Raw genomic sequence first — 576716 nt, forward strand, 5'->3', positions numbered from 1 at the left:
ACGATAAGCTTCTATGTAAATTGAAATAAATCAGTTGTTCAAATAAATTTTAAGTATATTCAAATAAATAAGAATGTTATTTGAGAAGCCACACTGAACAACTGCATAAATAGGAAAGTACAAATAAATGTTATTGTTACAGACACTGTTTCTCGAATTTACAGCGACTCGAAAAAGTGTTCGAACACTTGCTACATAATTTCTATGAATATATTGGTACTATGTGCATTAAAAGAAACTTTTTAATATTTCGAAAATGAGATACAACTATCGTGATTGTAAGAGCAAAAGTTGGAATCAGTTCGAGAATGTACATGGAAGTTACAAGACGTTTGTTGCAAACATAAACATAAGAAAAATTAATATTCAGTTGTCTTACACATACCATTAGTGCTGAAGGTAATCCCATTGCAAATTGTGGCTTATTAATATAGCGAATGATCGACTGTTGAAACACGTTGACGATCTTTACGAAATGTATGCTTTCAGCGAATACCTTATATGTGTTCAGTTCTGTTTCAAATTTGACTAATATAATCGTGTCTACTTACAATGCTAATGAAATTTTTTAATGTTTTCTATAATATATACGTGATATATGAAAAGTTTCTAGGAGTGTTGGTATACTTTTGTGAGCCACTGTACTTTGTTCATTGTCATCATCTTGCGATGAATGAAATTATGTAAGTTGATAATTTGTTCTTTTATAATTGCACATTAAATGTGCATTTAATGAGAAGAAGGAATTGATAAAAAGTAGCGTTGAGCAATTTGCCTTTTGAGAGGCTCGTTTAATTTAAGTAAATTACAGATAATGTGCATTAGAGTAATATTAGAAAGATTAAAAGTTATTTTTACATTACAAGTTAAAAAGATTAGAGTTATTTTTGGAAATAATCCAGAGTCCAGTTCAGACTCCAATTTCTCTCTCTCTCTCTCTCTCTCTCTCTCTCTCTCAGATATATTTGATTTAAATGTATCATAAATTAAATATTTAGCTAAATTGCTAATTAACATTTTCGCTAAAACTAATTTTCGTTTTGATTTACCAAGCAAAATGATTCGTATTTACAGATGAACTTATCTAATCGTGTTTGCTAGCAAAATGCGAGTTACATTCGCGTTAATTACGCGGACGATACGATTTAATCAAAATTTTAATCCGACCACGCGAAAGTTAATTGCACGTTTTATCGCGATATAAATTATGAAACCGCGAGGCATTTTTTCTCCACACTTACGGCTACGTATCAGGAAATGCAGTAATATTAGCAGAAAATTTTTGAAACAACCACAAAGCGAAGAAAACGATAGAAGAGGATAAGAAAGAATAAGGAATTAACACGTTAATAAACTTGAAAATTTTGTCTATAATTTCTTCGATGGTTATCCTGCAATGTATATACGTCATGGCCAGAAAGAGAAAACGCATCTTTTGTAACGAAAATTATAGTTACTTAGACCCACCGAAAGCGTTATTCCCGTGGTTGGACTCGAAACGAGGAAAATTAATTAGAACGGAGAGCTGAGAAACGACTTAACACGATTAAGCGGTGAAAGGCGGTGTTTCGAATGATAATTAGTGCCAGGAGAGTACGAAAAATTCATTTCGTTTTGCCGCTTATCCGAAATTGAGTTACGGTTAAGTTTTAATTGAACATTGTACCGCACCTGTATGTTACCTGTATACTGTATACTAATCATCATCTTCACGTTTCAGTTTGACAATAAAAATAATAAGATATATGTATCTGTAATGTATATATATATACGTGTTTATAAATATATATATACATATTTATTTACATACACATTATACATTACATATATCTTATGTATATAATGAATAACAAAAATGTACTATATTATATTTAATATAGATAACGCAGAAGAAAAATAAAAGATACAAATTTTTCATGCCACTTATACAAGGTAAAAGGAATTACAGCTTTATTAATTGAAAAACATACATGATCTTTGAATTACATAAAAACAATAACGACGACTATATAAATATAATTTTCTGAATTTACTATTAAGTAATAACATTGTAATAATATACTTAAAAAACTTTGTTCAAAATATGATGATTATACAAAAAAAAAAGGTGTCTAAAGTCCACTCCAATTTTGTGTCACCTAATTAAAAATAAAAATGTATAGAAAATAATTTAAAAATAAATAATACATGTAATTATTACAGTATTTAGATTACAGTTGCATTATTTATTTATTGTTAATAATCATAATTAATTAATTTATTTATTGTATAGATACATTTCAGTAAGTTAAAATGGTAAAACTTAAATTACAGAATTTAAGTCGCTTTAAACGTCAGAAAATATTCCAACTTTCTGAAAGGGAAGATTCGTTGAAACAGAGCTACTGTAAAGCTCTTGAAACAACATGATAATAACAGACATATACCGTACAGTCTTAAAGTACCATAGTGTATTTCTGTGTATGAAGATTTCAAGTACAACAGAATTGAACGGTAATTTTCGTAATTTCGACGATGGTATTAAACTACTGGGCGGAGCTGGAACACTCGAAAATTCGTTCATGTTTCGTCAGCGCGTGAAAATTTTAATCGAATTGCCGCCCACGTGCATCTGACCAGCTGAAGTATAAATAATTGTAGGCTGACCGTCCGTCGCCAGTGTCACTGACCATTACGCATCGCCTAGTTCAATTTCTTCCAATTTATATAAAATACGAGACGTACAAATAATATGCTTATTCTCATTAGTATTATCACAATTAACGTTGCAAATTAATACGCTCGAAAAGAACAAATACATTGAACAACTATATATATTGTTTAGATTAGAACGAATATGATGTATAATCATTATAAATTTTCGTATGGCTCTAATCGATTTAAGGTCAAAGTACAACGAGAAAATATTTCTTGTAGAGAGCTAATTTTGTATTACTATTACGTATTCTACTACAAGATTTCTTTGTTAGATAAACAATATCGTAATTTATTTTAAAAATTAGTGTAATACGTTATATTGTACGATACTGTAATGCAAATTAAAGAATATAATATAAAATCTATATAAAAAAAATGTAATATTCCAATGTATTTAATTCGTATTGTAGATAATAGCTTACAGTTCACTGGAAAATAAATCCTTAGGGAAGATTATTATTCTCTCTTATTTATTCAAGCTTTAGTCCATGGGCGTACCTACCCCTTTTGAATACAAATACATAACAATTACATTATAACTAATAAATATTCATTTCAAAATCCTACTGACGCGACATCTGAACGAAACGATCAGAAATTACTGACATCCAAATACCTTTCATTTCACTTTTATACTTGCACCAATACATCAAATTTTCAATTATAAAACTAAATTAAGTCTTAAGCAAGATTATTATATACAACATAGATTATATACAATAAATTTTAAACGAGAATATCATAACATGAATAATTTTTAATTTAAATTAAATAAATCTATGCTGTAAATTTATTATCCTTAGGAAGGAATAATATAAATGAGAAAAAAGCTATTTATAATCCATTTATTTCAAGTAAATACTTAATAAGATTATATATCACGCAATCAATAGCTATGATGGCTAAAAGTAAAAAAATTAGTTTCTATTTACTTAATATAATTTTTTAAATTAAGGTGCGATCAATATATTAAATCATCGGCCACCACGAAGGCGAAGAACAAGATGAAGAGTTGACTCCTTTTGAATATTATAGTCGGACAGCGTGCGTCCATCCTCCAATTGTTTACCAGCAAAGATCAATCTCTGTTGATCGGGTGGAATACCTTCTTTATCCTGAATCTTGGCCTTGACATTTTCGATAGTGTCTGAAGCCTCAACTTCTAGAGTTATCGTTTTCCCAGTAAGGGTTTTTACAAAAATTTGCATTCCTCCTCTGAGACGAAGAACAAGGTGAAGAGTTGATTCCTTCTGAATATTGTAATCTGATAGTGTGCGTCCATCTTCCAGTTGTTTACCCGCAAAAATCAATCTCTGTTGATCTGGCGGAATTCCTTCCTTGTCTTGAATTTTTGCTTTCACGTTCTCAATAGTATCAGAAGCTTCAACTTCTAAGGTGATAGTTTTCCCAGTAAGGGTTTTTACAAAAATTTGCATTCCTCCTCTCAGACGAAGTACAAGATGAAGAGTCGATTCCTTTTGAATATTATAGTCAGACAGCGTACGTCCGTCTTCCAATTGTTTACCAGCAAAGATCAATCTTTGTTGGTCTGGAGGAATTCCTTCTTTATCTTGAATTTTTGCTTTTACATTTTCTATTGTGTCGGAAGCTTCAACTTCAAGTGTGATAGTTTTTCCTGTAAGGGTTTTGACGAAAATTTGCATACCACCACGAAGGCGAAGAACAAGGTGAAGAGTCGATTCTTTCTGAATATTATAGTCTGACAGCGTGCGTCCGTCTTCCAATTGTTTACCAGCGAAGATCAATCTCTGTTGATCTGGCGGAATACCTTCTTTATCCTGAATCTTGGCCTTGACATTTTCAATAGTGTCTGAAGCCTCAACTTCTAGAGTTATCGTTTTCCCAGTAAGTGTTTTTACAAAAATTTGCATTCCTCCTCTGAGACGAAGAACAAGATGAAGAGTCGATTCCTTTTGAATATTATAGTCGGACAGCGTACGTCCGTCTTCCAATTGTTTACCAGCAAAAATCAATCTTTGTTGATCCGGCGGAATTCCTTCCTTGTCTTGAATTTTTGCTTTCACGTTCTCAATAGTATCAGAAGCTTCAACTTCTAAGGTGATAGTTTTCCCAGTAAGGGTTTTTACAAAAATTTGCATTCCTCCTCTCAGACGAAGTACAAGATGCAGGGTTGATTCCTTTTGTATATTGTAATCAGAGAGTGTGCGTCCATCTTCAAGTTGCTTTCCAGCAAAGATCAATCTTTGTTGGTCTGGAGGAATTCCTTCTTTATCTTGAATTTTTGCTTTTACATTTTCTATCGTATCGGAAGCTTCAACTTCAAGTGTGATAGTTTTTCCTGTAAGGGTCTTGACGAAAATTTGCATACCACCACGAAGGCGAAGAACAAGGTGAAGAGTCGATTCTTTCTGAATATTATAGTCTGACAGCGTGCGTCCGTCTTCCAATTGTTTACCAGCGAAGATCAATCTCTGTTGATCTGGCGGAATACCTTCTTTATCCTGAATCTTGGCCTTGACATTTTCAATAGTGTCTGAAGCCTCAACTTCCAGAGTTATCGTTTTTCCTGTAAGGGTTTTTACAAAAATTTGCATTCCTCCTCTGAGACGAAGAACAAGATGAAGAGTCGATTCCTTTTGAATATTATAGTCGGACAGCGTGCGTCCGTCTTCCAATTGTTTACCAGCGAAGATCAATCTCTGTTGATCGGGTGGAATACCTTCTTTATCCTGAATCTTGGCTTTGACATTTTCAATAGTGTCTGAAGCCTCAACTTCTAGAGTTATCGTTTTTCCTGTAAGGGTCTTGACGAAAATTTGCATACCACCACGAAGACGAAGAACAAGGTGGAGAGTTGATTCCTTCTGAATGTTGTAATCTGATAGTGTGCGTCCATCTTCCAGTTGTTTACCCGCAAAAATCAATCTCTGTTGATCTGGCGGAATTCCTTCCTTGTCTTGAATTTTTGCTTTTACATTTTCTATCGTATCGGAAGCTTCAACTTCAAGTGTGATAGTTTTTCCTGTAAGGGTCTTGACGAAAATTTGCATACCACCACGAAGGCGAAGAACAAGGTGAAGAGTCGATTCTTTCTGAATATTATAGTCGGACAACGTACGTCCGTCTTCCAATTGTTTACCAGCGAAGATCAATCTCTGTTGATCGGGTGGAATACCTTCTTTATCCTGAATCTTGGCCTTGACATTTTCGATAGTGTCTGAAGCCTCAACTTCTAGAGTTATCGTTTTTCCTGTAAGGGTCTTGACGAAAATTTGCATTCCTCCTCTCAGACGAAGTACAAGATGCAGGGTTGATTCCTTTTGTATATTGTAATCAGAAAGTGTGCGCCCATCTTCCAATTGTTTACCAGCAAAGATCAACCTCTGTTGGTCTGGAGGAATACCTTCTTTATCTTGAATCTTTGCTTTCACGTTCTCAATTGTATCGGAAGCTTCAACTTCAAGGGTGATAGTTTTTCCTGTCAGTGTCTTGACGAAGATCTGCATGATTATCTGTTACAAAATAAAATAAATTTTGTACTCAATTAGTGGATACTAACATGTATTCATATTAACGAAAAGAAATGTTCTCTTTGAAATTTGAGTATGTTATTTATGTATTCTACTAGCATATTATAAGCTTTTTGTTTCCTGCATTTAGTACCATTTTTATATTACTTTTTACATAACTGTCTATCATATCTGATACTTCAGACAGCTTTCATCAGATATATTCCTAGTATCATAAATCACTTCACGTATCGTTTTGAAACAAAATAATCTTTGTCTTTCATTTCAACAGAATAAAAATGGTAGTATTTTGTGCACAATTATATTAAAAAGAATTATATAAATTAAAAATTTTCCATATTATTCCACAAATATAGTTATTCTCGAGGTATAATTCGCTGTAGCTTAAAGTCAACGGCTTTTATTTGTGCACTTTTTTAGAATAATCGTATGAAAGGCTTCAATCTGAATAATGCTAAGTGACACAGAGGTAATGGCGTCATACTGGAGAATCAATAATCGCCATTTTGTTTTCTGTTACTACGCAGCAGAAACGTAACGAATGATATGGAAAATTCTAGAGTTTTCTCAACAATTAATTATTAAAGATTCTTCGATTATATTAATATATGTATTTTAAATATATAGAAAATACATCCTTCGAAATTTTGTTAAAAATAGATCTTAAACTTTGCATTTGTGGTTGACGTCTTCAAGATCACTACTGTTACATTAAATTATGTTGCATTATTATTTTATTATTATCTCTAAACAGTGCATTGGAGAATTTAAATACTGATAATTAACTCTTTCACTGCTGAAACTGTAATAATACGTTCTCTGAAATGCATGTCCGTCATACTGAACCCATTAAATTCGTAGATTTCACATAGCGTATAACCAATCGATTACAAAATTTGTTCAGCACTGGTCGTCTTGTTGCAGGAAATATATTCAGCAGTAAGAATAAAATAATTTAGGACAAAAAGGAAGTAAAAATCGGAAAAAATAAGAAAATCTACAATTATCGAAAATTAAAATACAACAAATTCATAATGTATATAATAAACAAACGAAAGTTTTACCTTCTTTGTAGTAGCTCGTTGCAGCAAAAATTTCAATAAAATTTAAGGAGTCTCACGTTCTGCCTCTGAAAACACCCAACGTCCTATACTGAACTGAATCGAAACCACAGAGAACGTCCCTTTTATATCAGGAATAATAAGTCTTACTGATCATGCGCAAGCATGTCAGAAGATTCCTAGAAAGATGCCTATTGGTTTATATTTTTATCGTCATCGAATCTCTGACGTCGCTACGTTTGGTTGGTTTTGAGACAAAGGCTATTCTTTGTGGAATAAATTTTATTAAATTGATACCGTTTATAAAATCATTTATGGCACATTATTAGTTTTGAAATGATACGTCTCCACCAACCGAAATTTTTATTTATATGTAAATACATATGTTTCTATGAGCTGTCACATGTTGATGATAATATTATACAGCTAGAGGGCGCATAGGAAAACTGTTAAACAAAGAAAACTAATGATTCATTGTTTTTCAGAATATATTTTCTAGTAAATTCGCTATACATATAACCAACATTTATACACAATATACTAATTTTATCATTTTCCAGAAATCTCAATATTTAAGAAGTTACGTATGTGTACGTGCGTGTTTGTATATAGAGCATACGTTGGTTATGTTTAGAATATTTTTTATTTGGATGAATTTTACAATCAATTGAACACATTAATCAATTTAAGTCGATTTTAATCTTCTAAGCAATTTGATCGATTTGATATTAAATTATCCTAAAAATTCAAATAATAAAAATTGTCGCACAAAAACAATTCACTATTCATACGTGTCACATCAATATTGAAGTCATGCTACATCGCAATACGATACTAGGCTGATGTAATAATCTTGGAATTGATGAAAACTTATTAATTTGATAATAAGAATTTATTTTACAAAAAAATATTAGGATATTGAAGTAATATTTCAAATTAGGCACTGCAATCAAGGTTATACATATATTTTAATGTAATTAAAGCGATGTAATTGTTTTTTTTAAAATAACATTTCGTTGATATTATTTACCAAATATTTTTGGCAAAGCGTAATGAAAATAGCATTTTTTTTTTTGTATATTTCAACAAAAATAAACAAAAATGCAATTAGACAAATCATGACTATGAAAATAGATTAAAATTCTGTTTATATGATTGTTTTACATGAAATACATGACAATTTCAAAAAACAGGCGTTTACTTACGATACTATGTACAATTTTAACATGTTGAATGCCATTCTATTTTTACAGAGACTGCCCGTGGCACCTAGTTGCACCAAACAGAATGAATGTTATATAAAATTATGTTCGTAATTTACAAAAATTATTTTCTTAAATTAAAGATGATGAATTTTGTATTATGCGATACATATTATTTTGAAATATTACTTACAAGAGATAAGTTATGATGTATAATTATGTTTAATGAATTTATCTCACAGAGGTCACCGGCGACCCCCATGGCACTAAAGTGCGACTTCACGCGAATCACTTTTTTTTGCGATTATCAATTATCTCATATTATTTCTTCGCGTTGTTAAATAATTGTTCCACATCTTTATTCTTGTCGAGAGCGTTTAACAATCAGGTAGGAGTATTTAATTTTTTATAAGTCGTAAAATATTGTGAAGACTGTGCTGATTCACCCTTACTTTGTTTAGAGTATTTCAACACGACACATCGCAATATGCATCGCATCGTAATATATAGGTTTATATTTCATGTATAAATAAAACTATTTCTACATTAATTCATTACTACATGCTTCATTAATTTCGTCATACCATTGTACTAACAATGATAATAATGAAAAATTTATAACTATTGACATTTGTTTAAATCATGTATTTCTACTAATCTTGTCGCTCCGGTTACCGGTGACCCCGTGGCATTCAACGTGTTAATTTAATATTTCATCATTAACATCGAAGTAACCAGCTTTAAGTACCTAGACAATTATGTAATTGATCAATAATTACAACAAATCATTAGTATAAGGAAAAAAAACGAAAAATCTCGCATTTAATATAGCTGAACTCTAAGAACAATATATTTACCTTCTACTATCGAAGTACGTTTATAATAAAACATGTAATAGCTTTTCTCACATGAAATAAATCACATATTGTTCTTAAAAGTAAAGTATAATTAGAATGGCACAGCGAACGTTTGATATGATTTTTCTGTATGAAAAAAATATAACGTAATTCCCACCTTAATTTCAGTACATCATCCAGTTCTCAATACTGAAAAGATAATATGCATTATTTAGATTTGAAACTTTATAAAGGCTCTACACACACGTTTTTGTAGATTTGAGGTACTGAATGAAAAAAATTTGTGAATTTCCTTCGTAATATATCTGCAGATATGTAGCGCATTACATTACATTAATATTTGGTTTAACAAATAATAATAAATTAAAGATATTACACATGTCTCTCATATATTTAAATATATACAAACATACTTTAATTAATACTGTAAAACAGAAAAAACGAAAATGGCTTAATACTCTGTCTTATAATGATTCAAAACCTGTATCAGTCCAACCTAATTAAAGGACGAAGATAAGAAGCAGAAAAATCGAAATTATGAAATTTGAATATCATTAATACACTTATTTGAAAGGACTAGTTGCACCAAACAGAATGAATGTTACATGAAATTATGTTCGTAATTTATATAAATTATCTTCTTAAATTAAACGTAAATTATATTTCCTTTGCTTTTATATCCTATCTTCTACATGTTTCATTAAAAAATTAATACAATATCAGTCTCAGTTCTACTCGGTGCCATCCAAAAATAAATTAACTTTCTTTTTATCTCAAGTGTTCTTTTTTTCTGTAAAAGATTAGCTAATTATAATCTTACAATCGAAGTGCTATTGTGTGTGTGGCCTTCTTGTTAAAGAGGATGCTTATTATCAACTCATCTTATTTGTAAAAGCTCTTACACGATATTGTAATATGCAAAGGAATATGGAAGTGAAGAAAACCTTATTCTTATCTCATGCATGTTCGATTTATTCAATCATTGCATGTGTACAACAGAAGATTCATACACTAGGTCAAAAAAATTTATTAAATGTGAACATTTTGAAATAGTATTCGATTTCCGGTGAAATTTGTAAACAAACTACAGGAAAATATTAAGAATTCTTGACACGTGCACTTAACCCTCATTAGACAGCAAAGCGTTTATTTTAATGATTGATTTTTCAACTCTGCTTTCTTGGAATCTTCTGCGTGAATCAGTACACGCGGTGTGAACATACGTTGTTAGGAGTTGTTTATGCAGGGAAACATTCTGCACTTCTTTACGACTACACACACAACATACACACGAATTCTCAATACAAACTAACCTACTTTTAACTTTTCAAAACTTATAAATGTTCAGTTTTTACACCACCCTTTCTATTAAACTTTTGTCATACATTGTGACTTTGAAATATAGCTAAATAAGTAATTCAAAACTAATTAACGCATTCATCATTTCCTTTGACAAAATCCTAGTGCTGGAACTAATCGTACCAATTGCCTGTTTGGGAAAGATCTTTAGTCTTTTTAGAAGTATCCAGTGAAATATTTGCAAAAGTGTAACTATTTTAAAAGTAACATCATGCTTATTTTTATAATAATTGTAAAAACTAGAATTCACGTAAAATAAATTTAATAAATGAAATCCGAAATATTGTATTATTTTAAAGATGTTTGGAACTTGCTAAAAAATTAAGTTGCTCATAACAGACAAAGCAATACATAATGTTTTGTCATTAAAATATTAAACTTAGTACTAATAGAAACGTGATAACTCTATGATATTATTATACATTCAAAAACAAAGTCAAGGTGCAATGATATAATCCGACCTAATAATTTCTTTCGCCATTAAAATCACGATTGCGAATTAAAACGATGCGCTATTGGTTGTCCAAAGGGAGATACATTCCAAATAATTACAATACTGTATTAATAGATCATTAGTCTTGTTTTAAACTTTGATATCTTTCCAATATAGAAACAACCTCATTGAACAAGCAATTGACACGAGAAAATTTTATTTCTTATACTATATAAGTTATGAGTAAATCGATAAAGCGAATATTTTGGTAGATCTACTTGGAGTCAGTCTCCATTTTGATCTCCTCTGCTTTTTTATCCTTTTTTGAAGCTTCACTATCTGTTCCTTCTCCATTACTGTTGTCACGTCTTCGTTTTCTAGCATATCGGCCCTTATATTTAGGTGGCGGAAGTTGTTCCATGCCCAAAACTTTATGAATTTGACGAAATGCAACTAATCGCAAAGCATGTTGCGCTGAAGCAGTTATATCTTCCCTTTGTTGGGCTGTCATATTGCCTATTGCATCAACTGGCTCTTTTTCGCACGGATCAGATAATCCTATGAAGAAATACATTATTCATAACCTGTGTAATTCAATACAAAACTATATAAAATTTTATATAAGTATATAAAAATCAGATTGCCAATCATCTATGCAATACTGCAAAATTTCCATTGAGATAAAAAGATCGAAATACTCGATCTTGGAACCTACAATGGATTTCACAATACACTCAGTCTCGTCATCAAAATCATCATTTGGTTTTACGATTTTAAAAAATTTGAATTTTTGTACTGATTATATTAATTAGCGGGAAGATATTACGATATACCTGGGCTTCCTGGAAGCAATATTCCGCCAGCAACGCATTCTAGAAGTCTTCTTAATGCTTCACCTGGACTAAGAGGTCCTCCAGCAGTACTAATCACTTTCTCAGTTAACAATTCTAGTGCCTGAAAGAAGATTGAACACCTGTTTGTTTCTATCTAATCCTTATATTCTGACCGGGACTGAATCCAGCCAAAATATAAAGAAGAGTCTATATCAGAAATTCTACATTAACGTGAAATAGACAGAATCCTCGGCTACTATGCAAGACAGTACTGTATTCAGTTTTGAATTTTTTGAATTATCATTGAATAGTTACAAATCACTTTGTTCTACTTCTAATAAAATCAGATATCATATATGCATCATAAAAGTCGTTTCATACTAACCCATGGGTTTAATGGTCCCCACGTGGGTACACGGTTACAAAGATCACGCATTATGCGAATGACCATAACACAGCTCTGCAGTGAAGTTGCTCTAGCCTGTTAAATACGATCAGTATTTTAGTACATACAATTTGATACACACTTTAAAGTCTCTGAGTCTTCTGGAGATGCGACACCCTAAACTACTTTTAATTTGCTTTGTGTGGGCTTTAGCTATCCTCCCAGCCTCGTGCCTATAGCTCCTAAATATTAGCCCATATCAAAATTATCGGGTGTTTATTAAGTATTTCCTGAACAATTAATGCCTAACATAATATTTAAAAAAAAGTGCAACGTATCAGAAAAACTGTACACTTGTCGAACTGCCAAATACAACTATTGAACTTATAACTGAAAAACACCCGATATACTTATGACACCACTGTGTGTTTGTGCTTGTCTGTCTTTCAATATTTAACAGTGCTTTCAATGCACATTATGTAGAAAGTATGAAATAAAGTACATATGTATAAAGAGAAATACACTAACTTCAAGGATTTCTAAGACAGACCTAGAACAGACTCAGTCTAGGCTACAATGCATTAAGATTAATCCAGAATAATGAATAAGCTTGATCATAAGCATCGTAAAGCAATTTAGTGCATTATAAACAAAACAAACAAAACTACATCTTTTGAAGAAAAATTACGTACTTTTAACACGACTTTCTGCAAACAGTTTCCTATTATTCTGGATGTTGATGATTTGAAGTAAAGCAAATGTAAATGCTTTTGATGTGCATTAATATTTTAAATGCTACAATTCACGTTTACATTATGCTTATACTTCTTGCCTGAGACTATCTGATTGCACGTTCGATGTATTCTGTTTCTGAAATTATGCTATACATACACTTCTTTCTCTTCCTTTTTCCCTTTTTAATCAAATTCTGCCAATAATAAAATATTGCCACTACCATCCACTTATAATAACTAACACATTGATTATAAATTACAAATAGTACATGACAAAGATTTTCGGATTAACTACCATAAAATGTAATATTAGTGGATAAAGTGGATTGGCAAACCTACAAAACTGAAACATCAAACGTGATCAAATAAACATTTCAGACAAAATCATATCAACAAGAAGATAGATAGTAATAAAAATAAAATTGTCACAAGGCTGGAAGTTCTAAGACTGCTCTTTTTGGCGGACAGAGAGAGAGGACAACTTGCACGCGTTTCACGTATTAGGAAAAAATAACAGAAAACAGTCACTAGTGCCAACAAAATGGCACTGACAATTCGAGATCTTGAACTGAGAGTTGATTGATTCAAACCTGAAACCACTTGGCATGCCTGAGTGCAGCTAAAGCCTCCAAACACTTAGCCTTGGGAAGTACATCCGGTGGATCCGGTTTCGTCACAGCGGGCGCCGCGGGCGTTGTTTGCGGTTGAGCAGCTCCCTGTTGCTGCTGTCCAGCATTATCTGAGATTCCAACAAAGAAAGCACAACACGCTTAGACAACACTTAGAGTGTTTGATCATGCCCAACTTGGGTTTTCCCTCTATGTATAATTATATTTTAACTCAAGTACATCAAACTTGAGGGCATAGTCTAAAACATTCTCATTGAAATAAAAATAAACCTAATCGAATGTAGTACATAACAATGATGCATTACTCCTATTCCTGGACGTCCTTTCTTCGCGTTACAAAAGAACGACCGACGTTTCTTACTAAAATTGACAGCGTTACTTAAAATTGAATATTAAAATAACGCTATCAAAAGAATCGTCGGTTAAGAATAAGGAGTTAACTGCGCATTGTGTATTATGCGTACAGCATTCGATGATAGAGGGTTTTCATTAAAATTATTAATGCATGATCAAAAAGTCCATAGTTTTAAGATTGCCTCAGCGTTGTTTCCTCATACCAAAAGCGTGTCCACGTTCATAATAACATATTATCTTCCTTAATGGAGACTCCAGCTTAACTATTATCGACATAACTTATAAAGTATACTACTACAAATTAACTTAAAACGAAGAAAAGCGACATCTAATCGTACCAAGTTTACGCTCTCTCTATTCCGTTAAAAAATGGCTGTTAATATATTTCTATCTACGCTCTTACATATTTTTAAATAGTAATGCCTTTCAAAAATATAAATTATACTCAGTCGTGGACACACTAAAATGCGGCTGTATCAAAAAGAAAAAGGAATTTTTCATGTTAGAGCGTATATACACTGGCAACCGTTGAAGTCCTTGGCTGCCCCTGCATCATCCTGGTGCTTAGAAAAATTTACAAAGAAGCTTTTGGGCCATGAAAAGAACAAACAAAATTCATAAACCACGTTTTCAAGATAGTAGCATGAAAATAAAAAATGCTTTCTGTAAAATCTCTAAAATTATCAGTTATCCTTTTCTTGGCCACTATGAAAATATAAAACGATCAAATCACCTGCAGCAGCAGCTGGTTTGGGAGTTTCGCGCATTAAAGGACTGGTAAGTGTTACGCTAACAGTCACGCTGCCCCCTGAAACAGTTAATGCTGCTGACTCTGGGTGTTTCCCAACATTGTAAGTATCCTCGGGAGCTACGATCTTCAACTGTGCCGGAAGTATCTCAGCAACTTTATTTAATAATGATCTGTAAATAAGAAAATATTTATATATGAATTTGTGTACAAAATTATATATTTATATACAAATACATAAATTTTTCCAACTAACCGTGTTGGTTTTTCTGCACACAGGACTACAAGACAAACGTGATTGTCACCAGATAATAGAAGTCCCTTCGCTAAATTGCCAACACGCATTACCCCTCTTAATATCCTGGAATCTTCTTTTTCCTTTTGGAATGAAAACAAATTGCCGTCGCTGCCATCTTCTTTCTGCGGCGTTATTGTTTTCTTTTTGTCAGAATCTTCTTTAATTTTGACTATATCTGCATTTTGTTGCTGTTGTTGTGACTGCTGTTGTTGAGGTTGCTGCGGTGTAGTCGTAGTTGGAGCCGTTGAAGTAGCATTAGTAATAGATGGAGCTGTTTTCTTGCCTGCAATTATAAAAATATTTTAACTATGCTACAGATATAAAATATAAAATAAGAAAAAGATAAAAGAAGAAATAATTACCTGCTTCTGCCAATGTATCAGATACAAATTTCAATGCCTTTTCAGTATGTGAAACGATCTTCTGAACTGCCAGCAGTTCCTGTTCTTTAGGATATATGGTGGTATGATGAGCTAATACATGTTTGTCATCTGATGAATCTGGCCTTCTTTGAGGACCAGGGAACATCATCATCGGTGGTGGTCCTGGGAAAGGACGTGGCATTGGTGGAGCTCCAGGTCCACGTCCATAGCGTCGATACCACTCATAGTACTCACATTCTTCTTCATAGCGTCGTCTCTCTTCCCAATACATCATTTCCTCATCCATCATTGGACCCATAGGTCCCAATTGATTAATTTCTTCTCTACGTCGTAAATAGTCGTCTCGCATTTGTTGTCTACGAAATTTTTCTTCTAACATCTTTCTTTGCTTCAAACTTGGTTTCATATCAACAACTAAGTCGGGATTAACTTTTTTCTTATAAGCAAATCTGTGTCGTCTTCCTTTCATATGCATATCTTTGGCATTGGGGTCATTAAATCTGCATTCACAAAGCTTACAATTAAAACTTATGATTTTTCCATCTTCGGATTTGTTTTCTTCTATGTACTCTTGACCAACTGGTTGAATATCTTTTTCATCAACAGCTGCTTCTTCGACAGTTTCCTCTGTTGCAGTTTCTTCTGTCTTAATTTCCGGGGCTTGATTTTGATTTACAGTCCCCAAATTTCCAGCTGCAAATATTACACATGATATTAATATGTATTTCGTAGCTATCAAATTTGTATATTCAATTTAACATAGAATGTGTATCTGTAAAAAAAAGGATTACTTACAAGCAACAAAGTTAATTTTAGGAGTAGCTGTTACAGTAGGCTTCTTAACCCCTGTAGTTTTAGCTGCGGCTGCTGGTTTTGGGTTCAAAACTGTTGGATCTGCGCTTGGTATCGGTTTACCAAGTTTAGTGTGTAACTTAACAACTTTTTGATGTTTAGCCCCCCTAATATGAGCAGCATAAGCATCATTTCCAGTACAAGTTACATCACAAAGTTCGCAACGTAGACTGTTGCCTGCGCCACGTGCCGGTGGTTGTTGCGGTACTTTCAGAGAAGCTTCTTTCTTCTTATGTTTTTGGCCCTCCAGATGCTCACGGTACGTTTGAGGTCCAGCACAGCTGATCTTACAGACATCGCAATAGTGTAGTTGTTGTGGCTTAGGGGGCTGCTTGGGCCGCATTGCCTTCATTCCTCCCCCTCCAGTGCCAAATCCCTTTCGTCCGTAGCCCTGCCAACCTCCAGTCTTCTGGTTAGTTGAATTGCTGTTTGCACTCTGTTGGGCTACATACATAGTCGCAGCGCTATATAGCGCTGCGTCGTAGCCGGAATACGTTGTACTCGCCGTTTCTAAGGGAAATGAAATTGAAACCTCAAACTTTGGAGGAGTCAATCCTTTATATTCATGGAACCATTCTACTAACTTGTACCCATCAAAATGAATACTTTATTCTTTTGATGAAACATTTATCACGTATAATGTATAGTAATCACAAATCTTTATATAAAGTCAATTTTATAACTTCAGAAAGATTCAATTCAGCTAAATTTTTAAGCCATGTCATGGTTTAAAATATTAGCAGAATTTTATTGTATCATTCATATGTATCAATTCCAATACCCAGAGGATCAATTTCATGTTATTAGTGCCTACATCACGGTTAGCAGGACATTTACATAGGATTTTTAATCTTGGCGAAAAATATTAACATATATACATATATATATATATATATAATTTAATGAAAACTTACTATTTGTAGCTGTCGATGGTGTAGCCGCGGGTGTTGCAGGAGCTGTATATCCTGAAGAATAGGTAGCACTTTGAGTAGGATTAGATTGCTGATAAGCTGTACTTGATGCTTGGTATGTTTTAGCTTGTCCAGTAGTAGTAGCTTGTCTGGCTGTGCCTGTATAAGCACTAGTGGTGCTATATGCAGGTTTCGCAGCTTGATAATGTGTTTCTGTAGTAGTGTAAGTCGCTGCAGCTGCAGCAGGTTGCTGATAATAAGTTTTAGCAGCGTCGTATGTAGCTGCAGGTGCAGCACGCCCGTAACCGTAATCGTATGTCTGAGCCACAGTACCAGGATTAGCAGCTATAAAGAAAAAGGACCTTATGAAACTGGAATGTAAGCACGAAAATACTGGATACTGGACTCTATTTATGAAAGAAAAGAAAGATGAAAAATATGAAATTGATTAAAATAAACTTACCAGCGTACGTGGTCCCAGTAGCGGCTGCAGCGGCGGCCGCTTGATACGTTTCGTAACCTGTAGCCGCAGCAGCAGCGGGTCGTTGAGTGTACGTGGCGGCAGTTGCCGCTGGAGTTACTGCGTATCCCGCTTGACCAGTCTGATAAGCGGCTGCGCTGGTCGCTCTGTTCGAAAGAATAAATAGGTTTTCTTACAGACAAGGAATACAATGAAAAATGGAAACGCAAAACGAAAAAGACCTCTATCGGATCCGTGCCCGGGAGAGACGCTCGATGGACGCTCTACTCTCAGCAAGAAATGGCGGCCAAGCCGGCTGGGCTCTCGCGTGCACCGATTTTAACGAACAATTATTACTCCCGCCAACGTAGTTACCGTCACGAATTTTCGAAAAACTTAACACTAGCTACTTAATAATTATGGTATGCAATCGATTTCGTACCCATATTGCGTTCCGCCGTGAGTAAACCCAAAATAATTGTTCTGAGCCATCCTTCCTCGCAGAGAATCCCGGAAAGAAGGACAATGGAGGAAGTTGTAGGGCGTGCCACGAACTCGATAGAATGGCGGCGCTGCCGCGGCTCCTATTGGTTATTCTGTTGGAGCCGGGCGCAACAATTGCAAGAATGCCGCGCCCTCAGTGGCCGCTTCCACGAGAACCCTTCGTCGTCCTCCGACAAACTACCTCCGCGCAAATCAACGCGCTACCGTACTAGCCAGAGAAACTACCGCGAGAAAGTATTCACGAAGCGGACAGATGTATACGGTTAATTGAAACTTAACTTACTGCGTGTTTTCTCGTTATCTCCGTTATCCGGGGTAGTATGTAGTTTGTGTAATTTTCGCGGCTGGTGCGTGTTGCAGTGAACGTCCGGCGTGCGCAAGAAAGGGCTAGTTTGCCGGTGACGCGTGCGTTCAGCGAATTATTTTTCACGCCCCCTATTAGTAACTGCATCTATCGTTTAGAATTGAAGCGCTCTCTAGTAGGTCTTATCATAATTCTAATGAAATCTTTTTCCACTCGCACAACCAATTTGAAAGTAATACTTACGTTCGATACGTAACCGTAAATATTTTAAATATTATTTTTTTTTTAATCATACAAACTCGCGATACATCATGCCACCGCAGTTAGCGAAGAAAAAGCATGCTAAATATTTCCAGAGGTTATTGCAAATTATGCCCAATTCATGTTCAGCAGAATTTGACTGCTCTAGACTTGCTGTGGCGTTTTTTGCTATATCAGGATTAGACATATTGAATTGCTTGAATGATCTTAGCGAACAAACTAAATTAGAAGCAATAGACTGGATCTATGGGCTTCAAGTAACCGGAGCTGGACCACGCTCCGGCTTTCAGCCTTCGACAACAATACCAAAGGATGCTCCAAAGTATCAATGTGGTCATTTAGCAATGACATATATTGGATTAGTTACTCTCTTAATTCTTGGAGATGATTTAAGTCGAGTTGACAGAGAATCTATTATTGAAGGAATGCGAGCATGTCAAAATCCAGATGGATCATTTACAGCTATTATAACAGGATGTGAAAGTGATATGAGGTTCCTTTACTGTGCTTGTTGTATATCTATAATTTTAAATGATTGGTCAGGCATTGACAAGACAAAAGCAATTGACTACATTTTAAAGAGCATTGTAAGTTTTTATCCTTTCCTCTTTTTATTTTACTTATAAAGAGTATTAACAAAAATTGGCTCTGTCTACTTAATTTTATCATAGCACAATATCTCAACAATGATTATAGTCATATGATGGAGCAATGGGCCAAGGACCTGGTCTTGAATCACATGGAGGATCTACATTTTGTGCTGTAGCTAGCCTATTTCTCATGAACGAACTTCATAATGTATTGACAAATGATCAATTAAACAGACTAAAAAGATGGTGTCTTATGAGGCAAGATAGTGGCTTTCATGGGCGACCTGGAAAACCTTCTGATACTTGTTATAGTTTTTGGGTGGGAGCAACTCTACAAATGCTTGATATTAACAAATTATCAGATCCTGATGAAAATAGGGCATTCCTGCTTGAAACTCAAGATAATATCGTGGGAGGATTTGGAAAATTTGCTGACTGTCTCCCAGATCCTCTTCATACTTATCTAGGTATGTAGCAGATAGGATATCCATAAAAATAATGTACAATAAAGATAATATACAATATGAATACCTAATTTTTTAGGTTTATGTGGTTTAAGCCTCTTAGGAGAAACTGGTTTATGCGTAATGAACGCTGCGCTTAACATCTCTGATCGAGCGTATAAACATTTACTAAAAATTCATGAAGTATGGTAATGCAGTTAACAGTCGTATAAAGTATTTGCAACAACTGAATATCATATCCAACGCACAGAGCTTAAAGTACGAAGGAAAAATAACATTTTTGCATTTCCATGGATCCTATTTGTACAGTTTCCACAGATCCTCTGTGCCTAGAATTGTTATTCCAAAAGCGTCAATTAACAAAAATATTATGATTTTGAGGTATGTTATCAATTATTCTGTTTCAATTAAGACATTTGTTGAACATGTATCCAAAGCACATATTGAAAATAAGAGGAAAAACAATAGTATAATTTAAATACATCTTAAAGTGTCATTAAGTATATACAAATTTTAAAAATTCTAATAAAAACAACAAAAAAATATGTACAAAGTATTTCTAATTGATACCCTACATCATAATAAAAATTTATAAAATTATTATTCAACTAGTATCTTTCACTTTTTTTGAGAAATTATTAACACAATGCTTCATCCAAAAAAGCATTGTATTATATTGTATCGTTAAATGAAGAAGTTTCGTGGTCAGATCCCGTTCTTTCATATTCACAATGACACCGTCCATGAATGAGCGCGTACTGCAAAGGAGAAAACTCCTTAACACTGCGAAGTTGCCCGAGCGTAGATGCCACATGCGCCCCACCTCGCGGAGCGATGATTCCATGGTAACCGGGGTGGGTTCGCAGACCACAACAGACGACGTTCGTTCGTTCAGTCGAATAGACTGTGAGACTTGAGAAGAGAGTGTTCTATCTTTGCCGGTGTGATTTCTCGTTTTTTTTTCGCATACATGTGTATTGTGTTCAATTACGTCTAGTTCGATAAAATATTTTTAAAGGTTCATCATACCGGTGGAATCTCTAACGCGCACGAAAACAAAGTGGAACGCAAACAAAACAATAGAACAATATCTATCCTACGGTTGTTGGAAAAGAGAAACTTCATTGTCAAGTGTTGGGGTCGCATTCGCGGCCCAGGCATCAGCAGAGGTTAGTGCGCGTCTAAAATTTAAATTAATTTGGTATGAACAAGACTGCTTCTTTACAGTCAAGAATGGAATCGCTAAACGATCGTTTAAACATACATAATTCAGGACAAACGTATTTACCGTCGGGTAATGCGCGTGATCGAAGAGAGTTTGTTCGATATAAAATTCATTTTTAAATTCTATACTTAATTTTAATAGTATTTCTTTTTAAGTTATTTATTTACATTTAAATTACTTTTTATTCTGTGAGGTCGTTAAAATTTGATATTTCACATCGTCATTTCGTGATGATATCATGTTGGAAGTTAACTTCCATCAAAATAAAAAGAGCGGAAAAAGTTCACAGTATAATAATACATATATGTACTTAAAGATAAATAGAAACTTGGGAACTTACGAAACCACAGTTGGCGTATAACTCGCGGAAACGGAAAAGAGAATAGTTCTCGTACCATCACTCTTATCATGACATTGAGTCACGTGAAAAGGAAAGTATATACAACACGATGGAAACTGAATTTCGCAAAACCGACGAGTCCGTTTAATTGCGTCAGTTAGTCGTGGCTGAATAGATGTATGTAACTTAATTCCGTATGTGCATTTATCACCGTGTAAGTGACGGGTACCAAGAGGAGTAACAGAGTAATACAAAAACATTGTATATATTTAGAAAATAACGTCCAAAGCTTGTCCAAGGTATCGCGAATTAATCGATTATCAGTATAGCGTGAAATTTTCCACAGTATACGATTTTCATCCACGCAATCGTGCATATCCGAAGGCAAACAGAAAAGGGGGATAGAAATATGGGGTAAACATCTTTTTCGGCTCAATGTAAATCGCGCTATAACGTAAATGAACCGTCTAGTCTACGGAATGTGAGCCTGTAAAGGCAACCTTAACAAGTAACCGTGCAATGAATGAGACTGTTGTACAACGGGCGTTCACCGTTCTGTTTCTAATTAATACCAGCACAATAGTATGATTTTTCGCCAGTTATTTTTATCTCCGCAAATCCGTCTGATATGTGCGCTCTCGATGACTGCGACAACTTCATTTGCGGTACTTAACCAGCTGATTCGCGTTTCATCAATCAATCAATTTGCCTGAATTATGGGTTAGGTGCATATACAGTACTGTGCAAAAGTCTTAGACCATTTTATGTAGAAATACCAGACTAGAATACTTGATGTTATGTTGATGATGCATTTTATTATCATTTTTTAGAGAATCCAAGAATCTAAGTAATTTATGAAATACTTATTAAATTGAGGTAATTAATATTTTATGACGACTCTTTTTACTATCTCATAATTTTTTAATTCTGCAATCCTCTGTTCAGTTTTTCTTAAGATTGAATCCCACTTTTTAATTTCGTTGACGTTATGTACCCCATACGTATTTTATAATAATGCGTTCTAATGCGTTATATGTTCCGTACACTTTTATTCGGTTAAAATTTGAACTATGTTTTATATTGAAGAATAATTAAGGTAACTATTTATGTTAAGAATGATGGATTTATTCACGATGTGCGACAGGTTGTAATTTGAAATTTCAATGCTATACGTATAGGATCAACTGTATCTTCAACCTTGAATAAGCTATCTGCTTAAAACAGAGGCAGCGATGAAAATATGTCCCTCCTAGAGCTCTGAAGGACACAACATTAATTTTGTTCTTCCTTTTTCATTACATGCATCTTGTACATTCTTCCAAGAGAGATCATAAAATTTCATATCCTATTTGTTTTATCACGTAATAAAATATTTTCTAACATTGAATATTTTTATAGATTTCATAATATATATCTTTTTCGATTGCAAATATATGCAAATATATAAACGGATACGATGAATGAAATTGAGAATGAAACGATTTTTTTAGATTTTTGATAATCCAGTTCATTATCTAATTCTATTTAAAATTGCTTAAAAGCAGTCGCACAGTTTAAAGGAGCTAAAATAAAAAACTTATATATTTCAAAAATAGATATAATATAATATTTAAAATAATCACTGCACAAAAATTACTTACCAATTCTACATATAAAAATATCCTTCTCGCATATTTGTACATTATGAATCGTATATTTAATTCTATTTAAAATTATTTCAAAATACGCATATGATCTAAAGATCAGATAAAATACTCTTCTCACATACCTACACGTCGAATCAAATACGTTTGAATATCGAGAAAAGTCGATATCGCGAGGACATAGTCCCGCGCTCGTTAAGATCGTCGAAGGATTACAATTGAGATTCGCTCGGCAGATAGGATAAAAAGTTGAAATTGGATACGATTCCGTGAGAGAATCTTGCGTGTGCAATCGGCGGGATCGATATCCAAAAACGACCGCTACAGGCTACAAGTTAGCCAGGCAGGAACGTGGACCTCTCGAAAGTCGTATTTAACAGACGAACGCGTGACCTTTGTGGATAGAGTATAATCCTTCTCGTAACTTTGTCCATGTGAGCACGTGCGCACCGCGTTGTGTACGACATGTGCGTTCGTGCACACACATGAAGCTGAACACATCGATCGAAGGGCAGGTGGTGGGTATATTCTCAGACAAGATGCTCAGTTTAACAAGGAGGTTCGTGCCAGTTGCACAGCTGTCGATGTGACAGCTGCATCTTTCGAAATAAAAAGAAAAACGTTAAGGAAATTGAGGGTTGGGAAGAAGACGAACGTTGCCACTCGATTTGAAATCGTTTGATGATTCGTTATTTTCAATTGTTGAAAAAAATAAATTGCAGTATTACTTGATTTGATTGATCTCTTTATGTGATGCTTCGCCTGATGAAATATACTTTTTAGTTTAATCGAATTAGTTACATATACACATATATTAGAATATCATTTACATGAATTTATCGGAGCGTAAACAGTTTATATAATTGAAGTTTATATAATAAGAATCCGCTGATTCCGCTTATTTTCTATGATACGATAGTTCACGTTCAGACATGTGGATTCAATCGACTAAAATTTCGTTTAAATAAATGCAGTGTATACGTACTATATAAAAAAGTAACGTTAAAGAAATCGAGGGTTAGGAAATTGCCACTTGACTTGAAATCGTTCGACCATTCGTTACTTTCAATTATGAAAAAACAAAAACAAAAAATAAATAAATTGGAGTAACGCTTGATTTGATACCTCTACATAATGTTTTGCGATGAAATACACTTTTCAATCTCATCAAATTAGTTATATACATATGTATATGTAGTAGAATTGCGCTTACATAAATTTATCGGAAGTCAAATAGTTTATATAATTGGAGTTCGTGTAATAGAATGATTCTCGTTCATATAACAGTTCACGTTCAGATAAATGGATTTAACCGACAGAAATTCATATAATCGGATAATTGAACTAACGTTCAAATAAATGGGCTTGGTATAAGTGGCGTTATATAAACGTATGGAAATATCATATAAACGTAAAGGAAATAACGAAGTGGAAAGAAAATGAAGATTGACTTTCCATTCGAAATTATATTGCGACTATTCATTACTTCCAACTATTGAAAAAACTAAATTGGAATCAAATTAATGATAATGGAATACATTTTTTAATTCCATCAAACTAAGTACGTTATTGTCTCACTTGTAAGGGAAATGATGGTTCGATGATGATAACGACGGTTTAATAACTCGAATCGTTGAAGATATAAGTCAACATAGGAGACTCATTGGATTATTATTCTTATTTGGAAAATCCCTCCGTTTCGTAAACTTAATTGCATGTGACGCTGTTATCAAAACTGTCATGAAGAAAGAGTGACAGATCATTTGCGCTCCAAAATCGTTTGACGAGGGTACCGACAATTCCATTACCCGAATTGCTGAACAAACAAATTAAAACGAATTAACTATTTCCACGTGGACTGTTCTAAACTTCACAAATCTAAGAAACACATAATGCGATATATGAATTTCAACGATTCGTTGCTTCAAGCATTTAAAAATATAAGTTTACCATAATTAAGTATAGGGTAAATATCGATATAATCGCATGTGAAAATTGTTAAGGAAATTGAAGATGGAGAAGAAATTGCAGATCATTATTACTTAATAAAAACAACAGCGATAAGCTTAACAAAATAATAATCATTCGTCAAGAATATAAAAGTCCATCCTTTTGAAAGAAATAATGAAACGTTTCCAATTGAGTTTTTTCGCACCGTCATAATTCTTTAATTTTATAGATTCGATCACGTGTGAAATTGCCTCTCTAGATTCAGATACAGTTATTCAATACGACGCAATGCGAACAAAATTGCCTGCAAAGTTCAATTTGCAAGCAGGCAAGAAACGAGAGTGTCGCGTGCACACACGACGTGTACATGTTCTTGACGTTAAAAATAATGTTCGTGCATACGTTAGAAAATTGTGGGCTGTTAGGTCCTATCCTTCGACACATCGCGATAGAACGAAGCAGATAACTAATTATAGAAATGACGAACCTCCAGTCTACTCGGAAATATACCTGCAGTTCACCTGTTTATCTACACTTTTTAACTTCTTTACGAAATTATTGTCTCTATTTCGCATTAGCTTAAAACATGAAACCACGAAGAATTCACTTCTGTCATCTAAATATTTTAAATAAATAATTTAAATAATCGTATAACTTTTCGAAAGAAGACTATACTATAAAATAGTTATTTCAATATCTTCTGTTAAATTTCATTTTAGCAATAATTTTTGTGTATTTATATACAGTTTTATTCATTATTCAAGTAATCATGATTATTAGTTATATCAGTAAGATAACACAGTTCAGAAATGCATTAGTCAGCAATGATTCATCGCGGAAACCAGATTTATTGTATAGATATTTAATGTTCGAGCGAAGCAAGAAAACGAAATTACAGAAAATTTCATGGAGCCACCGATCTGACACGGATGAAGATCAGAATAGAATCTTTGACCTGTTTTTAAAGCGCTACCGGAAACTATAAACTCCGTATCGTATCTCTTGTCTCATTTTATGCGAGTTATGGCACAACACTGTACAAATATATGCTACCGTTAAAAAATATCCCCAGACACTTGCTCACCTTTGACAAGGTGTATTTTAATTTAACTTGTAGATAAATTATGGATAAATCGAATTTCAAGGACTTTAATATTTATAATCGTCGTAACTACATACAATATAATATCGTTGTTTTAATTAAATTGTTTTTCAGAAGCCAAAGTACAATAATAAAGCCGGAGTTTGTTATCATCACGCGTTTACAGAATTACAAATAAAAATGATGTATTGATAGATAAGGACTACGTTCTGTATCATTATTTTGTTATTACGACGTGATATAATTGGTTTTAGATAACTACTAGACATACAATTAGATGTTGATCTCTGCAAGTGTGAAACAAGTTACGGAAAAGTTATTTATCCCCATATTATATACATAGTTTCTAAATTACACATTGATAAGAAAAACTATATTCTAAACCTATATCGTAATTAATTATCGAATTTAACAGATTGAAAATTGTTTCGAGGAAAATGTAGTTTCTTTTTTTTCCGGGTCGTTGTTCCAATAAAAGAAAGTGGATCACTTTAGAAAATGTATTCCAATTATAGAGATCTTCTGATCAAAACAAAATACGTAGCTAGTTCGTACTGATGAAAGAATTTGTGGACCGTGCACCTTGAAATTTGACGATGTCAATAGCGAATAATGCGTTTAATATGGATACTCGACAACCGCCTAATGGCGCGCTAGTAACTCGATCTATTGTAGTTAGGAAACGACCAAGCAAAGAGAGCGAAAGTTCTGCGAGCGATCGATCATTTGTTTTAGTCGTACGACTTTACGGTGTTTCCCAGCAGGACAATACATCAATTAAATCCTTTCAACTGGAATTTAATTTCCTGCTTTAGAATTGTATTGAATAGATTAGATATTGTCTGATACACATTAGTTGGGTAGTTTTATCTATACTATACATATATGTATGTACCTAGAAAATCATTTAAGAGTTATCTAAAAATTATTTAAAAAATAACTATAAGAATTTATCTATAAATTATCTAAAATTACTTACATAGTATTTTAGATAAGAAAACTAGTTTATGATTAAATTATTTCTTTTAGATAGAAACAATATTGTTGAAGTCGGTCTTGAAGGGATTAAATATCATTTCAAATCTGTTATTTGCGTGTAATGCTTTTACTTTTATAAAATATTTCATTTTGTTTTACTTCAAACTACCGTGTACTAATTCTTGCATATCGCAAATATCGTTCGATAGTGTTTAAGCGGTACGAACGATTTAGGATACGACTGGAATAGGACTCTCGTTTCAGTATGATCTACTACCTCATAAATCAAGTATATTCACCAAAAGAGTTACAAATTTTATTGGTTTATTTCGAAATTCAATAATTTCATTGGTTAAATGCTTCTAATAGAATTTGCGCACAATACTAGCTGCTAAACATACGATAATGAATTATTCTTATTAGAATTAATCAGGATTAGTTGGATGAATCAGTCACGATAAATTTAGATATGTTACCTTTGACGTTTTAAAGTAATTGAGTACCATCCCTAAAGTGAAACCTCAATTTATTTATTACACTTCCGTGTAATTAATGTTCCCACTTTAAGAGCCACTCTATTATCCAGACCTTTTTCTTTTTTGCCTTAATTGCTTACTTTTATGTAACACTGTTCATATAATTATATAATATTACATTACTTTTGTAAAATTGTAATTGCAGTATTTATCTAATAGTTTGTGCTTTATCGCTGCCGTCTAAGTAATTGAAAAATTTAATAAAGGTTGGATTTGTTATGAATCCACGATTTTCGATCGATACAAAAAATATCTACCTGGGTTCTCATGCATAATTGAACTTTATCGATGAAATTACAAGTTATCAATAGATTATCAATTTTAAATTATTAATCTTCATAATAAAATAATAAAGAAATTTCATAAATTACGAATTATTTGATTGCCCTATTTGACATAAAACTATAAAATTATAAAAAAGAAGCTTATAACTTACAACGTACAGCTTGCAATTTAACGATTCACTAATATTTTTAATTAATAAATCATTTTGTGAAAAGATGTTGACACAATGTGGTTTCTTAGATTTTTTTATCATATATGAACTTAGTAGATGACAACACATTTAATCTGAACGATCATCCTGACGATCATAGATCGAATCACGTGCGTGAGTATTTCCAGCGTTTCGATAACTCGAGTGCGTTTAAAAACGTTTCGGACGTTCTCGAATATCTTAAGATCAGTCGAATGCTCGAAAATCTTGAAAATTCGCATTCGGGTAAAATGATAGGGAATTTTGAGGTACTCTAATACTCGATCGATATCGATATTTGTCATGTTCTCGAAATACATATCGATCTAACCGTATCGAGACTAGGTAATATCCCGTAGCGCGCATCCATTTGCCCCTATTACGTCGATAAACGAGAATGAGAGTCTCTGGCTTGCCTTGACGCTCCTTACAAATCGATCCAACTTCCATACAACTATACCTCTTCGATATAAACGTTTATATGTGTGTATATATACATATATGATTATACCTCGCGACGACAAACCACACGCACATTACGTTCCATTTCCAGTGTATCGGGTTTGACCTCAGTTATTGACATAAATTACACGAATGAGGGAGCATGTATGCTGCAACCTATTTAATTCTTTGCCCTCCACCAACTTGCACCGATCGTTTGTTTTCTTTTCTTTCTATTCTTCTGTTCCATTCTTAACTATTTTGTAATGGTAATTTAATTCTATAATGATAATTTGATCCTGAAATAAAGAATTGGAGCCTAACGGTGAAATTTTATGGAGATAATTGGAAAACAGGGATAACTTTTTTTTCACGAAATCCTTATAATTACTGAATTGTATCGGTTTATCTGCAATATTGAATACACTATAGGTACTTGAATTAATTCAATGTTTATTTCATTGCAGTTTCAATTAAAATTTTTATAGATTGGAAAGTATGTGAGTTTTAAGAATTTTTGTGAAACTTTGAAATACCGAATAACAGTTATAAGTTTCTGACTGAATTTAAAATAACATCTTCGTTTAGCTAGACAGTTTCGCTTCTATTGCAAGTATGTACATACATGTGGGTGGTTGATGACACGCGTGGCACGGAATGCGTGTTGATGTTACTTTAAAGACAGAGCATGTATATTGAATAATAAATAATAATAATGTTCCTATTTCTCAATCTGCTAACGTCTGTTAACAATCTGTCTCAATCTGTTAACGTCTGTTAGGCACCTCTTATTTTCAAATGAAAGCAATGCTTATAAAGATTAAATGACAAACAAATATAAATATATATAATAGAATGCAATATAAATATTATAATAGAAATATATTGTTATTCTAAACATAAAAAAAATATATTACAATTTCAAAAAACCCATAACTCGCTTTACGTATGAAGCTATTTCTCACCAACTCACATGTTCTTTACGAACATAAAAATGTGTTTTTTCAGGTGGCGTGGGGGACGGCAGTGATGGAATTGCAGAGCTGGCTGCTCTATCATCTTGTAGCTGTAACCGACTGCAATCAAGGTATACAAATGTTAACTGTACGATGCTCTGATTCGTTCCCATGAATAAGAACACACGCATTTGCACAACGCGCGCAACATCATTTTATTATGTGTTGCCATATTTAATTTATTTGACATAATATCGTTTTATGTATATGTTTTGCTAAATATTGATTCATTTTACATCCTTGCTTATTTTAGTTACTTTTGCCTGAGTTTCGACCGTGCTCACAGAACACTTCTTTATTTCATTCACAATCCCGTTATCGCCTAGAGGAAACAGCGGTCTACCAATGTTTGATGGTAAGTTCTGATCATACACACATTATAATGCAAACTATCATTTTTACTATTTTCGTCTGGATAAATCAATAAGATATCACATTTTATGTTATTTTAACTAGTATATATATATATATATATATATATACTAGTGTAGTAGTGTACTAGTATATAAATGTATATATATACATACATACATACATACATACATATACATACATTGGTACAGAGTATATTGAAGTAGTTGAAAAATTTCTAACATAAATTCTATGAGACAAAAGAAGGAAAAAGATTGCATAGACATGATTTGAAAATGATATAGGTTTCACTTTTTAATATACATTTGGATGTAATTTGTTGAATATTATTGTAAATTTTTTGTCATATTATTTTTTATTGCATTATTTATTATGAATGTCTTATTATTATATTTCACCCTAAGAAAATATGGTTCCCAACATTACATGTATATACATGATGTTTATTAAGCCATATCAATCTGAACTGATCTGATCAAACTGAAATTAATAATATATTAATAATATTTATTGTATAATTGGGTATAATTTGTAAACAAAATACTTTATCTTTGTGTTATGAAAATGTGTACATTTTGTGCATAACAGTGCCTCATAATTGTCTTAGATAAGTTTCATAAGCTGTTACAAGTACATACATGTATTAAATCTCGTAAGAAACTTTTTTAGTATTTAATATAAATTCGTACTTTCATGCCGCTTCAATACATAGAACAGTTAACTTATAGACTAACTTTCCTAATGCACCCTTTGTACTATTTTCACAAGTCGATCTTTTCATGCAACAAAAGGATCATTATTCAACCCCATATCTCCCCGAGCAGATGGTACAGCGTTTGCAATTTTTTCCCCAGTGATGCAGTCGGCGACTACATTGAACGGCGGATCTTATCCCGCCGGGGGCACCGGAAGCCGCGCTCGTGATTTAGGTCTTCGTGCACAAAAAAAACTCCTCGGCAGAGTCGTATCTACAGGGGCCGGAAGATCATTGCTGATAGATGACGCCACTACTTCACTTTTGGACAATCTGTATAAGCTTATGGAAAGAGCCGCGAAAACCAATTCTAATTTAGACAAGAAACAGCCTGAAAAGGTTTTAAAGAATATCGTTAAATTATCCATTAAGGTACTTGTCTCTCTCTCTCGATGATTGCTGTGACATAGATATGCAAAGTAATCGCGATTTTATTTCTCATATTCGTTAAATACTTTCATTTTAGGTGGGTCTCCTACAACGTAATCAACAATTAAACGCCACCGACGACGCGAAACTCGTGGAAATAAGAACTGCCCTTAGAGCTGTAGCAATGTCTGTGGTCTCGTTTTACGAATTGGAGTTCAGTTTCGATCGGGCGTACTTAATCAAATCGTTAGAACGATGCAGAACCGCGATACAGGCACTCATAAAGCCACATCTCACAGACAAGTCTCAAGATCGGTGTGATCAAGTGTTCGATTTCTTAACGCATTCCGACTTCTTGGACTCCGTTTTTAGACAGGATTCGGAACACAGATCTATCCTCGGAATGCTAGTTAGTGATATAAATAAGGCCTTAGATGCTGGGCATCTTTGATTCCTTTTTAAACATGACTGCGCTTTCGTGACTAACGGGGAGCATGAACGAAAATTACCAAGATAATTAAGGGAGGATAATAACTCTTCTCCCTGATTATTTTTTAGAAAGAAGAAAGCAAAGGAAAAGAAAGAAGTGTACGTGTGATACCAGTTATTTGCGATCGCCTGTGTAAGAAAAGATAATGATAAATATGTTTTTGACGCGAGAAAGGCTTTTGAAATATAATGTTTGTCGTGAGAATCGATCGATTTCACACAGTAGTGCTCACCAATTTATGCAATAATTGTGAAATACTCTATTTATTTTCAGAATGTATATTGTTACGATCAGTGTATATTTATTTACGAGACTTGTGCGTTAGGATATCAATTGTCAATCTATACCAAAAAAAAAAAAAAGAAATGAGCTTATTTATGCCCCAAGATGGGTTTATAGTAATTACGGTAGAAACTACTTTGTTAATCCCGACAAAATAGCACGTAAAAGAAGCAATCTGTCATCGCTAAGGACGCACTGACAGAGATACGTGCTCCAAAGATATCCTTTTGAAGGTATAATCTTTCACTCGTCAAAGAGCTATATTCTGATACTCTGACATATCGACGAGTGTATCTATAAAGACGGATTGACCTCCGTTTTTACTCACATAATGCGCATCTATACATTTTCGGCACACAAAATAAATACAACATATCTAATATAGTCATGACAAAGCCTCGATAATTAAATTGAACATTTACATTACATGTACTACAAGTATGTTGCAGTGTCGCGTGTTTTGTATACATTATACACTCTTTACACGTTGTTTGTGATGATTCTAAGCGAAATAAAAATCTTGTATTGATATATATATAGTATATATATATATATATATATATATATATATATATATAACATTAATAAATTATTTGTAATGAGACAAGTCTCTCTCTTTCTCTTAATATTCACTTTAGTGCGACTAAAGAAGAAAAAACTGATAAACGCAATTGTGATTAATGATTTGACATATTTATTTACATAGATTATTTAATGCACACACGCGCACGCACACATATAAAATTAGTGCAATTTGTTCACCAATCAAGTAGCACTGCCTGTACGAAATATTTAGTATTTAATATATTAAATAAAAGTACGGAGAAAAAGTAACGTAGCTTGATAATATAATTTATTCTAGGAAAATGTATATATTTACTTATAATTGTTACAATATTTTAATTAGCAACAAAAAACAAGGATAATCTAGTTGTAGTTTATGAAAAATTTTTATACATATATTAATTGCACTGGATATTTTTTTAACAATAAAGAACGCAAGTTTTTTTTTAACAAAATTTTGAATGAGCTTATAAGCAATTTATATATTGTCCGCATATACTTAACGTAAGTCATAAATAATTTTTGAAAGGACGTTTTGCTACAGATCTAACAAAAACACAACCATACAGAATAGTATATGATAAACTTATGATCTTATAATACAAAAAAAGAATACATTATACACGTGATACATTTTACAGAAAAAAAGATCGATGAAAATCGGAAAAAATTATTAAGAAATATAAGAACAGTTGTAGAGGTTACTATAATATATAATATTTTCTCAAATCTTTTTCGTGATATTCATTTAATAAATATGATATACGAAAAAATGTTTTCTGATACAGTGATGCAGTGATTGTACCTGTACAAAACTTTTTTGTAACTTATACATATAGTTTAAGTATAAAAATTATTTATTTATACTGTTTCTATTGCATTATTTTAGTTAAAATACACGATACTTAGATTTGTTTCGCTTAAGTGACGTTAGTATGAAAATTAGGACGTTTTAACATGGACAATAGCTGCTCAATGTTACTTAAAAATTTTATATGAAAAACAGTGAACTTTATGAATCACATTTAATAATCACTGCTAAAACGTATATCCCGAAATACACGAAATTATTACAGAAACAAAATTATTAGTAGTTTGTAGCATTGTTTCATAATATTTTGTTTGTAGTATTTGTAGTAAAAGTACATATTGATAATCGTGTTAAAATGTATTCAATGTATTCGTTCATTATGCATAATCATATACATGTCGTACAGTCTAATCATGAATGTATAAATACAACACACATTTTTATTTATTATGTAATGCAATGACTTTATGAATGACTATATGCCAGCAATTTATAATTTGTTAATGTAAAAACACACAGAATATAGTTTGGTGACATATATTCATTGTGATATATTAATAATTCAATTACTTATTGTTTACATGTCAACAATTTCTTGATCTGTTAGTTCTATCCTAAGTATTGAAAATGCACTTGCATCGTTTTATACCATCAACAAATTTAAAATATATCTGAAAGTGACAAACATAATGGTGAACTTACTTCATCACTTAAGACTTAAGTACACCAAAATTCGACCAAAAATCAAATATAAGTTTGTTTACAAACAAATGTGTAATGTAGTTATGCACAATTAACATCATTATAATAATACTTCATTCAATAAAAATACAGTCTGTCTTACAAGAGTATATAGACTTAGACGATATTTATGAAAATTAATATCTGATGAAGAATAAGTTTTAATAAACTCAATACAATCATTTTCTCCATTACATGTTAATTTAAAGTTTCTCAGATTCGTTCGTGTTGCTGAAAAGAACAGAGCTTTTCGAGATGAAGTGTTTTATATGTAAAACAATTTGATACGATCATCCTGTGTTTTCATCCAAAGGAACAGAAAATGAATTTTGTAAGTACAACTAAATACTTGCATAACTCTTCATAGTTCGTTAAAAAATGGATACAATATTATAAAAACACAAGAAAGACAATGATTTATCAATTTTTTCTAAAAATTCAACACTGTTAATGCATAAGTGACAAGCTTCTTATGTAAACAAAAAATCTATTATGAAGTATAAACTCCAAGGAAATTGTCTTTTAACATTCACAGCTTTAGTTCATCGCTTTTGAAAAATATACACTTTTGTCTCACATGCCAAGATGATGTCAAAGAGAATAATCACTAGGGGAATAGAACCTATTATATATGAAATAAATGCGTATTAACATTTTAGATGGATTTTTGACAAATATCTTTGCAGAGGTATTGTTAACTCTTATAGAACAGACTGTAGTTTGTTCAAATACATTTTTTGAATTGTATACAAGAAACACATTAATCGTAGGTTGTGTACCATTATTTGTAACTGCAAATATGCACTGCTGATGTTTTTTAATACCTTTGTATCATAAAATGTACAATATATGAATAATCAATTTGATTGAATTTGAGCAATTACAATTTAAAATATTTCCACTGTATCTTTGCATATGTAAAATACAAATTGTTACAATTAATAGATTTTAAATTTTATATTTATAATATTATTAACAAAAAATGATATAAAGAAATCAATATTTCAATATTTAAATAAATCAATATTTGGAAGATAATAAACTAAATATATATTTTTTAATTTTATTTAACAAAACGATTGATTCTTTTCATTTAACAATTGCCATGCACACTTAAAAGATATTGCTTTCTAATCCATGCATTGATTAAAATTATATATGTTTCACATTCTATTATGTAATACAGAAATACATTATAAAGGCTTTAATAGATATTGTTTTTCTAAAATAAGTTTTTTTATAACAAATATTCATTGTATATTGTTCTACTAAGGCCAGTATTAAAATTTCAACTTGATAGATTGCATCTGAGAAACTTAATGTTCATTGCAGTGTTATTCGTTGATTATTTTTTAAATTTTCATTTCTATTGTACTGATGTAGAAATGTACAACACAGATTAAAGTGCTTTTAAAAATCACACTGTATGCAGACGATATAAAGATTTAAATTAGTGATCACAATTTTTAAAGTACTTCAATATTCACTGGTATGATTTTTTTCTGAAAGATTTTCATGCAATAATTTGTTCCATATCATATATAGTAAACAATACTAGAGCATAATTTCATACTAAAAGACGACATTAGCTTAACAACTTTACAATAAGATGGTAATAAACTCGTAAAATAAGTCACCCATGAAATAAATCAATCGTAGGATTATTGTTTACCATGTGTTAATTTTAAATTACACAACAATGATATTTTACATAGTACATTGAATTTGGCTCTTTCCACATTGCATACAAACATGCTGATATAGTTGATTAATAAGAGACAATTCAATCAAATTCACTTTCAGGATTAAATATATGATTGAAATGATAAAAAATTGGATATCTTTATTTTTATCACTTATTTCTTCAGGCAGTCGAGATATATACACCTTTAATTATAAAATGCTCTTATTATCTTTTCCTACTTTCTCATTTGTTCATAAAGTATCAAAATTTTTGAGAAGTGTATATTGGTATCTTAAAATTTTAATACATAAATAAAATTTTTTGTTTAGTTCATTAGATAATAAAATCAAAAAGGAGTAAAATTATACAAACATAAAAATAAAAGATGATAATGACCAGAAAAGGTTTCTTAAGTCTAGGTTGGGTGTATATACCTCCTGAGGTAAAATTTTAATAATGTTTAGTTAAATGTACAACTTATTACTTACGTAAAAGTCAATGCAGTTCTTTAATTAATTAAAATTAACTTTATTGCCATAATCCTGCGTAGTTACCATATAGATTTACGGGAAGAGGTCCACCAGCTGTGAATAATCGAGTTCCTGATCCATCATAGCAATGAGTATATATAGCAGGTGTATATTTCACATTTTGAAATCCATCTATGTACTCTTCATCAGGAAACTAAAATTATCATGAAAATAAATATTATATTTACACAAAAATGATCAACTTCAATATACATACACACAAAATAGATGTCCTAGCGAGAATCTAAAATCTCTAATACCCGACGTTTCAGTCATATAGTCACCCATAAGTATACTCGAAATATGTTTCAAGATAAATGTTACTCGATACAACCATAGACCAAAAATGTTTGTATTAGACTATTGTCTAAAAGTAAAAGTTGTAGACTTTTGATTAAGATTTAATAATATGTAAAATTCTAAAACATTATAAAATTCGAAAACTCCAGTTTGCGATTATATTAAACAATATTTATTTCAAAACGTGCTTCGGCTATTTAAAATTTGGGAAATTTCTTGATGTTCTTATGTCACGAGATACTCTCGGGATTCCTGATCCTGTAAAAGAATTCCTAACCCGATATTTTCGAGTTTTCTGTATATTCCTAAACAGAACATACCACGTATCCCTTTGATGCTTTTAATACAACAATTCTGTTAGAATTAATTGAAGACTCGAGATACTTTTGAGCTCTCACATCATAAAAGAACATCATTCCTAAGCCTGTTCCAATTGTTAAAACGGAACCTTGAAAACTAACTGATCGGATTCCACAACCGCTATACCTATAGAAAAGATATTATGATTTAGTATAGTTTGTGGAGATCATATACATTTTAACAAATTTGAAGAAATTAGAATTAATTCATGTACCGTGAAGGTATTCTTTTTATAGGTTGCACAGTTCTTGCATCTAAAAGTAAAGTATAAGAACGGCATCCTACGGCATAAACACCATCATCTTGTACAGCAAGGCAAACATTTTCTTGACAAACCGGTAATTTTCTAGATATTTTTTGTCTAAAAGTCTCAGCAGACCAGATGTGTATGAAATTATTCAGAGTGATAGCAGCAATTTCTTTGTAAGTTCTATTAAAGACAAGCGCACGTACTTTTTGCGCAGATCTACATTCTTTAACACATACAGGTTGAATCAACCTAATAACAATAAAACAATGTAACATGTTCACACAACATATACTTGTTACTTGTATTTTATGTAATGCAACCTGTGTGTTGGCACATCCGCTTTGTCAGGAGCTTCAGCAAGATCATTATCTATACGCCATAAAGCCATTTTGGTATCTCTAGAACCAGAAACTAAAAATTCATCATCTAGCCAACACATGTCAAAAATCCAATCTCTATGACCACCTTCTCCTACACAAACTGGATCTAATGTTGGTAGCCTATATATAGCTATTTCATTACTATTTCTTGCCCCAGTTGATAGGAGAGTTCTGTAAGTTACAATTACAAACTACAAAGTTAGTATAAATAAAAGTTATACTAACATAACTATAAATTTTAAATTTGAATACAAAATGTTTTATTCATATACCTAGAAGGATTGATTTGAACAGAATGTATACCGCATTGCTGCTCGGGAACAGCACCACCTCCTGAATTAATTTGCCTTCCATGTAGAGATGGTATTTGGTCTAATTTCTGAGTGGCTACGTCATAAACCATCAATTTGTTGCATTTTGTACCAAATACTACTTGCCTATCACTTAACCATTGAGAACAAAAGACTTTATTCATATTATTTAAGCTAACCGAATATTCTTTAAATAAATCATGAGTCAATATGTGTCGAAATCCATACTCTTGATTAATTTTTCTCACTTCTCTAGTGTTTGTCTCTCTTGCACGTACATAATCCACAAAATTAAAGGAAGTTCTTAAAAACTGTTTTCCTTCACTTACAGTCTCTGCTTCGTCATCACTTGATTCATAACATATAAAATCATCTGGTTTATCTGATTTTCGATTTCTTTCCAACCTTAAGGCTAATCTAAATTTAAAAAGTTAATTTACATTATAGATTGTTCAGAATAATAATTTACGATATAAATTAGAATAGAAATTTTATAACTAATTTGTACTGTAATATTCTTTTACCTTCTGGTACGACGTTCTTCTAAACGAGTTCCACTCGCACAAGGAGGATGTCTACCATAAACAGTCATTCGCTGTGTTTCAGCCATTATGTCACAATCTTATAATTTATTTATTAATGTATACTAGAATATTTAAATGTTCTTGCATACAAAATTTATTTACTTAGCTGGTATACAGTGAAATAATAAGAAATTATCTTGGCAGCAATTCTTCCTTGACTGAAACAGAAGTAGAGTTCCAAATTCTTTTCTTATTTTATAAAATACTATAAGTTTCCCGACCCCGAGGATTGTCGGATACGTTTATAAATATCTACACTTTTGTGATTATTTATGAGATATAACAAACCTTAATAGGACAGCAAATTGCCGAATCTATCGTGCTGTCTAAGCAAAACTTTTCGGATGAAATCGTTTCTTTTTATCAGATGCATAGATTCATAATTATATAAGTTGCCCGTACTTATAGTTAATAATATGAACATCAAGGTTTCGTATTCAAATAACAGAAGGGAATAGAAAGAAAAGCCACGAAATTCATTATAAGCAAAGGGACCGTTGAAGCACTAAGCAACTAACCATCGCCATATTGAAACGAACAGCAAAACCATAGTAAATTTAACAAAGCACACTGAAATCTTCTAAACATTATCGTTCGAAATATTTCTGAAATGATTATTAGAAGTTTCTGTATTTAATGATTGTAACAGGGAAATAGATTCTTGAACAGTCAGGAAAATCGAACGGAGCACCTTCCATCAATTGTCAACAGGAGAAGTTTACCCCCTCTACTGAATTTTATTACAGCTGACATTTTGAAAGAAATGGCGTCCTTCAAGAAAATAAATACTAAAGTATTCGCAAGACCAAACTCCGAATTTACTCCGGATAATATATATTGGAAAAAGTATAGTGTAAGTATATTGTAACAACAAAGGCAACAAAAGAAATTAAGTTTTCTATAATCATATAGTATTGTTTATTCATGATGCTCTCACGTATACAAAACTTAACCTAGAAGTAACTAGTATTTATGATTATTTATATATTATGTAAACTATTTAAGGGTATTGTGAAATTGAAATTTATAAAAATGTGATTGTGTCATTTGTTCTACAGGCTCCTGTTTTAGTTAAAGAATTTGGGCCAATCGATTATATCGATTTTTCTCCAGTAGAACCACATTATTTTGCTGTCACTTGTTCAGTTAGAGTGCAGGTATACAACCCAATTACGAAGTTAGTTACAAAAAATCTCAGTAGATTCAAAGAAGCTGCCTATGGTGGATCCTTTCGTAATGATGGCAAGCTAATCTGTGCTGGTGGTGAAGAAGCAGTAATTAGGCTCTTTGATGTCAACACAAAAAGTCTTCTTCGACTTTTTTCTGGGCACAAAGCTGCTATACATAGAACTTTCTTCACTGCAGATAATCTTCATATTGCTTCATTTTCTGATGATAAGACTGTAGCTGTTTGGGATATACCAAGTGAAAAGCAAATAATATCCTTTAATGAACATTCAGATTATATCAGAGCTGGTGCCGTTAGTCCTATTTCTACAGACATATTATTGTCTGGTGGTTATGACAAACATATATATATGTATGATACAAGAACAAGCAAACAAATTCTTAGTGTAAACCATGAAGCTCCTGTTGAAAGTTTATTATTCTTACCCTCTGGTGGAATATTTTTATCTGCAGGTATGTTATTTTGATTTTGATAAAATATAATATTTCTTTAAAATAAAAAGGTGTTTCACATATAGATCTAATTATATTTTTCTGATTGTGAACAGGTGGGACAGAAATTCGAGTTTGGGATGCACTTGCTGGTGGCAGATTACTTGCCAAAATTACCCAACATCATAAAACTGTAACGTGTTTAAAAATAGCTTCAAATGGACACAGGATTTTGTCTGGCTCATTGGATCGACATGTAAAAATTTATGACTCTGGAACATATAAAACTGTTCATTCCTTGGATTATCCAAATTCAGTTCTTAGTATAGGAATTAGTGTAAGAAAAAAATTACATTTTATATTTTTAATCATAGTATAAAACAGCATTATACTTTATATTCTTAATCACAAATCAAAAGTCTGCATGCAATTTATGATTGCAGCCAAATGATGAAACAATAGTAGCTGGTATGATTGATGGTTTAATTTCTGTGAGAAGAAGAGAGGAAGAAGTAAAAAGTGAAAAACTGCAATGTAAAAAGGTTTCATACAGACGCTCTGGAAGGAATTTACATACACCTCAAGTAGATGTTGTGGTGCATGAAGAAACGAAAGAAATTATGTCCAAACATGATACCTGTTTAAGAAAGTTCGAATATTCAAAAGCTTTAGATTGTGTCATGTCCAGTTATGTGGTAAATAAAGTACCACATGTTACGGTTGCACTTATGCAGGAACTTATTAGAAGGCAGGGCTTAAAACAAGCTCTTAGCGGTAGAGATGGCAAATCTCTTGTAAATATTCTTAAATTTCTGAATAGACATATAGGAAATATTCGATTTGGAAGAGTTTTATTATATGTAGCTAATGTATTAATGGGTATGTTGTAAATTTTTCCTTTTTATATCTACTGTTTAAAAAGCACTTGTTTCGAAAAGTATATATTTTATTCAAATCGACTTCTTAATAGATGTTTATGAAGATCATTTGGACGAACTTGCTGCAGAACCGCGAAAAATGTTTAGTATTTTAGCGGCGAAGTTAGAAGAAGAAGAGAATTTAATACTAGCATTATCAGAATTACAAGGAAAATTGCATATGATATTGTCTGCTGCGGAAAATATACTTCCTGCACCAGCGAAAGATGTCCAGGCCTTGGAACCTTCAAGTGCAGCTCAAAAAAATTTAATTTTAAGTATAACATGAATATAATTTAATACAATATGATTTATGTACCATAATAAAAGTCTATACATACTTTTAATACGTATTTTAATAAAATTGAAACATTACACGCTTTCAGTTCTAAAAGAATATTCAAATCATGATATATTTAATTAACTGTGGGTATAAATATTTAAAATACAGTAGACCAGAGAAGCGTTTATTTTTCTTAAATCATATCATATTTAAATGCGTATAATGTGTACTGTTTATATTTGTATAGTATAAATTATTAGACGATATCAAATTTTACTTATTTTCACAATCTAGAATCTACAATTGCATACTATGAGTTTATTTCATGAAACTTCTTTTTTTAAGCATTTTTGCCAGGCAGCAGAGGATGGCTCATCAGGCATTACCCACCCAATTGGTATTGCTGATGCATTGCTGTCTGTACTTATATACTTATCCCAAGCAGTTCTAGAAATAAAGCAGTTGTAGTAATGAAAATAGTAATAATATATATAATTATGATAATAGTTACGTTTACCTTATAATAATTAGTTTGGTTAAATCTATATTATATTGATCAGATGCTATTTTTTTTCCAAATAATACTTTTTCCCATTCATCAAACAGACTCCTTTTTTGTTTTTCAATTCTTTCTTCATTATCATTTTTCAACATTAATCTTAAACCCTGTTCCTCTATAGAATACTCACGATCAAGCATCGACCATTGCTCTGTTAGTTTGGCTAAATATATATATATATATATATATATATATATATATATATATATATATATATATATATTTACGATGTAATTGTCAGATACAGTTATCAAAATAATTATTACAAATAAATACCAATAATATTATTAAATGCTTTATCTGCTGCTGAAGATAAATGTTCCCCTCTAGCTCTGGCAATATTGGCCTTAACATTTCGCAAATTTCGCAATTCTTGTAACAATCCAAGATATTTCCTAGCATCAGTTCTTTTCCCCCTAACATCAAATAAAATCATATCAGCATCTTTACGTAAATTTTCTTCTTGCTTTTCTTTCTCTATTACAGCTTGTTCCTTCCTAATCCATGAGTCAATTTGTGCATGCATTTTTGCTCTCCTTTCCATTCTCATTAATTTCTCATTTTTCCATTTTTCCCTTTTCATTTTTTCTCTCAACCTCTTTTTCTTTCGTCTTTCTAAATCTTTTTTTAATTGATTACAAAAATTCTGATCCCTAATAGGCTCTAATAATTTAACAATTTCTTCTTTTGCTGCATTACAGATACTTATCTTCTGTTGCCATTCTTCTTCTGTTAAATGCTGGCTATTTTTAAGCTCTGCACAAATTACTTTTAACTTCTCATTTAATTTGTATGCCGATGTTATAGCATTTTTAGTTATTGCAATCTTAGATTTTTTGTAGGTATTTCTCTGGTCATTTATATTATTAGATTGATCAATTTCTAGAAGAAAATTTTCAATATCTCTTTCGTCAGCTTGTCGTCTTCCTAAGTTAATTATTGATGTAGCATTCTCATTATCAGATATAGCAGCTGAATAAACAATATTTTGATATACATTCATATTATAATTGGCATTATAAATGGACTGATCTATTGGATAAGACATATTGTAGCATGAATCCCTACAACTTTGTGTAGCATCCTCTAAACGACTTTGATTATTAAACATAATTGTTCAAAGTTACTTAATTTCTTAATTTCAAGTTATTTAATTTCAAAAAATATAATATACCTTAATACTATCACTTCCTTTACGTATGAAATGATTATTTTAACTCGTTTACAAATCTTATATTATCTTACATGAAAATATAGTTCTTTCAATTTTCGACAATATCTTAAAGAACTCAATAGGCTTTGTTTTTTTAACACATCTCCATAATTTCTCCTTCTTTGGGAAGTTGAGCTTCTGCACCTTGCAATACCTTTTCTGCTTCTATATAATCTTCAACCTCTTTTAAATCTTGTTCTGTGTCTAAAATTTTTTTAAGTTCTTCGAAAGCTTTAACAAGACGTCGTTGACAATCTGGTATCATCATGAGAGATTCTTGAAGTACTTCTTCTTGCTTTTTTATATCATAACCATCTTTATCTGTAATAAAATTAAAGCGAGATAACTATTACCCTTCAAAGAAATAGAAATAAAGTGAACTTTTTATTGCATCATCTCATGTACTGAATACATTTACAGGCATAATAATGAGTAATATATCAGTTGTTTAATCAAGTAAATATTTCAGCATATTAAATGAAAAATAAAAAAGGATATGAAAATGTTTGAATAAATAACACAGCTATTGAAAGGATCGAAATAACAAAAAAATACAACAAACTTTCGACTGCATTTTTCAAGTGTTCTCACCCTGTTCCTTTAATTTTTGTATCCTTTCACGTTGCTGTGCTGCTTCTTTCTCGTAAGTGACTTTTTCTTTCGCGAGACGTTTCACAACTCCAGTCTTAATTTTTAGAGTTCTTATACGAGGATCAGACATTGTTTTAATTTAAATATTTTACCTCAGATGCAGGGAACGAAGCGTTTACAGATTAAACGAGTTTTTCCTTATAAGGTAAGATGAATAGCTATAAATGAAGTGAAGAGGAACTTTGTAACGTATAGGTTATACCGATTGATAGCCGGAGACTCCTCGTCGTATTCCATTAAGTTATGTTCTTATGACATGAACTTATCGAGAATGTCGATTATTTCAATCGATTATCTAATTCACGTTTAATGTCTTTCGAATTTTGAAAAATAAAAATATTACGTTAAAATCAATTAGCGTAAAACTTACATGAAAAAAAGTGTGTTCTTCATGTTTTAAAACAAATATCTTTTGTGAGTATTAATGTATCTACTTATTGTTTTAAAAGGGGAAAGTTTTTATTTCGATTAAATTATTATTTTAACAGTTATTGTTATATTGAAATGACAGAGCATTCTGCCGTTAATATTTCTATAGATATCAATAGTAGTATAAGTCATTGTTCTATAAATATATATATAACAAGATATTAATTAGCCTGATGTTTTAAAAATAAAATAATAAGCTACATGTTTATATTATTACATCTATTTAATTTGTTTTCTTAGAAAAAGAAATATATGTAGATTTAATATTTTCTTAGCACAATTCAGAGGTAATAATTTCGCGCCATTTGATTTCGAACATTCGAGACTTGCAGTAAACTTCAAACAGTATCGCAGTATATCCCCCACACTTCCGCAGAAAAACGCTACATCGTGCCTGCATTGAAAGGTGCAGTGAGAGAAACAGAAGGGTTAATTGTGTATCGGTTTATACCTGATTTCCCGAGACATGTAACGAATAATAGTGACAAGGTTACAATGCAAGACGATATTTTCCCAGCTGCAGAGAAAATCCTTTCCGACATCGAAAATGTGGTGAAGAAGAATCCGTCACTGTGAGTGTTTTCTTAGATACATTACGAGGGCGGAGTCTTTAAAAATATCTATGAAATGTACCACTAAATCCTTAGATTTTGGTCTCTTAACGTGTTTATCGTATAGACGGTGCAACGTTTCACATAGCGTGTTTTAATTTTGATAAAATTATATCGTAACATCATCGTTGTACATTTTAATCGGACATAAGCATATACGACGCTTTGTAAAAGGTTTGCATAGTAAATACAGTATTAGCAATGTTGGTATCTGGTATTTACGATAGGAAACTGGCGCCATCGCGATTATTAAATCTTAATACTTACTATTGAACATGCTTTCTCTCTTTCTCTCTCTCTCTCTCTCTCTCTTTCTACTGTATAAAAGTGCATTATATATATATTATAACATGTATGTATATTGCAAGTATTATAACTGCATGTATCACGTATACCATATACCAATAACCAATAATGATAATATATATCAAAGTAAATTCAGATATGTTAAAAATATAATTTTATAACAGTATGTACACATATGTACATCTAAAAAGTGGTACTATTCCTACATTATACTATAAATATTCTTTATGTTGTTATGTAATTCATAACATTCCTTCTGAGATATAATTTAAACATTTTTTAAATGTATTGCCATATCCGTATTTATTTATATTGAATAATATTTAACCCTGATAAGCTCTGTGAATTTTTATGTTCTAACATATCTTTTATTTTAATAAGCATATAGTGCTGTAATGCTTGAAGAAAAATTGTAGTATAAAAGTTAAACTAGAAAAAAACCTACTCTTCGTATAATTTGCTCAAACTTAAGAAATTCTTTAACAATAGAGAAACGCAATTGAGTCGAAAATGATCTGAAGGATATAAAAGGGTTAATAACAATTTTTTAGTTCAGTTATATAAATTGGACATATTTGTTGTACATTGAAAATCGTTATTCATTATTTAAGTTACTTTTTACAGCAGCAGTTGATAGAATGCGAGAATTCGCGTGAGTAAAGCCTTGACTCGTTTGCAATTTCAGGAAGAGTTTCGAAATAATTCCCGCGGAAGACAATGAGAACAAATCGCCTGTATTCCATCAGGAGGACTGTCTCGGGTTGGCGTCGTGGTGCGTGCAACCACTGTACTGCTACGCTTATCGTCGTCTCTTCGAACTTCGGCAAAATAAACACAGACGGGAGGAACCAAGCACAATAGCAAGATGGTTACTGGGCGCGTTGTTATTGAATCCAGACGTCACGACGTTTTGGAATATGCGTCGGGAGTTAGTAAGGAGCCACAAGTTGGAAGCACCCGAGGAATTCTTTTTCTCACGATTGGTGCTATATCATAAGCCGAAATGTTTCGAGGCGTTTGCCTATCGGCGGTGGTTATTGTCGTACATATTGAACAGTAAGGATGGACATTACGATCCGGAATCGGTGGAATCGCCCTTCTGTAGGGAACTGGATATAGCGACTACGTGCGCGGACAGATACGCGAGCAACTATCATGCCTGGAGTCACAGGCGTCATGTGATGACTCTTCGTGAATCGTGTGGATTCGCTTATCCGACTCTAGAGACAGAATGGAAGAATTCGCTGGCATGGTGTCAACGACACGTATCGGATTATAGCGGGCTTTCCTATCGACAGTTCCTGTTGAATAAGTACATGTTCGAATTGAAGGAACTGCCGAGGGAACCGTTTATAAAGTGCCCGGATGTCGGGGAGCAATGGAAAGAGGAACTGTTCGCTTACGTTAAATCGAACATCAGTGATACAGAGGACATGCATCAATTGCAGAGGTTATTCGGTAGAACGAACGCGGAATTCAGAGCGACTACTCCTTCGTCGAGAACGAAACAACATCAAACAGCGTATTTCCGTTCTTTGTCATATTGGCTGGAAGAATGTCGCGCGAATGACAGTGCTATTTGCATGTATAACGATCACGAGGCTCTCTGGTGTCATCGTAGATTCCTCGCGTATCTTCTCCTGCGTTTTATGGCGACGAATCGTTTCTGTCGCGAAGATGAACACAGTGTCGACGGTCAATCCGATGACAGATCGGTTGAAAGAAAAAATGTTCAAAAATTATTAGCGGACAACGATGTGATGTTGTGCCACAATTTTCTCGTGCAAGCATTCCGCGCGTACACCAACAAGATCGCTGATCTCGCCACCAAACGGGATCAACACGAGAAGATGTTGGTCGAGAGGTTCTTTAAATTTCTTCAGAGTATCGGGTTCGAAATCAGATCGTGATTTCGTTGAGTCGAGGTTGTACTTTGGCATGGCGGATAACATATGCGCAATAATCGATATGCATTGATATGCCATTGTAAAAATAACGCAATAACTCTCTTATTCCGTATTCCACGCAGACGTAATTCCTAGCCGTATACTTTATTCATGAATTGTATCTCAATAATGCTCTCTCGTGTGATCTGTTTGCGCGGCGAATTCTGTGCGCGTAAATCAGTGCTGTCCACGAGAGGGGCCCCTTATGTGACTTTGTCCCCCTTTGCGTGTCATCATATTATAAGAGGAAAAGAAAAAGGGGAAGAGATCAAATATTATTTCTTTCTCTTTCTAACTCTCTCTAAAAACGAACGGATATAGGCGAGAAACTCATATTGGTAGCGTGTATGCGTAGCATATGCGACAGAGTGGCAGAATTCTTCTCTACACTCTGGAGTTGAAATTGAACAGCACTGTCACATAAATAAATGATATAGAATCGTTTACGGTAACGCAAGATCTAATGTACAATGTAGATGAAAATGGAATGAGTATCGATACTTATTTTTGAGACATTTACCGCGTATTATTTAAGGATATTTTCAATAACCGAGCACGATATGTCGTGTCGTGATGAATTAACGGAGAAAAAGAAGAAACCAGAAGTTGGGCGATGTTTGATTTTCTAAACGTTGTCCGACATTTGAGAGAATATGTACCCTATGGTTGTGTGGTAAATAAGAAAAAAAGTGTCTTTTGAGGCTATAGGGAAGTATTATCACGGGATAAATGTGTATAGTCGAACGTTGATGAAGTATGATATGAAAAAAGAAGAAAAATGTTAGTTTTGTAATCATGTGTTTTTAGTCACCTTGTAGAATAACAGAGGCCCGGTAACGCAGGCCGTTTACGTCGTCAGGCCAATTGTTTTGACGCCACTAGTACATATGCGACATTGGCCACGTTGTCCTCCTTTGGCACGACAACCTAACCAAAAATAAACCTTTCGACTTTTGACTGAATTTCCGTCAGTCTACCGGGAACGGTCGTTAAACGCGTGCGATCGCCAGATTTCTTGTCCACCAAGTCCTATAACTTCCGTTTCATTGTTACATGTTAATAAAGTTCAGTGAACCCTGTCGACAACAATTCTTATCTTTTCATGCACCGTCCACCGATGCAGCTCCGCCTTTGGTACATGTACATATGTATCTCGTATAGGTTTTCTCATAAAACGGACTTGGCCCTAATGCGACGTTCCATTTGTCTTGACCTTAATCTTTCAATACCCTTCAACTCTCGCAATTAACGTTCACACGTGCAAGAAAGAACAGAGAACGCAAAATTCGCGGGAAATTGCACGTCTCCAATAGTATGATTACAAACGTTATTTTCGTCGATGCACGTGAAGTCGATCCAAGAAGATACCATGCATTTATTCTTTTATGTAATTGTACTGCATTTATGAAAACATGCTACAATTAATGATTAAGAACATCACTATTAAATGCTGTGGGATATAGTAAGAATACCTATAAATATCGCTGTTTTAGTTCTTTCGAGACAGTTTCGTGTCTTCCAATGTACAATAATGCCATCCTACATATTTATATACGATATTAACCGACATATGATGATTCTAGTTAGTAAGCAATCAACGACACATTCGTCACTCAAACGATTAGTCGGTAAGTTTTGATGAGTTGTATGCAATACATTGATATACGTTCAAGGAATCAAAAGAAATTCGTATATTACATTACACATATCATTGTCAATGGATTACCCTTAATATATTGTCGAAACTTGCACGTGACTATTGTCTATTACGTCCATTGGTCGATGAGTTCGATTGTGCCACGAGGTACGACGAGTCGGTCGATAGGTATCCTCAGAAATTCCACTCGAGGAAGCAACGTGACAAGGTGTGCAGTGGCGGGTCGGACGAGTTGTTTTCTCTTTGCTTGTTTATCCAAAATCGAATACATATATCGGAAGGCGAATCGATGACGTCTGATGACGGATCCACGTTTCAAAATAACCTCAATGATTTCTCCAAACAGAACCAGATGGAAATCGCTCAAAACAAAGGTAAGCCGAACTTTTTTCGTTGCTTATTACATTAGCTACGATAACCTTATAATAATCAACGATCGTTTAGTCAATAATTAATTTTTGGAAATTTTTTTATAAAATAATTCATTTTAATACTTTTATTGTTAAGACGTCATAGGTTATAAACGTCGTAGTATTTTCTTGGTTTGTTGGTATTCATGGATAAGTAATTACTATTTTATATCGATGTTCTATACCGCGCGAGTATTTATAGCTTGCGTTACAAGCGTACCTAGTTGGAAGATTTGAACGTTGGCGGAAAGCTCGATTTTTCAATTAGGTGAATTTAATTATTTTTTAGATGTTTAAGTATATCATGTTTGATTATTTTTATTGAAACTATTGTTCTTTGCATTTTGAAATCTTAGATATATTCGCGAGGACATTGTCGCAATACACCATACGAAATCTCTTACGTAAAAGGTTTGCAATGCTGTGAAAGTAGGCAGTAAGTGTTGTTTGTTACAATAAAAGTGGGCGAATCTTATCTTTCTGTTGATTACGCACAATCTTTAGCTATTAAATTATCACAATGTTTAACGTATGTTGTATACATCTTAGTGCAATATAACATATTTATTAATTAAAATACTAAGCTGCTTTTTGTTAAATTATACTTTTTATTATTACAAAGTGCACTTCATCCTTAATGAAGTATTCGCACGAAATCAATTTTTATTAATAAAGTACTATCATAGTTAGAATTTGATACATTCGTATGAAAAACTAGGATTAAATTAATGATATTGAAACTAACAAAATAATTTTTTACACGACATAGAAATTTGTTAATAAAATAATATCATAATTGGAATCTGATATATTCATAACTTTATTCACCAGAAATCAATAATAAAATTTAACGAAAAATGATTATGTGAAGATAGAGACTAATAACATAGTCACATAAAATTGAAACTCACTCAAAAATAATATTGGAATTCGATGTATTCGTTGTAGAAATCAGTAATAAAGACAGAGAATTATTAAACTTTGACCTATTGTTGAATTAACCACATACAAGTTCGCTCCTTCCCGCTTGATCCTTTATTCGTAGACTCGGCATATGTAAGAGAGTTCAGAACTGCTCCACTTTGCGTGTAATAGTAGTTAGGATGTAAATTTTATTAAACAGCAATTCACGCGAGGAAGAAGTTCGCCGCGTTTTGATAAACCGACGAAAATCCTTTAAGGGAATTAATGCATTATTAGGCAAGAGACCCGCGTAGTGTTACTAATAAAAAATATTCTATTTAAAACGTGTACGTAAAACAATAAAGCAGCTTTTCAACGGATTTCTATAATTTTTTCTGGGATTATAAATCCCTATTTTTAATCTAGGAGTTAGAACCACGAATGAAGACGATGAGTCTCACGTCTTCATTCATGTACATTCTTTTAAGCGAAGACAACGACTTAGGTAATTAAAAGAAATTTTTCCTCTTGATAAAAAATTCAATGGCTTTAGACATTTGTTCGTTTATTGAAAAAAATAATTGTAATTATTGTGTGGATGCTTACACTTTTGTAGACATCCAATAATATCTCATGTATTTTTGCATTTTCTAATTTCATTCTACATTCCATAAATGCATAAATACCCATAGTTCAGTTGGTTCATCTTTCCTTTTAATATCATAATTAATATAAAATAGAAAGAAATGGAAGAGTTGAAGAAACAGATTGTAAAATTAAAATAGAAAAATATGATAGAATTTATACGAAACTATTAATATTTTGCATTAATAGTATTAATACTATTAGAAATTCTAATTGCATTTGTAGCAACTCAATTAATCCCATAAGACGATCTTCTTTTTAATGTTCCCGTTAGAAAATTAAAATTCTATTATCTACAGACATTACACACCGTAAATCATAACGGTTTAAAAATAATTTCCTAACTATTGTATACGATCGTAACATTATCTTGTTATCGTTTTACAAACATGTTACAATCAGAGACATTGTCTCGAAGATATCGTTGACATCGTGCATATATGCATATATAATAATATGACCAGAGGATAGATGTTCGACATATAGTATCTACCATTATTGTCAGACGAACTTTAACTCCACAGTGACTACCATCCATGTAACTAGCACATTACAAACAGGAACTATTCGTTTACTTTACGTATTAAAATACCTATGTAGATACCTTTAATTACGTTTAATATAATTTTTTTTTAAGTTATAGTTACTTATAATAACACGAAATCGATAAACATACAGCGATATGTATTTAAATTTTTCTCAGATACTAAACATTTTTTCTAGTAAACACAATTTAAATATCAAGTATTTAAAATTAGAAAGATATGAAAGTGTACAATATAATTTACTAGATTTATATTTAACGTCAGCTTTGTAGCTGGAAATATAATAATTACGTTTGTTTTTTATATTTGGGGAGGATCCTTTTCCCACAAATATATATATATATATTTATAGATAAATATTATGATATTGTATGTGACTTATCACACTTGCCCTCTGTAGTATTCACAAAACCAAATATTTATAAGAGACCCCGTTATATTTTGACTCTGACGGTAGTAGCATTCACGTGTCGTCGCATAAATCTATTTCAACGTTTCGTTCCCCAACAGAGCAACTGATTCCATATAAATGTGACAATTTTCAATGCAATGCAGACTGACCTTCTATTTTAAGATCGGTTTAATCTGTCGTTGGCATGCTCGCCGTAAACAGAGTGCACATTTCTTCGTGCAATGCGTTTCATTACAAGTGTCGCGACGTACATATATATGTATGTATGTATTATGCTCTGTCGCTTAAATAAACACATACTTCATTTGCGTAGTTTAGAAAAGCGTGTTATGTCAATTATTATGAAACGCACGATGAAGTCTGTATATAGATTTATCTTGTCAGTCATAAGTACTAGAATATTGTATTATGTCTATTCATTAGGCACTTGAAATACACATACATTGCTCATAATCATCCAAACATTTTAGTTAATTTGTAGCGACAATAACTTTACGTAACAGTTAAAGAACATAAAGAAACTCAAATACTTCCACAATTATAATAGAAAGCGAAAAAAATGCTAGATAGGTTTTTTCGAAGGAGAGCTGTGCTATTTGATACAAATTTGCTGTTTGCCATTACTTTTATTTCCTAGTTGTTTTATTAAAAATCTGTTATTTTAGTTATACAGGGTGGTTGGTAATTGGTGGTACAAACGGAAAGGGGGTGATTCTACGCGAAAAAAGAAGTCGAAAATATAGAATAACAATTTTTCGTTTGAGGCTTTGTTTTCGAGAAAATCGACTTTGAGTTTTCGCTCGGTACGCGTGCACTTTATCACGTCTCGTTATTTTTCCATCGAGGCAACGATCTACAGTGAGATCCGTTATAACGTACCGCAGGCGTACCCAGCGAAAATTTAAAGTCGATTTTCTCGAAAACAAAGCCTCAAACGAAAAATTTTTATTCTATATTTTCTATTCTATATATTCTATATTTTCTATTATTCTATATTTTGAGGTTTAGGTGACCATCTTGGGTCATCAGCTGTAAAACACGTGTTCGTTGTAGCAACACTGAAGACCAGAGTTTTCTTATACCAGAGTATAAGGACAACTTGATGAACATAATGCATCAACAACTAGTAAATACTCGGCGGGTTCGCTAGCTACGCTCGTAAAGGGCGTATGCGGTAGTAAGATGTCGCGAGTTCGAGACCACTCCTGGACAAGCCAAGGTGGAAAACCAAATATCATCTTAGAACGTATATACAACGGGCAAGTGGGGCCCCCCCCTTGCCTATAATGTTGTAATGCTTTCTATGAGTGTTTGGGAAGTACCCCCGGAGATACGGTCACTCGTACACCTTAGGCCCGCCCGTGGGGTTTTAGCCGATAAAAATCCGCCGGCACCTTTGTCCCGTCCCGTGCGATGAGATAAGGTGTTCGGTGAAGATTTCCCCACGTAAAAAAAGAGGCTTTTTTTCTTTTTTTTTTTAATTTTTCCATCGAGACAACGATCTACAGTGAGATCCGTTATAACGTACCGCAGGCGTACCGAGCGAAAATTCAAAGTCGATTTTCTCGAAAACAAAGCCTCAAACGAAAAATTGTTATTCTATATTTTCGACTTCTTTTTTCGCGTAGAATCACCCCCTTTCCGCTTGTACCACCAGTTACCAACCACCCTGTATATTAGATATCGATACGTGTTTTATAGAACCCGAAGCTTCCTCGATTCGGTATATTTCTACCTCCTTTTGTCAAAATATACTAATGTGAAGATATATGTAATATTTTTTCACTTTACAAAATATGTTGAGATATTTGAAAGTTTCTATGTTTTTTTACATGTTAAGTAAAGATATATAGTGTATAAAAATGTACAGTCTATTACGAAATATGCGATGACTGAATATTTTAAATTGAATGAAGAAAAACAAAGATGGCACAAAAATTGCGTATATAATAAAACTTCAATTTTCTCTAATTTAAAATATTATAATTATATTTATATTATATCATATTAATATTATAATTTTAATTCTCTAATTAAAAGGAACAGAACAAACGCCGTAGTCCTTATGGCTGGCATCGTCTATCTCTGTTTCGATTCGATTAAAAATAATTTCGCATAGAATCTGTTCTGCTTGTCGTGAAATATGCAGCTCTGAACTCGCGACTTTCTCTGTGAGGAACGGACGTGCATATATGTGCTCACTTAATACTAATTGAGACCGAATTAACGAGCACACGAATAAAATGGAACTTGAACGTGCTATCGGTCGAGCACCGACGATATTATATTGTAGTTATCATGGTACTCTTCGATCCGTCAACTCTTGTTTTCTTTATCGTACGTACTTCTTCATTATCGGACTACGTCAACTCGTGGTCTGTTGTGTTCTAAACCTTGCTGCGTTCTTTTGATCATTTTCCAGCCAATCGTATTTTCTAACTTGAAGAGGTTTTCAGTATAAATAAGAAATATATTAGCTTAAAGTTGACAGTCACTATATTCTAGCATTACTTTATGTTGGCTCTAATAGCTAAATCGGCTAACTTGGCTCTAAAAATAAATTCTTATTTGCAATATCCAATACTGTATTCAATTTTCTATTAAGAAAATTATTTGTTATTTTTTTTGACGATTACATCGTTTGTTATTTGAATTCTTTAATCAGATATATAAATGGCTTGAAATTTTCCTAAAGTGCTAGATACGAATAGAACAAATTTTACAGGTTATTTATATCTTTGTAATTTCGAAAAGAACAATTCCCTTAAAACTATTTCTCTATGATTATCACGTAGTTTCTTAAAATCTTCTAGGTAAGCGAGAAGAAAGTTTCCGCTCGAACGATTACTAATCTATTCCAAATCGTGGAAGTTTAATGTGATTACATTACTATGGAATTCCCAGATGTGTGCAATTCCGGAAATAATTGTGAATCAAGGAAGATACACGAACGCATACGTGTCGCAAAAATGTTCAGGGAAATGCGGCAATCCCGGGAAGGACGCGCGGCTTATTGCCAAAAAGCGTGATTGTCCTTGTACCTAAGTGAGGCATTCGAGTTTTTAGTTGTTAGTCAGAGGCTTACAGAATCGTTTTTCATACTTTGTTATGTAATTCCAGTATTTTCGATGAGCAAAAGATTGGTAATTTTTAATACGACTCATGCTATATTTATAATATAAGTAAAACCGGTATAAAATTAGCAACAAAAGGATTCTTATCTTTTTCGATTTAGGGAGGATTTAGGGAAATAATTTCGAACTCTTAAAAAATAATATGTACTTTCTAAATTTTGTATATGTCTATCCTATTTCTTTAATGATCTTCTTTTGTTTTTAATGTATTTTGTCACACGTTGTGACTCGTGATTTTATCCTCCAAAGTCATTTTTTTTCATCTTCGAGTCCATCGATTTTCTCTTAAATAAGGCTGTATATTTTTTTTATAAACTAATCGATACACTTTTTATTGTTTATGGGAAGATATTGAAATACTTGTATCTGGAAACGATTAGATTTGAAGATATTTTATCTTTTTATATGATAAAGATTTTATAGATATAAAGGTTTCTTATTTTATTTTGTAAAATTAATTGTATGAAAGACAATGAAAATATAAATATAGGTTTTAGGTCTTTCTTTGTTTTCCATATGATAAGTTTCATAAAATTAGAGTTGATAACTTTTGTGTAATACTTCTTTGCAAATAATATATGATATTAACATAAATATTAAGATAAAAGGCGAATCTATTTATTATAAAGAAATATACAATTATATCCTAAAAAATGTCAAAATAATCGTATATGTTTATTTATACATATTTTTATTAAAAAAAATTTTTATTTTATTTTATTTCATTTCTCAAAGTTTCTTTAACATAAGCTTTTTCCTTTAGATGCTTCTTCCAAAATACTTCGGCCACGAAAGATGTTAATACAGACGAGCGTTAATCTTCTCATTTCGTCGTATTCGACTTCTGGGCGATTTCTTTACGAAATTCGTGCAGCGTCTTTGTATATTATATTTCGTGTTTCACTGCATCGACCATCAAGGTTATTTTTTAACGCTCTGGGAATTGATCAGATACGAGGTAAGCCTGAATATGCACGAACGGATGGATGGCGTTGATTTGATTACAGAAGCATGTCTGTAATACGCTCACGTAACTTATGAGAAACCGAAGATATAGTACACTAATGCTAAGGTTGACGTGATGCAATAGGGTTTTAAACGAATTAAAGCAGTGTCGCCAAGAATAGGCAAGAAATTTGCTAATATCAGCACACCTGTTTCTTAAACATCATTTGCTTCTCAGCTCATTCGGTGGACCTTTCGTTTCGCATAACTCAATTGCGATTTTACACTTTGTCGTTCATCGATATATTCAGTTGATTTTATCGTCTATCGGTCTTTCGATGAAAAGGAACGTATGTACCTGATAACAATGTCAACACGAGGATTCTCAGGTGAAAAACGTTACTGTTCATGAAAGGAATGAAAGTAAGAGTGTTGTGATGTGTCATCTGTATTTATAAATGTCCATCACATGTAGTTGAATGTCGCTTGGAGCTTGGACTATGGACTACATTTTGCATCTTTATCGTTTCCACTTTCGACGGTAGTTGAATTTGTTTTTAACATTGAAGTTGGGCAATTCCGAGTCTTCCGTTGTTCGAGCAGTAAATAATTATTTTTGAAGAGTGTTTCTGTGTATTTTTCGCATAATATCGGTTATTTTAACAAGTGTTTCCGATAACTGTAATTTCGATAATAAGATTTTGGTTAGATAGTACTAACGAAATAACTTTTAATAAAATGAAAATGTGTTTCAAAAGTAAATTCTGTTTTTCAAGTATAAAAATATTACGACTATAGAAATTTTCTTTCCCAAGTAATCCTTTATATGTTAATGTTTTTATCGAACACATGTTTTGTTTTCAAATAAGGTTATGGTATGTATAAAATGTCTTATCTTTAATCGTAAAAATATATATTCGACAGGAACATAAGAATTCATAGAAGAATATATAATTATTATAGCATTCATAGTATTATATATAGTATAGTATAGTATAGTATAGTATATATTATATGTTATTCACAGTATTTATTCCTTTGTATGAAACAACTCGTTCAAATTAACCATCTTTAAATTACTTTATACACATCATGTGCATTCAATTTCACATACTTCATAGAAATCGAAATGAATATCATCCATAGTTATGTCGAGAATTGTGAAATTAACATAAAACTAACCTAGTAACCTAAACACTTCTACTCAGTTTGTTATTCGCCTTATTAAATCGATGAACATATGGAACAGCATATCTTTAGCTTTTTATTTATTTACTTTTTAATTTATTTATATACATATATCCATTTTATTTATATTTTTGTGTTTTGCTTTATATTTTTAATTTGCTTTATACACTTGCATTTATCTTTCATTTGTTTATTTACATTTTCACATTTATTTCACACTTAACATAATCGCGATACTTGATTTAAGACAAACTCTCAGAATATAAGAAGATATAATTTAAATCTTTTATGAATGCAATTTCCTTTTTAGTGTTTAAATAAATATCTCAAGGAACTTTTTTCAGACAGCGAACTAGGAACGTTTCGGCGAACTACATCCCTCAGATTGGCAAAATCATCGAACTCAAGTACCGTCAATAGCAATCAATCGTACGTGTCGTCGAACGATGGAAAATCATCGGTGTTCATGACATGGACCCCAGATAAAGGAGATACCATACCAGTTCGGCCCGCCAGGCACTCCGCACCTGCGATCGACGCACCTGCGCCGGAATACCTCGCCAGAAATCTTCTGCAGCTTGGCTGTCCCGCCGTGTCAATGCCCACGTAAGTCTCTCTGATCTATCGTGTGTGGACTAGTAACGGTTCAGTGGATCCCTCCGGATACATTCGTGGCAGAGATAGCGATTTCCGCAAACGCAATCGTCTCCGCGTTCTCTATCTCTCGTCTGGGATAGGAATACTGCGCATTTTGTTGCGAGAGGCTGACCATTGAGTGGTGCATAGGGTGTGTTACTTTAGATATAGGAGGATATAGGACCTCCCGTCCAGTGAATTTTGTGGAGATAAAATTATTTTGAGAATCGAATATTGTGATTAAAAACATAGAGTCGGATATGGTTAGGATAGCGGTATAATAAGTGGAAATAACATAGTGAGATCATAAATTAAAGCATTAAACAGAGACAGTCGTCGATGTGTCAATATTTAGGGCTGTATGTATCGCGTAGAGGTCCTCTGAATTTTAGGCTACCAAAGTATTTCATTAAATCTGGATTGGTTACAGTGTTTGATTAAGATTATGATATTATAACGTTGTTGCTTCTTGTTCAGTAACGATCGTTATGCAAATAAAACTTAATATAAGATATTAAAGATTAGGACAAATATTTTTTGCACAAGGAATCTGAGTTGACGTCGTACGGACCTGAACCAGGCTCAATGTCCTTGCATTTTCCAAAATGTCTCAAATTACTTGTTTTGACACCCAAAACGTGTTAACTAATTGCTGATTAATTTTAAAATTACATATCCTTTTTAATTATCACGCGTTATTTCTACATATGGTCATTTTTGTTTCTGGTATTCTACAAATCGTTCATATAGAATCTCGAATTTGCATCTTGCACTTCATCGTCGAATATATTTCGTTTTATTGAATGAAAAGTTCCTAGCTCATCGACGATACAAATATTTTATACAGATTAAAAATTCAGGATCACAGTCATAAAAAAATTTCGATCCAATTTGTAGACAACCCTACGACAGAATCAAAAATTTTCATTTGCGCTGGACCCGCGATTCTTCCGCTACGCTCCTGTCAGTCATCGCGATGCACACCGGTAGTTGCTTAATGAGGAAATTATTCTTATTTCATCAATCCATGAGGCAATTAAACGTCCACCGTAAACTCGTATCAGCCTAAGACTGTGCACGTGTATCGCTCTGTTTCACTCGCGCTATTGCGGTCACCACGCAATAAAGAGAGACGGAAATAGATTGGGTTAGTCCGGGAAACAACATCGCGATCAGCTGACCGATACCGCGGTCCCTCTATCGGCCGTTTTTCCGAGATAGCGGTGTGTGCAGCGATGCGATCCCATCGTTTCAGTTAGATCGCATACATTCCCACGTGTACACACGTTTACAAATCAACTCGTCTATATAGCTATACAACCAGCAGCGTGGTGTTCGGTCAATAGCTGGCAGGACTGGCGCAGACGCGCCGAAACAGCTGAGTGTGCGTTCACGTACATCCAATGGTGCTGTACCATTGGCGTACATCCGCGAAAGCCTCGTCTAGTAGCGAGGAGTCGCACGAGCGCGGACTGCAGCACGTTCGGCACACCGCATTGCTGTATTTTCACCGCAAACTTTTGTTGGAATCACGTAGTCCACGTTGTATACCCTCGCACTTTGATCGAGAACAAACCAAACGAGTTTTGCCTATTTTCAAAATACCCAAATTGCGTCGAGATGAAGGAAGTTGGTGCATCGTGTTAGAAGAGGGATTCTTCGAAAGGTGGTTCGAATCTGTCGGTGGTTAGTCTCCGAATACAAGAGGAAAACAACAGGAGGAAGAGGATTTGCGAGAGAAAAAGTATTTATATGTCATCCGATAAAAGTTTCATTGATCTGCCGAGCAGCTTCTCAGAGAAAAATGATGCTGCAACGGTATTGACGTTCGAACGTCTCCACGAAAAGTTGTCAAGGTCTTCGTTGTTATGTAGCATGAAGACCGGAAGGAGTGGACAGGAAGTCTGGAGTAATTGAAGCGACTATTCGTGAGTCGTGGGAGAAGACCTAATTTTTAATCAGTTTTTGTATGTGACTGTGTAGCCGTGTAACGTGGGACAGTGGCGCCCCTCTACTGGACTGCTAGCTACGATAACACTCATCGCAGGTGTGACTTTTTAAACTCGTTTCTCGTGTCACCCATTGCGTCCCGTGTCCCATAACGGTATTTTGGCCAGCTATGTATTTCTAGACGTCACGAAAGTTACTAAATCACAGACTCATTCTTATATTCGTCGATTATGACTCTATTAAATAGAATCGATTTTTCATGTTACAAATAAGAAAGAAACTTTCTTTCTTTTTACCTTGTGCCCTATTATCTTGAAATTTACGTCACATAGAAAAAAACGAGCCTTAGTGCGCGTCGTCTCTGTAAGGTTAAACATGTCATCGTTGACGTATGTGGATCATTTCCTTCCCGTTGTTGCATCTAATATAAGCTCTTATTATTCTATTTCCTGTCTATTTTGGTGTATTTTAAACTGCAATATTTATTCTATTTTCGACCTCAAAGCAACTCTAACATTAGATTGTTATACGTTATTTCCACAAATTTCAAACAAAAACTTTCTAAAAATCGTTAAAGATAAAATTTGCTAAATCCAATAATAATCTTATACTAATTCCTTCGGAGCAACTTCATAAATATCAAAAATCGCAATAACTATGCGACAAGTCACGATTATCGACTGTCGAATTAAATTAATTTATCGATGAGTTGGATTTGCGTCGCTCTGTAATCAAATCCGTTGTTTGCGACCAGTGTCGTATAAATTTCAGATATCATGCAGTGGTCGTTGGATAAAAAAAGAGCATTTTTAACGAGGAATTCGGAGGGAGACCGACAGTGTATTAATTAACGATATTTAAGATAATGATCGTAGACCGATTTAATATTTCGAATGTATCGTCTTTTTTCAGACCTCGTGGAGGAGTAGGATCTGAGCCTCCGCAGAGTAGCGACAGCGATGAACATTCGACGACGCATACCCAACAGCAACAACAACAACAACAACAACAACAACAACAGCAACAGCAGCATAGTCATGGGCATGGGTATGGACAAGGACAGGTGGATATCTACAACTTGCCCAAAGTCCAGGTGTCGGGACCATCGAACATTGATGAATCCTCTTCCGTCGTCAATGGGTAAGTCTGATGTTATCCTTTTTCATTTATTTCTGACGATGATCGTTTAAAGTTTATGATCATCAGCATATTGGAAGTCTGATGCACTGTAATAACGTAATTTTCCTAGAAGGCTGCGGATGTTTATGCATTTATGAAAAATTTGAATGTGCCAGAATGTATATTATATGGAAAGATATGAGAAATATCCAAATATTTAGAATAATATTTAGAAAAAAAGTTCTATTTAGATTTCCTTTCCTTAGTTGTGTCTGTGTTATCCGTGAAGAAATTTAGAAGTGAATTTACTCTCGGGGAACTCTTAAACAATTGAACTAATATTATTAGCGAAATTTTACAAGTCTCAGAAAGTACCAATATACATATTTTCTTATGTAACAGATATAAGTTTGGTAACAAAACGGATGAAATGTCAGAAATAAATTGTACAAATTTCAAGTTATTTGATTATCCTTTCCTAATGAATTATTGTGCAAGAGGATCCAGAAACTATATTACAAATAACGTTCAAAATAAATTATTTTTATTTATTGTATAAAAAAGATGAGAAAAATGCAGTGCATAATTCATCTAGATAAATATAACCCTTTGCAGTTGAAAAAAGGAACACAACTCTATAGTTTACTTACTCTAGAAACATACAAAATTTGCATTGCAAAGCCAACCTAGTATGTTGTCTCAAACTTTCTACTGCATAGTTCATCACTCATTTGACTTTCCTTGCAAATGAACCCAATATTCTGGCCTCGCATTTGCACGTATAGTTTTACATAAGACTGTTAGTATATTCTCTTAATACATATATCGATCGTCAGTGCATCATATTTAGTACACCAGGTTGGAAATTAACACTGACTGCTTTCAAGCCACATAGTCTGTCCGCGATGTTACCCGTTTTCTTGAAACTTCTCCACAAGTCTGATCGTGGATTATAAACGAATTTATTTGCACTCTGCCTGTAAATATTATATTTTGAAAAATATTTCGCTTTACGCATATATTTATTTAATGTTTCGCAATATTCTCAGGTCAATCGTCTTTGAGATACTTTGAGTAACGAAGTCACTGATACACTTCAAATAAAAAAGACACTAACTTAAACTTACAATGATGCATTAAAAATACTGTTCTCCGAACGTTCTTAAGACCAGCTCGTAACAGCTTTTCACGATAATACCTGTACTTGACTTCCAGTTTAGCAATCCACGTAAGAGAAAGAAACATGTGTTCTACGTTAAAATTAGTCGCTACGTACGTATTGTACAGGTTTTGATTAAATCTGTATATAATTCGATATGATGTTGATAACGCCCAATATAGACAGGAAAAGGTGCATCGTGGTTTCGGTATGTTCTATCACGTGGTTCGTTGACGTTGGATCGATTCGTTCCGCATTGCAAAGCGATAATATTTTTAGCAAGCCCACCTGATATCGCGACATAAATAATTTTTTCGATAAGGAAAACGCGAGAGTTCCTCTCTGGCTTCGTCCGGTTACGTAACTTGCCGAGTTCCATCGAAGTGTTTGCGTTTCTCGTGGAATGATTTATTTCCAAGCAGTTAAGAAACGAGCAAATAATTGCGATAAAATATGCATGCGGCGAACCATAGCATCAACTTCCACGAAAATTTGACTGCTCTAGAAAGATAGCTCGTGCGTTATGGAAATTTTCCAGAACCGGATGTTCTTTGACGTGGTATAGTAGAAATGGGATTAACTTTGGCATTTTTAGGGAATTACAGAGTAGACTCTTGGTTATCAGAACACGAACTAATAGAACGAAAGATGTTATCGGAAAACTTAGAGATGGTTCCTTGTAAAGAGAATGCCAACGATAAATGCTTCGCCCTTTGCACCACGAATTTTATTTCGATTTCGTTACCAGCAGCTCCCAACGCTTTTAAGTGTTTTATTTGAAATTTACTTTAATTAAAAGATAAGACAATTTAAATAAATAAAGGGAGAAACAAATTCATTTAAATACCAGTTTTATTCACACTATTGTTGCATTTTGTAATTTTTAAATGTATGATATATCTTGAAACAATTTCCAGGATGCAATCCTGGTTTTCTTTCGCACATTTCACAAAAAAAGGTGGGACTGAAAGAATGTCGAGTGGAACTCGACAAAGGAGCTCCTGAGATAAAAATCGAGTCACACTCGACATAGAAGTGCAAAGGGTTAATAAGTACTTCTCCAGTTACTATTTCTTCATTCGTCCTTCTCCTGCAATCTAATAAAGTTTAAGGAAATCGAAGCATTTATTACCATAATTGCAGTTTTCTGAACTCCTGTGTCTACTATTCCAGTACATTTTTTTATCCTGATAAAACAATAAGTTACTTTATTTAAATCTTCAAATGATATTGCGTTTGTGCAACTTTTACGAGAATAATCCTATACGTTACCATTAAAACCGTGCAATACTTGTTTCCTACATTCTTCGTATAACACACAGTTTACTATTACAGATTAAAATCATTCGTAATCAATATGACCTTGCTACGTCTAAAACGGGATTTCTTCCATCCAATCCAGTTTAAATCGGAGAAAAGTCACTTTCCTTTTGCGTTTCTCCGCCAGATTTAGACGCGATCAATTATTACACGTGTACATACACTTCCGTTCGTAAGTAATTAGGACACTGGTTTCATGCGAAGTACGACAATGGATCTAAAGTATCAAGGAAGCGAGTTGGAATTTTATACTCACGCAAAGTTGCAATTCAATGTACTATGGGAAAAGGAAAGATTTATTAAGACTACTTTGTAAATCGTAAAGTTGTAAAAATTATGTATAAATTTTATTAAAAGTTATTCCCGCGGCTTCGCACCAAAAGGAGAAATAATACGGTGGCGGGCCTTTTTTTAAAACGGTACTTGCGCGTAAACCGTTACACGTCGATGAACGGATTTTCCATTAGTAAATAAGCCGCAAGCATTGGTCACTTATTTTTAGATCAACTTTTATACAACCAAGGTTGTGGCATCCATCGATCTAAAAATATACTCTTCTGGAAATTCCTTTTTATTCGACTTATCGATTGCCCGTAAGGTAGTTCGAACGATTGCTTATGAATCATTTAACGTCGCTTGTCTTCTAATCGTGAAAATGTACATGAAACGCTGATTAAACGCTCGAGGTTCTACCACGCTTTCTGAATCCGTGAAATATTTTCACGTTGAAATCTTAAAAATCTCACATTCTTTTATGTAAGTATTCGTCGTCATCTACACAATGCAAAAATATCCCCTCGATCCCCTTTATCGTAAAACAAATAAAAAGGGGAGGGTAAACATTGCTCCGAGAAGGATATAACGTTTGTCTTTAGTATCTTTTATGATCTAATTAATCCTCTCATATCCATGGACGAGAAATCTCGTGACGCATTTCCATTTACGCTACAAACGAAATATCTCGAGCGTCTGTTTTGCGATATTTCCAATTGGATGTGGTTTCGGTTAAAGAAAAGATAAAAAAGATATTTTTGCAAATGCAACATATTCTACGTTCAGCATTGCCAAATTCTTTCGTTCCGTTGATTTTTGTTTGAAACGATGAATAAGATACTAATATTAAGCCTGGACGTCTTCAGGGACGAAGTTATTAAGGCCACAAGAAGGTAAATATTTTTTAATTTTTAGTTTTAATATTTATCGAAAATATGTTTGTAAATATCAAAAAAGTTAACAACTGAAAATCGCTGAAATTGAAAAAAAAATTGGGATAATGCTTTTTATGTACGATAACCTCAAATTCCAAAAAGTTTTCTATTCCATATAATATGTACATCTATAAAAATGATCTGTGACAAGTATTCGAAAATTTTTGTATGTCTTTTTTTGTATGTAATTACGAACTCCATGTTTGTGAAACGGGTGCAAGAAATAGAATCGTCTGTCGTCGTGTGTTCTAACGAGCGTTTCGTGGAAGGGGAAAAAATGAGCAAAGTACGAGGGACGGGAGGCTATTCGAGATTCTTGCGACAGAGTGCGGAGAAAACCAGCGAGAGACCGAGTAGATACAATATGTTGTGTATATGGCAGCGTTTTCTAAATTTTTTCGAGTTTCGTGTTATAACAGTGAAATAATCTACCTGCATTTAAGTAAAAAATACTTTTCATACGATAAGGACTCATTAAGAGCCATTGAACGAAAACACGTTAAAAGTCATTAAACCAAAAGACGTTAAAAGCAGGTTATACAGGGTGGTTGGTAACTGGTGGTACAAGCGGAAAGGGGGTGATTCTATGCGAAAAAAGAAGTCGAAAATATAGAATAAAAATTTTTTTTTAATTTTTCCATCGAGACAACGATCTACAGTGAGATCCGTTATAACGTACCGCACGCGTACCGAGCGAAAATTTAAAGTCGATTTTCTCGAAAACAAAGCCTCAAACGAAAAATTTTTATTGTATATTTTCTATTCTATATATTCTATATTTTCTATTATTCTATATTTTATTATCTTATCAGCTGTAAAACACGTGTTCGTTGTAGCAATACTGAAGACCAGAGTTTTCTTATACCAGAGTATAAGGACAACTTGATGAACATAATGCATCAACAACTACTAAATACTCGGCGGGTTCGCTAGCTACGCTCGTAAAGGGCGTATGCGGTAGTAAGATGTCGCGAGTTCGAGACCACTCCTGGACAAGCCAAGGTGGAAAACCAAATATCATCTTAGAACGTATATACAACGGGCAAGTGGGGGGGCCCCCCCCTTGCCTATAATGTTGTATTGCTTTCTATGAGTGTTTGGGAAGTACCCCCGGAGATACGGTCACTCGTACACCTTAGGCCCGCCCGTGGGGTTTTAGCCGATAAAAATCCGCCGGCACCTTTGTCCCGTCCCGTGCGATGAGATAAGGTGTCGGTGAAGATTTCCCCACGTAAAAAAAGAGGTTTTTTTTCTTTTTTTTTTTTTAATTTTTCCATCAAGACAACGATCTACAGTGAGATCCGTTATAACGTACCGCAGGCGTACCGAGCGAAAATTCAAAGTCGATTTTCTCGAAAACAAAGCCTCAAACGAAAAATTGTTATTCTATATTTTCGACTTCTTTTTTCGCGTAGAATCACCCCCTTTCCGCTTGTACTACCAGTTACCAACCACCCTGTATATTGAAGATACTATTTTGTAATATGTCAAAGCTAAAATGGATATAATACATGTAAGAAGTTCCAAACATGAATTATTAGAGATATTGAATATCCATCCAAACCTTGAAGGCTTTTAAGATTTCCAAGATTCGTCGAACCTTTAAAGACGTAAGACGATGTGAGATTTAAAACTCAAGATTTGAAAATTATCTAATATAGCTACTGGACGTCAATTTTATTTGACAATTCCTTTTCTTTTTAATTCTATAGTACAATAAATTTCATGCCTGAACTATTTTGTGGCTGCATTTTACAAAAGTAACGCCAAACTGACGATATAGGCGTCATTCTTTATGCTCCTCGTATCAGGGCGAAGATTAACATAAAAATATAACTTGTTCGTTGTCTGCTCGACACTTGAAAAACTATGTGCATTAAATAAACAAAATTTATATTTCTACTAACTAGAATAAGTATTTTAATATAGTATACTAAAAAACGACCACTTGGTTGTACAAATGAATAATCTTAAAGAATAAACTTTTTGTGAGTGAGATTCAAAGTTTACTTAAAAAAAGGTACAACAAGTTGTTCAATCAAAACATTCGTCGTTGCTTTCTATAATTTTAAACCGTCCATCGAGTGATGAATTCCGCCACGGAAAAATGCTGTGTCTTCGGACAGGAACCAGTCATCAAGTCATTTTCGTACCTGATTCGTTAATTGGAAACGCATATCGGATAAACCATGTTGCATCGATCGGAACTGGTAGTAATCCAAAGGAGTAATGTCTAGTGAATAAGCTGGCTTGCTCGCAGCAATTTCACAAAAAGTTCTACTTTGTCCGTCAAAGCTACAGAACGCAACGACAAATACTTCGATCGAACAACTTGCGGTATCTTTCTTTATATAAACCTTGAATTTGACTGAAACATTTGGATTATTCGTTTGTACGCGTAATGCAAAGAGCGATTATCTCTCGACCACCATGATGTTCAAATATCAATACGAGCCGCTGTATGTATTAATTAAAATCTTGTACCAACATCAATTAACGATGGAAAAGAACAAACAGAAGCTGGAGATAGAAAGAGAGTAAATTGTCGAAAAAGAAAATAACGATGGAACATTGTGTAAAGTCGCATGGATTCTCATATACAGCGTTTTATAGAGCTTTGTTTTCGAGAAAATCGACTTCGAATTTTCGCTCGGTACGCGTGCACTTTATCACGTCTCGTTATAACGGATCTTACCGTAGATCGTTATCTCGATGGAAAAATAAAAATTAAAAAAAAATTCTATATTTTCGACTTCTTTCCGCTTGTACCACCGGTTACCAACCACCCTGTATAACAAACGTCTTAAATAGTAATCAATATGTAGGATGTGAGTTATTTCCAAATGGATCGATATACCAATTATAGAAATGAATTTTTAATTTGTGCTGAATTAAACTAACTCCGGTCGATCTAATCCGCTTATCTGAATTTTAATTTCTATTATATGAACGAACTTATTGTGCGTGTGTGTGTGTGTGTGTGTGTATTGCGACCTATCAATAGGTGGCGATCACTCTGGTTGCAACTGTTCGGTTTAGGTGGCGAACCTTGAACGATATTGACGCTCAAGGTGGAGGTAGATTAACCCCTTGCCATACTTTGACGAGTCTGACTCGTGATGAAAATTTTGAGCTAAACCTGAATATCGCGAGTCAGGCTCGTGATCTAATTTTGAGCCAAACCTGAATATCACGAGTCAGGTTCGTAGTCCAATTTTCATGTTAAAATGTTAACGTATAAAAATATTAGTATATTCTAATAATTAATCTATATTTATATCTTTGAAAATATGATTTTGTAGTATTAATTTCTGTAATTTTGTATGATAATTTATGAAGCATTCACCAAAATGCAACCTTGGTTTATGCTAAATCGAATGCGATGACAGTGTCCTCGTCCCTATCAGTTTTGGAGCACAATTGTTTCTTTCAGTTGCTATTTGATTTATTAGCTCATCGGTAAAAAATATCTTCAAAAAATCTAACGATTTTTTACCATTTGAGGATACTTGCGGCCCTGTAGATTTTCCGCCGACTATGAATTTCATTCTTGGTAGCGTTTTGCTAGATTCTTCACAAACTGTCCATTTTGAATTATTAGAATCACTTCCGAAAAACGATCGATCTCAATGACCAAATACTGGCGTATTTCCCCATTATGAGGAAATTGCACAAGGGCTAAAAAGAAACTATTTTTTTTACATGTCTGACATGGCTCCATTTAATACATATATTATGAAAAAGCAATTAAATAATCAAGGAAAACAATCGTATGTGAAGTATAGAATAGATGTAGCTGAGGCAATTTTAAAACATGTACAGCTAACTGATTATACAAAACGTGGGAAATCCGCAGAAAGTACAACATCATTACAAGCACAATATTGGGGTTATTTCGCGAAGCATATTAATAGAACGCCTAAAAAGAAGCACCCAACTAGAATGTGTGAAGTTTGTTACAAACAGAAAAAACGAAGCGAAACGACCTGGGAGTGCGCAAAATGTAAGGTAGCTTTGCATTTACCGGAATGTTTTATAAAGTACCATACCATTCAGGATTATTAATTCTTAGATTTGTGAGTATTTCTCAATAAAATATGGCTTCGTATAACTAAATTGTTTATTTATATTTTGTTTTGCATTTTTAGGTCCGGTGATTATGACATAGTCAGAAAATTAATTTTAATTCAAATATTATTGTCCTGGATATGCTTCAAATTATTTGTATTCCGCTATTGATTAATTATAGCATTGATACTTATTTGCTACAAGATTTCCTCTAATCATATGTACTAATTAAAATATTTTTTAAAAGCTTTTGGTTCAAATTAATTTGAACTGCGTAAGAGCACGATCGCCTCGGCTATCTCTCATTCAGCCGCACGATTTTATGTTTCAAGTTCCGACAGTCTGTCTCTGCCGCTTCGGCTTCTTTCGCTACCATTCGGGCGCAACGTTTAGGCCCGAATTCTTCCGAGTTAAATGGTATGGCAAGGGGTTAGAGATTTCTAGTAAGCTTGGGTTTAGTATGTTTATTTTAACTGTTTGGTATAAGCGGAAAAGTATGAAATGTGAGTAGCAGAGTTTAGACGTTGGCGGGAGAGTCTTTTTTCTCTTGAAGCGCCTGCTGCTTATATTATAACTGTCCACCCAGAGGGTGTGTTTTCGTCAAAGTTTCCTGTGGAATAGGAATCTGTTTCTGTCCAATCCTGTGACTGTCCAACAGTCGTTGGCGTTCCGCATGTGATGCGTCTTGTTCGTACGTCCTCGAGGGGGCGTAGCATATCGTCCAGTTAGCGACATCGTCTTTGGGCTATTGTCGAATTTTCATCGAGTGTCGAGGGTTATGACACGTGGTTTACTGTTGAGGGGATCCATTGTGTGCACGCGTGCGTAAACTCCAATTATCTGAACTGTTTATTTCCCAATAAATGGAGATATTTCCAATAAATGGAATTTTATCGTTGTGTATTTTCATCTGTAATTATACGAATTTTATGAAAATCTGATATCCTTGTAATTTTGGAACAATTTATATTTATAAACAGTAAATTGTCCGAAAACTACATTTCTGCATACTAGATTAAAAAGAATTTAGGATGTAGTTACTTAGCAAATACTCGTATTATTAAACTAGACTGAAGCCTTATAGAGAAAATATACAAATGAAAACACTTGTTAAATTTTTTATGATTTTAAGATAACTGATTCAAGATCTTGTCGGGAAGTAATATTTATTATGCAATTTTTTTGCGAACATAATTCTAATTTAGTACCTTCTAAAGAAATAAGTATTTAAGTAATATAATGGAAAATTTTGTTATATCAAATATGTTCCGCCGTTCTCTTTCTCAGAACTGTTCGATAGACGTGTATGTCGTGAAAAACTGATTGCGTGTGGGACGAAATCAAATTTGTCTGACTCGAGCGAAATTTGTTAGCAGTTAATTTCATTCCGTGCAATAAGTATAATAGGGTAAATGCACAATTTAAATAATTTGAGGTATGTTTTCGCATTAATCTACACTTATCGTCTGCTCTTACTATTTATTATTGATTTCCTTTACACAACCAACGCTTTTATTATTTTCAACGTTCCTTTTCGATAAAAATTTTTTCCTACAATAACGTTATGTGAAAAAATTTACCATAAATTTTCTTCATTCAAGGCAATTTTTCACAACCAATCTTCTTATCGTTCTGAACATTTCTTCCCTGACAGCAGAAATCATTGTAGAAAAATTCATTAGAAATTTTTTTTATTTAAAGAGACGAAAAGAATTTATTAGACTTCCCATCAAAATTTGTCGAACAAATGTCGTAGCCCGTGATTATTTCCAAAAAGCATAAAACTATTCAGATATGTCTATCGAATATTTCGAATTCATGAGCAAGAAAGTTGGCAAAGATTCCACAATTATATAAATCCTTAATCGTTACAAGGAGCGTATTCCTATTCCAATAATATTGTGAGAATATTGGACTGCGGGTAGATTTTCGCTCATTAAATATAAAATGAGATAACAAAAGGTCATTCAACGCGACTTGATTCTTTCAAATGCTATCTCTATATTTCTGCACGACTTTCAACCCACTATAGATTCGCACAGAACCCTCTAGTCCTTCAATTAGACTGCATTCTTAAAGATATGATACATACAATACACATTCTTATCACGTTTAGTAAGATGTATACTTTGTTTCATTCGTGTCGCTCTACGCTTACATTCTACAAATAGCTTTTCATTCGTCATTAGCATTTACCTTTCTCAACTTAAACGTTCGCTATATAAAAGACAGCTTCATCAAATTCATTCCTTGTAATCTCTATTTACAATAAAAGTATATGCATTGTTAAACATATCGTACAAAAGTACAAGAAATAAAACATATAAAAAACAAACACATATTTCATATATCGGAGCTGAAAGGACATCGGGGCCTTTCTTTTGCAATTGTGGGAAGATCCCAATACTTTAGCCTAGACCTTGTATTATAGCGATACTTGAATAGTAAAACTGAGAAGTAGTTGTTTATGAATTACCCGATTATGTGTACCCGAGAGTTAGGACAATGGGATTCTTTTAGGATTTAAAGTTGTTTATTGAGCCCAAGAATACAGTTTTAGGTACATATTCACAATAAACGGTGAATTTTTGTAATGGAATTTTTGTAAATGTACTTTGTGTACAAAGGTATTATGTGTCGGCGCTTTACATTTTTTTATTCTAAAATTTTTATTCTATATTTTCTATTCTATATATTCTATATTTTCTATTATTCTATATTTTATTATCTTATCAGCTGTAAAACACGTGTTCGTTGTAGCAACACTGAAGACCAGAGTTTTCTTATACCAGAGTATAAGGACAACTTGATGAACATAATGCGTCAACAACTAGTAAATACTCGGCGGGTTCGATAGCTACGCTCGTAAAGGGCGTATGGGGTAGTAAGATGTCGCGAGTTCGAGACCACTCCTGGGCAAGCCAAGGTGGGAAAACCAAATATCATCTTAGAAGTATATACAACGGGCAAGTTGGGGGGGCCCCCCCCTTGCCTATAATGTTGTATTGCTTTCTATGAGTATTTGGGAAGTACCCCCGGAGATACGGTTTCCCTCGTTGATGACTACTACACCTAGGCCCGCCCGTGGGGTTTTAGCCGATAAAAATCCGCGGGATTTCCCCACGTAAAAAAAGCGGCTTTTTTTCTTTTTTTTTTAATTTTTCCATCGAGACAACGATCTACAGTGAGATCCGTTATAACGTACCGCAGGCGTACCGAGCGAAAATTTAAAGTCGATTTTCTCGAAAACAAAGCCTCGAACGAAAAATTGTTATTCTATATTTTCGACTTCTTTTTTCGCGTAGAATCACCCCCTTTCCGCTTGTACCACCAGTTACCAACCACCCTGTATATATGGCTATCTATCTATGTCTCTCTCTCTTTTTCTCATTCTTTCACTTATAAAGCTGTCTTATATAAGAAAGTTTAAAATACACAATACACTATTACCTAGCTCAATATTAACTAAATTGAATTTTTATTTGATTTGGATAGGCATTAAATACGTGCTCTTGTTAAATATCTATCCTTGAATATTTTGAAAATATCGATAGTCATAATATTAATTATTTTGTTGATTTTACATAAAAGTTTTTGGATTTACCATCTATTTTTGAGAGGGAATATACTCGTATCTGGGCTCAAATTGTCTTTCCTTTCGACTAAGAAATAACAAAATACCTTTTCTTTACAAATATAGCCCTATGACGTTTTTCCTATGCGATCCTCAATCAATAGTCTAATGTCTTGATTTTTGTTTAACAATTATGTTAGTTATAGGTATATATATTCACCTACTTCAAAGCTTATGGTAATAAGTCTAAATTAGCCTTAGCAAATGTATTAAACATTTATCCTTGTAAAAAAATATATCATCACTGAAATCGTCGTTTCGGCTGTTCTACATGTTGAAATTTTTTTTTTTTAACGTATGTATAACACTCGGGATACTCCCCTCGGGAGAGAAAGAACGATAACGTACGGCTGTACTTGAACGTGGCAATATTCAGTCTTTGTCGAGTATATGTGCACCGACTCTCTGGCTAAAATTGCGCTCTTTATTAAACGTATTCATCGAGCAGAGGCACGCGTGCACTTTGCTACACGTGCGTTTCAAGGTGTAAATTCAATGTGAATCTGTTGACGCGAACAAGACAATTTTTATGGGTTGCTGACCAATTTGAAATCGTAATATTACTTTGTACGTTTTGTCGAGTATTATTAAAATGTTATGTATGTTAGCTGCAGCAGATAAATATATCACAGTAGTTGATCTTATTATCCAACCTAACACGATGTAACTTGATCTTTTAGAGATTTATTTATTTACTTATTTATTCCATTTGTTCTTTGATTTTCGCCAAGAAAAACACGTAAGTTACAGGTATTCATAAAATAGAAATTGGACAAATGTCTTAACTCTTGTGACAGTGATCCCTTTGTCTTTATCGTGCAGAATAATATCCTAAGGTTTCTTCAGAGAAAGAGGGAGAGGGAGAGAAAGAGAAAGATGTAAGCTTTTGACATTAAGGTTAATCTCCCTGATCCAGTTCTAACCAGCATGTTGGTCATTGCGATTTGAGATCACATTTGGCCATGTTGCTCTTTCCACCGCGATCGTTTTAGGGGACGGATTTTAAAAGTGAAAAATGTTGGAAAATAGTTTGTTTTCTATTATATCATAAAATGTATTTAAAATAGAGTCGAAAAATTTTAACGTAATATTAAACGTAGATTTGAAATGTGATAAAAAATGAAAAAAGGTATAGTCATAGTTAACTAATAAATTGATCGCTTTGTTCTACTTTTGTCGTAAGAAAAAAGAAAAATATCATAGAATACTCTATCGGATGGAGGACGTCATGCTTTCCAATTTTTTTGAATTTGTTGAATTATTTGGAGGTTCCTTTAGAACCTTCTTCCGTGACAAGACAAACCTTTCGTGATTCACCAGGGAACTTATTGATTGCTTAGTAAATATCCGTAATACCTGTACAAACAGACAAATGTTTCAGAACATTAAACAAATGATCGAGATAAAGATATTCATCTATTGTAAATGATTTTGCAGATGTAAAACTTTGATAAATTAAACACCGTCTTTACGCAGTTTTATTTCGGGTTTATTCATGGACAAAATTTCCAAGGAAAAGTTTTATCTTCACGAATGCATGTACACATAGATTAATAAGGCTATTTTTCATCGTTGCATTCGCAAGCAGTTCATTTTTTCTTCTACCATTTTCATATCTTCGTTATGTGATTTTTTCTATTAACACATTCTAAGCGAATCTTTTTATTTCTTTTTTAATGTTTTTGATTTCGTTAAATCGATATCCTCTTATGCTGTTTGTAGGATGTGAACTATTGGTTTATAAATAAATCTTCAAAGAGTTGATTATAGTATCCAAGAATATGCTTGTCATAGATATTTCTAGGCAAGTAGCATATATTTACTATGATTCTATTTTTATTGAACATGTAGTCAGGAACACATAATATATATATGTATGTATGGCTTTATTGTCTAACGAATAAAATGTATTTTAATGTAATATTTATAGAAGAAATGGATATTTTACTCGCATAAGCTTTTTTAAATTAAAATATGTCTAACATATTTTTCAATGAAACTACTAGTTTCTGTCGACGAGTATCGAACATCTTAATAATAATATTTTATCAAAAAGTACATCCAAATAACTAATTTCCAGTATTTCATATAACGCACGATCCTTTCGAGTCGCATTAAATTAATACTTCATTAGAGAATTTAAAGCTCCAACATTTCTAGCAAACAATACAGCAAGTAGCAAACGAACAAAATCGTAAAAAATTTTTCCATCCGCCGATACTCTATCAAACGCACGTCTTTTCTTAGATTTCGATCGATGGGAATATGATAGGAAGCCAATTCTATCTGACGCAAATCCATGTCGGTTGTTACACGGGGCTTCACCGTAGGCACGCGTTGTCTGTCAGATTAATTGCAAGTCTTTCGATGGTTAACCTCGACTTCTTTGCCTTTTCTAATTTTGTTTAGTCGGTGGATTCTCGTAACGCGACAGCTGATCCTCCGCTACTTCGGCGATGATCTTTACCGGTGCGGTGTGGAACACGTGCGTGTAAGAGCACTGCGTGCTAATGGGTGCACACGTGTTTCCGTACATGCGCTTCCGCGCGCGCTATGACACGTTATTTACCGCGCGACGCCGGAAACTCAATTGAGACGTTACTCCACGGGAATTTCCTCAAAGAGCGTCATTATTCGTGGAATATCGAAGCGGATAACGAGACGCTTTGTACCGTCATATTTTATACGGTGGGTATGAAAAGTATTAGGTAGAAACACACTTCTATCTGTTACAGTACTGAGTACCTTTCTGTAGTACCTAATTAATGTATTATGTATCGTTGAGGTTATTCGTTGTGTAAACAGAGAAAACACGTGGATAAATTGTAAGGCAGAAAATATATTTAAACAGAAGTGTAATAAATAAGAATACAATTTGAGCTGGTCCAGATCCGCACGCTAGCTGTGTTACACAATAATTGAAAACCCCGAAGCCAACGACGCCTGTCTACTATTTATGGTTTGACTTCGTCGCAGTCTTTTGTCTACGCGCTGTCGATGGCTTCGGTGCTTGAGAAAACTAAAAAGACCAGATGTAGAGTTTTCTTAGAAGTGGTGACCGCTTCAACATGTATTAATAGGATTTGTAATTGTGGATTTTTATGCAGTTTGAAGATTTAATTGGATTTGAGAATTTTTCCAGTACGTATATCCCGGTCTAAACAATAGTTTAAACTATATTTTCTGCAAGTCGGGGTCTTCCATGAAAAAATGTTATTCGACATGTTCCACTTACTTTGCTTTATAGAACAACCTTCTGTCGATTGTCTACTCGTGTCGAATAAGAGATCAAACTAATTCCCCTATACTTGGCAGGTTTCCAAACTAGATTTTCTCGAAGGCGAAGCTTCCAACGCAATTTTGTTATTCTTAATTTTCGTATTACTTTGAGTCATAGAATTCTCCTATCTTCCAATTTCTGTGTAAATTTTACGAATTTCATCTCTTAATGTGTATGCACAATGACTGTGCTCAAATTACTCCGAGCTTGAAACTAATAACCTTATTGACATTTGCTTTCTTATTTACATGAATTCTCGGAGAATCGACCCTAGGAAATTATAATCTTTGTCTTTACGAAGTGGTTGACCTATGATGTTTGTGCGTCAGCGTGGTTGCCTCTCTGCTTACAGATACGATGTGAACATAACGTGAATGTTTATAGAATTTTTGCGCAAGACGTATCTCTCGGTGGTCAGTTTGAAGTAGATAATGTCATCCCATGAAGCTGGAAATCGCTTTCTCGAACAACACAGTATGCAGATGTTTTTCTCTTTTAAAATTACGTTTAAATGTTTCTTCTTCGTCTCATTGTTCGTTTTGCAAAATGTCTGAGACGCATCGAATGGAAGAATCGTTCGATCAGCTCACGTTGTAAGAACTTTGTAAAACGCTGCCACGTTTAGTCAGAATGTCCTGTCCATCGTTTTGAAACATCGAGAAAATTATATACAGAGGGTACAAAAAGTATGAGCATATTATTTTACTTATTATGTATAGCGTTTACGTATACTGGTATCATATATAATTAGGTAATGCAAGTAATATTAAATTTGGTATCATTTAGTAATACTTTTATGCGATTACAAAAATTTGATACTATGGAAATGACATGTAGAATCTGATAGAAGAACGTTTCATTGGAAAATAGGGGCATTTTTGACACGTTTTTCGGAGAGTTTCTCGATTATAGTATTTTCTGCATACGTATATCACAGATGAAGAACGTTTTTTCGTCGGTCAAATTTATCAACAGATCTTAAATATTATTAAATTATCAGGACGTGTTAAAAGATGATTTTTAGATAATCGAAAGTCGAATATCAGAAGTAGAAAGCCTGCGTCGTAGTTCTCGAGATATTGGGTACTTCGTTGTTTCATGAAACCATTTTAATAGGTTGAATTAGTTGAAATTTTAATTAGTTGAAAAAGGTTAGACGTTTTATGATGTGTAAGATGATGAAACAAATTCAAAATTAAGCTTTAAGAAATAGTAAAGATTTCTACTGATCCTAAATATCAAAAAGTAAGTGATCTTCTCTTCAAATTTAAATTTTGCAATTAGTGATAGGAAACATTTTCATTTATAGTTTCATTTAAATTCTAAGAAGTAATAAAGTAATAATAAGTAATAAAGATTCTATAAATTGAAGTATAAAAGTGCCCTTTCTTTTTTACAAGTACCATGATCAAATTGTTAGTATAATTTTATTCGCAAGAATTAAGTCTATAAAAACATATGTTTAAGTAAATAATATTTAATTATCTAATTATCTATTTAAATAAATAGTGGTTTTTTTATATCTGTAAAGGAACGAATAAAATATCTTACAAATTCGACAAAAAAGACGATTTCTGAATAAATGTGCATTAAAAATGATTGCTTTGCTTTGATAAATTAACGGTGCGTGTGTCTTGTTAAAATTTCACTTCAGTTTTATTGATCAGTGTATATCTTCTGTCATCAAATATTTTGTATGTTCGTAATAGATCAAATATGATAATAATAACAATAGTAAATAAGAACAATGCATAACGCAATCTAACACGTATATGATATATGACTATATGACACGAAGTGCAAATTGTTAGATTTCGTAGTATGCGCGACAGCGGGTTTATTATAAATTGCACAATCATCGAACTGTCGTAGCAACAACGAGTTATTGACAGCGTATCAACGGAAATGAGATATCGTGAAAAATGGCATAAAATTCGTGAACTGACGATAACGAGCCGGTTATCGTTATTTACTGTTCATTTAATAAAATAGAATTTAAATAGATTGTAGAATCAGCGGATTTTACGGTAGAAACAAAACACTAGCGAGGAATTTACTGATTTTCTCTGTCTTATGTAGAAACGTATTATGTAAGTATATATCTCGCGATAAGCATAAATGCCTGCTTTCAGCCGACAGACTAAACAAATTTGACTTACTAAAGACATATAACTGTAAGCGTGATTGTACTTGTGAAAGAAAAAGAATCTTTTACTTTAATCTGAAATCTAATAATTAATCATTTGAATAATATAAATAATGGAATAATAAACTGACGATATTAAATTTACAAAATGTGCAACTTTTCACACTAATTGTTGCTTTGTTTCTCGATGATAATGCACAATGAGAAAATGCATAAATATAGTTCTTTCCTACTTGGATATTTAGAGATACGACATTAATTAAACTAATTGTAAGTGATGTATCGTCGACATTAGTCATAACATTTTTCACGCTATTTGTTACTTTGTTTCTCAGCGATAGTGCAGCGTAAAAATGCACATAAATATAGTTGTTTCTTATTTATTCAGAGATAAAATCGAATCGAGAGCATACTTGCGAAAATAGACGGAATTCATTTACTTTATGTCAATGTTTGTTTAACGCTATCACAGTTTAATAATTGGTAGGGAGGGAGATCAAGTGTCAAAGAATTCTTTTATCACCTAGTTTTCATTTCGTTCCCGTAAAATTCGTTTCGCGCCAATAAAACTTCCTTATCTTTGTAATAATGATTTATTGGAAATCAGGTACAGACGAAAAATTGCGCGAGGAATTATACATCGCTCTCGTAAGACGATATCAGCAAGTTATAATAATACGGCTAAAAAAAGACAAGAATACACATTTGTTCTCTCCCGGCGCGGAATATAAGAAGGCAACAGGAAAAAAAAAGATACAAGGATTTTTAAGTGCAACAACCTCGAGATTAGATGAAAATGAAATAGCAGACGCTTTAAATTATGTAACACAGTTTATACACGATGAGCTAAAAATCATAACAGCGGAAGTGAAGATTTTGGAAATTTTAATTTAGTCAGAGAGAGGAATCCCAAATTTTCAAAGTATCGTCTCTTTTGCTGTATGACTAATTAAATTATAAGTAATAACCGTATCCTCATTACAGTTTTTCAAGTGATTTGAACAAATATAATTAACTTTTTACATTAACTACAAAACGTCTCTCTATTTTATGAAAACTAGCAATAGAACTAATTTATGATTCTCGCAGCTAACCATGTTAATATCTGACGAAAGTATTTGAACATTTATCGTACAAAAGTTTATTGAAATTACATGAGCATTGTAATGAGATATATCGTGATCATGTTGCTAAAGTTAAAAACAGATCCAGAATTGTATATGTACATTTCAAAATCGTTTAACATTGTTTCTTACAAATTCAATTTCGTAAATTATACAGTTGCGAACAATAAACGATTGGCAATAAATTAATAAGCATTTTCGAATCGTTGAACAAAAAAAGATAGCGATAACGCAACGATAAGGGTGAAAGTGTTGCGCTTACTCCTCGGACACTGATCGATGAGGATATCTAAAATAGCCCTACCAATCTTGCCCCCTCTACTCTCGTAACTGGCTTTGTTTCTTCTTTTCTCGTTTCTCTCTTTCTATCTCCGTTTCCTCTCTTTCTATTAGCGCCACTTCCTCCCTACTCCCTTCCCACTGTTTTATCTGTCTTTCCGTTCTTTCTTCGGCTCACCACCACCACCACCACTCCCAACTCTCTATTTCTCGTCGTTGGGATCATTGCTTTGCAGTCATCGGTTTCTAGGCGCCCATCCGTCTCTCGTATTCAAACCAGTATTCAAACGTATAACAAAAGCGTAATTTCTGTATTCAGAGGAAATTATTGTTTCCAACAGATAAAGTCATGCATGTTCAATTCGAAAATAGATATCCTAAACGTATTTCAAAAATGACACGACTCAATGTTGACAGAAAGAATAGATTTTAGGAAACAATGGTGAAATATTACAAATTATTTTTGCAATCTTCCATTCTTAACTTTTGAAATCCTTCTTTGGCAATTTTGATACTCTTCTAACGTAGGATTGAATTATTTTGAGTTGTTACATTTGACAAAGATTTAAATTCTATTAAATAAATATTAAGTTAGAAGATTCAATATGAATATGTAAAAGAAAGGACGATACTACTCATTAATATTTTATCCTACTACAGATCTGATAAAAAAATTGATAGATTGCTGATTGTTATGCATTTATGGGAAATTTTAAAACCTATGAAATAATCAATAATATCAAAAATCTATGAAATATCCAAAGTATATTTCTCATGATATTTAATAGGTAAAACAAATTTTTGTCTAGGTGCCATTTTTCAAATTATATTCATAAATATATGAATTTTTATAAATATCCGCACTTTATTGATATTACTATAAAATATATTTCATTATTTATAAATACATATTTCGTTTAATATGCTTCGCATAGAAATTTTCAATATTTTACCAATAGTTAAGTTGTATTTGTGAAGAGAGTAATTAAAAGGCGGTCGTAAAATCTAGCCCCAACCCCTAGAACGATGACGTTGGAGGGGAGGGGAGAGTTAAGAGAAGGAGAAGGGAGAGTTAGGACGAAGATAGTATAGGTGAGAAGGTAGGACACGTATCGAGTAAGAGTAACGTGAGCGATCGAGCAAACGAGCTGACGAGCGCTGGTAGCATAGAAAGAGGAACGCAGCGGATCGACGGTGCCAGTCGTCTCCACTTTCGTCCGCCGTCAGGCGCGTATGCGTTCTCTCCTCCTCCTGTGTCGCTCGAAAACGACAACGCGATAGTTGCCAAGAGATACAGAGGTTAGAATCGCGTGCGCGATCGCGCGATGCCAGGCGACGCTGTATGTGTCGGCGCCGTCAGCGGCCACTTCGCATGCGCCATCTTGATCGCCAGAGTCAGTGCACCGTTCGAGTACTCAGATGATCGTTTTCGATTGATCGACGCAGGGACGATATATCGTGTTCGTCGGTGAACGATCCCGCCACGTTTTTCCTGGCGCGCGTTGACTCGAATGTTCCCCTGGATCATAATCATGCCGTGTTCTATATGCAGTGTGCCAAGCTTCCGAGACGAGAAATCAGTATTGTGAAAGTTGTTCGATAAGATGCGCGTAAGTGATCGCTATTATCGTGGTCCATTATTCGTGTGAACTATGATGTGACTATGATCTATGATCAGTGATACATTCCTTTCCTTCTATCGAACGGTCGTGTGAAACGCGTGTGAACCTACGCGACTCTCTTTTGTTTACAAAGTGGGATAAAGTGAAAAGCGAGGGAAGCGCTGTCGAGCGATATCGCGCCGCTTTCGTGTGATTGCTTTTCATCAGCGGAGGATCGATTTTTGCTGGAAAACCGCAGTCGTCCGTTGTTACTCGTCATGGATCATCGAATGTTACTGCATCGACGTTTCCATTAAGATGAATTCACATCGGACTTGAGAGATGTCAAATCCTATCGAGTTAAGAAATTAAATTTTTAAATTTCGAATTAATGTTTTTCTATTGTGTGATCGTATTGTCCCGATCGATTAATACGAATCAAAGTTTCGGTCCGAAGAAATGTGCAGTGTGAAGTGTTTTCAAAAGTACAAATGAGCAACTGGTATTATAGATAAAGAACGAAGAAACTTGAAAAATCGATATACGACTGGTCTCGCGTCTCGTACTCTCCTTCCAGCGGCAAGGAAACACAACAGAGACTCTTGTTTTCTCTTTATATCGTGTTTGTTGGCTTGGTAACCGTATGGGCGATACCCTTAAGGGGTTGTATCACGACCCTTGACGACAATGACCGACGGTGCCAGCCGACTTCTGCGTTTTTCACGCGACTGTCCATGCAGTCGTTCGAACACGTGAAGAACGATCGTTTCCGGTTTTCGATCGGTGTATAATGATTAAACGATAGGCGTTCCGTGAACTTGAAATCTTTCATTGGACGGTATATATCGCGTAATGTATCAAATGAAATTGGATTGACATCTCGATGATACGAACCTACGCTCAACGAATAGTTAATTAGTGCCTTGAGTGACGTGCCATGGATACTAAACATTAAATGATAAACGTAGAAAAGAACATACGTTTTTTCGTGACCTTATCTGTGAATCCGACGAAAATTCACAGAAGTAAGTTTTGTCGAAGAATATTATTCAATATATCGAATGTGCATGGGGGAACTCGTAGCTGCCCTTAAGAAACCGATCATGCTTTGCTTCGTACAAGGATTTTACTCGCGGGAGGATTCGAAGTTGCGTCGCTTCAAAAGGTAAAGGAACTCTTTTATTTTTTATTTTTTTTAATACATATTTTTTCATTTTCTTTCTTGATCTATTGTACATTTAGTTCCATAATATGAAATATTCAATAATCCGATAATTGAATTAAATACTCAATAACTCATGATATATATCTCAAATAAATGTTAGGAATTCTAAACAACATTAATTTGTTAAGAGTTTTATGAAATATCTGTCTATTTCTAAAAAAATAACTAGAACATTTTTTTATGAGATACGTTCCTCATAAGATAGCTATGTAATTGCGCCAGATGTTTTTGACTAATTAAGGATTGAGTATTCGAAAAGAAATTTTTATAAACGAACATCGACTTTTATAATAGTTGATGAAATTCTTTTTGAATGTTCTTAATTTAATTATTTTGTTATTAGTTGAAAAATCAAATATAATACTGCATTCGATTGTATAATTCTATCCATTTTTCTTACACTAAATTTATTACAGTGTAAGGTCAATGATTTATTTATGTAATGAAAATACAAACGTTAAACAGTACAGAGATTTGATTTCCGATCAATACGAAATTCATAAATGATACATATTTTAAATGGATCTTTAACGTACGTATTTTGACGCCTGATATCGCATCCTTGAGATTCCTACGAGGAAAATTTATACGTATATCGATTATCCCATTTAACGTCTCGATCGTTTTGGATGATAGGAAAGAGTCCAAGGGGAGAAAAGTTGTTTGTCCGTAGGGAAAGCATTTTGTAATTGAGATGAAAATTTTCCAAGGTTAGAGTTTTCGAAATTAAAAAATTATTGTTACGCTTTCGAATGGGGACACGTATTTTTTTTAGCTTTTATCAAGGCGAATTTTACGATCTAGTAAAAATAATAAAAACGAAATATGAATTGAAAAATTAGATGAAAAGGTTAACATTCTAAATTATTAAAAAACGTATATTTATAAATTTATAATATAACTTATAATTTAATGAAGTAATGTTCATAAATTACGCTTAATTTGTAATTTCATAAAATTAATTTATTAATTTTTTAATATTTAAATTAATTCATTATGCGGAAGCAATAACGTATCTTTAACGCACCAATAAACATTTTTACCTTAGAGTGTCATTGTCGAATACTAATTACACTAAGATTTGTATGTATGAAGAAATTGAAGTTTTTAAATTTTGCAAATCATCGTATAAAATCAAAAAGTTTGCTAGAACAAATTGATACATAATGAAAACAGGAAACCATATACGCATCCGATTCATCATGCAAAACGCTTCAAATCTTATCTTAACTCTGAGCCCGAATATACTAAAGCCATACGTGACCAAAGAATTTATCGCGCCTTGATTCTACAGTCTATAGATTTCGATGTGTCTGTTCACTTTCACAATTAAACATTTTTATCGCTTTTACGCTATTTATAATTGGCGTATCAAACATGTGGGTCTAATTTCAGGGTTGAACAGATAAAGGTGATATAAATTTATGTATCAACATATTTCTCTTATTTGATGTTGTTTTCAAGTTATCATAAGCGTTTGGATACCTTAATAATTGAACTAGGAATGTTTGGTTATTTACAGTGAATTTAAATGTGTAGATTGCACATGGGTGGTATGAAAAAATACTCAGAGCAGAGTACTTGTAATATTTTATGCTTGAAACATTATACCATTATTATTATGTTCGCAGAATCTAAGAAAAATATCATGTCCAATTTATTATATTAATACATTTTTATACAATTAGGTAGTATATATCTATACAATTTCATGTTTTGAAATAAATGGAATTTAATACGCTGAGATTATACCTATGGCATATTTGTTACAAGTATTTTATTTTGCATATTCTGTATATTTTTGCACTTTTAAATTTCCAATAAATGCATATACATAAATCCACACTCTATACATAACAATGTAACTATTATTAATTCTTAATGGAACTAACCTGCCAATTAAATTTAAACAATCATAACGATACCTAATATTTCCAAACGGATAAAAAATGTAATATTGTACAAAAGTACTTAGTAATGTATCAAATCTCTCATGCTTGTCATTCTGATAATTTCGTCTAAAAGCTATAAAATTCTAACTGAAAATGCTACAAGAATTACCGAAGTAAATATAGCTCAGAAATGAGGTCAACAAATGGGCTACATATTTATGTGAACCTCTATTATTTCCACGTGACCAATTCATCCCTGAAATTCATCCCACGTGCTTTGTAACGTCCAGTATATCCAGTTCGATTGAGTTCTCGAGGGACGACATCCGGACCGCTAAAAAGGTAAACAGAAGCGTGGCCAGTTTTTCCGCTTTATCCTCTTCTGGTTTCGATCTTCTTATTCGTCGTTTAATGTGGCGCATCGATAAAGGTCTAGAAGAGAAGAGAAGATCGAAAACCGCGGCTTATCACACGGTTGAATAGAGTTCGACGAGCGGTCTTTTTTTCTTTCACGGACCTTCATTCTATCTAGCATCCGACGTTTCTCTTATTTAGGTCATCCAAGTTGCATCGTTATGTATATACATTATACTTAACATACAGGGCACGAACACACATGGGCACATATTCACACGCGATATGTGAAGCGAATAGAGACAAGTGGTTGCTGGAGGTCACTGTTGACCAATACAAACATCTTGTCCATCTTATCGGTTTCCAGCATTTCTTGTTTGCGTTCGCTCTTGTCTTTTTTGATAGACCGGAATTAGTGATAAATATTACTTTTTTATCAGTTTCCAGTACTTATTGACCTACTTAGTTAACCCAGCTACGGTCTTTTGATTTTCTGTCTCAATTTCGCTGCAGTTTCGACAGTAGAAAAAAATGTTAACGTTTTGAAAAAATCTTTAGCATACAATTGACATGACAAATCACATCTACTAATCGTCTATTAGAATGTGTTAATAACTAGATTCTTTTTTATGCATTTATGGAAATTTTGAAGGTGCAAAAATGCACAAGTTACACATTATATGCAAAAATATATAAAATAGCCAAGGAACACCTTCTATAATATGCAATAGGTTAAACAATTTTCTATCTAGATTTTTCCTTTTTAATTATATTCGACAAAATATAAATTTGCATGCATATTCGCAGTCTACTAATAACGATTCTTTCATACGTTTGACAAATTTAAGAAATTTTCTAACGATAGAAAAATATGGTTTGGTCGCAAATAACACAAAGGGTGTAGAATTAAAATCCCTGTTTTTAATCATTTATAATAAGGATTTACTTTCTTGCAGAGATATTCAGTAATTTTAGAGAGATTGTTTGGTATTGGTTTGGATTGAGGAATTGGTTGGTAGAAATTCTCCACTAAACATATTGTATTGTGATATAATTGATGAAATTAATGTTAGTTACAAATGAATTTAACTTCTACCTATCTCTTTCTCTCTACTCCATAGTTCAATTTTATAATACATAATTATGCAATTACTAGTTGAACTTTTATCTATAAATGACTTTTATGTGTTTTCTTTGTAGTGTTTAGTTTTCGTTGTAGTATTGTATCGCGCTAAACAATTAAAGAACAGCGAAAAATAACGATCTCGTTAATTACAGAGCAAAAAAAATAAAACAAATTTATCGCATGATTATAAAGCTAGTAAGTTTGTTGTGAATTCATTGGATGTAACTGTATTAAGCCATATTAAATAAAAATAAAAATAAAAATAAATGAAATGGTTAATTAAAAGCTTTTAACTGCCAGGATAAATTCGTCAACCATCTAATATTTATTTGGGAAAATATTACATTTAATGTAATTGATTTAAAAAATTGCTTTCTATTAAATTATTTTTTTCTTGCTATTAATTTCAACTATAATAAGTATTATACATATTACATAATAAGCATTAATTTCAACTTAAGAAGTAATGATAGTAATAATATTAAATAAGTGAACGCGATATATATATTTTCTATTATCTACTTTTTAAATATAAACATTTACATCTAATAAATTAATTGTTTAGGAATAAGCTTTTCGAATCATTTTTAGCAACTTAGTAAAGACAGAATTACTTGTTATATAAATTTCCAATTATGTATATGGTTTCTTTATTTATGTTCTCATTTACGCGCTTGATCAACTCAAGAAGATCGTGGAATTGTAAAATTTTAACGAGAATTTATTAACGATACAAATTTCCTTGGAATTTGATAATGTGTGTTTCATTAACGAGTGGCAACTATTATTCTTAATTGACTTTCACTGCGAACAGCGCCTATAGGCGCTCAGCCATAGTATCTTTCTCCGAGCATCGTGCCATCCGCGCGACCGATCTCCCACTGTTACGCCGGCTGCCCAGAGAGTAATTTGTGTCTGAGCGCTCCGCAGCGTAAGGGTTAAATTTTATACGGTTTCCTTGGTGCGATTCAACGGTTCTTCTTTTGTCTTCTTTAGCGAATGAAATGAAGGAGACAGAATAATGAGACAGTATGTATATATTCTTAAAAAGTTTCCGTATATTTTTGTTCGATCGTACCTGCAGAAACTATATTCGCATAGGTTTAATTTTATGTTAATTCCCTTGCTATTTAAAGCGTGACAAAATATTAAACTGAGGAATCGTATCACAATTTATGGATAAAAGTAAGATCGACGTAGTATTATTGTTATTGAGAATGTGCTTGACGCAGTGTTATTTTTATTGAAAAGTTTGAAGATATCTTATTGAATATCTCTGTGATTGTTGATAGGATTGATCATATTTAACAGCATTCTTTTGATTTAATTAATATGTCGAGTTTCAATCGTATATAGGGTGCAAATAACATTATTTTGGAAAATAATATTGTTTATTAATGTTTTGAAAAATAATGTGAATTGTGGCACAACCTGGATTAATTAGTCAGAATGAGAAAGCGAAAAACGAGGATTCATTATAATAAATAAGAATTATAATAAACATAAGAATTGTTATTGTTCCTTGGTAAGCACAATGACATTATATTTTTGTGTATATACACGTACGTGCGTGTAGAAGAATTAATCAAACTAATGATGCATAATAAAGAGTCTGCAGTCTATTGTGTTTATTGCCAAGAGCCAGAGAGTAATTAACAGCGTCGTCAGTGTTGGAACGTCCGGAGACGGCATTAATTCAATTCTTTTTCGTTCCGTGTTGGTCATTCAGTAAATACTTCTATGGAATTTCGCTCGACAATTCAATCAAGGGTAATCGAAAGGTTATTGGCGCGATATAGTAAGCATTTCCGTTTTTCTTTTTCGCCTGGTTGCGTAACATTGTTTCCGACCGGTCGATTCATTCAATCCTCCTGCATAAAATATTATTCTTTGTCTTTGTTTCTGCACTCTGTCTTACGTTATTAGAAAATAAATATCGTTGAAAATATTTTGTGTTACTATAAATATTATTCTGAAACGATTATACAGGCTGGTTGGTAACTGGTGGTACAAGCGGAAAGGGAGTGATTCTACGCGAAAAAAGAAATGGAAAATATAGAATAAACATTTTTCGTTTGAGTCTTTGTTTTCGAGAAAATCACTTTTGAATTTTCGCTCGGTACGCGCGCACTTTATCACGTCTCGTTATTTTTCCATCGAGGCAACGATCTACAGTGAGATCCGTTATAACGTACCGCAGGCGTACCCAGCGAAAATTTAAAGTCGATTTTCTCGAAAACAAAGCTTCAAACGAAAAATTTTTATTCTATATTTTCTATTCTATATATTCTATATTTTCTATTATTCTATATTTTATTATCTTATCAGCTGTAAAACACGTGTTCGTTGTAGCAACACTGAAGACCAGAGTTTTCTTATACCAAAGTATAAGGACAACTTGATGAACATAATGCGTCAACAACTAGTAAATACTCGGCGGGTTCGCTAGCTACGCTCGTAAAGGGCGTATGGGGTAGTAGGTTGTCGCGAGTTCGAGACCACTCCTGGGCAAGCCAAGGTGGGAAAACCAAATATCATCTTAGAAGTATATACAACGGGCAAGTGGGCCCCCCCTTGCTTATAATGTTGTAGTGCTTTCTATGAGTGTTTGGGAAGTACCCCCGGAGATACGGTTTCCCTCGTTGATGACTACTACACCTAGGCCCGCCCGTGGGGTTTTAGCCGATAAAAATCCGCGGGATTTCCCCACGTAAAAAAAGCGGCTTTTTTTCTTTTTTTTTTTAATTTTTCCATCGAGACAGACTACAGTGAGATCCGTTATAACGTACCGCAGGCGTACCGAGCGAAAATTCATAGTCGATTTTCTCGAAAACAAAGCCTCAAACGAAAAATTTTTATTCTATATTTTCCACTTCTTTTTTCGCGTAGAATCACCCCCTTTCCGCTTGTATCACTCAACCACCCTATATATGAAATTTTATAAACTAATTCGGAATTTCTTTTTATATTGTTCTATCTGCGCTCGTCTTATATGAAGCATTTATGTTTTTATATGTTTGTGTCTTTACACTTTAATGTTTTTATATGCGGTGGTGTTTGGCGTAAGGTGCCAAAGAAATACTCGGCGGTGTTCAACGATATATTTATTCAACACTCTTCGCCTTCGACTCGTTTCGCATAATTCTCGGATTCCTACTTTTTCTCGCTTCTCGTCTATGTTCACCTCGCTGTTAACACGACTCTCCTCACTTCGCTGTTCATTTTACCGATTCATTTCTTTTGTTGCCCCTCGGTATCCCCACTACGCGTTCGTTAGGCGTCCGCTTTCGTCCAAATATTCGACTGAAGGACCGTAGGGATATTGATGACTCATTAGGCTGTCGGCCTTACGCTTGGGTGATGCTTTGTGTCGCGAAGCCGTCAGAAAGTTTTGTCGTCGAGTGCCGTCGCATATATATTTATGTCTTTATGTTTACCTTATTGTTTTTATGTCTATAAGCCCAAATTTCCCTTGTTATTTCCTTTATTTTGAACTTCCTGTCCTAGTATATATTTGTTGAGACAGAGCTCGTTATAAGGATACTTTGCTTGCTATGGTCGTTGGGTAAAGCCCACTGAATTTCTACGGAGACCCTCACAGGTCGCACCGTACCCTCGAATAAGGATAACGCAGGGGTAGTTATTTGCAGAAGGAAAATTACCAATCGTATTAACCTTTTCGTTATGGCACTCCGGCTGAACGAGCCGCCGTGCGAAAATTGTGCACGGTGCGCAAGAAAGTTCGTCAAATATAAAAATCGATCTCTACTCATAACTTCTCCAAAGATTTTGTTCTCCAACAGTTTATCGTTAGACCAGTATTCGCAATATGACAATTTTTTATTTTGCGACATTGATAATCTGATGGCGAGAGAGCGATAAATTTCTGGGAGAGAAGTGTTTCGGGAATTTATCGTATCATCATCCTCGTCAACTCTACTCAGATAATCGTTTGTCGTGCCAACAGTGAAATTTATAAAGTTTTCGCAACAGAATAATTGAAAAGTTCTAAAACCGCCGCCGAATAACTAATTGATGTTTTTATTTCCGAATGCTTGCAATGAAATTTATGAATATTTGGCCGGAATAATTCGTTAGTCCATGTAATTTCTCTTGTATCTTTTCCACATTCAGTTCATTATTTGTATTACATCTTTCTCGTGCCAAATTTGAATTTATCTGGTCATCTTTTAACAGCTCCGAATAATTCCGATTTACGATAGTACGTCTTTTTCTGTTATTTGTCATCATTTTAGGGGTGGCATGAAAATTGTTTAGAAATCATTAATCTAAATAAAGATAAACAAAGCATTCCTTTTTGTCTCTTGTTGGGAAAAAAGTAAATTTTGCTTCAGTAAGCACTAACTTTATTCGTACAAGTGTCTCGAGACTGATTTGGCATTTGCTTTGCTGTTACATATGAGGTGCAGTTGGATGTAAGTGCCCAAGAAATACTCTCGATGTTCAACAAAAGTTTATTCAACAATTAACAGTCAAGAATCAACAATCAACAATCACGCTTCTCGAATGTGTTTGCTTTCGCTATTACGCTAAACCCTTCGCACTTCGCTGTTCGAAACGGAACGAATCTCGTGTTTAAAACCGAACGAATTCTTATCCTTTGTTGCCCCTCGATATCCCCACTAAGCACGCGTTTGTTAGATGTCCGCGACCGCTGCCGCGTATGTATTCTTCCGAATATTCGGTGGAAGAACCGTAGGGATATCGATGGTACATTAGGCATGTCGGCCTTACGCTTTGATGGTATAGCGCTTTGTGACGCGAAGCTGTCGGAAAATTCCGTCGTCAAGTGCCGCCACACGTAGTATTGAGGTGTTCGTCCGTGAGAAACACATGATGCAAAACAAAATACTAACGCTACATGTCCAGAGTAAGATACTTGATGTGCAATAACTCCGGTCGCTCATCGTATGTACAATACGCGGCATCTTACGCAGAACGACTATAGTCGCCCGTAGCAACGAAAGGGTTAAATTGACCACCACCCTCGCACACCTTAAATTAAATTTCAGTATTTATTTTACCGGCAAATAATCTTCGTTGCTGCATTCTGTCAAGCCTAGAGGTTCGAAAAATAATTAGTTAGTGTAATATTGACTAATACGTATTAACAAAATTTCAATGAAAGTACTTGGTATTAATGAGAAACTGGATCGTTTTTAACTCTTCAGACATGGACAACATCGAAACCATGTTCTACATATTCTGTTAATTTCAAACTGGTCGCGTTGTTTGTAAGTTGTACATTGACAAAGAAGAATATTTTGTAGCGTTTTCTGCATTTATTTTAATATCTTTCTGCATAGAAATATGATTAAAATGGCAAACCTGTACAAGATATTTTTGTTCGTGTTGTTCGATCTGTAGTTTACTAAGAAAAAGTGAGACTTGAATAAAAATAGTCTTGAATAAAAGCATATTCCAAATCTTTTGGATGTTTAAAATTGACACGAATGTGTGGAAAATAATGAACATTCACAGTCTATTTACCAGAATCTCCTTCGATGCATGTTTCAATAGCGAATGAACTGTCACTGACATTTTTTCCCACTTAGTGTGCAATTAATTGTTTCCTCCGCCAATACAATAGAAGTAACTACGGACGTTGATACGTAGATAATTCACGAGAAACTGGAAATTTCCAGATTGATTTCTAACTCCGATATTTCTAACTTTTTCGATAATTAGCATATCAATACGGCGTTGAATGAATTATCAACTTTCCAATAAAGGCTTCCCACGACAATCAATGTTAAAGTTCCTTCTTTACATAAATGTACGTTATTAGTTTGATGCCTATGAAATGTTGTTTCTTTCAAATATGAAGTTTGCATTTGACAGGCCAATATTACTCATCGAAATCTGTCTTATGTCGATTACTTATATTTGATAAATTGCTATGAATCACGTGCCTTTAACTTTCACGTGTCATTCAATTTTCAGCCATCTTTTCACATTTTCAATCTCTAAAATATAAATAACTTCTTGCTACATAAGCTCCCTTGCAAAATAATTTCTATACGTAAAAGACGTAATTGCTTCAATAAAAAAAAAAAAAAATAGTATTCCACGTTCATACATTTTTCTCATCGAAATACAAAGCTGCAGTAGAGTTTCACAATGAAACAATTCCAAATCCTATTGATGGTACGAACGTAATATTATGAAAATACTGCTGTTTGATCGGTCGTGTTAACCTTCGCGAATGTCGATATTCGGTGGCAGTCAGCACGCTGATGGAAATCCAAACTGCTGATTAACTTGCCGTGACACGTGCTCTAATGAGTGCGCTGTTTCGAGCAGAAGTACCGCTAAACTGGATAGTATAGTTCTCGACGATATAAGAACGACGACCTCGCTAACGAGTCGTTGTGTCGTGGCCAATCAGCAGCTGCCACTGCCGCCGGTTCGCTTTCATAGCGTGCTCGCACGCATGCTGATTATTACCGAGCACCGTGTATACCGTCCTCGCCGTAACTCTTTTGATATCTTTGTTCTGCCTGCTACCAGTGTTTAATTTACATATCACATACACGTTTCGAAAGTGTCAGAACTAGCGATGGGATAGGAAACGCTTCGAGCCACTCATGTTGTGTATAATTCGAATTTGTCGAATCATACACAACATGATTGAAAGTTTAAAACTCTTGAAAGTCCTCGTAACCTTTGAATCTTGCGTGTATGGTAATTCGAACTTTCTAAATTTCCTTTAATATCATATGTGGACGATACAGTTTGGGCAAAAGTAATCAAAACTTGTAAACAAAGCCTGTAAAGCGAAGTAATGAAAGCTTGTAAAACTTGAATCAGGCTTTAAAAATCTATTTAAACTAAATTAAACAAGATTTGATTGAATAAATTTCTTTAAAAATTGTCTTTAATTTTATTTAAGATTCATATCACACGATGATTGTCTACATTTTACATTACAATCGAATCATCATGGACTTGTGGTATTTCCGTTCTTGTCTTATTGGCAAGATAAACATCTTTGGAAAAGTAGTTGATACTGTAATAAGGAACATCTGGAGAGTTTCCAGATTTTAATGTATCAGCTGACGAGTTAAGAACTGGTTGGCTACACGAATAAGCAACATGTTAAATACGCTTGAAGCAAGAAACAGATGTCAATATCAAAGTGCACTTTGATGATGGTTGTGACGATACTGGCGGAACACGAAAGATTCTCCATATTGGTACCACTGGTAATTGTTAAAGTTTTGACGTTGCGTTTACTACAAAGATTTGTATTATTTCTTTTCTTTTTCTAATCTTAATGTTTTCGCTTTTAGAATAACTTCGTATAAACATGTTTCTGATGCTTTTAATAGAAAAAGTTTATTCGTCAAATGTAGAATATATAAACAGAATTTTTAATCATTTATTAGATTATAGAAAATTTCTTATTTGTTATTTACTGTCTTTGTTCTCTGCGAAAGTAGATGATGCTAAATACATTTCGAAATTGAAATTTGTAGGAAATGCACGTCCTCGTATCTCGCACTGAAACACTTACAGTAGTATTTTACATACGAATATAACTTTATAATAACTTTATATAATAACTTTTATAATAACTTTAACAAATTGGTAGAAAATATTTTCGCGCAGAAAGTTTACATATATGTGTAGCCTTTTATTAATTTGATTTAATTTTACATGTATCCTTCAGAAATATTATAGTGTGTGTACGTGCTTTTGACATACCAAATACTTTTAAAAGATGTATTCTTCTATATATCGGTTTAATTATTTGCACCGATTTAACGATATAATTTGAAGTTAGGTTTAAAAAATGGAAAAATCTTTATATTTGAAAACATCGAGCTTGTGACTAAAATACCTTTTCTTTCCTTAGTAATGAAATTAAATATATATAAATAATAACACAGACTCTTCTAAGGGGTTCTCTTAACCCCTTAACGTAGTACGATGATCGGGCCAAATATAATATACAGGGTGGTTGGTAACTGGTGGTACAAGCGGAGAGGGGGTGATTCTACGCGAAAAAAGAAGTCGAAAATATAGAATAACAATTTTTCGTTTGAGACTTTGTTTTCGAGAAAATCGACTTTGAGTTTTCGCTCGGTACGCGTGCACTTTATCACGTCTCGTTATTTTTCCATCGAGGCAACGATCTACAGTGAGATCCGTTATAACGTACCGCACGCGTACCGAGCGAAAATTCAAAGTCGATTTTCTCGAAAACAAAGCCTCAAACGAAAAATTTTTATTCTATATTTTCGACTTCTTTTTTCGCGTAGAATCACCCCCTTTCCGCTTGTACCACCAGTTACCAACCACTCTGTATAATAGCTTGTTTACGTTTTCGGCCCAAAATTCTCGAACGTAAATCGTAGGTTGATGAGTGATTGAGAAGATAATTTACATATCTGAACAACAAGATGATAGAAATCTCCATATGAAAGTATTCATTCTATTAATTCACATGTATTATTGTAATTCAAACTAATGAAATTAAAGTGAACTTGAATTCTGATTGAATTTTAACCAATAATCTATGTCAATTTAATAGTCACTTCTAATAGAATTGTCATTTATCGAAGCATTCATGCCATTGTGTGCGATAGGACATATTTTGCTACTGCAAAATCTATAACATAATTTATTCGAACAGTAGGGTAATAGAAATTTCTGTATGTGAAGCACACAAACAGCAAATTGCAAGGTAATTTGCGAATTGATTGAATTGAATTTCAATTGAATTCCGTTTCATAATGTAAATCGATCTAACATAATTACCATACATTAAAACTTTTGTTGAATTTTATATGATAAAGTAAATAATCCTGCTGTATAATTTATTAGAATGTATAATGTAACTCAGTTAAAAAAAATAGGATAACAGGAAATGTGAAAAACAGATTTGCACTTATTTGACTTTAATTGAATTTTCGATACAACTATATTTACAAGTGAAATCGATTGAATTTAATTTTAATGAATGTCATTCAATCATCTATTGAATTTTGTAAGACTCATCGGTACATTCGAAGAATAAGGTAATAGAAATTTCTATGAAAGGCAAATCTATTTGGGTCAAACTGAATTCTTTAATAGGACCATAATTGATTGATACATTCATTGAACGTTATACACAATGAGACAAACTCTGTTAGTGTATAATTTATAACATACTGTATCTGAATAATAGAATACAAATTTATTTTATACGAAGAATAGATCCATTGTTTTATACTGAATTTTCAGTACAGCTAAATTAGCAAGTGAGATTGATCGAATTGCATTTCAATTGAACTTCATTCAGTAGCCTAAATCAATGTATGGTATGTACATAATAGACACTTTTGATAGAATCATCTCATTCATTGGGAAGTCCATTCAATTGATTCACAAACATTGCGAGTACATCCTATTTTACGCCTTTGTAACTTCTTCTATCTTTATAGTAGAACGTAGAACCTTGATTATTATTATTCGAATCAATTAGTTAGAAAATAAACACGTATTTGCGATTACTTTGTAATTATGTAGACTAAATTTTATCTGTTGATAATAATTTATTTCATCTTGATACATTTTTGACGAAACAATTTTCTACCCTAGTAGAATTCTAAGCTAACTTTTTTCAAATTTTTGAAACCCAATGGGACACATGCTTTTAGATAAAAAGCTTTTAAATACCAATTTATGCTGTAATTCCTTTCTTTCGTCTTTTAATCTGTTTCTCTTATTTTCTTATTTTGTCGAGTTACAACTTGTATTTTCGACCAATCGCGGGAAGACGAACTCACGAGGAGGGACGTCAACGGGAATCGTAAATTTCCGTTACGATTATAGCAATCGACACCACGAGTTGATCGATCCCCTGATTAAGATAATAGGGTTGGTTGAATTAGTATAACACTGTGATTCACAGAATTATAAGGTTTTATTTTCAACACTTAAGTTACACTGTTGAGTAGATATAATTCCTAGATGACAACTTGTCGCCCGAAGGTACGATAGATATGCACGTCAGAGCAAGGCTCTTTTAATTGAACTTCGTATGTCAGTGGACGTAGCACTAGAGGATATTTAGTAGAGGAAATGAGTGCTCGTGCTTAGGCGTTAGATTTGGACTTGGTTGGTGAGCTTTCTCGCGATATAGAAGAAGTAGTTGACTCTTCCAACGGTGTAGAAGAAATTTGACTTGACTCGGGACCATCGGATTTGTTCGGGACGATTTTGGCTAAGAGAGCCAGGGAAATAGGCTTCGTTGTTAATTAGTTAAACGAAGGTTGGTGGGCTAGGAAGGGTCTTAGCTGCCCTCGATAGAAAGTTGTTATTAGGAAGCATCGTACGCGGGAAAATCCAACTTTCCTTTGTCAAGCCGTAGTAAACAATATTTTTCAGAAGGTGATTTAGAAAAGATATTTGTTCGGTCTGCAGGACCTTAGCAAGCAAATTAATGGGATTTATGACGGGGCTTAAGGTTATTGAGGATAGTAGGAGCGGACGTCTGGTGTCCGTCTGGCCCGCGGTGTATTGCCTGGTCCAGGTAGAGGGTCGCCCGACGTAACACAACTATTTTGTTGAACTCTTCAATTCAACAACATGACCTTCTTTTTGTCTTTCAATACCAGTTAATTGATTCGTGCTATTTAGTTGACACGCCAGTGTCTAACGATGAACCGAATACGATAACGCGATTGAACAATAAGACGCTGATATACACAGAGAGTGCAATATTGTTCGGTTAATCGAAAGTTTGTTGTAGTTTTAAAATATTACCAAATGACTTCCAACACTTTCCTTAGCATTATTAATATAAAATAACTCGCAGGTTCATCCACGATCGATACTCTCAACTTCCATGCTTTTTCATCAGACCTGGCGTCTCCTTAATCACGTTAACTGATTCACATCGATCAAAAATTCCTGACAGTAACTGCTCTCTATTGTTTCGCCGGCATTATTACCTGCTTTTCTAAAATACCACGCTTAATGTATGTAAATATCAAAGGAAACGAATCTGACAATCGTGCCTCATGCAATTGTAAGTAGAAGCAGTTAACATCTAACGATATTCGATTCCCACGCAATAATTTGTGGCCGAGGAAAAGGAATAGATTTCTTTGCATATCAGTGTTTCCGTTAGGTTGTAAACGATGCTTGTGTCTGATTAAATTTAAATAAACTGTTAACTTTGGAATATATTTCGTTGGCTTTCTTTTAGGTGTTGCGATTTTAAATGTTACTTTGAAGTTCTGCGTTTAGTATGTCAATTACTAAGTGGTTGGTAACTGGCGGTACAAGCGGAAAGGGGGTGGTTCTAGGCGAAAAAAGAAGTCGAAAATATAGAATAAAAATTTTTCGTTTGGGGCTTTGTTTTCGAGAAAATCGACTTTGAATTTTCGCTCGGTACGCGTGCACTTTATCACGCTCGTTATTTTTCCATCGAGGCAACGATCTACAGTGAGATCAGTTATAACGTACCGCACGCGTACCGAGCGGAAATTCAAAGTCGATTGTCTCGAAAACAAAGCCTCGAACGAAAAATTTTTATTCTATATTTTTGACTTCTTTTTTCGCCTAGAATCACCCCCTTTCCGCTTGTACCACCAGTTACCAACCAGCCTGTATAACTTCTTCGACTCAAAGTTGCCTATTTTTTCATATTTCCTTTGTTTTACTTTGTATAAATATATTGAAAATTATTTTAACAATCTAATTTACTACTACAAAAGAATATAATTTCGTTTTCCAATCTGCAAGAATTAAAAATTTTTTAATTTAAAAAATCCACGTTAAGCTTTTCGAGACTAGGTAATGGTACGATAAATCCCAAAGTAACTTTTCGACAGACTGCTTGATCGTTATAGTTTTTCTGACATCACCAAGATACGTAGTTCTCATGATAAATGGGAGCAAATATTCTATTTTGAAAATTACGAAATGTATTCCTTTTCTCAAACGTCGGTGAATCAATATCCTTATATTATTATACATATTATTATTGCCACTTCTGAAACGAAAAATCCGCCTCGAAAGGGTTAAATCAGAATCTTAATGCAACGTCAAATTTTATATCAAAAATAATATTAAAATAACGTTAAAGTATTAATTAACCGTTCGAGTCCCAAGCAGCGCGATTGTCACGTAAGAGACACAAGAAATCACGAAAATGATAGATCGCCGGTGATCTCGCGTCGCAGTTCGAACGGTTCACAAATAAGGCGAAGAAATTGAACTTTGTATGTGGTAGTAGAATTTATTATACAAATCCAACAGAGTGACGGTTCAAAGTTTTACAACAGACTGATTCGAGCGCTCATTTTGAAGGGTTTTTATACCGAGGTTTTAATCCCTCTGGAGGGGTTGTCGTCTGGTGTATATCAGAGGCGCCTATTCCGTTACTATTCGATTATTGTTTCGATGGCTGTGGTATGCAGGATGTCGTCTAGCCTCTATCCTATTACTGTTTCTGAGCATGTGACCTTCTTGAGCGTGTGACACGATCGTGCTGTTTAGATTTCGTAACGAAAAGTCCCAGTAGATTCGAACGCTACGGACGACTGACGGTATTTTCTTTACTTACGTACAAATTATACTCATCTATAACAAGTATTAACTTATTATAAATAATTAGCCATGTTACTGTGTCACGCTAGAAAAATTACTGAAAATTCTCAACGCGAGAATTGATTGTAATTTTAATAAATAATAAAAGAAAAAATTATTTTCTCGATCATTTTTATTGAACAAAACTTGGAACATTTATAAACTAATAGTACGTATATATAATAGTATAGATGTATCTCAGAAAGTACCAAATATGACGAGCGCTATTGCGCCGCTTGTTTCTCTTCGCAATCGATTAAGACAAACGCTGTCGCGCTGTTGGGGATTTTCGACGTTCAGAAGTTCAAGCTTAAATCCAGCTATAAATAACATACATTAGGCCAATATTCCAATTAATCAGCAGAAGGTAGCACGCGATCGTCAAATTTTCGATTGAAAATCGATGTATCCTGGTGAAAGGGTTAAAAGTTGCCTACGATGGCTCGTTACATTGTAACACGCACCCGTTAGCTGCACGCGCTTCACCATTAGCCGTTCTGCAACGCTTTGATGCGTAGTTTTCGTCGAAAGTGAAAGGTTACACGCGCGATGCGATATCTGTAACGCACCACGAGTGTCTGCGTTTCGTCCAAACCTCTCTCGACAAGTGGAATCAAATATGATGATACAAATCGATTTCGTTCACAGGCGATTACGTAAGTAACTTCTATGTCGCTGTAGGCTACGCTGCGTGTCCTAATTTGGCGCTTTCGGGCGGAACCTCTTCAGCCAGTCTGAAACGATCTCGAAGGAAATAGCTCGAGGCAATTTCCTCCGTACAACTCTGATTCGAGGAACATTTTCAATTAGTGGTTTATGAATATCTATCTCTCCATCTTAATTAGGAAAGTAAACAGCACTTTGTGGATTTTAACTACCAATCAGATGCTATTTATGCTTATTTCATGGCGCTTACCAATTTTCATCTATTTCTTCTATTTCTATCTCTTCAATTTTTTCTATCTCAAAATTTCTAATTTTCAAGTGTTTCATTTCGAATGAATTTCAATGGTTGTTCAAGTGTCCGCAAGTACGCGGACACAAGAGCATTGGATTTTTAGTTAGTTTTGTATTTAATATTGCGTTTGGATTAGGATGTTTTTCGATAATTGAATTGCTTGGGCGATTAAATTTTTCGAAAATTTCAGTTATATATAGTAAATATTTTAGCTAACTTTTCAGATTTACTTAAATTTTCGTAAATATTCTTAACTTAGGAACGTACGTATGCAGTGGCTACAAAAAGTATTTGTACAACACTGCAGTTATTTCTTGCATTCGTATATTAATTAATTACATTCAATTATATTAAATCTCGTATCATTTAATAGTATTATTTTTTATTATTATTTATTTAGTCCGTGCCTTTCGGCTTTGGACGACTTCCAGATTACATCTCTTACATTGTCTTTACTTATATTTAACGCTCATTTAATAGTACTTACTGTCATATAATTATATCTTCGTATGACGAATAGATTGTATGTCAGAAAATTGATCACACATTCTATTCAAAGAGGCAAACAGACTTAGAGGAGAAGTTGTATGTAATTATAATCTGTAAGTTCATACTTTATGATTACAAGTTTCACTGACCTATAATCATATACAGGGTGGTTGGTAACTGGTGGTACAAGCGGAAAGGGGGTGATTCTACGCGAAAAAAGAAGCCGAAAGTATAGAATAAAAATTTTTCGTTTGAGGCTTTGTTTTCGAGAAAATCGACTTGAAATTTTCGCTCGGTACGCGTGCACTTTATCACGTCTCGTTATTTTTCCATCGAGATCTACAGTGAGATCCGTTATAACGTACCGCAGGCGTACCGAGCGAAAATTCAAAGTCGATTTTCTCGAAAACAAAGCCTCAAACGAAAAATTTTTATTCTATATTTTCGGCTTCTTTTTTTGTCTAGAATCACCCCCTTTCCGCTTGTACCACCAGTTACCAACCACCTTGTAGAATCACGTATGCATCTTAAAACGAAGTAATCTCAAGTCTCGTCTTATCGACATGTTAAGAAGCGAAACTACAAATGACCTTCCGCGATAAATCGTTAATCCGATTTTAATAATGGCTGCCGCCCTACATATTAACATTAAATATAACGTCTAGCGTCAGAAAGCAAGATGACCTTGAATTCTCTTTAACGCCTCCACCATCATTTTTTAATCCCTTCGACCTTCTCCAATTTCCAATATGTGTGTCTTTTTCTTCACCTTCGTTCATTCCAAAATTATACCAACACAATAATAATAGCAACGATTACAATAATAATAGCAAAAAAAACTCACCGAGAATGAATGCTGTAAGTCAATTGACCACTATTTTTCACAAGGTCGTACACTCTGTTTGTTACTGTACGAAATTCATTATATTTTCACAAGTCACGAAAACGTGTGATCGTAAAGAATAAAGTTATTAATTTAATTAGCCACGATATTAGAAGAACGATACTTGTAGGAATCGAAATACTCGACTAAATTCGAATTCTCTAAATATTATCTTACAGCACAGAGGCAGAATCTGAATTTTTTAGTGAATCAGAACTTTGAATAACTGAAATAGACGAGAGTATAAAGTAAACGAAAGAATTACACATTTTACGACAATTTATAAAATAAGCGGAATAGTGGCGATTTGCACATGGCGCGAGGTTCATGCGAATTTACTTAATATTTTGAAACAACGAGAATTATCTATGTATATATGTATATTTTTCTAACAGTACTGCAACGAATGTTTATACATACCATTCGTTTTGGTAACATTTACTCGAACCAAAGGTTGAATCATCGTCGGAGCATTGCGCGTATTTCAACGTGTTTTCTCTCGTTGCAAGATGATACTCTATGGTTCTGGCGAAACGCAATAGTTGACTGTCTTAAGAGGTGTGTAACACCTGATCTTCTGACCAACCTTGGTACATTCGTAACGATCGATCTACTTTTTCTTGAAATATACAATAAACTAGATAACGAATATCTAAATGTGGATGAAACGCAGGAAAAGACAATACTTTCACGAGCTTCCTCTCGTCATGGCTATCACGGCTACCGTTACTCCGATTTTAGACCGAAATTTGTCGCAATTTTACTATCAGATATCTCTCGATTGACAGGAAAAATAAATTAAAACGTTTAAATCAACTAAATTAAATGAAAATACATTGAATCAACGTCCGTACATTTATATTTGTATTTCTATATTTTTCTTGTACTAGGCGAATACAAGAGTTCCTGGTGTTAGAAAAAATATGAGGAATATTTCTTAATATCTTCGTTTATGCCCTACAGTGATTCACAAAAGTATTCGAACATTTATCACAGAAAAGTTCTATGAATGTGTTATGCGCGTCGTACGAAACATTTTCACATTTGCGTTGTAACGAGATGCGAAATAGAATGTAGAAAATGCGCGTAAAGTGGGAGAATATGTAAACTGTCGAAAATGAGATACTCGTGTAAATTCCACTTGCGTAGTTATATTCATATACAAGAATTGAGAATTGTCTAGAATCGTATTCCTCGAATTTCATTCCAAAATTCCATTCCCGGAATGAACTCGAATCAACGGCTAAATTTTTGTCCATCTACCACGAAACCTACTAATATATATGCGTACGCAAAACACGGCGCGATTTATTTGGGGCGGTTTACAACACGTTGGATTGTTTAGACTGTCCGGATGTTTTATGCGTACGATGCACCATCCGCGATGCATTATCGTGTGTAATGCACGAACGCATAAACACACTCGTCGATGGTTAATGCCCTAAAAGGGCTGAAAGAGACGCTGAATTCTTCTTGGAACATAGAAAACGGAGAAAATCGGAAGCCTGTCATCGAGACATAATCAAGACTGTCACTTGCTTTATTGTAAAATCTAAAACGTTATGAATTTGTGACCAAGAAGTTGTATTAAGAACCTAGTAACGGAGAATGCAAGAAAAGAAAATCAATTCAATTAAATTTGATCAAATATGAATATAAATTTGTAATTAACAATCGATTATTCTCAAACACATTTATTATTACCAAACTGGGAATATTTCTGCAATTTCATATTCTGATCCTCCACAACCGCTAGAAAATTGCTTATTAGTTCCTTTTCGCAGAGCGAAATAATTTCTCCTTTTTACCTCGTCTCGGCTGTTTTCACTGCTGAGCCAGCGCATGGTTGTTAAGAACTCATAAAATTGAATGACTCTCTAACTGCAGTTTATTTTTCCAATTTATTCGTCTTATCTTGAACTCTGATTGTTTGCGATAATAAAATTCTCAGCTCTGTACACTTCGTGAAACGCTGTTTGATATTTTCAAGTAAATTTTGCAGTTTCTTCTATAATCAGTATTGCAACACAGTATTGCAATATTCTATTTACACGTTTAGCATCTTATTTAACGTTTTATTTACTATTACAGTCTATATATTTATCATCTTTCATCGGTATTAAATAGATCCAACACAAATTCAAAGAAATCATTCTCGAGCCGGGATCTACGAAACTTCAGTTATTTTTATTTTTCTTCTTTTTGTAATAATTTGAAGAGCCTGACAATGACAAATGACAAAGGAGGAGAATAATTCTATATTTTGTATTATATTCTCAAATCTTTCTCGATAGAGGAAAACCAAACTTATCGTAAAAATAAAAGCGATGTGGAAAGTTATATAATTACCTTATTAGCTTAGATATCAAGGGAAGAGAAACTCTCTTTTCCTCTCGGAAACGAAACGTTCACCGTTGCGTTTCTCAGTTCAAAACCTAACAATGTTCATTAAAATTATTTCCAGTTGCTTTCACGCCTCTGTTACTTTGCATTTCGACAGTGTCAGATTATTCGCGACAAACTTACCGATCTACTTACTTAATCAGCCGCAAAGATTTCCTAGCTAATAGGTGCATATCGCTAGATCTCTTTCTCGATCGTCCTGTTTATTCTTTCCCGTTCCACTAGATCGACGTCAACGATTTCACGACCACTGAATTTTTCTTGTCGAACAGATCAGCAGATTGAAAACATGATCGATCGACGAGTAACCCTCTTCTACACCTCATGTACGAGTACAATACCGGTTAGAAGTTTCGTATCGATACATCGTATTATAGAAGCTGAGAAGCTAGAACAGAAGTCAGTATTAGTATTAATCATATTGGAATAAATACTCTGCTACTTCAAAAAATTCTTCCATAAAAGAAACCTGATAAAGTAAAAAAATATTAATAATGGTATCTATGCTACTAATTTTAAAGCAATGTGCATAATTTATTAGAGCCACAGGAGAGATAATATGTTGTTTTTCAAGTAAACAATACATAATAATAAAGATAAGATAATGTCAAGTGAAAATAGTTTTATACAAGCGATGAAAGTTAAAAGTCTACTTCACGATGGTATTTAATCAAACAATAGAGTTTCTTTTGTGTTGATTCTTGTAAAGAATCCAAGATCTCGATCAGAGATGCAGTGTTCTTTATTGATTTAAACAGTTTTAACAATTATACATTACTACATGCAATGGATATCACTGCATTAATCTGTGCAGTTATTAAGCATTTCAATTTACCGTCACGAAAACTGTTATTCATATACGTGTCAACACGTATGTACACAAAGATAGATATCGTTATCATCCGATATCATAGTATGATATTATCGATGAACAGTGAACACCTACTGCGTTATCTTGTCATTACGTTTACTCCTTCCAAATTTCGCATCATCAAACAGGAAATCCTCGATAATTACCTGTTTCGCGATATTTGATACTCGTGCGTACGCGGAAATTTCACACTGCGGATGAGCCGCGTACGAAACTGTGTCTCCATAGAGATGTTGTAACGACTGCTCTTTCACGGTTCGTTGTTTCCTGTTGCGTTAATTAACGTGAAATCTTATACGATCACGGTGTCGACACGCGTGTTAAGCATCCGTTGTATTATTTAATTCCTCCTCGTAAAAAAAGCGGACTTCTTTAACGCAGTATTGACGTCACGATTCTTTATTTACACTGATTAACTTGATTGGTGTAGAAGTAAAGTGGAGAAATAACATACGAATCCTATTTATCCGTATGGAATGATAAATTAACAGTGTTTCGTAGAAACACGGTAGAATCTCGATTGAAAAAGCTTTGGACATTAATTAATGGATGGTGTAAAAGCAACTGAAGAACAAAAATCAGAATCGAAAGAAATTGTTAAGAAATCATCTGACCGTACCAACGATTCAGTAATTTTCTGACGAGCCTTACGATCGTGTCAATAAACTTTTCTCATGGTCCAGCCAGATTTAAATAGCGTTAAAAGCTATAAGAGCGGTGTATGGATGGATGGTTCTGTATAAAAGGCGAGATAAAATGGTTTGTTTAGACGATCATCGAGATCGAGAGCGCGTATGCAAGGCGTTAAATCTTTTAATCCGGCAGGATGCGTGTTAACTGTCTCGCACAGAGCCGGCAGACACGTTCGTGACGTTGAATGCGGGGATCATTGACCAACCCGGAGAACGTTTTGCATGTTACATATAGCAAATATCGATAACTTGTTATCGCGACATCTGGGGCTGACGGTAACGGTAGTATTTGGTTGGCAACTAAATGATTGCGGATTTTGTCATTAGGTGGTATTGATAAAATCCGCAATCATTTAGTTGCCAACCCATATATATACAGGGTGGTTGGTAACTGGTGGTACAAGCAGAAAGGGGGTAATTCTACGCGAAAAAAGAAGTCGAAAATATAGAATAAACATTTTTCGTTCGAGGCTTTGTTTTCGAGAAAATCGACTTTGAATCTTCGCTCGGTACGTGTGTGGTACGTTATAACGGATCTCGCTGTAGATCGTAGTTATAGCTTACTTAAATTACTTAAGTGTAGCTATAGTAAAAGTCTGAATTAGGGTATTGGAGTTTTTCCTAATATTCCAAAAGGGAGGCCCTGAGGTCCTTTTATCTCCGACATATACAGGATGGTTGGTAACTGGTGGTACAAGCGGAAAGGGGGTGATTCTACGCGAAAAAAGAAATTGAAAATATAGAATAACAATTTTTCGTTTGAGGCTTTGTTTTCGAGAAAATCGACTTTGAATTTTCGCTCGGTACGCGTGCACTTTATCACGTCTCGTTATTTTTCTACAGTACATTTTCTATCTACAGTGAGATCCGTTATAACGTACCGCACGCGTACCGAGCGAAAATTCAAAGTCGATTTTCTCGAAAACAAAGTCTCAAACAAAAAATTTGTATTGTATATTTTTGACTCCTTTTTTCGCGTAGAATCACCCCCTTTCCGCTTGTATCACCAGTTACCAACCACCCTGTATATAGAGCAATCGTAAAATGATACGCAGGGAAAGATGATTTCTAGAAGTAGGTCGACAACGTGGAATAAAAGTTTTTATACAACGTCATCTTCGAGAAGATGGAATTCGAACACTTATTTAGTATAAATAAACTTGGTTAATTCTATATGCAGAATTCTACTTGTACAAATATGTTAAAAACGAGAATTCAAATTTATTCATTCATAGCGAGATGTGAATCATCCTTTTGTTTACTTTCATACAGGATATTGCTAATCTCGAATACCTTCCAGGAAACTTTCTAGTGATATCGATATCGATTCAATAAAAAATTACTGTTATCTAGGAGGCGTGTTCGTATTATCACTTTAGTTCCATTCTAATTGCAGTTGAAAGTTTAGCAACAACATAGTTCGAGTTCCATCTTCGATTGTAGACAGTTTGTTCCGTATGATTGGGACTTCCTTAAAAATTCATTATTTTATATGCGAGATTAACGTTAACGTCGTAGAACGCTTAATAATCTTAACATAACGGAAACAAAAACCTAATGGCTAGCATTTATTATGTAACAGCCTAATAATTGGCATGGCACAGTAGTAATAAAAGATAATAATTAATCGTAAAAGCAATATTTCATTTTATATGAGCGATCCTTCCGACTAAACTTAAGAAATTTCCAATTTCCATAAAAGCAAAAAGCTAGCTTTTAATTACTAATTTAATATTCCTATATCAAACCTTAGGTAAGTATCTACTCAAGCAAACATAATCAAGGAAATTGTGTTTTTATAGCCACCTTGAAATATGCATCAACTTTACACGTAACAAGTTTCACCTAAGTACACGTACCACCTAATGGTATATACCTAGCAGTTAGATCATCAATTAATCAAAAATTAATCGTGTTGATAATTAAATCGTTAGGTGTATGGCCACGCGTTAGGCGATGGAAATATGTATTAGGTTGTCCGAAAATTTTCTTTCGTCTTATAAATAAATAATAGATGTTTTTTGTTTTATATTAGTTTACTGAATTATGCACGAACATAATAATAGAAATATAACGAAATAGATCATACCTGATTCGATAAAATAATATAAAAGAGAAATTGTTGTTCATCTATTATCGTCTTATGAAAGAAAAGAAACTTTTCGGACAACCTAATACGTTTGTCAGAGTTTTGAGAAAGGGAATTTAGGAAGAGGTCTAACCTTTTGGGAACAGGAACGGAAAATAGCACTCGTCGGAATTTCAACTTGAAATATCGAGCCGCGTATAGTGTATAGAGGTCGAGTGTCTGCACGTGCTAGATCCACGTACAGTAAGTGCAAAAAGTGTTTATGCATATCTATCTTTTTTTCTTTCAACACTAATATTACCGACAATTTATTGCGTAATAGTATAATTAAAACAACTGCGCCACTATATCTTGCATCTGTCGCATACAGACTATTCTCAAACGTATTCTGATGCTATATTTTTGATTCTTTTAGTATATACCTTAATTACAATTATTCGAGTCTTTGTTATTATTTTGCATATATCGTAATGCGATAAAATTGTTTTTTAAAAATTATTTTTCAATTATTATTTCATTCCTATTGCGAATTACTGTACGCACCTGACATGCTTTATAAGAGGACTCGATTATTTAAAAAATTGTGTTTCCTAAGCTATAAATCAAATAAAAGAGATCCCTTTGTAGAAAGATCGTTACACAAGTGCTACAGGTAATATTGAAATAATTAAATCAGATAAGAAATTCAATGTTTTTAGCTTTCCTTTAAAAGGTAATCAATATCGTTTTTAGTCGTTAATCTGTTATTTAACCTATAGCACTTATGAGCGATAGTATATATACAGAAATACCTATAATTGAAATTACAGCTATTTTGTGAAGTGCTTCTTTTATTTTCACTTATCGAAGATGAGTAATCCTATTTTAAGATGCAGATCAATGATTTATTCGAGCTTATTCAACGACCACCTAAAGGTCGATATCAAATATTTGTTTTGCATCATACGTTTATCTATCAGGAATCCCTATGGCTGTCGCTGATTCATTCCGGGAAATACCTTTTAAACTGGTCGGTTAAGAAGGCTTTACTTTTTAACTTTGAACATCAAAATCCTTATCGTGCCGATTATCAGACAATGTTTTCGGAAGCTTTTATTTTGGATAGATCATCGGTTGAAATAATCTGATATAATTTCTGTAATTCTAACCGATGAATCATCTATGTTAATGTTTGATTTTCTACGTGCCATGTGTTTCTGAATATCTATACCCATAAATAAACGAATACAGTTAAAATGATAATATAATGATAATAAATAGATACATATATTACGTAGATTATACGTAATTATTAGAATTCTGCGAATGTTCATGCAAATTTTCGTTTTTATGAACACAATTAAAGAATTGAGAACTAGTAAACGGAAGCTTGTTCTGTTAGCTAGATATTATAATAAGTATCATAACTATATTCATGTGCATAATGTGTATGTATTGATCTATGTAAATGATTCACATTTGTAAAAATAGGAAAGCTGAAATCTATTATTTTAACAAATTTGGTAGTTCCAACGTTAGCTTGCGGAAAAAATTTCTCTACTGTTGAATTTGTGATAAATATAAAAATGTTAAAGTAACAGAAATCATGGTTTATCTAATTTCTATTCGAAATAAACGCGTGAAATTTCATGATTTATAAAATATTAATTTATGATTTATCAAAATCTTTGTTTGCTAACAGAGATTGAAAAACTCGATTGAAAAAGAATGTTCATTTTCGTAAGTCAAATGGCATTTGATTGTCGAGAATTCGTACATACAGGTAAGCACTTCGAGTGAATTATATAAAATTGATACTTCTCGTAAGTGGTAGCAACTGATTTAAGATTAAACCTTACGTTATTAACTAAAAGTAAATGTTATTAGTTTAAAGATTTCATTCGGTGTTACCTAACTCTTACGTGACAAGTAATACATTTTACGAGCGTGATAAAAGCGTTGTGAATATTGGAACAGTTTCTCAAAATTGCATAATTGTGAGATATATGTAACGGTATCGACGAATGATAATCGTAAATTTTATTACTCAATCAGATATTTTATGGTGGTATAGAAAAAAATAAGCGATATTTCTTAAGTTTTTTTTTTTTAGATTTAAAGTTTATTGAGTCCAAGAATACAGTTTTAGGTACATTATTCACAATAAACATGAATTTTTGTAATGGTATGTTAGACAAAGGTACCGATACGCGGCGATACGACGTAGCCGTGCTGTATTACGTGTCGGCGCTTTACATTTTTCGTTGTATGATACAACTTTTAGGTTTAAGCCTCTGGGCAGCGGAGCTTTTTTTTTATTTTTTTCTGTTCTGAAAACTTGGTCGCAAAACAGGACGCTTCGGTAGTTTGCTTTTTGGGTGCTGTGTAACTTTGGGGAGGGGTGGGTTGAGAGGGAGGGGGCGGGGGAGGGGGATGTCAAATAGGATTATTTACAAATATTTACAGTATTTACATTTTACACCTGTGTTATGCGGTGTCAGAATTGAGTTCTGTCGGTTTAATGTTCTCTCTTATTTTGTTATGGGTTCTGTATCCACCAGTATTTTTTTTGTGTTTTTTCTATGTTTGTCTTTGGTGCCTTTCCGGGGGAGGGCCATGTTGTATCTCCATCTGGTGTCTGCGGTAAAGTATGGTTTTGATCCCTATTCTTCTACATAACTAGAACCCTTAATCTTTGAAATGATCGTCGAGGTAAGAACAAGAAGGCGGAACACATGTATTCGATGTTGAAAGATACATAAAACATTTAGAATACATAATAAAGTTTGAACAAAGATCAGCGTGAAAATTCATTGCTGTTTCTAAAATGATATGGTAAAATATGATAAGCAGCTGGTTTAACATGTGCTTATTTACATAATTACACAATTTTTTCAAAATAATAATTCACATTCAAGAGTATCGTTGAATAAACGAAACAGTAGATAAATAATTTATAAACAAGCAATAAATAATTGAATTGTTATTCCTATTGAACTTTGCAATAAAAATCTAGATCGCGAAATATAACTATACTTTGCCAGATTGCAAATTTCTATGAATTTATGAGTTTAAAGGTGAAGTTTGTAATTTTTTTTTACTTAGATATTGGGTAGTTTTTTTTTTTTTCGAAATTTATTTCTCTATTCAAAAGTTTGACGTTATAATAGTGCAAAAATAAAGAAAGAAAAAGATGCGCGAAGTCGTGAACAAACAAAAACTGATACTTATTTAACATCACAAAGTATTGCAAATGCGTTTAGATCTATCCGTAGATAAACAAAAAATTCTTAGCGTAAAGCGTGAAATATCTCACGAATAACGAGAAAAAATTTAGGATTTTCACAAACATAATGGCGCAAGAGCGAACGAAAATAACGTGAAACGATGGAATTTTACAGGACTTGGTCGTAAACCTTTAATTCTCGATCGTTATCGATTTAAAGAGTATGAAAAAAAAAATGTCGGTTCCAGGGGTTCGCCGATAAGCTGCTCGAGATAAGACGAACCCAATGGGAAGACAAAGCGTGCATAATCGACGCGTTCGACAGCTTTCTCCGAGACAATCGACGAATCGGTGTCGAATACATTTTCGCTCCTTTTTCTTCAGTGTTTGCGATCGATTCGCTGACCTCGGAATGCAAATGAGAAACAGGCAGAAGAGATAGGCGTCGCACATCTACGTTGAAAACTCAGCGGGACTTTTTAATCTCTCAGCGAGGACGTCAGTCGTATAAAACGACGTGCCGACGAATAAATACGACCTGTAAGTCAGTTTACACGATAACAGCTCGTCCCCTTGTTTCATCGCCCAAATTCAGTTGTTTTCATTCTTCTTCCCGCGTGTAAATTATGCGGCCGTGTTCGTCGTAATAGCGCCACGAAACACGCTAATTGCCTATCCGAGAATAAACCGAAATTGTAAAATATGTTTCTTTTCTGTACGCAGCTTCTGTATCGAGATAATCGATTTTTAAAAATCGTTCGTTGTTAAGGTGCGTAGAAGTTGTATAATTTCTTGAAAATGTCTTAATTCGAAGATTTTATTCGATTAAAATTACATTCTTTAACAGTAAAATACTAAATGCTGGGTCAATTTACACTAAACTGTGCGAAGGATTTTATTTTTTAACATTAAGAACTGAAATAAGAAGTTTCTCAAACGCGTTGTTGCTTCCTTCGTCTCGTACAAATTTCTCAAAATTACGTCGAAGTAAAATATTACGATTCTTAAAATTCTAATTTCTGAAAGTATCGGAACGTTTCGATTTAATTATCGATTCCAATAATCCAGTAATACACCGAACCATATTCATATTCAGAATTGCATAAACAAAATCTAATTAAAAATTAAACGTACATTTACGCGAAGTTTCAAAATAGATCGTCTCGAGAAAGAAGCTTTGTAGAAAAATGATTTGCGTATTTCATAATTTCGATTTACTTTCACATAGGAAGTTAGCTAGTGCACATTTGTAAATAATGCCATTACTGATCTAATTAATACTCTCACACATGATATATGCAAGATCCTCGATCCTGCACGTGTCTGAAAAGTCAGTCAAAATTACGATCGTCGGGAGATCCCAGACCAGCACCCTTCGTACATACGCTCGTTTAATCATCGTTCAGATAAGCGTGAAGTATCATTGCTCACAATCAGTCGTGAGCGTCGCATTGAACGGGGATGAATGCAAATGATGCACGTCTCTTCAGTCCTGTCACCGTTTCAATGTACACCTAGACGAACCTGTTTCCTCGCACGTGACCGAGAATAATTAATTAGCAGAAGATTCGTGTCCCTGAATAAGATCGTTCGCCATCAATTCGAGACGCGTTTATGTCAAGTTGTTCGTAAAGATTGTAGCCTTCAGTTGTTTTTAACAACCGATGTTAAGTGGAACTCCTCAGGTATATGTTACACGAATGTAATTATATTTTCGTTCGTAAATGTTCTGACTCGTTATGCTTTTATATAAAAAAACCTGATTATTGACCCAATTATATAATTAAGTAAATAATATAATTGGTCCAATTTACTAAGAGCAAAGGATTAATCCGTCGAAATTTTGTATTTATGCAGAGATAACGATTTAGTAAAAATAATCGTAATACTTTGGTATCTGGAACTAAAGAAAATAAATCTTCCTAATTTTTATTTAGTTATTATTTGGTAATTAAAAAAGCTTATTTTAGTATTTTTACTGTACTTGAAATAAAGAAATAGAAAAATTAAAGAAGAAGGAACAGGATTGAAACACCAAAGACTAAGACACGAAAGATACATAGTAATTTGTATAATAAGTAAGATTTAGGTTTAAGGAATAAATTAAATGTAATAAGGGCGTATATATGCAAAAAAATTGTAATAGGCGTAAGTCTGGATACAATAAACGAATACAATGCGATACAGTACAATACCTAAAATTATGAAAGTGGAATATTTTGATTTAATAATTAAAGCAGTTATTTTAAATATGTCGCTACTTAATTGCAAAACTGCTTTGGGAACAATGTAACGCTGTGACAGCAAAATCAGTCAAAGGCAGCTCGCGAAACAAAAGATAAAGAGGAACATTTCGCAACGTGTCGTTTACTATTTAATCCAGAGGACAGTCGAATCGTATCCGGATCGATCTGCCTATCATTCGCGGGCATCTCGTCGCGACGCCACGTTATGCACGATCTGTTTTCAGATGATGTCGCTACGAGACGACAACACATCATTCGAATAAAGCACGATGAATTGCATTTTGTATCGGGCGGTACGTTCATTACTTGGCGAGGGTCGCGAGAAAATGTGCACATGCGAATCCGTATGTACATATGGAAATAGACGACCGTGTTTCATACAGTCAACTTGATGCATTGGTTTGCTTCGGAAATTCGAGATACCGAAGGCAATTTGAAAAAGAAAAATTTCAAGAAATATATCATTGTTGGATAAATTCAAACATTTCTCGTGTTAGTGACTTTTGCCGATTTTTTAAATATCGTGCTTCATACTTTAGACAATTTTTCATCCTTTTCAACAATTTTTTAAACTAATTCTTCTACTGTGCACTACACGCTATTTTCTGTTCTACTATACACTACAGTTAAAAAATTATGCGTTAATAAATAATAATTATATTTTATTATCACGATATTCGTACGTTGAGCTTTCAAGACCCGTTTGATGGTGCACTATTTCAGTAAAAAAATATTTTGTAGAATATATTAAAACTATTGCAAATGCAATCATAATTTTGTATCTCTCAAACACAGCCTCAATTAAAATGTATTTTATGCTTTGTTCACAAGCTACAAAGTAATATTTTTTGTGCTACAAATTGTACTTAGGGCGCGGTCTACGAAATCTAAACTATCAATTCGCATTCTGCGTTAACCTAATCTAAGCCCTGTAGAGTATGTTTGAGGTCAATGAACTACATAGCATTCAACGAAAGCTACCACTGAAACCAGCAGTGAATTCGCATACAGTATCGAACGAAAGTCACCGTGGTAATCGATGAACTCAGGTGCTTATGTAGATATATTCGAAAGAAATGCAGTTTTATACAATTTATCTTAGTAGAAGCAGGAAATTTAAATAGCAAGCTAGACATTCGTGTTTCAAGCAATCGGTACTTTATTTTCCGCAAATAATAAGTTTCGAAGGTTGAGAGAAATAGAAAAGCACATTTTTTTTAATTTTTTACACGCAATACAAATAAATTAATTAATTTAATCTGTCGTAGGTTTCGTTAATAATGCAACTATGAATATTTTTAAATTGAATGATATTTTCGCATTTTTTGAGCGTTTATAACATAGATTAACAAAAGCCAAGTAGCATAGATTTCTTATTATGCATTGTTATAATATTAAAAAATTGTACAAATTTTATGAGTTTCTTTAATTCAAATACATACATTAATTAAGTGATTTGTATGCATTTATAAGAAATTTGTAGGTACAACAATAAACAAAATGCAAAAGATATTAAAAACTATGCGAGATATCTAAAATATAATACTCGTTGTAATATTTAGAAAATGTGATTGTGTATAAATATCCGCACTCTGGTGGTTCTACTGTATGCACTTGGCGTGTTTAAATATGATTTAACAATTTTCAAGAATTTGTACTCTATTCGTTCTTATCTACTTTAACTAAAGATAAACCACGTATGTTGTTCATCACTTGCATAGTCTCACTACCGTAGAACAATGAAAATCGTTGAAAATTGAAAACGCTTAATTTTAGAGTAAATTGTCTGCGATCGGTTAAGAAAAGTTGATGAGCACGCGATATCCTGGGTTTTTCGCGATATTCCTCGCATAGCGGTCATTGCACACGAATAACAGTCGTGTAATCGAGCCATCGGATGTACATCTGTGGCGAAAACACGCAAAATGAACAAGCTGGAGGACACGCATGCAATTAGATTTACATAATTACACGTGTGTGCCACCGGTTTGTATCTGATTGACTTGGAAAGTTGAATTTCGAAACCGAGATCCCCATTTATGTCCCTCTTTTTCTATTTATATTTCTCTTTCCACCTGTAATTAAATGAATCTATTTCAAGCGGACACGTATTCGTGTAACCCTTTTACAGTAGCATGCAGAATATGTAATTTATGCTTTTTGCTATTCGTGTTAGGTTTAATATTTTATACATTACGACGATATTTTCTTGTATAAATCTGTTTTTCTCGGGAAAATATTTGAAATGAATATCATTTTCTTTCAACACTGTCGTTCACTTTGCTTCTTTTCTCTTCATATATTTTCTTCGCGAATTTTTGAACACTGTATTCGAATATACAAAAAGAAAGTCAAATTTAAATATATTGAATATTAATACTCTATAATATAACGCAATAAGTAATAGTAATATAATATGTATATACAGGGTGGTTGGTAACTGGTGGTACAAGCGGAAAGGGGGTGATTCTACGCGAAAAAAGAAGTCGAAAATATAGAATAACAATTTTTCGTTTGAGGCTTTGTTTTCGAGAAAATCGACTTTGAATTTTCGCTCGGTACGCCTGCGGTACGTTATAACGGATCTCACTGTAGATCGTTGTCTCGATGGAAAAATAACGAGACGTAATAAAGTGCACGCGTACCGACCGAAAATTCAAAGTCGATTTTCTCGAAAACAAAGCCTCAAACGAAAAATTTTTATTCTATATTTCCGACTTCTTTTTTCGCGTAGAATCACCCCCTTTCCGCTTGTACCACCAGTTACCAACCACCCTATATAGTAACTAAGAGATCAATGTAGGAATAAATCAATGTGTAAGAAATTAGAAATAAGAACCCAATGTTCTCCTTGCAATAGGAGATATAAGTCTAAAGTAAAAATAAAATTAAAAAGATATGTTGAAACTGAACATTTAAAAGCTACATTTTAATAATATGTAGTATATATAATATTCATGCCAGATTATGAAACACGAAAAAGTAGCAGGCTTAAATAAAAAATTCTGTTTTATTTCATTCAAACAATTAAAATAGGTGTAAGATCAGTATCATATTTCTCATATAAAACATCTCAGCGTGTGAATTAGTAAATACGATAAATTTATGTTACAAACTTCGTCGTTAAATTTTCTTTAAATACAATGAAAATTGCTCGATAGAATATCATAGAATTCAAGGTGTAATCTTTTATGAAGGTTAATGGAAGATCATGCAAGGAACGTCATAAAATATTTAAAACATTTGCATAGGTATAAAAGACTAGTTTTTAATATCGTTTCTTTGGGAAGAATTTTGCATATTAGCATAAATGTCATTTTTCCTCAATCTTGAACGAAGTCATTTATGCGCAATGAATTAATTGAATAATTGATTCATTTATCTTATCGTTGAAAGCAATACTTTTTTGAATTTATAATTTATTATGACCGCGTTATATTTCGTGATAAGCTGTGTTTCTCATCATCTTCTGATAACTTCAGGCGACTACCATATAATTATCAGTCACTCTACTATTACTTTAGCGTTTATGTCCTTCGAGAAGTATTCACAATGATGTGCACCTGTCGTGTTTTAATAATGCACAAAGTACGTCATGGCGAATAGAAGATTATGTTATTGACATTGCAAAGATATAATAAAAACATAGAAGTTCTAGGAAGCATTTACGTATGTGTGACATCCACGTGGCATAAGATAATGATTAATGACCGAGTGATCATCAATTCTGTATACGTACGTTCATATTTCTATTGGTGAACTTTATACTACAAATCTATTCATTCAATGATATTCATGTCTATTGTATCGATCGATTTAATTCCAAGTCAGGATATAGTATGAATATTTTCTACAAGAATAAAAAAAGAAAGGTTTGAAGATCTTTTACCGTAAATTTAAATCTTTCATAAACTTCAATATCCAAAAAGATATCTTTGTAATCGCATTTATTTCACTCTAATTTCCCGCTATAAATAAAAATTTATGATATTAATATAAAACGTATCTTAAATGTATCCCCCAAAAAATAAAAATTAAGAATTGTAAATTAATGATGAGTTACATATAAGGCTACTTTTTGCATCAAAATTCAAATTAATATCTGTACTGGCAAATGAAAATTCTTTTTAAAAGAATACATATAGTCGAGAGATCGTGTGATCGCGATATCGTTTCGTATATAATATTTATAGAAGCTATAATTTACTAGAAACTAGAGCTACTCTATACTGTCCAATGAGTTGAGCCAGAATAAGTAAAGACAACCGGTCTCGTGATAGTGAATTATGATCTGACGGAAGGCTTCCTATCATTGCAGAAAATTTGCTCAATTTAGCTTGACAGATATATGATCGCCTCGCTTACGAGATTAATAAAAAAAAAAAGAAGGAAAGAAGGAAAGAAAGAAAGAAAGAAAATTGACAACTTTCTATTTTACATGTATGTCAGAATTGTGAATTGATCCTGATTCAGAATGCAAGACAATTGCGGTATTATTTCTAAATCGATTATCTTATCATTACGCGCTTTTAGGTGGTCTCGTGAAGTTTGTAGGAACGTATGATAGTGGTATACGATTCACGTTCTCTTTTAAAACATGGTTACGTCTCTTATTGATGCGTAACACGGCCGACCTTTTGGGACGGTGCCAGCCATTTCGTACATATGTATTTCCTGCGAAACGGTCAAGTGGCTAATAGAAAAATGTTTCTCCTGTTCCGCGATGAGACAGCTGAGCAACTATAGCGTTTCTTCCGAAACAAATGAGATCAGTTGTTAAATTCAGTTATATTTCGGTTATGAGAAACTCGTTAAAATTTATGCACATTATAAATATTTTGTACATCCAATTGTAGTATTTATTAATGAAACGAAAATAATTTCACAAGTAACTGAAGCAACTATTGTTCAATATAAATTTTTGTATCGATAGATTAAGGGGCATCGTTGCGTTAACACAACGTATTATTTGTAATTTCTTTTTAGTCAATTTATATCATTAAAATCTAGTGGATTCTTATTATGATTGTAAAAACAAATTCCGAGAATTTGCTCAATATTTTGCTGTTAAATATGCAACATTTTCCATTGAGAAATAAAGGTACGTGGAAATATTGTATGTAATAGAACAAAAATCGAAAGTTTTCGAGTAGTTTTATAATTACTAGACACAGTGTACGATACAGTAGATCAGAAGAAAAATATGTTCCACGTAACTCGGTCTAACTCGTAAACTTCCACCGCAATTACACAGCGTTTAAACAGCTGTTAGTTCAGTTCCAGAACTTTCCGTCTAAACCTTTACTTCCGGTTTCATTGTTCTCTGTTATTTTTCCCATACATACCTACCGCGGAATCAATCAACGCGAAACACGTTTGCTGTATTACATCCATTGCGAGGGTATAGATTCCTCCTACCATGGATTACTAAGTTCTAGGTTATAATGCGTTTATTAACTATTAAAAAGGTCGAAAGGACGTATCGGAGTTACACGTTGGTCTTCCCAATCCTCTAGTCAGTCTGATTTCCCGGCTGGCCCGTGGTGGACTCGCGCACTCGTTGCTCTTCAGACTCTTCGGCTTCCCTTGCTTTACCACGATAAAATCCACAAATTAAATTCTTCATTGGCCACAACTAAGAGTCGACGAATCTCCGCGATCGTATCGTTGCTTAATTTTCGATTCACGGACGAAGTTCGTGGAGAATTTAAAAAATAGGACAATATTCGTTTCTTGGAAGATATGAGTATCTTCTTCATCGCTCGACTAGCCTTCAGCTCCTGGGGAGCAAGATTACGATCCACGGCTCGAGTGATTTTTAAGAAACATCGATACCCGCGTGGTTTCTACTGATTTCAATCGGATTACATTGGATTACATTGAACACATCGAAAGTAACGTTTCCGTAGCTGTAGAAGTTTGTTATCGTCGCTGGTCGATGATATTTTATCCGACGTTCCTTATTAGCTGATTTCGAATCTAGAAGGATTTAGAAATGAAGAAGTTTCTTTCGGAAATATTAACACTTTGAACATCTTTCGGTTCTCGTTTTGATCCCGGATCTTCGAGCAAATAAATAAGAAACTATTGCGTTTCTTTGATTCGCAGGTGTAGAAACAGCTGCTTCAAAGTTGCGTTAAATTTAACTTCCACTTTGTTACCGTGGTCGGTGCATCGATTGATACTTTCTTTAAAATATCTTGGTTCTTGTTCATTCGTCGTTTTATCGATACATCTGGTATAAAGTCTTCTCTCAATTGTCGAAAATATACAACGTGCTCGTCGAATTTGCTTTCCAATCTTTCCTTTCTCTCTCTCTCTCTCTGTTCCGGTTATCATTGGCTGCTTCATGAAGATCTCTTCGATATATATCCAGATGGACTTCGGTTCGTTACGATTTTTGGGAGAGTTGAAAATCGATATCGATACTGGATTCCCCAACCTGAAGAATTCATCTTACAGAAATAATTGCGCTGTAACTGAGCGGTAGAAAAAGAAGGATTGCACGATGGAGTTCGAAACACGCGCATTGATCGAGCTTTGCTTTTCTTCTGGCCCGATCACTAGAGCTAGGTATGTCGAGAGAATTTCTGCAATGTAAGAAAAAGTCTTCCTTTTAATTTTTCCATTAAAAAAAATGTATTTCTATCGTCATTGGATTGTAAATATCCATGTAAACTCATATTTTTACGGATACAGTTGAAAGAACAGGATGCTGCTTTCAACTTGTCAACCTTTGGCGTAAATATAAAATCGATTAAACTTACTATGCGATCATTGTTTAGAGGTCAAAATGACATTATTGAGGAAAAACGTTATCTGTGCTGGCGTTAACGTTAGATTAACATGTTATGAAATCACTGCAGAAGGTTGTCAATGATCGATGAACTTTCAACTCTTTGCACTCTGAGATTCAGTGGCAGGCGAAATACAATAAAGTACATGCAATTGACGATGAATGTCAGTTTATCGTTTGTAGTCGTCTTTAGTTATTACACTTAGAAACTTAAGTATATATTTTTAAAGCAATTAAACGTTATGAGTTTTACTAAAATTTGTCTTAAAAGGTAGTTACAGTATTAAATAGTAGTATTGTTAGATTCTTTATTTGGAAGAAAATATTTTGAGTTTAAAAGAATTAGTTTAATCGTCGAATTGATAAATTAATCGTTATGTAATAAGATATCTTTATTATAATTTCCTCTTTAGTTATTACACTTAGAAACTTAAGTACATATTTTTGGAAGCAATTAAACGTTATGAGTTTTACTAAAATTTGTCTTAAAAGGTAGTTACAGTATTAAATAGTAATATTGTTAGATTCTTTATTTGGAAGAAAATATTTTCAGTTTAAAAGAATTAGTTTAATCGTCGAATTAATGTAATAAGATATCTTTATTATAATTTTAAAAAATTCATTCTTAGGAAATTAGCGAAAAATATGTCAGGTCCAGGAAGGATATATACAAAAAAAAAAGAAATATTAACAAATAATTAAATAATTAACACCCTGCCAATTGACTATTGATCTTTTTCGCAGTTGCTGAATGGAACATCTTATAAAAATTCTCGACTGAACGAAGCATTGATTGGTTTATCTGTATTTTTGCAGGTCTGCGGGGTCCATAGGAGCACGATCCGCGCCCAGCACGCCTCTTCAAGCAGCTCCTGGTGCGCAACAAGCGGGCCAGCAGTCGATTAGCGGTTCTCAGCTTACAGTAGCCGCTGCCAATAATTCGCAGCCACCAAGGAGCCCGAGCCACGCGGCCTTGAAATGTAACGACAGGTAAGTCCTCGATCTCCAATCAGTTTTTCCTATCCACATCACATATAACAGGGTAGGACAAGGTTATGTAGGTAGCTAAGCTTCGCATCTTAACACTTTCGCAACAGCTGTGACTTGGACTGTCAGAGATCATGACAGTGTCCAAACCATAGAAAAATTATTGCAAAATGAAACAGGTGTTTGCGGATTGTTAAGGTTGCGAAGAAGGAAGATATGCGAAAATTAAAAAAAAAAAAAATGTAAATTTAAAAGGAAACATAACAGAATGCCGCAGGGAGGATAAGAAACTTCTATACGGAAAAAATCGTGCACTAGCCGATAACGAAACAAATAACCCAGTGTGCCGCCGTGAAAGTGTTAAGATTCGTCCTTGACTTTTGCATGGAATAATCAGACATAAAATGAATCAGCTGTTTGAAAAATCGAACGGTTGAAAGCTTATAATAAAAATGGGCATAAAGAGACCAATTTCGTTATCTTGAAAGTTCATCTAATCATTCGTGATAAAAAGAAATATCTCACGGAGATAGTCACACGCGACTTACGTTGCATCTAAATTAAATACCTGTGAGGATATTTACGAATTATTATTATTTTCATTCTTGCCTTTTACCGGTTTTCTTTCGATTGTGCGACAGCGTGAATGGAGGAGAAATAAATCAACGACCTGAATATTTTAATTGAGATTAAAATTGATGGGGATTCGACCCTAGATTCTTCATTCATCGAATAACCTATTGAGCCAATTGAGTGTTTCCATTCAATTAATTCTTGACTTGGTAGGATGCTTTTTCGAAAAAGCCGTTAAACTCCTTCCTTTCTTTGACCTTCGATCTTTCAATTATAAAATTCGTTAACCCTTTATCTTAAGCTTAAATATTCCACGCACCTGTAAATTTTCAGAAAACATACACCAACGATCCAAGTGATTTGTTATTATCAAACGAAGAAAAAATAAAAATTCATAATCCGAATCTATAATTTTTAGTTAGTTTATACGCTCTTCTTCCTACGTGTTCCATTCAATCTTTTTAACCCACATTTATGCGAAGGCAAATGGTTGGCCTTGACGAATGGGGTTAAGACAATTATACCAGCTGACCAATTGTGCACCGTGGTTTGTAATATGCTATTGCATAACGTGGCCAAGTGTAGTTAGTTTATTGGAAACGTTTCTGGAAGTCGTCAAACACAGTTAATCCTACTTCCGCAAATGCAAATCAAAATTTATCGACGATGAATTAGTTCTTTATGTTTATTTAATGCGATACGATCGCGCTATGAATAACATTTATTGTCGTGTATAAAGTACGATAATCTTTACGGTATATAATCTAAAAACGGCATTCAATCTTTATGTATACCGAATTATCTAATTCGTAATCGATCAAATCAAATATTGGAAACGATACATGGTATACATATATTTTCTGTCAATTTTTGATAGTTGAAACTATTCTATGAGCGTTAAAATCTTTTACTTTTATAGTGAATTAGCTGCCCAAAAACAATTAAACGTAATAATTGAATTACAAAATAATATATATATATTTTGTCAAAATTAAAAAAATGAAATTCTTGCCAATTAATTCTCGAAATAATTGCCAATTGTACATAATCATGTACATAAACGAATCACGTTAAGATAAGTAACAACGATAGTTCTGATACTTCTTCTGTCTGTTATGCATTGAATGCAATCAACTTTTACTACATTTCGTACCACGCCGGAAGTAGAACGCTAAAAAGAGCTCTATCTATGAAGAGAAACTAATTGTTTTCGCGATCGTCTAGGCTTAACGTAGATTTCCAGGAATTGTTAGTTCCTCTAGATAACGTATCACGAGATATCGAGACACCTGTTCACATAAGAACGAAGTGTGAAAAGCAATACGTTATTTCTGTCACACCTGCTTGATAACAATTTCGAATGAAATCGCTGCTACAATCGTTCTACGTTTTCGCAAGAAAAAAGTTTCTAGTTTGATAGAACTGCTATAACGTTTGCCTTTAAGCGCAATTCTTTATGGTACTTTTTAGTACCTTTTTGCGCTTTTATAATAGTCATAGACACAAATCAAAATGTCATAATCTATAATCTTGATTTCATAGAATATCTACGAATTATCTACGTCTATAATTTTCATTTTTATCCATAATTCAAAATGGCATATGAACAATATATATGTAAGATTATATGTACACATATGTATACATATACAATAATATATTATAGGAAATAATGCTTTATAGAGATATGATTATGACGAAAGACAATACAAAATTAATATTGAAAATTAATATTGATATTACATAGAAATAAGAAGTATATTAAAATAAATATTAATACAAGATGTGTTAAAATAGTAAATATTAATGGAGCAAATATTTTCATAGGCCACCAAGTGCCCTAAAACTTCGTAGAACTGACATTATTTGTAAAAAGGGAATATTTAGATTATATTTCTGCCAACTTACTACGTTACTTATCTTGAAAATTCTTAACGTAATGTAAGTGTTAGTGGAATACATACTTACACGATTAAGATATGTAATTCCTTTTATTAAAAAAATCTGATATGGATTAAATATTCTCTTAGAATTCAACTAGTTGTATTTGTTAGTCAGCTAAAAATATTTATTAAGAATCTTCAATAATTATAGTATTTCATATATAGACTCGCATAGTTGGTATTAAAATTTGTAAGTATAAATATTTCTTGCTACAAAAAGAAATAAAGGTGTTATTTCCTATCTTTCATTTTCAATCTTCTTTTAAATCTTTATATTAAATCTTTATATAATATCTTTATATAATATCTTTCATTTAAATTTAATTTATTCCTTGGTTTCAAATGGATATAATAATACAAAATTAATACAGTAAAAAGACAAACAATATTAAATTTGCAAATTCTTTTGTTAAAAATAAATGAATGATATTTCTGCGCATTTAAGTGTAAAATTGTTCGATATAAAAGAAGGTCAAAGTAAGATATTCAAAAAAGGTAAAAAAGAGAGAACATTATACGTAACTTATTTACTTCTCTGTTTTTAGATTCTCTGTACATTGAAATTTGTTATAGAAATGATATTCTATCTCGTCACTTGTTTACGTACTTGTAGATCTTACAAAATCTCATTGCGTGGCGAATAAATAAAAATAATTATATATACGATGAAATAGTCAAAATCCAACATTAATTATCATCGTACGTAATATTTAAATATTAATATTTATTTTACTATTTCATATCATACATCTTATACCTTGCTACTCATACATTTTATAACAATAAAATCACGAAGAATTTGAACAATGGTTATCGAACAATATATATACGAATAATTATATAATGAAAGACACAAGGTTTTTAATATTCATTAAGATATGAGTGTTGATATAGTTATGGGAAATTGAAACAAAACAAAAAAGTACAAAAATGCCTGTAACAAAATATTCCAAGTAAAACATTAAAGCAGTGTATAAAATAAAATTCCAATGCAATCGTATTTTTTATAAGAAAATAATTGAAAAAATCGTTATTAACATACGCAATTTTTCGTTAAAACAATAATGTCTTTCAAAGATAAAAATTGAAGTACTGTAGCAGATTTAATTACGTTCATTAAAATATGAATTTACATAAAAATCGGTAGTTTACCGTTTATTAGCTACAACTTCGCCGTCATATTATCTAATTTTCAATCTGTTTATCCCATTATTCTGTATCTTATATGTTGTTGGTAACGAAGACGAACAGCGAGGAGTATTCGTTACATATCATCGGATGATCATCAAGTTATTAATAAGCAACGAGTTATTTTCACGTTTAGAAATATTTTAAGAGACGTCTGTCTATTCCTATCGCCACTATTATGTATCATTTCGTGTCATTGATAGGATACAAAAAATTGTATTTACGCTGAAGTGTCCCTCAGAAACATCCGGTGGTTTATCATTAAAAAATGAACTTTAACTCACTGAAATTTTCTTAGTCTACAGTCATGTACGAAGAAAAAAACCAGAGATATTTCGTCACGTATTATCAATATCAAGCTTCTGCTCGATAACACCACGATATATCCTGCATTCGCAAGTCTAATACCGTACGATACGCGACACGTTTGTTAAACGATCGATACACGGCGACCGTGATCGTTGGTCAAATTCTTACGCTGTTTCCTGTGTTCACCATGACGCGAGCAAAGAAGAAACTAACGAGAAGCCAAGAAGAAACGAACAAAGATTGAACAAGATACGGAAAACAAGTAGAAGAGAAATATAAAATAAACGGCGAAGAAACAGAAGTGTGATCGAATGTTGGAAAATGTTTGCACGTGGTTCTAGTGGTATTTTAAAAATCCACAGTCGTCGTAGTGTCGTCGGTTCCTTCCTCGAGTCGTTATAAGCTCTGTTTGTAAAAGATCTTTTACTTCGCGTGCTCTCCTTTCAAAAATATTTTTTTCTTCGTCGTCGTATTGGAATAAAGGAGGGAATCTTATTCACACGGAATACCGATCGCCGGATATGAACGTCCCTGGATAGCAACGGCTAAAACGACATAAAATATTCTCTAGCGAATTCAATTACCAGTATCGCATCCCCGATCGTCTTCGATCGTCGCTCGACCTTAATTTACATTAAGCCAACTGGTAGCGGGACGCAATTAACGATCGAAATAATTCCTTGGAGCGGTTGCGCTGACGAATTAATGCCAGTTCCGTAGAAGGTGGCTAACAGTTCGTTTCATCGAATTGTCAATCGTATGGTGTATCGCATAAACTGGAACACTTTCAAAGAGAAAGATCGTTTCGGTTGCTAACAGATTTGCAGAGTCTTGGTTTTTTCTTTTTCTAAGATACAGTTTATCTGTCAGATCTGTCACCATGGTTTTTCGATCGAATTCCAAGTCTAATATATTCGAATGTGACGTCTGGAGCAATGATATTTGGAGCCCGAAGATTCGGAAAAGAAGGTGCGACTATATAATAATCACATATAATAATCAAATCGGTTGTGGATGTTCACGCATCTATGGGGAACTTAGGTACAAGGTATCTGAGAAATCATAGTACAATCGGCAAGGGGCGATTCTATGTGAAAAAAGAGCTCGGAAATGTAGAACAAAATTTGAGAGTCTTAAGGCTTTCACAGCCTGCTGGATTATTTTTATTCACAATGTTACGCTTAGAGCAAAAGAAGGGAACTCTTTTTCCTTTGGACACGGCTCTTTTCTGCAAGACTCGAACAGTGTTAGACAAAACAGTGTTAAACGTATTGGCATTAGTGTAATAGTGCGAATAGAACAAAATTGCTTGATGCCTCGTATTCGAGGAAATCGAATTGAGAAATTTGTTAACCGGAACTTGGCAGGAGTGAGTAATTGACATAATAATAACAATAAGTCGAAAATGCAGAATAGGGTTTGTTCGTATGACGTTTTATTTTGTAAAAAAATTGGGAAATTCGTCAAATAGATGTATAGCGTGCTAACGCTTTACAGAACAGTTTCAAACCTTATTTTCTCGAAAACCCAGCTTTCTTTTACTTATTCTGCTATGTAGAATGATTTCTTGCTAATCGTTTACTTAATGAAGCGTCGTGTGAAGAAATGTTAGTCTGTGTATAAAATTTCTTTTTTCACGTACGAGTCGAAAATGCAGAAAATTATCAGGCGCAAGACAAATCTCTTATTCGAATTCCACTTCTCTAGTCGAGCTTGTACAAATATGGATCTGTCGTAACATCTGCAGTGTTACAATGATTTAAAATAAGAACGATCGATCATGGTGACGCTATGGATGACGAATTGCATAGGAATCGACGTCATTGAGAAAGTTTGTTTCTTTAATTCTCGAGATGAGAGGTTTCGGTTTGTGGATTCGAGCGTGATTTATTTTTCATTTCCATTAATTCTATTTGAGTTTTGGCATGTTGTTATGACATGTTGTATATAATACGTAATAGGGTGGTCTAGAATTATAGGCGGGAATGTAAGCGGTAAGTGAAACTCATGGAACAAAATAGAGATATTCTAAATATTAAAGAAATAGGATTCTATTACAACGAAATGTTTATACTTTGGAAATTCTTTATTAATTTTTATAATTCTCCGCAGTTTCAATTTTTCTCTGTGAATTACGTCAGATTTGTATATTTAAAATTCATGAATTCGCATTCAGTCATAGTCAGAAGTGTTTATATATAAATTTATATACGTAAATAAGTTTTTTAATATTTCATATGGCATCAATATCGAATGACGTGACATTTAAAAATTTACATTTTCTACCATGCAATATGTCTTTATATCAAAAACAAAGAAACTAATCGACAAAAAATAACAGAAAGTTCCCATTTCTTTGTAAAAGAAAGAGATTAGAACGCATTGGAGTTTACCTACAAACTTCCGTGAAAAATCTTAAATCTCTTAATTTTTTGATAACAATGAAAAATATTAAACTTGAATTTATATATTATAAGACTCTTAACTTAATCGAAGATTACCGAAACACAGATAATTGTTGCTCGAAAGCTAAATTATAGTTGTAGTGCTCCACGGTAGTGTTTTGAACTTAAATGCGTAATAATCGATATAATATGTTAACAATAATTAAACACATGTTTTTACACATCATTGATCTTTGTGTTGCACGCAAAAAGACATGTAGACTTTACACAAACTATCATAAAAACAGACTGTAGACTTTAAGCTCTTACGTTATATTTAAAGCTGCAAAAATGCACAGACTGCATACAATATACAAAAATATATAAAATATCTAAAGTATAGTACACTATGTAGGTAACACCGCTGAAGTGGAGTGTACGTTCAAGTATTAAGTTCCCACTTAGATATTATTCCTCTAGTGCTATATGCAAAAATATAAAATTGCACATAAAAATCTTCAGTTTGATTACGAGTTACTGATTTAAACGCAAAAAGTAGATAAAATACTACTCTAACGTTTCGGTATCAAATTTTAGGTGTATTTATCATTTCACGTGTTAATCAAATATATCGTCTATAAATCACTGATCTGTTTATCAGACTACATCAAAACTGTACTTTTCGCTATATAGAAGATTTTAAGATCTAGAAGATGTAGAAAGTTCAGTTTTTTATTAGGATCAAAGATAACTGATTATTCGTATCTTTCAGAAAAGAGTTACCATCTGTTTATTCTTATTTATGAGCATTTACTTTATCGTGTCCACACTGATTTGTTAGATTAATTAATTTATTCTGTAATTAACAAATTTCTATCTCTTTTTTTTTCAGTCATCTTTCCAAACCGCTCAGTAGAAGTACACCATCAATGGCAGCTGGTGGTGTTGTGCAGACTCCAGGGAAGGTTAGTAGATCTTCGTCCACATCGTCGCCAACGACTACCAGCAGCGCGAGACAGAAGAAATTCCACAGGCATTTCTCTCAGGTAATTCATAAGAGTTTCGCTCATTCTCATTGATGTCTCACATACACGACGCTACTTTCTTGAACTAGAACACCGTTGAACGATGAAATTTACGATATTATTTTTTATCTATAGATCTTACGTGAATGTTTACTTTAATTTGTTGTTTACTATAAATCGACAAGGATAATCTCCCGGAATCGCAACTAAAATCTTATCGCTTTATCGATAATAAATTTATACTTTAATTTTCTTTAAGTATATAAAGGAAATAAAAATTTTCGCGTTAATTATCAAACTAATGATAAATACAGCGATAAATCCCACTTGCTTTTCATGTTTGATGCTTTGAATTGTCATTATAAAATAATTTCTGTTTCATAAACTTCATATTAATAACGAATAATAATAGATTTATTTTATATATATCATAATGAAATAATCTCGTGAGAAAAATACGCGAAGTTGGGATTAACTATTTGGGTCAAAACTCATAATTGGCGATGAGAATCACATTTTTACTTAGTTTCTTTCGCAATCGACATATTCTGATCTTCTTTTAAGAAAACTTGATTAATTGTTTCTCGATACGATTCCGGACGTAACATATTCGTTGCTTATTATATGCAAATCATGCTATTATATTATTTGATATGAAAGCTGGAAATTCTTGGAAGGTTTTGTAGTTACGAGACGTGTAGCGTACGACGCTTAGCCATTTTCATGCCTTACTCTCAATATAAAACTTGACCCAGATCGGTAATCCATTTCGAAATTCCACGCCTATCGATCGATCTACATCTATCAGCAACTATACTCCAACAAGACGAATCAGTGAGGATAAACAAAACGTAAATGCCGAGACTACAGCTATTTGGTGCCAACTAGTGACATTCGTGTATCACCATAATCGCGTTTTGTTTACCTTTCCTGACTCTTCTCGTTGGGTAGAGTATGTATAGAAAATCTAATCTCGATCTACTATTCGATTCAGGTTGCTGCGGACGAACGGGTATTAAACTACTACAGTTGCGCGCTGGTAGGCGACATCTTGTTGCAAGGACACCTGTACATTACACCAAATTATTTCGCGTTCTATAGTAACGTGTTCGGCTATGTAACGAAGCTTTTGATACCTACAGTTTCCGTGTTGAAGATCAGTAAAGAAAAGACAGCACGAATCATTCCAAACGCTGTGGCAATCGCCACCGAAGAGGAGAGGCATGTGTTCTGTTCCCTTCTATCCAGAGACTCGACCTTCAAGTTGATGAAACAGGTTTGGGACGCTGCGCTGGAACCACAACCGTCGCCAACGATTCTACCGTTGACCACAGAGCAGAAGCTCCTCACCCCAAACGCGTTGGTTGTCGATGATTCCGAGGTGAACCCGGAGGAAGATGATTCTAGCATGTCTGAAAGCGGGACAGATCTGAACTCCAGACCGCCGACCATCTGCACCGACACCGATGCTGTCCCATTGAAAATTGTCAGGCCTAGTTTGCCACCACCTACAAAGTAAATAAATGTTCTAGAAATATTCTCGTCATCTTCTTGTCTGCAGTCAGTTAGAATGCCGTTTATATAATAGCTCGTGAAAGCATGCGAATCCTTGTGGAAACTTTTTATGAATATATTGTGTGTGTAATACGAAGTATTTTGAAGTAGCGTTAACATCGTAATAAGATACCACGATCATGTTTATATTGGTAAAGCTTGAAACGAATCTGAAAATGTATACGGCATTCACAAGGTATTTATTGCAAACGTAAATGCAACCACAAAGTATTTCAACGATCATTAATCAATCCATAACATTGATAAACTACAATGTTTAGTCGGCTCATCTTTAGAACTATTTATATGTCTGAAAAAAAGCACCATTTACATGTATAAGTTACGTACTAATTTTTGACTGAATACACATATATTGTCTGTATGAATCACTTTGAACTTACATATACATTTTTAGCCTGGTTTCAAATTTTACCAATATAACCATGACCGTATTGTTTTTATTACGTTCATCTTTTATTTTTTATTGTTAAATTTCATAAATCGTTCCAAGTAAACTGCTACCTGAATCATGTTAAATATATTCTATCTTATATACAATTATTAATCAAGATGTAGCTATCAGAAACTGTTTAATTATTCTCATAAGTCTTTTAATAATTACCTGCTAATTAATTTTTGTATCTGTTCAGGGTGGAACCACCATCGGTGCCGATACTTCCAGCAACGTCCAACAACTCCAACGCTGTTTTATCCTTGTTCACGGGTAGATTGAGAACTAGCACAGTGATCACCATACTGATAGTAGTCCTAGCAGCTCTATATATGTCGGCGGCTTTGATGATGATTCGCATCGACAGGTTACATACGGCGTATCTCAACCATCCGTTTGTTTCGCCGGAACGTTTCACTCAGGATCGACTTTTGCATTACCTTAATACAAACATTGATCAAATAGTAAAGGTACGATTACTTCACTATAGAAAAATGGATGAAGTTAATCCCATAAGCAGATTGCTGATATATTTTTATGAATATAACTAAAATACTGGAATTTACAGTGGCTTTCGAAAGTATTTGAACACTAACCACAGGAAAATTTTATTTCATGTATACACTTGTTATGTAAAATAGCTTGAAATTTCATTAACTTTATAATGTCTGTCACTATTATTTTGATAAAATATTAATATTATGGGAGAAAATACTTTTAAAGGGAAATTTTTTTTTAAATCTGAATTGTAGGAAAGAACACATATTTAGCTTTAAAATTAAATTTACTAAGGCTATTTATCTATGTATCTATCTTGCCTGTAACTTTGACTTATCTTGTTCTTCCCCTGTAGTACCCATTCATGTAATTATCTAATGAAAAAATAGAACTGTAATAAATATTCATTATTTTAGGTACGACAGAGTCTACAGATGTTGTCGCAGCAGTTCGTGTCGATGAGCCAAAATAGAGAAACCGAGCCGAGCGTGTCCGGTGGCATGTTGGAACCGGAAGACGCTCCGAGTTAGCCCCCGACGAAGCTAAATAATTTAATGCAACCAAATAATATGAGTCCCCGTCGCCTCGCTAGCGTATGAAGCGTCTCCTATTAATTTATTATCGGCGTGCGAAAACGATCTCGATTCGATCAATTAATTAACGGTGTCGCTTCGACGGTCCTTAATAGGCAATTATTATCGTTAGACTATCTAGACTTACTTGGACAGGTTTCGGAGATAATAGGTTATTTAAAGTAAAAGAACAAAACAGACAAAAAGAAAGTAAATTATACACTGAAAATTTTTCAAACGCAGGGATCGCAACGATAGTAACGGTCCTTCTACACTTAGATTGGGAGAGCATGCGTAACTCGATTCTTAATTTTCAGTCACGCTTGCAGAATTTAAATAAGATGCTTAAAGGCTGTAACAAACGAAGTAAATATAAAATAGAAAAAATATAAGGAGCGTCGTATATACGATATACGTGTACGAGTGTGTACTAGACAATTATATGTATGACAAGATGATGCGAAATGAATTGATGAATATGGAGTAGAAGAAGAAAAGAAATATTTGAACACGCAACGCGAGCGAAGGGATTTTCGTTTTTGAAAACTAGTCACGTATTTATATATGCCCCACATACAACAAGAGTATAATGAACAAAAAAATGGAATATATATAAATATAAATATTATAAAGAAGCTATATATATATATATATACACACATACATACATGTATATATCTATATATATGTAAATATGATGTGTATACATACATATATATGATATATATATATATCATATATATGATATATATATATTTTATATATATATATATGCACACACACATACATAGAATAATGCATATTTCGCGATTACTTGTTGATATCGTATATCTGAGATAGTTGAGGCACTACCTTTTTAATCGATACAACTGGCAAAGAATTACATTATAGAATTAACAAAGTGGTTATGCATTTCTGTCGTACCGAAAGCAAGAATAATGTATTGTATCGCTACAAGAAATACCAAGAACGAAAAAGTTTCTTAACAGACGAGCTTGTGCTGCAGTGTTCTGATCGTTCGGAATACACGCTATTTCGTCATCGAACATCGAATACTGCGCCTTTTAGACAAAAACAGTTAAAATGAAAAAAAAAAAAAAAGAAAAAGAAAATAAATGAGATACTGCATTTCCCACGCACACTGGTGTTCCTACGAAAAAAAAATTGTTTCCGGTCGTTTATTCGAGATGATAACGAAAGGGTAGTTTTCTTCGTTTCTCTGTCTTTTTTTATCTTTTCCGTTTGCTTTTTTTTTACTTGACTCCTTCGAGACGATTCTTGGTATGTGAAAGTGCTCGCGAAATATTCTATTCACTTATGAACATATTTCAATATCGTTGCACATGTTCTTCTATGTGTATGTAAAATAATGCGAAGAAACGTTCGAACAAAGTGTTGTTATAATTGCGGTTAAAATATGGGATACGAGAAACGGGAGATTTGACTGTGATAGTAGGATCGAGGATCGAATTTTGTTAAAACACGACCGCGTTTAGCAGATTCGTCGTGTTCGTCCCATCGAAACAAAAATGAAATAAATAAGTAAAACTAAAGTAAACGAGAGACTGGTTATTGCGATCGGACCAAAAAAAAAAAGAAAAAAAAAAGAATGTCGTAAACGCGGTCGTCATTGCGCGAGATCGCGTGGGATCTAAAGAGAAATGCTGTTACGTTATTTACCTGATATTTATAAAAACTAAAAAAAATGCACGTACGATGAAGCGAAATTCAATTGAACCGTTGTTTTTCGATACGATTATCATTTATTACGATTAAATCATTGTGATTATATTTACCGATAAACGGCGTTAATTTTTAATTACTTGAACATATATTATACCTTTGCTATTGTTCGTCGTTTTATTGTCATTACGTTCGCGAAACGTATATTCTAAATTGTGAGAAAGAGAAAATGAAAAGATATAAAAATGTGGGGGTTATATTTATCTGGTGGCAATTTAGTGGGCTATCTAATTCATTGTAATTTAGTCTTTATGAGTTTCTAATTACGAATTTATAGTTTGAATCTTTTTGTGTACTTTACCTTTACGTCGATTAAATTCGCTGGAATTTGCAGTTGCGAATTGTATATGCCTTTTAAAAGTATTGCTTATTCAAGGGGGAGGAGATATACTTGTGCCTGGCGTGTGCCGTAATGGAGAAATATCGGCTGCATTCTAAAATAGAAAATGGAACACAGGAGCATACGTGTATATGAAGCAAAAAATGCTGGAATACGTTCGTCAGGCGATTTACATCGAATTTTATTTTATCTTTTTCTAATAGATTGAACGTTTTGAAATTGAACGATGTTAATATGATATAAAAAATTAATGAAAATTGGACGACGCTCGCCATTTGAAAGCAACAAAAATTTAGGGGAAAAATGGAAAATTATTTAATCAAATTTATGCCAAATGTCGGATCTATTGTACTTCTCGTATAAAGAACAAGAAATTGTTTTGTAAAAACTTATCTGTTACTGTAAATTCGCTAAAAATGATGTAGTTGAATAACTCACAGAGCGATTGAACGGAGAAAATATTTTTTAGAATGACTAGTTGACGATAATTATCCATTTGATCTAGCTTTGGATCTCGTTACGTAAAATTTTAAACGGAAACAGGTCTGTAAAGGAACGAATGGTTTCTCTCTTTCCGTTCTCGTATGAATATCGTTCGCCTTAATCCTATGTACTGTTAGACCAATGCTCAACGTACGACTCATTATTCCTAGAATATATATCCGTATATAACAGCTCTTGATTTGTACTTGTTCTATATGTGCGAACTGTCGTGGCGACGTCAATTGAATTTGCTGTACTTTTCAGAATCTGATGCTATTAAATTTGACCAAATGGACAGAATTGATCAGTATTGAATACTTTCAAACATAATAGGTCAAGATTGTCTGTTTCGTATTTCTGTATATTTTTAATTTTTGAAATAAAACAATAATTATTTATTTAAGAGAATACAAAATACTTTTATTTAAAAGGATTAGAATTATTATTAAACTTTATCAGTTAATATTTGTACTATCATTGTTTCTTCTTTTTATAACATTAAGGTTAAAAAAGCTCTAAGATTCGTTTAATTGTTACAAAATATTATTTAATCTCATAGTTCATTATAAATTCCAGGTGAAATTTTGTGTATTTCCAATTTTTAGTAAACTTGCTGTTAAGCATTTGTAACGTAGTTAACATAATTATGATATTATTATATTATTTAAGTTATTAACTTGCGCTGTAAATACTGTACTATTTTACATTCATGTTAATATCTTACTTTGTCGCCCTGTAAGTAATTGTATCTTTATATTCAAAGGCACAATGTTTTACAACAGTAATATCAATAGGGGAAGTAACTTTGTTTCCCAATAGTATTTAACTAGAATAATATAACAGCTTTTCTGGCTTTTTAATTTATATTATTTTTTACTTATTCTTACATATTTTCTAAATTTCATGATTTATATTTTTGTGATATTAACTATTTCATTTGTAATTATTCATATTTTCAGTAAGAAACCAGCATCTTTCTTGTAAATTCTAAATTATTGTAATTAAAAACGAGTCTCATATATGGATAAGGCTTGGGCAGCACTACTTTATAAAATAATTTTATTTTCAATTATGTTTAATTTAATTACTATTTTATGATTGTCCCGCAAAATATCTAAAAATCTTAAAGAAAAAATATGATAAATTACATTTCCATAAATAAAATTACGCTTATAAAAAATACGCTTTTAGATTTCTCTTTGTATTTGATTTCGAGACTAAATGTACGCTTATGTAGATATGCCACCTATTTTTAAAATACTTGTATCTTTAGATCTAATTGTTTTCTTCTTTCCAACTATGTCAAAAGTGGATTTATCATGTTTGTTCTGTGTGGAATCTACATATGCAAATCAATATACATTTGATCAAGATCTCCAAGAACTAAGGAACAAATATATTCATCGAATATACAATTCAAATAACCTCAATGTTTCTCTGCTCAATTGTCAATCAGATTTTGAAAATGTATAGCTTTCGTTAACAAATTGTATCCTCTGTGTAAATAAGAAAAAGCAAATTTGTCAAACCTGACATAGATGTGTTTAGAATGCATTTAAAAATGCGTGCTGGTTCCTAGTGAAAAATATTTAGCGCGCGACGATATAAAAAGGAAAAATAAAGGTGTTAGGAACGAAAGAAAAGAAGACAAATGAAAGACCGTACAATTGGAAAATTACAGACAGACCAATAATTTACAACGTAATTTGTGTAGTCCGATAAGACGGAGCGCAAATAAATTTATGGAAAATTGAAACATGCATTTTCTTCCTTCTTTCAGCCCCTTCATCTACGTGCAACGATATCAATCGTGTGGAAAACCGCAATATCCCTCTACATTTACATTATGAGCTAATTAGCGATGTATGTCAAGACGATAAGATAATATTCCTTTAATATTTCCTTTCTATTGACATTCATAAAAACGAGAATTAAGTACATACATTTTTTTTATTTTCAATGTTTGTTATTGGAAATTCTATTAATAATGCTTGGGTTAAATCAAGCTGTGAGTGTTAGATGTTTATCTCATCTGGAGATAATCTGGATTAATATCTATCATAGTATTTTAAAAAGTAAAAATTGCACAGCTATTTTGAAAACGCAAGGGCCTACAAAGAAATTAATATGAAATAACAAGTTTTTTCTAATAGAAAAAAATTTTATCATTTTGCTTTTTATAGATGATAATAATCATAGGATTACATTTTGTATATACCACTATACATAAGAAAGGATTAGACATCATTGGTATAAATTTTTATTCAAATCAAATTTTTATTTTAGTTCTTATTTACTTTCTCTATGTTATCTTAAATAATATTATTTGACGAATGATGCATTTGGAAAATAAGTTACTTTTTTATTGAGATTTATACTATATAATGTTTGTTTTCTTATTTTATCAAGAAAATATAAAGATGCTTATCTGCGGTACATGATTGTTCTACAGAAAAAAAGGACTTAACAAAATTAATGTCATACCTGTTGACTAAAATGAAAAGAATCACTTGATGATATCTTGTGAAATTGGTGGCTGAAAAATCGGAAGCTGGTACACGTGCAGCTCGTACGTGCCGTAGTGGGGACTGCAGTTAGCTCGAAGGAAGCTGTTCGTATAAAAAGACAGAACATGAGTGTCAGTTTAGAGAGTGTAAGTTGGTTGTTAATGGTGGCCCGTTCCTTATATCCAGGATCAAAGAAACGTCTTTAATTTTTCGACTGAATTTGTAAGTTTAACAAACTGTATCTTTACTACCTTTTTATTTTTACGGCACTGTTATGAAATTAATCTCATTTATTTTTATAACTTTTTTTTTATTTTTGTAATCTTTGCTAACCTTAATTTGACAGAACGAGATCGGAAGAAAATTAAATTGACAGTTATAACAATTATTCACGAGAAAATTACTTTGTTTGCATTCTTAGTTAAATTGCTCATTTGTTAACTTTTTATACACAATTTTCTACTCACTTTTTTACTTTTTTACTAAATTACCAAATTTCCTACTTACTTTTCATAATGACAGCTTGAGACTTATTATTAAAATATGTTAAAATATGTAATTTATTACGTAATTTTATTGTACAAAAGCCGAAACAAATATATTTATCAGAAAACGGAGAGTTTTTAAAAAAAACTGGGAATTACCGTAATCTCATAGAATGTTTATGCGGATTATACTCCCTCTTAAAATGTTATCAGTATTAAATCCATGGACAAAAAAGTACATATAAAGATTAGCTTTATACCAATGATATAATTCGTTCATTTGTCTCTCTTTGGTATGAGAAATCTGAGTAATCGAGAGTCGTTGATTACATTCAGGGGTGAAACACGCCCGTTTTATAAGGCAGATCACGTTTTGAGGTTCGATCCCGGATATTTACGCAACAATTGGATGAATCAAAGGTAAATTTCGTCCTGTCTTGGAAATGAAAACGCGTCTGGTATTTGGGGACAAGGCTTATTTGCCATGCTCAAAGCCTCGCGATTACCTTTCCTGTTCATTCTCGGAAATGCAAACTGCAATTTAGGTTTCGACATGTGCCTACGTTTAAAATCACAAGAAATTAAATTTTCATTGACATACTAGTTAGTCAGTATTACTGACATACTTCATTATAGAAATAATTTTAATTTTAGGATGTTTCGTTTGATTTAGTTAATATTTATAAATTAATATTGCAATAATATAATTAGTTATATATTTATTAATCGATATATAAAATATCACAATAGTTCGATTTAATTTGATGGACATTTAAAAATATGACCAGAGTTTAGCAATTTATTAAGCATTTATCTTCGTAAATATGTATAATCATTTTTTTACAGAATTGTTTTTGAAAACGAAATGAAAATTTCAATTTTTGTATTAGTCATAACTTTGAAACACAGAGAAGGATACTATATGTGATGATTGTCACGTATCTAGAAAATATGGGTGTAATGATTGTGGACTGTAATAATTTTAAATTTTTCGTGCAAATGTAAACTATAATTATTCGTATTAAAACAAGGAAGAAAATACATACATAATTCGAAGCAATTTGTATTATTCGGAACAGAAATGCAAAATTTCATTCTTGTCTTGCGAACTTCAAGAGACAAAATTTAAGAAAATGTATCTTCAATAGATATTTGGATATTGATAACGCCGCACATTTATTTTGCATATCGTGATACTAAAATAAATACATATAATCGTTACGTATTTCGATAAAATTGGACCGCCTCTCGTTTTATCGAACGTTTAATTCTATATATTCGTTGCATCATCAAATTGAAACGATAAACGTTTAAACAGATTTTACTCTTCCAAAAAAATTTTCTCATAAAGGATATAATCTAACAAACACGAAGATGGTACCCAACTGGGGGTAGCCACCCTCATGATAACCAAACAGCTAAAAAATTCTACCAAATGTCCAAATTGCACAAATTGTGAATGTGAAATATTAAATTAAAAAAAAAAAAAAATTAAAATTTTCAGTTAATATAGGCAAAAGAAAGTGGATTAAAAACCTTGACATTTTCATAATAGCAAACGCATCGTACGAATGTGAATTTCTAAACAAGGTGAGAATTGTTACGGAGCTATCGTTCGACATTTACGGCTTGATTTCTTTTAAATAAGAAATCAATTCTTTTTCTGCATAAAGCTCATTGCCGTCATACTTTTCTCGTTTCCTCGCATTCCAGTTACGAATGCGTAACGTTTCGAAGAATTTATCGTGAAGAATGTTTCCTGTTCTTTCGCGTGCACTTGAACCTAAACATTGACATGAATGAAAGTAGTATCATAAATTTACGATACACTACATAGCATGAATGAGAACATAGTTATTTCTAGCGAGCGTAGTAACGTATCCACACATGGCTTTTCGCAATGATGAGTGGCTTCAGTAGTATTGTTTTTATCAGCTCGTACTATAGCAGAAATTTAATGAATCACTTGAATTATCAAATTATTACTAAATTTCTGAGCTATTACGCATACAGTTTGACTAATCAACCTGCTATCGACCTTATTTTACGTAATTGGGGAAACCCATTATTTTATGTAATGTATTATTATTATTTTATAATATTATTTTATGTAAATATATGTATTATTAATAAATATATTTTACTTGATAATTATCTATTTACTCGCAAATGATTATTTCAATTTATAAGATTTTTCTACTTAAAGAAGATTATATATTTCGAAACATACACGTGCACACAATTTACTGCTCCACTTCGGCGGTTTCGAGTTGCGACACCTTGAAATACGTGTACGATTCACATATGTATATGACACTGCTTTATGTTTCCTCTCCTAGATTACCACATGAAACTATAGTAATTATCGCATAATATTCAATAGTATCTCATCTCTCGATATAATATCATATCTTTTGTTCCAATCGCAAATTTCTATAAACTTATCATTCATACTACCATCTCATCTCTCTCTTTCTTCAGTACAGACATTTGTAGATGCTCTTAACAATTTCTTTTAGTCGGAAGAAACCAAAGAAAAACCAACAAAGTCGCCAAAATGTCGTCGGAAGAGGCATTAGTCGTCGATATGGTGTACCTTTACGAAAAAGAAAACGCAAAGGCCCATCGCACCATCAGCTACGAATTGGTACATCTTGAACCAGCGACTCCTGTTCTTAGAAGAGGCCAATCTTTCCATGTAGCCTTAAGATTCAATCGAGAATACGTGGCTGAAACGGATATCGTTAGATTGCTCTTTAGTTTCGGACCAAATCCGAACGTTCTTAGAGGAACCAGAGGAATAAACACCATCACCAATAGAGACAATTATTTGACTGATTTGGAGGCATGGGGTGTTCGTTTAGTGGGCGTCAATGGCGTTGATCTGACCGCGGAAGTAAGAAGCCCCATCGATAGCCCTGTTGGCACATGGCAATTAAATGTGGAGACCACCATCGTAGGAAGTAAAAAACAACCAAATACCTATAGTTACGACAAGGACATTTATCTGCTTTTTAATCCGTGGATGAAAGGTATGACATTGTGTTTGTTAAGTACAGCGAGTACAAAGAGCAAAAAGTATTGGCACATTTTTCTAATATTTTTATAACATTTATTACGTTTCATTTTAATAAATTTTTATAATCGTATGAAGGTGCTGCTACTTTATTTAGTTTACTCGAAATTTAGTATAGAATTAAATTAAATTTCTATTTTCTCTTAACCTTTTAATTGCTTTTAAATGCAAAATGAATATAAAGATATTTCTAAGATATAAAGGAACTAAGGAATTGGTAATAAGCCAAATTCTTTTAAAGATCAAGGTTTCATCTCCGGAAATAAAGATCTTTCGCATAAAAATGATGTAATTATATTACGTTAAAAACAGGAGATCGTAAAACAGATTTACAAGCTAACATAAATGTTTACATTACATCTAGAATCTATGTGCATTTTTCGAATAATATTAGTGTTCTTGAGTTAATATTTTAGAGAATGTTAATATCCCAAATTGACGTATAATTTATAGAACTCGATTTGAAAATTACTCTTCATATTTTCGAGAAAAATAGATCAAACTGATTTCTAAACTTTGTCACAGTTTTTATATAATATACCGATCATGAATGTGCTTTTAAATTCACAGCTATAATATACTTCAATTATACTTTGATTATGTCAATTATACTTACTCTTACCTTAGGAGTATTAATGTAATTTAATTTTTATATAAATATGTAGAATATATAAAATAATATTATCTTATGAATTTTGAGAATTCCATGAATCTCTGAATTTTCTGAACTTATGTTATATTCTTGTTTTATTTTCAGAGGATTTAGTATTCATGGAGGATGAGCAGCTGTTGGACGAGTATGTTCTAAATGATGTTGGAAAAATATGGGTTGGCTCATGGGGAAGTGCGCGTGGTAGAGAATGGGTGTTTGGACAATTCGATGCTTGTGTGCTTAAATCTTGTGAATTGCTGCTAGAAAGATCCGGCATCAAAGCTAATTCCAGAGGGGATCCAGTTCAAATGTGTAGAGCTATTTCGAGAATCGTAAGTTCGATTGCTATTCAATCACGTGTAAAGCGAAGTAAGTTCTAAATGTAAATCGGTTCTACATAAATCCCGTTATATTAGCTAGACCAAATGTCAGGTTATATTAGATTTCCCATTTGTAAGATTTGTAATTAAAGAATATAAAGAACCATAAACACTTTCTCTTCGACAAAATTCAATTCTTTCAAAAATGTTGATTCTCTCTCAATCTTTCATTACAGTTCATTTGTGTAACAAACTCGTCTTCTGCTATTTACTATTTTACCCAAATTTTTACCCAAATTTTTTTTACCCAAATATATTTTTTGTATCTGATACCAAAAGATCTTGAGACAAGAAACTTAATTGTTCGTCGAGTGCTTAACCTGAACTTCTTTCTCTTTTCATTATGCCATCAAGTAATTGAATTTATTCTTTCTTTCAGAATCACAGTTTTCATATAGTATCCCCTAATAATTGATCGATCGATAACTAGCTTATTCAAAATCCAACTCTTCTTGCAGGTAAATTCCAACGATGACAGAGGTGTGGTTACCGGTCGCTGGGATGGTGATTACGCTGATGGTACAGCTCCAGCCGCTTGGACAGGTAGCGTGCCGATTCTCGAACAATTCTTAGAGACAGGCGATTCCGTGAAATACGGACAATGTTGGGTATTCGCTGGTGTTGTGACCACCGTCTGTCGTGCTCTTGGTATACCGTCCAGAGTGGTTTCAAATTTGGTATCGGCCCACGATGCGAATGCCTCGCTTTCCGTCGATCGTTATTACACCAAAGACAACGAGGAACTTGATTACGATCCAAACAATCTCGAAGGCGAAGATTCCATATGGAATTATCACGTTTGGAACGACGTATGGATGGCTAGACCAGATTTGCCTAAAGGTTATGGTGGTTGGCAGGCGATCGATGCTACTCCACAAGAACCTTCAGGAGGTATATATCAATGCGGACCAGCTTCTGTCGAAGCTATCAAACAAGGAGTCGTTGGTTATAATTACGACGTGACGTTTATGCTGGCTTCGGTGAATGCCGATTTGATGAGATGGATGGAGGATTCTGAGAGCGAGCTGGGATTCAGGAAAATCGACTGTAATAAATATCAGTGAGTATATATATATATATTAAAAAAACCATTCGGAGCAGCAATTCAACTAAGAATCGATTTAATTGATAAGCAATTCAAATAGGAATTGATTTTGTAAAAAGAGAATACAAAATTAGCAGATTTACAATACAATAATGTAAAATATGAGTTTGGATAAAAATGCTTAGTCTACTTATGACAACTTATTTATATCAATCTTTATATCATATCAGTCTTTTTCATATATAAATTTGATGTATGCTGATGTCATAAGACACGAAGATTACCAACGAAAACATTAGCAAGTCGATAGCGTCATCGTCTTTGTCGTCAGAATCGTTAATTGTAAAATAAACATCCAACTCTGCTAGCATCGGTTTTCTTTTTGACTCATCAGCTTGTTAAAAATCGTGATTGCAGTGGTAATTTTGACCTTGATGTCTTTAGTATGCATATTGCCGTATATTATTAGTTTATATGCACACTGTTAAAAGCTAATCGAAAGGAATTGATACGTAGAATTGTACAATCGTATTTTTCGAATACTTTGGTTTATAATCTAGTTTGAAATCCCTTATAGATAGATCTTTTTCACGACTGTTTTATCCTAGAAGAGGAATTTTACGAATTAATAACTGCTATTAAATGAATCAGTTGATAACACGGCAATAAAGTGAAATTACAAAATAAGATAATATAATAACAATGAATATTATAAAACCATTTTCTAAGCATATAGACTGATGGTGACATAACTTTAAGTCCCGTGGCGTTTTGGAAAGTGGAATGTTAAACGATGTTAGTGATAAAATCATTTGAAAAATAAATTTATCGATCGGATTATTACCGTATTTTTTAATTAAGTAACTTTGAGGAACATGAAAAATATTCATACACTCCACGTTTCTTAATCGTGCATTTTCTAACACATTTCGTGATTGCGAAAATTATAATATATTAAAAAACATTATAGTAAAAGATATATCGTAAATACAAAATGAAAGTTTTATTAGAATTAATTATAATAGAAATAGCCTAATTATCATAAGTTATTCACGGCCTTGGGGACATGGAACACGTAAGAAACTTAATGTACTTGTTATGTATCAATTTGTATAGAAAAGCATATCTTATATGCTCCTCCTCTATTTAAAGAAAATTTAAATCACTATTTCTATTTTTGATAGCATTGGCCGGATGATCTTGACGAAAGCACCTTGGATTTTCGATCCCAATGGCGACAGAGACAGAGAGGAGATAACATCTCTTTACAAGGCAAAAGAAGGTAAATAAGAATCTATTGAACGATATTCATCGATATTTGAATATTTTGTATATTACAGTACACGTTTAAAAAATTTGTAACGCTACACTTGTTTTAAACTTCCCCTCTTTATATCTGCATCTTCTACGATACAATTCCTTTATCAATTCTTTTTTTTACAATTAGAGAAAGATGATACACCGAGCTGAAAGTAGAAACAGACAATATGGAGCGGACATACATTGTGTGATAGGAGTCAATGAGAATGAGTAATAGGAATAGACGTATATTTTTAAATGGACCTGATCTAAACCCCTGTGGCTGTCATCAATCTTTTAAGCTGTTACATCTGTTTAAACATTTAAACTCAATGAACACCTTTAACTTTTACGGTGGAATTCGTTGAACTTTAGATGCAATGGAACTTTGAACTTCAAGATTGACTAACTCATTCTAATTCCACCAATATCTTTCAAGCAGTTTTGAAATAAATTTTTCACTCTTCATAACACGTAATTAAAAGATAGTTACAATAGCACGATAAAGACTGTTACTTGATTCTCTTAAACTCTGTTTATCTGTACTCTTTAACGATTCTCTAGAACATCCATATTTTAAAAAATCATACAAATCCTGCAAAATTGCACCTTTGCGAATTTATAAAAATTTCTATGAGAAGTTACGAATTGATTATTTCAACTCTGGTAATTTATTTACATTCAGGAACGGAAGTTGAGCGTCTGACTCTGTACAGAGCCGTACGCAACACAGAACTGGCGAAGAGATTCTACTCTTTGCCCTCACCTGCGAAAGAAGATGTCGAGTTCGACCTCGTGGATATCGAACGAGTGAACATCGGACAACCATTTGCAGTTATAGTGAACATGAAGAATAAATCGAACCAGATACGTACTATTCAAGCTGTTCTATCTGCTGGTAGCGTGTACTATACGGGAATCAAAGCACGTCTAGTAAAGAGAGCGTCTGGTGACTTCGTTCTGCAACCACATGCCAGTAAGTTTATTATTATTTATTGCTTTATTTAGATTTTTATAATTTATTGATCCTTTTTAGACAGTTAGGTCGTTTATTGAATTTTATTTTATATCAAGTTGTTAGAATCTTTATTTAATTTTTATGTCATGTCTTTCATTGAACTGGAAACTTTTATTTGTTTTCTTATTAGATGTTAGATTTTTATTCAGCTGAGAATCTTACTATCGCTAAGAATTATGTTATTATTATTTATTTATTTATTATTGCTGTTATACCTATTTCGCTTCTTATATATCTACCTCCTCTCTTATCCACTCTATTATATTGCACTCCCTTAATTATTCTATCTCTAAAAACTAAATACTAATGACTAAAAAAAACTATTGCAACTTTTGCTGTGCTTCCTTCTTGTCGTTCTTTCCCCTCTTGTAATGCCCTTCTCTTCTCTATTATTGCTACTAAGAATTATGTATTTATTTATTTGCTTACTTGTTTTTCAATTACTGTAATCCAAACATATGACAAATTAAAAAAAAGCTATCAGTGTTTATGATGATTATGTGTATATCATAGTAATTCTTTAACGTTCTTAAAGTAAAATATTTCTTTTTATGAATCAGACTAGTATATGATTTCGAAGATATTCGTATGTATTCCTCGTCCTATTTTTTCTCAGATGATGACTCAGATCTAATTTATTCTCAGGCGAACAGTTAAGGCTCAGAGTTACAGTGGATGATTATTTGGACAAGCTTGTGGAGTATTGTAATATGAAATTGTATTCCATCGCTACGGTCGTGGAAACTAAACAGACATGGGCTGACGAAGATGATTTTCAGGTCTTGAAACCGAGCATCACGGTCAAGGTAAAGTAAACGATTCATCTGTACTTGCAAGATATAATCACGTGAAATTCTCGTCCAATTGAAATTGAATATTTGAAAGAAAAAGGGAAAGTACAGTAAAGACTTTCATATTCAAATTAATAAGGGGACAAAAATGTGCCAATGAATTTCCAAATAATACAACAATCATCCTTCTGATACATAGAGCCGTACTGACTTGGTCGACTAGGACTTGAGTTCATAACTGCGCGGAGGTTCTCAGTTCGATTCTCGATATTTCAAAGACCGAATTGCATTGTTAATAGCTTATTTTCGTCTCTATTTATCTTGGTTTGGTATTTTGAACTTCGTGTGCATGATGCCAAATGTGAGGAAAAATAAGATAGTATATGTATGAGTTTCAGGAACTATATAATATACATATATATAACCTTCCTGATACTAAATTTCATTCATTCTAGAAAATTGCCAGTTCGTTTCAATATTTAAATATCTAACTTAATATCTGAAGATTGAAGATTCAATTCTTTTTGGTTGCTCAATTACATATAAATTTATGAACGCAAGTAAATGTGTAGAGTTACATTATTTTTATACCTCAAGTCATTTAAGGCCTTCTAATAATGCATGTCGCATAAACTTGCATTTATAATTTTTAATCCATCAATCAATTAATATTGGAATAATTATATTTTAGAATTAATGTTTGTTATCATTAATATTAGATCGACGGCGAACCTATAGTAGGAAAACCATCGATTATCAGTCTTAGATTCAAGAATCCCCTTAAGAGAGTATTAACGGAGTGTATGTTCAATTACGCTGGCCCCGGGTTAACAAGGAACAAGACTCTAGCGTTCAGAGACATCGAACCTGAGGAAGACGTCTACGTGGAACATCAATTAATTCCTCAAAAGGCTGGCGCGCAGAAGATCATTGCCACATTTACTTCGAAACAGCTAGTTGATGTCACAGGATCAGCTGCCATCGATGTTCTTGATGAGGAGGAATAAGATTGTCCGAATTCGAACAATATTACATTTTTATCCTCATTACGAATAGATAACGCATATTAATATACACATATCGACACGTATTAATTAAAAAACGTATGTATATACCTAAAAACCTGTATAATATCAATGTGGACACGTTCCATCCAATCATTACTAGACTCTGGATGCTTATACGTGTTTCTGGAAAAACTATACGATATATTTTATCAGTCACGAAAATTAATATAATATAAAAATTCTAAATGCTTTCGTTCTAAACGCGTAATGAATGAAAATTATGCGTAGTAATATCTAGGCTGTAGATGTTTGTTGGAGAAATTCATATTTTATATAATTTTTAAGAATACAAATATTTTACTTTATGAATATATTAAAGAAATAGAATCTAATTAGAGGTTCATTTCACCTACTAAATATTATAACGTGCACTTTAGTTTGTATATTTTATAAATGCATAAACAACCGCAATTTAGTAATATGAATTCCTTTTGGCTCCCATTACTCTATTATGAGGTATATTTTTATATATAAAATTAATAATTATGTATATTTAGAATGTGATTATATATTGTGATATTTAAAAAAATATTATATTATTAATTATCATTAATTATGATATCACATTACGTAATTTGTAGTCCTTACTTTTTTTCAATTTTGATGCACATTTGTTTTTTAATAAATTTAAGTATCTGTGTTTCCAAGCGTGTATCGCTAATTCGTGAGTTATTTGATATGTATGGTATATACTGTTACAAGCAAGAAATAGTTTTGTATATTTAATAATGTCTACCAATAAATGATATTGTCTTACCTTTAATGCATTTTTTATCCGTAGAATGACGTATATGATGGTATAATTATCTTATTTCGATTTTATTTAAATGAAAAGTTTACTTAATATTAATTAAATGTTTTTAATTCAATCATTTGCTTAACAAAATTATTTTTTGTTAAATTTTGTAATTAACAATAGACTAAATGTATATAAAACGTAGACAAAAGAACTAACGATACAACATTTACAAAATCGAACAGGAAAAGAACGATATAAATGAACAATACAACACAAAGCGACCCCATAAATCATAAGACCTCGCAGCTAATGGTAAAATTTAAACACCAGAAGACGACAGAGCACAACATGCCGTAAACTAAAATCAATAAACTCTCTGTTGAGAATACTGAAACTCGTCTTTCCACTTTCACAACTTCCATCCTCATATCTCCGCAAAATTCTGGCTCGCATGTATTCGATATTTTTGTAACACACTCAATTCTCCCGAACGTTACATCATCGATCTTGCTTATCAAAAATCCCATCAAAGATCCCACGTCTCTTAAAACAACGCTGCTGGACGACCTTTTCGGAATTCCCAGGTCGACTGTTTTAAAACTGACTTCACTGAAGGAAGTACTCGTTGATAAATTAACAACAGACTCAAAATTGTCTTCTTCAGATTCGCTGTTCACATCGCTATGACGATCCAAGCATATTTCGCTTAACGCTGATGTAACTTCCGCTTGTCTGAGATCCTTAAATACTTCGATAACGGCCTTTCTACTGTCGTCTCTTTTTTGCAAAATGATCTTCACCACGCTGCTGCTTCTCGACACGCTTTTCGATTCCTCCTCGCACGTTTTACAAACTTTGCTTATCTTCTCTTTTCGTCTCGATCCTTTATGTCGTTTCTTCAGATTGTTGCTTAATCTTCGTTTATAGATGTCAAGGGCTTTGTACACGTTCCGAGCTCTGATGACGGCCACTTGAAGGGCAGCTACTATTCCACTGGAAACTATTTTAACAGGAGACTGACCTTCCTCTTTGCTTTCTCCCTTAATTATCATAGACGAACTGTTGGATGTTAATGATATTTTCGATTCGTTGAAACGTAGTTCATCCACCGTGTCATCCTTTTTATAATTCGGTAAAGATTCATTATATTCCTCGCGCATCTGATTTAATAAATTTTCAAACGCTCCAGAACACTCTTTCGATGAATGTTTCTCAATTTTATTCGTCTCTTCAATGTCTGTAGACTCTATATCGATAGATTTTGTAGAAACATTTTTGGAATCTTTGTGCAAATCGTTTTGTGATTTGGAATTTTCTGAGTCTTTATGCATTTTCGATCCTAAATCTTTCTTCTTAAGTTCAGTTACATGTTCGATAGTTACAGACTTGCAAACATACGACTTTCCTAACGCTTTTGGGGAACTGCAGTTAAGCGACTCTGTCATTGAACACGCGTTTCTTCCTTCCACTTCCGTTTGCGTCCCCGTAGCTTGCAATTCTATCGACGTTAAAGCGTCCTTCTCAGGAGTAGACTGCAAACATTTGGATATCTTACAATGGATAACCGTTTGAGAATAGGCGTCGTTATTGTTTATAATTGTACACGTAGCAATATCTTTCGTTTTTGGCAAAGGAACTTCATTTAAATCCTTCGCATCGTTAATAAAAGTTTCAGATTTTCCTATAGTTTTTCTTAAATCCTTCTCAATATCTTCTTCAATATTTTTGTCCAATTTCTCCTCCCAAGAATGCTCTTCCTTCAAAATCGTCTTTTTTTCAAAATGTCGATTATGTTCTATGTAAGAAGGCACATCCGCGAAGCTGATAGATTTCTTTTTTAAACTTTTGCAAGTTTTCTGTTTATCCTTTAGATATCTTTCAGCTTTATTTACCAAATCAACGTCGATACCCTGATCACAAAGGAATTCCTTTAACATGCTCAATGATACTGCATGAGAGTTTATTCTCGTTTTCTCCTTTTTCATAATCGATGGATTATTCAGGATCTTCGACCCCGTACTATCACATTTCTGTCGCTTTCTGTTATTATCGAGGAAGAAAGTGTTATTCTCTTGACAAGTGTCGTTCTCTTTGGATTCTTCTCTTTTTTGTTTTAGTTCTGAAACATCTGGCGAAGAAACAGCGTTGGAAGAAGTTTGACAAGATTTCGTAGCTTCTATTTTCATACTATCAACTGAGCTCGAATTAATATCCACAATACAACTCGTAGTAGTTCCTAAAGCAACGCTTGACTCAGCTTTTGACTGGAAATGTTCGAAATGTTCGTTTGTTGCAACATTTTTAGTATTTTCTTCAACGCTCGTATTTAGAACAGGAATAACATTTTTTGGCATAATTGGTATCGAAAGATTTTCAGGAAGATTCTCTGAAAGGTTCTTCGCTATCTGATGATCTTCTTGAAACTTTTCCTTCAACTGTACTTCGTTTAACTGACTTTTTTTATATTGCTCAGAATCGATATCCCTCGTAGGCTCCTCCTCGTTAATCTTCATTTCTTCTTTAACTGCGATCGGTTCATTCGGTTGTTTGAAAACTTCGTTTGTTTCCCCTTGAGCTTGATTTTTATAACAGTACGTTGGTTTCTCAACATATTTTCCTTTGTTCTTTTCTGGCGTAGCTTTAATCATTTTTTCGAGTGCTCGAAGAATTTCCGATTCTCTTGTGATTCTTTTATTAATAATGTCACACACTGACGCGTTAGTGTAATTTTTTATGCCCCAGGCAGTCCTTTCCGATTCACTAAATTTTTTTGATGGATGTCGCAATGTTTTCGGTTTTGATTTCGCTCTGGGACTAGCCTTCAAGCTTGTGCTACTTCTTTTGCCTGTCGTTTTTAAAATGTTAATGGTCAGTTTAGGAACAATATCTTTGTGTAGATATACCTCGGTAGACGGTTTCTTCTTAAATTCATTTCCTACTCGCCCATGTTTCTCTTCTCTAGATGAGTAATTTTCGTTAACGTTAAGGTATTTTTATTATATCACACACTAAATGTAATTGAAAATTTAGGAATCTAAATTGTGTAAACAAGATATAATAAAGAAGAGTGAGAAGTATTGTCTTTAACAGACGCTATGATTCTTTTCAAAGGAAACAAAAAGTTTCATGTAAACAATATAGTTAGTTAAGCAGAAAAAAATATATACAGGGTGGTAACTGGTGGTACAAGCGGAAAGGGGGTGATTCTACGCGAAAAAAGAAGTCGAAAATATAGAATAACAATTTTTCGTTTGAGGCTTTGTTTTCGAGAAAATCGACTTTAAATTTTCGCTCGGTACGCCTGCGGTACGTTATAACGGATCTCACTGTAGATCGTTGCCTCGATGGAAAAATAACGGGACGTGATAAAGTGCACGCGTACCGAGCGAAAACTCAAAGTCGATTTTCTCGAAAACAAAGCCTCAAACGAAAAATTGTTATTCTATATTTTCGACTTCTTTTTTCGCGTAGAATCATCCCCTTTCCGCTTGTACCACCAGTTACCAACCACCCTGTATAATAAATTCTTACTGGATGTGATTGGACATCTTCGTCGTTCGTTTCCCGTTATCGTCTATAGTTTTCTCGACATTCGTAAGATTTGTCTTTACAAGTATATGGTCCATCGAAGCTCCTCGTTTATGCGCAGACGTCCTATTAAGTTTAACACATTTATTAAAAATAATGAATCAATTATCTTATTTTAAAGACATTGATTCGAATAACTAAATCGAATATAACATAGAAAATAAGAAGCATGAATTATCGTTAAGTCAAAATTGACCTACTTTTGATCCAAGGATCAAGGAGAAATGAAAGATCATTATTAATACAAAATTATAAATGTGAGTAATTTCACGTTACAACATTAGACTCAGAATTTTCCTAAACCACTAGAAATGTTTTTCTCGCTATGAAATTCTTCAACATTTTCTATTAGATAGGGAAAAATATATTATTTACTTTGCATTTTCCGGATACGTTTTTTCTCTGACATGTATCGCTGGACGAGTTTTCTGGCTCAACGTGGTTGCACTGTTAAAAATAGGAATTTTGACCGCACCTCCTGGCCTCCAAGCTGGTTGTTGATTACTAGAAGCACGTTGCTTCTGACGAGACATCGATTGTTTGCACTGATTTGAATTCGTACTCAACGCTATCTTTTTTGGTAGTTCCCCTTTCTCTGCATGGCGATAATTGTCGGCCATTTTTTTATCGGTAACAGTTGTCTGCGCTTCATACAGATGCTTTTCTTTTTCCACACATCTTCCAGGGCTTAAGCGTTTCGTGAAATTGCACTGTTTCAAAGAATTCACGGAATTCGAAACTACCGACATTTGAGTCTCCACAGTGCTTTCCTTTTTCACAAGCTCTGATTTTATATTTCCTGTGCGAACAGTACCAGTTGTTTGTCTGAAATGTGTGTTAACATTTGTTAAGTGGCATTTTATAAATAATACTACTTAGCAATGATTATCATCTATTTTCTTCCTCCATCATTTTTTCCTGATTATACCGAGGACAAGATTATAACTTGAAATATTTGTATAGACTATCCTTTATAGAATGTATAGAAACAATATGTTTAAAGATCTTCGCGTACAAATAATCATCGAACATGTATTTTGTCTATATAATAATATAAGAGTTTTTGAAACATTAGCTCATGAAGAGATGAACAAGAACGAGACTTGTTCGACTTTATATCCGAGTATAATTTATTTAGTATATTTATATTTATTTACTTAAATCTGTTATAAAATTACTTGGCGTCATTAATAGGAGAGCTGTTTACTATACGACGTGGCATTTTACGTCTTTCTAAACTTTTAACATTTTCTTTCTCTTCATTCTCGAACATTACTTGTTTCACCAAACGTGAAATATATTCGATGTAACAAAATATTTCTGCCACCCAATATCTTGAAATTAAAATCGTTTCGTTCAAAATAATCCTCTATAAATTTATGAAAAAACAATTGTTTAGAAGTAAGAATAGCAGCAAAATGGTATTCGTATATTTTAAATACTACTTTTTTATTAACATGAGGCTTTTGAAGTAATTCTAATTGCATTTGGTCGACGCGTCGTTCTGTAATACAAATTTTATCGTGTTTAAAAATCAACGACTAATTAACTTTTAAATTACATCAAATAGATTTTCCAGAAACATATAAACAAACCTTGATTTTTTAAAGTTATTGTAAGAATTTTTGTAATTTTTATCATCCGGGCAACGTGTTTCGCCAGTAGGTTAGCCATTTGCAATTCAGCTTCGTGGCTATCGTTCGAATCGTGAATGTAAATCTTGCACCTGTTTAGCATAATTTTTTAAGCTGTTCCAAAAGTAGAATCAACGTAAATAGACATTTTTTATGTCCTTGCGTTCTTTAACAAAAAGATCGAAGTTTAATAAAAATTGACCAAAAGCCTTAAAACTCATCTAATCGACGGGAAACAATTTTAATATTTCGAAAGAAACGTTCGTTCATTTTTATTTGATACCTAGTGATGGTTTTGTCCAGTAATTGTAACATCAACGTCGGATTGACAGATTCTATCGAAATTGGGACTGCTAATCTCATCCGAAGCCGTCCCATTCGTTGCCAATTGCTCGTCAAACTCTCGTGAATCTTCGTCAACATTTTACATATGTTCATATCCTCGTAATTGATATTATCTCGTTTCGATTTTCGCATAGCTATTTCATCATTGTTATCGTTAATCGCGATTCTCGTAATTTCCTTATCAAAATCTGCAGAATCTAGTTCCTCTATATCTTTGTCGTTGATTATCGACGATGGAACAGTTTCGCTACACGACAAATTTTTATCGTCGACAGTTACATGCTTATCGGTATCATTACTTTTCTGATTTTCTTGCTTCTCAGCGATTGTCTTGAGTTTGTTCTCTTTCGACGAGTCTACGTCCGCATCTTTTCCTTGAAGATTTGATTTTTCTTTCAAATGATTTATGCTTTCTGAGGATGATAAATTTCTTGAATCTCCGAGATCCTTAGATTCGTTATGCTGCAACCTTGTTTCCGAAGCTTTGCTTTCGTTCGAGTTCATGGAAAGCTGTTTAGTCGCACTGTCACCAAATGCGTCTAATTTGCGCGAATCGATCTTCAAATTATTTTTTTGACATTTTCCTTTCACATTTTGATCTTCCTTCTCAAATGTGGACGAAACATCCGTTCTTGCAGAGTCAACGTTAACGATAGACTCATGAAGTTTTGAGTAATCTGAGTTTTCACTGGCATCGAGGTTGCCATTCTTCGTACAGAATTTTTCTGTATCATTCAAATTCTGTGACAGAGGAATTGAATCAACGACGTCTCGATGCTTTTCTTCGGAAGTTTCTTCCTCAATTAAAACGTTTTTTTCTCCAGTCTCTGTTGTTGCATCATTTGTTAATTCAGTGCTCTTTGAAGAACTGGAACTCAAGAATTTGCAGCAATTTTCATTAGCAAAAAGATCGTGACTTTTTGTCACTCTTGACAGAGCAGGAATTGAACGAATATTATTTGATTTATCATCGTTATTTTCTTCGTTTCTTGCTGATAAATCCTCCTCTTCCGATGAAACAATATTACGCATATCTTTGTTACATTCCAAAGAATGTACGTCTTCGATGGTGTTAGGATCGACAAACGATTTTTGTAATTTTAATATTTCGACGTCATTTTCGAAAGTGAACGATTTCGAACGAATAGACTGTCTCGCGTTATATTTTTGCGTATCGTTAGACACTTCAAATTTGTCGATATCATTCTCTACGTTTCTTTTCTCAATCTTTTCCTCTATACACGATTTTTCAATCGCATCGGCGATTCTAATCAAATTTACATCGTGATTAGCTTGAACCTTTTCCGACGTAGATGCAGAATCTTCGTCTAAGTAATTTTGTCCATTCATTTGCATTATTCCAATTTCTGCGCCACTTGTGTTAGCAATACGATTTTCTCGATCTTCGGGTGATTTAAACGCGATATTTTCTGACATATTTTTCTTGGAAACTCCACCAGCTGTACTATTTTCTTGCCTACATCTTTTCTGGAAACCTTCGTTAGTTTGATTATTTTCTTGTATGTATTCTTTCTGCAAATCTGCGTCAATTAGACCATTGTCATGTATGTTTCTTTTTCGAAAATCTCCACTAACTAGAACATTATGTGCAGCGCATTCTTTCTCGAAATTTTCATTCATTCGACAATTTTCATGCGTATATTTTGCCTGACAATTTTCACTAGCTTCATCTTTCTTTGGCCCATGACTTTCCTGTAAATCTCCACTAATTACATTTTCCTGTCTACATCCTTTCTGGGAACTTCCATTATTCAAACAATTTGTTTTGTTGCTTTTCTTCTGCGGATCATCACTGTCCTGACCACTTTCCTGCGTGTATCTTTTCCGAGAAATTTGCTCAACATTATCACCACGCCTGACGCTTCCCACGTTTTTCCTATCGATCGTTTGCATTTCTTTCTTCCATATATTCAACTTTATCTTCGATGGAATCTGATTTTTCTCGGCTACGATACTAAACTCTTCGTCATCTTGCTTTGGAAGAACTCTCATCGAACACGTTTGCTGATTTATATCGAGTGCTGTATCTAAATTATTCTCACTGCTTCTTCCTTTCTTATTCGAGAAAATTTCCACTAATTCCAAAGGATAACTGAAAAGCGTACCTCCAATAGCTCTATCCTCTACATTTCGTATTCTTTTCGAAGAAACTTTATCTTCTTCCTGCAAAGAAGAACCAACGCAGTTTTCTTGCGTCGTTGGATCGAGAAAGCCTAATCCAACATTAATTTCCACGCTTGTTTCGAAGAGCTGATTACCTTTATTGAAAGAATGTTTAGGAGATGTGACTTTTCTCGAAGAATTAACGGGTTCAGAAAATTGATTACTTCCGGATACTGTTTTCTTGAAAGATGTCTTTGAATCTATCTTAAACACAGTGGTACTTGAAGAAACATCTTCCTCTTGCAGCGAAGAGACACTCGATGTCATTTGAAAATGTATTTCGTGTGTTTCGTCGACAAATTTTTCTACAGAACAATTACTTTGGTTCGTGGAATTCTTGGTGCAACTCTTCGGCGAAACTTTAGTATTACCATGGAATTCTTCGTTCAAGGAAGCCTGTTTCATCATCAACTCGTTTATCCTTAGAATTTCTCGTAGCATGTGTGCTTCGTAGAATAACGCTTCGTTTTGCGTGGAATTGTCCTCATTTGGCATCGTGGACGATGTCGTTCATACGGAACCGAGTCAAATAATAATGTTACCACGTTGCAGAAAGGAAACAGCGATATGGTGAAGAAAAATAAAATATTTTATATCGGGACGAACATAATTTCAGGATTAGGGTTAATGTGAAATTTGGTATGTGAACATCATGTATGCTTTCAAATGTTCTTTGTAGTTAATTAAATTTCGAATAGGTAACATTTGCAAAGCGGATGTGAGCTTCATTTTCGTTCCATATTAGATGAATGTACTGTAAAAAGTAATATGGAATAAATTAGAAAAGTTGTAATTATATAAAAAGTTATATACCAAATAGAGTATATCATATATTCTACTATGTAATGTACGAAAAATAAAATGCAGCAAAGTATAATATACAGGGTGGTTGGTAACTGATGGTACAAGCGGAAAGGGGGCGATTCTACGCGAAAAAAGAAGTCGAAAATATAGAATAAAATTTTTTTTTTAATTTTGTTTTAATTTTTCCATCGAGACAACGATCTAAAGAAACAGAGCAACGTATAGAACACAGAGAGATTCCGTAGAAAACTGATAAAGCCAAGTATACAAAGTATAAGTATAAAATATTAGATAAAGAATTTTCGTTTCTTGTCATAAAGCGCTTTAATTCCACGGAGAAAAAGATCGTATTAAGGGCATAAAATTTATCTAACCTTTTGTTAGAGGAAAAGAAATAGAAGTCGAAAATATAGAATAAAAATTGAAAAATTGACAAATTTTAAAAATTACAAAATTAACGTCAATCGAGACAACGATCTACAGTGAGATCCGTTATAACGAGACGCGATAAAATGCACGCGTACCGAGCGGAAATTCAAAGTCGATTTTCTCGAAAACAAAGCCTCAAACGAAAAATTTGTATTCTACATTTTCGACTTCTTTTTTCGCGTAGAATCACCCCCTTTCCGCTTCTACCACCAGTTACCAGCCACCCTGTATATAGTGATATAACAGTACGGTGACATGATAAAAGGCAACATAAAGATTAAGTATAATGAAGCAAAGTAAAATATAATAAAGTGTAATAAAATAAAATATACTACAAGCTATAATATATTTACGATCAATAATCAGTATTCGGACAGACAATAATATTGTAAAAAATATTTCGAGGTTTTCAACGAAAATAAGGTTTGTCGATAAATATTAACAGTATCGTATTGGCAATACATATTGACCCTTTTAGTTGAGAATGTTGAAATATTGACATTATACACGTATATCGAGAACCTGCTGAAAAGATCCTTTTATTCAATATAATAAAACACAACGATGCGATAAAATTCGTTCTAATAGTTAATTGTGGCGTAGTGAAAAAAGAGAAATAAAAACTGCGTAGTTTTTATGTTAATCTCAGGAAGTAAGGTACGTATTATCGCAAATACCCGATATCACATGGAAACATATCGCATTACCATTATACGTAGGTAGGTGTACAATATAAGAGAAAACGTAACAGTACATAAAAGTTATTAGATAGATCATGCATTTTTCATTCTAAAATAGATATCGCTCTGGAGAATATCAGTAAAAAAACTTGGTCATATCTGGGTCAATTGATTAGTTCTATTACCTTTAGTCCCATTTTTATTTAGAAAAAGCGATCAAAAAATTGTAGAAAAGCAATTCAAAATGATTTACGCGCAAATTCTATAGAATATCGGAAATATTTCAACGATATTCGTAAATCTGTGGAATAATCGAGAAACTAGCTGCGATCGTAACCCTACAGCAGTGAAAATATCGATAAAAAGCGAATTTTATTTTGTTTTCCGTATACGTCATTTTTGATGCAATATTTTTTACCAGGTTAAGAACGGAACGATAATTAAATAAACGACTATATCTTAAAACGTAAACGGAATAGGAGGACTATTTCTGGAGCTGGCGAGGATTTTCGAAGGATTTCCAAGTTGCTCCAGATTGCACTGCGCTCCAACATTTTTGCAATTGTATCCTGAAGCCGAGGGGGATCATGATCGTGAAACCAAGCGGATCAATGGATTGTCCGTATTCGTTAAAGAAACAGAGCAACGTATAGAATACAGAGAGATTCCGCAGAAAACCGATAAAGCCAAGTATACAAAGTACAAGTATAAAATATTAGATAAAGAGTTTTCCTTTCTTGTCATAAAGCGTTTTGATTCCACTGAGAAAAAGATCGTATTAAAGGCATAAAATTTATCTAACCTTTTGTTAGAGGAAAAGAAATAGAAGTCGAAAATATAGAATAAAAATTGAAAAATTGACAAATTTTAAAAATTACAAAATTAACGTCAATCGAGACAACGATCTACAGTGAGATTCGTTATAACGAGACGCGATAAAGTGCACGCGTACCGAGCGAAAATTCAGCGTCGATTTTCTCGAAAACAAAGTCTCAAACGAAAAACTTTTATTCTATATTTTTGACTTCTTTTTTCACCTAGAATCACCCCCTTTCCGCTTGTACCACCAGTTACCAACCACCCTGTATATTGACCATTTAAATTATAGTTTTTAGTAAAAAAATTTGCCAAACGTATGATGGAATATTTATCTGAATAGGATGTCATTCTATTAGACAGATAAATATAAGAAATTGAAGATAACTGTTACAAGTAAATTAACGTATTTCAGCGACTGCAAGAGCTGGTGTAGATCGATTTGGAGTTCGACGAAGAGGAAACGCGTTCGTACAGGGCCGATCTTTCACAAGAAAGGAGGAAAGGTCGTATTTAATTTTCAACACTTCGTGAAACCGGAGATAATCATCGAGGAATACACTCGCGTGAACATTTACAACAAGTAATATTTAGTTTTCTAAATGAAATATTATAAAGATTAGAGGAGACATTCTTTCATGGTAAGACTAATTAAGTTTTTCTTTGCAATGCCGATCAAGCGAATGCATTAAGCGAAAAAAAGGTCTGTGATGTTAGTACGAGAACAATGGAAATTGGAGTTTTGAAAAAATGAGGTGTTGCATGAAACGGTGGTAGGTTTTTCGAAAACACTGATTTCTGAAATTTCACAGGCCGCGTCTAGTCAAAATTAACAAGAAAGAATCGCCGAAATCTGCGTCGTGCATTCGTGAAAAACAAGTTTCTACGGAAGCGATTCTTCGTCAGAGCAAATCTAAGTGTGAAAAGACGCGAACGAATATCGATGCTACGGTCGAAGAAAAGATAGCTGGATGGAGGTTAAAGAAAGTTAGATATGTTCTATTGAAATTAGTATCCAATATACAATAATGAATAAATATTAATATAAGTATTATCACGCATCAGCATATTTTATAAAATTCTATGTGACCTTGTAGAAGGATTTTTTTATCCAAATTATTTTGTAAAATATAAGAAGTACAGTTGTGTAAAATCTTCAGAAAGAAAACACATATAGGGGAGCAAAATTTGTTTCGATGCTGCAATCATTATCTTATTATCAAGCCTAATATCACGTATTTATTTTACTTTCTATTGAAGTGTTAGAATTAATTCTTACATAGATTTTACAGTTGAACTTTACATTTATTTGAACTTTAATCTCGATAATCGTGTTTTATAAAAACATCGCATAGAAAAACGTAAATTACAGCGATATACACAGAATTTAATAAAAAAATCTGTGTAAATATGAAGAAAGTCTGTGTCAATATTCTTGTTTGTTACTGTACGTAATTGTTCCCAAAAAAAATGTTTACTTTTTAATTCTCAGTTTGCTAACTTTATCATATTTATGTGTATTGAATAAATATTTACATCTATTGCTTTAATATGAATTGTTTATTCAAAATCATTAACATATCGGAAAATATTCATAGTCCGTAGAAACCGTGCCAAAGAAGACAAGAAGGACTCCAAAAAGAATTACAGCAACGCATAATTTTATATATGAGTTCAATCCATTTGGAAATCCAACATCCACTTCCAATAATTCAACGACAGCGAAAGGAATTCGAAATCAGTTGAATGTTGGAGAAGGAGGTATAGTATACATATATACGTATACATACAGGGTGGTTGGTAACTGGTGGTACAAGCGGAAAGGGGGTGATTCTACGCGAAAAAAGAAGTCGAAAATATAGAATAAAAATTTTTCGTTTGAGGCTTTGTTTTCGAGAAAATCGACTTTGAATTTTCGCTCGGTACGCGTGCACTTTATCACGTCTCGTTATAACGGATCTCACTGTAGATCGTTGTCTCGATGGAAAAATTAAAAAAAAAAAGAAAAAAAACCTCTTTTTTTACGTGGGGAAATCTTCACCGACACCTTATCTCATCGCACGGGACGGGACAAAGGTGCCGGCGGATTTTTATCGGCTAAAACCCCACGGGCGGGCCTAGGTGTACGAGTGACCGTATCTCCGGGGGTACTTCCCAAACACTCATAGAAAGCAATACAACATTATAGGCAAGGGGGGGCCCCCACTTGCCCGTTGTATATACGTTCTAAGATGATATTTGGTTTTCCACCTTGGCTTGTCCAGGAGTGGTCTCGAACTCGCGACCATCTTACTACCGCATACGCCCTTTACGAGCGTAGCTAGCGAACCCGCCGAGTATTTACTAGTTGTTGACGCATTATGTTCATCAAGTTGTCCTTATACTCTGGTATAAGAAAACTCTGGTCTTCAGTGTTGCTACAACGAACACGTGTTTTACAGCTGATGACCCAAGATGGTCACCTAAACCTCAAAATATAGAATAATAGAAAATATAGAATATATAGAATAGAAAATATAGAATAAAAATTTTTCGTTTGAGGCTTTGTTTTCGAGAAAATCGACTTTAAATTTTCGCTGGGTACGCCTGCGGTACGTTATAACGGATCTCACTGTAGATCGTTGCCTCGATGGAAAAATAACGGGACGTGATAAAGTGCACGCGTACCGAGCGAAAACTCAAAGTCGATTTTCTCGAAAACAAAGCCTCAAACGAAAAATTGTTATTCTATATTTTCGACTTCTTTTTTCGCGTAGAATCATCCCCTTTCCGCTTGTACCACCAGTTACCAACCACCCTGTATATAACTTTGCAAAAGAACAGGAAGCTATTTTATTTTAAATAAAATTTGACCAAACCTGACAAATGATATGAATTTCTTTCTTTCTCTCTTTCTATTTAAAGGTATATATATTTTCTTATTCTGTTTCCAGATTCGCTTTTCAGACATACAAATAACACGCAAAATTCCACTAATGTTCGGCCACATACCACGGCAGAATTACCAAAATTGCGCTCACGTAGCGATACCCTGCGAAGAAATTCAGCAAGACATGAAAATATAACTAATTATGGGAAAATTGCAAATTTGCCTACGATAAAAAAGCAGGAAATAGGCGACGAGCTACGATTGGCTAAAGCTCGTAATGATAGACGTAAGATTTTTATGCAAATTATTTTTAATTAATAAACGCTTGCATTGAAATTAATATATAAAATATTTCAAAAAATTAAAGATTCTGTATACTTTTAGCATCTTTTTAAATTAGATCCATTTTAAAAAGTGATTCTAATTTAGAAATAAAAGATCATTTCCAACTTCTTTTTATTTATTTATATCATACGTACACTTCAATGAAGTTTCTGATTTTTGCCAGAATCAAAACGTTCAAATTATAATAATGTTAAAATTCTGATTTTCTAGGAAAGCTTGTCAGCAAAATTGATCAAGAAGTTGAAAAAGTAAAATCAGATTGGCAAGCATTACGTTCGAATAGCGAATGGACGCAAAGTAAAAATTTTGCAAGTGACCGAACGAGAAAATTGTATGATACACTAGAAAAAATGACAAAGGAGATAGATAAAATGCAAAAATCCTATTTGGATCCAAAATCAAACCAATATTTGCACCGAGGCGCAATGAAAGCCTTAGATCCTCCAGATTTATCTTTCGAAGAAAAGGCGGCGAAGGTTAAAAACATGTTGTTCCCTAAAGAGAATAAAAAAATAGTTGACGGAACGTTGAATGATCTATCAAACACGTTAAAAGGTAGTTTATCAGGCGTAGTTTCATCAAAAGATATACCCAATAAAGAAGTGGAAAAGAGATCGCTTCTTTCCAATATGCAATCTCAAAATGTTAAAAACAGTACAAAATTAAGTAACAACTTGCCATCGAATCTTATTAAACGAAATACAAGTGCAAATAATCGGAAAAATTTAAAAAAGATTAATTCTGATACTGAACAATATTTGAGCAATTATATTAGTGAAGCAGAAAAAATGTTTGTTAATAAAGAGGGACCAAAAATTAAAGAATTAGAAATCCATCCAGAAGATGTATCAGATATACTGAAAAAGCTGGATATAAATTCTGTTGATATATTTGATATTGCTAATAACTCTGAAGAAGATTCTCCATTACAGAGTGTGGAAAGAATGGGAAGTAGACAAATGCAAAGTTCTGTACAAACAATTATGGATCAAGAGATTGGAAGTGAAAAAGTAAAAGAAGAAGGAACTACAAAAATTTCGTCATTAAAGCAAGATAATCATTTAACAGAACATAATAACGTGTTAAATTATGATACTTCCATTCAAACGAATATTAAAGCTATACATCGAGACAATGTTTTTATAGAAATGGGTTTGCACGCATTGAGTAATAATTATCCTCAAAATGCTTTGATGCGTGTTCTTCAGTCTGAATATCTAAAAAAGGATAGAACATTGAAACCTATGTAGAACTTTAGATATTAGCAATATTAGTGAAACTAAAATACATTCCATAAAACTGAATTCATATTTGTGATTAAATAGGATTATATAACAAAATTAAATAGTATAAAAGGAAAGATGTAGGAAGTAATATTTGAAAGATATTTTAAACCATATAGAAAACATATTTTTTTTCATTAAATGTAGTACATTGCTTAATTATAATATCTTTCTATGTTGAAAGTGCTTCAAATATGTATAAATTGAAATATGTGAAAATTAATTTCTTTGTTTTTCTTTTATATACAGTCTTATGTTTTACAGAATATACATTTATCTTCTATATTAAAAAATGAGAATTCTTATGTATGTGTTAAAACGTATCACAAGGTATTTTTGTTAGCTATTATTAAAACATATACAAATTAAAAACAATAATTAGTTAGGCTAATGTATTTTACAAATTGGTAAGAGAGTCATTCAACCAATTCCATTGCGTGCATAAAATTATGGCACTGTTCTAATGAATGACCTGCATTACGTTGACGTAAACTGCAAACTGAACGCAAGGAATATATGAAATTCTCTTATAGCATACATGCCCAGTATTTTGATATGTCTTCAACTAACCAATGTACGATGTACGTATAAACATGCCATACTGGTATCATATAAATGTTTAAAATTTTCATTAAAAATCGTATCCAGCGATCATGACCCAGGAAGGTATGCTTGTATAAGTTCTTATCAATCATGTTTCTTCGTTGACTCTGATAATAAATACTTGTAAACTTCATTTTACTCAGCACATATCACAATACTGGAAGCGCTGAACTATGACTTTGGTATATGATGGCCCCTGTAAAATTAATTGCTGCTGCTAACATGAAAACAGGCAACCAACGACCATGTGACGCGGTCACTAGTTCAGCTGTTAACGGACCACACAAAATACCCGGTATCGTTGCCTAAAAATATTCATTTAAATTACTAATCTATTTGCAAAATATTTATCATATTAATATAATAAATCATATCATTATAATAAAAATAGCTACGTACTATAGTGTTAGAAACCGCAAACGTGATTCCCGCGTGATTTGGTGCTATATCCGCGTGATTACTAAGATGTCCTGCAGAATTACACGCACAGAGTCCCATAGATATTGACACGAAACTATAATAAAACAAAATCTAATTATACTGTATAATTAGAATAAAAATTATCGTATACGTACTAATTTAATTTTGATACTAACATTACTGCAGCAAGTAAATTGTCTACAGCACAGAATGCTAATAAAAATGCACCTGGTCCAATCAAACCTATGTTTGTCATTAATCTTCTTACAGATAGGACTGGCCATCTCTTCTGTATTAGATTGTCAGCACTATGTCCAGCAACTGTAAAGATATTTAATTATCAATTTTTAGCAATTTTTTTATTAGGTGTTAAATAATACATACCAATACCAACAAGAGAATTCACAATATATGGAAATGCTGTGAAACTAATACTTTCTTTATTGGCGGAAAGATTTCTAGCTAGATAAGTTGGCAACCATTGCATTATTATGTAATTACTCCAATTCATTGCAAAATGTGCTATATACAATGCCCATAAAGGCCAATGAGAAATGAATTCAGTCCAACGCAGATTTCTATTTTGTGTTACCTTCAAATTATGAAATATTAATTCATCCTTAAATATAATATTCATACAAGACAACAATTTAAATGAATCGACTACCTTAGGTACAAATAATGGAATTTCATCCTGGGAATTAGTTTCATCGTATAACATTAACCACAGAAGCGTCCATATGATGCCAATTGTTCCAAATAAATAAAATCCTGTTTGCCATGACAGATGAGGACACAGCTGTAAGTATTTTGAATGAAGCAATGGTCAATAAATATTTCCAAATAAATAGAATTCCATTATATAAAATTCAAACTTACAACAGATGCAACAACTTGTCCAACAGAGCCAGCTGCCACAAGATATCCAAATGCTCTAGATCGTTCTTCTACAGGAACATTGTGTGCAAATAGGTGAAAAATAACTGGCAGACCTAGTAGCAATAGACAGTGATAAATAAAACACTATACTTTACGAAACTATTTATATATCTGTTTATTAAAATCTTACCCAGGCCTTCTCCAAGTCCCAAAAGAACTCGACAAATAATGAGCAATGGAATTGATTGAGCCAAGAGTGGAGTTATAACTGTGCTAACAGACCACAGTAAAACAGCCAACATTAATACCATTTTACATCCAAAACGACTTGCTGTATTTGCACCAATAATCTAATGTAAAAGTTAATAAAATAAATACAATGAATGTGAATAGTACCTTAAACTAAAAATGAATAAATCATAAAAGATTTATAATATTAAATATTCGAATATACCTGACTAGTAAAATAACCAAAGGCAAAGGCAGAAAGTACCCAGCCTTGCCAATACAAGTCCCATTTAAATTCATCGGTCATGGGAACGATTGCTATAGGCATTATAACTCGATCTGCCGCGTTTATGAAATTCGCGGCGGAGCATAATGCCACGATTCGCGAAGTACGTGGAAGCATTCGGAATTTCGGCATGTTTGGTCGATGTTTCAAATCAGTTACATCGCATAACTAATTCGGTATTTCTAACCTCGATGGTACATTAATTTAAACATTTACTATAATGTAATATCATTCGATAATGTGTGATTGTTAATAGAGAACATCATCACGTGTTTGATTTGCACCCAGTTAAACGGTTTGCTACAGTTAATAAATCTCATAAAAACAACACGTAAAAAGTATCCACATTGCCACACGCGAAACTTACAAGACGTGTCAAATATTGCGATTATGCGACGTGTGCAATATTGTTTGTAAATCTTATCTACAGATGGTGCTCAAATCTGCTGTGGCAAAAAGGAAAAAGGTGTAACTGTAGATAACATAGAAACAAACTTAATACCACCGATGAGGTACGAAATAGATGAGACACCATTGATTAAGGGCAGGATAGACGTGACATCACCGACGAGGTATAGAATATACATAACATTTGTGATATCCATCTACCGACGTCTTGCTGTTTTACCGGCACAGTTATTGAAAACTTTTGTATCTACTGCTGCTTCGTTAATATGATATATAGGTTAATATAATATAAGGTTTTGAATATAAGTGCTTATTAATGATTAAATATTCTATTCATTTCTTTTTAGCATTGAGCAAGTAGAGATAAGCCAAAATTACAGATTTGGTGTGTGCGAATTTGAGTTGCAGAGAAAACCACCGCTCGCAATTTTGGATGATGCAGCAATGAGGACACCTGCTCGCTGTGAAAATCCGTTCATCAGCTATGAATCTGGGCCTCCATTAGTTCCCTTTTTTGTTACGTTAGTTTTAATAACAACAAAATCAGTTACGGAAAGCTTTTTACGAGTTGTACGCACTCGCAGTTACAGATCACTACCCTCTGGGAATTATAAAGCCTGACCTAAAACGACGTGCGCTAGTCACCGAATAGACGCTATTGAAGGTAAACACCGAGTACTTTAATAACACCCTACACGTCCTGTTTCGACCGTTCGCGGAGAGACGCGCTCGCGAGATAGCACGTCAACGAGAGTCGTAAATTTCCGTTACGATTAGATAATCGACACCACGAACTGATCGATGCCTTTATTTCTGTTAGGGTAATAGGGGTGGTTCAATTGAGTATATACTGAATTAACAAGTATAAATTACAGTTTATTCAAACAACTAGTTGAGTAGAGAGATATTGATAGAGTATAATTAGGTTTCGATTGGTAGATAAAGCTACAGTGTAGAGTACGCGATGTAAGCTTAGATAGTGACGGGTCAAAAAATGTATAACGACTGACTTTCTGTGAAGATGATGCTGCGGAGGAAAACTTGTGATGGGTGGGTCTAAGTACACGAAATGAGCTGATTTGTTAAGGACAAGTTTTCGTTAGGAGAATGAGGGAAATAGACTTTTCTGTTAATTGGATAATTTTCTAGATTGGTGGGTGAATAAGGGTGCTAACTGCCCCCAAGAAAAAGTTGCTAGTGGGAAGCATCATACATGAGAAAAACCAACTTTTCCGTGTCAACCCGTAATAGACAATAAACTTAAGGAACATTCGAAATAGAAGATGCTTGTTTGGTCTGAAGAACCTTAACTATGAAATTCCTAAGATTTATGGAGGGTCTTTAAGAATATCGAGGGTACGCAGTTGTTGAGAAAAATGTTTGGTTGGTATGATTACTAGTTCCTACATGTAGAGTTGGTACGACTACTAACGACGCTCTTTTGTTTCCCTGTCCGCCACGTGTTAATTATCGGAGAGTGTCCGGTGTTGTAATGGCTGTACATGTTGGTGAAATACAGAGTATACAAAACTAATCTGTGTGAATCAATTAAATATCGAACCCCAAAATCTATTTAATAACAGCAGTAAGGATGTGTAGACATCTGACTGCCATCTTGCCCGCGGTGTGTGGCTTGGTCTAGGTAGAGAGTCACCAGACGTAACACGTCCTCCACTTCAATATCATATTCCAGAAATCATAAAAATTTACATACATTGGTTTGTTCATTTACATTTTTCGTTTGTTTATTTATTTAATTTTATTATTTAATTTATGTTGAATTTTTGAAGTCTCACTTCAACTTGTGAAAATGATAAGGATGGAGGGTGAGAAGTAGACAGAGTTAAGGATAAATTATAAAATATTCGAATTATTAATTGAATTTAAAAAATTATACAATAATCTTTACAAATAAAACTAATTTTATAGTAATTAACGTACTTAATTATCTGTGTTTCGCAGAACATAGATATAGTAACAAATAAAACTTAATTCTAACTTGAATAATTCAAATTTATTTTTATAATATAACTATTGTTCAAGAATTTCTTTAAAACTAATATAAATTAATAGTAGCGTTTCATGCAATATTTTAGGAACTAATAATTTATGCTATTTGTTACAACATAAATACATTTGTAAGCCTTAAACATAATTTCAAAACAAGGAATATAATGAGACAAAGTTAGTAACAATTATTTAGAACTAATTACAACATGTCATTATCGGGTTTCTATCCTTAAATCAATCATTTATTTAACTTGTACATACGTCTCAGTGTAATTATCTTCTTTACAAAGTTGTTGGAATAAACATTAATTTATACCTGTTAATTCAGCGTAAGCTCAATTGAACCACCCCTATTATCATAACAGAAATCAGGGGATCGGTCATTTCGTGGCGTTGATTATCTAATCGTAACGGGAATTTACGACTCCCGTTGACGTGCTTTCTCGCGATCGCGTCTCTCCGCGAATGGTCGAAAAATCACTATGCCTCCTGTTGCAATTTCCTGATGTTGCAGCAAAAGTAATCCTGCAACAGATAATATTAATTTTACTTGTCTTATATTAGGTTGTTCGGAAAGTTCTTTTCGTTTTTTTAATAGGAGGTAAGTATAAAATATGCTTCCTTCTGTATACCTTTCTTAAATAATGTATGATCCTTTCTCTTCTACCATCTTTTGCCATCTCTCCGGGAGCATCATAATGCCATGTTTCCAAAATTCTCTTGGCTTACTTTTAAAATATTCTTCGAGGCCGTTTTTCACTTCGTTTACTGATTTCAATTTTCTATAGCGAAGAAAATTCTTTAGGGAGAGGAATAAATAATAGTTTGATGGTGCAAGGTCTGGAGAGTATGCAGGATGTGGTAAAATATCCTAATCAAAATCTAGAAGTTTCGTTCGCACCGCTAAAGAAACGTGTGGCCTCGCGTTATTGTGCTGGAACACGACGCCACGTCTGCTCACCACTTCAAAACGTTTTGTGATAATGGCTTCCTTAAGTTTTTCGAGTTGGGTGCAATATTTTTCACTGCTGATCGTTTGCCCTTCCGGAAGTAATTCGTAGTAGAGGATACCCTTTCAGTCTCACAAATTGAAAGCAGCACCTTCTTGGGATGAAGTCCAGGTCTTGCTACCGTTGGAGGACACTTATCTCGACTCGACCAAGGTCACTTGCGCGCAGTGTTGTCGTAGAGAACCCTACTTTCATCCCCAGTAATTAACTTTTTTAAAAATGGCTCTCTTTTGTTACGTTGAATTGGCAAATCGTATGTCGATCGCAAAATCGTGCAGAGCATAGCTATGGTCCGAGGTAGTCCACACCTTCGGAATTCTACCCCCGGCGTATTTACTAGTCAGTCCTTTGTCCGTACTTATTACGTCAATAAAACTCCTCCTACCCTTCCTACAGAACCTGTGTCCACCTCTCATGCTGAGTAGTACGATACCCTTCTTAGTTAGCATGTCCATAAGGCTCGTGCCCCTTCGATCAGTTCTATAACCCCCCCCCCCCCCCACGCGATAACATTAGAATTAAAATCGCCGGCGATCATCATTGTGGGATGGCTCTTCTTGATTATCCGGATCATGGTCTCCATATCGCTGAAGTATTTATAAATACTACTAGTCTAATATTGGGGGAACAGTAACTCCCCCCCCCCCCCAATGCAGTACACGTCATCGATTCTAATTCCAACAAGTCCGTTCCTAATCATTAAGGTACTCTCGTCCGGGTGCTGCCTCTGAACAATGTCACCCACAACGATGCATCTCCTTTGTCATCAATATTGTATCAATATGACTGCTGTTGGTATGGCTCTGTAATAAAAGCCATATCCACTTTAGCTTCGCAGGCATATTGATACATCAAATCTTGCGCCAATCTGCACCTATTAAGGTTTATTATTAATATTTTTATCTTGTGGATCTTGTGGGTCTAATTACACCTCTTATCCTCTCCTTCACCGCCGGGCATGCCAATGATCCCGTTAAGTGTCTAAGGTTGGCTCTATTTTCTCTTGCATTTATTACACACCTTGATTCATTTTTACACTCATTTATGGTGTGATCCCTCTCCCCGCACCTCCGACATAGCTCCCTCCCTGGACTTATCGCCGTACATCTCGCTGCGTTATGCCCCAGCATGTGGCATCTATAACATCTTAAGATGTTTGAAATGACTCTACTTATCGCCATCGTCAATCCCGTCCTAATCCTAACGCTGGTTCTCTCCCGGGAAACGCTATTTCCTGGAACAACCACCACCGCCTGCTGGGTTCCTCAAGGTGCCATTCTCAATGCTTTAATTGTAATCCACCTTACGTCTCTTATATTCAGCTCGGTGGCTATGTCCTCAGTTAATTCTTCCCTAGTAACGATGGGATCTATATTTCTGATCTCTAGCGTCTCTCTATTCGCTAAAGATAGGATCTCCAACTCCTTCCTTTAACTTTTCCGCGACCTCATCCGCCGACACCTTGTTATTGATTTCTATTAAAATGTGCTCTGCCCTGGTCTTCCTTACACCAGTTGATTCCTTCAGGGCATCTTTGGCACCCGCTATTTCTTTATAAGCTTCGAAGCGGTTCGCATCCTGACCAACCTTAACCAGGATTGCTTCACTTCTTTTGCTAGTTTGTTTTTCTCTCCTCTCTTCCCTATCTCCTTTGCTGTCATACACCTCAACATTTGCCTTATCTATTGTACTCCTAATCCTTCTTCGCCTGTTCACAACCATCCATTCGGTCTCGCTATCAACGTTCCTCTCCTTCAGGCCTTCCTGTAGAAATTGCTGAAATATATTTATTAAGTATTACTTGTACCAATTAATGCTTTGCTCTATTGAGGAGAATTTGCGGACCTTTATTCATTCTCTCTGTCTAGCACCATTCGTATCATCTGTTTTAGTCGCACAGTATTTCTGTGCTTTCTGTGTTTAGAACCATTCATATTCTGTCCTTGTCACATACTATTGTCCTCTCTATCTAGAACCGCTTGTACTTCTGACCTTATCGTACACTGTCGCTCTTCTGTCTAATACGAGAGCATATGTTTGTGCTTATCGTACAATATTGCATTCCTTAACTACGAGCAAGTCATGTTTTGCCACCTATCATGCTTCAAGTTGTAGTTATTTCCCTTACGCATTAGTGTACGACAAAAACGGATACATATTGTAATATCGTGGAAATTAAATTAATATCGTGTAAATAACTTTACAGTTATTTGACCACTCTCGTCACAACGAATCTAACACACACACTCTCTCTCTAACAACTATCAATTCTCACGACTCTACTCTTCGACGACTCGATTACCTCTAACGACTCTACTCTTCGACAACTCAATTAGCTCTAACTCGCAACACGCACACTTTTCGACTCGCACACTCTGATCTTTTGGTCGTCTCGCCTTGGATACCGAAACCGTCCTTCTAACGTTGTCTATTGTTTTCCTCATACCTATGTAAGAACTACCAACTACGTGCCTTTAGTCACATAGGCACTCTTAAATGTAAAAAATGTAAACGAACCACAGAAAGACGACGTACACGGTTTTTCTATTTTCAACCGATTTCTAATTCGAACTACCTTACGATATTACAATATGCTGTATTGCACAAAAAGGGCGACAGTGTGTGACAAGGAAAGATGTATGTCTTGTGTTAGACGAAGAGGGCGACACTGTACGACGACAGGAGGAAGTTGGTGGAGACGGGAGCAAGCTAGTGAAAAGATGTGGAAACAGGCAGAAACTGGAAGAGACGTATGAAAACACGCATAAATGGAAAAAGATGCGTAAAAAGGAATATAAGCGGAGGGAGATGCGTGAAAATGCATTGAGTTTCATATCACCATCAGTTAATAGTTAATGCACCCCAAATATCACGTCTGTGCTTAATGGTTCTTAAGAGAACGATATACATATTGTATTTAATTCATTCGTCATTTAATTTAGAGGAATATATAGTAACTAATGAGAACATTATCGAAAATGGTCACGTTTGTTTCATATCTCTTTTGTGGCCTGACATCAGTACATACACATATATATGTATAGGCACTATGTATGAAATACATGCATGTGTAAGACAGGATAGAAATATAATACTTATGAATAAAAGAGTGTATATAAAAACAAGTAGCTTGTTTAATAATTATATTATATGTTAAACATTAACATAGATATGTTACAAAACAGAAATGTACCATTGTACATTTGTACAATTGTTTTTATGGTGAAATACACATAAAATATGTACTATATAGATTTCAACAACAACAAAATCAATCTAATGTAATCGTGGTTTTCGCCTTAATTCGTAGATGGTACTTGGAGTGTGGCAATTGGTGAATGTCATATGTCAAATATTTGTATCATTTAAACATGGGGAAGATGTTCTCCCTGTGGATGGAAACCATCCTTGTCGGCAACGTAGTTCACAGTGTATGCAACATTGGTATTTGGATCGACAAAGGAGAAGCTGCCGCGAACTGTCAGGAATTGTCCATCAGATCCATCATTGACTAATTCTGCAGATTCCTGTTTAGCTTGTCCGTCGGAAAGTTGGTAACCGTAGTTATAACTGCCAAGACCGATATTATCAGAAGGAGTTTCTTTCACGACGACTGTTTCCTGATGTTCTTGTAGAGGAACTGCTACAGCAATAGCGACAAAGGCGGCAAAAGCAATGATCTAAGAGAAATTAAAGTATATTTATTAATTAAATAGCATATACACCAACAAAGTTAGGAAATAAAAATTTACAATTGATAAACTGCCTATAATCAATTTATTTTTGATGTACACATTTATAATTAATTATTTTTGTTAGCGTGTTACTATATCAAATATATCTATACAAAAGAAATTTGTAATATTTTTACCTTTAAATTTATCTCGACATTACAGTAGGACAGATTAAAAAAATGAAAATAATAAAAATTGCAAATTTATTTGTATCTAGAATATGTAAAAACGAAAGCTATACGTATAGTAAATTAAAATTAGACAAAGATCAATATACATAAAATATTGAGTATTTTATGTTCTTCTAATTATTTTATAATCAGGTTTTTTCAATAATTTATATCTATTTGAACTTGTAATTGATCTCTGTATCATTTACTATGATACCTACGGTTTTCATTTTGAAGATGGATGTGTATGTTTGGTTAGTCCCGATTGAAAGACTGATGTCGATACTGAGAAACGTCCCGAATTTTATAGTGGCCCTCCTTCTGCCAAAAATTGCATGGTTTCACGATAAATTCACCTTTCACCTTTCCTAGTCCTGTTAAAGGCACCTTATGGTTGCTCGGCCTTCGTTGTAAAAGTGTGTTGGTTTGGCGAAATCGAAGATCGCGACTTCCCTTCCCTTGGAAAACTCATTTAAAATAAGTTACGGCTAATTATAGAAATAATGAATATATTTGTATGCTTGATGACTACAACTGAATTAAACTACATATATTACCTATGTAGTCTAAGTGATGAAAGGAAGTTGTAGAAAAAAGACAGTTCTCAGAATAATTTTGTGTTTCCGAAAACGTAGTAAAATTCTATCTAAATATATCGATAATTTATTCAGTTTATTGTAATATGTAATAAATCTCAATAAACTAATGGAACACGTAGTATGTAATTATATCAAATAGGTAACCTAATATCTAGTTTAGATTGTCACATGAATATGTAAAAAATGAAAATATTTTTTAAGATATTATTTATTTAAAAATTTATTTTTCTGTCGTATTCCACGGAATAATTTTTTATCCATAAGAAAAAATGTGTAACGAACAATTTTATATCATTTCAAGACAAGTTTGAAGTATTTTAATGAATTCGCATAATTTAGGAAGTACAATCAGAAAATATAACATTTTCTATAATTCATAAAGATAAAGAAGACGTCCAAAAAGTTGCTATAATTATAAGGATAGGAGGATTCTGGATATAAAATGTAAAATGAAAGGCAATTTGAGTTTCTACATATTTATTGATTCTTTCTTAGTATTTAGATACTAAATAGTTTTTAATTGTGTCAAAATTATATTTCACTTAGTTTGTACTTTTTTTTATGTGCACAACTTTAAGAAAATCCTTGATAACATATACAATCCAGGATAATCGGTTTCTAATCAACGCTTATCGATTTCTAAATCGATTCTAAATATCCTATAATTTATTCTATTTTTACAACACGTATCGTTACGACATCATCTTGTCAAATATACGCAATCGTTTCATGGTGTCTCATCATTACGAACCCGTGTAGTAATGGTCAATAGGTGAAATTATCGCTTTGAAAGCTATACCTTCCATTGCCGATTCTCCTTTCCCTCTTCCAACGAATGATTTAGTTTGTTTAATTTTATATTTTATTTGAACCTCTGCTTTCTACTTACTTAATTGTATTTTTTATTTGGAACTACTTTGTTGTGTGGACACAGCAGATGAAATATATTTAAAAAACGAAGGAACAGTAAATTTATTGTTTGGTTTACAACATTATTTAATGTCCTCCGTTTTTTAAATATGTTTAAATACAATTATTAGAGAAACTTTATTGTATTTCACGATACTATAATGGTATAAATTAAATGAAAAAAGAATATATTGAAAAATGAAACTATTTATTGTTAATAATAATATTGTTCCCACAATAAAATTATTATATAATAAATAGAAAAATTACAATTTTTTTAAACAAACACCCTATATAAAAGAGAACTCATACCTCTGTATATGATTTACATTACTGTTACATCATTACAATATTATACTTTTAAAAAGATACATTCAACAATCTTGCTATGAATAAATTGTATACATAACCCATACCAAATTGTACAATAAATTGTTCTTGAGTCATTGATAACTTATACAATTGGTTGATACGACGTTAAATAATTGAAATAAAAAGAAATTATATAATTACTAATTCTGCCTATAAAACTTCTTATATCTACAATTCTTCCTTTTCAACAAAATCTAATATTTTAACCCAAAATCAATCAAATTAGACTAGATATTGAAGCAAAGTTTGAAGTTTTCTTAAAAGATGTAATTTTCAAATTAAAACATTCTACAATTGGCGCTCAAATCTCATATACTTCAAGAAGTAGTAAACACACAATATTGGAGCTCTATGGAAAAGCTAATGGCAAAGCCATACAACTCTTTGAGGAACTTTTTTGGTACATAATAAATAAAAGAAAATATGTTTTTTTAAGCATGAAAAGACGAATACTTGATTAGAATACATAATACAACCATATCAGCCATAAGTTAGTCACTTATTAATCACAGATTTATTGGAAATCTCTAACAAAGTGTATTTTATTTAATATTCTACCATTAAATACTAATATCATGAGACATATAGAGTAACTGAAACAACAGATCTATGATAAAGGTAGTAAAAAATGTTTGATATGTACTAAATGTCACATTTGGTTCACGCATACTTGAAATTCTAATACTTGCGATCGTCGGTGTAATCTAGAAATTAATAGACTGTAGATTTGTAAGTTTGCATTTCTATGGACATTTGTAATTAAAGAAATACAATTTAGAGATTCGTTTTGCGTATTAAAAATTAGAACGAATACTTTACTATGGACATTTTTTATATTTTTGCATACTATATGTACTCTGTAAATTTTAAATCTCCCACAAATGCATGAAAATCCGCAATGTGGCAATAAATGTTAAATATGTCATGTTAAAACGTGAATCAAAATTCTGTCATCTAAAAATTAAGCAAAAAAAGAAACAAGAAATGGTAAACTGTGAAAAAAGGGAAGAAAATATACCAAGGAAATACTTAAATCGAAAATTTATTTAAAACTAAGGGTATGTACAGCTCAAGCAGGGATATGTTCGCCCTGTGGTTGGAATCCATTCTCATCGGCCACGTAGTTGACGGTGTATTTCACGTTGGTTTGTGGGTCTACCCAGCTGAAGCTTCCACGAACAGCCAAAGATTCGTTTTCGGTTCCTACGTTAACCAATTCGGCGGATTCCTGATGAGCTTGTCCATTGGAAAGTTCGTAGCCATAGTTGTAACTGCCCAGGCCAATATTGTCAGAGGGTGTCTCCTTGAGGACCAGTACGTCTTCTTGACGAACTTGAGGAGCAGCGGAAACGGCGACAACGACGAGGGCGAAAGCGACGAACTGCAACGAAGAAGAAAGCAACTAACATTTGATATGAAATTGAATATCGATACACTTAAAACGTAAACGAATACGTTCTGTTGAATCCATAAAGATTCATGTAGATGAAGAACCCGATAATAAAAGCACAGAGAAAGATGATACAAATTATTTTCGAATTCCTTTAGAATTGTTTTGAAATTGACTATTGAATATGCCATGGTAAAAGTAGAGTAAAACTCATCTAAAGAATCTTTTGAATTGTTTTAACGTCAATTATCGAATCGTGGATCGAAGTAATAGACTTAAGAAGATATTTAGTAGCCGATCTGGCAAAAACTGAGGATTATTTTAAAAGTCTTTTGGATCGTTTTAAAATCAATCATTAAACCGTGAATCGCAACGAAGTATTACTGGCTTTTCGTCTGTAAACACTATGTTATCTCGTTGTTTTATTTCAAGCGCCTGTTTAATTATCCCGCGTGATTCGTCACTGTCTTCCGGTGGCAAGAACGCACATGTTATGCAAGGAGATCCGTTACCGGTGATTTACTTAAAATAATTCTACAAACATATTTGCATGTTAACAATAGGCAAGAGAAAAACGATACTAAACGTAAATTGCTGGATGCAGTATCGCTCTATCGTTAATGGTACATAACGATCCTGTGCGCGTTAATTGCACGCTCGTAATCGCTAGATCATCGGCGATCTCTTACGAATGATCATTTTCCATTTCAAGAATAAAAATCCACTAATGGAAGCAAACGAAGCTTCCATTTTTATTATTTTCATTTTTATAAATTGTAATTTTATATGAAATAAAGAAGATGAAATACGAATGAAACCACGACGATACACTTTTGACGTCCGATAAGAAATTTCGCTTAATACTCGAAGGAAACACGCACCAGTTTCATGATTGGTTGTTTTGGTTTGGATTGAACTTCTTTAGATTGTCAAAGACGATGCACAGGTGTTAACCTGAGATGAGTTAGATTACGATACTGATTCAATCATGATCCAGAGGACCGTTATATAGTCGGATTTCGAGATGAATTTTACCCCTTCCAAGTAACCGACTCCCAAAATTCTTCGGCGAAGATGTCGAAATCACCGAATGGCATTGGCCGACTGGCGGTGGTAGAACGATGACCGACAAAGGAAGAGGCGGTGAATGTCAGACAAGAATTCGAGGAAGAGCAGCCAGCAGCGAAAATCGCACGTGGTTTCACCGTGGATCCTGTACGGATCCTCGTCTTACCAAACTTGGATGGAACAATGGATGCGATCGGCGTCAGAAAATCCTTCCAGAAGTGTATAGGGCTTGGTATTACCGTTTCAGGCTAGCTGAACAAAGAAGATGATTATTTAAGAGGATATAAATTTATGGAGATGCAAGTGATGGTTATTTTGAGAAAACGTTGAGAAATACATTTCTGTATTATCGCAATAAGATGCAATGTTCTGAGAATGTTTACAAAGGGAGAGAAACTTTTTATGCAGGTAGAATTAAAATACTGTAAATTGTTATAGCAGAGAAATTTATTTAGTTGCAGTCAATTTTCGAGGATACTATTCTCGTTTCTTTTAGGGAAAAGTGAAATAGTAGATTATGGTACTAATATAACAACGTACAATGCTGTAGAAATATTTATAAAGAAATCTTTTCACGCTGGGAAAATTAAAATATTGTAAATTATTCTAATCTTTATAAGCGGAATCTTTTTCGATGCACTCAGTGTTTCAAATTCAGTGTTAAAAGTATTTTCGTATCATTTCATCTGCATTCTTCATTCATTGTCTTCATCCATTGACAAAGATGCACTGATTCGATCAGTACACTCATACAAATTCAATTAAACTGCATTTAATAACGAATAATTAAAACAAATTAAAACAAATTAAAACAAATTAAAACAAATTAAAACAAATTAAAACAAATTAAAACAAAACTATTAGTATGTTACAATAATATATGATTATTCTTATAATTTAACTGCGCATTCCTTTTTACGGATTTACAGAAAATGCAAAATTGAAATATTATAATATTAGTGTAGATAATCGATCGAGCCTCTTCTTAATGAAAGCATGTATTAGTAAAAACGATCAAGAGCGTGGTTGTATCAGCATAATTCATCCCAAATTAGATTTAGTCTGTCGTTACAACACATGGATCTTCAGCATTCACCGTCGTTTACATTTTTCACAAATTGATCGTCGATCGGAGCTATAATATTCGGAGGTCACGCAAACTAGTATTCATCTCTCCGAAAGGTGAATCGCGATATTCAGTAAAAGTCACGTTCGATCTTCTCTAACAAACATAACCGATCAGAAGCATAATGTCTGATTTTATCGGCAATTTTTACGTTACCATGACACGGTAGGGTTAATTGCGGCGAACAAATTATGCTTACGTTCAAAACGTTCACTTTATGCGGCGCTTCCGTGCGATATTTTTTCGTAACAATCTCTTAATGAAGAATGGAAAGTCACTGTTTAGCTTTAGGTGTAGCTTAAATTAAGCAGTAATATTATATTTATCATACACATACATTTTCTCGTGTTCATATTTTGTTATATCTTGACAATTTTTATTATTACGTAATAATTCATCGTTACTTAATATTGTTCTTCAGAAATCACGATTGACATAATCGTTTAAAATTAGCGGTTAATCAGATATTATACATATTCATTATTAATCGCCAACCCGTGATTCAAAATATTGCTTAATTATCAATTATTACAACGGAAGATTATTCAGATTATTAAATTATAAACATTATAAACGTCGAACGTTTTATGATTTTAAAATAATTTTAAAAAAATTTTAGCGAAAAGCGACATACATTACGCAACGATATAATACTTTCGCTTTATCAAAGTTATTAGTAACGTTATTAGTGCCGTTACTAGTAAATCCAATACCACATTAAAATACATATTTTACGAAACTTTAGCTCTCTGACAGATCGGAATTAGATAACTACCGTTGGGAATTTTTTGCGGTTTTTCAGATTCATTCTTTCCTCCAGTAGCGTTTCGCAATCGTGGCGTAAATCGCTTGATGGAACCACCGATGACATCTCGTTTTCACGGACGATACTCGTTTATAAATCTTGCAAATATATTCAAACCCACAAGGATTAAAAATAAAGATCGCGGGGAGGCGTCTCGTATAGGATTACGTCAAATCGACCTTGCTGTTGCTCTAAGTTACTCATTCTTTCCCGTGGAACATTATAAAAGCAGAACAAAGACGTCCTTCGTTCTCTAATTTCTCTAAAAAAACGAAACAAGGGATCAAAGAGAAGAAAGAAGGTACGTATGGAAGTTCGAAAAGAAAGTCAGTGGGTGTTACGTAAGCGTCGGAGGCCGTTTATGGCATAAGGTTTATGCTAATGCTCAAAAGAGCAAGGCATCGTTGCAGAAGAGGAACGAGACGACGTGGAAAGGGAAGAAGATGAGTCCTGGTCGCGAGAAGATCTATGTTCTCTGTGTCACGATTCTTTCTTTCTTTTTTCTTTTTTCTTCAGGCCTCTTTTTCTTCCTTGGGATTTTATATCCTTGTAATTGATCGAAAGCTACGTAGAATGGCAAACGACGCGTGTAATAAAGAAGGCAGGCTCGTTTCATGAGATTCCCATGTAGTTACGTTTGCGTACTCGACGTTCTTTGCTCATTATCGATTGCAAGACTTCTAGTATTCTTGTCTAGACTTTTGCAAAAAGATTTCCGTGAAATCCTATATTACAGGTTTAAACAAAATAAAAAAAGTTAAATGAAACTTTTAATTTAAAGCTCGAATGATGTTTGTTTTATTTATATTTATATATATGGTATTTATATTTTTTTAATATATGTATATATATTGTAAATAAAAAGAAATATATAATATGAAATAACATTTATAAATAGCGTTAAGGAAAAAATAAGGACGAGGTACTATTGTATTTATTCTAAATATTTAGATTGACAAAATTACAAATTTGTAGGTAAAATACATATTTATTGTGAAAACTATTTTATAAGAGCTCATGTCTGAGTAGATTGTTAGCTGTTGATTTAGAGTTTTAGATGCGTATAGATTGAACTTTAATGCTCTGGATTTCTACAAGAGCCTTTGAAGATAGTCTTTGAAGGGATACGAAAGGATTGATATTTCCGTTTTCATTCTGACAATGGGTGATTTGACATAATCGATTCTTTTGTTGGCAATGGCACTTGTACAATTTCGTCGAGTCATGTATTTGAAAACCTGACATTCAAAATTCTTCTTGTGGCAGAGTAAAATCGCTTCTGTATTTGTTTAGACAAGAATTGATGCGAGAGAATTAACTTGTTACTTTATTTTTGAATCAAAGTGTTTACAAAAAATAAACGTTAGGTGTGAAATTACTTAAAATAATAGTTAAAGTACTAAAGCAAAAGTAACAATTGAATCGCTATGTTTATTTAAATTACAATTAATATTCTTTTTAAAATCACATCAACCCATAATGGCAACTCAGTAGAAATAGTAAACAAAGTATTATAATTTTTGGGAAACATATTCGTTTGTTTAAAAAATTTTCGCGCTTGTAATTTTTGATTTAAATATTTTGTAGAAGAATTTTAATAATAATAATTTCAAGTTCCTTTTTTATCTATTATCCTCTATGTTCTATTTCGATAAATTCATCATACAAAATGAAATAAATTTATCATACAAAAATTCTGTTGTTAAAAAAAATAATCAGGTCGCGAAGTAGAAATTGTTATAATAACTAAGGCGATATAAATTTCAATCTAAATTGTACAAAATTGAAATGCAGATTCTTATTTAAGACATACTTCATTACGCCATAAATAATGTTCCTAATGTCATTAAAATACAGAAGAGTGAAATATTGGTTATAATGATGCTCGGCTATCGTCTACCAAATGTCGCTTTCAAAGTTATTAAGCTATCGCGGAAACGAGAAAACGAAATTTATCAACGGATTAAGCAACTTGTTGTTGCAACAAACAAAATAGCATAATTGATTTTTGTCAAACATTCGTAGACAGGTTCCTCTTTGTGGCATTTTTCATTCTCCAATATTCAGGAAGTACGTACAACTTCTAACTCCAAAAGGACACTAATTTTACTTTTATCTTCTTTCGAAATTTAGAAAAATTCTTTACATAACATTTACGCTTTTAAACATTTAAAAGTATGTTATCATGCCGTCATAGATGATTAAACTTCTTTCTTGTAACCATTATCGATAGCGAAAATGGTTTTTGACTACTTTCGACCATGGTTAATTTTGATCGATCTTACTGGTAATTAGTAACCAACATTGCCACTTTTTTATTTTATATCTCTAATCTTATATAGCCTATATTGTTCTTTTTGTACAAAATGCATCGTAATAAACTTGTTTATGTAATACACCGTGTGTTCATCGTGTACAGGTGACAATCGTAAACCACATGATTTATGTATCATTACGACTCGATGTACGCGTCGCGATCGCAACCGTAGAAGATAAGAAAAATGGCACCGAAATCGATCACGTTCTTTCCTATTCCTGTTACTTTCGTTCGTGCATACTTTCAGTGAAATTTCCGTTGATCAGGTTTCGTTAAGATGTTTCCCCACCCACGGGATCCTCTGCTCACAGTGAATATACTTACTTAGGTGGCACGACATTAGATAATCGGTTGAGTTCTTGCTGGCTCGTGCATCGGCGCACGGGTCGTGACTTTCCCCCTTTTTGCTGCAGCTCATCGTGAAGCGCGACGATATTGTATAATCGATTGTATACGATTCGATGGAGAATCCTCTTGCTCAGATTAGGGGACATAAATTTTAATCGATTAGTAATGGATTTAACTTAGCAACAAGCGGTAACAGCAATCGTCATTGATGATTTATGATTCGTTTCTTTTTTCCTCGTTTCTTCTTTCCCTTCATTGTCTTCTCTGTTATGAAGACGAAGCCTACGTTTACTGATTACTCTTCTTCTACTCAGGTTTTTTAATTACATGTTTAATTTTTTATTTTATAAAAAATTATTAATTCTGGTGATATAAATTTTGTTTTTACGTTTACAATAATATTTTAATGTATTATAAATGTGGAACGATAATTCGTTCAAGACATTTTTCAGACAAATAACGCAGACAATGTGGTAGCTTATTTAGTCATTTGATTTTTTATATTTATATTATTATGGTATCAGTATTCTATCCTACATTGTATAATATTAAGATCTTTGAGAATTTAGTGTACCAATAATTTTAATATACAATTTCTTACAAGTTTAATAATGATTAATGTACAATCTGTTGCAATATTTTTTAGTATACAGATGTATCTTCTTATAAGATAGATTTATTTCTACTTTTAAATGCACAATCGATGTTTTATTTATAATGAAATGTATAATCAATGACTCTAATGCTTTCTATAAATAGTAATTGATTGTGTAAACTTGTCAACTTAGAAACAGTCAGTGATGTAAATTCTTACCCATGATTTTGAAATTCCTGATATAGCTTTTAAGTGTCTTTAAAATGTTGTTTGAAGTATCTCATACGATAAAAGCCATTGGAAACGACTCTTTTGTCTTCTAATGATTTTGTTGTACTGTCTTTTCCCCTTTTTGCTAAAAATTGTTTCCAAAGATCAGCCAGGCAATACAATTTATTGCAATTCTGATACCAATACCTCTCTAAAGAACAAAGAAATATTATTTAGAGATTCGAATAAATCACCGTTAAGACCAAACTAAACGTATTTTCATTAACCATCAGTCAGTTTTATCTTTTCGATCCAACAACCCCACAGAAACACAGCAAATGTTCCCTGAAGGAGGTGGCGAGGTAATCAAATTCCTTCTACTTTTTTAATAGAAATTGCAAAAATTACAGAAATAATCAAGATGTATATAATAGCGTATTGTAATTGAAAAATTTGTGACGGTGTGTCTCCTTTTAAATTTCCAAATGCAAGATGTAAACGGGAATTTTGTTCCTTCGTTTAAAGATAGTAAGTCTTCTATCATAGAATCGCAACATGTAGAATAAAATATTACCATAATTGTTCTCGTAATTATAATCTTGTAGCCCATAGGTTGCAATTGAGTCCTCTGAAATTAAGATAACAAGTAGGATTATAAATCCTAATTATACAGTCTTTAAGGAAGTGTAAGAAATTGACACATCATAGCTGACAATACATAAAAAATAAATAACAAGTTATTATTAATATAACACATATTTTGTCTCGTAATGTAAATAAAGATTTATATTCAAAATGGAACAGTATATTGATGAAAATATTTTAAAGATGATCGCTTTATTATATTAAAATTCCAAGGATTATAATTAAATATACGTATTAACCATTTGCATTTCGAGAATTTGTTGATAAAAGTAATTCGAGCAGATTCGAGCAGTCAAACTTTTCGAATTCAAACGTTTTATTTCGAACAGAAAAAAATTATAAACATCTGTGGATTTATACAATACTTTATACTTCTTCTCTTTCTTAATCTTTTGTCGAAGACGAACAACGAGCGACAATTTCTGTTGTTATAACGATTAAAATGACAATCTTGACTGAAACTCTTGCCAGTCTAAACCTGATTGATACGTTATATATTTTGTCGAGGAGAAACCGGAACTTGTTGAAACCGTAAGCGATGTCAATTATTTCGTCATGTTTCTCACGGGGATACTGACTTGAATACATCACTGATATCTTCTCAACCAATCTTGTGGTTCGTGCAACAGATGTAAAGCGTTCAAACGTTACGTTTGCTTATATAAATATATCTAACGAGTTTGATTATCGCGATGCATATCAGAGTTGAGCTGTGATGACGATGACCGAAATATGGTCTTCCCGTTTCACTATTTTCAGTTTACTTAATCCTTGGATAAACTACCAGAAACTTTCGTTCGTGTCATCGTCTGATGGAATGAATAAATTATCCCTGAATAAGGACACTTCTACGTTCTAGAATAACTTCATTTCTGATTGCAGATATTGGTACATATATAATAAAACAAAACAAAGTATATCATTAAAACTATTGTAACAAAAGAAATTGAAGCAAAAATATTAATATTATTATTTTATCGATATCTTTAGGTAGCATCTATGAGCAGGCATAACAAATTCGAAAGAAGCTTGGTAAAAGGACCTTGAAATCAGGAATTCAATTCCTGAGTTGAAGTTGAAGCTCTTATAGAAAGTCCATACTAGAAAGTTTTCATCTTCCAATTTATTGACTAAAATTGATTTTATACATAACTTAACCTATTCTTCAATTTACATACATAAAAGATATTTTATATAGAGAATGCCTTTTTTCTTACAAAATTTTACGAACGCAAAAATATTATCCTAATTAAACAGTTGAAGTATCCACTGCTATAGACATTCAGTACATTTTCGTACATTTAAATTTGCTACAAAATGCATGAGAGACCCGCGGTCTAAAGATAATATAGAGTTACATAATTTAAATAATCACTTTTCAAATATTCTACTGCAACAACGTCCAAGCGTCCACCCACACAATTTTATCGAAGAAAAATTAACCAAAGACAAACTTTTCACTTAAAATCTTCCTACCAAAAGCAAACGCACAGTCACTTTATAAATTCCATTTCATCCATCATGTGTTCACAATCATTCTCTCGATTCCCAGAAAATTTCACTCTCTCTCGAAAACACGATCTCACGACAAGACGATTCATCGTTTTCTAAGTAGTCCCGTTTCATTGACGTCGATTAGTGTACTTACTCTTGTACATGACAAACCACTATATATATATATACACTCGTTAATCGAACAATAATTAACCCTACAAGTCGAGTATATCTAACAAGGCTCGTCGTGTCGATCCTATTGAAAAGGAATAAAATGGTAAGAAACGAGATGAGCATACGAAGCTGCTTTTCAAAGAGGAACCCGCGCACGAGAGTGAGGGATTTCGTAAGAATCGAGACTGGACCACACGAGGTCGACGTTGTCGTGGTCGTCGCCGACGACATCGTCTTCGTCGCCACCGACTTAAAGGCGCTTGGTTGCGTAACGAAACTAGCGAACACGATGGCACGGATCGGTTAAATGCCACCACTCTGTCGGTAGACGACCACCGATACATAGATACTATACTCTGTTGCGTTCGCATCGTACGTTTTTATCGTTGGAACTATCCGAGACACTCACAGGTGAATCGATTCTCTGTTAATAGTGGTGCTGGAGGTTGCGAGGGTGTCTCAAAAATGTCAGGGATCCGCGGCGCTTTGTAGATGATAGACGTTAGACTGGCTTGTTTCTGTAGAGTTGGATAAATTAGTACTCGATTTACGATTGGACGTCATTGAATTTTGTAGTTTAGTAATTTCGTTGGATTTCAGAGCGGTGAGGAGTTATTAACGATGAACTAATTAAATTAAGCGGGATTTAAATTTAAATATTAGAAATTTAGAATTTCCAGCTAACTGAGCATTATATGGATTGATTTGGATTTAATTAAAAATTGTATTCTGTTACTTTAATTAAGTATGATGGAAATCTAAATTTATGCTATATTTGACATTAATTCAGATTAAAATTAGGTAATTATATTCTGTTGTGATATATCTAAATATCTCAGTATAAGATACAAAATATTTGCAATTTTGAATTTGGAGCTAACTGAACATTATATACGATGTTTGTATGTGACTAAATTTAAATATGAAGAATTTGATTGAAATATGATGAATTTTTATGTACACTAATTAGGTGTAAAATTGACAATTATAGATATTTGTAAACGTCGATGATATCACGATATATTAAAGAACATATTATTAAAGAGATCATATAGAGTAGATGAATTAACAGTTTCTATGATCGAACGCATCATTATTTAAATACCTATCATTGCTCGAATGCAAATCATTGCTCGCAGCTATACCTACTTTATACTTGATTTATTACGTTTAAGATTTCAAGAATATTCTCAGTGACTACGCTTTTATACCTTGTGCCTAATGATCTAGCGAAATGATCCATTTAAACACTATGAGGCGTATAATGATACGCGCATATAACAATATATAAAACTATTCTGTAATGATTGAAATCGTTCTTAAACTTTATCTTGCCGCCTGCCAAAAACTCAGTTCGAGGATACTTTACATCATCATGAGCAATCGCGAAGCGCATTATGCATTCGTGAGGTTTCAAATGGTATCTCGGATTAAAGAGAAAAAGGAACAACACGGTCAATGATGATACGAATCTACCCCTTTACCTCGAAAGTGTCGTCTAGCCTGGCCGTCGTGAATCATTCTTCGTATACAAGACCGGTATCGATCGATTTATTTCGTTCGTGTCCTGAATAAATTATCGATAACATCCACAGAAGAGACTAATCGCGAATTCAACTTCCTCTCCTTTCTTCGGATACATAAGTAGCATTGCACTGGTGGAAAAGATAAAACCGTAAAATTTCGCCGATATTCAATTAACACTGAAACGCGTCATCTTTGTAACCGGCTGCTTAATACGCTTTCTCTCTTTAGACCTTCTTCCAGTTATTGTATTATGTAATTTCGCCGTGCAATTCAAATGCCAGCGGGCATTACCTTACCTGGATCAATGGAGTACCCAATTGAACGATTTTTTTCTTCCTTCTTTTCCTTCGGTTATTGTGATTGCTTGCAATTAGTCGAGCACTGATTTATGTACAGTAGTCGTTATTAACGTTCGAACACCACGGTGTTGGAGAGATTACTGCTTTACGATAATGTTACTGACTTAATTATCTTTTAATAAATACTCTTTTAAAAACACTTGTCATACTTAATAGTTTTATTTATTTAATGTGCACAATAAGCAATAAACTAAATCATTGCACATACATGATCAGAAATAGAAATGAAAGTAAAATTCGTTTAAATCATCTGAAATGTATGTGAATACATTTGATTATGATACAATGTGAATTTTGATTATTTTAATTGATTATTTAAACCATATGATCTTGGTGCAAGATTGTAGTTGGTTTCGAGATAATATTAGGTTCTACTGGAACAAAATGGACCATACATAATTCAATAAAATAATATAAAACAAAAAGTAGTATGCATCGATTATTTGCTTACAAAACGAAAGAAATTTTTGAGACAACCTAATATATTCGAAAATTAACACGCAAACTTGAGAATTATGTGAATTGGATAGAAATGAAATGTGCACATAGAGCATTGATCTGTGAAGAAGAAATGAGTAAGTCACTTCCTACTTCCTAGTGACTAACTTTCATTTTCAATTTGATATTTTGAAAGTTGCAATTTTTTGCGAGTTATCTCACGTAAAATTTGTATATTTGTACTAAATATCTTGCGATCATGATGTTCGTGTTTCATTACAGTGCTGAAGAAATTTTTAAATGTTTCGTACAATATACGTAATAGATTCATAAAAGATTTCCACAGGTGTTCGAATACTTTCGTGAGTCACTGTAGATCAAGTCACTCCTAGCAAGGGTTAGAGAAGACCCAACATTATTGGCGCATCAATACGGTTGGCCTAGATGGTTTCAACGATATCTTGCCATAGTATCGCGGTTCACAGGCCGACGTGAACTTTCCGTTCCAACGTTCCATGGCTCCCCTAATCCTTCGAGCATCCTTCTTCGGCCATACTCACGCGAGCACAATTGATTTATTTCGCGGATTCCAACGACATAACAGTCGCGCAAACCGCGGCTATATGACGAGGTCTAACCACCTGTGTGCTGCAAATGTATACGCACCGCTGCATTATGATTTTCGTAAATCATCAGGAATCTTCCGAGTGCTGCTAGAACGACGCTTCGCGATAAGATAGTTTTCAGTAAGCAGATGAAGATGAAGAGCATTAAACGCAGATTTTAAACGAGTTCGAGTAGTTAGGTACTTGAAAGACAGCATTTTTTACTTTTATTTTATCTAATTAAAGTTGTATCCAGTTGTATCCTGTGAGTGCTATTAGCTGCTACCATAATATAGTTGCATTTCACAGGCTTATACAATGCTATATATTAGAATACATTAGACTAGTCTGTTATCGAGTAGTCGTACAATATTTGCATTATTATAAATAGACATATTGTTCGTAACAGATGTCAATTACAGAGATGCCGTTGCTTAACTGTAACTAGATCAATTGAAGAAGATCCTTTTAAGAGATATTTTACTATCTCGTTCTTACTTAGGATCAAAGATGTTATGTTGAAACACAGCACTTGTTTTTGCAATAATTAAATTCAAATAAAAGTAGGAAGCTTCGGTATCTTAGTTTAATCCCTTGTAAATTGCTCACATAAATCATTTTCTTGCCACTTGTTTAACTTGACACGTTTTTTATTTGGAAGTTCTCTTTTTAGTGGTAGAAGGAAGCTGATAAAACATTTTAACAAAAAATAAACAGGTTACGCGTCTGACAAATTTTCTCAAATAAAAACCGAACAAGATATCTTCCGCATCACTGCATTACTTCATTCAATTAATATTTATACAACGCCATCAATAAACCTGTTCTACGATAGTCAGCGTCATTGAAGTGAATTTTCTTCACTGGCGCGATGGCAGTTAGCTCTGTTCAAAGGCCACTACTAGATAAATCATATTCAAACCTGAAGCATCGATACGTCGACATCGCAAAGAAAAACACCAGTTCGTCCCGTTCACGTGGAAATATCAACGTCGAGTACTGCGTGATAGGCGTTTCGATCAACCACAAGTGTTAATCGCTCCTCCTATTTCTCCACCTCTTGCTTACAACCTTCAAATTATTTCATCACGAACTAGGTCCCCTCTATAATTAACCAATCAACCAAATTGACATGAATTATTGGAAATAACTAGAAATAGTGAAATGTCATATACAATAGTTTAAACCGAAAATTGTTCGGATAACCGAGTAATTCCAATAATAAACGTTCGCACATAACGTGATTATCCCAATAAGTGTTTGTACGTATCATGGGTCGGATAATAGATGCTTGGCATTAACTAGTTCGGATGAACGAGGTACGGGTGAAGAAAGTTCTGCTCAAAAAGTTTGATTTATAAATTATTTTCCTTACAGGCGAGGATATTCTATTAGTGGTTTGTAACTGATGTTTATATCAAAAGTTTTAAATTCCCGATTTTCTAAAATGATAGAAGCACGAATGCTTGTCTTCTTTTGGAACTTTTTGTCTCTGCAGACATTAATTGAAGAAAATTTGTGCGACAGAATTAAATATACGATTTAACGAAACTTCAAATAATTTATTCATTTTTTCTATGAAGGTTTTGTAACGACATGTGAGTACGTATAGTTAGTCGCATTATTTAAGATAGTAAATTAGCGATCAAAAGTTTGTCCCTACATAAAATTGTGAAAGTATCCTTTTTATGATGTGACAGCTGACCTCTCGATTGATTATTGCTAACTCCACAACAACGGTGAATACCTGAGAGATAAGTCATATGAAAATATCATCAATATCCTGTGAATAATAGTTTCATTTAAGTGCAATTATCTACACCTTGTCTAAGGAACGTTACTATACATACACACAATAGAGAAAAGAAACAAGTGGACAGCTGGTGGAAGCAGGTATCAATTAAATTTAATCGAACTGGTACTAGTGCCATAATATTCAAGTTCTATTTATTATATATCCTTATAGCTTTTTGGTAAATGATTGAAATTAATATTTACATTTTCTTGTAGAAAGATCCCTATTTAACGAAACTGTATCTATACTTATATCTACTATCTGTCCACTTATCTTTGCCTCAACTATATAGTAGTAAAAGTATAGTAGAACTATATTTTATAATTTTTCGAAGTATGCAAATCATTATGGACAAGAGTGCGTATTCACTCGTGAAAACATGAAAGCGCTTTCCCTAGTTCAAGTACAAATTCGCAATACCTTACCATCATGACAAGGACAATAAACGCATAGCGAAAGCTGTATCTCGGCCAAGGCAAGATAATCGAGAATCACACGAAATTATTATTTTTCACACGATATTCTTCCAGGCCATCCGCTGGCCTTCGTCTTACGTTCTCCGTGTTCACCTGTTTTTTTCGATATTTTTGGAGAAACAAGTATCTCACGGCCAACTTTCCTCGTCGATGGGGGCAAGTGCATCGTCGTGGTCAGAAGAAATGACGGTTGCGGAAATGCAATTTCGCCCGAGAACGGCATTTCGGTTCGAAGCCCCTCTTGACCGATCGTGACTCGTGTTGTCTCGCTATTGCGACAGAACGACTCCTCGTTACCTCTCATGTAGATGCAGCAGTACGACCTTTGCAGTAACGTTGCGCGATTGAAAGAAGACGAAGAAGAACAGTGATAGAAGAAGGATATAGTACCTGACGAAATTCGGAACTCGCTTTTTGTCTAGCGAATATCTTAATGTTCCGTGAGATTCGTATCTATTCATGAAATATGCTCAAAAACGAAACAATGATTACATAAAACGGAATTGTCGTATAGAGGAAAGTCTTCGATCTTGCAGAATTTATATTAATTTACCTGTAGATTTTTTACTTAAATCAGGTTTTTATTCGGTTGATTTGTTAAACAAATTTAATTTTAATTTTTTAAATTTTTAATTTTAAAGTTAATTTTTTCACATATTCGACATATCTTTATTACCATTACTGCTCCAAATGATGCTAATAAACTTAGTATTAAATTATATTATTAAAATAATTCGTTCATTTTTTATTATTTAACATCTCTGTAATGTTGCGTTATTTTTGTATTGGAAATTGACAAAATCTGCCCTTCTGTTTTAAACACCTTATACGTACAAATATGTATATAGAGAATTTTCGAGTGTTTTCTCATGCACTTACATAGGATTTACATATTCGCTAAGATCATCCGCCTTTTCACAGTTTCCTATGAGAATGTATAATCGTTTAACGAATTTTACGAGAGTTACGTCATTGGAAAAGAAAGATCAGCTATTACATCATTTGAAGAGAAAGGATAAACGCGCATTATTAAGTATGGTAACGTACAAGTCGGTAAATGCATTTCCTTTTACGCGACTATGGAAAATTCCTCGTTATTTTTTTTATTCCTTTATAATATGTTATTATCGTTCTTGAATGTGTTACTTATTCTTGTATAATCGATTAAAAAAATGTGTGAGATCAAACAGATACTTCTGCTGCAACTGTTGAGTGCTAAAAATGACTTAAAAAATAGACAGGGTTTAAAAGTTTAATACGTACTACTATTCTTAATAAATGTCTGTAGGAGTTATTTCTTCATCTTGGACCAAACATGTATATAAAAAGGTCTTAAAAAATAAAATATGCGAGAAGAGAAATCGTTGTACTTGTCCATATTTTTTTTTAATAACCACGAGAATGTTTTATCGCAGAAGAGATATACGCAAAAGCTATAAATTGTGTAATACCTGAAATGATACGATAATATTTCAAAGTAAAATATATGCATATGTACAAAAGACAGCATCTTCTTTATAAAAGCATTTACTTTTTCCTTTATAAAAGAATTATTACAGGTCTTAGAATAGGTTCTTATTTTATCAAGTTACTAATCATCTTTGTTTATTTTATTTTACATCCTTTTTCGTCTTTTCCCATTTAAGCCATTTAAGCGAACAGCAATAAAGTCACGTTCCATTGTCATTTTATGATTCACTTTATAATTACAAGATGATTTTAATCGAATTGTTAAGATTCGTGTGATCAAAATGATATCAAATATTTGCACCAATTAACCCCTTGACGTACGATTTAATTGAGACTAATTCGACATTATATACTTCGCATATGACGATTACTATCGTTATTTGTAAACATTGCATTGCCATGACGAGTCAAATTCATCACTTAAGATCAGATGATGTATGATTATACTTGCAAAAATTCTTAACAACTATACATGATTAACCTAGATGTTTCAAAATCACATCCTATCAACCAATATTCCCAGTTGCACTGACATAATCAACAAATATGTACATACGTACACAGTACTACTATCAATCGTCTTTTAACTCAACCAAGTTGGCCTCAAGTCCAGTTAACTGATGTTCCGTCATATTCGTTAAACAAGATCTTTCCATCTGATTTTTCCATCGCTACATTCGTCAACAAGATGGTAAAAGCTCGTCGAATAGACCGATGAAAGCAGATGAAGTGGTGATTCTCAACGTCTACTCACGTTTTCTATGTTGTTGTCGGTACAGAAAGATTATCGTGATGTAATTGCGCATCTGGCACGAGCATATTGTCGACGTACAGTGATATCGTGTGTCGGAAACCGCGTGCAAGAAGTACAAACGAAACAACGCAGGCTCGTTGACATTTCTGCAATTTCACACGTTTTTTACCAGGATTCGCGGCTAAGCAAATTAACTGTGCAATTATCGCCGCGTTCTCTTATGCTGCTGGCGAAATTAAGTCCTCCGCTCTTTCTATGTATCTTGCAAATCGACAGAATGCTAATGGTTCGCGCAGGAGATACAGTCGCGTAACGCGTTTTACTGAAATGTACCAGCATACGAGCATATAAATAGTTTGGTCGGTTTGTGATGATAGTGTGTTTGTGATAACGATTTTATCAAAGTGTGCAAATTAATGATTAATTAATCGGTAATTAGAAGAAACGCTTACTAACTTTTTAGTTACTGAAAACATAACAATAACATATTGTACTGCTTACTATATACAAAAAATTCTACGAGGAAACAGTGTATTTTTTATAAAACTAATTGTATTGTTAATCTTACTAAAGTTTATTGTTATTTCTGCTTCTTAATAGATGTGGTATAATATTCTTTAGTATTCGTGTGAATTTATGCTATTTTTAATCTCTATAGATTTATCATGACCCAAATAAATAATTTATATTTAGCAGGAAATTATTGAAACAAATGAAATTAAATCTTCGTTACATTACCCCCGAATTATTCCTGTTGTAAACAAAACTATTGTAAAAGTCATAGAAGAATGTACAAAAATATAACAAGCATGCGAAGATATCAATCATAAGAGTTACTATTTATCTTAATGATTTATAGAAACGTTAATTGTTCGAGTTCCATTATTTTGACGTCTTTATTTCCTTTATTATTGCATAAAAATGCAACTTTATTTGCTAGAGAGCCACTCGTGATATAAGAGTTACAAAACCTTAAAAATGACTTTCATCACAATTTTTAATCAGTAGGAAAATATAATCTTAGAAATGATGCAAAGGAATGTATGTATTCGCTGTGATAGATTATAATAAAAACGTAGTAACATTCTACTCGAAGAAGCTACTTTCAATGTGTAACTTTTAAAGGACGCAAGAGTCAAGTGCCTCTTCTAAATGTTTGTATTTCGTCATCTTAAATTATCAAATTAAATATTATATATAGAAACGAGTTGCAACAGCGTGGATCTCATATTTTCATCCTGCACAGAAATAACTTCAATTAAGGACTCGATAGGGGTTTTATTACGACAATAAGAATATTGTAGAAAGAAATTCTATTATTTTCAGCTGCATCTAACAATAAATAAGTTACTGACGTAGTGCAATTATCGTATGTTACGCTATTTCAACTGAGGCTACATTTATTCGACCTTGAATGCACAGTCATAGAGAAAATTACAACATTCGTCAATTTTAATGTAAAAAGTGACGATGATTAATTAATTAAAGGTAAACGTCTCTCAAATGATAAACATTCATTAAAAATGTTAATATTAAAATTTAATGCATCATTTTCTCATTTATCAAATAAAGAATTCATGATACTGTCGTAAATAATTATTGAACAACTTAATTCGAAAGTATATTCCGCTTAATTAAATTGCCCAATTTTTTGTTTTTATTACGCATCACGATATTCAATATATTTCTTTTAAACTATTAAATAGCAGATCTCCTAAAGTGTGTCAAAAATATAGATATCTTTTAAAATTTAATAGTAATAGTGTTATTACTATATAATTTATTAGTGAAAAATAATAATGCTTCATAAATTATTGATATTTACGATACCTTATACATTTAACATTTTCTAAGTTTTAAAATCTTGTGCAATTCAAATTATACACATTGACCAACATGACTGTCCGTTAAACAAAATACATTAAAGAAACGTTCAATAATGAATTGGACAACGTCTGCGCATTTGCATTTCTACAGATTATCACACGGAAAATTAAAGTTAACAGGTGGATGGGAAATTCACCATAATAGATATTTATTCAGGTTCTTGTAACACGCAATGGAATATTTAAAGATTACGTAAAATCAAAGTTGTTTTATTGTACAGATTGCAACGAGATCAAGAAGAATGGATCGTGATTTCCGGTAGTGTCGTTATCTTCGCTTGATAAACTTCACAATTTGTGTTTTACGCATTCAGACTTTTAATCGTGGACTTGAATTTATTTTAATTTGTTGAAACAAACTTACGATAGTTTCGAAACTTTATATACCAACTATTTCATGTATTTTTCATTCTTTATATCGAAAACGAACAATCATGTTTAAAGTATATGTACAAATATATTCTTATTGGCTGACTACCGTTTAATTTAAATGCTTTATATACCTATTACCATATTAATTTCCTTAGATTTGCAATTTACAGTCACACCTATTATTCCGATAAATGTTCCCCCACTCCTCTCATATTTCCTGAAATCGATGACACAGGCATAAATCATCGATACCGATAATAATTAATTGACTACTAATTGCTACTAAAAAAACATTTGAAAACATTACAATAGATTTATCTAACGAGATGTAATTACTCCTTACTGAAATATGTACATACTTTAAAAAATATCTGTTAATCTATTCACTAAACTTGATGGATAAAAATTCCATATTCATTACAAAAAATAAAAAATATAAAATTGAACCAAAAGAAAACGAAAGAAAAAGATAAATTAACAACTTTGTTAAAGTATAATTCTGACAACATTGAAGTTCAATTTTTTTATTAAGTAAACCGTGAAGTTGCATAAACATTCGCAGTTTATATATGGTCGTTTTCAATCCATTAATCATTCATCTTCGTTAATATTTTGGATGACATACAATTTAAAAATAAAAATTCAAAGGCAGATTTTACTACATATTATTTTTAAAACAATAACATTAATTACTTTTTATTACTAGTTTCCTAACTATGTACTGATAAATTATTATTTAAAAAATTACACAAGAAAGTTATTTAATAAATCATTAATATTTATTTTATTGTTGTTAAATTAAAATATCTTCAACGACGATACTTGTGAGCAAAAATTAAATTATACAAACGAATCTATATTTTCGAAAGGAGAATTAATAAAAAATAGATGATCATTACACGGAAATGCGTACAAGTAATGACTAAACTGACATTTCAATATCCTTATAACGATTTCACTTTCAGATGCTTCTCATTATGCCTCGAAGTCCCTTTGACCGTCTATTATGGCATCTACTTGAAATAACACGAACCATCATTAAATGTGAAAACATAGTTAGCAACTTCTCAGGTTTCATAAATTTTTAATTACGAATAAAAGACGTGCCAGTAACATTTTTATGCAATTATCAATACAAGCAAATATATTTTGTTCAAGAAAAAAATTTATTGGACGTTAATCATTCAGGATGACGCGTACAGTTGGCAGGAATTCTAATCGATCTGTATCGTCGAGGAATTGCATAATATTGATTGGAATTTTAGAAGTCAAATGCAATGCAATTTAAACTATTCAGATTGAATACAGCAATAAAATAATTCAAATAAGGTTGAGATTAGATTGAAGCTTTTTCGCTTGAAATGTAATTGGAAATTGGTTTTCAAACAAAAATCTTTGATCTTGAAAACTACGTTTATTTTGAAATTTAATGGAGAAGAATTCAGATAAAATAGAAATTATTTGTTATCAATTTTATTAACGAAAAAACAGTTTCTCTTTATTTATAATATTTGTAATCCAGTATTAATGTACAATAAATTAAACATAGGTAAAACAAGATTTGTACGAGTAACTCTGAAAGAGAATACTGAATTAGTGACAATAGGTCATTTGCCTGAAATCCTTTACGTTCAATCTTCCAACGCCCGTTAACATTACAATAGCAAATATAAAAAATTACATAACCGAAGAGATACCTAAGAAAAAGTGAAATGAAGAGTCGTATAAATTCCCGTATTCTCGATTTGGAATCTTACTAAAAAACCTACTTCGACGAGCATTCTATTCAAAATTGGCAAGGTTTCTAAAGTGACTTATGAATGAAGGCATACGTATATTTTTACTTTTCGAGGCGAAAACTGACGAGAGAGAGAATTGTATAAAATGTATGATTTTCGATACACTGTAACATCCACGGAAGCAAAGGAAAGGGAAAAAGAAGTGAAGGGAAGGAGAGAAGACGCCTGGAGACGCGGTAGCCGGAGGCATCCTCCGTATCTTCTTCTGAAATGGCAAGGTCACCGGTAGTTACGTCACTAACTTTCCTCGGCTCTTCTCGGTGTTGTACGCGCGCCGAGAAAAGCAAATGTCACAATTACCAAGGACGCACGGCCGCGTGTACGTTGCCTCGAGGCTTCGACTTCGACGACCAAACGAGCTAGGGGGGTAGGTATTGGCTGGTTGGCAGATTCGGCTTTCACATTCGGTTGTAAAGCAACAGGTAGCCGCGGTTTCTACGCCTTTGTCTATCCGATGAGTCTCCGGGGATCATTCGGCTTACGAAATCGTTAACATCTTGTGAGTTAGATGTTAAGACCGTTCCACGTCTCCTCTTCAACGAAAAGAATAAAAAGAAAGAAAAAGAAAAGAGTTACTATTACGAACGAACCATCTCCAGCTTCTCGTAATATTGTTACGGTTTTTTTGAAACGTCGATTAGCCCTTCCGGGACTAAATATTTTGTTCTGTGAGAAAAATTGTTTCCTTGTTAACTATAAATTTATTGGATGACATGTTTGTGATTCTTCGCGTTTCGATCATGCTTGTAATAGTACATCTTGCTGTGTACCGATATTTCATGAACATCCCAGCTCATTATTTTCTTCAGAGGAGACTTGGATCCGTGTAAGAATCTCTTCAATAAATAATTCTGCATTTTAAAGAGAGAAAACTACTTTAAATTACATCGATAGAAAATATCATGAATCATTATCTTATCGATTACAAAAGTCACAACCAAGAGACTACTTATTTAAACTATTAAAAAGAGGAAACAGTCAATGAATCATAAATATCGATAGCATGAAACTTGATCCAAAGTTATAGTATAGTAAACGATGACGGGTTTTTATTCGTCATTTTATTTTTATACTGGAAAATGAAAGACGTATACTCAACGTGGTCAACTGGCACCGCGATTGAACGATGAAAAATCTTCTTGTAATTGACGCTTTATGTTCCTGTGTCGATAAAATACAAGATAATTTTTGAATCCGACTATTCGACTATTTATAAAATTCCTAGTTAATAGACGTAAGTGTAGATGAATTTCCCGATTATCTATATTTAGCAAAGTTCAATTTACAAGGTAAGTGTTATTGTAATCTAAACATAGATGAACTTGACGTGACTCGACTCATATACTCTGTGTGAACAGGAACTATCGTTTTGCTACACAGAGAAGCAAAAGGTCCTTGACATTGCTGACGAAGTTCCTTCAGTAAAGTCCAGTTCAAAGATACGTTTCATTGTAATATTTGAATGGCAGGGATAGCAGGTGCACAAATGCCATTTCGACCGGGAATAACCACTTGCCCAATGAACGTGCAATCGATTTCGTTAAACAGTCACATCATTCAGAAATACGTTTTAATGTCAACACGTGAAAAAATCTTTTAGCATACTCTTTCGCCAATTTGCCATTTCCTAGTCGAACGTTTATCGAGGAGATTTAATACCTGCAAAATTAAATTATTATTAAATGCAGGTAATTTATTGCACAAGGTAGATGATGTCTTAATGGTATTATTCAGACAGATAATTTGTATATCAATAAAATAACTGATGCTCTATGGATAATATCTTTTCTTTTCATTAGAAGAGAAAATATATTTTTACAGAAGAAGAAGATAAGTTCCTTGCGGAAAGAAACCTGTATTGGAGGAATAATAATATTTCACAATATTATAAAATAAAATAAAATAAAAATTATAAAATGAAATTTCTTAGGATGAAATATAAGAACATCTATCACAAACGATAATGACGCGTCTTCCAAAAAATGAGACGACCAATTTAAAAAATTAAAATTACATTGAATTTTTACAACTGAAGGCTCACGACAAAAACGAGCCTTGGTGTATAATCAGCAGTTAAACTCACTATATAATAAGCCAACTATCTGACTATAAAATACATTCAGCAGCTATATATTTATCATAGACCTTTTACCAGAAAAATCCTCCTCCTCCCCAATTTTTACATCATGCAACATCATTCCTCCCACATCAAACAATGTCATTTTTCTTTATCGACACCAACTATTTTCATGTAATGCAAAGATCACACCTATAATAGACAAAGACATCAGTGAAACGTGAAACATGCAAATAATACCTTACCAAACAACGTAGAAGCGAACAAGCTACGCTTTAACTCTACTCATAAGCACTAATGTCTTTAACATGTTCTCTGCCACGTGGGTCAGTGGTAACCTATGATAATGATCAATAGTAAGCCTACGTATTTCCATTCCGTGAACAAATGTTTTCTTGATCTATTATTTAAACAATGTAAATAAAAAAAGAGAAAGAAAGGCACAGATACAATTCAATGTGTTATCACTATTTCATTAATACTCATATACAATGACATAATTTCTAACGCCGTTTCTTGTCATCAGATACATTTTTCATTTGTCATGACGTACTTCGAGTATCATTTTGAATAAATAGGATAAATAAAAATATCTTTTCCTTATTACATTGTGTTAACATTTTCTTTTCTTATAATTCTCGATAATAATTTAGCTCCAATATTGTAAAACTCTTCTTATGCTTGTTTGCAACTTCTATCGGGATATTCGACTTTCTTACAGCGCAAGAGCCTATTAACAAAGCGAAGAAACGCTTCTCCGGAGGAAAGACACTTGCACCGTTGCATCTCGAATGCATCTTAGCACCGTTAGGGGAGAGACTGATCCGCGAATCTCCGACAAGTCTAATGCCAGGTGGGGATGCAACACCCGTGATTTTCCGGCTATATAAAGGCAGATGCACCGTGGATCCTTGGTATCACGTATCGGTCGTTGTTTAAGGACGAAGGGACAGAAAAGTGCAGTTCGCACGAGAAAGTTCTTGCCATGAAGACGGTGGGTTGCGCATCTAGATACAAGAAGAAATCGTAACACGTTAGGCGTCGCTTGAATCCGTTCCGCGTTCTCTCGTTACAGATAGGGAGCAGCCGATGATTTCGGCCCCGCAGACTCCGAAATTTTTTTTACGTAACAGTGAAAGTGAAGAGGACTGTGACATTTGTGCGTGTGGCGATGTTTCACGCACCGATGATTAATCGTAATTTCGCCGAGACGATAACAGGCCGTTGCGAATCTTGCTTGAAAAATAAGCTTCGAGTTCGGAACCGATTTACCTTAAAGTCGATTACATTTTCCATTGTGATACCGTAACCATATATTTTTTTCCAATTATATTCTTCGCATGTGAGCGTTGATATGATGTAACATCGTCCATGTATTGATATAATTTATCCGTATTACGTTGTACGTAACACAATAAGGTAGTATCTTGAAACGTTAGACACTCCTCGGGATTTGTTGCTATAGTCTGGATAATTCGAGTGGTAGTAGAAATCGTTGAAAAAATCCGGGTTTGAGTCTGGACAGAACATGCCCAATCGACCGATTACATGCTGGTTACATAATAAAATCGTTGAAACGTCTTCTATGGTAGTGATGAGCCTCAGATTGAGTTGAGATGTACATTTGGTTTCAACATTCACGTTTTGTAACGTGACACGTAATTTTATAAAAATAACATTTAGTAAAACCGTTGTCGAATTGCGACGTATTTATGTCGGGTAATCGTATCGGAGTATTACGAACGATTAATTTGTAAATCTGGAAGAAGTTAATTTTTTCCATAGAATTCTGAATATACAATTATAAAAGAAAAATTGAATATTTTTTTTCAAAATAGAAATTAGTAATAGTTAAAAGGTAATGTTATTAAATCATTAAGTAATCTTTATTTATACAGATCCTCATCTTCGTGACAGCGATAGTGGGAGCTCTCGCTGCGCCCCAGTTGAATCCAAATGAAATCACGATAGTAAAACAGGAGGAGCAAAACAATATTGGAGTAGGTGGATATCACTTTAGTTACGAACAGAGCGATGGCCAAAAGAGGGAAGAAACTGCGGAATTGAAAAACGAAGGTACTGACGATGAATCCCTTGACGTTACCGGTAGCTTCTCCTTCACAGCGCCAGATGGCCACACTTATAGGTAACTATTCACAAAACGTACTGGATTTAATTGTAATTAAATACTTATATAAAACTTGATATGTACTTTAATCATTTCTATGAGTAATAATTAAACGTGATAATGAAATATAAAGTATGAATTTACTATATAAATAATAAAAAAGGCAATATACATAGTCTTAAACAATATGAGAGGATTTCAAATGTTTTTAATTTTAAATGGTTTAAGGACACGTATGTGCGTCCTGGATCCTCTTGCATAATAATTTAACAAATAATGATATTAATAACTTACTAAGTTATAAGCTACAGATTTTAGACTCCTGTTTTGTAATTTCGTAATTTATCGCCAAATGTTAGAATCAGAAAGATTACACCTTTCCGTTCTAATAGTAATGAAAGATATAGTATTAAGAACATAATTATTTGATTAAAGGGTTGATTACACCGCTGACAAGGATGGATTCCACCCCACTATTAATCTCGTTTCGAAATAGGAAAACCTAAGAACTGAAGTTCCGCACTATCCTTATCTAGGGCTTTCCGATCATCGACACAAGCTAGCATAAGTGTATTAAAGTAATCGTATACGTACCTTAAAATCGCGTGGCACGCGATTCACTGTTCACAAGCGTGATCATTCTCGAAAGTATTGATCGTCGGTTCGAAGCAATCAGTTCATTTTCTTCAGCATTATGTACTCATCATTTATTTTTCACGTTTATTAACATTAAAATTATAATTTGAGATGACAATAACAGCGATCGAATGGAACGCACGAAATCGAATGAATGTTCGATGTTACAATGGAATTTGACAAAAGTTTAAAAAGAGGAGTGAATTTTAGAGAAAATTAATTTATCATTAACATTACAAATTCTACAAAAAAATTGTATAGTATGACAAAGAACATATAGTTAAGATAAAAAATAGTCATTAAAATAATGTATGATCTAATTTCTGAAATAAAGAGTATAATAAGTAAAGAAATATTCATACAAACGTTCGTTTGTATGATATAAATAGTTAGGACGGCAATGTATGTTCTGATTGCATTTGTGAAACGCGTGCCACTGTATAAACAAGTTATTTTAAATAGTTCTGAGGAACTATTGGTAAACATTTTGAACGAGAGGCGTTAGAAGTTCCATTCACGATCTATTTTGGAAGAGGCGACGACGAAGCGCTCATTTACACGCTTTAGAATTCGTGTGAAAATGAGTAATCTTTTTGTACCCTTACTGTATGTATGTAACAGAACACCAATTGCGCAAATAAATATATACACAAATTAACATGTACGAGTTATAACTTTGTCAATCTCCCTTTAAGAGTGTTGAGTACATGCAACGAGGTCAACTGATTCATTTACGACAATTTTCTTTTTGACACATACGTAAACAAGGGATCAATTCTATGGATCGATAAAGGATATGTGAAAAAAATTGTTCGATAATTTTTTATTTTAAATGATTAACGATGATAAAATGTAAACAAAATATTTATATAGGAAAATAAAAAATATAAAAATTTTTCAGATACAAAATTTTTAAGCGATACTATGCTATACGTACAAAATGGTATGTACTTTGTGTTTACATATATGTATATTTGACTATATATTTGTTAGTGGCTATATTAATACGCTATTATTTTTCTATTTACAATATAAGAATTACGTTACACATCTAGTACTAAGATACATAATTAGAATTTTCAATAGGTTCAGATGCAACCTACGATTAAAAATTGTAATCAGGTTCAATTTCATGATCATATTAATTCATTAAAACACATTATAAGAAATAGGAAGCCATTTTAAATCATACATAATTTATAATATTTTAAGATTTTAATAAATAATTTCCAATTTTCATATTTTGTTTTGCAACTGCTTTTTGTACAAAATTAATTTAAATTATTTTACTACAAGAAAAAATACTCCTTATATTTTTTGAGATTATTTATCTTGATGAAAAATATTTTACTACATTACTTATCAATAGCGATTTGATTAAAATTGTGCTGTTTTTATACTTTAAACTTTCTAATATTAAAAACTATTCGTATTATTAATTTTTAGCAAAAACCTTTTTGTCATGATTTATCAAATTTATAATATGTAGCTTACAAATACATATAGATAAACTATATTCAATCAAAATTTAATTGCGTCATTTAGTATACAAAAGTATATATTGCGTACAAACGTGTATACGCACTACACGGATAAATAAGTGCACTTTGACACGCTACGATTTTTTAATATTTTTACTTACAAATTATTGCGATAATGTCAATGGCCCACCCCAAGCATGTATCAGATTTAGTATTTTATTAAGTTTTGAGCACCATTCTAATCTATCTTCTTTTGTATCAGCTGATAAGAGATGCCTAAGAACAAGTAAAGATTAATTAATTGTATTATTAATCAAATAAAATAGCTGTAAAACACTTACCTAATTGTCGTTGTCGGACCATTTCTAACCATAACTAAACTATCAACATCTTCAGGTTCTGTAGCTCTAGTTGTTTCAAGCAAACAGGTATTAGGACGAGCACAAATATCTCGAGAAACTAATCCTACATTTGTTGTACTAACACCTATATAAAACAATGGAATATATATATTTAAATCATATAATATACCGCAATGAATTAAAATAATGAAGAATTACTTTGTAAATCTAAGCTCCCAATGGGAGCCTTTTTCCGCTCGTCGTCAGGATATTTCCAATATGATAAAGTAGGACCTTTGAGCAAACACCATCTACGATGCCAAGCACCGAATCCAGATACATCTTCAAACATTGTAAGAAATCCTCTATGTTCAACTGCTACCGAAAGTTCACATGAAACATACATCTGCAATCGGCCTTCTAATGGGGATTGTGGCAGTACCTATAAAGCGTTAATTAAAAAATTGAGATTTGCATCAAATAATTCCTATTAAATGAATAATTATTAATTGTACTTACCTTATTCAATGTGAATTGTTGTCGATGTATTTCTTTCAAACTAAAAATGACGTAACCAGATAGTTGAAAAGCTGGAGATCTAACAGCAGATGGCCCAGCTGGACTTTGCAAGCTGGGCATTACTAATCGACTTTCTTGTTTCAAAAATTTCTTTGGGGTTTTATTTACCAACTGCAAGATATTTAAATTCTTAATCAAATATAAATATTCTTGGTAAACTTTTATACATACACAAAAGCATGTACTTACCTTTTTATTACAATTACTGCTACTATTACTACTTCCACTACCACTATTAATATGATACTTAATTTCATGTGGTAAAATCTCTGGTTGTGTCTGTAATGAGTATATTTCAATAGTAATTTTAAAGTCATTATATAAATCATTTAGTTTCAATGTTGATGGAAATCGGAGACACGAATCACCAGGTTCTGCTACAACTACAGGCGTAACCACTACTTCTTCTAAATACCGCATCAAACAAACAAAGTGATAACACGTACCTAGAATTAAAAATTTTAAAAAATAGATCTCTCTAGTGGAATTTAAATATGGCTTTTAATTTTATCTTTGAACATTCTACTTACTTGTACCCATACTACGAAAATAATCTCGTTTGAGAGGTAAAGTAATAGCAGAAACTGTTACAGAACCACTTTCTTGCATTTCGGGTGTAGGAGTAACAGGTTTTAAAGTACCTTCAACCTTTAACCGTTGAACTTCATTTAGAGCAGCTTGTCTTCTATGGGCTGTAATAGTAAATATGTATTTTATGTTACTTAGTTGATATATAATTAATGAAAATATTTGTACAAAAATGGGTAGAACTGTACTGGCAACAAGCAACAATCTCTCTCCTTCAACCTGTTCCATGGAACCATTGAACTCCACAGTAGAAGTACATAAATTCAGTGCCTGACTAGCTTGACTAATAATTGTCTGCTGTTTGCATACTTCATCTAATAATCGTTTCACTTTTTCTTCCACTAAAATTGCTTCGTGTTTAGGATCAAATTGTGTTTCATCGGGAATAGTATTAGTTGATACTTGTGTTCTTGATATTATCCGTACTGGTGTCTTTGGCGTCTAATATTATTTTGATAATTAATATTACATTTCAAGTTTGAAGATTTGAAAAATTTAATTCCAAATTTAAGAATTACTGCTTATATCCATTTAGCTTACTTGAGATTGTTGTCGTCTATAAAAACTGACACTGCGTAGTAATGGCTCACAATTGTCACCATCAACAATGTAAGGCTCTGTCTTTTCAGGAGATGCTGAAGAAACTCTTATTGTAGGTGAACGATATGGTGATCTTAAAAAATGACAAATAATTTCAATTGTTAGGAACGTCAAATCACCGATATTTAGTTATCGTCTTTCTATCTTACCCTTCTTTATATTTGAAACCTGTTGAAGTCATTAATGGGCTTTTACCTCCCTTGTTTACTTTAGGAGGAGTTGGTCCCTCCTCTGTATAAGAGCAGCCATCATACCCTTCCTGTTGGGGGAAGCATTCATCTAAATACTCATCCATTTCATTCAACACTGAAATATCAGAAGTTGTACTATCTGGATCTGGGTCAATTGATCTCTGTAATTGTGTCATTAAAATATTAATAATAAATATATACAATTTTACCATGTATTACAAGTATTAATTTAAAATATCTATATATACCTTTTTATTTAAGAAAGATTGCTCATTTACAGCACGTAAAATACTTCTACCAAGACTAGTATTCATATCTCCACTTTCTTCTTCACTTTCAATCTCACTTTCATTATGCTATATTAAATGTATAACAATTATACAAATCACATAAAATTTCCTATTACTATATTCATATTTTAATTAGTATCCTACCTCCACATAGTATTCAGCCTCTGTACTCGTTTCTGTACCACTTTTCTCATCTAAAGTAGCAGTCTCTGCTTCTGTACTGTTAACAGTATATTCTGTATCCGTTCCTGATTCTGCAGCACTTTCAATTTCGGAAAGATTAGGATAAAGATGTCCAGGTTTAGGTGGAGCAACTCGAATGCGTTTAATATCAGACGTTACTTTTGCTTGTTGTGTTGGTTTTGATGGAGTTCCTATAACTTTGAAATAGGAGAAATTAAAATGAACTACAAATAAAAGATATCAAAAATATATAACGTTTATATAAATAATTTATACCTTGTCTTTTACTCGGTGAATTTTTATTTTGATTTAAAATTGACTTCTCATTAAAAAGATGCGATTGTGGAGGAGGTGGTGGAGGAGGTGGTATACCATAATCCTGCAAAAATAGTGCCAAACATATTCATTGCTTTTCGCTAAAAATACATTTAGAAACAATGTAAAAATAAATATCTACTTACAGGTGCAGGTGTTGGTTTTACTGGACAAACTGGAGAATTTTTAGGTGAATTTGATTTTCCCTCACTACTTTCACTTGTTCTTATGTATGAACCAGTAACTGCTTGTGCCATTTTTTTGTTTCTGTTAAAACGGGAACGTAGCATATCTAATTCACGTTGTCGTTCCAGATAAGTGTTATGTAAAATATCATTTTCTAGCTCTTGTGTATTTAAGCCTTGTTCAAATCTTTCTCGCTGAACATTAACAGTATTATTGGGTATATCAGCTTTAGGTACCTTTGCTGTAACAAAGTCATCACATATATGATAAAATTAATTTATTATTGCTGAATTACGATGATCTATATTTTTGTATAATTACTCTTTAATATCTACCTCCATTATTATTTGGATGCACTGTCGATGAATTACTCTTATCTTTTTCTTGTAACTTTTTTGGTGGTATAGACATAGCAAGAGGTGCCTTGGGTAATAATGGAGCTTCTCCTTTATTTTTCTCAAAAATTGCCATCCTCTCAGAAAGAGTCATTTGGGTAGGATCTCTCGTCTTAGTTTCTGTGGTTTTAGATTCAAATAACGAAGCTTTGCTCAATACTGAACCTGGACTAGATTGAGCAGGACTCTTAGGAGAGCTACTATAACCAAATCTAGGTGTTACTCGATTACCATTTGTATTTGGTGTTGCATTTCTTGATGGTTTCTCTGGAGTATTAGAACTTTTATTATCAGTATGTTTTGATGAAATTTCTTTTTTGTAATATTTTTCACCACAATTTGTTGTAACAGCTTCTTGATTTTGTTGAAGTCGTTTAGGTGACGAACTCGAAGGAGCCACATCTTTTCCCTGAGAACAAGACTTATAGTCATATACAAGGCGAGTATCGCTTTGTGTACGACTAAAGCCTTGAGCCTCCTGTAAATAGTATTTTAATCTAACAGATTCAACTACTTGCAATAAATTTCCACCTTTATTCCCAATTGTTATATATAAGAAAAAGTAAGAAAAGTACAAGCTATAAATAGCACTTTTTTAGAGTGTATACATTGATTCACAGAAAACTTTCAGAAAGCTTTAGGCATATACAAGAAGCGAACTACCTATTAGATAGTAAAATTTGCTTATTATTAACAGAAATTACTTACTAATGTGTCCAATATGGTTTTATCCCACTTCAACTGTTTTGTACAGTAAGATTCTTCTTTCTTATAATTACTATCTTTGCTATTTCTATTTGTCTTGCTATACCCGCTTGTGCTTGGTTGTGGTTCTGATATAGATCTTACTTGCTCATTTAGTTTTGCTTGTATTCTTTCTACTTTGTTATTTACAGGTTTGACCTATAAATGATTCACATTAAACTATTAGTTGTCTAAAATATATAAATTAATATGGATAATTTATTTACCAAAGTTGGATGTGAAAGATCATCTTCCCAGTTATTAATTGTTGAAGCAAGAGCTGCTAATCTATCAAGTCTGGCTCCTCGTTTGGATGGTTTCTGTTCAACAACTTCTTCCTCTGCATTAAATTTTTCTTCTGTTCTATGAATGGGAGAACTCAGTTCTCCACTACTGTCATCTGTCAAAAAAGAGAGAATATATTATGTGATATGATATTTTATAAATTCTACAAAAATACAATAATAGGTCAACAAACTAATACTAACATATAACTATTTATAATAACAGTATATTGATAGAATAAAATTAATTAAATATAAAATAAAATTAGAACAACTCTTTAACAAAACAATTGCGTTTACCATTCATACACAAACCATATGGAGTGAGATAAGTATACATATGTAGGTGAATATCAAAATAAAGTAGTGTTAGAAACCAGTTTAAACTGAGTTCTGTGTGGGTGTATACAATGTGACTTACCAGAATATAGTTTACCAAGTCTTTGTAACTTCGACTTCACATTGCAAAGTCCAATGTCTCTATTCTCTTTATTAATATGCTGATTACTTTCAGTTTTAGATATAGATTTTCGTGAAGACTTTGCTGGAGATGTGTTCTCTGTTGATATTTTGGCAGGAGACTTGGTTGGAGTCTTACTCTTAGTAACTTAAAATTTTTGATATTAAAAATATTATAAAAGAACTATTTATCAGCATTTTATTTTATTGTAAATATAAATAAATATTGTCTATTGTTATATATAAAGAGAATAATATATCAAATATTGGTACCTGTAGCCTGAACTAAAATAGTATTTGTATCTTTCAAAGGACTCCGTCTTTTCTTTACATCATGTCCTGCGTTTGATAGTTGAGTATCTAATTTTTCTCTCCTTGATCTAGCCCGCTCCAACATACGCTGTATAATGAAATCAATTTACCTTTATTACAAAATATTGACAAAGATAAATCAGTATTATTCATTTACTTCTTAATATTAATATTATAACTTTTATTAGAATTATAAGACGTATTCAAAAATGTTTGTAAAGTTATTTAAAAAAGGAAACAAAAATTAACAAATAATAATATAAACAAAAATTGACAAATATACATATATAAATAAAATATTAGAAAAAGATTATTATATTGATATACAAATAATATTGATAAAAATTTCAATTGACGAAAATAGTGTTTGAATTATCAAACAAAGGTATTTTTTTTAAATTCCATAAACACCTCCTACTGCTGCTATTACGCATTACAATCAAATGAAAGTGCCATACCTGAGTGAAAGGGTCTATATCCATTATATTAATTGCTGTACTTAATCGTAATGCTCTGTAATTAAAATCATATTTATAAATAAATATAATATATATTTAATGCTGACAAATAATCAAAAGAAAGACACCCTTTATTCCGTACGTACGGGAATCACTTCCAATCACGATCATACAAACAGGTTTGGACACTCCTATATTGAAAGCATAGACAAGAGCACGATGAGGACGCCCGCCGAGTGAAGCCAAAAAAGATCAATATGAGGACAATATCAGGAGCATTTTCTAGTAGTTCCCTAGTTACATCCTACATATGTTATACATATTTGTGTCACACATGCGCAGGATGACTCCCAATGTTGTCACCATATTGATTTTTGGCTTTAATCCGCGGACACTTTCCCCTAGGGAGTATCCAGATCGTTTATATGACCGTACTTAAACCGTTGAATTTAAAGATAACCGCCATAGTAATGAAGCGCATGCGAATGCTTAAAACTGACAGATCTTACCTTCTATCGTTTTTTAATGATATTAATTGTATGACAAACAATGAAAATTCACGTTAAATGTTTATCGTTTTAATAGCAATATTTTCACGCAACGGAACTAACACAATATATGGAAAGACTTTTGCACAGTTCAAATGTGGCAAGAAGCGTCATAGGACTGACCTGACCAACCGAAGATCTGCGCAGGATTGGAGTACTGTTTTACTATGGCTGTGGATTGGAGCAACTGCAAACCTGTAAACGTCATTACTTGCGCCTAAAGAAGAGTAACATACGTTAGCATAGGGCAATTTGAAATGAAACGTTTCCATTGGTCGATGGAATAAAAGGACGTTTGTCGTCACAAACATCTTTTTAAATTTAAAAAATATAATCTTGTATATAAAATTCATCTTTCTTGAATATTAGAAATTAATACTAAATGAATAAAGCAAATAGCACTTTATAACAAAATATTTTTATTAAAATTGTTACAGATAATACTCCGTTTAATGCATTTAAATAGTTTTATATATATTCTTAAAGTTTATATTGTAATATAGAGTTAGGAAAATAACTATTTTCTTCTTCTCTGAAATATTATTCATGATTGTAGATATATTTAATCTGTGAAGATAGGAATGTGTTCTATTTTATGAAGTTTTATCTTTTAAACATGAGATGATTCATCTCCGGTATCAGCTGCCATGGCTTCACGATTTTCATATGCCCAAAAACCATGGAATTCTATCAAAATACTGACCATTGTATCGCCTTGTCCACTAAAAAGTATTAATTATAGAATAGATTATAAATATTTCGTTTTGCCTTAAAGCCCTGATCATAGACTGGCTGAGCAGTTACTTACCAGGACAATAAATCCTGTAATGTAATTTTACATGGATCTGCTGGTTTTACCATATCGAATATTTCATCTTTAACATCCTCAAAACTTACTGGTTCTTGACCATGCATTGTCATTTGTTCTTGTATAGCCTGGAAAACATATTTAATTGTTAAAAATGTGTATTAGAAAACACAAAATTCTATGTGAAGTATAAATATACAAACGCGGAAAAAATAATTAAGGCAGAAAGTATCCAAATAACCACGGTTATTAATATCAAGAATTCTAAACAGATAATGTAAGCTTTGAGGCTCGTGCCGATTTTCTAACGCTAAAACAAAGTCTAGGTATGTTTTATAATCCATTTCTCCTTCATATGTTAAGCATTCTTGAAATACTCTTTCCAAAAATACCCCAGTTAATGTTCCTGTACCATACCTGTGGAAAAGAATTTTGTGAAGTTATCATGATCATAAAACATAACTTCTTATTATCATTTCATTTAAATTACCCTGCAAGTTCTTCTTTGTTGAGCATCCCATTATGATCTCTATCAAGATTTAAATATTGCCCATAAACTTTAAGAGCTGATGGAGCTGAAAACCAATTTGCTTCTTGCAAGTCTTTAGGTAAATCTTCATCTCTTAATTCTAAGAGATCATCGAGAAAACTACATGCTAGAATATCCTGTATTCTGACTCTACCAGTTCTGAGAGGATCGAGAAAAAATAAAAATTTCCTCACTGCTGTACAAACATAAAATGAATGAAATGATTTTTCAAGTCCTTCAAGCTGAGGTAATGTTGGAATTAATTCTAAAATATAGTTCTCTAAATCCTATAAAAAACAAATAATATAAATTGGGTTTAAATGTTAATTACAATTGCAGTTTATATTGCTTTAATTGAAATAAGTATACTAATGAGACTTACTGATTCTCTAAGATACCCTTGGCCAGTAACATCATACAAAGAAAGACCAATTCTTGTTTGATGTAACCAAACCTTCCTCATAACATAGTTAAACAATGCCATTATACTAATTCTACCATGAGGATCACCTTGTTGTAATTTCGCAAATACAACTGCAGTAAAATACGGACTACATTTTGTCCCAGCTAATTTACCAACTTTCTTAAAATCTTCATAATTAATTAATTGCTCTTCTCCTGATAAAGGTGGACTATGATGTTTATCTAATAACACCCACAATGCTTTAAGCTCGTTGTTATCTAACAATTGTCTGGAACGTCTTTGCAAAAATAATGCTCGCGTTTCTTCCCGTAATTTTTGTGGCAAAATTTCGTCTTCTTTAGGTAGCTAAAACATACAATAAAACGTATAAAAGAATTTTTTTTGTATTTTATATTTTTTCTTATAAATTATTCATATAAATTACCTTAAAATAGAATTTGGGAATCACTTTATAAGTTAAATCTTTGTCTTTAGCTTTGGCGCCCTTCCATTGTTCGTATATCTTTTGAAAGTATTCATCTTCCTTTTGTTCATTTTCTTCCGATTTTATTTCTACTACAAAAATATTTCGCATATTTTATGTATAACAATAGCAATGAATATGTTGCAAGAAATGTATTAAACATCAGTTTCGATTGATACTTACATTTATTCACTGTTGCATATTTTCGGAGTACTGTCTCTAGCTCCATTTATTTTTGTTTTGAATGATTTGTAACTAAGGTTAGATTCTATAGTCATGATTCAAACACTTGCTATCTTGCAACTTACATTCCGGCTGATTTTTTTCACAAACTATGTATACCAGAATGTACATTTACGGTTCTAATATAAACATAAACGTAAAAAGTATATTACAATGCAAAATACAAATTTATGTTCATTTGTAAAACTTTATTCATGAAATTAGTAAGTACAAATACTATTGATTGTCAGAATATGTAGTTATTTTATTATACATATGTATATAAACGTTATATTTGCTTACTTTAAGGTTATCAAAAATTATTCTGAATTAATGAAATCATCTTTATTGTGTGAAATAGTGATATTTTTAATGAATGAAAAATATAAATGGCAAACTTTCTAAACTTCAATGTTCCTAAATTAAATTTCCTCAATTTTTGCATCTTGAATTCTGAAATCTTGAGCAATTATTTTATTTTTGTTTATTTCATTATATAAAGGATTCCCTTCAAATGTTATTTCTTCTAAATTTTTCAGTAATAATAAATATTGTATTTCAACTTCATCCTGAAATATATTTTTCATTATTAAGTTCAACATTTATGATGATTTATTTATACTTACTGTTAAACAATTATGAGCAACATAAAGTTTTTTTAATTTTTTTAATGATTTTGTAAATTTCAAGGATTTTATTTTATTATTCTCAACAGATAGAAACTCTAGATTATCATTTTCGATAAAATCTTCTACATTTAATAATTCAATTGCATTATAATCCAAAGTTAGAGATTCCAAAGTAGAACAATAAGTTATTTCTGAATATTTAATATATATTTACAATAAGTAATGTTATTAAAATACAAAGTATATATTAATTAGTTTAATGATATAAAATATTACCATTGGTACTTTGAAGGTAATTATTATTTAAAAATAGATGTTTAATCACGGGTAATTGTTCTTTACTAATATTTATTACTGTCTTAATGCAATTATGATCTAAAAATAAAGTGTATAGTTTTGGAAATATACAATTATTTTTGTCACAATCATTTCCATTAAATGCTTCCAGGCAATTGTAACTTAAACATAATGTATGCAAATACTTAAAGGAATGGAGACCACATAAATAAGTTATTTGATTCTTACTTAGATCCAAACTTTCTAACTGTGGTAAAATTTCTGCAGAAAGATCCACCTAATAAAAATTCAATATGTTATAGATATAGATATAATTTTTTTATACTCCTATAAATAACATACTTTTGACAAAGAACAGTCAATTAGACTCAGTTGTGTTATATTTGTTAGGTAATCTGTTTCATATATTCTATTTAATACATGTTTATCAAATTTATTGCCAAATATATATCTTGCTTCAGAAATATCAGAGTTTCTTATATATTCTCCAGAAATATACTATTAGCAAAATTGTAGAAAGCATAAGTATACGCATGATATTTAAATATTTATGTATCCAGAAAAACTAAAGGTTTTACTTACTTCAATGTTACTCAAGTGAAATATAATAAATTTTTTATATAATGTATCTGTACTTATTGGATTATTACAAAAATCTATAACATGTAATGTTTGCCAAGTTTTAACATTGTCTATTTGTGCTATGTTTCTTATTTCATTATTTCCACAGTAAAATTCTTGTAATGTATGGAATGATCCCATTGATTCCAAATTTGTTATTAGATTATTAGTCAAATCTAGGTATTTTAACATTGGAAAATTTTCTTGAGTGAAATCGTCCAAAATTGAAATAAAGTTACTTCCAAGATTCAATTTAATCAGATACTTTAAAGGTTTTGCAAAAGAAAATATGGGCAACAAACAACAAGTAGCACAAAGCTCTTGTACATTCTTTAATCCTTTCAAGATGTTTGATGCTGCAATAAGATTTTGTGATATATGAATATATCTTGCTTTTTCTATATTTTTCTTCTCCAGTAATTTTATCTCTTCCATATTTTTCAATGTATTATATTTCAAATAAACTAATTTTTTATGCCATTTATTATTTAGTTTACACATATTAAAAGCACATGGAAAATAATTTTGGGATAAATTAAGATCTTTACAATTACAATTATTAACAAATTGTAATTTTGATAAATATGTATGTAATAAGTATTCTACTAATTGAGGATCAGTAATATCATTGAAATGATTTTCATGTATCTTCAGCTTACACATGTTGGGTATATAAGTTATAAAAATACTAATACATTGAAGACAATACATTAATAAGTTCCATGATATATCCAGTTCTTTTAGTGAAAGTAAGGTTTCCTCAACATGTAATAATTTTATGTTATTAAAGCTTATATTTAATATTTCCACATTTTTTATAAATTTTGAATTTGGAAATTCATCCAATCGATTATAAGAAATATCAAATTCTCTTAAGTTAGGCAAGTCTAAATCTATGTCAACTGAATTTATATTTTGTCTAGAAACAGATATTTTTACAAGATTATATATTTCTACTTTTCCATAATTGCTAATACATCGTCTAATATTGGAATTGGATAAACATATAAACATTGTATCATCTATGGTACATGCAATTCTGCAATTTTCATATTCTTCTTCCTGTGAAACAGTTTGTAAATTTTTCCTTCTAAATGTTCTATATATGCCATATAAATTACATTAAGGTTAAATTAAAATAATAAAAATGATTACCTTTGTTGATTCATGTAATATATATTCATATTCTATTACAAACATAGGATTTTTTATGTTCATCTTGGTCAACTTAAATAATTGACAAATCTCATTTGAATTATTCTCATGATTTGTATGTTTTGTATGTAAGCAGTCATGAACATTATCTATTCTATATAAAAATATTATGCTTTTTATATGAAATACATTAAAATTGGCATTTTTGTTATTACTTTTCAATAGAGTTGAAAATTGGCGTTTGTATAAGTACACAAACACGTTGTTTTTCGCAAATATTATAGAAGCTTAGGATATTTGTATTTTTCTTTGTTGAAAAAACTTTATTTAACCAGTCACAGTCTGCTGCTGCCAAGCAATTAGTTACTATTATTTCTTCCTATTAATTAAAATATCTTTTACTTCCCAATTTATTTTTTAGTGGAATAAGATCTTATTTCTTAAGACAGAAAATATATAAATACTTTAATCAGTAAATCAGTTTGAAAATAGTTAAAGGGCCATTTTTGAATATCTGTTACCCCAGGCGAAGCTAAAATTTTTAAAATCATGCTGCTGCATTCATCCAATTGCAAATTTTTATTTTTGCAAGTATTTAATAGATCAATTTCTTTATTGCTTACTTTTGTTACTTTATGTAATCTTAAATCTATTATACCTATGCCCCTGTAATAAAAGAGTTATTATAAAAGCTTTATTGTATGAGTATTTCTACTAGTACAGTTGGGAGCATACTTTACATACTCTTTCATAACTGAACACAATGATGCTTGCAAGAATTGTTTACATAACTGAATAACTGTATTTTCTGAATCAATATTGTATTCAACAAAATTTATATTTCCACAATAATTCATATTAATTAGCAATTGCTGTTGCAAAATCTAGCATATAAATAACATTACCACTTAATTACCACAAGTAATTTATTTTAAATAATTAAAAAAAGAAAGAATTTTAAAATAGGTATTGTACTTTAGATTGCAAGATTAATTTTTCTTCCATTTCTTTGAGTTGCTTTTTATTTAATTTCATTTGTAGCATTATATTTTGTGCTTCATCGTAAGCTTCAATCTTAAAATAATTTTGATTATTCTACATAACAAATAGAAAATAGTTAATAATAATAATAACATTATTACTCTATATATAAAAATTAATTATACTAGAGTATTAAATACCTTTTCAATTTCAATTGCATATAGTTGGTTTTTAAAATAAAGTATTTCCTTTTTGTATTCCTTATATTTATCTTTCAATAAACGCAAATGTATGTTTAATTGTTTATGAAATAATACATTATAATATGTCATTTGCTTTCTAGAAGTGAAACGTAATTTTTTCAATCCCGTTCAAAAATATTTTATGATGCCGATATAAAATAATGTAAATACTTGAAAAAGTAATTAATCCAACATCTTTCTTTTTCACATATTTTGTAATGATCTAATTTTTTAATATGTGGAAGATAATGAATAGCATATATACGATAGTTGCAAAAGGTTACCAAAGGGCAATCTCCATATAATGAATCCGCAAATACTAATGAATTTAATTTTCTCAATTGTGATAGATATCTTATGTCCTTGTAATTGAAAAAGGATATTATCATACAAATATAGTTTATTCAAATATTTTACATACCCTTATAAAGCATAAAGGATTTCCCGCTAGATTTAAATTACATAGTTCAGACTTTCTCCAAGACATTTTATTTATTCTTTCCAATTTATTGTTAGCTAAATTAAGTTCTTGTAACCATGTTAATGTATCCAAATTCTACATGAATGCAACGTGTATTGTAAAATAATTTTTTAACAAATACATAATTTAAGAAATAAAAATCTTTATTTGAAAAACAATAAAGGAAGTTGTACCTCAAGTTTGTGTATATTGTTTCCTGATAAGTACAAAATGTTTAAATGAGAACAAGCTTCTAAATTTGGTATGCAACGTATTTCGTTGGAATATAGATAAAGCTTCTTTAATAAACAATTTTCTTTGAATCGTGGTACGTCCTAATTAAAAAAAACTTTAATTTCTAATACTTTATTGACTACATTCGATTTACGTTATTACCTTGATACCACATTCGACGATCCATAATTCCTGCAATTCCATCAGTTGTGAAACAGCATTGAAAGAGCCAATATCTCGTTGACCGATTATTATTAATGTCCGAATATTTTGCTTTGTAAACAATAATTTTTCAAACGATATAATTTTAGAATAAAATAAACATAATTCACGTTTATTATTACCTTTCTTCCTCTTGTCTATAAATAGATTTATTTATTAAAAATAATTCAGTGCTTTCAAAGCGTTTTTATTACCTTTGTTATCCATAAAATTATCCATTATCACATTTACGATTAATATTTATTTCTAATAGCAATTGTTTCGAATTTCATCTTTTCCAATTTAAATATAGCCAATAATTTTCTTTAAACAAATGGTCAAGCTAATAGCAATTAAAATTAATTAGTAATCAATACTTGAATAATACATTATTATGGTATATTTTTCATATTTTAATACACTTTCCATTGCAATTTAACTCTATATGTATCAAAAATATTTTGCACTATTAATTGTAAGATTTGTAACTATTTATAAGTATGCATCAATTTGTAAATAGTTATATGAAAAGCTTGTTAACATTCAATAAAAATTGCCAGGATATTTAAATATTATAATAATTTATTATGGATCCTTATAATATTATCGATAAGATGTAAAATAAAATTATTTTTATACGATAGTTGTAACTTCTAAATGGAAATATCTATAAAGGTTAAACAAAAATCGGAAATAAATATTAATAGCTAGCACAATTATTTACGTTTCACGTTATGATTTCAATTTTTTTTCGTTTTATTTAATACTTGTATTATGTAGTTGCTACTGTCAATATAGACAAAAATGATTACGAAATCATATAAATATATACATAGAACATTTTGAATACATTCAACACGTAAAAATTACAAAATGTGTATCGTTCCATATTAATTACAATTTAATTATCATTTACTGAGATAGTATATCTTTAATCTAGGAACTAAATATAGCATATAAAACAAAGTCAATTCTTCTATTCTTATTTATTATACAATCATAAATGTGACGTGATTATGATTACTCTGTAAAACTTAGGCATTTAAATGTGATCATTTTTTGGAGATTTTAAAGTTAAGAAAACAAAGTCAATAAATAAGTTCAAAATGCCTAAGCAATACATTTAAGCGTTTCCTATCAATATCAATATTTTATATTTGATAGATAATCAACGATGAGATTTATATACATTATCATTAATATAATACCTCAAAGCCATTGGGTCATAAATATATTATTTTTTCCCAAGTATAAATAATATTGTTCTATAGTAAACTACTTTAAAGCATGTTGGAGATAGGAACTTGTAATTCGATTGTAATAGGTTTTTCTAATGTTATGACTGTCATTCGATTTATAATTATTATAAATACATGTAAATATCTTATAGGAATAAAACATAAAAATGTGCAAAGATTCAAAATCATTGATATCTTACGATTAGATCGAGTCAAGTTTGGTTAGGTCAGAGTCCCAGCAATATCTTACAACAAAAAAATAGTGATAGACTATGGATACTTATGCAAATTTATATTCTTAAAGGCAGAACTAAAAGAATAAAATCTAACAGGAATTTGTTTCATCTACTAAATGCTGCACAGAGTATTCTACTTTGGATATTTTAAATATTTGAATTCTTGTACTTTTGCACATAAAAGCCCATAGTCTAAATATGAGATTCCCCGAATTGCCAGAAGTAAAAATTTACCGCTAGGCTAAGTCTATGATATCAGAAATAGCTATTTATGGGAGGTAGAATTTAGCTGACTTATTAACGATTCAATGGATTTTCATATCTTTTACATTTTTTATGTTTCAATAACAAATACCCTGTCATAAACCTTGTAAGTAGTTGCCAAAGATTATGCGACGATAGCCGGTCATCTAACAGCTCATACATCCAATTCGAATTCTGTAGTACATTACATACAATTGATCTAAGGCATCCTAAGCATTACCCTAAGTGGTATAACGAAAAGAAGGGCACGAGGTCTTAAAAATCTTTAATACGTACAATTTAATTTTAGAATTTTAAATAGAGTATGGTGTAGAATAGTAAGAATAAAATCTCTCTAAAAATAGAATCTATTAGATATTCCAATAGATAAATCACTAAGAAGCGAAACTAATCAATTCCATTTTTTGAAACTTTCTTAATTTGTATGTCAACATACATGACTGTTGTTCAATATTCAGCAGATGTTCGAGTACTTACAGCTGACAGTATATTTAAAGAATAGGAGATGAACCTAACCTGACCCGATACAAATCTTGAATTATTGTACACAGCAAAATAAAACTAATAATGACAATGAATAATTTGAAAAAGATTTTATTTATGAGTCATTAGCTCCGAGGTGTATATTATTAAAATGAGAACAAAAAGTTAAAATGCATTACAAAAATTTCTATGACATTTGTATGTGTCGCGTATGACTACAGTCAAGCACCTAATACGATGAAATATATTTAAAATACGATGATTTAAGTTTTTAATGATTGTAAAGTTTATATTGAATATTGTATCTAATTCGTATGAATGTACAAAAAAACGTCGGGACTCTGCAACTAAGCGTTCATTTAACAATCTTCTTTATTACGACTTTAAAAAACTTCTTTAATTATATTTACTTACCTCCTTGTACAAAGTTGGTCAAAGAGACCTGTGCAAAAGTTTCTTCCATTTTTAACATCTACGATAGACTAAATGTCTGTTTCGTACTGAGCGCCCAGGTTTAAGTTAATGTCTTTCCATATTTTTATAACAAAATTGTATAAATGCAGTGTCTTGTATGTAGTATTAGTGAATGTATAAATTAGAGAAAGTTTCTTATATTTAGCCTGATTTAGAGATCTTTATATCTTAGGCCCATAAACACCGCCAGTCATATTCTTTGGTTTCAGTTATTCGTAACATTATATTTAATGCGTTTAATTACAGTTACAGAAATAAAAGAAACGACATATGTATAAAAGAAATTGATAATTCATTCATATCTGTTTTAAAACAAAACGTATAAATATTTTAAATATATAGAAACAATATTTTAATAACAGTAGAAAAACAATAAAATTCCTTATTTCATAAAATATGTTAAAGATAAATAACAAATACTAAATAAGAGTTTCGTACTTTTTTAATAAATTTATATTATTTAATTTTACCTGTTTGTTAAAATTTGTATCAAGATATTTTATGACCTCTGTGTTTGCTGACATGATAACCTTTTTGATTAAAAGTACTGCTTCGAAAACTGTAAGATTTTTTTTAAATACTGTCCAAAATCTAATGTCATATTGGTTATATTTCACACTAACACCCAGATATATGCCTATCATAAATAACCGGTGGAGCTACAGTAACTTATTTGCGTTTCATTTGGTAGCAGTTTCTAAGCCGTTAGAATACATATAAATGTCATGTATAACAAACTTATCGGTTGACCCATTTTTTTGCTGGTTCTGTCCAGTTAGATTCATTTTCATCCTCCTTCTCTCCATCTGCCTCTTCCCTTTCGCCTCTTTCTTGTTCTTGCTCGCTGGATGGGGTAGCAGATGGCGTTTGCGAGATATTAACATTGCGTGCACGCAATTCAGCCAAGAAATCATTCTCCTGTTGATAGCGTCGCTGAAGCTCTTCTCGCCAAGAATTTCCGCCGCCGCTACTATCATCACCATCCTCGCCAGCCTCGAAATCTGAAGATAAGGAAAATCGATAATTCCAAAATTATGAATGTACTTGTTACACTCAAATTATTTTTAATATTTGATCTTTCAATTTTTTGTATGCAGAAAAGAACGCTAATTCCTATAAAATGAATATTGTATAACTGTATCTACTTAGTCAATATATTTAGAATTCAGATGTTTATTTACATTTACAATATCGATAATATTATATACAATAATTGAAAGGAAAATAAATATCGGTCTACTAATTTAGAAGTGTGATTGTATGTTACAAATATGTAATTGAGCAAAAATGAAACGACGGTCAATTAACTACTTCTAAAGAAAATGACAGAATGTAATTTTTAACTAGTATAAAAATGTACCTGATTTACTATTACAATTCCCAATTTACAATTTACTGTTAACGCTTTACTGTCTGGAATGATAGATACGTTTACTAACACGTTTATTTAATATAGTAATTATATATTTATGCAAAAGAAGCATGTGATGTAATATTTTGCAAAATGCTCGTGAGGATGTAAAAAATTACGAGAATGGAAATTTGAACAAACTCTTACCTAACGGCTTTCTGATGTTAATTCGGCCAGAGTTGTGAGAATGATCCTCCTGGTCTGAGTCTGCAAGGCACCAGGATACATTCACAGGGGGTGCATCACACACATTCCACAACACGTCTAAAGTGTCATTTGTATATGAAAATATCTATCTTTTTGCCAAAATTGTAATACCAATGGGATATTTTATATAGAGACTTGTACATTTAAATCCCAATCAAATATTTTCTTATAATAACGATAATTATTACTAACATTATTATATTTTTGTACTTTCTTACAGTATTCAAAACAAAAGAAATGTTATAATAAATTTCGAAGTATCTATTAAAAATGAAACATCGTTTTTATTTTGTAGTAAATGTAAGAATAAAGTTGCATAAACTAAATTTTTGTTTAATTGCAATTTGTCTTCAAATCATTTTTAAATCATTAATCGAATTATAAATTGTCTTATTGTTAGAAAGAGCATGTCCTGTTTCACGTGTAGTGTAGTAGTCTGTGCTATTTCTAGACTAAATTTTGCTAAGTCTATACTAGATAAGAGAAAATAAGAATTATAACAGGCAAACTGTGTAAAGAGAGGCAAAAACTAAATATTTACATCTGTAAGTTGTTAACAGTGAGTAATATATATGTATGATAACCTTTATAAACTTGCATAAAACAATTTATAAAAATATTATAAGATATATCTTGAATTTAAAAAAAAAACTTAAAAAATCATTATTGACACATTTAGATACGAATAAAATAAAATCCTGTGTTTTCTTTTTGTGAATTTATCAATTTAAATAATTATTTAAAAATATTGTAACAATATAATATTTGTACTTAATATACATAAAAAAATCGCATATTATTCTTCTTGTAAGTACTAAATAGGAATATGCAATTATTTATTTTGTTTTACATATAAATATTTATAAGAATTATTTTCCAAATAATATAAAAAAATTAAATTTCTTTTATATTTTAATTCTTAATATAAACATATGGCTATGTATGAATTGTAAAATTTACCTTGTATTTGAGCTTTAGTTCCATAATAAATTTGTAAAATTTTGTTCACTAAAAATAGGTAGGGAAATGCATTATTACATGCTATAAAATCTAATGATGTGATAGAAGAAAAATACTGCCAAACATGCCTGTTTACACTAATATGAACAACAATATGAGAAAATGTATATATGTACGAAAAACATTTACTTGATAAGTTATTTTAGATTGCTATAATTTTTTTTTATAATCGAGTAATTATTCAAAATAATATGAATGAAACAAAAACATACACATTGGTAGGAACATAAGAACTTTTAATATCTCACTTATTATAACTACTCACAAATATCATTTCATTAATGAGTTTTTGTAATAGTATGTTAGTTTTAAACATATGAGATTATATGAATTAATTGTTACCTCTTCGAGTTGGCTATACATTTTTTATTTTAAGGGCTAATGATTTCTATGCCTTACACCTAATCCAGATATACAATTATTGGAGGCCTATGTTAAAAACGATAGCTAAATACAAGTTTTTGTGCCACTTTGAACTACCAAAGTATTTTGCATTCATTTCTGATGCAAAGTATGTTAAAATTTGTAATACAACATACCCGAATTCAATTCCCTCACGAGTGTTGACATGGCATTAGTAACACTGTCAGCAGCTACCAATAAGTCATTTCGTAAGGATCGGCCCAAGCTATTATTCGCACTGCTGGAACCACTCCCTGGCAAGCTGTTTGTCCTGAACGCAGACCTGACATCGAAAATCTCTATTTTCTTTGCATAAAGCGACTTCCAAAATAAAAACTAAGTTAAGATCGTGACATGCCACGCTTATTGTGCAAGCATCTAGGGATGAAAGTTTTTTTATCAGCAAATATCAGTATATTCGCAAACTTTAAATTAGCAATATATTAGCATAAACATGCAATATTAAAAGAAAGCGGGTGTAAAAATTTCATAAACTAAATTTTACTTCTTTAAATCTATATGTTTTTTGTGTTTTAATAAATTTACTTACATATGTTACTTCTTAAAGTTCCATATATTTATGCTCAGCATTCTCTTTTTATAATCTCTTTATTACAACACTTCATTCTGATTTTTGAAAAATATAATTTTAATTTCGATGAAAGTTTAGATATTATTGAATTAGGGTATTATACATAATATATTCAGTTCATAACAATATTTCAAAAGATAGGTAAAAGAGTATATGCAACTAAAAATAAAAGATAGTTAATACATAAAACTACTTTTTTATTAAAAAAATAATATTATATAATCAATTATACAATTTAATATAAGGGAAAATGTAACAACATTTTTGTAATGTATAGTAAAAGATCTGAACATGCTCTTTAAGGTACATTATATATCTGTTGTTTCATTCCGTATAAATATACATGCCTGTAATGTTTCACAAATTAAATGCAATGAAGGAAAATTAAGATATAATCGATAACATAAAACTATAAAAATTTAATAGTGCCTAAAAGCGTCTCAAAATAGCAAAAAGCAATGACTTATATAAATATAATATTTTAATAAAACTGCAATCAGAATTTACAATATCGTTAATATAGGAATATTTTAAAATAGAAAAATCATTAGTTGTTCAACTAGTACCAAACTTATTCTTGTTACTAGCTGATCAATAATACAGTCCCATTAATATTCACATGCAACAACCAAAGATATGATTACTGTGCTAATTCTTTTCATAAAGTGCAGCTAAAATCTTATTATACTAGCACTGTGTGTTTAGAAGAAATCAATTTTAAATAAACGTATATAACATAGAAATAGACATAATCAATCGTTTAAATTATAGATATGCTTGTAAAATATGACTAATTTCTTCATACAGCTTAAACATAATTTCTTATTACATATACAAATTATATAATAATGACTGTTTTAAATATGGCGTAAAGTACATAATAAATGTGGATAACATATAAAATTTTGTTAATTTTTCTATAAAAGTAATTACTTTCAATACCTAAGTACGGTACAGATCTTTGTACAAATGATTCTTATATAAAAAACCTCACAAACATATCAATATAAAATGGTACTAAAAAAATGTTAAAAGAAACAAGGAACGAATTTTTCCTGTTTTTATAAATATGATATGTATTTAGAACTTGTCAATATATTTCTAAATATTTCTTTAACCATAATTTTCCGATAAATTTGAGAATTATTTCTAAATCATTCTATGTGCATGATATAACAGTGTTTTATACAAAGATTGTAATGTTTGCTTTTTCTTTTGCTGCCTTGTGTCTTTTTAACTTTGACTATCTTTTCATTGATTTCTAGCAGAGATTTTTCATATGCCTGCCTACCTTACGTCGCCTCCAACACATGATAAGTTATCTGGAATAGGATTTTGTATTGTTCCCAGCATGGTATTATTAGTTACACTCGCCACTGATGTCGTTGGAACGGGACTCTGGTAGCTTTGAGACATTTGTTGTTGACTTTGCGACTGCTGCTGTTGTTGTTGTTGTTGTGGAGTTGTAGAAAGTGGACCACCTGGAGTTGGTGGAGCTGATCTACTACTTGGCACTGCACCAGGAGGTAAAGGTGGTGACTTTGTACTTCGTGGTGAACTATTTGGTGTTGACCTTGGAGATGCCTGGTGATTCTATAATAATATAAATATTGAAGTATTGCACTATGATAATAAAATTGAAATGTTAAAAGAAAGATTGAAATTATAGATTATTCTTGAAATAATACCTTTAACATTTTCATTAAACCTTCCAGTTGCACCATTAATTGTCTTCTAGAATCTTGCAATGTTGCTAAATGAGTTTCTAACTCATCTTTTCTTTGCCTCAAGGCTCTCAGTTCAGACATTAATGCAGGATTTTCCAAACCAGCCGCTTCTATTTCTTGTTGTCTCCTACAGTTAGATTCAATGTTAATATGGTAAAAAATAAATGGAAAAAAAGCTGGAATATCTTTTGAATTAGATATTCCATTTCACTAACTACAAGCTGAAGCGAGAATATATTATTAATGTGGTGTTTGTGTGTGAATCTAATGAATCTAACAATTTCAAAAATTATATTAACGTAAAATTAAAATAATTTAATAATAACTTTATTGTATAATTTTCAGACAAGATAGATATACCTAATTACTTTAAATTTGTAAATAATGTAATATATCGAAGACTAAGACAACTAAGGTAAGATACAGAGATTCTTAAAAAACTAATGAAGAGAATATCGATTACAAGCGGGATACTCCGATGTTAGTAATGATTTTGGATTCGACTGTCTTCATTTTTAAGTTATTTATACGGTTATATAAATGAAATATGCATAGAGGGAAAGATGTATTTATGTTAGTATTGATTGTTGTGATGTCTTCAGCTCTAGTATATACATTCTACGCAACAAAAGTGATAGAAGCGAAACAGAATGTCCTTTTTAACATGCATGATCCTAGGATGGTTCGACAGGATGAACTCGAGGTTTAGGCTTGATATAAAGGAAATAAACGACACAGGTATACCTTAACCTTGCAATCTCGCGCATTATTTCCTTGTTCTTTGCCTCTAACTGCGATATAAGTTCGCGTTGTGCTCTCGAGGCATCTAATGACGCCAAATTAGCATCAGATGGTGCCCTACCCTGTAATACAAATATTGCGATTTCAAATAATTTGTAAAAATAAGAAAATGAAATTTAGTTGAATCATTGTTATTTGTACAAATGATGGTAAAAATTTCGCATACTTACTGCTTGGTCAGCTTGCGACATTCTGGATGCGGCACGAGGCTGTGCAATTATGAAATTAAAATTAGTCACACAAAGTCACGATTCAGCTGAACGTTTAATTAAGTTTATTGCTCTAATTTGCTAATAACTGAGGATTTTGCATAAAGTTTCATGCATTTATCATAATCTACACCAAACCACATTATGTCAAATATACCCACAAATTTTACATTAAAGATTATACTATTTGTTAGACAACTTCGTATAAATTATTTGAACAATTTTGTAAATTAAAATTATAGCTTTTTTATATAAATAATACCAAGTTATAATTGTTACAATATTAAGATGAATATTAAGCATGTACCCATACAGTTGTAGAACAGTAAACAACAAATATTAAACGTTAGTTATTTTAGAATAAATAAGATATCTTACCATAGTCCTAGCTTCCTGAGCCAACCTTTGTGCGTATCGTGCTATTAATTTATGTTCATCATCCAGTCTTGAACTATCCATACTGTACAATGTATGAATAAAGAAATAAAAAAAAAATAAATAAAATTGTGACTCGTTACGTGCACATTTAGTATAAGCTGTGCAATTTCGATCTGTTTTACGCTCACCTCCTTAAAGTAGAACGGCTGTCCATCGATCCGGAATCGAAAGGAGCCATGAAACCTGGATCTGGAAAACCGTTGTGAGATGGTAAAGGTGATGGCGGGCTGCAATGCAGGGAATTTATTTTCGATTGAAGAATCGCGTTCATATCGACGGCTATACATATCATATGAGTATGATAGATCATGGAACTCACACTATGTGTGATAAATCTAACGTCTTCTCAGGTTGTTCCGGAAATCTCGGTAAACTGTTCTTCCCCTTTTCAGGTACGCATCTGAAGCTCTTTCGTAAGGAATGACCAATCTGTTTGCTCGGTGATTTCTACAGAAAAAACAGGAGAAGATTGGTGTCACGTAAAAGATACATATTATTATTTATGCATGGAAAAGTTTGAAACTTTGAAAGTTCTATCCAACACGTACAAAACTACTGTACTCCCTTGTTTCATGATCGTTATTATGTGTCCCAGAAACTTTACCGCGCCAAAAACAATCTTGACAGAGCTGGTACGAGTGACATTTCTGACATCTGTATCGGAAGCCGGTGAAGTTCTCTTTGTGACACGCGTCACACATGACAGGATGGGCCACTGAAAAATTTTACATGAATGAAAAGCTCATTTACATGCACAAGTTGCATCTTCGTTTGCAATACGTTAAGGTATTATGTTTCTTCATATGAATATTAGACGACAGTATTCAGTGGAAGCATTTTTATAATATACAGAATACCTACTTCAAGAAGAAATTTTAATATTCAGTAAATTGTAGTAGTTGTGTATCTATTTATCTTCAATTAATATTTTCTGTTGAGAAATTCGCTAGCTGAAGATGAAATATGATAATTCATCTAGGATTACTTTAAAGCATATGATCATCAGGTAGATAAATCTGATACCGGAAGATGTTTTTATGAGTCTAGAAGAACTCAAAGTAGATAATCCAGAAATATTCTAAACGACTGGTCACATATATGGATATTCATATAACTTTCTAATAGTTTTCTGTATATCATATTCTAGTATTACTATAATTCTAGCATTGTTATAACTAGTAACAATAAATTGAATTTTAAAGCATAAAATCCTCTAACTACATATGTAATTTGATTTCTGCATTGCGAGATTCATTAATTCTAAATTAATTTGAAATCTGGAAAATTACCTGTTTCAACAGCAGCCATTCTATGGTACAATGGAAGCCAGATTAAACAGTGTGGTCCTGGATCAGACATAAGCGTATCCAAAAAATCGTTAACCGTGACTTTCGAATTCTGTAACACAATGTGACACCCAACGATGCTAATTTCCGAGTTGTATTAAATTTAAAGAAGTTTCCCAGTTACCTAGTATACGGACAGAAGTTCACTTTAATGAACTTACTTGGGGAAATATTGAATTGGCAAGACCCTCGGAGTATCCAAAAGAAGGCGATTCGTAAACAGCAGCCGTTAACGCTAGAACTTCCTTCAAATAGTCAGAGAATCTCCAGTGTATCATGTGACCATTGCTATCCGATATTTGTGAGTATATATCTGTTCGCCAAGTAGACTGAATTAATTAATTAATTTTGGTACTACACGGGAAAATATAATAAATCCATTCTTATCAATTTTCTGGCTTCCACAAACTCATTAGTTATTTTTAAAAGACTTATATTTTTGGTCTCAGCGGATCATTTCCATTTAAAATTTTGTTACATTAGAATCCTTCTATTTAATCACAAAGTGACATTATAATCAGAAAATCAATAAAAATTTACTTATCATGCTTTTCTGCTTAACTTCGTACAATTTGTGAGCGAAAATAAAGAACGGAGAATAACTTACATCGAAATTTGTCCATTAGTTTCCCAGCACATAACGTAGCTAACGCTACTTTCACGGAGAAAACGGATATCTTATTGTTTTCCCTAGGAAAAATGTAGTTTTCGATAAATCATAATTGTGAATATGATCAATAAATTAGTATTTACACAACTTTAATTCTTAAAATTAAAATTAATTTAATTAAAAAACTTTTTGTAATAAGAATCGAGGGATACAAAATTATATAACTATTTAACTATTTAATCTTTTAATGAAGCAATAAAATGGCAAAGAATTCAGAGTGAACGATTCAGAAAGTAATACTTTGTCTTTTTATCCCCAAGATATTCTTAACTTTTCATAGAAAATAAATATAAAAAATATTAGCAATTATACTAAGTATGAAGACATTTAAGATGTGAAATTTATAGTACTATATTTAACAATCTTTACTCAAGTCTCTTTCAAGTTACACTGTTAAAGGGTTAAAACATTTAACACATATACAAAATTCAATATCTATTTACCCTGTAGTATAGGCAGCAAGTAACCAGTTCATCAACAGAGCGGTTGTAGCATCGACTTTGGCTTGTTGCGAAACAGGCACTCGTTTATTAAGGGCATGGAATAAGGAAGACAATAAAGTTTCCAGCCTCGAAACTCCCAATGTGCTGGATGGTTCCAAAGTGTTTAAACCGTTTTCCCGAAATGCTTCGATTACATTCCATATATCCACGTTATGTACTGTATACAACAGAAAATGTGCTTTAGTAATGAAATTTTTTAATTATTTTATTTTGATGGTGCGCTTTTGTGGAAAGATTGAGAACTACCGGTGTAGATTATTACATGGAATAGCGAAGTATAATATATAGGTATCATAAATCACTTGGACTGCGAGCTCGCTATCTCATAGCCACACGGACTATTTGATCCTAGGAAGTTCTTGACTCTATGGATCGCTTCGAAACCCTTAGTATTATGGGCCACTTGACGCCAAAAAGCGCTCAACCTCATGAACCACTTGATACCAGGAGTCAATGGTTCAAGATTCTAAAGGATGAAAGGTCTTAGAATCTACGGATCACCCGAAATCTAGGAATCTCTAAAGCTTTAGGACACCAGAATTAACAAAGATATCAGGATTCTCAGAATATCGAAATTTTGTAAATCTCTAGAACTTGGAAACTCTTAGAGGGTTGCCTTCCCATTCGGTTACCTGACGATTCTGTGATTTCGTAGCTTACGGAATCCTAAAAACAACTTCCTAGTACAGCTAAGAACTTTGACTTATCTTTTTTAGTAGATTCTCACCTAATGCATCAAACTATGCGTTTCTTGGCACCAAGTGGTATATGCTTTCTGGCGTCAAGTGGTTCGTATTAAAGCGTTTCGCAGCCTCAGGTGGTTCGTTGGATTTGGAATTTCCTGATATCAAGAGTCAATAGGATTTAAGAGTTTAACTATCAGTAAGTTGATTATAAATGTACCAAATAGATGACTTAGCGTTAAGTAAGCTAGGTCTTTGGACCTGGCCTAACGGCTCTTTCTGACATATTCACGTTATAATATTCAACAAATATTATTGTACGATAAAACTCAGATTCTATTAGAATTGTCTATAAAACCCAAAACTTCATTTGTTTACACCTACTTTTCCTTCGTTTATTACGTTATACGTCTACATAAATATGTTACACTCACAGTGAACTTTCTTCTGAATAAATCGCAATTTGCATGCAGTGCGGTACGACGCAAATCGAATGCTATCAAAATTTTGCTGCCGCATTTCTTGCAACAGCTGCAACCGGCTTGCCTCCCCGGTGCTGCTATTTCCCGACCCTCCGGCGCCATCCTCCGCCATCTTATCTGCAACATATAATAAAAATAAAATAGTATCATGTTCGATCTATTTGTATGCATTGAGAAAGTCCTAAAAATCGTGTCAGTTTCCAATGGAATGCGAACGATAAAATTTATTCGTGGTCAATTAACTACCTACGCGGAACCTAATGCAGCCTTTTAGTCAGTTATCTAAATGTCAGAGTAATCAATAAAAGCTAGATTTCTTCGTTCTTTATTGCGCCTACGGTGAACATTCTCAAGGGTTCTGAGGGCATTCAAGGCATCCGCAGAATGCACGAGCACTATTCGCCACGGCGTGCTTCATTGTGTCGTTGATTAGTTTCAGTCCAGTCTGATGAATCAAGCATCGCGCGATTAATACGATGCTATTAAGATCAGGAATTGCGACGAAACTAGTATAGTGAAGCACGAAGATCGCCTTTGAAGCGACAGCGATAACTTCCAACATTTTAATTGCCATTTTAAGAAAAGTTAAACTCAACAAAATCATTCGACGAAGAAAATAAAATAAAGTAGTGTTACGACACATATTCTTTGGTATTATTATGATACTTTTAAGCTTTGTCTATAAACAATATATGTTATTAAGTCATTAAATACAATAAGTATATTTATGTTTAACAAATCTGATTCTATTTAGCATCTAAAATACTATTCATATAAATTAAATAATTGGTAATATATTACCATATTATACACAAATTGTTTCTTTCCTCTCTTTTTTGAAATTATTCCATTCGGAATATTCATTTCAAACGAATAATATAATCGATTGCCATGTATCTATAATTATTGAATATTCTATTATAATTTTGATCAAAATTAATTTTCACGGAATCAGTTAAATTAATTTGTTCATATAAATAAACATGGTTCGCCCCGTACAACAGTCTCATATTAAAATACAATTTTATCCTCTTCTGAAACCAACAAAGTAAAATAATATTCAGTAACGAAGCCACTCGTTTAACATAAATATTTACATAGTCCAAGAAACATTTAAGCACGAAAGAGTTAACAGTGTCGAATTTTAAAAGTTCAGTGCGTATAATTTGTTTCTTATAGAAATAACATAATATTAGAATCAATATTATAGAAATTATACAATACGCATAATACTATTCATATAAATTAAATAATTGGTAATATATTACCATATTATACACAAATTGTTTCTTTTCTCTCTTTTTTGAAATTATTCCATTCGGAATATTCATTTCAAACGAATAATATAATCGATTGCCATGTATCTATAATTATTGAATATTCTATTATAATTTTGATCAAAATTAATTTTCACGGAATCAGTTAAATTAATTTGTTCATATAAATAAACATGGTTCGCCCCGTACAACAGTCTCATATTAAAATACAATTTTATTCTCTTCTGAAACCAACAAAATAAAATAATATTCAGTAACGAAGCCACTCGTTTAACATAAATTTTTACATATTCCAAGAAACATTTAAGCACGAAAGAGTTAACAGTGCCGAATTTTAAAAGTTCAGTGCGTATAATTTGTTTCTTACAGAAATAATGTAATATTGGAATCAATATTATAGAAATTATACAATACGCATAATACTATTCATATAAATTAAATAATTGGTAATATATTACCATATTATACACAAATTGTTTCTCTTCTCTCTTTTTTGAAATCATTCCATTCGGAATATTCATTTTAAACGAATAATATAATCGATTGCCATGTATCTATAATTATTGAATATTCTATTATAATTTTGATCAAAATTAATTTTCACGGAATCAGTTAAATTAATTTGTTCATATAAATAAACATGGTTCGCCCCGTACAACAGTCTCATATCAAAATACAATTTTATCCTCTTCTGAAACCAACAAAGTAAAATAATATTCAGTAACGAAGCCACTCGTTTAACATAAATATTTACATAGTCCAAGAAACATTTAAGCACGAAAGAGTTAATAGTGTCGAATTTTAAAAGTTCAGTGCGTATAATTTGTTTCTTATAGAAATAACATAATATTAGAATCAATATTATAGAAATTATACAATACGCATAATACTATTCATGTAAATTAAATAATTGGTAATATATTACCATATTATACACAAATTGTTTCTCTTCTCTCTTTTTTGAAATCATTCCATTCGGAATATTCATTTCAAACGAATAATATAATCGATTGCCATGTATCTATAATTATTGAATATTCTATTATAATTTTGATCAAAATTAATTTTCACGGAATCAGTTAAATTAATTTGTTCATATAAATAAACATGGTTCGCCCCGTACAACAGTCTCATATTAAAATACAATTTTATCCTCTTCTGAAACTAACAAAATAAAATAATATTCAGTAACGAAGCCACTCGTTTAACATAAATTTTTACATATTCCAAGAAACATTTAAGCACGAAAGAGTTAACAGTGTCGAATTTTAAAAGTTCAGTGCGTATAATTTGTTTCTTACAGAAATAATGTAATATTAGAATCAATATTATATAAATTATACAATACGCATAATACTATTCATATAAATTAAATAATTGGTAATATATTACCATATTATACACAAATTGTTTCTTTTCTCTCTTTTTTGAAATCATTCCATTCGGAATATTCATTTCAAACGAATAACATAATCGATTGCCATGTATCTATAATTATTGAATATTCTATTATAATTTTGATCAAAATTAATTTTCACGGAATCAGTTAAATTAATTTGTTCATATAAATAAACATGGTTCGCCCCGTACAACAGTCTCATATCAAAATACAATTTTATCCTCTTCTGAAACCAACAAAGTAAAATAATATTCAGTAACGAAGCCACTCGTTTAACATAAATATTTACATAGTCCAAGAAACATTTAAGCACGAAAGAGTTAACAGTGTCGAATTTTAAAAGTTCAGTGCGTATAATTTGTTTCTTACAGAAATAATGTAATATTAGAATCAATATTATAGAAATTATACAATACGCATAATACTATTCATATAAATTAAATAATTGGTAATATATTACCATATTATACACAAATTGTTTCTCTTCTCTCTTTTTTGAAATCATTCCATTCGGAATATTCATTTCAAACGAATAATATAATCGATTGCCATGTATCTATAATTATTGAATATTCTATTATAATTTTGATCAAAATTAATTTTCACGGAATCAGTTAAATTAATTTGTTCATATAAATAAACATGGTTCGCCCCGTACAACAGTCTCATATCAAAATACAATTTTATCCTCTTCTGAAACCAACAAAGTAAAATAATATTCAGTAACGAAGCCACTCGTTTAACATAAATATTTACATAGTCCAAGAAACATTTAAGCACGAAAGAGTTAATAGTGTCGAATTTTAAAAGTTCAGTGCGTGTAATTTGTTTCTTATAGAAATAACATAATATTAGAATCAATATTATAGAAATTATACAATACGCATAATACTATTCATACAAATTAAATAATTGGTAATATATTACCATATTATACACAAATTGTTTCTCTTCTCTCTTTTTTGAAATCATTCCATTCGGAATATTCATTTCAAACGAATAATATAATCGATTGCCATGTATCTATAATTATTGAATATTCTATTATAATTTTGATCAAAATTAATTTTCACGGAATCAGTTAAATTAATTTGTTCATATAAATAAACATGGTTCGCCCCGTACAACAGTCTCATATTAAAATACAATTTTATCCTCTTCTGAAACCAACAAAATAAAATAATATTCAGTAACGAAGCCACTCGATATACTATCGATTCGCAGCAGCGTTCGTTCACATCACAAATTGCCGCATTTCGGTGTCGATTCAATAACGTCCCGAGTCAATACTTCAATTTAAAACCTCCAAACGTTCGTTCGTATCGTCAACAATCGACAACGACCTATCAGGTTGGCACAGCTAACAAAGAAATCATGGAAACGAGAATGCCGACGAGGAAGACAATTACTTTTATCGTTGATATACCCGACAAAACAACGGGAGAGTTCGCCGGTCGTTAACTTAATGGAACGTGGAAATCACTCAACGACTGCTTGATAATTCATAGGAGACTGTTTCAGACAAAGCCGAATTGTCGCAGCAGCAACTGGAAGCAACCGGTAAATATCAAAGCAATTAATATTTTGCTGGAAAATCACCATCGGGAGTAACGACATGATTCAAGTGGAAAACGAAGCGCACCAAAGGCAAAAGGATCATTTGCAATTCAGTTCGTTAAGTATTCTGTACGATGAAGCCTCGATCAGCAGGATCTGCGTGAGATTGTGCGAAACTAAATCGTTCTAGACTTACAGAATCGAATTCCCTGGAACTTTCCACACTTTTAGGAACAGAGATCCACTTTAGAAATATTTCGTGATCCATTCGAAGACTACACGAAGTGTAATTATTGAAAGTTGATTTATAAGCAATTCAAAATTGATTCGTGTAGTTCTACGAACTGGAACAAAGTAGGTAGAAATAGTAATTCTAATGTGATCTTTAACTGAATCAACTTCGATTTGTTCACCGATTATTTTTGATAAATTACAGTTGTCCTAATGGACGTGTAAACTATTGTCATATTTTAATGTTTAACACGGTTTTGAATGTGTATTAAAATACATATGTATCTGTGGCGCGTGAAACGTATATTAAAGAATTAAAGATCCATGTTCTTAAGTATACGTGTACACAGGTATCTAAGTACTCGCAGTTAGCGTGATTTTGAAATCAGTTAATCGAATTCGCATGTTTTTCGATCATCAGTTCATTGACTCTCGGGAAGAAAAAATAATAAACCAGGTGTAAGGCTGCTTCACGTTTGATTGTTCAACGGTTATCCGCGTATATTCAAACATACTGTCCAACGGCTATACTCGTATGTTTAAATACACGTGTTATAGAAACATACGGATACCCGTGAAACAGGAATGATCGTGTATTCCTATTACACATGTATGCGTATATTTAAATATACACGCATAATCATTGAATAGTTAAACGTGGAACGGTCCTGAACATAGTTTTGAATATCTTAAAATATGTTGTTCTCAGGATGATCGAAAAACATGTGAATTCGTTTATCTGTATATGTGTATTGAATACCCGCGTACGAGTATATTTGTAGTCCGTGTACACGTGTATTAACATTTACACGGATTGAAAGTGAAATTTGTTTATCATACGCGAAATAAGAATTCGCAGGCGCGATCCACACTTTGGGAATCTACAGGGTGGTTGGTAACTGGTGGTACAAGCGGAAAGGGGGTACAAAGCGAAAAGAAATCGAAAATATAGAATAAAAAATTGTTTAAAAAATTTTTTTTAATTTTTCCATCGAAACAACGATCCGTTATAACGAGACGTGATAAAGTGCACGCGTACCGAGCGAAAATTCAAAGTCGATTTTCTCGAAAACAAAGCCTCAAACGAAAAATTGTGATTCTATATTTTCGATTTCTTTTTTCGCGTAGAATCACCCCCTTTCCGCTTGTACCACCAGTTACCAACCACCCTGTATATTCTGTAGCAGTGGTTCCCAAATTTTTTCTAGTCACAGCACATTTTAAAAATTGTACAGATATTTTAGCGCATAATATATACAAATTTAAAAAATTAGAACAGCAAATACAATTGCGTGATTAAAAAAAAGGGAAAAAGAAGACATTGCTCTTTCGCGATGTGCTGCACGTCCTTTGACAATCATTGCACCAGACCAGAGCTATTCGAACTTTGTTATTCCTTCAGTTTAAATTTAAGGTTTCTGGTCCTCAGGATCGTGTGAATGATTTTCAGCGCACTGACTTCGAGGACAGTTCCTTAGCGCAATGGAACGGGAAATCGATGTGACTCGTCGGTTGTTGTCCAACAAAATGGAACGGAGACAGGTGCATTTAGAATGAAAAGTGCCGGGAGAAAGGGAAATCGAGTGAAAGAGCGATGAAAGAAAAAAAGGTTCGAGCATTGCCATGCACCGGCAGATTGATATCTCCGGCTGCTTCTGCCACCGAGTATTTTCGCGGATTACTTTCTCGGTAAATTCGCGACTCTGGCGAAATACGATCCGGAAGCATCTTTGAATTCGTCTGGCATATTTCGTTGAAACGGTGGAACGATGATTTGCATTCGAGTCTATTTAAGTGTCTGAAAAAATTATTCCTTTTTCCTAAAAAATGCTTACAAACCAGCTTATACGCATAGAAAATATTTTCGCGTGTAATGTAACGTGTAAAATACAAAAGAAAGTTCTACGAGAAAATATAAAAGCAACTTTCGTCTTGATTTTTTCACAAGTTATGGAAATTTCTTTAAATCTTTTTGAAATGACAATAATGACGGACATTGTAGTAATTTCGAAAGTCGCAAGGTCGAGAGAAATGGTATAACCTCCATTATGGAAAGTTTTCCATGGGTCGTCTAATATATTTTAAATGAATAAAGCTTCCTGGTAGAACATATTTCGCATATACGTATATAGGTATACATATGTATTCTTATCTTTAATAAGAGAAATTCAATTTTTGTCAGTTACAATTGTTAGAAATAAAATACGATAGTAATAAAATATAGTATTATATAACACGTATAAAATATTTTTAAATAATCTATGAAATAGGAAAAAATAACCTTTGTTTATTAAGAAACAATCTCGAGTTTCGAGTTGTTCGTTTCTTCGACTTATTTCGCAATATATTACAGTCCACAAGGTGAACTGTGCCTATATGCTATCATAAATTATACTTTCAACAAAATTACACGTTTCAGAAACGATTAAACTACATACTTCTAGTACCCTAGAAACTCCAGTGCAATTAAACTATATACTCTAGATGTTACGTCCCGTTACCTTATACAAACCAAACTCCATCTCTCGGCCAAGATGGCCACTAACTGCGCAAATTCACAAAGGATATAACCTAACAAACACGAAGTGGTACCTCGCTGGGGGTAGCCACCCACATAATAATCAAACAGCCAAAAAATTCTACCAAATGTCCAAATCGGACAAATTGTGAATGTAAACAACTAAATAAAAAAAAAAACTAACTGCGCAAATATAAATAGTCGGACCGCAACAATCCTAAAGAACTTCCATAAAACTAAGTATTTGTTTTTTACCTTAATTGTTATAAAATATATTCAAGTCGAGACGTTTCTTATGGTTATTGCTCCATCAGGTGAAAAGACCTTTTTCTCATGTTCAATGGTCATCTTCACCCACAAGCGACCAGTGGTGGGGCGACCAACCCCCAGCAATAGTTTCTGCGGCAGCATCGTCACCGAACTTCACTGGTTTATCAGCCTTTGATCAGTCAACATCTCTTGACTGGTTTTTCATTCGTTGATCAGTCAATGTCTTGACTGGTTCTTCGTTCATTGATCAGTCATCAGTTTTAACTTACTATTTACATGTCTGTGAGAATACGTCTACACGCACCTAGCGTAACTATTTGTATCTACAAAGTTATCGGAATAAATATATTATAACCTGTTACTTCAGTTCAGTACACCTCTATTATCCTAATCGAAATAGGGGATCGACCAATTCGTGGCGTCGATTATCCAATCGTAACGAGAATTTACGGCTCTCGTTGACGCGATCTACCGCGAACGCGCCTCTGCGCGAACGGTCGAACACTAGAACTTTTTAATACTTTCGTCTTAGATTTTAAGGTTCTTTTTATTTTATAGTGAATTAATTAAAGTTATAAAAATCTATAAAATATAATATAATAATATTAAATAATAATAAATATAATAAATAATAATAATAATAATAATAATATAATAATAATAAAATAAAATATAATAAAATAAAATATATCTATAATTAAATAAATCTCAACAAAATCAATAATAAGTTAAAGAAAATAAAGAAAAAGGAATAACTTTCTTCATATATTAATTGGTGAAGGACATAACCTAACAAACACGATGATGGTACCCCGCTGGGGGTAGCCACCCACATGTTATATTAGTATACAGCTACAACATTTTACCAAATGTCCTACTGGACAAATTGTAAAATTCAAATAAATAAATAAATAATAAAAAAAATATATTAATTGATGGACTGGCGCTGTTTTTTAAGTCATGACTTCGGTTCTTCTTCTTAGAGAATTGATTGAGCAAGCGGAGTATTCGATGCAGGATCGATAAAAACACGTTTATCTTCGATCTTATTACATAGCGTGCGAGCACGAGGAGAGAATAAATCGTAACAATCGTCGTTTGTTTGCCGCACAGCGTAACTCATAAAATCGTGCCATCGCGATGGCCTGTTTTCTGTCATTGCGAAACTCCGTTCCTATGCATTGTGGCCCGTGTTCGCCCGAAGGCGAATCACCGCTAAAGTTCATCAGTCGCGCCGATGCAAACGCGCACGGAAAATAGTGATGGGATCTGAAACAATTCGAACATGATCCAAAGTTCAAAGCTCTTGAAAGTCTTAGTAATTCTTGAGGCTTTAAAGTCTTGTAAGTTTGGGCCGTCTTGAAATAAAGGTATTTATGATAACTCGAACTTACGAGATTTGTTTTAATATTCTATGTCAATGATACCGTTTCAACGACAATAATCAAAAGGCTTGTAAGATGTCGAATACTTATCAAGTTCTCAAAACCTACTGAAACCCTTAAAAGTTTTAAGGTGATCGAGACTTTTAAGACGACCAAAAATTTCAAAACGATCGAGTCTTTTGGAGATTTTATGGACTCAAGACTTAAAAAGACTTCCAAGAGCTCCAAGCTTCGAATCATGTTCGAAGTGATTCGAATTTGTCAGCGTATATGCGATACAGATTCGAAGTGGTTCGTAGTGTTTCAGATCCCGTCACTATCGGAAAACCCGCGATAGAGAGAAACTGCAAAGAAAATCGACCATGTCGGAACGACTGCAATAAACATAGAATTCTAAAGGCGCATGAAAGTTATAGGTGTAGTTGTCTGAACCGGTTATGTAACAGCGGTAAAGCAGTGGTACATTACTACTCATAGACGAATCTTTTCTACGCCACGAAACTTCGCATTAATCATATAATTTGTTACTACGTCATTATGAGTTCAGATAAAAGCAATAGTCTCGAAAGGCTGATTGGAGCTAGAACTACAGCATCAGATTTTGCTTTTTTATAATTATTGCAAATATACAGATACGTTTGATAAAATTAATATTGCTTTTTATTCAAATAGATAATTATTTAGATATATTTATTTATATCAGGTTTAGACAAACTCTATTTGAAATAAAGATAAAAAATAACAATTCAAAGTAATAGCTCATTTCAATTATTACATTATTTTTATTGTGAATATAATATAGGAAAGGTAACTTCACTATTAAAATCAAATAAATTATTCTCAAATATTTTTCTATTATGTTATATAATAAATTCGTTCGTTCTAACTATTTCAAATTAAATAACAGATAATTTGAATTTTAATACATATTAATTTAAATCTTAAGTATTATGTGAACTATATATCATTGATAATATAATTATAATACGAATGTTGAAGTAACTACAACTACTTGTACAAATATTGATGTAACTTCTGATCTTGCATATATATGTATAATATCCGATTGGTTTTGGTATTGAGATATTGAGCATTGATTTGAAATTTTTGTTTCACATGTACCGTAACCTGCTTATGGTAGTCTGTTCATGGTCTAGTTACTACAAGTTACTTTGGCAAACTGTGGCGATCACACGAAAATTTCTATCAGGTTATCATAGGGAAACCCGCGGTGATTGGATCGAAGTAAACTTCTACCGTAATGTAGTTACGTTCGGTTATAATTTAGTTAAATATTATATCTCAGTGTGTATTATTCGTTTGCATGATCTGTATGAGATATTATATTATCTATATACATGTATTTCTCTAATTTATAGTAGAAATATGTATATAGAATATTAATAGTATATTTCTAGTCAGAAAATTAAGTAATTATAAACCACATCATAATAAGTCACATTTCTCAGATATACAGCGTGGTTGGTAACTGGAGGTACAAGCGGAAAGAGGGTGATTCTACGCGAAAAAAGAAGTCGAAAATATAGAATAACAATTTTTCGTTTGAGGCTTTGTTTTCGAGAAAATCGACTTTGAATTTTCGCTCGGTACGCCTGCGGTACGTTATAACGGATCTCACTGTAGATCGTTGTCTCGATGGAAAAATTAAAAAAAAAAAGAAAAAAACCGCTTTTTTTACGTGGGGAAATCCGGCGGATTTTTATCGGCTAAAACCCCACGGGCGGGCCTAGGTGTAGTTTAGCAACGAGTGAAACCGTATCTCCGGGGGTACTTCCCAAACACTCATAGAAAGCACAACAACATAGTAGGCAAGGGGGGTCGGGAAACCCACTTTTGCCCGTTGTATATACTTCTAAGATGATATTTGGTTTTCCACCTTGGCTTGCCCAGGAGTGGTCTCGAACTCGCAACATATTACTACCCCATACGCCCTTTACGAGCGTAGCTAGCGAACCCGCCGAGTATTTACTAGTTGTTGACTCATTATGTTCATCAAGTTGTCCTTATACTCTGGTATAAGAAAACTCTGGTCTTCAGTGTTGCTACAACGAACACGTGTTTTACAGCTGATGACCCAAGATGTTCACCTAAACCTCAAAATATAGAATAATAGAAAATATAGAATATATAGAATAGAAAATATAGAATAAAAATTTTTCGTTTGAGGCTTTGTTTTCGAGAAAATCGACTTTGAATTTTCGCTCGGTACGCCTGCGGTACGTTATAACGGATCTCACTGTAGATCGTTGTCTCGATGAAAGAATTAAGAAAAAAAGAAAAAAAAAATTTTTATTGTATATTTTCGACTTCTTTTTTCGCGTAGAATCATCCCCTTTCCGCTTGTACCACCAGTTACCAACCACCCTGTATATCTTGTATAATTCTGTTGAAAACGAACTTGTTACATTCTTTTAACGTGGTCTTCGATCAAAATTATGTAATCTTTTATTTTTGGAGAATACATGAATCACATAAGCCTTACATTAAAAATTAATTGAAAGAATCTCACTGCAGATCAATATATCCCCACATTGCTACCAGCTTATTAAATTAAATACGACGTATTATTACGACATATCATACTCTTTAATTCGTACAATGCTAACTATTCCGACGTAAGAATTAAAGATGTTTAACAACGATTTAATAATCAAGTACAAAGTAGATCCCGTTAATTGCTTAATTGCGTGACGCAATTGTTTTGCGAAAAAAATGTGCTGATACCGATAAGCCTTAATTTACAAGACCACATTATTTCATTATGATCACTTATCATTAATCTTATAAACCGGAATTTTTATTCCATTGAATATCGAACATGCGATATTACCTCAGAATAGGTGCTAAAGTTTACAAGTGCACTATTCAGTTAAGTTCGTCGCTATTGAGTTCTTATCTCTGCTCGTTAAAATTCTTCAGCCTGGTATGTGTTTTTCCGCGTAATGACTACGTTGCAAAGCTAAAAATACACTAAATGTCACACAATGGCAATCGCTTGTTGCATGAGTAAAAACAGTTTTCAATGACGCGAGCATTCGATGAAAAAATTATTTATGCATTTCAGATAGAATATTCACTTTCCTTTTAAATTCTATCAAACTAAACTGAAAATCACATTAAAATAAAAAATACTAAATTTGTTAAATCGTTAACTCTGGTTTTACGTTTCGCTAGTAGTTCCCATTTATATCACTTTGAAGCTCGACAATTCTATCAAACTAAACTGGAAATCACATTAAAATAAAAAATACTAAATTTGTTAAATCGCTAACTCTGGTTTTACGTTTCGCTAGTAGCTCCCATTTATATCACTTTGGAGCTCGACAAAAACGAAATAAAGCAAGCTTATTCAGGTGTTTCAAATCTTATCCAAAGAGATGGTGTGTTTTAAATTCGAATGAAGTAGGAATTTGGCGTTCTCGCCAGCTATTCGTTGCAAATCACGAATGTACAATTTGAATAGACATAAATAAGCACACGGCCGTGCTTTAGCTTTAGAGGACCAACAAAACAAACGGCGTTTCTCAGAGCTATGAAAATAGCTCTCCTCGACGATTCCTCGAAAACGTGAATATCGCTTCGAGCACAGTCACTCGATCTTATTGGCTTTTTGCCGCTAATAATTGAAATGAACAGGTTGTGAACACAACATACTGAAGATTCAGTGTTTTCTTTAACAAGTCGCTGCTGATTGCCAATATGTAAATACCTGCTACAAATTCGCATTATTTTCATTCGTTTCACTTATTTCACCATATTGATCATATGCTTTAATCACTGTTCTTATTTATCTTCCAGTTTATCATAATGTATTTATTTACATCTTATATGTTTTATTATGAAACTGATACATCCGTATATTCTCTATCAGAAAACGTTTACTTATATTTTGTATTACTTGTATTTGGCAATATTATAATATTAGGAGACATTATAATTACAATTACAAGAAACTTCAATCTCAAATTATAATCACTGCAATATGCTAATTATGCAGTCGCAATTCTCACAAACAGGATATGATAAAATATAAAATCACGAAAGGTGGACATCCCTCGAATTTCCCCTTACCTTCACATTATTTCACCACTTGGCCCATGGATTAAAATCAGGTTAGTTGAATTCAAGCGAATTGTTTAATCTGAATGAGTCTTAACAAAAGATAGTGCAACTACCGGCAAGCGAATATTGCTCAGAGAGCATGAAAAATAGTTATTCTTTTAATATCATCATTCTAAACCAAGGAATATCGCTCCTTGAAAAGCATTCAGTCTCCATTAACCCTTAGTCGACTATTGGGAACAAATGAAGATATGATTCCTCCGGCGTGGCTCATTCAGTCATTAAAGGCTGTTACGCAAACGGCGCAGGGTGAAGTTTTGTTTGAAGGGTGAATCGGCATCGACGGTTGTCGTATTGTTCGCCACTTGGCGCTTTAATTACGTGGCGCAATGAACTTCGTAACTGCTTTCCGGCCTTCGGCCACTCCGTATACTCCAATAACCCGTATACACGCAATGAAACTTTTCTCTTTTTTCCCTCCCATTTTCTCTCTTCTTTTTTTCCTTTCCCAGCGTTTTCTTTGCGTGTGTGCACATATATCGATCCTAGATTCTGCTCGATTGACTATGGCATCAGGTTACTGGCAACGTTGCAATAATAATACCTTCACCAGTTCTAAAAACCGAAGGGTATCGATTTTTTTCAGCGGGTTGCACGTTTAACGTAATTGCAGGTTTTATTTTCTGTGAACATAGATTTCGGTGGAAAATGTTTTGTTTTCATGAATTAATGTCAATATCATAGATAGAAAAACATGCTCACTTTTGCTGATTTTTTTTTTATTTTAATGTCCCTTTATGGCTAAAAAAGAATATTTTAATATAAAATAGTTTTGTTATGTAACAATAATTATTTTGTGCAAGCGTGCGTTCGCGCGCGTGTGTGGGGGAAGTTTAATTACAAGATTTTAATTGCGCCCCTTCCTTTCCTTCCAATTGTCCTTCCTTGATTCTCCTTTTTTCCAGCACTATATAGTAGTCCGTTCCTTTTTCCTCCCCCTTTAGTATTTCTCTTCCTGTTAACCGTGTTCCTTTCAGCTCTTTACATTCATGCAGCATATGTTCCAGTGACTCTCATGCCTCTTTACATAGTTTGCGGATTGTATCTTCTTTTTTTCAATACATATTTCCCCTTTCTTCGTTCCCACGTCTGAACCTAGCATTCACCTTTGATTTCTGCCTTTGTAATTTTCATTTAAATATTTAGCTTTTTAATTGCCTCTAATTTACTTATAGCGCTTGTTATATCCGTCTTCTATTCTAGTGTATTGCTATTGTAATTGCTCTGCCCAGTCCACTTGAGTTAGATCTTCAACAAAATCTTCGTCTCTTCTTCTTTCCATTTCCAATTCTTCAGTATTTATCATTCTCTGCCTGTTTTAAGTATCTTTTATTTCTTCCCATTTCTTATGTTGGTCTGTATGTATTTCCCTTCAGCATTCTGTATCATTTTATTGTTGTTTAACCGTTCTGTTTTCTCCTCGTATCTTATTGGTTTGTTTCCCGCCTCTATCCTTACTTTATTCGTTTTGGTTTCCACCAGGACTATGCTGGGATGTTAAAATCCGGACCTAATATATTTCTCTTGTATGTTCTCCATTTTTTCTATTTTCTTCCATCTCCAAATAATTTTGCTATGCATTATTATTATCTTGCCAAAGATATAATTCTTAAGATAAATAGTATATTATATCTTCAAATATTCAGAACGTTTTTTAATATTTTAATATTATGATGAAGAATATGTTTTGAAATATGGAGAAAGCGGACAAGTGCGTATTTAACCCGAATATAAGAAAAACAATTTTGATAATATAAAATTAATTGATAAAAGATTTGTTTCTTTCTTAACACTACATGAAAACATTTTCTAAATATATGATTAATTATTTTTGTGAGTAGACGGCCTAAAATTTTTGCATAATATAATATACAGTGTGTAGATGGGCAAGAATGATATTGGCATTGGGTCAGGTGATTAAGTATCAATTTAAAAATTCTGATATTTGGACAAGCTTGTGCTTGCGTCACAAAACCTGACAGATTAAATAACACATATTTACTAAATAATGTTTCAATCTGGGAAATCGGTTTGAGAAAAATGAATTTATTAATTGTTTGATGCTATATCGATTTCTTTATATCACAGTAATATGAATAACTGCTTTGAGAAATAATTATTTTTAAACTATTTGAAGAATTTTATTTTGAATACCAGTTACTACAAAGGAAGGCGCAATAAAAGAATAGAAATAATTCTTAAACCAATTGCTAATAACGTGTTTTAAATATTTTTATAAGTTTTGTAATGTATTAAAAAATGTATTCCGTCATCAAATAAATATAATGTTTCATGTAAATACTCGATATTCACAATAAAAACGCTGTTCGCCATTCAAATACACGCCAAAATAAAGACACCACCGATCAAAACCTTCGTGACCATACTCAATAGCATTTAATCAATTTAGCGAATCGGCTTTGTGTAACTCAATTTGATTCAATCGCCGCGCCCAATAGCGATTAATGCTTGACAATGTCTTAAATACATCAAAGTGGAAAACCGTTAAGTAAATAGAACCAAGCGTAACACACTGACTAAATCGACGAGGAACTGACAGAGCGGAAAACCTGGCCAAGATAACTTACGTAATCCCATTTAGGTTCGGTTTTTCAAAGCTTTGTACCGAAAGCTGGTTGTGTATCGCGAACAAAGCTTTTTCGCTGATCTGGTTAATATCATTGATGCGTACATATTGAAAGAAAAGAAGGAAGAGAGGAGATCACCGCGTGGAATGCTTGATAAATATAGAGACGGCCGCGATAAATGCAGTAAAAACTATCTAGGTTTCTGTACTGCCTAATCAATATTTTACTTACCGAGTTACAGCTAGAAAAGGAGAGAGAGAAAGAACGATCTTACCTGCTATCTTTCAGCGAAATAATCAACGAATCAAAGTGCTCGATGCGCTTTCGAAATTACCGCCAATTTTGAAATTCGAAACGTCTGTTTTCAGCTCTAATTTTACTTTTCATTCTATGATTACGTGAACCATTCGTTGCAAACATTTCTTTTCATTTCACGATACGACTGATACTTTTCATATCTTGTTACACGTGTTTACTGTAATCTTTTATATCCTATTTTTCATATTTGACTCTCGAAAGGTGAAATTTCACATCCTGTGAATTTTGTTTTGATATTGACGTTCTGTAATAATACCATTTCAATGTTTCTTTGTTATTGTTTTTGCGAATAATAACAGTTGTAAAATAATAATATTTCATTCTAGATGGCCTTCTAGCGTTAACCACATTTTTGGTATTCAAAAATTTCTTATTAATTAATATTTCATTATTTTTATCATTATTAAATGATATTTAATCATTATTAAATTAGTTAGAATGTTTTTTTAATATTTAATACTTCTAGTCCTTTATCATATGTTCTTCTAATCTTTTATTTTATTTGATCTATTGATATACAATTGATATATATTGATGTACGATGTGTGTGTGTATGTGTGTGAGCAAATGGGATATTGTGGAATAATAGAATGATTATTAATTCTTCGAAAACCACCATACCGTATAAATTAATTATCAATATTTGAAAGAGAAAAAGGTCAGTTTATTTTTAAAAGTACAATTAAGTATCCTTAGTTAGTTTAATGTTATTATAATATCATATTCAGTTTCGTACTATACAAAATCATTATATTATTAACCTTTCAATTGCTCCAGGCAAATGCGGTATATTATAACTTGAATGCCTGAATGATTAGACTAATTCAGCTGTTCCATGTCAGTACACAAGATAACAAACAGACTAGCATAATTTGTTATGCGACCTTGTATTGAACTAGTATTGAGAACGATAGATATTTATTTCATATCTATACGGAGGGAAACTTATATGATAAATTATAAGTAAAATAATAAGAATGAGTAATTCTTATAAAGTATCTTTCTTCATATACATATACTGAAAATTTAAATGAATCGATAATGAATTAATCAAGTACATATACTAATTCGTGAAACAAGAAAAAAACAATTATACCTATTTACTTATATTTAATAATTAATAATTATTAATAATTTGTTAATTTAGTATTATACATAATACCAATTTATATACTGTTAGTAGGAATAATAATAATGTTCATTAATAATGATAGTAATTAATAATAGAAAGCCTACTCCACAAATAAAAAGAATTTGTTTACAATGAAACTAGCATTTTATGAAAGGTATTTCTGTTTACAGGGGACTAAAAAGTGTATTGATTGTTGGCCACATAAAGAGAAATCGTCTCGACGAAAGCTGTCGATGACAAAAGCCTTCGAACCTGAGTATATATATATATATATATATATATATATCACTACAAATAGTAATATGTGGAATTAATAGTATCAGTTACAAATCTCGAACAATCCACATAACCCTAATATATCGAAAATATCTGTGCAAACAATAAATGACATAGTTGAATGGTTGAATTGATCAGAGGAACTGAGACCGGAACAATGCTCACGTCAGCGGAAGGAATGTCCCAAAAGGAAACCTGAAAATCCCCAACTACATATATATACCGTTCTACTATTTTTTCCAATATATCTTCCCGAATGGAATTACTGTCTTTGCAGCGCACAAATTGCCGGAAGGATCCAACAGGAAGTGTCAGAGGAAGATCGTCAAGCAGGAAGTTGCAAAGGAATGAGGAACGTGTGGATGCCTAAGTTTGAATCAATACAATAAGTGGGCCAGGTGGGGGTGTATAAGATCGCTTGAGGAGACAGAGGAACGGTTGGGAATGTGGGACAGTTTTGGTGCGTACAGAGGAACGCGCGAAATGGAGCGGCCAAAAGGCGCGGCCAATTTCGGATTTCTCATAATTCAGATTTTCGTCAAGCTAATCTTAATCTTTTGATAAACGATTGAACAAATGGAATAAATAACCTTTAATCGTCTTACGCGACTCGAACTACAAAACATGACAATGATATAGAATCGATATCCTGTCAAATGTAACACTATCGTATTACGAACAATTGATAGCGATGTATTAAAATTTGTAACATATTTCCAAATGATTTCCAGACAAGGACTATCGTACGTACTTATATCAATGTCAGGGATAAATGTCAATCGTTCAAAATGTCATGCGGTTTCGAACGATTACATGATCGGATTATAATAAGATATAGATTGATTTTAACGATTACGAAGCGATACGTCACTCCGTGCACTGAAATTCGAACGACTTTTAACTAATAGCACACGACAATGATGAATCAACTGAGAATAATGTTTTGGACCGGTGCCGAGTAGAGGAAGCAACGTGTGTCAGTGGAGCACCGTTTAAGGGGGGAACAAACACTTCCTTGCCCAGATAGAATATATGTACATATACTCATCGGGACAGTGTCCGTTATATTACATTAGACGCATATGAAGTTAATCTTATTTGCTGGGGTTTATAGTTGCCGTTATAATATACTATAACGGTAAATAAATAAGGGGACATTCTTGCAGGTGCAGTAAAATCGAAGATCTCAACACCTGTGGAAACCGTATCGGTATTATCGACTTTAATAACAAAATTCAAACAGAGCTACAATATCTTTATATATTATATTATATTCCATATTTACAGTTTTTAATAAAATCTTATATCAATAGTCTTATCATTCATTTAAATCATTCTGTACACGTGAACATTTCATTGTACATTAAGTTACAAGTCTTATCTGCTACATAAAAATGGATATAACAATTCGAAATTTCCACCTTATTATAAAACTATATATAAAAACTAGAATGCCATCCATTAATTTTTATCTGATGTTGTAAAGAAATATACGAAAACATGTGTGCAATAAATCAAAATCGTCCAGAACGCCGTCACGAGACACGGCGATGCACCTAACCTGGCCTACCGGTGTACATACCTTAGACGCTTTCGATGCGCGTGTCTCCAACAAGGGTGAGAAGAAAAAGAATTGCCGACGGGTGTGGGGTCGCCGTCCCCGTGTCGGCAAAGGCTCCTTTCGTATCGTTCTATCACATACGCGACGTCATTAGAATGGCTTCTACTACAAGAAAGTCACCCAAAATGACGATGTAACGACACTTCTCGTGGCACTCGAGTAGGTACTGCTCCGAACACGGGACAGATCTGTCAAGAGGAGCAAACGCGTAGTTTCTGTGAGCCACTCTGACAAATACGATTCAGCCGAACGTACTTTTTACAGAGATACACGGCAATAATCAGCCCGCATCGAATGAAAGTCACAGAATTTTTCTTACCACGGAAACGTCGCGATAAACAAACTCAACGCAATCTCAACGTAATGTGCATCGCAAGCCTTGCGGCCATCACTGATTTTAACTGGCACTGGTCGTCAGTGGCGCCATCACTTTTTTAGACGGGAGAACAAGGAATCGGACCATTGCGCGCGCGATAGTCGCATGTGGCCACAAATATGTCTATATTCGAGGAAATTATGAATTGCGTTTTTCTCTCATTTTCTTTTATTTTTGCTCAAAAAATATTCGTAACTACATTTAAAAATATATCCTACGCGTTGAAACGCTTTGGAACACTCCTAGAAACTTTAACGTATATACATATAATGTAAAGTAACTGGTATGAATCATTCTTCACTGACGAATACTTATTTTATTAAACATGTATGATCGACAAAAAATATTGTTTTCATATGGCAGTGATTTGAAAGATGCTTTAACTGTTTACTAAGCGAAAGGTTAATCGTATTTGCGATATTAACTGCTCTTCTTATATCTAAATATTTTTTTTAATTCCTAGAAATACTTATGGTTTTAGGGCCCTTTCTTATCGCCGCGAGGATACTGTAAGTAATTGGCGCTTTGATAATTACAGAACTCGCAAAATCCGGGTAATCCGTGAAGTCCAGGTGGCCCCCTCATCCCAGGAATGCCTGTTGATAAACGAAGCTAAAAATACCAGCAGGAGAATTTAAAAACGTGTTTGTAACTTTTTTCTCTTTACCTGGTCTGCCTGGTTCCCCCCGTTCTCCTTGCCTTCCAGGCAATCCAGCGCCATCATTGCCAGGTGGTCCTATTAACATAATTTCCGTCAGGAAGAAAGAATGATAAATTCACCGAGTGATAATGTCAAAAAAGTTTATGTGTGCTACCAGGCGGTCCTTGCGGACCCATTGGACCTTCTACGCCAACGCCTTCCTGACCTTTATCGCCCTTCTCACCCCGTTCACCAGGTGAACCTTGAGGACCTATGGCGCCTTGTGGTCCTGGTAATCCGACAAATCCACGCTCTCCGGGTAAACCTGGGAGACCTGGATCACCTGAAGAGCAATTTTTTACCAGAATTGAACACTAATTTAATATCATTTATTTAATTTAATTTAACGTTGAAGATGAAAAATTATACATATTATATTAAGATATTTAATACTGTAAGCTTACAGTCGCTAACTGTTTATTAATCCAGGTATAATCTAACTATGTTATTTTTTTTTCTAGTGTTCATCCCTACATTAATTTTCTTTCGTTCATTTTCTAAACGTATTTTTCCAACGTTAAAGGATATTTCAAGTTTAAGTAGAGTATAAAAAATTATTATTGGTATATATGCTTTTTCGTTTTTATCCTATGTCTAATATTTTCTTAAAGTATTAAACATCTTTCTCGTTTGCTAAAATGTGAGTAACATTGAAATATAATTCGAGCATCTCAGCAGGATTAATATAATAAAGAATAATGAATCAAATGTAATGTAACATTGTTATTATTGTTACAGATAAATAGGTCATACCGGAAGAAAAGATGTTAGCATATTTCTGTTCTTCTTGATTAAAATGTCCTGTCTACCACTTCGAAATTGAAGAAAACCGAAGTTTTTCCATTCTCTTTGTGCCAACCTTGTCATTCAATCCAAAATGGTTAACTGTCATTTCGTAACAAGTCGTATAACATAATTTCATTTAAAAAGTAAAAAAACATGTATAATTTCAAATATTTCAACATATCTTGAAAAATGAAAAAATGTTAGATAGAACATATTAATTGAGAAAAACAGATTTGATCTAGTAGGTACCTGGGATGCCCTGGGTTCCAATTCGACCGGGACGACCCTGTCGGGCCAGTCCCGGCAACCCGGGTGGCCCTCGTAGACCTTCTGTTAGTGTTTTCAGCCTCTCTGTGACACATGCAGGATTCCATCATCTTTATAGATGTACACAGCCACGTGAGTTGTTAATCTCCGATCGATCAATTGTTAATCGAGCGGATGTGCGTGTACATGAATCGCGTCGCTGATGAATGCTGACTCTAACTAAGGATGAAAGTGAAATTTCAAGCAACTCATGACAGAACGATGACAGCAACAACCATTGTGATGTTTCGCTATGACTATCAAGGACGCTGAAGGTATTTTTATGTAATGACGATTCATCGTCTACTATGGATTTCTGAGGAAAAGATACAGTCCCTAATCATCGTATTAAAATTACATGCAGAAATTTCATCTATCTAGCTATAAATGTCATGTATACATATACTACATCAGATAAATGGGAAACTATTCTGGTACTTGATCTCATCGTCTATATATTCGTCCTTAACAGCTGCATTATCCAATTCGAGGACAAAAATTCGAAATGTTTATGAAAATAATGGGACTACAAAGAGACGCTACCTTTAGCGCATATGGGACATGTTGGAAAGAATGTGAGCTACAATAAAGCCAAAAGGGAAGAACACGTATTATTAACATGTTTGAGTCGTTCTAATTCCTGGTAATTAGGGACTGTACTTTCAAAATGAAAAAAATACCAAAAATACATAGTAGGATCATTTCTACTATCACGTTCTACGGTTAAGGGATCAAATGCAGGCAAATGAGGTTGGTAACCCTTTCTCTGGGGGTTGTACCTGGGCGACCTTGTGGACCAGGTGATCCAGGACGACCTGGACGGCCTCGACCAGGTGGACCAGGTGGACCTTGCATCTGTGCTGCCATCTCAGTCATCTGTTCTGTACATGTACGTACCAATAAAATGAACAGTTATCTTCTACCTTTTTACATAAACCAACCCATATAGCTGTTTTGCTAAGAACGACCCGCGTCGTATAAGAATATTGTAGCTACAGTAATCTCGTTACTGTACTACTACAACTATACTACTATTTAATTTTGCGTGTCACGATAACACAATAATTTCGGATAAGTATACACCTAGTGGAGATAAGTAGGCTGTGTAATAAGTATCCAGCTGCTTGCCCTATAAAAATAGTATCACTAAGCAGAGTAGTAAATATCCACCTCGTAACACACTGGTACATATTTCTCGAATTTCTGACTCAATGATACTTCGGCCTGGCGGTCCTTGAACTCCTGGCATTCCTGTCTGCCCTCTAATCCCTGGCGGTCCTTGAAGTCCTGGAGCCCCATCTTTTCCTGGCATTCCCGGTAGTCCCATTTGACCCTCTGGACCTCGTTCTCCAGGAGGGCCTCTCTCACCTGGCTAATTTTTAGTAACAATGAATGTAACGACAAAGTTAAGAACTTCAAAACAATATTGTTGAAATTGATTCCAGTGACGTGTACAGTCATCTACTGACTGTTCCTTGTTAATAACAGATCGTACATATGGTCAAGAGTCCCAAGATTTTTCATATTAAATCAACTTCTAAATCATCCTACCAAACTCTGTTTTATCATTACAACACATGGACGGTATAATTATTACCACGAATGAGCTTTTAGGGGGAACAGAGTAATATGACAATGGGTTAAAGAAACAAACGAATATTTAACAATAATAGATATTTTTCATCTTAATAATCATTTGAAATACTTACTAATCCTGGAGCACCTGACGCACCTCTTGGTCCACTAACTCCTGGACTGCCGATAGTTTCCAATACGTTATTTGTACTTAACATGTCTGAAATTGTTCCTGGTGGTCCTGCTGGTCCTGGAGGACCTGGGGAACCTGGCGGACCTGGCCGCCCTTCTAATCCTGGAATACCAGCGACTCCAGGTAAACCCGGTGCACCCTAAAAAAGCATATTTCTACCTTTTTGAATTTTTTAGATCACAATGATATACTCCGTGCATCTCAATGCATAGCGCAAATGAAGTGAGAAAAATTTTATGACCCAAAGTAAAACGAAAATCAAGAATAACGAACTTGGATTGGAAGTTCCATTTTGGAGAAAATTGAAGTAAGTAAGAGCGGCAAATTGGAAAGAGATTATTCTACATGCAGAAATAAATTAAAAATGTAGAACAAAAGTTTTGTCTTATTTTGAGTTATAGGATCTCTCCTGATTCGGCTTGTATTACGAATTTTGATCCTCGATGTATTTATCCTTTTTCATAACAGGCGTAATAAACCTACGACACTCCCAGGTAAACCGCGTGGTCCAACAGGACCTTGTTCTCCTTGTTGACCTCTGTCGCCTTTTTCTGCAGATCGTCCATCGAGTCCTGGTAGTCCTGGTTTACCAATAGCACCTTCGATTCCTCGAGGGCCTGGGGTACCTGGTTCTCCAGGTAAGCCAGGTGAACCCTATAAAAATTAAATTAGTATTCTAATTCGTTATTCAGATTAAAATTAAACTAAATTTCAAATTGTCTATTTACATAATAAGAATCAAAAGAAATTTGAAATACGATAAGGAGCTCAATTTTTTCAACATCTTACATTCGAATGTTCGATTATACGAACAGTTTTGCAGTTCTTAAAATCGATTTGTTCGATCGTTCGCGGAGAGACGCGATCGCGAGAAAGCGCGCCAACGGGAGTCATAAATTCCCATTACGATTATATAATCGACACCACGAAGTGATCGATCCCCTATTTCGTTTAGGATAATAAAGGTAGTTGAACTGATCATAACACTGGAGTAACAGGTTACAATGTAACACTTTATTCCAACAACATAGACGTAGACAGTTATGCTCGGTGCGTATAGATATAAGTTTGAGGTGCGATAGTAGTGGGTGATAGGTGGTGCTGCTGGTGTGCATAGGTGGTGTTGTGGTGTTATTGCTACTGCTGGTGTAGAGGTCGAAACAGGTTCTGCTGCTGGTATAGATGTCGCTGATGGGGTACTGCTGCTTTTTCTCCTCATTTAGATGTCATGGAAGAAAAATCGGACTACGGGTGCCAGGATTTGAACCCGGGTCCCGAACGTTCGTAACCAAAAGTGCTAACCACTGCGCCGCCGTCGTCCAGTCATAGTTACTGTCGAGTGCCGCCACGAGTTAAATAGATGACTGATCTAAGGGTGGAAAACCAGTCAAGAGATGTTGACTGATCTGAGGATAACAAACCAGACAAGTTAGGTGACGATGCTGCCACAAAGGAAAACTATTGCTGGTTGTGTAGCGGCACTCGACACCAACTAGTGTCGGACGACAGCAGCGCAGTAGTTAGCGCCTTAGGTTAAGAACGTTCGGGACCCGGGTCCAAATCCCGGCGACCGAAGTCCGATTTTTCTTTCCACGACATCTCAATTAGAAGAAAAGCAGCCAGTACCCCGGTAGCGACATCTACACCAACAGAGTAGCACTATCACCACTTTTTTTTTTTTTTTTTTTTTCGTGGAGGAAACCTTCATAGGCGCCCCGCGCCCTCCGGAGAGGGCGCTGGGTAGTGTCGGATTCGTACCGGCTAAAACCTCCACGGTGGCCTGTCCTGACGCCTGAGTCGAGATGCACCCGGGATCTCTCCCGAATTACTACCGGTTACCCCCGGGCGTCTATCTCTCCTTTCGTCGAAGGGAGGCGTCCTGCTCTTCTTGGGCCGCTAGGGGGGGACCACGCCCCCTAGCGCCTCGCTCCTGCTGCGACATCCTGGGGACCCCGTCCCCTGACGTCTCTTCCTGGTTTCTTCTCGCTCCTACGGCGGCCGCGGCGGCGCCGGTGGCGGCGTCGCGCCCTTGTGGCGCGTTGTATTCCTAGGCCGCTGCGATGTCCTGGACGGGTCGCGAGCTCGTTCCCTGATTCTTTCCGCCCGCTCCTTCGCCAGCATGACCTGCTCGCAGTAGGAGCGGACAGCGGTGTACTCCTGGCGCCCTCTGAGCATGGCCGCGACGACCGCTTCGGGGGCTAAGCTCTCGCCGATTTCGAGCCGTAGGACGCGTCGTGGTTCCGCCCACGCCGGACAGAACTCCAGCGTGTGTTGCGCCGTGTCCTCCTCTTCCTTGCAGTGGTGACAGACGGACGTCGCCTCTCGCCGAATCCTTAGCAGGTACTCGCCGAACACTCCGTGGCCGGTGAGCACCTGCGTCATCCTGAAGCACTATCACCACTAACAAACTACTAACTACTACACCTCAGTTGCCTCACCACCGGTCGCTTGCGGATGAAATGACCATGACCATTGAACATGAGAAAAACCCGAGCTTCCCATTTCTTACCTGATGGAGCAATAACCATAAAGAACGTCTCGACTTGAATATATTTTATAACAATTAACACGATGACTGCCACGACACCAGTATTCGGGTGTCAGCAAAATTTCTGGTCGGGCCGCGTAACCCATATTCGGGTGTCGCTTATTTCACTACTTGCGAAGGATCGTCGTTGATATTTGAAAAGATATTCCATAATAATAAAACTGTTGAATTGTTATAAAAATAATACGAAAATGGTTTATTAAAAAAGTTATTTAGAATGTAAAACTTTAAAGCATTCTATACATAGCTGAGGTTGGTCGGGACAATTTGGACAATAAGTTGTTGTATTCTTCAAATTCTTTTGTGCCTTTGTTCGGTCCATTCGACGTCTTTTATTTGCATAACATAGTTTGCATACGCGTCTAATGCTTCTTCCGGAATCATTTTTCCGAACGGCGATATTATGCTGACTCCGTCGAAGACAAGGATTTTTTGTATTTTCAGACAACCCTAATAATTTTGCAACTAATAATTGTCTAAATATTCTGATATTTATATTCTTCCTTGTTGCAATTTTGTAAACCATCAAAGCGTTTACAATAGAAATTCCCAGAAGGAATTGAATGCCAAACTTTCTGTACCATTTGATTCCTTTTCTAATTGTGGTGGCATAAGAAACCATTTGTTCGGAGTAATCTATACCACACTTTCCTTCATTATATTCAACAACAGCTAGTGGTTTTAATGTTGCGAACAAACGAAACGTGAGATCATTCATGAGACCACCGCTTGAGCGACTCGCATTACTAAAATATCGATGGGAGCACCTAGTAGAGAACGCTTGGTACTGCTGCATGCGTGGCCTGACGGAGATTTCTTTGAAAATACGCGTGGCAGTCAACGAATTAAGGGCCCTAACGGTAAAATACAAATGCTTAGTTTCATGACAGTTCCTTATGTGGCGGATCGGTATCAACAGGACGCCGACAGGTCGAGGCATCAACGCGGCGCAACACCTCCCGGGCGATCCGCGGGTACCAACCGCCAACACTAGAGGGCTACGACGACAACGAGTCTGTCTGTCTAACTCGCTAGCGGTCGAATATACGAGCGATTGATATAAATACCGCACCTAGCGAGACTCCCTCTACGTCTAAGGCAGGGACTACCGGACATAGCCTTACTGACGAGTCCACCGGTAGTCCCGGGACGAAACGCACAACTCTCGCTCTCTTTTCATCCGCCACACTTAGGATTATTACGATCTGACTAATTATATTTACACAGTTAGTGGCCGCCTCGACCGAGGGATGGATACTGGGTGTTGCGTCGTGCAACACTCCATCTGGACTCGGCCATACACCGCGGGCCAGACTAGCAACTTTCTATCGAGCGCAGCTAAGACCCTTCCTAGTCCACCAACCTTCGTTTAACCAATTAACAACAAATCCGATGGTCCCGTGCGCTAGACACACCCATCCTTAGCTTTCCTCCGCTACAGCATCGTCACCGAACATCACTGATTCTTCAACCTTCAAACAATTCAATCTACAACATCCTTCGACCGGGTCTACACCCGAAGATCAGTCACTCACTTATCTTATACATACGCACTAGCGTAACTATCTTCTTCACAAAGTTGTTGGAATAAACTGTCATTCACACCTTGTTACATCAGTGTCATATTCAATTAACCACCTCTATTATCCTAATCGAAATAGGGGATCGATCATTTCGTGGCGGCAATTATCTAATCGTGACGGGAATTTACGACTCCCGTTGGCGTGCTTCCTCGCGATCGCGTCTCTCTGCGAGTGGTCGAAACACTGAGTTAGATAAAGAGTCACCGGACGTAATACGATTGTTGAAGAATTAAATTCGGCATTCAAATCTGAAGTCGAATATATAAATTTACCTGTAATCCTGGAGGTCCTAGAGAACCAGGAGCGCCATCCTTTCCTTGCAAACCTGGAAGACCCGGTGGACCAACAGGACCAGGTTCTCCTTTCACTCCTGGCAAACCATCTTCTCCTGGTGAACCAGGGGGACCTTCAGGACCAGGTGGTCCTGGTAGAATGGAACCGACCATAGAACCTGGCAAACCTGAATAAATAAATTAAACGTATTAAAGATTTTGATACCAAGATATATGTAGTGGCACTCGACGCCAACTAATGTCGGACGACGGCAGCGCAGTGGTTAGCGCCTTAGATTACGAACGTTCGGGACCGGGGTCCAAATCCCGGCGACCGGAGTCCGACTTTTCTTTTCACGACATCTAAATTAGGAGAAAAAGCAGCAGTACCCCATCAGCGACATCTATAGCAGCAGCAGAACCTATTTCGACCTCTACACCAGCAGTAGCAATATCACCACAACTACTACAATCATAACACCTCAAATTGGTGACCCCGACGTGATCGACAGCGAAAAGAGGTGTGTGACCGTAATAGCGCTACCGAGACTTCCATCATCGCGAATCTAAGACTGTGGCAATCTGGACCTACCGCTACGACGAACACGGACGGCCCTTCCGTCTTCAGCAAACCTCGACGCCTCACCGCCGACCCACGCAAGCAGGTGACAGGATACGAGACGATGACCAAGCCAGGAGTGATGTAGCCAGTGCAAAGTCCATGGGCATCACCACCAGCACGTCAAACTAAAAAGAGGAGGAACAGGGGCCTACGACCATACGCGGAACGCCCCGCACCATACAGACAGGTATTCACCGCCAGATCGAAGACTTCGCGCAACATCTCCATGAATTTGACAACAAACGGCTGACGTTTTGCCACACATTGACGTTTTTACACGCTAAACCTCCTAATATTTCTAATTATTTTCAACGAACCGCATATCCTGAGGTCATAATGATTTGATATTATATGTTACAGATGACAGACATTACATGCGTCATTGAGAAATTAAAGATAACACGCCTGGGTTATCTTTTTGACGAGGAGTGTATATAACTTACCATCACGGCCTGGTTCTCCAGCTTCTCCTTTTTGGCCCTGAATTCCGGGTGATCCTTGCGCACCAGCTTCACCACGAAGACCTTGCAATCCCTGAGGACCTGGTACTCCCGGAAATCCTATTTCTCCTTTAGGTCCAGGGAAGCCAGGAAGTCCTGACCTTCCTTCTGAACCAGGAGACCCGTCTTGCCCTGGGGAACCTCGTTCTCCTGGCTCACCTTAACATATTTTACATCGATTATGTAGAAATATGTCTTTTCCATACCATCACCTGACCAGCTCTTAATTTCATACATTACCTGCAATAATTTTGCTGTGCGTTTCATGTCAAACCATTAAAGGAATTTATCCTTCGATGGTGAGAATTAAAAAGGGAAGTTCAAAAGATTATCCAAACGTTTGTACTAATTGCTAGGATTTACTACTAACCATCAGTTATTAACTATTCATTTAACTTTAGATTTAAAGTATAAAATCAAAATTTAGATTTAGAATTGGATTTAGGAGTAGGTTTGGACTTAGTTTTATTTCTAAAACTTACAATTACTACAAATAAGTAGGATACTAACATTAATTGTTAATTTATCATCAAACGTTTAAACTAGATCATTTACTAACGAAGGATTAAAATGCTCACGATTAGATATACGTTAAGAGTTGTTACATAGACACTTCTATCACGAGAGCGGCATACATTTAGCAATTAATAAAAGGAATGGTTTACGGGTATTACGGCAGATTGCAACAAATTGATTTACAATCGCTTCGAATAGCTGTATTTAGGTCGACGCGACGTCAATATGCATGTTAATATATTGTTTTCATTTCACCCATCAAAGAATACTAGGATTTTAACTTTTGATAATAATGATGCTTTGCGATATCAGTATTGAAATTACAAAGTCCAAAAAGAAGAATCGACAAGGACAAAATATTTACTATGTATTTTAACTTTCAACAATAATTTCTCCAGAACGTGAGCTTCAAATATGGGCTATATGTGATATTCATATATAGCAAGCATTAGGTGTATACAGATAACACTATAAATGTCTAATTTATAATTTATAAATAGATCGCGTATTTTTATACATTTATGAAGAATTTTAAAAGCACAAAAGTGCATAGGATGCAAATAAGGTACAAAAATGTATAGAATTTCTAAAGTAGAATGATCGTTATAATAATTAGTAGATGTAGTAAGTCTTTTTTAATTCAATTACTTCAGCTATGTTTATGATAATATAAATTTACGTAAATTTCGTATATTTATAAGAGAAGAAGGAAAAAGAAGAAAAGAGTAAAATAGAATAAGTGGAAATACGTTGGTTGGATAGTTGAAACCATTACAACGATTGCTCTCGACCTTTAAATATGAGGCTGACATACTTTATTAGGAGGAATTATTCCTTCAAAAGTGTCAATAACCTTTGGTAACATTATGATTAGCACATTAACAGATTCAAAGGGTTCGTTATTCATTTACAACGGAGAATCAGCGTACACTCCTCGCCAAAAAGATAACCCAGGTGTGTTATCTTTAATTTCTCAATGACGCGTGCAAAATTTTTCGTCTGTAACGCATAATATCAAAACATTAGCTCAGGATATGAAGTTCGTTGAAAATAATTAAAAATCTTATGAGGTTTAGTGTGTAACAAAAAAAAAAATTTTATTTTAAGAACGAAATGATAGCACATGTACGATAAGAAAATAATAATCAACATAAATTGTAACTAACAATAATTACTTATCAAACATATATACTTATTTAATAATGCGTACATCTCCCTTTATTTTCTATTACTTCTATTGTACGATGTGCTATCGATTTATATAGTTTCTGGATATAATCTTGACTTAACGTATCCCATTCGCGTACAATTGCATTTTTTAATTCTTGTACGTGTTGATACTGCTTTTCATTCGCGTATACACCGTAAACAAGTTCTGTCCAGCAATTTTCAATAATATTAAGTTCCGGAAAGCGTGCAGGCCACGGCAAAATAGATATACTATTTCCATTAAAATATGATTGGATCAATCTTGATGTGTGTACAGGTGCATTATCTTGTTGAAAGACGTAATCAGGTCCAGAAATGCGTTCTGTATGATCATTTATTTGTCCTTTGATTAAATTTATGTATCGGACACTATTCATTTTCCCAACGATGAATTTCATACTTGTCTTACTGAAATAACCGATACCGGCCCAAACCATCACGCTACCTCATCCCATTTGTCGTCGAATTGCTGACATTGTCTCTTTTCTTGTGTCATAAAAATAATATTGGAACCCATCAGAACCATCCAAGTTGAATCTTTTTCGTCTGAAAATAGTACCCTTCTTCATTTCTTTTTCCAACGCATTCTTTCTTTTGCAAAGCGTAAACGTTCTGCTTTGTGCTTCGTTGTTAACGAAAGTTTCTTTTTCAATTTTAGCCTCTTAATATCTTTGTAAGATAGTAGAACTCGACGAACACTTGAAACACTGACACTAACACTACATTTTTCCATTATTTGCTTCGTTGTTAATTGCGAGTTGGAAGCTACACGCAAAATTGCTCGCTTATCACGATCGGATAACGATGGCGACCAGTACTTCTCTTTTTGCTATAATCCTCAACATTTTTTAAGAAATTGTGTATTACTCTACGACTTCATCTTATTACTTTCGATATTTTTGCTACTGAGAACTGTTGTTGTTTCAGTTCAAGAACTTGCTTTTTTCAGACCCGTGTAATTTTTTTCCGCGTCCCACATACTTACAAATTTATATAATATTGTACTGTAATATTTACTCGTTGATAGATTATGAACTATTGAGCAATTTCTAAACACATTAACAGAGTGTGTTATCATTTCGACCTTAGTATGGAATAGTTTTTGTTTGTTACACACTAAACCTCATAATATTCCTAATTATTTTCAACGAACCGCATATCCTGAGCTCATAATGATTTGATATTATACGTTACAGATGAAAAACTTTACATACGTTATTGAGAAATTAAAGATAACACGACTGGGTTATCTTTTTGACGAGGAGTGTAGAAGTTATAATCACCCATATCTATATCTTCCTAAGAAACAAAGTTTAATTGCTATAAAATGTTCATTTTTGTATCATAAATTATATTAAATCAAAATAATCATTACCAAATATTTTTTATTAGTCAATATTATTTTACTTAACACTAGAAGAGAGTTTCAAAAAGCAAGTTATAATTATCTGTAATGTATATATACAGGGTGGTTGGTAACTGGTGGTACAAGCGGAAAGAGGGTGATTCTACGCGAAAAAAGAAGTCGAAAATATAGAATAAAAATTTTTCGTTTGAGGCTTTGTTTTCGAGAAAATCGACTTTGAATTTTCGCTCGGTACGCGTGCACTTTATTAAGTCTCGTTATAACGGATCTCACTGTAGATCGTTGTCTCGATGGAAAAATTAAAAAAAAAAGAAAAAAAACCGCTTTTTTTACGTGGGGAAATCCGGCGGATTTTTATCGGCTAAAACCCCACGGGCGAGCCTAGGTGTAAGTTCAGCAACGAGTGAAACCGTATCTCCGGGGGTACTTCCCAAACACTCATAGAAAGCACAACAACATAGTAGGCAAGGGGGGTCGGGAAACCCACTTGCCCGTTGTATATACTTCTAAGATGATATTTGGTTTTCCACCTTGGCTTGCCCAGGAGTGGGTCTCGAACTCGCGACATATTACTACCGCATACGCCCTTTACGAGCGTAGCTAGCGAACCCGCCGAGTATTTACTAGTTGTTGACACATTATGTTCATCAAGTTGTCCTTATACTCTGGTATAAGAAAACTCTGGTCTTCAGTGTTGCTACAACGAACACGTGTTTTACAGCTGATAAGATAATAAAATATAGAATATATAGAATAGAAAATATAGAATAAAAATTTTTCGTTTGAGGCTTTGTTTTCGAGAAAATCGACTTTGAATTTTCGCTCGGTACGCGTGCACTTTATCACGTCTCGTCATAACGGAGCGTTGTCTCGATGGAAAAATTTAAAAAATGGTGGCTCGTACCGCCAGTTACCAACCACCCTGTATATTGTATACGGAAGTTTTGAAAAGAGTGTGAAGAACTTCCAGGTAATTGTAAGAAAATGTCGAATATCCTTCAAACGGAAGTATATTTACATTAAATTTAAGTAAAAACTGTAAAGAATATACAAAGAGTACGTAGACAAGCACTCAAAAAATCCCTGCTCTTATATGTGGGAAAGTATGTTAACGTGGCAAAGGTATGTGAACTCACCAGTAAGTTTAACAAAGATAGAATGTTCCTGTTGCATTGATCTCTGACAGTTAGAGAAATTTTGACGATCCACGAAAACAGAGTGATACCTGTGTCAATACGTCTATATGTTCGAGTCCAGTCCATACAATACTGCCAAAACTGTTCAGATTCAAGTTCGTCGACCGGCGTCAAGCGACAAAAACAATGTTAGCTAACCGAAAATAGAATATACTTTGTCTATTTATGAGGTACCGACTAAAGAAATAAATTCAATCATGAAGAAGCGATAAAACAAATGAATTTAAATCTATTCCCCCATGCATATATATATCCATCCATATATATTTTTAATTCATTTTTATAAAACGTTCATTTTCGTAATATAAATTATTTTAAGCAAAAATATTTGTCACCAAATATGCAGATGTTCTTTGTTGAAGAGAGTAGTAATTAACTATTTTACGCTCACTACCAGAACAATAATGTGTTTAACGATGAATCAGCGCGTACACGTAGATACACAACTCCACGCGATTTTCTAACAAGATTAAATTAGTTTACGCGGATGTTCAAGGATTACTTATCGGATAAATCTACGTAATGGTATTTAACGCTAACGTTTAACATTTGACACGACCACACTAATCCTTGAAAGAAAAAAAAGGTTAAAAATAGATGTCGAACCATTACCTTTTTCACCTTGTTTCCCTTCGTCGCCGCGTTCTCCTTGTTCGCCCTTCGAACCTTTTTGACCTGGATATCCCGGAGACCCTGGTGGGCCTACAAATTTTGGTATAGCGTCGCGATAGTCACTGATCTTTCCTGGTGGACCTGGAGGACCTGGATAACCTTGTGGTCCCGGGAGACCTTGATCTCCTTTCAACCCTGGAAATCCCATGTCCCCCTATAAAAAACAAATTGAATGTAAATATCATAATACTCACACTCAGTGACTCAGGATCAAATGGCACCCACTGTAAATGTATCCTAATTCCAATGATCTCTCAAAATGTCTTGTAATAATGTTTATCTTACATTATAAAAATAATAATCTCACTCTTTCGCCATTTTCTCCTTTTGCTCCAGGTAGTCCAATTGGCCCAATAGATCCTTTAGGACCTGGATTTCCGGGAAATCCACGTGCACCAGTGAATCCTTGTGGTCCCTAGTAAGTATCGTAATGTCGTAAAGTAGGATAAATAAAAAAACATAAATAAGATTGTATTTATAGGAACGCACTACTTTGCCTTGCTCTCCAGGTGACCCGCGTAAACCCGGCTGTCCAGGTAAGCCGGGTTCTCCGATAGGGCCAGGTGGTCCGGGCAATCCAGTTAAACCAGGTAAACCCTAAATAAATATTATATTAGATAGATTGATTGTATTGATATTAGATAATTTCCACTTTAGGAAGAAATAAGCATTTGGTAGGACTTTAAATTTTAGATGAAGATGATAATCAGTGTTTCTAAAATATTTAGAATAGTTAGATAGGAAGAATGTATATGTAATTCCTAAATCAAATAAAAAAGCTGTTTAGACAGTATGGAATTAGCCAAGAGTTCGTTGTATTTTAAAGTTTCTCTCATATAAAACACAGAAAATCTGACTCATCGTTTCTTCGCTATAGTCTCATTTAGGACTATGTATACTTTAATCTTTTGTTGCATTTACTTTCTTTGAACAATATAACAAAAGATATCTCCATTTATCTAAAAATAGTTTTAATAGTATTATCTTATACTTAATCTTATGGAAGGTATTAAAGAAGATTTTTAAATCAAGTTAGCATTTAATATTAAAAGATCTGATTCATATATGAACTTTATGTAAATGTATTACTTGGACAATATCAAGTGTCAAATCAGACTGAAATATTTATCACTAAAGAGAAGCCCTGACTCACATTAGTGCCATTAATTCCCGGTGGTCCCTGTGGACAGATAATTTCGCAGCCAGGTCTTCTCTGAGGTAATAAAGGGCTGCTAAGGCTCTTCTGCAATTACGTTAATTACAACCGTGGGATCTTAATGGATTGCGAAGTTGCGTAATATATATAGACTTACCGGCAGTTCCTCACAGGTCTCTCTCTCTGGCCTCGTAGGATCGCAATTTAAAACCATCCACTGAATATCGATCTGGAGACATATTTTCAAGAAGAAGCGAATATTACGTTAAGAGCAAGAAGTAGAAACGCGAATAGACGAACACTTGAAATGAGCTTTTTACTCTACCCTTTAAAATGGCATTTTAAAAAGAAAGCCCAAGAACCTTCTTTGTAAAAAGAAACTCTATCAGAGACAATACGTTACTTATTAATTTTGATTTGTATTTATTCATGGAATTGAGGTGATATTTGAAAAAACATCTTGCACTCTATACTTTAAGATGGCTCGTTAGAAAGCAGTTTGGAAATCTCCTCGCAAAAAGACGCTCTGTAGGAAATAATATATTATTCTTCTAGAACATTCTACTTGAAAGTCAAATAAAAATTTCGCTATCGTACTAAATCATTTGTTATAGTATTTATTAATTCTGATTCATATCATGAAATCAGTACCGCTAACGATATTCGGAAAGCATTTTGCATTTTATATTTTACAATGGTGGTCTTGGAAAAAATGTACTTCATAAAACGAACTTTTATGTAATCTTTAAAGCGTATTATTAAAAAATCGATTACTTTATCAACATGCTACGTTATTTACAGTTTACGGTTTATTTCTAGTTTTTGACGTTCCGACACGAAATTGGTCTAATAATGCGTTCATTATGTTTTGCCGTACGCGTTGCGCTTCTAAACTTTGTGCGTACTAAATCTAACTTGTCCCAGTTACGTCTTAGCCTCGTTCATTATATAGTGTTTATTAATTAAGTGTTTCTTAATTGTCTCATGCGATGGATACATTTCTCGCATGAACCAACGGGAGTTATCCCCCGCGAATGTGTCACGGCGCAGTGTTCTGTGAAATTCGCGTGTTTTACGTTACAATCATACGCCTTCTGATCCTCGCTCAGTTGATCGAAATTAGTCGAATAAAAGATCTAAAAGACTCTTCCGACGTTCCGGGAACATCCATTACAATGTTTAGTGAAATACGGTCATGTGGCTATATAAGAATACTACCATATATATGATACAATACAGCGTATCATAGAAATCAGTTATAGCTTTGTTGTTTACATCTTTTGTTTAAAAAATATTTCTTATTCGTTTTCCTAAATTTTCTGTTTGTCCGAAAAATTAAAGCTGAATTATCTCATATATTCATATTTGTCAAAATGTTCTTATTATAATTAATGAGCTGCAAATTTTTATGCATTTATGGAAAATTAAAAAATACATGAAGTATATACAATATGAAAAATTATGTAAAATATTTAAGGTAAGGTTATACTATTTAACGAATGAAACAAATCTCTGACTAAGTTTTATTCCTTTACTTACTTTTACATAATACGAATTCACATCAATATTTGCAGTCTAATAATAAGACAGTACCCATTAAGGTAGTATATTTTGTAAAAATTATCCCCCTATGCAAATCGTTCTGACTAATTTAAATATTTTAATCATTCAAGTCTAGATTTACATACACGATTTTTTATTATTTCATAAAAAATTCCGCAGTAGGTCATCGATAAAATAATGTTGACAAAATAGACGATAATTGCTGTTAGCGACACTGCTGATCTTATCTCTCCTATGTACAATGTACGCAATGTCAAAGGTGAACGATCGAACTTACCGGTACAGTAACATCTTTGCTGTGTGATATTTTCGATATCGATATCTCGCCATCCACTTTGATTGTTCCTCGTGGATCCAAGTCTTGTGTGTCGATGTATTCGCAATCTATATACACCACCAGCCTATCCTTGAAGACTCCAACATTAATTTTGTGCCAATTTTTGTCGAAGATCTGTTTCAATCAAACGTCTTATCCAAATTTTTTGCTAGGTAAATATTAAACTTATAATAATAAGATTTATTTGCTACCTTCTCTAATTAAAAGGCTCATAATAAAAATGCCCCTTGTCCATTTCTATCTTTTTTTCAAGAAAACGAAAGTGTTACGTCACGTAACACTCCACCTAGCCGAGGCCACACACCGCGGGCAATATGGCAACCAGATGTCTTCGGATACTCGCAGCGTATCCTCCATAGTTTCAAGGACCTTCCATAAATCTCATAGATTTCCTAGGAAAGGTCCTTCAAACAAAACAAACATCTGGTTCGAAAGAATTTCCAAAGACTATTGTCTACCACGGCTTAACTAAGGAAAGTTGGTTTTTCGCACGTACGCTGCAACTGTCCTCCCACTAACCACTTTCTCTCGAGGGCGGTTAAGACCCTTCGTTTAACCAATTAGAAACGAAGCCTATTCCCTCACTTTCCTAAATAACATCGGCACCAACAAATCCGATGGTCCCGTGCGCTAGACACACCCATCCTTAGCTTTCCTCCGACACATCATCGTCTCCCAAGACAGTACTGATTTTACATCCTTCGAACGGTCAACATCCTTCGAGCGGGTATACACACCCGCAGATCAGTCACTCACTCATCTCGTACATACGCACCAGTGTAACTATCCTCGTTATAAGTTGTGGAATAAACGGTGAAATATAACTTACTACTGTGTCATATTCAATCAACCACCTCTGTTATCCTAACCGAAACAGGGGAACGACTACTTCGCGGCGTCGATTCACCGAATCGTAGCGAGAATTTACGCCTCTCGCTGACGCGTTTTCCTCGCGACCGCGTCTCTCCGCGAACGGTCGTAACAGAAAGGATACCTTAGTATTTTTAATTTCTATTCGGCGCATTCCAATCTTTTCTAACTTACTCACTATATTACGAAATATAGCGAACAAACTGTAAATGTATCTTTAATTATATCAATTAGACAGAAAGAACTATCTTTAATTATTTTAATTTTAAACGTTTTCGTTGAACCGTTTAATTTTTATCAATTTATCATTTATTATCTATCAATGATAAGTCAATTTATCATAATATCGATTCCATTATGTTGTAAATTTCGCTTCTGACGAATAGCATACATTATTGTGTAAAAAGTCAAAAATTTGACAAAAATTATTTTTCTCGTGAATCTCTCAATTCTTTTCTCCGCGGGAAAATTCTATTAATTTCCAAGATATTCAACGAGGTGTTTTTAAACAGAATTCTTTTCTTATTAAATAGATAATCTTGAGCAATCAGGATGCAATTTTCTGCTGCTGCATTCAGAACATCTTCAGTTCATTAAGAACGCGACGCTTAACATTTCTTTGAAGCGTTATAAATGACACGACGAATGGTATTCTCATCAGTATTTTTAATACTATACGGATCCCGAACGCGTTCTTTTGCGTCAGGTCTCCCTGAAAAACCTCTAAACTATTTCGCACGAGGCTTATACAATGGCCCGTGACACGATTTCCGACGTCAAGATCTGATTCATGCGCCAACGCAGTTTCTCGATTGATATTTGACAGGAGGCTTGAGTTTTTACATGAGAATGCCGCGAGATCGTTGTTTGAAATATCCGCGGTCATGCTCGTCACTCGTGGCCCGTTTTGATCATCACGCGATCCACGATGACATTTTTAAGAGGCGACTGCATTAAACATGGCTTGATGTGACAGCCATCGAATTGATTACTGGAAATGCACTTGGCTTGCGTTTGACCGATATTTCGCTCTACTTTAAATACTAATCTAAGAAACTTTTCTACTTACACAAATGAACCTAATTAACACCAATTAATATCATTATTAAAATCTAATAGAATGTCATTATCAAAATCTAAAAGAATAAAGAAAATAAATAGTAAAAATCAAGCTAATCGACACTAATTAATAACATTATCTCTAACAATGTTGTAAAAATTTTACTCACACGATCGGCCGGAAACGACACCGTTTCCAGTTCCCCTGTCTGGTTCCTCACGGATAAATCCAAAGTCTGAATTTTTGGGTTCATTGCGATTAAAAACTGGGGCTCGTTTTCCATGTCGACGATTCTGATAATGTGCCAAGTATACTTTGGCAGTTTTCTGGCCCTAAATGTGCAAGCCGTGCTGAATTCCTCTGGCAATCCGTTTGGGAGTATAACTCTGACAAACAATATAAAAAAGGGGCTTTGTATGTCAGTATACGTAACCATCGAATTGGTCAGTTTTGTAAATTTTAACACTAACCGTACCGGCACTTCGCATATATCTATTCTTATCGTAACCGGTCATTTGACGTTGTCAAGAAACAGACATTTTTTAAAAAAAAAAATTGTCAATTTATTGTAGGAAATAATACACAACGTAACTTTTAAATAATAATAAAATAATCAATCGAACAAATCATCCTTACTTTGAAGTTGCTCATTTTCAGACTTAGAACTTCGTTCGTCTGAACATTCTTCACCTATATTTTGTATGTTTTTCAATAACTTTCTCACTGAACGTGAACTGAACAGAACATGGACATATTCAGGAATAAAACAAAATACAAAATGTATAAAATACCAATGTACTGAATATTACGAGATTTGTTCATTCCTTGACGTATTTGATTCCTCGTTGGCTTCGATCTGTACTTTATGACTCTCAAATGATACTGCATTTAGATTTCGTTTAGCTATAGAGAACTTATTATGAAGGGAGTATATTCTTAAGAAGTATATCTTGAGAGCCTTCGTTAAGACTCCGTTGTGTTTAGGCGTTACTACAGATGTACGCAACTGTAGCTGATTAGATCTTACTCGACTTAAGGTCCCACGTAGAGAACTTTAGAAAAAGATGTAAATTTGTCTACCAGTCAAGTGACCTGTTTTGTATGTTTTTTAATAACTTTCTCATTGAACGTGTGGACATATTCAGGGATAAAACAAAATACAAAACGTATAAAATACCAATGTACTGAATATTACGAGATTTGTTCATTCCTTGACGTATTTGATTCCTCGTTGGCTTCGATCTGTACTTTGTGGCTCTCAAATGATACTGCATTTAGATTTCGTTTAGCTATAGAGAACTTATTATGAAGGGAGTATATTCTTAAGAAGTATATCTTGAGAGCCTTCGTTAAGACTCCGTTGTGTTTAGGCGTGTTACTACAGATGTACGCAACTGTAGCTGATTAGATCTTACTCGACTTAAGGTCCCACGTAGAGAACTTTAGAAAAAGATGTAAATTTGTCGACCGTGTGTACAGTGACACAGGTCACAATAAACAGGTCAGGCGATAAATTTTTCTCAGTAATAGAAGAAGGAAAAAAATATTGAGAAATTGATTAATCAGATAATATAAGAATTTAAATAAAATTAGATAAACAAAAAAAAAATAACAATGAATGTACAATTTTTAATTAAATTTTGAAACTGGTCATTTGACCGGGCTTCGTAAGGTTAGCTTAAACGTCATTGGCAAATAGGTTGATAAAACTTACTTGGTTGGTTGAGTGATGTCTGTATCTTTTTCCAATCTGTAGGCGATTTGCATACGATTGCTACCTCTGACTCGCGTCACGCCAGTGTAATGTGCCTCCAAAAGATCTAGTTTCAACTTGCTGATGAAGTCGAATGTTTGAAGATCGTCCTCGCCCTGTTTGTATCCCTCGCATGGTCCACGAGGAGAATTTAAGATTGTTTCCTCGCCAGATGTATATTCTACGAATGTCCAAAATATTAGAACCTTGCAAAATATTTAATAATATTTTATTATTTGTATCTTCCTTTTAAAACCATAACTATTTTCTTCCCATAATACTTTTTTGTAACTTCCTATCGTTTCAAGTAAATATATTTTTAGATAAATAATATATGGAGATCACAAAGAAAAACATTATAATATTATCTTATGATAGAGCAATACAGGTTGTTAATGTCTTGGAAAAAATTTTGGTATACTTTAAACGGAAGAGACGATTCTTTTATACTTTCTCAAACATACGAAATTTATTAAGAATAGAAAAATACGATTGGATCTAAAAGTGATCTGATTCTGTAATTACATACATTATACGTGAGCAAGATTATTTTTATCGGACAAAGTTGATACCTATTATTACAATTACTTTAGAAACAGTTGATAAAGCGAAAAGCGATAGTTAAAACACACAGAAGCGCAATAAAGTGTGTGAGAGAAGTACACATATGTTCGCATATTGATAGTGTGAGGTGACATCGTTAGGAAGAAATGATGCCCTATTGTTACACAACCCAATAAGTTTCTACTTGAATTATTCTGATCAGACGTTCCTGATGGTATTATTCTCACGACAATATAAGCATTGTTAAAATACAATACAACAATTTGCATACATACCTAAGTATGTATACAGGGTGTTTCAGAGCTCAACCGACAAACTTTGCCAACATGTTGATGACAGGCACGTTAGTATAGCACTTTTTGCTCAAAATGACCCAAACGTGCTGACAAAATTGAGATCTGAAACACACCTTGAGATGACCGGTAACGCTCATGCGACATAATAATAAGTTAAATATAAAGATAATAGGCGAGTAATAGATATTATCTTATGAAATAGAATTTTGTATGTGCTTCATTTTATGAACCTCTAACCACAAGCAACTCATCGCTGTTTTAGACAAATAAAGGAAATGCTTTCAACGAGACATATAGTGTTTCTGAAGACTATAGGGGAAAGACGTGACAAGTAACATTTCCTCTTTCTGTTTTTTATAGAACAGCAATTTTGTAATTCAGTGTATTGAAAATCAATCGAAGAAAACAAAATATGAATGTTGATGAAAAATATACATATCCATATACATATATATCATATATATAGTGTAAATGTTAGTCCCTTTTATGTAGTTAACATAACAAAAGGTTTACAACTATAAACTTTATTAGTGACATAAATTATATTTAAATATTAATTATATTTTCAAACTTACTCGTACGTGTGAATTGCACAAGCACGAATATCCATATTGAGAAGTACATCCGCAGATCCAAGTTGATCCTATAATAATAAGTAGTAAATATACATAGTTTATAAATAACAAATTCTATAACAACAATATAACACGAACAATAGATAGAGGTAGTATTTATCTGTGTTCTATTTTTATACGGTTAAAACAAAAATAACAGCATAAATAAGTTATACCTCTACATATTATTATAAAATATAAATGGATCAAGACGTAAAATGTTCTATAGATACACATATATTATTATTAATAACACAATTTTATAGAAAAAAAGTAGTTCGATCCTGCCAGGATTCGAACCTGGAATCTTCTGATCCGTAGTCAGACGCGTTATCCGTTGCGCCACAGGACCTTAGTAGTTATAAACTTTTCTCTTTTTTATTTACACATAATAATAAACTAAAATTTGTGAAAATACATTTATAAGAAATTCTCACGTAGGATCTAATCAAGGCATTCATCGAAAGAAGAATTGATGCTAAAAATAAATACGGCCCACCGTTTCACCGTACGTAGAAAAAAGACACGAATGAAAGAGAAAGGTTCGAAAATCATTTTGATAAAAGGGGATATACCAGTGAGACAATACTAATGCAACGATAAAACTTTTTTATTTTTAATTTTTGTTAAACAGAACACTTTTACCAAAGTAATTGTAAAGTTTTTCGAATTAAAATAAGATCAATCACGATATAATTTGTAGCATGTTTACTTATTTAATGACATAAACTTATACTCTTTCGTCTATTAAATATCTATGTAAAAGTTATTTAAACCATATGGTGTTTGGTCTTATTTTAACCAAAAAAGTTTCGCAATACATGAAAGTCTGATTTAAAAAAATTAAAAGCGCAAAAGTTTCATCAGTATCTCATGCGTATTCGGATAAAATTACACTACTCATCATAAGTCGTCAAACTTCACGGTATATGAAACAAAGGGAATAGTAGGGCCCCTTGCGGAGAATTCCCCCTATGGTGGGAATGACGACCGAATGACGACCGGATGCCGAACGAGAGAGTTTTACCGAGTGTAATACACACATATGTGGGAGTACTGTACATATTTTAATTTTATTTCATGTTTCTTTCTCATAAAAAATTAAAAAAAATAATAATCTTCAAAACAAATAATCAGCAATTTGATATTTTGGCTTTTCATTAAAATTAAATTTCTTGGTACAATTTATTTATTTATAGTAGTATAATTTATTATTGTTTTATCTGTTCTTAATAAACAAACGCACAAAAAATTGATAATTACTTTATTATACAACCAAATATTTACATTTAATGTCATAATAATGTTTGATTTAATATTCTTGACTTATGATTTTGTGAATAAATTTAAATGAACTCCTGTGTATTATGCGTATATATGTTTTTGGTAAGGCATGTTTAGTCTGGTACAGTGCGTCCATGATTATCTTCATGTAAGTTGATACAACTTGATAATTTCTCACAGTATAATCTGCCTGAACATATATATATATACATATATATATACAAATATATATACATATATATATATACAAATATATATACATATATATATACACATAATATGTATTATGTATCCATATACATATTTTCTTATAGTATTTGAGAATACAATAGAGATAAATTTATTAGAATATGGATGTGTAAAAACAAAATATGTTTATAATATATTTATAATGTTTTACAACTTATACAATATTAAATATATGTATATCATAACAATTATAAACACATTTTCAAATGTAAAATATAAATTTTTACAGTATTAAAATTTTCTTTTACTTTTGCTTTTAGGGAATTATTCTCTTCAATAATTAAAGACATTAAATATTTTTAGGTATAAGTCAGAAAATAACATGAATAAATTCGTATAGTCTGAATATATCTCAACAAAAGCTTTATTTCTTTCCTTTATAAATAGAACTTTAGTTGGCATGAACATCTAATTTTATGTTCCGAATGGTGCATAAGTAAAGAAGCACATAATAATGAAGATACGTAAATGTAAAGAATATTCTTCTGAATTTACTTTTTTTTTATTCTTATACACTATACATTCGTCTTGTCTCTGGTTAAACAATAACAATACTGTGTCGAAAATTCTTTTTCGTTACCGGCAACAGCAAGATGAATACATACATATATGCAGCATTAGTCAGCTACAGCATAGTATACGTGAAGGCAACACAGAATAAAATAAGGACGGGGATTGGTTGTGTTATATACAACCTTGCTTCCTATTGGTTGAACCTCTTGGGTCTTATCGGATTACTTGACTATGACTACGTGACGTTGCCACGCTGCTATGTTGGGTCTACCAAAGTTTCAGTTTTCTGTGTTGCGTTGAATTGAATTGAAGGAGAAAAATTTGTAGATGCGTTTTTATATTTTTATCAATTAGCCGGAACCAATTATCTTTGTAATTATGGCCGAAATATCAGTCTTATAGTCATAGCAATGGGGATAGTGTTTACATTCGGCAACATTGGAATTGCGCCATTTCATGCAATTTTTCTTTTACGCGATGTATACCTATATCGTAAAATTCATAGAGTTTCTCAATACTTTTTGGGATGAAGGTTTTAATTCTTTCCCAACAATGTGATATGATGAAGGAGAAAAATCTCTATCTGTATGAAGACTTGTATATTCTAACCAATATTTGTTCTTGTAAGTACTGAATTTTTACAGAATATTTAATATTTTGAAGTATTTATTATATACGTATAACAGTAGAAAATAAAAGATAAATGTTACTCATTTATTTAATTAAAAATAAAATAAACTATTTAATTTGCAAAAGATGTAAATTCCTTTTTTCCTGTTTTTACAAAATAAGTAATTAACGGGAGCAATAAAATAAGTTTACTATTTTAATTTATAATATTTTATAAGGTATTTTATATTTTTGTAGTTTTATCCCCATTTGATGTATTTCTAGAAAGTATCTGTAGGAAGAAGTATTTCTATCAATAATAAGAATATTTTAAAAATCATAATGGACATTTTTGTTTCCTCTTTTTCACGATAAATCCAGCATTTGTTTACGTATACATTCGATAATGCCTTATGCAAAATTTGATGAGCATCTGTACAAATTTTTCTATAAAACAGGTATATTATATCAATTTATTTTAAAAAATAACCGTAATGAGGAGGCAACACTAAAGAGAAAGTATCTCATAAATTAAATTCATATTATAAACTTATATTAGTAATAAATAATAATGTATTAAATATATATTAACATTAAATCCATTCCTATCGTTACAACTCGCGTATTTATTACATTTTGATCAAATACATTTCAAAATGTTATTTTCATCTATAAACTGAATGAATTAACTTTATACGTATGTAAACTTATGACACCCTATACGGGCTAAACATCTATGGTAAATATTTGTGACTATTATTCATACATTTTTTACATCGAATAATAGTTGTCAAAATACTACCATACTACTTTTATATAAAATTTATCACGGTACTATGTTGTTATTAATTTCCAATGTAAAAAATAATCAGTCTCATCATTTTATGTTGTCCAGAAATGCGTTACTTTTAGAAGATGGCGCCACATATACAACGGGACTACAACGCTATTGGAGATCCAGGCAGATACTCACTGAGGACACTCAGGCATGGTGAAAAAAATTGTTTTCAATCACACACTTTTGACGTGTCCAAAATAAGCAGCAAAGAGGATTTCTTTCGTTGTATTGGTCTTCAAATGAAAAGATTTCAGTACAAGTATAGAATGTCAAACAGTGATCGTAAAGCTAAAAAGATTAATATTCCCAGTGGTGTAACATTGCGTGATTGTTCCGTTATTATCCTGGGGAACACATGTAATCTATGTGGAAAGTGTTTTAAGTGTAAAATTGACTTAGATAAGCATAATTTGTTAAAACATCAGACAAATGAAGAACTTGGTAACATGACTGTGAAAGAAACACAATGTACGGAGAAGGAAATCGAAATCTGCAAAAATTTTCCAAAATCTTTAAACCATTCAGTAATCAAGGCTAGTAAAAATTTTGCAACAAAAGAACACAAAAAATTACGTTTAACCTTGAAAATAGGAGAGGAAATCATCGCCAAAATATCAGTGAATAGAAAATACTTAAAGAAAGATAACGTCGACATGTGGACTCAAACCGAATCGAATCGTGACACTGAATTAATTGCAGACATGAATATGTATGAAAGTGTTGCTTCTCGTATCGATCCTCGTTTGTTCGGTAATAGTCCTTGCCAATGTTTTAACCCGTCTGTGCACACGGTACAATGCTCGAATCGATATTTGGCTAGCAACATTGTAGCAAGTACACAGGCGGTTCGTGAGAAAATTATAACGCAGGAGGAAACTAACTCTTCGCACAGGTTGAAGGAGTCACGCGATATATCCGCAAATGAAAAATGTGGCGCCACTCTTTGTGTTACACCAAACTCATCTCTTGAATTAAATTTGTCATTTGTGACCGAAAAGTGCAATTTACGTGAACAAGATCATGTTAAAAATGGTAATTCAGAGGAACTCTCTTCGACGCATTCAGATGATGCTTTAATATTCGACGAAACGTGTAATATGTCGCAGTTCGCTATAACATCAAATTCAATGTCGAGCTACAACAAAAAAAATGATAGTGTTACATCTTCAACAAAGAATACAAATACTCGATCAAGGAATACCATGCAAATTAATTCAGAAAACATTGACGAAAATGAGGAAACAACAAATATTAATACAAATCCGGTCCAGAAAGATTTTATTATAAACAATACAGAAAACTATATACTGAGAAAATTACAGGATGACTCTAATGTGATACAGGCAATACTACCGGTAATCGTGCCAATAATCGTGCCAAATGCAAGTGTTCCTAGTACACCTATTAAACTTATGATACAATCGGCATCAATAAAACCAAAAGAACAGCAACTGCGGCAAAAGCAGCAGCAACAATTACAACCAGATCAACAACTGCAATTGCGACAAAACCAACGATTACAAGTAGAGCATCAGGAACAACCACACCAAGATCAACAGCAACAAGAAATTACGGAAATTTCCTCTCTCCCCACCGAAGATAATTCCAACGATGGGATGCAGCAGTTGAAACTTCAGAAAGAACAGCAATTACAACCGGACCAACAGTTGCAACTGCAGCAAGAACAGGAATTACAACCGGATCAACAGTTGCAACTGCAACAAGAACAGCAATTGCAAGTCAAACATCAGGAGCAACTACAGCAAGGTCAAGAGCAACAACAAATTGTGAAAACTCTTACTCACAACGCGAAAGATAATTCCGATGATGATGTGCAAGAAGTGTTGCGAATCGTTCGGGGACATAGCACTGCGGATGTCAATCACGAGTCACCAACTCGGTTCGAGCGAGAGATGTTACTACATGTCGCCATTAGAGATATGAAGAGACTGGAAGGAGAAGGATGGCACTTGCTAGAGAAAGTAATCGACTACACAGGAAAAAAATCGAAATCTAGTACCAAATGTTGCGAAACGAATGATGAGTGTATCAAAAAAATGAAGAAAATAATAACTGAATTGGATTTCGACTGTAGAAATTCAACCAAAGAAAAATACATTTCTCATATGAAGGAGCACATTGCGAAAATGCAAAGTTATAATAACATAGCAGCAATATGTGGATCTGATAGTGTAAAGGAAAATTTAATGACATGTAATGAGAATATCAATATATCATCTAAGATGACACGACAGCATAATATTAATCATCATAAGGGAAAATTCGAAATAAATAACAATACGCAAAGCGTAGAAGAATCTGTTAGCCATTTTCTTGTGCCTTGTCCCGGGGATATGGAAAGTAGGAGTAAAGGACCAATCGTAATAGATCTAGTCAATGGTACCGATGAATAGCAATAAAAACTATTGGATCGGTAGATAGCAAGCATAGCTTTATGAGAATGGTGTCGAACTGCGAGCAACTATTCCAATGGTGGATACGTCCTCAGAATATGTAATACATATATTACGAAATGAATATACTGAAGTACCTTTAATATAGGAAACTATTCAACTTTCATTACGTGTAACGTTATCTTTCGTTATATTATGTTCTTTATATTTCATAAAGTACATATACATGTATATTAAAATATATATATGTACTGATCAAACACAAGTTCAATATGTACTATGTTCGAATTAAATGAACGGGAACTGCACTTAAATGCTACTTAATATTATCGCTGCCAAAATGTTCCAAAAGCTACTTATATTTGTGTTATACGTATCTTGACATTGAATTTAGTGTATTATATATGTTTCTTTATGTTTATATATAGGCGCTTAGTAACGATGAGACGAAATTTGTTAAAATATTTCATAAGATATTTGCCTCAATGTTCAAAGTATGTGCTTTGTATCAGTATTATTACTTATTACTTGTAATATCCACCTAATTTTCATGTTTTGTTATTTTGTACTAGATTATTTACATTGAACAAAGTTATATTCTGCTGTACAGAGCTATAATAATACATACATACGTATAGTAATTTAAGAATTTTATATCTTTTTTTAATAAATGTTTTTCGAAATGGAGAAACACAATCTGAGTTTTTTTTCTATCACATCACGATAGATACACTTTAGAAAGTTATAAAAAAAATGTGCTCCATAGAATCTAAACAAAAATATAGTAAAAATTATTACAATCGATATTACTGAAATTAAAAGAGCACAGAAATTATTCGTCCTTTGAAACAAATATGCTGTTGAAAGTTCCAGTTAAAATTTATCGACAAGGATATTGTCGTTTACGATCAACGAAAAGAATTATCACTTGCTACAGCACAATGGAGATACTGATTTAGGATTTAAAGATAGAAATGCTCCATTTATCACTTGCGATACGATAGAGGAGGAATGTAAATTAAATACCTACACAACGATTGAGCACTAGCAAGGATATTGGATTACAATGATAGTTAAGGAACTTAGATTTCCTCAAACCTCTTGATTTTTTCGGCAAGTAAAGTAATATGCGTAAATAATAAAAAGTACAAAAATATAAATGAAAAAACTATATGTACTTCAGAAAAAACCGAAATATGGCAACAAATTGAAGGTCATTAAGTATTCTTAATATATCTAACTCAGATATGTTTACAAATGGACTTTCGAAAAGGACGATTGGAAGACAATTTTATATGTTTGAATTTAGAAATGTTATTTTATATCGTTTATATCGACTTTATAATCTTTGTATATTTTGCAATATTACACTGCAATATTACATTTGCAATAATATTTGCAATATTACATTTTTTAATAACAACAGTACAAAATTTTAAGCCACACATTCAATTTAGATTTTAAAATAAAGGAAAATGGCACCAGTTCGAAAAATAATGAAAATAAAGGTCAAGCACAACTGGATTAAAAAAACATTCTTTAAAACTTAGGCGTATCGACATTCTGAAATATTTTATATACATACCTAAAACAGTATTTTATAAAACCTGGATATATCAAGATCTATAGAAAAGTGTCCTGTAGGATCGAAAATGGGGGACTACAAACGATGGCACTTATTTTCATTTAAAAAGTGTTAAATAATTTCTTCCAATTTACCTAAAATAGATTTATTTATCTAAATTCATTAGAAAATGAGGAAAAATGCAATTAATCCTATCTGCACTTTTCTTAAATTCATATAATGTAACTGATGAAAAACAGATTCTGTTGTCTTTCATATCTAACTATTAAAATTGCTCTATTTAAACTGACTTTTAGCTTTTGAAGAGAACCAAGTGTTTTATAAATGCGGAACATCATCTTTCTAACATGATTTTACCGCAAACTATTCTATTCATCCGAAACAGGTTTCTTAATACAATCAAAAACCAACATTACTTCTTTATTAATACAATGTTGCCTATGTGCAATATCCAGCATGAAAAGGTTAAAGACAAATCACAAACTAAAAATTTGTTGGTAAAATACTATCAAATAAAAAGATCTCGAAACTGTATCAACAAATTCGAATTACACGTGGTCGCACAACCTCTCGATACGGATAGTTTGACAAAATTTTAGCATGTGCGAGAGTCTACATGCTACCGGCTTGTTCTGAAGAAACTTTTGGTCGCGTTGGAGCGCCTCGTACCTGAAGTCTTTGGCTGGATGTAAGAGCGTTACGGCTTCCGATAGTTGCTGCTTGGTCAGCGGAAGTCAATGGACCGGCATATATATTCCGTAAAGGGTTCGATGTGTGTCACGCGTAATATCGAAAGCACAATTAAATTACAAGACGAGGCAACGCATTGCACGGCTGCCCGGCACCAACTGATAAGCCCTGGAGAACAGCATGGCTTGCATCTCTCCACCTCTCTTCAAGGAGATTCAATCTTGCTTTCCATCTTCCGTCATCGGGGAGAAGAGACAATTACAGTTGTTCGTGAATTAGCATGTCGTGCGCGCAGAGAAAGGAGCCTGCATGCTCTGTCGCCGGCTGCGATCGCGTTCACTTCGACCGTTTGTAACAAGCTGCCATATGTATGTATTGGCGCTTTTGACTTGATCAGGTTCACTATAAGCGTTAAGTAAATAAGATCATCGGAAACGAGTTCAGCAAAAGATATAGAATTTTTTTATGAAAGAGATGTCAGAAAAGGTTGAATTTAAGAGAGTAAATACACTAATAATTAGGTGCGGATGTTCATTTATTTATAGGAAATTTCAAAATGCGAAAATATACTAAATGCATATAACATGAAAAGTTATCAATATGGTTATTGTTAAGTTCAATTTTTCCATAACTTTTGCCACTGAAGTCGGTAATGCTACCATAATATGCTTCTAAAATAAAACGTAGAAAGTCATAAACAGCTCTATATCACATACGTCTTCATTGAACGCTTAGAAAGAAATTAAACAAAAGTTAATCTAATAATGATTCAATTACGAGGGAAAAATTAATGACTGTGAACTATGCGTCAAGAAACATACACAACAGTAAAGTCTTTCATTCATAGATAATTTTTCATTGCATCCCCTCAAAAGGAATGATCAATAATAAAAGCTAAAAGCATAGTGCTGTTTCTCAAGCGTTAGAACCTTCATTACGTGTAATGTGTATCTACTCATATGTATCTATACAATACTTTCAATTATGCTTTTACAAAAGAATTACAAAAAACCACTAAACATACAGTGAAATCATTATTAAATGTAAAAATAATTTTATAGAACGCGTAATATTTAAGCTGAGAATGCTTGCTGAGAAAATTCATCACACGACGTTTTGTTTAGACTGAGAGAATTAATAGCGTTAGGTAAGTGGAATTAAATATTGTATTATTATTCAATATCACATGAGAAGTAGAAGAATTATTGTTTGTAGCGATTACAAAGAATAGTATGTTTGTATTTAATTACAAACAATAACGTATTTGATGTTATTAGAGGATAGTAATATTAAAACAAGATTTGCATAGAGTGAAATATCACGCGTGATAGCCTGTGACATTCATTTTTATCGCTATGTTTTCCATTGTACGCGACATCATCGTAATGGAGAAAGTGGCTTCACACCAAACCGCACAAACTTGAACACTTTCTTTGTTGTGCAACAAAACTGTTGTAATAACACACTCGAACGATCTTACCACTGCTCTTTCATTGTCGTTGTGACAACTCAAATAATTGAACTCCTTTTGCTTCTAATCAGGAAGTTCCGATATCTCCAGATAATATTTTTTTATTTATTTATTTATTTAAATTTTACAATTTGTCCAGTAGGACATTTGGCAAAATATTATAGCTTAGCAAATTGTTTAATTACAACTGTAAACTTTAATTACGATTTTACGGATTTCCCGGAGTTCCAGGGGAAGGTCCGGTGTCCTTCCATCTCCGACATACTTACTCTTTACGTTACCCTATCATCCTTAAACTCTTTCATGTACACTTCCAAACAGTACAACTTTTAACTTTTAATACTTCTTTCTTTTATTTCTTCGGATGGACCACATGTAATCTGAACACATACACTGTTCGGAATTTTGAGTGATCGTCTGTTACGCCGGGCCTCTCTGCCTGGCCCAGGTCACACACCGCTGGCCAGACGGACACCAGATGTCCGCTTTTCCGTACGGCGTACCCTCAATATCCTTAAGCACCCGTCATAAACCCGAGTCACTTGCCTGCTAAGGTCCTTCAAAACAAACAAACATCTGTGTCCGAAGAATTTCTAAAGACTATTGTCTACCACGGCGGGACAAGGGAAAGTTAGTTTTCTCACGTGCGCTGCAACCTTCCTCCCACTAACCACTTTCTCTCGAGGGCGGTTAAGACCCTTCGGTTAACCAATTAACAGCGAAACCTGTTTCCCTCACTCTCTTAACTAACATCGGCACCAACAAATCCGATGGTCCCGTGCGCTAGACACACCCATCCTTAGCTTTCCTCCGACACAGCATCGTCACTCAACTTCACTTCTTCTACATCGTTGGAAAAGTCAACTACTAAGTATACGCTAATGCCCAGCGGGGCAGTCTAAGCATAACGCGAGAGTTGGTCTCGGGATTGTCGAGCATACATTTCCTCTCCTAAATATCTCATAGTGCTACGTCCACTAATACACTAATTTCCATTATAAGAGCCCTGCTCTAACGCACATATCTATCTTAGCTTCGTGCGACAAGTTGTTAATTATTTATTTCTCTACGTCAGTGTAATCTAAGTGTTGGAAGCATATAATTTATAACTCTGTGAATCACAGGGTTATACAACCTCAATCACCCCTATTATCTCAACGGAAATCGGGGGATCGATCAACTCGTGGTGTCGATTGTTATAATCGTAACGGGGATTTACGACCCCCGTTGACGTCTCTCCTCGCGATTACGTCTCCCCGCAATTGGTCGAACAAACATCGTCCGTTTATGGCACGGACAGGCCCATTCCCTTCTGTAGGAAATTCCGAATTGCGTGTCCTCCCCGAGCTGTAAACCTAATGATTCCGAGGTCAGGTAAAAAACACCGGAAAAAAACCCAGGCGGAAAGGCACGATGGACAGACGAAACCCAACGGCTGGTAGAGAGAATCAGCAATGTAGGAGGACAGTTGATCATCAGACATCGTACCGTACGGTTGAAAGACTTCACTTCTAACAAGATCTTACCACCGCCGTGCATCACATCACACGTTACGTTTATACAACAAGTTCCACACAGTGCTGGATTACTCTAACACTCGATCTATTAAACTTCCTCCACCTTGAGCGTTAATTCATTCGAGGTACGCGATATCGACCGATCGGTTTGACCTGACCGGTTGCTCTTTAGTCGAGAATTCGCAACATACGTACATCAACGTCCTTAAGTCTTTTGATATCTAGAGCAGTTCGATTAAACAGTTGATATTTCTATTATATTTTCAAAATTATTATCGAAGAACGGTTCTTCACTATTAATTCTTTATTTCTTACCAAAGCTATAACCAAATTTATCGTGATGCTATATATCTGTACCAACCGTAGACTTAAACTTGTATCGTTGCAGCATACACGCATTGTTGTTCGTTGGAGAAATTTTGGATGGATCTTCTCTTCTCTAACTTGTGTATTTTCTCTAAAATTTTTCCCAGAAGAAGAACTTACAAACTCAACTACAACAAATAATACCTATTTGACTCGAAACAGAAATGTTTTTGCCTACAGACGGAAAAACATAAATTTCTTTAAATTTCAGAAGATTGAAGACTATTAGTGGAAGAAACAGCGACGAGAAAAATATGAAGTGAATCTCTGGTATCCCATTTTATAGCTACTTAATTAATTGAGCAAATTGCAAATGAAATGTCATGTTACCACAAAATTAACTTAAGGAGCTAATATATAAAGGATGGTTGGTAACTGGTGGTACAAGCGGAAAGGGGGTGATTCTCCTCGAAAAAAGAAGTCGAAAATCTACAGTGAGATCCGTTATAACGTACCGCAGGCGTACCGAGCGAAAATTCAAAGTCGATTTTCTCGAAAACAAAGCCTCAAACGAAAAATTTTTATTCTATATTTTCTATTTTATATATTCTATATTTTCTATTATTCTATATTTTGAGGTTTATGTGACCATCTTGGGTCATCAGCTGTAAAACACGTGTTCGTTGTAGCAACACTGAAGACCAGAGTTTTCTTATACCAGAGTATAAGGACAACTTGATGAACATAATGCGTCAACAACTAGTAAATACTCGGCGGGTTCGCTAGCTACGCTCGTAAAGAGCGTATGGGGTAGTAATATGTCGCGAGTTCGAGACCACTCCTGGGCAAGCCAAGGTGGAAAACCAAATATCATCTTAGAAGTATATACAACGGGCAAGTGGGTTTTCCCGACTCCCCTTGCCTACTATGTTGTTGTGCTTTCTATGAGTGTTTGGGAAGTACCCCCGGAGATACGGTTTCACTCGTTGCTGAACTACACCTAGGCCCGCCCGTGGGGTTTTAGCCGATAAAAATCCGCCGGATTTCCCCACGTAAAAAAAGCGGTTTTTTTTCTTTTTTTTTTAATTTTTCCATCGAGACAACGATCTACAGTGAGATCCGTTATAACGTACCGCAGGCGTACCGAGCGAAAATTCAAAGTCGATTTTCTCGAAAACAAAGCCTCAAACGAAAAATTTTTATTCTATATTTTCTATTCTATATATTCTATATTTTGAGGTTTAGGTGACCATCTTGGGTCATCAGCTGTAAAACACGTGTTCGTTGTAGCAACACTGAAGACCAGAGTTTTCTTATACCAGAGTATAAGAACAACTTGATGAACATAATGCGTCAACAACTAGTAAATACTCGGCGGGTTCGTTAGCTACGCTCGTAAAGGGCGTATGCGGTAGTAATATGTCGCGAGTTCGAGACCACTCCTGGGCAAGCCAAGGTGGAAAACCAAATATCATCTTAGAAGTATATACAACGGGCAAGTGGGTTTCCGACCCCCCCTTGCCTACTATGTTGTTGTGCTTTCTATGAGTGTTTGGGAAGTACCCCCGGAGATACGGTTTCACTCGTTGATGACTACACCTAGGCCCGCCCGTGGGGTTTTAGCCGATAAAAATCCGCCGGATTTCCCCACGTAAAAAAAGCGGTTTTTTTTCTTTTTTTTTTAATTTTTCCATCGAGACAACGATCTACAGTGAGATCCGTTATAACGAGACGTAATAAAGTGCACGCGTACCGAGCGAAAATTCAAAGTCGATTTTCTCAAAAACAAAGCCTCAAACGAAAAATTTTTATTCTATATTTTCGACTTCTTTTTTCGCGTAGAATCACCCCCTTTCCGCTTGTAACACCAGTTACCAACCACACTGTATATAGCAGCGTAGCAGTTTAAACGTTACAGCTACAAAAATACTTTTCGCAGTACAGAAAATTTCTATGTTTAATTAGTTCTTAATATAACTTTGCGTATATTACACATGTGAAATGCAACGTTATGTCACAAGATATTTAAAGAAAGAGGCCAATAACATATATAGATACATGTAGCACATTACGTAACATGTACACATACGACCACGAACGATGATAATGATCAACTATCACATATTATTAACAAAATACACAACTGATTCGCAACATCATGCGTCTGTCAACTCTCTTTGATGACATATGTCCAGGTTTGAACAGATGGTCGTTAGACGTACATTCACAGTGGCGAACGACTGAAAGTTACACATCAGTCAGTGAAAGGATACATTGCTTGTACCTATGATATTATACATATGCGATATAGTTCAATAAATTAAAAAACGATAACTCAATCTTCTTGTTCCTTCTTCACGTATACTTTTAGCCTTCTGAATTCTTTAAACCGTTCGAGGCATTCAATTGCAGAGCATAAATCTTCCTCGTTCTTTTCTAGAGTTAATTCGAGGGAAGCGAACAGACTTTCGAGCTCGTGGCACGGCCACGTTTCCGTCGCCCCGACGATCGTTCGAAGCAGTTCCTCTATTTCAAACTCGGTCAGTTTCTCGTTGCTCGAAGCAGATAGATGGGACGGAGAATTTCTTGTACGTTTTGACGGTGGTCCTTCGCCTGATGCGCTGTTTTTTCTTTTAATGTTAATTTCTGGATAGAAAATTAAGTTCTTTTTTTAGCTAGGAATATTAGTATTAGCTTAATAGTCAAAATTTGCAGATATATTCTATAAAGTGCGATTGAGCGAGATAGTTATATAAATATAGGTCATTTAAAGATTTACTAAAGAGTTATGATAAAAATAAGCAAATAAATTTTATTACTTGATTTAGAATCGGTCATCACGTGAGCTGATCGCACGGCGCATATTTTGTTGCGGACTCTGAGTTTACTTCTCCGTGAGAATGGCATCTCTTCTATCATTATCGCAATATTATTAATATTCTATGATACTTTTTGAATGAAAAAATTAAAAGATCTTTCACTTACGCGTCGAAAGATTTTCTGCGAAATCAGCACGTCCTGCCTGCTTTCGCTTCCTACCTGCTTCTTTTATCTTTTTTGGATTCATAATTTGTTCGAATTCCGCTAGTTAAATAATTACTACTTATTAATTGGGTTTCATAAAAAGTAAATATCATAAAATATGGAAGAAACTCCTTTTCTACGTTTTTACATTTAAAATGAGGGTATTTTATTATTATAATATATACCTTGTGAAGAACGATTAGATTCGAGGTCACACGCCGAGTGAACGAATAATTGCTTGAAAAAAGATTCTCGCTGTTGTTTTCCGGGGGGCATGACTTCGAATATTTCGCTTTGATGTTCATCGAATAAAGATACAATCTAGTAATTGAATAAAGTGAAAATGAGAAACGATATATTTCATTATTTTCATTCTTTTTTTATATATCATTACATACAGTTGAAGGACTTATAACAAAAACAACTCCTGTCCATGCTTGTCTTTTTCCAGAAACGCAAAAAATATTCTAACATCTGTAATCTCTGTTCAGTACATCTTAATCTTTCTTAACAAAATATTATTACAGGTCTACTTATACTTACATTATGGGAAAACAATATTTAATTAAATCATTAAATTGTGGATCTCTTCAGAATAATTGTTTTTATAGAGCAAGTTAATTTTTATCTAACAATAAATTAATACATACGTAATTGTTTATAATATCGATTCCACTATGTTGTAAATTTCGCTTACGACTACTAGAATGTGTTATTATTCTTAAAAACCGAAAAGTGTGAAATGAGTTGTTATTGTTATCATCATTACTTTAAAAAAGGTACCTTTTAAAGTTCGTAACATTTTAATATTGATTTCTGGAATCATAGTCTATTATTATTTTGCAACTTTTTATTAACATTATTATTGTTAAATCGATATTATGTGCTATTAAAGCACGACTTTAATCATAGTGTCCCTTACATCTGCTGGTAAATCTGCTTGTGAGCAATTGGCCGTAATCAAGATTAAGATATGCACCGATCGATCTAAGCCATGCATCAAAGAAGTAAAAACGACGCGTGCCGCTTCATCCACTAGATCCCACCAGGCTAAGATGTCAGGAATGTAGAGCAGCGATGGTAAACTTCTTCGAGCCATTTTCATTTTCTATCATTTAATTATCCAGATATCCATTAATTAAATCATAAACATAATTCGAATATTTGAACATTTTAGAAACAGTAAAACAAAAAATAATTCATACAGGGTATAAAAATAAAAAAACTTTGAGATATCTTTTATTCATTTTTTCCAATCTTTGTACGTCATTTTTTATCAATTTCATAAAACATCATTTCTTGTATCGAATACATAAAAAAATGTCCTATTCTCTAATCTTCTTATTTACAAGATTATACATATAATACATAATATTTTACAAGATTTCATTTTTAAGTTATCACTTTATCAGCCTTAATTAATATTGTACTCTGGTATTAATAATATTTATAATAGATACTTGAATGAGAGCTTCCTCCGCAGCCCTTCCTGTTTCCTCGAACAAAGTTGTGACGTCTAACACATGACAAGGTAAATGTTCCAAGGTATGGAGTAATGCTGGTCCCAGATGACGAGTGTGAGAGTCATCACCGCACAATAAAATCCTCGGACAGCTGTTTGACCTCGATACAGCTCTACCAGTGCTGTAAGAACAGCCTTTTAAAGCTTTTTACCTTTCATATTATGAGAACCATTACGATCTATCTATAACCAAACCCTACTTTCATAGTGGTCGAAAATTTAACAGTTCAATGTAGCTTGATTAAACTAGTTTAATAATATCGTAAAAATTATAATATTGTATGGAAAACGTCATAAATCATATCATTCGACCGAATATAAGCTTAAAAAATATTTACGCAGTGCTTTGATTAATTCGATCAAATTTATGAAGTGATATTATACAAATTTTCAATTTTTTATCATTTCTCAATTTTCGTGTACCCTTTTGATTTTTTAATATAAATTAAGTTTCTATCGTAGATTACGAATTTCTATGTAAATTTACATTTTTATGGACACAACTAAAAAGATAGAACTTACTGTGAGGGATTCGTTTTACTTATTGAAAACCATAAAGGATGTTGTAATCTAGATATTATACATATATGCATCCTGTGTATAGATGGATAAAAAATGTAAAAGATTTGTACAAATTGTCAAGGTTACTTATCAAATCAAACAGTAATTCGATGCTTACATATCATTGCAAATTAACATTCCCGTTGGACAAAGAGTTTCGAGTTGTGACAGAATGCATGACAAATTTTCTTGAAGCAATGGCTGGATTTTATACGACAAAGATTTCACGGGTGCGATTGTAACACGATGCGATGCTGGCAAGATGTTCTGTTGTGCCCTTAGAAAATCTTGTTTCTCAACCTATTACGTTGACAATTACGAAAAGAACTTCATAAATTATTTAAGAAGGATTTATCTTTTTCAAATTAATTTAAAATGCAATATATATTTTTGTTTGCAACGATCACATTCCTTGTTTTATTATTCGATTAAACGTTATAGCTTCTATGTAGCGATCAGTTTAATATCAATCAGATTAAATATGCGCCGCTGGCAAATAAAGTAGCTATTTTATGATCCACGTAGCGTAGTAAACGTAATCTAATAGAAGTGTCCCGATCTAGATTTCTGGAGGATTGACTCATTGTTTCTTAATCTTTCTCCCTCTGCAATATCTTTTGTCAATGGGAATAGCTTGTGCAGGATATAGTTTGTAATTTAGGATTATGTGATTGAACTTTACTTTATAAAAAATAGCGGGTATCTTAACTATTATAAATATTATAAATAATTATAAATTTGTTCAGTTATCGGTAGCCATTGTCGATTATAGAAATTTCTTTTTAACTACTTCTATTGATCGTCAACTTTTCTTAACATTATCCACTGATAATATTATCAACCCTGAATCAATTGTTCTACAGAAATTAACTAGCTTTAAATAAAACTGTCTTTCTTATCTTAAATTTATTATGAAATTCTCTTTTCATTACTTTAAGATGACGTTCATTAATCTGATACTTCGCAGTGGAAGTGTATATTTCCGGATAGAGTCTCCGAACACAGCACATTACCGCTTCGGCGCAAAGAGCTTGCAAGTCACTTCCACAAAATCCAACCGTTTTCGATGCCAGATACGCTAAAAATTTTTGCGGTGGTTTTTGCTTCCAACTTTTTATATAAACCTATGATCACACATGGTCTCTTTATTTTAATGTACTTGTTTTCGAAATTAAAGGAACGATGTACACATTAGATTGAAAATCCCTTTCAAAGAAATGCGAATGAATTAATTACACTACGTAATAGTTTATAATTAAACGTACTGAGAGTATTTCTTTCCTCGACATATAACATGGCAACGGGAAGTATAGCTCTCTGTCGAATCGGCCAGGTCTTCTTAAAGCTGGATCTATGGCATCGATTCTGTTCGTTGCTCCAATTACTATGATCTCTGAATTGTTCTCTAAGCCGTCCATCAAGGCCAAGAGAGTGGAAACAATGCTGGCGTGCACAAAGTCTTGGCGGCTAGATCTGACTGGAGCTAAACCGTCAACTTCGTCAAAGAAGATTATGCAAGGCTTCGATTGTTGAGCCTGTAAGATCGACATGGTTTTCAGATCTTTTTAAATCAACCGCTGCTAAATATCTTTTAATTTGCAAATGCAATTTAAAATCTTTATTGTCTACAAATGAAACGAGAACAGGTATATGTTATATGTATTTCAACATACATATCTTAAAAATTAAAAGTACGATGGATAGGAAATTTTAATTTAAGTAAAACACTATATTAACCAGTGAAAAAATCTTCTGGAGCTTTTTCTCGCTTTCGCCGACCCATTTGCTAAGGCAATCGGAACCCTTACGAGATATAAAGGAAACCTTTCGTTCCGAATTACTACACTCTGCGGCTAAGGCGCTGGCGACCAGTGTTTTTCCTGTTCCTGCGAAACAGAGGATGTCAATCGGGAATCTCGTTTCCAACAATGTTCCGCTTCATTACGAACCGTAGAACGCTTTATTTTACCGGGAGGCCCGTAAAAAAGCAAACCCCTCGGTGGTTTCAGGTTGAACTTCGCGTAAATGTCACCGTACATGAGCGGAAATAGAACCGTTTCCTTTACAACACGAATCTGCTTCTCCAGACCTCCGATGCAAGAGAAATCCTTCGCGCAAGACATCTTTCACGATCAAATTGACCTCGAATCTTTTATTTCGCACACCCGACGAACATATTTTCATTCAATTATTTTGTATATAATCGTTCCTTAAATCATCGCCCGATGAAATACTCTTCGACTACTAGCATCGTTGATCGTACACGCGCATCGTGTATTGCTGGATATTTTACTGGAATTTTTCTGCGGCGTTTGACGATTGATTCAAGTGGTTTCACAATGTAATTTCATTATTTTTGACGTTTCGTCGATACGATTCCAACGAAACATGCGAATCGTGTTACGCTTTGAAGCAATGTTCGTGTAGTTCTAAGTAATATATAAGATATTATCATTACGAGTTTTTTCGATACGATAAACTGTATTCTGTTTCAAGTTAAGGCTCTAATAAAGCGTATTTCTAATTATAATACTATAGAATTTTTCTAATATGTGAATTTTAAAAAGGAAAGATATAATATAATGTTCGTTTTGAAGCTTACATTGACTTTTTATTATTTTATATTTTTACTGTTGTAAAGACACGTATTAAAGATTATGCATTAAGCATTAAAGTGAACGTTATTATACGATGTTACTTAATTATTCGATATATGTAAGTAATATGAATAATTGAAGCATATTAAAAATCTATATTTATTTCATATTTATACTACTTTATAACATAACTTAAGATCTTTAATATGTACATAGACATTTTTAACTCGTTAATAAATTTTATGAAGGAATGATATCATACATTTTTATAAAGGAATAACAGGAATTTAGTAAAAGGTAATTAAAAACAAAGCAGATTATTACAATTATGAAATTTCAATTTATTATGCTACAATGAATGACAATAAAACTTATTACTTGTATGGTAAAATAAATAAGGCAGTGTATGCTCTTTTGTTTTGTTTCCTATACCTTCTACACATATGCTTCATACGTCTGAAACTACTGTCTGCCAAAGGTCATATTGTACGAACATACATATTCAATAAAAATTTCATTAAATTCGTAGATCAATATGTTCTTTGCAAATAGCAGCATTACAATCTTCATTATCCGAATATTTTAGCAAAGTAATTATATTAGTTAGTTCAAACGGCAGTGGTTACGGGAACCTCTCGATTAATACAATGTACATGTAATTACACAGTTTTTTTTTGTCTTTTGCTTATTCTTGGTAATACAGAGATGATAGCACATCAGAAAATAGCACCAGAAATTATTCTTGGAATAATTACGTTTCGGATTTATTTATCATAAAGTGGAATGTAAAATATATCAATGGAAACAGAAAAGTCACAATGATTCAATTAATGTCCTTTTTTTAATCTGTATTAATTGTATATGTGATTTTTCTGTATCATTTGCTATTTATCAAGATTTACAATTCAATCTTTATCATTGAGATATTATACAAATTCTTTGGCAAATATCAGCGATATTTAATGGGTATACTTGAATTAAATAAAAGTTTATGGATACTATATTACTGAATTAAATTGAGCTGATAAAAAATATCTGAATATAGACTATACCATTAACATACAAATTTCAAACAAAATTTCATATCGCTGAACTTTTGTTAATGCTTTAGAAACTAGAAGCAATATTACAGCTTGTTTTTAGTACTTTAAATTCCTTGCTTCCTATATATCATGAGTGCTATAAATGATATCATATAATGGTAACAATATTTTTGTTAACTTAGTTCTCTTTATCTAACATCAATACCAATACTTATTCAATTTCCATAATGTAGCATTAGTTTATATAATGTTGATTATCTTTATCATAAAAGGATAGACACCTGAGCAAGAGAAAGTACAATATTCAAATCCTCAATTTTACTAAATTTCGTGTGAAGTGTCTTGATGTAAAATTAAATAAATTACTCAATTAAAAAGCATTCCAATTATTAAAAGTTCAAATTAAATTCTAAATCGTGCAGAAATACGTGAACTAAGATTTCTTAATTTGCATTTGAATTCTTATAAAATCATTTGTATTTCATGTACAGTTATAAAAAGATATCTTAACAAAGACATTAACAAATATTTTAAAATTTTTTGAAATACTGCTACAAATTTTAGTGAACTTTTAAACATTAGTTCCTTTACTGTTAGTACAGTTTAATTTTATACAAAACAGTATACGTATGCACATGGAACATTTTTAATACTAATAATTAAATACAGAAATAGCTTTACACATAATACTAAATTAAATTATGAAAAGAATGCAAATTTTTTAAAAATATTATAATTAATTAGCAATGAAAATAAAATGAATTTTCTTGGCATGACATATTTTTACTGTAAATTATCTTCATTCATTCTTTGAACTCTAATATATCATCCTAAAACGTCAAGCATATATCAAAACATTAAACATATAGATAATTATCCTAAAAATTATATATATAAATTATTTTATTTCAAAATTTGGTATGTACACTAAAGAAATTCATCTAATAGAGTACTGAAAATTATTTTGCTAGTTCAATTTGAATATAGAGAGTAACACACAAAGGGAATAAATACTATGTAGTGAGCATTTCTAGAGTTCAGTCTTTTCATCCCTATATTCTAACAAATATTCAGTAATTTAATTACAATTTCGTCAAACTCCGTTATAATACTCGCTACAATTGAAAAATGAATTTTTTATAATATTTAATTTAATTTTCACATTCGTAAAGTTTGACTAATATAAATATAACAAATTATAAAGTTAGCTACCAATTTATTAATAACATCATAATATTTGAAATTGTATCAGTTATTGGTTACATAGCATTATTTTAAGAATATAGTATTATTTGTTACATGCTTGATCATAAGAGTTACTATTAATTCTTACTATCTATTTTAAACTTAGTATGTATTCTACATATATATATATATACATATATATATATATATATATATATATATATATATGCATGTAAATAATTGAAACTAAATAAAAAAATTCATTTGCTAACACATTGTTTTCTTATATAAATGAATACTATTTATATGAACAATGTCAATAGGAAGAACTTATTACTTGCACTCTAGAATGCATTAAAATCTTTTTTCTCTCATCTATAATGTTTGGTAACTATTCTTTCACAGTTACAGTATAAATCACAACCAGTATACGAATCTAGAATGTAAGTTTTACGTTAAATATTTTCTAACATTTATACAAATACGATTTTCTTTGCATATATTTACGATTTTTACCGAGGTATTTCATATTTATACTGATTTTCAATTATATCCACTGTTATACCCATAACTGAATCAAAATCTATTTTTTAATTACTTTGCTTATCGTTTATAACTTTGGTTAAAATAAACCGACGAGCACATACCATGTTTCGATTGTACATTATCCACATTATAATTAAAAAACTAATTATCTAAATATAATTCAACTATATAATTTTATAATTGTACTCAATAAAATCGTACTATCTAAAATAACAAATTCAAATTTTGAATAATGCCATGATAACATTCGTGACCAGTCATTATATATGACCAATCACTAATGTATGTAAGAATGACAAATTTATGCTAGATACAAATAATTTTTATTCACATTGGTGAAAAATTATTGTATCAAGCGTTATTTTAAATAATACACAGATTATCTAAATTTAATTTACTAAATTATCCATGATTTCTAAATACGAAAAGAAGGCATATAATAAATATCAAAATCTAGTACAAGTTACTCCTAAAAGTCCATTATGTACATGCCAAAAATATTTAATTATGCAATATGTAATATTGCTCATAAAATTTGGAATGTATTTACATGTTTTACAATTTATGAAATTTGTTTTTAAGTTCTCATTGCTTTAATGATTGATTAATAACCTCTAATGAAACAGTAAAAAAATTATATAAAATTACTGAATTTAAATTTAAAACTTAGACATTTTTATATCGAGTATTAATTTACTAAATGATTTCTTTTTAAAAATAGAACACATATGACCTTATATATGCATGTTGGAACCTATATGTCAAGATATGTCTATGTTTAAAGTACCTTTATAAAAATTATGTAAAAGTCTGTAAAAATCCAAAGTAATAACTGGCGCATATAATGAATCTATAATGTATTTTATGAAGATTTGTTAGAATTCTACTATGTGCAGATACAATAAAATAATTTGATATAATGTACTGCCAAGTACCACATGTAAAAAACTATAGTTAAGTACATATTGTATTAAATTACCATCATCTTTGTATAACCACCATTTGCAAAATTTTGTTATGAAGAAATATATTTCTTTGAGGCATGAAGTACTATATATTAACGCAAAAATTATTTCACAAGTATCCCACTAAAATCAACTTGCACAGAAAACAAATTATTTGTAGTTTTCTAACTAATTACTTTTATTGCATTTTTATACCAATTTTTATGCAAAAATTTATAATTAACCGAGAATTATGTATGATTATTGAAATATCTAAATTTGATATCAAAATTTTTTACTGTGAGATATATTATGTCAGCCACTAATAATTATAAGCCAATATTATTATAATAATTTATCATTTTATATTTAGATACTGAGAGATAAATGATTAAAATCGTATCCTTTTAGTTTCATATATAACGATCATTCTTTTCCTTGTAAGATTAATGCACAGTTATACTTCACCATGTCTTTAAAAACCGAAATTCGAATGCACCATTTCGGTTTTCCTTCATATATATCTATATAACATTAAAGTTACCTCCTTCCTCTTATTAATTATCAGTAACTGTAAAGATTGAAACGAAAAAAATGTACTATTTTAAATCATCATGTGATTTAACATTAATTGATAATCTTCGTTTAGTGTAAATGTACAAAAATTTTGTTATAATGATACTAAAGGTAGCGTGTGACTTATAATATGTCGGTTTGATTAGCGACATGATGAACTTTCTCGTACGTTGTCTTGAACTCTTCAAATCTTTTCACTTCCTTGAGCAACTCCTATACACATTATGAATTATAAGATACTTTATACTACATAAAAAAATTATTCTCTCTCTACATTATATTATTCTATTGAAAAGTCATACACAACAATAAGATTCAATAAGAAACAAATAATAATTTGCTTGATATTATTTAATGACAAATATGAATGTTAGAATAATTAATTAAATAGGGAAATGATATTACATGATATTGAAAAATGAATAAATATAACAAATTTGGTTAAATAAAATATATTTACCTTTGGCAGTGATTTTCTATCATAGCTCTGAGCATATTTTCCTACACACCGACTTAGTTGCACATAAATGTCACATAGTACTTCTACAGGAAAATCCTTTGTAATTTCAACAGTGGTTTGCCATGCATTCTCCAATTCATTCCTATCTACTAAAAACCTTTCGGTTTCCTCAAATCTGGCTGGACTAGAATCACTTTCAATAGCAAACGATAATTCATCTATACTTCCCCGTCTAGACGATGAATTAGATGCACTATTTTCCGCATTCTTCTCTTCTTCCGTAAAACATATATCCATATTTTCAATTTCATCAATATGTTGATCACTGACATTATTGCTTTGAATTCCTTGCATGTCTTTTGAACTTTCATTTTGCGAATCGTTTTCAGAATCAGAATTATCAAACAGAGGTACATGACCATTCAAAACACTGTTTGCCTCAGTTTCAAATTCTTGGAATTTTTCTAAATCTATACTTGTCGCTTCATTAGTTAAACATACTTTGTTATCAGATACAGTTACATTTTCATCAAATGCGATTTTCCTCTTTTTATGAACTTTCTTTACATAGCCCCGTGCCCAAGCTGGTATTCTACGTTTTCTAGAATTATTATATCTTCTTCCATTTACAATCAAAGAATGACTAGGACTCGCAGTGTCTTTTTTATCTGTTCGTTCGGTTCCAGACGTGGATTGCTCTGCTTTTGACTGATTCTTATTTTCTACCTCGTTGTTAGACGTACTTTCAATAATTTTACGATTCTTCGAAATCTCACGACATTTATCCTCAAAGTCGGAATCCAATTCTGCTTTTATTAATGCGTATGCATTATCACGAAGAGAGCATGCACGGTGTCTTATCAATTTGTCAGCTGGATCTCTGTGAAAGAACATTACGCAATATATGTATACCATATAATATATACATATTAATATTATAAAGAATTATATCACTATCGAAAAGCAACATGAACTAATATGAGTGGCTTTCAATAATACAACTTTTTTCATATAATGTATCATATATAAATAATTAATAAAATATATGCCAGCAATTGAAAGCCACCTTAACTACGGAGCAACAACAGCAACGGATAAACAGGAATATCTGAACTACCTCTTTAATATTCCAAGGGAAGGCCTATCACGTAAGCTGACATGAAAACACACAACATGAATGTCAGTATCAACTTTAACTCCATTATTTATATTATTTATAATTGTATGTATAATGACAAAAAAAGTAGGAGAATAAGTAATAATAAAAAATAATATCTGTGCAACATTCTTTTTGAATAATTTATGAAGAAAACAGAGTAGTAAAACATATCAAACGCTTCCGTATTTAAATTATAATATTGAAGTATATAGTTTTATAAGATTTGGTTAGGGATTTGATAAAACAAATGTTATATACTGTGCCCACTGACCTGTCAGGATTATATTCCAAAGCATTTCTACAAATGAGATCGATATCATCAAGAAAATCTCGAGCACAAAGGTAACAATGCATATCGATTTTTGTCATCATGGTTTCTAAATCCATAGGTTGTTTTATTATCATGTTATAATCTGGTACTTCTTCCGTATCTACTGGTTTTGTAAACATGAAGAATCTGCAATGTAAATATTTAATATTTGATATTAATTTTCACCTTATAAACAAAAAGTTATAATATGAAATATGAAGATATTTACTGTCTATTTCTTGCAAGTTTTGCACAAATTTCCCTCAAGAAAATTCTTAATTCTCTTAACGAAACTTCTTCTTTTTCATATATTATTTTCTTTTCTTCTTCCGTTAATTTCTTTGGTAAAGGATCTGGTGCTAAAGGAAGCTCCTCTAGAACTTCTACTTTGTCATCTTTTATTTTTGGTGGCTTCAAGCTCTGAACCATGAAAATAGGTCGGAAGAATTTGGATCTTTGCTCTGCTGTTGGTGTTTTCATAGAATAAACTTCACTACGAAGTTCGCTAAACAGACTTTGAAGTTGAGTAGGAAGATCCTGATATGTTCTATCACTTGTGGCTAAAATTAAAATGGGTAAAGAAGGATCAAGTGCTGCAATACGACACAAAAAAACTGCTTTTACAGTTTCAGGTACAAGTGGCCACCACTGATCAATCGACCGAATATAAATTATGGACGGCACATTCCTGGCAGCTTCGTTAAACACCTATATTATTTAAAATCGTATAAAATATTTTTAATTATAATTTATTAATAATGCATGTTTCCTTTTATTATTGTTAACTAACCTGAACGCAGGTTTCTTCCGGCGATCGTCCACTTTCTGCAAAAAGAGTGCTAACATCTAATGTTTGAATTGGTAGATGTTCCATATGATATAATAATGCTTGTGCTAAATGTGGTCCTTGACCCTCAGACAAATTTCCACCGGAAATTAATAGCCTTGGACGATGAATTCCTTTAGTAATTTTCACTCTAGGATATTTAAGACAGTAATATTAAATAAGAAAGGTTAATATAACAGTAAAATAGTTATTCTTAAAATTTTGTTACTTTGCCATAGCAGAATTAACTCCTTGTGGAAATATTCCTTTTATCGAGTTAAGCAACTCTTCCAATAAAGGTCCTAATAAGGGTTCCATAAAAAGTTGCAATTTTCTTCTAGCACAAGGTGACACTCTTTGTGATGATGGTACAAGAATGGAACTAGCTTGTAAAAAATCCCGTTTTTTCACCTATAAAAATATATATAATCTTATTATACTTATTTAATAGATATATGTTATCAAATAATAATAACATACTTTGATTCGTTCAGGATCTAAAAGTAACCTATTATTTGTTATATATATTTGCGGATAAGTTCTTCGCAATCCTTGCAAAACTGCTTCAGTGCATAAAGCTCTCAAGTCCGAGCCACAATAACCTGTCGCTTTTTCAGCTAATACCTCTAACAATTGATCAGGTGGGGGATTTTTCCACTTGCTAACGTGAATTTTCAATATCTCTAGTCTTTCTTTCATAGCAGGTAAAGGAAAAAATAATTCCCGATCGAAACGACCTGGCCTACGTAATGCTGGATCAATGGCATCTATTCTATTTGTTGCTCCAATAACTATTACCTATTACCAATAAAAAGAATGGGAATCAATCATAAATATTTGATAATTAAGCGCTTAAACATTTTTTCAAAAATGAAATAATTAACCTCTCCCCTATCACTGAGGCCATCCATAAGCGCCAAAAGAGTAGATACAATACTAGCATGGATTTGATCCTGTTTCGTACTTCGAACAGGTGCAAGGCCATCTATTTCATCAAAAAATATTATGGACGGTTTCATTTGTTGAGCCTGCTCAAATAACAATCGCAACTGGCGTTCGGATTCCCCGACCCACTTAGATAGACAATCTGCGCCCTTTCTCATAAAGAACGACATTTTTCTACTGCCTTGACTACATTCATTTGCCAATGCTCTAGCTATCAACGTCTTACCAGTTCCTAGATAAATAAATAAAGATGTATTAATAATCACAATGTGTTTACTTTACTTGTGTACGTGTGTACTTTAAATATAACTAATGTAATTATAAATATATAATAATAAATATAGATGTATACAAGATGAACCTACCTGGTGGACCATGAAATAATACTCCTTTCGGTGGGGTAATATGAAAACGTTCAAAAACATCTGGATACATCATAGGAAAAACAACCATTTCTTTAAGGCAGTGAATATGTGATTCTAAGCCTCCAACATCATTGAATCTAATATTAGTATCTAAAGTAATTGGATTTATATCTGCTTTACGATCAGGTGGTCCACCTTGAGGTATTGCTGATTGCCTACAATAAAATGATTTTATTTGAAGAATAACTTGTGTGATTATTTCTAATCTAGCAAAATATTTCCTAAATTCTCTTTTTACCTTGCTTTTTTACTTTTCTTCTTATCATAACGTTGAGGTTCTGAATCACTGGAATCACTAGAGCTTGTACTTTTGCTTCTATGTTTACGCCTTCTCATGGAATTACTAAGAACACTTCTAAGTGCCTTTATAGATCGCCGAACTGGTTCTACATTAGCTTGAAATCTATCTACAGCTGGTTTTTTCTGACGTAAACTATACTTTCTAGGACCGGGGGAATCGGAAGATTCACTTAAATCACTATCTACCACTGTAAAAATATTAAGTTGGAAATAATATAAAAAAACGTCTTTAGTCATATAAAGTAGTAGCATGTTTATGTCAAAGATAAACATCGAACCTGTAAGTTTCTTACCCCTTGGTAATTGCCGTTGTGCTGTTCTTCTAGTTCGTTTAATACGGGTATACATATCTTCATAACCCTGACAATAACATAAGTATTTTTTATTCTCTCATTATGTTCTAACAATAATTTTCCTCATTGATTCAACATTATTTTATACATGTACTAATCAATGTACAAATTATAAAACAATATTCTTATTTTATTACTTTACATTAAAAATTAGAACATAATAGCTCATTAAAAAAATTACAAAAAATTACTTACATCTTCATTTTCAGAATTATCGTTATTTTCAGGTTTCTCACTTTCTTGTGAGCTATCTTCATCAGCTTCAACACGTTCTACTTTAGACTTCACATCCTTTTCACTTAAATTTCCACCAAGTCTTGTAGCAGGTCCTTCTCTAAGTCTACTTGGACTATCAGATTTTCTTGTCCTATACATAGGTTATTTTAATAAAGATTTAATCACATTTTAGCTTTATAAATTACCTTAATGAATATTTACCTTACATCCTTTTCCTCATTAGATTTACTTCTGGTTTCCATTTTATCTTTATGTTCCCTCTCTGTTCTTTCCCTTTCCTGCCTATCCTTGAGATCTCTAATATCTTTGTCTTGCTCTGTTTTTTCTCTAAGATCACGATCACCTCTTCCTCTAAGTTCTCTATTATTTTGTCTGTCATGTTCTGTTCTTTCTCTAATATGTCTAGAGTTTTTATTTGGAGGGTGATTTTCACGTGATCTAAGAGGCATGCGCTCTCTAACATCACGTTTTCTTTCAGAGACTTCATCCACCATTTCTTTGTCAGATGAAGAACCATGCTGTTGAAACATGGGATAACCTTTTAATGTTTGTGTACCTAAAATACATTAGAAATACTTCAAAAATCTTCACATAACAAGAATTTTTGCTTATCTAACACCTATTTTATCTAGAACATTATTTAAAAGATAGACTTTATATGTTACATAATATTCAATAATTTTCTTGATATGATTTAACAAGATTAAATGTAAGTGATATATATTACATATAGAATCAAGTATGATTTTAAGATATGCTTTACCTAAAATCCAGCTAGTATTAAGATTATCATATGTTTGCATTCTATGACGTGTGCTACGGCGCACACTTAAGTTATTCATAGATATATGAGAAGTAGAATTTGAATGTGATCGTAAAGTACGCAAACTTTTAACCCTTCTGGTATTAGAGCCCAGGCTACGGTTTCTTGGAGAAAAGATATCTTCTTCTGTATCCATTGAGTCCAATGCAGCATCATCATCTGACATTATCTATATTGTATCATACAATTAAAAGTACTTCTTTTTTACATTTCAACTGATTCAATTATTATACATATATCTATCTTATGCACTAATATATTAACCTTGTATATTAATCTACTGCACGTGCGTGCGTGTATATGTATGTGTGTCATTAAAACAATTATAGATATATACATGTATTAAAAACTTATTTAAATTAGAATGGTAATATTTTATAAAAATAATTGAAGTAGAAGGCATAACATCAAGTATTCTTGTGAAATACGGTGGAAAAATGGTATATTTGACTCATAATATAATGAAATAAATTATATAACAATGATAGAACTTTTTGACAGTTAATAGACACTTTTTCGTATTTTTTGTTGTTCTTTTTTACGAAATGGAACACCGCCCACTTAAATACTTTTGCAGAACGCCGAAGAGTATGAAAATGAATGTAAATTACTTCTTATAAAAAAGTGACGGTACAATTAATGATTAACCATAGAAAATGTAAAAAAGAAGATTGAAATTAAAATATGCACGATCTATAATAATAATAAACAAAGCACCATAGAAGCAATTAGATTCACCCTGAAACACACGAATTTTAACCTCAGGAATTATTTAGCATTTGAGATCATCGATGTTCGAAATATTTAGCATTTTACCAAATAAATTACCTTCATCTGGTCAGTTCTTGCTGCCAATTTATACTTAAAGTAAAAAGAAAACTGCTAACGTCCGTCATATGCCTTAGGTAAAGTAACACCACTGCCTCGATTGAGTGCACGTAGCGCATGCACACTGAACCTCCACAAAGGTCGTTTTATGATCGACTATCACTTAAAATTATGTTACATTAGCAACATGAATAATAAAGATCCACATGACACATGTTATAACCAATAAGTTCGTCGTTGCAATAAAAAATTTCTTGTCGAATCGATGATTACAAAATTCGTATCCGCAAACTATCATTGCATACGTGAACACATACTGAAATTAGCTGTAAATGTATCTGTAGATCTAACCTAACCCGTTTGCAATTGTGATCACCTTTAAGTATATGATGTAAGAATACGATATTAGCGCGCTCTGAAATAAAACGAGTTAGCTACTGATGGTAAGTATACGATATATGCATAAATGTAATTATTGGTACAAACATTGACTAAATACAGAATAGATTTATCATCGCATAAAGTTCATATCATATGTTCTGAAATACTGATCGCACAAAAAATCAGAAGTTTTGTTATTTAAAATGCTAAATTTAGGAATTACAATCATATGACTGTTCCTGGAAGTTAAGGCATTTCAAAAATTTTTAAATCAATTTAAATTGAGTTATATATTTTTATATACTAGAATAGATGCATTTTTTATTTTGTATAAAAAAATATTTGTTTTTAAAAACGATTAATTAAAAGGGTACTTTAATTCTGTAAAATTTAGCATATGAAATGCTATAAGACATAAGATCACTTTTTCTCAATATATTTCATTTAAGTTAATGCGGAATGAATTTATTAAACTCGTTGTACTTATTTTTAATTTCCACTTCCTTTTCCTCAAATATAATTATTAAAATTTGATAGTGTTTTAGTTCTTTAGTAAAAGCGTGTAAAAACCTGCATCGTAAGCAAAGATATATTTAAGAAATAATGTAATATGCTTGTTAAAACTTTACTTAATTGTTTAAAATTACATATATTTCGCAATTGATTTAGGCATAAATAAAATTAAGTAAATAAGAAAGCATAAGCTACTGAAAGATGTTTCCTTTAAATGCATTTTAGATGTCATATATTTGTACTTATTGGAAAGTTAAAATTTCTATAGTTTCTGTAATTTTGGGTGTATGAAATTATGATAATAATCTATAATATTTTATATATTTACTAATTATACAGTGTCTGTAAATTATATACGGTTCGTGAATGTTCTGTTTGTATAATATATATAAATTATAAAGATAATTAAAATTATGTACAACAATGTTTTACTTTATAGGTTATAGCTCTCTGAAGGTGTATCTCAAAAAAACTGAAAAATTAAAAAATTTTATGCATTGTTTTTAAGAATTAATTTAACATTTTTAATGTTTCGTGGCAATCAGTATATTATTAGAAATAATTTAATTTTTTCCCGTTTTATAAGATTACAATACGGTAAGTTCATTAATATAACATATACATACATGTATATACATATAAAACACTACTATTGAATGAAAATATAGGACAATTATTTGAAAATTATTAAAAAATATTATAATAAAGCATGAGTGATACCTATTGAGTCAAATAATTGTTCAATGTTAATGTTTTAAATTATTTTGTTATTCTTATTATATATATGTATTCTTATGTTAATTATATATATTTAATTTTAGATAATTTTTTTGATAAAAACATGTCAAGCAGTATTAAACAAGATGAGAATATTATTGAACGAAGTAATAAAAGACAAATGATCGATGAAAGTTATGAAATGATAACAAAAGCTCCAAAGGTAGAACCAACTGAAGATGTAGTACAAAGAAAAAACAACGTTAAAAGGAAAAACTTTGTGATAATGTTAGGTTACGTGGGCAGAAATTATTCTGGTATGCAAATTAATCGTGGTACGAAAACTATTGAAGAAAGTTTATTATCTGCTTTGTTGAAAGCAAATTTTATTACGAAAGAACAATTTGAAGATGTAAGAGAAATTAAATTTCAAAGAGCTGCACGTACAGATAAAGGTGTATCAGCAGTTAGGCAAGTTGTTTCTCTACAATTGCGTAAGTATTATATTATTTATTTTACAGTTATATGAATAAAGCAGTGATAATTGTGAATGATGAAAATAATAATTAACGTCATTAACTCATAATCAATTGTAGCTGATTATGTAAACAAAGAAGATATAAATCAGTATCTTCCAAAGGATATCAGAGTATTTGATGTAAAGAGGGTAACAAAAACTTTTAATAGTAAAAATAAATGCGATGCTAGAACATACAGATATGTTCTTCCCACATTTGTTTTGGCTCCAGAAGATTCAAATTTTTTACAAATTGACGAAGAGGAAGGAGTAAATGAAGAACAACGACTTAAACAACTATCTATGATAGATGGAAAGCCATATCATGAATTCCGATTGACTCCAGAAATGCTTGACAAGCTAAATGAAATTTTGAAATTATTAGAAGGCACACATAATTTTCATAATTTTACATCGAAAACGTAAGTTATTTTGTATCGTAAAATCTTAGTATATTACTTTCTCTACTTATTATATTACTTTCTCTTAGAAAGCCATTAGATCCAAGAGCCAAGCGTTATATAATATACTTTCGTTGTGTTGAAACATTTATTACAAATAATATGGAATTTGCAGTACTGGAAATAAAAGGACAAAGTTTTATGTTACATCAAATTAGAAAAATGGTAGCTTTAGTTATAGGGATTTGTAGAAATATTGTGACAAGTGATATTATCAAAGATGTATTTTCAGTAGAAAAAATTGACATCCCTATTGCACCTGGTTTAGGACTAAGTTTACATTTTGTAAGATATTTTAATTTTAATTAGTTTCAAATACGAAATAGAATTATTTAATTAAGATCTTCCTTTATTTAGGTACATTATAAATATTATAATGAAAGATTTGGAAAAGATGGATTTCACAAAACATTAGAATGGCAAGAATGCAATGACGATGTTGACAAATTTTATAAAGAATGCATTTTACAGGATATAATAGATGAGGAAATATCAGAAAAAGTGTATCCTTTTTTTATGTAATAATTTACAGAGTAATTGATTAATATTTTTTAAATTACAGAATACTTTAATAAAAATATTTACCTTGACAAGTGTAATGTAGAATGATGCATTGGTTGGCATCTATCCTAACACCAAAGAGATTTGCATTTAAAGAATATGTACAGTGTGAATATGTATCATGAGATCATTGTATTTTTTATCAAAAGTGTATTACATATATTTGTCAATAATAACTATTTTTAACTATTTTAAACTGTAATGTTATTACAAATGTATACAAAATCTAAAAGAATTTATTTAATTATAGAATATATTCATTTATCGTTGATCTACAAAAAAATTATTGTAATAGATTATCTCTGCTTACTATATGTACGTCTATAATTGCAATTATTTTGATTTTTCTCGTATCTTCCAAGTGTGTGAAATATTAGTTATATGTTATTTCTATCTCGCTTTAACATATGATCATCAAATCAGAATAAAGCGAATATACATCCGCGTATTTCCCCTCACAAACATGCACACAAACAGATAAGAATACTTGTTGCCTCAAACGGGTTATTCCAGATTGATTCAGGATTAGTGACTGAGAGAATTCATCATTAAAGAAGCTAAAGGAATCTTCCCGGCAATTTTCTTTATTATTATGAAAAATACGATAATTATTATTTTAACAATTATATTCAGTAAGTAAATTTTTTTTTGTACTAAACTAGTTTAGTAGTGACCTTGAACTCTGACAAATTTTTATATATACCAACCATAGATAATAAGTATATTTGCAATACATGTTATAACATAAAGCATATTATCATGGAGTGAAATTACATTGTTTTTTCGTAATTGTATTATTATTATTATTCTAAATTTTAAACAATTTCTTGCAGAAAGATATACGATATATATTCTTTATAGCTTAATGTACAAATTATAGGTTTAAAATAAAATAAAGTAAAGAATTTGAAACGTAAAATATATAGTTTATTTATTTTATAGGTTTGATGAAACATGGATATACACAATGTGGGTAAGTTAATATATCTTTTTATAAATATACTGTTATTTTACATCAATAAAATATTTTATTTACGTCATTAATATGAAAGTAATAATATTCATTAACAAACATATATTTCATGGATTTATAACAAAATTCATTAATGTCTTTCTTATAGTATAGAAACATTTCAATGTAAAAATGGAGACTGCATAAAGAGTGAATTATTATGTGATGGGCAGGCAGATTGTAAAGATAGCTCTGATGAAACAGTTGTAGAGTGTACTAAAGCTGAAATCATATGTCCAAATTATGCATTTCGATGTTCTTATGGTGCATGTGTAGATGGAGATGTAACTTGCAATGGAATACAGGACTGTATTGACAATAGTGATGAAACATTGTCTAGATGTACAGGCATTTCATCCAATATGTCTTCATCTGCATCGTGTAGAAAAGATCAATTCACATGCGCCAATGGTCATTGCATTGATAAAAGTAGTCTATGCGATGGTAAAGCAGACTGTGCAGATAATTCAGATGAGACATATATGCAATGTGGTTCAATCATGTAAGTTGTAAAATTGAAGAAAAAGGTCATAAATTTAATGTAGTATAAATATCTCTGAACTACATTACAATTTTACTTGCATTATAATTCATTTCTGTAGAAATAATCAAATTTAATTTATTAATTAACTTATATGGTATAACTCTATTTGACATATTTATAGCTGTCCAAATTTCTCTTTTCGTTGTGCTTATGGTGCCTGTATTGATGGTGATTTAAAATGCAATGGAGTTGAAAACTGTGCAGATGGTTCCGATGAAGATCCTGTGAAATGCAAATATACTACAGGAACAACTTCAACTCCTCCTCCTATAACACAGCGTCCAATACCTCCTATTAGTTCCAAATTTTGTATTGTACCACCAAAACCAGAAAATGGTTATTGGAAATTACACAAATCATATTGCTGTGATATGCAAGCTGGTCAAGTATGTAATGATTGTGATGTTGCACAAGGCACACGGTTAGAACCAGGACAAGAATTAATATACAAATGTAATCCTGGTTATAAATTAAGTAAAGATACTCGTCCATTTTGTAGCTTGCAAGGTAAATGGGTAAATATTCCAGAATGTAAAGGTATGAAAAAAAATTATAAAGTAATATTAAAAATAGTAAAAAGATATTATTGAAATATACTTGTGTTTTACAGAAATACGTTGTAAAGGATTAGAATCAGCTTCAACAGGTGTTAGTTGTAGACGCAATGGTGGATATACTCCATGTTCAAATCCTGTTCCTGGAACAGAAGCAATATTATTCTGTCGTAATGGTTATAAAGAACAGACAAACTTTGCATCATCACGAGTTACATGTAATAAAAATGGTGAATGGAGCCCCAATCCAATACAGTGCATTCCAGGTCCGCTAATGATAAATATTTATATTAATAATTCTTCTGTCTTATTACAAACAGATGCACAAAGAAATTACTCTATGTTTATAGAAGTTTTTGATGATAAAATTGTTATTAATACAAATAAAGGGAAAAATAATAATCCAGACACTGATTTGGCATAGGAAATAAAGTTGTTAAAAGTCTGGATTCAATACTAAAAATATAATATAAAATAATTTTATACAGTATTATAATTATAAATTAATACATTATTTCAATACGTTATAATAAAGGTTTTAATTTAAAAGAAAGTATTATTAAGTATATAAAGTATATTGTATTATAATCTGTGTGAGATAAGTTGCACATATTAATCATATTTATGTATATTCAGTGGAATTTATATAATATTATAGTAATGCTTATGATATATATTATAATAAAATTGAAGAATTTCTAATGCAAATTTGTTAATATTTTGAATATTGTTTGCTACCATTCAAATTTATATAATAATAATTATTTCTCTTTAATGATATGATACAAATATATATTTTAGCATGTGGTGTTCTACCTGTACAGTATACACCAACTATTGTAAATGGAGCTCCAGCTAATATTTCCGAATTTCCGTGGCATGCTACACTCTATAGGGCGGAGAATTCTTTTGCACCAAAAAGATTTATTTGTGGTGCAACTATTATTCATGAAAGACTTCTAATTACAGCAGCACATTGTGTTTATGATGAAGTGGCTCAGAAACTGGACGATGCTTCAAAATTTTACATAGTCACAGGCAATATTTTTCAAGATTATGATTCTCCTTTACATAATAATATAACGGTGAAGAAGGCAAAGGTATCTATATTTATTATTTTTAGTGTTTTGAATTTCTATAACTATTATAATAATCATGTCCTTTACATATATTTCAGGTAAAACATATATACTATCATTGTGATAGATACAGAGGACTTAGCGGAAATTATGAAAACGACATAGCTATATTGGAAGTTACACCATCACTTACATTGTCAAACAGATTAGTACCTGTATGTTTAGATTCGAAGGATGAGATTAAATTAGAAAATGGAATGTATGGAAAAGTCGCAGGATTTGGGAAGACTGCTTCAGGAGAATTTAGTGCAATGTTACAACAAATTACAGTGCCATATGTTTCTTACAGTATGTGTAAACATTCAAGTATTGTTCCTGAAACAGGACAAGTACTTATTACAAATGATAAGTTTTGTGCAGGTTATGTAAATGGTTAGTACAATATTATTGTTTTTCTTTTTAAAATTTAATATAAAATTATAGTACATTGTTTATCTTACATTAAAGTTGATCAAAAATATGTAAATCACAGGGTCTTCAGTTTGTAATGGTGACAGTGGAGGTGGATTGATTTTTAGCAGCAATACATTGTGGTATTTAAAAGGTATTGTTAGTGTTACTATTAGTAAAACAACAGGAGGGTCTACAACATGTAACAGTGATACATATTCTTTGTATACTCAAGTTTCCAATCATTTGTTATGGATTCAGGATATTATTTTATCGATAGACCAACAATCATTACTACCTGTGTGTCCTACATAATGAAATGCTCACCATTGCTTATACTCTATCTCTAATGAAATATACTAATGTAACTGAGATTTAAAGTACTATTTACCTTTCTTTGTACATAGAACATGTTGATGAATCTTTTAAAGAATGATCTATGATAATATATCTTTTTTATATTAATGTACAATCATTCTTTTATACATAAATGAGGTGTCATATACTGGAGGAAGCCATACGATGGAGATACAAAATTATACAATATTTCAAATATATTTAATAAAAAATGTGTAAGGTGATTTACATGTTAAAAATGTATGAATATATAAAATCTTTTGATACACAAACTTTAAATAATATTATTTTTTTAATTTATACAAAATAAATTATATACTTTTATAGAAGTGCAACTAGTATTATATTTAAACTCATTATTATTTTTTCTGTTACAAGCATAACATTTATATAAAACCTTGGTTATAAAACAATATACAATAACTATTATGAAATATATATACACATACATATACAAGTACTATAATTACTTCTGTACTTGTCACAGAAAGACAAACCATTCTAAACAGAATTTGGTGATATCCATATTTTATTTATGTTTATACACATTCATATTGTTTTGATATCTTTTCATTGTTAACCCTTTTTGGCAATTTAGATGATACATGGAACACAGTAGCGTCTATTTAAAAAATATAATATCAAACATAATATTAGACATTAATAATAAAACTAATATAACATTACAATACAAAAAAATATAATATAAACATTTTACCTTCAACATGTAAGTTTTTTAAGTTCGTTTGAAGTTCATCTATGGTAGAACTTAATTTAGTATTTGGTACTGAAGGCAAAATATTTTCATCAAGTTTCATTAAGTCTGCCAATTCCTTTTCTAAATCAACATTTGAATCATCATTCTCAAGAGACTCTGATAATATACATTGTACTTCTTTTTGCTCTTCCAAAGCCTGCAATTTCAATCAACATAAATATTTTAATATAAGTAAACTAAAAATTAACTATTTAGTTCCGAAATTTACTCACTTCTGACAGGTCATCTACAATATCTATAACATTAGACTCTGACAAACAACTCTCGTTAAGTTTTTTTAATACATCTGATCCTATTTTGTAAGCTGATATCACAGTAGTATTTGTGTGAGTATTTTGAATACTTGTTATAAGGCTTTGAATATTGTTAAGTGTTTGAGCTCGCTTTTCAATAGTACTTTCCAATTCTTTCTTTTTTCTCAAATATGTTTTTGCTACCTGCCGTAAACCTTTTGTTAAATATGACTTTGCTTCATTAATAATATTAATTTTTTCTTCTTCCATAAGTTCTATTTCTTTTATAAGTATATTTTCTTGTTTCATTAACTTGTATAAGCCTTCTTCAATTTCTGTTATACTATCTGATGAATGTGCAGCGATTTTAATCAATAATTCACTTTGATTTTCATTATTTCCAAAAACCACCTTTTTTTCACGCATCAACCATATTAAGATTAACATTATAGTATTATCTGATATATTTTTATCTATGTCAGATTTACAACTTTTTACTAGTTCAGAAAATGGTATAAGAATACTTTCTTTTTTTCTTTCTAAAATAGAAAGTATAACATCTCCAAATTCTTTAATGATTTTTAAATGTATATATCTAGTCTCTTTGTTAATTTCATTATTAACAACATAACTTCTAACTTTTGAAAATGACCACACAAGTGGCTTTTTCACAAATGTATCAATTGACCATGCAGTCCATGATTCACAGGGTTCTTTCAAAAATTCAGTTTCTGGAATTATTTCATTATTCCTGTAATATTATATAAATTAATCTTCAATGTAAATTGTTCTTAATTGTATTTTTATAATCTATGAAGATAATATTACCGATGTAATTCTTCAACAACAGTTACTAAACAAAGCGGTGTACAACCTTTCCTTCTAAAAGCACCATTTAAGTCTGCAATAGAAAAGCTATTTCTCTTAGTGTATTTTAACCATTCATATATTAAATTTTGCCAAAATTTATATTTCGATACCCAATCTTGTGGATTAGCAGATTTAGTTCGAAAAGGGGAAAACAAAGCACTAATTCTTTCTTCTTCATTCCAACATTTAGGCATTTTTTCAGAGGGAAGTGGTAAGTTATTATCTACATCTTCAATTTTTGTAGTCATTTTTTTAGCTGAAATAATATTCTTTTAAGTTAGGTTATATTTTTACATGTAAAAATAGAAAACATAAAACAATAATATTTACCTTTTTATGATAATATTAGTTCTACTATATATGATTAATATCTTTTTTAATGTTATCAGATATTAATAATTTTTCATTATTAAAAAGTTGATTAGAATCTTCCTTTCGATAAAACTGTCATTAAATCGTTCTGAGAACGTAGTACAAGCACCTAACCGTGTAAATACTCAGTAGAATCAGTTATTATTCTATCTACTACCAGTTTTGCTACTACTAGATATTTTGCTATTATATAGATTCATTCATTTTGTAAAAAAGCAGATATATTTTTAAGTTGTGAAATACATTTGCTTAGACTAACGTGTATTACAGTAAATTTCTTATTTAAAAAAAAAATGCTTCAATGCTAGAAATGATTTGTAAAATTCAAATTTAGGCAAACTGACATTTTATATTATGTACAACAATCACATTTCTACTTCTGCTGGCTAACTACAGGCGTTTCCTCCCGTTTCCTCTTTGTTAAAACAAATGGCAACATTCATATGGTGCTCGCGACTTGCTTTAACCATATCGTGATGACAACATATAATTATAATATAACCATTTTTAATATAATTTTTATAAGAATCGTATTTGAAATTATCTTAAGTTAAAGAATGTAAATATTATTACTGCTTGAATATAAATGATTGCTAATAGCAGGTCATGACACGACGTCACTAATCCACTAATTATGCTACTTTTCTCTATTACCATCTTTTCTCTTAATTTCGTCTGATCTGACAAACCTTAAAACTTTATTGTATTCATAGTTTGAGGTTATAAGTATCTGTCATTGTTACTGCCACTGTCATCCTTTTTGAAATTCGATAACAATATTAACTTTTTATATAAATATCTTTACATGTATAAATTAATATTCAGTAAATATTGAAACAGTAAAAATGTCATCGTCTTTAGGCAAGTGAATATTGTTATTATTAGGTTAATGTTAGTTTCATTGTTATTATAAATTATATAATATATTTTAAAGTAATGAGTTTTTATTAAGCAAGCTATTACATATATAATAACGTTAAGACTTGTTTAGTTTTTGAATTTATTTTATAGATTCTATAATATTCCTCATTCTTGTGGCATTTTTGTGGGGTGTAACCAATCCATTTATTAAAAAAGGAGCTAAAGGTTTAGAAAACGTGAAATCATCTTCTAAATTTTGCCAATTTTTTAAAGAACTTGCTTTTCTTATTACAAATTTAAAGGTTTCATTTAAAAATTCTATTATCTGAAATATACAGATGTGCTACAATTTTAATAATTATTCTTATTTTTATAGTACATTATACCATTTATCATTAATCAATGTGGTTCTGTATTGTATTTTTTAACTTTGAATAAAGTAGATATATCACTTGCCATTCCAGTCACTAATTCTCTTACTTTTGTAATAACGGCAATAACTGGTTGGATTTTGGGTGAAGAAAAAATACACAAAAGTTGGTATATAATTTGCTATTTTTTAATAAAATTTATAATGGAATTTATGTGAATTATATTAATTTTCAGATACATACATGGGAATGATATTGATTTTGGTTGGAACAGTCCTTTGTTCTTGGGATAAAATAGACAATACTATACAGCTTTAACCTTTTTAGCATTTCATTTTAAAATGTTTTATTAGTTGCAAATAGCAATTAAAATTTTAACGGATTCGTTTGTTTTGTTGTCTTAAATAAAATAATATTTATATTACAATAATTATATAGATATAATTATGTTGATGAGAATATAATCATATATTTTATGATTATATAGATCAGAAATAACGGGTTACATGTTATTATAAAATACATGGAATTTATGACACTGATTTGTTCTTAGTACTGAAAATATTTGGTATTATGCTTATTTATTTATTTCAGATTAATAACTGTGTTACACATGAAATATAATTCATTTTGGGACTTTAATCCTTCGACATTTAACATTTTTATTTCGTACACTTCTGAAGAAGTAAATAATTATATTAATAGATAACATAAATTTATAGATGGATCGATACATTGTCTATATATTCATGATATTTACATATGAACTATAATCATCAATATATACATGACAAATAAACAGCACCAAAGAGGAAGGAATATTGTAGATGTATTATCGAATTCACATCGTTGTACGAAATAATAAGATATTGCAGTAAAACAGATTAAATTCTGCAAGTTTTTTCAAAGTGTCTTGTTTTACTGTTAACATCAAATATTCATTATCATCAATATTCATAATCATCAATATTCATTAATTTGAAAAATTATAAAATGTGGTAATTAATAGCCGAAGAAAATGATTAATTGGAAACATAATAAAGCAAATATAAAGGTCATTGTTAGAAATAAAGATTATTATTACAAATATTTACAATTAGTATATGTAAATGAGATTGAATTGATCTATGCACAATAAACATTTAGAAATTATACATATAACTGCTAAGTATCTCCTTGTACACTCAAAGATGGTGATTGTTATGATAAAATTTAAGAAATATTTTTTTATGCTGTCACTCTTATCTTAAAATATAATCAATATATTAAGAAAATACTTTGCATGTTCGGAAATTTTGATTTCAGTTGAAATAATGTGTATGGATACTTAGAAAAACGGAAATGGCACTCTGATTCACGGTGAAATGAAATTATTTTCTTCCGTTTTTATAAACCACAAAAGAAGAAAAGGTAGTAGTGTAGTGTTGGTTCTGAATGCATTCTCATCTTATGCAACAAATTTAATTTGTTAAATTTGGCAGAGAGAAGGCTGTGTTGTGAAAGGAATATTAGGTTGTGAAGATCTCATTAAAATAAAAGTTGATGCTTTAGATAAGTATGTGTCTTCCAGTTGTGCTCTTTTTTTGTTGGTCCTCTTCTGTTGCCAGTTTAGATTCAATCATCCAAAAGGATAGTGTGTCAGTCAATGAAACAACTAGAAAATAGTGTTTTAACCATGTGTGTACATATTCAGATAATTTTACATTTTGTCACGAATCTGCATATGGCTATAATTCGTTCACAAAAGTAGTTTAAGCGCAATGTGGTTCACAAATCAACGTCATAATTAAATTTATATTATTAATTGTAGTTATAATGATTATATATTAAAACAACAAACAGAAACTTGTCAATTTTTTTTATTCGGTTAATAAAAATTACTTATTTAATCATTAAACCGTTTGCGATCTAAGGCGGATTTCTCATTGTACATTAGAAGAAACAAAATAAAGTGATAGAATAACTTGTTTATAATTATGTTCTTTGCGAGCACGGTGGTGGACCGACGAATGTGTTATCGTTAATCCCTTACGATTACGAATTACATACTTATGAAACTCAAGACTAGCATTAATCAATGGCCTGCCCTTCAAGCACGGGATTTTTTACTTTTCAGCTTAAACCAACCCGCACTCTTATTCGGATCGCGTGGAACCGATGTGGACCTGCTTAATTCTGGTTTTGAGTTAGCGCTCCGTGATTTGGTGGCCAACGATTCCGTGGAAACAGTTCTATCCACCTTCTGCTTGTCTTTCGATTTCAACGTGCTACGATTAATCGTGCCTGCAGTAATAAATATTGTGCATTAATTCGTTACTCTGATACATGATTCTTAACATATGAAATGTGGATAAAAAAATAGTATTCCATAAATAAAATGTTTTTCTTTTTTCATTTATTTACAAAACATCATAAAAGTTTGTTTTTACTTTAACATAATTATTTTAGATTCAAATTCACATTTGTTAAAGTTGTTACATCAAAAATTCAAAATATTTCTGTGAATTTTCTATCCACATTTTATATTTTGTAGGTATTCTTTATTTAATTTTTACCGGTTTTCGAGAGATTATCTTTGCTTCGTCGTATATCTTTTCCACGACGACTTAGCGTTTCACGACTTCTCTGCCTACGTCTCATAGTCGCTAACGGCTTTGGATGCAGTTGTTGATCGTAATTTATTTCGAAAGGTTCTCTATAATGTCTAGGCTTCCAAGGTGCAAGAACACTGACACTTCTTGATACTGTTCTCGTGTGCGATTGAAGTGGTCGATTTAATTCCTCCCTGCTCGCTGCTCTACGTCTCTCATTCGGACCAGGTATTTCGCCCACTAAACAAAAATATAAGTTGTGTTTTAGATATCGAAATACAAGATATAATTTATCGATTACGATAGTTTTTATAGTAAGGCAAATGGAATCATTTTTATAATGTTAGTAAGTACGTAAGAATTTATAAAAAATAAAAATAAATTTCAAGTAATTATTTTACAAAGCGTAATTATTTTACATATGAAAATATGGCAATGAATATTACTCTATCAAGACCAGATTTAATACAAAAAAATAAAATAGCTACAAAAAGAAAGAATTGTCAGATCTCTCATTATTATTATTATTTTCTCAAGAAGAATAATTTAAGAGCTTTTTAACGGTACAAAATAAATTTGGACATTTCCTTATTGAAGTTTTAAAACTGTTTAACATTGAATACATATTATATATTTAATTGTTATAACACATTTGACAATTGTTAATAATTACCTGTAGCAGCATGAAGATATACAACAGATCTCTGTGATCTTTGAGAGTTCTGACTTTGTTGACTGCTATCTCCTGTTGTACTCTCACCGGAAGACAATGCGCTTTCAGCGAGCCTTGGTGGTTTCCGGGGTGGAGACAAAATACCCAAATTGTGGCGACTGGAATTCGTAACATCACGCCCTGAACAGGCATGGTCGTCTCGCTTGTTTCTATAAAACGCAAACAATTATATATGCAATAAAAATTAATTTATTATTTTGTACATTTTTTATGCACATTTTATTACTTCGAATACTTATAGGTATTTGCCTTTTTGAAAAATTTGAAAAAAGTTGATATAAAATACAAAAAAAAAAAAAGAAATTAATAAATATATGTAATGGAGAAGGGAGGTACCCGAGATTTATTTGAAATATGTCTCTCCCGATAATCTGCTATTTAGCAAAGCATTATCGTAATTGCTATTATGTCAAATGGATGCAGCCCACCTGCGATCTCTATTGGAAGAAACAGACTCCTGATCAGTGTCTCCAAAGAAACGCAAATTTTTTTGTACAGAGACACGTTCGGGTGCGGATGAAGCTTCCTCGTCCTCAGTTCCGGTGGTTAAGATTTCGCTTTCTGGTATCCTAGGCTTCTTATCCACTGTCTGAAACAATCAAATTAATGCAAACATCATTAACGTAGTCGCAGGATTATTCCGCTGAAACAGACAACAAGAAAGAAACTATTTTGTAACTATGGACAATAAAAAAAAAGTGGTTCAAGTAAATGTTATTCGGGTGGATAAACCCTATGCTGATAATAAAAAATTAATACAATCTTTCATTTAAACAAATCTAGGCGTCTCTTTTTCCCTCCAAAAGTCGCCTCAAACAAATGGGCAGTCAAATTGGTTAAAAATTTAGCCTCGCCTGTACCATTTAATCAGAGCAAAAATGAAGTCAATATCTTCATTAGTTTCTGAGAAAACAATTTATAACACTATATTTTTGTTACCTCGAATAACAAGAAAAACAAACACTGCCTTATTTAATTAAAAAAATAAAAACACGGATTTATTCCATTGATTCAAAATGATATATGTAGTTCTTCGCGATAACTAAAGAAATTCATGTCAAGCCAAAGTCGGAAATAATAGAGCTTTTTAAAGAGCAATATAAAAATGGTGCGAAATGGGAAAGAAATAAGATTATAATTCGTTGACAAACGAACGAAGAAGAGCAAAAAAGAATGTGTGCAAAGAACAGAATAATTCGATATGCTTTACATTATACGATATATAATAAAGCCTGGTAGAAAGATATATTCTTTACACGAACGAGAAAAATACTGGCGTCTCGCTTGTTTCCAATGTTTCCATCCGTGGCGCCCTCATGAGTCATGATCTCCCTGGTCCATCGACTCATCCTCTATAGATTATCGTCTACGGTAAGATTCACGCGCACGCAATCATCTCGAACGGCAATAGCCGCAGAGAGACGGCCAGGCGCGGCCTATCGAAGCGGTCAGAGAGAATCGAAATCGGTGCCTGACAGAGATTATTCCGCGGACGATGGTTAAAGCTAGGCAGCCCCCTGATCGGCACTTAATCTCACGATTAAATTAAACCACAGAGCGCAGAGTTAGTTAAGCATTTAATCAAACAGGTAATTGGAGGTTGTACCGGCCTAATGGCTCCGCTCCGTAGCGACCTTTACCGACTGATGAATGCACCAACTTGCTCAGTCGGCTCGCCGCGAACTCGATAACCGGACACACGATCCATCCGCTCGTTATCAGATGCAACTTGTAAAAATCATATACTCTTAGCTTCTGAGTCTCTCAACGTAAAAAACAGCCCGACTTCTTGTCGATTCGATAGGAGTTTGTATCCCTGTCATTGTAGGGGGGGGGGATGTGTAATGTTGAAGAAAAAATTGGCGGTGGGATATTTGATATCTGGAAATCTCGAAAGCGAAAACTTTTGTTCTGTTTTTGTGATTCGAAACTCTTGAAACCTATGTAAATAATAATTTGTATAAATAACTTACGAGAATATTGTGACTCTATGGTTTTATTTTTATTTAACTGATAATACACCAATTGAGTTTCTAATCATTTAGCGTTCGAAAGAATTGAAAAAGCTAATTTCTTTTAATCGGAATTTTTCGGAAAGAATATTTTTTAAATTAGTTAGTCCGACGAATTAGAATTACAAGATACTGATAAATTAAGAACAAATATTTTACAGGTTCATATGTAACATTGTCGATAATAAACAGTTTGATATCTTTAAAGTATCACGAGCATGGAAGAGATGCCTCTTAAGGATAAAGATATTATCAGCTGATTAGGAGCTCTTTAATTTTCGATGCAAACGTGTCGCGTCACTGTAGAGGTGTTCATCGTGATATTATGCATACAACATAGCTGGGAACCTCGGAATCCCATTCTCTACTGTAATGTCGCCCACTTATTACCAATTTTGGAAACGGTCTCGTGGAATACGTTCGCGGAATTTGATTACTTTGGAGACCGTTTCGGATGAATGATGTCATAAACCGGAATACTTTATGCCGTGTCTCCTTGATCATTTGTATCTTTTCCAAGTCGAAACGTTCATAAATCGTTGGGCAGATTTATAACATATCTCATTACTTCTTATGAACTTCTTTAGGAATTTTGATTTAATTGTTAGAATATGACGTGATCTCATAAGGACTGAAACTTACTTTAATGTTCGACTTGTTCTTCCTTGACAGAGACTTGAACCAGCCCTTTCTCTCAGCTTCTTGTCCCTGATTCTCTCTGGTAAGGGTGTTGCTTGACTCGCAAAAGGATTCCTCTTCTCTGGTGAGTGTACCCGTAGATCTTGACAGCCTTGTCGGTCTGGGCGGGCTGGGACTGCCGCTGGGAGTGGATAAGCGTCTTCGTTGGCTGTACTCTTCCTGCAAAGAAATATCGAAAATATACTTTCATGCACCGGCCTCCAGGAATTCGCACATTTTTCAGAGTATATAGACGATTACTATACTGTCAAGTGGATAATATGATTTATATTAAAATCGTTGTACAGCTGATCATTCTAATCTATATATAGATACATTACTTCCTCGTATAGAGTTTATTAATGATTGAAGATATAAACGAAACACAACCTGTTCATCGAAGAATTTAAAATAAACTGAAAGTAGGACTTTTTCTAACAATATCTATAATCATTCGGCGATTGAAGCGAGGAATGAACGAGAGAATGAATTTCCTCTTTCGAGAATACATATATACGCGAAGCGCTAAGATCTTTGATGCAACAGTAGCCAATTGAAAAGAACACAGCAAATGGAACCCACAACGAAGATAATTCGATCGGAGGTGAATCGCGTGGGTGGTATAACTTAATTCGACGATTGGTAGCTGGAAATCCCAATTTTTCTTCCCCTTCAATTTATCGCTCCACTTTGTTCAAGGAATTTAAACTTAAAGTAACTCAAGATAACGAACACTATACATGCATAGAAGATAAAGAAGGACAGTATCATGAAGTTTCGATCTTTCGGTCTTAAGAATTCAAACTAAACAAATTAAATCGACATAACGAAAGAGTTAAGCAATTCTTTTTTAATGGTTCCATTGTTTCGATTTTCACTTTGTCTAATAAATTTGGCTTTTAAATCTGGATAAAGAGTAACGGATTGGTAACAGGTTAAAAGTATGGTGCCATCAAATGTTAATTATTGGATTATCAAAAAATTCAAATTTAAAAAAGATTATCTCTTTAATCAAATCCTTAATCCTTAGCAGAATACTGTGAATGTGATATACATGTCGTATTTTGTTATTTTGAAGTTAATAATATTGATATTAGATTGAACTGTAAGTTATTTGCTATTAATTATTATTGCCTGTCCTTAATATTTTGATATTATAACGAAAATATTTTCTAAATTATAAGAAAGGCAGAGAATGTAACTTTTCAATTGCAATGTGGATTCGAAAAAATTCAATAATGTAAACTGAGTAAAAAGAAATTACAAATATAACGTTACGTTAACACATTAACCTCAATAGCAAATAAAAGAAAATAGTAGTTTCATAAGAAGTAAAGAGAAAAAAGAAATTTGATAATCGAGTACCGATCATCGAGTTTCAGCGTTCCATTCCGTTAGTTGAGATCTGGTTCGTATGCATATAACTCGAAGAAACGCGGGTAGACGCGTGTCCGTTTCATTCTCGGCGACGTCTACGTCGTCATTATTATTATCATGTTTTGCATCACCACCATCATCAACGCTGCCACCTCCGTCATTTACCCTCGCTCTCTCGCATGCATAACACACCGGCCACGGACAGCTTCGGGCGTTTTATCGCAACTCTGCCTGTTTATTCATCGATACTCTGCAAAAGAGCCACTATGGTAAGCATGTATAAGAGCGTCTAGCCATGCTGTATCTATTGTTCCTGTTCCAAGGAAATGTTGCTCCTCGCATAGGAACATAATTTTCACCGAAGAAAAATATGTTGCGATTCTCCAGCTGATATCCTTAGCTTAGACTAATCATATTCAACCGTCTTTAAAATTGCATAATCTGGTTCGTTTACGCAAGCTTGATGCTCTAGTACTTTTACTAAGATTTTAATATTGTATATAGTATGATGAATACTTTTAATACGAAGAATTAACTGTTATTCCACGAAGTATTAGTTATCATATGGAAATATCAATTATTTTTATAATATGTAATTGTACCACCATTTAAATTTCTTATTTGTTACAAGACAGAAACCTTGGTTCCCTTAAGTGTGTATATATCAGTTTATTGATTGAGAAATTTCATCCTTAGACAGTATTGTCTTAACTACGTAGTTAAATTTAAGAGATGATTCCTACATGAACCAAAATTCGTTTTGTGAGGATATTAAATATTCGTCAATATATATTCAAAAATGAAACTCTTCTTTTTCAAGTTTCCTTTAAATGTGGATTTCACAGTACCTGGGGTGCGATGTCCCCGTTATCTGTACTAAACTGTACTAACTGTAAACCAAACCGTAAACTGTGAAATGTAAACCAAAATCTGTACTAAAGATTAAATATTTTATGGTTTCTTATATTTGCATTTATATTGTAGTGAATGTAGTAGATATAAGAAGAACTCCCAAAAGCATATAACTTCCAAAAGTACGTTAAGAAATAAAAATCGTTCGTTATACGTGAGTAAATATGAAAGAACAAAACATGCACTAGCACGTTCCTAGATCCTCGGTCATCTAGTAACTATGTCTATACTGGTTATATATTTGAGGCAGAAGGGGGCGCCGTACGCTGTGTTCGCGGCGCGTACGGCGCGAAGGACCGCAAGCTACGATCAACCAGCAGTGCATGCGTTACCAGCGCAGCGGACCTTTCGATACGCAATATAATAACATATCGCGCGTACGCGGCCGCGGCTCGTACCCACCGCATAAACTCTTAAATGACTCGCAATGAATAGCCCATATCGCGGAATCATCTGCATAGTACAAGTACGGCGCACTTCCCTCGTACTCTCCATATATACGAGCAACAATATCCCGTGTGCTTCCCATAACGAGTCGTGCTATGGATCAACCGATGCGACGCGACGGTTCGACCGACCGACGACGAGTCTCGGGGACGGTTACGGCGACGGCCACGACTATGAGAGAAGAAGAAGAGGAGGAAAAAGGAGAAAGAAGAAAAGAGCAAGGGTTCTGTACCCTACGGACATTGTGACCCACGCACCGTCCTGCTAACTCTTATAGCACCGCATGCTGCTCTTCCTCCTCTCCCGTTTTTCTTCCCGCTCCGTTCATTCTTCTTTGCTTTCGTCTGCTTATCGACCTTCCTCTCTCCAGCTTCATCGCAGAACGCGTTATGCCCGGCTACTCCCTCGCAGGGACTGGCGTGGGCCGTCAAAGATTGACCTAGGTCTGGGTTCTGCGCCTGTGCATAGCGCGTCATCCACCTCGCGGTCCTGTGCACGCGCGTGCTGCTTACTTGCACGCACCAACGCTTCCCAACCTGTCCTACATCCCTCTAGTGCGCACGCGCTCGAACCTCTTGTTCGTATGTGAGGTTGTTTCGCGCATATACGTAGGCATGCGTGTATATGGTGACACAATCCCGCATGCATATGCATCGACGTAAGGCTGTTCTATTCTGTTTCCAATCATATGCCTGTGTCCTTCATGCGTGTAGGTGCGTATTTAAACGTGTGTTACAATAGCGTTGCAAAGGCGAGTGGACGAACGAGGCCTGTTTATCCTTGACGCATAACTCTGCAACATTAAACCGACTGTCGTGGGTCAGCGTAGATTACGCATAAATCCAAAGGAGAAGCTATTTACGACGTCAACCGACACCCATTTTAACCCTATGGATTTTTCCATTTCTTTTTTCGACCCACTTGCTTTTGGACGGATAAAAGAATTTGTTAAGGTAGGGTAATTTTATCTTACGAAAAACAAAACAAGCGGTGACACTTGATAACGTGTGAATTCTATTGAATTCGATCGGTTTCCATGTGACCTATATTTGTGCACTCCCGAAAACCCTATAGCCAAAAAATTGGTTACATGGCTATATTCTGTAGAATCCATTTAATGTCGCAAAGTTTTAATAGTTTATAGTGTTAAAAATTTCTAATTATTTAATTTCTTTTTAATTGTATAATAACTGTACAAACATCATAAGTCATCAGCTTACATGGCGTTTATGCGATTAATCGTGTTTCATATACTTCGATCTGACGTAAAATTGACACGAACATCCACTAAATTCTCTCAATTGTTTCCTTGGCAGTATGCCAAATGGCGGGAAACATGTAAGAGCAATCAACTCCATCTATGTAACGAGAGCGAAGTCTCCTTTTTGTTGCGTTTTTCTGTCCTCTATCAAGATGCGTGGCCCCGGTATAAATCGACAGAGTTCGAGAGCCGCAAAAAGCATGCATCTTAAATAGAATGTATGCAGGTTGAAATCGAGGTGACCGCGCGCCGGATCTCATAGTCTTGACGTTTCTTTTTTGGAATCGACGGATGATGTGCCACGGGATTATAGCGTGCGTGTAAAACCGAGAGTCGAGAGTGACTGGTGAAGAAGAGTTTAGGGGAATTGAACGCGAGCAAGGGAAGTGCGAAAAGGGAGGCGACGTTGGAGCGAGAAACAAGAAAAGAAGAAACGAAATACGACGAAGGGGAACATTGAGGAGCGGGGAAGAAAATAGGGCGCGCACCGTATAATGTTGGCGCGAGAAAAAGTATAATGAGAGGGAATCTCGCCGCTGTAAGTACAAAGGAATATTATAGTAAGATCTGTAACGTGCAAAGCCGCAAAATAAACGAAGTACGCGTAATGGGGTATCGGCTCTGTCGTCTCCCCTGTGGTGCACCTTTAGCTGCCACGCATGCGTGTTACACTCCGTGTGTAAGGGATACAGAGGGAGCCAGTCAGGCCTGCGCAAACAGACCAATAAGAGCAATGCGCGGTAGCAAGGGAAATGAACTAGAAAAGCGAAAGAACAAGCAGAGAAAAGCCGCGAGACACGATACAAGAAACGTCGATATTGGATACTTCGTCGGTAGAGAATAGGATATGATTGTTGTACATTTAACGTTTTCTAAGTTTGCTACTTTAAATTACGATTCTTCCTTGGTACGGTTATTATTTTAAACGATGTACGTATTGTTACTTTAATTAAACAAATAACAGTTTATGTTATTAATGGTTTGGCTTCGTTTAACTATTATACTTTCGAATATGGAAGAGGAAGTATAGCTTGATATAAGTCGCAGAATGGACTGAATGAAATTGATATTTCAGATTCTGTTCATTTAGTTCATTTCGAAAGATCACTTAGGAAACTAGCGAACTCATATAAAATCAGCACAGTTTTACGAATATGAATTTTAATTTTTGTGCAATCAACGCACAAGCATGATATGCATCTGTGTCCCAATTTCACAGGTCGGCTGTTTGAAACGCATTAATCGTGACTCAGGAATAAAAACAAAAAGAGGAGCGGAGAAAAAACAGACGGGTCGATCCCTCGAAGCATGATGCGCACTTGTAAGGTTCTTGTTCTTACGAACAGCGCAAGGTCGTCCGCTTCAGCGTTGCGGAGCAGTGTCATGGTGGCAACGCCAGCGCGAGGTTTCTAGGAGGCTGGAGGAGAAGAACGAGCATTGCGCGCTAGTAGAAAACCGGACGCACACTTTTGCGCCCGTGTTGCACGGACGAGCGACCACCACTGCTGCCATTAATAACCGAAGGACCACGCCGCTAGACGGCAGGATAGTGGTGGTACGGTTTACTTTCTTTGGAATAACAATTCTTAGAGAGTGTATCCTCCCGTTGATACACTTGCCCGCCTGTCAATGGGGGCGCTACATACCATGGGAAAGTCTTAAGTTCTTCGAGATCATTTCAAGACTATTCGAGCGAATCGGCCGGAACCGCCCACGGATGGGTTGGCACCCTGCCCTGCCCGTGCATGTTCTCATCTACACGTTTCGCATACATGTACGCGTTGCGATCATACCTCCCCTTGCGCGCTCGCGCAATGATGAAATGACACTGGCCTAGCCTAGGAAGCGAACGGGCAATGCTATCGAGCTTTGGCGGCTCGTCTAGAGAATTGATGTTTGCTTCTTCTGTTATTTTGTTACAATATAAAAAGGAAAAAAAAGTAGTTGGAACTTTTATGAGAATCAAAAGGCAATGGCATGGGTTTGATTTAAGGAAACGGGTACGAATATTATACCATGTATAAGTTAGCCATGTATATATTATACCATGTATAAGTTAGCCATGTTATGCAAAAAAATTAATTTTGTCGTTTGCCACAATGTTTTACACAATATTTTTTATTTCATGTCTTTGGTGGTGCATCATCAAAATAGCACATGACGCGTTATCAGGTAAAGTGATATTGGCCATGTCGAGTACAGATTGTCGATTCATTTGGATACCCGTTGCAAATGTATAGCGGACTCTTTTATGCACGCCGCGTCTTCACACCCATTACGAACGCGAATATCACCTTCTATTGTAGGAGGATGAGCTGTCGAAGCTCTACCTCTTTTTTTCTTCACGATGGTAAAGAGATAATATCGAGTACATTTTCTACCGTGTCATGATAAATAAACGTTGGCTCTTGCCTTTCGGGTTGGCAGCGTTGTTGCGGTAAGAATGTTGTTAGGTATTTCATTAAATACTAGTCCGATTAATTTTAATATGCTACGACTATAAAGAATTAAATAGATTCCTTCATAGATTATTCGAAATAGTAAAACGACTATATTAGTCATTTTAATTCTGTCTAGCCTAAAATATTCTTACCACCATTGTAAACACTTGAAAGTAATCTTATTTTTAGTATGTATACTGTTTTTCAACTTGCAAAACAGGTTCTCACAGGCGTATCGTGCCGTGGATTTAATATTATATGTGCGATGCACAATGCACGAGCAAACAGCGTGCACAAACGGTACAATTGTTAAGACATCGAGCCAAGTTCCTTCGTCACTCTGCGTCGTTAAAGCGATGCCTGATCGAGTCCTCTGCTGGCTCAAGAAAACGATCCATTGTGAACCGTCATGCCGCATGATTCCAGCAATGACAAGCTGTATCCTAATCTACAGTTGATATATTGTAGTCCTGTAAAGTCGAGAAAAGTCTCTTGGAATACTCCATGACATATACAAGCCAAATACTTATTAATCCTCAATATGTTTATTAACTTATTGACTTAACATCATTGGCTATCATTAGGTTATAAGTGGATCTACAACAGTTTACATTAAGTTACTTGACAAGTAAACAATGAGAAGAAGGATGAGAAGGAATTTAAAAGGATATTTCAAAGTTGAGAATAGTAAAGTGGTCTCAAGTTGCTTGAATTCAGGTAACTTGACTAATTTAAACGAGGCTTTACACACAAATAAGATAGGTAGATAACACAGCGGCAGTTAGTCGGGAAAAAGCCCATATCTGGTGAGTATCTGGTCTCATTCGTGCCAATATTACGTTGCAAGCAGGTAGGGTGCCATTTACACACGAGCCAGGTTAGCGATACATATTGGCCAGTCGGTTCGGATCCACCGCTTAGATGCTCTCTATGGGTAGTTACCTGAGGAAAGATGTATCTCTCGGTACCAGGCTAGTACAAATCGACTGGTCTCGACACACGGATTTTAAGCCGAACTCGAACGGAAAGAAGAAGAAGGAGATATAGATAAATAGATAGGGAGAGAAGAATATAAAACGGGGAAAGGGGGATCATGTAAAGAGGACAAGGAGAAGAATAGGCGAAGAAAGAGAGAAAGGGAGGAAACACGGCGCGCAATGCGGCAGGTAGAATCGTATCGGCAAATTGCAATCGACGACCGCCTTGTCGGCAACTCCCCGTGGCAACAGGAAAGCGCTGCCGAGAAAGAGGGAAAACTAAACTGAAAAGGGAGCACGACGAGGACAGAGAGGTTATCTACTATCCTACAAGTGATACGAATATCCGGCATTGTTTAGGTCTTCGGGGCTAAAGAGTTATCGGTCGTTGATCGTTCCAGGAATCACAGCTTGGTATTCTCATTGATACCTCTTCCTTCTTCTTCTTCTTCCTCTTCTTCTGCTTTTCATACGCGTGGGTTGAACCAATCTGGTTGAGGCTGTTGGATGAAGTTAGGTCAGTTTGTACACGTTACCGGAGACGCGAGCATCTCGTTCGAACCATAAACCCGTAACGGGTTTCCACCAAAATAGCAACGAGCTATTATTTCTAGCTTACGAGCACACGATGCGAAGACAACGGTGCTTTCAATTTTTTTTTGATCGTGAACGCGGGATATAGTTATCCCGTGAATCGAGATCAGTAGAATTTATAGCGATGGTGAACGATTTCCTGTACGGTGGAATTTTCTGCGTCCTACTTCTTCGGGTTTTGTGTAGGAATTATGTCACATATGTGACATATTTATTATACTAGTTTGACATATCGTCCAATTTTTCTGCATGTTAGTTTTCAAGACCTAAATAAGTGGATATAGCTGACATGATATTCAGTATTTGCCATTTGATGGATGCGGTATTCAAGTATTTGCGAAGAAGTGAACTGTAGATAATTTTCACTAAACAAAAATACAATTCATAACACGATTGTCGCCTGAAGAAAGCCTAAAAGCGTGACGTTCATTATTAAGCTTAAAAGCTTAAAATCTAATAATTCTAACAGTATCGATCGCTATGAATGACTATCATGAATCGCGAAACAGCTAGACAAATCCGTTAAAGTAAGCAAGGAGATGTTTTCGCACGGGGTAAGCCACGAGGCGTGCGAAGATTTGTTAATAGTACAACTATTTCGAGAATCTCGGGATCTCACGGTTGAACCTTTTAACCTCTTATCTATCTCGCCCGACCTCAGGCTGTTATTTGCGAGCGCTTAAAACTCTCTGCCAGTTTAGAAGTTGATGTTGTCTAGCGTTAGAGTTTCTTACTTTGCCATGCTTCGTTGTTATTGTTACTGTCGCATGTACATCGGCTGTTAGATGTATAAACGATACACCAACGGTAATTCGTATTACTGACTGTGAGAAATCATAACTGGGGAATGGACGAGAGGAAGAAGGCAGCAACGCGTAAAGCCGCGCTCCGCGATTCGTCGTGTCTCGTTCGACCTCTGAAAAAGACGTCAGGAGACGTCTGCCCCCGGGAGGCACGCACCAGCTCCATTGCGTTTTCTTCCTTTCGCTTTTAATCTGCATTCATTTCGACCTTACCTACTAGAAGGTAATCTAATTTCAATCTCTTCCTTTTTGTGCTTCTCGGATTTTCCCCACGGCTTTGCTTTCTTCGATCTTTCATTTACATTTGACCGTGTATTTATCGGGACATCAATTAGTTCCTTTTTTCATGGTTGAGTTAAATTCTTTTACGTTCCTTGCGTATGTGCAACATTGTATCTTTATAAGTTATTAATTAATTAGACAATTAATGAAGCTATTCTTTCAAGGAGAGCAGTTTTAGAATACAATACGCTGTAAATCAATCCTATGTTTCCAAAATCGTCTTTTTATTTGATTTATAATATTTAATTTTATAATATTTATAAGATGGATTATCTAACTTTACGCTTTCATATTAAATATTAAAAAAATAAATAAATATAAAAATAAAGATGCCAATGATTGTTAGTCAATGAAACTACATAGGAATATGTAGTATACATCTGTATTTTAAAAGTACTAAATTTTAAAGAAATATACCACTTTCTATGGTTTCTAGAGTTACTAGAAAAATCATCTAAGGGGAAAATACGTGGAAAGGTTCCAATTCAAAACAACTATATTGGCGGTTTACTGTTTATTCAAGAGGCCGTACCGATCGAGTGGAAACGTCCATGTCCCTGACACGAAGCAACAGTAACCCTAGTCGAGGATCTAGATGCGATCGTTACAATGTCGGCTGAGACAGAGTGGCGTGAGTCGCGGTCGCTTGTCGGAATAGATGTTACCGTCAGCCACTACGAGACACCTCAGCGATCACGCAGAACGAAATCGTTTATTTACCGAATGGCAGATTCGCTTATTCATTGCTGCGATTTTTTAAATAATTCAAACATTAGGAGTAAAATTCCGATCGAAGTAGCAATGAGATAACTGTAAAGGTTCGAGGGATATTCTTCTAAATGGCATCGATTGATAAGGATGAAAGGCATAGAAGTCATAAGTTCACGAAAATGGACATATATATTATCCTCGTGTGATCTTTATATTGTACGAATCTGCATCTTGCGAGTGCGTGAAGTGCCGAAGTTGAGATTTCATATTTGAGATTCACCATCTCTCTCCATGATATTGATATATGCTAATTACTATCTTGGTCAATGCCCTTTCGAAGTACAGACGTTTCTAGAGGCATGAAAGCCGTTTTCGAAACAACAAACTGTTTCATAGAATTTCATATAAAGATGATAGCTGTCATATGTCTTTCTAGGGGATATACAAGAGCGATCTCGTCGGCAAATGAAAGATAGCTCGCGAGACGATAGCAATCCGCGTCAAGAATAGCTCTCAGCGTGAAAAGGGCTTCCAATTGCTTCCTGGTTGCTCGATAACAGCCTCCACCCTGCCGGAGGACGATAATCCTGGATTAACAACAGGACGTCGAGTATCGATTGTTTATCGTGTGAAAGCCGCTCGTGAACGATCGTCCATTACCTTCGCCATGTTGCACGCCGCCCCGCTTCTGCGAAGGGATGGTCTCTCGAATAACCTTTCTCGGTATCTGCCCTCAGTAATCTCTTTGCAATGAAGTTTCTCTCTCTCTCTCTCTCTCTCTGCCTCTCACTCTGTCTCTCTTTTGATCCGGAAATTCACAGAATATCGCTCGTAAACGCGATACATTGCGAGAAAATAGTAATAAAGTCGTCCGTGTCACGACCTCTTCCGGGGAGGTTTGAAAATTGTAGGGGGCGCAACTGTGTTAGAGGAACCAGTGAAAGAAGGACTCGCAAGCATTATGAGAAGACATCTCGTTTAGATTTACTTGATTCTCTGAGGGAAAGTTTTTTATAAAATAGGAAAATAAGTTGCTCCTGATAAAAGACTAAACTCTTTTTGGTAAATTATTTGATATTGTTTTCTGTTGGATTATAATAACTTGTTCCCAATCAACTAACCATATTACTAAATTCAACAAAACAAATCTCCTTGTCACGTATTATTCCCAGAGTTTTAACCTGTTAACTGCTATAAAAACTTAAGTTTAAGAACCTCACAGAACTTTGGTCTTAAGAACCTCAAACTTCCTTTTCTGAAATCGATTCAAAAACACGAAAGAATCCTAATGCAGTTTGAGTTATGTCAAGGACAATGGACGGAACAGTTTCTGTGTATAGATAGCAAGGCGAAAAAATAATGGCACAGTGGAAATCGAAGGAGCGTAGACACAAGAACAGGTGAGAAGAAGAAGAACAAGAAGACGGTTTCAGAGTAAGAAAGAAGTGCAGCAGGGAAGAAAGAGGAAGAGAGATATCCAACCGTTCGGCAGACCACAATAAATAGCCATGGTATCGTGTTGCGAGTAATTGAACGGGGCTTCATCCATGGTGCATTAAGTATTGAAAACGTACTGGATCCGGTGAGACAGCGGAGAAGAGGAGGCCACCAGAGAATGGTCAAGCTCTAAGTATTGGTGGAAGAAGGATGGATGATTCATGTCTGTCCATTGTTGTCCAAGAGTGTTGTGTGTACGGTAACAGAGCATGGGAAGAGGAATCCGATGAGGAACCTCTGTTGCTGCTGGCGCATAATGGCGCTGTGATCCTAGGCCCCGTATGCTACGTGAGGGCAATACTGTATTGTTATTTGTTGGGTTAGGTACTGGTTGCTCCCAGATCAAGTACCAGCGTGCTTGAGATACAGTCCGTCCTGGTGTATCGGAATAATATCTTGCTCGCTTATTGTTGCCGCTCGTTGCAGATAGATCATTCTATTATCGAGATAGCAGTGCACGCGAGTTGGCTTGCAAGGGACAGCGACTTTGCGATGCTACATCGTGTGCACTGTACACCTCGTGATCGTCTATGTGGGATTTACATGTCAAGGTACGTATAAGATAATCTAAATATATCGTTGTGAAAAAGTTTTGTAGTTTCTACATGTATTTTAGTTTGTGCATAATTTGCGTTTAAGGATTTGAGTGTTTTAACGTCATACTAAACATATTTTTATCTAAACGATGTAAATTAAAGGGAGATATCATAGTGATAGTAAATATATTCATGTAAACAGAATTAAGTCTCCATTGATATTTTAAATGCTCAATAAAAAGCATTAATATTAACTGCTGTTTTCATCAATATTTACCAACTGTATATGGTTCCCCGAGATAAGATCAGAAACAAAAATTAAATTGATGTTTCATTCGGAATTAAAGTATCTTTAATATTTTTATGACTTATGACACTTAGTACGACATTTATTCCCACTTGGCAAAATAAAAAGCACATTTGGTATCGTAACAACCATGTAAGTAGTTCCAAACTTTTGACCACTACTATAAACACTCACGTCCTTCTATACTATAAAAACGCATCTCCTCCGAAGGAGGTGGCTCTCTTCCATCTCATTCCCTCTTTGAGTCTCACGCATGTTTCTCTAATTGACTTTCCGCGTATGCGTGGCTAGCTTCCGTGGATGAAATGTTGTCGGTCGATTGAAATGCTTACGGGCCGCTGAACTCGAGCAAATCGAGCACTTGACTTAGAGCACACCAGGCGACTCTTGGAACTCTGGCTGGCTCTCTCTATAGCTGTCGTTTGATCGAGAAAGTGGTTTCACCACAGCCACAGCCACAGCCATAGTTACTGGAACACGCACAGCTAGTGGGATCGTTCGTATTGGCTTATTTTAAACGGCAGATTTTTTTATACCGTCGCGAAATCAACGATGGTAGCAGGATTCTAGAATTGGCATCGGGTCTGATGGATACGAATCGTTAAGATGATATCTCCGTGGCGTAGCTTCATTCATGCTGGCTGGGTGATTCGGAGTGTCGTTCGAGTATGTTCATTTGGCTCTCCTCGAATTGCCGATACATCATAGTCCCCACAGCCATTTCGCGATCCGAGATAGCGTCACGTGTTCGTGACAACTGGAAAAAGATAAAAGTGCCATGAAACGGATGCGACATTTTTCTAAGCTTGCACTGCTCGTCGTTCTACGAGATTGTATCGGGATATTTTTCATTCCGGTGAATCGTCGTTCATCGCTCAGCAACGATTCCTCTGATCATCCCTTTTGATGGAGGATTTGTGTTCAGTGTCGTAAATATAAAGTCACTCTGATAAATATTATCAATTGTTGCCATTTAGTAATTTTACGAGCAATAGAGAATATATTATTCTATCTGGTATATTTGTTTTACCATTTTTAATTTAGGATACTGTAGGTTGTATAAGTAAAATCATAGGCTAATTAAATCATAAAACTGAGGAGTTCATAATAAAAGAGGTACTTGTCGAATTCTGAGATCGAATTCTAGATAATAATGTATTCTATTAGTCAAAGACGAGACTCGCAGCACAGTGGACTCGGTATTATAAATAATCGTTTATATATGAACTTACTATTAAATGAATATTAAGCGAGTTCTACAGAAATAGCCTTTATCGAGGTTCCCCCATTACCATCTGCCAACTTCATAATTTCATTAAATACGGTTCTTCTATGATACATGTAATTACAAATATACTTACAGCAATTACAATATAATGAATATTTTGTTAAAAAAGGTTGAAATGTATTGAACAAAAATTAAAGATGCTAGTTGCATTTTTTTGCGAACTATGGAAGAAGCGAGATATGGAAGAAAATATAAAATTTCTTTTGTAAAAAAATATTTGATTTTGAGTCAACTAGCATAATATGTATAAATCACAAATTAACATGTGCATTGCGTACCGACTTATATGAAATTTCAGCAATTCACATACCTATCGACTAGAGAATCAATTATGAAAAAACATACATCGCTCGACTGAACCTTATAATTTATCTGACATAACGACGCAAGCCTATCCCAAATCTGTATTTTCTTATACGTGTACTTATTCAAACATAGATCCAAATTTCATAGTTATCTCCATATCTTTCCAGTTTCTCCTTCAAACATTCGTCGCGAGTCGAAAAATACAGAGAGAAGAACAGAATCATGCAATTGAGAAACTAAATCCCAAATAGCGCAAATAGTAAAGTTTCAGTTCTACTGCAATCATATTCACTAGCAGAAGAACCTGGCAAATCGTTTTCCCAGCTAATGGGACATTTCGACCATACGTCGTTACACGTTGACGATATTGTGCTGCCCCATTTCTCGACTAGCAGGCTCTCCTGACAAGATTGAGAAGCGTTTGGGACCATTAAAGAGACGCACAGGTCGAGAAATGGTATTTATTTCAAGGCTTACGTAACTTTCGTACAATTCCTCGTCTTATTACACGTATTCGTCAAGAGATACTCTCCGTGTACCGGTGACGAATACTCATCATTCGACGCGCCGTTTCCGATGGCGCAATCGGCCACAAGGTGTCGGCGATTAGATTGAATTGGGTTGCGGCGGCTGAATTGCCTCGTGCGCTTTTCGATCACGGTTTCCACTCGGTAACTGTGAGAAACCGCTAAACTTTCCTCCTTGCCGGCCAACAGGACTCTTGTTTAATTCCGTAATCAACGAGACCAGAAAGTGAAGTCTTATTAAGATTCAAAGCGGCGACTCCTGGCTCTGCGGCGCTCTCGCACGCGGTCCATTTGCATCGTAGATCTTCACCAACGATACACACAACGATATCTCTTCTCTCTCGCTACGGTCAGTGGCCACCAAAGGGAGAGCTTGCAGTTTTCGAGGACGAGGAAAACAAAGGGACAGAACCGATAGAGGGCAGCATTCGCGCGCTCGATCATCGTGAGGCGATCGAAAACGCGGAATCATTGATCATGGAATTGCCTTTTTCCTATTGGGTCGCGAGTGATTTATTGAGAAGAACGGAGAATGGAATATTATGGAAAATAGTTTTTCCATTCCACGAGTAAAGAAACTTATGTATTTTATCTCCATGCAGAAGAATAAATCGTTGCTTTGCTTTGATAGTGGAACAACTCAAAATATTTCAAATTTGCTTTTATCGAATAAAAGGTCCACAGTATGTTCCTATTTTTATCGTGTAAAACGGTATATTTACAACTCCATCAGTTTTGCGCTAGAAAGAAGAATTATTACTCATGCCGCTATCAACCTGGCCTTAGTTTTACAACACTGGCTCATCTTCAGTTGGTCTGTGACGCTACAGATGGAAGGTGTATCATTTTCGCGAATAATGGCATATCTTGCACTAAGTCATAGTAAGTTACAATGTCGTTGAAATGACTTACGACGATTTCTTTGCGAATTTTAAAACGCTTCTTTCGAATTATCGTATAAATAAGAATGTCATAAAGGTATTGCAACGTATGAGTATGGTTTTAGAGATGTCTAACAAGTTCGTTTGGGTATACATTTTGTCCAATTCTGTCTTTTTAAATGAATTATTCTTTGTTGCAAATTGAGTTAATAACGCTAAGATCCCTAATTGATGCACCTTGGTATGTAACCAATGAAACAATACACCGCGACCTCAAGATACCCACAGTCAAAGAGGAAATAGCAAAATATAGCGACAGATATAGCAAAAGAGTCAATAAACACCGAAACCCCCTAATCACTGGACTACTTGATACGACGGACCAGATTCGCAGGCTGAAGAGGCACTACCCGCTAGACCTAAACGCCAGATTCAATTAGTTATCTAAATTACGTAATATTTACTTATTTATAAATTATACTTACTTATAAATTATACTTATCTATAATAAGTATTAACTTATTATGAATAATCAACCATGTCACTGCGCCACGCCAGAAAAATTACTGAAAATTCTCAACGCGAGAATTGATTGTAATTTTAATAAATAAATAAAAAAAAAAAGTTGAGTTCAGAATCGATCAGATGTTTAGTTTATACAATGTTACAATGTAATAACGTAATTTTATATTACGTAATACACAATAACGTACAATGTTATATTTTAGATATGATTGATATGGAATCGATATTGAAGGTCAGGATAGCTACTATAGTTCGCAATGAGAAGTGTTCGAAAGAATGTTTGCCATTTGTATCCCAAGTTCACATAAAACAAATATTTTATCTACATATTGAAAGCATTAAATTTGTTTAAATCATTTGATTTAATTGAATAATTGATGTGTCTTCTTACGCGTTCCTTTCTATTTCAACGCAAAAGAATTTTATGGAATAAATACACACATCGTCTTTCAAACTGAAATCCTACCAGCATAATTATACATCTATTGATATTTCAATCTCACAGAACATCTAAATATCATTTAATCGATGCTTTCTAAATCTTTCACAATCTTCAGCGTGCATTTTGACACGTTCACTCTTCCCATTTCGCCTCACGTTTGACATTAACACTCGAACTCACGTGTGTGTTCATCTACGTTCCCAAAAAGAGTAAAAAATCATCGAACCCGGCTTTGCATCGGTGCACTCTACGAAAGAGATACGAACACCGCACGATGATCGTTAGAGGATCTTCAGGCTTAACTAACTGCGTTCCTTATCTAAATGGCAATAATAATTGGCTGCGAAGCATATCCCGTATCGATACTCGGCTAACGTATGATGCATCGGCATGGGAACAATGCACCGTCAAACTTACAGCGTTTGTTGGAGAAAAGACGTAGTATGGAGATGATAGGTGCGAGGTACGCGTTCCTCAAGCGAAAGGGAGATAATCGGGAATTATCATTCGCGTCTAATCGATAATAGTCCCTGTTTGCTGAACAACTCTTGTTGACATTGCACTGTATCGTATTATCGAGCTTAAATTGGACGCAAAAGTATATTACCGTTTTAAAGTACGTGATACATGCACACTTTTTGCTTTTGATAGAATACAATATAGTTATAAAATTTCGGACGATTTATTCTAAGCGTTAGATATTATTTTATAAATCTAATAATCTAGGAATAGTGAAATTTTGATAGTAGCGGATGTTAATTCAACATCATTCTTAATTCTTCGAAAAACGCGTTATGTTTTTAGTGGAGAAAGACATTAACTCGACATCTAGATTGTCACTCTTGAAAATAACGTAAGTATCGTATTGCATTTATGCGAAAAATAAATTATAATTATATTTATTAAGTTTAAAATGCACGTACGTGTAATTCCGTTATTAGAGAAACTTTTGTTTAAAGCATAACCCAGTTAGCAGGTTAAAATATAATGAACAATAAAAAATGTAAAGAAACAAGGTCGATCATTGGAAACAGTGGAAACATTTCCACGTTTATTTATTTCGTATAATTTTCCCGATAGTTAATCTCCGGAGCTCGATGTAAATCTGTTCTTGGAGCGAGAAAATGAGAAAGAACGATGTACGGAGTCGACGATGGCGGGACGTGCGTTCGCAATAATGCCTTTCATACGTCTTTAGCATCCAGCAAACACGTGCACGCAGTAACCGCAGGTAAGTTGTTGTCCTAGTTTATTTTACGAGGAGGAGCATTCACGTATATGATACGCGTATTAAAGACGAACACTTTGCTTCGGAGTGTCGTATGAAGATTTCCAGGAAACGCTTCGGTATCGCGTATTTACGAAGAGCTGGATACCTTTGAAAAATTATATCAGATGCTCTCGCAGACACAACGTGCGCCTCGTACAAGAGCCGTGTAATTGCTATGCCGGCCACGATTCGCGTTTGACGCAAGAAGCGAGTACATTTTTTACAATTTGGAATGTACTTGATACGAGCAGCCGCTGAGATTTAGTGATTTTATACGGAGCGACAATTTAGTGGAGACAGGGATTTAGTGACTTTTATGATATTCTAGCGTGAAGCTAGCGATTTCGATTAGAAAGTAATATAATTTTATGAAAGTACAAATCCAATGGAAATGATCATATCCGAGTTCAACGATTTCAAAGATGGCTCAGATTATTATAGATTAGACATATAACTATTACATATATTGGAAACATAGTGAAAGTGGATACCCTAAATTTCAGTGAACTTTTATGGAAATTTAGTAGAAATAGGAAATATAATATCCGACGAATTAAATATCATATTAAAGATTTCATGGATATTTAACGGGAATGAAAATTTAAAATTCAATGACAGAACCATAATAAATATATTCGTCATATTCGAGGATCTAGCTGGATCGGTTTTTAGAGATTTAACAATTTCGAATAACGTATGATTGATAGGATTAGATATGACATATATCGAGGCTATAGATATTTTCATATATTTCAACGTACGAGTGAAATTAACGACGATGTTACTATATTTCAAGTCAATTTTCATGCTTCCTATCGGAATGTGATATTCCTATAGACTTGAATGACGTAAACTGAATGAGATAGCGAGTAGACGATCGGTATTCCAAGCGGGCAGCTAATTAGTAAAACGAATCGCGTAACGTTTGTGCCAATTAGCGCATAGGCAAGCGTAACAATAGTATCGCAATCGTGGCTAGCAAAGTAATCGAGAGACATGCTTGGTTACGTTACAGTTTACAATAACCTGTATACAATAACGCTTTATTTTCAAGGAAAAGTGATATTACGTTACCCTATCCACTTAAAATAGCGAGAAATATACGCGGTCATTGGCTTCCGATATTCTATTTCTTTATTCGCATAGAACGCCGTTCCAATGATCACTAGCTTCGCTGCTTTTATTACCCGTAATTTTCTACTTTTAATTTATTGACCGGGGATATAATTCGTCATTCAAATAATGTTGGTTGGTAACTGGTGGTACAAGCGGAAAGGGGGTGATTCTATGCGAAAAAAGAAGTCGAAAATATAGAATAACAATTTTTTTTTTTTATTTTTCATTTTTCCATCGAGACAACGATCTACAGTGAGATCCATTATAACGAGATGTGATAAAGTGCACGCGTACCGAGCGAAAATTTAAAGTCGATTTTCTCGAAAACAAAGCCTCAAACGAAAAATTTTTATTCCATATTTTCTATTCTATATATTCTATATTTTCTATTATTCTATATTTTATTATCTTATCAGCTGTAAAACACGTGTTCGTTGTAGCAACACTGAAGACCAGAGTTTCCTTATACCAGAGTATAAGGACAACTTGATGAACATAATGCGTCAACAACTAGTAAATACTCGGCGGGTTCGCTAGCTACGCTCGTAAAGGGCGTATGCGGTAGTAATATGTCGCGAGTTCGAGACCACTCCTGGGCAAGCCAAGGTGGAAAACCAAATATGATCTTAGAAGTATATACAACGGGCAAGTGGGGCCCCCCCCTTGCCTACTATGTTGTTGTGCTTTCTATGAGTGTTTGGGAAGTACCCCCGGAGATACGGTTTCACTCGTTGCTGAACTACACCTAGGCCCGCCCGTGGGGTTTTAGCCGATAAAAATCCGCGGGATTTCCCCACGTAAAAAAAGGGGTTTTTTTTTCTTTTTTTTTTAATTTTTCCATCGAGACAGCGATCTACAGTGAGATCCGTTATAACGTACCACAGGCGTACCGAGCGAAAATTCAAAGTCGATTTTCTCAAAAACAAAGCCTCAAACGAAAAATTTGTATTGTATATTTTCGACTTCTTTTTTCGCCTAGAATCATCCCCTTTCCGCTTGTACCACCAGTTACCAACCACCCCGTATAATTCTTTTATTTAGACATCTGTTGTTGTTACGTATAGGTAGTAAACCCTTATTAGATTACATTTATATGTATTAGATCATGCCATAAGTTCGTGCCGACTTTATAAACATACGGCGATAAGGGACTAATGCACTTGAGCTTAGCTGATCGAGAACAGGCTAGAGCAGATTTTCGTGGGTATAAGATCGTAATATAGTGAACATAGTGACTTCTAACAGTAAAAAATCACGAGTGAAATGCGTATCCATTTTCGACATCTCATGTTATATGAATTTCGGAAAGGAAGTTCTGTAACAATTGCCACGAAAGACATATGTGCTGTTTACGGAGAAAATGCGCTTTCATCTTGCACCTGTAGGAAGTGGTTCCAACGTTTTAGAGCTGGGAATTTCTGTTTAGAAGACGAGGAACGCTCCGGGCGTCCTCCTCAGACAGACGAAGATAAAATTCGGGATCTTGTTGAAAAATCACGAAGTTCGACAGTTTGAGAGATGTCAAATGTTCTGAAAATACCTAAGACAACGATTCATAGGTGTTTAAAAAGAATAACATATATAACCGCTCGAAAAACGGCACGAACTTATGGGATGACCTAATATTTGGGAAATCTAAAGTTGACTTAACTGAAATTGATCGGTCTTTGTTATTAATTTCTAATTTCATAATTATCGAAGCTTTTATGGACGGAACATTAAAGGACGACCCGGTTAACAGGTTAAAGAAGATAAAATATTGTAAAGTTTTGACTTTGTATGTTTAGGAAGAAGCAAATGTATTAATGTTTGCGAACCTCAAAAATATTTGGAAACGCGGTTTAAAGACTATAGAATAAATATTTGCTTTTTCTCGCGTGTTATTCTATCTTAAAAGCGAAAAAACTTCGTCAGCCGACTTGTACCACTCAGACAGAGTGTATACTTTCCTTTTTGTTCTTCTTTCAGTTGATTCATCGAGTATACCTTTGTAGTAGACAAATATTGGAATTGATCTCGATACTTCTGTGGCTAAACTACACATTTTGCAAATTTGAAAGTTATTGTTCAGAAAGTCACATTTATTCTGTGCAAATGATAAATATATGAAATAGAAAAGAAAACATAGTATAGCAAATATTTTCTTCATTTTATCCCCTCTTTGCACATACCTAAATTTCGATGGCGCATCTCAAAATTTATTCGATACACAAAAAGTCGTCAATAGCAAATCAAAACGTACAATGTACAACCAATTAATCCCATGCATATTCAACCTCTTATTCACCTTCGTACCATCAATCCTAGTAATCCGATCACAAATACCCATTTATCTGCCTAAAAAAAAAAAAAAAAAAAAGGAGAAAAAAAACCACATTCCACTTCACTTTGACGAAAGAAAAAGCCACGTGCACATTAACGCTGGTGCACACTGATATCTCAATTTTCATTCAACAGCCACGTTCCAGCGGCCCAGCAGTACGAACGGCGGCATCTCCTGCGCGATCCTTGGCAACCTCGGTTCACGTTAATTATCGTAAAAAGCCACGCGCCTCCGTTCAACCAGCAGGTAGATCGTATTTCCCCAACTGTGTGTAGATCGCGCGTCCTTTTGTCAGCGGGTAGATAACGCAGGGCCCCGTGGTAGCCACTTAACCGTACGATCGATCGCTTCTTCGACCGCGTAGTTTCACCTGGACATCTCTCCTCCTCCTCCTTACCCCCTCATGCCTCACCTCCTACGTTCCTATCCCTTCAAGCCCGGGTAATTGAGTTCGGCGAGTGCATGCCGACAAAGTAAACCGTGCCGAGCCATCACCGACGACGTCCTGCGGCCGTTGTGTCTCATAAAGATTACACGGTGCACGAGTTTCCATAAATATTCATGCTTCCATAATTATCCCTCTCCGTCCCGCGCGATCGTTCAGTAACGATCGTTCAATGAGATTCAGATTTACCGACTACAGGAATATCGGACCGATTTTTAGCCATTTCGCATTTATTTCACAGATCTTGAGCATTGTGTTTGTAAATGTCGAAGGGTAACTGGCCTTGCGTTTTGGAAATTATTATTTTACGATCAGGTAAAGTCACTTTCCATTTCAAAGTCTATGTTCTTGCAAAGTCTATTTGTCGTCGATTTCGTTACATTTGACACTGCGAACTTTTTTTTTTTTGATGCGGCATTCGCGGGTGCAAGAGTGCACAGAGTGAGAGTTCCATATTTTTAATTATATTCAGAGAAATACGGATTTGTATCAATATACGTAGTCCAGTCGTAGTAATGGAATAGAAGTTTGGTTGTTTCGGGATCAATAAGTGAAATATTTTTAATATTCAAGTGAAATTATATCGAGAACAGAGTAGGTCGAGTAGGTGTACTACGTACTATGTAAAAGTTTTAAACTATCTGCTATAACGATTTCGTAATGATAACTACTCATAGTTTTAGGAAATAGTCGTACATGGTGTTACGAGGAGATATCATCGACTATAATGTGACTGCGGATTATGCATTTGTGATAAATAAATGTAAAATATTCAAAGCAAGATGACTTAAAAACAATATAAATAAAACTTATGAATGAAATTATGAGGTATATATTTATATAAAATTTATAATATTCAGCATTGTATAACATTACATTTATTCTACCCATCGTATACTCAATTTTGTCTGTATGTAAAGAATCTTTTGTTCTATTATTCAGTCGTACGAATCGAAGAATTTGCATAAATTGATCTTTAAGCATTGTGATCGAGAAGAAAACAGGTCCACATTTCTTGGACCATAAATAACAAGCTTTTAATGATTTTGTTTCATATGCTTCTTGAGCATACAAAATTGCAATAAAAGCAAGTAACTCGGTAATTGAAATTGTCCAATCATTTCTTAAAACACGACATACCTCTGCTTCGGTACAAGATTTTATATGTTCCAACATGTTTCTGTTGATTATCAAGTGGAAGACACTGTTTACACTACCTGTCACCACGTTCCTTTTTGTGCGAATAATTGGAAATAGGCTGATTTAGTAAGAGACGACCTATTCACCCAATATTTATTAATTAATTAAATATTAATTATTAAATATGGAACAACTTGGAAGAAATTGGAAATAGACGGTTCTAGTGGTAGACGACCTATCCACCCAATATTTATTAATTAATTAAATATAAATTATCCCAAAATTTGGATGCAGTTCGTGATACAGAAATTGCGGTCGATGGAACAGCTTGGAAGAAATTGGAAATAGACGGTTCTAGTGGTAGACGACCTATTCACCCAATATTTATTAATTAATTAAATTTATTTTTAATTTATTAATTAATTAAATTTCCAATTTCTTCCAAGCTGTTCCATCGACCGCAATTTCTGTATCACGAACTGCATTCAAATTTTGGGATAATTTATATTTTATTAATTAATTAAATATTGGGTGGATAGGTCGTCTACCACTAGAACCGTCTATTTCCAATTTCTTCCAAGTTGTTCCATCGACCGCAATTTCTGTATCACGAACTGCATTCAAATTTTGGGATAATCTGAGAATGTTTGTGTCATTCTTAGACTCAGACTCGCATGGGAGATGCATCCTTTTCCTGCTGTGACAAAAATTCCGGAGATCTTCCTATCCGACGATTCCTCTGTTTTTCGCTTTCATCTGATTCGAGGATCTCAAATTCATCCTTGTTTTGAAATTACTTATTTTCATTCTCTTCGTAGCTTGTGTTAGAGCACTCCTCGCTTATATCGACTATTTTTTGCAATGTGTTATCTTCTCTTCTAGACATATTCGAACGCATAAATGACAAGGGCTATTTGTCAAAACGGTGAACAGTTGAATTTCACAATAATAAATTCACAATAATTCGCAACTTTACAATAATATTACTGATGCTCAAAATGCACTAGTATTTTCTTCTCGAGTGTACGGACTAATAATAACTGAAACTTCGAAAACGTCTTCATACTACGACTGCAATTCATACACCGAGTTTTGTTTTTTCTTCTAATGCTTATCCCTTTTCTGCAAAAAGGATTTTCCAACGTAAATACGTAGGACATAAAATGGTGACGCCGTCTCACCCACTTGAAATGCGAGAAATCAGGTTCGAAGTATCGTCGTTGCATTGTTTACGTTTACTTTTTTCAGGAACTAACTCTTTTATCGCGTTTATATCTATTATAGTGGCAGTGCTTACTTTACGATTGCGTCAAATTGACGCGTATCCGTAGAGACAGGTACATCACACAGAAAACTTCAAAACTAGAAAGCTTCGAAGAAAATGAATTTCGATATACAGGGTGGTTGGTAATTGGTGGTACAAGTGAAAAGGGATTCTACGCGAAAAAAGAAGTCGAAAATATACAATAAAAATTTTTCGTTTGAGGCTTTGTTTTCGAGAAAATCGACTTTGAATTTTCGCTCGGTACGCCTGCGGTACGTTATAACGGATCTCACTGTAGATCGTTGTCTTGATGGAAAAATTAAAAAAAAAAAAGAAAAAAAACCTCTTTTTTTACGTGGGGAAATCTTCACCGACACCCTTATCTCATCGCACGGGACGGGACAAAGGTGCCGGCGGATTTTTATCGGCTAAAACCCCACGGGCGGGCCTAAGGTGTACGAGTGACCGTATCTCCGGGGGTACTTCCCAAACACTCATAGAAAGCACTACAACATTATAGGCAAGGGGGGGGGGCCCACTTGCCCGTTGTATATACGTTCTAAGATGATATTTGGTTTTCCACCTTGGCTTGTCCAGGAGTGGTCTCGAACTCGCGACATCTTATTACTACCGCATACGCCCTTTACGAGCGTAGCTAGCGAACCCGCCGAGTATTTACTAGTTGTTGACGCATTATGTTCATCAAGTTGTCCTTATACTCTGGTATAAGAAAACTCTGGTCTTCAGTGTTGCTACAACGAACACGTGTTTTACAGCTGATAAGATAATAAAATATAGAATAATAGAAAATATAGAATATATAGAATAGAAAATATAGAATAACAATTTTTCGTTTGAGGCTTTGTTTTCGAGAAAGTCGACTTTAAATTTTCGCTCGGTACGCGTGCGGTACGTTATAACGGATCTCACTGTAGATCGTTGTCTCGATGGAAAAATTAAAAAAAAAAAAATTAAAAAAAAAAGATTTTATTCTACATTTTCGACTTCTTTTTTCGCGTAGAATCACCCCCTTTCCACTTGTACCACCAGTTACCCACCATTCTGTATATTCGTCTCGTTAAATAGATAAAAGTCAGTACAAATGTTAGAAGAAAAATGTAAACGGTTTGTGTGCTTTTCCTCGTGAAATTCGAAATGCGTAAAAACGACGTGGCTCGTAAACCTACTGACATAGAAACCATCTTTTTAGCTGTATTCATAAGAATATAGGCGGGGCAGTTAGCTACGCTCGTTAAGGCCCAGAACTGAAGACGACGCGTCGCGAGTTCGAATCCTCGGCATATAGAGGAGGACAATTAGCAGAGGACTGTGAAAGTTTCTTATTAAAAGAAACATACAACATTTATTACATAAGAATATAAATTGTGTATCATAATTATAAAAGATTCGGAGCGAGACTGAGTCACGAAAATTACAGAGATAGTACTCCAGTCTGTTAACTGTTTGTGATTATTTCGCACGCTGAGGGATCGTGTTACGCTTGTTCGTTTTGCACGCGCGAGAGATCGACAGTCGAGGATACCGGCAGGATTTACGTCTCGCTTCTTTTCGTTGTGGGAGAAAGTGTTTCTGGGCGAGAAGGGGACAGGTTACGCCGCTCGTTTCCTTCGGAACACTTTTCTTCCCGGCGTTATCATCGGCGTATGATTAACGAGGCCGCGGCGTGATTAATTCCAAGAATATCGAGGAGGTAATGAACCGCTAGAAAGGTTGGAGGTTGAATATTGCTCGGAGTTTGCACCAACTTCCGGAAGTTGCCGGCTTTTCGGGAAGATAATTGATGAATGCGCTGTATATGGATGGCGAAATTAAGGGAGGCAGAATCTAACTTATATTCTGATTGCGCAATATTGTTTAGTAATGGTTTAGAGATTAATTAGTTTGTGGATTTTTGCGAATAATTCGCTCGTATTGATAAGTAGGTTTTGTAAGAACGTAAACCTTGAAATGGGAAGTGAACACATACCACGAGCGCCACGTGAAAAAAGAAAAAAGGAAAAAACGATTAGAAAGAAGAAGATTAAAGGCATGTTATAATAATTCTTAACAAGTAGTTGATTCCTAATAAATTCTATTATAACGTGACAAAACTTTTACGTTTCTCTTAACACAGGGTATCTCTTTAATTAAAACATGTTCTACCATAAATGCTAAGTAACATGGCTGAACCTATAAAACAACTAATATCCCTATATGTAACTCTACACTGTAAAAGTCACTAGATACAACGTTATTCCCCAAAAACGTATATCATCAATCAAACGATCTACGAAGAAAGACCCGTAGATAGACGTTGGGAAGCCATGAAAATGTAAGTTTTTAATTACGCGCAGTCGTAAAGCCGGCGAATGTGGTAATTTTAGTCGCGTAGACGGTTGGCGCACAGTCTATCAAAGAATTTGTCCGGCGGTCAGGAAAGCCACGGGAGGAGATAAACCGTGCACGATATATCGTGCTAATTCAATGTCTTCCCCGGCGCATTTACTTTCGTTGCAGCTGGCCGGCTTGGCATTCCGATTGCAAAGGGCAACGAAACGAGAAAAGAAAGGGAAAAAGAACGAAATGGACAGGTCTGCGGTCTCCGCGCGGCGCAACTTATGTTTCTTCGAGACAGGTCAGTTACACCGCACGAAAACGTATACCTGTCTCCTCCTCTCTTTCTTTCTCTTTCTCTGTGTATATACGCGCGTGTCCATATTGGTGTCTCGAACCACAGGAATTGCTTTGAAAGACACGATATATTGCGTCACGGGAAAGGAAGGAGCACACGAGTGTGCGGTCGAGATCGTGCTCGTAGGCCGGGGAACGGCCTTTAGGAAGTGCGAAGGAGAGCTGGCGGTACTTCAACTACCTGTAACCACCTGTAACTACCTGTAATAACCTGCTTTTCTTGCAACACTTTCACGTTCAGACGGGATGGACTTTCGATGGATCTCCGATGTGTCGTCATCGCGTAACGAGCTCTCGGTTTTCACGGTGAGCTAGAGAACTCTCTTTCGATTCTAACGTCATATCGTCGATCAAGTATCATTATTAAGATGAGTGGAATTATTCTCGCTATGTTCTCTGGCGGAGTAGTACCAATATGGTAGCAGAGAAAAGGAGCAAATTTTCCTTTCCCCTTTGTCATTTAAACAGGATGCAAAAATGATATGTGTATGTATTACAATTTATAAAAAAGAAATTGAAGATAATTTTTACCGATTATGAGTAAATTTTCCTTTCCCTTTGTTATTGAAACAGGATGTACAAATGATATACGCATTCCGGTTTAAAAAGAAGAAGGTGAAGGTAATTTTTACCGATTACGAGCAAATATTCCTTTCCCTTTGTTATTTAAACAGGATGTACAAATGATATATGCATTCCAGTTTAAAAAGAACAAGACGAGGATCACTTTTATCGATCCTTTTTTGTTTCGCTGGTTACACGCCTTCTTTACAGTGCTAATAAGATAGCGCATCCCAACGCTACAAAAAAGAAAAAATGACGGAGGCATATCCTTTATCTTTCTTGCCTCCGGTTAAAAGAAATGTAATCACGTATTGCCATAAATACGATTACATGGATAGTACAACTCCTTGGATTTCTTCCATGGAACCCACGAAGGCGCCTGATATGAGCTTCTGTGGTAAATTACCTGAACGTGGTAACAAGACGCGAATCAGAAGCAAAAACGACGCGTTTCGCACACAGGCAGTAACGATTAGCGACAGTTTGCTCAAGTCATTCTCCGGTGGACAGATCCTATTCATGTTTCAACCAGCCAACTACTGATGACTTTTCATGCATATAAAAATAAACGACGTGCTCCTGATTTTTCCTGTTATTTTTTTTCCTTGTTTTTCTTTAGTTTCTTCTCCTTGCTCCTTGTTCCACCCTCTACATAAGCCTGTCTCTTCCTCCTTATTCCCTTGTGTATTTCTTTGAGCCGATGCCCGCCGCACAATTTGCGCTCACGAGCCTAATGCTTCCCGGCATTATGCTAATTTCTTCCATCGAGGCTCCGAGATATTTGCGCAATTGAAGAGTTTACTACGTGAAGACGCGTTTGCGACCTACCTTCGCGTCGTAGTTTTTACTTAATTATGTGGACAAGCGGATCTCTTGGTCTCTCGCGTGTATCAGCTGTATCGTTACAAGCGTATTGTAAGTCTACTATTTACACTTAGAGATATCGCTCGATGCGAAGAAATGTATGTCTTTTTAGGAGAAACTGGTGTTCTCTAGTTCTATTCCAACGTAGTTCAGAATAATGCTAACGACTTCTATTTAACCTATTAACCGGAGAAGATGAGTATATTTTACTTTGGAGCAATCTTACCGCATTTATCACAGATCTAAGAAAATTTCAAATTTCTAGCAAACAGTTATACGCTATATATATAACTAAAATATGAAACGCGAGAAACTTCGATATTTTAACATTTCTTAAAAGATGAGAATACACTAGACGAGTGGTTCAACTAAGGAGGACGTTATAACAATTATGACTTTTACAAAAGGAAATCTCCAGATGTGGCAATCACTGGTCATCATTAAAAGTCAATTTTACCATCTTCGTATGAATTTGTCATTGATATTCCACCAGAGTCGAAGTTTCTTTGCGAGAAATAGCTGTTTCATGGAGAACATGGGAACACTGTGAATGTTGTTGGAAAGCACGCGAAACAAACTGAGGAGGCGTGACTGTTGGAAAGATGCTAGGGATTTAAAAGACCATCCACGGAACAGAGACGTTCCAGGTGGTCGTGACAGCGACTTCAGGGAAGAGGATTGGTTCTCCGAGAGCTGTTGATGCGAACCCAGTACGTAGCCCCGAGGGTTCGAATCGTGCTCAACGTAGAATGTTGGCGCGAGCATCGCTTATTATCATATCCGGACGTTTCCTAGAGCTAGAGGAAACCTTCCAACTGGAAGGTATGCCGGAGAGCTCTAGAAAGTAATCTCTCGCGTGCCACACGAAACTTGGCACCGGTCATAATGCTTTTCGCGCAATTTCTGATGGCTTATTCTCGGGGAAGCTACGTTTCCCCGTTACGGAGAAATCCATGCAACCAACTTCTTCAACCAGTCTCTATCCCTTTAGCTTTATAATCTTCTTGATGTGGATAATTGTGCGTGAAATATTAAATTTTAAGGAATCGCCTTTCTATCACAAAATAGGGAATATTTATAATGTTACTAAGGCTGGTAATGTTAGTAAGACAGACATACGCTACCGTTCGTAAGTATGCGAACACTTCAGCCGATTTTTTCCTCTGTAATATCAGTATAATAGAGTAGGTTAAAAAATTAATGAAATGCACATCCATTTCGCAAAATAGGATAAATACCTGACACGGCTCGTCACGTTCATAGATTTTTCGAAGCAAAACAAAGGGTGCATCGTGTATAAGATTCGTCGACTCATCGTGCAAATACCTCGTTTAGCGTTTTTCCCAAGCAAGGTTGGACGCTCTGATCTTCGCCGACGAAAGATGATTCTCATAGAGCACATGCTCCGTCACTGTCGTTTCACCACAAGTCATTTTTTGTCGCTCGTGTTTTCTAGATTTTAGTCCGAGCTATAGTTGCCTACCCTCTTTTCATCGTCAAGGTTGGGTAAATAATGGCATTTTGCTAGTTAACAGCTGCATCGTCATCGTCGTCATCGATGAAAAGAATACTCTGCTTCAACGATGCTATTTTTATCTCTTTTATGCGTTGACACGCCGTACATTCTATTCTTTATCTCTAAGTACGTACTTAGCAAAGTAAACTATTTTACGCTTCTTTCATACTTAATTGTAAGAATAACGAAATTCCCAGTGATGAATATTTTTCAATTTAATACCAACATTCCATGAATTTCAATATGAATATTCAATTACGTTCAGTTGCTAATTTTTTCCAACTTAAAACTATGCATGTATCGTGAAATTTCGTTGTTAATCATCGTTTCTTGCCGGAGAGAAGGCAGATATAGAGCTGTAAGAGGAATGTCGGTGACAGTGCACTCGATGTCACTTCTTTCGCTTTTTGCAGTGATTTTGCGTTGTTGCGCGCCACAGCCGCCACGCGCTTTTCGTTTTTTACGCGATCGGTATACTCAGGGAGACCTTGATCGAACGGACGCGATGGCGCAGAACGGGTCTGCGGGCATTATCAATCACGGGCTTAATGGTAGCTTCAAATGCATCCTCTATCTAACCCAACCCATGGTCTTATATCGCATTGCGGACGAACGGATCTTTGTGCCTTGCTATTTGCCGTCTTGCGCGGGCTCCGCGCCAGCTCTATGAATCCACGTAAACATTATTATAGTTTTAACGTTATCTGTTTCGTATCTCGACACTAGCGGCAACGTTACTGCATGGAATATTCAGCTATTCATAATTTAAATGACTACACGATAACGCTTTATTCAGTATTATCAGATGTAGCTATTAGACAATTATTGTCATTAATATGTCAAACGTTGCATATAATTGTTTAAACAATCGGTTTATGATAACTGAACATTAATTTATAAGAATTACGGTGAAATGACTTTTGTAAAAGACATTAGAATTAAAATTCCCAGTAAATGTGCTTAACGCATTAACACATCACTGTTAATAGATACAAGATTATGAAATCTCTTCAAAAATAACCTTAGAGTAGGATGAGCTAGGGTCATTGATATCTGTAGGATGTTTGATTTAAGTAAGCAATTTGCCTGGTAATTATTCAAATTCAGCTATAAACAATTTTTAAATTATTTATATTTGGGAGGAGATACTGAATTTTAAGACATTGAGGCTTAGCTGACTCAAACAATCCTACCTTACTCTATTATTGTAACTACTCTTTACGGTAAATGTATCTTGACATAAGTATCTTCATGGTACTCAAATTACGTACATCACCGTGTGCTTATAATTATCTCCCGTTTCCAACGTTGTTCTAACAGGTAAATAATATTTGAATCCCTCGAAGTCGTCTATTTATATAGCACCTTTTTCCACCCTGTTTCCAAAGCGTCGAGCAAACTTCATAAATCATCGCTTGTTCCTTCTTCCATTCGACTGAAACTCCTAGAGAGGTTATAGCGGCGTTTAGCAGGCACGTGTCCCTGAAAACAAGCCTCGTGCACGGCCGGGAATAGATTATCTCGACGAGTTGCAAGGCCTGGTCAGCATGCAAACGTTATAACACTTTCTATATCTTTCACGGACGGGAGCACGGTTGTTTTTCTACAGACGCGTAACAGATAACGATGGCGATGCGCGCACAACTTGGAACGTATGCGTGCGCAACTTCCATTAAGTCTTTAAGCAGTGGAAAGCATGAAACTATGAATTACTAGCGAGCAGGCCCAGCGGCGGTAATACGGCAACGCCACCTGCCACATGGGGTCGGTTAATGGATTTGCAAAGCGCCAATTATATTTCCGATAGAAGGAACGAGCGCGAACGTCGGGCACCCGAGTGCACGAGCGAGCACACGGCCTCAAGGCGCATTTGCAAACGCGATTGCGCCTCCGTTGCGGTCCCGGTAGCGCTTGTGCGCGCGCGTACCACTGCGCGCGTGGGAAAATCAGCGATTTCTCATGCCGCATAAAACTCTGATACCTTAAAGCCTTTCTTGCGTCGACGAGCCGCGCATTACCGACGCCGTTTTGATTTATTCTCTCGTCCTTTTGTGCTCCGGCTATTGCATCGTGGATTTTCTTTATTATACCAGGCTCGAGGTACGCATACCTTAGACGCGCCTCCAAGCTAAACATGGCCGAGGATGCCCTCCACGATGTTGAGATGCTTGGGAAAATTAAAACTATAATCGAATCTCGGTAACTTGAATTTCCAGGAATAGCAAAATTCTTTGATTTTTCGAGGTTTCATCTTATCGAGTTTTTCGAATAAGGGAGGTTCAACAAATTGGCTTAAAGGGAATTCGTACAATTAATACTTTTCGAGTTGTAGAGATTCTACGAAAGACTTTAACTGTTAAAGTTTAATGATTAATTTACGGTAGACTTTTATTTAGAATACAATTTTCCATTGTAAAATAAATATATATCTATCGTTTCAAATCGCATAGGCAGTGGTGCTTAAACTTTGACTTATAAAAGAAAACTTCGATTTGCAGAGGTTAGACTTCCCTGAATTCGAATATATGGGGTAGTTGGTAATTGGTGGTACAAGTGAAAAGGGGGCGATTCTACGCGAAAAAAGAAGTCGAAAATATAGAATACAAATTTTTCGTTTGAGGCTTTGTTTTCGAGAAAATCGACTTTGAATTTTCGCTCGGTACGCCTGCGGTACGTTATAACGGATCTCACTGTAGATCGTTGTCTCGATGGAAAAATTAAAAAAAAAAAGAAAAAAAAACCCTTTTTTTACGTGGGGAAATCCGGCGGATTTTTATCGGCTAAAACCCCACGGGCGGGCCTAGGTGTAGTAGTCAGCAACGAGTGAAACCGCATCTCCGGGGGTACTTCCCAAACACTCATAGAAAGCACAACAACATAGTAGGCAAGGGGGGGCCCCCCACTTGCCCGTTGTATAATACTTCTAAGATGATATTTGGTTTTCCACCTTGGCTTGCCCAGGAGTGGTCTCGAACTCGCGACATCTTACTACCGCATACGCCCTTTACGAGCGTAGCTAGCGAACCCGCCGAGTATTTACTAGTTGTTGACGCATTATGTTCATCAAGTTGTCCTTATACTCTGGTATAAGAAAACTCTGGTCTTCAGTGTTGCTACAACGAACACGTGTTTTACAGCTGATAAGATAATAAAATATAGAATAATAGAAAATATAGAATATATAGAATGGAAAATATAGAATAAAAATTTTTCGTTTGAGGCTTTGTTTTCGAGAAAATCGACTTTGAATTTTCGCTCGGTACGCGTGCGGTACGTTATAACGGATCTCACTGTAGATCGTTGTCTCGATGGAAAAATTAAAAAAAAAGATTTTATTCTACATTTTCGACTTCTTTTTTCGCGAAGAATCACCCCCTTTCCGCTTGTACCACCAGTTACCAACCACCCTGTATATAATTTAGTTATAGAAGTAAAATAAGTACGAACAAACGTATAGATTTTACTTGTTATTATTGTAATATATCTTCTTAATTTTTAAGTGTACATCTTTCTTCTTATCGTTTTCATATCAGATTTCCTGATAATTACACAGGTACCACTTTCACGTGACGTCAAATAGCTTTTCTTTTTACGTCGCCCAACTCTCTTCTTCAATTCGCCCAACTTTCACTCGTAGCATCCGTCATATAAAATCAGATTTAACGATCGTACGCAAGTTACATAATGCTATTCTGCATTCTCTCTAGGAGATCCCCTTTCTCAATTCGAGAGGCGTTCGCGTGTGCATGTGCATCTTCCCTTTACGATGTCAGAATGCGCGCCAATCGATCACTCCTCGTAACCTTAAGGCTCGATGCGGACGAACTGGTTCTGTCGCGCGAGTATTTCCCGCGCGATTTACTAGTACGCTAAATTATACGAATAAACGCAGACTAGTGATGATTCGCAGGTTCGCGATGGGCTAAAATTGACCGTTTCGTATGTTTCGCGTGTCACTAGACATACTGCAACATTGTAAAGGGTGGATAATAATTGTCGAGAACTGTACATGTAGCATCAGTTAATAACATCACTTAACAATCGATTTCCATAGTTTCTCCTTTTTCCTTGATTAGTTTAACGAGTTTACCAACACATTGAATTTCCATTCGAATGTGTGGTCTACGCAATATGACGAGTCCATAATATCAGGTTGTTGCAAAGTGGTTGAATTTTTAATAAAAGCTCTCAATTGTTTATAACTTTCTTAAAAATAATATTAATTGCATCGTCAATAGATGGTTCAACAGATTCAATACATTTTGACCATTGAAACAAAGTTGCAAGGATAAAATAAAACATAATAAAAAAATAGGACTACCTTACTTCTCGACTAAATGTTAGAAGCCTTTATGAATTGCCATTTTAAAATGATTGAAATTCGTATCATAGTTTTCATAGTTTAGCAATCGAAGTTATTTCTTGATGAATAAAAGTTTTAACAAATTTTGCATCACGAACAACCGGATATAATTCCGTCATTTTGTATTATTCCAAACGATTATGACATTTCTGTTTGAAGGAAAGAAATACGCTATTCATAAGTATCTTAAAAAGGCTGGCGGTACGATTGTTGGAAATTAGTTACAACGAAATCATTAATGATTTCGATTTAGTAATACAGTCAGGATGGAAGATAATTCCGGTAATGATACTAGCCGACCGGTTAACGAGTACAATAATCGATCCCGATTGGCCGAATAATTATTTCGGTAGAGTTCCGACGGCCGGCTGTCTGTAATTTTCGCCCTTAACAATATATCCGTTTGGTCGGTCCACACGAACACGTAGGAGTAGACTATCGAATGGATTTTTTTCTTCGAGCCCCGACAAATAACAGTCGGTACCAATCAGCTGTGATTGGTGCACGGAATAAAATGTGGATATACCTTCGCCCCTCGTCTTTTCCCTATCTCACCTGTGAGAATTCACAGAGCCTCTCCTTGCCCAACGTCAGGTAAATCTTCACAGTGGTGGTATATAATTACTAAGATTATACATATCAACACAACTAGAGCGAAAAACACTGACCCGGTTGTTAAACCGCTGCGTGCGAGTTGTATCGGCTATCCTGCAGATTGGCGAAGTGCGTACTGCTATCCAGCCTGTTGGTAGATACCGACCGGCTGTGTACTACCTTCACTCTTGGTCCTATTTATAACCAAGGATCGAATTCCATCTCGATTGGAAATGGTAACTGGATCGACTCGACTAGTTCGGTCCCTCGGGGATAAAGAAAAAAAGAATTAGTCTTGTTACAGGCTACCGAAAATTCTTTTCGTTTTACTCCTAGTTAAGACTGTTAATTTCCATTTGAACAAGCGTATTTTTTTCTTCTTGTTTTTCCTTTTTTTTCTTTTTTCTATGTTGTTTTCATAGGTAGGCTTTTTTTTTTATTTTTCACATTTCAGGAGGTAATTTTCCCTTCGTCTTAAACTTCTCCTCATTATATTTCGTAAATGTCAAAGATCTAGAGAGACCTAAGACCTAGAAACTGCGTCGCGCAAGTACGGATTCTCACACCCATCATATTTCACTTCTGATCCTGAACACACTTATGTCAAAATCCAGGAGCGAATGGATTTGAACCGCCAACCTGTTTGCAGTCAGCTACAGTAACCACATAGCCACCGTTGTCCTGTTTTGTTACAAACATATAATATGTAATGTAAACATATAATGTCATATAATAGGAGTTCATTCTGATTATAATTCTCTGGTTATAATTTTTCCTTCATATAATATTAGGTTGTATGGTTAGATTTAATCATATCAAATATTAAATAGACGAAATTAATAATAATTCAGTTAACTAAGACTTCGTTTGCTTTAGGAGGTTAAAAGGAGTTCAGAGACCCAGTTAATCAGGAAAACATCGACTGACGCTGACATCGGCGTTACACGCGTGTTATTCCATCTTTTCCGGTTTAGCGCTCGTAAATTATTACGCTCGAGCGACGATCCCTTAAAACACACGACATAACCGGGCATAAATTCCGGTGCACATGTACGCACGCGCGGTACGATACATCGGCGACCCCGATCGGGAAAAACATACCTCCAATTAGAACGCGCTTCCTAGGGCGAATGCCTTTTACTACGCGGCATTATAAATCAGATGATATGTAGCCTGTTCTTGCGCATCTACATTCCTCCTAGGAAGGATTAATTGGTACCTTCGGCTTTTGGTGAAAGTCGTAATTACCATTCGTCGTATGTTCAACATTTTACGAGCTCGTGTCATCTCTTTCTCTGCTAATCGATATTTACGAATACCAAAAAGGATTCAGTGGTTCAATTTAATTTCTTAATGTCGTGCAAGACTTTACTTACGGTCTGCAAATTTATATGAATATTTGATTTAAAGAGAAAATTTCTGGATTAAGTAGAAAATTGAAATTATTATTAAAACTTGTCTTACCAATAAATCTCTAGACCTGTTCGAATGCTTTTCGCAATCACATAATTCTCTAACATGGATAACTAGTCTCGCTTTACATTTTTGTTTGTAAGGAAGGAAAAAAGCAGACCCATCATGACTTCGACGTTCTCCGTTCTCTATTCGTCCTTGTTATCTGGTAGAACGACAAACGGTGGTCCTTGAGGTATAGGAATATTTAAACAATGTTTGAGTGGTGGGAGGAAGGCGACAACGATTCGAAAGGTCTCAAGTGGACTCGGTAAATTATTACAACTTGAAACTTCTAAGATATTTGATCAACATACCGCGCGTGTCAACTCGAGCATCGCATTTGTCCCTGAGCGCAATATACATATATATATATGGCAGCCTTTGTTCACGTTGTGTTCGGATGATCAATATAGTTACATATATATGAAGAAATGATAGCGGCCTACGCATAAAAGCGTATCTGGTCGCATTGAAATCGGGCGATTATCGATCCGGCTCGGAGTTTCTTTTTTTGTTATTCTTGACTCGCTTATCTCGACTTTCTGCGAAAGTAATCATCGCGAAGCACGTCCGCTATGCCCATGCGCATGCGCGGCGAACGCTGCGCGCGCAGCCTCGCGTCAAACGCGAACAAGGGCTATAATATACCTCTCGCGGAGGTATTGTTCGTGATAAAGACCAGAAAGACGTCCCGATGCTTTTCAAGCGAGGACTGTTCGCCGCGATCGTCATAGAACGCCACGTTCTCTTCTTCGTTGAAAGGAAAATCGTCTTCACGTGCCGATAGAGACTTCCTTTTTCGATGAGAAATCGATGGCGCAATCAAATTGCGCGGGAAAAAATAAAGATCAATGGTATTATGCACGACTGTGACGAAGGACAACGAGAGACTTTTTTATGCGGATATCGTGGGAAATGAGAGAGAACGAGATCGTTAGATTGGAATGCTGCTGGGAAGAGAAGTTGAAGTTGTTCAGGAAGTTACTATTGTAGGGCATAGAAGTGGTATACGAACTATCATGTGGTTTCATTAAGGAAGTATCAACTATAAGAAGTTAACAATATTCTGCTAGGATATAGGTATAGATATATATATATATATGTTACAATACACAATATGATTCTTAGAATTTCATTCTTTGGGTTTCCTTTTATTGACCTGTATAACAAGAGCAACTTTCACATAACATTTTCAACAATTTGTACTTCTTAATTTATGGAGCTGATACTTCTATATTGTATAATATATTTTAAACTCTATGTTGTTATAAAAAGTTGTGTTTTTGAAAAGATTCTTTGAAGTTAGTTGTAAAATGAGTTCATAATCATAGAAACTTATTCTCTATTAAATATCTTTATTAGTATCTTTGTTTCTCTATTATTCTTCATATACATTTTGCTCGTGCTCGTTGTATAACAACCTTTGACCTCAGTTTATTTTTTCGTCAAATAACTCTTAGACCACAGATATCCAGATAAGTTTCTCTCTATGCCCATCATATTATTCAAGAATTAAACAACTTCTATTTCTTCTAAAATCTGTCTTTAACACGCCAAATAGTTCCAAGGTAACATTACAATCGCCAGAAATAAATCGTATGTGTAAATATAGCGGTGTTAGAGATCGCTATTCCTACATGCGGTCCCTAAGAGTGCTCGATCCCTTTTCTGGACGCTGGCCGTCAGGTGTCAGGACCAGTGAATAGTCTCACCTCGGTACTGGGCCCATCAGCGGGGCCCACCGTGCAAGTCCGTACACCGACGATATAACTCATCTGCGGCGCGGGCCCCGAGAGACCTCGCAATTACAACGACGGAAGAAACGAGATGGGATGAGATAAGGCGTCGCCGCTAACAGACGTTACGCCTGTGCCCGTAATGCCCTACGCGACTTACACACGGAATAGTTGACGCTATGATTACTCAACTTTTCCCTTCGTTGAAAATTTTGGAATAATTACTGGATAACATAAGTGTATGCAGCATACTTTAAAGTTAAAGGGTTGTTGATATTAGGAAATGTTTGGAAGAGTAATACGAATGTACCTAGGTACTTGTAATTTTAAGTATATACTAGAACACTTATACTAGGACATCTTTTAGTCATTACATTTATTGGTAAATTCTAAAAAAAAATTAATCTGTTTAGTACTTATTATTATTACTTTTAGTACTTATTATTCTATTAGTACTTATTCTAGTTCTTTAGTACTTAATCTGTTCAGTACATTATACGACACATATGAGGCAAATGAAATAATTAGATAATGAGAGCTATCAGCAGTATTCAATCTTTACTAAATATCAGTAAATATCCTAATAATTATGGCTCGTCTAATAATTCAAAATTAGAAATCATAAATTTACCATAATTTTTAATTACATTAGATTAGATCGAATTATGGGAACAAATTCAAGGAATATTAATCTAACCGCAGGTCCATCTATCTTTCACCACAATTTCATTTTCTTTTCTCCTTTCTCATAAACCTCTTGCAGTCCTTCTTATTTAACAAGTACTACATACGATCCCAGTACGGGAAAAATAGGATTCTCAGGGAAGTTTCGCCAATTAAATTGCATTCACTTTGCACACGAGAGATAGGCGAGTAATATTCTGGAAAAAGGAAGGTCGCGAAGAAAAAGGGGGAAAGAGTTTCGCGTGAAGAAGGAGGCTTGACCTGGACGAGAAATTACGAGGCCGTTGACAATCGCGCACAGGATTCGTAGAAGCGTATAATTGCTTCATAGTCGAGCCGATCCCCGACCGCGAAACGACCCTTAAATCCGTTCTGCATCCACGAGCACGCGTTTTTACGCACGCAGTGGCTGTGTCGATATGCATCGTGCGCGAGTCCAGATGGAAATATGAGAAAAGAAGAAGAGAGGGAAATGGTAGTTGCGTCCTCTAATTGTAGTTTATCACCTGGCCTGACGCGCGGTGCTAATTCACGGTCAAGCTTCCGATATGTAATGATGAAGAGAATCGAAGAATTCTTATGAGTATGTACACGAATTTCGATCTTCATATGTTTCATTCGTTAGAACGCGCATCCACTGTAAACATAGTGCTACTCGGTTTGTTGAGTATCGAGGTTGGTCCATTTTTGATTCCGATTTGTAATTTGAGGTTTAAATTACTGCGTGTAAGTTGATGGCAAAATTGCAAACCTTCTAGATTATATTATGAGTCATATACAAGTCATCAGAGACGAATATGAAATAATGTTAAAATGATCACATTGCTACTACCAAAGAGTAGTCCTTAAACGGAAACCAATATCTCTTGTCACTAAAACGTAGTGATTCCAAGAAAATCCAATCACCACAAACGTTAGTATCTCTAAACAATAACTGCAACGCGCCTGTTCCTAGGAAAGGAACGCGATCACCCAGGATAGAGGTCATAATTGAGTAACTGTCATGAAACCCGCCATGAAATGACAAGCATCGAGAGATGACAGGCCGGACGACTTCACCTTTTTCTTCGTCCGGGGGGTGGAATGTCATCCATTAACATTCCTATAAAACCACCACCGCGTGTAAACACCGCGAATGGCGTAAACGGTTGCAGTGAGAGACGGTCCACTGTTGCTGCTAAGCGTAGGAGGAAATGGGCAAGAGAAACGAACGAGAAACAGAGACGAAGTGAGCGACAGAGTGGCGAGGAGAGACTGTGTGAGAAATCCAATCCGCTTCCATGGGGTTATTATGGTGATAATTTACTACTCCTTCTCATAGGGCAACTGCAGACCATGCCGACCGTTTATGCATAGCCGTGGAATGCCGCGTTTCTGATCCCACGGCGAGGCGTTTGCACTTTCTGCATTTAGAAACGAGCCTAATCGCGTATCACCCTTCCCCTTGGTACAGACCCTAGGGACTTTTCTTCTCCCCGAGACATACACCGCCATCTGGCGAGTCCCGTCTTTGAACCTGACATGGACAACTTGATACTGATTAATGAGGGGCGCGCGAACTATCACCGGCACCTTCTTCAAAGCTGTTTTTCCTTTTTGAGTTTGATATATGCGTCAGAAGTTGTTTATTCATGCAGCTTAACCGACGGTCTAAGTATATAAGTAGGTTGAAGCCAAAGATGTAATTGGTTAGGAGAACTGAAAACAGAAATGACGTGTAAGATGAATAGACTCGATATAATGCTTCCGTAAGGAAAAATACATTTTTGATTAGATTGTGAGTGATCTAATTGAGCTTGAGAGAAGCACAGTATATAACTGGCTTGAAATAAATATCTGGAAAATATTAGAATTGAACTTTTCATGCCCTGGAATCGTCGTGTAGTTTTGAGTTGGTGTAAATAGCGAAATTTTACAAGTTACAGATTAGGAGTTACCAGTATTAATAAATACCCTTACTTGACAGTAACAGATTTGATAGTAAAACAAATGAGATTTTACAAATTTAGTTTACTTTTTATAATATACCTCCACAGAACTCCATCAGAACCAGCGTAAATCTCGTATCATTACCTTTTAACTACTAATGAAATGTTTATCTTGCAATTAGTACAGACAACCAACTCGACAATATTTCACATTTCGAAGTCACCTCACGTTCGAAGGTTGCAATACTTTTTTCTTTATTACCTCGAAAATACGATGAATCATCCATGTATGTACAACAGAATAACAGAGATGACAACTGGTTCTTAACGAGCGAACAAAATTTTTCGAGGATCATTTGCGGATTTCTCAAGGCGCTCTGGCACATTTTCTCGCGATCTTATTCATCGCGATATATAAATAGCGCGGGGACGCTTGCTTACAACAGCCTCTCCTTGTAAGGTGGACACGAAGGATAACGTTGAATGCAACTAGGGCAACTTGATTCCATATCGGGAACCGCGGAGGACGTTCTTGGACGACTCGATGATCGAGGGCACGCGGAGGTCAACGATAATGACCTTACCCTAATTCCGCGATGAGACGTCGAGTCATTACTTCTCGAGCACACACTCACCATATTGTTCCTAGTTAGATGCGATTAACCTATTAAGGGCCAAACAAGTTTAGTTAATTAAAATGCACATTTTTATCAAGATAAATAAAAATGAGATTTAGATAGAAAACCTGTTCACCTACTATTACAACACGTACTATACATTACATATTTTATATATCTATATCACATGCATTCTATGCAATTTTATACCTTCAAATCCCGCACAAATGCATAAAAATTCGCAGTATAGTTATGAATAAGGATGAGTCGCAATCTGACTTTTAGATTCGAGAAACTAGAAGTCGAAAGATTCATAGCAAAAGCATAATAGATAATTGCGAGTACATATTCATATTTTATTTTGCCAAAAACCAGGTCCGGCCGTATCACTGAAGGAATTAAACTGCTTTTACGGTATTTCACTTATAACAACATTTTTTCCTCAGTATTCACAAGTGAAGCTCTGTTACCGAAGAGGTTAACCGCTACACGATTGGCATTCGACGTATTCAGATACATGGATGCGCGGTATGCGCGCGCATTTTCCATAAAGCGTGCTAGCTGCGCATCGCGTTGTGCGGCGTGGTTCGCGGCGAACGCGAGGACAGACAGATGCGTGACACGCGGCTGTCTGGCTATCGTCTCGCGGCCGCAGCGCACCAACAGAGAGGAGAAAGATTATGCAACGCTCGCGTCGGCCTCTACCGGCCATATGGTGGCGGCACCTTTATATCTGCCGTCGTTATTGGCGCGAGTCCACGTCCTGTGCACCTCCCGCTCTCGCGTATTTATCTACTATGCTTTGCCGCTCTTCCAACGTTCTGGCACAGGTGCTTGGATCACTTTACGAGAACTCGACGGCCACTTGTCTCTGGCTCTGCCTCCTCTTGGACGAGAATTCGAGAAGGGTATATACGATGGGGTTTAAAGGCGGATCGTTTTGAAAATCTTGGGAATTCACTGTGCTAAGAACTAAGCCGCAGAGATACGGGTATGATTTACGGTGAACGTGCCCTGAAAATTTCGTGCACCTCTGAAATTCAAGATGCCACGCGGCTCACAGATTTATGACTGGCAGACTTTTCAGATCTCAGCTTGGTATATTACTGATGGGTCACCCGTGAAAATATATTTTGGAGATCTTGAGGGTTCCTTAATATTCATCATTCTCCTTGTTTATATCTTTTTCTTGGGGATTTTTAATCACAGGTATTTGTTGTTGATAAGATGGTAGACCTTCCATAACTAGATTTTATTACCATTCTGCTTGCTATTATTTGGGTTCATACAAGTTTTACGTATTCGTTATCAATTGTGAAATTTATTGTTGTTCGGTATTTTATTTTATGTAATGCATATATTATTTACGTTTATTAATTTATTAATATTTTATTTACGTTTTTTAATATAGTATATTTTTACATACTATCTTACTGCTTGTTTCGTAATTAGATAATGCATAAAATAACGATTATATATTTGAGTTTGATATAATGTAAAAAGTTCGCGGAATTTTTGCTCGTTTATATGATTTAATCTTCTAAATCTTGTCTACGACAATGACTTTCTATTAACAATTACGCTTAACTTAAACAACTATACTTAAGATATTGATCTTCCAAAAAAAAAAAAAATAAGTAAATTAGCAGTACGTATTTAGTGCACTTATCTAGAACCAGAAGAAGCCATTTGATACAGGTCCGGTCAAGAGATTCCACGATATTTGTTTCGTTCCAATAATACATGCATTTGTGCGGAAAATACGCGTTCCTTTCCATTCGCGGCTACACAGACATATTACCGCAATAACGCTTTTATCTGCAGTATTTATAGTATTTATATATACAATATAGTATTTATATATAGTAGTTATCTGGCACAATTCTATGCCCCCTTTGCTGCTCCTCTCAGGATAATTTAAACCATACCTCGTATCCACCGTTCATATCTCCACCGTACAGCCTACCAAAGCTTTTCAAACGTATTACAACTTACGAATCATTCCGTGTTCGCCATGGTAGGTTGACAAAGTTTCGCATAGCATAGCTGGCGAAACGCATTTAAGATAGGAGGATTACTTATCTCACGCTTACACTTCTTCAGAGGTTCGTCGCCGCGTTCCTGCATGCTTTATCGAGCAACGTTTCAGCCTACTGCCTTTACAGCTGCTTCATGGATAAGGAACGACCTCTGAAGGAACGTGAGTTAGGCTTGTTTCAACTGGGATACATACTTCGTGGCACTACGTTGTAAGAAACAGCCTAGAAATGCTTTGAAGTGCGCCGAAAAATGGCGACCACAACTATGAAAAGCTCTATAAGCAATGATTCGTCTTTAGATTTTGTTACAAATTGCCTTAACTCAGATTATGATGCAATAGCAAAGTTTTCTCGTCTTATTTTTAAAATTTTAAATTTTTTGCAAATTACAAACTTTTCGCTATATGAAGATTATAGAGAAAGCAATAAATTATATACAGGGTGGTTGGCAACTGGTGGTACAAGCGGAAAGGGGGTGATTCTACGCGAAAAAAGAAGTCGAAACTATAGAATAAAATCTTTTTTTTTAATTTTTTTTTTTAATTTTTCCATCGAGACAACGATCTACAGTGAGATCCGTTATAACGAGACGTAATAAAGTGCACGCGTACCGAGCGAAAATTCAAAGTCGATTTTCTCGAAAACAAAGCCTCAAACGAAAAATTTTTATTCTATATTTTCGACTTCTTTTTTCGCGTAAAATCGCCCCCTTTTCGCTTGTACCACCAGTTACCAACCACTCTGTATATTTTCTATTTCTTATAATAGCTTCAAAATTCAATACGTTTTCAACTAGTCCCATCCTACCAGAATTGTCTTTTTATTTGATGTCGGAATTAAACATGTGTCGTCCCACGCTCTTTATAATTTTAAAAGTATTGCTTGTTTTAATAATTATATGTTTGGTTCTTTACAAATTCCTTCAAGCTGCAAATTATTTTTAAAGCACATATAGCTTTGGATCTAAAAAGCTTTGTTTCTATTTTCAAGTGTGTTATAATTTCTATTCATAAATCGAAACTTGAAAATCAGCAGAAATGTAACTATCATGTTTTTACGAAATATAAGAACGCAATAAATCAAGGTAATTATATCACAGAAACAAAACGACTTAGAAAGATTTATTAAGGAACCTTAGTCGAAAGACGTCGAAGAATAAAATATTAAATCACGTTACTGACCCAGGCTGCGCATCGCAAGCCCTTAAATCATCGGATTAAATAAATTCACGAGCGTCTGCCGCGAACGGGTTGACAAAGCGACGAGCTTTCACCGGGAAAGAAGCATCAATCACCAGGCGGTCGTGGTTGGAAGACCATTAAAAGAGAGAGGAACTGAAGGAAGAAAGAGCCTTGGCTGATTTACGCGTGGCCGATACAGGTGACAAAAGAGCGCGCGAGCCTATTCGACGGAATAAAAGCTTTCGGTGAACGTCTATTACGACGGAGTAACAGTGGACAATTGCCCTGAACCCTTTTCACCTTGATCACTCCGCGGCAGCGCTACGTTAACGTCCCGTGAAGTATCTTATCCCACGTAGAGTACAACGCGCGTGTCTTCCTCTATTTTTCCCCTGTGCCTACTCGCCTCTCTTTCTTGCTCGCTATCTTTCTTCCTCGGAGCCAACGGCGTCCACCGAGCGGCGATAAATCCACGTAAAGGGCCCATATAAAACCTGCAGGGAGATCCATTCCTCCGGGGATTTCCTCTAGCCGCGAGCAGCGCCCTCTCTTCTTCTCTCGCTCGCACGGGAACCCCCGTCGCTGTGCGCTCCTTCTCTTACTAACTGGGCGCGTTTGCGTCTGACCAATCGATACGCGATACCAACTTCCCATGGCGAATCGGTTCTCATGCTCGAAGCGAACGGACACAGAGAGTGGCATTATATTCTAGAGCGAAGTAACCGTATGCACGCATAGAAGGTAGAGATTCATCGGCAAGAAAGACGGGGACAGAAGACGCGTGTGCGTGTACTCCTTGCATGGATAATGGAACGCTACGTAACCCCATTGCTAGTGGTAGTGTATCGGAGGCTGTACTTATCGCTGTACAATTTCATCGGCACTTAAAACGTCATCTCGTGAAGCTCCACCTTTTCATCAGCTGCTAATCTTGCGATTTCTCTCTGTCTTTGTCTCTCTCTCTCTCTTTCTTTCTGTATTCTATGGTTGGTGGAGAAACTCCCTTCGATGCCCTCCTCGCGTCATATATATATCTCGCACGCCGTACATCGGTCCAGCACCGTACCTATAATAAACTATCTCCGGCTCAGTGGTCGACTTAAGCCGATATTACGCTCCACTTTCTTTTCTTGGCCAGTGAATTACGCGATTGGTGGGCGGAGGGGAGATCAGACTTGGACAAAGGGAACGATGGACACGGATGGACGGAGCCGAGAAAAAGAGTTCGAGGAAGAAAGTGGGGCATAATGGCTGGTGGGCGGTGAATTTTGATATAAATTTGACAGATGGAATTACAACATTGCGACATGCAGGATGGTCAGCCCCAATCAGGATTGTCTCAGGATTCCAAGTGAGACTACATCGTGACTCTTACATCCACCAATGATTTTGTAAAATATTATTCTTTTATTGTTATTATTTGGTAGTTATTTATTTAGATAGAATAATGATAACGCGGTCAATCTTAAACATTATCTTCTTTTAGATGATTTGTTGCCTGAATTTATCAAAATATTTTAATTCATCATTTGTAAATCATAACCCCACATGATAGGTGTTCACTATGCATAGCAATTAATTCAAATCAACGAACAGAGCCTCATATATTCTCTTCATCAGATTCTTGCGATACATATAGGAACTTAAGAAAGAAACCTTTTCCTCTCGGTATCAGAACCACATCTGAAGATATCACACCTCCGGTCACCTCATCTTACAATAACTCGCACTTGATAAAAATTTTGCCTCATAATTCGCGAACGCTTTTTCACCTGACACCATCACTTTCCCGCTCGGGAATCTTCACTTATATAAAACAGTTATCCTATAAACAGATCTAAATTAACTGAACAGGGATCGAACTCCCGCATCGATTCGACTCGCCTTCCATTTAGGTTGAACACCAGAAGTGCATGCACACACGCGGCTCGTTCTCACCCTCTCGATTTCTCATCAAGGTGCGTTTCACCACGTGATCGTGATCAAGGGCTTCGTATCTGATTCGCCAACTGCACGGCAAATTGCCTATGAAAACGCGGCTCGTTTCACCGCCCATGCACCGCTTCCTGTTGCCCTAACAGGGGGCCTTCCCTGACTCGAACGGCCGTTATTAATCTGAATCGCGTGTAGCTTCGCGCAGAAAGCGCCAGAGGGCGCGGCATAGCCCTTGGGAGTGTCTGGCCTGCGTTTCTGACTAGAGCAATTCCTTTTCGATTGGCGTGTTATTAGCCAGGACGGCCGAAGGAATCGAAGGAAATGGTGGCCGACGAACCAACCGGAAACGATCAGTTTCCCGGGAATCCGGGGTTCGCGTGTGCCCTCTCCTCTGTCTCGAATCTATCTTCTCCGGGAACCGAGCTAATTTCCTGCTGAACGATGTCCGTGTCGCTTCGAGAGACGTAAGCCTGCACGTGGCAGGAAATTTCAATGATTTCATTGGCCGGCCGTTAGTCCATGAAATTCTGTCCCTTGAGGGGAATTTAGATTTTTCAATGTTCTCTTTGCTGTAATGAATCAGCTATAGAAACGGACTAAAGGAAACGAACGCTTTCACGAGGTTAGTTGTCTCTGGTTATCTTGTCTGCATTTTACGCTCTTCGATTTTGCTCTCTTTAATGCTAATTTTCTATCGGTGAAGCAACTGTACAACAGTTTTTCTTGAACATAAACGTTTTTCGGTGCGTAACTTTCAAGTGGTTTATGCCGGGTTGTTAATGTTTCCGGTATGATTATTGGATGTTTTACGCTTGTTTGCAGTGCTGGTAAAAGTAGGTTGTTTGCTGTCTATTAATGGTCTCTTTTTGGCGTATCCGTTGGTACATAATACAATGATAAATGGCCTGTGTAACAAACACAGCCAAGGAAGTTTATATAATTCTGGATTAGAAAATTTGAATGTTATCTTATCGTGTTCTGAACTTATGTACTTAGAAAATTCTTCTTCCTTTGCCGTCACAAATTGGCAGAAGGAATAATTATTAACATTAGAAATTCGTCGATGTACGTCAAACATGATCTTTAGGTAATTAGAATAATCTATACGGAAAGTTTACGAAGAGTTCATGTCATATACGCAATAGGTCAATTATAAGACAGTCAACAAAATATGAATGTTCCTTAAGAATAAATATTTAAAGGTTAATGTATGGTAATTCAACATTCACTTATTCCTTAATTTAGAAGAAACCAAATACGACTAGGGCTGTTATTGAGTAAGGATCAGCACGATTTCTAATAATAGTACATTCGACGTTCTGCTCGCAAAACATCTAATAAGCTCGTATCCTTCGGAAAAGGAGACTGAGGTAATCTCATTCCGGCGGATAATTCGACTCCTCAATTAGTCTCGTTAGGATCGATTTTATATAACGTATAAATTCCAGTGTAACTTCGTATTTCCTTACTAGAATCAGCGAACCAGTACTCCATGAGTGAAAACGGACAAAAAGACACGAAAAAGAGTAAAAGAAGAAGGAAGATATCGGCATGAGCGATTCTTGGAACCGGAAGTTTCCCAAGTATGCATCCCGTCGGCTCTGATTACGTCAAGTATGTATACAGTGAGGAACAAAAGTATTGGCACAACTTCGCTTGTTTTATAAAGTTGTGCATTTTTTTTTTTTTTTTTGAAAAGTGGGGATTCTTGTATTAGCTGTGTACTAAGTGTAATTTTACATTTCATGTTTATTATTCATTGTTATTGTACAGCTACCCGCAATGATAATGAGAAAATTACGAAATATTTCAGTTTCAAAAATTACGTTTTAAAGATTTACGCAGGATCTTATAGGAAAATCTGATCTGTGAAAATGCGGTCTTTGTGTTCGTCACTGTACATAGACAAGCCGGCAGGTGACCAGAAAATGTTCGCCACTCATCAGTTCCCATTTAATCGGTGTAATTATTCGCGAACACAAGTACGTAATTCCTTCGCCACGTAGAATCCCACTATTTTATTACGACACATGGCGGCAGTGGCGTGCATAGTTATACTCTTCGTCAGGCACGTCTTCGATGAACGGTCATGAAAGCAGTTTGAATACTCCTTGTTGGCTAATTTGGATGTTGAGGATCTCGTTATCCAGAAAATTTACACGTATCTACTATCATGTTACTAATTTTCGTAGTTCTGTTTCTTTCGTTTCGGTGGTAATGATTGATGCGATACTAAATTTTAATTGCTTTGTATAGCTTACTTTGTAGCTGGGCGTTAAACGTTGGGTAATACAAAATATAATATAGGGGCTATTCTTGTTTTGTAGAAGCAACTTGATGGCAGGATGATGATGGAATTAAGCAGATTATCGGTATAGTGGAAAGATGATCCGATCGTGATATGATTTAACTTCTTTGCTGTAACAGACTTGCCTCTATTTGGTGTCTATACCATTCTGCTGTGGTATAATTACGCATATAGCGTAGTTGACTTTTCATATATTTCATGGAAAAGAATTTTTTAGCCACGTAGTAACATATGGTTCACAAACCGTAAAATATTTTTCGCTTTGCGTTGCTCTTACATGATGTGCAAAAGCGGGGAAAGAGAAAAAAGAAGCCAAACGAATTTTCTGTCAGAAGAATAGTAAATCAATTCTCAACCCCCGATTCTCACAGTCTAAACTACTCGGCAGCAGCCGCCGTAGTACTCCTCCAATTTCAAGGTCATCCATTTACTCCGCGGCAGCGAGTCTCGATCGAGCGATTAGGCGCGAGGATCCGATCGTCCGCTGACATCTTCTGAAGATACATAACAGAGTGCCGCGAGCTGAATTTATCGGCGAATAGATCAGCCTTTAGAGTTCTTAGAGTGTTAAATGACGTGTGGTATCCGCAGAATCTGAAGCCTGATCCGCGATCATTTCTTCCCGCGGTTTTCCTCTACTATTCTCCCCTTGGTCGTTTGTTTTTTCTTTCCTTGCCATCGTCGTTGTCGTCGTTGTCGTCGTAGTCGTCGTCGCCGTCATCATTGTCGTTGTTATCGTCCTCTTTATCCTTCTCCTCCTTTCTTTCGTTCTCTTCGCGTGTATGTATATAAGCGGCTCGCGTTTTGATCGAAGGCACATATAAGCATCGTGGCTTGGCTGGTAAAATGAAGACGTGCGGCTACAGAGTAAGGCTGACTGGCACCGTGCAATCGCAGGTGGTCAATTAGAATCCGCGTTCTCTCGCGCACCGCGGTAATCGGGCCTTTACAGCTACCCTTTTTTCCCCGCATTTATAATTACGAGGCCCGCGGCCCCGGCCGTGCGCTCCGTAACGATCCACGCCTTCCTTTTACTCGGCTCGCCTTGTTTCTCTCTTCCTTTGCACGTTCTAACTTGTTCCATTCCCTCTTTCTCTTCCTTGTCCCACGTATACAGGCTATTTCAAAAAGTTGGAACCACACTTTAGGAGCATGTAGTTTTCATCAAAACAAGTAGAAATGTCAAAGGTTGTAGTATCCGGATTGTAAAATATTCGGCTAGAATGACTCTTTTTAGGAGCTTCTGAACTCGCTCAAGTCGAAAATGAGGATCATTTTTCAAGGAAATAAGACGTAAACAATGTCGGTTAATCTGTTGATGTGTCACGTCCTCGTGGATACTCTTAACCTTCCGTATGACTTATGCTTTGTGCATTCGAATCACGAGTACTGCATTAGGTTTGGGTTATTCTTTGTTTTTGGCCGTGATCATATAGGCAGCGGTAAGCGGTAAAATTGGCCTTTGCAGCATTGGCATTGGCATTGGCTGTGTCGTCATTTGTTTCGGGCGGATTTCTCCAGATAAGGTCTTCGTCGACCAAATGTTCAAAATCTATCAAAATCCTTCATTTCCGTGTAAAATGACCTACATTTTCGGCTTTAACGACTTAAAATACCCCCGAAAAGACACATCCAGATCAAAAATTTTGCAATCCGGATCTACAGGTCTTTCGCGTTCATTGATTGTTGATACACCGAAATGCGGAGCTTCGTAATACGTCGATACTATTGAGCGTGCAGAAGCGAGGATCCCACAATTCATGTTGTCCGTGAACGTTAGATTTGTCATAAGGTACTTCTTAGTCCTTGACATCCGACATTGACATCTGAACGAAGTACATCATGAACTCTAAAAATTCTCAAAAACACCACAGTCAGATTGTAGCAAATCTCCCCGTAGTGTATTTTATCAGAAGACTTAAAAATATCTGAATAAATACGAGTCCAAATAATATGTACGTACAGAGTGCGGTATTCCTGTGATGGCATAAGAGCACTGATTTTGATAAATGCCCTTACATTGTCCTTTGTTTTCTGTTTGTCCTACCGTTTCTCTGTCTTCGTTCGAATTTGGTTTGCAAGCCCGGTTATTTGCTAACGGAACCGTCTTTCATTTCGTCCCGGTAAAAATCTTCAATGGATTCCCTTTCTTTGCCTCTCTTTGCAGGTTATAAGTGGCAACAGCCCTTTAGGCGACTCGGGGATGGCGCTGAAGTGCCGAGACGCGCGTTAGGCTTGGAAAAGATTGAATGGTCAAGAGATGCATGCTTTGGTTGATTTGCACTATAGCGTGAAATTTTTGTTACGTAATTTGCGTAGATTGAAGGATTCTATAGAGTAATTCATAGAGCAATTTAAATATAAATTACATACTAATAAATTAATCTTAAAACGCAGCATATATCTGTCGGAGATGGAAGGACAGCGGGATTTCCCGTCTGGAATGTTGGGAAAAACCCCAATACCCTAGTCCAGACTTTTACTATAGCTACATTTAAGCAATAAAAAATAAGAAATAGTTTTAATGTTCCAACCTGGCTTTATGACAATGGGTTCGGGTTCAAGGTCACATAGCGGGTCACTAGACGTAGCCGTGGTCACGGGAGGGACGTGTACCTGGCAGAGGTATGGAATGATTATATGACTCTCCTTAAAAACAAAGATTGAGCCGAGAAGAGGGGACAGGAATATATAAGGGCAGTTTCATTTAGATTACGAGTTAGTTAGTCGTTGGACGAATTGCTGATTGAGTTATCGAGAAAATTACCCGAATCGTGGACTCGTCATCCCGTGTACCATGGATTCGTTATCGAACCTGAATTCGTTGTCACCATCATCTCGACCATCCTATCGCCGCTATTACTCATAGCCTCTTGTAGTGTCCACACTTGTAGCAATAAACATTAGCTACATCCGCGGTGGTAAAGTAAGTAAAGGTTCATCGAACGCCCCCAAAATTCTAACCTTACTCCGACATACCTATATGACGACAATGGTGAAATATTGGTGTTTTCAATTCCTATCAAACGATCCGTTTAATTTGAAAATTCAGTTTTACGAAGTTGAATGTAATATAACCAAACTTCCAAATGTAAGTGAAAGAAAGAAAATAATTATTATTTTCTATACAATACTGTTAAAAATAAATATTAGCACTTAAATACGTAGGACTAATTATCTTATGAGACCTAACCTCAAATTTCGCCGTTATATATGCAGTTATGACGGTTACGGTCAGCGGGCCGTGGCACTCTCGATTTTGCTAGAGAATTTACTCTCGATCAGATGAACGTCACGTTGTGCTGAATTTCCATCGGTGGCGGAGCGTGAGCGTGCGCATGGACGCGCGCACGCGGCCGACGCGCACGAGCGATCGCAAAACGGCCTTGCTTGATCGCTGCGAACTCGTTACCGTGTAAGTGCACGATCGCACGCCCGTTCCGAATTTTAACTCGAGGCTTTAAATTTTACCGCTCTGCAAATCTCTCATTTCGCCTGTATTAACGACTAACGACTTCGACGATCGTTTATCGACAAAGAGCAGTTTAGTCAACCGTAACGTTCTTAACCTCAAAGGTTACCCCGGGCAATTTTCACGAATCGAAACATTCTCGCGGATACGGCGACTTGATTCTTTGGTAAATTTCGAAAAATCGCGAGAAATAGGATTAAGATTACATTGTTTCGATACGATATTATACAAGGTATTTTTAATTTTTCTTGACAAATTGCAGGAACATAATCTACCAGCGAAAATAAGAAAACGATGTCGTTACAGGAATGCAGTGAAAAGTAAAATGGAGACTATGATAAGTATAATTTTGTTAATTTTCCGAGTTTGATGTTAGTGAGGGATTAAAAGGACGTATTTTAATGTAACACAGCTTGAAAGAGGAATAACCTATACGGCTTATAATCCTTTAGCAATGGATAACAAATCTATGAAGTTTTGCGAAGGAAACTTGCGATGAATCTAATACCTAAAATATCATAATCAATGCTTTTGAAATCAATATTTTTCAACAATAAATATTAGGTTTTATATAATATTTGTTCTATTGGAACAAAATGGAAGATACACAATTCGATAAAAATAACGTAAAACAAAAATGTTATGCATCTATTATTTCCTTATAAAACGAAAGAAGCTTTTGGGATATCTTTTAACATTTCTTTCTTATTTTCACTTTTAGACTAAGATTTCTGTAGATTGTTCGAACAAACTGGAAACATCCTGCATATGACTTTGGCTTTGTTCTTATTTAATATACCTGTGTGATGACCTATATATAAATTGTAATGCAATAGTGGTTCGCATCGTAGTACGAAAGAATTGAAAAATGATAAAAGTATTTTTAATATACTTTATGCACGTGTAGCGAAACTATGTAGATAAATTGCATATCGTGTTTTGTTTGGCGTGACAGTAACTGCAATAACAGCTGCATTCTTGCGGACTGGGCATGAAACACTGCCTAGTAGTTACATCATAACCAACCATAAGGGAAACGAGTTCTTTCGGAAAACATTCGGCGAAATGAGGTTGCACGTATCAGATCCAGCCCGCTCGTATACCATTCAAATCACTTTTTTGCGGTTTATTTGACTGTTAAACATAGACATTCTACGAAACGTTATCAATCACGTTGTGGTTGGTTCAGCAAAATCATTTCGATTCAGAAATAGTTGTATAACCGCGAAAAAAGTAGCTGAATTATGATGTCAGGTCGCATTAGTCACGGACCTCTATCACTACAGCGATATGTGGCAAAGAAATCGAACGACTGACAAATTAAAATGTTACCTTGATATTTCGTTCCATTTTTGTTTTCGATTTTCACCGTTTAGAAAGTTCCGCCCGTACAATCGATCGCAATTCGAGCCGGTTCGACTTGGCTGCACTTCATAACTGCAACTTGTTGCCGACCTTTCTTATTAATTTCGCAGATTACAGTCATTTTCCAGTAATACCGCGATGGCTTTGTAACGCTGCTGCACAAAATCGTTGAACACCATTAATATCTTCACGGTATAATTCTACGAGCCATGATAAGGCCTCATAACATTTCGATGTATGATCAGCCGAGAGGCAGAGGTGCGGTAACGCGCAAAACCTCCGCCAATACTTTTACTATGCGATTAATTAATTCCCTTAATCGATAACTATTATTAATACTTTTCGAGTTCCGGGATTCGAATACTTTCAAGTGGAGGAAAAAGCTCGACGTTCCACGAATGTAACGCTTGACATGGGAAATCTATCTCCGACCCATCGATTTGTTCTCATACCAGTTTGCCGTTTGGTGCGCGCGAGATCGTTCCGCTAGAAGCATGAGCGCACATGTTTCTTGGTAAGTAAATAAACGTCAATGCAAGTAATAGGCGATCACGACTGCATCCGTTTGGTACGTGCATCCATACATACAGTCGGAGACAAAAACAAGCAAAGAGGTAATGGATATAAGTATATTTCGTTAAATACGTCTTGTTTACACAAAGATGTATATATTAATTTCAATTTGCTTACTAAATAATCTATGTACCATAAGGATATACAGGGTGGTTGGTAACTGGTGGCACAAAGGGAAAGGGGGTGATTCTACGCGAAAAAATAAGTCGAAAATATAGAATAAAAATTTTTCGTTTGAGGCTTTGTTTTTGAGAAAATCGACTTTGAATTTTCGCTCGGTACGCGTGCACTTTATTACGTCTCGTTATAACGGATCTCACTGTAGATTGTTGTCTCGATGGAAAAATTAAAAAAAAAAAGCCGCTTTTTTTACGTGGGGAAATCCGGCGGATTTTTATCGGCTAAAACCCCACGGGCGGGCCTAGGTGTAGTTCAGCAACGAGTGAAACCGTATCTCCGGGGGTACTTCCCAAACACTCATAGAAAGCACAACAACATAGTAGGCAAGGGGGGTCGGGAAACCCACTTGCCCGTTGTATATACTTCTAAGATGATATTTGGTTTTCCACCTTGGCTTGCCCAGGAGTGGTCTCGAACTCGCGACATCTTACTACCCCATACGCCTTTTACGAGCGTAGCTAGCGAACCCGCCGAGTATTTACTAGTTGTTGACGCATTATGTTCATCAAGTTGTCCTTATACTCTGGTATAAGAAAACTCTGGTCTTCAGTGTTGCTACAACGAACACGTGTTTTACAGCTGATAAGATAATAAAATATAGAATAATAGAAAATATAGAATATATAGAATAGAAAATATAGAATAAAAATTTTTCGTTCGAGGTTTTGTTTTCGAGAAAATCGACTTTGAATTTTCGCTCGGTACGCGTGCACTTTATCACGTCTCGTTATAACGGATCTCACTGTAGATCGTTGTCTCTATGGAAAAATAAAAAAAAAAAAAATTGTTATTCTATATTTTCGACTTCTTTTTTCGCGTAGAATCACCCCTTTTCCGCTTGTACCACCAGTTACCAACCACCCTGTATAATAAACAAAATGTAAGAATATAACACTAGTTCGATCGATACATCGCTATCTGTCCACTTATTTTTGGCCCGACTGTATGTGGGAGAACAAGCAAGAGACACAAGCGGGGAAATATGTTTTTTGTTCGTTTATAAAACCGAGCTGGACTCGAGAAAAAGGATTTTTTTGAAAGTCACGCGTCGGTTGCCGGTAATCGATACCATTAAGCCTGGTCCGTGTATTATCGAACGACGATAATGTATCCTCTGACTTAACCACCCTGTAGGGAATCTCGAATAATTATATTTTCCACAGACGATGATAATTACACAGAATACCAGCGGGTTGATAGAACGAAACCAAACAAGATAGAAGCGAAAAGGATGCAACGAGGAGCCAAGCAGGCGAGGGAAAGAGGGATTAATATTATGGGGGAGGGTGCGTAAAGGGGAGTGTAACCCGGCGAGTGGTGAGTGCATCGCAAAGACCTTCCTACGGTAAGATAGTACCTACCGAGGAAAAACAAGTGACAGGCGTTGTTAATTGGCAGTCTCTAGATGGCAATTAAGATTAATAACAAGCTAGCAATCCTCAGCCACCGATGGTTAGCCGCGCGTGTGCACGTACACACGATCTACACGCGCAGCCTCGCGCACCGATGCGACAGCTATATAGTATCACTGGTATGCCCGGATGTCAGGGGTTGCAGGAAGCTGGGACAGCTAACCTCGCCGATAATAATATCATACGTACGAACTCTTCGGCTCTGCGGCCTGTCATACGATCGGATGTACTAATGAGATAAGGCGCGTAATTGATTTTTCCTTCCATTTTTTGAGTTCTTCCCATATTCTTTTGGCTTAGTTTTAATTACGCTATCGGGCAAATGCGAATATATATTAAGATGAATCAAGTAGGCGAATTTCTGCAATTGTAATGAATTTTCGCTTTTGATTATTTTTGACGGTTTCTTATTTTAGGCTACTTCTTCTGTATTGCGAAGAATTTATTTTTGGAGGATTGGAAAATTAAAATAACGCTATAAATTCAAAGATAAAACGATTTGTATTTATAAAAGGTAAATTATTAAATTTGAACTTAATTGGATTAATTTGTTATTGCAGAATCTACTACTTTAAAATTTTCAAAGATGCATCTCCTATAATGTTCTGTATGATAACAGTAAATATAAAAAACTACGTAATGGATGGAAAAATGGATTATTAGAAACATTAATACTATAGTTTGAACAAGTATCGTGTAAGTTGCGTCACAGTAGCAAAGTAGGTCTTCAAACAAATTGATATTTAGTTGTCAGATCTCGTATTTTGACTGCTGGTACCAGTTTTGACCTATCTCAAGGGTCTTGGGTCTCAAGCGTACGAGGAAAAAAGATCGTATATCAGGTCGAGAATCAAGTACAGTTAAGGTGTGATTCACACGGCGTACCTGATCGATGGCACGTGGATTTGATATCAATGAAATACATAAAATAGTTCTTTTGCATATTTGCGCTATTAAAAACGCTTTTTATTATTTTCAAAAATATCTCTTTTTGAGGTTTGCAATTTTTAGTAAACATTTACATTAGTAAAATATTTTTAGTACACGGTTTCTGATTCTTAATTAACAATGTAACGTTAGAACATTTGCATATAAAAATAATCAGTTAATGCAAGCAATTACTGTACGAGAAAGCTTATATCTGCAAATTGAAAAAATTGAAATTCCGAAGTATGATCTCTTCTAACTCTTTTGTGTGTGCTACAAAATATGGATTAAGTTGTCACAATTCCTACAGATCTTAGGAAGGTTCAAATTTGGGCTTGCTAAATCTAATAGATGATGTTTCGTTAAGTATTTCGTTAAGTATCTAATACCTAGATTATTCTAAAGAAAGAATTTATATATAACCAATACTAACAAGTTCTTTCAAAAACAAATCTGCAAAAATGAAAATTAAAATTTCAATCCTGCCCATAAACTATGAATGTTTAATTCTTTGTTCTTTCTTTTTTTTGAATGTGTTGAGAATTGTGGATCTTTGAAGCCGAAATAATGTTATAGGGACACTAAATTTATACTTGGGATTAATATTAGAATAGTAATATATTTATTTTATGGACGATTTCTTATATATTCATCGATACACACTTGCACGCGTCTCAGCACTTTCTTCTGTACCCGACTGTTAACCGACTGAATAGTTTACACTCATCTGTTTTCGAGACGCCGCGCACACCTTCACACACTGATACCCACATACAAGTATCTCTACTACGCATTTAACCCAGTCCAGCACAGAAAATTATACATATCTCAACAGAATGGAAAAGCCAAATTACAATCAAATAAGTTCTTTTTCTCTATATCTATAAAATAATGCACGTATCAATATGATCAAGATAAGTAAAATAATAAAGAAACAAATTAACCATCGCCTGTAACTTAGTATCTTTTCAGCTATATTTTGCAATTCACAATTTAACAGGCATAAATCGTTCCCCCGTCGCCTTCGATTTTATTGCATCTCGAACTTCCCAGTTCGTGATCTTCGAACTCTTCTTTGACACTGACAGAGAAGCAATAAAATGTAGCGGAGCTCTCGGAATTGCTTTCAAATTCACTCCCATTCACGATTGCTCGCCTTGAGACACGTTTACTCACCTGCCAGCTACATTCAGCTGAACGACTCTCATTTTCGATCTCCGAAAAAGGACATGTTCGGCTTTTTATTCCTCCAATTTGCGATATGGGCGGTAGTTTTTCATTGCTGTTACGATACGGGTCGAAGTCGTTTCTCAATTGAACCACGAAAGATACTCTTGGAGTATATCGAATCACGAAATTTACGTTCATAAGAAATTCGAAATCGATACGGGATATTATAAGATATTATGTTTCTCATTAAATAAAATACGTTATATCTGATTATGGTATACATATAACTACCTTCGGACACTTTCCATTTTATATATAGTAATACATCGAGTCTTTTAATATTCCTTAACACAACCGAACGATCGAACCAAAATTCGTCGATATTGGCGAAAAACGGAAAAAAGGGGAACTATCGTGATATTCATATTTTCCCATATTTACGATATTTTTTTGAAATTCTTCCACATGACTAACAGATCGCGCTGAAATCCATAAATATGAAAGAAGAAAGGAAACAGCTACAGTATTGCTACAATTTTTCCACCTCTCCAATCAATGACGTCTACCTTCAGACATTTTCCATTTTATCCAACGTCGATCTCTCTGAAATTCTTCGACGCGTCTAAACGATCGAACCAAGATGCTCCATCAGCCGCGCTGATTGATTTATCTAGCGACGTGTTTGTTCCCGGCTGAACAATGTTATAAACGGCGCATAAAATAAGGTACGGTGTAATTTAAAGCAATAAAGAAAATCGCGAAATCTGAGAGCTACTAAGCAGGCCGCGTATGGAAAACTAGCCGGGGCCACAAGTAGGATACGGTATGATCGTAATGGCCAGCTCCATAGCGATAATAATGATCGATCGTTGCATAATCAATAGGTTACGCAATTTGCCCAGGTAATCGCGGCGAACTATGAATGACGAGCGTACGGGGCAACATCTCTAACGATCCCTAATTATCCCGATACGATGCGTCTCGTGGCTGGCGCCGTGCTTCGTTTCTGGATCCTAACCCAGATGTGAATTTATGTCGACCAAGCCTTGTTAATGCTTCGTTCACGATGTTCCTACGCTTTCTCGCGATATCGAACGTCTATAAAAAGAAGAGGAGACTATCTTCGAGAATGCGAGAGAAAGTTTTTGGAATGGATATGAGAAAAGTTTGTATATTACAGTAGTTATGTTGGTATTTATGAAATATAAGAGTTATATGGTATATTAAATTTCCTATTATATGGTAGTGCATATGCTATTTTGTGGTAATGAGAAGTTATTAGTAGCGTTGCAGAGATTGCAGAGAGAGAGGGAGAGAGAGAGGGAGAGAGAGAGAGAGGGAGGGAGAGAGAGAGAGAGAGGGAGAGAGGAGGGAAGATTTATATATTATTCTAGTTATTTCGATATTTACAAATTATATAGATACCTACATGTAGAATAACTTTAAATATTTTCCTATTATGTACTTTGTGGTAGCAAAAACATGTTATCAGTATATTGTGGAAATCGTTATGAAAGAAAGAAAGGGAAGGCAAATTTGAAATTCTTTTTACGTATCAGCAAAAGTGCATTTGTTTTCGGTAAAACTGGTCTTAAAATTTAGCGCATTAGATATTTTTATATATTTAAGATATTCTATACCTTTAGAAAATGATTCGAAAAGATGTGTCTCTATCGTTAATAATTGATAGAAAATAATTTTTCTCACGAGCTAAACAGAAATTGCGACATATGTCTTCACATATGATAAAACGAGGACTTTGTATCCTGGCATGAAAAAAATAGCGATAAAATGTATAAATGTATCGTTACGTAAGTGTGGCATTAGATACTTGAGAGTGGATTTTGATCGACTATGATATGCTATTTAGCAATTCTATTTGAAGATGAAACAATTTCGTTGTGTAATTTGTTTGTCATATTACTCTTGTTCGAAGAATTAATAGAAATACACACTAGAAATCTCAGAAATGGCTATGATTAGGCTATGAAATGGCTATGATTAGGAAATGGCTAGGTTATTTTTACAATGCTTAAAAGTAGATTCGTAGGATTGGAGTACTTTGCTCATCATTAAATTCATAGAACATTATAGTATTTATTCGTCCTTGTCTCTTACCTTCCTTCGATGCTAATATTGACTTTCTCAATATATATTCATCGTTCAAATAATCTAAGCTTTAATAGTCATTTACTCTGACACCTAAAAGTCTAGGAGATAAACAAGAAATACTAAAGCACGATATAAAAATATTCAAATACAATTAAGAAAATCAATAATGTGATTTTATGAGACAGAAAACGATACTTCATTGACAATTGATAACGATAAGAACAAAACCTATGAAACTATGTATCTAACATAAGACACATGCTTCTTCGAATGCGGCTATATCGACTCAAATTTCCAATTAATATTGGGTCGACAACTAAGTGATTGCGGATTTTGTCAATACCACCTAATGACAAAATCCGCAATCACTCAGTTGCCAAGCCAATACTTCAATTTACAACGTCGCGTGGTCGTATTTCTTTCACCAAGTACATATACAAAGGCGGATGTACGATATTGAATTCACACTGAGATTCAGATGCGAAAATGAGTTCAGCGTTCGGTATATCGAACGCTTTCTTTTCGCATGCCAGATCAAGGATGTAGCGAAACAGGTTGACATTTGAGTTGGTTTTGCAATTGGCCTCGTCCGGCGCTCGTTTCGGGAAACGAGGAGCACGCAAGATTGCGCAAGCAATCAACCGGATTTCGCAACGTGTTTAACATTAAAGGCTCCCGTGGCCGCGACACAGCGAGAGCGTGGGCACGCAAAAGTATACCGATATATTTCGTGGGCCCACGCGCGCTCGCGAACGACATTCCTTTCAACATCGGGGCCCGGTCAGCCAACGGACAAGTTGATGCCCACGTATGCGGTGAATAGGAACAGCTGTCAAACGCCAGAAACCGAAACGTGCGTTGGGAAGTGTCGACTGCGAGAGATCCTTCGATATAACGGAAACACGTGACCTACTTTGCGCATTTTCTCACCTATTTTCGTTTTCTCCAATCTTTTTCAATTTTTTTTTTTTTTTTTTGGTAAATTACTTAAAGTACGAAGGAATATTATAAATGATTCTGTTGGTTCAATTTCAAGAAGCGAAGAAATCTTATAAACTTGACACGACACGTTATTCGTATGATATGACAAAGCTTAATTTTGATTCTGCTGCTTTTATGTCTCAATTTTGCTGCAAGTTTTAGGATTTTTAATGTTTTTCTTGAACAGATTTTTTTTCTACTGAACGAATTTTAACTCGGCTATAGCGCTTTAGCCGAAGTAAGTAGACATAGACATTTGCATGCATCTTATAATAAAATGAAATAGTATGCAGAATCATTAAATAAGCTTTGAAAATCGTTTAATTCCACTATACGTTATGCAAATAAGTTCTCTCAACGATAAAAATAAATTCGACTGTTTCACTCACCCACTCGACAGCATCGTTTAGGAAGAATAAATTCAGAATGTTTTCTCACTCACCTGGAACAAAGAGAGAAACATTTTCTATCAATAAATCGTTGGAAACGAAATATCGGTTAGACAGGTGGTCTGCATCCACCTGTCCACAGCGAAAAATACCAGATAATTATTAAACTATTGTATACTACATTCTATTGGATTTCTTGTCACATCGACTGTTATGTGTCTGTTTGATTTCCTGTTGTCGCGTAATCGCTATTACGTGACGAGCTGCCTCGAGCTATGCGAGTTTCTTACTGTGTGTCATTGGAATAATGCCACAGATTTCCAATAAATCGTGCATAATATCGGCGTAAAGACGATTCCCAGAAGGAATAAATCTTCATCCCATACTCGAGGAAAATTTATCTTGACTCTGGAATTTCTGAAATATTCTTTGGAAAAAAGAAATTTTTCTTCTTGAATACTTTTTCCTCCGTCACAAAATGAAGATGAAAATGAAAATTTTGTTCATCTCATTCTTCTTTATCGATAATTTTTAAATTCATGTTTACATTATCAATTAAATTTGAATCGAAGTGCTCAAGATTCATCAATGATGTATCTTACCTTATCGATATTCTAATCTTTACGCAATATATCTTTACATAACGAGAAAAGACCGTGAAGCTATTTGAAAACTGGCCAAAAGAAACGGTGCATTTATTGTTTAATGATATGCTAGTTCCATAAAGACACACCACCTTAATAACAGTAATTTAATAAAAAATAAATTGTTCTTAAATTTCACTAGAAACTTTCTTCTTTATCTTTCTTCCATGATATATATCAAGTTTCGTATAAAATACAGTTTCACGATTACAATAGTTAAAGAAATGATATCGCGTGCGCATTTAAACCCGACATACTGTATACCGTATACACTTTACACGTCAGCTACCGTGACCAAGTCATTGTTAACGATCCACATTTAATCGCGTGTGTCAGAAGAAAGCCAGAAGAACGTAATTCATTCGGTAGAGAAACAGGAAGAGAGGATGAAAGAAAGAGGAGAAAGGGGGGAAGGGGAGGTTACTTTTAAACGGTTGAGTTGTTCGTCTTTTATACGTAGTTAGCATAATGTAATCCATCGCATTATGCAGCTAGAGCTTCGCATTATCCGATCCGTGCGTCGTGTGGGCTCGTTCGGTGAGTTATCGAGCAACGGACATGCCAATTAATCGCATTGTGCGTTTCGCGCACGTAGGACTCGCCAAAATTATTGCGGACGCGTGTACGATGAGGAGTCTGCACGCGAAGCATAGGCAATCCGTTGAAATCGCGGATTTTTGTCAAGGATGATTAATGGATGAGGCTGGATGAGCTTTCGAGCACTAGAACTTGTATGTTCGGTTAAATATAGAACGGGTTTTGATATATCGTACGAACTGTTCACGTTTAGATACTGTAACCATCTCTAACTATCTGCATTTACAAGTATTGGATATTTATAAATCATACGGCGATTTTGAAAAACAAGAAGAAATAACAGATACCAGATAATGGATAACAATGCGAAGCCTGGGATTAATGGATTATAATTTTCATACGTGAAACGTGAGTGAGAAAGTTTGATGTTCTATGAAGAAATTGTACGATATTATTGAAAGAAAATCGCGATAGAAAGTTTGTAATTGATCAGTGACATCTACGATGAGATAGATGCTGACTTTATTCATTAATTTGTGTTTCTGTAACTGATTGTGAGAAATAGCGTATCAGAGTTTTTGGCGTTATGTTAAGTGCTGTGTATCGCACAACAGATATAAATTACTCTTGATTTTTAAATTTTATCAATTTTATGAATTCATTATATATAAATAATAAATAATAATTTTATTGCACTTAATATTAAAGCCAAAATACAAAGAAACAATACGCTTTATTTTTATTTAATTATTTATTAATTAGTAGAATATTCCGACCATCCAAGTGCGAACAACCACGCACAATTGCCACGCCACTAACATATCGATTTAATTACATTCACTTACACTCGAAATATAAAGAAACACAACGTTAATATATCATACCACGCTGGAAGACAATATGCTTCTAAAAATACTCGTGTCGAAGTTAAAGGGAGCCTCTCAAACAAGAACAAAACTCCGTCTCTTTAGAATCAAAAGCACACCCCAAAAAACCAAACGTAATTAAACGAGTTCAAACAGAAGATGCTTTCGCGGGGCATTCGCATGGCGCGTTGCATTCCAAATGTTTCTGTTCGAAAACCGAGGCGTGGTCCCCGTGAAATTCCTTGAATCGCCCCTTTCTCTGTATCAGGATCTTGTCATCGAAGCTGGCGATGTGACAACTAGAAAATCGGGCTGTGGTATTCGCTGGTTTAACGCGGAACGTTCCACCTGGACAGGGCTGAAAGAGGCGGAGCAGAAAGTAGAAGAAAGAGAGGAACGAAGCACGAAAAGAGAGGGAAAGAGTGGAGAGATGGTGTATCGACAGATACGCCTCGGTCGAGGTAGACCGTGCTCGCGCGGAAAGTCCTCGCCGCGATTTGCATAATGAGAAATTATGTGTGCGCTGGCAGAAAGCGTACCGTGACACATATACCGATCGGGTGAAACCGTGCGTGCACGCACACCAGCGCTGTAATCGTTATTGGTTATTTACATCGGCGTCGGAATCGGCTATCCCACACATGAATTACTTGGCGAATTTCTGCAGGCTGTAATTACAAGGGTTTACGCCGATAAGGGACCCGGACAGACGGGGGAGGAATGACTCATGAAGGAGGCGTTAGAACGAGGCGTGAGAAATTACAGGGAATATATACCGATTTTCGATTATTGCTCGTTAAGAGATTGTAGGGAGAAATTGTGCAGCGTGGTTCATTACCGATACTTAAATGCGAATATATAAGCGTTTTCAATTTGACGAGTTGAGGGGTTCTGAGAAAGGCTAGCTACTGCTTGTGAAGTAAACGTTCATTTTCTCACCAAATAGACTAATTTTCTTTCTATACGTTTTCCTACTATGTATGTCTTTGAAAATCTCAAACGATAACAATTAAGAAATGTGGGATAGTGTGAAGTCAGGGAAGGACGTGGCGTGAGGGGTAATTGTTTATAAACGTTGTCAAGGAGTGTTGTGAGTGTTACAAAGGTTTGTTAAAGGAAAAATGAGCGTGGAAAATGCTGTCAAAGTTGAATTTATCGTGATCGAGTGAAGTTCGTTGTGTTGTTGTGACGTAGAATTAGTGAGAAACGAATACGCGAAACGCGGTATTATATTCGATTTTGTGAGAGTGCAACGATATTGTATTTATCATTCTGTTTTCTGTTAACTTCTTATAATATAACATTCCTACAGAAATAATTATATTATCATGATAATTCAATATATCTAAGTAATTAAAGTACGTCTTCTTATTATTGTTACCCGGGTGATATTCCTTTTCTTCTGAATCAAACTATACACGAACGCACGTTCATGAATCTATTAATAAGATTATCAATTTATTGATATAGACTCTCGGAATATGATAATAAATGGTAGATTAATGGGATGCAAAAAAGAATCCATTCATGGATGAATATCAGAGAAAGTAAGGAGGAAGTGGGTCTGGAAGGAAACAATCGTTTACCTAAAAGTTCTGGAAAGTTCTTTCCTTTTTTTGCGTGGCAGATCATTAAAACTCCTAAAGAGCATCGTTGACTTTCTTTAGTTCGACGCATGCCGAAGACGGCGCGATTCATTCACAGAACAAAACGGCTGATACGGCGCGTCTAACCATATACTTTCTCCGTCTTATGTAGCATTAATTGCAGCATGTGAGCCGCAATTACGCCACATCTGAGTGTTCATCGATATAAAATCGCGCCATTAGCCGTGCAAGTATGAATTATCCGACAAACGCGAGCCACGTGGTGCTTCGGTACTCGATTAACCGGATAAATGACGAACGTGAACATACCTTTCCGGCCATCTCATGCAAGAAGGATAAATATTAATTCATTAGTCGCTTCGCTGCCTCCGGTGTAGCGCAGAATGAGTACGCTCCTTTAGCTAACTTGCATATGCGACGCTATTTCTACTGATAAGTATTATACGTATAGAGAGTGCTCAAATTTTTCTGGCGTATTCTGTGAGTATGAATAATAAAAAAATGTTACACAAGCGTAAGTCTTTTAAGACTTAATTAGAGAGTTATAATAAAAATATGATTACGAGAGAAATAGTAAGATATATAGCGGTTACTATACTATAAGATAAGAATAGGTTCATTATACATACTAACAAATTTTATTAGAAAATACTGATACACTTTGCATAATATTTTTTTCCATAACGTGTATTTTGTTAAGATACCGTGTAAAATTTCTACATATGAAAAAGAGCTATTTAATTCTTTATCGGTCATTGATCACATACGACATCATTTATGTCTATGTTTGTACGTAGTTTGCGATATCTCAAAATCAGCACTAAAATACCAATTTCAAAATGATTGTGTTTTTAAATTTTATTGCTTGAATTTTTTCTCTTCCAAAGGATTATTTAATTTTATCTAGTGCTATCTATTTCTTTGCGCTACTATACATTAAAATATAGCCAACATCTCTTCCCATAATTACTACAATGCCGGAAAACTGCAAAATTATTATATTAGTAATTAATTAGTAAGATGGTATTCTATTGCGAATATTTGGAATCATCAGATTGGAATTTATAATTCATATTATGCGACTGAAGATTCTCTGTGACGCTGAATCATAATTAATTGAGATCACATAAAGTTTCTTACTCTGAGGTATACAGGGTGGTTGGTAACTGGTGGTACAAGCGGAAAGGGGGTGATTCTACGCGAGAAAAGAAGTAGAAAATATAGAATAACAATTTTTTTTTTAATTTTTTTTTTTAATTTTTCCATCGAGACAACGATCTACAGTGAGATCCGTTATAACGTACCGCACGCGTACCGAGCGAAAATTTAAAGTCGATTTTCTCGAAAACAAAGCCTCAAACGAAAAATTTTTATTCTATATTTTCTATTCTATATATTCTATATTTTTTATTATTCTATATTTTATTATCTTATCAGCTGTAAAACACGTGTTCGTTGTAGCAACACTGAAGACCAGAGTTTTCTTACACCAGAGTATAAGGACAACTTGATGAACATAATGCGTCAACAACTAGTAAATACTCGGCGGGTTCGCTAGCTACGCTCGTAAAGAGCGTACGGGGTAGTAAGATGGCGCGAGTTTGAGACCACTCCTGGGCAAGCCAAGGTGGGAAAACCAAATATCATCTTAGAAGTATATACAACGGGCAAGTGGGGCCCCCCCCCCCTTGCCTATAATGTTGTAGTGCTTTCTATGAGTGTTTGGGAAGTACCCCCGGAGATACGGTTTCACTCGTTGCTGAACTACTACACCTAGGCCCGCCCGTGGGGTTTTAGCCGATAAAAATCCGCCGGATTTCCCCACGTAAAAAAAGCGGCTTTTTTTTCTTTTTTTTTTAATTTTTCCATCGAGACAACGATCTACAGTGAGATCCGTTATAACGAGACGTAATAAAGTGCACGCGTACCGAGCGAAAATTCAAAGTCGATTTTCTCGAAAACAAAGCCTCAAACGAAAAATTTTTATTCTATATTTTCGACTTCTTTTTTCGCGTAGAATCACCCCCTTTCCGCTTGTACCACCAGTTACCAACCACTCTGTATATCATTTCCAATAATTTATCAACTTCCGCGTCTTTTGAAACCAAAGAAATATTTATACCACCGTTCATAAGTCATAAGTATAAATGCATGCTGCAAAATGAAAGTAATATCTACTAATCATGTATATTATAAGAAAATAAGGAAATTATTAGTAAAAGTATTTGCATATTTTTAATAATTGCAGAAATACAAATTCTGGAATACATGCATTTTAATCATCTTAGATTTGACAATTATAGTGTCAAATATCTGAAATTATTCTATCCTGAAACTATGTATCTCCCCGGAAGGATCGAATACCTCTAATTCGATAGAACCAGTTGAACTCACCGTCCAGTTCAACTTTCACAATTTTGAATAAAGGCAAAAACGAGAAAAAATTATCTTCGGAACTTTCCATCGTAAAAAACTACAAGAACCAGTAATATTTCGTAACTATAATAAAAATTCACTGAACTTCACTTCTTGCTTAAATATCGATCAGCGATAATTTGCATCCTGTACACGTGCATCATTATAGATTACTAATATCCGTAGCCAATATAATCAGCGATTACGTTCGCGTTATGATAGGCTATCTCATTGCGTACGTGATACAGGTTGACATTTGAAACGAAGGCGATCGAGAAAGCGACAAACGGCACAATTATATCAACCATTCCGTCCATGTTTTAACGCAATACTGGATACTTATAACACGGCTGGTTATTCTCGGATCATTGAGCCTGGTCTGACGTAACGAACTTGTCTGATCTCTATAGCCGTCAACAGCGCGATCCACGTTCTGTTTCCGTGAACGAGAAAACGCGCGTTTCCACATTTTAAATAATCGTTTGGCCACTCGCGGAAACGACCTCGAGATTTATGACACGAACAGAGTTCTTTAGTTGCGTAAAGGAATTATTGAAATATTAGATCGATAGATCACATACAATGATTAATATATTATATTGATTAATATATTATAAACAAACTATTTGCTAGAAGCAATTGTATGCCACACTACTGATTAAGAAAGTGGCGAGTAAATCTCGAACTTTTATCATACAGCAATAAAGAACAATCATTGGGAAATAATCGGAGGCTAAATTGAAATTGCAGAAATCAATCGGAGAGTAGGTAGAGTACCGTAGAAAGTAATCAAAGAAGTATTATTCGAAGAGTAGGCAGGGTTGCAGGAAGTTGTCGAAGAATGGACCCAGTTGCAGAAATCAAAGAGTAGGTAGAATCGCAGATAATGTTTAAAGGACAAAGTAGTTAGAACACGTTTCTATTTTGAATGATAGAAAACAAAGAAAGCATTAAATAATAAATTAGATTTTCAATATCGCAGGAAGAATTTATTGAAAAAATTGAAGCTTAAGATTATCACATGCACGATTAATGGCAAAACTTATATATTGTGTAGACAATTTAAATATTCATACACACTGAACTGACTTTAATTATTCATACGCTACACGTTCGATTTTCATTATCTCCATCTTTGATTTTTTCTGTTCTATATCACTTTACTTAAGCATTAAAGCACTCGATAAATCTTTTGATTTTTAACAAAGACCGACATTGACGGTTTAATCAGTGCACGCGAGGTTCTTTTACAGAAATGCAAATCCAACATGGTGAATGTATAATTTATGTACGTGATAGCTTGTATAATTTATAGTAAAGCGCTATCGGAACAGGCTTTAATACAAGATCAGTAAAAATTATATCGCGTAATTTAATTAAGCCACGCGTGTCGTTAAATTGGCACGGCCTGACATAATGTGATCGCTCCAAGGGCGTTCAATTTGTCGAGATTCCATCTTCGATGTGAATCATCGTCGCTGTAAAAGCGTGATTTCTTATTTATTCTCTAGCGTTTGCTGTAACCTGCTGTCGCTATTATTATAAATGCAGCTTCTACTTTCTATATGTTTCTTGTTTAAATAGGGAAATGACTCTAAATCAGAATAATAAAAGGATTTGGACCTTGATTTAGACACAAATTATGTATCATTGTACGTTGAATTTAATTTTAATTAATAACCACGCGATTATTAATAATTTCATTGTGTTATCCATATAAGACTTCGAAATTTTAATAAAATAGACTGTAAAGAGTTAAAAATGCAGGCAGCAATTATAATTAATTGCCTAAATGAAGCCTTATAAACCTATCAAAAGCTTCAAATAGCATCTACGAAGTTTAAAAAAACTTAATAGATGAAATTTAAACTGTGAAACACAATAAATAATAATAACACAAACCAATAACAATTAATTGGTAGAAGTTCAATCCGTTAAACAGTTTTAACCCCACACTTCTAACTTCCTATCACTAACACCTAACACTAACTTCCTATCAATTATAAGTATTTTAATCGTAATTAAAATTACGCTAAAAGCAATTAGCAACACATCAACGTAACCAAATGCAATACTTCACGAATCTACCAAGTTTCAATCTAATTTTTCAAGCCACTGTCGTATCGCATGCAATCTCTTAATTTAAATAAAAAAAGCAAGGAAAGGGAATTTTATTCTCTGGAATCAAGACAATCAACGCGAGCAGAGTTTGCTCGGCCTCAGCGGAGCAATGCAATTAATTATCGTTAATCGCGGCGATTAATCGCGCGGCGGTCTAGGCATCTCGGTATGAATTACTATGTCGCGGGCCGTGTAACCGTAACTCAGCGTCATCTGTGCACCAGTTATCGTTCCTTATCGACCAACGAGCGACTTGCTTCTCTTGTCACGCGTTCTTTCGTCGAAACGATCTCTCCTGGCCGTGGAAACGCGCATAAATCGCGATTTTGCGCAACGACACGCATGCAAAGTGGCGCGGGAACGCGAGCAGATTTTCCTTGGCGATAAGTACTCGACGCGGCTAGGTCCGAAAGGAAAAGTTGTCCTGGGTAAATCGGCCGTTCCGGCTGACGTGCGAAGCGTTACGCGGGCGAAAAGCCGAGCGAACTTCTCAAGGAGTTCCAGTGACTGCGTGGAACAGGTAATTCGTGTCTGACCACGCGGACACGTTTCTTCTGACCTGTCTTCGTGACTGGCGACGACCTTCTGCGGCCGACATATCTGACAGAAGTGATATAGAGGCGGAAATAGAAGGACGAATGTGGAGTATGGGTGGGAATGTGACGTTAGTCGCGTGAAGGAAGAAATAAGAATGTCGGAAAGAAACGAAACAGAAATATTACGACAGGATTTTACACCTTTAGATCGGTGTAGTTTTATAAAAAAAGAAAAATAAGTGCAAAATTGTCTTGCACCTTTTCTCCTCTTTATAAATGTTCATCGATTCAAAAATGTAGGATATTGCTGCGATATTCATGACGTATAATTTTGATACATCCTGTACAGTGATACACATAGATTAATAAAAATGATTATGTTGAATATGACTGTACGCTAAAGGAAAAGTATCATCTTTTTTGATAAAAGTTATTTAGTTTCTCGTTTTTAGCATTTATATCAAAAAGTTTCCTTTTATCTCTATACGTATGTGGCGGATCGATATCAACAGGACGCCGACAGGTCGAGGCATCAACGCGGCGCAACACCTCCCGGGCGATCCGCGGGTACCAACCGCCAACACTAGAGGGCTACGACGACAACGAGTCTGTCTGTCTAACTCGCTAGCGGTCGAATATACGAGCGATTGATATAAATACCGCACCTAGCGAGACTCCCTCTACGTCTAAGGCAAGGACTACCGGGCATAGCCTTACTGACGAGTCCACCGGTAGTCCCGGGACGAAACGCACTCTCTCTCTCTTTTCATCCGCCTCACGTAGTTCTCAATATATTCAAAATCACATCATTCTCTGTTGCAAATTATGACGATCAAAATTGTTTAAAAGTATTAGTATACAGTGACAAATAATACGAATATAGTATTTCATACAGTATTATGTAGAAGCAATCTAAGAATATTCGTGAAAACTGTATGTACTAACTAGTTTTAAATTAATTAACATAATACAATAAACAACAAGGTAGATATACAGGAAGATATTAGAAAGAGCCAGAGAATGAGAATGAGAGATGAGAATCTAGAAAAATTGCACAAATTATAAAATAAAAATAATGTAAAACAATAATTAAAAAAACGAATGGAAAAGAAAGGAAAAAGTAGTAGACGCGTGGAACGTATACAGATAGTGAGTATAATAGTGAAACAAGAAGGGGATGTAGGGCGAAGGAAAGAAGAATCGAAGGACTCGCGCGTGAAAAAAGGGAGCGCGGTGAAGTGGAGTAAATGTCAACGGTTAATTGCGAGTACGTGGACTAATATATGCGTTCTTACTAGAATGGACTCTCCGGAGGGCTATTTCACAGCGTATACGTTGGAAACTTGGTTAGAGTGTATTGCCACTGTAAATCAATCGACGGTCCCTTTACAAGGCGGCTGCGGTTGTACACGTGGTGTTTAATTAAACCATTATTCGCCAGTTCAACGTAGAGTGCTGTCCGAATGACGAAATGCCGATAAGCAAATGCGCGTTTGCGCCATAATTAGTGTGTATATCGTTGAATCGTTCTTCGCTGAGATTTAAAACGAAGAGCAAGACCTACGCTCTTTCACCCCACCCTTTTATTTTGTACAGTGCAAGAGTAATTTTAATTTAGCGACAAGTAACAGGCGATTGCCTTGTTTCTTTTAAATTGAAACTTGTTTATATGTATCTATGTATTTGTTACATCTCTGTTAATACAGAATAGTTTGTTTTCTTTACGTTGTTGCATTTAATACGGTTGCGTTAGACTTTTGGTATTTTTTATAATTATATCCTTCTGAAAGGATAATATTGCAAGATACCTAATTTACGATTTTACAATATACTGTTTACAATACATTTTTAGGATCATGGATATTTTTGGAAAATTAGCTAATATGTAGTAGTAATAAGTACAATAATATATTTGATTTAGATCTCATCTCTCTGTAATATACTCTTTAAATACACTTGTATCTACCTTCCAACACATTATAAAGAAAGATATCAAAATGAAATGAATCAACGTCTCTTCCCAAATAAAAAAAGGAAAGATCTACACAATAGAGTTCTTTACTCTCTAACGATCTAATTTAAACCAACCACTATAACCACAATTCATAACGAGCCAACATTTCCAATCTCGACGTTCCTAGCTCTCGTTGCTGCATAACGGGCATCCACGAATCGCGTTATCTCGATGGTGTCTTAGGACGAAATCGACGGTTCCAGGCAATCGTAGGAAACTAGATCGAACACGCGGATGACCTTTTTTCCCTCTCGCGATTTATCTTCCGCCTTGGCGCTGAATCCAGCGATTGAACGATCGCTATCCATAAATCTATATTCGCTATGGTATTTAGAGTTTAAAAAGAAACCACTCCTCTACGCGGATCCCCATTAATCTTCGATGGCCGGCTGATTGAAAATACTTTGACGTTTGAATCACGAGCGGCGGAAAGGGCCTTCGGCCAGGTGGATTATCGTTCCTTTAATGAGCAGCCAACTTTATTATCCCGTAACGATTAGAGACGCTTGATAAACCGATAGAAAATCCTTTGCCAGCGTCAGAGCGTAGATAAGGCGGATGCTCGGTTTCCAAAGAGGGGTCGACCCTCTTTTCTCTCTTTCTCTCCCGGCCACCTTTGTACCATCCAGCAGAAACCAGGAACGAACGAACGGTGTTGAACGTGAACTTGTTGCAACTTCCGTATTCCTGTATCTCTGATACCGAGTGTCTCTTAATGCAACGTATGCCGGTATAATACGTATATAACAGCGCTTCCAACCGGAGTAAATCTGCTCGTAGAACTTTAACAAGTGGTACTTATTGCTTTTGTGAGACTGTATAAGGATATCTTGAATTTGGTAGTACGGAGAGAAACTATTGCGCTTTTTGTGGAATTTCTTTTTAATGCGTGAATCGTGATGTTACGTTGCTTTAATCCTGTATACTCGGAATGCCAGTTATACTGGTCAACGATCCTTTTGGTCTCATATAAGTCTCATAAAGGTATCCACTTTAAAAAGTTATTAGGTAAAAGCTCTATATCTAAAGATATTTGTTTTTTTTCTTAAAGATATTTTTACGTAAGTAATAAATATACAAAATAAAATAACGCAGAGTATTATAACTTAAATTACTTATAAAATTACTATTAATTCCCCTAATTAAAGATTCATTAAATTAATAAGGCGTAAGTGCGAAACTTTCCCTGAATCTCTATTTCATCCTATCGCTGACAAGTTCTTATTCGAACCAGTGATTCTGATGAGTTACTGCACGTAGATGCAACAATCTATCTCTTTCTTTTGTGGCTTCTTCATCGACTTCTTTCCTGACCTTTCCGTGAGCACGACGGTGCAAGCAACAGGTTTTAATTTAAGACTCCGGTAAGCTTTCGCTTTTCTCCTCTGTTCCCTCGCTTTTACTTTTCCATTTTCCGTTCCGTGACACGACCTCCGGATGATTTGTCATAATAACTTTCTAACGCGTGTCAGTGTTTCGAATTATTACCGCAAATATGTGCTTGCTGCAATTTGCTCTATGTATGAGGAAATATAATAAATAAAGAATGCCCACAAAACACTGAACTAATGATTCATTAATAGTGAAAAACACGTGAAGAGTTATAATTAACATTTTGACAACTTATATTCAGTATTATCCATGATTTGTATACAATTTTATGCACTATGTATGCTTTTTAAAAAAAGGATATCAGTAGTTTCTATCAGTACCTTTAAAAGTACTGCACTCGTAAATTCCAATCTCAAGATAGTAGGGTTCAAAAGAACTTATAATTTTTTTAACAAAAGCATTCGATACCTCACAGTGTTATGACATTTTTTCAAATAATATATGACGTATGTATTTGCTTTTATTTTTATGCCTCAAGACCAGCATAATTGGAACTATTATATTATGTATCTCCACATGCAACAGTACATGTAACTCGCACATATGTGATAAACAATGGCGCGCCAGTTATTATTCTGTTTTAAACCCCGACACGTAAGACAGCCGTAGATAATAATAGAAAGTCGGTATCGTGTCATGATAAATATTCGCCTGGAAGCGACACGAAGGTGACTTTGATATTGCAACTATGACGAAAGAAAGCTTCGCTTTTTCGTTTGCCTGAAATTGTGCGGAGAAATCGATGGAATGTGTTTTCATGTTGCATGTTGCTCAAGAATTAAATTCGCAATAGAGAACGCTCTAATTGCTTCCGTAGTAGATCAGTTAAAAGTTATAAATTTAAGGTGAAAGTAATTTATAACTGTATCGTGTAACAAATGACGAATTTCATTGGGTTTAATTTAGATTGAAACTATTGCAGTTTATTAAAAAAATTGAATTACTAAATATCCATATTATCACAGATTTACTACCAATATTACCATTGTAGTTCCAGCATTTATAATCTTCTTAACAGAAATATATAAACGTAAATATACGTATGCTTTCGATTATAAAATGCAATTCTCTAATGTTACTCTTATGAAAATTAATTGCTGGCATAAATATAATTTTGGTATTATATAAATGACTACGATTTTGAAAGGTGAACCAGTTTAGGAGAAAATTCGCAAATAATGGAGAATGCTCGAACGAAGGTGTAACGTTCTTTTCATTCCAAACAAGACAACCTTGCAGGGAACATATCACGTGGGTGTATAACCGAGACGAGCGCTCAACTCTTAGGACGCAATAGCTTGAGTTGGGCGAGGTCGTGGTAGGTCGTTCGGTCCATACAACGCTCGATGTGAGATAAAGGTGGTCTCGTACGAAACCGAAAGGAACGAATATAAGCTCAATTTATAAACCGGGAACGGCATTCTTTGGTAAAGGCAACAGTCATGCAGAACCTGTCTTCTAATTGCTACGCTACGGAGTCTGCTATGTGCAATATGTACTCGCATATTCAGTAATTCGATTAAATATTATTGCGCGATAAATTCTGTTTTATGTGTAATCAGTTTCAATGGAGTTTACTTTCTATTATACATATTATACTTCTATGTTGAATTCGTTTGCCGAAAATGAAACTAAGAATTCAAATTAATTTAAGGAAAACTTTGTTTATATAATAAATTTATGCAAGGAAAATTGCAATATATTCTGTGAAATTAAAAGTAATTACGCAATTTTTTGGAAAAAGGATCCATAAGATAAAATGATGGATGGAATATATTGCATTAAAAGTTTTAGTTTTAGTTTGTTGTGATTAGCTACGTCTGAATTGATAATTGTAATATTCAATGATTATACAAATACAAATTTCAATATTCAAACTATTTAAATAAATACTCTATATATTTAGCATGGATCTAGGTCTTTTTCTCAGAAAACTACTTTAATTGTTTTTAAATATATTTTTAAATATATAAATATACAATTAAATTTGAAATTTGAATCACTACATAATTTGATTTGTCTCTATTCTTCCCAATTTCTATGTCCATAAATAATGATACGTAGTGGACGATATAATTCAATATTTTTAACCCATTTAGAGACAAACACAATCATTCATATACGATATATATAGTTAAATTGTGACAAGTTCGTATCGTCTATTTATACTGTTATTTTTTGTCTGTCATCAATAAGATAAGATAAGATATATACAAACAAAATTCTCTATTTAAATACAATAATAATACGAATGATTACTGGGATGCCAATCTCTCGTAGAAGACTCATCCAGTATGTCGGCAGAAAATTCCATCGGAGATCATGCACCTAACTTCACACACGAGGACAATCGCGTACAGCAATCACGCATGCGCTGGCGGACTAAGAACGACAAATTCTCTGGCAGTAGGCGGATCGGTCGTTACGTCGATAGTCTCGGTGCATCGTATTCTCGCAGATGTGCATCCTGTGCACGCACCATTCTTTCTCTCTCTTTTTTATACACACTTTCTATACCTCTCTTTTGCACTCTATATACCCGCCTCCGTGTAAATCGCGAATTCCATCGAGGATCAACTATCGGTCCACACTCGACGCCGGCCATCTTCTTATTGTTTCTTGTTTGCGATTTCTACGTACATATGTGGCACACCTTCTAGGTATACATGTATATCAATGAGTTCACTAGGTTAACGGTTATCTCCCGATATTCCCTTATTCTCGTATTTCCTTGAACACTCGCGAATCAGAGAGAATTCTTTACGAAACAAGCATAAATACGTAAGAGATATGTTTATAGGTAGGACGCCCGTTCGACAACACGATTCCCGCGATTCTGTGCGACTGGAACGCTGGAATGAAAGGAATTGGAAGAGGGAACGAAGGAATTTTTTTTAATGTGATGAAGTCGTGGGCAAGTGGTCACATAGTTACACTTGTATGTGCACGTGTAGAAAAAGGGTACACCTACTCGAATTTCTCCATGGAAAACTTCATTTTCCTCCTTCGTCGGTCATCGTTCTGATTTTGTGTGATTTGCATTTATCTTGCCTTTTTTATAAATGGGGTTATGTACGAGTATATATTCTGTATACGGTCGTGTACAGCCGTGATTATGAGAAGTAAATAAATACATATAACCAAATTCTATAGAGTTGACTATACAATATTAAGCTATCGTTAGCAAATCAGTTAAAATATTTTCTATAATAACATAAACTCATCCCTGAAAATCATAATTCAATTGTGGCAACTGACTGGTTACCAGCTATTGAGTTAAGGTATCATTTGTCGAATAAAGTACGTACTGTAATGTACGTACACGCGCATATATTTTTTATATTTAAAAAATTGGTTGATTAGTTGCTTGATCTCAATGAATTCAGAACTACCTTATGAAATGTAGTTAGTCTACATATATAACAGAGTTCGTTGCATTCTGGTTTAATGTTTGTAGCTCGTAAAGTTTCTATAACCTTTATATCTCACGCATTTAATCTACGTGTCAGTTGGGAACGCGTGTCGCTGAAATTACGAAAGCGATCTCGGACTACCGTAGCACAGACTTCTCGTTTACATCGCGTCGAACACGATGTCCATTATCTGTCAAGTGTGGTGTAAACGTAACCTTATAAAACGTCGAGAATAATCATCAATGTCGATGATTATCGACAGTTCGAATCGAGCAGCATGTAATTATTTGCAAGGCGGAATTTGAAAAAAAGTGTCCCATTTCGTTTTCCTTCGCGCTCGTGTTCAAGTGCCGAGAACTCAACGATTGCTTAACTTAACCGATGCCTCGTAGATGTGGTGTACGGGTCTATACGGTGCAAAGAGAGAGGAAAAGAGAGCTTCGGGGTACAAACGACACGTGAACGGTTCGCCTTTCCATATTATTTATCTCTGGCCGCTTTATTAACGTCCTTCCTCCGCGGCTTATTAAATAAAGCAATTCCCTCCGTAGGTGACCTTTGGCCTCGGCGCAGATCCTGCAGAGATATCGGTTTCGTTTTCACCGTGACGCAGTGGTACGCGCGCACACATCGCAGTACACGCCTTTTGCCTTTTGTAGGTATATACAGTACGACGATTAATTCGTGTCCGTGAGTTCGTTACGCGTTTCGTTTCTCGCTCCTCCGTAGAGCGCTATGGAAGATGATGATACGGTAACTCGTGGTAGAAGTATGATTATATTACGTGTAACTCGAAGGTGCGGATTTACGAGGCATACTCGCGTTAATCTGCAACGTGTTTATCTTGTGTTTTTAGAGCCGCAACATTTAAATGGTATGTCGGTCTCGTGACTATATTTTCATGCTTTTTAACGCGTTACCTGAATCCTTTTTTTACCGTTTGATACGGCGAGTGCAATAATAGATATTATACTATGGCTGATATATTACAATTTATTTCAATCTTCCGTTCACTATCCACATATAAATAACATATTATACAGGTTAGTCAATAAGTTTGTAGGTAACTTCTCTTTAGCTTCTGTTGTAAAAGAGATATCCAAATATTACTATACGCATAGTGATTATATGATGCAACACCATTGTTAATGTATATTAATGTATGATATCAATTATAACGTAATAATTGCATCAGTCAATTTCACACTTCTGGTATGTTAACCCATCAATTAATCAAACAGATACTTATCAAAAACAACGATTTTTGATATCCTTAAAGAAATACGTGTGAACTTATTATACAACCTGACATATTAAAAAACGATAGCTGAACATAAATTTACGTTAACGATAGGAAATATTTTTTCCATTCATTTCTTAGACGGACGGAATAATTTATTTATTGACCAACCCCTTTATGTAGTCTATAAAATCTTTCATTTGAATCGACACGATACTTCTACGAAACACTTTTCGCGCATAGCAAATGAGCATACACGTACACATAGATAGCTGTATCTCCTATAGCACTGTATAAAATCTCCATTTATATTCACTGTTAGGTTCATGCGTATATATGTATCGATCATTAAGAAGCGTATTATCCTAAGTGCGCATGGTAAACGGTATGCATCGATACAAACACGTTCATATGTGCGTACCGTGTACCGTTTACGCCGTCAGTGAGCAGTGCTGGCGTTACACCATAGGTGAAGGTACGATATTGAAAGTATGGTCCCGTTTTGTTTGCGTCGAATTTGTACCGTGTGATCGGGCGTCTGAGTCAAGTGTTTTGGTTCGTGATCGCTGGTATGGTTCGATCGCCGGTATCAGGCGTTAACGACTATTCACATGGGGTGCGAATGTTGTGTGCCTCGGCATCGGTTACGAAAATCTCGAACTCGAGAGGTCCGCGTGCAGGTGCAACCAGATGAATAGATATACACCACAGCCACGTATAGACGGTGTGGGTGAAGGTAAAATTAGAGACGGAAAGATAAGCGCGTACGGTTGCTCAATAATAATCTAACGTCGCTCGGTTGATTGGAGGTTCACAATGGGCCTCTCCTGGCGTTTTATCGACGGGTGTGCGGCCAACCTATGAGGCCAATAAATTACGCGGCAAATAATGCTTAATAATTCGTACGGTTTTTGCACCGTATAAATCCGCGTCAAGCTCAAGGTTTCGATTCGCTTATTCGCAGCAAGCAAGAGATAGTGTCTATTCATGCATAATGCAGGTAACGAACGTTCTCGGTTCGTGATCCCTGGCCGATGTTTGCTGTTATGTAGTAAAAATGGAACGGACTTTTATACGGTGTAGCACGAGCAAAACACGGAATGTAGGTGAACGAGAGAGCTGATGGTGAAAAGCGATGGCGATGCACAGTTCTTACCGATGTCGTTTAATTAACTAGAATTAATTCATTGGAATTTTTCGTAACGGATGATGCATAGGTTATGCGGGCGATAAATTACATAAGAAGTCTTATTCAGACTAATTAATTACTTAAACAAATTCATGCGGCGTTGTATCGCGTGAAACGAGCAGGCTCCATTCGTAATTCACCTTCATTAATTTACATCTAAATATGGTGTAAGTTCGAGCAACTACCATACAGGCATGAATAATCACTCGGTGTCGAGGATTTTTCACGAACTATCGGTAACGTTGGTGAATTGAAACTGTGCACATCCATTTTTCCTACTATTATACGTTGCCTGTGTTGGACGAGAGCCGGTGAACGTTCGTGTTTTTCATCGATAAGGGATGAGACGATATTACGGTAATATCGATCGAGGCGAACGAGATAGAAACGTCGAAAGAAACGCAGGCAAGATACGCGTAGAATAACAACCTGTTGCTAAATTAATCGCGTACTACTCGTCTAAGTTCCGAGTTCAAACTTGCAGTATATTAATTTAATCTCGTATTAAGAAGCGTACAAGTGGATCTGGTCCTCCTAACGTTGTAGGCCGTGTGTTGTTGCATTAGCACTTGTATTGATATATATTAATCACCGGTAAATTACAACCGCAGTAGAATGTAAATATTATCTGTTGCTATAAACTACCACTTGTCAGAGACAGAGGCAGGTAAATAGCGAAATATCGCGAAATGCGCGGTGAATCGCAAATTGACAAGCTGACTCGTAAATCATGTGATCGTAACTTCCGCTTTATTTCACAGAGAATGGCATCGAACCTGGAGTAGGTTATGGAATAATCGAGTAGATTTTCTGATTTATTCTATCGATGTCTGTATACTACTGTTCATAAGTAGCCGCATACTTTTGCCATTTTGAGTAACAGTAAAACACCCATATGCTCCTTCTAAACGCGTTTTATGCATTATGAAACTTCACGTTCTATAGCAATCGTATTCCTTCTTTCATTTTGTTTTATCTCACGTTATTTCCTTTAATACGAGTTTTACGTGTCCACGGCATATTCCAAAAAGGGAAGCCAGAACGCGTGGTCTCCCCGTGAAGAGTTGCGTGGGCTCCCGTGTTGAATTGCTTCGACTATCCACACGTGCACTTCAATGTAAGATTTTTCATTTCCGTCGTAGGAAGGAAGTTTTAAAGCTTTCATGATTTCTGTTCGCCGTTTAGATGGAATGTGACCGATGGCTGAATGCAAAATAACCGACTCTAAAAATCGGTTCTTGCATTGTGTTGCAATTGTAGGTATCTGTGGCTATTTCCTTTCGTACTTCTTTTATTTATACTACTATTGACATAATTTCTTCAGCATTTATTTAAATTTCAAGTAATAAAATATTAGTATAATATATGATTCGTATGTATATGATATAGGAAGATATGAAAATACTACCATCGAACTAGCACATATCTAGTGATAATAATTCCAATTATCCACCTATCAGTACCATTAATCAGCCGTTTTCAAAAAAGCATTTTCAATTGGACCGACGAGTGCCGGGAAAAAATGCGATATACATAATATGTAATCAGGCTATCGGTCTTGACAAGTGACATGGACTTGATTAACATCGGAAACAACCGACTCGGTCAACGCGACATGCGTACCAATAGGACACAGCGCCGGTACAGATCGGATCTAGCGAAGTCGCGGCAGGCAAAGCAACGTACGGGTGCAAATTAAAGGACTGATCTATCGATCCTTTCCTACCTGTCGACGGGCGAGATAGCTAATACCAGTCGAGGAATATATATAATGTGCTTACACTGTCGCTCAAAAGTTAAGGATAGGTCAGTGGAAATATACTGACAAAGTTATGACTCAAATTTAAAAAATTATAATCAGATAATTATATGAGAATGAATAGCTTAATTTAATTGATTCTGTTTACAGATCTATTAATTGATTCTGTTTACACTTAACTATTATCGATAACAGAAATTGTTTTCGGTCACGAATAATCCTCATCGCCAATGAAAACGTATTTTTAATACTGGTAACTAATATTGGTGGCAGAAATTATTTTTAATTAGAGGTTATCGTTATTAACTATGAGCATACTTTTTGGTTACCGGTACTCGTGTCAATACACACGCAGGTGACGAAAACATTTTTACTTTTTTTTCGATCGTCAATTTTTATTAAGATACAATCCTATGGTGGATAATTTGTAACTTTTGAACGATGAAGTATATTAATATGCATTTACGCTCATGGTATACAACATTAGTATCAGTACACGTACATCGCATGAAGAATACGAACGTGACTGTATACAGTAGCCATATATGGGTGCAGAGACGTTAGTGGTCAGTCCAGAGCGTGTGTATGGTGATGGTGAAGCGGTGCCACCATCTTTATCTCGGTCACGGCGACTCCGTGAAAGTGAGAGCCGTTTCTCCCTGATGCTTCGACTACCTGCACGTACGCATTATCCAGACAATTCCCCTTCGTTTGCGAGAGCTCTCTCTCTCTCTTTTCCCTCCTATATTCACCTCTTTTTTTCGTGGCTTTCGCATCTGGGTCGCGGAGCACCAACGATCCGAGATTGATTCGTAACTGGAACTACGTGCTTCTTGCCTGTTGGTGGTCGGAAGAAGAAAGTTGTTCGAGATCTCATTGTCTGATTTAATGGATATTATTCGGATCGAAATGTATGAGATATGTACGTGTGTTGAATTGTTACAGGTATGAGAAAGTTATCTTGTTATATGTTTCCGGATTTAAGAAGATAAGCATCTACGATTTAGCTCTTAAGAAGATGAACGAGCAACTGAATGTTTATGAGATTGACAAGTTAAAGTTTGTAATTGAAAGTTTGATTTAATCCAATATGATTTTTGTATAATAAAATATTCTCTTATATTGGTTCTATACAGGGTGTATCATACTATGTAGGACTCACTTCAAGAGTAGACAGGAGATTTCAATGTACGTATTGTATAATACTCGTATCTGGATTTTTAAAAGATGCGGAATTCTTTGACACGATGACTGCAAGACAAATGCTATTTCGAGCAGCGTCTAAGAATGCAACTTTGAAACAAGGTCAAGTAGCACACACGTTCGTATCAACTTTTCTCATTGTTTTTGTGCCTCATGTCCACTCCTAAAGTGGGCCCCACGTATTGTGATATATCCTGTAGTTCTAAATTAGAAATAATCTAATATTCTATCGTTTCCCTGTTTCATTGGGGGAAAGAGGATGTTATTTTGTTTCTTATCATGGTAACCCCAACATATAATAATTGAAACATTTTGAGCGATCTTTACAGTTTATCAGGCGTAATCTATAATTTCTTACAAATTCTGTACAAAATCATCATCAATAAACAATCTTTTTGCCCAAAGTATTCAACATTGTACCAACTTGAAACTACCTCACGAAGTTACAGAAACTACGAAGCAGAACATAAAATTAAAATCAGACTAGACAATTTTTCATTGCATTCGATTCTTCAGGTGTCCCTGACGTGTACTGTCGTCCCGTTGGTCGCACCGGAAGTATTCTTGCGCGTACATGCACGTCCACAATCGGTTTCCTCCGTTTTTGTCTCGTACCACGCGGCTTCCATGTATCTCCCGATCCGCCGTGGCAAGTTGACGTACGCACGGTATACGTGTCACGACGCGACAACACGTCGCATGTATCGTGTTCGACGCAACTGTCACTAGTATCATCGTTCCCGCGTGGACATGAAATATTCGCAGAAATGTTGATCGATCGATCTCAATGATCTGTCGTGAAACATACGAAAAGAGTACGCGTGCAGAGATCATCCTTGAACGATCTTGACAAAAGGACGTAAATGACCGGAACGTCGTCGATCATTTCCTACGAGGCAGTTCGCATCTTCAGGTTAATGTATAGTGTCGCAATTACGATTATAAATAGTACATCGCGTGATGTGTTAAATGTTAAATCTAACCCGGTTATCGTGTTCGATAGCGACTTTTTTCAGGCGCTTGAATGTTTGGAAATCTTACGAATCTATCAAATTCTTAATTTTCACTTTCAGTGGAAATTCGAAGATTTTGAGGCGATTGTTCTTAGAGTGTAGCGGCACACGAGAGAGACACGGGAGAGACTTATATTGTTGTGCCTTGTATCGATACAAATAGACGAACGTGCTCTCTAGGACGATCATTATAGCTAGCGACAATTACGTCGGCATACACTAGCTCTGTACTTGTACTTAATATACGCTGACTATTACAATTTTATCATTTGTCTCTTTAATAAATCAACACGTACAATAATCCACCTCAGAGAATGATTGGAAAGAGGAGTGTTGATTTGGAAAGGGTGAATCTGGCTATATTCTTTAAGGGGTTTTAATAGTAATTACTGTTGCTACATAAACAATACTAACAGTACTCTGTATCATTGGAATTAATGATAGAAAAGCTTCTTCATGTTATCGATCATTTCTCATCAGGTATTGGCCTCTGATCGATATTAAATTGAAATAACAGCGTTGTTAAATTTACTAGCGCAATCAATCTTCGTTCCTTTTAAGCGCAGTTGAAAAGAATAGCCGTTGGCAAGAAAGAATTTCGACGATTCATTATCTTGCAACATTCAATAATACCAGAAGTCACAACCGTGACTAATATCTGTATCTCTTATTTTGTCTTATCTTATCTCGATTTTGACAGAAGGAAGCAGACATATCTATTTTTTTCAAAAAGGATTTATGCAAAAAGGGACTACGATTTTCCAATTATTTTATATTACGCTACATATACTATATTTTACATTATTTTCTGTGTAATTACATATTATTTTTACTTAAACGTTTTTCCATGATATAATATCTGTATCAGCGATCAAAACTTTTTCGTAGACAAATCAAACTGTAACAAACTTAAAAGGTCGGCAACGACCGACGCGAGTATGATTCATCGAAGCAACTTTTCTGCATAGCATCCCTCAGGAAATTGGTTGTAGTCGATTGGTCTTTTCTTCATTGGGTCTGATCTTTTTCCACGGAATTATTAATTCCCCGCCATTATCTGATTACGATCGTTCAATTAAAATACACCCTGTAATTCGAACCTGATCCATGAAGAAGCATTTACACGTCGACTATTAAGCTTCGAGACTCGTTGCTCGGAACGTGTCGATACGTCCACCACTGGATATTCATTTTCTTTCTTTTTTTTCTACCCGGTGATTATCGTCGTTTTCGTTTTTCCTAACACTGCGTCCACTCCAACCGATCAGTCAAGTCGTTATCTTTTTCAAGTCTATCGAGGAAACGTATTGAAATAGAATGACAGCGATCAAACTTTTCAAGCTTTGATAGATTAACAGTGAATTTTCTATTTGCTGTCCATGAACCTCCTTTACAAGTTATGAGATGGCTACCAGTGTTCAGCCTGTTCGTTTAATGTATTTAATAACGTATACAGGTATAAGAGTAAGCTTTGAAGATGCAAGATATCGAACGTTAGGAGCCTGAGATTATATGAATATCTAATATGTTGATTTTTAAATATTGCTTCAGAAAAATGGAGAAATAAGAAGAGCAGTATAAAACTTTTCAGAGAGTCCAATTTAGATTTCTTATACGTTTTGTTTATTTTATGTTTCTTATGATATCGTGGTAATCTTTATAGTTATTCTACGCTGAATTGAATTCTTATCTACGCTTCATCAAATTAAATTTCTATCTATTACTTCTATCAACTGCATTCGCAATCTGCTATAGGTTGAATTTAGTTTATATGTAATGTAATAATCGTCTTTCGAGGTATGTTATTTAGGAATTATTTTTTAGTAAAATTTTAAATTTCAGAACAAAGCGTTAAAAAGTGGAATGATCTGCTGTATAATCATATACAAATTTATAATATTATTTATAATTCATTAAATTAGAAGAAAAATGAAACCTTACTCCTTCAAACAACAATAAATTTGCAATTCTCTTACAGTTATCTTTTATAGATATCGTGTGTGTCATACATTTTGAAACATTTTGAAATTTCATTAGTTCTATACTGAGAGTCCATCATGATGATCTTAGTAAAGTTTGAAACAAATTCGAAAATGTATAAAATCTGCAAAAGCTTTGATGTTCAAGTGGATTCACTTTTATAATTAATTATAATCAATGTAACTATTTATACCCTATTCTGCGTATTTATTAAACGTACGTGTCTAACCTTTGTGTACATAGATACATTTGCAGATTGGTTGGAAATTCTATCACTAGAATTAAGACAGTTACGTCGCATTAATGAAATGAAATTCTAAGAAGTACAACACACATAATATATCCATAAAAATATTTTACTGTAAATATCTAAATACTTTCATGAGTTACTGTATATACAAATTATTTGCAGAGCGGCTGTAAACATAGCGCCCACGCGTCTCGCGTCAGAAAAGTCATTAAAATCCCTCGACGTATTCGTATTCGGAATTTCATCTCGCCCGCGCAACAATGAACCTGTTCGTCGCTTTGAAAGCAACCACGTACAAACACGGAGAGGCTTTCGATTCGTTTCAGGAAATTCTTCGCTTTCGCGTCGCTCAGGATATTATTCAACAAATTATCGCTTTCAGTCCGGCACCGCCGTCCTTCGGGAGGTTGTTTCGAAACATATCCGTTTTATCTGCGATCGGGGACTTTCTTCGAGGTGGATCGTGATATCCCCCGCACTGGGAACACAGATCTACCACTAGATGCCTTCAGAATCTCTCGGCGCGCTCGCTATCTACGACGTTCATCTGGCAACGGATCGCGGTATCACTAATACACAGGCTCATTTAGATTTATGCACCGGGAGCGCGACACATTCCGCGCCGAGACACTGTCATCCTCCGTGTACTTGCAGAAAATCTTTAACTGTTCCTCTACGACTCTCTGCATGTATAGCGATATATGGCGCACTGCGATTTTTAACTCTGTTGCGTCCTTTGCATCATTTTCCATCGAATCGTATTTTTCTATTCTTAGAAAATTTCTTAATCCGCCAGCCACGGCGATTTTCATATTTTCTGTACAGAATCGCGGATGAAATTTACAGTACAAGTATTTAGACACTTTGCGATGTTAACTTAAATAAGATGCCTTTTGCTGCTTTCATTTTTTTTTGTTATAAATTTGCTAATTCATTCGTGTTATATGCGACTTATGATGTAAAGTACTAAATGAAGTAACATTTGCTAGAGTTTTGCAACAATATATTTATAACTGGTAATGTATATCTTGTACATGATCAATGGAAATGAACAGAGTAAATAGCAGATTTCGGCGTCGCCAGCGGCTAAATGATCAAAGATCTGAGGGGAATATGAAAACATTACCATTGATATTCTTAGAATATCAACTTCTTCGTATTAGTCACTGTAAGGCAGGGATCCTACACAGCGCCAAACTTTGGAATAATTTACAATTAACAATTGCAACTTTTTATTTCTGATAATGAAACAATATTTGAAATTGATTAGTCAAAATATAAATTAGAAATATAACATTCTTATTTTTCAAATACATATAGAACTGGCTAGTGCGACAAACTGCGTAGCAGCTTACAGGAATCATTTGCTTCAAATTTTGAACGCTTATCTCGTGCTCGTGTGTTTGTCCTAAGGCTGTATCGTAAGTACATGTTTCGTTTGTAATAACTACACGAGGTTCGAGACCGGACGGAAGAAAGGATTGCAAGAGACAGATCTATCTTCCAGCTGGATGTGCTCGGCTAGATAAATGCGTCTGCGATGCAGTTACGTGTTAGTGAGTCAGTGGAGCTTCGTTTCTGTTCCTTTGGGACGTGTTTCTGTTGTCGGCTTCGTACAAGCTGTGTAGGTGGTTTTGGAACTGGGTGCTCGGTATTTTTTCATCGGTGAAAGTGGAAGTAATGGTAGTTGCATGGATGATTGAAAAATTGGGTGCCCTTTGAGAGACTCGAGTGTTTTTAGAAAAATTTGCGATAGTTTAGCGGTTATTGTTTTGTTATTGGAAACGTTTAATGTGAAATAGAGAAACAGTATAATTTAGTAAATAAAGAGGTGCCCCAATTTTTATGGCTTTCGTAGTTGTGACTGTCATAGAGTATTCCAACAGAAGAACCTTCATTTTGCTGATCGTAGCTTATTTTATTAAATCCTAGGAATTTTTTAATTTTTTTATCCCATCAATTTGACTAAATTTACCCTCTTCTACATAGGTCATTTAGTTAATTTGTGTAATTCATTTATATAGTTTAAATTTCTATATAATACAATTATTGTGCCGATTACTTGCGATAATACAATACACGTACAAGTTTCTACAACAAACCAATGTGTTCGAATGTCAACAGTGATATCACAAAACCTTAAATCATCGTTTTACGTTTGCTAATATATATGCAAAATTTTTTAATTTTTTTATTCCTCCAATTCGATTAAATTTACCCTCTTCTACATAGATCATTTAGTTAATTCGTCTAATTTATTTATATATATAGTAGAATTATCGTGTCGATTACTTGTGATATTGTAATATACGTACAAGTTTTTACAACAATCTAATGTGTTCGAATGTCAACAGTGATATCACAAAACCTTAAATCGTTGTCTTACGTTTGCTAATATATATTCAAAATTTCGTAGGGCAGCAATTTGAAAAAATAGAAAAGGTTTCTAAAAATGTGTAACATTGATCTATATGTTCATTACTGTTGAGGTTATCCGATAGAGGAACGCGTGGATGAATTTGTAGTAGAAACATATATTGAAGTAAGGTATAGGTATAAGTACAGGTATAGTGTATACTGATCCAGATCCTCACATTAGCAGCGTTACATTACGATAGAATGTGATAGGTCAAAAAATTAACCTTGGTGTGTAACTCTAACTAAAAGTTACATGATACAGCAATAAAAATCTACTTATATCTCTTTTGTTTCCAGACCTTGTGACCCAAAACAACATTCATATTCAAGAGCACAATAATATGGACCTCTCTTCACTAAATTCTATTTTCTTCGTAACGACGGTGTCCAGGTCACGGGTATACAAAAGAAAAAGATGTAGAGCTTCCCTAGAAGTAATTACTTGAACAATTACAATTCCCTAATGATAGAAAACGAATCAATCTCGTTCCTTTTTGGTCCAAACAAATTGATTCAAAACATTAAAAAAAAAAAATGTCCTCCCACAGTATCCCGTATATTCGCAGTTCCAAGTAGCAATTCCATCACAGTGTGTATTTCCATGTAGCCTAGACGACGAACAATGCGAGTTTCAGGGGATTTGTTGTCACGGCGTGGTGAGTTACATCGCTCGAATCCACCACGCCTAGCCGTGCATAAGCCGGTCCCTTATCCGACCGGAGGAAAACGATGTTTTAAGCCGTTGCTTCGTTCGTTCCTTCTACTCTAGCGCAAGTTGAGCGGATCGCGCCGCTTCGAGGCAGATTTATAAGCCGCGAAGGTGACGCACGCCTCATCGACGTAGACAGGATGGCGTTGTGTGCGCCATTGTGTGCAACGTTACGCGCGCGTTATCGCCCGACTATGAAATAATCGCGTGATTCCCCGGAATCGGTAAGCAACTTGTTATTATCCTGTCGCGTTCGCTCGCGCGCGCGGCGCCAGTCGCTTTATGATATACCGGCAACCGGCCATCGATCTCCTACGATCTCATGATTTATTCTGGCTTGATGGTACGAAGCGTTTTTGCCGCGGTGTGAATAGGTTACGAGCACTTGAGAGGATCTCTTCGAGCGTAACGAAAGACAAACGGGTTTTGAATGGTTAAAAATGTTATGAATTTAACCCTTTCGGCGCTACGAACCCATATATGCGTCCTGAAAAATCGTTCAGTATGGGCTATAAACGTGGTTCCAGTTCATTCCGAATAATTGAAGTTAAAATATCTGTCACGTTAATGGTTTTTCTATACAGGTGATATATTTACAGAGTACAAGTTAATATATTTCTTTAACAATATTACGAGTATTGTATTAGTAATAACAAATATATGATTCCATTAAGAAGGACGACTTTGACATTCGCATGTCCTCTACGCATTCTCCTACAAGAAAACTAATTACGTCAAATTATGTTCTTCTCGAAACCATTCAACTATTGTCTTCTCATTAAAATCGTTACATACGTAATAACCGGATGATTTTCCGTATACATCGTGAAAACTTAGAATTTAGTAATATCTAGAGTATACAAGTACATTTTCTTCTGTTAGATATTAATCAATTTATTTCTATTTCGACCTCTTTCGCCTGGAAATGGATTTGGCGTACAATTCTTTACGCTCATCCTTCTACACTCTTTATATTCGAAGCTATTACACACTAACCTAGTCGTAAATTTAGTTCACCTATTCTTTACTTAAGTTTACTTAATCCATTCTCTCGATACTTTAATTAATTCTAACTTGTTCTGTTAAATATACAAAATACCTAAATATACAAGGTCTTTCATTTTGTTCGCCACTTTTATCCGTATGCACGACAATGTATACCTTACGTTTCACTGAAGTCCATTCTTCTCGTGCACACAGATGAAACTGCTTCGTTGTTAAAGGGTTAACGATGAAACGAGCGTGACCGCGAAGTGTAACACCCGCGCTCATGCGATTTAAAACGGCGTTTTTTTCACCTGGGATAAGGTCGACTGCCGTCTAGGCGTGGTAGATCAGGGCGGCCCACCTTTCTACGGCAACTGTATACCTTGACAGAGAGAGGAACAACACGGTAGACAGAGATGGAATCTCATTGTTCTCCGCGTTTATGTGCAAATACGAAGGTTGCGATACTAAAAGGAGTGCCGTGGTGAAAAATCGCGCATGATCGGGATGCTCGTAAATCGTCGTTGTAATGATTATTTATAACAGGCGCGTAGCCGCGTTTACGGCTGTCCTGACTCGTGGGGACAGTTAACATTTAATAACGTTTCAATTACGCCGCTCAATGATTGTGCCACTTTCTGTTCGACGAGCGTTAAATCATGCTAGATTGCGTGGAATGCGCCTGCACGCATTGTGCGTACCAAGCATATGTCGAACACGATTGTTCGCACAGATATTAACGCATTGTGATTGATATTCGCGTACGCGGCAAATCGAGATCAGTAAAGTGGGTAAGGAGGTGCACGTGGGTAAGTGGGATGGAGCGAGCAATTTCTTGGAAGATCATAGAACTGTTGGTTCAATTTCATACACTACTACTCAAAAGTATACTTGTTTATTTTTAATAGAAGGTAATTGGAATGTAGTTAGAAAATTCCAAATAGGAAGACTCGCGATGATTTTGTTCTTTGTTAAAGTTATCGTGGAATATACCGATACGATAAAATTTATTTTTGCAGGTTACGTAATAAAAAAATTCGCATTTGTAAGCGTCAATCTGTAAAAGAGATCCTGCAATTATTATATGCAATTATACAGGGTGGTTGGTAACTGGTGGTACAAACTGAAAGGGGGTGATTCTACGCGAAAAAAGAAGTCGAAAATATAGAATAAAAATTTTTCGTTTGAGGCTCTGTTTTCGAGAAAATCGACTTTGAATTTTTGCTCGGTACGCGTGCACTTTATCACGTCAAATTTTTATTCCATATTTTCGACTTCTTTTTTCGCGTAGAATCACTCCCTTACCGTTTGTACCACCAGTTACCAACCACCCTGTATTATACTTCACTATAAAGGAATATGTAGTGTCGTCTAATTATATTACAACGCGTTTGGCACTTTATATTATTTACTTATTGAAGGTATTACACAAGTTTCGGGGATATAATTACCTTTTTAATTTAAATAGTTCAATTAATATCATTGTCAGTCACTAGACACTTTTGTGATACCACTGGTAAGTCTTTTTTTACAAAGGAATTTACTGAACCCAGAAAATACAGATTTTAAGTGCACTATTCGCAATAAATATGAATTTTTGTAATGTTATGTTAGGCAAAGGTACCGATACGACGTAGCCATGCTGTATTATGTGTCGGCGCTTTATATTTTTTGTTGTATGACGCGGTTTTTGGGTTTAAGCCTCTGGGGAGCGGAGCTTTTTTTCTTTATTTTTTTTTTTTTCTGTCCTGAAAAACTTGGTCGCAAAACAGGACGCTAGCACTGGTAAGTCTATTCAATTACCAATGATCCGAACGACAAGTAACATATCAAATTAGTGTATGTCAGAAAAGATATCGTTAGAATGGATAGAGCGTGATAGTGTCAGATAAAATCAAGATTATTTTTGCGAATATTAAGTTCGTTACGGTATTGTTACATATGTCGATTTTGGATGAATATGTATGCATGTATAATACACATATAGCTTCAGATTGTTCAGTGTACATTTTAATCTAACACAAGTGCATAGTATTTTGATTATATACATTGCTCCACTTTGTTTAGTCTACGTTTTACCGCCTAGTTTTAGACACAAAAGAATAGATAACGCGAGAAGTGGCGCTGAGAAAACGAAGCATTTAATTTGTTCTCCAATATGAATGGGTTGAAAGAATGTTACATACTTATACTGTGGGTAAATTTTCTTGGATTTAATGTTGAGAAATGGTGCTCTTCAACAAAGAACGATAGATGATCTACGTATGTAGGTAATTGTAAGAACCTAGACAAAGAGTTACTTGATAACTGATATAGATAGTAATGGTCTAACAATCTAGGTAAACTAATTAAACGTGTTCGAAAAAGATTTTCTATTTATACCTTGCTTTAACTTAATAAATAGCATAAGATCGGTATCGTTGGAAAGTGAAAGGAGCTTGAACTTATCGTTTCTCGAATCAGAATTTAAAAACTCATTAAACAAGCGGGCTAATAAAAAGAAAAGAGGGACTGAAAAAATGTTGTAATTTAGCTCAGGAAATATGTAGGCCAAGATAAAGAACGGTGTTTATTCACAAATAAAGGCTTTTAATTTGATATCGGAGTAGGAAGCTGACATTGTAACACCATTACACAATAGTACATTCACCAGGATGATTCACACAAGACTGATACCTTAAATTTAAAACAATGTCGACAAAACGAGCAAAAATCGCAGGTTCGCCGATGTGTCAGGCGCGATCGTAAATTGTTCTTGAGTAATCTCAATAAATAAGTAAATTATTCATGTCTTTTTCAAGACTAAAACGCGTAGCAATTTACATTCACTGTAATTATTTTTAATTATTGGAATTTCATTCTTTTCTTGGATTCTTCTAGATATTATATTAAACATAGATTAGCGACAAAGATAATAGATATTAATAGACGATAAAAATACGAATTTGCATAATTATCCACCATGTGTAATAACAGAAACAAAAGTATTTCATCAAATAAAAGCACGTCGATAAAATTGGATACCACTTAAATTTGATACATATTCTGAAATCATAACTTACCGCCGTTAAAAATTCATTCTATAATCGTCTTTAATATACGACTGATCGCACGATTCCTCAAGATTTATGTGACAAACTTTTTCGCCTGCGTTTTGCAAGAGGATATCACGTTATGGCGGTAAATTCGAAGCGATCGGACGCGCGTAGGTATAATTGCGGATACATGGAGGGCACGCCGATGATTATTAAGTAAGAGACACCTGTCAGACCAAACGAACGGACCACGGCGTTTGCGAAATCCTGCCTCGAAAACTATCCCTGGCAACGCTACGTTCTGACAACCACTGATTTCATTCCACAAGGCGTCAGAACCGATTTACGGCGCGACATGAATGCCGATAACCTGGCACTGTGCATAACTCATTTTCTTCGTGGCAGCACAGAGCGTGGTGCGCGAGCCTGATCTGCGAACGCTTTTTCCTCGCCCGGCGCCGTAAAACGACTAATTTCGTCGAACTTTAAAGTTGGTGTCGGTGAAATGTGATCAGGTGTTGTAATCAGGAAACGGCTTGAACCGTTCCTTATCGATTTTTCATGAAATGTTACTGTTTTTTTTTTTTTTTTTGGAAATATTAGCGTGTAAAGTTTCGTTGTATAATGTCAGGTTACACGAAGTGAATGTTAATGATATAGATAGAGAATAATGGCGAATGCTGTCGGTATAGATACAAAATAGCAGTGAATGTTATCGGTATAAATCATGTACATTATGTTCGGATGTATTAGCAAACCTATTAGTCTCGTATGAAGCGTGATGATTTAACCGAAATCTTAAGAAAGTAATTAATTAGTTGGAATTTTGTATTTGTACAAGTTAACGATTCAAAACACATGGTGAGAAATTATTGAAACCATTTGCAAGAATTTTATTGAGTCTTTTAAATAGAATGTCTAACATTCGACTGATCAAACTGATTCCTAATACTTATGCGAAGACCACGCGAATGAAAAGATTCATCAAATCTCAATCTCAAACGTATCGAACGAGTACTTCAACGCCAAACGCGAAAACAAGTTCTGAAATTCTTACAGATCTTCTTCAGCTCAGTTCCAAGCCAATCTATCGTAAACCAAAATGTATGCGACCATCCTACACATTTATCTCATTTCCGCACAAAGAACGCTATCATCAACAATTACATCGTCCAATATCGAGTCAACCACTTCCATCGAGCGTCCATGTATTAATTACGATCTACATTTTAAACAACGAATCAACGTCTCTAGCGTCAAACAAACTCAAATATCACCACCAGTTTAACATCTCCAAGTGAAACGTACCAGCCGCGTGTTCCAACGCGTCTTCCAATCCATCACAGAATCCAGAACGGCCGCGACACCGCGATCTATCGTGTCCAGGAAAGAGGACAACATGCTGGTGTCAGAGTCGGAGGAGAGAAAAAGGTCGGTCAGAGGGAGAACGAAACGGAAAGTGAACTGCCACGACTGGCCTGGTGTGGGTGTACGGCTTGGCACCGAGATACCCGGTCACGGTACGTACTTCGTGTAGCCGTGCGCTCCCTCACCGTACCTTTTCTCCTCTCCCTTTCTCTCCTGCCGCTTCCCTTTCTCCTGGCTTGCCAGCAGAGACGTTGGCGCCTCCGGCGATTGTACACGGCACAGGTGTCCGTCCACATTATGCCTGTTGCACAGCGACGTCGCAAACGTCCGGCGACATTATAATTTGTAAATTACATCTCATACTCGTGGAACTTAGCATACTCAGAGCTTAAACGTCTCTCTGCGAGACAAAGAAGACGAGAAAGTGGAAGTAGGAGAGTAAAATCATGAGGAAACGAGGACGAGCGAAGGTATAGAAACGAGACGAAAAAAAGGGTAACGGAGAATTGTGCCGGGGTTAAAGCTTTTTGTGATCTCGAACTATGGATCTTGCGGAGGCGTCTGAGAAAAATGTGGTCAGGGTGTTAAAAATGAAATAGATTTACGTAAATATGAAAGAAACCTTGTTTTGCAACGTACCGTGTAATGTTTAATAATTAGTTATTTATTTTTAAATTGTTGTCTGTACCTGGACAGATCGTTTAGCGGTTTGTAAAATTGGGATTCTTGAGGGAAATGACCAGGCCCAGAGATACAACCTAGAGCTAGTTTGAGGCCTACGAAGAGAGAGAGGCAAGCAAAGAAGAAAAAGATCAGCGGACTGAACATGGAATTTGTTCGAAATTGTCTCAGAGTCGAGGCAGAGGAGACTTAACGAAGCGCCACGGTGTTTGCATAACTTTGTAATAACACGTGACGCGGCTGCTTTCCGGTTCTGATAATAACCAGCGTAGACAACTTACCGGAGGAGTGGGACGACCTAATAGATCGTTGGAAACGCAGAAACCGAGCGAGCAGGTGATCTTATCGGCGACGAATATCCAGAGTCCGGTCGAGGGTCTATGAATGGGGATCTGAATGGAGCTTCCTACTTAGCTTGATTAGACATGACTGTCTTGATAGCAGCGAATCGAGAGATAGGATTGAAGGCAAGTGACGGCGAACGGGAGCAAAACGAGTGAAATATTGTGATTAGATGATCGAGGAAAATGTTGAAAGGTTTCTTGCCGTTGCAGAGATTGGTGTCCAGCTGCGTCCAGATCTAACGAGCTGCCTTGCAACATGTTTGCATACTATTGTAATGACTCTAGCGACACAGGAAATATAAAAGTACCGTGCAGTTGGAATAATTGAACGCTAAAGGGAGATAACGGGTATGAGATGGATCACGCCTCCAGGAAATGCATTGATTCGTGTTGAAATGGATGATTTGGTTGTGATATTACGCGACGGATGTTTAGAAATGTTCAACGTCGTCGTGAATGAACATCATTGGAATACGAATACGCTACTTTTCACATTTCGAATTTGTAAATTATCTTTGAAAGATTATTATATTTTATGTACATTGAAAGTGAATGGCCTTTTTATAGACTCACGGTAATCTCAATTTTCATCTGAAATAATACAATCGGCTGACGCCATATCTCGCTAACCCATACCGATTTGTTCTCGAACGATCCATTTTTTGCTATTATCCAAAATAATAAGAAATAAGAAAATTAGCCGAATACGTATTAGGAAAATATTGTATTCCTTCCAAACGTAAATCATAGGCTCGCAATGGGTCGATTGAGAATCCAATTATCAATAACAAAGGATGAAGTAATTTCTGTGTTGTTGAAAATCATGGAACCGCCTCCGAATGTGCGCATGGTAATGACTCTCGTAGTCTGCACGGTAATTTATCGATTGCGCACACTTGGAAAACACAAGCTTCGTTTCACTGGATCCACGGTCGTTTCGACATATTTGTCGATGAATTTAATAAAGCGCACCATATTTGCACAATAACGTTATGTAACCGCGCGCGCACTTTGATCGGCTGCCGCCAACAACAGGAAAAGTAAAAACAGTAGAATTAACCGCAGGTTGCACGGCGACAGCACGGACGGATTTACGCAACGGACGAAAATCACTTTTCCGAAAGTTGCTTTTCCCTTTCGATTAGGATCGAACGTGTAATTGTGTTCCTGAGTGGAATTTTACATTTTACCTTTTGTGGCTGAAGTATCGTTAGCCCGACGTTAATTAGAATCAATTTGTTAATTGCGAATAAAATATGACCCTTTTAAAAACCAAATTGATTGCTCCATATTTTTTAATTTCTTTAATTTCATTATTTGAAATATGATTGGTATACCAGCTGTCCGAAGCTCGTTTGATTCTTCTAGATATGTTTGCAGTTGATATGATAGATTTTTATAAATAAAAATTTGCCTCGAATACTTTAAGCGCTATTTTAATATTTGTTAGATTTAAATAGAAAATTATATTCTTGTTTTTATGTACGTAATGTGGAATTGGTTCTAGTTTTGATGTAAAATATGTTTCACGCGTAGTTCGGCTGCTTGAAGAATGCCGTTTCAACTTTTTCGCACAGTTTCTTCTTATTCACTCGATGTTGAATACACTGCATATTATATACCACGATATTTCTTTTTTATGGATGGGGTAAAATGGGAGATAGCAGGAACTATTATGGAGCAAATAATGCGTCCACTTGATAGTTTTGCATATGATATGATCGTTTGGTATTTGTATCGTATCGGTTTCCAACTCAAATATTCGTTACTTCGTAATTAATTCATTTAAAGATAAACAGTTTCTGTCGATACTACCGATATCCCTAGAAATTTTAAAATCATGTTATCTATATATTTTCTTAAAACAATCTTCGCGAATACTTTTGAATCTTCCTGAAACAATTAGAAGGAGAAGAAAGAGCACGAAGATGAAACGCGCAACAAAAGATAACTAGATACCTGGAATGTAAACTTAGCTCGTGTATTAGTTCCATCCCAATGTATTCTCTTTATTTGCGCTATATAGTGCGGTAATTTAAATACGTATCATTTCTTTTAAATTATAATTTCTATGCATGCTACTGAAACATCCCGAACGAAAAGAGAAAAGACGGAGAAGTAAAAAAAGCGCGACGATAAAACGTGCAAAAATATATAGCTGAATACGCAGAATGTAAACTTAACTCGTGCATTAGCTCCGTTTCGTTTTCAATGTATCCTCTTTATTCGGCCGGTTAGCGAAGGAAAGGACGTCTGGATGAAAGGAGCGGCATCGAGCGAGCATGCAATTTCCCCGGACGTATCAACAAGGGAAGGCAGCAAGAGGGCCGCGTTACTCAGTCATGGACGTGCATTTACGATTATTTTCGAGACGCACGCAATGGAATTCAAACGAAATCTCTGGCTAGGAACGCAACGTTGTAGTAATAACATGTCGTCCATGCTAAGAATCGGTATACCAGCGATCGATACCGGGAACAGTTTTCTACGTATCGACCGCTATTAACGATAATACTGTATAACATATTACACGAGTTAACGCAACCCATACTGGTAGAAACTTTCGAAAGGAAGTCTTTCGGATCAGCGCTACCATGCAAATATAATTGCGCGTTGCCTTTCCGCAAAAAAAAAAGAAAAAAAAAGGAAAGACACAGAGATAGGGAAATTAGCATGAAGCAGTGTTGCAATTTGCAAATCACGAACGAGGAAATAAAGGTTGGAGTTTCGCGTTGGAGAACGCTGATCAACTGTTTCTAATAGCCTGATCATAGACTGAGAAAAAATCGGCGAACGCTTCCAAGTATCATAATGACATTCGAGCGTGCAGTAACGGTGCGGCGGCATTCTGGTTATGGTAATAGACCAACGATGTAAAGAGGAAAGCTTAATTGCCCTTCGCGGCGCGACGGTACCATTTCAATCTACCGGTTAATTCTTCTTGTTTCTACGATTGTCGCGCGCGTAATCGTTCCGACTGCTCTCGAATAGCCGACAAACGGTTCGACGATGCCGATTTAAAATTCTTTATTGCAATAGACGCAGAGTCGAAGACTGGTTATACAGCATGGTATACGCGTAGACGATAGTTCCTAGCCTAGGGGAGAATATGTAACAGTATTTGATTACTTGACTATTTTTCTACTCAATCGTTAAATATATCTCTTGTTTTATTTTCAAATTATTGGCGTATTACTGGCTGCAATAATAAATTTTTATTAAATATAGCTTTTCAAATAGTCGGACTATTACTGGAGGACTAGAATAAAAAATATTTATTAAAAATGGGGTTTCAATTATTTTGTTTCCTTACTGATTATTATTAGGTTGTCCGAAAAGTTTCTTTCGTTTTATAAATGTTTTTTGTTTTATATTAGTTCATTGAATTATGCAGGAAACATAATAATAGAAATAAAACGAAATGAATCATACCTAATTAAATAAAATAATATAAAACAGAAATTGTTGTTCTATTCTCACCTTACGAAACGAAAGAAACTTTTCGCACAACCTAATACAAAGAAACGTCATTGAATATTGTAATTTGTACAATTTTGCTAGTTTTAGCGTTAAAATAAGGCTAAAGTCGTCGCTACTTCGATTCGTAATTACTCCGGTCACACACATCGCAGAACGCCCACGTTATTCGCGGGCGCGTGAGCGTACCACGAAACAAAAGTCTGAGAAAGCGAACCTATCGCCGTTTCGACCGGTGTTCCACAATGCCGTGCATTCTATCGCGAGCCGTTGCATTCATAGTCGCAGCCTTATTCCATCGTTTTTAGTACGGCCATAATTTTTCATTGTCCCCGGGCAAACGAGAAGGAAATGTTTTCCCAATCGACGAACTTTACACGTGATCGCGAACGAAACACACCATCCCGTGTGCCTTTCTATTCTCTCGTTCATTGCTGTACAAACAGGTTGCACCGCGAGTTCCAGCTTGACCAATCATTTCTTTCTTGTTCTTTTTCTTTCTCTCCTGACCAACGATCGGCCTCGAATTTCGATAACGATCGATCCGTGCACAACCGCACCGATCAATTCACCAAGCGCCCATTGTTCCGGCTTGGCACGAAACCAAGGATCTGGTCAACGATCAACCAAGTGCCGCTCTGCGTCGAAACCTTTATTTTCCTCGTGCAAACATAGCTCTGTCATATTTTCCCTGTACACAGACACCTTGCGCGGTCGATCGTGGCGGCTTCGTCTCTCGTTGCAGCCCGATTGTTTGCCTTTCGCAATCGGCCGGCTCCTGAAAGTTATTCAGTCCACTTCCAATATGGAGAACGACAAGTGGCGCAATAACCGTACTTGTCCCGTTCGAGTGGTCCTCCGCGGCGTCCTTGTGTGCCGGCTGCAGTCGAGTTTCTGCACTGCTGGCTCGAGATCGTCGCACGGGGTGGTCGCAGCAAAATGGACCGATGTCGGTCAAAATCGGTTTTTCGTTATGTGCGTGATGAGAAGCGAGTTTGTTAATACCGTTTACGTTTGAGTAATATTAATATATTATAGATATTATTAACAATGTTACCTGGTTTACAATTAATTAGCAGGGGTCAAGATAACAGTTATTTTGGCAAATTTTACGGAGAAAATTATTGAGAAAAGTTAGCTTTTGGTTAAATGGAAAATTAATTTTTGAGTGTTCCGGTTATCGATAACCTTTTCGTTTTGATTACCAGCAACTAAAACAAGTTTCATCATTTGCGATGATTATGTCTGACCAACGTCGTTTAAGCTGATTTTTATACTACAAATTTGTGCAGTTAATTGCCATTTTATTTTATCAAATGAAGAGAAAGAAACAGTTTCCCTTGCACATTTTGTAAAATCGTCGTTTTTTTTTTAAATACTATCTAAAATATCATCTGCGGTACTCTATAAATAGCGAGACTGCTTTGATCACGACAATTCCATACTTTACATAACTTTATAATACCTCCATTATACAGATGCCTATCGAATCAAACAAATCAACTTGTGCGGGTCTAAGCATCGAAAGGTTCCGTTTGAATTCCTTTCTCGCCTCGATGTCAAAGGTAACGCCGGAGTTCATAAAGTTCCCTGGGATAAGGGGGCCGCGTAGATCTGTCCAAGAACACAACGAACAACGGCAGGTTACCAGTCTCCTGGATACTTGATCCCACGACCTTGCGAAGTGGGTCGCACAACGGAGAAGGAGACGATTATGTTCAGTCAAACATGCGCAAGTATAATCTACGTGTAACATACTTAACGTGTGCGGAACAAAACGGTTTAGACTGTATCTTTGCGATCTTATGGGACGTTAGAGACAGTGTTCACAGATCTGCAAATCATACTCCCAATGCTAGTCTTAGAAAATATCTATCTATCTAACTAATTGTGTAGGAACGTTAATAAACGAGTATTTGATGATTGAATCTAATGATTTGATATATCATCTATCATCTATCTCTAGAATGTAGGAAGTATAAAGGAAAATTGTTTCGGCTGAATATTTGAGGTTATCGCTTGCTTTGGATCGGTTGATGCAGCCATTCGCTAGGAATTAACCGATTCCTCTGCATCCTCTTGCATCGACCGATGTAATCACTCGAACATATATTTCGTACGAGTGTAAGTAGAAACGGTCGCAAATAAAAATTGAGATGCGGGTATCAGTTAAGAATATTACAATTTTTTTTTATTTAATATTTCACGTTCACAATTTGTCCAATTTGGACATTTGGTAGAATTTTTTAGCTGTTTGATTATCATGTGGGTGGCTACCCCCAATGGGGTACCATCTTCGTGTTCGTTAGGATATATCCTTTATGAGATCTGCTGGGTGTTTCCTTTTTAGTCTTCTTTCTATGCTTGTGTTGATCGTTTCCGCTGGTAGCCGGTCCGGGTGCGTTGCTATTCTTTCTCTGTACCTTCTTGCGCATCTGCTAATCTCTTCCTTGACCGTTGGTATTCCAAGGTCTGTCCGTATGTTCTCGTGTCTAACGTACCATGGGGCGTTTACTATTGTTCTAAGAATTTTAGCTTGGATTGTCTCTATTTTGCTTATATGGCTCATTGCTGCTGTTCAAATATTACAATTGTGCATGGGATTAATATCTTGAAGATTATAGTTTCTTTGGTATTGACAGGATTGAAGGTTTCGTAGTTTCTGGTGGAATATCATTCCAAGATTTTTAATTCCCTGTGAAAATACGTTAATGCAGCGAACAAAACTCGTCGGTCTTTAGTTTCTCTTCAAAAGTCCAATAGATAAAATGCGACGAGTATATGGAAATTTATACAAGACAAGAACGAAAACACATCCAAACCAGTTGGCTGCTGAAGCGAGCAACATTCTCATAGAAAGAAGACTAAAAGAAAGCACCCCACTGACCTCACTAAAGAAATAAAATAGTCAAACTCGAAGATGGTATCTCCCTGGGGGTAGCTATCCACATGTTATTTAGCAATTAAGTTAGAAAAATTTACCAAATTTTAATTTACCAAAATTTAATAATAAAAAGAAATATATGGAAATTTTTGTGCTTGACTATAGGCGTCCCTCTTCACTGTCACGTCAAAGACACGGGGAGTGGTGAAATTAAGAAATCACTGGTCGTTTCCTCGCGTCGTTCGAATGATTTCGCGTAGGTTTAAACGTTTCACAAGCAAGGTAAGAAAAATTCAGACTTTGGATGAGCTGGCAGAGTTTATTATGTGAATTCAACAGAGTGACAATTGAGAATGTTAGAACAGAGCGTCGAGAGTTGAGTTTGGGAATTTTTATATACTATGGATTTGGGTCTTATGGAGGGGGCCAGGGCCCACGTCAGAGGTGGCCATGCTGTTACTGTCTTCTAACCCTGGGACATTGTCTACGTTGTTATTTCGATGGCCTGCAGGATGTTCGTTAAGCCCGGCTAGTTTTTCTATTGCTAATTTATGCCTCTGTGACATCAGCAACGACAAATTATGCAACACTTAACAACTAACACTGACTGATCAACGAACCACCGTATTTTACAATAAAAAAAACCAAACTAGAAATCTTCCCTCCCTATCATTAAGCGTTTATCACGTTACAAACGAACCAAAGTTCGCCTCTCGTGAAAGCTTGTTAAAACACTTATTAGCAATCCATAAACTCTGTAACGATGGAGCAAGCAAAACCTTGCAGCGTCCCGGGAAGATCCGTGTAAAATGTTGTCGGCCGGGGGACATAAGTGATCTATTTGCGGACTACCGATCACGAAACGAACGAACATGCAGCGAGATTACGTTGTCAGCCAGGGTATAACAAAGTGCACCGCGGAATACCGGCGCGAGTTAATAAACTCACTGTGAGTCGCCGCGCGGATAACTGCGCGGCGACCTTGCTGCCGGACAAGCTTTAAGCAGCTGATCGTTATAATCGATAGGACGGCCAGAAGTATGCAAAATACGCGGGCAATCTCTTCTGCGAAACTGGTGGAGCCCGAGGTCGAGCAAAAAACGCGAGCCAACGAGCACCAGTTGCCATGGACGTGCGAGAATTCAATGCGTTTCGCGTGCAGTAGATATAGTAGCCAAGGTCGCAAACTTGAAAAGTTTAAGCAGATAAATTTAACGAATCACGCTTCTTTCGATAACCCTGATTTGTGATCAATGTAATTGGCAACTGTACGAGGTCTGTTTCTTTGCAATACTTGCAATTAAGTGGAATATGTAATCGGATTGTTCATTACCGTTGGAAATATGGGTATTTGCTTATCTTTATGGGATATGCAGTTTATGAGTTGAAATGGTACAGAATGGAAGTGGGCAAACAAGTAGAAAGTGATCGTTTTAGTGGGAATGGATTGTAAATTCCATACAGAACGAGGCGAAACAAGTTCTAAATGGCGGAGTAATTTATGTCAGTTTTTAAGTGGAACAATCTATTCAAACTTTGATTGTTATTAATTTATTTAGTGTTTTATTGCAAGATAAGCTAATTGTGGCTAAAGAAGGTGAAAGGATTCCTTTCTCAAAGGTCACGTGCTTTTTGGATTACGTGGATTTTGGCGTAATGTGGATCACATAAATATATACGTAAAGAATTAAATAACAAAGTGCTCGATTGAGAATTGGTTTCGTCGCTCTCGTCTCTCCCTCTCTATTACAATTTCTATTTATTCTATTCTACTTAATATATCAACTCTTTATTTCCTGAATCGTATAATCCTTATCTTTTGCTGCTATTTTATCCTATATTTATCTATCATAATTCAAAATAGTTAAATAGCACATAAATCTGAAGTATAATATCGTATTATACAAATGCGCCATCTGTACAGCAGCTCTTAAAAATGATGTAGCACGACGTTTCCTAACCTCTTTGAAACATTTCTAACCTGCTTCCAGAATAACTCAGCCGTCACAATTAATGTTTCGTACTTATCTGTCGTAATTATCTTGCCTTGACACTTCGCCCTGGTTATTTTAAACGTCTCGAACAAAGCGGAGATACGTTGAAACGTGTTTCCTTTGTTTCCGTTTCGCCTGATACTTTATCCAGGGGATCTTTTTGCATGCGTTAGACGGCACGTATAGAATGCCAGACAGAAAATACAGGCAGCGGGCATGCAAGGAACCGGTGAATAATAGGTTACAGCCGATCGCAGTATCGACATGTAATGTATACGTCTGGTATTGTGCCACCGTTTGCCAGAGCTACTTGTGGACCACCCACACGATAGCACGCCAGTTCTAACCAACAACGTTCTCCCAGCTAATTACATAACCAGTCGTCTCGACCTTCTCGACTTCAGGTGGACTGACAAACTTGGTATCGAGGAAGATAGATAGTCATTCACCACGACAGTTTCATCCTCTTGATTGTTCCTTCCACCGTTACTAATGACGATAATCGACTAAAGATGCATGCGATAGCGACACTGATTATCGTAATTGTATGCAGTATTCAATGGACTTTGCATCCTCAATTGCCTCGTGTTATTTTCATTGAATATCACTAGTCGAACGTTTACTTTTAATATTATCTCGTTGAATTTCTAGATCGATAGACCTTCCCTCTTTTGTTTCGATTTCGAGTGCTATAACACGATAAGCTTTCGTTATATGCAAAATAAGGCACGTGACAAGTGAATGGAAACGAATGAAAACGCGACAAATCATTTTCTTCAAAATCGATATCAATTGCCTTTTTTCTAAATTAATGTTAGAACTAACAGAGTACCGAAAATGATCAATTTGTAATTTGTCGTGCGAGTATTATAGATTCGTTATTCGGATCAGAAACTTCTTACAAGTATTCTATAACATTCGTGCTAAAACACGAATACAACTACGGATTTCTTCTAATAGATATTTGTTTCTCTTTTCACTGTGGAGTCAGGAAAGATACAATTAATAGATTAAAAGAAGGAATCAAAACATCTGATTTAATAGATACAGTCTGCTAAGAAATTATCGCTATCAATCATTCGTAACTGACGTGATCCTATGTAAATTGGGTTGTCAGTCAAATAATTAACGTTGTACCATAGACTTCAGAAAACGCTCCCATGTGCAATTTTCTTCAGTGACCTTCACGCAAGAGGGTTCTGATTTATTTTCTGTTTTAACTGAGGGCATATCGTGTCAGAAGCTAGACCGGAACCGTCGCAAATTTTTTTTAGAATTAATTGATTTTTTATAGCCACGAATAAACTACGACCAACGATATGGTACAGTCAGCGCAGCGTTTCTCAACTCGACGCGTCCTGACGTCGTCACCTCCGTTGCTTACACTAAATAAAATGCCTGGCCATTGATGCAACCTGACTCGAGATGGGCAGGAACCTTGTGGAAACTAAACTCGCGTAAACAATTCCGAATACGAGGCCTTCGGCGTCGTATTCGGAAAGTGTGTTACGTGGCGCGCTTAATTGCTCTTTTCTTCGTAGCCGGCGCTTGTGATCCATCTTTGGTTAGGGTCAATTATACATATATGGGCTAATATCGATCGGCACCGTATGCGTACACTAAGCTTGCGTACCTTTTATGAATGCTCTTCGATCTTGTCTATATGTATGCCCCATAATCCTCCTTTCTCTCTAGAATGGCGACACGCTTATGCCAATTTTAGAGACATTAATGAATGGTGCTGGCTAACCGATGGTTACTTGTTTCTCTTTTTAGTATCGATTGTAATGGTTTGATTTGTCGTGTCTCATTAGTTTCGTGTGTCGAAGTTTATATAGATGGAAGGTATATATGGATATGTGGGTTGTAATCCTATTAAGGTTTTAATCCTTTCTAGTCTTGTAATCTTTCATTTTAGATCTTAATCCTTTCGAATCGATAACATGTCTCGTGCACTTTGTAGGTATTTCACTCTTTGGGTCTCGAGACTGTGTCATTCGTGTGACACGTTGCATGAGATTTCTCGCATGTCTTTTTTATTTTAGTATTTGCAATTACGCGAGACTTTACTATATTAGTGTATTATATTAAAGAATAATAAGAGGGATTTGTTCTTAACATTGTTGTCTTTTCAGATCTATATAACCCGAATTGAAAACTTTGTTTCGATAGATATTGCTGAAATAGATAATGTTTAGATATTTACAATTACGATTTTAATATTTACAATTTACTACTTTTTGTGCATTCTACACTTTTTAACCGCAGAACTACCTACGCGCTATCAAATAATAAATACAATACGTTATACGAAATTGCGGAATGTCTCCAAGACAAATTGCAATTTTTTCAAATTAATATCATAATGATTTATATATAGAATCTTTAAGTTCATATTAGAGACCCGTAGTTGTAGCATTAGAAATAAAGTATCTCAAGATTTGAAAAAAAGATACCTGAAATCGGTACAAAGTATGAGCAATGTACGTAAAAACATAAGAAAAGCAGTTTCAAGTTTGATGTTGTCTATATACATTGTACTATAAGTCATTAATTAACGAAACGATAGATCGTCGTTATAGTTCTTAATTGTTTTATCTCCATTGAGAAAACTGAATTTAAAGTTGTTGAAGCTGAATATTATTAATGGAGTTAGGACCTTAAACAGCTGAATATTTGAGGTAGAATTTCTAGGTAGAATTATCATCATAATATCATTAATTTGTATTATTTATACCAATATACCAGATATACGTGGATTTGTTAATTACGTTTTTCTGAAAAATACAATTGGAACAGTTAACACTTAGCCAACCGCACGAGCCACAACGAGCTATACGTGTCCACCGCGCATTTTTCCAAGTATCGAGGATTAATATTCACTACATAAAAAACAAAGAAGTGTAACAATTAATTAAGTGGTTAATTATATCTTACGGTAATGATTTTATTTAACGATTTCACGTATTGTTTATACAAAACATCAAATTAAAGGTATATATTAAAAGTACACAAAAATATAGGTACAATTGTAAACATTAAAGATGACTAAAAATAAATAACACGACTTGAACGTGAAATTAAAAATTCATAACGCATTTTAATATTTTTTTACAGTGTGGTATCTTTCGATTATAACTTTATTTAGTACTAACTGATAGTGTAACTTTTTAATTCATTTTTAACACCACTAAATTAGTGTATTTTATTATACAGGGTGGTTGGTAACTGGTGGTACAAGCGGAAAGGGGGTAATTCTACGCGAAAAAAGAAGTCGAAAATATGGAATAACAATTTTTCGTTTGAGGCTTTGTTTTCGGGAAAATCGTCTTTGAATTTTCGCTCGGTACGCGTGCATTTTATCACGTCTCGTTATAACAGATCTCACTGTAGATCGTTGTCTCGATGGAAAAATTTAAAAAAAAAAAATCACCCCCTTTCCGCTTGTATCACCAGTTACTAACCACCCTGTATACTGTACTTTATAAAAACAGAAAAAGTGGCGCAATTAATTGGCAACAGTTCCAGGTAAACGATAACTAATAATAACAACAAGAAAAAAGAAAACGCGTTGCTAAAGTCAAAAAGGGAGATCTCCCCGTTCGGTCACGCAGCGATCGTCTTCACAGAGGCAAGATCTCCCCGTTCGGTTGGCTAAGTGTTAAGAATTATGGCGAGATAATATAAGAATATGTACCAATACTTCGTGTTGCCACTGTATGAACAGGTTCTATATGCCCAGTTATCGCATGGTGTACATTCCGTACAAGAACTCAGGCGACTTTCTCGAACTTGGAGGCCGTCTTTTTGTCAATAGCCCGTATTCCAGAGCACCGAGGCGGTTTAAAATTCTCCGCTTTCATCCACGTAGGTTTCGGGAGTAGGTGTATTACGTAGGCGCGATCTGTTCATGTCATGTTACATCGTATATAGATGCGAGTTCGCGCGATCATTGCCGTGCTTTCCAATTTCTGCGACGTTCTCCGCCCTCTCACTCCGTTTTAAGCGGCCAGCTACCATCCTCGTGCGCGCTATTTGCATATTCAGCGCGTGTCCACGATGTCTTTCCACGCCTTCGAACTGTGCGAACTGTTTTTACGCGGATGCCGCGCGTAAACTACGAGAACTTACCAATACGCGCCATGTTTACCGTTACGGGGCATAATGACGTGACAAACAGCGATCCGCCTTGCCAAATAAGATCGGAGCCGAGTCGAGCCGATTCAGAATGCTGTGAGCGGCGCGCGTGCAAGATTTTTAGTATCGCGTATTGATTTTCGCGATTTTATTTTTAGGTTTAGGTATTGGTTTATATACGGCGCGGTCTCATGCCCGTGATACAGGTGAGAAACATTCTACGGTTCAAAATAAGTTGAAAATCGAGAGCAACAAAAGTGCGTTGGTGGCCTTATTTTTGAGAAAATCAAGTTTGTGTCACGTATACGCGAATTCGCTTAATTTCTAGGAATCGGCAGGAGGTTTTTCTACGAGCGAAAATAAGTCGAGAATGTAGAGTAAATATTTTATGTAGATAAACGTGAGGTGGTTATAACGCGTAGGCGTATTCAACAAAGTAACGAGTGGATGAATTTGTAATAGTCAGATGTATTAAAATAAGTATAAATACAAGTACAGAGATAGTATATGCCAGTTTCGATCGGTGCTCGCTCAATGCTACTATACCAATCGAAGAAAGAATAATAATAATTTTATAGAGAGCACGTTCACACATTTATATCAACGGACGTTACCACAAAAAGTTAACCTTCTTGTGTAACTCTAGCTGAAGAGTACAAAAAAAACAGCAATAACAACCTACTCAAAGTTCTTTTGCTCCTAGACCTTGTAACCCAAAATACCGTTAGTGTTGCAAGCTACAATATTATGGATCTCGCAGCTTTGAGTTTTCCGTTTCAACTTGAAACTTTTTCTACGGCCATGAGCCACTACAAATGTGTAAAAGGTACTTGAATTTGATATACAATTATTATACATCGTTGATGTTTAGAATATTTGGATTTCTTTAAGTTTACGTGTGAAATCATCAATATAGCGTTGTGATAATTTGCAGAACTCTCACGCAGCAAGATATCTTCTATGAAGTCATTAATTGCATGAACCTGTTCTTAGGCTTCATGATATTAAGAAGTACGTTTACATGTAATATAAAGGGTGGTTGGTAACTGGTGGTACAAGCGGAAAGGGGGTGATTCTAGGCGAAAAAAGAAGTCGAAAATATAGAATAAAAATTTTTTTTTTAATTTTTCCATCGAGACAACGATCTACAGTGCGACCCCTTATAACGAGACGTGATAAAGTGCACGCGTACCGAGCGAAAATTCAAAGTCGATTTTCTCGAAAACAAAGCCTCAAACGAAAAATTTTTATTCTATATTTTCTATTCTATATATTCTATATTTTCTACTATTCTATATTTTATTATCTTATCAGCTGTAAAACACGTGTTCGTTGTAGCAACACTGAAGACCAGAGTTTTCTTATACCAGAGTATAAGGACAACTTGATGAACATAATGCGTCAACAACTAGCAAATACTCGGCGGGTTCGCTAGCTACGCTCGTAAAGGGCGTATGCGGTAGTAATATGTCGCGAGTTCGAGACCACTCCTGGGCAAGCCAAGGTGGAAAACCAAATATCATCTTAGAAGTATATACAACGGGCAAGTGGGTTTCCCGACCCCCCTTGCCTACTATGTTGTTGTGCTTTCTATGAGTGTTTGGGAAGTACCCCCGGAGATACGGTTTCACTCGTTGCTGAACTACACCTAGGCCCGCCCGTGGGGTTTTAGCCGATAAAAATCCGCCGGATTTCCCCACGTAAAAAAAGCGGTTTTTTTTCTTTTTTTTTTTAATTTTTCCATCGAGACAACGATCTACAGTGAGATCCGTTATAACGAGACGTGATAAAGTGCACGCGTACCGAGCGAAAATTCAAAGTCGATTTTCTCGAAAACAAAGCCTCAAACGAAAAATTGTTATTCTATATTTTCGACTTCTTTTTTCGCGTAGAATCACCCCCTTTCCGCTTGTACCACCAGTTACCAACCCGCCTGTATATTTTTGAATCTTCTCTTGTATTATAAGCTCTTAAATTAAATTCTGTTCTTCAAGACGAACATACGAGTTAATTTTTCCTAAACGAAACGCGCTGAATCTGTCCTTTATGCAAGCGGCCGAACTTATTCCGCTCAAAGATCGTTCGATGAAAGCGTATTTCGAAAGTAAAAGAAGTTTATGGTTGACAGTATGCGCGATTAATGATACGTTTCTAATAACGAATTGCACGCGCAAGTTCGAGCCATTAAACTACATTTCTTGCAAAGCAGGCGAATATCTATTTTATCACGATCTCATGTTTGCTCGCAGTTAATTACATCCCACGATTCTATAGTCAACGAGGAAGACATGCCATGTCGAGGAAGCATGCGAAGAAGCACGAGTGCCTTCGTAAACCACGTTTCACGTACAACGTGTAAATTCAGCTAATTTCTCGAGTTATTCGAGAACGCGGTAGATCTGTAATACATGAATTTTATTTGTACTTGTTTAAGTAACAAGGATCAAGTGGCTGACGAAATTGACTCGATAAGCTTGTATCTATTTGTATATTTATTATGGAACAGCTGTCTAATTTGTATTTTCTCATTAATTCCTGCTATTCAGTATCAGTGGTATTTAGCAATAAATATACGAAGTGACAAACGAGAGGTATAAATAAATAATTTGTAAGTATTTAAAAGTATATCACATGATACTACTACTTGTAACTTAAGAGCATATTAATATAATCGTATAATGTTTCACTGATCAATTGATAATATTGAAAATAAAATAATTTAAAAGAATTCTTGTTCTTACGAGATATTTGCTGTAAAGGAAACTAAAATAAATTTAAGGAAGGAGAAAATGCAAGTTACAACGAAGGGAGAAGGATAAAGTTTCCGCACGAAATTGATAATAAATTAATAAGAAAAAGAGGAAGAAGAAAGGGGAAAACATAAAAGGAGAAGAAAAATATAAAAAAAAAAAACACAAAAAGTAAAAGAAAAGAGAAGGAGATACCGATACAAGTCATGACAAACGAAAAAGGGGAGACCTACAAGCCATACCTAAATTGAAAGATACAAAAATGGAGGAAAGTAACAGGCTTTGCCTTATGGTAAGCGTATCATTCACACCTCCACTGACAGAGGTCAGTTGATTGTGACGCTTGGTTAAGGAAAAGGAGTCAGGAGTGCACGTAAGAATTGGATCGCATTCCCCGTTCCACGAGGTATAAAACCGTTGAGATAATATTGCCAGATAGGTTATTTATTGATATCTGGAGAGCTAGCGCTGACTCTCAAGCCGCACGATACTGTGTTGTTGTTCTACGCCACGGTATGCCATCACGGAAACCTTCCGCAAGAGATCGCATAATGCTAGCTGCAGCTTTTGCATCTTTCTTCCTCCCTTTTGTGTTTCTGGACGAAAGCAGCACTCGTGTAACATCCTGCTACGGTGTACCGTTGATAGCCCTAAGAGATGCGAGTAAGATTCGTCTCGCTCCGGCTTCGTCAGCCTTTTCTCGCCGCGGATTCGCGATCGAGCCTGGGAAACTCGCCTCTCTCATTTTCCCTAACACCGCGCGTTCTTTAGTCTTGGACATACATATTTGGATTATCTCATAATTAGGCGAGGTACATTCGGTACAGCTTTGATATCAATCTTCCCATTGATCGTTAATTATAAAGTTATTCTACATTGCGATAAGAAACGATTCAATTGTGTAACATATGTAGTTGTTAGACAGATCTGTAAATCTTTTTAACGTCGATGGGCTGAGTAAATACGAATTTTTATTTTTATATGGCAAAAGCAGAGCATATTGAAAAAAACAATAAAACCGAATTTAAAAAAAGAAAAATAGAATATAGAAGACAAGGAAAAATAAAACAAATTCTAATAATTTATTATTCCCTCTTCTAACATCTAACTTCAAACATTCTCTTCTTTTTATCATAAATCTGCTACCTGGTTTTTTTATCGATTCGCTAAAATTGACGCAAAAAGGATGAAAAATAATCGGTAGGTTTAAAACAACTACGATTGCAATTTCATTCACTGGGGATAACGAATCGCGTTCTCTGCAGCTCGATCGAATTCATTCACCGAAACCGAAATAATCCCTAATCGGATCGCAATACAGAACCGCGAACAGGGCCGTGATAGGTGAGCTAATAAATCGTAATAATCCCGACGTACGTCGGTACGGGCGTACAGCAAATGCCATTAGTGTGAACTTTCGATGGAAACGGGATACGAGAGCTCGTGGCTCGTGGTGCACAACACGCCTGGCTGCGCGTTCGCGTGTAGGTCAGCCTTGTGGGTGCAATGCTGAGGAGGTGTGGGCCCTGCATACCGGAGATTTCCCTCGAACAGACTAGACTGATCTTTTCAACGTTGCGGGCTAGCGTGCGGTTTTTAGCGTGCACGCTCACACGCGTCGCGCAGGGTGTGTCTAACGCGGCGCACTTGCTCCACATAAGAATCGTTCTGTATCGAATCGTAATACGTACGGTGATGTAAGTGCCAAATTCTTGAAATTTGTTCGTTGATTTTTTGATATTTTGATACAAAGTTTTGTAAAATTTCAGTTACAAAGTTCGTATGGTTTTTTATTGAATTTTTCAGGTTTGAAAATTTGATATTTGAGGTGTTGGGGAATTGGAAGTTTAGAATCTTGATAAATAGAAAATTTGAAATTTTGGAACATTGGAATTCTGACATTTGTGAAATTTTCCATAAAGTATCGAAGATCCGTAAAATTGTAAACACGAATATTTAGGAACGCGAGAATTGGAAAATTTAAAAATTTCATAAATTGAAAATATATAAATCGAAAGAATCAGCAACAGAAGAGGAAGCAACCTATGCTTGTAAGTTCTTAATGTAAAAAATGCTGCAATTCCCCTTGGTAATGCATAACTTGCTTTAATCGCTGCTAATATGAAATAGCTCATTTCAAGAATGAAGAAAAAAATGTGGGTGATCAATCGACCGAAGTAGAAGTAATTAAGAAGCGTTACGCAAACGTTATCAAAGCAGCATGGACCACATGCTGAGCGTCTCTTGATGATGTTATGAAACAACCTACCGCAGTTCGTTTGAGCTATTGCAGCATATCATGGAAAGTTCTGTCAGTGACTGAACGTGATTGGGAAAATAACTCGTCTAAGACTTAATGACTAGCGCTATCGTCGGTCATCTTTATTTATAAAATGCGAAGTAATGCTGGATAGCAGAGATTCTATCCGTTCTAACATCATATGAATTATAATTTTTTTATTTAAAATCTTATCGATAATATATTACAATTAAATGCACAACTTGTCGAAGTATTAACACGTTTTAAGCCAAAATTATTTAGGATAGTTCTTTTATTACTGTAAACAAATTTCTCCATTTCTTCAAACAAGCTGAAGGTAACGAATATATTAAATGACAAAACTGCATCGTATTGCAACTCCAATGCCAATTCTTGTAATAGATATAACATAAGAGTTAACAACCACCAAAACCCACTAGCTACTCAATTACTCGACACGTCTGACCAGATCCGCAGGCTAAAATTACCCTTTTGATTTAAGCACTAGATTCAACTAGAATCAAACACACGATAAACACTTATTAAACGCGACATAGTACCACGCCAGAGAAATTTATTTATAATTCTCAATGAGAATTGATTGTAAAATTCATCCAAATAAAAAAAAAATAATGCTAATTCTTTCGTCGTATATTGATTTCTGAAAGTATATTTGTTTCGTCCAGTGACTCTTTGCGTAGCCCGGGATCTATCCCTCGGTCGAGGCGACCACTCGTTACGTCAACATAATTAATTGGCCTGTAATAATCATAAGGAACTGTCGCAAAACTAAGCATTTCGATTTGACCGTTGAGGCCGTTAAGTAGTATAAAACACCTTCGAGACAAAATGTTCCTTACGGTTATTGCTCCATCAGGTAAAAAGTGGGGAAACATGGGTTTTCCCATGTCTCCCGCAATTTTTATCAGCAAGCGACCGGTGGTGGGGCGACCAACACCCAGCAAGAGTCTTCCTCTGCGACAGCATCGTCATTGGACTTTACTGGATCTACGACTACACACCAGTCAACATCTCCGCACTGTGTTCACTACTTTAACTCAGTCAACATCTCTGCACTGGGTTCGCAACTTTAACATATATCTAATTAACGTATATACAGGGTGGTTGGTAACTGGTGGTACAAGTCGGAAATATAGAATAAAAATTTAAAAATTTAACAATTTTTTAAATTAAAAGAATAACGTCAATCGAGACAACGATCTACAGTGAGATCCGTTATAACGAGACGTGATAAAGCGCACGCGTACCGAGCGGAAATTCAAAGTCGATTTTCTCGAAAACAAAGCCTCAAACGAAAAATTGTTATTCTATATTTTCGACTTCTTTTTTCTCGTAGAATCACCCTCTTTCGACTTGTACCACCAGTTACCAACCACCCTGTATATATGCAACGAGCGTAATCATATTGTCTACAATTGTTGTTGGAATAAAAAATGCATTATAACCCGTTACCTCAGCGTTCTAATTAATTCAATCACCTCTATTATCCTAAACGAAATAGAGGATCGATCAGTTTCGTGGCGTCGGTTGTATATCGTAACGGGAATTTACGACTCCCGTTGACGCGCTCCTTGAGATCGCGTCTCTCCGCGAATGGTCGACAAAACAATATTTTATCCTGATACGATAATATATATTTCAACATTAATAAAATATAAAATCGTCTTGAATCTTTCTGTCTGTGATTTTGTAACTAAATTACATTGTGATGAAAGGAACGTCCATATACCGTGTACGTTTGAGCGATAGCGTACATTGAATCACGTTACACGAACCGATCAGTGTCGCCTTCCGATTCAGCTGTTACGCGTCTTGCAAGGTTAATTCTCCCAAGTGTGCGCACACACACGTATCTGGACAATTGTTGCGATCACTCGTCGGCGATAATTTTTCACCATGTATCTCGCTACGTGGAATAGTCGCGACGCGTTGGACACGCCCTGCATATGCATGCATGCGCGCGGATGCTGGCTGACTTTTCATGGAATCTGCTCGCCGCGGAATGTTCGTGGCCGCAGGTCACCACCGTTCAGTGATTTTGCCTGCTGCACGCTCGGATTCCCGGTACCCTTCCCGCGCTCCTGCTCTTTTTCCGAGAACGAACAATTAACACGTTCCGCCTCGTGCACGGAATTAACTTTATCTTTTAAAAAGGACTCGATGTTATATAACCGAATGAAGTCGAACTTTGTGCCACGGTCTTGAATATTTTGAGAATCGATAACAGTAATCGTTAGATTGCGGATATTTATGCGTTTGCACATATTTCATTTTTTTTTTTCATTGTTTTTCAACTATCAACGATCTGGATTACCAACGTAGTTAAACCAACGAGTAATTTATTTTTTATTATACTATCTCATTATGCTATCTCAGTATTCCGTTCTTCCTTCTCAATTTTGAAATTCGTACATGTATAAATGGAAGGGAAAAAATGGAAAAATAGAGATTTTTTCATTCATTAAAGATTACAACGAACGTTCTGTTTTAGGTTCTTTATACATTTTCGCATATTATATGAATTCTGCGTATTTTCGCACATTTATATGTCGGAGATGAAAGGAAAACCGGAGCCTTCCCTTTGCAATTTTGGGAAAAGTCCTCTAATGCTTTAGCTTAGATTTTATCATAGCTGTAATTAAGCAATTGTTGTCATTCGATCTGATTCTAATTGTTCGAGATTTGTGATAGCGAAATTGGGTTCGAGGTGACAACTGGACGTAGCCATCAGTTTAGGATTCGTGTGATCGCCTTGGAAAGTGACACATCGAGCAGTATACCGAGCGTCTCAGCAATCGTATTTTTGTAAAATTATTCTATGCATAGTAAAGAGTTATCCCGTTGACCGTGGATTCGTTTGAACCCAAGAACATTGTTAATAGCGTTCATTAAACTCATTATTCGTTAAACTTACGTAGTATCGGGGAAAAGGATCCTAAGAAACATCAACTATAGACAATGTCGCGAGAGCCGAAGCGCTGTCGGGTCTATTAATGTGTCCTCGGTCTTTACGAGTGCCTAGTTTCGTTAGAAAAACCTGACCTTGGCTACGAGCGTCTGCAGAACACATGTGCGGAGGGCCTAGCAAAAGACAAAAGAGATGCTACAAAGGCCAGAATGCGAGTTGAGAAGCAGAGTGTGAGTCGACGTACGACGATATTGTAGTCAGTCCTGTTGTTATTGAGTATCGCTTATTAAACTACTTTAAGCTCTAAATATAACATCATTACTTGTCCTTACTCTAAGAATCCATACGTTACTACACTTATTATTCGTAAAACATATTATACGTTAATCTTATTATTCGTTAATCTTATCATTGGTTAAACTTATTATTTGTTAATCTTATTATTCGTTAAACTCAATATTCATTACGCTTTGTAAAGTCTTGTATATACGCGTAAATGAGATCTCTGTTTTGTAACACGATGGCTAATTCAAACGAAGGATCGTTACGCGCCCTAAATTCTAATGTTAATCCGACATATATTTTATGAAAATGCATAAAAATTGGCAATCTGCTCGTGAGTTTCTGTCTTCTAACGCATCGAATGTCAATGTCTGGCCAGTTAACAGGCTATTGGCTACCGACACGCGCAAGTATCTCAGGCCTCTTTCGAGATTCATCGACACGGAGCAGCTAGCTCGCGCGCGGATGTATTTCCAGCTATCGAATGGAGAGATCTCCTTTCCTCGGTCGACTGTCCGCTCGAAAGGTTAATATGTATCGCGATACGGCGTGAGTTTTATTGGTTCGTCAAGGTGGACACGAAGCGAGATGAACTTTAAAAAATGCAAATGTCGCGTAAATGTCAGAACCTTTCTACATCTTCTGACATATTTTCATAAACATATAGTAACATTTTACGTGGGTTTTATCAGATGCTTCGTATAGGTGAAATAATTGGATATTTAGCATAATGAACGAGAATGTGATAACACGTGAGAAAATATCGATCTCGAGATCACTGATTTACATAAAAAGAGTAAGATAAAAAGTAGAAAATAAGAGAAAGAATAAAAAGAGTAGACATAAAAGTATTATAAACGCTTCTTTTTTCGCCGCAAATTTTCATAGCCCGAATTTTAATTGCTTTTGAAACATTACAAATGCTAAACAGTTTCATCCAGGATTTCTGTGGCTAGCGCATACCGATTTTGACGCAATTTTCCGCTATTGTTTGAAAAATCACCACTTTAATAAATCACAAACGGCAGAAAATACAAAGAGTAATCGTTCGAATAAGTATGAAACGAAGTAAGTATCAAACAAAAGTTATATCATTTCTCAAAACCTACCAATGAATTATTTTGTTAAATCGTCAGAACCAGCTCAAATTTCATAATGATCGATTCACCATCCTCTATATTCTACATTATTGTATATTGTACGTAGGCTGTGCATTTTTGCACCTTTAAATTTCCTACAAGTATAGAAAAATTCGCGCGAATAACTAACTATAAATGTCTTAATACATCCCTTTCGACAAGTTTATTTTTCCCTCGTTCGAATATTGCCAAAACAGGCTTGCGTCTGTTTCGCGATGAGCAGATAAACGTAACGCGAATGTTTCACACCTGGGCGTGGATTGGTCGAGATATTATTGGCTGGCACGCGTGTGCGTGCGTGGGTGTCCCGCAGGAAGGCAATGCGCCATTCCATCGGTATTGCTCGCGGCTTACTGCCACAGACAGTCGCATTAAACTTAAGCTCTACTTGATCAATTCGTCGCGCGCGAGGTACGCAGTCACCTGCTGGGGTGCGCGCCGTTGGGGCAGAAACCTTCCAAGCAGACCACCGGCTTGGTCGACTATTCCTTCTGATTACTGCCTACAGGATTTTCTAGATTGCAGCATTGTGATATGTCAATTTAGGGGCGTAGAATGTGCAATAGAACGTTGAAGGCTAAAGAAATAAGAAATTGGAAAGTAAGAGATGAAAGATTTCGATGTAGAAGGGTAAAATTAGGCAGAAATTCTTGGGTTTTAGAATCGCAATAACGTGGATCTTGAGGTTCGTGGATTTGGGAATTTTAAATGTAACGGGTTGCTATTGGGTTGGCAACCGAGTGATTGCGGATTTTGTCGATACCACCTAATGACAACATCCGTAATCACTTAGTTGTCAACCCAATAGTTGAAGAATGTTAAAAGTAAGAAAGTGTAAAGAAGTAGAGAATTAGGAATTTGAGAACGTTGAAAGTAAAGAATAGAGAATTCTTGAATTTTAAAGAAAACTACAACTCTACAAATTTAGTAAGTTTCGGATTCTTCGCGTAATACTGTTTATCAGTTTAAAGTCATAAAAACAGGTAAATAAGAGAGCTTTGCATATTTAGAAAAACGAGAAAGATAAGAAACTGGTGCAATTATACCTTACCCACCGAACAAGCGAACGCGACCGGATAAACGTTCCGTTTATCAATTTCAACTAATCTCAGCACGCACGAAACACAGAAAGTGAAACAACAAGAATGGCATTCCTAATCGTAGACAACCAGTTTATGTTGTGGCTTACACACGACGGATAAAACAGACAAAACCAACTCTCTCGCACGATTAATAAGATTCCGTGGTTAATCGTACGGCCGAGTCGTTAATTTCCCCGTAAAACAAAATTCAGTTTACGAGCGAGGATCGTAATATAAACTCGCTTTATCACGGTTTACAAACAGCTTGTAAGGTGTTATCGAGGTCCGCAGCGGGAGCCATTATCGCCCTGAGGAAACGGATTTTCCACGAACCATTTTCCATAAACGTTCCTAATAAAATCTCGCGGTATCTGCGCGTAATTAACCGTTACGCAATGCAATTACAACCACGAGCTCGATACAATGCCTAATAAAAGGTACGGTGAGAAGAGACCGGACTAAATTATACGACGTAACATGAAAAACGCATTACGAGGGTCGAACGAAGGAAGATAAAAATCTCAAGGCTGGTCTGATCGGTGGACGGTGAAACAAGATCATTAATTGCCAGCTACGCGGACCATAGGAAATTTCGTTACGGCTCTGATTCGCCGCAGAACCACCTGTTCCGATCACGGAACCTTTTACGACAACAACCGTTTCGCAAGCGTTCCGTTTCCACCGTGGGACCATGCAAATGGATTTTGCCGCACTCTTTCACTGCGTACACCATTGTTACCTTCTCACCTTTTTTTCCTCGACCTCGACTCCAGCATGGCCATATTACGTCCATTAATCTTTTTAACCGAGAACAAGTCGATAGAGTATCCTGGTTTGCGAAATACACTTAGGGCTCGATAGCGAATCGTCGAAGAGGTCGAATATAACATTGGTCTGTTCGACGCGTGGAAATAATTATCCTAGCGAGGTGTACAGACACCTCTGATCGATCGGATAATTCGATCGACGGGTTTATGGACAAGCGATTGCACCAATGGTTCGTGGTTTTATAGAGGATGTTATTGGTGATTGTAATTGATGTATGATAGAATTAATCGAGGCCGGTCTGAAGTTCTTCGCGTTGTAAGAGAGGCTTGTGTAAAGGGAATGGATTTTATCCGTTAAGAGATAGTTGTGTTATACCGTGCTGTAGGTCAGAGAATATTATTCTAGAATATTATAAAATTATTTTCAAGTTTCGTCGTATAAAAATGGTAATGAGACTCGTGAAAATAAAACTCTGGCTAAAAGAAAAGTAAACAAATATTCGCAAGAATATTGGAAATATAACATGTTCTAAAAATATTAGATTATAAATGTTCTAAACGGTAACGTAATAAATTATCCATGCAAAGAGGAAAGCAAGAATGGAAGAAGGATGACGGAAGATGACGATGTAACTATAATTTCCTTAATACGTGGTAATAAATACGAATAATTTCCCTTCGCGTGGAGATATGCCAGCTGTCAACTTGTGGCAACCCATCCCACCTGTATGTGTCAAGTTATACGACCTTGATGAACCTTCATCCTCGGCTAACGGGAGAGTACCGTGGTGCAACAAGAAGGACAAACTTCCATCTAGAAGACGAATGTTCCCGGCACGGTCATAAACGGAGAATTATTTATCATATGGGTTAAATGTTACGTCCGATAAATCTTCGGCGCGGCCACACTTTCCGAGAGAATGCAACCGGACTTTTATATCGATGATCGTTTCAACGCTATATCATTATTCTTCGTACAAGTGGTTGAACATTGAGAAAGCTCCGTTACGATCTAAACCCGTAACATGTTTGCTTAAGTTTCGTTATACAACTTCATCGTGTATCATCTTACAAATAGTTCGCATTATACATTAATCAAATCGAATGTCTGCCAGTTATTGGCTAATTTGTAGATATTTTAATAATAATAAATTGATCGTGTATGCGTCGTGTGTAGCATGTAGGAAATTTGACACGATTATGCGTAGACACTTTCGCAAGTTCGTGTTCTTAAGCATATAATTTGAAAAATGGAATTTAAGTTAACAATTGTTTGTTTAAATGTCATAACAGGTGCTATATCTCCGATATTTTATATATTTTTGTTTACATTATATGCATTCTATGCATTTCTGCACTTTGAAGTTTCGCGTGGATGCATAATAAGTTTCCCACGCAACACACGATATCCCAAGTAATCTTACATAGATATATACACACACACATATACATAATGCAGGCTCATTATAAAGTATCAGAGTATAATAAATCAAATCCAGCTTCGGTTAAGCGCTCATCAGAATCTCATTCAGACTAAATATTCTAGAATTATATGCATCTTCGGACCTTTCGGTATTAACTTATTCATTGGATATTAGAAATGTTAAGTGATATTATATCACGTACCCACTTCGGGCAAGATTTCATAATGCCACATCGTTACGCAAGAAACGATGTTGCAGGCGTCTAGGAGAATTAATCAATTTCGTTCGAATTAAATATCACAGTTACGAATATTTGCAGATCAATTTGCAATCAATTTGCTGATGGAGTAGCATAAATGTTACACGATACTAGGTCACGTATGCACCTGTAATAAGATTTCATCGGGTACTTCGTTGGAGGTCATAAATATCTTTATAGCATAGTAATTATACGCCGTAACGTTAGAAATATCATTCACGTGTTTCAGTATTACGGAATCGATCGAATAATGGTATAGCTTAGGCGCGATTTAAGCCGCGTATGTATTCACGTTTCCAACGTAGTCGCCTAAGCGATCTCGTGACGCAACGTTAGCCGAGAACAGGTTGGTAACAAGTAATTAGCCGCTTCCAGACAGCATACGTTCAGCTGCTTCGATATCGATAAAATGACCTAACATCACTTGCTTTCCATGTTCCATAACGATATTTTCTTCAATACTATCCGATTTAACAAGATTCATTCAACAAATAGCAGAGATAAGAACAAGGTAGATGAATCATTGGATCGATCGAAATAAATCAGACGACTACTATTATTGTCTAGATCGGAAGTTATGGTTGAACAGAGGATTGGTGAACATGTATGTATTTCAACGTATGAATTATTCGATTTGTATCGTTTGATTACTTCATATATTTGAGAGACGAAGTCTAGCCATAACGTACGCATTCTACTTATTAATACTTTAAATCTGTACGGAAGTATTTCTACTATCAATTTTAGAAATATCGATATAATATTTTTGGGAAATATTCCGCAATCACTGTATTAATGGAAAATGCAGAAAATGAGACAAATTACTCGTTGGTTATCTGGTAGGATGAAAGAAAGTGTTGCAAACGGAAACATTTATACTAATCAAATATATTACTTGTGCAATGCAACTTAAAAATGTGTTATAAATCGCAAGGGGAATTTTATCTCGATTATAACTAATTTACAATTAATGATTGCGTATCAACTACGACTTCTGTATATTTTAATTTTAAGAATTAAGCTGCACGGGTAGTACCACTAATTTGAAAAACTTTCCAACGACAGAAAAATACAACAGGTTCAACGATAATCTACAGAACACAAGTTTAGTACGATACACAGAAATCTTTCTCCATTGTCCAAAATTTATTTACTTTCATAAGCTGTTTAATCTATGAGGTTCGGCAAATCGTACGAGAAAGCGATGGGAACACGTGGAAGGTCGCAATAGTTTCTATATCGCAAACGTGACGACGAATAACTCCGAAAAACATTTCTATGGCGTAGGCGGGAACGTGAGCCTCTTGAATAGCATCCACCGGTGCGGATGGTCTCCACCGTATGGTGTACAGTTAGGCGTGACGCAAGCGTGCGCTCGAGAACGGTATGAGATTCCAATTATAGGGAGCTTCCGGTTTCTAAGGGTCTCGCGTTTGTTTGGAACAACGCCCGCGTCAGCATACTTGAAGATGAAACGTGCGAAAAGTATGGAAGCCCATTGCTGTGTGAATCGAATCGTGATGAAGGCACCGAATGGAATTGCTTCGTAATTTATGGCCATGTCGCTGATGATTAGGAAGTATTTTGTGATGTAGAACGTCAATAAAGGCGGATTAGAAATAGTGGCGTTCGAGAATTTCTGATGAAGTATGTTGAGAGAAGAACTCGAATTTTTAGAGGTACGTGTATGATACTGGTAATCTATTAGATATTTGAATAGATATAGCTGTGTCCTCTAAGTTCATAAATCTTAATTTTTGAAATTAAAAAGTACAAACCTAGTTGCCTCTCTCTTTGCCGTGTACGTTATTTTCACGTACTTCTGTAGGCGTTATCAAAGCACACGTTTTGCATTTTGCAAGTTATATAATTTTATTAGCTTTATCCGATTTAGAGGATACGAATGCCGGCTACGTACTTCAGAACGTACATACACGTGCCAATAACATTTTAGAAACTTAGTTAATCGTCCACGTGTGCATCTTTGAGAGAACGTAGCGTTTATACACCTGATGTTAAAATTTTAAAGGCGCGTCAAAGATACGACTCTGAACAGCGCAGTCATTCTACGTGTTATTGCGGAAGTCGCGTTAGAACGATCGTAAGGGAACCGTTCGCGGTGATCCACGACGATCGGATAAGCGCGAAGATCATGGTTGTAAAAGAACCTTATAAAGCCACACTTTATACGACTGTCCCGGGATATCCATCTTATCCCGCGTACGGTGATTTCTGTCTTTTAAAATGTAATATAAAGATAGCTTCATCGGCTACTATGTATCCAACTAGGCATATTTTGTGCCTGAATCGCTTCACCAGTGGCAATTAAGATTTCATCGTTTATATTTCGAGTCGTGTAATAAGGAAGTGTGAGGGATTGTTGAAGGAGAATTTCGAATTTTATAACTCAAATTTGCTGTCAAATTCAACAGAAATTTTATTGATTCTGCTTCTAATTAATCTAATTGGTCAACGGATATAAGGCATTTAAAAATGTTACAGGAAAATAATCATACACTTTTAGTTTTTGAATATTATAGTTGTATGTAAAACGTATGATATTCTCAGTAAAGTAAAAAATTACTTATTTAATTCAGTATAAATTCAAGTCAAAATTAAATTTACTTAGAGAAATTGCAATAATATTATAAAGGCACTTTATATACTTAAAACTTAACGTTGTATAAAGAAAAAAGTTTCCATAATCTTTATTCCCAAAACGTTATCAAAAACGTGTGAAATACATCAAAGTTTAATGCGTATGTCCGTAACATACATGAGCATTGTAATTGAATTTAATTGATTTTGATTGAATTGGATTTTTGCAATTGATTTTAACAAATCTAAACTACGATATTTTAGATTTACATATATGTACTCTTCGAATATTATAATTATAAAATAAAAATAAGATTGAACCTTTTATATAAATATATCTATGTATGTATATGTATATGTAAATATATAAAACGTTTACATTTCTTTACTATAAGTCTTTCTTTTAATATACATATACAAACATATATATTATATATAATTAATTATATATGATTTATTATTATAATATAATTAATATATATGATATATATACTTTTATATAATATATATTAATATATATTTTTTTATTTATATATAATTATATATGTATGTATATGTATATTAGAAGAAAAGCTGATAATAAAGGAATTTAAATGCTTTGAGCTCTTGAATCGGGAGAATATTCACACGTTAAGAAGTTCGGCCTAAAATTAAAGACTTTTAATCCTACATCTTCCTGCTTCATGCTTATAACAAAACCAATAAAAGTTCCAAAATTTGTATCTTTATAAAACAGTACCCAATCCAACAAATATCTAAGATATTAACATAAAGGGAAATACCAAAAGAATTTGAAATCATCATTTTCGACTCACTATTTTCCTAAAATGTTATTCAAATGGTACAAGTGTATATAACAACAATTCGCACGACAACATTTTGTTTTAATTTTAAAGGAGAAATCTTACCTGATTGATGTCGCTACCCAAGTCCCGCGCGCTTTTCGCGCTCCTTAGCTGATCGCCCCGGTACTCTCTGTACCTGATCGTCACCTCATCGTCGGTAAGAGCGCCGCTGCTGTTGCTCCTCGCGTTCTTCTTGTTCTTCTCCTCCTTCGCCTTTTTCTCCTTCTTGCTAAACAGCTGCTTCACCTTGCTCATCGTGCCACTCTTCTTCGCCGCCTTCTTCTCGTACTTCTTATCCGCGCCGGTCGGTGGTTTCGCGGTCACTGGCGGCGACTTCGACATGTCGTTCATATATTTATCGTACTTCCGTTGCTCGTTCGGCGTCAGATTCATGTTTCTATCGGTATGCCGTCTCTCGTGTTTGATAAATTGCCTTGTAACGAAACCTTCGTCCTCCGACTCGATTTGTTCCCTTCGGTCGACCTCCTGTGAGTCGCGCCTGTAATCGTTCTCGATCCCGGAATCCGCCAAGCGATCCTTTCGATCGGAGTCACTGAGCCGAGTCTCGCGATGTCGACGCTCCGTATGCGTTCTGGTCTCTTGTCTGGTGTGCCTAGACTTGCTACCATCGTGATAGACCCTGGGAGGCCTGGTGGGACTTTCATCGAACGTCTCCAACCTTCCAACTGTTGCCTTTACTCGTGGACTCTCCCTGGCGTCGGAGTCGTCGAAATAATCCAGCCGATTGCGCGACCTTCTGAGAGGTTTCTTTGGATCCTCGTCCAACTTTCGATGCTCCTTCCTCAAAGTTCGCGATGTCTCGTCGTATCGAGTCTCGCAGCGAATCGAATCTCTGGCCGTAGTGTCGGAATCGTATCTGCTGGAGTTGTAACCTCCGCGATCGGTGCGTATTCGCGGCGGAGAACTGTCGTAATCATCGTGAATCGGGTGTTTGCTGCTGGTGTACCGTTGAGTCGTACGAGTTTCTTTATAGTACTTGGACTCCAATTGGCTACTGGTCATCTGGGATATATCGGTGTCGTAGTCGTCGTTTGGACCTTCGCGCAGACTATCCAGGTGTTGTTTCGTAAACGGGGATCTTTCTTTGCGGTCATTCATCGTGGGACTCTCTAAAAGTGGTCGGCGCACGTCTCTGGCGTTCACATAGTCGGCATGACTGGTCAGATTCTCGTGCGACCTGGTCGTGTATTCGCTCCTTAACGCTCTCACTCGCGAATTCTCGCCCACTTCGTCCAGACGCTGCGTGGACTTGCTCATGCCGCGGATGGATTCGAAGTTCTTCTTTTTGGGCAAGTAGCAGTCCCTCGGTCGAACGTCTCTGTCCAAGAAATCGTCGCTCTTGGAGAATTTCCTTTCAGTCGTGGTGAACTTTTTGGCGATTATGGGCGAGGAAAGGACATTATTCTCCCTCGGCTCGGTTCGGAAGTGACGAGGAATGGTGTTCTCCTCCGGGCGCAAGTTGGATGATTTGTAAGGGCTGCTTGAGTTTCTGGGCGCTTCGTACCGTTCCTCCGGGCTGGTTCTACTCCTGTCACTGAGGAATGGCTTGAAATCGTCCGCGTAACCCTCGTGCGTTCGCGTCTCTACGATATACTTGTCTCCGTACTTGTCTGTCCTCGTTTCAACCGTGTATCCGTCTCTCGGTTTGCTATCGATGTAACCATCCGATGGGATCTTGTTGGTGATCTTCTTTTCATAACCGTACACCTTACCGTTGTCTTCGTGAATCTCCTTCTCGAATATGTACTTCTCTCCGTTGCTGTTGGTGCGCGTTTCCGTGATGTACGTATCCATGTAGCGTTTCGGCGAGGCGACACGGTTGGGAGTGACCGGTGATGGGACGATCGGCTTGTCGATGATCTCGTGCTCGGATTTTTTGATCGGCACGTTCGCGCTGTTCTTCGCGGCGAACATTTCATCGGCGAGCAGCCTCGACTTGATTCTAGATTCGAGAAGGTCGCGTCTAGCGCTCAGTTCGGACGTCTTGTTCGATATTCCGCTTTGGGTTTGTCTGGCGGAGAATTCGTTACCGTCTCGTTGTCTGGCGTCCGTGCCATCGGCTCTGCCTCTGCCAGACGTGTCAACGAACACGGTGGACGTGTATTTTTCGGGCTTGTCGTATAGACGTCTGTCGATGTCGTCAAATTCATGACGTCGTTTTGTGTCTACGTTTCTGCTAGCGTAATCCTGCGTGCCTCCGTAGTGGCTAGAAAAATGAGTACTGCTGTTCTTTCTGTCCTCTTCGTATCTCGATTTAAACGTGTTGATCTCGTTATTACGTCGTAAGTCGCTGTACGAGTAATCCGTCCTGCGGTAATCCTTCTCCGCGGGACTGTTCTCGCGCGAAGAGTCTTTCCTCTCGAGACCAAGCCCTTCGTCGCTGTCCGAGTGACTTCTTTGCGCTTTTTTCTTGTCGGTCTGCACCTGAGCGTAAATCACGTTGGTCTGCGGAGGCGGCGAACTGCAGGACTCGTTCGGTCTGGTATAAGAAAACGGTCGGTTGTTATTGTGACCGAATCCCGGGCCTGGTGAGACCATCGTTTTAGTTAGCTGAGGTGGCGGCGACCGGTCGCTGGATAATCGGTGAATCATCTTGTGTATCGTCGACTCTTCGCCGGTTCGTTGCTGCAGATCGTATCGGCTGCTGTGCAGCATGCTACTTGTACCGACCTTGTCCACTTCGTCGACCCCGGTGTCGTTTACCACCGGTGAAGGGGTCCGGCCTGTTGCCTTCTCTTCTTTTCTTTCCGTTGTTTCCTCTTTGCTCTTCTTATCGTCTACCTCTAGTTCGATAGGTATGCGTCTCACGGTTCCCTTGTTCTCTCTCCTAGGCGATATCGGTGGCTTTCCGATGCTCACCTCCGTTTCTTCGATCCTTTCTCTCGTTTCGATCGTTTCTGTTCGTTCCGTCACTTTCTTCGCATCGGATTCCTCCTGCTTAGACTTCTTCGCCTCGGGTCTGCTGCTACTTTCACCGTTCTCCGCTGTTGCTACTTTACCGAAATGAAACGGTTGCTGATCGACGTGCGGCGAAGCTTCGATTATTGGGGACAACTGTTTTCTCACGCGACTACTGCCGAGATGCGATCCCTCGCTCTCGCTGCCGCTCCTCTTGCGATGCGATCTCAACGAGCTGGAGGCGTCGCTGACGCTGCGCCCGACCGGTTTCCGTTTTCTTTCTAACTTCGGGGAGAAGAACCTCGCCAGGGGACCTCTTAGCTTTTTCGCGCTCGCATCGCTGGCGCTTCTCTCCAATGCCTTCTTCTTCAGCCTCGGTGTCTCGACGAGGTCTGCGCTGCTGGTGGCGCCAAGTTCTACGCTCCTGCGTCTTACATCGAGTGGCAGTTCCGGCCTCTTCTTGTTACGCCGCGCCGGAAGTGTGCTAAATCGACCTGGCAATCGTCTGTTGTCGTGGGCAACGCAGTGAAGGCTGCCTACCTGCTGAAGCACCAGCGCCGCCTCCTGTGCTAGGTCTTCCTTGCTCCTCGACGCTATGCTCTCCTTGTGGACCGGGGTGGCGATCAACCGGCCTTCGCCATCTCCTGCCAGAGCCGCGGTCACGCGGGGTGCTCCACGTCCTGCAACAATTCCATTCAGAAAGGGGGTTAACGAGGGATTCTTTCCCGGGAGATTGTGATAAGTTTAAGGATGGACGTAGGAGAAAGTGGATGAATTTGTAATTTGGGTTAGTAGTACAAATATTTTTGTTAGACGTTATTACTATTTAGTATAATTAAGGAATTTTTCTAAACACCCGATCAACAGGGAAAAATAGATTATTTTCAAGATATTTGCATGTTTGATGTTAAGGTTAAGTAATATTTTTGTTCTCGTCGTACGTAATACTTTACATATTTTACGTGTAGCGTAACTACACGTTTATCTCTTTAAATAATGGTTAAAGTTTCGTAATAATCTCGTTAAGTCATTAACATTAAACTATAAGCTTTCGCGACTCGTGCCAGCAGAGCTTAATCCCTTCTGCATTAGGACGTTAAGAGGAAAGTTTCTCGCAGATTATTAAAAGTGGGGAATAACAAATTAAGGCTTAAGCAACACCGAGAAACTAATGTGTTCCTTCATAGTTCCTCTCTGTTAATTCCTTCTCGTATTAACCTTCGCGGTAAATCGTTCAAGCATTAGCTGTCATTTTTACAAAGACGCGCCAGTAATTTCCGACTCCGCATCATCCTAATTGCCGCGCGATTATAGTCGCGCCAGCGATCAAACGGACTAATTATCATTCGTTTAACGATTACTAGATAACTCTGACACAATCGTTCTATTAAAAAATCGCCAGCAACGTATCCTAAATTTTGGTCTAATTCGTTTATTACGAAAAAAGGATTATCGTGACTTATTTCGACAGTGCGTAATTAATAATTCGCTTTCTAACAAGTCACACTCGCGCGGTGCATTACAGTCACTAAAATTATTAGGAAAATATCAGCAGACCACGAAACATTTTTCGCTTTGGTCGCGGTTTTAAGCGAATTTTTCTCTAATAAGAAACCAAAAGACGTTTGAGAAGTTTGAGCCACAGCTTAACGAAGGAAGCCCGGATCGCAGAATTTTAATTGGGTGACGTCAATCGCTCGAAAACGACGTTCATTAGTAACCAAGGGAATGGGGCGGTGGACTCTATCGCGAATAATGGATTATTCCACGAGCAGTCAGGAGCATTATTGGATTTGTAAATTAGCGATTTATGTTAAGCAGACCGGTCTGGTCGTTAGCGGTTAATCACCAAGTTTAATCAGGTGCTAGTTGCTACTAGAGCAAGTCGGATACGAACTAAGGGCAGGGAAGAAGAAAGGAGGGGAACATCGCCCTTGTCATCTTTCTAATTCATCAGCGACAAGAAACGTCGTCTATCCTCGCCTCCCATTTGTCCGCGCAATCGATTGTTAAACCGAAATAAATAAATGTTGTACAACGATCAGGCACTGTTTAATTGCCGTGTAATCGAGCGTAATCGACAGCACCATAGCTGTAAATTCCATACGCGGATCGGTTGTTAGAACCTCGCTCCACAATCGAACTCATTCGTGGAAAGTGAAACTGCCTTGCCTGACAGGTCTTTTCTATGGAAAACTGCTCGATCGATGAAGTCTTTGAAACTTTTTACACGGTCATTTAGTAGGCTTGAAATATGTATTATGGTTATTCAGCTTTCTTTACTTTTATTTATCGATGTATGTATTTATTTTTATAGAGATACGAGATCTTAATAGGTCTCGTTTGATATTCATAAAACGGTGTGGTCAAAAGGTTGTTTGGGCAGTTTGTTCGTCCAAGAGGAGAGAAGATCATTTTTTTATATTTGTTTAACACTAGTCCAGTTTTTGAATTATGATCGACACAATCCTGACTGTCTCTTGTCGAAAAACTTTTCAATTTCAGAAAACTACGATGAAATTGTCATTGATGTGCTTGATTTCTTGTTTCAATTTTATGGTAAAATTTGTATGAAAAATTGTTTACGGATATAAAATTGTGATTTCACTTTCAAATGTATTTTGATTTTACTGTCTTATTTTAATTCAAGCATGTAAATGCAGAAAAGTGAAATTAAATGTCTAACGTTAGAATATTAAAAAGTACGTATATTATATTGGGGTATTTTTTGAAGTTAAAGTAGTGTAAACGAATATAATAATTCTTAGATTTCTAACCGTTATTTGATTTACATCAACTTGTTCCCTAGATAAACTGAAGCTTTAGTTAGTTGTATAGTTGGTAGATTACGACGTTCGACTTTCGCTATCCGACTTTTTACGACAGATAATGGAAATCGTGGTTCAATTTAAAATTCAACCACTCGTACACGGACGTAATACGCAATTTGACCTTTTCAACGTGCGCCTCTAAACCTGCTGTTTCAACTAACAGCAATTGCCGGCAGAAAACAGGAAATCAGTTGAACAAAACCACATTCTAAGTTTAACGTACAGTTACATTAATATTCGGACAATATACTATCTTTATAATTATTGCTATGTGTAAGAGCGAGTGATTTAGATATTATATTGTTTATTTTATAGAAAGACAAACTATTTATTGTACATTGAAAATATGTAAACAACTCCATTCTAACAGTAACATTTAATTGTATAATGCATTTTGAACAAAATGTTGTCATATTTTCACGTCATATTAATGTTCGGACACTTTATGTGAAGTAAATATTTTATGCATAAAATTTATGAAAGATTGCGATATTAATATTTTGCATTAAAACTAATTTTCTTTACATATTCTGAAGAAATAGTTGCCCATTGCATCGTTTGCAATTCAACTTTTTAATTTATTGGTGTTTCTGTGATTCTTTGATTTGATTGATCCCATAGATTTTCTATGGGGTTCAAGTTCGGAAATTGCGGAGGTGGATGTACAACTTTAGGACGATTGTATAACAAATATTCCTGTACTATTCTCGCATTACGTTTTGGATCGTTGTCCTGACAAAATTTGAAGATACTTTGTATTCCCATGTTGTTTGCACTTTTTAGCAAATCGTTTTTTAAAAGACCTAAACGTCGGTTCACTCACACCGATACTCGAAATGCATCCCCATACAATCACAGAATCTTCTCTGTGTTCTAAGGTAGGTTTGAAATTTTTGAATCCGCCATATTATACTTTTTCTACCTGAATAAAAAATGCAATATTTTGTCGGAGAGTGTAACATCGTTCCACCAATTTTGAGATTTTTTAATGAACTCTTCAGCGAAAGCCAGTCTTCTTTCCCTCTTTATTTCGTCTATGTACGGATTTCTTCTTGCTACTCGATCATTAAACCCATTGTGCCTCGTTATTAGTACTGTTTCAGCACTGACTTTTTTCCTAGTTTCATGACAACTCTCTGAGGCCAATTGTGGATTTCTTTAACTCTCCGTATTATTCTTCTTCCCTTCCTTTCGTTAAAAATTCCAGGTGGTCTTTTTTGTTTCTTAAATTCGATACGATCCTCTTCTTTTTATCTTTTAATATTCGCAACTGTGCTCTTCTTCATCATTAATAATCGTGCAATTTCACGATAACTCTTATCTTTTCCTTTATGGTAAATAACAAGTTGACTTTTATCAACGCTGGTATTCTGTCCTTTTCGTAGCACGTTAGGTTTCAGACAATAGCAATCTAATATAATAATAGCAGCAATATAAATCTATTTTACAGTTCGAATGCTTCCCAAGAGCTAGAACATTAATGTGACAATTTTATGTTTAAAATGTATTATACAATTAAATGTTATTGTTACAGTGGAATTATTTATATATCTTCAACTTACAGCGAATGGTTTATCGTTTTGTAAATTAAACAATATTATATCTAAATCATTCCCATACAGCAATAATTACAAAGATAGTACAGTGTCCGAATGTTAATGTGAATAACTGTATGTATTAAACAAAACAATGTGTTATTTTAGATATTCGCGAATAGAATATTTTTTATTCTTACTTAATTATTTGTTTGACATGCTCGAAGGCAAAAGATATTACAGAATTAGAAAATTAAAGGATTAGAGAAGTCTAGTCAAATTTTCTATGATATAACAAAACGAGCAAAGTTTCAAACTTCTTATATTTAAATAAAAGATAGTCCGTGTCTGATTTAATCTTTCTCTTTGCATTACGTGTTCACATAAAATGCATGCTAAAAGCAATCATTCGATGCTCTCAACAAATATCATGCACTAGTGACCTTTTCATGATCGCGTACCTTCCACACAACCATAATCCGATGCGCGTTCTACGCTCCAAGTTAATTGACGTACCAACAACGGGAGCTATTTTTACGACATCTGCTCCACGTATCGATAATAATCAAACATTTCTCTTACAAACTTGCATGTAACTTCGAAATAATTTTCAATCTCTGAAGAACAGTCAGTTAGAGTTAAAAAAGCGTAGCGATGGTTGAAAATTAAATCAAGTATGAGTTTATTGTAGATAATACTAACATTTGAATGGCAAGTAAACAATTTCATATCTACATAATATAAATGCGAGATTGGTTTGGGGTAATACAATAAGTTTGTATTTCAAGTGTCGTAAAGATTTAGAGTGTCACTTGCTATTGCATCTTACCAGTACGAAAGGAACTTGTATCTTCAACTTCGCTTAATATTCCCCTTGTGTACTCGCATATGTGCTATTTACAATATTTATATACATATATGTAAACTTTCTAAGAGTTCAAATGCGGATAAACAAGGGGACTTTCTCTGTTTTACGGACAGCACGACTTCTTTTATTTCACAGACAGAGCGGCTTTCTTTGTTTTACGCAGAGCCATTTTGAGAGACACGCATTTCCCAAACGGATGGACAGAGATCAACATCGGAGATAGACAAGATCACAGAAGAAAGAGTAATTATTTAAAACATTGAAGATTGACGGAGAAAGATTGGTAGCTCAGGACATTGAAAATCGATTTTCGATTTTCAGGTAGACATTGCACAGAACTTGCTATTTATTGTTTACTGTTATTAATTGGTTGTTGTTTATTTAATTATTACTGTTATTAATTGTTGTTTACTCCTGTATTTCATTTAAGTATTTTCACAATAAACTCGATTTTCAGATTTTTTTAATTCTTTTTTTTTTTTAATTTTTCTATCGAGACAACGATCTACAGTGAGATCCGTTACAACGTACCGCACGCGTACCGAGCGAAAATTCAAAGTCGATTTTCTCGAAAACAAAGCCTCAAACAAAAAATTGTTATTCTATATTTCCCACTTCTTTTTTCGCGTAGAATCACCTCCTTTCCGCTTGTACCACCAGTTACCATCCACCCTGTATATTACAATATAGTGTATCTGTGAAAATACACAACTACGTATCGACAATCATTTACTGCAATTTTTGGAAGTACAGACTGAAACAGAATTTTGTTTAGAAGAATTCATATTGATTTCGCCCAATCTTTCTTACTATATATGAAAATTCTCCAAATTTTTAGATGGTATCATATCAGAATGAAAAGCAGCGTGTTACCTGTTCACCTGTTCCCACAATTTCTAGTTTAATCACTGTACGAAAATCGTATCCACAATGTACGTATTTGAGCAGATGTACGTATAGACCGCCATCAAACCAGTAACTCTCTACCACTTTGACCTAATGAACCTCTTCCTCTTCTCACCCGTTACCATAGCGTTTGAACGGAAGTGCGCAGGACGTAACTGTACCTTACCGATTCAACTTGTACCAGGGAGATTGTGTGCATAAACAGGCCCGCAAATTAACCCGTAATTAAAAGAACGTCCGATCATGCGATGGATAAACGAGCTGATAGCTGGATGGCGGAGGTCGTTGACGGATTTACAACGTGATTGTTGAGATTTCGCGAGCCGGAGATATCACACGGGGCCCGATCGGGCAACATCTCGATGAGGTCATCTCCGCGAGGACCTCGGGAACGAGGTCGCCTCGGGATCAGCGTTTCTGTTCGCCTACTAAAGCGGAGCCGTGCCACTTCACCGTTAAGGTGCGTTTAGACCAAACGAGCAAAAACATAGAACTGGAGTAAGAACGTTCGTGTTGTGAACGTCTAGTGTAAATGCTTACCGACCAATCTATTCGTGAACTTATTTACAACAATGGAATAAGTATCTTCGAAGGATTCTTAGAGCGTTCTTAGGGTATTTATAGATCATCTTTCGAGCATTCCTAGGATAATCAATAATATTGACAATATTTCGTGGTCCTCGACGAAAATGTGGTTTATCGATTGAAATATTGACAACGTATATTGATGGTGTGAATGCACCCTTAGACCATTCGGGTTTCGGATTTTTGATTCGTCAAGCAATTGTGAGTGCTCGTTTACGTTTTAATAGAATTTGGTAGAAGCGTACACGAGCATTCGTTTGCCGTATGGCGGTAATTCGCTGAATCGGATATCGAACATCCAAGTGGTGCAAGAATGGTGTAAGAACTATCCAAAAATGTCCAATTCTTTTGGATACTCGGTCTAACATCTACGAACGCTCGTTTGTCACGAAGACAGAAAGTATTCTTAAAATTACTCTTACATCTTCGTTTGTAAATTTTACGAAGGTGGAGGAAGAGTGAGCACTCGGTCTAAACGCACCTTTAGAATGCTGCGCGCATCATTTTCACGGACCGCGAGACTCTCGTGAGAAATCTTTGTTAAATGGCCACCGAATCCACTTGAACGCGGTTCTTGTCATCCTTTACAAGCTTCTATTCACACTGGCTGCCTCCGTTCGCCACTAATAAGAACGTACAACGAGAGAAACGACCTATTCGTATGTTTCCTAGCGATATTTCATTCCACTAGATCTATTGTATTACTCGTGATAACAGTTATGGTTATTGCTATCAAATAGTTTTGTAGCCGTAATATGCGTTTTGCTATTTTGTATACGATACTACATATGCAAAATGTGGAAGATATTTATAATATCTTTCACCAATTTCTTCTCTGTTCATTTTAATCGGTAATTTGTGAGTTTACAAATCTTCTAAGAAACTAGGAATATAATTGAAAGTTTTTCGTTCGTCGTATCTTAACATAACTAAATTGGAAATCAAATCCAGGATAATATGCTTGAATATAGTGACAGGCATTAAAACTACTTAACGACGAAAACAAACAGATAAGAATAAAAAAAAAATGACTACCAGTATGCACCTGTAGCACGCGAAACATTATACCTGAATTTTAATATCGTTCCTGGACTCATTAAAAGCAATCAAAAAACAAATCATAGCGATAATACGATACTTCGTGAAAGTGAAATCAGTTTAGACGATCGTCGAAACTAACGTAACTGGAATTAATTTAACAGCAGCACAAATGCCATAATTCCTTTACGGTCTACGTTCTACATCTTATTAAACGCGACCGATATGTTTGAAAAACCTTGAGAACAATCAACATTCCTAGTGGCTATGCCGCACACTCCGCCCCCTGCGAATCGGTCGGTTCACATAAAAAGTGGTTCAGCCAACCGTGGAACGTGATGAACGAATAACGCTAGAAACGCGGCTTAAAGCCAGAGAAATCAATAGACCTGTGTCTCCAGAACACTATTTTACAACACAGTGAAAGAAATTCTCAGGAATCAGGCTGTGTATCGTTGGTGAAATGTAATTATGAACATAGATATTTCAGACGTTTGAAACATTTCAGATATTTCTGATCTTATAATTAGAGTGCGGATTTTTATGCAAATTCTATTCGTATTTATATTTTCGTAAACGTAACTAAAAAAACGCATCTTAAATAGTTAATTTGTAAATAATAGTATGACGAACACATTACTTTCCATATTTTCAGTACATTCTCTGTGTTTTCGCATTTTTGATTTTCCACAGAAACATACAAATATTCGAGTGGTTTATTGATTGCATAATTATTTGAAGTTTAATTACGTAACATATAAATATAGAATATAGAATTTAGTGACTTCCTAAACATTTGTCTTATTTGAATCTTGTTTCAATTTATCTTGGTTATTCGAATGTTTAGATATTTTAAAATTTTTATTTATGCCTATATGTTCATGAGCTTTTACTGCTCAGGACTAAAAGTCGTCATGTTTCTTTTCTGCAATTTTTATGACTTGTTATGCGCCAGAAAAAAAGGGGAGGTCAAATCTCCACGTATTAGCATGCAACGTACGTATACTAAGCGGGAATTAATGTGCCTGCAAAATTGATCACACGCCTTGATGATTGCGACCTGCACGGTAGCCTTCGTGGTAGAAATATCGATTACATAGTCCCTGAGTATTTTCCCGATTATGTGTTTTTCAACCGAGTTCTGTTTCCGTATATGTATACTCAAATCATGAAAAGAATATTAACATCGTAAAATTTGACATATTGGAAACTTCGCCATTGCGTAGTTCATATTTTAACTTGTACCTAATTCTTTCTGGATCTCGAGATTTCTGATAAATTTTCAAGGCCACTAAATAAGAACTAAGTAAGGTTATTGCATAGTAATAATAACTTAATCTGTCTTTTATACAGTTAAACTGACATTATTAATGAAATTTTATGTTATTAATATAAATGTATACTTCTGAACGAAGTAACTAACAACTATTTAAGAATAAATTTGATAATAAATAAAATGAAATTATTCAAATTACAAGTTATACGATTATCCTATTTGAAAAAAAATTATTTAATCGTTAATACAAATTATTAGTTGGTAAGTCATTGTGCAAAAGGGGGCCCTAGTTTGTTTCTCATTTTACTAAATCTTTTTTATAAAATTCCAGGTTTGATGAATCAGTACAGGAAAATTTGTGGAAGTCGTTAAACAAAGCCTTGACGCGATTATTAAAAAAACAGTACGTTACTTAATTCTTAATTTAGATTTACGTAATTTTTTTTTACAGAATTCAAGGTTTCCTAGATTGGTACGCAAAAGTGTATGTAATGATCATCAAAGAAAATCTCAATGTGAATGTTAGAACGCGTTAGTTCGTATTTTAAGTTCTACTAAATTTGGTACAGACCCGAAATTTAAAAAGGTCGGTATCGAAAAATGTTTCAAAGTCATTAGACAAGGGTACGCAACATCATTTTCTGGTAATTATCCATTGAGAAAAAACACTGACACACTATTCAGCCGGAAATAATTATCCAAAACTCGCGTAATACCTGTAATTACTTTCCGTGAGTACGCATGCGTCGCAAGGACGCACGTAAACGCACACAACATCGCGTGACAAACCCAAAGTCCCTAGACGACTAACCCTGTAATCTCCGCATCGAAATCACGTTCGTTAAGTGACCTCGATCATTGTGCCATCGGTCTAATTAGTATGCCGGCGTATCGTAAAGCGAACGCAAATCTAATTGCCGTAACATTAGCGATTATTGCGCAGGCAGGAGACTAATTGCGCGTTCGATGTATTCCTAAAATCCAATGGAAGACGACCGATTGCAATTTCGTACGAACGCTATGCAATTTGGTACTACCACATACTTCCAAATCGGAATTAAAGGCTCGTATACGTTGCATCATTATACACAAAGTATCCAAAAACATATCGACATATTACAGGGTCTAATTCAGCATATTGAAGTAAGAAAAACAGATGAATAAGTTATTATACAAACATTTACTTATTTATACATTGTACTTGGATGACTGAGAATAAATAGGATTCTTAATAAATTTTCTGATTTTTTATATAACAATACATTATGTCAGACAGAAGTGAGGCTCATAACATAGTGAATACTATGAAGAACAATTTATGATACTTCCTGATTTTTCAATAAAGGTAAATTTTCTGACTTTTTAGGTAAAAACACATTGTGTCAGACAGAAGAGGGGCTCATAACATAGTGAATAGTATGAAGAACAATTTACTTCTTGATTTTTCAATAAAGGTAAATTTTCTGACTTTTTAAATAAAAATACATTGCATTAGGCAGAAGTGGGGCTCATAACATAGTGAATACTATGAAGAACAATTTATGATACTTCCTGATTTATCAATAAAGGTAAATTTTCTGACTTTTTAGGTAAAAACACATTGTGTCAGACAGAAGAGGGGCTCATAACATAGTGAATACTATGAAGAACAATTTACTTCCTGATTTTTCAATAAAGGTAAATTTTCTAACTTTTTAGGTAAAAACACATTGTGTCAGACAGAAGAGGGGCTCATAACATAGTGAATACTATGAAGAACAATTTACTTCCTGATTTTTCAATAAAGGTAAATTTTCTGACTTTTTAGGTAAAAACACATTGTGTCAGGCAGAAGTGGGGCTCATAACATAGTGAATACTATGAAGAACAATTTACTTCTTGATTTTTCAATAAAGGTAAATTTTCTGACTTTTTAAATAAAAATACATTGCATTAGGCAGAAGTGGGGCTCATAACATAGTGAATACTATGAAGAACAATTTACTTCCTGATTTTTCAATAAAGGTAAATTTTCTGACTTTTTAGGTAAAAACACATTGTGTCAGACAGAAGTGGGGCTCATAACATAGTGAATACTATGAAGAACAATTTATGATACTTCCTGATTTTTCAATAAAGGCAAATTTTCTAACTTTTTAGGTAAAAATACATTGCATCAGGCAGAAGTGGGGCTCATAACATAGTGAATACTATAAAGAAGAATTTACTTCCTGATTTTTCAATAAAGGTAAATTTTCTGACTTTTTAGGTAAAAACACATTATGTCAGACAGAAGTGGGGCTCATAACATAGTGAATACTATGAAGAATAGTTTACTTCCTGATTTTTCAATAAAGGTAAATTTTCTGACTTTTTAGGTAAAAACACATTGTGTCAGACAGAAGTGGGACTCATAACATAGTGAATATTACGAAAAGCAATTTACATCCTGATTTTTCAATAAAGGTAAATTTTCTGACTTTTTATATAACAATACATTGTGTCAGGCAGAAGTGGGACTCATAACATAGTGAATACTATGAAGAACAATTTACTTCCTGATTTTTCAATAAAGATCAACTAGCGCTACAAAATAACAGTACACGAGCCACTTGTATATTTGTGAGGCGTATTAACTCTATAAAACAAAGAGTAGAAAATATTGATGAAATCACACAACATAAGCACGAACCAAGTGTTTTAAACTAAAATTACACAAAGTGGAGTACACTCATATCTTTATTTATTCGATAAGTACACTTAATGTATCGTTGTCTATTAAACAATACATATAATCCGTATATGCTAGCAACATGAAAAACACGAAAGAGTTTGAAGATTTAAAAAACGTCTTCTTTCTTTCAAGATATACATTCACAATTTACCAAAATAGATAATTGAAAAAAATAACTAGACAATTCTTCAAACTTCGTGCGGATTCCATCACTGACGGAGTTGTTAGCGATCCTTCGTAGATTGAAGCGTAACGACACTGGCCAATGCTGACTAATTGGACGTTATTACGATCGTTAATCGTTTTTCTTTCGATTTCGAGGGATTTCATCGTATCACGAAGCGTACTCGCGCCTGCTATACGTTCGCACGACTGCGGCTACGTTTAATTCATACCGCACATAAATAACGAACAAAGGCCGTTCCGCGAGATTGAAGTGGTAATTGGTGATTTATTTTCGTTATAAATTTTCCCCATTCTCTATCCGCGTGGAATGCGGTGGAAAGGGAACAGGGGAATTCATCTAATTACGCTTAACGTCCCATGAGGAGAAGGATACGATCTCAGCGTGATAGGATTATAATCGTCGAAGAAGTACCGAAAGTGCATTTAATACACGCGTAATTACGAGTTACGAATGCCAGATGGCATGACAGCGCGTACATATTTCTGAGTAATAAAGCCGTAGATCGGTAATAGTCCGCGAGGGTTTGTAGCAGATTACACGAGGTAGATTTTAAGAGCCCGACATTCTCACGAACTGTTATCTTTCGACGAGTAACCATGTCGGAGAACAATGACTAGGAATGCTGAGCCAAGTGACACGATTATATTCAACGAAACTCGACGTTCTTATGATAAATGAACGGTGCAATAGATACGATATATTCACTTAAATCTACAATTTATTTATAACTTATTATATCATACAGGATGTCCAAAAAGGCAGATGAAGTTGTGTCGAAAAATGGTTTATCGAGAAATTATATGCGTTCAAAGATTTCCAAGGAAGTTGTTCTGGTTATACAGAACCACAGACGGACGCAAGTAATTTTCATCGACAGTTATTGTTTACACGATCCGACCAGATCTAACTTCTCTGAGCTTTTATTTATGGGGTCACGCGAGACAGTTGGTTTATGAAGATGTAGTAGAAATAGAAGAGCGGCTCTAGAAATCTATTCAAAATGCATTTACTGCTATTTCTACGAGAGTAGGAATATTTCGAAAGAATATTTGACGAATGAGAGTCTGCATTTTTACAGAAGGAAGAAATTTCGAACATTTACTGTAACTGCCAAAACGATGAATAACAATCTTCGAAAGTTTAGATAACTCTTCGATAAATCATTTTTGGATACGTCCAATCTTATGAGTTTACATGAACTCTTTTTACTCATGTGATCTCATTAGCGCGTAGGATATGTTGGTCTCGATATTTTCGGACATCCTGCATATACGATATATGTGCATATGTATTCAACAAATGATACAACCAAACAAGATTTCCAGATAAAATGAAAACCTAATTGAAAGCTTAAGGGGGTATTCTGGTCTAAAAATTGGAAAGAATCATGAATCATCACATTTGAAAAATTCAAGAATATGCCCTTAAAAGGATTTTTCAAAATTTCAATTATTTGGAACAAATGAACAATAGACGGTAGACGTTGTCCGAGTAAACATGTCTCAAAACTTTAAACGCGTTTTTCTCGAAACTACTTTTTTCGTGTTGGCGTACACGATATCTCAAGTTTTAATGAACCGATTTATTTTAAATTTGGTCTGAATATTCCTTATATACTCCTCTATCGTCCGGACCACGCTCAGTTCAAAATCTTTAATATTACTATTTTTTAAACGTTCGGAATTGTCAAAAAAACGTGCGAAATAAGAAATTTTTTTTCAAACGGCCGTCATTTTGTGAAAAAAATGTTGTATTGACTTTTCCAAGATTCAGACGATAGCGGCATCCATACCAATTAAGAATCTGTTCACTTTTTTTGTTTCAATTGACCAGAAGGGTTGATAACATGCACGCCACGACACCCCATTTTTTTGGCAGCATCCACTTTGCCAGCTCATAACTTTTTAAATATTGAGTTTTTTCCAGTAAATTTTTTACGTAATTTCGAAATATCAATAAACAAATGCTAAAAAGGATAGCAAAAATATTTTTTGTTTCGCTTGTACAGAGCTTCACAAATCGCCCGAAATTCATGCCTCTAGACCAGAATACCCCCTTAAAAGAAGATTATTTATATATACCGAGCAATAAAACAAACATTGTTTTCGTAATTTTCGTTCTTCTAAGACTCTAACAATTCCAGCAGAAAGCTCGAAGCATTTTATTGCACTTCTCTAGTACAGTACGATATTTAACACAAATATTATCAGCAAGGCCTTACAATTCAAAAGCTACAAATTACTAATGCTAATAAGTTCTTCGTCACAACGCTTATACTTTAACTACGTAACTCTAATAACGAAACAAACCGTAAAAAATAAATTTCACAAATTACCACCCATCCTACTATTATATTATCTCATTCAAGAATTACAAAAGTTTCTAAAATTCTAGAAACAATTTCCACGACAAAAGTCCCTTAACACGTCGCCGTTCAAATTCGCCAATATATTTAGCCAATAAATTATCACGCAAAAGGTAAAGAAGAAGTAAAGAACATACGATCAATCACTGCTTCGATACGCTATGTGCGGATAACATACCACGTCTAACGAGCTGATTTCTCGCTTCAAAATCGATATAGCAGTCGGTGAGGTAATCCCGCGAAACCTTTTGTGTTCAATTAAACCTGCTTGCAATTTGACTTGGACGGTTCATCGTGGCGGTGCGAGGTGAAGCGAGGTTGGAGGCGAGCACGAGGCACTGTATGGACAGCAGGTGCTTCGCAGATTCACGGAGCGTTCGAGGAGCTGTGGTGGGGATATTGTGTGGTTGGAGCGGGGGAAGAATTGCCGGAAGTGCAAGTGGCGTGTTATCGCGGAGGGTCAAAGATCGCGCAGCGGTGCTGACCCAGTGCTTCGAGGGCTGTAAACGCTGTAAACGCTCGACCGATGGTGGTACGGATCATCGCGCGAACCGAAGCAACGGTAATTTTACGGACGATCACGAGCATAAATTAATATCGGCCGGTTATCTGATCGTTACCGCGAGCCCAGTCACGTATGAATTTAACCCCTCTGATCAGATTCGATCGATAACTGTTACGATAAGTATGAATATAAATTGCGAACCGACGGGCCTAGCTATCCGTTTTATTATAATAGGGATACACAAGCACAAAAACGGCTAGAAAGTCTCATTACGCTTAACGGTGTTCGTAATGTCTTCTCGAGATATGTAGGTGGTTTTGGGTTCCAGAATACAACGGAGACCCTCTTTGGCAGTTACTCGTTGGATTTATGTTGCGTTTGGTCGTACACATTCTATTGTACTTGGGAATTTAAAAGGTTGCAAAAATGCATCTTCTTGAAATACATATGTTTGAGTTGAACGTAACGAGTTTAAGTATCATTCTTTGGATCGAAGCAGTAGATGAAAGAAGAAAATCTGCACAAAGAGAATTCTATCGTATAAATTCTACTCGGAATATTTTTATTAATTTACATGAGATATCGTTTGACTCGAGTCGAAAGTTTCGAACCATAAGTTGCAGCTTACAGACTTCTCTTTTATAAGTTTACAATATTTCCACAATAATGTTATGGTAAATAAGATCGAGACAATCGGTAAATTTGTAAGTTGTAAAATTTGCTGATAAAATTTGACTTCTTTTATTATCAAAATCGTTTCGATCGTGGAAAGGATAGTACCGTAATCAGAATCGATTCTTTCCTGTGTAGAATAAGAAACCAAAAATCGTAAAATTAAGAAAATAAAATTCAATTTATACTCCTATAAAGTTGTCCCACTAAAGTAACTGATCGGAATGCAAGAGATCGCAGTAAGACGTTGTATCGCGACAATGGCGATAATTTTCTGCAACTTTTACAGCAATATCTACTGGTTTAATCAAGAGACATACCGCGCGCGAGAATTTCAAAGTCACCCTTTCGAATGCGTTCCAGCTATTTTATACGATTTTACGACTTTTTCGCGGCACCATTGTACACATATTCAAACAAACCTGAACGTACGTGCCGAGACTCGCTATCTTCAGTTACAACAGCGAAAAGCGTCGAGCGCAATCGTAAACGATACTCTTGCGCCGCGTCAAATCGTCGACATCGTCGAAATCGTTCCGTTACCGACCATAGCTGCCGTCATTTTTCTAACATTTAACACCAACAAAGATTTGTTTTCTGTCGCATAACACGATTATACGATTAGTAAATTATACCGCTTCTTCTCCATTTGTTGAAACTCCTATTTTTCAAGATATCATTCTATTCAGATGTTAGAAAAGTTTGTAGCGTTTAGTTGTTCCATCGTATTCGCTATACCATTATTCGATATTAGAAAGAATTATTTCTCACGTATTTGTGCAAAATGTTACTTGACAGGTATAAATGCTTTTAGTTGGACATGAAAAGCATCGATCAAAGAGAAAAATTTGGCATCGATCGATAGGAAGAGTTTTCGGCTAAGACAAACTGCTTGATATTTTGATAAAAATGAGAACTCCGTGGAAAATGAATACATAAATCATGGCGTTATTTTCTTATCTCCGTTCACTGGATTTCAGATCTCGAACGAGATACGTATCGGCGATTGAAAAATAAAAATTCGCACGATTAAACGGCGTCCTTGCGGTCTTGAGTTGGCGAAGCCTGGCACGCGAGAAATAGCGCACGAACGAATTCCTGCACGCACTGTATCCTGGCTGCCTAATGAAGATAATCGACGACGTACTGTGGAAAGAGATTCTACATTGATTTACCATTGAGTCTACAGTTTTCATAAAATGGTAGCGAGAGATGGAAAATCAGTCGATATTTTTGTTGTTTGGATCTAAAGGAACGTGCTTGAAAAACACCAGCTATTAGATATTTTTCCATCGTATGAATGTTATTTATTGAAACGCAACAATTTTTTGGATCAAAGTCAGGATATAATTTCCATTAGAGACGACTTCCATCCTTGGAAAGTCTTAAATTGTAACATGTCGAAGTACTGATTAAAATTCGGTTTCGATAAAAATATACGGTTTCCATTTTTATATAGGAAAACCCTAGACCACATCTCAGGAAAAATATATGTATATCGATGAAACGTTCGGTCGGTAACCCAATTTATTCCAGATAAATCATCGCCGAAATAGCTATTATGTAACTATAAATCTTAGCTCGATTCGCGCGCTTTCGTTACGATAAATACAATGCCCTCGCGATAAATCGTAACGAGAGCATGGACAGCGGTCGACCGGTGATAAATTGACTGGTAACGCAACTTCGAAATGTGATCCGAATGAAAAGCCACCGGGGCGCATAGGGACCGGATCACCGGTATTCGTACGATCGAGACTCGATACTTTTACGAGAGTGGTCCAGCTGTCTGTTTCGCGAAACGGGTTCTTCCAATAAAATTCTGTAAATTGCATCGAGCTTTTTCCTCTTAACCTATCGGGCTTAAATCTTGCTGATACAACGGAACGAACTCGTTTACAAATTCCTGGAGTAGAATAATCGAGAAGAATGATACACATACATTGGGTCTTTGATTTTCATAGAATACGCTGTGTCTTTTTTTTATGTAGATGAAAATTTAAAATGAAAATGTAGTAGAAAAAGTAATATAGTATGGAAATACTAATTTCACGTTTTTAAACAAAAAAGACAGGAATTAAAGTTCACAAGAACCCAAATAGAGAAAAGGAGTTTTAACGTTTAAAGAAAATATTTGGCATAAAAAGAAACGAGAAATCACACGTATGAACGCTTGTGTCTCATTTTCCATCAGTTAAAAATGATCCAAAGAACGCACAGGGGTTAATTTAATCAAAGTTATTATCTTCGATATTTGTGTAAACACTTGTGAATTATGTACAGCTTAATATGTAACATCGCTACGAGTCAACCAAAAACGATGTTATTAGCGAGGCCGAATAATAAATTGTTCGCATAGCGATATACGACAAGTGCTATAAATATCATGGAATATATTTTCTGATCTGAATATATTCTCAGTAAAACCAAGACGGTGTATAAAAAGTGACGTGTAAACGAAGAGATTATTTATGTACTGAGCACAAAAAGCATCGTGTAAATCGATGGACAAGTGTGTCTGTAATTTATTGTGTATTCGCCCTTATACGAGGTACCATCGATGATATCGCTAATCCTGTTCTCATAATTCGTCTCATTTACACGGCCTTCTTATCCCTTTCCTTTACCCTTCTACGTTCAGCTCACGCCAGCATCAACCAGCCGATTCTATCCTTCTCTCTTACACGGTGGTTCTTCGAATGAGCACGGTAAAGTGATGCTCGCGCGCGACCTCCACGTTCTTCGTTCGAACGATACCGGTCCATTGGATACTCGCCACTTCCTCGTTTCAGCTGATCGTAGTGTACCTTAAGACCCCTTAGCACGCAACCAAGGATGCCGATCTAAGCGGATCAGCCAGAGAACAGGGTGGCCAATAGAAGGGAAAAAATTACCGACAGATAGGACGAAGTTATACGGCGAAGAAACTGAAGATAAAGTTGAGGGAAAATGACGGTACTTGGTAGAGTGGTTCGGTAGTTTTATACAAAGTTTTGCATGAATGGTGGTGTAATTATATTACAGGGTGATTCTACGTGGAAAAATTAATCGAAAGTGTAGAAGATTTTTTCACACGACGCATCGTTTACGGGGAAATTAAATTTGAAATTTGTCGAGAACGCGTGCACATAGATTAGTTCTTGATTAAACGTGGTCAGATAAAAGAATATTCGTAATTAATATGTTTACTAATATTTATAATTTTAGTGTACTATTATCGTAGTAACATCGTCTAATTAATTAATTCTGTAAGGGAATAACAAGTCTTGTTTTTAGCCATCAATTTGCCATTAATTTATTTATTATTACATACATTTTAGTAACATTTATGAGTACATAAATGCCACTAAAACCTCTATTTATCTCAACTATATGTCAAATTTCCTCTGAAACATATACGACGTAAACAACGCAGCTGTAGGTAATATCCAAGTATAGATGATTACTCATAAACATCCAGACACTTTAGCCGATTTGTAGCAATAGTAATTGCTTGGTTACGTCGTATGTTTTAGAGGAAATTTTATACATACTTGCGATAAATAAAGGTTTAGGTATTGCAAAAAACTATAGACACATGCGTGCTTTGTAATTTTGAGAATTATGGGAAATGCTACAAGATTGTGCGATGTTCGATTTTATGAAGCGATCCAGCGAAATGATAAGTGTGAAGAAGGCATAAGGAAGTACTTCTGAACTGAATGAGACGATAAGGTTGATCGACAACGCGGAAGACCGGAGATCGAATAAACGGTGGCCATTTGTATTCCTCACTTTCTTGTTACTTCGCTACAAGATTATTACTCGCAGAAACTCCATTCTTAATTTCAGTAGTAGTGCTAAGTATAAATTGAAACATTTGTTATGTAAAGTATTAGATCGGTGATTAATAGCTCGGTGATCAATAACGAAAATACTTTTCCTATGGAAGAATTGCTACGCTAAATCGAACACTACGTAAACTAGTATTTAGTGAATAATTAGTATGATTTATAAATATTTGTCTATCAAGATAATGGTATATTCTTTGGAGAAGGTTTCAGTTATCATTGAACCGTGGATTCGTTTTATTTCTTAAAACTTATAAGAAATAATTTACTTCTATTGTTTTATATATTTTTCTATATTGTATGAATTCTATGAATTTTTACATTGTTCAGTTTTTGCATAGATTTATACAAATCTGCAATCTAGTTATCACTGAACGTGAATTTCTCGAACTTTATTTACAGCTTCTCTCGACCGTTTTCAAATTCAGCTCTATCGTGAATAAAACGAAATTTATAGCAGAACCAAATACGTAAAGGTCAAGATATGACAGCTTTAAAATCAATACGACCAGGTTTCAGGTTCTTTTCTTTGGAAAATCCGGTGGAGCGTTGGTCGAGCAAGAAATAGCCACCGATCCATTCGACACGCGATCATTCGACCAACGATATCTCTCAAACGACGTAATAGCACTTCCTCGTGTATTCTTCACGCTCATCTACTCGAACAGAGCTTCATGAAAACGCGGCATCACGCTTGACTTTACCGATAATGGCGATGGCCAACCAGAATAGAAAAGTCCATCGTGCATAGTCGGCAATCCTGGCAATATTTATATTACGATCGAATGGAGAAAGCACGTCTTGGGTGATATGTTTCACCGAGCCGAAATAAAGTAACGCGCGAGCTATCACCTTACAATTTCCCACGTACGCCCTACGTACGCGTTGCTTCACACGCATAAACTCTTCCTCCATTCCGCTGATTAACTAGCGTCGTTAGAACGATAAGTGCGGCTGAGCGCAACGTTGAGAAAGTTTTCAACACGAAAGCTTATATAATTAATCCTCCAGCCGCGGGAGATTTTCATATTTATGAAAAATTTGCGGCGATTACAAAACATATCATGTACAAAAATTATTTGGAATGAAAGATGGCACCCCGTGTTTGAAAAATCGAGATTTAAATCGAATTATAACATAAGACAGGTATGCAATTCTTTTTCTAAATTCGTTCTGAAAGGTATTAGTATTTATATTAATAAAACGTAATTAAAATATTACGATAATACAATAAATCTTAAAACAACTGCTTTTCAAAAATTTGTTTTCGAACACTGGGTCCTTTTTCAGATTCCAGGTCACAATTGTACATTCCCTTATTTTCCGATGAAACATTTTTTTACGACTGATAATACATTTTACTTTCAGAGTATTAATTGTCTGTCATACGAAGAAAGAGTTACTAAGTGACGCGAAATTTAATATACTTGAACCTAAGTCATTATTATGTAAATGCTACAATAAATACAATTTTGTACAAATACTCTTTGTAGCCACCGTGTAGCTTGTTTAGACTTGTCACGATGTGATAATGGCGTGGCTCGACGAAATTAACAGAAAGAGTAAAACGCGACTTATTAGAAGATACGCATTTGTTAGAAGAGAATTACTCGCCTTTTAAAAATAGAAAAATTATGTAAACCTATCTGTGTCGTCACGAAACTAATTGAGTTGCGTTACTCGAAGAGTCATCTAGTCCTTCACTGTCTGTGCATCAATGTCTGTATCTCTTCGCCCGTTTCTTCCGTGTCACGCGATTCCACGATCGCCTTTCATTATTTAATCCCTGTCACTCACAGCGTAACACACGATAGTATACCCTCAACTATGTTAAATAACTCTTCCGCATCGCAAACCCTTTTTATCCTTTATTAAAGCGTGCAAACTAAACGAGATTTCTTAGAAACCTCGGAAAATTAGTGTACAAGCAACTTTCTGTAAATTAGAAATCTGTTTCTTTAGAAGTTTTACGCTTATTGTAAAATCGATTCGATACTTTTATTTCATTTTCTCTAATAGTTGTACAATTCTTTGAAATGATTTGCAATTCTTGATTTTTGATGTATATGAAAATTATCGTAACTTTCATTTTCCGAATTAAACTACTTAAATGAAGCTCTATTCAATCGCAATTTAAGTACTTTGTAAAATATCACGAAGCCTTATTTTGTATACTATATGTGTTATTATTGTGCTTTTATAATAAAATGAGATGAAAAGAATAGAAAATGTGTAACATCTCCTCGTTATACAGGGTGGTTGGTAACTAGTGGTACAAGCGGAAAGGGGGTGATTCTACGCGAAAAAAGAAGTCGAAAATATAGAATAAAAATTTTTCGTTTCAGGCTTTGTTTTCGAGAAAATCGACTTTGAATTTCCGCTCGGTACGCCTGCATTTTATCACGTCTCGTTATAACGGATCTCACTGTAGATCGTTGTCTCGATGGAAAAATTAAAAAAAAAAAATTAAAAAAACTTTTTTCGCGTAGAATCACCCCCTTTCCACTTGTACCATCAGTTACCAACCACCCTGTATAAAACTGGACGATCTACCACTGCAAATTTTCTGATTGAGAATACGTATCGATGGTATTAACCACTTATGGCATCTTGTTAGCAACAAACATGTCCATTCTAGAACATATCTAGTTACTGGTATAAGAAAAGCACGTTATCCTGTCTCTTTCTCAACACAGTACTACTACAACGATTTGATAAAACTGATTCAAAATAAGTACAACCAGAAGTTTTTCAAGAAGAAATTCGGCATATAACTGAAAGTACCTCGTTGAAGACCATGTTGCTCAAGGATGAACGGTACATACCAATCATTCAAGCAGCAAAAAATGCCGTATCGAATCGAAATACCACTCTTTCAACGTTCATTAGGAAAGTAACGAAGATGCTGGCGCGGTCCCCGGCCGTATTACACCCCGTTACGCACGCACAGCCCTGTAGTGTCGAGTTTAAGGCGGTTTCGAGCACGCGACGATCAGGAAACGCTGCCGCGCTGGCAGTCCGGGGATAATGCGAACGACACAAGGGCCTCTTAACAAGCTTCGACGAGGTGCATGCAGGAACGCAATGTTGCACCGGCCAACTAGGCTGACTTCTTAGGACCGCCCGCATTGACAACGCCGGAGGAGACTGCGAGACGCGAAGAAAGGGACGGAGAAAGGGAGAGAAAGAGAGAGAAAGAGAGAGAGAGAGAGAGTACAACTCGCGGCGGGATAATAAGAAATACGGTGTAGCCGCTAATGCATCGGTCGGCGCTCGGACTTTTTACCAACCTGCGGCGTAAAGACGCGCCAACGCTTTTTATCCCTTTTACCTTACGAAAGAAATTTTATTCCGGAAGTGAATTGTAAGAGGAAATCAGTGGCTTGATAAGTGGATTTTAGTGGATTTTTTTTTATCTTATCTTGAGTACGTTGGAGTAAATTTTCTGCCTTACAAGAGGAATTTTATGCCGGAAGTAAATTATGAGAGGAAATCAGTAGTTTGATCAGTGGATTTTAGTATTTCGGTCTCCTTTATTTTATTTTATTTCGCGGATGTTTCAGAAAATTTTACTGGGCATGGTGTTTTTAGAAAATTGTATATGATCGTTGGTAGGAAGACGAGTATAGCAGAAGCCTATTTATTTGAACCCGTCGGGGCAGGAGTAATTCATGTAATTAGATTTGATTTATACGTTTGATAGCAGAGGAACGGGCATGTTTGCAAGAATTGTCAATAAAATACTATTTATTAGGAAGCTATGTGTTTATTCTATGTCATATCGTAATTTAATGAGACGGGTATTGAAATCGGCGTATTTTAAGGATCACTGCTGGTAGCGGAACTTGAAGCAAATATTTGAAATAGACGCATGAATTAATTGCCACATGAAATGTCTTTTACATTTGGATTTTACGAGTTGCGCGCCTCTTGCTTTAATCTGCTCCCATTTTTGTGTCAATTAGAGGCAGTTAAACGTTAAAAATAGTAATGAATGGAGGAAAAAATTAATCTTTCTTTTCATACGTGTATTTTCTAACTACATGTTTCATAAGAGATTTAATTGGTACAATTTACTATATTAGGAGATTATAACTAAGGAAAAATACACCTACGGAAGGGCAACTAACTCTTTTCTTTAATTACATTAATTGGAGTCCATTAGCATCATTAACCAAAGATTCGTACTCCTAAATGGACTTCAAATCGTCGATACTAACAACGTCCAAAGTTTACAAGTAATTAATTTTTTAAGGAAAACACTGTATAAGGTGAAAGTTTAGTTTATACAAAAAAGAATCGAGAGATATTTCCATGGATATTTAATGAAATGTGCGAGTCAATCTGTTCAGAGAAATTTTTTTTCCAAAGAATTACAGAATTCAGAACAATTCTGTACTTCGTCCAAATGAAGAATAGTTATTATATACACAGAATCATTACATAATATTTAGTCCTAAAAATTAAAAAATTCTAAATTCTGAATGCTGAGAAATTATAAGATGTAAGACAATAGCCTATAATCCATTTATAATTATCATGCAAGAACGTTCTGACAATCGAAACACCGTAGTGAAGTGACAAGCAAATGAAAGGAGATGCTATACGTACAAATAGGTACATGAATACGTAATTTCTAAGTTACACGTTATAAAGACGTTATAAAGAGATGAAAGAATGACAAGAATCATAAGAATTCTATAGAACTAGAATCGTTGGAAACGCTTCCACGAGACTATCTCCACGACCCACGTCTGGTTAATGCGGCGAACTTCGAAATCGTCCTCCATGGGTCGACTCACAATTAGATTCGTGGCATTTAGATTCCAATCTGATAAAGTCCAACATCGTCCTCCTCGTAACTTTCGCCGCTCAGCACCGAGAGTTGGAATTCTCCGCGTTTTGTTCATTCACAAAGAGGAAGAAGTCGGACATGGAGGACAGACGAACCGATGCATGTCTCTGCATAACAATTTTCTCTCACGCCGCAATGTAGCTATTCGCGATAAATGCAGTATTCTAAGACAAAAGCCGTCGTCCCGTGAATTTACAATTTTCATCTCTTTTTCTACACATTAATATCAGAAAATAATTTTAAATTCAACGTACGAATAATCTATAAACGTTGCAGTGAATCTGTAATTTTTATCGAACCAAGCGGAAGCGGGAAGCTGGTGAGAATTAATATTTAAATAATTTCAGTAACATAAAATGCTTTAAGAAAGATGCTGTATCATAGATACGATTAGCATATAGGAGAAAAAGCTTCAAACTCTCTATAATCAGAACGTCGTTTACTCGTAATTCATTACAATTTCCTACTGTGATTTGAAAATCAGAAACCAACATTTCCAATAAATAGACTACTTGCTGTCTGTATAGTGATTAAATAAACCACTATAATGTCGAAATATTTGGCCGGAGCAATGAAATTTAATTTCATTTTTTCCCACACAGGTATATCGTTTCTATGTCACATGACGTTACAAAGAGTAAAGTTCGTTGGTAAAAAATTCTTTTGATTTTGAATTTACCCCGCAGAAAATATAAATCAACGATACAAAAAAGGAAGAATGTCCCCACGCTCTTGAGAAGCAAGAAAACGTGTAAGAGTCAAGGAAGATTAAATTCCTCGTATGGTATGATACAATGAGCACAGGAATTAACACTGAAATCCATAACGATAAGCGACAAACAACGAAGAAACGAGGTCGTTAAGTCTCGAGAGACGCGAAGCGATCGCTATGTCGGTGCGAACAGGGCACGATATCCAATTTGCCTAAGTTAGTCTCGGCTCGTAACATTCAAAGGAGCAATTTAACCTGCGTAGCGGCGAGCAATTTAAACTTGCCAACGCCATTTAACCAGAAGTGTCGTTAAGAGTCAGGCACGCCATCACGTATTATCAAATTTAATTATATCAAATCCATCCTGATTATCTCGATTGTCACAATTATCTCAGTTTCAACAACAATTTTCAATAGAAGAAAGAAGTCTGTCTACCCCGTTTTTTTTTTATTCGTCTTTTGTTTCCTTTACTTCGTTGCATGTTCGTTGTAAGTCGAGGAAACAAACATCACGAACAAAATCACGGAGAGTCGCGAGTAAAAAGTGAATGGGAGATAGGTTCGTTGACCACTTGTTTGCGATGTTGACATCCGACCTTGACGATCCTAACAATGATGAAAAGAATAGCCTGTCCCGCATTGATCGATAACAAAAGTCCTTACACAGATTTCCTAGATCGGAATTATTCACACGAAAGTACGAAGTTTTCGTTACGAATGATTTAATATTTATTTGTCTTCTCGATTACTCATCTATCGCGAGCTTTCAGCAGAGGTAAAGTCTCTCAATCTTCCTCTTAATATCATATCGTTCGAGTATTGCAGCACTGACACGCATAACTTAGAAATTACGATTTTAAGACAAACGAATTTGGGTATTTTGAATCGTTATAATTTTGTAAGAACAAATTAGAATTACACTTAGCGTCGATCTGATAATCAGAATCCCTACTCGTATTGTTTTAATGCTCTTTTATTCCCAAAAATTCTCTGTATTGTCTATGATTTTGGTTTCGTCTAAAACGATTCTATGACCTGCAATTATTCAGAATTTTTCTTCTTAAATTTACCTAATTATACTTTAAAATTACCTAATTACACGCAGCCACTTTACACGCATTTCATTTGGAACACGTTTGAAAACCGTTCTTGCCACGTTATTAGCCAATTCGATCGAAGAAGCTTAACTGTAGAAACACGTTGATTATTTGCACCACGATCAACGGCTTATTCTCTTGTCTCTGGCTGTTCTATAACTACCTCCGCCTCCAGCAACGGAGCAACTACAATCGACGACCGGCACACCGGCGCTGACGGTCGTAAACCCAGCGGATGCCAACTATAAAATAATACGAACGCCGACCGGACCTTAAGGTAGTTAGCTGTGTTTAGTGGCCATTAATTTTCCAACGCCGGTATTCGCGGGATATTATTGTATCAGTGTATCACTGACTGCCAGAGTCGCCAACTTCCTTCATCGGTGATGCTCCTGTACTTAGGCTCGACTAACCGAGGCTAGGTTACCGATCGATCTCTCTTCTAAGCGATCGATCGAAGGTTGCTTTGTAAATCACAAGTAGAATACACGATACGTATGTGATTTGAATCGAAGGAAGAAATGACAGAGTTGTGCGCACTTTGGCTAACCTGATACCGTTTGCCATAAGAGAGTATTGACTTTTTTCTCTACCGAATGATTCGAAAACAACATGCAGAAAGAACTTCGTTTAACATTGTAGTTGCTTATGGAGGTATTTAAACACTCGTAGAAAGCGTGTAGAATGTGAAATTTTCCTGACATTTCGAATTCTTGGAAATGTAGGATTTCAAAATTTCCCTATTTAACATTTTTGGGAGAAATCTATATTTTTTCAGATGTATCGATATTTGAATATATTTTATGGAAATGCGAAATTAAGATCTGTTTTTTTCAATAAACGCAGTAACAATATAACATAATACGTTCAAATTTGCAGAAGGAAACAAATAGACGTAATTTTCAAAATAGGATCTAACGTACTTATGTAGACATGTATTTATGTATATCCGTATCCTAATAGGCTGGAGAAAAATGATAATTATTCGTTGAGAATATTTTTGTCTATAGCGGATGCGTTGTTATTGTGAAAGAAAGTTGCAAATTAAGAAATATCCTTGAAAAAACAGAGGATTTTAATAAAAGCATAATATAAATTGCCGTTCTTTCTCTCTGTAATATGCAAATTTCTTCGAAGTTTTCACATTCCCACGCGACGGTCGTTCATAATTTACGAGCCTTGCATTGCAGCAGCGGCCTCTGCTGAAATTGTAAAAACGAATTTAACATCGCGTTAATCTTCGCCTAGCTGTTCTCAAATCGTAGCGCACAAAGGAACACAGTAAAACAAATTCTGAAACATTGTCACTTTGCAAACAAACTTTCGATTATTTTCACATTTTTCTCTGTATTAACATTTTGTGGTTTGAATCATAATCGACACTTTATTCCAAATGATCTATACCCGAAAGCTATTCATAATTTGTGAATTAAATTTTTTAGTATAAGATAAAAAATATCGAATAAAATATTAAATCTAGCGTAAGGTAGAATCGCGAAAAATTCGAATTGATTTTCTCGAAATTTTACACGATCGAATATAAAAGTTCTGTGAAATTTCCAATCGACGATGAGAAACAAAATTTATTTATTCGATCAACGAATATAATACTATCGTAGATTTCACACAAATTGTTCGGATCTACGAATGAACGAAGTTTCAGAGGTGGCTGAATTATCCGGGTTACCTGTGTTCCCTCGTTAGTCCGACATGCTTAACACGTGCGTTAGATGATGATACGGCAAGCAGACCGCCGCAATTACGGCGGCATATACGCACACATAAACACATACGCACATATACATACACACCCTGTATTACAACGCACAGCTTACTGGCCGAACGCGCGAGAATCGGTCACGAGTGCACACGCGCGCCGATCCACGCGACACGCTCGAGCGGGGAATGAGAAAAAGGGGCAGAGAGATCATTAATGTAATTAATTATTAAGCTGATGGCAACAGAGGAATGGTTGAGTCCAGCGCGCACACACCAATACCATATTACGAGCCCACATATTATATGAAAAAATAAAGTAAAAAAGATAAAGAGCACGAGACAAATAAATAATTGTAGATCCAGTTAAATAAAGTTGTCTTTGATATAATCAATATTTATCGATTATTAACAGAATTTTACGTGTAGAGTATGTTTGAAGGGCACAAAATTGCAATCGTCTCGAGATGTACTCTTTAAACATTTGTGAAAAAAAAAATAAAGAAAAAATAGTTATTGTTACGAGATCAGCGGATTTATTAAGAGACCACGATTAATGGCATTACTGATACATTATTAATGATTACACACACAAGGAGGATCGATCGGCGATCGATCGCAGAGCGTAACGATTATTCGTGCCGTTAGTCAGCGGCCAGGCTCTTGATTAAATGTGTTATACATCGATATCGAGAGAGCTCGAGCTTGGAACAGTTAGGTATAAGTTAGGCGGAACACGTTTTGAGCCGGTGCCGCGCTGCTTGACTTTCCGCTTTCGCGTCGTGACAGGTGGTTTCGTCCTCTTACTTCCACTTATTAGTCATATTAATTATAATCTTCGTATACCAAGCCAATAATATTAATTATCGCCAAGTATATAATCTTTTATTTCATAATTTCATATATCTCGAAATTTTTCAGAAATTTGTATAATTAAATACGGCAAAGTAATAACAGCTCGTATAATCTTGGTCTAACGTCCCCATCGTTTTTGCTATCTTTAATATGTAATCTGTCTAGCTGATCATGGCAAAATGCTATCTAATATCGTTTGATGTAATTGATCGACAATTTTATCTGGAGAAATTAATTCGCTATATTTTCTAATAAATTCTTAAATATAGTAAACTGTACTTAAATATAGTAAACTGTAATGTCATTTAGTATAGTTAATATTATTTTTATTGTTTTTATTATTCTTATTATTCTTGGAATTTTTAATAAAGTTTTCCAATGTTAAACCAGGTAATATATCTTAGAAACAAAAATGTCTGAACTGTAGCATGCCATACGCTCGATCTGATAAAACGAAAGTATTTTGTGATGGAACAAAGTTAATCTGATCAGACACGGGTTTTGCATTCTTAACATCCTTCCAGGACACTGACGATTTTAGCGAAGGCGTGTGTTTCTTAGAAATACCTGACGAACTCGAGATCATCTGTGCAAACTAGCGGCTCGACAGAAACAATTTTCATAATCTAAGATCGCTCTAGGACCTGGTTGTATTTTGTCTGAAACGCAACAGCACGTGTCCTCGTTGCAATCGTTCTCGTAATCTCGCATTTTCTACTTCTCGAGGTCATCTGTGCGAATTAAGTGTTATACTCGATTTCTGCCTTGACCTTTTCTAACTCGTGGCTAACTATTTTTAGAAAATGATAAATTCCAGTAAAATTCAATAGATGGCAAGTACGTGCAACGAAAATTTAAAATTTCGCCAATGCATTATTAGAAAGCTAGATGCCAAGTTACTAAAAATTCTAATCTTAATGTACTCCAGCGATCTTGAAAATATTTTTATTTCCATATCCTCTTAAAGTAGTAATACAAATCATACTTCTCTTTTTGCCATGTACATTTTTGTTTCCAATATTGTATATGAATATCTAACGTTCTTTTTTAAACGTCAAGAAACTGCACTTCTTTTTACCATATATGTTTCTATGATAAGAAAAATAAGAAAAACGAAAAGAACAAGTAAAAACCGTCCAAACATGAACATAAAATTTATCTTCGTCTGATGAATTAGTTGTCAACGACGGATAAAATGTACGACGAAAGTCAAGCAACGTTAAACCAACTCGTCTCGCGTCTGCACTACCGTCTCGCTGGCTATTCCTTTCCATATGGTGTGATTGCCTGGACTCACCGATCCTTTTGACGTGGACGTCTCGATTGAAGGAGACGCTTTTCTCAGTGGGCTTCCATCCGGAGACGGAAGCCCCGGTCGAATCGTGTTGTAGAAAATCGGTGGTAGGAGGGTCGCAGGTTCCTCCATCTCTTAAAAAGTCCGAGCGCTGAACCTCCAGCATCTTCCCGGCTTTTCGATCCCAATCGTAACACGCAGAGCCGGATACCAATCAGTTTCTCTCTTATCTTTTCCCTTTCTCTTTCTGTATCTTTTCTTTCTTTCTTTCTTTCTCTCTTACCTCGCAACCCCCGCACCCAAGTGTGCCTTAACACCCCGGCCTCTAAATGTTTGCACCCTTTCTTTCTTTTCTATATTCTCTATCTCCCCTCTCCTTCCCTCTTAGACCCGATCACCGACCTGTAAGCCAAGCAAAGCTGTGCTCTTAATATACATCTGCGAGATAGATAACCTCGTCGATTGAGATTTATGTTCTGTCTCTTATATATAGAATGCTACACATAACGTAACAGAGTTGGCTGAAATGCGAGTCTGTACGGAAAAATAGATGGAAAACGTAGAATAATATTTTGTTGTCCGAGACCTAACTTCGAAAGAATTGGTCTCAAACTATTAAAACAATTAAAAACAAATTCCTTTGAAAGCTAAATCATGGAAAAGAAAACTTCATTCTAATTTCATAATTTATTTTTTCATGTAGTATCAACACATAGGCGTTGGCACGACGTTATGTGAAACATCCTATACGTGCACGCGCATGAAAAAGACACTTTCGTTTCTTTTTCTCGTCGAAGTCTCGAGGACGTTTCTCTGTCTTTTTGTGTCTTTGGCGGGAAGCTTGTAAAGCCAGTACGTATACTACCGCCCACAAGTATCGGCACACTGATTGATTTCTACTAATCGGTAGTGAAGAAATTAACGATGAATTAGCAATTAGAAGCGATGCTTACTATCTTCTTATGGAATCACAAGACTGTAAATTCAAACCAACTACTAGAAAACGTGGCGATATTATATTTTGTCATATGAACATCGGAAATCGTTCAATCGAAATAAAAGGCTCTTATTAATTTGATTTATAATTCAAACATCAAAAAATCTGTCATAACAGAAAATACTTATAAAATTTGATAATATTTCTCTTTCTTCTTTGAAGAAAATCTTGCCAAAAGTAAGCAAATGTACGGATACTTTTGAGCGGTAGTGTATACACGGGTTCTTTTATGTACACGAGAACGCGAGCTCACGTGCACGCGTGTACGGCCGTGCAAGCCGCGAGCGTGTGTGTTGGTCTATTTGCGGTCGTCCTTATTGCGGTTAGAGAAATCGCTTCTATCGGCGATTTAGAGGCAAACCGGAGGATAGTGCCGGTTGCGGTCGTAAGTAAAAGTAGCCTGCGCTCGCATTGTTAGGGCTTCCTTTCACATTTTGCCCGGAGATCGATGCGGGGACACCGATACCACGTATTTAAATGTACGACGCAAGAACTGTCGAATTGGTGTTCCGCAGAGGCGATCGATGTCGAGTAGCGGTAATAAAGTTATTGCTTGCTCACTGGCGACAAAGGAGTATCCTGTTGTCTCGAGAGAAAACGATTATCTTTCGTGTTTTTTGCTTGAAACCAGGTTGAAGCAAACTAGAAGAAAGGTTTGTTAAGAACAGTTATTGTACCTTTTATCGATTTAATGGCCCGTCAACGAGCTTTCACAAGAAATAAATTTACATTTTACAACATCTTAACATGTACAATTTCTGTTCGAAGTATTTCGCTTCTCGAAAACAAAATATTCAACGTACTCTACATAGTTTCTACGAGTGTATTTGTAATTATAGTATGTTACGGAAAGATATCCAATGAAATGATAAAGTTTTGAACTTCACGACAAAAGTTTCTCGCATCAAAATTTTCTTCTTTTAAAACGTACGGTTATTTACCCTTAAAAAGTATTGTACGAATTACCCTGAATTTTGTTTTAACATTCGATATATTTCTATATCACCGCCAAAAGCTACGAACAAATTATGAAATCCTCTTTACAAAGACTACTGTTTAACGGCGAATACTTTCTTTTAACAAATAATACTCCAGGAATTATAATCCACGTCTTTTCTTTTTATTATAAAGCATATTTACCATATAATGTTTTTTATCCTTCGACAATCCTTCTTAGTTTATCCTTAAAAATCTAAATCGCGTATCCACTTGCAACTCACGAGTCCACGAGTAAAGTACATATTAGAAAACTAAAAAATAGCACTGTGGAACCCATTGTTTGATCACCAGTTGAATCGATTTTTCTGCAATTGCGACAGACACGACCTACGACGAGACTGTTTTTCGGACGAATGCGCGGCGAGAACGCGTTGCTCGCGTTGGCGCATGCGCCGGTGCATCGGCGATGATCGCGATGAACGCGACGAGCGATAATGGTCTCCATTGTCGTCATGCAATCCGATGAGACACTCGAGATACGCGCAAACGGACTATTGACAGTTGCGAGGATGACGATGACGGTGCGCAATAATGACAATGAGTTCGTGATCCTGGGATAAGCTACTATGTATTTTCTTATTTTACCCCATCTTTCGCAAAGCGTCATGCAAAGCTATAATCTTGGGCTCCGAGCATGACGTTATTATATTTTCTTATCGATCGTGTAATCGAAACGTACCCTTTAGTACGTACTTTGTTGGATGATCCAGTTTTCACTACGCTACTTCAATCTTTCAAGTATCATCGTAAAAGGAAGAATGAAACGACTTTGAACGTCCAGCGAAAGGAATTTTGCATTTTCTTTGGCATGAAAAGAAATAGTTTTATGAAACTTCGGTGTATAGAACGGCATACAGAAATATTATTAGGAACAATTATGGCTTTCTAGAAAAACTATCTTTACGGTTATATCTGCTTCGTTAGGTGAATAGCTCGTGTGATTGAAATTGGAAGATGGTTTTAACTCTACGAATTTTTATATTGAAATTTTCAAATGATCGTACAGTATTCTATATCAGTTTAAAATAACTATGAAAGATACTATAAAAATGAAGATAATATACGATTCGTTTATATACAAAATTATTCACACGGTAGAGAATGAAAGTATAAGAAAAATGTATGAGATAATAAGAAAACACCTGTTTATATTAGATTTAAATTTTATTTTAATATTTCCCATGTGGATATCTATATGCAGAAAAAAATACGTTTCTGAAAATCCTGTGAATTTTCTCTTTCTAAATTAAATCTAATATCTTCAGCAATTTCTGAAGAATCGAAAGTCACACTGGTCGCTATTTAAAATTCCACGAATCCACGATTATATGTTAAGTGTTTGCCTATAAAATGACGGGAACACCTTACCTAGCTGAACAAAGGACGTATGAAAACGCTTCCAAAAATACTAGTGATGTCTGACCGCAACTGTTCAATACTACTTAATCTTCTTGAACCGTTATAGTGGTTTAGTCGGCCAATGAAAAATAATCAGTACAATAATGAAATAGAAAAATTCAAGAATAGAAAAAACACGTCGACATAAGTTCTACAAATGAACTGATTTTTCTCCATATTAATCGTAACATAATAAGTGGATCGTTTCTAATGAACAAATTCCCTTCGGACAGAATCACGAGAAACGAATCAATATATCTCAATCTTTATGAATGTATTTCTTTACTATAATTTATACAGAATTCTGGAGAAGAACAAATGAATTGTTAAACGAATTCTCTGTGAAATTGTAAAATAATGACAAGTAAATGCGTCTTTTCCGCTTAATACAAACGCAAGAAATAAATCGGAGACGAAGAGATCCATTACACGAGAAAGGAAGAAGCATTTCCAAATGAATAAAAGATGAAATACTGTCAATTGAAAAAATTGTTTCGTATAATCACTTCTCTCGAAAAAATGAAATTACTATCAACGATCAATTACCAATTATCAAGTAGTAAAACACAGTATCGCATCGCAGTCGATCAGTTCCTTTTACGGAATCACCTTCACTTTCTAAAGGTAACGACGCGGGGCCCCCGCGATTTCAGATTCAGCGTACGTTCACGCGTATCCGCGCGGGATCTCGGTCGCCTTTCGAGCTTGCAAGGGTGACCTCGTCCACGCTTCATCTCCCAAGGCCATCTAATCGCGACGCGTTCGTGGTTCGAGCGTTCGTAACTAAAGATTGGACCCGACGACTTTATTAGGCCTGTTGCGGAAGGGACGCCGACTTCGAACGACACAATTCGCATGACAGTGTGATCATTGGATTAAGATACTAAGCCACAGCCACCATATTTGGCGAAGAAATCCTCGCGAGGGCGGTCCTATAAGAGCGACAGAAGAGCGTTGTCCTCGTCACCATAAAATTCAGACGTTTAGTCATCTCTTTTCTTTTCAATCCGTTCCTTTATTTTTTGAAGTCAAACACGACCGATTTGCAACTTCGTGTCAGACAAACGTCAACCTTTATCGTTTCTATTTTCTTTGTTCTCTTGATCGTTTAGATCCAGGGTTTTCGCATGTGTGCGAGTAGTATAAACATGATCGAAGGTGTAAAGAGTTGCAAAGAAGCTGGACAAATTTGGCGAGCATCCTGATGTCAGTCGGAGTTACGCTTTTTCTTTTCTAAACTCGTCGCGACTCGTACGAAATTTACTTTTTGGGGTACGATTTTTTCTGGCAGGTGACTCGGTATGCGATGATGTCACCGGTGGAAGCGATAAAAAGTGCGGTTCTAGCGAGAAACAGCGAGACGCGTATTTTCTCGAGGTGAGAATGACGCGCGAACGAACGTCAGCTTTGGCTGGGATTTTACTGTCTTTTGACGTTGTCGTATTGTGATGGTGATGCATCTTTATTTCGGCTACGTGTTAATGAAATATTGCGAATATTATAGATGGAAACAATAAACGTTTAGGGGAAGAGATATAAGGAACTCGAGTTAAATAGATCGAAACGTCTCGCAATGAGATTTGAAATAATGCGACTGACACACTGAATTCGTATTTTATTTCAAATGGCTACTAGCTGATTTCTTTCTTTTTTTTTTTTTTTGTTGCACGTACTTTAGAGACCGAATAGAAGACCTCGAAAATATTGTAAACATTGAATAAATTGCATCAGCCAGCTATCTTATTTCCTATGTTGTCACTCATTGATAATTTTTAATTCTCAATTCAACAGCTATTAATTCTCAAGAACACCTATCTGAGCTCTTCTTAAGAAACTCGCATTCTTATAGACGTGAAATTAATGTCTTTATATTCCCAAAAACGTGTATTGGATATTATAAAGATTATTTTCGATAAGAGTCTTCAACTTTAACGAAACTACGATATTTTTGAACACGAACAGTTTTAAACTGCGGAAACTTTTAGAATTACTTAATACAACTACAACATTTTACGATACGTCGGAAATATTCTAACCGACGCTCTCGCTCGTGAATTTTTAATAATAATCGCACGATCAGCCACGACCGATCGAAGGCGACAAATCCTTGAAACCCTGAGGTGTCTGGTACACGCGCGAAGTAATCAAGAAAACCGACGATAAAAGACACGTTAGCGGAATGTACGATATGATTCTCTAGCGTTCTACGTTCGCCACTTCGCTGCAATAAACAGTCACGTGTCTCCTGTAAATATTTAGCACCTTCCCGTGGCTGTTTTATTGTTCTCCCGCCGTGGCGGCTCGTCCATTCAATGAGTCAATGATAAAATCAAAGGATCGCGCCCGAAGCAAGGATCGCGCGTTACAACCGTTGGCTGGTTTTTTAATATCGTCGAGGGAACGACGAGGGAAGTGACGAGCACTATTCACTTCAGAGAGGATTCTTCTATATGGCGGCGATGGTTCGTTATCGGGGGAAATAAAAATCAAAATCGAACGAACAGTTATTACTAGCCGTTACTAGATCGTAGACACAGATTTATATTTTTATGAATAGAGCTGAAGAAATGGAACCTAAGCACAGATTTGTTTCACCCTCTAAATAATATAACGAGTACTTTACTTTGGTTATTTTTACGTATTTTTGCATACTGTGTGCGTCATATGAATTTTTATATGTATAAATTTCCTTTACCTTTTTCTTTGTTGTATATACAGTGACGGAGAAAAGGAAATCTAAAAACTAGGCGATACGAAAACCCACTGTAATTTTACAAAATGGAATTACATTTGATAGAAACGGTGGATAGATATAATATGTACTTTGGAATAGATGACTGTTATCAATATGCTAGAAAATATCTACTACAAAAGTTACCAATACTCCTACAGATAACCATCAATTTAAAAACTTTTCTATAGAAATAAGTATATGTTATAATATTCAAAGTAAAACGAATCGCGTTTTGCCTAGATAAGATGAGAACCATCTAATAGCGATAGATATAATACGAGATAATATTCACTTCGCGTTTCATCAACAATTTTGTGCAAGAAGGAAATATAAATACTTTTTGTGCCTCGAAATGCCTCTTTCGCTTACTCCAATAAATTATTACATATATAATGTTGTATAACAAATTTATCCTAATAATTAACAGTTACTTTATTCTAACAGGTACAAAATTTTTACTCCAAGATCGTACGATCGATATTTTTATTCCAACTCCTTCTATACTTTCAAAAAGATTGCATCAATCTTTCAATTCAAATCTTAATCAAAGTATTAATAAATCTTTCTATCACTGTCCATGTTGCAAATTTTAGTTTCAATTAACACGGGAATAATCCAATACCTAAATATCTCAATAGCTCTCATCCAGAATGAAGTTCGTGCAACAGCACATTTTACCTACGTCCATCATCAACTGACTCTTCTAATATCCCTTACGCATTAAAGAAATGAAAAACAAAAAAAGAAGACAAATAATAAAATGGAAAAGAAAGAAGATAAGGAAGCCAGCCTCGATCCGCCCTAAATCCATCGCCTGGAAAGATGTGGGCGCGAATTCCGGCGTATGTTCCACTGGCACACTTCGACCGCGCCAAGGTCGTAAGGGGTTCGTGCCCCGAATATCGCGGATCCGCGTCGGTGCCTCGGCTTTTCCTCCTCTGCGTCGCGTCGCGTGCAACCAAACGGAAGAGAAAGAGATCAAAGGAAGAGCGTAAAAGAGATTCGAGAGCCGCGCGGTGGATTCGCGCGTCAAGACGAGGCGCGATCTTCATTCCGCGAGGCTCGCCGCGAGCGGACAAGCGAAACAAAAGAGCGAGCAGAAGAAAGGAAGAAAAGAGGGGAGAAGGATTGAGCCGTTCATAAGGGCTGGTGGCAGGGCCCTGGCGTCTATTTCTGGACTTAACGAGGGACGCGTCGAGGAGGATACTGAAACAGGACGAGACGAGGCCCTCGTAATTGTGTCAAACTCCACGTGGCCTTTTATTGCGCCTTCGCTTCTTCTCCGCGAAACTTTTAACCGCCGTACCCTCCGGACACGAGTTCAATCTCTCGCGCTGTATATTGGCACGCTTCTCGGAATTCTGTCGTTCGTTCGGCAGGTTATTCTGATATTTCTTTCCCCCTTTTCTTTGTTTTATCTTGGGAGAATCGATGGAAGTACGTCTCTTGGATCGTTTCGTTTTTGGGGGCAATAAATTTTGCATACTTTATGCGTATATTTTGGATACTTTATGCCTTCTCGGGAATAATAAGTTTAGAGAGAGAGAGGAATTTTTATGAGGTTGCCCGTGTAGGCAACTCGCTGTTAGAATTTAGTTTTGGAACTAAAGGAATGTATTGATGGTTTGCATACAATCGTTTTTTTTTTTTTTTTGTTGTAGACGTTTAGAATTATAGAGGAAAATAAATGATTTGTGTGTATTCATGCTTTTCGGATGGACTATTTTGGTTAGTTTCATGTTGATTCTTTGAAGTCAGATTAACACGGATAATTAACGATTATTTTTTGCTGTAATTGCGCTTTAGAAACAAAAAATTAGTCAGTAAAGAGATTTGATTAATGTGGAGTCGACGTGAAATGCAAATTTAGTCCTTGTGTTGCAAAGGGGAAAGGACATGACCATAAAATATGACTGTATGATCTTCGGTTATTTAAATACATAAAACATTTTTGATAATTTTTTCCTAGAAAATCGTAAATCAAATTTATCATCATGTTCCGACGTTCGCGTCATGCGATTCTCTTCATTGGAGACTTCGTTCAAAACATCGATGATAATAAAAAGTCTTTTTAAATCATTTTATACGATTTTTATATCACTTATATCTGCGTTTTTATATCACTATATCAATTATATCTGCGTCACACGTTATTGACATAAAAGTTAAATTATAATCCTACATTTTACTTTTTTTTTAATTTTCTCCGTTAAATCCCGTTTAAACCTAGGTACTTGTTCCCAGTATCTTTTCAAAAAATACTTCTTTAGAAACCCACTTCGGAATTGATTAAAAATAAAAACACTTTCACACACGATTATGAATCTATTGTTACATAATCATCATGTTAGGTTTCGAAATACCACTTTCGATAGATTTCTACGAAACTCGATAAAATTCAACCTTTCGTTAGAAACCACCGAAAATAATGTCACTTCCTAATTTCGATGCCATCGGCACTTACATGTTCGTTGTATCACGTTTGAATCTCTAGTATCAAAATACTACTTTCTATCGATTTCTATAAACTCGACAAAATCCCTGATATAACCTTTGACCATTTGTCACTGTAATTTTTACTCGGTTAAACTGTAACAACTCCCTTGCTAACGCCTACGAGGAAACCAAACGTAGAAGAATCAATTCGCACGGAAAATCCAATACGGCGAAGGAATGAAATCGCGGGAAAAATCTTACGTAACAAAGGAATTAAATCGTACGAAAAATCCTACGTAGCAAAGGAATGAAATCGTATGAAAAATCCTACATAGCAAGGGAATTAAATCGCGCGAAAAACCCTACGCAGGAAAGAAGCGAGCAAACGGCGCACGTAGGATCAACACTCATCTTCATCGAGCTAAGCTAGGCGCGTCTGTGATTAAAGTGTCCGTTAACGCGAGTTAATTGATCTTTCAGTTAATGCGATACTGCCCTCTCATTGCATTTCTGGTTTCCCTATCGACGAGATCCCCGCTCGGCGAGAGTAAATCGCACGCGTTCCCGTCCCCGCAATCTACTCGCACGTCCGCTGAAAGTCGTTTCCCTTTCGATTAGCGTCTCGCCTTCCCGGTCGTTTGATGAACACGGATCAAACGAGCCGTTCATCCGAGCCTCGACGTTCTTTCACGATCAGGATAATTACGGTGATCTCGTTGCGAAGGTGAGTCGCGTCCGTCCGTTCGTTCGTTTCGAAATGAATGACACGAAAGATTGCGATTTGCGTGAAGCTCCGTTCAAATTTCACTGTTTGAGGGAGGGAAATGTGCTTTGTTCAACGCTTCGTTGATATCGATTCGGTCATAGGTCGTTAAAACAGTTTTCGCTTTTCAGCCGTGTTACTTAATTTCCTTTCATCTTTATCTGTATCGAAATTCGATTTTTATTTAGTCGTATATTTTACGCGTGTCCGATATTTTTAAACGTCGCTTGTGATTTTTACACTACAGGATACGAATTAATACGAATCGTTAAACAAAACCGAACACAGTTAAGTGACGTAATTTTTAACTACACAGGCATCCATACTTTTATTACCACAGATTTCTATATGGTTAAAATACTTTATTATTTATTAGATCATTGCGTTGCAAGTGTTTCATTTAGCGCTCATACTGAAGTTTCTAAAATCCTCCACTAGACTGTGGTAATGAAATAAAAGTTCTCAAAGTGGAGTATTACGTAGCTAAGAATTAACCTAAACTGTCGTAAATCACCTACGATCCATCGATACCAACCAAGTTATAAGTTACTCGATCGAACAAATATGTTATCGTCCATTTAGCAACGTGTTTCACACGAATCACAATAAATTTGCACAAGTATATTGATTTCGCGACTAATTCACAGCTTGAATTTCCAAGGCTGTTTAACATCTGCAAACACGCGATCATCCATAGATATCAGGTTTTTATGTAACACCGAGCTACCGACATGCGTCGCGTCACTACACTTGCGAACAAACACACTGGTAGCTTTGATCGACACGATAACTGCGACATTGCCTTCCCTCAAAGCGGGGAATCTTGGTCAAAGACGAATCTCCTCTGTTACATGTCACGCAACATGCGTTGAGAATCGGAAGCGTGTCTCAGGATCGGAAGTTGATCGACCAGATCTCTCATTTCAAATGATTCAATCCTCGGTGATCAGGCAGAAGAGACTCGTCAAAGACTCGGACGTCTGTCCTCGAGAGCCTAATACGGCCTGGCATAAAGTATCGAACTTCAGAATTCAATTTACCTTCACTGGCACAGTAGCATTCCGATCGGTAATGCCTCTGGTATACTGTTTAAGGGTATCCCCCTTCGCGCACCAACGGTTCGTCCGCGCGCCAAACAGAACGGCAAGAAGACGAGCAAAAGAGGGGGAGGAGAGAACTGGAGCTCGTGGCCAGGTCGAACAAAACACTCTCACGTACAGCAACTGTCACTGCCACCGGGGCAGCCGGGTGTCTCGTCCCGTGGGACCGGCGAGACGAACACCTTGCGCCCGATCCTGATCCGATGCGACGTCGCGATGACGATTATCATCGATCATCGATCGGTTCGACTCGTTTCCCTCTCTTTCGTTTTATCTCGATACCTAGAGATCACACTGTGCCTACTGTATCACGGTATTCGAAACAGTCCGTCACTTGTCTCCTTCGAAGTCACTCTTAGGTATCAACTGCGGTCACACACAATAATAAAGAGATCCAAGGAAAGTCGAAGTTCGACGTCGACATACACGATGTAGAAACTTTCGTATACGATACCATGAATCGATGGTATCCACCTGACGGATTCGTTGGACTCGTTCCTCGGCTGAGTCGTTCGGGTGTCACTCGGACGATTCGTTCGCACCGACTACGCGGTCGTTAGGTAATCCCGGGCCTGAAAGCACTGCTTGCTACCACTCCGGCACGCACCGTTCTCCGCCGAGCGTCGAAGAACTAATAAAAGCTGGGACCCAGGTTGAAACTGCGTAGGCCGCTTACTACTCCTTCCACCGCGGCTTCGTCCTATCCCACCGACGTACCGGACCGGGCCCCGAGACAGAGACAGGCAGGAGAGAAGGCACCAACGGACGAACGGACGGACGTACGGACAGACGAACGCGCCACGGATGCACGGACGGACGGATGGACGAATGGACGAACGGACTGTAAGAAGCAACGGACATGCGGACTTTAACAGGTATACATACGTCGCGGAGCAACCTGGTAGGTTACCGGCCGGCGCTGATGCTGCTATTACTGCTCGCTGCTCCTGCTGCACGTTGTTGCTTGCTTCTGCGGCTGGTGAACGTCACTCGGTCAAGGTCCCCCACCAAAAACCTGCACAACACCGGGGCATCTCCGTTCTCGGGCTTCGCTACAAGAGAACGTTCGTCCGTGTTTGTCTCTCTGACTCTTCGATTCTCTCTGGTTGGGCGTTCTCTGTTTGTTGATTTGGTCCATGGACAAACGCTATACTTGGAGCGGATCTTGGACATCTTCTCGTTGCGAGGGTGGTAGCAATCGTTTCTCCAACTCGATTCTTCGTTGCACTCATCGTTGGTGAGTTGGCGGGCAAATAAGAGCTATGGAGGATGACTGGATCGGTGGCTGATGCGCTTGCAAATGGTCGATTATAGAACGTTGTTCGGTAGCGATTGAGACATCGCGGTAGGCGAATCGATTCGCTGCGAATGGAGAATGGTACGGAGAATGGTGATTTAGAAAGTAGAGCTTTCGTGGAATAATTTTAATCGTCGTTCTTATCGAAACGTTGAATTCTTATGGATGTTTCTAATTTTAAGCGTAAATGTAACGTTCTAAAAAGGTTTCGATAGAAACTTGGATAAAAGATACTTTTTTCTTGTCCCAGTATGTGAAACACTTTTGCTTGAAACAATTTACGTTTTCCTAAAGCAAAAACAAGATACGTATTTAATAACATTGGAAAATAATTCAATATTACTGGACTTGCCCAGTTTTTCTCACTATTACGAGCTAAACGGCTAATAGAATCGTATACTGTATAAAAGTAGCTACTCCACGCGCATCGCTCAAACTAACAAGTTATCAACGCTCTAAGCATCCATATTCCGCTTAAGAGGCTCTGAAATGGGAGCATTATTCACAGCAATGGCTCCTTAACAGTCCAACGGAAGACGAACTAACGTGTACACGGATACCCTGCACTATAGAACATAAGTAAGCAGACGAAACTATGCAGAGCTTTCAGGGTATCCTTCACAGTATGGTACTCAAGTACGTACAGTAGCTCATGAAAGTATTCGGACTCTTTAAAAATCTTTCGTGTATATATTATGTAAAACATTTTGAAACCTCGTCAGCATTGTAGCGAGATACGCTTATCGTGATTACATTGAAACGCATCTGAAAATGTATATAGAATTTATAAGATTTAATTTATAAGAATTATAAGTATTGGAAGTAATATATATTTATTAGAACTTACGAGATATTTTTTGGTGATCGTAAAGACCAGCACAGTATTTGAACAACCAATTATTCTCTATATTAGCAAACCACAATATTTACTGACATCATTTCTGGCATTACTGCATGTTTATGGCTATTATTTATACTGCATACATACTAATTTTTCACTGTGAGTATATTTCCAATATATCTTGCAATCTCTATATACATTCTCGAGTTGATTTTCAATTGTACCATCATAATCACGATAATCGTGTCTCGTCACAGTGCTAATGAAATTTCAAGTTTGTTTTGTTTAACGGACCTAATACATGTATCGTGAAAAATATTTTGTGACAAGCGTTTGAATACTTTGTAAGCCACGGTACACCGGAAAGCACGTTATCGTTGCTAATACACCGGTTACAAACCATCGAAACGCTTCTCGACGTACTTATTCAAAAATCCTCCGATCCCTCGATATCGTTTGCCAAGTGATTTGTTATAAATTTCAACGGTTAAGGGACGGCCTTATCCCTTGATCCGCGTCAAACTCTACGTGTCGTCTTAATAAATACGGTCGTGAACACGAAAGTAAGCATAAGAACTGGCAAACAGGCAACGGAGCAAAGAGATGGGGAGGCGAGTCGCGAGAAGAGAAGAAAATTGTGTGCATCGCTAAGTATCAAGGGTGTGCAGCCGACAGAGAACAGACAGAGTACAATTACAGGTGATTGAGGATCGGTCTTGTTACTATTTTGCTTGATTTCTGCGAGTAGTTAGCCGTGGATCCGTCCGCGGGCCAATCACAATGTCGAGCTGTTAGCGAGCCGAGAGTATTATGATTGGCGTAATCATCGCATGGGCGAATCAACGCCGACCAGGTATATAAATAATCGAGCTTTAAAGTCGATCCGCTATGTTACGTAGGGTCTACTTGATGAAGAATCAAATGCTGTGATAGCGATGGAATTCAGTATATTGCAAGTAGGTTGAATCCAATTCTAAAGTTTCTGGCGCCTTACGAGTACTTCGAATTAAATGTCATACCTTTATGTAAATTCGAAACTATAGAGATTCGGTAGAGATTTTATAAGTATTGGCTCGTTTCATAAGCTTTATTCTCTTTTTATCAATTAGCTTCGATAAAGTACTATTTTTATCATAGAAGATACAGTTATTTATTAGAATCAAATAAAAAGGAATTTTAAATCCGTAAAATTACTGTTAGGTGAGCTTCAATGTAACTGAAGCTTCTAAACAGTTATATGTAGTTTACGCGGATTTCCTAAATAGAAAGTCAGCCAAGCACTAAACATGCCCAAGGGTACTTAACTTCGCCACTAGAACCAGTCTTTCCTGTATGATAGTGCCCTTTTACTGATGTAATTAGAATGTTCCAGAAAGTAAATATTTCGACTGATCATCATGTTGCTTTGATATTTTGATTTCAGCTATCAATAACTTTAAATACCAAAGATTTTCTATAGTAAAAGTTTTGTATATTGAAGAAGTAATTAAATTACATCGATATCTTATTCTCTTTAAACATACACATAAGTATTATTATATCATTAAATTAGAATATGAAAAAGAATATTTACAGTTTCCTGCGTTTTACTTACTATAAGCGAAACTTCTTATTTGAAGTTACTCGAGATGACAAATATAACAATTTTGAAAAATACAAATTAATTTTCGTAGTTGGATCGTAACTATGCGATAGTTTGAGTTGTTGCATAATTTTGGAATGCTTCGTTTCTATTCGTAACACCTCTATCTACAGTGATCAAATCGCAGAATTTACGATAGCGAGGAACAATCTTCCTATCTACTTCCACTTCGAATGCGTCGACCTTGAACTTACCACAATATTTCCAGCGCTAATGAAGAGTCAGACTTTTAGTGATCTCACAGTGGACAGACGTCTCTAATTGGTCCCGGCAGCTAGCAACTGCGGAACGAGCAAACCATGTTTAGTACTAAGAACTTATTTTCACTTTCTACGGTGCGGTGGCTAAGTAGAACATACAGGGATGCATGTGATTGTATGTGTGTATAGTCAGATCGCGTTTCGAGTTTGTGCCGCTGTTTTGGACGATCTAGGCATAGCTTCGTCGATTAAAAATGAGGTTTCTCGAAGAGTTTAGGGTTGAAAAATGAGTGAGTGAGTGAGTGAGTGACAGAGAGAGAAAGAGAGAGAGAGAGAGGAGGAGGACTCATGATCTGGATTCTGGATCTTTTAGTCAGTCTACTAAAAGTTTACTATAACAAACGCATATTCATTCTTTTAAATTTGTAAAATTCACCACAATCTATGACAATCTGTGTATGTGACGAACGTGAATACACTCAGTGATTTGTAAACTATACATGTACAATCTACCGTACAATAATATTCAGCACAATCTATGATAATCTATGTATGTGATGAATGTGAATACACATATAACTATGAAAAATGGTGCCACTTTGGTCTTTCTTATTCTTTAGAGGTATCTGATAAATCTATGATCAAGCTGCTGGCATAATTTTTCAATCACTTTTGATACTTTATGCTGTGCAAACTGATTTCTTCTCATTCTGTTAGGATAGCTGTGTCTTCATAAATTTTCCAATTCGGAATATATTAGTCTACGTCCAGTATGGCTCTTTGCTTCTCGTCTTCACATCTGTCTATCACTTTCACGTTGATGCAACGTATCCATGCAAATTTTGTGCGAATATGGTTTTTAGATCTTTGTTTTGTCATCTTCCTATTTTTACGTCGGTACGCACAATATTCACACACGTTTTGTTCAACTATTGTTTTTCATTTTTGATTTTGCCATCTTTCTGTTCTTTCCACGTTGATCTGTTTTATTCGTAAGAGTGTTGTTTAAATACTCTTACCACAGAACAGTGACAGCCAATGCTCAGCCTTCTCCCAAGAGTGATAAGAATCACTCGCATATGCACATTGGAAACTTAACTTTTTCTCGGTGAAGCAGTAAGTCGGGTACCTTGTGACATAATCATGCGGCAGGCTCGGTGGGTGTTCTATGTACGATTGTCTCGATGCCACGTTGCGTCAGTTCAATGCGTCCGTATGACAGATGTGACAGATCTATAAGGTAACCTGCCGTCGAACAGTTTACTTTACGACTTCGTCGGCCGCATATGACTAATTACCAGCGCACGAGCCGGCAAATTAAACGGTTCACCTTTTTGTCGCCGCGCTGCGAGAACGTGACTGCTGCAACGAACACTCGTCGACCGCTTGAAAGTGACTCGCGAATTGTTACGTAGCAGCATTTGCGTAGATCAAAACTGACCTAAATTGTGTTTGTTGTTTTGTTGCTCGGCACTCGGTAGCTTGACGAAGTGTTAAGTACGTTTTTCAGTCTTGTTAGAGGCTTCTATTTCTTCTGTGTTTCATTTTAACGACTGGGTTTGTATGCGTTATACGTAGGTAAGTTTGAGTACTTTGTTTGGTCGACCTTGTCATTATTTTAAAAAAAATTAAAAAAAAAATTTGTATTCTATATTTTCGACTTCTTTTTTCGCGTAGAATCACCCCCTTTCCGCTTGTACCAATTTCAAGTAATCCTTATTTTGTTATAAGTACCATAGTGATTATGTGTACGAGGAAAATATTTGAAGTACCACGAATTAACATTAAAACTATCAGAGTCATTGGATTGATCGGTTCAAAGATTTCCATAGAAATTTTATGAATTTAATAACAGTGTACTTTTGTTCATTTAAACGACTTTTGTAAAATGTATGTGCTGCGTTATATATATTTTCATACGCCTCCCATTTCGATTTCTTTGAAATAAATTATAGATCGTAATCGTTCCAGTTCCAGTGTTAATAAGTGTTGCAATTAATGTGAATTTTTAATGTGACCGACTGAGTTTCACAAAGAACCAAACTAATCGATGAACTGCGAATGCAAGTCGTTTTCTTCCATTATCGTGTACTGTGCTACCTTACAAGCCTATATGCAAATTGCAATCTAATATTTTCATATCTGAAAGAACGCAATCTAATAATTTAAGCAAATATTGTATCAATAAATATCAACAGGTTTTGTAAAATGTTTTGTACAATAATCTCCTCGCGGAGGTTAAAACTGCGTTAATAAAAACAAATGACATTGACTTTTCTTTCCCCATTGCCTTATCCATATCAATCCTGCATCGACCTATTCGTCTCAATGAAGAACCTTATTGACGTTTCCTTCGACTCGATCAGAGAAAGTGTACGAGCAACGACATTCACAACTCTTCGGCTCATGCCATCGATAGCATTATCTTCGTGTTCCCTGGTCTCGTCGCTCGTTCGTTTTTAAACTAACGTGTATCTAACCTAACGACAAGATCAGTTTGTCCAAGGATTACGCGAATACCGACCTGTTAGGATGTTTATGTGCGAAAGAACGAGTAGAGCGTACTTCAAAGACCAGGGTATTAAATCAGCTGATCCATAATCAACGGCTTGAATTGTTCGGGTATTTTATCGGATTAGTTAATGAAACAGACGGGTGTCATTCCCATTCAGCCGCGTAACGCGATGACTCTACTTATTTCACTGAAAAATTCAAGATTTATCGCGATGAAAACACGATCGAGCGTTTATACATTGTCGCGAAGCTGCGTAAATATTAGTGCTACTCGTGTTACTATTGTTGGTAGATAGACTGCAGATATTTATGCAAATTCGTATTATTAAGAAGATAATTAAAAAGATAGAATCTAGATAGATTATTGTTTCATTCGCTAAATATCATTGGATAATTTTATATAGTTCTGCATACTATGCATTTTCGCACTTTCAAATTCCACATAAATATATAAAAATTCATAATCCAAAAATAAGTTTGACATTAATAAGACAGGCTGTGAAAACTCGGCTCTAGAATATTTAAGAAATACCTTCGACTTTTATTATTAATTTATCGAATCGACGTGATTCGGAAATATTTCCAATTTTTGTTGCGACCTTTACTTTAATCTCGTGTTACGTTTAACGGCAATCGCATAAAAATTTTTAACGGGAACAGAAGAGAAACGTGAAATAAAATAAAAAGGAATTGAAAGGGAATGAAGAACGAGAAAGTAACAAGTTTAGTAAAAAAAAAAAGAACCTTCAGACGGAAATATGCACACGCTGAGAACGAACGCAAGAATTATGTTCTCAATAATGATCGCTGTAAATCACAAAGAGCATGTCCTCCTTTCGATTCATATTCCCATGGAACGTGCAACAAGCTTCTCCAGGATCTTATTAATAACGACGATTTAACCGCAGCGTTATCGTTTGTACAGTTGCGAATGTTTACCGTGTCTTTTGAAACTGTGAAGTTGTAGGCAAATATTCACGTGCTCCGAGATCGAGTGCACCCGACCTCACGGTGAAATTTGTTTGCATTCGCATCCTGCAAATCATTCCGTAAACCTTCGATCTTCCTATTATAGATTACTATAATTTATTTCGAAAGATACAATTAAATATATTTTTCAATTAAGAACGCCAGTGTTGTATATTCTTCTTCCTTCTTTTCGTCTTTTGTCTTCTTTTTTTCTTTTCTTTTTTTTTTTTTTGGAAGATGTGTGGACGTTTGTAAAAGATTTAAGAGGTAGGAATCGAAGGTAGAATTTATGGCAATTGTGAAATACAGGCTCAGACTCATCGATCATGAACGAAATCTTTCTATTGCGTGCTAATCGGTCTAAAAGCGACCTGCGTTGTAACTCAGAAACAGCGGGAGTGTCTGGTATCGATAAAAAGAATTATGGCAGGTTGTTTGAAACGAATAGAAAGGAGAATCGAAGAAACTGGCTGAGAAATGTTAGATTGTTACATAATAAATGTCGCTAGGCGAGATCTTGTTTCAATTATTTGAAAATTATAAAATTAATATTCGACAATTGTTTTTGTTTATGCATTAATTTTATTTAGGATATTTTAGTCTGTTATTTTTATAACCAGTTTTATAATTTTCTTAAGACAACGATATTTCATTTTTTTCAAAGTGTAACTAATATGCAGATGATCTTTGGAAAATTTTCTTTTCCGAAGAAATTACTTTCGTTGAAAAATTCCACTTTACAACAAATTATACTTAATGATATCGTGCAACTCTAGGCGGGAAATTTATTTTATATCCGCTTGTATTGCATTACCGCGAATTTTCAACGAGTTCTAAATGCTTAAAAATGCCGACGTAAAAGCGAAAAAGATGATTCGTTGGTCAACAAAATTATCTTTCCTTATGCATCACTTTTATCGCACAAATTCCTCGTAAACTCGACGAACAACCCAAACGAAACGTTTCCACCGGCAATCACGAAGACGCGATAAATTAACCTTTTCGGGAATGTAGCTCGAAAAACCCATTAAGTCTTCTTTGGTGGAAGAAACAAAAATTAAAAAGCTATATTTATTTCAGGATCTATCATCAATCACGTGTTTCACCCTGAGCCCACTGTCTTCCAGTTTCTCCGCGTTCTTTCGTACAAAATGACATCTGACCCTGTCACGACCTATGTCCTTCCTCCTCCAGATCCTACGATTCAATTTACGGAGCTGAAACGAAGGCCACCAGTTCCGATCTCTCAAGGCTATCAGCTGTTCAATATCTCATTCTTCTTTTTTATTTTTTTTTTTACAAAGATTATAACAAAATTAAATTACATTTGCAATAATCCAAGAAGAAATTCATACTTATATATGTATATAAGAAATATTTTTCGAATAAAGTACTTATTTTATATTTATTTGCCTACATTGTATATATTGTAACTTTTAATGTACACTATATTTTTCGAGAATGCAAAATTATTATAAAAACATTAGGTTTATGCATTCAAATAAAGCTTTAATCACACGTAATTTCTACAAAACATCATTCTATTTAATTAAAGTAATATCCACATAATTCTATGCACTTCCTTAATGGCTAACTGCTTTTATTATAATAAATCTGTAAGAATTATCTACTCTATGGTTCGAGATAAAATCGAACGTCTGGATAAAAAGTCCAAATTATTGTCAAATGTTCATTTCATAATTCCTATTGATATTAATCTAGTACTGCTATTATCAGCATCAATTACTTCGATAATTCTATCGATCATCTATTACCTTTATGGCCGCTATTAAGAACGAAAATTAAAAACTAGAGAAGATGATCGCTTACTATCTCTAACAATAGGTTATAGTTGGATGAATGACCTTGAGCAGCCAAAACTAGGGGCCTCCGCTTTAACGTTGAAGCTGATCGAACAACCTCATCCCAGTGGATGTCCCTCCCAGTATCTCGGTTTCGGATCGCGTCTTTATCGAAATGCATTTAATCACGATACTGGCAGCCGACAATCGTGTCAGCAACGGCCCGAACAACTTTGACAGGCTAAAAGTGGCTTAAAAGGCTTCGCCCAGTGACGGGATGGGGTGGAAAAGAGTCGCGCGTCCTATAATTAACCACTTGTATCGTCGAGAGCATTGTCATTAAGATTTCCGACGCGTATAATTAGTAAATCACGTAAATAAACGTAGGACACGTAGAAAAAATTAAAAATCTTAAATTTAATTGTACAGTAACGTAGAATGTTGAATTTCCCGTAGTGCAAAATATATTTGTTCATTTCTTTAATACATGGGACAAACCATCTAGTGTATATGAAAGGTAAAAAGTATAATAAGCATTATGATACAGAAATATGGGGAAACTACATACACAAAAATATTATAGGAATATGATATAAATTGTTGTAGATCTCCGTTTATAGTCGAATTTTATAGCAAGCTTTGTAAAATTTTACAGAATCTATAGACAAAGTGGTTATACAACAATAAATACAGAATGTTCGTCGAATAATATAAAAAATAGGAATATGATATAAATTGTTGTAGATCTCCGTTTATAGTCGAATTTTATAGCAAGCTTTGTAAAATTTTACAGAATCTATAGACAAAGTAGTTATACAACAATAAATACAGAATGTTCGTCGAATAATATAAAAGATAGGAATATGATATAAATTGTTGTAGATCTCCGTTTATAGCCGAATTTTATAGCAAGCTTTGTAAAATTTTACAGAATCTATAGACAAAATGGTTATACAACAATAAATAGAGAATGTTCATCGAATAATATAATGTCTGAATTATACATTTGCGAATGGAATATCAAGATCTTGAAATGACAACTCATATAAATTAAATCTTCTATAAATCCTAAATCTGGAACGACACGATTTCTAGCAACACAAAACCAATTAACCCACGTCAGGGACTTGTACAGAACAAAATAAATAAATCAAGGATCCCACCATAATATAATAAATATTGCAATAGTTTTTATACAATTTTCTACGAAATTCAATATTACGAAACCTGATATTTAATGGGTTAAAATAGAAGCCATCCACTTAATTTGTATCTCATTCATTGTGATCGGAGGATGAATTTCGACGATGATGTTACGCCATTGTTAGGATACACGCGGTTACCGGATCCTGCAGCTATTTATACGAGCGATAAATCAATTTCGACTGGCTGATTCGACGAATTCGGATGCCGTGGGTAGGTCGATTTGCATTCGACCAATGTTGGACGCTAATCGATGCGCCTATGCAAATCGGGTGTTGACACTACGAAGGTTCGTAGGCGTTTTTCTGAAATACGTGAAACTAGGGGACGAGGTGTTGCACAACGCGATGATTACCAATAACGAATGGACCATATTTTCTGAACTATGTTTTACATTTAGGACGTATACGAGGACGACGATTTTAATTGGAATCTTATGAAATATTTAAATGCCAAGCTTCCTGCTTGTGCCTAAAATAATAATTTGAGGAAGAAATATAAATATATTTATGCAAATTATTTATTTATTTTAATATTAGCAGGATGACACAAATCTCTGCTTCGCTCATTTAGTATAAATTCCCAGATTATTAATTATATTTATTTAGTTTACAATCATGAAATATTTTTAATCGTTTCCTTGTGTTTCTCTCGTTATTTAGTATAAATTTTTAACTGCAACTGTTACAAGTAAATAGTAAGTAAAAAGAAAAACACATACATAGAGGAAGGTTGACACATCGTTAAATTTCCGTAGAAAAAAATCGATAAACGGAAATGTAGAAACTATTCAAGGCCTCGAATGTTTTTCTAGTTGATACTAACGCATATTTTTTAATAGAGGTAAGGAGACGTCGTTAAACCAACATGCAATTATAAATCGTTTGAAACTTTTCCGCATTCTAATTACATCTAATTAACGTGCCTTGCTATTCGAAGAAGCAAAGGTTTCTGCATTCCTTACAAGTTTCTACTCTTTGTGCTCTCTCGAGCAACTACCTAAGTAAATATACAAATTTGGCCAGATCCATTCAAATACTATTTAATCATTCCGTTTCTACGATGATCGTTTAGATTTATAAATTTATAATTTACGAAACAGGGGACAGGAAACGAAGTATTGTTATTAACTGAAATTTATGAGACGGTTATGCAAATCATGTTACGTAGAATCATAGGAAAGTTTTGCTTTATTTCTAAAGAATTTTTACACGATTCTAAATGTCAAAATGTTCGTATGAATTGCCCACATTTGTTTCGATATAATAGGCAGCACAAGATTCTAGACACACGTTTATCGTCCTTAAATAATTTTAAGAACGAAAGGATCTAACCAAACCAAAATTTCGGCACATCAGCGATGAGAAAATAAAGTTTAAGATAGAAACACTATAAATTTTATTAACTTTTATATTAAAGACTGTTCACCATATATTGGTAACAGTCATTTATTCTACGGTATATGTTACGCTTACTCATCGCTCTCATTAAATATAAGTCCATTTTGGAAAAGAACGTTATCCTTTTATGAACTATCCTTTGTTCGCCACTGTGTCTACTCACAGCTGTTGTCAAATATAATTTTGTAAGATTATCGCATTCTTTCGTACCATTTACCTTGCCAACTTTCTTCTTACCACTATATAGCACTATTTAAATGATACAAATAGCACCATTTCAGCCGAAACAGACGAGGACGCAGTCGCATAAAGAGGACCACGAACGAGCGTCCGTCACACGCGTCAAAAATCCATTGTACGACACTTTATCGGTCTAACGGGTCAGCAGTCGTTTCGCTCCCGACTATTCGCGGCATAATATGAATAAAATTTTCCCTCGGCAATAAACAACGTCTTAATGGCCAGCCGCTTGTGGTCCCAGCCATGATAGTCCATACTACACGCAGAATTATTCTTGGCCAGTACCGCGAGACTCCGAGCATTATCAAGCATCCTGGTGGACAGCTGTGACCGCGACCGGTCGAAGTGGCCGCCGCGTGTTCTCGACGCGAGCAGCACGCGAAATAAGAAACGCTCCGCGGTATTATTTGCGAGCAAAGCAAGTACAGGGTCCAGAGTCCAGGTGAAACAAGCGTCTCAGCTCGTCTCTCGCGTCGCAAGAAAAGAACCGCGCTGGAAATTATGCAGCGGACTGCGTCGTGAGCTGGTCTTCGTGTGTTTTATCGCCTACTAGTAATCACTATACTAGGATATCCGCGGTGTACGGTAACGAGAGTTCAAGGGTTTTGGTGGTATAGCGGATCCTTGTTCTTTTTTATTTATTTACCTACTTGTTGTCTCTTCAGTTTACGGCCAAGATCCTTTAGGTGTTCTTAGCATTAGAGCACAATTGGAGGCTTGTAATAGTTGTTGTACAGTGAATTTGCTGAATTTGTTGAATTTATAGAACGCTGTAGCACATGAACGCGATTAGTGAGGTTGAAAAATCAGTGATTAAAATTTAGGACTTTTGACGAGTGCAATAATAACTACCTAGACTCTCGTTAAGAGTTAGAACGATGTTAATTTAGCATCAGTTGTTTGTTTGTAGTATATCTAACAAAAATTGTCTCCTTGCAAAGGAAGATAATTAGTAACTCGTTGAAGTACCGCAAGGTGTTTTCAAGAGAACGAATAATGATTTAATTATCTCGTCCAATTAAATCGTTCCGTCAGGTTAATCCTTTAATATGCAACAATTTTTTTCAAAAACAAAAATTGCGCCGTTACGATTATCTAAGTAACATTGCTGACGCACCTGTTGCGTAAACACGCAATGTAAAAATAAAAAAAAACACCAATGGAAATGAAAGAAGCGGAAAAGAATATGCGAGAACGCATGTTTCTACACACTCCGATAAAAAAACACACGATATAATGTACAACGTGTTGGGCCAAACATTATAATAAACTTTTACAGCTCTGATGAAGAAAGCCATTTAATTTCAGAGGCAGAGCAGCCGTATTTTTTCACTACGAGGTGTTACATAAATTTTATTTGCGTTAGTCATCCATGCAGTTTAGTGCCATAACCCGTGCCCACCCTAAAATTGTTTAGAGAGACACGTTGGTCGAAGAAGGGGGCGGTCTCAGCCAGCGGCGAAAGAAGGAAGCACCCATCAGTGAGAGAGCAAATTATCCGTTGAATTTCCATTAATAATGCGTATTTCAGGATAATGTTCAACAGCCCTGATCCTCGCTGGAGGATCGTTAAATCGCGAGCGAGCCTAGGAGAGCGGCATACCGAACCGGTGAACCGGTAGCCTGGTATCGGTTCGCTTTCTACCGAGAATTTAATAACGGTCAACCGGACCCTGTGGAGCAGAACGCGCTCATTATGCACCACGAAATTGTTCCCATGAAAATTAAACGGAGCCGGTTACCGACGATAGGTGACGTTAGTCGACGCTTAAATAAGACCAATGCCCCGAGACCAAAGATGCGTCACGGGCTTTTTGACGGACTCGAGACTCGCCACTTTACGATCGTCTCGCGGCTCTTGCTGGCAAAAATCCGACCTTCCGTCTTCGACGCGAACTACAACTACGTTTGCCGAGGGAATAACGCGGATAGTAGGAAACGATTCGCCTTCTGTACGGGATTCGAGGAATTTATGGTGGAATTCTTATTATTAAAGTTAAGCGAAGTACTTTAAAAAGTTGGGGAGATGACGAGTGGAATGGAACAAGGGGCAAGAGAATTACTGCGCTTGATCCTGTTTTCACGTGCGGATGTACACACGTATACACTGCAGTTTATAAGCAGAACTTTACACGAGTTACGAGCTATTAGTAGACTGTATATGTTCATACGTAAATTTCTATTTTCGATGCAATTAAAATGCATTTAAAATGCAATTTAAAAAGATAAAATCCACGCAGAAATTTGTGTCATTAGATATCGCAACGAGTAAGTACACTGTTTTATATATTTTTATATAGCATGCCGGTACATTTTTGCAACTTTTCACGTGGTCCATCCCCTAGCAATCGGTTTCCTTCGGTACGTAGGTCAAGGTGATCCCCTAAGTATTCGCGTTAAAAAAAGGATCTTTAATTAAGAAAGAGAGGGAAGAATATTGAAGGAAAGGAGGAAGTATATATGTTAATATTCGTTCATTAGTCATCCTTCACACCCAAAAACAGCAATACCTCGCACTCGTGTGTGTTCTGTGGGATTGTTGGTCCGCCTTTAATTATCGGCTGCTTCATTCGGTAGTAAAAAAGGTAGGATACTTGAAAGCTGGCGCGTACAGCGACGTAATAACGAGCAACGAAAGAGGCTACCGGCTCGTCGTCGGCTTCGCCTTGAAGAAGATTCCACCAGCGGTGGCTTCGATCTAGCCTACCCACGCAAAAATAAAAAGGGAAAGCTTCCCCTACCTTGGCCGTACAAATGACGTCCAGGTGTGTAACTACGGTAACGGCACGCCGGCCAGTAGGAGAATACGGAATGCGTACGGGGGCCGTGTGGTACGCACGCAGGGGGTTAAAGTCGAACGAGCTAGGTATGCGGACTGCTACAGACATGTAACTGCCGTGGGGGCTTGGTTTTTGCGCCGCCACGGAGTTACTGCTACAAGAAAATAACATCATTACACCCATAAGGCCGGTGCACCGGCCGTACGATCCGCTCCGGCATTCACCGATACGCTTAGAGACACGCGCTCGACGTTTTCACGGAAGTACACACGCGACGGATTTGTGTGTAACAAGGGCGAGTACGCGGAGGAAGGACACGATGATAAGATGTTGAACAGCTTTTAAGGTTACGGTGGTTCTTTTGCTGCACGATGGGGGAGGGTAGCTTTTGGAATTCTGTAAAGTACATTTACATGTAATAGACAGGTCTTTCGTTAATAACTTTGCTGATCAGTATTGTGTATCTTATTGCAAAAAGCAGAGATCCGAAATAACATTTATTTTGAATATTTGTGGGGGGAAAAGTCTGCGAGTAAAAATGAATTGTTGTTTAAATAGAAGCCAGCTATCGATCAATCTAACAGAAATTGATGATTAAATGATTAAAGAATATTAATACGAATAACCATTATGAATGACGAACATTTTTCTTGGTTATCAGTAATCATTATAGGTAATAGAAGTTCAACTTTGCTTATCACTAGTCAATATAAACGGCCGGAATTTTTTTCGATTATCAATTATCATTATCGAGGCACAATTTTGCTTAACGATACCAATGGCGAAAAATTTTCTTGGTTACTACTAATCAAATATTAATACAAGTATTAATAAAAATCTTTTATTACAATTTCTTTTATCCTATTCGTTGTTTCATATATTTTGTACCGTTTTTTTGCTTAAAATAAAATATGTACGTATTATAATCGTTTTTTTACGTTGTCAATGAATATGTGCTAATTATTAGCAATGTTAGTAATAATTGACAATAATCGAATGCAATCGGAAAAGTTTTTGCAATCGATAAAGGTTACTGATAGCGAAAAAAATTCCGATCATTTACATTGGTTACTGGTAATCAACATTAAATTCTCGTCACCGATAATGATAATCCGTAACTTAAAAAGCTAGAATCATTTATAGTAGTTACTCGCAACCAACATTTTTTATGAAACATATCAACTGTTACGCCATAATTTTAAAAATTTGTGACAAGGATTCTGATGTCATTCTGTTTACAGGCAATCTATTTTCTTTCGTATGTGATCCAAAGGTGGCTTTAATAAAATAAAAACATATAAATTGAAAAATAGGAGAAAGATACTCAAGTCACACTTTAGTCATTCTACGAAAAAAATAATACATGGTTGATAGGATGATATTACGCAATTGCAAGATGCAAATTAGATGAGTAATTTAATGTACATGACGTCATCAAGATGTCTGATCATTAATGCAGATGGTAATAAAATAAGGAAATAAAAAAATTTACAGATTAAATTCTTACGAACGTTGATACTTTGCATACACTTTTATTAATTAATATTCATAGTTGTATTAATATCTCTTTGATACTCGAGTTCCAACATGCGCATTATTGCATCGATATGAAATAGAATTGCATGAAGTTTAAAAAGAAAGCGGTAAGCTCGTTGTATATTGTTAGAAAACTATTTTTAATTTGAACATTCTGTAACACTTAACGTGCTAATATACAACGAATGGTAATATAAGAAATGTCATGTATAATTTAGTAAATTTCTTCGTAGAATCTTTTATAGGAAATTAACACGTTTCCCTTGCATCGTGATTTTCTCATCTCACCGTATATTTTCTTTTCTACATCGTCGTTAATTTATTTTAAAAGAACTTCATACATTTCAGACAGAGTTAATTAGAATTGCCTAATATATCATGAAAGACACACTTTCTTTGTCAAACTCTTTTCAGAGCCGTGTACGACGACGAAATTTGCATATCTTCAGGGTATTGGTGGCGATAAAGGAGCTGAATCAAAATACGCGCAACAAAACGGCCAATATCACGCGAAGCGGCTGTGATAATGCATAATGCTTCGCGTATTTATACGTAGCCATCATGCTTTAAACGCTGATGATATCTCGGAATATCAATTTCATCGGAATAACGCTGACAGTCTGGCAAAGCAACAAAGTAACCACCCTCGGGCATCTCTTCGTAAAACAGAGGTATTAAGATGGAAAAGAAGAAAAAAGAACGCTACTTCTGCTTCATCTGATCATTAGACAGACATGTGTATAATGTAGAGAAGATTACAGATCAGGAGTTATTTGAAAAATTGAAATTTAACTTCGATTTCTAGATTTTTTATTTCGAACTTCAACAGACATTTTCTTATCGTACAATGAGAATTAATCCACATACACACGTATGTACATATACGTAATCTCATATTGCAACTGTTTAGGAACGATAAAATACATTTGCGCGCCGCTACATTGGGTTCAAGCAGAACGACCATACTGATCTTTGATGTACAGTTGAAACCCATTCGTTTATTTGATTATTTATTTGGTCATTTATTAGAAATTTCAATTGAATTCAATTTTATAAAAGTAAATTGAACGTTACAAGCGAGTAGAACAGAGAGAAACGTTTTGGCCACATCACTAAGACCTGTATATTAAACGCGTTGGTTTATTAAAGAGACGAGTGATAAAATTGTAATAGTCACAGTATATTAAAATCACTCTAAATACAGGTACGGAGATAGTGTATGTCGGTAGTAATCGTCGCTTACTCGATGCTACTGTTCAACTCTACGCTCGCTATTCCACTCGCTATAATGATCGTCCTAGAGAACATGTTCGTCTATTTGTATCGACCGGTGGTATCGCAAAAAGTTCAAATGTAACTCCGGTTGACGATTACAAACAACGGCGATAATGTTTTATCCGGAGTTTGTTTACCTTTAAACCTAGCAAAGCAAAACAACGTTGGCACTCCAAGGCGCAACAATACGAGTCTCTCCCGATTCGAATCTCCCGTTGACTCATGTGCAGCTACAGCTAAATTCGTGACTCCATGATTTAACACTAAGGGGGATATGAGCCACAGTGTCTCGTTCTACTTCACGTGTTCGATAGATACGTTCAAGAAATTATTTCCCTATAATACATCGATATTATAAGATTTTTATGTTATTACGAAACGTTATTCTTCTTATAAAATTTATCGCTATTCCGGCCATAACTCATAGATAACAAAATCACGTGTTGCCGAAGGAACGAGCCGGAAGGGAGCATCAAGCAACGACACGCTGCGCTGTAGGGAGAAGATATAAGAGGATCCGGTCGGTGGAGCTGATTAATCGTAATTCTAATTCCCCTTAAAGAGCATCGCGAAACGCGCGAACGAATTTGCTGTTCTTGCTATCCGACGCATCTTCCCCTTGAGGGAGCAACAAAACCTCGCGGAAATGAACGTCCCGGAGTATCAGTTTCACGGTGCGAGCATGGCAAATGACGTAAAATGGATAAACGCCTCGTGACGTTGCAAGATGCGCCGCACGGTCCAGCGAAAGAAGAAGCAACGAGTTTGCCCGTCCCGAGAAAAGATGAAAATAAAAGAAAGGTAATACGAGAAACGCAGACACAGAGAAAATGTTGCAGAGGCCTCCGACAACGTATCCTGGTATTCTATCAACCTCGGGCAGGATGTGCACCTGTATTACCAACGGATTGTAAAATCACGCAATACGAGCGGCTCGTAACAACACATAGATCAGAAGCTAATTAAACTCCGGTGTGATTAGTTAGGAACTAACCGCTTCTAAAACAATTCCATCACCTTTGTACCGATCTACTTTAGTTTCTGTCAGACACTTTCGTTTAATTGGGATTCGATCATTGGTGTGTTCCTTCTTCTCTCTATTTTTTTATCGTTTATTAGTTAAAGTAACTGGCCATTATTAGATCATTTACCAGATATGTGATGGTATCTGTAAGTGAGTCGTATGAGAAGATATCACCTGTTATATGACGATCTTCGAAGGATAAATTATTATTACGGTGGTTGTGTGTTTGTTCTCCTTTTCTCTTTTTGATAGATAATTAGTTAGATTTTCGGTGAATCATTATTACGTCATTTAGTGAATACATATCGACGTACGTGCTAAACTTATTAATAATCCTTCAAGGGTATACGATGGTTGTGTTGCTCCAAGCCTGAGAAAGATATAGTTACTATGTACATTGCTCGAAACTATTAAGGGAAATTACAAAAATTATGAAGATATTTTCATTCGTGTAATGTTTCGTGCTTCTCCAATGCAATTAAACGTAATTTTACTGTGATTCATCGACTCTCACGGTTTCACTTCAACAAACTTTTCTTTCTACATAATAATTTCGAATTTTGGACTCCACGTAAAATTGTCATCTTATCCAAAGTATAAACAACTGAACAAAATCCTTCGCTTGCTCCCAACATCCAGCGTGGCATTTACAAAACCAGTGTTTCGATGTTATCTTTTTCAGGCTGCAATTAAATCTCACCGAATTCCCACAGTTCCGGCGGCGAGTTAGCAGACCACCCTGGACACCTTTGGATCAAAATCAGCCGAAAGGTTTCTTCCTTTCCAAGAAAGACTCGTCGTGTTCCGCCACAGTGACTCCAACATGCGTGACGTCCATTTACAGAATTTCTTTAGTTTCGACCAAAGTGGAACGACCAAGCTTCTTCACACGATTCCATGCTCCGTATGTATGTATATACGCAAACTCGAGGCCGGTGCTCCACGTGTGCCACGCTCTTTTTCCCATAGCCGATCGTCGTCGCGTAGTGGCTTTCGATAGTGGCGAATACTCACACCGGCATGTAATGGTACCATCTGAAAGTACAGGTCTCAGCGCTAAGCCTTACCTACATTACGTATGAGACAAGAGGAGCCTACCACCGCGATACAATGAGGCACTGGGAGGCGTTATAAAGGGCTCTGTGTAGTTATTAGAGGTTATGACGGCGGTAATATCTCACTCAGCAGGCTCCTCTGTAATGTTATGGCCAGGCCCTCTTTCACGTTTCCCCTTTGCTAAACCCCTTATACCCCTTCGTCTACCGTCGATCTCCTTTTCTACTTCTCCTCCCTTTTCTTTCCTCTCTTCCTGCCTTCGCTTCTTTCCTCCTTTTCGCGTTTTCTGCTTTTTATTTCTCCCTTCTTTCTTTTCTCCTTCCTCCATTTTTTTTGCCCGTTTGACCGACTAACTCTTGAAGTCTTTATACCCTGAGAACTTGAAAGGGCTATGGCATACTTTGATTTTATTTACTCGACAAGCCGACTACCGTGCAGGTCGTGGTTTGTTTGGAAATTTGAGGGTGTCTTATCTGTTTCAATTCGTTGCTTCATTACCGGAGCCAAATATTATTTTCGTAATTTTTAAATAACAACCAATGTGAATAGCTCCTTCGTTTTTAACGACAGGAGAAACGTCTAACGTACAAGTTAAATCATTTTGGAGAAAAAGTAACGTGACGGAAAAATCAGAACCATGATCTTTAAAAAGCGAACATCAAAGATAATATTAATTTTGTTCAAAAGAACATATTATTTTATATATTTATATTTTTAAATATTTTTGTATTTGGAATATTCGCGTTAAATAAACCACTGCAAAATTCTGTGTTTCCTTTATCCCATTTTTTGTAAACACATCAACATTCGAATTTTTCATTTTGCAAGAGCACAGAGAGGCAATATGTAAACCTGCATAGTTCTAGTGAGCTGGAAGAAATCCTATAATCGGGCGATACTACTACCAGTCCGAGCGTCAGTAGTATCAGAAAATTTTGATCAGGCGTAAGGTTACCGCGGCGTAAGGTCGATTACCACGAAAATGAGCAGATAATTTTTCGTCATATAAAACAACGCCACGGTACACCATCAAATGTTATTCACAAAACTCTAACAAGCGTAATAATTTTCTCGATTCTTTCGCATACCGCGGGGGCAAAAACTTTCACTCGTGTAATACCAGCGAACCGTCATCAGTCCTTTCCATCTCATTACCTCTATTCCTGTTGATAAGAAACGCCCGGTAAAAAACTATATCATATCGGTAATGCCAGCTGCTTTATTACGAACGTTTCATTTCCATGGGTACGTCGGAACAATCATTCGCCAAACACACTCAACGACGACCGCTTACCGACGCTGTCTTTGGCGGAGTATTTTTTTGCGCTCCACCACGGCCTGGTAATAACGCGTCCTCGAAATGGAACGAAAAATTTCGCTCGGCGAAACCCCGCCCTCTCCGGCCACAAAAACGTCCGACGAAAACGTAGCAACACGCCACGGAAGCGCATTAAACCGAGGGCAATAATAAAGATATGACAAACGCAGCGGATGCGAGAGGAAGAGAGAGAGAGAGAAAGAAAGAGGCCAAGTGTGGCTGCGTGATGTACCGTCTTAAATCCGTGAAGGTTAGCCAGGGACTAACGATGCCCGGAGACGGCAATGAACTGTACAAAACTCACTGTGTGCGTTTCCTGTACGGCGTAGGTTCATTAGCGAGAAGCATTCGAAACTCGTTCTGATTCCCTTTCGTGGTGCGCCATCGGTGATTCGTAATCCCCTATCTAATCGCGTATCTCTGCACGGCTTTGAATTATTTCGAAGTCATAGAAATACGGAAGCGCGACGTATGGTAGAAAACGACCGAAATCAAATGCTTGGCCGCTAAAACGTAGCATCGTGTAGGTTCCAACCTGTACACACGTACACGTTCTGTTTCTTTCGGGGCGAATATCGCACTCTGATCGAACGTTAGCGTAGCGTTCTGTTAGCCATTCGAATGGACTGGTTATTCCGCTGTGCGGAAGAAACTCACGGTGCATTATTCAAATCCGATGTAGATCGGTATCGGTGGATGTAATTCTAGTGTGGACGCGTGTTTCAGGCCCGTTGTCGGAGCAACACTTAATTTGTCCGTCCACTTGTGCCCTCGCCGCGGGACGTTCATTGGCCGCCGTGTAGCCAAGGATGAAGATTCGAGGGAGAACTGTGAGAGGCCGCGAAGGACGCCGGTGAAAGTGCTCCATGGATCTATTTACTCAACGGGAAATATGCCTTTGTGTGCAGATTTCTATACCGATCATCTACTATGCAATATTGCCGATATCGTACAACGCTCGAATAAATGAATAAGTGGTATCGCGTACATCAGACGTTTAATTTTAATCGATGCCGAGATTTATGGTAAGTATACATGTGGATATTGTTTGGTACTTGAATGGTATGTTTTGGTATTCGATCATGTGAAACAGATAAGGTGAAGGTATTACCGAGCGTTTATCGTATATACGGCTATTTATCACTCGATGAAATTTTACTAGCCTGTGACAATTTTCTAATCGTCGATTTATGTGTTTCAGTGACAAAGGTTAATTTTATGTTAAATGTATTTCGTGTGAAAATTATAGCGTCACGTGCCACTTAATCCTAATCGGATATTGTTTGTTATTCGATCGATCATTCGCATTAGATAAGCTGCAAGTAATAGTACGTGTTTATTGCACGCATGTTTATTTATCACCTGGTGAAATTCTACTGTCCTGTGACACATTTTCTAATTGAAATTTCATGTTTTCATGTCTATTTTCACGTAGATTTATGTACTCATGCAGGGATTATAACGTATACGGTTTCTGATAATGTCAGGTCAGGATGGAGGAAGAAATAATAACGAAAACGAAATTGATGAAATCCTCTATATTTCTCTTCAGCCGCGTCAATTAAAATAATTTCTTGCTACGTTACATTTTGACTGACGATGTTTATTTTGATGAGCACGAAAGGTCCTTGTACACCATTATATTGTAGCATTTACGTACCTACATCAACCAGGTCCAAGTACCTACATTCAATTTCCCACTATTTTAATGGCATTTTCATATAATTATAAAAATTTGGTACTTGATAAAAAGACGTTTCGCTGGAAAATAAATATATTTCCAAATCCTTTTTGTAGCCACTAAATACGTGCAATAGACTTCTTTGATCGTTCGTGGTTTCCTCGCTGATACTCGGCCATGTTCTTCTCACCCAAACACGCCAGTTTAATCGTAATCGTCGATCGTGCCTTGGCGCCATTACCATTGCGATACAGAGGGCGACCACGAGCGTTTCGTGGCCGATTTGCGACACGAAATTTCAGACTTCTCTTCTGTGGAATATCACTCCGGTCCCCGGACGTGTGTATCACAGAACTGCATCGTGTCGAATCCCGGTTTCGTGCGTGGAGCCACTTCGTCCAAATTACAGGGGATCTCGAAGCGAGCAAATAATCACCGAGTTAGCGTAGCTCGCCAACGTGAATTAGAAAGGTCGATGGAGGTGGACGGAGAAGATCAAAAAGAGACGTGGTGGGGACCAGCGAGACACGGCTCTAATTATTATAAATTAGCGGAGAACACCGCGAGCCTGGACGTTCCGCGATTAGGTCGAGACGCAGACATTAAAGCGTGTATTAAAATGAGCGGACGAAAAAATGTCTGCTCGATCTTAATTTATCCTCTTTATTTCACGTCTTATTATCAAATACGCACCGGAGGGTCGGTTTCATATATCACCCGTCGTGGTTCCTACGAAATCTCGAAATGAGAGGCCACTTCCAGCGATACGAACGATGGCGAAAAAACATTATGCCCCTAATGGTTACAGATTGCCTGTGAAATTCGACCAACGACGCCTCGATTTACCATTCCGCGTCAATTACTGACCAAAAGTTTCTTAGTCTACCGACTCGACTTCTGCCCTTCTCATTTTCACTTAAAATATCGTATCTAGTATTTTTGCATTTTTCCAGACACATATATTGAAATATGTGGAATTCCTTGTGTTTTTTACTTCTTTAAGTGAAAATTAGGCACTGTACAGGTTGCTACGAAATAACGATTAAACATTTTAAAGATGACGCAAAGAAAAATAGCGAAACGTTTTATCGAATGTTTCGAAATACTGGATGCGACACGTTAACTAATTGCTGAAAAAGATGAAGAGTTCTTGACAAAAGAGTTTACGAAGCTACTCGATGAATAACAAAAAGTCAACGTTACACAAGGGTCGCATAGATTAAATACGTTATACTATAAAAATACATTATCTTTAAATTCTTTTAAACTTTACTACGTAGACTGTGCTCTCGAATTCTATGGATACGTAATGGCAATCCTTTACGTCCTTCTTCTAAATACTTCCTATATTTTATTTGTATGCAAATTCGAAGAATGGCATGTCGTGGTTATCGTAAAAAGCGGTCGTGATACGAGAAAGAGTTGGGATACACTGTTCTACGATTTATAGAGACTCTGAGCGAATCTCGAAGCTGACCACGATGATGGAACGGGTCGATTCGAGTCTATATATCCCGACAAGCTCTGTTCTTTCGAGGTTTAGCTATCAGAAATCTGGATTCTCTCCCCATTCCCCCCTTCCATCCTTCTTTCTCACACTAGTTTCCTCTATCTTTGGTTTGGCGAGGTTCTAATGGTGGCAGAGGATCGTCAATGACGTAGCAGCCGGCGGCACCACTATTGATCTAACTATTCCTCGCAGTGGGCGCTTTTTTTCCCTAGTGGATCTGCCGGCACACCATGGAGAATCGTGAATTACCTTGGGTGGTAAGATTCGTCCCGCGAAGCCGAAGGATCTTCGTTCGTTCGTTCCATCGCAACTCGGCGCTTGCCTTCAGAATTCCAGCTCTCGACCAACGAGATTTCTGCCGTCAATCAAATTGACCCAGTTCGTGCAAGCACGCCGCCTATAACGTGCATATCGGTCGGCTATACGGTGTCGGGCAAACTGCTCAGATACGCGCCTCTTCTTTTAAAGGAAGCACGATGGAACGTACATACATCTTGATATAAAAATTTAACTTTCTTCCTGTATGTCTTCTTTTTTCGTCTTTGGTTAAATGGAAAGAAATTAACTTATCGTCGAAATGATAGATACTTAGAACGTGGTAATTTATGTTTTCACGTAAAATTTCTTAACTTAACAAAATATACTCTCCTTCTAAAAGAAATAATTCACGCGTTCAGGCAACTCTTAATTTGGAAATAAACAACGTACTATAAGAAAACAAAGGGTAGAGAATCAAAATTCTCCCAATAAAATACACATACCCCTTCTAAAAATACGAGGGTTGTCCATAAAGTATGATACCCGTTTACATATAGAAACAATGTAAAATGATGGAATGTAGTTATAGAAGGTCACCTAGTTCCATTCGTGTATTGACAAAAGTCATGAAAAATGTTTCGTTCAAATATCTAATATTGTCGTTGTATCACACGTTTAAAACGACGATGCGAATTGAAAATCCCACGGATTGCCCTCTTATGCTTTTCGAAGGCTGAAAAAATTCTTTCAGAAGGAATTCATCAATGAATTACAACAGTTAACGATAATAGAGTTATGGATGATTTATTGGTAAGACCGTGGGTGCGTGAATTCGATAAAGACAGAGGAACTATACATAATCGTAAGCAACCAGGTCACTCGCTTCTCATCACCGAGGAGCTCAAGAACGTGTCTGCGATATCATTGCAAATGACGTTCGTTGCAGTATTTTTGCAAAACTTGGAGAATTGTTTGGTCGATGATACTTCGCTAGAAACGATGATTTAAAAGATTGTGTAAGGGATAGCTGTATGAATTGGCGACGGAAGCGCATGACGAAGATATGCAAAAACTCGTATAACGTTATGATAAGTGTTCAAATAGGACTGGTAATTGTATTGAAAAATGACTTAGTATTAGGTCGTCCGAAAATTTTCTTTCGTTTTATAAAGAAATAATGAATGCACAACATTTTCCGTTTTATATTATTTTATCGAATTACGTATGATCCAAATTGTTCCATCAAAATAAAGATCACAACGTTCGGCAGATTAGGTTTTATGTTTGTATACAGATGCATCGTTGTAAAAGACGTATCTGTAAAAGAAAGACACTTTTCGGACAACCTAATATATATATATATATATATATTATATATATATATATATATATATATTATATTATATATATTATATATATTATATTATATTATATTATATATATATATATATATATTAGTGTAGTATCGTAAACTATTATAATTAGTTTATCAATAATAAATGGATTAAACAGATGTTAATTAAACAGAAAACAATGGTTATTTAACATGAACTAATCGCAACAACGTATTATAATTAAGACAACTAGTTAACTAATTAACAATTCTCGTCAACGCAAATTCAATTCTCTCTTAACAACGCTAACACACTATCTCGACAACGCAATCCTCACTCTCGGACTTCTCAACTCATACTGCTGTTAATTCGTTTATTGTCCCCTAGCAACCCCTTGTCTTTTGTCTTAGCCTCACTCCGCACATGCTCAGCAACCGCTTGTTTACAATCCGCACGACACCCCGCAGACCCCTCGTCCACGATACTACATTAGAGTTACAAATGAAGAAAACTTATTAAAATGCATTTGTACTGCTGTTATTTAAAAAAGGGGAATTACTTTCTGGACGACCCTCGTACTTTTCCTAGTAGGAAATTCCATAGTTAAATATAAAGATGCTTATATTTGTTAGTTAAAAAGTAGCTTCCTTGTTGTAATATCCTCTGACGAAGGATCTTAAAATATATTACCAAAAATTTATTGAAAACGCAGATAAACAATCCAACAAAACATACCTCCTTCAAAGAATAGTTTTCCTGTTAAATTATCTCCTAATAAACCTTTAAAACCTAACACCAAAAATCCAATGTCTCTACAGGAATGTAAAAGCTACTAATTCTAAGGTCAAGTTTCAGTTGTAGGTTTTAAGTCTAAATGCTTGGTAATTGGAAAAGTTGACGATAGGAGTAAACTAAAGAGAAACATAACTGGTAGTCGGTCGTAATCCCAAGAGAGCTACGAAAAAATAAATAGATAGAAATAAGAATACACTCCGTTATTGAATATTATTATTGAATATTCAAAGCAAAACACCCTTCAAATCAATAACTCTCGCGACCGTCGCGACAGAATCCCTCGCTGAAATCTCAATTGCGGTTCGTGCATTACCCGGGACGCGTATCGCATTCCATAATCGTGAATACAATCACGCCGGCGCATCTACATCACCAGAAACATAACTTGGCGAGGCTCGGGCAACTCTAAATTTGTATCGTGTCGTGTCTTCTCGACGGAACGTTGTCTCCTCTGCCAAACATGTGCGCGCCTCGCGTCGTCCCTTCAGACCGGAAAATCGGCTGCATCGTCTTATACCTCCGATCCGTCGATCGTTACACGTGTACACCGTGGATCCAGAGCCGTGGATGACGACGTCTCGAAGCCTGGAAGATGGCCAGGGTACACAGCATTATATACATATGTAGAATGCATGTAGATGCGAAGGAATATGCCTTTGCATGAAGATCTTAAAGGTCTTTCTAGACGTTGTCGGATCCTCCTTTCTCTCTGCTTGGCTTGTCACGATTTCTTGCCGGCTCGATTATTCCCGTCCTCCTTGCATCCTCTTTTTCATCGGTGTCCCCGTCGAATAGATGCTCGTCACAGGCGTAACACGTCTAACTGTTAGACACAACGATGATATTCTTTGCTGGGACGGTGCTTAATTCACTGTGGCGCTCGCCAACTCGATCGCAAGGTGCAATTGCTTGCACCTTGTTCACGTTTTTCACCTGAGCTCCGCGAGCGTATCGTGATTCACTGCTACGTAACGCGCTGTGTATTTAGCTTTCCCACTCATTGTCCGTAATCGTTTGTTCCATGTATGTTTACTCAGTGTTTTTATGCTCGTTTATACGCGATTACAGAAAGAAAGAGATTTTATTAATCTCTTTTTATTTGATCCTTGATTGGTTAATGCAGGATGATGACAATAGTTTATGGTACAGTTGCGAAGAGTAATTCTTCTTTTCCGTGTTTACAATTTTTACAGCGCACGTTTAACGGATAATTCGAAGAGTAGATTAATGGCGATAAAATCGTAATGTCATCAAATCAATTGTAACATCATGTAACGTTATGAAGCTACATATTCTGTGTTTGAAATTGATAGTTGCAATTGTGACGAGTTAAATGCAGAGGATAATCATTATTTACTTATTCAAGAAATAATTAACCGTGGCAATATAAATACCATTTTTCATAATTGCAAAATAGATGAAATTTCAAAACGTGACAAATACTACCTTCTATTCTGCACGCTTCCATGTATAATATTTTACACGACATTCGGAAGATTATTATAATACAGATCATTCAAAATGAAAATAGAGAACTTAAGAAGTTCGTTATAATATTGGATTGGTATAATAAACTCTTTCTCTAGTGTATACATTTCGAGGAATATTATAAAAATTGTTTAAAGAATATCAAGATACGTGTGTCTGACTTTTTTCAGAAGCTAATTATTTTCATGGAAAAATGATATATAAATAGAGTAACTTTTTATGAAAGTAACATTATCTGTTTAAAGCAACGTGGACTTGATTATTCAACCTAATATTTAATAAAGTAAAACAACACGTCTAACTAGATCTCATCTCTTGAACTATATTCATAGAAGTATGAATTTGTACAAGTATCCGCGATCTAATTATGATTCATCGATCAAGCAAATAAGAAGAAAGCCAACGAAAAGACAGGAGGGTAGCCGATAGAGGCGAAGCTGCCACAGCGGGGATCAACGACAGTGAAAGTTCACATGTTGGACACGTCGACGTGTTCCTCTCTTATGGTACCTTCCGGGTGCTATTGCCGTATTACACAACGTCGTCCGCGTAAAGACGAATAGCGGGCCGTTTAACCGGCTGATTCGAAACGTCCGTCGATCGTGCACGACAGACTGATGTGGACCAGCGATCGAGTAGGAAGTTGCTCGAACCAGATTCGAGGCTTACGTGTTCCCTTCTCTAGAAAGAGGAGAGAGAACGCGCCGTAGCGAACTTTCCCAGATCAAAGTCACCTCGGGTCCCTGGTAATTCGAGCAACGTAATTAACCGTCCAGCAACGACGACCACGAACGACGACAACGACTAAATTCTTGGAACGCCGCGCCGCCGCGGCCGGGAAAGTAACAGGACGAATAGATTTAAGCAGCGCAATTAGCGAACGGATATTTCGACGTTGCCAGCGCTAATTGGATCGGGTTGCCGGCTGGGGCTGGAAAAGTTCAACGTTGAGAGCAGCCTATGCCCGCGATGATGTATTCGTTCAAGTTTTTGAACGTGGCTCGTGTGAAAATAGGACTATGTGCAGAGTTGAACAAACGAGAAATGGAAAAGTCGAAACGAATGAGTTTCGTTGCTTATATGGATGTACAGTGGCGTATGAAAAGTATCGAAACATATAGCGCAAACAATTTTTACGAATGTATTATATCGCGCGTGTATTTCAAAAGTTCCTCGTAGAAAGTGGGAGATATTTAAAAGTTTAGAAAAAAATGATATCCTGAACGTATAATTGGCAGAAAGAATAGAAGGAAATCTAGGAAACGATAGTTGACGATTACTTTTGTAGTTTCCCATTCTCAGCCGTTGAAATTCCCCTTTGACTCTTTCGGTGTTCTGACACAGTACCAAATTATGCAGTTTCTTTCTGGTTAGGGTAACGATCCTGACCAATTTATAACAAGAAATCTCTACTAAGTTATTACCGTAACTTAAAACTTTATTCTCTGTTCGGATATATTTCAGTGATTGAAAATGTTATAACGAAGCTCTCATAACAGTAAACGTAGAACTTTACGAAGAATAGCAGTAGAACGACTAGGACTCTCAGCTCTTCGATACGGTACCATCCCTTTTCAATTACAAAAATTATTCCAAAATTCATCAGAATCCAACAGCACGCAACAATGCACAATACATCCTACTGAATGACATCAGCAGACGTCTCACAAAAGCGAACGAACGAATCACCGTACAAAGCTGTGCTGTACGCACAGCACAGTGTCACAATAAAGAATGAAATCATAATCGAGAAAGAGGAACAGGGGACATACGAGGAAAGAAAGAAAAAAAAAAGGAACGAAACAAGGGAGACTTTTAGCCGGTAAAACGGAGCTCGTTAACGGTCATACACCCATGGCCAATGGTTCTTGACGTTCGTAGAATTCCATGAAGACCTTGATGCTTTTTATCTTTGCTCACTTAGTCCTCCCTCTTACAAAGAGGCAGCCACTTCACCGTTCCGCAGAACGTAAAAGATCGCGGCGCGCGATCACCGCGATATACCATTAAGGGTGTCCGAACGCACGTGAATTATATAGTTTCCGAGGAGACCGGTCTCGCGTTTTGCGTTCCTCATTTTTCTGCTTGGGTCATTAACGTTCTTTAATCGTGCTCATTCACAGGCCACTGTCAAATCGTAGTTTTTCTTCTCGTGACAACGGTTAATCGTCTAGTCGCGCAAAGAAGACTACATCCTTTTTTGTTCGAACGAGAATTAATACCACAGTGAGGGAACCAAATGTCGCGTGTTAAACTGGAAGATTGATTCCGTTAAAGAGTTTTTTCTGCGCGATGGAGCAAAAGAAATTGTTATTTTCGATCCGTTTGCTATTGCGCAAGTGAGAGTAGATTTCGAAGAAAATTTGTTCACTGTCAGAGTGACTGTAGAGCATATTTGAAATTATACTGAGTTGTTCGATAAGTTTCTAGGGTTTTTGTTACGAACGCGTATAAAATCTGGTGGAGCTATCGATGGCGAAAAGAAACTTAATACGTCCGTTGTAATAAAAATTGTATCATACGATCTACGCAATGAATGATAAAATTTCACCAACATAGAATTAATATTAATATTTGAAGCCTTTAAAAAAATTCCTCCCTCGATGAATTGGCACGCGGTTAAAAAAGCGGGCTAATCAAGCTATCCAGGTAGCCGCTCTCGTTAAAACGTTTTTACCTCGTAAATATCCGGTGGATGGAATAAAACATGATTTTAATAATTCAAGCATTACGTTCAGCCGAGCTGCGACAGCGGGGGTTACGTAATAAATCGCGGCCTCGTTGCGGATACAATATAATAGATTCGCGGCATCCGATTTCAGAATTTCCTAATCGAATAATCGATCATGCCGGCGCACATACACAAACGCACACGGCGATTCCTTCTGGTTGCACGTTTAAAACCAGGCACGATTGAAATTTAATATTACAGAAGCGCAGCATTGATCGTCGGACGTTCTGAAATGGCGGCAATGGAACGTAACGTGGCCTCGTTACAGAAATATTCCAACCTCAAAGGCTTCCGTTCCCTTTTCCCCTAATTAATTAATAAAATGGTAGCAACGTGCCGTCGACGTACCCCTCAAAGGAATTCTATTTAATATTAATAAACTGGCTATTGACTCGCGCAACTAGAACTCGATCTGACGTGTATATCGAAGCTAGCGAGGAAAAACTAATGAAACATTCTAGCGTACGTTTCATGTCGTTTCATGACACACACGTAATATGTGTAAGACATTTAAACAGTGTGCCTCTAATCGCTTAAATAAAAATTGGAAATAAGCTGGGAAAAATTGAAGGCTGAGAATGTTTTCAAGCACAACGAATAGGACCATAGAAAGTTTGAATATAATCAACGTGGCTATAGATATTTTCTTCCAAAATTCCAATATTTCTTAAACATTATGCCAACAAATCGCTACCAGTCCGTTTCAGAGGAAACGATCGATCTTTCAGAATAGAGACAATTAACATAACAAGCGATATCCAGGAAACGTGTTTCACGATCTAAAAAAGATTTTGACTCGGGCGGGTTAAACAAGCAGCTAGTCTAAACACTGTTTTACGCAAGTCACGAACATTGTAACTACCTGAAAAAGGAGATGAGAAGGGGACAGAAGGGAAAAAGAAATCGTTCCGTCTCGGAAGAACGCGTTTGAATTTCCATCTGAATCGCGCGAGTAAATGTTGTGTAACCGACCTCAACGGATCCTCCTTGACATCCTACTCGCCACAGTCACGAAGCGGTTTTTCGTTCAAACGACAAGGATTCCCAGGTGGTCTTGATGGATTCGACCAGTCGCGCCACACGCGTCGATGACAAGCGGTCATAAAGCGCGCAGGTGACACGCACTGCGCTCGGACACGCTTACCTGGAACAGATGCGGAGGAAGAAATGAGCCGAGGACGAAGCATTATGCGAACGAAGACGTTGCTATGAATGCTATTCTGTTCTATTATATTGATCGTTCGAATCTTTTATTCTGCATTTTAAGATTCTGCTTTGCAGAATTACCAGGGTTTTAAATTCTGAAACGCTTCAAAATGCTCTTCTCTCATCCTGCTTATTGAAGCTTTGTACGCTCGAAAGTTAATACATAACGTCAAATTTTTAAACTCTGCTATGGACGATATTGAAAGTTTCGTAGTCTTGAAAGTCTACGTAAAGTAGGATCCATGGTACAATGAAATCATTTACGCGTTTGATGCAATAAAAATCAATATAGAATAAAAATGAATCCTGTTCCATCGTCCTTCGCTCAATCATTCTATTCTTCAGTTTGGACAAAAGATGAAAAAAGTCTTATTGGTATGCACGATTTCTCGTTTCAATCCTTCAATCGTTGGACATCTTCTTAAAATATTACAAATTCTTGATGCTTGCTAAAATAAGAGTAAGATTGAGATATAGAAATTCGAGGTTCGTAGCAGGATAAATTAAAATCCCCAAATAATTTCTAACTTAGACTATTATCTTTCTCCATGAATAAAAGGTACCAGCTGAACGTTACGAGCAAAATTTCATTACAAATTAGATCCGCGAGTCTCCGAACAGAGGAATGTTTTCCTTGGTGCAAACCATCCTAACATTCTCTAGTACAGCACAAGCTGAAAACTCACGAAACCAAGAAAAGGGGAAGGCCGCCGCGTGATTAATTCGCACGTTCGTTATATCGTATATTATATCCAAGCCTTATATCCTTACATCCTTACGACCGACCCACGCGACGATCGGAGAACAGCGGCGAAGAAGATCGTCCACGAGAGAGCGAGACAATGATTCCTTGAAGCGGTTGCCTAACCTCGGCGACCGCACGGCAAGAAGAAAACCGCGTTCTCCTCGTCCTCCTCGTGCTGACGCTCTATGTTACCGCCCGTTCCTTCCTTCGGTTAGTGAGGGAAAACAGCAAAGACCGATACGAACCTTAAGAGAAGAGAAGATAGGACGAAGAAACGACGAAGAGACAACGACGACGAGAGACAGCCGCGCGACCGCCGTGCGGCGCGGCGGTGAAATCGGCGCGATGGAGAAAGAGAGGGACGAATAGGCAGGGTGGGTAAGGTAACAGTCAGGCAATCAGGCTGCGGTGCGGGATTCGCGGCAGCGTTATTATCTACTTGGGTGGACAGGTGCCAGGGGGTTTGTAAAAGTCCGCGCGCGGCATGGTCAGTGGAAGATCGTTATCAAGGGGGATGAGAGCGGCGGGACGAGGGGGAGACGAAGCGGGGAGGTACGAGGAGGAAGCCGACCAACCTGGGTCTGGTCCTGAGATGTGGAGGAAGAGGACGAAGACGAAGAGGAAGAGAAGAACTAGAAGGAGGACGAAGTGGGAACGACGGCTAAGGTGGAGAGGATGAATAGAGCTGGAAACGAAAGGAGGAAAAGAGGAAAAGAGAAACGGATAAGGAGAAGGGAGGAAGGAAGATAGGACACTAGCGTGGTAGGGATGGGGAGGCGTAGATTCATGCGGACGCACTACTAGATGGCCGTTGCCGACGCGTATAAGCTACGGTAAGGGAAGGCGGCGGATACCAGGAGGAATAAAAGGTCTAGGTAGCATAGTTGCACGCACATTCCCAGTTCACAGCCTTGACTCCGGCGGGGAACGAGCTGGCCAGCCGGCAGCAACGACGCCAGAAGCAGCAACCATTGTCCGGGAACCGAACCAGCTGAGAAACGTACGAAAGAACGGACCAACGAACCAACAGACCTACGATCATGATGGAGAACGAGTAACACAACGAATGGACCACTGTATGGCCGGTCGACGAAGGAACGAACCGTAGGTAGAAAAAGAAGGGCTCTCTCTTCTCTCTAGCTGGCGCGTTCGACCAAGCTACGCTCGTTCGCTCAGCGATGGCAATTATACGCGGTCGAGCCGTCCCAGCTAGATTCAAGATCAGATAATCCCATCTGTCGGTGTAAGCGGTCTGCAAACGATCCCGCGAACCATCGGATATCCTCTCCCCGAGCCGATCGATTTTTCCGAACGCCGCGTCGGAACGTGCGTTCACCGTTTTCCTTCCCCGCTTGCTTCTAGTCGACGACCTGACTAATCGCCGCGATGCCATGGGACTCCTGCCTCTGATGAAACGCCAGTTGAAATTTCAGCTGTGCTTTATTGAACTGATTGAATCGATCAATTAAAGTTATCGAAGGTAAGTTGTATTGTACTGTTTGGATGTTTTATCGCTTTAACTTCTGCATTCTTATGAGTTTATTCCGCGTATGCAGTCGTATATAATAACAAATATTAATTTGGAGACGAAAAAGGTGAGATTATAAATATTTATGTGTTCTTTATATTGAATGTATTTTTAGAGAAAGTAATGTACGATACACTCGTATAATAGTATACTCGTATAACAGTCGCAAGTTAATTAAAAAGCCTTTAAAGCGAGAAAACGATCATTAAATGGTTGATTAATTTTAGATATACAATAATTGTTTTTTTGATTCTTATCCCGTCGCAAGATTAAAACCGACTTTTAATAATATCGAACGTATATTAATCCGCACTATTTCAAGCTTTATCTCTGGCGCTTATGCCTGTAATGCTTCAAAATATAAGAAATGTATTTTTAAAACTTCTATTATACAGGAAGATGAAAATAACACTTTTCCCAATGTACATAATAAACGTATATTTTCTATACACCCAATTTATAATTTGACAATAATCCTTATTGGAGATGTTTCTACAAAAGCTGAATTATTTTACTTTATAGTTGTTACACATACAGTTATCATGTATAAAAAGTAAATCATCGCTAAACAACAAATGACACCGTTTACGAAGAAAAGATATTAAATACTTGCGTCCGGTATAACAGCTTGTGTCTATAACATACTGGGCACTGTGATTTATAAGAATAAAACAAGTTTAAGGTTAAATCACGCGAAATGCAGTTGAACGCTAATTTTCGAACGCTGTTAATGAAGAAGTACAGCGAGGTAAGCAAACGCTCCTTTCTTCCATCAACCGGCCGTGAAAACCCACAATTATTCGCCTCGTAACCGGTATCAACACTTGCTTGAAGTTGACAACAGAGAACGATCTACCTACTTATTAAATACTTTTACTTTATTCGTTACGTAGCTCGGGATATGGGGAGACAGATAAAACGAAACGCAAGCAAAGATTGAATATTGCGTTTAAACAGTGAAATGTTATTTTTCTGTTCAATCGATGAGGTAGAAGGTGTATGTTACTTACTTAAGCAGTAACATATAGTGTACATCTGTACAGATATAAGTTCATTTGTATAAATAATTGATTACAGAGTAGATATTAGCTCGTTATACGTTACAGTTTATGCAATTAATCGTTCATATTTGCTATGTATATTGAAGTGTTCCGAGTAAGAATTAGAGAAAATGAAACTTTTCATCACATATAGCGCTTTTGTATTTTAAAAAAGTAACAAATTTTATGTAGGTGTTGTAATCGTACGATGCTACTATAAATAACAAACGACAAACAAAGCAGGGACAGGAAGTGCAAGGTGTCAAATGCACGAAATAAACTCACGCCAAAATAGAATAAAGCAGAGCAGACATTTTCTACGTGGAAGGTAAAAAAATACCCAACTATACACAATACTATTTCAGCCTGGAATAAAAAGGGAAGCAAATGACAAGAGAGTATATAACAGGAATTGCATACTGTGAAACGCACGAAATAAACCCACGCCAGAAATCGAATAGAGCATAGAGCTCCCAACGAAACCGCGAGGACAAATCAGGCAGCCACTTGCAGCACCGGCGACGACAGTGAAACGAACGGAAAGGATACGTGTCTCGGATACCGAACGCCCACGTGAAATCGACGGCAATGCCATTCCAATGTTAATTGAGGTGCCCCAACGCCCACGCTGGCTCCAAGTGTTCTCGGTTTGCCAAGCGATCGTCAGTATCGAGCTATCATTAGTTCGATCGGGCCGCTGATAAACATTCGAGCCTCTTCGGTAATTCGCCTAATGAGATAACGGTACCAGGCCAGCGAAATCGTCGCGCTTGATAACGCTTATATTCCGCTCTGCTACGGTCGTTGCGGCCGCTTTGCCCGAGAATGCGAAACCTTTAAGGACGCGGTGCAAACTATGCGCCTCGATCACATTTTATGCGAGAACGTTCTCCAGGCTCGTTATCCGGCCAGAACACAGCAGACACGGTAATAGACACACACCGGCCCGATTCTTGCTCTTAGTTCCGTGCACCAACGGGTCAACTAAATCAGAAAGTCGCCTGATTTTTCCTAGTTACTGCGTGGATATTTATGATAGCTCAATATTGAATTTTCTAACAAGTTTGTATATAAAGTGGCTCGTTTGGAAACTTATAGAAAACTTTTCGTCTATTATATGTGTTGTGTAAAACTTGTGCGATTTTATTAGCACTATAACGAGAGACTGTCACGATCATATTGGTAAAATTTGAGAACAATTTGAAGATATGATATTTATTATAAGTGTACAAATTTTATTTGCACTATTTTAAATATTCGGTAATTGTTAAAGATGACCCTAATAGATATTGAACATATTAATATAATTATTATAATTATTAATATAACGGATGATCAAATATCTCTGTATATTTCTCAAATAGCTTCTGTACATTTTCAATCACACTGATTTACTCTCGTTATCTTAAAAAATAAAAACTAGTTTAAATAATAACGTCGATTATAGCCTTGCATAGCTGACGAAAAAGTATAATTTCACTGCGATGAATGGGAATTATATTAAAAGACTCTCAAAATAGCACCAATCACTCTAATTAAAACGAATAAGATCACCGATAATAATCGATAAAGTTAACAAACTCCTACTTTGCCCAATTTACTTTCCTGAATCTTCGTCGAGCCAATCAGCCAGAAAAGTACACCTTCGAGTGATCAGCCGCATCCTTAATTGTGTCTCAAGTATTTATATATCTATATCCACATAGGCGTGCGATAGTGTTGTCCTGATTCTCCTTTAAAGGCTGCCGGCTGAGCGGCGAACCAGACGATCGCGAGCGATCAAGGTGACAACAAGATCCATGATTCGGGATTAGCGGCATGAAGGATGCGCGAAAAAGAAACCAGCAACGAAAGGGAAGAGCCGTGAGCGATTGGAAGGAAGAGGAAGCGAACGACGAAGAGTCGGATAAGAAAGAGACGTAGAAAGGGTGGATGCTGGATGGAAGCGTGCACACGCAGACAGAGAGTCGAGCCACCGTCTGGAGCAGCTGGAAAAATTGCCTCTGAATCACTGTACAGCCTACCTGCTGCCTTATTGAGGAACCCGCTCCTTGGCCGTTCTTTTAGCCTGTGCAGTCAGGGGTATAAATAGCGCTCTTTAAGAATACTGGAGACACTGGCTCGCGTCCATGCATCACTCGCTCTGCACCACTTCTCCGTCGCGTGCGTGCGTGTGTACGCGAGCGTGATATACCAGCCATCAGATCGCGGCCCGGATACCGCGAATAGGCGAATATAAAGTTGCTCGAAACGAACGAGATTGTACGCTGGATTTGTCTAGATTCTTTGGCGTGTTGGCGGCGAATAAGGTATGATGTGTGGCCGCAATTTGTTTTGGAATGTGATACGAGAGTGGCTTCGAGAAGTTATGGTTCAAAGTTTTGAGTAATAATTTTGGAAAGTTGCTCCTTTTTCGTTGCAGTTACAGAGTTACGTTAAGTTCCTGTTTTCTGCCAACGATTACGATAGATTTAGATAATTATATACAATCGTCAGATTATTATTAGGATAGGGAGTGAAGCGTGACTTCTGGAATACGAAAGTAACTTTCACGAGTTACAGTTAGGAATTTTCAGTAATAATTTTGGACAGTATCTTCTTTGTGCTCCTCTTTTAACTCGAGTTAAGAAGATATCAATTCCGTTCCTTGGTTTTACTTATTAGGAGACGACAATTGAAGAACTTAGATTTATTACGAGAAATTATATACTGGTGTAGGTTATTAATATAAAATCTCACTTGATAAAACGTAATTTAATACTCCTTCGATTACCGAAAATGTATAATATACGAATCATAGATTCGATTAAAATTGGTCCATCGATCAAGAACGGATTTGAAAAGGGACTTTCAATTTATCAATTATTTTCCGAAATCCAAACTCTTAACAATACCTTACAGACGTTTATATTCTCCGACCTCGCAAAGCTTTTTTATCCAATACCTTTTATTCCTCTCGCAATCACGCAACAAGATTTTAAACAAATAAAAAGCGTCTCATGTACAATACCAGTCTTATTATTTCCTTCTGAAACACGTGATATACGTTTTTTAATCGCAAGATATGATATATCAACCTTTCCTTTCACGTACGAATACCCGAACCACTCCCCGGTAATAACCAAACACGAGACATGCCGAAAGTGAAGGTACACCCGTTTCGATGCTCCAAGGGCGACAAGGATTTCTTGTTAAAAACGTCCATGGAAAAAATATCCCTCCTGAAACTCATTCCGAAACGTCGTTTACTGAATACCGAACGTACAGAGAAGACCTTCGAAGTCCCTCTTGTCCTTCCTCGTTCGTTTCCACCTTAATTTCGATCGAACGACGAAGGCTAAAACGGCGCCCGCACGGTTCCCTCGAGACAAAGACGTAGGCGTGTTTATCGATGCAATAATATACCGCGAGCGAGTTCGGGGCCTCCGCTAACTCGATGCGAGAAAAGAAGCTTTTAGCTCGTGCGCCAGCCGGAACGATAGAACGACGGCGACAAAAACTGCCACATTCGTGTCCTTGCGGTACACCTTGGGCCTCGAGGGCAGGATAACAGCGTTTCCCAGTAAGACCGGTACTGGCGGAGGCCCTGGATCACGGCCCACGTACCGGCTCACTGTCGTCTACCAACGCCCTACCTCTCATCCTTCTGGCTCATGAACGCACTAGGAAGAACACTTTCCACGACCTAAGATCGCAATTGCGATCGAATAGCGCACACGGTTGCCTCCAGTAGACCGGCGTGCTGCTTAAAAACGATGTCTTCAAATTGACAAGTTGAAATTGTAAACGATGAGAAAATAAGGAGGGAAAATAAGAAGCAGTGATTTTAGAGGGAAAGAATGTGAATTCTATGAGGTGTATGATGAGGGAAACGTTACGGGGTGTTATTGCATGTTATCGTGATATTATCTTGAAATAATATTTATGAACCAACTTGACACAGGAATCTTGAAGATTAATACACTATCAGCCAAACGTTTAGGAATATTTCCCTAATTCTACCTCCATTGAAGCATCTACAAGTTTTATCATAAATTCGAAAATAATCCTACTAATATCAATAATAACATTCTTTCTACTCCAATCAAATTTTGTATTGAACAGTTGTTTAGAATAGCAGAATTTGTAGTTCATTTTCTTTTTAATATTGTTATCTTTCATGAAACTCAGTAACGGACAAGAAAAAAGTCTAAACTTGATGCACTATGAATTTTAGTAATTTTAGAAATACCATATTGGTTTAACCATATTTGTAATAGTTAGTTATTCTGTAGTATATATTACATTTATTCGCTTTTCTTATTGAATACAAATTCATTCTGTAAGATTATGACGTCGTTTTATACTCTTTATTTCATAAAATTTCTTTTGTCCGTCATTATATGTACCAGTGTTAAAACTTTCGTAATGTATGTGCCATTCTTACTCAAATATTAGGTCGTCCGGAAAGTTTCTTTCGTTTCATAAGGAAATAATGGATGCACAACATTTTCCGTTTTATATTATTTTATCGAATTACGTGTGATCCATTTTGTTCTATCAAAATAAAGATCACGACGTTCGACAGATTAGATTTCATGTTCGTATAAAGATGCGTCGTTGTAAAAGACGTGTCTGTAAAAGAAACATACTTTTCGGACAACCTATTATATGCCGTCATTTCAATCGTAAGAAACTCAATTGATGTATTTTCTTTTTCCTCTATAGAAACCAATTCCGCTTCTTTGGAATCAGCGCTCGAATAATTAATCCAACAAGTCCATTTAGACCGCTTTTCCGCGTAAGGATCGGGAAGTACGTGCACGTAGAAAGGTGTACAGCTCTCAGACTCGATAGTCATGTCCGTAGGTTGATAAAATCACGACGTTAGGTCGGGACTACGTGGCTGGTTGAAATTCTAGTCAAGCGAACTTTATGGGTTACGAATACGCGAGGCAGCGCGAAGCATTGGCTGCGTATTTACGAGCGATTAGCCAAGCCTATCCTGGATACTAAGAACCGTACCCTGTTTCTGACTTTAATATTCCTTACTCACGTGACTCGCTAGCCGAAATTTTCGGGGAACTTCGCTGACTGATCGAAACCAAATACTGTTTCCAAAATTACGTGACTCGCATATTGTCCATGCCAAAACCGCGACTTAGATTCGCGGAATCTCTAGATGCTCCCTGAAATCATGCATGTTCGCGTATAATTTCGAGCTGCGTCGTTTTTAACGCGAAACAGCAGGTGATCGTGTGATTCGTGTGAATCTATTTCAACCGATGACGCGAATAGTCAAACGATTTGATGATAATTTATTTGAGTATTCTAAGAAATCGATGATGAAATAAAAGGTCTTTCAAGCCCTCCAAAATTGACGAAACAGTCAAGTAAAAAGGTACTCTATGCAAAGATTGCAGCGTTGTTAGAATCATTTTTATCGCCTAATGGAATATATATACGATACCACTGTTCGTGAATAACAAAGCTATACATCTGATTTTGAAAATTATTATAAAATATATCTACTATTTTACTACTTATATTGTTTTATTTTTTAAATTCGATTATATTCTGCTCAGTGTTAAAAAAGTCTATCGGAAAACAATCTAAACTCTATCGACGAGCTTCGGATTTATTTCTATCCACACATATTATAATTCTACGTTAATTTGTACAATGCTAATCGAGTTTTGCAACAATTCAACGTTGGCGTTACAGAACGAGTAAAAAGAAATTCCATCTTGCGACCCTAGAGAAACTCTAAACGTCATGTGTTAAATTTGTTTATGCTTAAAATTCAAAATTTGAAAGTAATAACAAAGTCCATTTTAAAATTGGCTGATTAGGTGGAACATTGACGTATGTTTAGCAACATGTTTTGATGATGATACATTTCCATTGGAATTCAGACCATCGAAGATAATGCCAAGCTGAAAAGCATAAAAGGCGCCTTTGTGAAATAGTGCGCTGTCATAGGACAGAAGTCACTCTGAATTGGGGCTATCGGTATTAATTCAGCAGACAAATTGCTTTATTAATTTCATCCCGATTGGATCGCGATAATATCTCGCAATGGACACGAACATGGACTCTATTACAATTCAATCGTATCTTTTTCTTTTCTGTCTGCTCTGTATCCGATTCGATCGTACGTGACGCGACTACTAACACCGAGGCCGGAATAAATTCGGTTCGACTATAATCGATAATCGATCCAATGACTAATCGTTATGCATAGCCATGCTACCTTGTTACTCGCAGGAACGGCGAGAATCGAATCGGCTAAAAAATCTGTTAGATTGAGAGCATGATTCTTTAGACCGAATTAGAATTAGAAAGATTGTGAATGAAATAATAGCAGATTACTGTTGAGGTCGATTGATAGAAGAACGAGTGGATGAATTTGTAATAGAAAAATATATTGAAATAAGTAAAGGTATAAGTATAATGTATAAGTTTATGCTGATCCAGATCCTTACTCTCCTTAGTGTTACAATATGTAGCGGCACATGAGCGAGAGGACAATTCGAATCATGTTGTTGTTTCGTCTCAGAGTATCAGCATCGTTAGGACATACATGATGTAATAATAAACAAACTGCGGGCAAAAACAAGGCGAATTTAAATTTTTCGGTATACCCCCGACCAATATAAATAAACGAACGCGATCGTAACGTGACCAGTTTTTCAGTCTCAGTCTCGAGCAATTTCATTTAGCGATGAATCCGCGGTCTTAGCGAATCAGTTAACACCGGGCGTCTTAGCGAACATTCTCTGTATCTACTAATTATTTTAAATACATTTGACGGTTTTCAATATCAAGATACCTCGTCATTTAAACCATCTTCTACAAATACAATAGAATCGATAGGGAGCACGTCCATATGTTTATAGCAAAAGGACATTACCAAAAGAGTTAACCTCATAGCTTTAGCTAAAGGCTACAAGGAACATAAATAGAAATCTAGTTCCTTTATTCCTAGACCTTGTAACCCAAAACATAATGTATATTCAAGGGTACAATAATAAGGACCTCTCCTTATTTAGAATATTTTTGTTTCATTAAATTCTATTTTCTGCGTAATAGCGTTCTCCAGGTCACGGATATACATAAATAAAGATGTAGAGTTTCTCTTCAAGGAATTACTTCAACAATTACATTAAAAATGGACTGATGTTTGATAAGAATTTATAAAATTAAACGTTTCGTGTGAAATTAGGTGGAAAAGATCAGATGGAAATAAGAAAATTCAACAAAGTAAATGGAATTTTAGGTAGAGAGAGTAAATTAATTAAAAAATTTACCTATTGAAGTAAGATTTTATCTTGTTTTAGCGAAATTTTATGTATAATCGAATAAGATTAGACGAAGGTGAGAAAATTAAACTAAATTGAACAAGTTTAAATCGACAAGAAAGGAAGAACGTAGTGTTGTACCGAGTGAGTTAACCAATCGAGCCTAACAAGCCAGATTCGGTAAAAAGACGCAAAAATAATTTAAGTTGCAACCACTTGTTTTACTTATATTAATCAGATACAATTTTATTATATCTTCCAGCATATTTAATTAAGTTTAAAACAACGTCGTTTTATTTAGTTCGTGCACAGCTATTAATTTGCAAAATCGAAATAATTAATTCTACTCAGATTGTAATAAATTTAAATTCTCTATACTCAGGATTTTGCATCTCCCTCCCTTCCAGCTTCGTTGTTTTCTAGCTGGTATCTCGTCCGAAGTAATGAAGATAATTGGTCACATTTATGTACCTAGATACGTAAAAAGAAGTCTTCCTCGCGGAAATAAATGGACCGCACTATATCTCGATCAAGCGTTCTCAAATGAGTTTATTGCGGGCCGAACGCGCCATCGCAGTATTTCAGATTTTCCTGGATATACAACTGGTTTACGTATGATTCATGCAACAATGTCGTCTCAAAAACGAGCAATCGCATTTATTTTGTTTATACCGAGGATAATTACTACAATTATCTAACATCTAGGATAATTCATAATGTTCACGGTAAATTGAACAGATTTATTATCGTCTCTATCATTTTTCTTATCAAAGATTCCTACGTTATATAAGCGAAAACAAAAAATAAAAAAAAGCATACATTCCTCCTAACTCGTGATCGATGGAACGAGATTGAAAAAGTTTCCTTGGAGTTGCTGAAAACAAAGACGTTTACTACGGTAGCGTACGCGATTGAAAAATCCCATTTCATTCAGTTCACGCGTTCACACGGATGTGTATTGGATTGCAACTTTTACAATACATACGCGATATCAAGCCGGACGTAGCATGTATATTAAAAGACACAAATCACGAAATATCGTGCGATAATTCGTGTGAAGCACATACGCGTATACAATCGACTCGATTTAATATTATTCGAATCGATCGATAAGAATCTACGTACGTTTCTGCTAACTGTATCGACAACTGGCGATCCGCTTTGACGCACCGATCTCCTCTCACGATCGGCCAACGTATGCGGCGCAAAGCGCTAGAAAATTACCCATCGTAGCGAAATCGATGGGCAGCTTTCCTAGGAACGCGACACGCCTCCGGCAACCGGGCGTGAAGAGTGGGAACGTGCATTATTACGACAATAGGATGCGCGCACGCATGTCCACGCAACGTCGCGTCGCCTCTGCTTCCAGAGGAACGTGAGCGTGCAAACACGTGATCGCGTTATGGTCCGTTCATACTACTGCGATAAACGGTAGAATACAATTGAAATTTAAAAAGAGTTGCATTTGAAGAGCCAAGATAAACAGCATCTATGCGAATCGATTGCAACAACTACTAGGTACAGTAAAACTCCACTTATTTGAACCTGAACTCGGATTTCATCAACTTTCTCCATTACGTACTGCTTTCTGTTCGTATAATAGTGGTCCATGTTTAAATAAGTAGGTTCGGTCGATAGGAGTACAAGCTTCATTTCATTAAAGAGATGTGAACATCTCAATTTCGACGCTCTATGTTAAACGATTTGATCACTGTTTGCTATCTATATGTACTTACGTCTCATCGTTTAGCAAAATGATGAGTATTGGATCCTCGTATTTTGGCATCGTTTATTTCAATATCGCGACGCGAAGTCGACGATGTCCTGTTGAACATGAATCCTTAATAGGTTAGGAACGAAGATTGTTTAGTAGCGCTTAACTTCTCCAGTATGTACTATTTTCTCGCATATCTATTCGCGACAAAGTATAACTTCGAGACGATGAAAAGACGGCGATGGATTTGCAGCGCACGACTGTCGCAACGATGTAAACGGGGCTTTACGCGTTTCTTGGCGCGGCAGTGCTCTGTGCTTAGGGACACAACCGCGGCGAGGAACCGTGGCGGCAGCCCAGGGATGCCGCGTGCATTGCCATTAACTTGCCATTGTTCCGCAACTGTGCAACGGTTCATCCATAATCTTACGTGCTATCCGCGAATACAGTTATGGCCCCGGGGACACATGCAGTCGCTGCAGTCGCCGTGGCGGACCATTGATCATGGAGATGATCTCCTCCTACGTGCCGGGACAGGTCGTGCGACCGATACGTGCACGATTCGGCGGAAGATAGACAGGTGTTCGCGAAAAAGTCACGATTCCGGGCTTGCGCAGCATTCGGCCACGTGTGCAACGGAACGCTCTCGCGGTTTCCGCATCGCTCGCGCTTCCTCCTAAGGATAATGTTCGCATATCGTGATCAAGATCGAGAGCTCAACAGCCGACGCTGCCCTGCCTCCTTCCATCCGCGGATGCTCCGACTGGATCGTTGCCATGCTCGCGATTCCACCGTATCCTTGGACCTCACGTTTTCATACGTAAAGTGGAAGGTATGGCTATTTGAGTTACAAGGTTATTCGAGACAGGCTAAGTAGTTTGGCCGGTCATTTGCGATTCACCAAATTCGATTATGAATCATTTTTACGCCATCTACGTATACGCACATGTACATATGTACCGAAGCGTCCTGTTTTGCGACCAAGTTTTTCAGGACAGAAAAAAAAATAAAAAGAAAAAAAAGCTCCGCTCCCCAGAGGCTTACACCCAAAAACTGCATCATGCAACAAAAAATGTAAAGCGCCGACACATAATACAGCATGGCTACGTCGTACCGCGTACATCGGTACCTTTGCCTAACATACCATTACAAAAATTCATGTTTATTGTGGATAATGTACTTAAAATCTGTATTTTCTGAACTCGATAAACTCCTTTGTAAAAAAAAAAAAAAGAAAACATGTACATATGTATTGGGCGTAGAAATGAATTTTTTCCGATTTTTGTGCAAAGTGGAAGTTTTACTGTCGGAAAGAATTCATTTATACAACTATTGTATCGTGTACATTGATAGCTCAACCAGCGCTCGTAATTTTCTACGAGGATATAACTTGTATTCGTCAGAAGAAAAGGAGTTTGTTGAGACAATGTTGGTAATGTAATTACAGATCATTTCCAAAGATTCACTGGTTATGAACACTTCTTGTCTCATTCGCAATCTCAAACCTTTTCTCAATTTCTAATGTTCCCTGTACAGTGGTGAAAGTATGATTGAGGAAATACTCGCGTAAATTCAATTAATCGTATCATTTCTATTTTTTCCTTTCTATGTATAACGTAAGCTTAGGAAAGCTACTAAATCCAAAGATGTAATTCGTGGCGCTATAAATACAGGACGACTTCCAAACTTTTGTTTCAAGAAATAATTACAAATTAAATTAATTAGAATTTGCTATGACATTTTACTTACTCCATTTCTATACTCCCTGCTATGGTATAAAACAATTATATAGCAGCAATTATATTTCTCTGTGGTACCGACTGAACCGAGCTACTTGAATATTCATTAAAATTTAAGATAGTCATCGCCATATAACCAAGTAATTATCTAACATTACGCGAACAGTTTATTTCAGCCGTTTTAATATAATTCCGATTCTTCAAGGAACTAAACGAAAGTTAGGTACACGCTCAGTTTCATAATTCCTGCGCTATTCAACAGTTGTCCCATTCATACTTCTTACATCACTTCAATTCTTCGCTTTCTTCGAAACGTATTACCATTCAAGCCCGGTTAAATGGCTAGGAAACGCTGCGAGCATCGGAATGTCATTAATCCTTTTGTCACATCCACTTCCGGAAATCATCGGTCCTCTACCAAGGCAATGTACTCGATTACCTAATACCGTCACGATTTTTCTTGGACCGAAGAGGGATGCGAGCACGACCAAGGACACCCTGCTCTTCCGTCGGATAATTCCAATTCCGCGCCGGACATTGACGAATCATCGATTCGCGCGGGCATCATTAACCAACCGGCTACCTATGTGCGTGCAACGTTGCCAAGCCCTGAAGAAGAAGGTTATTGGCCAGCACCGTCTTTTCTCTACCCTTTTATTTCCTTACTCGCGTTTTTGCCCATTAATTCCGTTTGTTTTCGTTATCAAAAGTTTATTCGTTTATGGCGTAAATAAAAAAAGTACAAATGTATTAGATATACAGAAAGTATTATTAGTAGACGTTTAGCAGATGTTTATGCGAATCTCTATTTTCATGACGGTAATTGAGAAACTAGAATCTACGCAGAGATTTGCTTTACCCGCTGGATTTCATGAGTACCCTATTTTGGATATTCTATATATCTTTATGTTTTATACACATTACGAGTAAGAAAATGAAGTAGTTAAATTACAAATTAATTACGAAGTAAATAAATTAATAAGAAGAATTTCTTTGAACCGCTGTATATTGGAAGCCTTTGTTTTCTTTCAGCAATTGATCTTCCTCTTTTATTCGAAGCAAGAAGCGCTGCGTCCTTCGAAACTTCCTTCGGTAAAAACATTTCTCTACTATTAAATAATTCGTATCTTTCCTCTTATTCCTGTAATAATTCGTTAAATTAAGATGCGTCTATTTAAAAGTTGCTCTGAAAACGCGTGGGAACAGGATCTTTGTACAATTACCGTCGAACAATCCGCGACGTGTTAATGCGCGCAACTTTCTATGGCACACGCTGCGCTGCTGCGATCGCTGCTTACGGAAAATCGTTTGGTCTGTGCGTTCATTGAACTCTCTCGCTGAATCGTGGAAAGTGTCGAGGGCGTCAGTTTCCTAATCGCGATAGAGCGATCTCGCCATAAATCTCGGAAAACGTGACATCCAACGGATGCGTGCGCAAGCAGATTTGTCATCGTTCTATGTGTGTGAATCATGTTTTCTCAATCACCGAATTCTTGCTTTCTGCGTGTAATTAGTTATTTATAACGTGGAATATAAATCCATGATCCGAAATAAATTTTTACAAACCATATTTACGTTTCGTCCTTGACCAAGTTAGACTTGAAGATCGTGTTATTCGTCATTATCTTTGCCAAAAATGCGATCGATTTTTACGCGATCTCGTTCTAGTTCTAATGCAACGTAACAGTTCCAATAATTTGGAGGCAATTCTTTATAATGCTATGTAAGATAGGAATTAAATATTCACGTAGGTATGTTCATTCTTTTTGAACTGTATTTCATTTATTCATCGCCGTGTTATTATATTTTATTAATACGTCACATACAAAAATTTATTGTAAAGTTGACGATCGTTTTATCTTTGTACATATTGCTCTAGTTATTTATTAAAATAATTTGTAAGCAAGTTTCTAACCGTCTCAGACGCAATAAGTTTCAGATACGTTCATGTCCTTCTTACGTAATCAATCAAGATGGGTCATTACGATTACAATTTGTATGACTCGATAAACAAGTAAAAAGTAGAACATGAAACAGCTGTTCATCGAACGCACTCATCTTACTTTGCAATTCAAATTACATCTGACAGCTATTCGACTGCTATGGTGTGCTAGCCAAAGTAGGTAAACTTTGTCGATAATTCATAGCAACGGATATCATAAAGGAGGTAATAAATAAGCGTGAAAAAAATGGTTAGAAATCAAATAATTAACCACCAACGTAAAGTGCCAAGTTAAAATTTTAACGAACTTTTTTAGTTTAAAGCAAGTCTAATTACACGATATACGATAAATAAAATTACATCATGGTAGAATTAATTAAAAAAATCGAATAATGTCAGTATCATTATGTTCCAAATAAAGCTCTGTGCGTAAGATTTAAAACATTTATTAAGCGAAAATGTTTCGTTTTCATAAATGTCAATATATTTTGTGTTATTTAAATTTTATCGTTATTTTTTAAGGAATACAAGTTCTTTTGAAAACTAGTTAATTACTTTTGGAATAATCAATACTTTGTTCTGTCGAGAGCACTACACAATTATTATCTGACAAATCTATTTTGTATTTTCTATTATTCTATATTATATCATACTTTATGTTATATGAATATATTATACTATATTTCTGTATTATATAAGAAATTCATTCGAGCTTCTAATTCGTACTTTCGTCTCAATCCTAAACAATTTTGTAGCATTTAACTTGAGATTCCACTTACCGTAATATCTCCAAACAATTTGTGAACTGCAAGAAACCATAGGTAAACGACGAAATCACGAATGTCTAAAGAGTCATTTGCATATAACAACAAGTGGAAACATCTTCTTAAAAATATGTTTAACTGGCGCCATAAGATCGGTGTCGGAGATATTCCAAATACATTTACACAGTACTGTATTTTATCTGCTAAATGCATGCAACTTGATACCATTAAATTCTAATTATTTTATTCGCCGAACGTCCACCCCTATAATTCATAACCTTGGAGGTCAAATAAAATCCCGTGTAAAATCCTTTACACGTATAAAAACAGCGAAATCAAAAAAGGATACCGCGATTGACCAAAACACCCGGACAGAAACAGCAAAACAGGCGAGGAAATAAGAGAAATCCAGCATTAAAAATACCCGATGGAACGGTAGAATCGATAGTATACAGGGTGTCCCAGGACAGATAGTACTTTCACATTCTTAGTCAATTCCTCGAGGTTGCCATTGATTTGATAGAAGCTTCTTTCGCATTGGTATTACCAGCAAGGCGTGAGGATGTGTTCGATCGGGATTCTCTTATTGCAAATCGTCGCTTTGGTTCTTAGTTGCTCAATTCAATTTTTTTAAACCAATAAACGTGAGTCTGGTTTCTATAAAGAATTCGCGACAATACGACGAGAATTCTACATAGAACGCGACAGATATTCAGCCTCTTCAAATCTTAACACACGATATGTAATATTAAACTTTATAAACTTTATACATAGTTTTCTCTAGTTTACAAAACTAGTGAATATAGAAGAGTTAAGAACTAGAGCGACAAAATGTTGCATAATTATTAAACGTGTTTCTTGCCAAAGCAAGAAAGAGTACATGAAATTTACGTGGCTGATTCTTAGTTCTCCTAGTGCTATCTCATCCCCATGGCTTATTTTTGCACGTAAAATAATCTATTACCCTAGTACCCAGCTTAAGACACCCTGTATATCCGGAATCGAAGGCAGCTGGGCGGTATGTCTGTTGGCGTGAAGCGGGTAGCCACGCGCGTCTCTCGCGTCTCCCGCGTCGAAAGACCTTTGCCACGCGGATTCGGCCGCGTAATAAAGTTTATTAATGGCCGGCTCGCATGACAGGGGGTAGCAGAGGGAGCGAGGAAATGCGCGCGGATAAACGTATAGGAATCAGATGACGTCAGCTGGCTAGGTCGAGGCGAGTGGAGACGCGTACACAGGCGGCAGCCGTGAGCGCGCACGCGAGGAACGGTGAACACGCTCGAGCCGAAGGCACCGCGGCGATTCCTCCTCGCCACGATGCGGGGCCAGGGGAGATCGACGCAGAAGTGAATGAATGTAGCGGAGCGTGGGCGAGCAGCAGCTCTCAACCCTGGGCTCGATCCTCGTCGGAATCGAACGAACCAAGCTAAACAGGAAGAAGACAGTTTGAAAAGGGATCGGAAAATCGGCGAAGATGATCGAGTGTGGAACCACCACTGGCGCTGTTGCTCCACCGGTACCGAGCGTCGCCTAGACGCGACACGGGGCTTAATTCATTCATGAAAAACACGAGACTTTATCCCAATTAACACGAGTCTCCACTCAATTCATGCGGTTACGAAGATGCCCATTAATTTCCCGCGGTACCTCTGACCGCTTCTTCGATAGAGCTGGTTGGGGACAGGGAAGTCGGAACAGATAGAACGAGCAAATAGGAGAAGGAAGCGAAGGAGAGGAAGAGGAAGATACGAAGAAGAAGGTAGAAAGGAAAAGGAATCGGTAGAAGAAGGAGGAGGATCTCGGCCGTTGATTCTCCTTAGCCTTTCTCTTGATCTATGTACTTATCCGTATCCACGGCAAGCGCCAAGTTATATCCAGACACTATAAGCCGTACGTTATATCTGGCTAGGCCAGACTCGAATGTTTCAAGCCCGCGACAAGCTTAGCCTGGGCGAGATAAGCGTGCACATCACACCACGCGTAGGTTCTTTCGTGGACTCTGCTTTTTCTAACTTGGTGGAAGGTTGATTTTTCTGTTATCTTCTCTGGTGTAGCGCTCTCTCTCCTCTTCTTTCTTTCTCTCCAGCTTGAAACCCTTTCTTTCCCTGAGAAGCAGTTTCGTTTCTTCCCTTTCTTTTCTCTCGATTTTCGTCCGCTTTTACTTTTTTTCCTAATACCAGCAATCGATTCGCAACGATGATGCAGCCTACGCAGACGTGGACGTGGCCATGCAAACCGGTCCACTTAGAGACACATGGTAGCGGAACGGGACGATAGAGAGAGCTTAGGGCGGATACGCAACGGGATAACGCGCAGCATCCCCTTGATCGAAGATTCTTTAAATACCGTGACAGGTCCGCAGACCTCTTATCAGGCGTTTGTTACGTATGATCGCGTTTAACGTAACGTTTGCCTTTTAATTGGACCGTGTTATAAACGCGCCGGTCCAATTAAGAGGTAGATGGAATAAATCGTTTAATCAACGACAGTGATTTACATTCTTCCCAACGGCGATGTCGGAATAACGGGCACGGCAGACTTTTCTTCCTGCTACAAGAGTTATCCGGCTTGTGTTATCGGTGTCCATGCTAAATCATTGTTCTGCGGAAAAATCCGATTACGCTGAGCGAATTTCAATTGCCGACGATTCCATCGAATATAGGCGAAAGAAGAGAGTGCCTTATTTGATACAAAACGATACTTTGTATTCGAATTAATCGTTTTATAAGGTGTATAAAGAATAAAGATTTGAGTTAAACCGGACTTATACCGTTTCGGGAATTCTGTTCAAGATCGAGCTACAAAATTCATTTTGACGTTACCTTTCGTTCATGTGGTTTTAACGCAGACAACTGTCGTTGTAAAAGCCCGCGCAACAATTTACAACAACATTCATAACTTACGTATTAGATATATCTTTGGTCTTTTTCTATGTAAACTCAAATCACGATTTTCTACTCAATTATTCTACCAGAGAAATTCCTGAACGTAATATGTAGTGTTTTTGTTGAAGTGGTCACCACTTCTAAGAAAACTCTACATCTGGTCTTTTTAGTTTTCTCAAGCACTGAAGCCATCGACAGCGCGTAAACAAAAGACTGCGACGAAGTCAGACCATAAACAGTAGACAGGCGACGTTGGCTTCGGAGTTTTCAGTTATTGGGTAACACAGCTAGCGTGCGGATCTGGACCAGCTCAAATTGTATTCTTACTTATAATTACACCTCTATTTAAATATATTTTTCTGTCTTACAATCTATCCACGAGTTTTCTCTGTTTACACGTCGAATAACCCCAACAGTTTTTAGTGAATATATAATAAGCGAGTACGTAACAAGTGAGCAAGATTCGTGCACATATAATCGTTAATTGAGAAACTAAGTTGTTTCATAATGCTCTGTCTAATGTTCAGATCTGTACCGGAATAATTGATAGAACAGGAACCTTTTCACAATCCAAAAGTATCGATTCTAACAGGATTAAGAAGATATTTGTCCAGTCCTGAAACGAAAAGAAGCAAAGATAAGCGCCATTCTAATAACTTTTCTTCCCGTCTTGTGGTTTTTCTTCTCTCATCTATCTCCACTGTTCCTTCCTTTCTTTTCTGATCTTCCTGTCCTCGGCCCTCTCTTTATTCTCTACGCTAATATAATCTTCCTCTTTCTCTCATTCCTTTTTCTCCTCCCTACTCCTCATCTTCTTGCCTCTCTCACGTTCCCTAATAAACGTGACCAAACCATCGGCAAACGAACAATCGTTGCTTGTATTCGTTTGCCTGGTTCGAATTTTTCCTGAGTATTCCTTGCCTAGAATGACGGTAGGAAAACGTCGCACGTACAAATATTTATCCACGGACGAAAACGTCGTACCTACCGCCGATCGTCGATCGTCGAGACACGAAAGACTCGCGGCGAGACACGTCGCGGTACAACGTAACACGAATAATCGTTACTTTATAATGTTGACACGATGTGACTTTCAGTTTTCTATGGGGGCCCTGGTCGTCGTGAAAGTCTTCCAAGTCATCGAACGGATCTCGAGAAAGCACGTCCACAGCCGGCCACAGCCATCCAGGCATTCATCAATGTTTATGCAGTCACCGACAATTAAGCGTAATGTCATAGTTCGCGCAGCGTTACGTTCAGGAAATGCAACGTCGCGTCGGGAATCCCCCTTGGCCGGAGATACGTGAAAGTTTCCATGCCAGCCGAGACTCGGAAGATGAAGCAACGTAGTATAAACAATATGCTTCCGTTTAGAGATTATGAGATGTTTCATTTGGACTTTACAGACAATTTCGCCAATATTATTGATTTTTGTATTTGTTGGTAGTTTCATGCGAATATTTGTGATTTATAACTTTCTTTCTTTATACAATTTGTATTTACAGTTGAACGAATCGTGCGATCGAAGGATCCGACCGATTTAAATTTTAGGCAGCACCTTTTATTACCCTTTTACTTTAAATGACACCTTCGATACGTATTTATCATATTAAAATACGTAATATAGTATAATAATGTTTCTTATTTTATAATGATGAATTATTTCAATTATTTCAAAATCATACGAAGGTAAATCCTTTTCGCCGCTGTGTAAATATATGGAAATTCAAACCAGATGAAATTATCGTATCTGCATGAGAAACTTATTTTAATGTACTTGATTTGATTGCAAGATTTAGCATAACAGTAAAACTTACACGCGTTACCTGCTTTTAACGTGTTTCCGAAAGAGGATACAGCAATGTTGCGAGAATAATTAGGTGAATAATGAGGTAGCGTAAGTAGGAATGGTTTAGGAAAATACACGTGGCCGAAGGAACGAGTAGCCGAGCATCATTTACATATGTGCGTGTCTTCGCCAGGAATGGAAACAGGATGAAAACACGACCCGTGCTGTGGCAGACGATCCGAGCGTGTGCATCGATATCGATACTTTCTATTGAGATTAATCACTCGCTTAGTTACGGAAGTTGATCATTCATCGCTACGGATTAAATTGGTCGGTTAATCAAACTGCTCGGTTTGATCAATCAGAAGATCAATAGCGAAAGGATCATAATTTAGAAACAAGTTCTTGATGGATGTAAGTTAGATTGCGAAATTTTTTTTACGAATTTCAACAAAATTACTTACAGTCAGTCACGAAGATCTACATACATCCCATAAATATAAAATATTATAGTAAAAACACATTTAACTGTACACACTGTTTTAGAACATTAAGACACGTGTTGCTAAAACGTAACACTTTTATTAAGAAAAAAGGAGTAAGAGAAATATAAGATACGATATTGCAAACATTACACACATGTGTTATGAAATCATGAAAATAGTAGACTTAATATTAGGTAATATCGATATCTTGTAGATGTCCTACGTCAGCATTGACTACGTCCAGCTAACATTAGCGTTAAAGATTCCGTAGTTTCCGATATAATTTTATTTCGCGATTTTTACCAATTAAATGTTTTAATTGCTTCTCAACATATATCTATAATAACCGTACTAATATATAACTACACGCAATTTTCTAACAATATGCGTTTTCACTTTCTTCGGTGACTCAGATACGCAAAATTCCATAGCTGTATGTAAACTTTCCTGACTAAGTGTATGTATGTACCCTTTCACGATACCTTTAGCACGAGTATTAACACGAACAAAAAGTAAACGGAGGAAAATCGAAGCAAAGAAAACCGCTATTCATAAATCACCGCGAAGAAGCCTCGTCTACCAATCACCGCCGCTTCAACATTTATGCGAGAGAACAAGCTATCGTGCGAACCACGTCAGTTTTTTGCCCCGACAATACCACGGCCCGGTCGAACAGTTTAGTGCAAAATTCCAAAGCAAACCGTTCTCGCGCTCCTTATTTCACCCGATTCTATGAAATATGAAAGTTTGACGTCGTTTCTTTCCGTACACCGGCGTCGATGTTAATTTACGCGCGTCGCGTCACACGCCCCCACCAAGCGCGAAAAGCAAACCGGTTTACGCGTACGCGATCGCTCGCTCGCTCGCTCGCACGCCACGCGTTTAAGCTTTGCACCTTATATAACACGCGTCCGCGACTTTTGCATCAACAGATTTGCATAGACGCGATCGTTCCGTGCATACAGAGCGATATCTGTGTCCGTTTCCCTCGTGCACGATACGAGTATTACGTAAAATCGAGCTGACAAAAGATTGACGAGATATAATCAGGAAAGATGGCGATTTCTTCGTTGACTAAATTTCTAGTAGTATTTGATTTCTCGATCGTTTTAAACCTGATTTACATGATGAGGCTGTCGATGGCGATGAAAGACCGGTCTTTGTCGTTAATCGGTACTAATGGACGACGTTGGACGTTGGTGTATTAGAGGCTTGAAAGTCAGACTGATTTACTCGATGACTCGAGAAGGAGAGGGAAATGATGATGTTATAAGTATTACTTTCTACGTCTATTTTATGATTTGTTATCATTCTTGTTTCTTATCGCTATCTTAATAACAAAAGTAATATTGTAGTGTCGTGGAAATTAAGATATAAATTTTTCCCGATTACTTACAATTTATTAATAATGAATTGAATATGCAGGTATTAATTGGACAGAAAACGATGTTTGTTTAACTGAAACTAAATGTGATACTCTCAAATAACTTTACAGAATCTAACACACACTCTCTCTCTCTCACTAGCAACTCTAACAACTCTACAACACTGACAACTCGATCAACTCTAACGACTCTACTCTTAGACGACTCGATTAGCTCTCTCAACTCTACTCTTCGATGTCTCGATCAACTCTGACTCTCGCAACACACTCACTTTTCGACTCGCATACTTTGACCTCTCGGTCATCCCTCTTCGAAACACGAAACCGTCCTTCTGCTCTAACGTTGTTTGTTGTTTTTCTCATATCTCTGTAAGAACTAGGTGACTAGTCACATAGGCGCTCTTAAATGTAAACGAACCACAGAAGGACGACGTGCACGATTTTTTTTTATTTTCAACCGATCTCTAATTCAAATTACTTTACGATATTACAATATACAGATATTGATGTAGACAGAGTTGCTGGTAATTGAAACATGACGTGAAAATGCACAATGTAAGAATTCGATTACGCAAAACTGATTTTATATCGTAAGCTAATTTGTAAATATCAACGAGCAAAATACAGCAGAAAATATACCACGTTGATTTATTATAGAAAAAAAAGATATATTATGTTAATTTCTAGCTAACTGTACGTGTTAACCCAATCAGGAAACTCCTCCATAAACATAAAATATCCATATCTAAATTGCTCTTGGATGTTTTGTGTAGTCAAATAAATCGATAAGCTAATGAAACAAATTCCGAAGCAATATCGCTTTATTCACTCGTAAGAGACATAATCGTAAAACACGAATTCATTCACGTTGCGAAATTCCTACACTCTCGAATCGACTCTCGTTTACTCCATCTACCATTCAACGTTATCAACTTTTTTCTCGTTATATAAACTCACGTGTCCCGTAATTTCCTTAATTTCTCGAGTTACGTGTCCACATCAATTCGAATCTTCGTTCTAGTCGACAGAAATCGCCTTGTAAATTTCTCATGTCGTCACGGGGTACCTAAGCGAGTATGGCACGAGCATGTGATACTTGCGACCACTGGTGTACCGCTCGCCAAGGAACACCATAATGGAATGTCCATTAGTTCTGGATAAGTGGGTTAATTGTCCATGGGTTTCGAACTACGCCATCGACGACGCGTAAGAATCGTCTTTACGCTCGCTAGCTACCTACGGGGAAAGGTGTCGCTGGTACGGACTAACGTGGATTCTTAGGGTCCGTGTATCGGGATAAGATTAGGCGTTATCGCGAAACACCTAATTAACAACCTGTCGAACGTGTGTTAAGACTTACTGACAACTGAGTTTTCGATGTTCCACGGAGTTGCCGATATCAGCTAATCGGTATTCTATCGATGCAAGATTAGATCAACTGATAACATTTTCTTAACATGTGTTTTCTAATGGAACATGGCTTCTTGTCGGTTTGATTCAATTTTCATCGCGCTTAGTTTAGTTATGTAAGACTCGTATAAAGAAAAGAGAAAGAAAAATAGGCAAAAAGAAAATTTAATAACATATTGTGTTCTACATTTTCGATGGTGATTCGATGTTGGTTTAATACGTTGACTGCCACGACACCCGTATTCGGGTGTCAGCAAAGTTTCTGGTCACGCCGCGTAACCCATATTCGGGTGTCGCTTATTTGACTACTTGCGAAGGATCGTCGTGGGTATTTGAAAAGATATTCCATAATAATAAAACTGTTGAATTGTTATAAAATAAAAATACGAAAATGGCTTATTAAAAAAATTATTTAGAATGTAAAACTTTAAAGCATTCTATACATAGCCGAGGCTAGTCGTGACAATTTGACAATAAGTTGTTGTTTTCTTCAAATTCTTTTGTGCCTTTGTTCGGTCCATTCGACGTCTTTTATTTGCATAACATAGTTTGCATGCGTCTAATGCTTCTTCCGGAATCGTTTTTCCGAACGGCGATATTATGCTGACTCCCTCGAAGACAAGGATTTTTTGTATTTTCAGACAACCCTAATAATTTTGCAACTAATAATTGTCTAAATATTCTAATATTTATATTTTTCCCTGTTGCAATTTTGTAAACCGTCAAAGCGTTTACAACAGAAATTCCCAGAAGGAATTGAGTGCCAAGTTTTCTGTTCCATTTGATTTCTTTTCTAATTGTGGTGGCATAAGAAACCATTTGGTTGGAATAATCTATACCACACTTTCCTTCGTTATATTCAACAACAGCTAGTGGTTTTAATGTTGCGAACAAACGAAACGAAAGATCATTCTTGAGACCACCGCTTGAGCGACTCGCATTACTAAAATATCGATGGGAGCACCTAGCAGAGAACGCTTGGTACTGCTGTACGCGTGGCCTGACGGAGATTTCTTTGAAAACATGTGTGACAGTCAATGTGTTAAATTAAACAACTGCAGAAACTATGTTTTTCTCTCCCGTTTTGCAAAAACTGTAACCTTACAATTTAAGAAAATATTGTATTATAATTATAATTATAATTTATTTGATGGTGTATACAATATCTTGCAAAATAATCTCTACATCCAGGAAATTTAAATTCTCTCTAAAAAAAAAAAGAAAAAATATTAGGTTAATTTTCCGTAAAATTTCGAATCTCAATTAGTTTGTATAAATTCCATTTAATAAGAAGTTTGCTATATCTAGAAACCATCATAAAAATCATCCTTCGCAAACTCCGCCTTCAACTTCCTTGCGAATTCTCAAATAAACGTGTAAAATACGATAATATCAAAGTCCATCGAGATAATGATACTATATTAAAATGAAACAGAACGAGTATCTTAGAAGTAAATAATTTCAAATTAAATTACCTGAATAACAAAAACCAGACCACCGTAAAAGCCTAATGATCAGGCATTTATTTTCATTTCTCTACGGGTAAAGTTGTATGCGGAAGTTGCCACGATATTTTCTCTACGCGCGAAATAATCGTTCGGTAGATTCTCGTAATTAGACAAATCACTAATTTCGATGATTTCGAGATGCTACAGCGTCCTGTATCTCGAACTGTTACGACACTCGAGAAAAAGGAGTCGCCGGTAAGAAAGAAGGACTGACGTATCGAGATATGATTCATCTCTATAATTAATTACTATGACTTATGGTGGAGGCTCGAGGATGAATAAAAGACCACGTGCAGTGAAAATTGAGGAGGAAATGAGAGGTACCCGGGGGAAAGCAGACTCTGTGATTAAGACCGAACACCGATACGTGTGACGGATACGCGAATATTATAGCCAAGTGGAAATGCTGTTTCTAGCTAGACGTTAATGAGCATATCCTGTTTCCTCGCGTACTCTTGTTCCCATATATGTGTTTGTGTGATCTTCGTTGTAACCATGAGGATAAATAATTATCTATATCGATGAAAATAAAACTATATGTATCAAACAGATTAACATGAAAACAAATGTGTTGTAATTAACTTGACAAAAATATTTGTTTCAAATATTCTCCATTGATTTATATAGGCAGAATTAGAAAATTATTATTTAATATTAATATGAATCGCGTGATATTAATTTAATGTAAATTGTCTAATATTAATCATTTTACTGCACGCGGTATATATGATACAAGGACATCGAAGAATCTTTTACTGAAAGTACGTAATATATTTTTCTAGAAAAAGAACTAGCTTGTTCCTGTTAAGATTTATCAAATGTTAAACGGAAATTCAAGATAAGATTACGCTAGATAAAACGAAATTTACACTTGCTTTTATATGTCCTTTTCTTTGAAAAACGCTTGGACATCCCGCTCTAAGAATATTCGCTCGTATAACTGATTTCCGTTGAACTATTTCCTTCTTGAAACTTGACTTTAACCAGTTTACTAATGTCAATTTCCTGTGTAGGACATTTATTCTTTCTTCGTCATGAGTGTAGAGTCAATAATATGCGTATAACTATATAGAATTCTGCGCATTAAACAGATGATTAAATTTATTCGTAGAGAGATACAAGCGCGGATTGTAAAAAGCGATTATGGTTACTGAATAACTAACTACCTGTGCTTAATGAACTACATAAACGAGTCTTTCAATATCATCGAGCCATAAGCGGACGAGAAAAAAAGGAGGTTTACAGTTACGCCTTTTGACAGATTCGAGAAAAACCCACGCAACGTTCATTTTAATGCAATCTGAAATCATATTAGCTGCTGCACGTCTCCTAAGATAACTATAAAAATTTCGAAGTAACTTCTACAAATTTTGCCAAATATGTTAATGATTCCAGAAAGTTAAGCTTCAGCTGCTTCTCTTTTAAATCTATTCAAGCGCGTGACGTCAGCCACGATCAAAACACGTCCGATTTCAATTAATAACTAACTCCTTTATCCGAATAATTTATAGCACCTACTAAATTGTGTATTCTAAGAATTGAATTCTAACATAGGAAAATCAATAATGATTTTATACTCACCGAAAATTCATTAGACCTATTAATCATTACGCTATTGAAATAGAATTTTAACCTCTGACCGTAACCATGATAAAATGTTGAACTGGAAACGAACGAGATAAAAAATTATCCGATAAATTAGTACAATATTAATGTTTCGCATATAGTACAATTTCCTAAAGTGTGGTCGACAAGTTGCTAGTTAGTACGGCATTAAACTATAGTTAAAAATAAAAAGAAAACTTTCCGAGAAACTACTACGAAAAACACAAGTCCATGACCACAAAAAAATGTAGGTTACATGGTCTTTCGAGTCTTTGAAGCGTCAACTTCTTCAAAATTCAAGCCTAAAAGAGGCTCTTAAAACAGTAACGTTCAAGTCTGACGTCAGTTGAAACTCTCGAACGACGTGGAGCGCTATCACGCATTATCCATTGTTGCGTATGCGCATACTCGAGGCGAGGGCCGCGAGAAAAAGAATCCGGCGGCTCGATCTTCCGGAACGCGAAAAAAACGGGGCCGTAACGCACGATCAATATTCATAAACGTTGGCTCGGAAACAAGGGCGGGTTGGTCGAAGGAGGCGGAGGAGAAAGAAGAGGATAGAAAGAGGATCGCAGCGAAGAGAGTCCAATTAAGGCACCAGGAAGAGGGAGATTTCTCTCAGCGGAGAGTTAACGCGAACCTAGCATACGCGTGTAAACGGCGTCCTCTACGTATGTATTTAGATCGTGGCGAGTCTAACCTAGGCCCCCAGTCCAGATTTATTATCCCGCGGGACGTAGGCAGATCGCCCACCACTACCACCAGACTAGCTTCCCACGCATCCCTCATTCGCCGATATCTACTTAGTCTCATCGGAGGTTGCTTTACCGAGGTTTGCTTCGCGTAGAGATCAACCTATTCCAGTACTGAGACATCGTAGACTTCACGACTACGGTGATGTCGTGTCAACCTGTTAACCTTGTTGCGTTCTTTCGGTCATTTTCGACGAAATTCGTTTTTCCTATCCTTAGAAAATTTCGTACAATTAAAGGGAAATATGAAAGAATCGTACTTTTGGTTTCTCGGGATCGATCGTATTATACGAAATAGTTCCGAATCCGCTCTGAACGAGCGAAGCGTAACGCTGGCGAAACGTTGGCGCAAAAGTACAACGAATAACACGGTTGATCCCCAAAAACGAAAAGTACGACATCCATTAACCATCGTGAAAACTTCGAATTTGTAAAAGAATTCACACTTAACGCTGTTCGAGGCTTCCGGATAGAGACCGTGTCCTAAATGAATTTCTTTCCGACGTTTCCAGGATTGGAACGAAATTCTTTTTGGTCACGGCTTCTATTCGAAAACCTCGAACAGTGTTGCATACTCGGAACAGTGTGAAGCGTAAGAATCCACGTCGCGAAAACCTCGAATCTCTTGTAAAAGAATCGTTATTGATATGTGTGATCTCTCGTTTCAATTGTTTGCTAATGTTTCTCATAAGACAACTATCACCCCGTCCGATTTGGATGGCCATATCGTGGCGCAAGAACAGGAAATCAATAAAATCAGCACGGTACTAACGCGTTAATTCATCATTCATATTGCCAATCCCTGGTATATAGTAATTTCTTTATTCGCTGTAAAATCTGGTAGCTATATTTGTCTTTTATTACATACGTCATGTAACATGCTTTTTCCTTGTACGTATGCGTGACATGCTTGATACGCCCAGTAGGAAGAGACATGTAAGTATAACAGAATGACCGATCGAATAGCGGCGCTAACTCAGCAGGTTAACCCACACGATCGACCGATCGCGTCATCTTCCTATATCTTCGATGACGTCACGCGACTATCTCCACAGAAGGTTAAGGACCTCGGAATTGGTTCCAAAGCACCTGAATATATCTGGACGTGCGATTGAATTCGGCGACTTGGTCCCTCGTGTTGAGGTTATTCGATGTGCAAACAGAGAAACTCGTGGATAAATTGTAAGGTAGAAAATATATTTAAATAAAAGTGTAACTATAAGTAAGAATACAATTTGAGCTGGTCCAGATCCGCACGCTAGCTGCGCTACCCAATAACTGAAAACCCCGAAGCCAACGTCGCCTGTTTCCCCCTAATCACTGGATTACTTGATACGACGGACCAGATTCGCAGGCTGAAGAGGCACTACCCGCTAGACCTAAACGCTAGATTCAATTAGTTATCTAAATTAAGTAATATTTACTTATTTATAATACTTACTTATAAATTATACTTATCTATAATAAGTATTAACTTATTATAAATAATCAGCCATGTCACTGCGCCACGCCAGAAAAATTACTGAAAATTCTCAACGCGAGAATTGATAGCAATTTTAATAAATAAAAAAAAACAAAAAACGTCGCCTGTCTACTGTTTATGGTTTGTCTTCGTCGCAGTCTTTTATCTACACGCTGTCGATGGCTTCGGTGCTTGGGAAAACTAAAAAAGACCAGATGTAGAGTTTTCTTAGAAGTGGTGACCACTTCAACACCTCGTCTCCTCCAGAACGGAATAACACGCCTACCGATAGAAAACCGCTTCGATAAAAAACAATTTCGTTAAAAGGATACTGATTAAGTATTAAGTAAAACGAGCATTTGAACATTTTTACGTTATTACAAATGTATAAAAATCGAACGAAGCACTTTGATCTAATTTAAATAGCCAATCTTAAACTCTTAATAGCCTTTTTAAAATGGTTAAGAGTTTTATTTCTATCGTCTGTTAATCGTTCGTTACGCATGTACGATCGGGTGATAATAAATTGTGGTGTTTTAAGAACGGATAAAGTTTTAAAGTAAAAATGAAGATTGGATAAGTGTGGTTTCCTAAAAATGGGCAAATTTAAAAAGGCTAGATTGCAGCGAAGAATATTGCAGCAATTTTGTGCAACTGTGTTTGTAGGTGCTTATAATGTCGCAACCTGCTAGCAATGTTGATTACTACGCTGCTCTACATGATCCATCATCATATATGATTATAATGATTATATGTCACCCTGCACAAACAACCCCGTCATCTTTTAATTTCTCGGCATCGACGAACCATATCCTGCTTCCTTACCTACTCGATCACCATTCGAACAATGTTATAAAGTGAAAATACCAGAATAAATTACATTAACTGACCAAAATAACGAAATAATAATATGTAATTTGAGCACGAGATGTCAGTCTCGCTCGACAATTTCATTATTCTTTAATTCTGTGACATTGCGCGTCATTGAATCTGAACAACTTTCAAATCAAATCAATCCATAAAGTCCATAAAATTTAATTGTTATGTAATAAAGCGATTCCTGAGAACGATTCGTCCCTTGAAACAATGTAGACATCTCGTTTGACGAAATGATTTTGATGAAAATGTTTGGACAAACGTTACATTATCATTTTAAAAAAATACATAGTTCTCGAGTTACTTTCACCATCAACCCTTAAAGTTGAATTCCTGTACTCGATCTTCATACTTCGATTCTCTCGGATATATTGAGTCGCTAAATATCGCGTTCTAATTCTCCCGCGATCCTTAGATCTTCTGTGTCTCGATCTCACTGTTTTGGATTCAGAGAAAGAATTCATTGTATAATTCTAACAACGATTCATCCACGTTTCTCTTCATCGCGTTTAAGATATTTTTTCACGGTGGACAAATGTGATTCACTTTTACGTGAAATTGCACATAAATACTTTTATGCAACGGTTTATGTTTCTTTTTTCAGACAGAAGGTACTCGCCGTACGATGCACTGCGCATACAAGCAACCGCCCCAAGGTAAATGTAGCATATTGCGTAACAATAACTACAGAACGATGTCCCAATCGAATCTTCTCGGATCCACGTTCGGCGAACTTTCCCAGACCAATTAACCGTTCGAAGCGGGTAATGTATTCGCGGAAAAATGTTCGGGGCGACGAAGCCAAGCAACAGCAGGCAGCACACGACGCGTTCGAGCTTCGACTTATCGAGCTGAATCGTGTGGCGTTCGACCGCTGCAGGGATATAAATGCTATGTTACAAGCCGAACGGACGCGATAAAAATTCATTACAAGCGCAAAGTGCTCGCGCGAGCAAGCGATTTACGCCTACGGCGATGCGAGCCCAACGGCAGTCTCCTCGCTGGCAATAATTAGCGCGTGTGACGGAACGATCCGTCATCATTGATAATTATGACGATTATGCGCGGCCAGTGCATCGCGTGCGTTAATGCGACCTGCCGCCGTCTGATCGTTGCGCACGTCTAACTTAATTGCGCTAACCTACGAAACGTCGATTAACGATCGCAATAACCGGACGCCATGACAACCGCCTTAAATCAACTCAACCAACGACCAATACATCGACGGCGATTCCGACCACGATCCGCGATAGCGCGGTGTGCACGAGCCTTTATCTACGTTCGCTAATACTTCCTCCCGTTCTTAAGACTGGCTCAGATCAATCAAGTTACGTTCTTACTATTAGTTGAATTCTAATCGTTTTAATCCGACCGATTCCACTCCGACTTTGTGTTTATACGAAGCAAGTTGCTCGGCTTGAATGAGATTCGACTTAATCTCGCTGGAATCGCGCTGTTCTATCGTTGACACATGTCTCAGTCCTGTTACTATTCGATATTGCTTTCATTTTAGCAAAGAAGAATTTTTAACGTTCTAAGAAGACGTTTAACGTAACATATTAAATTTGCTAAACGCACCTGCATTATTTTAGTGATTGGTAAAATGAAAAATGTGACACCTATAGCTGTCACAAATTTGACAGTTCTACTACGAAACGGTAGGTGAAATTGGCAACGAAGTAGATATGAATCACTTTGGCGTGTTCGAGGCTGTTAGGATAGATTGCTGTAAAAGATAAAGAAAATTATATAGGATAAAGAAAACCACGTAGGAATGTCTCTTTGGCAACTGAGTAGAGTGCTTAAAAAACTGTGAGTTTCATTTAGAAAACGAATATCAGCGAACAACTAGAAATTGCATTATCTTATTTAACAACTGCTATTCGTTACAAATAGAAAAACGATTACGAGGTGCGGAATTTCGCTTGAAGCCTGGCAAGATACAATATTTCAAGCCACGCGAAGCAACAAGTTCGTATTAATAAAGCGACTTGAGGCATCTTCGAACCGAGCAACTGAAAATAAAACGGCTTGACAAATGAGCATGATCGTAGTAACTCGAAATAATATTTCAAGTGAAATTAAATTGAATTCGAATCGTTCGAATTCAAGCATCTTAACTCATCCGAACGAGGCTTAAACCGTCTATTTCACGTTCGCCATTTTGCCATAGTGGATGGGCTAGATTATTTAGCCGTGGCCTCGATTTCATATACAAGTAATAAAGATTTAATGGCGGCCTATTTGTATAGTTTATTATTCACTGAACGTATGCTGTGCCGATCGATATTTCATGCGTACGATTTTACGCTGTACACACCGCGGTTGCAACCGTGTTGCACACACCTTTTATCACAGCAGCAACTATGTTTTATCCGCGGATCGAAGACGAGCAGGGCGTTTCTATTCACCGTGTTTACGGCTTATCGTTAAATAATAATTGCCGTCCACTCGTCGAAGATAACGTATTATATCAGCGGTACTGAATACATTAGCGCCATTAATAGCGGATACTTTCAACCGCTCTCCTTCTTCTCCTCTCTTTTCCTTCGTTTCACTGTTTTTCTTTTTCAGTTTTCTTTTTGCTTGTCTTCTTTTAATCGATTGCAGCATCGTTATCTTTGCCAATGTATTAAACGCTTCGTTGGCTTAACTAATTCGCGCCGTACGTGCCTCCATTCGCTCGATTTCAATGAAAGCGAATTCGTTCGCTATTCCACAACGTCCGCCATTTTATATCTTATAAAATAATGTGTCTCTTCTTTGTAATATTTTATTGAATATCATTTTTCGATAACAATATCTTACAGTCTGTATACAGGATGAGTCAGCAATGATGACCGCTTGAAATAACTCGCTACCTATTGACTTTACCAAAGAACGTTTAAAATAGAATTTACTGTATCCGGAGGATCTGATTAGGGCAGTACAATTTGCTTTTTTAATACCTTACATTTGTTGAGATATTAAGGTGACCTCGAGTTTTTTACATGGTACCGTATATTTTTTATAACGTTAGTTGATTCAACTGGGTATTTCACGCGAAAGAATAACTTATCTATTTAACCTGTTTGTCGAATTGTTTGTTTCTCAGTTGTTTTCGTTGTCTTCGTCTCTCATACGAAATTAAATTTGTCAAATTAAAGTTAACTTGGATTAAATTCAAATTAAATTAAAGTTAGTATACTTTTCCTGTAAAGGATGCTTAGCTGAGTCAACTGATGTTATAGAAAAGATATGGTGCCATTTGGAAAACTCAGAGATCAGAGCATTTATAAAACTATAAATATTACTAAAAACTATAAGGTATTACGAAATCAAACTATATTCACCTGATCAGGTCTCTCGAATACAATAAATTTTATTTCGAATATTTTTCGATCAAGTCGATAAATAACGACTTATTTCAAGTGATCATTCTTACTGACTCACTTCGTATATGTACATACCATACTGAAAATATACTGTTCGATGATCTTTTTCAGCTGCACCATTTCGCCTGTGTTCTTCGTGTATAAAACACAAACATTAATTCTAATTCCTATTCATTCATCTAATTTCTTGATACCACTTCGTATGTAATTTCCGTACAACACTAATCAAACTTTAAATTAATACTTTTTGCACTACTAAGCAGTTCATTATAATGTATTACGTTACACCGCAATAGCAAAAAGGTATCGATTACAGAATTAAAAAAGCTCGTATTAAATGTCCAGACACGTACTTTTCAAAAATTACACGTATTAAGAACTCATTGAAAGAAATTACCATCCAACAGAAGTTGCACAACCTAATTGCACAATCATCCACCAAGAAACACAGATGTTAAAGATAGCGTGTGTTGAAGACTTAATTCTAAACCCTTGAACCCTCCTTACAATAATCATCTCTTCATCCTTAAGATCTGCTGTATTTCAAGTATCAGCTAGAAAAATACATGCTTTTTACCTTTTATGGTTACCATTTCGATTTTTAGATACTTTGTTTAGTAATCAATCGTTATAACAACTAGATCGTACTATTTTGTGCAACTTGGAGTTATTTAAATTATTTATAACGACATAGTTCCAATGATTTGATTAAACATTTCTACTATCAACTCAAAAACTTTACAAATATCACTTGCATCTCTTTACTAATTATTAAGAATTCTAGATGCCTCGTATGAAATTAACATAAATAATTGCGTTACGTGTAACGACATTTAAGACGCGCAATGTTATTTACTATATTTGATGACCAGCTTGATTTTCTATTCAGCTGTTCTTCGACGAGCTGATAATTAATTCAGCAACTAACGATCGAATTAATCGATAATCAACGAAGAAAACGAAGAAAATGACGCCTTAAATGATAGATATGTGATTACATATGATAATTCATAATTCACTAGCATCTCGAAATAAAATCACACGAATATAACAACGAAACAGAAAACACAAATAAAAACGAGAAAAAGGAAAGAATTGTGAAAGAAGATTAAAAATGGTTTATAGACTTCTACCGTCTATGATCCTTCGGAACATGATGCCGGCGTTAATCTCGTTACTGAGATGGTGCAGTTGCACACATGATTCGTGGCGGAACAGCACGTATCGTCGCGTCGCCCGGAATTTTATAAGGCATTAATTGCAGTCGGCTGGCGATTTATAGAGGCGGACTCATCAATTAGAGAAATTTGCATAGACGTTTTAATTAGCGTTGCCGCACCACCGGAGGGCCACGGTCGCCTTCCGCCTCTCCTTTAACGCCATCTTTCATCCCTTTATCCTGCTTCGACTCGCGCTATTTACCCGCTTGTTCGCTCTGTACGTATATATCATTCGTGTATATAAGTTGGTATGCTTGTACACGCTCGTTCTCAACCCTCCATAACCGCGTGCTTTTTCAACTTGACTCGAATAAAAAATTTATGCAACAGGGAAATAGCAAATATTCATTGCTAGATATAAATTAGTAATTAAATTCGATCGTGATGAATATTTTAATATGCGAGAGAGAAAAGAATGGTTTGTAACCGTCAAATCGTGATAAAGAAGCAGAACTTGTGCAATGTACATGCACGCATAAATAGTAATAGAAGGAAGGAAAGTTTTTTACAAGCTGCAAATCTAATAGAAGTACCAGTTCGTTTCTTTTTTAACGTAGTATCAGAATAACTAATAACGAAATTAATACTGAAGTATGATAGCAATTCGATTAGGAATAGGTTCATAAAATCGTAAAAAAAAATGTGGATAACAATTTCCAAGACACATTTGGAAACAAAAATTATCACATTTGTATAGAACAAATCTTGATAGCATTTAGTATTTCACTAATACTAACGATTTTATTAAAACGTAGAACTACAAAATTAATTTAATCCTACACGATTATGAGATATTATATAATATCTCATAATAATTTTCTACTGGACTTTAACGTTTAAAAATAACCTTTATCGTAACGTAACATTCTATGGCAGGTTTAACGGAGGATCAGATCATCTTGAATTTTACTATTAGTAATCTTGTAACTAAATTACATTTTGCCAAAAAGAAGCAAGCAATCTCGTATTTTTCAACGACAGTACAATAACATATCGACACTTACAATGGTATTGTAATATCGTAAAAGAGTTTGATTAGAAATCGGTTGAAAATAGAAAAAACCGTGTACGTCGTCCTTCTGTGGTTTGTCTACATTTAAGAGCGCCTATGTGACTAAAGTCACCTAGTTCTTGCAGAGATGTGAAAAAAAAACAATAAACAACGCTAGAGCAGAAGGACGGTTTCGTGTTTCAAGGACGGACGACCGAGAGGTCAAAATATGCAAGTTGAAAAGTGTGTGTGTTGCGAGAATCAGAGTTTTTTTTTTATTTAAAATTTCACATTCACAATTTGTCCAATTTGGACATTTGGTAGAATTGTTTATCTGTTTGATTATCATGTGGGTGCCTACCCCCAATGGGGTACCATCTTCGTGTTTGTTAAGATATATCCTTTGTGAGATCTGCTGGGTGTTTCCTTTTTAGTCTTCTTTCTATGCTTGTGTTGATCGTTTCCGCTGCCAGCCGGTTCGGGTGCGTTGCTATTCTTTCTCTGTACCTTCTTGCGAATCTGCTAATCTCTTCTTTGACCGTTGGTATTCCAAGGTCTTTCCGTATGTCCTCGTTTCTAACGTACCATGGGGCGTTTACAATTGATCTAAGAATTTTAGCTTGGATTGTCTCTGTTTTGCTTATATGGCTCATTGCTGCTGTTCCCCAAAGTGGTATTCCGTACGTCCAAATTGGTTTTATGATCCTTTTGTATATTTTTAGTTTGTTTTCTATGCTTAGTTTGGATTTTCGACTTGTTAACCAATACATTTGTCTCCTTCCTAATTGTATTTTGTCTATTATAGATTTAATATGCTGTTTCCATGTGAATCGTGTATCTAAGTGGAGTCCTAGGTATTTGACTTGCCTTGTTTGTATTATGTGCGTGCCGTTCAGTCTAATGTTTGGAAGTATCTGTTTTCGCAGTGTGAATGTAATGTGGTTGCATTTATCGGGGTTTGCTTTAATTTGTTTAACTTGAAGCCACTTTTCTATTTTTGTGATATGTTCTTGTAGTGATGTGACTGCTGTTGCAGGGTCAGAGAATCAGAGTTGATCGAGACATCGAAGAGTAGAGTTGAGAGAGCTAATCGAGTCGTCTAAGAGTAGAGTCGTTAGAGTTGATCGAGTTGTCAATGTTGTAGAGTTGTTAGAGTTGCTAGTGAGAGAGAGAGAGAGAGAGAGTGTTAGATTCGTTGTGACGAGAGTTGCCAAATAACTGTAAAGTTACTTGATATAGATACGAGTATCGCAGTTAGTTTCAGTTAAACAAACATCGTTTTCTGTCCAATTAATACCTGTATATTCAATTCATTATTAATAAATTGCAAGTAATCGGGAAAAAATGTATACCTTAATTTCCACGATACTACAGTATATTACCGATTTGTCAGACGATAGCAAAACCGTATCTCACTTCAGGCTATGGTCACAATAGATGTTTCTTCTGACGAATGAAATCTCCGAAAATTGAAATGCGTTCGCTCATATTCAATTGCTCTGACTCATCCGTATTCGTGAGAACTGCAATCATAGCCTCATTCGGATAGCCAGCAGTTTACTGACAAACGCATAAGAATGTAATATCTATCTAATATCTAATACGTTGTAGAAAATTAAATTATTCCCCGCAAACAAAAATTCCCAAATGGAACACAGAGCATGTACTGCTCCATACCCTCCTCATCGTTAACTCCATCATAAACGAGCGTCGATCGAATTATCCAGCAAGAAACCGGCGCTTTCACCCGATCGATTCGACCACGGGGAGTCGGCTGGAATTGCAAAACGTCGGTCGGCGTAACACGAAGTCTTTATTCGAATAAAAGAAAAAAAAAAGAAAAAAGAAAGGGAAGGTTAACGGCACGCGGCGTGTGTGGGATGCGTTTCTTTTCGTTACCCTGTATAGGTTTCTGTTATTCGACTGATCGATCGAGGGCCCGCCATTTGATTGTAACGACCGCCTTTTCCCTGCTTCAAAATACCCGACCAAGCTACGATCGACGTTTTCTCGTTTTTATCGATCGTCCAACGCACGAATTATCCGCGTGCTTTCGCGACACTATCTCGAGCGGAATTCGCCACAGCTGCGAGTCGAATGATTATGACTGGCTATGTTGGCCGAGTTATGGCTTCCGATACGCAAGTCGTTTGCACCTATATTCTTATCCCCTGAATAATGTAGTAACTTTGCGTATACAACGGATAATTAACATGGTGCGGAATGTCAATTGGTATCAAGGTATGTATGCGGTACGGCGGTATATAACAGTAGATATGTATAGTGTTTTACAGGATGTTTCTTTTAGCTCTTAGACCGCGATTAGGCGGTCGCTGAAATAACTTAACGTAACGAACGTTGGGACAAAGTAGCGTGGCATTATAACGTACATTACCGACCATAAATCATCGGACTCTTAGTATTGTTATATTGTATCAGGGTTGTTTGGAAACTTTGTAGAGAAATTTATCGAGAATTTACAACGTAAATATGATATAGCATTTTTAAAGCATTGGGACTTTATTTAATAATACATGTAGTTTCTTCGGATGATTTTTAGTTTGCTTTGGCATACTATGACCAGTTTTATGATTATTTTTCTAATGAAATAGTTTCTGGTAATAATTTCTTTGTAATAAATTTCACGCACACATAGAGTAAACAGTTTGTTGGTATAAAAGAATTGTATTTTATTCCTTATTTTATTAAATCTTAATTTTGTGAAGAATAGAATGAGTAATGGTGGAATAATTAAATATCTTTTAATAAACATTATGTTTAACGTCAACAACAGGTGTTCTGTATTTTGCAGACGATTTTATACATACTTCCTTATGAATCTCAAACAAAGTCGAAATTTGCTAATATTTGTATAATGTGGTTTAAATTATATATCGAATACCAATTTTTCCTCGGGTCGATTACGAGTTGTTTTGTTCGACATACCTGAAACAAAAATGAGAAAATATATTTAATAGATCATTACGTGATATCAATGAAAAAAGTGTATAATTATATATAATACTTTAAAAAGTTATCCATATAATACGAAATATTAAATATGTATCAGATATAATATTGCATATACACCTATTACAAAGAGATCATATATATGTATGTGTAAATATGCCACTTAAGCCAATTACAAGTAATGAAACTGACTACACAGATTACATTAGATTCAAATTAAAAAACAATCAGCAATTCTATCAAACTTCAAGAAAATCCACGCCAGGAATTAATTTGCGAAATCATAGATTCTAAGAAACTCTTAAACGGTATACGTGTGCCATAGGATACGTTTAGTTAAACGTTCTCTACGACGAGGTCCATTAAACGCCTCCATCAAAAAGACTCTTAATCCAACAAGCGTCTCCTGTTTTTTCTTCAAATTCCCCGAAGAAAAAAACTTTGGCTGAAATCAACGACCTCGCCTCTGTGGCACCTTCTCGTCTCCAAAATGATCATGAAACCAAATTTCTGCGCGAAATGCCAGCGACATTAGATCACGATCGCGTTTAGCCCCGGCTCTTTCATTTTTTTCTGCTCTCTGGTCGACTATGCTAATTCGAAGTCTCAATATGGCATTAAATCACGGCGGCTGAGTTTCGCGAACACGGCACAACAGACATCCTGCTAGCTCATGAAAAGCCGAAAGGCGAACTCGGCAGAAGATAAGGTTTCTCGCCGCTACGAAGCTAGCAGCGTGCCAACCTGGTCACCGCTTTCCTTTTCTCCAAACGAGAATTCCTCGAATTAGAGGGCAGCACGAGCGTGGGGTACGCAGACCGCTTTTAAGGGAACCAGTCTGCGTATCGCGTGCACATTGCCACGAATTTCATCCATTATATGGTGGAGAGTTTTGGGTAATTAGCCGTGTCCCTGAACTAATCCTTCGTCCATTTTCTACTCGGTCTGCACACTTTGTCTCCGCTATCGCGGTCCACCATCTAATGGCTCGTGATAGAGGAGCGAGAAGAAGAGAGCGTGTCTCTTTGTCTGGACCGTGGCTGGCCAACGCTCGAGAAGATTCTCTTCCGAGCGAAATGTCAAGAAGGAGGCGGTTAATTCTCAGCATTTACCCAGCCGGCAGTCTGACCCAACTATTCATTAGACGGCAGTGCTGCATCCCGTAGCGTCCTCTTCTTTTTTTCTTTTTCTTATTCTTGTTCTTCTTCTTCTTCTTCGTCGTCGTCTTCTTCTTCGCGACGATCCGAGACGAAGAAAAACTTGAGCTAGGATGACAGAGAAAAGAGGATGGCGCGAGAAAGAGGCAGAAAAGAGAGACGTTGTGCAACCTGGTTCGCGACTCACTTACCATCCTCCAACTGTGTGATTTCGAACAGAGAAGCTTTGACTGAGCGAAGTTGAAACGTTCCAGCGGATATTGGGAAACTTGGAATTCGCTCTCTGGCGTTCTATGAATTAATTAGAGGACTCGACTAGCTATGGACGGCAATAAATTTGCCAAGATAACGTTACTCTCAAGGTAACGCTGTTGGTGTTGTAACGAAGTCTAATGGATATAGAATGGTAATTCTTTATCGTCTCTCGGGGATGTTCCGGGAGTGGTCGAAACGAGATATGTCTTTGGCACTCGTTCGCCCTAAGTAGCTGCGTACTTTTTGATTAGTGAATTAGTGGAGATAACGTTGATGAGTCGCCAGTAGCAGCTAGATTTTATCTTAAAATTTTATTACTCTTTTCATTTATTTAGCATAGAAATTAGTGTCCTACTTTTGTATGGCTTGAATGTGTTTAGCAGTTAACTGTACGAAATAATCGAAACTATACGCGTGTTTAAAATGTACGCATAACTGTAAAATCATCTTAAAACGTTCGATCCTTATACAGGTACAGGGTACAGGATACGATACAGCAAGATCTGATTAGGAGTATGCAAAACCGAGCAGTTAAACTTATTGGAAATGGAGGATGACACATACGTTACTAAATTATTGTTATAATTTTATTTTATGGCCTGCTGAATCCAAGTTTTGCATAATAAAATATCCTGTTATACCGGTTCCATAGTTATAAAACAAGAATTATGTTTTTCCCACTTTTCTTTCTTTTCAGTAAATGTGCAATCTATCCTTTTTGGGGGAGCAAGAAGTAAATTGTTTCTCGGTACGATTCGAGGTACTCGTATGACATACGTAATTCCTTATTATACTAACCACAATACACGTGAACCTAAATATTATGAGTGTGGGTAGTTACGTCATGGCATTTGTCAATACATTTCGTCAAAAGCATAAAACATGAAAATAAAATATACAAATAAGATAAAAGACCATTCGAGATGGAATAAAATCTCTGATCCAAAGATCAAAGATTTATTACGTCATTTATTTCTTCACAAGAATGAAACACCCACTATCACAAAATCAGCACCTCGCTAAATTCTTCTTGTCACTCTAACCATATTCGGTGCCTACATCCTACACTCGATATTGCCAACCGTTTCTATCTCGTAAGTTATCTGCCGACGTCGAACAAAAACACCACGCTCCAATTTTCACACAGCACGATACTTGTCACCGGACTTCCTTACAACGGTTCTACCTGTTTCGCTTTTCGAAGGTTTCCCGTGCATTCGCCAAGCCTATCTCTTTCATCGTAACTATTGTCAGCCTACGCGGCACCGTTCGTTCGCACGCAGTTGGCGAACGCAAAAAAAGAAACGGGGTAGTCGGAGAATCGAGAGAAGGATGGTAAAACCGACTTTCACTTCGCTGGCGCCAATCGACGCGGTGTACACGCTCGTCATCGTTTAACTTCTCGATGATCGGCGCTCGGTTGCATAACTTCCGCCGGATTCTAGCTGTTTTTTCACGAGATCTCTCGTTCTCAGGTGGAAGTCGCGGCACCTGCATTAAGTGAAGCGATAATACAAACGCATCGCGTGGGCAGTTTAATGCGAATCGTTCGTCAGACTGTTCTCACGCAAGTCGATACTCGCGTCATCGCTCGCGTCATTCGTTCCTTCTTTTCTCTATTCAATTAACCTCACGCTGATTCGGTAAGCTTCCTAGTTCTAAGAAAGTTAACTCGATCGTCGGAGAAACGGTCTCTCATATTCTGGGCGTGGGTTACTTGTTCCAGGTTTGGGCTACTTTTATCTGAAACGACGCCAGAGATGACAATTTGAAATATTGAATCATATATACGCAATATTATTGCCATTAACATAACCAAAATCATTGCCAAATCGAAATTTAATCCATATGTAACTCAAGTTGGCTTGAGATATTAAAATTCAATAAAATCATATCAAGCTCAATCCGAAATTAACGTAACTAAAATCACTGTGAAACCTAAATTTACCCGAGTCTACTCAAAAGCATCTAATCTAAACCAATAATCGCATCTAAACCAACCTGATTAATTAATACACTTGAAATACTCACAAATTCGAATTAAAATTGAAGCAACTGAAAGCATCGCCAAAACTAAACTACGTCCAAATGTATAGCCTAAATGAGCATGAAATATGAGAAATTAATAACCCTAAACCAAAGCCAATCCGAAATAAATCTAACCAAAATCATTGCTAAATCCACGTCCCTTCTCTTTACTCTCACTCTCCCTTTCCCTTCCAACATAACCAGCGGTGAACCCGACTAAAATTCCTCGAGCTCCGGATCCACGATCGTGAGAAGCCGTTACAACACCCAACAGCTCGAAGACAAGTGAACCAGTTCATCCGTCAGGAGGGAAGTTGGGGTTCAGCCGGAATTATTGCCACATTCGCGGCTTGTCACGAGTGAGGATAATGCTGAGATCGTTTCGCGATCGAAAATGATCAACTATATTTTGTACCCTGCTTCCTGCGAATCTATCGTCGTCATTGTGACGACAAAAGAGAAAGACACAAACGTGGAAGACTATGAACGATGTATCGTTTGTCGATTAACATGGTTCACCGACAATAGCGTTTCTCACGTTTTGGGATTCGTTGTACATAGCGAGGTGACGTAATTCCACAGGTTGGAATTTTGCTGGTGTACGAAATCGAGAACCTCTGATGCCTGAGAATTTCGCATTAAGATGTCCTCGATCAAAATCCTGTTAGATTCGTTGAATAATTTTCGATCTAAACGTGTTTTGCTTTCGTTACAAATATTTGTAGTATTAGAGGAAAATAAAGAATCGTTGTTAGTATACGTTTCCTTTCGGAATATTAAAACCTTTTTTGTCTGTGTTTAAAAATAAAAAATAAAAAAAAGTAAAATCTGAAATACCGAAACAAGATTGATATGAGCTAAAGAAAATTTCAATTTGTAGCTTGCTGACCAACCTAGAAAAAATGGACCTAGTTCTCGAATTAATTATCAATAGTAGCCTACATATATCTACATATGTGTGTACGATACACCATTCATACATGGTATAAATACAACTCCAATGAGTGTTCACATTATTTCGATTCGAAATCCATATATGGTAACTGAATGACTATGAAACTATTTTTAGAAACTCTACACGTTACCATGTTTGCTACAGTTAAGAAAAAATTCTCCGTGTCTGCATTCATAGCAGAGGTATGAATATCCCTACTCCAGCTTCATTTCCATTCACCTGCAATTGTAAGTCGACGTTTCACGCGTACGCCTCGTTTCCAGGCCTATCATTTGATAGTTGCAGGGGGCGAGATCGCAATCGTCTCGAACTGATTTATATCTGGTTCAATCGGTGCAACAAAAAAATGCCAAATATTTAACCGCCATAAAAGGCATGACAGAACAAAAGCTAGGAAATATATATCACGTTTAAGAAACGGAATTTTTTAGCTAGAAATAATAATAGACATTTCGAGAAACACAAAATAATAAATCGAACCTATTGAACGCCATCGACAATGAAATATAAACACATTCGGTATCTTTTTGGCGTACTTTTTGCGTATGTATATTGTATCTTCGACCAATCGCGGGGAGACACAATCGCGAGGAAACACGTCAACGGGAGTCGTAAATTCCCGTTACGATTATAATAATCGACACCATGAGTTGATCGATCCCCTGATTTCCGTTAAGATAATAAGGGTGCTTGAGTTAGTATAACGCTGCGATTAACAGGGTTATAAACTTTATATTTCCAACACTTATGAGGTACACTGTTGAGTATGTATACGTTTAGTAAATGATTGATTTAAGGAGAGTAACCCGGTAATGACTTGTTGACTATTCTAACGACGAAGAATAAGTAAGTTACAGTGCCGATGCTGTGTCGGAGGAAAGCTAGCGATGGGTGTGTTTAGTGCACGGGACCATCGGATTTGTTGTTTACAATTTTGGTTAGGAAAGTGAGGGCAGTAGACGTTGCTTCTGATTGGATAAACGAAGGTTGGTGGACTAGGAAGGGTCTTAGCCGCCCTTGATAGAAAGTTGATAGTGGGAAGCATCGTACGTGAGAAAAACTAACTTTCCTGTGTCAAGCCGTGGTAGACAATAATCTTTAGAAAATGATTTAGAAACAAAAGATATTTGTTCTCACTGTAGATTTTAAAAAAATTTGAAATAAAAAAAAATTTTTTTTAAATGTTTAATCTATATTTTCGCTTGTACCACCAGTTACCAACCACCCTGTATAAAACATTTTTCATGCGAAATTCTTACGAACTATTCGATCCAAACCACGCTAAAATGAATTTAAACACTTTCTAACATTTTCTTTACACGAAAATATCACTTCTTTGATACATTTTGTATATTAAATATAATTTTTAAGAAACAAAGGGACGTGTTTAAAAATCCAAAGGAACACAAAATAATCAAACTCCTACTACAATCCTATTACGTGGCAATCGATCTAACCCACGTCAAAATAAAATTAATTAGATTAATATTTCCCGACACCTACTTCCTGTACATGGAAACACACATTTTTAATATTTCCCGTGTATCATAGGAAAACGAAAAAAATGAGAGATCCATTAAAAAAGATAATCAGTTCGTTTCGCAATTGTCGTACGCGCCAATCGACTTTGAGCCACGCCAAAATGAAACTAAACGAACGAACTAAGGAACGTTTCGAACGCGCTTCTTCAACGAGTACGCTTGACGCTCGATGCGTGTTTACTGACCTCGTGACCCTAGTGCACCAACGTGGCATCCCAACGCGCGGCTATTACGCACGCGACAAAAGGCAACGTGCACACGCGCGCGCAAAGGTCAATGCGTGTGAAGGGTGCGTGCAACACGCGCACGTTGCGTCGCGGTCTAGCCCGCCAAGTATGCGACATTGAGCCAAGGCCACCGTAGACCGCACACTGGCGAACGGACATTTACGCGCACATTGACGCGCACTGTGCGCGCACGCGCTTCGTCGTGGCACGAGTGCGGAGTGCGTGCACGCAGCTAGACGCGAGCATCGCATCGCATGAAGGAAAACTCACGCTGTCCAACCGGTCTCGCCCCGCAGGTGAATTCACTCGTACGGATGATGCTCTGGCTCGCACGTTTTTGTGGTCGAACGTGTCACGGAATCGGCCAACGTTTCACTCCGCCGGAGATTCCTTTCTCCAGGTAAATCGAGAGATTGATTCTTGCGAGTCTTGATGGATGAATGGACGGGTTGGAATCTATCAGATTATATGGTTCACGTAGTTTTTTATTATTGTGATTTTTCCAAGTGTTGATTGCTACATTGGAATATTCTCGAATCGAGAGACCGACTCCTGTGAATCTCGATAGACGAATGGATGGTTTGAGATTTATCGCATTTTTCGGTTCAAATAGCTTCCTATTATTATGATTTTTGAAGCGTCGATTGAAATATTCTAACGTTCTTAATTAGGACGATACATCTAACATTTTCTCATTTTTCAGGATATGTCAAGATATTTGAATATTGTTTACTTTTTAAGTAATGTTAGATTACACAAACTGTTAGGAAATAACGATTAAATATTTTTAATTCTATGAACGAAAGAAAGATGATAAATCTTCGATTTTGTCAAATACTCCAGAACATTTAATTCGAATATTTCGATGGATAACATATTTAGTAAAGGCAATGTTTCAGCAGAATTGAAATAGAAATGATTATTACAGCTACAAACAAAATTCATTTGATTTCCCACCTAGTGCTAGTAATGATATTAAATTTACATCGAATGGTACAGGTAATTTCACGTCAATTGGTTTTCATTTTCTCGTCTCAAATAGCTGATTGACGTTAACTTCGACCTTAAAAGTGATCGACAAGTATAAGTCGTCATTGATACTTGTCCTTCGTAAAGGTACACTCAAACTCTATTGTTCCTCGCCGCCAACGTAACAAGTGTCAGGTGTCGATCCACTGTCGCTATAACGTGTTATTGTCTTTCGTCTTCTCGAGTATGTGGGCTTAGCTATTGTTTCCTCCCTGATATCATATGCCGGAATATTAGATCCTAATTGTTATCCATAAAATCCGTGCGACCGGATAGCGTGATTTGTTACCGATTTTGACGGCGATAAGATTTATTCACCACCGGAAATTCAATCAGAGAACCTAATACCCGTGGTTATGATCTATTAATATAATTTATTCGTCCATGTTCGAATAGAAAGAAGCAATTGCTACCATTTTATAAATATCAATTGTCAAACAATGAAATTCGATCTTTTCGCATCGGTGCAGGTAACGGATCAACGATCTCGTACGCGGATCCTCCTGCCGAAACTTTGATCGAAACGAGATCGCTTTTTCGATCAGCGCCCTTTGATCTCCTTCGTCCCATCGCAACAATAGAATTCATCTGGGTTTCTTCTACCCCGAGGACCTCTTCCTCGTTTTCGGTAGTTCTTTTCGTTAGACAACCTTTGTCGTCCGCGAAACGAAGAAACGCCGCTTCTAATTGGTCACCACGTTGATGTATAGGTTGGTCCGGATTCGTCGTATCTACCAGACTCATCTCTAATCCCTTCGCCCGCCCGAATCTCTAATGATCTTACGTCCAGCCACCACGATAGCCAATTTAACGATTCCTTGCCCTATTTTCGACCTTAGAGGTTCATCCTTGGATAGATCCCATTGCGTTCCTATATACAGGGTGGTTTTTACATGTCGATCAAATTAATCGTTCGAGGGTGTCTGATCGTACAATAAAATTATATAAAAAAAGAAAATGGAGCTACGAGATTATAGCTCAAAACTTTCAATATTTTTCCTTTTCTCTTTTTAATGAAATTGAAATATGCGAGCAAATTCTAATAGCAAAGTTTATTAATTAATAAAATATTAATGTTTAGTATAAGTTGTGTTATTTCATTCGCATTATCTTATCGTGAAAGATATTAGACAAAGTAAAATCTATCAAAGTTTACCAGTAAATATAACTAATAGATTATCTTAGTAATAAATAATTTGTTTCTTCTTCTTGCCTCCATTACAGCTCGTATACTTCTTCAACAAACTCTATATGTACTACCATGTCACAATCTTTGTTTCGTCATTACTCTGCTAAAAGTTTGGAATTTTCTTCTTCGAAGCTGTTAACGTATAACAATTTTTTACAATATCGAAACACACAGACACCCTGTTCATTGGATCTGGAACAGACCAGCAGTCTTTTTAAAGATGCTTTTATAGATTACTATCTCAACCTGATCGAAATTCTGTACCTCATGCAGAGGCGCAACTAATTTTGTTTATTGTGCAAAAGTGGCAGAATTATTTAAAGAGCGACCAGGCTCAAATTTACGAGATGCTTCCTGTGAACCAGACTTAAGCAAACAATAAGAAGAGATGCCTCCTGCGGCACTGATCCGGTAACTGTATCGATCTATCGTTCTTATTTTACTATGCATACTGATGAACGACAGCGGCAGACTTTTAGAAAGTCGTAAAAAACATCTAACAATCGAAGTAACTTCTGGTCATTATATTCTTTTATAGCAAGTTGTCTTAACGCGGCTGCCAGATCTGATTTTCTCTTTTCTTTCTTTAGATGCTAGCATATAAAATGATACATAGTCAGGTTTCTTAATAAATTATTCTCTAACTAATTCGATCAAATTGAAAGAAAGTTTAAAATCCTCGTGTACTATAGAGAAATAAATATTTTTTATGCGATCAATTGTCCCAATAATTTATAGCATTTTCTAGTTCAGTATTTTTATCCGATTATGAGTCGATATTACGTTACCTGCAATTTTTGTGATTTTAAATTCTGTTTTGTGGCACTGTGATTATGGAAGAAAATGTTCAACACTCGACCAATATACTAAACAGCTATTAATTAATTTGTTCTATGACCAGTTATCAACATTTCAATCGATGAGTTCTAGAATTAATTTCATAATCTCCACTATTAATCTGTTCTACAGGGTGGTTGGTAACTGGTGGTACAAGCGGGAAGGGGGTGATTCTACGCGAAAAAAGAAGTCGAAAATATAGAATATGAATTTTTCGTTTGAGGCTTTGTTTTCGAGACAATCGACTTTGAATTTTCGCTCGGTACGCGTGCACTTTATCACGCCTCGTTATAACGGATCTCACTGTAGATCGTTGTCTCGATGGAAAAATTAAAAAAAAAAAAGAAAAAAACCCCTTTTTTTACGTGGGGAAATCCGGCGGATTTTTATCGGCTAAAACCCCACGGGCGGGCCTAGGTGTAGTTCAGCAACGAGTGAAACCGTATCTCCGGGGGTACTTCCCAAACACTCAAAGAAAGCACAACAACATAGTAGGCAAGGGGAGTCGGGAAACCCACTTGCCCGTTGTATATACTTCTAAGATGATATTTGGTTTTCCACCTTGGCTTGCCCAGGAGTGGTCTCGAACTCGCGACATATTACTACCGTATACGCCCTTTACGAACGTAACTAGCGAACCCGCCGAGTATTTACTAGTTGTTGACGCATTATGTTCATCAAGTTGTCCTTATACTCTGGTATAAGAAAACTCTGGTCTTCAGTGTTGCTACAACGAACACGTGTTTTACAGCTGATGACCCAAGATGGTCACCTAAACCTCAAAATATAGAATAATAGAAAATATAGGATATATAGAATAGAAAATATATGTAGTAACTGGTGGATTCTTAGAGTAAGGACAAGTGATGATGGTAGAGTTTAAAGTTTAAGGTATTTTAATGAGTGATATTCGATAACAAAAGGACAGACTACGATATCGTCGCACGCCGACTCACACTCCGTGTCCGCTCAACTTGCACTCTGCTTCTCGACTAACACTCTGCCCGTTTTAGCACTCTATTGTCTTTTCCTGGGCCCACCGCACACGTGTTCTACAGACGCTCGTAGCCGGGGTCACGTAGGTCTTTTCGGTAAAGCTATTTACCTGAAGGACCCGGTAATGCATTGATGGAGCCGACAGCGCCTCGGCTCTCCCGACATTGTAGTTAGCTCGACGTTTCCTAGGCCCTTCTCCCCGATACTACATATAGAATAAAAATTTTTCGTTTGAGGCTTTGTTTTCGAGAAAATCGACTTTAAATTTTCGCTCGGTACGCCTGCGGTACGTTATAACGGATCTCACTGTAGATCGTTGTCTCGATGGGAAAAATTAAAAAAAAATTTTTATTCTATATTTTCGACTTCTTCTTTCGCGTAGAATCACCCTCTTTCCACTTGTACCATCAGTTACCAACCACCCTGTATAATCGATTATCGAAACAACAAAGAAACAAAAATTTGCAATTAATTTGGAGGTAAAATACAACTTCAAACTTACGTGTATCATTTACCAAAATGTATAAATTCTATGTCGATTCTATGTTGTTTATATCATATTTTTTAATTGCTTAAATCTTCCTTCAACATACTATACCGTTCTCTTCGCTATAGAAACTCTAAGGTTTATGGGGAATTGGATATACTGGGTCCTAAACGCGTCGATGCTTTTTGCGGTCCAGAATTTATGGGACAGATATCTGTTGCACGGACTTGTTAGTGTTTTATTGAGGATCGTATTAGAGAGGAATAAATATGTGGATACACGTGTTCTGAAGGATTTGGTAAAAGATTAGATCGAGAAGAATGTTCGAGTAAGAAGAACGACGAGAAAATTGATCGTTCGTCGGCCTTATGTTGTCTAAGCTACTGCGAGATGCTTTGACTTTTTTGATGCTGCATAGTTTCCTTTAAAGGGTTTCTTTTGTTATGACGATATGATTTCTTGCGAAATACATTTATATTTATTCCTTTCATAAAATGTAAAAACTAATTGCAAACGTTCTATTGATTTTGTCGATTGTTTAATAAATTTAAGAAATGACTCGAACATATACAAAGTATATACCTTATTAAACAATTTAAGATAGTACTCTCAATTAGAGACTTTTCTTTTATATATCGATCTTAATTTGTTGATTTTTATGCTCAAAATTGCTGTTTAAAAAATTGCTGTAACCAAAAAAATACTCGACATCGATCGAAAAAAAACGTACTTTTATGTGCGAATAAACGATAATACGAAACGGGGCTATTATAACAACAACATATACACACTACAGGCCATTATAATACTCGTTAATTATTCGGTAAACCTGTTTCTCTAACCCCATAAAAAAGACCGTAAAAACCCAAACTGCTTTGATAAAAAAACAAACAGAAAAATATCTTCTTAATTATTTATACCAGTTGTTACCTAAAATATTATTCTTGTCACAAGACTGACAGTCGCTCTCAAATCATACTTGTTCTCCAAAGCTATTGGATTCGAGATTTCTGAACAACTCGAGGAGCTTCGAGCACCACTTTAATTTAATTACCAAACGCTTGTTTTCCAACGATGAACAACAATTAAGAACGATCGATATTTTACTCTTGCCTACGATTATGTCGAACTGGTTCCTCCGGGGAGAAATTTACATGTTAATACTATCGCGAATGTACATCTTCAGGACTTTTCACGCGTAATGCGTTAAGCACCGTGTGATTAACTTGCCATATTTACGGTTCGCATAAATCCGTCCAGGATTCAATTAACAGTCGACTTGGCCGTCCAAGAATGATGCATTACGGCGGTCCAGTTCAGAACGAATTTTTAAACGAGCCCCAACTCGCCTAAGTCTATTCTCTAACACAGTCTAGCGAACAATGCTGGATTCGAAACGAGCATGCAACCAATTCGTCGGCTCTCGGGATGCAGCCCCGAAAGGCTCACATTTAACCAGCGTGGAATCCATTAGATGGTATTCGCTGGCAAAAGCAGTGGCTAAGAATTTTCGTTCTATACGGTTGTCTTTGTGTGCAAGGAAAAAAAAGTTCCAAACTCCCATAAATAAATTTCTTTTCGTCCTTGTAAAGAGCAAAGTACGATAATATTTCACTATCTATTTCAATTAGAGTTTAGATATTTTTCAAGCTCGATAAATGCCGATGAACCTTTTTCCATCTCTATGCAAAATAGAATAAAATATATTATACAAAGTCTGACTTTGAACACATTTTAGTGAAATTTAAATTAACAGTAAAGTCTGGTTTTACAGTCCCCGTCGATCGTTTTAATACACACAGGTTACAAATATTTCGTCAGCAGGCGATGTAACATTGAATACAAGAAGCACGTTAGATGTTTAAAATTTATATTGTTATTATTTAGTTAGTATAAATTTATATAGTTATTACTTTGTTCGATTTTAATGCGAAAATACCGAGATCAAATCGGATAAAAATAGCGGCCACTAGCTATTCTGTTGATTCTTTCGATGGAATAAGGGTTCAAGGCACAGGAGAAATTCATCGCAACTTATATACAGCGTAACTTCAAAACCATTCTTTTCCAAAATGTGCCAATTGAACTGTTCATTTGTCAAAACTGCACAAAACACTACTTATATAAAATAATGGTAACCAGGTCTTTTGACATTAAAATAACAAAAATTTCAACGAGTGGAGTTACCTACCGAATGGCTCGGATGTGCTTCGAACCTTTATTTCAGATTTCCACTTAAATGACAAAGAAACAACGAGCAGTGAAACGGTATAGAGGAATATCCGCGAATAACCTTGAGCAGGTAAAGCTCGAAGGTTCTACTCACAGAGTAGCCCGAAGGGCCAGACACAAACCCTATTATACACCTATGCCGCCACTTAAGATCCCTTGGTCCGGTGTCTAGATTAGGGAATTCAGACGTTGAGACCGGCCGGCCAATACCGGGCTGCGGTTTTCGGGGCCCTTTTTTGTCTAGGGCCAGGGCGTAACGTCCCCTCGGATATTTGGCCCCTCGTTAGATCGTGCGGAACGTCGTTACGAGTCAAGAGACCGTGTAAAGAGAATAGCCACGGCGAGAGCGGCTCTACGCCAAGTATTAGCTGATTGGTCCATAGCCGATCGAGAGAAATTGCGGTTATAAATTGCGTCGTTATTAGCGTATCATTGATAATGGATTTGAGGAAACGTTTAATTGAATGGCGACTAAGATTGCTGGCTTTCAGCCGGTGAAGGATTGACGACCATCCCAACGGATTTAATAATACTTTTAATACCGATTTCACGATTCTGACAAATAATGATCGTGACTTTGGTTCCAGACTTTAGATTGGATTAAACAGAATGGAGAAACGTTTGGTATGGAACGGTGAGAAGATTCGACGATCTTTTTTGTGGATTCGAATCACTAAGAATTTAAACATAAAATATGAATAAAATATTGCTTGCAAACTGTGGTATTGATTGGAATAAAGAAATAGTGAAAATCTAATTCGTCGAAATATAGATTTAATATTTGATGTTTCGCGTGGTGAAGAAATATTTTTCAAAAATGAACTGAATATTAGATTAGACCGGATAAAAATTAATAAAATAGCTGAAGCGATTTATCATTTCAAATAGTTATTTGTCATTCCTATTTCAAATAAAATTCTCACAAGCCTGTCGACGTACGTAAATTAAAAAATTCCTATGGTCTCGTTCACTCATCGTACGATCATCGATAACGAGGATGACGATGTCTAAATAACAATCAATGGCCGATCATTTGATTGTTTAGCAGACGATAACTGACAATTTGGTGAGTCAGCTTGTTCGCCGGCGGGCACGAAGAGGGGAGGAGGGCGGCTCGTTAGGTCGAGCCATGGAGTTAGCGCCCTAAACGCAATCATCAATCACCATTAACTCCGACCATCCGATCGTCTTAATCGTTTCCTAAAATTCCTCGTGTACCGGCGATTCGTAAATCTCTCTGTGCCGAGACTGACGCGTGCAACCAGCCCGATTAAAGTCATTTCAGTCGCGGTAATTGTAAATCCAACCGCGAAACGAGATATATCCCCGGGGCCTGGGATGAACATGTCCCAAAAGGTCCCGAAGAACGCCTTTTCAGCGAGAAACTCATGAATCATTTCCGAAAGGAAGAAGTAGAACGCTCCCTGAGAGCTGGCTCCCTTCTTCCAGAAGCGGTTTCATAATTTACCGAATTAACGACGTGGACCTATAAATCTGACGATAGACGATAGGTACCATTTAATAATCCCTTGGACGCGCGTTCCATGGAACAACCGAAAGCAATCTTAATCCCTAATCCGACTTAACGCGATCGACCGCTAATTATCTTGCTTGTTAGCGTGCTCATCCCGAGAGACTTCCTGCCGAACATTTGAATAATCCCTGTTATTTTCGCCTACAGAAAATAGCAAAAATTGCACGGTATCGAAGGACACGATGTATCGGACATAATTTCGAAGAGGATTAAGATGTCAAGGAAACATGGAGGATAGGTCCACGCGATGGACCGTAAATCTTTCAGTTACGAAAGACGTTTAGCGTGTCGATTAGATTTTGTGAAAATAATGTCTTGTACGCCGAAAAAGCTGTCTTTCAAGTTTCAGGCAGATATTGAATAGTTTGAAAAGACAAACTGTAGCTTTCATCGAGGAAAATATTTGTAGTAAATGCAAGTGTGATGTTGTTCTTAGGAAATTTGATTTGAATTGTTAGTCGTGTGATTTGAATCAAATATTCGTGAATTGCTGATTAATCAAATAATTAAGGAAGAATGAGAAGATCGAGAAAGAGAAAATAGCTTTGATGTCCAACCAGAAGATATTTCTTCGATTCTTTGGACTTGAAAAGTAACCTTATACATAAGTTACATAAGGACACTCGAATTCAAAACGTGGTTATTTTTTAATCATTTTTGTGTCATAAATATTCTCATTTCTCGCCAATTCCTTTCGATACAACGCCATAACTACGATCAAATAACAACAATCAATCTTAACGCTAGAAATGTTGATCCTCTCAAATGTATTTTTTTACAAAGACCGTTCCCCTAATGATTCGAACGTAAAAAAAACGTTCAAATTCCTCCGAACTCAGGCTCACACGATGAACATTAGCTAATAAACAAAATGAACTCTCGCAAACTATAATGGTAGATTTCAACCGAACCCAGCCAGACCGATATTAATTTCAGCCAAAAGAAATACACTTTAAAACCAATTACGTCCAAAAATAGTTTAATCGATCCTCGACAGACGTCCTCTTTCGTAATCCTGGACCCATCGACTCAACCCGCACCGATAAACAAAGGTGAGACAGGAAGTCTTAGTCACTGAACAGAGGTAAAAGAGGAAGAAACGCTTTCTGTAGCCCAGTTAGACACCTCTTCCGGATGAAATCGTCCGTTTGAGCAACACGGGGCCGTTCGTTGCTTGATCTAAGAACGGTTTCCGAGAAGATTCCATGGAATCGTGGGACGACACAGGCCGCTTTCTCGTCTAGAAAGCACAACGAAGCCTAGAGACTTCCTAGACGCTGCATGCCGCATTCCGTGAAACCGGCGGACCGCCGGCATGCGGCATCAGGACGAGCCACGTCGCTGCACCGTAATCAGGGACACGCGCTCGATCCAGACTGACTTCAACCCAGAAGGTTAAATATACGTCTTCCTGCCGGCTGTGCCTCTTTCTTCCTCTTTATTCACGACTCTCAGACCATGATTGACGGAAACGATGTGTCTGGATTGAAGGGAAGCCTCGAGTCAATGGAACTGAATCTGAGTCGCAAGAGTCGTCACATAGGAGTGAAGAGTTTATTAGAGCAGTTAATTGGAATGTATTCAATTACGATGACCTAAATGAAACATTTTTGCAGAGAAACTTTTGGAATTTTAGAGAGTTCTGCCATGTATCGTACTTGTTAGCGTTTAAGTAAGTGCGTTAATGGCTTTTCAACAAACTTTAATCCATACGTCACTAGCGTGAACTGAGTATTATTTATTATGTTTCATAAAATTGCGTAACAGATTAAATAACAGTATATCTGCTACAGCTTTCGGTATAACGATTTTACTTTCGATTGCTTAATACGAAACGAACTCTTCTGTGATTTCAAACAAAATTGGGAAAATATTGTTCTACAAACAGAGAGACCTTCCTCCTTTCAAATTTGATGCAAATTAAAACTGAAATGAACGAAAACTAAAAGGAAAATATTTAAAAAGTTAATATAGTCGCAATTTCATAATCAAATACAAATTACAACTATTTTTTAGATCTAATTTGCAGCTTGTACAAAAGTTTTAAACTTTGTGTAACGGGATATCTTCTTCGAATTAATTTCGACTTGAATACATTTCTCCTAGTAGATACGATATCTCTTTCTTATATTTTATTCGTGATATTTGAGCAACGTCTGGCGGTGTAGTTGATACGAACAATATGTCCGATCGTAACAAACGTAGGCTTTGAATCTGCTGATGTTCCGTTCAATGAGGTTTATCACAAGAGAAATTTATTCGAACCGTCATAACGGAGAAGCAACTTTGGGCGTTTGAATGGTATCCAACAATACGTCCGGTTAATTGAAATCCGCGCTTGTTAGAGCTTAACATTATGTTCCACCATCGATGAAATCGCTATTGTCAGTCAATAATTGATTGACGTTGTGATTGATCACCGTGTCGATCGACAATTGAATAACTATAATAGAATCTTGCCTCGTTAAAAATGATTTCCATCTAAGGAATTTTTAAGCAGTATTTTTCGATTGATCTGATTTTGCTAATACATACTTTGCAGATTGTTACATGATTTATTATATATATCGTGTCGTACAATCGTATAAAATTTGGATACGTTTTAATCTTGACAGAAATACATTTTAATATTGAAAACTTCGTTATCGTTTCGATATTTCTTCGTATAGTTGATTTTTCTGTTAACTTGATAGAAAAGATCGTTTAGTATTCCAATTTAGTGCTTTATAAACTTCCTTCATTAACGTTCGTTGATTTTCATTCTACGTGTGCATTGTACACGGCGCAGAATCTCAATTAACAATTTCAAGAAGAAGCCTTCGAGAACATAAGTCTTTTTTAACATCTTTTTAACGTCTTTTTTAAGCCGCTAATTAACAATTCCTTTAACGCTTTCTTGCTAACCTTCGGATAGCCTGATTGATAAATGTCAAATATTATCACACGTCTTCTCGCACCTTTCTTGAAATGTTGTTCAATATTTTCTGTAGACACTTTTTATTAAAATGCCTTTTAAAATAAAGACTCGGTCTATTATAGAAGCTCAAAGTATTTAAATAGTTACTTTTTGATTTAGCAATACGTATTGGCATCTCTTTTTCAGTGATTTTTGTAAGTACAGCGATACTAATTAAAATACTGAAATTCATACGTTGTTTATGTTAATTATTACGTTAATTGTTAATTTCACTACTGCTATTCCAACCATTATTACTATACTAAATCTCACTAACAATGAAATCTATTTATCGAAGTTATCCTTGATGAAAGAGCAAAAAAAAAATTACGGTAAGAAATTTTATTCAAAGTTCTAATGATAATCATAAATATCTACTAAATCAAAGTAACTACGTATTTAATCTTTTTCTACGCCATTTCCTCGTCTTCCTCCGTTATTCTTCATTGGATTAAATATTGGCAAAGCGTATCGTCCAAGACGCGGCCTTCGGTGCAGACACGAAGGAAACGGGTGCAGCACGAACACGGTTCGCATTACGTGTTCACACACACGCCCTGACCTTCGTTTTGAGGTCGCGTCTATCCTTTCTTTTATCATCTTCCTGCGCGTTTCACCTTGCACGTTCATTATTACGCGGAATTGTAAACAGTAGCCGTCCGAAAATCGTGTGCTACCAAATCTGCCGCTGGCTAGGATTCTCCCACTTGTTGCGATGCTAATGTAACAGGAATTGAAAGCAGCTACCTCTTAAGTATCATCAACGTTAACCTTCGTTTAAAATTATCCATTGAATTTCTTTTTGCCCGTTTTCTCCATTATTTATGCTCATTTTTGCCATTCTCTGTTCTTCCTGCGTATTTCTCTTTCCACCTTCAATTTCCTTTTTTATATAACTTCTTATACGTTTTACATATGATTATTTTAATTTATTTCTTTCGTTCAATTTTTTGCTAATTCTTCGTCGTTTCCGATTCTCATTCAGATGAGATGGAAGATGTTCTGTGAACCTCGACCTTCCAAGCCAGCATCGCTATCGAGAAAAATTCTCTACTTCTTAGACGTCCATTGCTCAATGACGCAACTTAAGTTAACTTAACAACTTAAATGAAATGACACAGCTTAAATCATGCAAATTTTCACTTGTAAGAACTTGCGATGCGCATGTTAAGAAATTGTTTAATTTCACGGTGTGTCTGTTATTTAATGTCGTATAAAATTAGCTATATCGGTGTAGTTTGGACTGTCTGAAAATTTTAATACGATTTAATTTAATCGTAAGGGATAGAAAAGCTACCGATTGTAGCAGTGTACGTTGTTCGACTTACTACTACCGTTCATAATTTCAATAATTTCGTTAATAAGCTTTTGTTACAAGCTTGGTGGGTTGTTTCTCAATCTTATGCAATTTTTTGGAACCCTGTCTCTTATGATTCGCTCGTTACATTTTAATTACAAGTGATTTTAATTACAATTACAATTACAAGTCGTTTTAATTACAATTACTTAAAATTCACTTTCTATTTCCCATTCCATAATAAAGTATGTTCAAATCTTCGATAAATATCCCTTTTCCTAAAAGAACAGGAAAATCACAATATTCTCTAGAAAACGTTACCATTTCTAAGTAACTCGTCCAATACCAGTCTATCGAGAACTTGTGGAAGCTTTAGTCTGTCATTTAGTCAAAAAGCACGTCGTTCCCTCGAACTGTTTGCCAATTCTCGTGAAACGTCACGCTCCGTTTGTAAGTACCCCATAAATCTCTGAATAGCAAGTTTTCTCGAACCAATAACACCATTGCCGAGGAATTCGCTTTTTCACAAGTGACAGAGAAATCGGGCCACCTTCTTCTCGATTACACGGGACAAAAGGGGCCGACGTTTCGCATGCCCGACGCTCAACGCGAATATTGCGCTATTATACTTTCAACATTCATTCGTAACACTACGATCGATCCGAAGATACGGTTCTTAGTTTTCCTTGCGCGAAAAATAACGTGATTCCTCCTATGGAACCGAGTTCCATTTCGTAAGCCCGGCCAAAGCCATCATGCCACCATACTGGAAATCCACGATAAAGATTTTTATAGAAATTTCAGTCGCTCGATAGAGGCAATTAAAGGTAAGAGATACAAGCCAAGTATCGTGAATTATGCGGAACATTCGCATTGTACGTTGGAAAGATTGCTGCAATGTACAGGTGAAAACAATACGATTGTTCCAACGAAACTGGAATGACGCACTGTTCTGAAAAGTTGCATGATATAATACTTCAGCAGATATGTATCATCGAGTGACGTTGCTCGATAGCAATGCGGGTACAAGTCGACAGAAAAATCGAGTACTTATTTCCGTTTTCTCGCTTTCCTTTAACGAGCAGCTATCTGTAATACGCATCTTCCAACGTTCTTTAAAAATTTGGATTTAATGGATTTTCACACGATATATTTTTTACGAATGATTCGTATTTTGTTTGTTCGGTAGTTTGTTAAAATTTCGTAAATATAATTTCGCTTCTTCGTTGTAACACGAATTGATTACAACAAGGATACATAGAAAAAACGATAATCGTATAAGCGCATTGAATTCGAAGAATATTGACTAACGCGAATGTGTTACACGAATTACTTTCTGGTTGGTAAATGGAAATAGTTACAACATACACAATTCGCACAAGGTATTATTGTTCCAAATATGACCAAAACTTTGAAAAACGCTGCATCGTTCATTCTTTCTAAATGCGGACGAAAGCCACAATTTCCTTCTAAGAATGGGAACACCGATCCTAAAACGGCTGAAACAGGCCACAATTGACCTTAAACGAAGTACCTTTACATTTTAAACGGAACTTTTACAAGAATCTTATCTGCACCAAACAGTTTGACATAAACTGTAAAATATGCTAAGAATAATAGTGATTTAATCTATAACTTCAAAATTCTACTTATAGCTTGTTGTAACTTACAGCTCGTAATATTGTAATATCGTAAAGTAATTTGAATTAGAGGTCGGTTGAAATTAGAAAAAACCGCGTACGTCGTCCTTCTGTGGTTCGTTTACATTTAAGAGCGCCTATGTGACTAACGTCACCTAGTTCTTACAGAAGTATGATAAAAACAACAAACAACGTTAGAGCAGAAGGACGGTTTCGTGTTTCAAGGAGGGACGACCGAGAGGTCAGAGTATGTGAGTCGAAAAGTGAGTGTGTTGCGAGAGTCAGAGTTGATCGAGACATCGAAGAATAGAGTTGAGAGAATTGATCGAGTTTTCAGTTGTTAGAGTTGCTAGAGAGAGAGAGAGAGAGAGAGAGAGAGAGAGAGAGAGAGAGAGATTCGTTGTGACAAGAGTTGCCAAATAACTGTAAAGTTATTTGATATAGATACGAATATCGCATTTAGTTTCAGTTAAACAAACATCGTTTTCTGTCCAATTTATATTTGTATATTTAATTCACTATTAATAAATTGTAAGTAATCGGGAAAAAACTGATATCTTAATTTCCACGATACTACAATATCCACTAATATTATTACTTAGTAGATCACTATACAAAGGGATCCTAATATCGTCACTTTTCTATTATCATACGGCCAACGATAAATATAAAATAATAGTCACTTGTCCAGCATTACGATACGAGGTGTGGGCATCGAGCAAAGGTGAACCTCCCCGTGACACCATTGATGAAGTGTAATACACATAAATAGTTTAGCCATCAACTCGTGACCTGATTCTCAAGATCCTCTCACCGTCCTTATACGCGAACGGGAGAATGTATAATTTTCCGATTTTTCCTCAGCCTACACGCTTCAACCGATTCGCGTTGGATGACACCATCCGCGTTCCGAATTCATCGCCACAGGATAAAACACGGAGACGCGATAAAACAGGCTTATTATTATTGTTACCCGTACCGTTAGAATGTACTGGTACGGTTATTCAAAGGCGCGCGCGCTCTCTGCAAGCAAACTCGATATCCCCTGATAATACGATCGCCTAACGCGCGGTAACCCAACACTAATTTGCATAACGAAGGAATCATTGAACGCGAATTATTTTTTAAGTTTCTAACGAATAACTCGCGAGTAATAATAGTAACAGTAAAATATAACGGGTGTGTGTATATATAGTAAATACATTTGATTTCCCACGGTAGATAAGTTTTCGAAAAGAGAATTATAAGTATATACATATATATACATACTATATTGTAATCAACTGGCAATGATTGTCGAGACACCTTGTATTTAAAAATGAAAGTTACATTTATATATTGGATTGTTGGATAAGTTTCAAACCTTTCTCAGGTCACGTTTTTCTTCAGGAACAATAGAAATTCTACACGGATGAAATAATAGCATTACGCAACACATAGTAGAAGATTATTGAACAGAATAGTGTACATTTGATTTCATTGTATTATTGCAAGATGTTGGAATAAAGTTTATAATTCACACTCGAAAAGATTCAAGGAATTACACGAAGCCCCGGTATGTAATATTCTCGTTTTCCAGAAAAGTATACGAGCAAATTTGTTTCGACCAAAAAGTAAAAGACATTCCAAGCTTTTGAATATGAGAGTTTGCATGGTACAAGTTAAATCGTCTTCCTATTTCTCTAGAAATGCACGAGATTCGCGTTGGTCAACGAATATGCTAAAAAAGGAGTAACAGAAAATACAGGTGAAAACGACATCGGTCGTAATGCAAAACGTTTCAGTGCAAAACGTTTTCAGGTGACAAGAGCAGTTCGTTTCGCAGTCTCTAATCCGTGCAGATACGTGTTTTCCATGTGGACATTCCGTACCGAGCAGAATGCGTGTTTAATCCGACGCGCGAGTGTGCGTACGATCGTCCGTGCGTTAAGTTAAACTATAATTGCACCGTGTGCATCGCGTCTCGTACAACGCGTATTAGACACGGGCAGTGTGTCTGAAATGTTGTCAAGATATTTACAGGCGCTCAGAATTACGAGAAAAAGATAACCGTAGGTAGTCTTCGATGTGTTTGTACCCACGAAGATGATGGGTACTTAAATATCGTTGATATTTCACGTATTTATCAGGATTAGTATACAAGCGATAAGCGTAAGAAGATAAATAACGGTAGTCTGTTTAGGTCCGTAAGGAAAACACACGTCAATTCGATACAATAAAGATTTCGCGTAGAGAAAAACGTGTAACGTTTCATCGAAGTATTTCGAATCTTGCACTAAGCCATTCAATTTTCATTTCCAAGTATATATTCATTGACTTCGCATTCCTACGAAGTAGTATATTGAACGTGTTCAAACGCATACCAGAAAAATAGAATTCCATCGACCTGGTCCGGACATGTCAGATTTACTTTCTTCGTCACGGAATATTATAGATTCGATAATCGCTTCTGGGTGAAGAAATTGGAGTTTCAATAGCAAAACTTCGATAAAGATGGCAATATAACTATATCTTTCGTTCGAACCAATCAAACATGTATTCGTATTACTCGAAATTCATATAAGCACACATCGATCATTGCTTAAAGAATCTGGACTTATTTATTGCTTTCGTGAGTATTTTCTTTCGACTTTCCATTGACAATACGAATGAAAACACCTACATAGTAAGCATTTTCTATAAGCAATATTGTTCCAACGAAAAATCACTACGCACAAAGAGACGGCTAGGAGCGTTGTGTAGGTCGGGAGGTGAAGTAGGTGAAGGGTTTCGCCGTACGGTGGAGAGATTGAGCAACGCATTAACGAGGGTCAGGTGTGTCGGCAGAATTATTATTGTATGGTCCATAGTCGAGTGGATACCGACCACGACATATACTGATCTATTGTGCGTCACCGTACGACACCATAGATTCTGCCCACTTGATTAGATTCGATCACTCCCCGTTGCGACAGGTACTGTTCTAAATTGGGACCGCAGATGCCTGACTTGGGCGAGTCATTGAACAGAGAGGAACTTGAATAGACTATCCTGTTGAAGTCACGGTTATTTAGAGATGCTGCGTGTCTGATATGGGAACTTACATATCGGGGAAGTTAGATGAATTTGCAGTTACGAGGAATTAGATTTCGTCAAAAATGTATGGAATTTATGTCATTCTCAGTTCTTCCGATTATATATTTACAATTATTATTAGTGTACGATTATTAGCGAAGTTTTATAAGCGACAAGTTATCAGTGCTGATACACTCACATGCATAGCGGACGTATAAAAGTCTACAGTTAAATTTCACGAATGACAGTCGTCATCTCATTGCCTTATTTAGCATGAAATTGTGAACTTACAAAAACTGTTTATGCAACAGGAGTCCTGTAACTTACAACTTGTCAACTTTTTAATACCATGTTATTACAGTTAATATATTATCGTGCAATTGGATACAAGAAGTTTCTACTTTTACGACTTTTTATGAGAAACAAACATTAATAATTGCATTATGTATGATGACATTTAAGATGTGAAGTTTATTAT

At 35.3% G+C, this 576716-nt stretch overlaps 32 protein-coding genes, 5 long non-coding RNA genes and 1 other non-coding gene across 79 annotated transcripts in view; 14 read left to right on the forward strand and 24 right to left on the reverse strand.

The window, feature by feature from the left end:
* Window positions 1–3150: 3150 nt before the first annotated feature.
* On the reverse strand, window positions 3151–7433 carry Ubi-p63E (Polyubiquitin-63E). Its single transcript, XM_033346662.2, has 2 exons — window positions 7274–7433; window positions 3151–6191 (listed from the first exon to the last, which is right to left on the reverse strand). The coding sequence occupies exon 2, from the start codon at window positions 6183–6185 to the stop codon at window positions 3672–3674; it is 2514 nt and encodes an 837-aa protein (XP_033202553.1). The 5' UTR covers window positions 6186–6191; window positions 7274–7433; the 3' UTR covers window positions 3151–3671.
* A 2259-nt stretch (window positions 7434–9692) lies between these two features.
* Zn72D (Zinc-finger protein 72D) lies at window positions 9693–18349 on the reverse strand. 2 transcript variants are annotated; one of them, XM_033346661.2, is made up of 11 exons: window positions 18151–18349; window positions 17712–17875; window positions 17252–17593; window positions 16281–16736; window positions 15465–16178; window positions 15061–15385; window positions 14790–14977; window positions 13664–13812; window positions 12340–12435; window positions 11955–12075; window positions 9693–11679 (listed from the first exon to the last, which is right to left on the reverse strand). In XM_033346661.2, the coding sequence occupies exons 1-11, from the start codon at window positions 18198–18200 to the stop codon at window positions 11396–11398; spliced, it is 2889 nt and encodes a 962-aa protein (XP_033202552.1). In that variant the 5' UTR covers window positions 18201–18349; the 3' UTR covers window positions 9693–11395. The 2 variants fall into 2 exon arrangements, with proteins under 2 accessions (XP_033202552.1, XP_033202551.1); XM_033346660.2 differs by having other exon boundaries at window positions 16281–16847.
* Window positions 18350–18405: 56 nt separating this feature from the next.
* On the forward strand, window positions 18406–20376 carry betaggt-I (geranylgeranyl transferase type-1 subunit beta). Its single transcript, XM_033346671.2, has 3 exons — window positions 18406–19364; window positions 19474–19834; window positions 19911–20376. Exons 1-3 carry the CDS (start codon window positions 18828–18830, stop codon window positions 20021–20023), a joined length of 1011 nt encoding a protein of 336 aa, XP_033202562.1. The 5' UTR covers window positions 18406–18827; the 3' UTR covers window positions 20024–20376.
* Window positions 20377–20646: 270 nt separating this feature from the next.
* On the forward strand, window positions 20647–34800 carry sigmar (Tumor necrosis factor alpha-induced protein 8-like protein sigmar). 3 transcript variants are annotated; one of them, XM_033346673.2, is made up of 5 exons: window positions 20647–20772; window positions 20850–21000; window positions 29530–29608; window positions 30764–31035; window positions 31130–34800. In XM_033346673.2, exons 3-5 carry the CDS (start codon window positions 29551–29553, stop codon window positions 31481–31483), a joined length of 684 nt encoding a protein of 227 aa, XP_033202564.1. In that variant the 5' UTR covers window positions 20647–20772; window positions 20850–21000; window positions 29530–29550; the 3' UTR covers window positions 31484–34800. The 3 variants fall into 3 exon arrangements, with proteins under 3 accessions (XP_033202564.1, XP_033202563.1, XP_033202565.1); XM_033346674.2 differs by adding an exon at window positions 29791–29892 and having other exon boundaries at window positions 20698–21000; XM_033346672.2 differs by having other exon boundaries at window positions 20697–21000.
* On the reverse strand, window positions 32482–38748 carry DCAF12 (DDB1 and CUL4 associated factor 12-like protein). Of its 2 annotated transcripts, XM_076624247.1 has the most exons (8): window positions 38608–38748; window positions 38260–38477; window positions 37964–38152; window positions 37697–37867; window positions 37365–37595; window positions 37009–37293; window positions 36755–36920; window positions 32482–36288 (listed from the first exon to the last, which is right to left on the reverse strand). In XM_076624247.1, the coding sequence occupies exons 2-8, from the start codon at window positions 38343–38345 to the stop codon at window positions 36133–36135; spliced, it is 1284 nt and encodes a 427-aa protein (XP_076480362.1). In that variant the 5' UTR covers window positions 38346–38477; window positions 38608–38748; the 3' UTR covers window positions 32482–36132. The 2 variants fall into 2 exon arrangements, with proteins under 2 accessions (XP_076480362.1, XP_033202535.1); XM_033346644.2 differs by having other exon boundaries at window positions 37697–38152.
* A 261-nt stretch (window positions 38749–39009) lies between these two features.
* Window positions 39010–41203, forward strand: LOC117163916 (U3 small nucleolar RNA-associated protein 15 homolog). Its single transcript, XM_033346643.2, has 5 exons — window positions 39010–39172; window positions 39378–39960; window positions 40056–40276; window positions 40383–40818; window positions 40910–41203. The coding sequence occupies exons 1-5, from the start codon at window positions 39083–39085 to the stop codon at window positions 41143–41145; spliced, it is 1566 nt and encodes a 521-aa protein (XP_033202534.1). The 5' UTR covers window positions 39010–39082; the 3' UTR covers window positions 41146–41203.
* Window positions 41204–41307: 104 nt separating this feature from the next.
* Window positions 41308–42809, reverse strand: LOC117163918 (programmed cell death protein 7-like). Its single transcript, XM_033346646.2, has 3 exons — window positions 41975–42809; window positions 41657–41861; window positions 41308–41586 (listed from the first exon to the last, which is right to left on the reverse strand). The coding sequence occupies exons 1-3, from the start codon at window positions 42807–42809 to the stop codon at window positions 41463–41465; spliced, it is 1164 nt and encodes a 387-aa protein (XP_033202537.1). The 3' UTR covers window positions 41308–41462.
* A 191-nt stretch (window positions 42810–43000) lies between these two features.
* On the reverse strand, window positions 43001–43814 carry LOC143302376 (tubulin-specific chaperone A-like). Its single transcript, XM_076624269.1, has 2 exons — window positions 43503–43814; window positions 43001–43232 (listed from the first exon to the last, which is right to left on the reverse strand). Exons 1-2 carry the CDS (start codon window positions 43630–43632, stop codon window positions 43006–43008), a joined length of 357 nt encoding a protein of 118 aa, XP_076480384.1. The 5' UTR covers window positions 43633–43814; the 3' UTR covers window positions 43001–43005.
* Window positions 43815–44429: 615 nt separating this feature from the next.
* temp (protein prenyltransferase alpha subunit repeat-containing protein tempura) lies at window positions 44430–47943 on the forward strand. The gene is made up of 2 exons (XM_033346624.2): window positions 44430–44563; window positions 45594–47943. The coding sequence occupies exons 1-2, from the start codon at window positions 44487–44489 to the stop codon at window positions 46816–46818; spliced, it is 1302 nt and encodes a 433-aa protein (XP_033202515.2). The 5' UTR covers window positions 44430–44486; the 3' UTR covers window positions 46819–47943.
* Window positions 47944–48084: 141 nt separating this feature from the next.
* Window positions 48085–133858, forward strand: LOC117163909 (uncharacterized). 2 transcript variants are annotated; one of them, XM_033346618.2, is made up of 9 exons: window positions 48085–48885; window positions 55324–55518; window positions 57038–57299; window positions 60192–60419; window positions 118869–119042; window positions 126329–126482; window positions 127456–127976; window positions 128666–128936; window positions 129381–133858. In XM_033346618.2, the coding sequence occupies exons 1-9, from the start codon at window positions 48801–48803 to the stop codon at window positions 129492–129494; spliced, it is 2004 nt and encodes a 667-aa protein (XP_033202509.2). In that variant the 5' UTR covers window positions 48085–48800; the 3' UTR covers window positions 129495–133858. The 2 variants fall into 2 exon arrangements, with proteins under 2 accessions (XP_033202509.2, XP_033202511.2); XM_033346620.2 differs by lacking the exon at window positions 55324–55518.
* On the forward strand, window positions 48892–49904 carry LOC117163911 (uncharacterized). The gene is made up of 2 exons (XR_004465529.2): window positions 48892–49189; window positions 49278–49904. It is a non-coding gene; the product is annotated as an uncharacterized LOC117163911 (long non-coding RNA).
* An 852-nt stretch (window positions 133859–134710) lies between the features above and the next one.
* Window positions 134711–145185, forward strand: LOC117163944 (hemocyte protein-glutamine gamma-glutamyltransferase). The gene is made up of 8 exons (XM_033346690.2): window positions 134711–134831; window positions 137614–138126; window positions 138928–139154; window positions 139661–140262; window positions 141432–141529; window positions 142232–142522; window positions 143210–143370; window positions 144075–145185. The coding sequence occupies exons 2-8, from the start codon at window positions 137652–137654 to the stop codon at window positions 144360–144362; spliced, it is 2142 nt and encodes a 713-aa protein (XP_033202581.1). The 5' UTR covers window positions 134711–134831; window positions 137614–137651; the 3' UTR covers window positions 144363–145185.
* Window positions 145186–145390: 205 nt separating this feature from the next.
* Window positions 145391–153505, reverse strand: LOC117163941 (uncharacterized). Its single transcript, XM_076626925.1, has 7 exons — window positions 150667–153505; window positions 150345–150475; window positions 150195–150253; window positions 149928–150118; window positions 149125–149574; window positions 148693–148815; window positions 145391–148119 (listed from the first exon to the last, which is right to left on the reverse strand). The coding sequence occupies exons 1-7, from the start codon at window positions 153405–153407 to the stop codon at window positions 145452–145454; spliced, it is 6363 nt and encodes a 2120-aa protein (XP_076483040.1). The 5' UTR covers window positions 153408–153505; the 3' UTR covers window positions 145391–145451.
* Window positions 153506–158511: 5006 nt separating this feature from the next.
* Window positions 158512–160105, forward strand: LOC117163946 (uncharacterized). Its single transcript, XM_033346693.2, is given in 3 exon segments — window positions 158512–158547; window positions 158550–158796; window positions 159066–160105. Coding segments are annotated over 3 exon segments (1323 nt in total).
* A 149-nt stretch (window positions 160106–160254) lies between these two features.
* LOC117163945 (uncharacterized) lies at window positions 160255–162951 on the reverse strand. Its single transcript, XM_033346692.2, has 8 exons — window positions 162495–162951; window positions 162231–162390; window positions 162041–162153; window positions 161829–161960; window positions 161546–161753; window positions 161338–161482; window positions 161141–161255; window positions 160255–161046 (listed from the first exon to the last, which is right to left on the reverse strand). Exons 1-8 carry the CDS (start codon window positions 162684–162686, stop codon window positions 160891–160893), a joined length of 1221 nt encoding a protein of 406 aa, XP_033202583.1. The 5' UTR covers window positions 162687–162951; the 3' UTR covers window positions 160255–160890.
* Window positions 162952–166744: 3793 nt separating this feature from the next.
* On the reverse strand, window positions 166745–168232 carry LOC143304867 (uncharacterized). Its single transcript, XM_076627344.1, has 2 exons — window positions 167828–168232; window positions 166745–167758 (listed from the first exon to the last, which is right to left on the reverse strand). Exon 2 carries the CDS (start codon window positions 167702–167704, stop codon window positions 167378–167380), a length of 327 nt encoding a protein of 108 aa, XP_076483459.1. The 5' UTR covers window positions 167705–167758; window positions 167828–168232; the 3' UTR covers window positions 166745–167377.
* LOC143304873 (uncharacterized) lies at window positions 166760–167163 on the reverse strand. Its single transcript, XR_013061516.1, has 2 exons — window positions 167003–167163; window positions 166760–166856 (listed from the first exon to the last, which is right to left on the reverse strand). It is a non-coding gene; the product is annotated as an uncharacterized LOC143304873 (long non-coding RNA).
* Window positions 168233–169278: 1046 nt separating the features above from the next.
* LOC117163947 (flexible cuticle protein 12-like) lies at window positions 169279–170223 on the reverse strand. Its single transcript, XM_076627231.1, has 2 exons — window positions 170212–170223; window positions 169279–169662 (listed from the first exon to the last, which is right to left on the reverse strand). Exons 1-2 carry the CDS (start codon window positions 170221–170223, stop codon window positions 169348–169350), a joined length of 327 nt encoding a protein of 108 aa, XP_076483346.1. The 3' UTR covers window positions 169279–169347.
* A 2569-nt stretch (window positions 170224–172792) lies between these two features.
* On the reverse strand, window positions 172793–174126 carry LOC117163969 (flexible cuticle protein 12-like). The gene is made up of 2 exons (XM_033346733.2): window positions 174038–174126; window positions 172793–173147 (listed from the first exon to the last, which is right to left on the reverse strand). Exons 1-2 carry the CDS (start codon window positions 174044–174046, stop codon window positions 172836–172838), a joined length of 321 nt encoding a protein of 106 aa, XP_033202624.1. The 5' UTR covers window positions 174047–174126; the 3' UTR covers window positions 172793–172835.
* A 5408-nt stretch (window positions 174127–179534) lies between these two features.
* LOC143303771 (uncharacterized) lies at window positions 179535–189666 on the reverse strand. Its single transcript, XR_013060401.1, has 3 exons — window positions 189363–189666; window positions 180200–180253; window positions 179535–179836 (listed from the first exon to the last, which is right to left on the reverse strand). It is a non-coding gene; the product is annotated as an uncharacterized LOC143303771 (long non-coding RNA).
* Window positions 189667–196347: 6681 nt separating this feature from the next.
* CPR28 (cuticular protein 28) lies at window positions 196348–198918 on the forward strand. The gene is made up of 3 exons (XM_033346657.2): window positions 196348–196490; window positions 197395–197642; window positions 198060–198918. The coding sequence occupies exons 1-3, from the start codon at window positions 196482–196484 to the stop codon at window positions 198118–198120; spliced, it is 318 nt and encodes a 105-aa protein (XP_033202548.1). The 5' UTR covers window positions 196348–196481; the 3' UTR covers window positions 198121–198918.
* An 849-nt stretch (window positions 198919–199767) lies between these two features.
* On the reverse strand, window positions 199768–208857 carry LOC117163919 (anillin). 6 transcript variants are annotated; one of them, XM_033346654.2, is made up of 24 exons: window positions 208622–208857; window positions 208400–208530; window positions 207934–208320; window positions 207513–207838; window positions 207226–207439; window positions 207023–207150; window positions 206831–206936; window positions 204859–204976; window positions 204381–204553; window positions 204118–204312; window positions 203350–203818; window positions 202975–203255; window positions 202790–202892; window positions 202475–202710; window positions 202289–202396; window positions 201999–202201; window positions 201790–201922; window positions 201438–201690; window positions 201192–201353; window positions 200851–201107; window positions 200602–200772; window positions 200302–200524; window positions 200083–200227; window positions 199768–200017 (listed from the first exon to the last, which is right to left on the reverse strand). In XM_033346654.2, the coding sequence occupies exons 1-24, from the start codon at window positions 208665–208667 to the stop codon at window positions 199906–199908; spliced, it is 4680 nt and encodes a 1559-aa protein (XP_033202545.2). In that variant the 5' UTR covers window positions 208668–208857; the 3' UTR covers window positions 199768–199905. The 6 variants fall into 6 exon arrangements, with proteins under 6 accessions (XP_033202545.2, XP_033202539.2, XP_033202544.2 ...); XM_033346648.2 differs by lacking the exons at window positions 206831–206936; window positions 207023–207150; window positions 207226–207439; ... (2 more) ...; window positions 208400–208530; window positions 208622–208857 and adding exons at window positions 205170–205296; window positions 205667–205721; window positions 206338–206398 and having other exon boundaries at window positions 203350–203887; window positions 204859–205044; XM_033346653.2 differs by lacking the exons at window positions 206831–206936; window positions 207023–207150; window positions 207226–207439; ... (2 more) ...; window positions 208400–208530; window positions 208622–208857 and adding exons at window positions 205170–205296; window positions 205667–205721; window positions 206176–206331 and having other exon boundaries at window positions 203350–203887; window positions 204859–205044.
* Window positions 208858–209291: 434 nt separating this feature from the next.
* Window positions 209292–211466, reverse strand: LOC117163920 (uncharacterized). Of its 2 annotated transcripts, XR_013061852.1 has the most exons (3): window positions 211363–211466; window positions 209929–211269; window positions 209292–209863 (listed from the first exon to the last, which is right to left on the reverse strand). XR_013061852.1 is itself a non-coding variant. In XM_033346656.2 (2 exons), the coding sequence occupies exons 1-2, from the start codon at window positions 211423–211425 to the stop codon at window positions 210127–210129; spliced, it is 1206 nt and encodes a 401-aa protein (XP_033202547.2). In that variant the 5' UTR covers window positions 211426–211466; the 3' UTR covers window positions 209292–210126. The 2 variants fall into 2 exon arrangements, 1 of the variants encoding a protein (XP_033202547.2); XM_033346656.2 differs by having other exon boundaries at window positions 209292–211269.
* Window positions 211467–211563: 97 nt separating this feature from the next.
* On the reverse strand, window positions 211564–216246 carry LOC117163922 (uncharacterized). The gene is made up of 4 exons (XM_033346658.2): window positions 216116–216246; window positions 212107–213823; window positions 211827–212028; window positions 211564–211741 (listed from the first exon to the last, which is right to left on the reverse strand). The coding sequence occupies exons 2-4, from the start codon at window positions 212217–212219 to the stop codon at window positions 211574–211576; spliced, it is 483 nt and encodes a 160-aa protein (XP_033202549.1). The 5' UTR covers window positions 212220–213823; window positions 216116–216246; the 3' UTR covers window positions 211564–211573.
* Window positions 216247–216360: 114 nt separating this feature from the next.
* On the reverse strand, window positions 216361–245787 carry LOC117163914 (dystrobrevin beta). Of its 13 annotated transcripts, none has more exons than XR_013061851.1 (18): window positions 245343–245787; window positions 226619–226783; window positions 225442–225658; window positions 224936–225018; window positions 224490–224641; window positions 224272–224380; window positions 223531–223697; window positions 223302–223429; window positions 223111–223209; window positions 222923–223004; window positions 222506–222544; window positions 222279–222397; window positions 221496–221661; window positions 221099–221400; window positions 219353–219498; window positions 217734–217793; window positions 216646–217176; window positions 216361–216477 (listed from the first exon to the last, which is right to left on the reverse strand). XR_013061851.1 is itself a non-coding variant. In XM_076627819.1 (18 exons), the coding sequence occupies exons 3-18, from the start codon at window positions 226776–226778 to the stop codon at window positions 216914–216916; spliced, it is 2292 nt and encodes a 763-aa protein (XP_076483934.1). In that variant the 5' UTR covers window positions 226779–226783; window positions 245343–245569; window positions 245637–245786; the 3' UTR covers window positions 216665–216913. The 13 variants fall into 13 exon arrangements, 12 of the variants coding, with proteins under 12 accessions (XP_033202532.1, XP_033202527.1, XP_033202531.1 ...); XM_076627819.1 differs by lacking the exon at window positions 216361–216477 and having other exon boundaries at window positions 216665–217176; window positions 245343–245569; window positions 245637–245786; XM_076627820.1 differs by lacking the exon at window positions 216361–216477 and having other exon boundaries at window positions 216665–217176; window positions 245343–245569; window positions 245701–245785.
* A 123-nt stretch (window positions 245788–245910) lies between these two features.
* LOC117163912 (uncharacterized) lies at window positions 245911–276341 on the reverse strand. 4 transcript variants are annotated; one of them, XM_033346625.2, is made up of 20 exons: window positions 276176–276341; window positions 267976–268043; window positions 266502–266721; window positions 264957–265173; window positions 262798–262971; window positions 261115–261186; window positions 260955–261044; window positions 260291–260398; window positions 260109–260216; window positions 259742–259955; window positions 254786–255001; window positions 253721–253908; window positions 249801–249971; window positions 249259–249456; window positions 248720–248921; window positions 248329–248430; window positions 247493–247594; window positions 246573–246740; window positions 246425–246493; window positions 245912–246353 (listed from the first exon to the last, which is right to left on the reverse strand). In XM_033346625.2, the coding sequence occupies exons 2-20, from the start codon at window positions 268022–268024 to the stop codon at window positions 246235–246237; spliced, it is 2787 nt and encodes a 928-aa protein (XP_033202516.2). In that variant the 5' UTR covers window positions 268025–268043; window positions 276176–276341; the 3' UTR covers window positions 245912–246234. The 4 variants fall into 4 exon arrangements, with proteins under 4 accessions (XP_033202519.2, XP_033202516.2, XP_033202518.2 ...); XM_033346628.2 differs by lacking the exon at window positions 248329–248430 and having other exon boundaries at window positions 245911–246353; XM_033346627.2 differs by lacking the exon at window positions 247493–247594.
* LOC117163913 (uncharacterized) lies at window positions 262343–274229 on the forward strand. 3 transcript variants are annotated; one of them, XM_076627817.1, is made up of 2 exons: window positions 262343–262434; window positions 271565–274229. In XM_076627817.1, exon 2 carries the CDS (start codon window positions 271585–271587, stop codon window positions 273919–273921), a length of 2337 nt encoding a protein of 778 aa, XP_076483932.1. In that variant the 5' UTR covers window positions 262343–262434; window positions 271565–271584; the 3' UTR covers window positions 273922–274229. The 3 variants fall into 3 exon arrangements, with proteins under 3 accessions (XP_076483932.1, XP_076483933.1, XP_033202520.2); XM_076627818.1 differs by lacking the exon at window positions 262343–262434 and adding an exon at window positions 269850–270683 and having other exon boundaries at window positions 271585–274229; XM_033346629.2 differs by lacking the exon at window positions 262343–262434 and adding an exon at window positions 269851–270683.
* On the reverse strand, window positions 268294–268366 carry TRNAR-ACG (transfer RNA arginine (anticodon ACG)). Its single transcript has one exon. It is a non-coding gene; the product is annotated as a tRNA-Arg (tRNA).
* A 7062-nt stretch (window positions 276342–283403) lies between the features above and the next one.
* LOC117163965 (ATPase family AAA domain-containing protein 2-like) lies at window positions 283404–287071 on the reverse strand. Its single transcript, XM_033346731.2, has 7 exons — window positions 286567–287071; window positions 286335–286483; window positions 285863–286132; window positions 285530–285721; window positions 284716–284897; window positions 283975–284158; window positions 283404–283622 (listed from the first exon to the last, which is right to left on the reverse strand). The coding sequence occupies exons 1-7, from the start codon at window positions 286718–286720 to the stop codon at window positions 283404–283406; spliced, it is 1350 nt and encodes a 449-aa protein (XP_033202622.2). The 5' UTR covers window positions 286721–287071.
* Window positions 287072–287511: 440 nt separating this feature from the next.
* Window positions 287512–298528, reverse strand: LOC117163960 (ATPase family AAA domain-containing protein 2B-like). 7 transcript variants are annotated; one of them, XM_076625313.1, is made up of 17 exons: window positions 298155–298528; window positions 297591–298065; window positions 297267–297495; window positions 296705–297059; window positions 296462–296633; window positions 296192–296273; window positions 295852–296101; window positions 295554–295768; window positions 295128–295420; window positions 294724–295041; window positions 294473–294654; window positions 294208–294394; window positions 293647–294125; window positions 293379–293564; window positions 293066–293101; window positions 291949–292828; window positions 287512–291483 (listed from the first exon to the last, which is right to left on the reverse strand). In XM_076625313.1, the coding sequence occupies exons 2-17, from the start codon at window positions 297663–297665 to the stop codon at window positions 291427–291429; spliced, it is 3996 nt and encodes a 1331-aa protein (XP_076481428.1). In that variant the 5' UTR covers window positions 297666–298065; window positions 298155–298528; the 3' UTR covers window positions 287512–291426. The 7 variants fall into 7 exon arrangements, with proteins under 7 accessions (XP_076481428.1, XP_076481415.1, XP_033202610.1 ...); XM_076625300.1 differs by having other exon boundaries at window positions 287512–291701; window positions 298155–298527; XM_033346719.2 differs by having other exon boundaries at window positions 287512–291701; window positions 298044–298065; window positions 298155–298526.
* Window positions 298529–299257: 729 nt separating this feature from the next.
* On the forward strand, window positions 299258–301493 carry Pus1 (Pseudouridine synthase 1). Its single transcript, XM_033346728.2, has 7 exons — window positions 299258–299406; window positions 299488–299645; window positions 299870–300259; window positions 300362–300704; window positions 300773–301028; window positions 301101–301246; window positions 301348–301493. Exons 2-7 carry the CDS (start codon window positions 299576–299578, stop codon window positions 301427–301429), a joined length of 1287 nt encoding a protein of 428 aa, XP_033202619.1. The 5' UTR covers window positions 299258–299406; window positions 299488–299575; the 3' UTR covers window positions 301430–301493.
* A 150-nt stretch (window positions 301494–301643) lies between these two features.
* LOC117163961 (coagulation factor IX) lies at window positions 301644–305315 on the forward strand. Of its 2 annotated transcripts, none has more exons than XM_033346725.2 (8): window positions 301644–301936; window positions 302247–302277; window positions 302426–302818; window positions 302982–303397; window positions 303471–303680; window positions 304216–304514; window positions 304592–304925; window positions 305026–305315. In XM_033346725.2, exons 1-8 carry the CDS (start codon window positions 301897–301899, stop codon window positions 305256–305258), a joined length of 1956 nt encoding a protein of 651 aa, XP_033202616.1. In that variant the 5' UTR covers window positions 301644–301896; the 3' UTR covers window positions 305259–305315. The 2 variants fall into 2 exon arrangements, with proteins under 2 accessions (XP_033202616.1, XP_076483111.1); XM_076626996.1 differs by having other exon boundaries at window positions 304384–304514.
* Window positions 305316–305619: 304 nt separating this feature from the next.
* Window positions 305620–308169, reverse strand: LOC117163962 (charged multivesicular body protein 7). Of its 2 annotated transcripts, XM_033346727.2 has the most exons (6): window positions 307512–308169; window positions 307292–307437; window positions 307140–307226; window positions 306291–307062; window positions 306019–306214; window positions 305620–305922 (listed from the first exon to the last, which is right to left on the reverse strand). In XM_033346727.2, exons 2-6 carry the CDS (start codon window positions 307357–307359, stop codon window positions 305840–305842), a joined length of 1206 nt encoding a protein of 401 aa, XP_033202618.1. In that variant the 5' UTR covers window positions 307360–307437; window positions 307512–308169; the 3' UTR covers window positions 305620–305839. The 2 variants fall into 2 exon arrangements, with proteins under 2 accessions (XP_033202618.1, XP_033202617.1); XM_033346726.2 differs by having other exon boundaries at window positions 307140–307437.
* Window positions 308170–308254: 85 nt separating this feature from the next.
* LOC117163964 (transmembrane protein 234 homolog) lies at window positions 308255–309946 on the forward strand. Its single transcript, XM_033346729.2, has 4 exons — window positions 308255–308414; window positions 308565–308716; window positions 308791–308950; window positions 309021–309946. The coding sequence occupies exons 1-4, from the start codon at window positions 308399–308401 to the stop codon at window positions 309101–309103; spliced, it is 411 nt and encodes a 136-aa protein (XP_033202620.1). The 5' UTR covers window positions 308255–308398; the 3' UTR covers window positions 309104–309946.
* Window positions 309947–310447: 501 nt separating this feature from the next.
* On the reverse strand, window positions 310448–482126 carry blo (bloated). 3 transcript variants are annotated; one of them, XM_033346716.2, is made up of 8 exons: window positions 481716–481950; window positions 470838–471236; window positions 438139–441674; window positions 314764–314979; window positions 312538–312698; window positions 312050–312258; window positions 311341–311616; window positions 310448–311068 (listed from the first exon to the last, which is right to left on the reverse strand). In XM_033346716.2, the coding sequence occupies exons 2-8, from the start codon at window positions 470998–471000 to the stop codon at window positions 310875–310877; spliced, it is 4755 nt and encodes a 1584-aa protein (XP_033202607.2). In that variant the 5' UTR covers window positions 471001–471236; window positions 481716–481950; the 3' UTR covers window positions 310448–310874. The 3 variants fall into 3 exon arrangements, with proteins under 3 accessions (XP_033202607.2, XP_033202605.2, XP_033202608.2); XM_033346714.2 differs by having other exon boundaries at window positions 481202–481950; XM_033346717.2 differs by lacking the exons at window positions 310448–311068; window positions 311341–311616; window positions 312050–312258; window positions 312538–312698; window positions 314764–314979 and adding an exon at window positions 327573–327701 and having other exon boundaries at window positions 481202–482126.
* LOC143304558 (uncharacterized) lies at window positions 317420–327287 on the forward strand. Of its 4 annotated transcripts, none has more exons than XR_013061228.1 (4): window positions 317420–318488; window positions 318852–320796; window positions 320951–321675; window positions 321822–327287. It is a non-coding gene; the product is annotated as an uncharacterized LOC143304558 (long non-coding RNA). The 4 variants fall into 4 exon arrangements; XR_013061231.1 differs by having other exon boundaries at window positions 320951–321146; window positions 321458–327287; XR_013061229.1 differs by having other exon boundaries at window positions 318852–319334; window positions 320016–320796; window positions 320951–327287.
* Window positions 342319–345369, reverse strand: LOC143304566 (uncharacterized). The gene is made up of 2 exons (XR_013061233.1): window positions 343829–345369; window positions 342319–343753 (listed from the first exon to the last, which is right to left on the reverse strand). It is a non-coding gene; the product is annotated as an uncharacterized LOC143304566 (long non-coding RNA).
* A 31093-nt stretch (window positions 482127–513219) lies between the features above and the next one.
* LOC143304549 (uncharacterized) overlaps window positions 513220–576716 on the reverse strand; it is a 123104-nt gene continuing 59607 nt past the window's right edge. The window contains exon 2 of the mRNA XM_076627014.1: window positions 513220–513299. The gene's annotated coding sequence lies outside the window, so the exon portion shown is untranslated. The remainder of the gene's footprint in view (window positions 513300–576716) is intronic.

Source organism: Bombus vancouverensis, chromosome 2, assembly GCF_051014615.1.
Source record: "Bombus vancouverensis nearcticus chromosome 2, iyBomVanc1_principal, whole genome shotgun sequence".
Classification (NCBI taxonomy): domain Eukaryota; kingdom Metazoa; phylum Arthropoda; class Insecta; order Hymenoptera; family Apidae; genus Bombus; species Bombus vancouverensis.

Bases quoted from the DNA above. Each gene is read 5' to 3' on its own strand.
- LOC117163916 (XM_033346643.2), top strand. From the start codon at position 39,083: ATGGCGTCCTTCAAGAAAATAAATACTAAAGTATTCGCAAGACCAAAC. The intron at 39,173-39,377 runs GTAAGTATATTG...TTTGTTCTACAG, and splicing joins TATATTGGAAAAAGTATAGT to GCTCCTGTTTTAGTTAAAGA. The intron at 40,277-40,382 runs GTAAGAAAAAAA...TTATGATTGCAG, and splicing joins TTCTTAGTATAGGAATTAGT to CCAAATGATGAAACAATAGT.
- LOC117163919 (XM_033346654.2), bottom strand. From the start codon at position 208,667: ATGGAGCTAGAGACAGTACTCCGAAAATATGCAACAGTGAATAAAT. The intron at 202,711-202,789 runs GTATAAATTATT...CCTATTTCAAAG, and splicing joins TTCACCGAGTAAAAGACAAG to TTATAGGAACTCCATCAAAA. The intron at 201,691-201,789 runs GTAAGCTAAATG...AAATAATATTAG, and splicing joins ATAGACGACAACAATCTCAA to ACGCCAAAGACACCAGTACG.
- LOC117163964 (XM_033346729.2), top strand. The intron at 308,717-308,790 runs GTTTCATTTAAA...TTATTTTTATAG, and splicing joins TTCTTATTACAAATTTAAAG to TACATTATACCATTTATCAT. The intron at 308,951-309,020 runs GTTGGTATATAA...ATTAATTTTCAG, and splicing joins TGAAGAAAAAATACACAAAA to ATACATACATGGGAATGATA.
- LOC143304867 (XM_076627344.1), bottom strand. From the start codon at position 167,704: ATGGTTGTGAACAGGCGAAGAAGGATTAGGAGTACAATAGATAAGGCA.
- LOC117163920 (XM_033346656.2), bottom strand. From the start codon at position 211,425: ATGAACATAAAAAATCCTATGTTTGTAATAGAATATGAATATATATTA. The intron at 211,270-211,362 runs GTAATCATTTTT...ACTGTTTCACAG, and splicing joins TATTACATGAATCAACAAAG to GAAGAAGAATATGAAAATTG.
- LOC117163941 (XM_076626925.1), bottom strand. From the start codon at position 153,407: ATGCCAAATGAGGACAATTCCACGCAAAACGAAGCGTTATTCTACGAA. The intron at 150,119-150,194 runs GTAGTATTTAAA...ATAAATTTATAG, and splicing joins AGCCTCATGTTAATAAAAAA to AGGATTATTTTGAACGAAAC. The intron at 148,120-148,692 runs GTAAGAATTTAT...TTACTCATCTAG, and splicing joins AAGATGTCCAATCACATCCA to AGAAGAGAAACATGGGCGAG.
- LOC117163960 (XM_076625300.1), bottom strand. From the start codon at position 297,665: ATGTATATATCTATAATTGTTTTAATGACACACATACATATACACGCA. The intron at 297,496-297,590 runs GTTAATATATTA...GATACAATATAG, and splicing joins GCAGTAGATTAATATACAAG to ATAATGTCAGATGATGATGC. The intron at 294,395-294,472 runs GTAACAAAATTT...TAAATATCCTAG, and splicing joins GTTAATTCTGCTATGGCAAA to AGTGAAAATTACTAAAGGAA.
- Ubi-p63E (XM_033346662.2), bottom strand. From the start codon at position 6,185: ATGCAGATCTTCGTCAAGACACTGACAGGAAAAACTATCACCCTTGAA.
- LOC117163918 (XM_033346646.2), bottom strand. From the start codon at position 42,809: ATGTTTAATAATCAAAGTCGTTTAGAGGATGCTACACAAAGTTGTAGG. The intron at 41,862-41,974 runs GTATTTATTTGT...ATATATATTTAG, and splicing joins AGCATTTAATAATATTATTG to CCAAACTAACAGAGCAATGG. The intron at 41,587-41,656 runs GTAAACGTAACT...CTTTATTTCTAG, and splicing joins ACCAAACTAATTATTATAAG to AACTGCTTGGGATAAGTATA.
- LOC117163965 (XM_033346731.2), bottom strand. From the start codon at position 286,720: ATGTCTTGCGCGAAGGATTTCTCTTGCATCGGAGGTCTGGAGAAGCAG. The intron at 285,722-285,862 runs GTACGTTTAATT...GTGTGATCATAG, and splicing joins CGAGGAAAGAAATACTCTCA to GTTTATATAAAAAGTTGGAA. The intron at 284,159-284,715 runs GTAAGCATCGAA...CTGTTCTTACAG, and splicing joins ATGTTAATTTGCAATGATAT to CACTGGTAGAGCTGTATCGA.
- LOC117163922 (XM_033346658.2), bottom strand. From the start codon at position 212,219: ATGAATTATTGTGGAAATATAAATTTTGTTGAATACAATATTGATTCA. The intron at 212,029-212,106 runs GTATGTAAAGTA...CTTTTATTACAG, and splicing joins TTGTGTTCAGTTATGAAAGA to GGGCATAGGTATAATAGATT. The intron at 211,742-211,826 runs GTATTTATATAT...TTTAATTAATAG, and splicing joins AAACTGATTTACTGATTAAA to GAAGAAATAATAGTAACTAA.
- LOC143302376 (XM_076624269.1), bottom strand. From the start codon at position 43,632: ATGTCTGATCCTCGTATAAGAACTCTAAAAATTAAGACTGGAGTTGTG. The intron at 43,233-43,502 runs GTGAGAACACTT...ATTTTATTACAG, and splicing joins ACAAAAATTAAAGGAACAGG to ATAAAGATGGTTATGATATA.
- LOC117163961 (XM_033346725.2), top strand. From the start codon at position 301,897: ATGAAAAATACGATAATTATTATTTTAACAATTATATTCA. The intron at 302,278-302,425 runs GTAAGTTAATAT...TCTTTCTTATAG, and splicing joins CATGGATATACACAATGTGG to TATAGAAACATTTCAATGTA. The intron at 303,398-303,470 runs GTATGAAAAAAA...TGTGTTTTACAG, and splicing joins AAATATTCCAGAATGTAAAG to AAATACGTTGTAAAGGATTA.
- temp (XM_033346624.2), top strand. From the start codon at position 44,487: ATGCAAGACGATATTTTCCCAGCTGCAGAGAAAATCCTTTCCGACATC. The intron at 44,564-45,593 runs GTGAGTGTTTTC...TTGCAATTTCAG, and splicing joins GTGAAGAAGAATCCGTCACT to GAAGAGTTTCGAAATAATTC.
- betaggt-I (XM_033346671.2), top strand. From the start codon at position 18,828: ATGCCACCGCAGTTAGCGAAGAAAAAGCATGCTAAATATTTCCAGAGG. The intron at 19,365-19,473 runs GTAAGTTTTTAT...CAATGATTATAG, and splicing joins ACTACATTTTAAAGAGCATT to TCATATGATGGAGCAATGGG. The intron at 19,835-19,910 runs GTATGTAGCAGA...CTAATTTTTTAG, and splicing joins TCCTCTTCATACTTATCTAG to GTTTATGTGGTTTAAGCCTC.
- LOC117163945 (XM_033346692.2), bottom strand. From the start codon at position 162,686: ATGCCGAAATTCCGAATGCTTCCACGTACTTCGCGAATCGTGGCATTA. The intron at 162,391-162,494 runs GTATATTCGAAT...CTTTTACATTAG, and splicing joins TTGGTTATTTTACTAGTCAG to ATTATTGGTGCAAATACAGC. The intron at 161,047-161,140 runs GTACGTAGCTAT...GAATATTTTTAG, and splicing joins TTGCGGTTTCTAACACTATA to GCAACGATACCGGGTATTTT.
- LOC117163909 (XM_033346618.2), top strand. From the start codon at position 48,801: ATGACGTCTGATGACGGATCCACGTTTCAAAATAACCTCAATGATTTC. The intron at 48,886-55,323 runs GTAAGCCGAACT...TTTTTCCTTTAG, and splicing joins GGAAATCGCTCAAAACAAAG to ATGCTTCTTCCAAAATACTT. The intron at 126,483-127,455 runs GTAATTCATAAG...TATTCGATTCAG, and splicing joins TCCACAGGCATTTCTCTCAG to GTTGCTGCGGACGAACGGGT.
- DCAF12 (XM_033346644.2), bottom strand. From the start codon at position 38,345: ATGGCTGAAACACAGCGAATGACTGTTTATGGTAGACATCCTCCTTGT. The intron at 37,596-37,696 runs GTATATGAATAA...TGTAACTTACAG, and splicing joins GTTCAAATCAATCCTTCTAG to AACTCTCCTATCAACTGGGG. The intron at 36,289-36,754 runs GTATGTTCTGTT...TGATAATTTTAG, and splicing joins AAGCATCAAAGGGATACGTG to TTTCCTGATGAAGAGTACAT.
- LOC117163912 (XM_033346625.2), bottom strand. From the start codon at position 268,024: ATGTACTTCTCAATATGGATATTCGTGCTTGTGCAATTCACACGTACG. The intron at 261,045-261,114 runs GTAAGTCTATAT...ACGTAATTGCAG, and splicing joins AGACCTGTGAGGAACTGCCG to AAGAGCCTTAGCAGCCCTTT. The intron at 246,494-246,572 runs GTAGCACACATA...TTATGTTAATAG, and splicing joins GGGTCCGCAAGGACCGCCTG to GACCACCTGGCAATGATGGC.
- LOC117163914 (XM_076627819.1), bottom strand. From the start codon at position 226,778: ATGGCGGAGGATGGCGCCGGAGGGTCGGGAAATAGCAGCACCGGGGAG. The intron at 223,698-224,271 runs GTAATTTTCCAG...AAAATTTTTCAG, and splicing joins AATGGCTGCTGTTGAAACAG to TGGCCCATCCTGTCATGTGT. The intron at 219,499-221,098 runs GTAGGCAGGCAT...TTTCGATGTCAG, and splicing joins TGTGTTGGAGGCGACGTAAG to GTCTGCGTTCAGGACAAACA.
- LOC117163944 (XM_033346690.2), top strand. From the start codon at position 137,652: ATGTCGTCGGAAGAGGCATTAGTCGTCGATATGGTGTACCTTTACGAA. The intron at 138,127-138,927 runs GTATGACATTGT...TTTTATTTTCAG, and splicing joins TTTTAATCCGTGGATGAAAG to AGGATTTAGTATTCATGGAG. The intron at 139,155-139,660 runs GTAAGTTCGATT...CTCTTCTTGCAG, and splicing joins GTAGAGCTATTTCGAGAATC to GTAAATTCCAACGATGACAG.
- LOC117163913 (XM_076627817.1), top strand. From the start codon at position 271,585: ATGGCGCCACATATACAACGGGACTACAACGCTATTGGAGATCCAGGC.
- Zn72D (XM_033346660.2), bottom strand. From the start codon at position 18,200: ATGGCTCAGAACAATTATTTTGGGTTTACTCACGGCGGAACGCAATAT. The intron at 17,876-18,150 runs GTACGAAATCGA...TCTTTCGAACAG, and splicing joins CACGGCGGAACGCAATATGG to AGCGACCAGCGCAGCCGCTT. The intron at 16,179-16,280 runs GTAAGTAATCCT...TAATATTTGCAG, and splicing joins TAAAATTAACTTTGTTGCTT to CTGGAAATTTGGGGACTGTA.
- Pus1 (XM_033346728.2), top strand. From the start codon at position 299,576: ATGTTTCGTGGCAATCAGTATATTATTAGAAATAATTTAATTTTTTCC. The intron at 300,705-300,772 runs GTAAGTTATTTT...ACTTTCTCTTAG, and splicing joins CATAATTTTACATCGAAAAC to AAAGCCATTAGATCCAAGAG. The intron at 301,247-301,347 runs GTATCCTTTTTT...AGTGTAATGTAG, and splicing joins GAGGAAATATCAGAAAAAGT to AATGATGCATTGGTTGGCAT.
- blo (XM_033346716.2), bottom strand. From the start codon at position 471,000: ATGCTGGAGGTTCAGCGCTCGGACTTTTTAAGAGATGGAGGAACCTGC. The intron at 312,699-314,763 runs GTAAGTTTCAGT...TGATTGTTTCAG, and splicing joins AGAACAAGTCGAACATTAAA to ACAGTGGATAAGAAGCCTAG. The intron at 312,259-312,537 runs GTGGGCTGCATC...TGCGTTTTATAG, and splicing joins TCTTCCAATAGAGATCGCAG to AAACAAGCGAGACGACCATG.
- LOC117163962 (XM_033346726.2), bottom strand. From the start codon at position 307,429: ATGACTACAAAAATTGAAGATGTAGATAATAACTTACCACTTCCCTCT. The intron at 307,063-307,139 runs GTAATATTATCT...ATAATATTACAG, and splicing joins GTTGTTGAAGAATTACATCG to GAATAATGAAATAATTCCAG. The intron at 306,215-306,290 runs GTGAGTAAATTT...TTGAAATTGCAG, and splicing joins TTGTAGATGACCTGTCAGAA to GCTTTGGAAGAGCAAAAAGA.
- sigmar (XM_033346673.2), top strand. From the start codon at position 29,551: ATGGAATTGCAGAGCTGGCTGCTCTATCATCTTGTAGCTGTAACCGAC. The intron at 29,609-30,763 runs GTATACAAATGT...TTTTTTCCCCAG, and splicing joins TGTAACCGACTGCAATCAAG to TGATGCAGTCGGCGACTACA. The intron at 31,036-31,129 runs GTACTTGTCTCT...CTTTCATTTTAG, and splicing joins TCGTTAAATTATCCATTAAG to GTGGGTCTCCTACAACGTAA.
- CPR28 (XM_033346657.2), top strand. The intron at 197,643-198,059 runs GTAACTATTCAC...ATTTGATTAAAG, and splicing joins CCAGATGGCCACACTTATAG to GGTTGATTACACCGCTGACA.